General features: G+C 42.7%; 1 protein-coding gene across 1 annotated transcript; it reads left to right on the forward strand.

The window, feature by feature from the left end:
- The first annotated feature begins 91,793 nt into the window (after nt 1-91,793).
- CAMK1D (calcium/calmodulin dependent protein kinase ID) lies at nt 91,794-418,818 on the forward strand. The gene is made up of 11 exons (XM_044276752.1): nt 91,794-92,350; nt 254,225-254,356; nt 341,105-341,179; nt 385,199-385,337; nt 386,402-386,528; nt 389,421-389,496; nt 391,652-391,764; nt 395,605-395,683; nt 402,960-403,047; nt 409,438-409,570; nt 416,644-418,818. Exons 1-11 carry the CDS (start codon nt 92,259-92,261, stop codon nt 416,769-416,771), a joined length of 1,182 nt encoding a protein of 393 aa, XP_044132687.1. The 5' UTR covers nt 91,794-92,258; the 3' UTR covers nt 416,772-418,818.
- Nucleotides 418,819-492,140: the final 73,322 nt, after the last annotated feature.

The raw sequence follows: 492,140 nt of genomic DNA on the forward strand, positions 1-492,140 counted from the left end.
CAATCTCCCTTGTCGGCCAAACATCAAATAGAAAATTCATTTTCTCACAGAGTCCGTTACCTTGCGGATGATAAGCGGTGGTCCGGACCTTCTGGCAGTTGTGTAGCAGGCACATCTCATGAAACAGCTGTGACTCGAACGCAGACCCTTGGTCGGTGAGGATCCTTTCTGGGCAGCCGTAGGGCAGCAGGAAATGCTTCCAGAACGCCTCCGCTGTAGTCTTGGCTGTCAGGTCTTTCACAGGCACTGCTACGACAAACTTGGTGAAGTGATCAATTATAGTCATGGCATACGTGTACCCTGAGCGACTCGGCTCCAACTTTACATGATCAATGGCAACAAGTTCTAAAGGAGTCTTACTTACAATAGGATGGAGAGGCGCCCTCTGGTCATGGCGTTCAGTCCGCCCCACAGCACAGGCAGTGCATTCTCGGCACCATTTCTCAATATCTTCTCTCATCCCGATCCAATAGAATCTTCTGCGAATGGTGGTCTCAGTCTTTTGCACACCGAAGTATTCGGACTGGTTGTGATACATATCCAGCACCAGGCTGGCATCCCGACGTGGCAGGAGAATTTGGTACACTCTATCATAGGACACTGGATCCAGACTCCTTCTGAGCAACAGGCCTCTTTGAAGGAATAGTTGGTGGCGATGTCTCCACAGTCTCGCTAGCTCTGGGTCTGCACTCTTCCTGCGGATCCTCTCAGGGATTCTCCCACTGGTAAGGAAGTCAAGCATTTCACCGAGGACTCTACTTTCGGACTGGAGCTTAATCCATCTTTCTTGATCGCCTCTGGACTCAGGACCATCTGATGAGGAAGGATCAGCAGCAGGGGAATCTTCAGTACGTATATTATCCTGCTGGGTAAATTTATTATAGAACGCTGGCATCTCCACCTCTTCCCAGGCATCTTTTGGTTCATCTGGGGCTTCTGTAGTGGGGAGTTGTGACAGAGCATCAGCGTTATCATTGGAGCGGCCTGCCCGGTATTTCACAGTAAAGTCATAGTTGGCCAGGCGCGAGGCCCATCTTTGCTCCAGTGCCCCTAATTTGGCTGTATTCAGATGCGCCAGGGGATTATTATCTGTGAAGGCAACAAATGGTGTGGCAGCGAGATAGTCCTTAAACTTTTCAGTTACAGCCCACACTAAGGCAAGAAACTCCAGCTTGAAAGAACTGTAATTCTGGTCGTTCTTCTCAGCTCCCTTCAGGGATCTGCTGGCGTAGGCAATCACCCTTTCTTTAATATCTTGCACTTGAGCCAACACGGCCCCCAGGCCTCTTTTACTGGCATCGGTGTAGAGGTGGAATGGCTTCTGATAATCTGGGTAACCCAGAACAGGGGGTTCAGTCAACTTCTTCTTTAGGAGTTGGAAGGCAATTTCCCGCTCTTCATTCTACTCAACAGGAATAGGAGTCTTTTGGCTTTTTTTTTGATGCCCCCTCAAGAGTTCCTGGATGGGATCCGCAATTTGTGCGAAATGCGGGATGAAACGCCTTTAATACCCTGCAAAACTGAGAAAGCTTCTCACCTCTTTCACGGTCGTAGGAGTAGGCCAGTTACGGACAGCAGCAAGTTTATCAGGATCAGGCTGTACCCCTTCGGCACTGACAATGTGCCCGAGATATTTGATGGCTGGTTTCAGCAGGTGGCACTTGGATGGCTTGATTTTGAGGCCATATTTGGTAAGAACTTGAAACACCTCACCCAGGTGCTTTAGATGGTCCTCATACGTCTTGGAGTATATAATGACGTCATCCAGGTATAATAGTACCGTCTCAAAATTCCTATGGCCTAAACAACGTTCCATCAGCCTCTGGAACGTTCCTGGAGCGTTACACAGTCCAAACGGCATATAATTGAATTCGAACAGGCCCATAGGTGTAGTGAAAGCAGTCTTTTCTCGATCTTCTGGGGCCATGGGTACCTGCCAGTACCCACTGGTTAAGTCCAAGGTGGACAAATAGGCTGATGACCCCAGGGCAGTCAAGGACTCTTCAATGCGTGGCAAGGGATATGCATCTTTGTGGGTGATTTGATTAATTTTCCTGTAATCCACGCAGGACCTTATGCCGCCATCTTTTTTCCGGACAAGTACTAGGGGCGCAGCCCAGGGACTATGACTGTCCCGGATTATATTGGAGTCTTTCATCTCTTGTATCATCTCCTTCACAGACTGATAGGTAGTAGGTGGTATGGGTCTGTTCCTCTCCTTAATAGGAGGGTGAGAGCCAGTGGGTATGGTGTGTTTGATTACACTGACCTCTCCATAGTCCGTGGAGTGTTTGCTGAAAGCCTGGTGGTGCTCCTTCACCAGCTTCAGGACTCCCTCTATTTGCTCCTTTGGGGTGGATTCATCCCCCACATGTAGTTCTTCCCACCAGGATGCCGTTGGGGTGCTGCTGCTCTGTGTGGTCTGGAATGCCTCCACGGCAGGCAGACGGATCACATCCTGGAAAGACACCTGGAAAAGCTGAGCAACGGGGCAGTGTTTAAAGAGAGTAACGGGATGATCACCAAAGTTGATTAAACGAACAGGCACTTTACCTTGAGACACGGTCACCAGGCTCTTGGCCGTCCGTATGAAGGGATGATCTTTAATGGGAATAGGTTCCACTAGGGCTTGATAGTCCTGGCCCTGGATCCCTAATACAGCTCGGCACCACAGGATGATCTGGGAATTTGGAGGCAAAATTACCGTCCGGTTATCCCGGATCCGGACAGTGCAAATTTCTCCTTTCTTGTTGGCGAACCTTTGTTGAGCACACAGCACGCTAATAGTCTTTTGAATAACTCTTCTGGAAGCAGGCGAGGCTGACGATATGGTTTGATTCAATGCTTCAAGCACTTCGGAGTAACAATTTTTAAGAACATTAGTCCCTAAGATCACAGGGTGTCCTCCTTTATCTCCTGCTTGTACCACAATCACGCCTTGCTGTGGCAGGGTGGCTTCTCCCACCTGAAGGGTAGGTTCCCAATACCCATGCACTTTCACTGGCTTACTGTTGCTAGCGATGATATCTAGCCAGGACTCTGGTGGCTGGGTGAGGAGACTTGGATCCCAGAACTTGTCAAAGGCAGGCCGTTGAATGGTGGTGACCTGTGACCCAGTGTCCAACAGGGCTTCAAAGGGTATCCCGTTGATACATATATTAATTTTCGGACGGGATCCTACATACTTAGGCATCCAGCTTGGATCTTTTGGACCTACTGTTCTACCTACTGTTCTACCTCCCGAGGGGCGGTCCTCTGCCTCAGGGGTTACCCGTTTAACTGCCAGCACATTGATTCAGTATGTCCATATTTCTTGCAGTGGTGGCAGACAGGCTGTTTTCTGCTTCTGGGCCGGTACTTCGGTCGCCCATCAGGCTCTTTTGGATATACATCTCCATATGCAGGTGGGAGTCTTGGAGGAAAAGGACCTTCATCTTCTAGTAACAATGGTCTCTCCCACTCCTCTATTTTCTTGCACACCTTCTCTAGACTTAGAGTAAGATAGTTTACTTGCTCCATTAGTGCTGCCACTACATCCGTGACTGGAGCTTGGGTGGCTTGACCGACTCCTGCAGACCCCACATTAACATTAACGTCTTTGGCTGACAAGCCTGGGGTTCAGGGAAGGCTGCTGGCCCTGGAGCAGGGTTCTGGCCTAGTATACTAATGGCCAATTCCTTAAAATCCAAAAATGTACAGTGAGGGTGTTGAGCTGACAACATCCGTAGCTGGCCCTTTAAATGCTCAGTACTTATGCCCGCAATGAATTGCTCTCTAAGAGTCCGGTCCTGGTCCTCAGCTTCTTTAGGATCCACGTGGACTACAGCTCTCAGCGTCTCTTGTAAGGACAGGGCAAAATCGCGGAGCGACTCTCCAGGCTGCTGCTTTCTGCTGAAGAAACACATTTTAACTTCTGACACCGTTCTGGCTTCAAATGTGGTGCCCAAGCGTTCAAAGATCTGTTCCAGGCTACTCTTCTCAGAACGGGGCCATGACATTACTTCCCTGCGGGCGGCCCCTTCTAACTGAGCTAAGAGGATCTCCATTTGTTGCTCAGCAGTTATGGGATAAAGCCGGAACAAGGCCAGTATCTGCTCCCTGAAGTCTTTTAACTTGTGGGCTTCTCCTGAATAACGTGGGAACCAGGGGGCCCCGAAATAGTACGGCATGGTTAGAGGCATCAGACTTGGCGGTGCCGCGGCGGCAGGGGCTCTAGAGTCGGCTGCGGGTACTTCGGCAGGCACGGCTGGGTCTGCCTGTCCGATCAGCTGCGGACATGGCGTTGCTAGGTGGGTATTTTTTTTTCTGACAAGTCTTTGATTACTAGCGGGGGGTCCCTCCGGTGCCCTGGCAGGGGTCGGGAAGCTTCCGGTAAGGTAAGCAGGGAAGCCGGCAAAAGTTTTTAAAGTCTGTACTTACTCCGGTGGTGCTCGCTCCAGGTCTCGCGAGATGCGCAGCTACGGGTGTCGGACGTCCTGCATACCGCGCCAGCAGATGGGCGCGGCCTCTCGTAACTCCGGGACTCAGGTAGGCGGCACCTTTTCTTCCAGACAGGGCGGCGTTCTTCTTCCTTGTTGGCTGGGCGATGGCTCCGCCTGGTTCTTTTCGCGCCAAAGTCCTATTTTTCGCGCCAAACAGCTCCACGAGGCGCACTTGTAATCCAATCAAGGTTAAGTGGGCAATATGGCTGTCTATTCACTGACAGCAAGCAGTGACTTAAATCGGCAGCAAACAGTCCAGATAGTACAATCTTCACACCGCAATTATCACAGTTCACTTTGGCCCAGCAATTTTCAATAAAGCAATTAGGGCTTGTCACTTTAAGGCAATTTACAGCACACAGTTTTTGTATCCGCAATGGCGCAGGAATGTTCGTATCCTGTTCGTGACGCTAATTTATGCAACACGCCAGACCTGCAGGGTATAGCGAAGTGAGGTCACGGTTATGGGCAATCGAGGGTTGCTCACTGTATTGGAGAACCCTGGGCAGGCATGTGGCAGTGAAGGAGAGGTAGACACAGTTCCTCTGGGGCACACTCTGTATGTAGGGACCAGGCCTGATGGTGGATGAGGTGCCCTGGATGTTACGGGTATTTTGAGTGCCTGGGGCAAGGTCCCTTTAAGGTTCGTGACGCCAGTGCCTTTGACGGTGGCACACCGGTTGATAGTTGGAATAAGTGAGGTACACAGGTGGTGTAGTGAACCAAACGTTGCTTTACTTAACAGTCCAACTTTGTACATACAGATGGTAACACAGTCTTTTAGATCACAGCTTTACAAGCAGGCTTATTCCACAAGATGGCAGGTATTGATTATGCAAGATACTCAGAGGGTAAATCCACAATGCACTCAGAATCAGGTTGTACCTTTCCTCAGAAATAGCATACACTGTTCTTTCTAGAACTCCTGTCTGGTTTCAATCCCAAGGCCCGGATGCCTAAATGGTGGCTTAAATCCTTGGTATATCTATATATCTTCCTCTCGTATTAAATCCTTGCTTTGCTTTTCTAAAGCATCTGCCCATCAGTGTTGCTTATCTTGCTTGTAATATCCTGACTTGTCTGGTGAAGGACTGTGGGTTTCTCCCAGGAGGTTCTGTCCTGCTACTGGGGTATCTCAACTGAGCTAAGCTTAGCCTCAGGAGCTTCAGGCTGACGAGGTAACTCCTCTAGTCCCCTGGAATGAACTAACTCTCCCCTGTCTGGGCCTTCCTATATATATCTAGGGCTCCCTAGCTCCCTCTAACGTCTGGGCGGCTAAATTACACCCTGACAGGCCTGACACCCAGATAACACAGGGAGAAACATGCACATGACATTCAATGCAATGAAACACATTAACCTCTGTAGTGCCCACCTTTACCTAGTGGGACACTACATTTACTTTGAAATTCTAATAATCTTAATGAATACATCTACTATTTAGTTTATGTGCAAAGGCATTTACTTGAAAAACTGCACATTATATACTTTTATAATAAAGTCGTCGTCCAGAATCACCATACTTCTTTTGGTGCAGTGATAAAGCAACTGATGCCACATAAAGAATATAATTATGAGACTGCAAAAAAGGCAAAGTGCAATTAAACATCTTGACATTTTGCTGCCTTCCAGAGCTTATATTGACGTTTTTCTTCCTGATTTTGCAGAAGTAATTGAACATCACTAATATAGTGAATGACATAAAAGGCCAGTGGTCATAAAACAAATACCAGCAAGTTCTCTAATATTAGTCAGCAAAGTTATTATGTTCAGCAATTCTATTCTCTAAATACCTGCAGTAAAAATGAACTGCCAATTTAGCCAAATGACTATGACATAGAAAAGAGGGCATTTATTAAAAACTTTTATATCCTAAATAATTATTTTTACTCTTTGAAAACCCACTTTACCTTATTAAATAGATTTGGTGTTATACCCTTATTTGTTGCATATTGGTTAAAGGGGTTGTCCAGGTTCAGAGCTGAACCTGGACAGCCCTCCATTTTCACCCAGGCAGCCCCCCTGACATGAGCATCGGAGCAGTTCATGCTCCGATGCTCTCCTTTGCCCTGCGCTAAATTGCGCAGGGCAAAGGCATTTTTCTGAGTTCTGGTGACGTACCGGGCTCTCTATGGGGCTGACAGGAACCCCGGTGACGTCACTGGCACTGATGGGCGGGATTTGGCTCTGCCCTAGCCAGTAAAACGGCTAGGGCAGAGCTAAAGCCCGCCCCTCAGAGCCGGTGACGTCACCGAACACACTGCTGGGCGGAAGTTACCGCCCGGCAGTGTGTTATTGAAAACACAAGAGCCTGTGCCCTGCGCAATCTAGCGCAGGGCACTGGAGCGCATCGGAGCATGAGATGCTCCGATGCTAGGCTCAGGGGGGCTGCCGGGGTGAAAATAAGGGTATGTCCGGGTTCAGCTCTGAACCTGGACAACCCCTTTAATTTACCTATAATATCTGATGTTTAAGGGGATCTGAAAGCAGTTTTGGCTATGGTAAACTGTTGACAACAATAGATAGGGGGTAGGAAGATCCAGACAAGCACATTTGTTGTCGTTCTTTTATTATCTGGAGTAGTATGAATATGAAGTTTTATTCTGCTAGATTATGCTTTTATATGTGCACTGGAGTGGGAGCTTCACTATGATGTGCTCTCTGCATTAAAGGGGTCGTCCCACGAAAAAATCTCTACGGTTTTCAAGCTAGCACCTGGATATGAATTATTTTGTAATGGCAGGTAATTAAAAAATTTGCGTAGCCAATGAGCTATTCAATAAATTGTATCTGTATAGCGCCACCTGCTGTTTGTTTTTTTCTTATTTATTTGTCCTGCTCACTGACATGGCCGCACATGCTCAGTTTCATTCTTCAACTGCCTCCAGAGCTGTGATAGGGAGAGCATGGACACAATTTCTAAGCTGCAGCAGAAAAGACCCCCCTTCCCAGCTACAGCAGAGCATTTCAGCTCTAGCAACAGCCTTCTTCAAAAAGCATCACTGTATTGTATCTATGTGACAATAAAAGAAATAAGCGTTACTACCAAGTGAGTGCCAGTCCTTCTCTCAAGATTATCCAGTGGGATGCCCCCCGTGACACGTGCAGCATGTCATCCAGATGGAGTGCCGACTAAAACTTTCTGGATTCTATCCTCAGGATAGGTCATCAATATCAGATCAGCAGTAGAGTTGAGCGAACCCGAACTGTAAAGTTCGGGTTCGTACTGAACTTTAGGATTTTCGGCACCCGGATCCGATTATTTACGTAAAAGTTCGGGTTCGTGTTCGGTGATTTTTATGGTGCTTTTTGAAAGGCTGCAAAGCCAATTAACAAGTGTCATACTACTTGCCCCAGAAGGCCATCAATTGGCATGGCTGTGATTGGCCAACTGCAGCATGTCACCCAGCCTCTATTTAAGCTGGAGTCACGTAGCGCCGCCTGTCACTCTGCTTGGATTAGTGTAGGGAGAGGCTGCAGCTGCTGTGAGGGAGAGATCAGGGAGAAATGGAAAGAACTGGTTTATGTACTCAGTGATCTACAGAAAAAGTGTTTTGTGGGTGCAGTGCACTATTTTTTTAAGCCTGCCCTAAGCCAACTACTGCTGAAAACGAACTTTTTTTTCTTCAGTTAGTCAATATCAATACATGATCGGCAGCCATTTTATGCAACGATAGTGCACCAGCATAGGCTATCTGCAAGTCCAGAAATACAGCCTTGGCATACTGGGGTGAAAAAACCCTCTAATATACTGCACATCTGGTATTAGACAAGCATAAGTGACTGTCACATTTAGGACAGAATTACAGCTTTTTGGTTAGGGTGAAAAAAACCTCAAATATACTGCACATCTGGGATTACACGTGCATAAGTCACTGTCACATTTAGGACAGAAATACAGCTTTTTGGTTACTGGGGTGAAAAAACCCTCTAATATACTGCACATCTGTGATTACACGTGCATAAGTCACTGTCACATTTAGGACAGAAATACAGCTTTTTGGTTAGGGTGAAAAAAACCTCTAATATACTGCACATCTGTGATTACACGTGCATAAGTCACTGTCACATTTAGACCATAAATACGGCTTTGGCATACTGGGGTGAAAAAAGCCAGCATTTCTAAACTGCTGCCTTTGAAATGCTGTCATTCAGGCTGGTGGAGATGGACAGCTTCAAACAACTCATGTCGCTTGCTGTCCCACAGTACGTCGTTCCCAGCCACCACTACTTCTCCAGGAGAGCTGTGCCCTCCATGCACAACCAAGTATCAGATAAAATCAAGTGTGCAGTGCGCAACGCCATCTGTGGCAAAGTCCACCTAACCACAGATACGTGGACCAGTAAGCACGGCCAGGGACGCTATATCTCCCTAACTGCACACTGGGTAAATGTAGTGGCAGCTGGACCCAGGCGGAGAGCTGTTTGGCGCACGTCCTTCCGCCGCCAAGGATCGCAGAGCATCATTCTTTGCCTCCTGTTGCCTTCTCTTCCTACTCGGCTTCCTCCTCCTCTTCTACCACCTCCTCATCCGGTCAGCAACAGACCTTCACCACCAACTTCAGCACAGCCAGGGGTAAACGTCAGCAGGCCGTTCTGAAATGGATGTGTTTGGGGGACAGGCCCCACACAGCGCAGGAGTTGTGGCAGGGTATAGAACAACAGACTGACGAGTGGTTGATGCCAGTGGGCCTCAAGCTCGGCCTGGTGGTGTGTGATAATGGGCGAAATCTCATTGCAGCTCTGGAACTAGCCGGTTTGACGCACATCCCTTGCCTGGCGCATGTGCTGAATTTGGTGGTGCAGAAATTCATTCACAACTACCCCAACATGTCTGAGCTGCTGCATAAAGTGCGTGCTGTCTGTGCGCGCTTCCGGCGTTCTCATCCTGCCTGCCGCCGCAGCGTAACTTCTGCCTTCCCGCTCACCGCCTCATATGCAACGTGCCCACCAGGTGGAACTCCACCTTGCACATGCTGGAGAGACTGCGAGCATCAGCAGGCCATAGTGGAGTTTCAGCTGCAGCACGCACGGGTCAGTCGCACTGCGGAACAGCACCACTTCACCACCAATGACTGGGCCTCCATGCGAGACCTGTGTGCCCTGTTGCGCTGTGTCGAGTACTACACCAACATGGCCAGTGGCGATGACGCCGTTATCAGCGTTACAATACCACTTTTATGTCTCCTTGAGAAAACACTTAGGGCGATGATGGAAGAGGATGTGGCCCAGGACGAGGAAGAGGGGTCATCTCTAACATTTTCAGGCCAGTCTTTTAGAAGTGGCTCAGAAAGAGGATTTTTGCAACAGCAGAGGCCAGGTACAAACTTGGCCAGCCAGGGCCCACTACTGGAGGAGGAGGAGGATGAGGAGGAGGATGGGGATGAAGCATGTTCACAGCGGGGTGGTATCCAACTCAGCTCGGGCCCATCACTGGTGCGTGGCTGGAGGGATACGGAGGATGCAGACAATACGCCTCCCACAGAGGACAGCTTGTCCTTACCTCTGGGCAGCCTGGCACACATGAGCGACTACATGCTGCAGTGCCTGCGCGACGACTGCAGAGTTGCCCACATTTTAACGTGTGCTGACAACTGGGTGGCCACCCTGCTGGATCCCCGTTACAAAGACAATGTGCCGTCCTTAATTCCCTCACTGGAGCGTGATCGGAAGATGCGCAACTACAAGGCGCACGCTGGTAGACGCGCTCCTGAGAGCATTCCCGAATGATGCCGAGGGACAAGTGGAAGCACAAGGCGAAGGCAGGGGTGGAGGAAGAGGTTGCCAACGCAGCTATGTCAGCGCCAGCACCTCAAAAGGCAGGGTTAGCATGGCCGAGATGTGGAAAAGCTTTGTCACCTCGCCGCAACAACCGGCCCAAACTGCTGATATGGAGCGTGTTAGCAGAAGGCAGCATTTGAACAACATGGTGGAACAGTACCTGTGCACACGCCTACGCGTACTGACTGATGTTTCTGCCCCATTCAATTTCTGGGTCTCCAAATTGTCCACATGGCCAGAGCTTGCCCTGTATGCCTTGGAGGTGCTGGCCTGCCCTGCAGCCAGTGTACTCTCTGAACGTGTATTTAGCACAGCACGGCAGGAAGCGTCATTACAGACAGACGCAGCCGTCTGTCCACAGCCACAATAAAATGAACCAGGCTTGGATCCCACAAGACTTGTCTGTACCTTGTGCAGAATAGACATTTATACCACCATCAAACATACATTCTTGTACTCAAGTCAAGTGCAATGATTCTTTGTTTTCTTTTTTTTTATTTGTCCCAATATTTTGGGGGCTACCTACCACAATAAAAAATAAAAAAAACATTGTTGGCTACCTGTTCCTCCTCCATTGCTGCCTCCACCTACAACACCACATTCACCGCCTCCTCAACCTCCGACTCCATATCCACCTCCTTCTCTGAGTTGCAGGTTAGGCTACTTTCACACTTGCAGCAGTGTGATCCGGCGGGCAGTTCCGTCGTCGGAACTGGCCGCCGGATCCGCCGATCTGCCGCTGACTGAAAGCATTTGTGAGACGGATCCGGATGCGGATCCGTCTCACAAATGCATTGCAAGGACGGATCCGTCTCTCCGCTTGTCATGCGGACAGACGGATCCGTCTTGTACATTTTTTCATATTTTTGCCGATCTGCGCATGCGCATGCCGGAACGACGGATCCGGCATTCCGGTATTCTGAATGCCGGATCCGGCGCTAATACTTTCCTATGGGAAAAAATGCCGGATCCGGCGTTCAGGCATGTATTCAGTTTTTTTGGCCGGAGAGAAAACCGTAGCATGCTGCGGTTTTCTCTTTTGCCTGATCAGTCAAAACGACTGAACTGAAGACATCCTGATGCAAACTGAACGGATTACTCTCCATTCAGAATGCATGGGGATAAAACTGATCAGTTTTTTTCCGGTATAGAGCCCCTGTGACGGAACTCTATACCGGAAAAGAAAAACGCAAGTGTGAAAGTACCCTTAATAATTTGTAATTTTTAGTTATTTTATTTCATTTTAAGTTATTTCCCTATCCACATTTGTTTGCAGAGCAGTTGCCATGCTCTTAAGCACATTTTACTGCCTTTTACATCCCTCTAGCCTTCAAAGGACTATTTTAGAGCCATTTTAATTTAAAAAAGTGCCAATTTTAGTGTCCTAAATTGAAAAAAAAATCTTATTTTCAATCGTCGTCGGGTGCCATTTTACCATTTTTGGCGTATACAAACCCCTGCTGTGCCTGGGTGACAGGGGCCTAAATCTCTCAAAATCCTCTGTTGTATTGCTGGGTGACATGATCCCCCTTTTGCCGTGAATGAACCCCTGCTCTGCATTGCTGACAGTGGCCTAAATCTCTCAAAATCCTTTGTTGTATTGCTGGGTGACATGAACCCCCTTTTGCCGTGAATGAACCCCTGCTGTGCCTGGGTGACAGGGGCCTAAATCTCTCAAAATCCTCTGTTCTATTGCTGGGTGACATGAACCCCCTTTTGCCGTGAATGAACCCCTGCTCTGCATTGCTGACAGGGAACTTCATTTAGTGAAAACATCTGTTACTGATCGGAAGATGCGCGACTACAAGCGCACGCTGCTGATAGCATTCCCACCTGACAGCGGGGGCACAGTGGAAGCACAAGGCGAAGGCAGAGGAGGAGGAAGAGGTCGCCAATGCAGCTGGGGCACCGCCAGCACCTGAGAAGGCAGGGTTAGCATGACCAAAATGTGAAAAAGCTTTGTCAGCCTTGGAGGTGCTGACCTGCCCTGCAGCCAGTGTAGAGTGTGAACGTGTGTTTAGCACGGCTGGGTGCATTATCACAGGCCGCAGCCAATGTGGACAAGCTTACGCTTATTAACCACCTCCCGACCGCCGTACGCGTATATGCGTCCGGGAGGTGGTTGCTTTATTCCTCCTGGACGCATATACGCGTCTTCTCGCGAGACGCGAGATTTCCTGTGAACGCGCGCAGGAACAGAAGGTAAGCGAGTGGATCTCCAGCCTGCCAGCGGCGATCGCTCGCTGGCAGGCTGGAGATCCGAATTTTTTAACCCCTAACAGGTATATTAGACGCTGTTTTCATAACAGCGTCTAATATACCTCCTACCTGGTCCTCTGGTGGTCCCTTTTGTTAGGATCGACCACCAGAGGACTCAGGTAGGTCAGTACAGTCCCACCAAACACCACACTACACTACACTACCCCCCCCCACCCCCCCCCCGTCACTTATTAACCCCTTATAAACCCCTGATCACCCCATATAAACTCCCTGATCACCCCCCTGTCATTGATCACCGCCCTGTCATTGATCACCCCCCTGTCAGGCTCCGTTCAGACGTCCGCATGATTTTTACGGATCCGATCCATGTATCCATGGATCCGTAAAAATCATGCGGACGTCTGAATGGAGCCTTACAGGGGGGTGATCAATGACAGGCGGGTGATCACCCATATACACTCCCTGATCACCCCCTGTCATTGATCACCGCCCTGTCAGGCTCCATTCAGACGTCCGCATGATTTTTACGGATCCGATCCATGTATCCATGGATCCGTAAAAATCATGCGGACGTCTGAATGGAGCCTTACAGGGGGGTGATCAATGACAGGCGGGTGATCACCCATATACACTCCCTGATCACCCCCTGTCATTGATCACCCCCCTGTCATTGATCACCCCCCTGTCATTGATCACCCCCCTGTCAGGCTCCATTCAGACGTCCGCATGATTTTTACGGATCCGATCCATGTATCCATGGATCCGTAAAAATCATGCGGACGTCTGAATGGAGCCTTACAGGGGGGGTGATCAGTGACAGGGGGGTGATCACCCTGATTACCCTGATCACCCCCTGTCATTGATAACCCCCCTGTAAGGCTCCATTCAGACGTCCGCATGCGTTCTGTGGATCCGATCCATGTATCCATGGATCCGTAAAAAATCATGCGGATGTCTGAATGGAGCCTTACAGGGGGGGTGATCAGTGACAGGGGGGTGATCACCCTGATTACCCTGATCACCCCCTGTCATTGATAACCCCCCTGTAAGGCTCCATTCAGGCGTCCGCATGCGTTTTGTGGATCCGATCCATGTATCCATGGATCCGTAAAAAATCATGCGGATGTCTGAATGGAGCCTTACAGGGGGGTGATCAATGACAGGCGGGTGATCACCCATATACACTCCCTGATCACCCCCTGTCATTGATCACCCCCCTGTCATTGATCACCCCCCTGTCATTGATCACCCCCCTGTCAGGCTCCATTCAGACGTCCGCATGATTTTTACGGATCCGATCCATGTATCCATGGATCCGTAAAAATCATGCGGACGTCTGAATGGAGCCATACAGGGGGGGTGATCAGTGACAGGGGGGTGATCACCCTGATTACCCTGATCACCCCCTGTCATTGATAACCCCCCTGTAAGGCTCCATTCAGACGTCCGCATGCGTTCTGTGGATCCGATCCATGTATCCATGGATCCGTAAAAAATCATGCGGATGTCTGAATGGAGCCTTACAGGGGGGGTGATCAGTGACAGGGGGGTGATCACCCTGATTACCCTGATCACCCCCTGTCATTGATAACCCCCCTGTAAGGCTCCATTCAGACGTCCGCATGCGTTTTGTGGATCCGATCCATGTATCCATGGATCCGTAAAAAATCATGCGGATGTCTGAATGGAGCCTTACAGGGGGGGTGATCAGTGACAGGGGGGTGATCACCCTGATTACCCTGATCACCCCCTGTCATTGATAACCCCCCTGTAAGGCTCCATTCAGACGTCCGCATGCGTTTTGTGGATCCGATCCATGTATCCATGGATCCGTAAAAAATCATGCGGATGTCTGAATGGAGCCTTACAGGGGGGGTGATCAGTGACAGGGGGGTGATCACCCTGATTACCCTGATCACCCCCTGTCATTGATAACCCCCCTGTAAGGCTCCATTCAGACGTCCGCATGCGTTCTGTGGATCCGATCCATGTATCCATGGATCCGTAAAAATCATGCGGACGTCTGAATGGAGCCTTACAGGGGGGGTGATCAATGACAGGGGGGTGATCAGGGAGTCTATATGGGTGATCACCCCCCTGTCATTGATCACCCCCCTGTCATTGATCACCCCCCTGTCATTGATCACTCCCCCCCTGGTAAGGCTCCATTCAGCCATTTTTTTTGGCACAAGTTAGCGGACATTTTTTGTTTGTTTTTGTTTTTTCTTACAAAGTCTCATATTCCACTAACTTGTGTCAAAAAATAAAATCTCACATGAACTCACCATACCCCTCACGGAATCCAAATGCGTAAACATTTTTAGACATTTATATTCCAGACTTCTCACGCTTTAGGGCCCCTAAAAAGCCAGGGCAGTATAAATACCCCACATGTGACCCCATTTCGGAAAGAAGACACCCCAAGGTATTCCGTGAGGGGCATATTGAGTCCATGAAAGATTGAAATTTTTGTCCTAAGTTAGCGGAAAGTGAGACTTTGTGAGAAAAAAAACAAAAAAAATCAATATCCGCTAACTTATGCAAAAAAAAAAAAAATTCTAGGTACTCGCCATGCCCCTCATTGAATACCTCGGGGTGTCTTCTTTCCAAAGTGGGGTCACATGTGGGGTATTTATACTGCCCTGGCTTTTTAGGGGCCCGAAAGTGTGAGAAGAAGTCTGGGATCCAAATGTCTAAAAATGCCCTCCTAAAAGGAATTTGGGCCCCTTTGCGCATCTAGGCTGCAAAAAAGTGTCACACATGTGGTATCGCCGTACTCAGGAGAAGTTGGGGAATGTGTTTTGGGGTGTCATTTTACATATACCCATGCTGGGTGAGAAAAATATCTTGGTCAAATGCCAACTTTGTATAAAAAAATGGGAAAAGTTGTCTTTTGCCAAGATATTTCTCTCACCCAGCATGGGTATATGTAAAATGACCCCCCAAAACACATTGCCCAACTTCTCCTGAGTACGGCGATACCAGATGTGTGACACTTTTTTGCAGCCAAGGTGGGCAAAGAGGCACCTTTCGGATTTCGCAGGCCATTTTTTACACATTTTGATTTCAAGGTACTTCTTACACATTTGGGCCCCTAAATTGCCAGGGCAGTATAACTACGCCACAAGTGACCCCATTTTGGAAAGAAGACACCCCAAGGTATTCCGTGGGGGGCACGGCGAGTTCCTAGAATTTTTTATTTTTTGTCACAATTTAGCGGAAAATGATGATTTTTCTTTTTTTTTCTTTTTTCCTTACAAAGTCTCATATTCCACTAACTTGCGACAAAAAATAAAAAATTCTAGGAACTCGCCATGCCCCTCACGGAATACCTTGGGGTGTCTTCTTTCCAAAATGGGGTCACTTGTGGCGTAGTTATACTGCCCTGGCAATTTAGGGGCCCAAATGTGTGAGAAGAACTTTGCAATCAAAATGTGTAAAAAATGCCCTGCAAAATCCGAAAGGTGCACTTTGGAATATGTGCCCCTTTGCCCACCTTGGTAGCAAAAAAGTGTGACACATCTGGTATCGCCGTACTCAGGAGAAGTTGGGGAATGTGTTTTGGGGTGTCATTTTACATATACCCATGCTGAGTGAGAAAAATATCTTGGTCAAATGCCAACTTTGTATAAAAAAATTGGAAAAGTTGTCTTTTGCCAAGATATTTCTCTCACCCAGCATGGGTATATGTAAAATGACAGCCCAAAACACATTCCTCAACTTCTCCTGAGTACGGCGATACCAGATGTGTGACACTTTTTTGATGCCAAGGTGGGCAAAGGGGCACATATTCCAAAGTGCACCTTTCGGATTTCACCGGTCATTTTTTACAGATTTTGATTGCAAAGTACTTCTCACACATTTGGGCCCCTAAATTGCCAGGGCAGTATAACTACGCCACAAGTGACCCCATTTTGGAAAGAAGACACCCCAAGGTATTCCGTGAGGGGCATGGCGAGTTCCTAGAATTTTTTATTTTTTGTCGCAAGTTAGTGGAATATGAGACTTTGTAAGGAAAAAAGAGAAAAAAAAATAAAAAATCATTTTCCGCTAACTTGTGACAAAAAATAAAAAATTCTAGGAACTCGCAGTGCCCCTCACGGAATACCTTAGGGTGTCTTCTTTCCAAAATGGGGTCACTTGTGGCGTAGTTATACTGCCCTGGCAATTTAGGGGCCCAAATGTGTGAGAAGAACTTTGCAATCAAAATGTGTAAAAAATGCCCTGCAAAATCCGAAAGGTGCACTTTGGAATGTGTGCCCCTTTGCCCACCTTGGCAGCAAAAAAGTGTGACACATCTGGTATCGCCGTACTCAGGAGAAGTTGGGGAATGTGTTTTGGGGTGTCATTTTACATATACCCATGCTGGGTGAGAAAAATATCTTGGTCAAATGCCAACTTTGTATAAAAAAAATGGGAAAAGTTGTCTTTTGCCAAGATATTTCTCTCACCCAGCATGGGTATATGTAAAATGACACCCCAAAACACATTCCCCAACTTCTCCTGAGTACGGCGATACCACATGTGTGACACTTTTTTGCTGCCAAGGTGGGCAAAGGGGCGCATATTCCAAAGTGCACCTTTCGGATTTCACCGGTCATTTCTTACACATTTTGATTGCAAAGTTCTTCTCACACATTTGGGCCCCTAAATTGCCAGGGCAGTATAACTACCCCACAAGTGACCCCATTTTGGAAAGAAGACACCCCAAGGTATTCTGTGAGGGGCATGGTGAGTTCCTAGAATTTTTTATTTTTTGTCGCAAGTTAGTGGAATATGAGACTTTGTAAGAAAAAAAAAATAAAAAAAAATCATCATCATTTTCCGCTAACTTGTGACAAAAAATAAAAAGTTCTATGAACTCACTATGCCCATCAGCGAATACCTTAGGGTGTCTACTTTCCGAAATGGGGTCATTTGTGGGGTTTTTCTACTGTTTGGGCATTGTAGAACCTCAGGAAACATGACAGGTGCTCAGAAAATCAGAGCCGTTTCAAAAAGCGGAAATTCACATTTTTGTACCATAGTTTGTAAATGCTATAACTTTTACCCAAACCATTTTTTTTTGCCCAAACATTTTTTTTTATCAAAGACATGTAGAACTATAAATTTAGCGAAAAATTTATATATGGATGTCGTTTTTTTTGCAAAATTTCACAGCTGAAAGTGAAAAATGACATTTTTTTGCAAAAAAATCGTTACATTTTGATTAATAACAAAAAAAGTAAAAATGTCAGCAGCAATAAAATACCACCAAATGAAAGCTCCATTAGTGAGAAGAAAAGGAGGTAAAATTCATTTGGGTGGTAAGTTGCATGACCGAGCGATAAACGGTGAAAGTAGTGTAGTGCCGAAGTGTAAAAAGTGGCCTGGTCATGAAGGGGGTTTCACCTAGCGGGGCTGAAGTGGTTAAAATGAACCAGGCATGGATCCCACAGGACTTGTCCGTACCTTGTGCAGAATAGACATTTATACCAGCCTCAACCATCAATTCTTGTACTCAAGTGCACTTATTTTTAGTTTTATTTTGTTATATGTCCCAATATTTTGGGGGATGCTCCAATTTAAAAATAAAAAATAACACAAATCAGTGTTGGCTACCTATTCCCCCTTCACCGCCGCTTCCACCTACACCGCCACGTCAACCTACACCGCCACATATACCCATCCACCACCTCCTCAACCTCCTACTCCTAGATCCAGATTGTTATTTTAAATTTTTTTGTATTTTAAGTAATTTCCCTATCCACATTTGTTTGAAGAACAGTTGTCATGCTCTTAAGCACATTTTTATGCCTTTTGCAGCCCTCTAGCCCTTCCCAGGGCTATTTTAGAGCCATTTTAGTGCCCAAAAGTTCGGGTCCCTATTGACTTCAAAAGGGTTCGGGGTCAAGTTTGGGTCAAGTTCCCGAACTTTTTTTTAAGTTCGGCCGAACCCGAACATCCAGGTGTCCACTCAACTCTAATCAGCAGGGGTCCGACATCCAGCACCACCACCGATCAGCTGTATGAGGAGACGACCTTCTCTCTTCCTGTCCGCTGCTGCTGTCTGTGGTCTTTGAGGATAGGTCATCAATAGTAAAAAAATGCACAACCCCTTTAATTATTGTTGTCTTTAATATCATATTATGGTCAATGTAAAAAAGGATTCTCTTAAAGTGCACTTGAAATCATTTGAAAAAATAAGGAAAATCCATCACTCCAAAATCACCAGATGGACCAGCACTTTAGGACCCCATAACTGATTAAAAATTTACTTTTAGGTTGTTTTCCAGGGCCACTTTAGGTTCCTAGTCCGCTCGTGGGGATTTCACACACAGCCTCCTCTAATAGGAGGACCAGACGCAGTTTTAGACTCCGGTCTTAATACCCCTTGCTCTGGTGCATGATGTGCCTAAGTTATGTAAAGGTGCCGGCCTCTACATAACTTAGGCGCATCCACCGCTGGCCTAAATCTATTTCTAATTTTCATAGTTCAACAGGTTTTAAGCATATAATATTCAGTCTCTGCAGGAACACAGTAATTCTGAGCACAAATGGAAGGGGTCACTAAACCATCTTAGATATAATAATTATATCCAGTGAATCAAATGTAATGTCTTTTCTGATTGGAGCTGTTCACTTTCTCTTTTTTCTCCATCCTGCCAAGACCGCCATGATGACTTCTGATCACTGCAGAGTTTTCTGCCCAGACAGCTTTGGCCACTCACTTCTGTAGCCTATTACCACACACTATAACAACACATCCCCTCACACCAATACCATGTCTTTTGCTGTGGCGCAGCTGGTTCATTCCCTTGCCATGGCAACCAGCCCCACTTACATTCGGGCTGATCAGCCTATTAGGAAGCAGTGACACTGGGTTAATCAAGCTCAGTGCCGATGTCACATGCTTCCTGTCATTGGGAAATTTTAACAGCCAGCTGCTGGTGACAGTATGCCTGTGATTGGTCTTCATTGTCACACTAGCATTTGTACTTTTTGGAACTCCTGAATCTTGACTTCTGTTTTGACTTTGCCTCTGACTGCCAATTATATTTCTGATGTTACCTCTTGGTATTGAACCTGCCATTTGAATCTGTGATTATATCCTGTTTTGGCTCTGACATTTTACCTACTGGTTCTGTCTTTGTCTGCCAGTATTTATAGCTCTTTTTGCTTAAGCTCCTGGATTTTGTTACGTTAGGGACCGTGGACCAGTTGGGGACCATTATTCAGGACGGATAGTCCAAGTAGGTAGGGATAGTGGTGTGGGTGGAAGCACAGAGCTGCACTATTGCCCCAACATATATGCTATAACTAAGTGCTACGCTATTGTTTGAAATGTGTCAGTTTTAAATGATGTACACATCTGAATTTGAATTATAGAAGAAATAAAGCTTATGTGATTTTGCTACTACAGTACTACTGATTGCTGCTGGATACTTTGCCTGTGCAACTATTTGATTCACTGCCGAGTTTCCGTGTAGCTCTAAATTAAGCAGGGAGTGCTGTTTGAGCTGGTGACTGTGTTTTTCATTGTGCTTTGAAGACTACACAATTCCCTACCTAATATGATAGCAACAGTGTTGCCTATAATAATATGTGACAATGTGGATGCAGATTAAAGCAGAGCAAAACTAGAAAATGCTGTGCCCAATAGCAAACTAATGAATCAGATCCCAAATAAATTAAGACCCCATAACCCCATAAATTAATCACAGACTAGACCAGTTCCCAAAACAGAACAGAGGACATTTATTTTATTTTCAGTTTTCATTTTCAGGACAAAGATCCTGAATGCCCACAGCAAAATTTCACCTTTTAAAATGAAGATTTTATTTTTGTTTTATATTTTAGCTAAATTTTTAGGAGGATTTATTTATTTTTATTATTCCATATATTTATTTTTGTCATTATTTTATATACACTATGGGGTACATTTCATAAGAGCTTTCTATGCTTAAGTCCCTCTGCACTGCTGGAGGAAGCGCCAATGTTATGTAGAGAGACAGGCCTCTTCTACCAGCAGGCCATGTGACAGACTTAAATCTATACCAGCTCCCTTGCTGTTGTAGATTTAAACTATTATCCTTTCCAAAAACTGGAAAATTATAAATGTGGCGTATATATGTTAATAAATCTCTCTCAATGTAGCATATATATATATATACATACACACATACACACACTACTCACAAAAAGTTAGGAATATTTGGCTTTCAGGTGAAATTTAAGGGAAATGTTAAAAGTTCAGGCCACAGTGATATTATATCATGAAAGTGGAGCATTTCAGTAGAAGCATGCAATGGTGATTTCCTAATCTCAAACAACTTATTGAAACAAAAGCCAACAACAGTGCTGGGTATACCCCCACATAAAATGTCTGAATAACTTGTCATGTGGCCTTGAGCATCAATTACAGCTTGACAACGACGCCTCATGCTGTTCACACTGAGGCATGGCATCCCACTCTTCTTTAAGGGCGTCCCTCAGGTCATTGAGGTTCTGGGGTACAGCGTTACAAGCCTCTACATGGCAACTCAGCTGATCCCATAGGTTTTTAATGGGATTCAGGTCTGGAGAAAGTGCAGGCCACTCTATTCGAGGTACCCCAGTCTCCAGCAGCCGCTTTCTAATGACGTGACCTCGATGAGCTGGCCCATTGTTGTGCATAAAGATAAATTTAGTCCTATGTTGTTTATGCAGAGGGACAATGACTGGATTAATGATATTATTCAAGTAGTATGGGGCTTGTCACTGTACCATTCACAAGTGTAGGGCAGTTCTGTATTGACTAGACACACCTGCTCACACTGTAACCAGGTCCAGATTAAGAACATCATGGGCCTGGTGCTGAAGATTTTAATGGGCCTTTTTATAGAAAATTAAAATGCAACGCAGAGCAATTTTTTATAACACAAATAAAGTGCATCTGTCATATGTTTTATGCATATGAAATCACCAGCATAGCTGAATAGATGTTGATGTATCGATACCTTGCATACCTTTATATAATCTGTTCTTTAGCCTTTGCTTAGCTTAAAAAATAAATACAAATTAAGTAAAACACTTATGGGGGCCCAGAGTGTCAAAAGAGGTGTGGTAGGGGGTCTTCTGTGCCCTCCAGACCGTAACACCTCTCCCATGTGAAGTCATGCCCGCTCCTTTGGTTGACACCAACGGCTCACTTGACAGTGACGTGTTGAGATCCTGCGCATGTGCCATGAATTGGTGATTGGGGATTGCGGTACACAAATGTGGAGTCTGTAGGAACCTAAGAATGCGCATGTACCACAATCCCAATTCACAGCGCATACGGTATGTGTGTGTGTCAAAGAAGGTGCAGGCATGAACTCACAGGGCAAAAACAATGGTGCTTATAGAACAGACTACGTAGTGTAGAGGTATACTGTGTGGCACAGTGTAGGCTATATGTGTATAATATAAACATATTTCACATGAACACTTACTATTACTTGGCTTGGCCCTTGGATTGCTCGGACACCACTTCAACACTTTGGCTGGGGGGCTCGGTGGAGCTGATGTTGTGTTTTATCCTAATGAGAAAGATTTCATAATAAGGATTTGGAGAAGGGGCAGAGGGATAGCAGAGCAGGGAGAGGTTGGTGCTGCTACTAGAGGTTTCATACCATGGGGGAGTAATAAAGCCCACCATAATGCCCCCCCCCCCCATGGAAATAATTCTCCTTATAATGTGACAGTGCAAAAAATACCCCCTTGTAATGCCCCCAGTAGAGCTAATGTCCCCATAGTGCCCACATAATGTGCCAGTATAAAATACCCCTATATAGTGCCCCCAGTAAATTCCCCCATAGTGCTCCTCTCCCCCTTCCTCCTAGTGCCCCCATAATGTACCAGTATAAAATGCCCCATATATAGTGCCCCAGTAGATGCCCTCAGTGTTCCCCATAATTTGCAAGTATAAAATACCCCTTCTTAGTGCCCCCCGTAGTTGACCCCATAGTTCTTTTCTCCCCCACAGTACCTACCATAATGTGTCCCAGTATAAAATGCTACTGTACAGAGCCCCTCATATAAAATACCCCTTCTTTGTGGCCTCAGTAGATGCCCCTATAGTGCCCACCAATAATGTGCCAGTAAAAAGTGCCCCAAAAATGTGCCAGTAAAAAGTGCCCCCAATAATGTGCCAGTAATAAGTGCCCCAATAGAAGCCCCCAATAATGTGCCAGTAAAATGTGCCCCCATAGATGCCCCCCAATCATGTGCCAGTAACAAGAGCCCCCCAATCATGTGCCAGTAACAAGAGTCCCCCCAATAATGTGCCAGTAAAATGTGCCCCCATAGAGGCCCCAATCATGTGCCAGTAACAAGAGCCCCTCCATCATGTGCCAGTAACAAGAGGCCCCCCATCAGGTGCCAGTAACAAGAGGCCTCCCCATCATGTGCCAGTAACAAGAGCCCCCCCATCATGTGCCAGTAAAAGTATTGTAATTGTACATATATATATAAAAAAAAACACTTATACTTACCTCCATGTCAGCGATGCGATGCAGGCCTCTTCTGGCCTGTGTCCCGCGCTGTACGGTAGTCAGGCGGCACAATGACATCATCGCGCCACCTGCACCGGCCTCTGATAGGTTGATAGGCTGCCGGCCTAGTGCCGGCAGCCTATCAGAAACACAGGGAAGGGACACGTCTCTCCCTCCCCTGCCCCGCCGGAACACAGTCATCTGTATCGCTGTCCTGAGGATGGTGATACAGATGACGATGGAGAAGAGCGCTTCCACAATGGAGCAGCTCCATCCGCCCCTACGTTAATCCGGCTCTGACTGTAACACCACCACCAAAGGCTCGTCTGGTGACAACAGTGGCTGATGCATAGCGCTCTCCTTGATGTCTCCAACATCATTAGCGGCCATAATTTCTTCTCAGTGTGAATCGACTCTCATCAGTGAACAGCACTGAGGCCTACTGGTCCCTCGTCCAGCGTAGATGCTCTCTGACCAATGCAAGACAATGGCGCCTGTGGTCAAGTACCCCTACAGGTCATCTATAACTCAGACCATGCCTATGTAAATGGTTTCAAATGGTCTGACGTGACACTTGGGTGCCTCTCACCTCCCTTAAATGTGCCTGGAGTTCTGTGGCATTCATCATCCGGTTCTGCAGTGCATTGTTCACAATAAAGCAGTCATCGGTGTGGGATGTGGTCAAAGGATGTCCACTACTATGCCTTTCTTTGACTCTTCCAATCTCTCTGTATCTCTGTTGCAACCTGCTGATGACTCTCTGCGACACATCTTCCTCCTCCTCGACAGCTTGATCAATGACACGACGCAATGCACGTTCCAGAAAGAAGACGTAAGGTACAATGTCACTGATGGCGCCCTGGCTGCGACTGAATAGTTTGGTGATCTCCTCAAATGGCCACAGAAGTATGCATGTGTCGCGCATGAGCAGCCACTGGCGCGGTAAAAAAAAAACAAGTTCCCCAGAACCTGTCCTGCCACAGAGTTCGTACAGGTAGTCGTTAATGGCACGTTTCTGCTGGAGCAGCCTATCAAGCATATACAAGGTGGAGTTCCAGCGCATAGGGCAGTCACAAATCAGACGTCTGACGGGCAAGTGGTGTCGCCGCTGAACAAGCTCAGAGTCCTCTCTACAAATGCTCGCAGTTTAGGTAAAAAAATCAATGAACTTGGGTCAATAATGGCATCTGAGAATGTAGATTTAGTGGCTGTTACGGAGACATGGTTTAATGAAAGAAATGACTGGGACATAACCATACCAGGGTACTCTTTATACAGAAGAGACAGAGAAGGCAAGAAAGGAGGAGGAGTGGCCCTGTATGTGAAAGATAGCATTAAATCTAACCTAATACAAGTTGGTGAGGCCAACATAGAGTCAGTTTGGGTTACGTTGCAGTTTGCTAATCATGCAGTAACTCGTGTAGGTGTGATATATAGACCACCTGATCAAGTTAAAGAACTAGATGATCTACTAGTTGAAGAAATAGCTAAAATGACAATGAAAGGAGAAGTTATCATTATGGGAGATTTCAATCTTCCAGATATAAACTGGAAAACCAAAATAGCAAGTTCTACCAGGAGTACAGATATTCTAAATTCCCTACTGGGGTTATCCCTACAACAAATGGTTGAGGAGCCAACCCAGAGGGAGGCCATTTTGGATTTGATATTTACAAATGGGGATTCAGTATATGATGTCATTGTAGGCGAAACCTTGGGATCTAGTGATCACCAGTCAGTGTGGTTTAATATAAGAACTGTGAAAGAGTCCCACCACACAAAAACAAAAGTTTTAGATTTTAGAAAAACAGACTTTTCAAAAATGAAATTAGTCATAAATGAGTCCTTATCAGACTGGAACGGATTACATGGAGTCCAGGAGAAATGGGACTACTTAAAAGGTGCATTATTGAAGGCAACAGAAAATTGCATTAGACTTGTCAGTAAAAGCAAAAAAAGGAAGAGACCACTGTGGTACTCGGCAGAAGTGGCCCAAATCATTAAAAATAAAAAGCTAGCATTTTGTAATTATAAAAAAACCCAGAGCAATGATGATAAGGAAATCTACAAGATTAGGCAGAAAGAGGCCAAGCAAGTTATAAGAACTTCTAAAGCGCAGGCAGAAGAAAAACTAGCTCAGTCTATGAAAAAAGGGGATAAGACATTCTTCAGATATATAAATGAAAAAAGGAAATTAAAACAAGGAATAACTAAATTAAAAACAAAGGACGGAAGGTATGTAGAAGAGAATAAAGGGCTAGCCGACTGCCTTAATGAATACTTCTGTTCAGTTTTTACAAAAGAAAAAGAAGGAGAAGGACCTCCACTAGAAAGGATGACTAATAAATCGTTTGATGCATGTGTCTTTACAGAGGAAGATGTTCTAAGTTTGCTGTCTAAAGTGAAGACAAATAAATCACAGGGGCCTGATGAGATACACCCAAAATTATTAAAAGAGCTTAGTGGTGAGCTGGCAAAACCGTTAACAGATTTATTTAACCAATCATTAGTAACAGGAGTCATCCCGGAAGATTGGAAAATGGCAAATGTCGTGCCCATTCACAAGAAAGGTAGTAGGGAGGAATCGAGCAACTATAGACCAGTGAGTCTGACATCAATAGTAGGCAAATTAATGGAAACCCTATTAAAGGATAGGATTGTGGAACATCTAAAATCCCATGGATTGCAAGATGAAAAACAGCATGGGTTTACTTCAGGGAGATCATGTCAAACAAATCTTATAGATTTTTTTGACTGGGTGACTAAAATAATAGACGGTGGAGGTGCAGTAGACATCGCATATCTAGATTTTAGTAAGGCTTTTGACACTGTCCCACATAGAAGACTTATCAATAAACTGCAGTCATTGAGCATGGACTCCCATATTGTTGAGTGGATTAGGCAGTGGCTGAGTGACAGGCAACAGAGGGTTGTAGTCAATGGAGAACATTCAAAACAAGGTCATGTTACCAGTGGGGTTCCACAGGGATCTGTACTGGGACCAATTTTGTTTAATATCTTCATAAGTGATATTGCAAAAGGCCTCGATGGTAAGGTTTGTCTTTTTGCTGATGACACAAAGATATGTAACAGGGTTGATGTTCCTGGAGGGAAACGCCAAATGGAAAAGGACTTAGGAAAACTAGAAGAATGGTCAGAACTCTGGCAACTGAAATTTAATGTGGATAAGTGCAAGATAATGCACCTGGGGCGTAAAAACCCAAGGGCAGAATATAGAATATTCGACACAGTCCTGACCTCAGTATCTGAGGAAAGGGATTTAGGAGTAATTATTTCAGAAGACTTAAAGGTGGGAAGACAATGTAATAAAGCAGCACGAAATGCAAGCAGAATGCTTGGATGTATAGGGAGAGGTATAAGCAGTAGAAAGAGTGAAGTGCTTATGCCGCTGTACAGAACACTGGTGAGACCTCACTTGGAGTATTGTGCGCAGTACTGGAGGCCATATCTCCAGAAGGATATAGATACTCTAGAGAGAGTTCAGAGAAGAGCTACTAAACTGGTCCATGGATTGCAGGATAAAACTTACCAGGAAAGGTTAAAAGACCTTAATATGTATAGCTTGGAAGAAAGAAGAGACCGAGGGGATATGATAGAAACTTTTAAATACATAAAGGGAATCAACTCGGTAAAGGAGGAGAGCATATTTAAAAGAAGAAAAACTACCACAAGAGGACACAGTTTTAAATTAGAGGGGCAAAGGTTTAAAAGTAATATAAGGAAGTATTACTTTACTGAGAGGGTAGTGAATGCATGGAATAGCCTTCCTGCAGAAGTGGTAGCTGCAAATACAGTGAAGGAGTTTAAGCATGCATGGGATAGGCATAAGGCCATCCTTCATATAAGATAGGGCCGGGGCTATTCATAGGATTCAGATATATTGGGCAGACTAGATGGGCCAAATGGTTCTTATCTGCCGACACATTCTATGTTTCTATGTTTCTATGTAACATCAGCAAGGCGAGCCATGGCCGTGTAAGATCTTATAAAATGGCCAGAGATTTTCCTGGCCTGCAGCAAGACGTCCTGGACCCTGAGGTATTTGGCAACGAATCGCTGCACGACCCTGCAAGTTCAGGACGTGTTCCATGCACGGCACGTGTGTCATTTTGCCCCGTTTCAGCGCGCTCAGCAGATTGGCACCGTTGTCGCACACCACTTTACCAACTGTCAAACTGAGGCGGGGTTAGCCACTGATCGGCCTATGACCGCAGAGCTGAAAGCAGTGCAGGTGTGGCTCTTCGCTTCCAGGCACAACAACCGCAGCACAGCATGGCAACGTCTCACCTGGCACGTCAAATAGGTTCTAGGGAACTTGGGGGGTGCAGTGGAAGAGGCGGTTGCAGTGGAAAAGGAGGAGTTAGCCGAGTAGGAGAAGAAGAGGCAGGCCTGCAAGCAATCCGTGGCAGTAACACCAAATCCACACGGGTGCCACGGTTTACATGCTTGACGGCCGTCAGAAGATTCACCCAGTGGGCAGTAAAAGTTATGTACCTTCCCTGCCCGTGTTTGCTAGACCACGTGTCTGTGGTCAGATGTATCTTGGTGCCGACACTGTGTGCCAGAGATATTTTAACTTGCCGCTGAACGTGGCCATATAGTTCAGGGATGCCCTTCTGGGAGAAATATTTCCTTCCGGTGACCTTCCATTGCTGTGTGCCAATGGCCACAAATTTTCTAAAGGCTTCTGAGTCCACCAATTTATATAGCAGTAGGCGGGCTAGCAGTTCCGACAAGCCGTTGGGCAAGAGGATTATCCGGCGTCATCATTTTTTTATGCTCGAACATTTGGGCCATGATAGCCTGCCTTGTGCCAGATGAACGCGATGACGGCACGGTGGAAGGTGGAGTGGAGGACAAATGGGAGGAGAGAGGAGAAGAGGCAGGACGTGGAGCACCTGGAGTGTGGCTTTGTGGATTCTGACGGCATTGCTCCCACTAGGCTCGGTGATGGGAGGCCAGGTGCCTTCTTAAGGCGGTCGTCCCTAGGTGAGTGTTGGGCTTATGAGTTCACAGCACAGGCTGCAGATGGCAACACTATTGTCAGCAGCTGACACGTTAAGAAAAAGCCCACACTGCGTAGCCATGTGCCGGCATCCTGGGAGCGCAAGATGTGACCGTGCATGGTGGATGGCTAGCTCCAGATACATTTGCAGGCTGCTTTTTGCCTCCTGTGTACTGCGAGTTCTGCCTGCTTCTCCTCACTATCTGCTGCTCCGTCTCTCCCTCTGAACTCCCCTCCTCTTCCTCTCTTGTGGGCACCCAAGTGACGTCCATTGACACGTCATCAACGTCACCTTCACCACCACTGACATTAGAGATCTCGGAGTAGGCAGCAACAGCAGGGACCACCCTCCTTGGGCTGATATGGGTACTGTCGTCAGACTGCTGGGTAGCGGCTGTTGCTACCTCCTCTTCCTCCTCTACGCATCGGTAAGGTCTGGGAATGTATGGGAAAATAATTCCTCTGACTCGAGTGGATGGTCTTTGGGGGTGCACACAGCAGAGTTTGAGTAGGGTGCAGATACAGAGGATGAGGAGGGTGCAGAAGCGGAAGGCTGAGTGAGCCACTCAACCAACTCTGGTGCGTCCTTTGACATAATCGCACGCACCTTCTCCAACTTCCCACTTAGGCTCCGACCTGGTGCACCTGCCCGACCCCTACTACCCCTGCAGAACGTCCTGCCTCTTCCTCTGCCTGTCATTTTCAAAATGACCCTGTGCCAAACTCCCTAGAGAAGAGCAGTATTTGTGGAAGCAGGAATATCGCAGGCCTCAATCAGTATTTGGTGGAAGCAGGCATATACTGTAAAACCCCTTAATCAGAATTTTGTAGAAGCAAGTATATCGCACCCCTCAATCAGTATTTTGTGGAAACAGGTATATAGAACTCTTTAATTAATATTTGGTGGAAGCAGGTATATCAAACCCCTCAATCAGTATTTTGTGGAAGCTGATATATGGCAGGCCTCAATCAGTTGTTAGTTAAAGCTGGTATATCACTCTCAAGTAGTAATTTTGTGAACGCAGGTATATGGAAAACCTCTATCACTATTTTGTGGAAGCTGATATATGGCAGACCTCAATTAGTTTTACAGAGAAAGAATGCACCAAACAGATGTAACACTGACTATGCTGGCAAGACACAAATGAAGGTATTAAAAGCTGAGACTTTTGCCAATATGTTCCAGTAATGGAGATATCGGAGCCCATCATGCACCACGTCACGGTTCTCAGCATGGCAAGGGGTCCTAACCGCTGCTCTAACTATGGTGTGAACACGGTCTGGGGGTGATATAATTCAGCTCACAGCAAAGCTTCCCACAAACGCCCAGCATGAATGCTGCGGTTGTGCGATGTGAATGAAGCCAAGCTGCGAGCCACACCCACACCAGACCATGTGATGGAGGATCACCAGGTGCAAAAGAATGTTTGAATGCCAGGTAAAGGCAAACGTACTCAAATCTAACAAGGCAGAAACCAAAAAACAAAAAAAATTATAGTGGCAATTCTGGAGGAGCTGCTCAGCCCCAGACACTGTGGCGTGTCTTTAATTAGGGGGAGCAGCCCGACCGCATGCGGACCGCAGTAATCGACTGACCCCAGCAAAATATGCATACAATGGAGGATGTCGGCGCGGTCCACATGCACCACAAGAGCAAACTACACGGAATGTAGCAATCATATGAAACACAGAGAAAGAATGCACCAAACAGATGTAACACTGACTATGCTGGCAAGACACAAATGAAGGTATTAAAAGCTGAGACTTTTGCCAATATGTTCCAGTAATGGAGATATCGGAGCCCATCATGCACCACGTCACGGTTCTCAGCATGGCAAGGGGTCCTAACCGCTGCTCTAACTATGGTGTGAACACGGTCTGGGGGTGATATAATTCAGCTCACAGCAAAGCTTCCCACAAACGCCCAGCATGAATGCTGCGGTTGTGCGATGTGAATGAAGCCAAGCTGCAAGCCACACCCACACCAGACCATGTGATGGAGGTCACCAGGTGCAAAAGAGTGTTTGAATGCCAGGTAAAGGCTTCATTCACATCGCACAACCGCAGCATTCATGCTGGGCGTTTGAGGGAAGCTTTGCTGTGAGCTGAATTATATCACCCCCAGACCGTGTTCACACCATAGTTAGAGCAGCGGTTAGGACCCCTTGCCATGCTGAGAACCGTGACGTGGTGCATGATGGGCTCCGATATCTCCATTACTGGAACATATTGGCAAAAGTCTCAGCTTTTAATACCTTCATTTGTGTCTTGCCAGCATAGTCAGTGTTACATCTGTTTGGTGCATTCTTTCTCTGTGTTTCATATGATTGCTACATTCCGTGTAGTTTGCTCTTGTGGTGCATGTGGACCGCGCCGACATCCTCCATTGTATGCATATTTTGCTGGGGTCAGTCGATTACTGCGGTCCACATGCAGTCGGGCTGCTCCCCCTAATTAAAGACACGGCACTCCAGAGGGATTCCAATCAATTTCTTTATTACACCTTGTGTAGCAACGTTTCAACCTAATGGTCTTTGTCAAGCTCCCATTACACAAATGACACAGTGAACATTAAATACAGTCCCCTGACTCCGCATTGGTTGCTGCTGAGCCCTACCCATTAACCCCCTCATTACTTCTTACAGACATTTACATATTACAAAAATAGATATTGTCAAAAATAGAGGAGACGTCTATATACCCATCCACCCTCTACAGTAATGTGAGGGGGTGGATGCGGTATATAGACGATATTTTCCTTATATGGAACGGTACGGAAGAAAAATTACAGGAATTTCACGATTGTATTAATCAAATTCACGACCAATTGAGATTTACAAAAGTATACTCGGCGGAATCATTACAATTCCTGGATACGTTGGTTTATGTAAGAGATGGTAAATTGGAAACCGATCTCTTTATTAAGCCAACGGACAGGAATAGCATGTTATGCTATGATAGTGCTCACCCTAGGAAGTCAGTAGAATCTCTACCGTTTAGCCAGTTTTTACGAGCAAGAAGAATAGTGTCAGAAGAGAGTTTAGTAGATGACAGATTGAAAAAAATGGGACAAAGATTTAGGGATAGGAAATACCCTAAAAAATTAATAGATAGACACCTAGAAAAAGCCAGGAACAGTAACCGACAGCAACTACTAACTAACATAATAAAAAAGGAAGAGCCAAAAATAAATAGGATCCCATTTGTATCCACCTATAGTAAAATGAGCAATCGCATCTCAGGCATACTGAGGCATAACTGGCACATACTGACGCAGTCATTCCCTAGGGTCATTGAATTTCAATCCCCCCCACTGATGTCATATAAGAGGCCCAGAAATCTCAAGGATAGCCTGACATCAGCTGATGTTAAAATCAAGAAAAAGGAGGCTGGTAGAAGGGGTTGTTACCCTTGCTTAGGTTGCTGCAATTGCGGCAGCCTGATCAAGGGTGACGCCTTCTGCCACCCTCAAACGGGGAAGAAATATGATATTAAAGGGCACTATACATGCAATACAGATTTTGCTATTTATAGCCTACAATGCCCGTGTGGTCTTCTATATATAGGAGAGACGACACAACCCTGTAAAAACAGAATTAACCAACATCGGTACACGATACGTAAGCTATTAGCTAAAAAAGAAAAAGAAAGAAATCAGCAAAATCAAGGAAGCGATGATGAAACAGAATTACCAGTGCCTGAACACTTTTGGAAATATAGGCATAATGTCTCTCAATTGAGATTTAGGATTATTGATAATGTCCCGATTTTAAGGAGAGGTGGAGATAGGGAGAAGCTGCTAAAACAAAAAGAGTTAAGATGGATCCACGAGTTGGAGACATTGGAGCCTAAGGGCCTTAATAGGGAATTTAAGGTGGGTTCCCTCTTCTAACTCCCGATCGGGTTGTGTGTAAATGTGTTTCAAATACCAGGCTAAGAAGCCAGTTTTTAATACATATGTATATATGAATATATCTAAACTCCTGTGTATGCCCATATCTCCATTTTTATGAAGATAGTTTATCTAAAGAAATCCTCTGTTTTCCTCTTGTCTTAGGTTTTGCTTGGATATACATGCTGTGGGAGAACCGTCTTCTTATCTTCACGATGCCCTTGTGTGTGAAGGACCCATGACTGATAGGCTAAAAGGGGAACAAGTCCTATAGACCCTTTAATGACGATGTGGGGCTGTCAAGGTTTGCACCACATATGATATAACCTTTGAGTAAAATCTATAGTATATGGAGACTGCTACTAAAAGGGTCCACTTGTGTGATATTTCACATTGAGAACTCCTTTCTAATAATCGAGTGAAATGGTACTGGAGGTAAATCTAGAAAGAATAGGTTTTTGCCATAAAAAAATCCTTTAGGGAGAATGTGAGGGAATGTGGACGGCTCCCTAAATGGGGGGTAGCCCTACATTCCCCCGCTGAAACTCCCATATAGAATGAATGATAGTATGAGACTGGATGGGCTGGCGTACTGAGGGTTAATCACCCCATGAACGCTTACCTTATACACCAGTCATTGAATGAATGGTGGCAAACCTACGTGTATAGCCTCTGAAACACCATGATAGTCACTCTGAAGATAGGGTAAAATAATAGAAATTTAATTAAATGTATTGGTGGTCCAGATAGTGGCAGCCTCCATAAGACAAGTAAAGAATTAGAATGGCATAACTAATGTCCAGACTGAATGTCGATTAGAGTGTGGTGTGTACCAGACAGCCCGCACCGTGTAATTGGTGGCCTCATCAATAATCTTATATGACTATGTTAAAAATATACAGCAACATGGATCTTTGGCATCTGATGGCATTTGGATTAGAGTTTGAATGGAACGGAGTATGATCTTGTGATAGCGCGCTTCTGGAGCGACGAGATCACATGACCAGGAAGTGGGGCATGATCTGATGGAAATGCGCAGAAAAGGGCGGAAGAATTTTCGCGCATGCGCAGAATTTTCGCGCATGCGCAGAATTTTCGCGCATGCGCAGATTATACACAGAGACGCGGAAGCCTCGTGTTGTAATATGAGAACATCGATATGCACCAGTAGTGAGGAGGATGGGACGGCGTCTCCTGCAGCATGGTAAAGTAAGGAAACAAAGGATGAAAGTATGTTATTAGGGATCATGGAGTGGGCAATATGTAATATGTAAATGTCTGTAAGAAGTAATGAGGGGGTTAATGGGTAGGGCTCAGCAGCAACCAATGCGGAGTCAGGGGACTGTATTTAATGTTCACTGTGTCATTTGTGTAATGGGAGCTTGACAAAGACCATTAGGTTGAAACGTTGCTACACAAGGTGTAATAAAGAAATTGATTGGAATCCCTCTGGAGTGCCGTGGCTTATTCAACATTTTCTACTACGGAAATCCCAGGACCAGGATTTAATGCTACAGGCACCACCACGTATTGGATCTGCTATATTAATAGTGAGTAGTGCTGGCCTATTTTTCTATTTGTGCTAATGAAGGTCTGAGGACATGCACACTCACCTAGCATAGCCTTTTTGATATCTATGCTGGAGACCGTGGGAGGAGAAAAATGGATACACCAAAAAGTCTACTCTATACCAGTGAACAGATTTCGCACATTCTGAGCGGGAGTGATGATGAGGGAGCGTTCCTGAACAAACCCACAGTGGATCTGATTAAACGTAAATATGAAATGGAAAAAAAACAGCTTATTAATACCGAACTTCACCTGTCCACACTAAGGGAGTATTATAAGGCTGAACGCATACCGAGAGGACTAAGGACGCATTTGAGACCAATTCTGTTTCCTAACAACCCAGAGTTCCTGACTAAATTCGCCTTTTTAGCGGATAGATTTTCCATGGACATGATGTTATTAAATATGGACTTTTTACAACAAGAACTGTTAAAAATACAAGTAAGAATAATAGAGCATGAACGACAACTACAATCTCTACAAACCGAACAGGAATTTCAAACAGTAAAAGAACGGATGGAACAAGATCTAAGGAAGTACCGAGATAATATCGAGACAACAAAGAGACAAAAGTGGAGTAGGGACCAAGACGACTATAGTAAAGGAAGTATCTATAAAACAATAATAACAAATAGGAACAGAAATCCAAGGTCTCAAAGAAAATCCAAGACACAAATATCAAGACCTAATCGTGGGAACTTGACAGATACAGAGTATTCTGGAGAACAGAGTGAAGCTTTTTTAGGAGAGAGAACAAGAGAAGCACACGGAGAGGGGGACGTAAATGCCGGCGCCGGGGACAAGGGAGAGGAAGGAGTGAGAGTCACACGATCGAAAAGGCCACCGACGGGCTCCAGATTCACCAGGAAATGAATGAAGAAGTTGATAATACTCTAGTGGTAAATATTTCCTCTTGTGAACTATCTAGAGATGAAATGTTGCTTTTGAATAGGGGACTAACTTTCAGTCCAGAGACTGAGATTGACTGGTTCCAAGTTGAAATGGACCTGCATAATTTCTTCAGGCGTATCAAACTGAGGGTGCACTTCAGTGAAATGGCGCCTACAGGTGATAAAGAAATACAGAAGGAGGTCCTGTCGTTGAAGAGTGTGGGCCTTTTCCTTAAAAGCGACTTTCAACCGCCCATATATAATAAAGCTATTGAGACCTTTGTCTCCCTTGTCAGACTGGAGATAGAAAAATTAAAGAGATCAAAGGTATATCCAAATGTCACCAATCTGACAAGGGGAGAGAAAGCAGCATTAAAATCCCTAAAAAATAGGAGGGAAATTACAATTAAAAGGGCGGATAAGGGAGGAGCCACCGTGGTGATGGACACGGATAAGTATAAAATGGAGGTGATGAGACAAGTTAATGACAAAGAGGTATATAAACCTCTAAATAGTGATCCAAAATGGATCATTATACGCAAGATCAGGCTATTGGCAGATAGTGCTTTTGCGAATGACCTAATCGATACCAATTTGCATACTTATCTCGTGCCACAGAACCCGGTGACTCCTCTCTTATATGTCCTCCCGAAGATACACAAAGGGTTGAAAGACCCGCCAGGACGCCCCATTGTGTCCGGCATGGGGTCAGTCTTCTCCAATGCTGCAACTTTTCTAGATAAAATCTTAAGATGTTATGCAATGGAAGCCAAATCCTACGTGAAGGATACTACGGATTTTCTGTTAAAAATTGATGCACTGGAATTTCAAGAGGGAGACTTTTTGGTTTCATTCGATGTAACCAGCCTCTACACCAGTATCGATCATGAACTGGGATTGGAGGCAGTTAAATGGGCCCTAGAGAGGTCAGATTATGGGTCTGACACCAAATCATTTTTAATCTCCCTACTTGAAATTCTACTGTATCATAATTATTTTTTGTTTGATGATATGTTTTATGAGCAATGTCGGGGCACCCCGATGGGGTCCAACGTGGCCCCGACATATGCGAATATATACATGTCAAAAATAGAGGAGACGTCTATATACCCATCCACCCTCTACAGTAATGTGAGGGGGTGGATGCGGTATATAGACGATATTTTCCTTATATGGAACGGTACGGAAGAAAAATTACAGGAATTTCACGATTGTATTAATCAAATTCACGACCAATTGAGATTTACAAAAGTATACTCGGCGGAATCATTACAATTCCTGGATACGTTGGTTTATGTAAGAGATGGTAAATTGGAAACCGATCTCTTTATTAAGCCAACGGACAGGAATAGCATGTTATGCTATGATAGTGCTCACCCTAGGAAGTCAGTAGAATCTCTACCGTTTAGCCAGTTTTTACGAGCAAGAAGAATAGTGTCAGAAGAGAGTTTAGTAGATGACAGATTGAAAAAAATGGGACAAAGATTTAGGGATAGGAAATACCCTAAAAAATTAATAGATAGACACCTAGAAAAAGCCAGGAACAGTAACCGACAGCAACTACTAACTAACATAATAAAAAAGGAAGAGCCAAAAATAAATAGGATCCCATTTGTATCCACCTATAGTAAAATGAGCAATCGCATCTCAGGCATACTGAGGCATAACTGGCACATACTGACGCAGTCATTCCCTAGGGTCATTGAATTTCAATCCCCCCCACTGATGTCATATAAGAGGCCCAGAAATCTCAAGGATAGCCTGACATCAGCTGATGTTAAAATCAAGAAAAAGGAGGCTGGTAGAAGGGGCTGTTACCCTTGCTTAGGTTGCTGCAATTGCGGCAGCCTGATCAAGGGTGACGCCTTCTGCCACCCTCAAACGGGGAAGAAATATGATATTAAAGGGCACTATACATGCAATACAGATTTTGCTATTTATAGCCTACAATGCCCGTGTGGTCTTCTATATATAGGAGAGACGACACAACCCTGTAAAAACAGAATTAACCAACATCGGTACACGATACGTAAGCTATTAGCTAAAAAAGAAAAAGAAAGAAATCAGCAAAATCAAGGAAGCGATGATGAAACAGAATTACCAGTGCCTGAACACTTTTGGAAATATAGGCATAATGTCTCTCAATTGAGATTTAGGATTATTGATAATGTCCCGATTTTAAGGAGAGGTGGAGATAGGGAGAAGCTGCTAAAACAAAAAGAGTTAAGATGGATCCACGAGTTGGAGACATTGGAGCCTAAGGGCCTTAATAGGGAATTTAAGGTGGGTTCCCTCTTCTAACTCCCGATCGGGTTGTGTGTAAATGTGTTTCAAATACCAGGCTAAGAAGCCAGTTTTTAATACATATGTATATATGAATATATCTAAACTCCTGTGTATGCCCATATCTCCATTTTTATGAAGATAGTTTATCTAAAGAAATCCTCTGTTTTCCTCTTGTCTTAGGTTTTGCTTGGATATACATGCTGTGGGAGAACCGTCTTCTTATCTTCACGATGCCCTTGTGTGTGAAGGACCCATGACTGATAGGCTAAAAGGGGAACAAGTCCTATAGACCCTTTAATGACGATGTGGGGCTGTCAAGGTTTGCACCACATATGATATAACCTTTGAGTAAAATCTATAGTATATGGAGACTGCTACTAAAAGGGTCCACTTGTGTGATATTTCACATTGAGAACTCCTTTCTAATAATCGAGTGAAATGGTACTGGAGGTAAATCTAGAAAGAATAGGTTTTTGCCATAAAAAAATCCTTTAGGGAGAATGTGAGGGAATGTGGACGGCTCCCTAAATGGGGGGTAGCCCTACATTCCCCCGCTGAAACTCCCATATAGAATGAATGATAGTATGAGACTGGATGGGCTGGCGTACTGAGGGTTAATCACCCCATGAACGCTTACCCTATACACCAGTCATTGAATGAATGGTGGCAAACCTACGTGTATAGCCTCTGAAACACCATGATAGTCACTCTGAAGATAGGGTAAAATAATAGAAATTTAATTAAATGTATTGGTGGTCCAGATAGTGGCAGCCTCCATAAGACAAGTAAAGAATTAGAATGGCATAACTAATGTCCAGACTGAATGTCGATTAGAGTGTGGTGTGTACCAGACAGCCCGCACCGTGTAATTGGTGGCCTCATCAATAATCTTATATGACTATGTTAAAAATATACAGCAACATGGATCTTTGGCATCTGATGGCATTTGGATTAGAGTTTGAATGGAACGGAGTATGATCTTGTGATAGCGCGCTTCTGGAGCGACGAGATCACATGACCAGGAAGTGGGGCATGATCTGATGGAAATGCGCAGAAAAGGGCGGAAGAATTTTCGCGCATGCGCAGAATTTTCGCGCATGCGCAGAATTTCCGCGCATGCGCAGAATTTTCGCGCATGCGCAGATTATACACAGAGACGCGGAAGCCTCGTGTTGTAATATGAGAACATCGATATGCACCAGTAGTGAGGAGGATGGGACGGCGTCTCCTGCAGCATGGTAAAGTAAGGAAACAAAGGATGAAAGTATGTTATTAGGGATCATGGAGTGGGCAATATGTAATATGTAAATGTCTGTAAGAAGTAATGAGGGGGTTAATGGGTAGGGCTCAGCAGCAACCAATGCGGAGTCAGGGGACTGTATTTAATGTTCACTGTGTCATTTGTGTAATGGGAGCTTGACAAAGACCATTAGGCTGAAACGTTGCTACACAAGGTGTAATAAAGAAATTGATTGGAATCCCTCTGGAGTGCCGTGGCTTATTCAACATTTTCTACTACGGAAATCCCAGGACCAGGATTTAATGCTACAGGCACCACCACGTATTGGATCTGCTATATTAATAGTGAGTAGTGCTGGCCTATTTTTCTATTTGTCCTAATTAAAGACACGCCACTGTGTCAGGGGCTGAGCAGCTCCTCCAGAATTGCCACTATCATTTTTTTTTGTTTTTTGGTTTCTGCTTTGTTAGATTTGAGTACGTTTGCCTTTACCTGGCATTCAAACACTCTTTTGCACCTGGTGACCTCCATCACATGGTCTGGTGTGGGTGTGGCTCGCAGCTTGGCTTCATTCACATCGCACAACCGCAGCATTCATGCTGGGCGTTTGTGGGAAGCTTTGCTGTGAGCTGAATTATATCACCCCCAGACCGTGTTCACACCATAGTTAGAGCAGCGGTTAGGACCCCTTGCCATGCTGAGAACCGTGACGTGGTGCATGATGGGCTCCGATATCTCCATTACTGGAACATATTGGCAAAAGTCTCAGCTTTTAATACCTTCATTTGTGTCTTGCCAGCATAGTCAGTGTTACATCTGTTTGGTGCATTCTTTCTCTGTGTTTCATATGATTGCTACATTCCGTGTAGTTTGCTCTTGTGGTGCATGTGGACCGCGCCGACATCCTCCATTGTATGCATATTTTGCTGGGGTCAGTCGATTACTGCGGTCCACATGCGGTCGGGCTGCTCCCCCTAATTAAAGACACGCCACAGTGTCTGGGGCTGAGCAGCTCCTCCAGAATTGCCACTATAATTTTATTTATTTTTTTAGTTTTTTGGTTTCTGCTCAATTAGTTTTAGTTGAAGCAGGTATATCAAAACCCGCAATCTGTATTTTGTGGACGCAGGTATATGGAAAACCCCTATGACTATTTTGTGGAAGCTGATATATGGCAGGCCTCAATCAGTTGTTAGTTGAAGCTGGTATATCACCCTCAAGCAGTAATTTTGTGGACGCAGTTATATGGAAAACCTCTATAACTATTTTATGAAAGCTGATATATGGAAGGCCTCAATCAGTTGTTAGTTGAATCTGATATATCACCCTCAAGCAGCATTTTTGTGGATGCAGGTATATGGAAAATCTCTATCACTATTTTGTGGAAGCTGATATATGGCAGGCCTCAATTATTTGTTAGTTGAAGCAGGTATATCAAAACCCGCAATCTGTATTTTGTGGATGCAGGTATATGGAAAACCTCTATCACTATTTTGTAGAAGCTGATATATGGCAGGCCTCAATCAGTTGTTGGTTGAAGCAGGTATAGCAAAACCCGCAATCTGTATTTTGTGGACGCAGGTATATGGAAAATCTCTATCACTATTTTGTGAAAGTTGATAAATGGAAGGCCTCAATCAGTTGCTAGTTGAAGCTGGTATATCACCCTCAAGCAGTAATTTTGTGGACACAGGTATATGGAAAACCTCTATCACTATTTTATGGAAGCTGATATATGGAAGGTCTCAATCAGTTGTTAGTTGAAGCAGGTATATAAAAAACCGCAATCTGTATTTTCTGGATCCAGGTATATAAAAAACCTCTATAACTATTTTGTGGAAGCTGATATATGGCAGGCTTCAATCAGTTGTTAGTTGAAGCAGGTATATCAAAACCCGCAATCTGTATTTTGTGGAAGCAGGTATATGGAAAACCTCTATCACTATTTTGTGGAAGCTGATATATGGCAAGCCTCTATCAGTTGTTAGTTAAAGCTGGTATATCACCCTCGAGCAGTAATTTTGTGAATGCAGGTATATAGAAAACCTCTATCACTATTTTGTGGAAGTTGATAAATGGAAGGCCTCAATCAGTTGCTAGTTGAAGCTGGTATATCACCCTCAAGCAGTAATTTTGTGGACGCAGGAATATGGAAAACCTCTATCACTATTTTGTGGAAGCTGATATATGGCAGGCCTCAATCAGTTGTTAGTTGAAGCAGGTATATCAAAACCCACAATCTGTATTTTGTGGACGCAGGTATATGGAAAACCTCTATCACTATTTTGTGGAAGCTGATATATGGAAGGCCTCATTCAGTTGTTAGTTGAAGCTGGTATATCACTCTCAAGCAGTAATTTTGTGGATGCAGGTATATGGAAAACCTCAATCACTATTTTGTGGCAGCCCTCAACAGTATTTTCTGGAAGCATACAAATGCACTATAATATACTTTCTACATAGTAACATAGTTATAAGGCCGGAAGAAGACATTTGTCCATCCACTTCGGCCTGTTTTCCTGCAAGTTGATCCAGAGGAAGGCAAAAAAAAACTGTGAGGTACAAGCCAATTTTCCCAACTTAAAGCCGAATGCACACGGCCGTGTTTCACGGCCGTGAGCGGTCCGTGGTAACACGGCCTGGATTGCTGCTAAGAGCAGGAGAGCACAGCGTCATTGGTTGCTATGACGCCGTGCGCTTCATGCCGCTGCTGCACTACAGTAATACACTCATATGATCTATGATGGGAGAGATCTCTGTACTGACCCCTGATATATTTATACATAGTAATTAGGTCTCCCCTCAGTCTTCTTTTTTCTAAAGTGAATAACCCTAATGTTGATAATCTTTCAGGGTACTGTAGTTGTCCCATTCCAGTTATTGCTTTATTTGCCCTCCTCTGAACCCTCTCCAGCTCTGCTTTGTCTGCCTTGTTCACATGTTAGAAATGTACATCACACCCCTCTGTGTATCACACCTATCGATAGCTGTCATGGTCTTACCTCCTTGCTGTTCTCCTTCGTTTGACATGTGCTGGCGGCCATCTTGGTTTCTGGGTTTCTTGTAGCCTCCCACCCTGCGGCTCCTCCTTCCCACTAGGAGGAGCTGGATGCCTAGCTCATATACTGTATATAGGAGGTCTGTGGCTTCAGTTCCCTGCTTGGTCCTCCTGTGCTCACATGCTTCTAAGACTGCTGCTGCTTCTGGTTCCTGATCCTGGCTTCGTCTGACTACCCTGCTGATTCCTGATCCTGGCTTTGTCTGACTACCCTGTTGGTTCCTGATCCTGGCTTCATCTGACTACCCTTCTGGTTCCTGATCTCTGGTTTCGCAAGACCCTGCTTCGGTTTAGCCATCCGTTTGGACTTTTGCCTTACAGCTTTATTTTCAATAAAGCCTTCTTATTTCCACTCATCTCTTGTTGTACGTCTGGTTCATGGTTCCATGACAATAGCACAACGTTAAAAGGACTTTTGTGGCCCTTGTAACTCGTGCAAATGTCGCCGATACCACGGCCGATACCTCATGGCCGTGCAGCGGGTCCCGTGTCGCAGATCAGCGGTGGGGGCTGCAGCGGCATGAAATGGAGGAGAAATTCAGTTAATTTCTCTCCATTTCATGTTAAAACAGACAAACAGTGAATAATAGAATAAGGTGGGGGGGGGGGGCGGGAATGAGCATATAATAGTGATCCCCAAACAGTGTGCCTCCAGCTGTTCGAGCATGCTGGGAGTTGTAGTTTTGCAACATCTGGAGGTAGACTGGTTGGGAAACACTGTTATATGCCCATTCTCTCCCTTCATATGCCCATTCCCCTCCTCATTTGCCAGTGTTTCCCAACCAGTGTGCCTCCAGCTGTTGAAAAACTACAACTCCCAGCATGCCCGCACAGCCAAAGGCTGTCCATAGCAACCAAAGACTAGTTTTAATTTTTTTCATTGCTATCAGCAATTGCGCCGCAGTTTCTTTGTACAAGGTTTGATAAATCTCCCCTATGACTAAATTAAATTGAAATTTGCTGTAAAAACATTACCACACCATAAATGGTATTGGTAATTGGTATCGGTAAGTACTTAAATAAAAGTATCGGTACTCGTACTCTGTCTTTAAAAAATGGTATCGGGACATCCCTAGTTCTGTTATAGGGTTGGGGGTGTGTCCATGTGCTGAAATGTCTTAGGCCTCTTTCACACTTGCGTTGTCCGGATCCGGCGTGTACTCCACTTGCCGGAATTACACTCTGGATCCGGAAAAACGCAAGTGATCTGAAAGCATTTGAAGACGGATCCGTTTTCAAAATGCGTTCAGTGTTACTATGGCAGCCAGGACGTTATTAAAGTCCTGGTTGCCATAGTAGTAGTGGGGAGCGGGGGAGCGGTATACTTACAGTCCGTGCGGCTCCCGGGGCGCTCCAGAATGACGTCAGAGTGCCCCATGCGCATGGATGACGTGCCATGCGATCACGTGATCCATGCGCTTGGGGCGCCCTGACGTCACTCTGGAGCGCCCCGGGAGCCGCACGGACGGTAAGTATGCTGCTCCCCCGCTCCCCACTACACTTTACCATGGCTGCCAGGACTTTAGCATCCCGGCAGCCATGGTAACCATTCAGAAAAAGCTAAACGTCGGATCTGGCAATGCGCCAAAACGACGTTTAGCTTAAGGCCGGATCCGGATCAATGCCTTTCAATGGGCATTAATTCCGGATCCGGCCTTGCGGCAAGTCTTCAGGATTTTTGGCCAAAAAACGTTCCGGTCCGGAACTGAAGACATCCTGATGCATCCTGAATGGATTTCTCTCCATTCAGAATGCATTAGGATAAAACTGATCAGGATTCTTCCGGCATAGAGCCCAGACGACGGAACTCTATGCCGGAAGAAAAGAACGCAAGTGTGAAAGAGCCCTTAATTGGCTGTCCTCTCCCACCTGATAGATGTGTCATGAGTCAAAGTTCGGCGCGGAGGGCAGCTTCTTTTGGGTGGGATCTGTCAGGGGCTTTGCCAGGCTACTATAGTGAGGTGCGAACCTCCTATAGTACCTGGCAGTGCCCAGGAAGGACATCACCTAGTTCTTGTACCGGAGGGTGAGCCAGGATGCTGGCATCCACTTTCCCAGGCTCCGGTTCCAAAGCTTCCCCGCCTACCCAGTGCCCCTTGCTTATGCCCAGCTGGCACTTTCCTGGCATAATGGTCAAGCCTGCCTGGCAGATCTGCCTGAGCATGTGCACCAGATGCTCTCGGGGATCCTCCCATGTAGGACCGAAGATGGCAACGACCTCCAGGTATGTGGCCCTTTGAGTCCCTTAAGCAGCTTGTCGACCATATGCTTAAAAGTGGCAGGGGCATACGCCATGCACAATGGCATCTCGGTGAACTCTGTCCTTCCGGGCTTATTGTTGAACATTCCCCGGAAAGGGTGGCATTCTGGGAGGCACCTGCCTCCCGCTCATGATGCGCCTGCATCAGGTTCACCGGAAAGACCTTTTGCCTTCCCCGGACGTGGTCCAGGGTGACAGATTTGTCCTGGCATTGAGCCGCTGGTGCATAAGGTATGGGCCTTCCCAGGCTGCCTGAAGCTTGTCCTGAGGTACGGAGACCAGTATTCACGCTTGCTGACACACCTGGTGGCTCCTCTCACAAGCCTTCTGGTCGTACCCCTTCTTCCGGTCAGTCTGGGCTTGCACCATATTGTTGTGCACCAACCGAGACAAGGCTGCACCTTTTTCTGCATGATACACTCAATGACCGACACCCCAGGGGTGGCTATGTCTCCCATCCAGGCCCCTGTCTTAGCGGCCCCTGGGTATCTGTCCATGGGAATTTCATGCGCAACCCGCAACAACTCCACCCTGAACAGGAAGGGTACCACTAGCTATCGGTCCCTAGGCCACGCCATCCGGTGAGCCCCACTGGACCGTGACTCGGTACAGCATTCCTTGGTCCCAGACCACATGCTCGAGGTCTGAGTCTGAAGGAGGCTGTGCCGCCTGCTCCTTGAGAACGTTCAGGCTGGCATCAGCCACTAACTCCACCTGAAACCCCTCACCAGACATGGCCAGAATAGATGAGACTGCCACGTCCCCGTCAGCTCTACTACCTGCCAGTCCCTAGGCCACGCCTCCGGTGAGCCCTGCTGGACCGTGATACGGTACATCTGTCCTTGGTCCCGGACCAACTGCTTGAGGTCTGAATCCGAGGGAGGATCCGAGGGAGGCTGTGCCACCTGCTCCTTGAGAACTTTCAGGCTGGCGTCAGCAACTAACGCCGCCTGAAACCCTCGACCAGACGTGGCCAGAATAGACGAGACTGCCACATCCTTGGTTTCCTGGCCTCCATCTGACTTACTCGGCCACTTGTTCAGAAGGGGGAAAGCCATAAGTCCCCCTGAGGGGCCCCTAGGCCCTGTCACCGCTGGTAGTGCCTGCTTCCCCTTGGCTTCCGACCAAGTCGCCAGTCCAGACAGACTCACCTGGCCCTCTGACATCCCGGTTGTGAAGGAACCCTGCACAGAGGCTTTACCTGGGAGCCCCACTTCTGGGACAGCCCTGACCTTATTTGCATCCTCCTCCTCCGCAGCTGCCTGCCCCCTGCTTGTCCCTTCAGTCACCACACCCGACGACAACAGGTTCCAGCATGCTTGCTGGCCACACCCTGGGGCCTCAGCACAGCTGCCGTTAATGACACCCTCCCCACTGAGGGGAGAGGCACACATTACATCTCCCACATCACCATCAACAGGCATGTTATGTACATTAACAGTATCAACAGGGGTGGACATGGAATGACATTCTGGGGGATCGGACCTCGAGGTGTCAGCAGCCACGTACTTAGACACAAGCCGCCCCAAGTCCGTCCCCAGCAAAACACTGGCAGGGATAATTGAGGATAGCCCCACCTCCCTTACTCCTTGACCGGCACACCATTCCAAATAGACATTGGAGATGGGAAGCACCAGTTCTTCTCCTCCTATCCCGGAGACAGTAATGGATCTCCCGGGCAATAAATCTTGCAGTGCAACCAGTTCAGGCCGTACCAGTGTCATGTCAGCGCCAGCATATCTAAGTCCCATGGCCACGGCCTGGTCCACGGTGACCGGTTGAAAATTGTCAAGGGACCTCCCACCACCCCCACACAACACAGTGGATGGCTTCCGGGTCGATGAATGGGACGGGTCCCTCGGGCACTGGGGACACATAGCCTTGAAGTGTCCTGGCTGCTTACACAGGTGGAAAAGTCGGGGGTTCCCCCACCAACGTGTAAAGTGAAACCTGTGTTAGCTGGTTGAGGTGTGAATTTGTACGCATGTGGCCTCCTTGAAGCCAGAACCCCTGTGGAGTTCACTACCTCTGCTATCTGACAGCAGATGGCTGGAATAAGATCATGGCTGATATTAAACAATAATTCTATATTCCTCACACCTCCCATATAGATGAGGGGGCACAGAGAATACCACGAAACATTCCCCAGACAATAATGCTGCCACCACCAGCTCGTGTTCTTCCAGATATGGTTTCAGAGTGTTTGTTCTCTGATGTTTCTCGCCTGACATGCCACAGTCCATCCACTCGATGAAGCAGAAACTGTGACTCATCAGACATGGCAACCCTTTGGCAACCCTCAGTTGAGGTCCAATTCTGTTACTGAAGCGAAATCAAAGCCTTTTCTACTGATGTAACTTTGTTAGCAGAGATGCAGTGACCATTCGTCTGCTTCAGAGACCCATACACAGCAGGGTTCACTGAACTGTTGTTTTAGACACACGTCTGGTAGACCCTGGTCAGGGGCGGATTAAGTGCATGATAGGCCCGGGGCTGTCTACCCAACTTGGGCCCCTCCCTCCATTTTAGTTTAGTTTTTTTTTTGTATGAAGAGGCTGCGGTGCTTCATGAGCGCCACCGTCTCTTCCTAGGCCATATGACATATTACCCCAAACTGGGTCCTAAACTGAAAAATTTGGTTGCCAAATTTAAAATACATATAATTGTAATAAAAAAGACATGGAAGAGAATACAGCACCACATACCTCTTACATCCAGTGACATCTCCTGTCATGTAGACCTTCTCTTTCCTCTGCTCCTCCATTTGACCCAGACCACCATGGCAAATTCTTTCAGCCACATCTCAATCTCCTCATCCTGGTGTCCCCACAGTGTCATCCTGCTGCCACTCCCAATACTGTGCCCGTTTTGCTCCCCAATGTCCAAGGTACTATACTGCTGAAAAAATAGTGACCCTAATAGACATAATTGGAGTCATTTATCAAACTGGTGTAAAGTAGAACTGGATTTCCAAAAGAGCTGTCAAATATAAAAAGTGGAATCTAATTGGCTGCTATGGGCGAGTAAGCCAGTTCTGCTTTACACCAGTTTGATAAATTACCCCCAAATGTTCCTATAGTGTCCACAGCAGCTATAATGTCCCCTAGAGTGCCCCGAGCAATAATACCACCCTCTATTGTGCGCCAGGTAATAATCCCTGTATAGTGTTCCCAAAAATAATAGAATTGCCTACAGTGCCTCCACCAATAGCAACACCCCCACACATTAATTTCCGCCAAACTGCCCCCATATAGTAGTTTGCCCACACACAGTAACTTCCCCTACATAGTAATTTGCCACACACTGCCCCTACATAGAAATTTCCACCACACTGCCCCTACATAGTAATTTCCCCCACACTGCCCCACATAGTAATTTCCCCCACACTGCCCCCAAATAGTAATTTCCCCCACACTGCCCCCACATAGTAGTTTGCCCCCACATAGCAATTTCCCCACACTGTCTCCACACACCAATTTCCCCACACTGTCCCCACATAGCAATTTCCCCACACTGTCCCCACACTGCCCCTACACTGCCCCTACACAATAGTTTTCCCCACACTGCCCCCACACAATAGTTACCCCCACACTGCCCCCACATAGTAATTTGCCCCCACACTGTCCTCACATAGAAATTACCCCACACTGTCCCCACATAGCAATTTCCCCCACACTGCCCCCACACAAGTTTCCCCCACACTGCCCCCACATAGTAATTTGCCCCCACACTGTCCCCACATAGCAATTTCCCCACACCGTCCCCACATAGCAATTTCCCCACATAGAAATTCCCCACACACAATAGTTTCCCCCACATTGCCCTCACATAGTAATTTGTCCCCACATAGCAATTTCCCCACACTGTCCCCACATAGAAATTACCCCACTGTCCCCACATAGAAATTACCCCACACTGTCCCCACATAGCAATTTCTCCCACACTGCCCCCACACAATAGTTTCCCCCACACTGCCCCCACACAATAGTTTCCCCCACACTGCCCCGCATGGTAATTTTCCCCCACATAGTAATTTGTCCCCACATAGCAATTTCCCCACACTGTCCCCACATAGCAATTTCCCCACACTGTCCCCACACAGAAATTAGCCCACACTGTCCCCACATAGCAATTACCCCACACTGTCCCCACATAGCAATTTCCCCCACACTGCCCCCACATAGTAATTTGCCCCCATACTGCCCCATATAGTAATTTTCCCCCACATAGTAGTCCCTCCCATAATAATTTTCCCCACATAGTAATTTGCCCCCACATAGTAGTCCCTCCCATAATAATTTGGCCCTACACAGCCCCATATAGTAATTTGCCCCCACATAGTAGTCCCTCCCATAATAATTTTCCCCCACACTGCCCCCACATAGTAATTTTCCCCCACACTGCCCCATATAGTAATTTGCCCCCACATAGTAGTCCCTTCCATAATAATTTTCCCCCACATAGTAATTTGTCCTCACATAGTATTCCCTCCCATAATAATTTGACCCCACACTGCCCCCACATAGTAATTTGGCCCCACACTGCCCCAAATAGTAATTTGCCCCCACATAGTAGTCCCTCCCATAATAATTTGCCCCCACACTGTCCCATATAGTAATTTGTCCCCACATAGTAGTCCCTCCCATAATAATTTGGCCCCACACAGCCCCACATTCCCCCCCATGTACTCGATGTCTCTTCCCTAATATGTCCTCCTGTGTGTCGTCGTCCCCACACGTCCCCCAAAGTAGGCACATGAAAAAAAAAAAAAGAAAAGATAAATACTCACCTATGTCCAGGGCCAGGCGCCTGCTCGCAGAGGAAGGCCGAATGAAGCAGGCATGCACACGTCACAGTGCTACGTCCTGGCACAGGCGCGCAATGTCATCAAGCACGCCTGCGCTGGGATTTCACTACCGCATATGCGGTGATCTGCGACAGGACAGGCAGCTATGCGCTCCCGTGACCCGCCACAGTATGTGGGCGTTCAGGTCGCCGTTGGGCCCCCCAGCGGTGCTGGGCCTGGGGCTGCCGACCCGAACGTCCCTATTGTAATCCGCCACTGCCCCTGGTTCATTTTGGAGGTGAGCTGCTCCTTGGTAGCACGTTGGTCCGCCCTCACGCACCTTCATAGCTAATGTTCATCTCACACAAAAAAAACACGTGGTGCTCCACAGTTTCCATGTCAGTTATTCCCAATGATGTTATTCGTCCACTCACAATACCATTTGACCACAACAGCACATGAATAGTTCACAAACATCACAATTTCAGAAATACTGCCACCATTGGACTGAAAGCCAGTAATCGTCCCTATTGCACACCTTATATACCCACCAAGTTAGCTCTACTCACTGCCGATGTTGAAAGTACTACGCTTTCATAATAATGTGACTTGACTGTGTATATCCAAATGAGTCTCAGCAGGGATGGACCTAGCAATTTAAGGGGGTTTTCTGGGGGGAAAAAATAAAAATAAATAATGTGCTACTATTAAAATAATAAATACTTTTAATTAGCAAAACAAATAAAATGGGTATTCATTGTGGTAACTTAAAGTGGCCATTGACATTATTTTGTCCTAGAATGTAGATTACATGCTACAGTACAGGTTGTGTGAGGAAGCACCAATCCAGAACAGACATTACACTCTGGATCAAGGTACAGAATGCTAGCACCCACCATTAAATTTTCCAGAGTGACTCCTTTGTGACTCTTTTTGTTTCTTTGCTAATTATAGTCATTTATGCTGACGTTATTTATTTCATTATATTTTTATTTTCACAATAAACCATCTGCACCGTTAACAAGAAAGTAAAATAAAAGCAATAAAATTGGCGATCATTCACATCCATTGTAGAACATGCTATTTTAATAAAAAAAATATAAATCTCAGTATTTTTATAATCATTATTAAAATGGAAAGAGATATTCAGCTGTTATTAAAATTTGAGTAGAAAATGAAATCGATTCACAGTTCATTAATTTGGATGCTAAATTATCAGCAGGAAGCTAATCCTGAAATAACCCTTAGAAATTTCCTGCTGCAAACAAGCAGAGAGAAAAAAATAAATGCAGATAATTTAATATTAGCAAAAAATCTACTTTTGACATAAAGCAACATGTAATAGATACAGGATTCTGAAGTTGAAAAAAGCAAGTCAGTCCACAAAATATGCTGTCTTATTTAAGTTCAGCATATTGTGGGGACAGGACCGCTGAACATAGCACATATAGCAAAAGAATACTAAAGCATTTGGCTAATAGCACCTATTAAAGAATGTGTAATCAAGAATAGTTACTGCTGTATTCATGAGTGGAGCTCGCCAGTATTGTACTGGCCCATGTGCCCTATTTGGCAGATTTACACTGGGTCAGCCATTTAGTGGGTCACCTGGCCCGCCTCTAATTAAAGCAGTTTTGCCACGATTTGCAGAAATTTGCAGCAAAACCACTGCAATTCTACTGTGATTTACACAGAACTGTGCTAGAAATGACACATTACTGTGCAGATTGCAGCGATTTTGTGCAAACTGTGGAACAAAAACAACACTGGGACGTTTAACATCATTATGCATTATGCCCCCTGAGTCAATCGCAAAAAAAAACCTGGATGATAGTCAATGGATGCAGAGGAGTCTGCAATGCCAGCAGAAGGTTGCTCCAACTTCAGGAAATGATGCGTGCTGTGCTGATGACTGCAGTGAGGTGCTGCATTCTGTGAAGAGCCTAACTGTGCTGATGGAAATAAACTGCAAAACACCAACAAACAGAGGAATGGTCTTGGAGAAAGAGTCCTTAACCCCTTCACTACGAGACACTTTTCACCTTAAATCCCAGGTTAGATTTTGCAAATCTGACATGTGTCACTTTATTTGGTAATACATTTTTATTTATAAAAAAAATACAAAATTTACCTAAAAATTTTGAAAAATTTGCAAATTTCCTAACTTCAATTTCTCTACTTTTATAATAGATAGTAAAAACTCCAAATATAGTTATTACTTTACATTCCCCATGTCTACTTCATGTTTGGATCATTTTAAAAATGACATTACATTTTTTGGGACGTTAGAAGGCTTAGAAGTTTAGAAGCAAATATTTAAGAACATTTCCAAACCCCAATTTTTTTCAGGACCAGTTCAGTTTTGAAGTCACTTTCTGGGGCTTACATATTAGAAACCACACATAAAACACCCCATTTTAGAAACTACACCCTTCAAGCTATTCAAAACAGATTTTACAAACTTTGTTAACCTTTTAGGAGCCCCACGAGTATTAAATAAAAATGGGAATGAAATTTGAAAATTTCACTTTTTTTTAGCAGATTTAAAATTGCAATCAATTTTTTCTGCAACACATCAAGAGCTAACAGCCAAATAAAAGCCAAAATCTATTGCCCTGAATCTGGAGTTTACAGAAATACCCCATATGTGCTCAAAAACTGAGGTATGGGCGCACAGCATGCTACAGAGTGGAAGGAGCACCATATGGCTTTTGGAGAGTGGATTTAGCTGGAATGGTAATTGAGAGCTACAGTATGTTACATGGAAACATAGAATGTGTCGGCAGATAAGAACTATTTGGCCCATCTAGTCTGCCCAATATACTGAATACTATGAATAGCCCTTGGCCCTATCTTATATGAAGGATGGCCTTATGCCTATCCCATGCATGCTTAAACTCCTTCACTGTATTTGCAGCTACCACTTCTGCAGGAAGGCTATTCCATGCATCCTCTACTCTCTCAGTAAAGTAATACTTCCTGATATTACTTTTAAACCTTTGCCCCTCTAATTTAAAACTATGTCCTCTTGTAGCAGTTTTTCTTCTTTTAAATATTCTCTCCTCTTTTACCGTATTGATTCCCTTTATGTATTTAAAAGTTTCTATCATATCTCCTCTGTCTCGTCTTTCTTCCAAGCTATACATGTTAAGGTCCTTTAATCTTTCCTGGTAAGTTTTATCCTGCAATCTATGTACTAGTTTAGTAGCTCTTCTCTGAACTCTCTCCAAAGTATCAATATCCTTCTGGAGATATGGTCTCCAGTACTGCGCACAATACTCCAAATGAGGTCTCACTAGTGCTCTGTAGAGCGGCATGAGCACCTCCCTCTTTCTACTGGTAATGCCTCTCCCTATACACCCAAGCATTCTGCTAGCATTTCCTGCTGGTCTATGACATTGTCTGCCTACTTTTAAGTCTTCTGAAATTGAAATAATGACCCCTAAATCCCTTTCCTCAGATACTGAGGTTAGGACTGTATCACTGATTTTATATTCTGCTCTTGGGTTTTTACGCCCCAGGTGCATTATCTTGCTCTTATCAACATTAAATTTTAGTTGCCAGATTTTTGACCATTCCTCTAGTTTTCCTAAATCCTTTTCCATTTGGTGTATCCCTCCAGGAACATCAACCATGTTACAAATCTTTGTGTCATCAGCAAAAAGTCACACCTTACCATCGAGGCCTTCTGCAATTTCACTGATAAAGATATTAAACAATATGGGTCCCAGAACAGATCCCTGAGGTACCCCACTGGTAACAAGACCTTGGTCTGAATATACTCCATTGACTACAACCCTCTGTTGTCTGTCCCTCAGCTACTGCCTAATCCATTCAACAATATGGGAGTCCACGCGAAAAGACTGCACTTTATTGATAAGCCTTCTATGTGGGACAGTATCAAAAGTCTTACTAAAGTCTAGATAAGCAATGTCTACTGCACCTCCGCCATCTATTATTTTAGTCATCCAATCAAAAAAAATCTATAAGATTAGTTTGACATGATCTCCCTGAAGTAAACCCATGCTGTTTTTCATCTTTCAATCCATGGGATTTTAGATGTTCCACAATCCTCTCCTTAAAGGGATTCTGTCACCTGCTTTTAGCATTTTAAGCTGGCACCATCGCTATGTTGACTAAAGTACCTTATTACCAGGACTCTTCTTTTTACTTATTTTCTCAGATGCCATTATAGACTCAATTTCATTGATCTTATTCCCTAAACTGCAAGTATTTGTAGACAAGACTCTGAGCTTGTCATTTCTAAACCTATGTGCTACTGGCATCTTCTGGCATTGTTCCAGGGGGCAGTCGGACTGCTGGATTATCACTCTTTTGCCCCCTTTCCTAGTTTGAATGCTTCTTAGCAAACTGTTCACTGAGGACATTCGTTCCCTTGAGAGAAAGATGCAAACCATCAATCTTGTACAGTTCTCTTCCATTCCAACGAGAGCTAACATGATACACAAAGCCAAACCCTTAGTTCAGACACCATTCACCAAGCCATACATTGAATTCCTTAATGCACATCTGCCTGTCATGCTGAAGGTTATGCACAGGCAAAACTGCAGAGAATGAAGCAGTGGATGTAACCTCCCGTATATCATTACCAAGTGTGTGAAAAGCTTCCTTCACCTTTGAAACCTCATTGCAAGCCAGATTATTTGTCCCAAGATGGACAATAACATCCACCTCCCTTTCCTGCTTTGCTTGCCTAACAATATTAAGGATACATCATCTGTCCCTGCTAGCGGTAGCACCAGGAAGACATCTCACAAAACCATTTTCCTCAAACTTCACACCTCTTATGATAAAATTGACCCCCAACCAACAGCTGCTTACTATCAGTCCTCACCTTCTCCTTTTTGTCTTTGGCTGCAGTCTTGCATACTTTAGGCATAGGAGATGATTGCTCCTCGCCCACTGTGCCTGAGCCATCCTCCATGTTGCTCTTGCACTCTGAAAGTGCTGCAAATGAATTATCGAAAGCCACAGACTGTGGACATGTCTTCTATCCACAACTCTAAGTCTACCAGAACCTGCAGTAACCAATCTTCAATTTCTAGGGGGCCTCTGTGGCAGTGGCATTGAAACATTCCAAGCCTGAATTTGTTTAACAATTAATTTACAAATTTCAGATTTAAAAAATGAAATTTCCTGCTGCATTATGGAGAGCTGTCTACAGATCAGACAGCATCCAAACCTCCAAAATGTGGAACCTGAAATAAAAGCACAACAATTCCTGCACAGAACCAGTTCTGCCATTTTAAAGAGGGGAAAGATTTTAAACAAACAAATCAAACTTTTTTAGATTGTATCCACCTCCAGATTACTTCCTGAATATTTCCAATGCACTTATAAATGCATATGTTGCATATGAAGACACCCTGAGGTGGCCCTACAGTGGAAACCTCAAAAAAGTGACCCCATTCTGGAAAGTACACCCCTCAAGGAATATTTCAAGGTGTGTAGTGAGTACTTTGACCCATCAGGCATTTCACAGAATTAGGAAACGCTTGGCTATGAAAATTATTTATTTATTTATTTCAGAAACAGTTCCTCTACACCAACATTTTTCCCTTTACAAGGGGAAACAGGACAAAGTGCACCCCACATTTTGTTCCCCATATCCCCTCGAATACGCCAACACCCCAGATGTGCTAAAAAAAATGATATAAGGATGCATGGCAGGGTTCAAAAGGGAAGTAGCGCCATAGGGCTTTTGGAGGACAGATTTTGCAGGATTGGCTTTTGGGAGCTATGTCGCATATGAAGACACCCTGAGGTACCCCTAGAGTGGAAACCCCAAAAAAGTGACACCATTCTGAAAACTACACCCCTCAAAGAATATTTCAAGATGTGTAGTGAGAACTTTGTCCTCAAAGGGGATTCATGGAATTGGCTGTGAAAATTTAAAATTTAATTTTTTTCCAGAAAAATTGACTTTAGGCCCAAATTTTTCACAAGGGCAAAACGGAGAAAATGCACCCCCTAATTTATTGTCCATTTTCTACAGATTACAGCAATACCCCATATGTGCTTGTATACTGCTATATTGGCGTACCACAAGGGTCAGAAGGAAACAAGCACCAAATAGCTTCTGGAAGGCAGATATTACCGGAATAATTGACAGGCGCCATATTTCAATTGAACACATCCTGAGGTACCCCTAGAGTGGAAACCCCCAAAAGTGACCCCATTTCGGAAACTACACCTCTCAAGGAATATTTCAAGGTGTGTAGTGAGCACTTTGACCCCTCAGGCGTTTTACAGAATTAGGAAAAGCTTGGCTATTAAAATGAAAAATTTCATTTTTCACTTTCACAAGGGGTAACAGGACAAAATTCACCACACATTTTGTTCCCCATTTCTCCCCGAATACGGCAACACGCCAATATCTGCTCTAGAGTCAAACAGCTAAATATGGATTTTGCTGACCTGAATTGGCAGACATGTATTGTAGGTGCCATGTCGCATTCAATAAATTTCCTGAGGTCCCCAGAAATAAAAAAAAACAAGAAGTGACCCCATTTCAGAAAGAGCACCCCTGTATAAACAAAAGAAAGGGTACTTTTGAGCAAACAGGTAACTCACAGAAGGGAGAAATACTAGAGAAAGCATTTGAAAGCACATATTTGTAAAAATGAAGAATTACTAGCAGACCCCAATTTTTTACTTTCACAAAAGGGGTTAAAGGAGAAAATGCACCCCAGCATATGTTCTCCATTTTCTCCCCTTTTTGCAAACACCCCATATGTGCTTGTAGCCTATTGTATTGGTGCACAGCAGATCTCTAGATGCAAAGTGCAAAAAATGTTTTTTGCAGACCTGACTAAACAGACATGTATTTTAGGTGCCATGTCGCATTAAATAAATGTCCTGAGGTCCCCAAAAATGAAAAACCCCAAGAAGTGACCCCATTTTTAGAAAGAGCACCCCCGTACAAACATTTTAAGTGGTAGAAAGGGTACTTTTCAGCAAACAGGTGACTCACAGAAGGCAGAAATACTAGAGAAAGCATTTCAAAGCACACATTTGTAAAAATGAAAAATTACTAGCAGACCCTAATTTTTTACTTTCACGAGGGGTTAAAGGAGAAAATGCACCCCAGCATATGTTCCCCATTTTCTCCACATTCAGGAAACACCCCATATGTGCTTGTAACCTGCTGTATGGGCGCACAGCATAGGCGTGTGCAGCCTATTGCATTAGCAAAAAAATTTGCAGATGTAAATAAGCACACTAGTTATCGGTGCTCTGCAGCACACATGCACTCAGATCGTGCGTGTGTGCAAAAACGGTACTATAAAAATTTACTACAGTGGTTAAAAAGTGAACACTGGCTAAAAATGTTACTTATATCTATATTTATAGAAATAAAGAGCTCTACAGGTCCTTCTAAAAAAATTAGCATATTGTGATAAAGTTCATTATTTTCTGTAATGTACTGATAAACATTAGACTTTCATATATTTTAGATTCATTACACACCAACTGAAGTAGTTCAAGCCTTTTATTGTTTTAATATTGATGATTTTGGCATACAGCTCATGAAAACCCCAAATTCCTATCTCAAAAAATTAGCACATTTCATCCGACCAATAAAAGAAAAGTGTTTTTAATACAAAAAAGTCAACCTTCAAATAATTATGTTCAGTTATGCACTCAATACTTGGTCGGGAATCCTTTTGCAGAAATGACTGCTTCAATGCGGCGTGGCATGGAGGCAATCAGCCTGTGGCACTGCTGAGGTGTTATGGAGGCCCAGGATGCTTCGATAGCGGCCTTAAGCTCATCCAGAGTGTTGGGTCTTGCGGCTCTCAACTTTCTCTTCCCAATATCCCACAGATTCTCTATGGGGTTCAGGTCAGGAGAGTTGGCAGGCCAATTGAGCACAGTAATACCATGGTCAGTAAACCATTTACCAATGGTACCGTTTTGGCACTGTGAGCAGGTGCCAGGTCGCGCTAAAAAATGAAATCTTTATCTCCATAAAGCTTTTCAGCAGATGAAAGCATGAAGTGCTCCAAAATCTCCTGATAGCTAGCTGCATTGACCCTGCCCTTGATAAAACACAGTGGACCAACACCAGCAGCTGACATGGCACCCCAGACCATCACTGACTGTGGGTACTTGACACTGGACTTCAGGCATTTTGGCATTTCCCTCTCCCCAGTCTTCCTCCAGACTCTGGCACCTTGATTTCCGAATGACATGCAAAATTTGCTTTCATCCGAAAAAAGTACTTTGGACCACTGAGCAACAGTCCAGTGCTGCTTCTCTGTAGCCCAGGTCAGGCGCTTCTGCCGCTGTTTCTGGTTCAAAAGTGGCTTGACCTGGGGAATGCGGCACCTGTAGCCCATTTCCTGCACACGCCTGTGCACGGTGGCTCTGGATGTTTCTACTCCAGACTCAGTCCACTGCTTCCGCAGGTCCCCCAAGGTCTGGAATCGGTCCTTCTCCACAATCTTCCTCAGGGTCCGGTCACCTCTTCTAGTTGTGCAGCGTTTTCTGCCACACTTTTTCCTTCCCACAGACTTCCCACTGAGGTGCCTTGATACAGCACTCTGGGAACAGCCTATTCGTTCAGAAATTTCTTTCTGTGTCTTACCCTCTTGCTTGAGGGTGTCAATGTTGGCCTTCTGGACAGCAGTCAGGTCGGCAGTCTTACCCATGATTGCGGTTTTGAGTAATGAACCAGGCTGGGAGTTTTTAAAAGCCTTAGGAATCTTTTGCAGGTGTTTAGAGTTAATTAGTTGATTCAGATGATTAGTTTAATAGCTCGTTTAGAGAACCTTTTCATGATATGCTAATTTTTTGAGATAGGAATTTGGGGTTTTCATGAGCTGTATGCCAAAATCATCAATATTAAAACAATAAAAGGCTTGAACTACTTCAGTTGTGTGTAATGAATCTAAAATATATGAAAGTCTAATGTTTATCAGTACATTACAGAAAATAATGAACTTTATTACAATATGCTAATTTTTTAAGAAGGACCTGTATATATATTTATATAAACCCCTAACTACAGTTTCTTCTTTTTAACCAGAAAAAAAGGAAAAATTGGCAAAAAAAGGAACACAGATGTGGAAAAAAAATAAAAATTAAAAATAATCCCCAGGTGCTGATCAGGCAGGTATGCACTGAACAGCACTTGGCGGTCACAGCTCGCACGCAGAAAAAGTTGTGCAGAGCTGAAAAATTGTAAAAAATAAATAAAAAAAACAAAAATAAAAAAACGCACGGACCAAATGGCGTCCGTAAAAAAAAAAAAGGAAGGGGCGAGGGGGGATGCCATTTGGGGGGACTGCTGCAAATGGAAAAAAAAACACTGCAGTAGTTACAGATGTTCTTCTTTTCTTCTTTTTTCTTCTTTACAGGAACATTTGAAGTCGCATTGGTGGTGCACCACAAGTCCCAGCAAGCCAACCAGCAACACAGAGGGGCACAGAAACTCTCTGCATGCAGTCACCAGCTAGAATGGCTGCATGCAGGGAAGGTCAGCCCTTTTCTGTGCAGCTGTAGCGCTGCCATTGGCTGGAGCGTTGTTCCAGCCAATAGCAGCGCTGGCAGGGGACACCAAACACTGGTGTCCCCTGCCTGACCCAGGGGAGACAGGTGCTGACAAGTTCAGCACCAATCACCCCGTACAAACCCTGTTCCACCCCCCTGCAACTTCCTGGATGAATGAAAAATCATCCGGAGCTGTGATTGGCCGGTCTGCAGAAATCGGCCAATCACAGCGATCGATGTTGTGGGCGGGGGGCAGAAAAACCTCTATGTACCCCTAGGGAAGATGGCTAGCTGCCGTGTTGAGCAGCCATAGTCACCCGGTCACCGAGCGATTTTGCTCAGGGACCGGTTGAACACCGTGCCGTAGCTGTATTGCGCTGGTATTTTGTACCTAGTTCGCAGCGCTGTACAGCTATGGCGCTGGTAGCGAACGGGTAATTAGTATACAGATATGCTATGTGAAAGTTTGTCTCTGAGTTTAGAGAGGAGAGGATCCCTGTTTCTCCTCAGATGTTGTAGCAGGCCATAAAACCTTGAGACAAATGTAGTCCTGTGTTAAGTGTGCCATTCACTTCAATAGGGCGCAAAAAAAGGGAAATGATTCCGTGTGCATTTCGCAAAAGAATAGAACATGTCCTATTATTGTCCACATTATGTACACAAATTGGACTGTTCTATTAGGAGCCAGTTGTTCCGTTCCGCAAAATACAGAAAGCACATGGACGTCATCCATATTTTTTGTGGTCCGTGTTTTGTGGACTGCAAAATATATACGGTTGTGTGCATGAGCCCTAACCCTGAAGATTTCTCTCCCAAGTGCTTTAAGTATTAATTGCAATCATGACACGGTGAAGCCCTGAAATTGTTTAAAAGAGAATAAACTGTTTATTCTATAGTACTTTTAGTAATTTTAAAACATATCGCGTAGGGCGATAAAAACCATGCCAACCCGTCTCTGGTTTTATCCTTGCACTGTTTGCCAGGGAGTGATAAAAAAAACACCTTTACTTAGCAGCTAACTGGAAACTTAAAGTGTCCCTGGACAAAATACTAAAAGTGGCCCCGTTTTGTAGTCGGGTCCAAATTGATAGAAGGCAGGGCCAGCAATACCATATTGTGGCCCATTATACCACCCCAACAGAGCCAGATACCACAGTCCATCACAAAATACTGCCAGCAGCACAAAATACATCCCAAAAACGTCCACTGTCGGGCCGTGCATGTATATATGTGTGGGTGACTTTGTTAGAACTGAGCATGCTCTTTCTTTGCACAGAGCTCCACTGTAGTCTGTGTTGCCCCTGACCAGAGCAATAATTACAGTTTTTACATGACAGATCCAACACAAATAGTTTAGAAAATTACAGTAATATTTCACATATTCATATTATGTCTTTTCCAAAAATCTGAAACCCCACCAATGTTAGAAGCAGAGAAGTAATGGCATTAGTTACCATTGAGTGATGACTACATGTGTCTAGCTACCTCTGCATTGAAATCTTGAATTTATTCGGATCTCTCAAGAAAATAATTACCATTAGCAGTAATGTTTTAGGCAAATTGGGTAAAGCCTACATTTATCAGTAATTAAAGGGTTTGTCCAGAAGGATTACATTTTTTTTAGATATAGGGCTCTACTTGTTCTGTTGCCTACTGAGCCCCCACTTTCTGGTCCCAGCTTGATACACAGAAGGTGCCTGCTCAGCAGTCACTAGCTACAGTGGAGAGCCACCTCAACCAGTGACTGACTGAGTAGGGATCTCCAGGCATTTACCTTTACTAATTACTGTAACAGTAATTTATTAGGAGGTAATTGTGATACATTAGATATTAAGCAACTGAAATATTATAGTTACCATATCAGTTTAGGATATTGAACGTTGTTTTGCTTACAGCACAATTTCAACATATATTTTAACCACTTTCCTACCACTGCACGACTTTCTACATCGTGGCGGTAGGCTCTTATCTGTAACGCAACGTATAAAAGCGTCAGGTTACATTGTGGTCTGCCGGCGGGCCTGTACCGCCGCAGATCGCTGTGATCGCGCTGTCATTAGACAGCTGCAGTCACAGGAAGAAGTCCGGAACCAGCTGGAGCGGTCTGGCTGTAATACACGCTTGTAGGTATTTGTTTTAGCTATATTTTGTCTTGTGGTGCGCCCAGCTAGTAGATAAATTACATAAATAGCGCTTATTTTCAGAGTACAGTAATATAATGTATTGGCTCTGATGAGCCGAAGTTATTGCTTTGCGAAGTCTCGCGTTATTTCGGGTAATAACTTCACAAATTATTTTGTACTGTAAAAAAACTTTTCCAGGACTCAGGTTCAGTTCCAAGTGGTACCTTGGAACTAGAGATAAGCGAATCAAATCCCACGAAGTGGAATTCGATCCGAATTACAGGATAAATTCGATTCGCCTAGAAGCCGAATTTCCTTGTGCTTCGTGTCAGCAAATCGATTTAACCTGAAATAGTATATATAAAAAAAAAAATTTCATACGTCACCACGCCCCAAAAAATCAGCGATAGCGCCGCCCCCGTCATTGTACCCCTCAGATTCCGCGTTAATACATGATCGCGGCATCTTAGGGGTACAATGACAGGGGGTACAATGACAGGGGCAGCGCTATCGCTGATTTTTTTTGTGAAATCTGAATCAAACTTTTAAGAAATTCGCTCATCTATACTTGGAACCGAACCCGAGTTTGGGAAATGTTTTTTTTATAGTACAAATTAATTTATGAAGTTATTACTATAACTTCGGCTCGTCGGAGCCAATACATTCTAATACTGTTCGGAGCTCCTGCTCTGTACAGTATTGGAACTAAGTTTTATGCAAATTGACTTGGGATGTTTCATCGGAAGTCGATTCGCTCATCCCTAGCTACAACTGAAAAACTGGCCTAGTAAGGAAGGGGGATAAACACTCTGGTAATGAAGTGGTTAAGTTTGCAGTCTATAAACTAGTAAAATAAAAGACTCAAGTATATAACTAAAAAGAATGATAAAAGAATACAATTTCATGATATCTATGTAGCTTGTGGCTTGCTTCCTCTTGTCACATTAGTTTTTTGACCATGGAAACCACAGCTTCCCAATTCTCTCTGCACAGAGAAAACCAGCAGGGCTGAACTATGAAGTTACTTCCTTGTTGACCTATCTTCAGATTTACTTCTAGTAGCAGAGCTCAAGGAAACTTTTTTTTAATTAAAATGTTTACTACAACACTAAACTTTTTACAGTCAGCGGTTATGAAAACCATGTAACGTGCCTAGTTTATTAGATGACACGTCTTTAACTGCCATTGGCAGCCATTATATTTCTATGCAGGAGCATGGCTTGGGGAGCAAGTGAAATTGTGTACTGGGTGCTGTTAACGGGAACCTGTCACATTGACCATGGTGTCTAAGCTGCAGACACCATGCTATAGAGCAGGAGGAGCTGAGCAGATTAATATATAGTTTTATGTTAAAAAAATTCAGTAAAACTTCCCTCTATGACTGTATACAGCGAAAGCTGTCAATCACTGATAGGACCTCCTGCTGGACTTCACAGTCCAGAAAGAGCAGGAATTTAAATTAATGAATTACAGGTTATATTGAATCTTTTCCCACAAAACTGTATATTAATCTGCTCAGCTTCTCCTGCTCCATAAGTTAGTTCCTGTAACTTACATTACATTTTCATGGTGACAGGTTCCCTGCACAAGCAGACAATCTTTGCCAGAGAGAAAGATTGCTTAGCTACACCTCTGCCCTATGGCATCATAGCTTGGTGATGTCAGTAAGTATGGCATGTGACTGCTAATGCTACTGATCAGCAGCACCAATCATGAGCTGGTATAGCACATCATCGCTCTAAGCCTGTAGTAAAAAAAAAAAATGGGGGTGACCATCAGAACCTCTGGATTGAATTGGTACAAAATTGAAGAGGCAGGTATGTTCTTTGTTTGGCTTTGTTTCATTATTTTAAATATTTGAAAACATTTTCTGCTCCTATTTTTTTAAAATACTATGACAATTCCTTTGACTACATAATGATTTTGGGTGCAACATGTGTCAAACTCCCAAGTATTGCAGTGTAGCAGGACTGCCATAGGAATGAATGTGGTCAAAGTGGGATTCAAAGGTTTGCCAGGACTGCAACATGTGAGCCACAAAAAAATCCAACACTGCTGGATTTTTTGCGATTTGCGTGTCATAGTCGTAGTAAACCTGCGGATCGCTCTGCAACCCTATTCATTACTATGGCAGCTCCGCTACACAGTGAAACTGTGATACTTGTGCGCACAAAACATGTTGCACCCAATATCGCCGTGTAGCGATACCCGTAAACAGCACCATAAGAACTTATCACAGAATAGGAACCTCACTGATCACTGAGAATGAGGTGCGAGTGTCCTAGGAAATGAAATAGGCGTTGGTCATGCATGCACTCTACTTCTCCATTCAACAATGTGGGACTGTCAGAGATAGCCAAGCCCTGTACTCGCCTGCATTCTTGTGCTTGGTGATGTTCCCAGCGGTTGGACCTCCATGAATCAGTTGCCCTGTATCCTGGGGATAGGCCAAGCTCTTTTGGTGGGACAACTCCTTTAATGAGAACCTGTCACCCTGAAATACAGTGCAGTCTGCTGACACCATGTTACAGTGCAGAAGGATCTAAGCAGATTGATATATACCATATTTTGCACTCTATAAGACTTACCTAGGTTTTAGAGGAGAAAAATAAGAAACAAAAAATATTTTTCGTCAGACCTCTGATTTGACCTTTCACCCAGTCTTCATCAGACGCCCAAATCATCCCCCCCAGTATTTATCAGATGCCCAAATCAGTCCTCCCAATCTTCATCAGACCTCAGATTCCCAATCTTCATCAGACCTCAGTTCAGACCCCCCCAATCCATCAGACCCCCAATCTTTATCAGACCTTAGATCAGACTCTCCAATCAGACCCCCAGTCTTCATCAGATCTCAGATCCCCAATCTTCATCAGACCTCAGTTCAGACCCCCCCAATCCATCAGACCCCCAATCTTTATCAGACCTTAGATCAGACTCTCCAATCAGACCCCCAGTCTTCATCAGATCTCAGATCCCCAATCTTCATCAGACCTCAGTTCAGACGCCCCCCCCCCCAATCCTTCAGACCCCCAATCTTTATCAGACCTTAGATCAGACTCTCCAATCAGACCCCCAGTCTTCATCAGATCTCAGATCAGACAGTAAAATAAATAAAACAACTTACCTCTCCTGCTCTGGACGAAGTGCTCTTCCTGCACTCACCGCTCCCTTATCTTCTGCCAGCGCCGCATTGCACAATGACCTGATGTCGCACAGCGTCAGATCATTGTGCACTTTTGGGGGGGGAAGTTCATCTTATAAAATGAAAACTATGGTAGTTTTGTGGGAAAAGATTCAATAAAACTTGTAATTAATACATTTAAATCTCTGCTCTTTCTGACTTCACAGGGATCATCTTATCAGTGATTGATAGCATTCTGTTTAACTGTATATAGAGATAGCAGTTAGTCACTAACATTTGTGCATGAGTGTGATCTTCAGAAAGTATAGTTTAAGTGTATAAGTTACTAGTTTTGCTGAATCTTTTCCCACAAAAATATATATGAATCCACTCAACTCTTCCTGCTCTATAATGTGCTGTCTGCAGATTGTTTTGCACTTCATGGTTACAGGTCCCTTTTGAGTTGTGTTTTCATACATCTCTTTACAGATGTTGGGTACCTACTGGCATATAACTTGGTACTTGGGGCCAGCAAGTTCTGTGTTTAAGATATGTGGGATGTGTTGAGGTGAGATGTAGAATGCTTTCACACTGCGGTATTTTGGTCATTATTCCACATCTGTAATATATGAGAAATGGGTCAGAACATGGAAGATATACAAAGTTTTTCAACACAATTTTTCCGCATTTGTGTTCTACTCCTAGTTGAGGCCTCCAAATACTGATACGAAGACTCACCAAAGAGCACTTATATGCAAGCAGCCTGAGTGGAATGTGTGTGGAAGATTAATTGAGTGGAAATAAATTAACTTCTTAGGGTATGTCCACATGTGGAGTATATGCTGTGTATTTCTTCATCTGCTATACAGAAAATCCACAGTGTTTGCAGTAGCAGTAAAGTGGATAATACTTTAAGAAATTGCATCCACAACTGTGGACATTTTTCTGCAACAAAATCCGCATGTAACTTGAAATAATGTGTGCAATACCATCAGAGAGATATCTGATGGCTCCAAATTTATTCTGCAGCAGGACAACGACCATAAACATACAATATCATTAAAGGGAGTCTGTCACCTACTTTACACATATTAAACTTTCATTTTACAGCATATGCCTGGGCCCGGCCATAAAGCAAACAGGCTCAGATTTTCCGGGAGTCAGTGACGTAAGTGGGGAACGACCCTGGACACTTGCAAGTCATTAGCATATATCACCAAACTTTTTTTCCCAAAATCAGATAAACAGAAAACAGATGACAAATATGATCTGTTAACTGTTTATATCACCTACAGGGCAATGATGACAGTATAATATGTGTAAAGTAGGCAACTGACTCCTTATAAGAACTTTTTTCAGTGTAAAGAAGAACAAGGAGTCCTGGAAGAGATAATATGGCCGCCACAAAGCCCTGATCTCAACATCATCGACTCTGTCTGGGATTACCTGAAGAGACAGAAGGAAAAAAAAAAAAAAAAAAAAAGGAGGGAAAAAAGTCCTAATTAGTTAGCCATGTCCCAGTCTTTCCATAAGCTATTCCACTTTGAATAAGATCCTCTTTGTCTATGTAGGATCCTCTCATAGCTTTTCACTTTTTCCACCAGACTCAGCCAATTATTACAGTCTGGGGCGGGAGAGTAGAACCACGATCTTGAAATCAGGAGCCTAGCCAAGAACATCACCTTAATCAACAAATGACTTTTTATAGGTTGATGGTTAACCTCAGATAAGTCTCCCAGGACCCAAATCCTGGGGGACAGGGGAACAACAATTTTAAGTTTGCGCGCCAAATTCTTTTGGACCAAACTCCAGTACCTACTCACCATTGGGCAGTCCCAAAACAGATGTAAATGATCTGCCTCGGGACCGCCACAGCGTGGGCAGTCAGAGGAGGCCCGGAATCCTCTTCTATATAACCATACAGGTGTCACATACATTTTGTGCAAAATATTAAATTGTACCACGATGTGGTTAAAATTATGTGAAACCAATTTTAAACTTTCCCCTATATTCTCCCAGTTTGGAGAGCCCCCCTCTAAAAGAAGAGAGGACCAGGCTCTCTGTCCTGGAGAGAGAACACCAGAAAAGAAGTTATGCATTAAATGTCTATAACAGTGCGATAATTTAATTCTCGTGACAATTTTTTTACAAATTAAATCCTGTAAAAATTACTATTCAAGGTGCTAGAGAGTGCTAACCTCAATTGAAAATATGCAAACCAAGCCACCTCACCTAAATTTGCCCTTAGTTCCATCAGGGACAAAATTTGTCCACCACTGACTACTTGGTGTAAGTACTGCACATTTTTGGTCCTCCAATACTGGCGGCAGCTTGAGTCGTTTAAATTAAGAAGTTTTGGGTTATGCCATAATGGAGTGCAAATAAGCGAAGCCTTGACTCCACACCAACTCCTTATGAGAGACCAAGTCTTCATAGCCATTCTGCAGAAAAACGTGTATCCGCTCAGTGTGTTTAATAAATAATCTGATTCCAGTACAGTGAAAAAATCGGAAAAACCTGCATCTTTCACCACTTTACTGCAGAAGGGACTATTTTGCCAGTCATTAAAAAGGCATAGTTGGGAGGCCACAAAATAGCCCCTAAAGTAAGGGAGGTTAAGACCTCCCTGACTATAGGGCATAGAAAAATAAAGTGCCTTCAGTCTCACGCGCTTCCTCCCCCATAATAAATAATTGAGTATACGCTCTATCAGTGTAAAATACTTGTCTGGAATCCATATAGGCGAGTTGCGTAGGACATAAAGAACCTGGGGAAGCACTACCATTTTTATCAATGAGATTCTGTCCGCTCTTGCTAGCAGAATTTTTTGCCATATCTTAATTTTCGCTCTTAACTTCGTCAACAAGGGAATCAAATTAAGTTGTAAATATTCCTGAGGTTTAGCGGAAACTGTTATCCCCAGGTACTTTATTGAATCAGAGATCATTAATCGATTATTAAATTCGCCTCGCAATTCGTCTATAGGGAGGAGGACGGTCTTATCCCAGTTGATCTCAAGTCCGGATAAATCGGAGAAGTGATTAACCAGGTCCATTATACGAGGGAGAGTAATATCTGTTTGATGAATAAAAACCAGAATATCATCTGCATAGAGGGATACTCGGTCATGCTTCCCCATTATGCCAAAACCAGCCACCTCAGGATCTTGTCTTATCATAACCGCTAGAGGTTCAATATAAATATTGAATAAAAGGGGGGAAAGGGGACAACCTTGGCGAGTGCCTCTTCCCAAAGTAAAGCTCTCTGTCATTGAATCATTGATCCTAATCCTGGCAACTGGGGAATTGTAAAGTAACTGGACCATCGCAATAAATCTTGGGCCAAAGCCCATTTTTTTCATTATCTGCCAGAGAAACATCCACTCCACCCTGTCGAAGGCCTTCGTAGCATCCAACGACAGGATGGAGCGGGCGCCACGCTCCGGGGATTGAATATTAGTAAATAACCTATGCAAATTGTGATGGGTGCCCCTATTTGGCATAAAGCCATTTTGATCTGGGTGAATAATTGTGGGCATAACCCGCGAGAGCCTCCTAGCCAAAACTTTTGATAATAGCTTAGCATCGGTATTTAATAAGGATATTGGTCTGTAGGAGCTCAGTTCTACCGGATCTTTATCCTTTTTTAAAATTAAAACAATAAGAGCCTCCATCATAGAATGTGGGAGTTTCCCTCCCTGAGCCGCTTGGGAGAAAACCTCCGACAGGTGGGGAAGAATCACATCACTATACTTGCGATAGACCTCATATGGGAGGCCATCTGCCCCTGGCGATGAGTTCCCCAAGACGGACCCAAGGGCCTCCTGCAGCTCCGTAAAAGACAGCTCCTCCTCCAAATATCCCCTCTGAGCTTCACTTAACATTGAGAGTGGAATTCTCTCTAGGAACCGCATCGCCAGCCCAGATGACAAACCAGGAGAGGATCTATATATCTGAGCAAAGTATTGTAAAAAAGTATTCCTAATTCCATCTAAATCTGTTATAACTTCACCCTCTGCATTACGGATGGAAGTAATGGATTGTTTTTTTTTATCTTGTTGTGTAATTATTCTGGCTAAAAGCTTACCCGGGCGTCCAGATTCGATAAAATAATTAAGCCCCTTAAAGAATACCCTATGGTTTGCTTTCTCTGTTACATATTTCTCCAAAGAATAGCTAGCCTTCTGCATTCCTTCCCTATTGTACTCAGTAGGGTGGCTAGCATATCGCTCAGTTGTAAGTGCGGCTGTCTTAACCAACTCCTCCTCTTTCTTCCTAAATGTTCTTTTTACTGCGGCAATCTCACTTATAAAGGCCCCCCTCAGATATGCTTTAAAAGCATCCCACACTGTGTTGAGATCGGCAGAGGGAAGATTCACCTCCCAAAAGGAGGACATCACTAATTTCATTGACTGTAAATTATCCATGATAGTGAGCCAATATGGATTCAACTTGAATCCTAGCTCCCTGATATCCTTATTCTTCCCGCTGCGGACCTCAACCAGCACGGGTGAGTGATCAGAGACTGTTCTTACTCCATATCGCATCTTACAGATATTACTCAAGTTGCTCTCATTGGTAAGTGCTAGATCGATTCTTGACATTGCTCTACCCCCCCTGCTCACACAGGAGTATACTCTCTTTCCTCCGCCAAAATATTCCCATATATCCACCACTCCAAGCTCTGTGCAAAATTGAAGCAGCGGGGAATTACAAGGATTCCTCCCCCTTTCCGCATCCAATGAGAATCTATCTTTTTTAGGGTCAATGACCGCATTAAAATCCCCCATCAGGATTAAGCGACATTCTGGTCTCTTTTCATAAAAGAGCATTAACTGAAGCAATGGATACATTGAGAATGGCGGGGGAATATAGAAAAAAGCTAAAATATAACTATCGCCACACAGCATGCCATGCAAGAAAATGAATCTACCTTGAGTATCTATATAAGATTTTATGAGGGTAAAATCTATAGAATTATGAATAAGAACCGAAACACCCCTAGAGGAGCCACTAAAGGTAGAATGATACGATTGGGAGTGCCATCCCATTGTCAAGCGGAACACGGTTTATTTGGTTAAATGAGTTTCTACTATACAGATAATCGCTGGAAGGTATCTTTTTAATGCATCCATGATCGCTTGTCTTTTAACTCTTTCCCCGAGTCCTCTGACATTCCAAGCTACAATTCTAGTGGACATCCCTCAAAGAGAAAAAAAAACCACCCTGCAAGGTGGGTTCCCTCCCCCCCTTTTTTTGTTTTTTTTTGTTTTGCTGTTTCCTGCAAGGTGGGGGATGGGTGGGAGGGATGAGCTGGGGAAAATTCAATTTGTCCAGTGTTTCCTTATGTACTTTATTGATGATGTGAAGGTATATCCGAGCACGGGTGGGTCTCCAGGATGGTGGAGGGGGGACTTCCCGGCATTAAATGATGTTGGGAGCTCTCAGCTATTTAAAATACCGAGCGATATGTGGGTGGGGGGTCGCGGCTTGGAGTCCGGGGGTCCCCGGGTGCTGGGCGCGGCTCGGGGTACGGCTCTTCCCGTTGGATACGGAGTTCGAGCACAGGCAGGGATGGATCATACGTGACGAGGACGCTATTGTGTGCTTTTTTAAGGAGACAGAGCTGATCTTAGGCTCTGTTCTCTGTCTTTATTTCCTTTTTCAGCTACCAGTATCTGACATTCGATTTGAGTTCCCTGCTGCATGAAATATCTATGTGAATGTACGCAAGGTATGGCGAACTATGGCTCTGATATGATTAATCATATGGGGATGAGGCAGTGAAATATGTGAGTGGGTTTTCCATCACTGTGGTGAGACTGCTGGACCCCCTCTTCTTGGTTTTTGTTCTATTAAAGGCTTGCGATTAAAGATCGCTGCAAGTTCGCCTACAGGTAGTATGGGAATATCAAGCGATTGGTCACACTGGTGCCAACCTCTTGGCTTGTATTTTTCTGTGTCTGGGTGAGGGCGTGCGCGAGTGGCGCTCACTGCTTGGTGGATGTCTGGACGTCGGACCTCTATCCCTATAGCCACATAGAACTTGGGCTGAGAGTTCATCTATTTCATTAAGCCATGGATGCTGGATGGTCCTGGTACCCTCCCCTCTAGTAGACCTCCCTTTGTTTTTTGTTTTTCTTTTTTAATGTTAACACTGCTAGGGATATTTGTATGAAATTATTGTTAATTATGCTTACAGATTGGAAATGGTGGACTCATGGAATATGTAATAAGGATTTAAAATTTTGTATTGAAATAATAAAATATAAAAAAAAAAAAATGAAGAGACAGAAGGATTTGAGCAAGCCTACATCTACAGAAGATCTGTGGTTAGCTCTCCAAGATGCTTGGAACAACCTTCCTGCTGAGTTCCTTCACAAACTGTGTGCTTAGAAGAAGTGATGTTTTTTACGAAGGCAAGTGGTGTTCACGCCAAATATGCATTTGATTTAGATTTATCTTTTGCTTATAACACTTTTGTTTTTGCATTCTTTGCAGCATTTTTCCACAACTAGTACTGTAGATAGATAGATAGATAGATAGATAGATAGATAGATAGACGTTTTCTATATAATCTATCCAAAGCTTAGGTCACATTTTTCTTTTTAGTCTTTTATGTAAAGACCTGAAAGGGATATACTTACCATTGTATGTAGACATTCTCGTCAGTTAGGTTGAAGGAAGAGGAGGTGTTTTGCACATTGTTTGTACTGTATCACAAATTTTTTATAAAAACTGTTTAATCAAGACTACCAAACAATAAAGAACAGTGACAAAACAGATTTTGATTATGCTAGTGATAATTAATGTGACATTCAAACACAAAACATGTCTATGTCTTTTTTTAATAAACCAGCCACGTTGAAGGTGGTAACAATTCGTATAGCTTATACAATTTTCCAGTGAACTAATACACAGAGCAGCTCTCAGTGAAATCATGAGGAATGTAAACCTTAAACCATTAAGTTAATCTTTATAATTGGGCTTATAAAATATGTGTATAAAAGCATTTACGGGTGGAGACAAGCTTTCAAATGTTGCTTAGACTTGCTTTCTGACATCATTTTGGCTGTATTTTAGCAATTCTTCAGACATGTGTGAGAACTCATTAGTTCCTGTCTATGTTTGCACAGAGACAGGTATGAGCACATGCATGGCAATAAACATAATTATGTGAACGTCTTCTAAATGTGCCTTTGATTAATCAAACGGCACATCAGGTGCCACTGAATGATTGTCAGATGCCAAAAGCAATGACTTTTGGCTTTTGTAGAACAGATTTTTGATGGATCGGTCTATGAGCACCATGTTACCATTGTGCAGCCTCTGGGTTACCAATACAGCCATTTCCTGAGAACCATATATTTTTATTTTTCTCTTGATGGAGCTGTAAGATTTTATTTATTGCGGATCGAGTCGCCATTATCATTGGTACTATTTTGCAGTACATACGACTTTTTGAGAGCTTGATATTGTTTTTTTCTTTTTGTTAAGCAAAGTGACCAAAAATGGCTGTTCTGGCACAGCTTTTTTTTATTTTTTTATTTAATTTACCTGATGGGATAGGCATTGTGGCACAGTTTTTATTTTTTATGGTGTTCATCTTAGATGAAGTGATATTGATGTAGAACCAGTCGTTATAGACACAGCAATATGCAATATGTCAATTCTTTTTAAATTGTAAATGGGTTGATTAAGGGAAAGGGCATTTTTTTTACCAGAATCTTTTTTTATTTTTATAAAACACTTTTTTTCTTTACAACTTTTGGGGGTTTGATCCCTTTTCCAATGTACTTTAAAGCATGCTGTATTGTACTGCATTGGAACTGTCAGTATTACACTGATAGTTGCCTATGAGACCCAGACTCATAGGCTTCCATAGCTGCTAGGCCCCTAGGGATAAAGCTAGGGGCCCTCTGTTAAAGCCCTTAGATGCGACGGTCAGCATCGATTGTGGTATCTAAGGAGTCAATGGCCAACATCTGAGTTTTTATTGATGCCAGTGGATACAGCAGGGGCTTGGCTGTCAGCAACAGTTGGGCCCTGCTGCTGATCGCCTCTGCTCCTACTTGATTTGCACGATGTACAGGTACGCTGCTGGTCTGGAACTCCCTGCTGGCCATACTAGATATATATATATATATATATTTATATTTACATATATACTGTATATGGCACAGGTCTGAAAGGGGTTAAAATAGCGAGAGAAATCTACAATAGAAAGGTAATGTCTGGCCGGTATAATTACCTGCAATGGATATTGGTATCACACTAAAATCATTCCAATACATATGAACATGCCCACATAGACCTCTTTGTTACATGACACCATGAACCTAGAGGTAACAAAATATCTGGACAGACATTGATACCAGCAAATACGATGCAAAACAAAATTAAACCAGCCGTGACAGAGCACTCACTACCCCAACACAATTTTCACACCGTGTCAACAATTAATGCCCATACATTCAGAGTTCATAAGTTTACTGTATTCATTTTTTTTTTTTAAGGGATTCTCTAGGACTCAAAATAGAAATATTTCAACTTCCATGTAGGCATATGCAAGTCTAAAAACACAGCACAGCCATAGAGATTACTGCATTCTCATAACTGTGTAATAATGGGGTACTTGACTTCGTGGCTCAGGACCTAAATGACAACTAAAACATGTTCCACGTTTGAGTCCCAGCGAGGTTAAATTGACATTTTAAAGTATTATTATTATTCTTACATGTGGTTTTTAGGCAAAAAAAGATAAAGTATACAATAAAAATAGGAGACTCATAAATATTTCAAGTACCGTATTTATCGGCGTATAACACGCACAGGCGTATAACACGCACCTTCATTTTAAGAGGGAAATTTCAGGAAAAAAAGGGTAGCCCAGAACTTTTTTTTATTAATATTAATACCACTTATAAGGTAAATAATGTAAAAGGATGACACTTATGGGGCTCTGTGGATGACACTTATGTCATCCACAGATCCCCATAAGTGTCATCTACAGATCCCCCATCAGATAGATAAGTGTGGAGAGAGGAGGCGGGAACACTCATGGCGGGGCCCGGTGCAGTGATATACTCTAATACACCGGGCCCCGCAACTGTTAAACATTCAATCTGACTCTATATCTAATTGTACGGTACTTACTGTAGTACCGGAGGTATAACATTAAGACGGCGTAGACCGGCATCTCCCTCGGTCATGCGCCGCCTGTCTCAGCTCCCTCCTGATGCGCTGCCTGCCCCAGCTCCCTCCTCATGCGCCGCCTGCCCCAGCTCCCTCCTCATGCGCCGCCTGCCCCAGCTCCCTCCTCATGCGCCGCCTGCCTGCTTATCTCACTTTATGAATGAACAGGCAAGCGGCGCATGACAGAGTGAGCTGGGGCAGGCGCCGCATGACAGAAGGAGCTGGGACAGGCGGCGCATGAGGAGGGAGCTGCGGCAGGCGCTGCGCCGTCTTAATGTTATACATTCGGTATGTAAAAACATGGCTTCTTAACATTATATCGGCGTATAACACGCATACATCATTTGCCCCCTATTTTCAGGGGGAAAAAGTGCGTGTTATACGCCGATAAATACGGTATATATTTCCCTCACTGTGGGTTCATCTCTCCCTTTTGGCTACAAAAATGTTCAAAAGAGAAAACCATTATTATTTGGCATTAAATGAATACTGAAAGCAAATAAAAAAAATTACAAATAAATAGCATAGTTTCATTCTATCAGGTAATTGCTCTTAATGTCGCAAGTGAAATCCCACTGAGCCACATTTTGTAAATATGGAATGAAAATAATTTCAGAATGTATTAAAGGCTGGACTTACAGAAACAGAAAGTTTCCAGTGCTCCAGTGCTTCTCTATTCACTTCTATGGGAGATACTGAAACAGCACAGAGCACATCAGGGGCGGACTGTGCAACGGGCAGCCCCCCCCTAGGTCCCTCCATATAACGAGCGTTCCAGGTGTAGGAATTGCCGAGTGGCGTGGTGCGGCCCAAATGTCTCTCTATGTGTGTCACGGTGCTCCAACCGGGACACGGCTGGATCCCAGGCCTTCGCTCCGAAGCAATAAACAGGGGGAATAATTAAGGGATTTGAAAGAAAGATTGAGCCCAGACCTTGTATGTAGTTGAACAGCAGCTTTACTTGAATAAACGTTCATCAGAAACAGTCTTCAAGCTTTGTCTTGGTCCCAGCAGGCTTTAGCATGAAACTGGCAGGCAAACTCCACCCTGCTACATCTGTTTCTCTCTGACTCTGCTGTACTGACAGGATGCTTTCTTCTTGATGCTGCACTTTCTCTCTGTAGTCTGACTCTAGGTGATGTCAGGAAACTTTCCTCCTGGCTCCTGAGGCTTCAAGATTTGGCCTCCATGGCCACCAGAGCTTAATGTGCTCTGCTGGCAAGGGCATGTCCAGCAGAGACGTGCCACTGCACACCTGTCCGCTAGCAGGGGGTAAACTAGACTAGAACTAATTGGTTCCCACCCTTCCTGCAGCCCACTTCTCCACAGAGGAGAGTTAGAATGGAATGGAAAGCTCCATTCTACCTAAGAACAGCTCTGCCGTGTTTGCTGCCACCTGCTGGTGAACCAGGCACATTACATGTGAACATAACAGTTGCAAAACAAAATAGGAATGCACATTGTGGAGGACCTGGAATAAATACACAAGATGACATGAGGTTAGACTAATCAAGACAGTAGCAAGGTGGAGAAGTGGTAACACCACTCTGGGGTGTTACAACTGGAAACTTAAAGTGGCCCTGGAAAAAATGCTAAAAGTGGCCATGTTTTGTAGTTGGGTCCAAATTGATGGAAGGCAGGGCCAGCAATACCATATTACAGCACATTATACCACCCCAACAGAGCCAGATACCACAGTGCATCACAAAATACTGCCAGCAGCACAATATATGTCCCCAAAAACTTCCACTGGTCAGCTGTGAGGAGGGCCCAGGTGGCCCCCTGGGCATCGGCCCACCGGGAAATTTCCCTGTAAGGTCTATGGCCAATCTGCCTCTGGAATAGGGCTGTTTTGATACCAAAATTTTGATTCTGTTTAGATGCCATAAAAAAGTATTGCGATACTCGATGCCATTAGATACCACGCCAAAAAAATAAAACGCAAAAAAAAGCTGCGTGCATTTCGCATTTTATGTAACGTCCAGCCCATAATCGAACAGTCCTATACAATTTTTTGGGAAGACAAGGTGACTAAAAAAAATTGCGAATAGCGCGGTTTTTCTTTTTTCTTTTACAGCGTTCACCGCATAGGAGATTTTTCAAATATTTTAATAGTTTGGACTTTTCGGACGTGGCGATATGTAATATGTTTATTTATTTATTTATTGTTTATATATTTTATATGTAAAATTGGGAAAGGGGTGATTTATACTTAATATTTCAATGTGTTTTTAATTTTTTTTAATTTTGATTTAATAACTATTAAATTAAAAGTAGGGGCTAGCACCTAACCAAAGACTACATTTTATATCACATTTTTCAGTGGACACCTCTTTGAAAAGACAATACATTAAATGTACATGTGCTGTGAATTGTCTGGATGAGGATTGTCACTGCACTGCATCACCAAAATGAATGAGCATGAGCAGAAGACTTGCAAAGGACACAAGGGTAGAGAAGCTGCCAGCACTGCAGTGCATCATTACAGAAGAGATAGCACAAGTATTGTCTAGCACCCATGAGTATCATAAAAGGGTGTCAGGGGACTGTGCGGTCCATATCACACTACACTGAACAGCCCACATGATTGCTGAACAAGCAAGCCCAAAGAGTGACAGTCACTGAGGTTTCAATGTTAGTAGTGAGGGGAAGGGAATGGAAAGGGGATGGAAAGGGGAACCATGTTGGGGACTAGAAATAAGAGATGGCCCATGCTGGAGACCAGGAATGAGAAGACATTCATACTTTGGACCAGGAATAAGAGGGGGAGAGAGATAGAGAAAGAGGGAGGGGGAGAGCGAGAGAGAGAGAATTAGGACACATACACATTACATGTACAGGAGCATTTATGACATCCAATTCTAAATCCATAGGCATTAATATGGCATTGGCCCATCCTTTGCAGCTAAAACACATATCACTCTTCTGGGAAGACTACATGATTTTGGAGTGTGTCTGTGGGATTTTTGACCATTCATCCAGAACAGCATTTGTGAACCCTTAATGTTGGATGAGAGGCTCTGCCTCACAAACTTTGATCTACCTTATCCCAAAAGTTCTGTGGGGTTGAGGTCAGAGCTTTGTACGGCCCACCAAACTCATCCAACTATCCCTTTATTGACCTTGCTTTGTGCACTGGGGCACAGTCATACTAGAACAGAAAAGGTGCTTCCTAAAAATGTTTCTACAGGTACTAAGGGCTCTAGGTCATCCCTTGAAAAACAACCCCTAACATTTTGCCTCCTCTACCAAACTTTTAAGTTTGCACAGGTGATGTTTTCCTGGCATTTGCCAATCCCTGGCTTATCCATCAGACAGATAAGTTACATACATAGTATACATAGTTGTTAAGGTTGGAAAAAAGTCCAACCTGTAATCCTGCTATATCGATCCCTGGATCAATGTCCATCTTCCTTTTAAAAAGGGGTTGGGCCAAGGGAAAGGGTGTGCAGAACAAGATTTCTATACATTGTCAAAAGCCTTAGGGCTCATTCAGACGGCTGTATGCTGTCCGCAAAAATGCGGATCCGTTTTTTGGCGGATTAGATGCTGTCCCATTTACTTCTATGGGGCCCTTTTCTTCCATTACACGGCTCAGCAAAAAAATGAAACATGTCCTATACTTGTCAGTGAAAATCAGGACATGGCTCTATTGAAGTCTATGGATCAGCCAAAAAACGGAATGCAATCCGTTTTTTTTCGGACATGCTGAACTGTCCGTAAAAAAACGGATCCGCATTTTTGCAGACAGCATATGGCCATCTGAAAAAGCCTTTAATGTTGTTTTGAATTAAAAAGGAATCTAAACCTTTTTTGAAGCCATCTACTGTATTTGCTGTGACCAGCTCCTGCGGCAAGCTATTCCAGAGATTCACAGATCTTATTGATAACATCTGTGACTGAATCTTTTTTTCTCCAGTCGTAGGGAGTGGCCCCTTATTTTTGGAGGGGGTTTAACATAGAATATCTTCCCTTGATATTTTTTGTATGGTCCGTTTATATATTTGTACAGGTTAATAATTTCCTTTTTTCAAGGCTAAACAAATTCAGTTAATTTAATCTTTGTTCATAACTAAGATCTTCCAGACTTTATGAGTTTAGTTGCTCTCCTCTGTACTTTTTCTAACTCCAGGGCATCCTTTTTATTGACTGGTGCCCAGAACTGAACTGTGTATTCTAATTGAGGCCGCACCAGCGCTTTGTATAGTGGCAATATTACATCCCTGTCCCGCGAGTCCATACCTTTTTTAATACAAGACCAAATTATGTTGGCCTTAGAGGCAGCTGGCTGGCATTGCATCTGTTATTTATGGATTGGATAGAACCGGCACTCAAAACAATCGGATTGTGCGTGGAAATAAATTAAAATTATTTATTAAACAATAAACGCTTAATAAGCTATATTCTGTGTACATCAGAGTAAACTCATAAAAATGACATAAAAGGCATATAAAAATAAATATCTCTGATATAGAGAAATCTTAAATGTTGGGCACAGCAAGCTGCATCCGTGTCCCCCCCAATTGGGTAAGGTAATTAGATCGCAGACGTCTGTGACAAAGCAGATTAATGTATTTGAAATATATTCAATAGCCTATATCCCACATAGTCCTAAATTTAGGGTAAAGGATAGAAGATAGTCAAATATGGTCTGTATATTGAACCATGAATGGATTGTCCAGCATCAGATAACAGTCTCAGATTCAAAGTCACTTGTCCAGCACGTCTGTAATCACAGTGTCTGTGCCGTCTCTCATGCAAAGAATCGGTATAGTTCTACTGAACTTGATGTTACTCACTGTGTCTCCGTGTAGGCTCACTCGGTTAGGTCTGTGGAGGGGTTTCTGCCGTGGCGTCCCACGCTTTAGCCTTTCTCCGCTGTATTTGTGTCGGGTCCAGTTTTTAATGGAATCCCGTCTCTACTCTCGTGAGAGACCTGTGTTAGACCTGTATTAGCTATTTCAGCTGTTTCGCTTCGGTGAGTCTTACAACACTTACTGATCTTCTATAGGTGGATGTGTTCTCTCCGTCCTTTTAGTACATGGCCATGTACCGCTGAGATGATTCTTTCACAGGTAATACGCCCAGACGCGTTTCGAGATATCTTATCTCTTCCTCAGTGGGTATGACCTGTGAGCACTGCTCTTGTGTTTGATATACTCTCATCTTAATTAATTGATTCCTTTCACCTGTTCCAAGACTTGTGTAAGAGCATGGAGGATTTGCTTTTCATTAACCTTTTCTTTTCCATATAGTGTTTCTATCTTAGAGTCCTCTTTCAATGGCATTAATAATATCAAACATCTCTGCATATATATATTTGTTCACATATGGTAACTATATAATCAAATATAAAGAATATATATAATATAAGAAGTATAAAAGAGTATAAAAAATATATATTGGCAGACATTTGAAATCTTACATTGTGGGGAAATGTTTTTATATCACCATCATGTGGTGAATAATTATCCGCCCACATATTCCATTATTAATATCTTAAAATGTGAGATATTTTACATATCAGTCCTGAAGGGCATATATCAATCACCATCCTCCTAAGGGCTGATTAGCTAAATCTCAGAATACTGTTAAAATTCAATTGTTCCTTTTCGGGATATGATCCTCATTTTCAATCTATTTTTCTTTCTTGTATATATTTTTTCCTTTAGTCTTTATTCCTTATTTCAATATAATTCGTATATGCGATTTTCTTATACTTATTAGAAATTTTACGTTTTTTGTATATTGCGGTTTTTTCATGCGGTTTCTTTTCCCGATTTTTCTCTGCGGTTTTTCTGGGGGTGCGGTTTTTTTGAAAAATGTTTTTTGATTTTTTACATATATATAGAATGGTTTTATCTTCCTTCTATTTAGGGGATTTTGGATTCAATAGATGTTACTATATTTTCATTTCTCAAATTCATCTCTATTCTCATCTATACTGCTGTAAATGATTAGAATCTTATAGTCTAAATAAAACCAAAAATCTCCAAATCTGAGTTCAACCCCGCAGGGAGGAGACTGCCAAAATCATAAATTCTTCTGGACTCAGCTCGTGACATCCTCATAATGTGATTACCTCCTCTCCAGTGTATGTCCACCTTTTCCAGGGCCACAAAAGAAAAGCCCTTGGGGTCACTATTGTGTGACACTTTAAAGTGTTTGGATAGAGAGTGATTTTCATATCCTTTTCTAATATTGTTTAGATGTTCTGTTATTCTCACTCTCAAGGGTCTTTTCGTTCTGCCAATGTATTGTTTCTGGCAGGGGCACTGGAAAAGGTAGACAACACTGGAGGAGTCACATGTCAGGCAACCCTTAATATCCAAACTAAATTCATTTTGAGTGGATTGGACCTTGCTTATCTTTTTTGGGAATGTGGAGTTTTTACACCCCGAACATCTCCCACATCTGAAAAACCCATTCATATTCAGCCATTTTTGAAGTGTGGGTGCCTCTTTTTTCTTGTGATTGATTATTGTGGGTGCTATTTTTAAACCTAAATTAGGTGCCTTGGTGAAAGTGATAAGTGGGGAAGTGTGCAACATGGGTCCAATGACCTTATCTCTTAGTAAAAAGTGCCAGTGTTGATTTATGATGTACCGTATTTGTTTGGATTGTGAACTGTAAGGTAAAATAATTCTTAATTCCCCTTCCTTATTGGTGTTTTTGTGAATATTTGGCTGAAAAAAGGTCCCTCTCTCTGTTTCTCTTATTTTTACCAGAGCATCTGTAAGGATTTTTTCGGGGTAACCTTTACATTCGAACTGATCTTTCATTTTCAGGGCCTCAGTTTCAAAGTCCACTTCCTCGGTACAATTTCGCTTTATACGGCGAAACTGTCCTGAGGGAATATTTAGTAGCCACTGGGGTAGATGGCAGCTTGTGAATGGTATAAAGCTGTTTTTTGCTGTTGGTTTATAGTGGGTATTACACCTGTATTTATTGTCACACTGTGTAATCTGGATGTCCAGAAACTCTATAGATGTTTCCTTAATTTTGGACAGAAAAATCAAGTTTTTGTCATTCTGATTCAGGGCCTCTAGGAATTCTTGCAATTGATGTTCATCTTTTCTCCATATAAACAGGACGTCATCTATGTAACGACGCCATAGGGCCAGGTCCGTCCCCAGTTTGGGGGTGATGTTTTCATATTCCCACTGTGCCAAAAATAAATTTGCATAACTGGGGGCGAACCTGGTCCCCATGGCCGTCCCACATAGCTGCAAGTAGTGATCGCCCTCAAAATAAAAATAATTGTGATGGAGTATGAATTGAATACCCTCCATCAGGAATTCAATTTGTTTAGGGCATAGAGTCCCATCTATTTCTAATTGTGACTTGACTGCTGCTATACCTTGGTCATGTCTTATACTGGTATAGAGAGACTGGACATCCAATGTCCCAATGATCCAACCTGGTTCTACATCAAGACTCTCTAACGTCCCAACAATATCTGTGGTATCTCGAATGTACGACCTAGTTCTCCTCACCACAGGCTGTAATAGTACATCAATATATTGGGAGAGATTCGAGGTCATAGATCCTATCCCAGATATTATGGGACGTCCAGGTGGCTGTTCCAAATTTTTATGAATTTTGGGCAGGCAGTAGAAGACTGGAAGTCTTCCCTGCGTGCCCAAAATAAAATTCCGTTCCTGATCAGACAGAATTTTGTCGCTTACACCTCCATCACAATAATTTGTGAGATTTTTATTGAATTCCTGACCTGGGTCTGCTTTTAATTTTTTGTATGTCCTGGTGTCTTCCAATTGTCTAAGACACTCATCTACATACTGTGTGGTATTCATAACTACAATCGCCCCGCCTTTATCTGCGGGGCGTATTGTGATATTCTCCTGTTTCTGCAGTTCCTTAATGGCCCGAATTTCTCCCCCTGTTAAGTTATTTCTTTGACTCTGTCTATCTTTGATTTTTCTCAGATCGTTTTCAATTGATCTTTGAAATGTTGCCATATCATGGCTAATCTCATTTTTTGGAAATTTCCGTGACTTGTTCTTCAAATTAGTATGTTGTACTTTTCCCCTATCCTCATTATCATCTCGTACTAGAGGTTCTACTATTATGGGATTTTTTTGGAAATATTTCCGTAGACATAATTTCCTCATAAATTTTTGAAGACCTATATATGTGTCGAACTTATTAAGTTTGGATGTGGGTGCGAATTTCAATCCTTTGTCTAGGAGTTTCATCTGTGTGTTCGTAAGTGCTGTAGAACTTATATTGACTATTGAATCTAATGTGTTTGCTAGTTTCTCCTTCTGTCTCTCCCCCTTCTTCCTCTGTCCTCTTCTTGTCTTTCTTTCTCTAAATTTGTGTGTTGATATTGTTGGTATTGTCCCCTGTATGGTCGTTTGTATGATTGTTGATATTGTATTGGGGACAATTTCCGCTGTCTCAGATTGTATGGATGAATTGGTGGGGTTTGACGTGTGTGATTCCTTAGTGGTGTCTGTGAGTGTTGATTTGGTCTTAATGAGGGTGATCTGTGTCTTATCCGTGGTTTGTGATGTGGTGGAGTCCTGTCTAAAAAATACTTGTCTTGTAAGGTTTCATATCTATTATGTGTTGGTATGTTATATCCTCCCTGACTATAGTTGGTATTTTGTCCTCCCTCCAATCTTCTCTCTTGTGGATATAACTCTCTCTCTACATTTGATACCTCCACTTGTATCTGCGGTGGATCAAATCGGGGTTTAGAGTAGTTCTTATATTTCTTTGTTTTTTTATTTATTATTTCCAGTTCTGTCCGATCTAGGCCTTTACATAATTTTTCTTCCCATTCCTCAAATTCACTATCTTTGGGGAATTTTTCAAGCAACTGTTTATATTTAACTATTTCAAGGTTTAAATTTTCTAATATTTCCATTCTCCTTTTTATTATTAAATGTATCAATGAGATAGATTGTGAGAATAGTAATTTTTCCCATTCTTGATTAAAGGATTCACAACAGAGGTCTTGTGCTGGTGTTTTATTAAGCAACAGCCCTCTGGGAATTTTCCCTTGTTCTATAAATTGTCTCAATGAACGTACCTCCCAGTATTGTTTTAACTGTTTTTGTAGCAGATGTTCTAGTTCTTTAAATGTTCCCGCTAATGTGGGTTTATTAGGATGTTCATTATTCACATTCCCTTCAAAATTATAGGCTTCAGCTGTCTGCCGCTTCATTTCCACGTGATTCCAAAAGTCCATGGCTAGATCAGAGGAGCTCTACCTGCTTAATTAAGGGGTATGGCAGTGATATACAAAAGATAATAAGCAGGTGGCTCACTTTGATTTGCCACGACAGGTGCACAGGTTCAAAAAACACCCCTTGGTTCTAATGGATATATATGGATTGGATAGAAACGGCACTCAAAACAATCGGATTGTGCGTGGAAATAAATTAAAATTATTTATTAAACAATAAACGCTTAATAAGCTATATTCTGTGTACATCAGAGTAAACTCATAAAAATGACATAAAAGGCATATAAAAATAAATATCCCTGATATAGAGAAATCTTAAATGTTGGGCACAGCAAGCTGCATCCGTGTCCCCCCCAATTGGGTAAGGTAATTAGATCGCAGACGTCTGTGACAAAGCAGATTAATGTATTTGAAATATATTCAATAGCCTATATCCCACATAGTCCTAAATTTAGGGTAAAGGATAGAAGATAGTCAAATATGGTCTGTATATTGAACCATGAATGGATTGTCCAGCATCAGATAACAGTCTCAGATTCAAAGTCACTTGTCCAGCACGTCTGTAATCACAGTGTCTGTGCCGTCTCTCATGCAAAGAATCGGTATAGTTCTACTGAACTTGATGTTACTCACTGTGTCTCCGTGTAGGCTCACTCGGTTAGGTCTGTGGAGGGGTTTCTGCCGTGGCGTCCCACGCTTTAGCCTTTCTCCGCTGTATTTGTGTCGGGTCCAGTTTTTAATGGAATCCCGTCTCTACTCTCGTGAGAGACCTGTGTTAGACCTGTATTAGCTATTTCAGCTGTTTCGCTTCGGTGAGTCTTACAACACTTACTGATCTTCTATAGGTGGATGTGTTCTCTCCGTCCTTTTAGTACATGGCCATGTACCGCTGAGATGATTCTTTCACAGGTAATACGCCCAGACGCGTTTCGAGATATCTTATCTCTTCCTCAGTGGGTATGACCTGTGAGCACTGCTCTTGTGTTTGATATACTCTCATCTTAATTAATTGATTCCTTTCACCTGTTCCAAGACTTGTGTAAGAGCATGGAGGATTTGCTTTTCATTAACCTTTTCTTTTCCATATAGTGTTTCTATCTTAGAGTCCTCTTTCAATGGCATTAATAATATCAAACATCTCTGCATATATATATTTGTTCACATATGGTAACTATATAATCAAATATAAAGAATATGTAGATGAGTGTCTTAGACAATTGGAAGACACCAGGACATACAAAAAATTAAAAGCAGACCCAGGTCAGGAATTCAATAAAAATCTCACAAATTATTGTGATGGAGGTGTAAGCGACAAAATTCTGTCTGATCAGGAACGGAATTTTATTTTGGGCACGCAGGGAAGACTTCCAGTCTTCTACTGCCTGCCCAAAATTCATAAAAATTTGGAACAGCCACCTGGACGTCCCATAATATCTGGGATAGGATCTATGACCTCGAATCTCTCCCAATATATTGATGTACTATTACAGCCTGTGGTGAGGAGAACTAGGTCGTACATTCGAGATACCACAGATATTGTTGGGACGTTAGAGAGTCTTGATGTAGAACCAGGTTGGATCATTGGGACATTGGATGTCCAGTCTCTCTATACCAGTATAAGACATGACCAAGGTATAGCAGCAGTCAAGTCACAATTAGAAATAGATGGGACTCTATGCCCTAAACAAATTGAATTCCTGATGGAGGGTATTCAATTCATACTCCATCACAATTATTTTTATTTTGAGGGCGATCACTACTTGCAGCTATGTGGGACGGCCATGGGGACCAGGTTCGCCCCCAGTTATGCAAATTTATTTTTGGCACAGTGGGAATATGAAAACATCACCCCCAAACTGGGGACGGACCTGGCCCTATGGCGTCGTTACATAGATGACGTCCTGTTTATATGGAGAAAAGATGAACATCAATTGCAAGAATTCCTAGAGGCCCTGAATCAGAATGACAAAAACTTGATTTTTCTGTCCAAAATTAAGGAAACATCTATAGAGTTTCTGGACATCCAGATTACACAGTGTGACAATAAATACAGGTGTAATACCCACTATAAACCAACAGCAAAAAACAGCTTTATACCATTCACAAGCTGCCATCTACCCCAGTGGCTACTAAATATTCCCTCAGGACAGTTTCGCCGTATAAAGCGAAATTGTACCGAGGAAGTGGACTTTGAAACTGAGGCCCTGAAAATGAAAGATCAGTTCGAATGTAAAGGTTACCCCGAAAAAATCCTTACAGATGCTCTGGTAAAAATAAGAGAAACAGAGAGAGGGACCTTTTTTCAGCCAAATATTCACAAAAACACCAATAAGGAAGGGGAATTAAGAATTATTTTACCTTACAGTTCACAATCCAAACAAATACGGTACATCATAAATCAACACTGGCACTTTTTACTAAGAGATAAGGTCATTGGACCCATGTTGCACACTTCCCCACTTATCACTTTCACCAAGGCACCTAATTTAGGTTTAAAAATAGCACCCACAATAATCAATCACAAGAAAAAAGAGGCACCCACACTTCAAAAATGGCTGAATATGAATGGGTTTTTCAGATGTGGGAGATGTTCGGGGTGTAAAAACTCCACATTCCCAAAAAAGATAAGCAAGGTCCAATCCACTCAAAATGAATTTAGTTTGGATATTAAGGGTTGCCTGACATGTGACTCCTCCAGTGTTGTCTACCTTTTCCAGTGCCCCTGCCAGAAACAATACATTGGCAGAACGAAAAGACCCTTGAGAGTGAGAATAACAGAACATCTAAACAATATTAGAAAAGGATATGAAAATCACTCTCTATCCAAACACTTTAAAGTGTCACACAATAGTGACCCCAAGGGCTTTTCTTTTGTGGCCCTGGAAAAGGTGGACATACACTGGAGAGGAGGTAATCACATTATGAGGATGTCACGAGCTGAGTCCAGAAGAATTTATGATTTTGGCAGTCTCCTCCCTGCGGGGTTGAACTCAGATTTGGAGATTTTTGGTTTTATTTAGACTATAAGATTCTAATCATTTACAGCAGTATAGATGAGAATAGAGATGAATTTGAGAAATGAAAATATAGTAACATCTATTGAATCCAAAATCCCCTAAATAGAAGGAAGATAAAACCATTCTATATATATGTAAAAAAATCAAAAAACATTTTTCAAAAAAACCGCACCCCCAGAAAAACCGCAGAGAAAAATCGGGAAAAGAAACCGCATGAAAAAACCGCAATATACAAAAAACGTAAAATTTCTAATAAGTATAAGAAAATCGCATATACGAATTATATTGAAATAAGGAATAAAGACTAAAGGAAAAAATATATACAAGAAAGAAAAATAGATTGAAAATGAGGATCATATCCCGAAAAGGAACAATTGAATTTTAACAGTATTCTGAGATTTAGCTAATCAGCCCTTAGGAGGATGGTGATTGATATATGCCCTTCAGGACTGATATGTAAAATATCTCACATTTTAAGATATTAATAATGGAATATGTGGGCGGATAATTATTCACCACATGATGGTGATATAAAAACATTTCCCCACAATGTAAGATTTCAAATGTCTGCCAATATATATTTTTTATACTCTTTTATACTTCTTATATTATATATATATTCTTTATATTTGATTATATAGTTACCATATGTGAACAAATATATATATGCAGAGATGTTTGATATTATTAATGCCATTGAAAGAGGACTCTAAGATAGAAACACTATATGGAAAAGAAAAGGTTAATGAAAAGCAAATCCTCCATGCTCTTACACAAGTCTTGGAACAGGTGAAAGGAATCAATTAATTAAGATGAGAGTATATCAAACACAAGAGCAGTGCTCACAGGTCATACCCACTGAGGAAGAGATAAGATATCTCGAAACGCGTCTGGGCGTATTACCTGTGAAAGAATCATCTCAGCGGTACATGGCCATGTACTAAAAGGACGGAGAGAACACATCCACCTATAGAAGATCAGTAAGTGTTGTAAGACTCACCGAAGCGAAACAGCTGAAATAGCTAATACAGGTCTAACACAGGTCTCTCACGAGAGTAGAGACGGGATTCCATTAAAAACTGGACCCGACACAAATACAGCGGAGAAAGGCTAAAGCGTGGGACGCCACGGCAGAAACCCCTCCACAGACCTAACCGAGTGAGCCTACACGGAGACACAGTGAGTAACATCAAGTTCAGTAGAACTATACCGATTCTTTGCATGAGAGACGGCACAGACACTGTGATTACAGACGTGCTGGACAAGTGACTTTGAATCTGAGACTGTTATCTGATGCTGGACAATCCATTCATGGTTCAATATACAGACCATATTTGACTATCTTCTATCCTTTACCCTAAATTTAGGACTATGTGGGATATAGGCTATTGAATATATTTCAAATACATTAATCTGCTTTGTCACAGACGTCTGCGATCTAATTACCTTACCCAATTGGGGGGGACACGGATGCAGCTTGCTGTGCCCAACATTTAAGATTTCTCTATATCAGAGATATTTATTTTTATATGCCTTTTATGTCATTTTTATGAGTTTACTCTGATGTACACAGAATATAGCTTATTAAGCGTTTATTGTTTAATAAATAATTTTAATTTATTTCCACGCACAATCCGATTGTTTTGAGTGCCGGTTCTATCCAATCCATATATATCCATTAGAACCAAGGGGTGTTTTTTGAACCTGTGCACCTGTCGTGGCAAATCAAAGTGAGCCACCTGCTTATTATCTTTTGCATCTGTTATTTAGTCTATGATCTACTAAAACACCCAGATCCTTCTCAACAAGTGACTCTCCAAGTTTTACTCCCCCTAGGACACATGCTACATGCAGATTATTAGCCCCCAAGTTATTATAACTTTACATTTATCTGTATTGAACCTCATTTGCCAAGTGGAGGACCAAACAGTAAGTTTGTCCGAGTCAGCTTGTAACTTATTAACATCATCCATAGACTGGACTGTATTAAAAAGTTTGGTGTCATCTGCAAAAATAGCACTAATAATCCCATCCTCTTTGTAATTAATGAATAAATAATAGAGGACCCAGCACAGAACCTTGGGGTACACCACTTATAACCGGGGACCATTCAGAGTAGGAATCATTGACCACAACTCTTTGGATACGATCATGAAGCCAATTTTCTATCCAATTACAAATTATATTTTCTAAACCAATAGACCTCAATTTACCCATTAGTCTGTGTGGGACAGTATCAAACGCCTTTGCAAAGTCCAAAAACACAATATTGACAGCCTTCCCTCTGTCCAGGCTTCTACTCACCTCCTTTTAAAAACAAATCAGGTTAGTTTGACAGCTTCTGTTCTTTGTAAAACCATGTAGGCTATCACTTATTATATTATTGACAGTTACATAACCCTGCATGTAGTCCCGTAGAAGGCTCTCAAACATTTTTCCCACTATGGATGTTAAGCTTACTGGTCTATAATTTCCTGGTGATTAATCACTCCAGAGAACACATTTCACTGCTCCAGAGTCTAGTGGCAGTGTGCATTACACCACTCTATGTGATGCATAGCATTGTGCTTGGTGATGTAAGGCTTGAATGCACCTGCTCAGCCATGGAAACTCATGCCATGATGCTTCTGATGCACAGTTTTTGTGCTAATGTTAATGCCAGAGCAGGTTTGGAACTCTGCAGTTGCTGAGTCAGCAGAGTGTTGGAGACTTCTATGCACTACGCACCTCTACACTTGTCGACTTTGCTCTATAACTTTACATGGTCTGCCACTTTGTGGTTGAGTTGTCGAGGTTCATAGATGCTTCCACTTTAAAATAAAACAACTCATAGTTGATTGTGGTATAACTAGAAAGGAATTCTTTGGAATTCTTTTAGAAATGTTTGTAAAGGTAGACTGAATGGCTAGGTGCTGGATTTTATACACCTGTGGTAATGGGACTGAATGAAACATCTGAATTCAACGATTAACATACAGTTTATATACATACATACATAAAACTGATCAGCATGCTACAGAGTCATCCCAAAAATTGTATACTGCATGGTATATTTTCTTTACTTAACCCCTTCTACCCCCAGCGATTTTGCCTTCACAAAATCTATACAATGTAGTGGGGAGCTGGAGAAAAATTCCATATTGGTGAAATTGAATAGAAACCCCCCACAATTCTGCCAGTTTTATAGGTTTTGTTTCTACAGTGTTCCCTATGCGGTAAAACTGACCAATGACCTTCATTCTCCAGGTCAGTATTAGGGATCGACCGATATTGATTTTTTAGGGCCGATACCGATAATTTGTGAACTTTCAGGCCGATAGCCGATAATTTATACCGATATTCTGGGAATTTTCATTTTTGAAAAAAAATAAAAAATTTCCTACACAAATCTGCTGAAAATGTATGTATATTGTTAATGTGTATTTTTTTTTTTGTAAATCTTTCTTTTTCATTTATACTTAATATTTTGGTGTTTTATTTTTATAACTTTTTTTTGTTTGTTTTTTTTTTACTAACTTTTAGCCCCCTTAGGGACTAGAACCCTTGTCCTATTTACCCTGATAGAGCTCTATCAGGGTGAATAGGAGCTCACACTCTCCCTGCTGCTCTGTGCTTTGTGCACACAGCAGCATGGAGCTTATCATGGCAGCCAGGGCTTCAATAGCGCCCTGGCTGCCATGGTAACCTATCGGAGCCCCAGCATTACACTGCTGGGGCTCCGATCGGAGGAGCAGGGGAGAGGGGATCCTGTGGAGGGGCGCACTGCGCCACCAATGTTTTTAATACTGGGGTGGGGGGCGCACTGCGCCACCAATGCTTAATACTGGGGGGGCAGGGGGGAGGGCACACTGCGCCACCAATGCTTAATACTGGAGGGGAAGGGGGGGGGAAGGGTGGGGCGCACTGCGCCACCAATGTCTAATACTGGGGTTGGGGGGGGGGGCGGAACCGCACCACCAATGTCTAATACTTGGCTAGGGGGGGCGCACTGCGCCACCAATGAAGCTTAATCTCTCATTTATTCATATACAGGAGGCGGGAGCTGCAGAATCACATAGCCGGCTCCCGACCTCTATGAGCAGTAGCTGCGATCCGCGGCACCTGAGGGGTTAACTACCGCAGATCGCAGCTATTGCTCATAGAGGTTGGGAGCCGGCTATGTGATCCTGCAGCTCCCGCCTCCTGTATATGAATAAATGAGAGATTAAGCTTCATTGGTGGTGCAGTGGCCACAGCCCCTCCCCTTCACTTGTCCCCTGTCCTTTCATTGGCGGCAGCGGCAGCAGCAGCACAGGGTGAGGGAGACACTGCTTCCTTCTCCCCTGTGCTGCTGAGGGAACACGGAGAGCGCTGACAGCAGCGCGATCTGTGTTCCCCATACGCTATCGGAATATCGGCAAAATAGATGCTGATACCGATAGCGTTCAAAATCCTGAATATCGGCCGATAATATCGGTAAATCCGATAATCGGTCGATCCCTAGTCAGTATGATTATGGTGATACCACATTTATATAGTTTTTCTTGCATTTTAATACTTAAAAAAAATTGACTTTGGAAAAATTCCTTTTTTTTCTTTTCATTGCCATATTTTGACCCACATACCTTTTTATAGTTAGGTCTACAGAGTTGTGTGAGGGCTCATTTTTTTGGGAGGTAAAGTGACGCCAAAAGGGTAAATTGGCCATTTTGAAAAAACTGTTACGCTGTTCGCTCTATGGGATAAATATTTTTTTATTTTAATAGTACAGGCATTTTTGCAAGTGGTGATCGCTATCATGTTTATTATTTTCAGTTTATTTATATTTATTTTTATTCTGGGGAAAGGGGAAGATTTTAATTTTCATATACTGTAAATATATTTATTTTTTTTTTTACTTTTTTTTTCTTCATTCTTTTAGGCCCTTCCTAGGGCATGTTAGATTACTACTTCTGTATATCAATGGAAATAAATCCATTGACAAATAGAAGACTCAGTATATTGCAATGTAGTGCTGCCACCTGCAAGTCTACATTGGAATATGCCTGTAAAAGGCAACGGACCCTCAGCAGGTCTTGGCCTTTCACAGGCAATGAATGTATCCCATGATTGCCACATAGAGGAACCATTACAGGGCCAGAAGCACAGCGCTTCCGGGTTATGTGCTCTCGGATGCTGTGGTCACATTTGACCACAGCATCCAGGGGTGCACCTAGCCTTTTTGCTGCCTGAGGTGAAAACTGAAACAGCACCCCCCCTCCCCAATGCCAATTTCTTAACTTTACACCTTCTCTTCAGCCCATGGCCTTTTGGCTGCCCCCCCCCCCCTTGCCCCTACCTGGTGCTGCCTCACCTGGCCTCATTGGTGGTGCACCCCTGACAGCATCTGAGGGATTGAATGCTTGCACTTGGCATTTTCGCTGACATATTAGCGTCTGGTGTCTGCTCTTTGAAATAGCAGAAAGCTGAGCTCACAAGCGACTTCTGCTGTACTATTACGGTGGAGATCGGGAAGGGTTTAACACTGAAGCCTGTGGAGCAACATAAGCCACATCGGCAACATATGGCGAGCATCCATAAATCCTCCTAAGTACATCGGAAGCACAGTGGGGCAGATTTAATAATAGTGTCACACTATGGATTGTCTAAGAATACGAACTGCAGTCGTAATTGTAAGCAAAATTACTATTTTGGCACATAGACCTTTATAAATTTGGAGTATGTTAAAAGGGTTCTCCGAGACTTTAATACTGATGACCTATTCACTGTTGACCTACTGTCTGTTTTAGAACTATGGTATTTTTGCCACTAACTAAGATGCAACAGATTGCTAATACTGACTAACGGCGGGTTTACGCGGGCCGATGGAACGGCCGATTGTCAGGATGGAAGCGTTCCTTCCTGACAGTTGGCTGCTTTTTCAGGGAAAGAGACTGCAGTATTTACATGCAGCGATCACCTCCACAGTATGAAGACGAGTGGTCGCTATTGCGATCGCTCGTCCCCATACAGCTGCATTGTTTCTGGGCAGCAGATCACTATTTAAACCTCATGATCTGCTGCCCAGAAACTATAATTGGAGTGACTGCGCGAACAGCAGGATCACCTAATGATCGAGCGTTTTGCTCGTTCATCGGGTTATCAGTGGCACATTTAGACAGGCAGATTGTCGAGAGCGAAATTTCTTAGGAACGTTCGTTCCCCATCATCTGTCTGACAATCGAGCAGTGTAAATCCACCTTAACAGTAAAACAGCGTAAACGTAGTCTTGAACTGCTCCGGTTTTATCACAGTAGCTGATGCAGGCTATCTTTGGAATTGTATAGTCTAAGTTTACAGCATCTATAAGTTGGTGTAGCTTTACGCCAAAAATGCAGCAAAATTTTGCCACATTTTTTGCCACATGGAGTTGTGGTCAAGTCACGCCCCTTTCCTATAAGGCCATGTCCCCTCTAAGGCTCCATTCACACGTCCGCAACGTGTTTTGCGGATACACGGAGCAACGGATCCGCAAAACACGGAAAGCGGCAATGTGCTTTCTGCATTTTGCGGACCGCACATTGCCGGCACTAATAGAATATGCCTGTTCTTGTCCGCAATTGCGGACAAGAATAGGACATGTTCTATTTTTTGGCGGAAACGGAAGCACGGATGCGGAAGTGCGGATCCGCAAATGTGGATGCGGACAGCACATTCCTGCCCCATTGAAAATGAATGAGTCTGCACCCGTTCCGCAAAAATGCAGAACGGATGCGGATCCATTTTGCGGACGTGTGAATGGACCCTAAGGGTACTTTCACACTAGCGGTTTTTTTTTCCGGCATAGAGTTCCGTCCTAGGGGCTCATTAACGGAAAATAACTGATCAGGTATATCCCCATGCATTCTGAGTGGAGAGAAATCCGTTCAGGATGCATCAGGATGTCTTCAGTTCAGTCTTTTTAACTGTTCAGAACAGAGATAATACCGCAACATGCTGCGGTTTTATCTCCGTCCTAAACTCTGGAACACTTGCCGGATTCTTCCTTCAGGTCTGCGCATGCGCAGATTGAAAAAAAAAGGCGAAAAAAGTAAATGCCGGATCCGTTTTGCCGGATGACACCGGAAAGACAGATTCGGCATTTCAGGGCATTTTTTAAACTGATCATGATCCTGATCAGTCTTACTAATGCCATCAGTTGGCATACGTTTTGCCGGATCCGGCGACGGAACTGCTTGCCGGATCTCTCTGCCGCAAGTGTGAAAGTAGCCTAACTGAAGCAATGTCCCCTTGATGGACCAGGAGTAAAAAAGTTTGAAGTATAAAACAGTTGATAAATGTCGTTCAAAGCATGTACACCACTTTTTTTTTTTTTTTTTTTGCATAAATTGCACAAAAAAACTGGGGCATTTTCAATAGTAAATCTGCCCCAGTGAGAATTCACCCTAAACCATAAAGGGGCTGTGGCTCCCTAATTCTTCTAAGACCACCACCCAACATTACTTTCCTATCCTAGTAATGCTTTACTGTTTGCAGACACAACCATTGATAATTTCATATAACTTTCAAAGTGAAAGGTGTGTCAGCCTTATTGGCGATGCAGAGCCTGTAGCTGCCAGCAGGTGGCGCTCTTCCGGTAGTGCTGCTGGAGCGCTGCTCGTCTGCTTTGTGCTCGCTGCCCAGGAAAGGAGCCTCATTGACGCGCATGGGGTTTTGGTGCAATGCGAATTATCTCTGAAGTCATTATTGAGTTAGTGCTGTCAGGCTGAGCAGGAGCTCACCCCCGGCCACAGGGTGCTGTCCCCATAACAACACGCGCTAATCCTCCCCTGGTAGCACCGTAGCTGTAGGGGGAGCCCAGCCTGGCAGCACCACCCCCTGCTCGTGTGTGATAACACTGCCATGCACTGCTGTCTGTGGAGAGGGAGCTCTGTGTGACAGGGGATACCTGCTGTGCCAGCGCCACATCCTACCGCCGAGAAAGAACCTGCAGGGTAACCGTCCGGTCGTTTCTTCAGACCGCTTGACGCTACTTATTTGAACAAGCAGGAAGTGTTTAGTAGAAGAGGACGGGGCACCGAGAGGTGAACTCTTGCTTTGTGGGTGACATCCGAAGTCTGACTTGTTGACATGGCTCGGGAGCATGGAGATAACAGCACGTCCTGGAAGAAGCAGGTGGAGGACATCAAGAAGATTTTTCAATTCAAGGAGGTTCTTGGCTCGTAAGTACAGAAATGTCTGGTACATTGTGTGAGTGGCGAGGAACAGTTGTGTGGTAGTACACGGAGGAGGACAGGTGTGGTAGTACACGGAGGAGGACAGGTGTGGTAGTACACGGAGGAGGACAGGTGTTGTAGTACACGGAGGAGGACAGGTGTGGTAGTACACGGAGGAGGACAGGTGTGGTAGTACACGGAGGAGGACAGGTGTGTGGTACATGGAGGAGGACAGTCGTGTGATACACATAGGAGGATAGTGGTGTGATACACATAGGAGGACAGTGGTGTGGTACATGGAGGAGGACAGTGGTGTGGTACATGGAGGAGGACATGTGTGGTAGTAAACGGAGGAGGACAGGTGTGGTAGTACACGGAGGAGGACAGGTGTGGTAGTACACGGAGGAGGACAGGTGTGGTAGTACACGGAGGAGGACAGGTGTGGTAGTACACGGAGGAGGACAGGTGTGGTAGTACACGGAGGAGGACAGGTGTGGTAGTACACGGAGGAGGACAGTCGTGTGATACACATAGGAGGATAGTGGTGTGATACACATAGGAGGACAGTGGTGTGGTACATGGAGGAGGACAGTGGTGTGGTACATGGAGGAGGACAGTGGTGTGGTAGTAAACGGAGGAGGACAGGTGTGGTAGTAAACGGAGGAGGACAGGTGTGGTAGTACACGGAGGAGGACAGGTGTGGTAGTACACGGAGGAGGACAGGTGTGGTAGTACACGGAGGAGGACAGGTGTGGTAGTACACGGAGGAGGACAGGTGTGGTAGTACACGGAGGAGGACAGGTGTGTGGTACATGGAGGAGGACAGTCGTGTGATACACATAGGAGGACAGTGGTGTGGTACATGGAGGAGGACAGTGGTGTGGTACATGGAGGAGGACATGTGTGGTAGTAAACGGAGGAGTACAGGTGTGTGGTACATGGAGGAGGACAGTCGTGTGATACACATAGGAGGAAAGTCGTGTGATACACATAGGAGGACAGTCGTGTGATACACATAGGAGGACAGGTGTGTGGTACACGGAGGAGGACAGGTGTGGTACATGGAGGAGGACAGTGGTGTGGTACACAGGGTAGGGGGACAGTGGTGTGGTACACGGAGGATGACAATGGTGTGGTACACAAGGGAGGAGGACAGTGGTGTGGTAGTACACGGAGGAGGACAGTGGTGTGGTAGTACACGGAGGAGGACAGTGGTGTGGTAGTACACGGAGGAGGGCAGTGGTGTGGTAGTACACGGAGGAGGACAGTGGTGTGGTAGTACACGGAGGAGGGCAGTGGTGTGGTAGTACACGGAGGAGCACAGTGGTGTGGTAGTACACGGAGCACAGTGGTGTGGTAGTACACGAAGCACAGTGGTGTGAAAGTACATGGAGGAGGACAGTGGTGTGGTACACAGAGGAGGATAGTGGTGTGGTACATAGAGGAGGGCAGTGGTGTGGTACATGGAGGAGGGCAGTGGTGTGGTACATGGAGGAGGGCAGTGGTGTGGTACATGGAGGAGGACAGTGGTGTGTTACACAGAGGAGGAGGACAGTGGTGTGGTACACGGAGGAGGACAGAGGTGAGGTAGTACACGGAGAAGGACAGTGATGTGGTGGTACACAGAGGGCAATCGTGTGGTAGTACACGGAGCAGGACAGTGGTGTGGCAGTACACGGGGTGAGGAGGACATTGGTGTGGTAGTACACGGAGGAGGAAAGTGGTGTGGTACATATATTATATGAGGGCAGCGTGGTTTGGTCAAGTGTATAAAGTGAGACAGGATATTGTGTGGTACATGGAGGGGGGAGGCATTGGTAGTGTACATGAAATGAGGAAGGACAGTGGTTTATATGGTATGTAACGTGAAGGAAAACAGCGGTGTGGTACATCAAGTGAAGGAGAATGATAGTGTGGCACATGGGGTAAGAGAGGACAGTGGGTGGAATATAACTGCAGTATGGTATATGATGTGAGGGAGGACATTGGCATGATACTTTCAGGGAAGACAGTTGGTGGCTCTTGGAGTAAGGAAAGGTCAGTGGTGTGTTAGATGAAGTGAGGGAGGACAGTGGTGTGGTACATGAGGTGATGCAGGACAGTGGTGTGCTACATGAGGTGAGGCAGGACAGTGGTGTGGTACATGAGGTGAGGCAGGACAGTGGTGTGGTAAATGAGGTGATGGAGGACAGTGGTGTGGTACATGAGGTGATGGAGGATAGTGGTTTGGCACATGAGGTGATGGCGGATAGTAGTGTGGTACATGAGGTGATGGAGGACAGTGGTGTGGCACATGAGGTGATGGAGGACAGTGGTGTGGCACATGAGGTGATGGAGGACAGTGTTGTGGCACATTATATGATGGAGGATAGTGCTGTGACACATGAGGTGATGGAGGACAGTGGTGTGGCCCATGAACTGTTGGAGAACAGTGCTGTTGTACATGAGGTAGTGTAAGAAAGTGGTGTGGTACATGAGGTAATGGAGGAGAATAGCGTGGTACTTGAGGTAATGGAGGACAGTGGTGTGGAACATGAGGTGATGGAGGACAGTGGTGTGGTACATGAGGTGATGGAGGACAGTGGTGTGGTACATGAGGTGATGGAGGACAGTGGTGTGGTACATGAGGTGATGGAGGACAGTAGTGTGGCACATGAGGTGAATGAGAAATCACATTACATGATATAGTGTGAGATGGGACAGGTCCGTGGTACCTGCCAAGACTGAGGATGAGCAGTGTCTTGATTGAGCCATCATTTTGTTAGACTGAAGGCAGAAGGCTCAGTTTTGGATGTGTACGATGTACTGTAGACATAGTGACGGTCACTGTGCAGCTGCTGCGTAGTTTAGTGTTCTCATTCTACCTTTACAAACACTGTCCCTGAGATAGAAGACCTCATTATATAAAACACACTTAAAAAAAATAATGTGTAAGTAATATCTTACTTGAGAAAAATGTGGTATCTATGTTTTTAAAGGGGTTATTCAACATTATATCAGACCTCACAGAATGGCCGACTCTCAGCTGGTCCCCGCCACTGGGTCCCGTCTCTATTGCTCTCTGGGCAGCTTTTCATCTCCCTGGTGCTCTGATATCAGGGTTGACACGTGACTGCTACCGCGGTGGCCTGCTCCCCTTGAGTCACAACAAATGGTCACATGAAGCAAGTTCAGCGCTGTGGCCAGTGATTGGCTGTGATGGTTATTCCTCCCCTGCCCCTTGATTGCCGTAGCCAGCGATTGGCTGCAGTGGTCATCCCCACCCCTGGTCGCTGTTTGCTGGTTACTCAATTAAGATTTCACCAGTTGGCGCCATCAATGTCATATCAATGGTATCAATGGGGAATGGCTTCCGGGTGCCAGGAGGAGCTCTAACAAGCCACAGGGAACTGGATTTTTGCCCCAGCTAAAGAAAAGTCTAGCTATGACTAGTTCTGTCTTTTATATGATGGTAAGGGTACTTTCACACTAGCGTTATTCTTTTCCGGCATAGAGTTCCGTCCTACGGGCTCTATACTGGAAAATAACTGATCAGTTTTATCCCCATGCATTCTGAATGGAGAGTAAGGCTGCTTTCACACTTGCGCTTGATCGGATCCGTTCTGAACGGATCCGATCATATTAATGCAGACGGAGGCTCCGTTCAGTACGGATCCGTCTGCATTAATAACTTAGAAAAATTTCTAAGTGCGAAAGTAGCCTGAGCGGATCCGTTCAGACTTTCAATGTAAAGTCAATGGGGGACGGATCCGCTTGAAGATTGAGCCATATGGTGTCATCTTCAAGCGGATCCGTTCCCATTGACTTACATTGTAAGTCTGGACGGATCCGCACGCCTCCGCACGGCCAGGCGGACAGCTGAACGCTGCAAGCAGCGTTCAGCTGTCCGCCTGGCCGTGCGGAGGCGAGCGGAGCGGAGGCTGAACGCCGCCAGACTGATGCAGTCTAAGCGGATCCGCATCCATTCAGACTGCATCAGGGCTGGACGGAAGCGTTCTGCTCCGCTCGTGAGCCCCTTCAAACGGAGCTCACGAGCGGACAGCAGAACGCTAGTGTGAAAGTAGCCTAGTCCGTTCAGGATGCATCAGGATGTCTTCAGTTCAGTTATTTTGCCATTTTAGGACGGGGGGAAATATTGCAGCATGCTGCAGTTTTATTTCCGGCGAAAAAGACTGATTACTTGCTGGAATGCCGGATCCAGCATTAATTTACATTAAAGTTTATTAGTGCCAGATCCGGCATTAAGTGTTACGGCGAAACGGATCCGCAGAACGAAAAAAATGCAAAAAAAAAAATGTATACTGGATCCGTTTTGTATACCGGAGAGATGGATCCGGCATTTCAATGCATTTGTCATGCATTTTGCCGGCTTCCGGGGACAGAACTGCCTGCCGAATTCCTCTGCCGCTAGTGTGAAAGCACCCTAACACATACCACTACCTTTATGTACAACTAAAAGAGAAACAGATCTTTGCTTTCATCTGACCTGTGCTTGCTCATGATGTTTTCTCAAAAGTTAAAGAAACGTAAAGTCTGAAGGAGATTCTAGTCAGTGTGTTACATGCAGATTGGCTGCAGGTTTCAGCTTTCTTTTGCAAATCTGCAACATATTTTTCAAATCCTTCAGAGAGAAATCCACAGTGTTTTTAAAACTCTATCCTCATTTTTTCTATTGTGCCGGTCAGTGACCTGTGGGCCTCACCAAAGAACACAGCTGCCTACATCGAGGTTTAAAAATATTACTGTCCAATGGCCTGAGAAGTTTGTAACGTACAGTATAGGGATCTGACAGTCTCGCCGTGACATAAAGCTGTCAGTATGATTCTGTAGACGGTCAAGCAGAAGCACATAGCATTATACATCATGATAATGCTGTACGCCCCTGAAAGCCCAGAACGGGGATCACACATGAAGCGCGATTCCCGCAAAGGACTCGTTCGTGTGAAACAGCCCTAAGGTCGCCTGGGACTTCAACAGTTTTGCAAGAGATATCACTCCTAAGGGTACTTTCACACTTGCGTTTTATCTTTTCCGGCATTGAGTTCCGTCCTAGGGGCTCTATACCAGAAAAGAACTGATCAGTTTTATCCTAATGCATTCTGAATGGAGAGCAATCTGTTCAGGATGTCATCAGTTCAGTCACTGAACGGCATTTTGAACGGAGGATATACCGCAGCATGCTGCAGTATTATATCCGTCCAAGATTCCGGATCAGTTGCCGGAATGCCGGATCTGGCATTAATTTACATTGAAATGTATTAGTGCCGGATCCGGCATTAAAAATACTGCAATGCTGGATCCATCCAGCAGACCGGTAAAAATGTGACAAAAATATATAACGGATCCGTTTCTCCGGATGACATCTGGAGAGATGGATCCGTTCTTGCAATGCATTTGTAAGACGGATCCACATCCGGATGCTGTCTGTTTTCATGCAGATTGCCGGATCCAGCAGGCAGTTCCGGCGACGGAACTGCTTGCCGGATCACTCTGCTGCAAGTGTGAAAATAGCCTAAGCCTTTGTAGCAAAGAGATGGGTGAAGAATTGGCTGCTAGACTTTGTGCTATCTTATTCTTCTAGGAGACAATTCTATTGATTTATATCTATTTTTTATTTTAGCATTGTGTGATATAACAGTTTTTCTTCTGCAGCTGGCATGTCTATACACTACACAGCAGGCTGCAGAAGGCTGCCCCCGCCCCTCTCTCTTCAGAATGAGATTCTAAGCTGATTTACAGTCAAAGTTAAACTCGGGATTAAAGTCAAAATTTAAGGAAGAGATTTAGGGCATGTTTCCGCAGTGTGGTGATTTTTAAATCCACAGCATGTCATTTTAAGCCTCATGCACACGACCGTGCCGTTTTTTGCGGTCCGCAAACCGCGGATCCACAAAAACAGGAAGCCGTCCGTGTGCCTTCCGTCAATATAATGCCTATTCTTGTCCGCAAAGCGCGGACAAGAATAGGACATGTTATATTTTTTTAGAGCGGGGCAGCGGAACGGAGCAACGGATGCGGACAGCACACGGAGTGCTGTCCGCATCTTTTGCGGCCCAATTGAAGTGAATGGGTCCGCATCGAGTTGCCAAAACGGTGGCTTGGATGTGGACCCAAACATGTGCATGAGGCCTTACTCTGTGGATTTTCACCACGGACTTCATAATTTGCAAATTCCATGGCAAATATGCAGCAAAATCAGAAACAAATAGACATGTGGGTTTTGCTGTGGATTTGTTTCAGCTTTTGCCATGGAATGATGGTGGAATATCCGCCCGGTTTGGCGGTACCTGTATAATTATCTTTGCCTCGTTTCCTCACTATATCTGGATAAACATATCTGTATGACTGGTAGTACTACAGCGCGTCAGGCTGCACAGCGAGTGACAGCACAGACAGGGCTGTAATTAAATGGTTTGTCTTTAATTTTTTGGGGAAATATGAATTTGTAGTTTGTTTCAGTGGTAATTACCGTAACCTTGGACTTTCCAGCCTGACGATGAGCTCACATGCCCCACACTGTCTGAAACAGATTAGTAAGCTATTGCTTTTATTTGACAAGATTCGAAACCTGGATCAGGTACATTGCCTATAGAGCTAGAGAAAGCGACATGTGCTGCAAAATGAAGTGAATGAGCAGACGGCAGAACTGCGGCCCCTGGGAGCCAGGCTAGCCTCTGGCTTTACTTCTACAGGTACCATGGAAATTACTGCTCGTTGCCAGAGATCTCCGGTAAAATATATATTTCCGGGTAAGCTTGAAGCTTTTAGTTGTGTTAACCTCTAATAAAGCATTGTCAGGATATACAACTGGACCCGGTTTCCCCCCGCTGCCATAGAGGTGCTGCTCCGCCACCCGCTGCCCTCCACTTCCTGGTGCTGGGCTCAACACTCGGGGAATGGCTTGCATTGCCCATTCTGCCAGTCAGTGGCCACTACAGTGACCCGCTTGGTGATAGATTTGGTGCCTCTGTAGACTGTCTAAATTTACACCATCTATTGGTTGGCCTACTTTGTGCCAAAATTTCGATTTTTGCAATGGGAAATGTAGTATTACATGGCAGCCATTCTTGGTGGGAGACCCTCCTTTCTGATTTCATATGGCCTTAAGGGCTTGAAACTCTGTAGGTTTATTTTGTCTTCAGTTTAAATGACTTAATATACCATATTATGTGTGTGAAATTTAAAAAGCATATAGAGGGTCATATACGAACAGATATATATCACTTTGTGGCGTATATCTGGCGCAGATTTTTTCACATGCCATATTGCGGCAGAATATGCGACTTCTTCCCCGCTCACGCCAGGTCCTGGTCCGTATCATTCATCGTAGAAAAAGGTCTAAATGTAAGCCAGCTAGGAAGCCATCTTACATTTAAAACTGGGGCTGGATGCGCTGAAGTTATGGAGAGGCCGACACCTCTTCATAACTCCGGCGGACCACCGCTAACGCAGGGGCTTTATTAAGACCGGCGTCTAAAACGCTGATCTTAACAAATGGCCCCATAGGCTTTTACTATAGGTACTTGCACAGCACCCAGTGTTGTATTTATTACTGGCCTTCTGAGCACTATAGGAAACAACCTGGATCGTCTTTATTTCTGAAAAGCGCCTTGTCAGGATGAGGCCTTACTGAGTTCTTGGCGTGAACAGGTGGATGGGGGGGATGCTTTCTCAGCACCCGTACAGTCTGCGGTTATCACTGTAACCCTAGAAGCAGCAGATTAAACAAACAATGTCTCACTTTTTTTAAAAGCAGGAAATGAGTATGGGGCAAACATCTTCTGTTCAGCAGCTGCTGCTTTAACCCTTTCTCTGCCCAAGAGTTGGCATCTTGTCCAGCTCATTTTACATTGATTTTTCAGGTGAGCTGATCTCAAGCAAGTGGGTGCTATCCTAAAATCCCTCTTCACTGATTAGCAAAAAAAAAAGGATCATGTGAATGGTTGCTGGCTCCTGTAGTAGATAGGAGGACATGGAGGGCATTCCGTAGGTGCACCTAATTAGCTTTTTTTTCCATTTTACACCATCCTACACCAACCAGTCGTTCCTGATCCTTGCCCAGAGTAAACAGAGCAGCGATCAGAGTCAACAAGTGGACAAACACATGAGACTTATTTTAGTCCTGAGCGCTGTGCCAGCGCAGGCGTTGTAAAGTATTATTATTATTTATCCTGGCCCATGTGGCAAGAAGTGAACAGAGCATGGCACTGACGGAAGCCAGGCTCCCACTGTCCGTGATCAGAGCTTCAATAGCAACAGTGGCATTCGGCACTGCCTCTGTCACATCAGCCCCAGGTGCCAGTGCATTGCCATAGCAGCCTGCCATACGCTTAGCCTAATAGTCTTCCTACAGTGATGGGCCATAATGCATTGGTACTCAAGATGTATGGGACAAAAAAAAAAAGGTTATTCATTTGTATTAAAGAGTTTCTATCACTTCGCTGCACATATTTAGCTGTCAGACACTAGCGATCCGCTAGTGTCTGCTCTGCCCAACCATCCTAATATAATTGCTTTTGGGGCAGCCGTTTTGCTAAAAAAAGAACTTTTATTAATATGCTAATGAGCCTCTAGGTGCTATGGGGGCGTCATTAGCACCTAGAGGCTCCGTCTACCTTCAGAAACTGCCGCCGCCCATCGCGTCCCTCCAGCCCGCCCATCTCCTCCTGAATGCGATCCTCCTTGTGAGCGTATGTATTCTGCGCATGCGCAGTGAATGTCTGACCGCTTCCTTGCTCAGACATCTCCACTGCGCCTGCGCGATGACACCATAGTGCTCCGAGGAACAGGCGCAGTGGAGATGTCTGAGCAGGGAAGCTGTCAGACATTCACTGCGCATGCGCCGAATACAGGCGCTCACAAGGAGGATCGCATTCAGGAGGAGATGGGCGGGCTGGAGGGACGCGCTGGGCGGCGGCAGTTTCTGAAGGTAGACGGAGCCTCTAGGTGCTAATGACGCCCCCATAGCACCTAGAGGCTCATTAGCATATTAATAAAAGTTCTTTTTTTAGCAAAACGGCTGCCCCAAAAGCAATTATATTAGGATGGTTGGGCAGAGCAGACACTAGCGGATCGCTAGTGTCTGACAGCTAAATATGTGCAGCGAAGTGATAGAAACCCTTTAAAAAAATATATATACCGGTATATATGGTAAAAATGGTAAAACACACACACAGTACCACCCCATTTGTTGCAAAAGATATAATAAAGATAACATGTTATTTAATGGGGATCTGTTACCACAGTTCTGGACTGTTATCTTCAGTAATACTTGCGTAGTAGATAAGGAGTGAAAATTGGTGCCCATTGCAAGAAATCAAAGACTCTTTCTTTTTACGGTGGTTAGGAAATTAAGTAAGCCACTTAATTGGTTGCCTTGAGTAACTGCTCTATTTTTTCCTGTATTTGTTTTTGTACATGGGGTATATTGTCCGTAGGTTAGGTTCACATCTGCATCAGAGGCTCCACTAGAGGTCTCCGCCGATTCCATAAAAATGTCAAACAAAATAGTCCTCCATGTAGGACTAATTTGTCCTGTAAAATACTGGACTCCCTAATGGAAACACAGTGGGCAAGTGGGACCGATCTGGCTTTGTTAGCTTACATAAAAGTCCCATTATTATGACCACTTCCTACTGTTGAAGTGGGTAACATGTAGCTCATGATGGAAGTCACATGTGATGAGATGGCTTGGTGAGTATATAAGGTGTCCGATAGGCTGTCTGCACACTTATCCCTCGTTCCTGTCATGGGTAAAAGGGAAGATTTATAAGAGTTGCAAAAAGAGATGATTATTGGCTTTCGGGTCAAGGGTGGCGGTATTTCTGAAACTGCGCAGTTTGTGAACTGTTTGCATGCTGCTGTGTTGAAAGTGTATAGTGAGTGGACAACCATTGTAAATAAGTGATGTGGAAACTGCGGAGCAGACTGACACACTACAGTGGAGCAGCTCACTGCCAAAATGAACCAGGGGGCTACCTGACGTGTGTCTAAAATAACAGTTCAGTGAAGCCTGCTGAACTCCAAAGCAGAAGGATACAGATGGTCACTGCACCTCTGCTAACCAAGTTGTATCGGCAGAGAAGGCGTTGATTTGCTGGAGAGTCCGTAAAAATAGGCGACTTTTTTCCTATGTCCGTGAAAAAAACCAGATGTGTCCATAATTTTTTAAGGCTGGTGGTACTTGACTTGATTATTATGGTGGTAATGATCTTCATTTTACAACTCACAGTAAACGCTGGTAATGGGGTGATATCAGTATATTGATCAGTATTATTGTTATATCATGTATCAGTATATTGCGCTATTGACATGGATTACTCCTAATCTTTAGCATTCATTATTGTTTTCCAGTTTGCTCATAAAAAATGTTGGCTGTCCGTAATTTTGGGACAAGTTGTGCAGAAAAAAGAAAAATTCTGGTTTGCAACGCTGGTTGCCACATCTGATAATTCACATTTTCTGCATCATTAAATGGATGGACGTTGGCATGTCAGGCGAAAAACATCAGAGAACAAACATCCTGCAAAAAAAAACATAAAAGTGGCTCTATGTTGTAGGTTAGTCCAAAATGAAAGAAGGTGGGGCAAAACAAGTAGGCAGGGCCACCTTATGTAAGCAGGGACAACAGAAGTAGGCAGGGCCTGCAATACTGTAGTGCAGAACAAAATACCATAGTGAAGCACAAAATACTGCTGCCAGCACCACAGTATGAAACTGTATCATCATCCTGAGGATAGCAATACAGTTGAATTCAGGAGCAGCCATTGGCTGAGAGCATCAGATCTTTATGTACCTGGCTGGTGGCCATGAGGAGGACTTGGTGGCCCCCTGGGCATTGGCGCACTAGGAAATTTCCCTGTAGGGTCTATAGCCAGGCTGCCCTGAATCCATCCTTGCATATCACTTATACCCGTTGTGGTAATGTGAACAGTGTTGGAAGGCGTGTATGTCCCACTCAGGTACCTCAGATGGGTGAGACAACTCAAATCCAGAGAGAGCATAGTTTGCTGAGACAGTTTTGTTTAATAATTCTGGGCTGGATTTTAATTAGATTGGTGGGTAGGCTTAGCAGTGGTATCTGCCAATCCACACCCTTTCGACAGGGGTATTCCATTCTACCTGAGGTGATCGCAGGTGAGGCCTGCTGTAATCAGGCCGGCATAAAGCGCCTCCCAGTATGTCAGTCTTGGGGAAAGAGAGTGATTGTGAAGCAGAGACCTGCAGAGGCTCTGTGTGTGGTCTCAGTCAGGAGGACTGAGGGGCCACAAGGCTGTGTAGCCGAATCTCTTCCCTGTGGGGAACTGTGCGTGGTGTAGTGACAGCCTGGAGGCTGCTGGACGTTTGGCTGAGAAAGCCGCACCTGAGACAGTGTGTGAACTGTGTTATACAAGGTGAGACAGAGATACGTTATTTGTGTAATAGGTAGTGCCTAGAGGGGCAAGTGTTTGTTTATTTTGCTTTGTTTATGCTGGTGTGTGAAGATTGCCAAATAAATGCACCGTTTGGACCTTAACCTTGGTGTTTGGTGAAGTAATCTGTGATGGTGAACCCCTAAGGCCTCTTTTACACGGGCGTCTTATTTTTGGCCCGGATAAGAGGCGGGTGCGTTGCGGGAAAATGCGCGATTTTTCTGCGCGAGTGCAAAACATTGTAATGCGTTTTGCACTCGCGTGAGAAAAATCGCGCATGTTTGGTACCCATGTTCTGTAGATTGTATTATTTTCCCTTATAACATGGTTATAAGGGAAAATAATAGCATTCTGAATACAGAATGCACAGTAAAACAGCGCTGGAGGGGTTAAAAATAAAAATAAAAAATTTAACTCACCATAGTCCACTTGATCGCGAAGCCCGGCATCTCCTTGTGTCTCCTTTGTTGAATAGGACCTGTGGTGAGCATTAAATACAGGTAAAGAACCTTGGATGACGTCACTCCGGTCATCACATGGTCTTTTACCATGGTGAATCACCATGGTAAAAGATCATGTGACGTACCATGTGATGACCGGAGTGACGTCATCAAAGGTCCTTTACCTGTATTTAATGCTCACCACAGGTCCTATTCAGCAAAGGAGACACAAGGAAATGCCGGGCTTCGCGATCAAGTGGACTAAGGTGAGTTAAATTTATTATTATTTTTTTTAACCCCTCCAGCGCTGTTTTACTGTGCATTCTGTATTCAGAGATTAAGGGAAAATAATAATGATCGGGTCTCCATCCCGATCGTCTCCTAGCAACCGTGCGTGAAAATCGCACCGCATCCGCATTTTCACGCACCCCATTCACTTCTATGGGGCCTGCGTCGCGTGAAAATCGCACAATATAGAGCATGCTGCGATTTTCACTCAACGCACAAGTGATGCGTGAAAATCACCGCTCATGTGCACAGCCCCATAAAAAAGAATGGGCCCGGATTCAGTGCGGGTGCAATGCGTTCACCGCACGCATCGCACCCGCACGGAAAACTCGCCCGTGTAAAAGGGGCCTAAGAGGTAAACGATCCCTTACACTGTACATGCTAATTGCCTTCCTTGCGGAGGATGGGATCTTCCAGCAAGAAAATGCATCATGCCACATGGCTAGAAATGTCTGACATTGGTTGGAAGAGCATGACCAAGACTTCCAAATACTACCCTGGCCCCCTTTTTTTTTCCCAGACTTGAACCCAGTTGAGCATCTGTGGGACCACCTTGATTGCTCTTTGGATCCTCTCCCATGCAGCCTCTAGCTATATCTGTGACAACCTACCAGGACCTTACCGAGTCTCTCCCAGCCTGTATAGATGGAGGTCAGAATAATGTGACTCCACTGTGTATCTTCTTGGGTTGAAAGTCATTTAAGGACAATGTGAATAGCATGATTTGGGAAGTCTGTTTTATGTACATGTAGAACGTCATGGTTGTTGTGCAGTAAAACGGTAGCGTTGTTGCTATTTCAGGTCCTCAGTCTGTTGGTTTGTGACATCCTGATTTCCTATCCAGTGAAGCATCCCATGTTTATATTTGCCTGCACTTTGCACATCATGCTCTGTGTATCTGTAATTCACTCTGACTTCACTGAATCGCCTAGAGCTGACTAATCATCGAAGAAAAAAACAGGCATGCATCAGAAGTGGAGAGGATATGCCTGCAGATAAACATACTCTTCCTTCTAAAAGGTATCAGCATGTCACTGATTCTGAGATGGGCCACCCTACATAAAGCTGAGCTTTTATCTTCCTTTATATTCTATTATGATGCATATTATGAGGTAAATATGATCTCAGTTTCTCTTAGAGGGGTATTCCCACCTGTACATATATACTGTATATCTATGCCATAGATATCTGATAGGTGCAAATCCTATCTCACGAATGGGACCCCAACGTGAATGGGCAGCAAGCAACGCATGTATGGCTTTTTCCATTCACTGCTACTGGACTTCTGAAAATAGTCGAGTGCTGAATCAAGTCCCATAGGTGTGAATAGAGGAAGCCACACAGTTTGCTAGGACTGACTCCCAGAGTTGGGACCCACGCCTGCCAGACATTTATTGCATACCCTATTGATATTCCTAAAAAGTCTACATCAAAATAGCCTTTTAACCAGGGGCGTAGAGTCAGGGTCGTGACTTTGGAGTCAAAGCTAGTTTTGAGTGGAGTCAGGTGCTCACAGCCTTTCTCAGCTATGGAAAGATTCTCTCATCCTGTATGCTGGGTCCCATGTGTCCACCTTCCAGTCCTCAGCTCGTATTATTCATCCATAGCATAGGGCTGATCACCCGCTCCGCTGCAGCCAATAACTGGCTTCAGTGGGGATGTGCCTCTTGTGGACACGTCACTGCTGAATACAGCCATTGACTACTTTAGAGCAGATGCCCATGCTGCAGAGGAAGTAATCAAGCCGCAGGCTGGGAGTGCGCAGGACCGGAGCTGCAGATAGCAGGCACCTGTGAAAAGTTATTTATTCCCAGACAACCCTTTCCTGGCAGCCCTGAATATGACAGCTCCACTTTTTACATGTTTCTTTTATTGGCTTTTAGACTTGCACATGATTCTCTGCATTTCCAGGACGTACATACAGTGTATTGCTTTTATGACATTTTGTGAGGATTATTACGTGTATAACAGTGTCCACCAGTTATTAAACGCAGTTGTAGACAAGAATAGGACATGCTCTATCTATTTGCCGGGCTGTGGAACGGAAGTACGGATATGGACAGCACACGGTGTGCGGTCCACATCTTTTGTGGCCCCATTGAAATTAATAGGACTGCATCACGGATGCGGACACAAATATATGGTCTTCTGAATGAGCTCTAAGTCTTGTGGTGTGGAAATCAATGAGGGATTGGCATTTCTGTGACCTACATCAGTTCTATGCTTATAGCTGAAGGCTGCTGTGTTCCTCTTTAGTCAGTGTATTGCTCATGTTGAGCACTGGAAATGTCAAATTGATTACATTCAGTTTATAGTTAGATTACTACCAAGTATTTTTGCGGAGTCACCAGATGCATTTATGTCTTTTTCTATTCACATTTTCTGTTCTTTGTTTCTTTCTCTATATTGATAACTGACAACCTCAATGTTATAATATAATTACATATCATGTTATTAAAGAGGACCTCTTTTCACAATTAGGCTCCATTCACACGTCCGCAAGTATTGTCCACACCCGTTCCGCAATTGTGCGGAACCGTTGCGGACCCATTCATTCTCTATGGGGACGAAATGGATAGTGTGCTCTCCGCATCCACATTTCCGGAGCGCGACCCCGATCTTCCGGTCCACAGCTCCGGAAAAAAAAAATAGAACATGTCCTATTCTTGTCCGCAATTGAGGACAAGAATAGCCATTTCTATGGGGGTGCCGGCCGAATGTATTTGCGGATCGTTTGAATAGACCCTTAATGTGTATAATGGTGATGCGGTAACTGTTCTCATGTCACACTGCCATTACATTCCCAAGTCTCTTCCACCATTCCTCACAATATCTCAGTGTTCAGGACTGTTACTGCAGAACACAAGTTCGCTCTTCTCTACTCAGGACCATTTCATGCTTTGAATTTAAAGGGAATCTGTCACTTCAGACAAGTTGTGTCCCTACAGTGTAACATGAATAATACACCAGCCGCTGACTCCATATCCGTAATTTGTGTCTCAATACTCTCCTTAGTTTTCCTGCATACCAACCATGAAATGCATAGAGGTCTCTTCATGGAGTCTTCTCAAATATGTGTGCCCTCAGGAGCCAACGTGCTCCACAGCTGGTTTGCGTGGGGGAGTATTGAAATACATATCACTGATTTTGAGTCAATGTATTACTGTAGTTAATAGTACTTGTCCGGGGTGCATCCCTTTAAGGATGGCTTCTTCACACAGAAGTTTTTAGTGAAGTTTTGTGTACCTGTGTAGTGATGAGTGAACTTCTGTTTTCAAGCTCGGCGTACAAGGTTCCGGTTATCTAAGAATTCCGTTATGGATTCCGCTACCACAGACCATAAGTTATGGTCCGTGGTAGCGAATCCATAATAGAGTTCTTAGATAATCTGAACCCGAAACTTGTACGCCGAACTTGAAAACAGAAGTTCCCTCATCCCTATACCTGTGGTTTTTGGTTTGTTTTCTGTAGTCTTCAGCAATATTATAAATTGTTATTTGCAATTCTTTTCTAGATCTTGTATGTAAAAATGTTTAGTGAACTACATGCTTAGATACTTCAATAAGCTAAGACTCTATTCACACCTGTTCAACAACTTCTACTGTATAATAACATATAAGGGTATGTTCACACAATGGATTTTGAACATCTGCCTACAAAGTTCGCACTTTTTGCGTGCTTTTTGACGCGTTTGTTCTACGTACTTTTCTTTAAACCAGTGGCAGTTTACTTCAATAAAAAAATGTATATTCAACTTTTTTACGCTGATCCATGCCAAAAACCCAAACAGAAAACATGCAGACATGTTTTTTGACGCTTCCCATTTATTTCATTGGGAGATTCAGTTCTGATTCTGCCCCAAGATAGATCTTGCTGCTTCTTTTTTCCACGTGGAAGTAACAAAGAGCAAGCGCTGTTTACCATTGAAGTTATTGAGAGTCTGTTTCGAGGTGTTTTTTTTGGAGCAGATTTTCAGGTGGAAACTTGCCAAAATGATCGCCAAAATACTCTGTGTGAACTGGTCCTAAGTTTGAAGCCTGTTCTGCAGCATAAATCTGGTCTTAGAGAACAGTCTTTAAATAGATATCGATAAAAATAATGAACTACAATGATAGAAATATCTCTATGCTGTATGCTTATCACTGTAAGGGTTCATTTAGACGGCAATATGTGTTTTGCGGTCCGCAAATTGCAGATCCGGATACCGGCCTGTGTGCGTTCCGCAATTCTCGGACCGCACATGACCGCCACTCTCATAGAAAATGCCTATTCTTGTATGCAATTTTGAACAAGAATAGGACATGCTCTATATTTTTTGTGGTGCCCCGCAACGGAACAACGGATGCGGACAGCACACGGTGTGCTGTCCGCATCTTTTGTGGTCCCATTAAAATTAATGTGTCCGCACCCATTCCGCAAAAATGTGGTACGGGTGCGGAGCAAACCATATGGCCGTCTGAATGAGCCCTAAAAAGGGAAGTCCAATAACATGTCCTTTCTGTTCTTTCAGTTTAATACATAGTCCAACATGGCAATTGCTGGATAGCATGCTGGATAAGTAAAGGGGTAGTTTTATCCCCCTACAGTGCTGGATATATCGTTTTTGACTTGTTCCTAACACCATGTCTCCAATTTTGTTTCCCTCCACGGGGGTCACCTGAACTGTGGTGAGGTGAACTGGACTATTTGCTGTTTATAATTGTATTTTATGTATAACTATGTTTTTCATAGTTTCCTTCTGATACACCCTAAAGAGCACTTGTCAGCAGGATCAGCCACACTACCTGGCGGAATTGATCCAGCCAATTAAAATGATGCCTGTTTTGGGGAAAATTGGTTGTGGCATTTTCACGGGAAAAAAAAGGCTGGATTTCTTTCTGCAAGATTCTGTTTAAACCTGATACAAAAATTTTTGCATGCCCCATACGATGCCATATGTAAGGAGCCTACATATGCACAAAGCAGCATTGTACAGGGGCGCACAGAGTCTGTATTGGACGGAGCTGAGACGTCCGCTAAAGTTCTGCATGTTTAATATCTCCGTAATTTGACATTATAAATTATTCAGCAGAAATAACAACCATTCTCTTTTTTCATTACTCATATGAAGGATTTACATTGGTTGTAATGAAATAGATTCCAAATCAAAAAGCCAGTGGCAATATTTTTCAGCAGAAGATTTGTATATGGTCATGTATGTGTCACTTGGAGGGCTACTCTGTAGAGTTATTTTTTGTTTCTGGGAATAGTGTGTGGGTTATCTCAATGCAGTTTTTTTCTATTGATGATCTATCCTCAGTATAGGTCATCAATATCAGATCGCGATTCCCGGCACCCCCACCGATCAGCTGTTTGAAGAGATAGCAACAGTCGTGGGAGATCTGCCTTCTCTTCTCTATTTACCTGCTCGCCGTCGCGTCGAGGGATTTTGTACCTATGTTTCTATTACACAATAAGGACATATACCTTCAACAAATTAAAAGGAAGATGTTTCTTATGTGCAGGCATGGATTTGCATAGTATTGAACAGTGCTTTGCTATTATATGCCTCTGAGCTTTTATATGTCTAGGTTATATATTATACATGGCATACAACATTTATACATTTTTCTACAAACTGAACTGTGGTGTGTCTGTGATACGATCTAATATTTATCAAGATTCCCTACTGTGCAGCTTTTGTTTGACATTTCAGTAGATCTAATGCTGCTAAGAACAAAAGCTATGCTTCATAAAGTACAACTGAAATACAAGAGGATTCATGAATGGAAAGGAAGAAACACGGTTTCTTGGAGTGCTTTTATGCCATTTAAAATTATATGTTTCTTGCAAAGACATCACTGTAAGCTTTTAATAATGCTTATTGCAATTTATAGCATTTCTATGAAATGATAATGCAATACTGAAAGCACTAATTTCACATAACCTGTGCATTGATTCCAGTTTCCAATAGGGACCAAAAGACGTGCCAGCATATTCTCGAATATGGACCCTACTTTTTTTAGTGATGCGTCGCCTCAGGGTGTTTTTTACATAGCCCCATAGAAAGAAGTCACCGGGTGTTAGATCTGATGATTATGGAGGCCTGCGCAACATTCGTGAATTGTTTATTTCAGTGAGGACAATCCAAATTCTGGTAGAATTTCATTCAGGCATTGGGAATAACTGGAAATGAGGAGAAGCACCATCCTGCTAATAGACTACGTTTGGCTGATCTTCCTCTATCTGTGGCACAAGCCATTCCCTTAATATTTCCCAGTAGAAATAGGCAGTAAGGGAAGGCTTGACTTTGTGCTGGCTCATTGCACAGAACACGTTTACTTTGGGTGAGTCCCTCATGTGCTCAATTAGGAAACGTGGGTTTTCTGAGCCCAGATTCTAATGTTGACCTTCTCAGTGAGGTGAAAGGTAGCCTCATCACTGAACACCAGCCTGTAAGTGAGTCCATCCTCTTCCTGTCGGCCCTGCAAGGCAATGCAAAAATCATGCATGGGGGAGATTTTTCAAAAATGGTGCCCATGGCAACTAATAAGATTCCATAGTTCAATTTCTAAAGGGGTAAATCTGCTGCAAACCTGGTGTGTTGTCTGGTTTCAGCTCCTGGAGAATTCGTCATCTGTATGGCTTGAACACAGATGGTGCGTGGCACTTGTAGTTCCATACTTGTCAGCCTGGTTGACGTTCTAGGACTGTAGTCGTACATGGCACAGATTTTTCTTCTGAAGCGTGGCCCAGGCTGTTCTCATGATATAAACAGCCAGTGATTTCAAATAGTTTCACCCAACGCAAAATGCAAGTTTTTATGCAGTCGTTGACCTGGTTCTTGCAAATTCCAACACGCAAAAAGGTTTTTTCTTGCTGCGATGTCGCCATCTTGAATTTGCTGCCTTGTATACAAGTCTAAACTACCCTGTGCACAAAGGAGCAAATTTATTAAAACCGCCTAAAAGAAAACTTGTCGCCCATAGCAAACAACCCCAGCGCAGCTTTCATTTTTCACAAGAGCAGGATTTGTTGACATGGGCCTTTACTTTTGCACCATCCTTTATGAATCACCCTGTACATACAGTACAGACCAAAAGTTTGGACACACCTTCTCATTCAAAGAGTTTTCTTTATTTTCATGACTATGAAAATTGTAGATTCACACTGAAGGCATCAAAACTATGAATTAACACATGTGGAATTATATACTTATCAAAAAAGTATGAAACAACTGGAAATATGTCATATTCTAGGTTCTTCAAAGAAGCCACCTTTTGCTTTGATTACTGCTTTGCACACTCTTGGCATTCTCTTGATGAGCTTCAAGAGGTAGTCACCTGAAATGGTCTTCCAACAGTCTTGAAGGAATTCCCAGAGATGCTTAGCACTTGTTGGCCCTTTTGCCTTCACTCTGCGGTCCAGCTCACCCCAAACCATCTCGATTGGGTTCAGGTCCGGTGACTGTGGAGGCCAGGTCATCTGGCGCAGCACCCCATCACTCTCCTTCATGGTCAAATAGCCCTTACACAGCCTGGAGGTGTGTTTGGGGTCATTGTCCTGTTGAAAAATAAATGATGGTCCAACTAAACGCAAACCGGATGGAATAGCATGCTGCTGCAAGATGCTGTGGTAGCCATGCTGGTTCAGTATGCCTTCAATTTTGAATAAATCCCCAACAGTGTCACCAGCAAAGCACCCCCACACCATCACACCTCCTCCTCCATGCTTCACGGTGGGAACCAGGCATGTAGAGTCCATCCGTTCACCTTTTCTGCATCGCACAAAGACACGGTGGTTGGAACCAAAGATCTCAAATTTGGACTCATCAGACCAAAGCACAGATTTCCACTGGTCTAATGTCCATTCCTTGTGTTCTTTAGCCCAAACAAGTCTCTTCTGCTTGTTGCCTGTCCTTAGCAGTGGTTTCCTAGCAGATATTCTACCATGAAGGCCTGATTCACACAGTCTCCTCTTAACAGTTGTTCTAGAGATGTGTCTGCTGCTAGAACTCTGTGTGGCATTGACCTGGTCTCTAATCGGAGCTGCTGTTAACCTGCGATTTCTGAGGCTGGTGACTCGGATGAACTTATCCTCCGCAGCAGAGGTGACTTTTGGTCTTCCTTTCCTGGGGCGGTCCGCATGTGAGCCAGGTTCTTTGTAGCGCTTGATGGTTTTTGTGACGGCACTTGGGGACACTTTCAAAGTTTTCCCAATTTTTCGGACTGACTGACCTTCATTTCTTAAAGTGATGATGGCCACTCGTTTTTCTTTACCTAGCTGCTTTTTTCTTGCCATAATACAAATTCTAGCAGTCTATTCAGTAGGACTATCAGCTGTGTATCCACCTGACTTCTCCACAACGCAACTGATGGTCCCAACCCCATTTATAAGGCAAGAAATCCCACTTATTAAACCTGTCAGGGCACACCTGTGAAATGAAAACCATTTCAGGTGACTACCTCTTGAAGAGAATGCCAAGAGTGTGCAAAGCAGTAATCAAAGCAAAAGGTGGCTACTTTGAAGAACCTAGAATATGGCATATTTTCAGTTGTTTCACACTTTTCTGTTATGTATATAATTCCACATGTGTTAATTCATAGTTTTGATGCCTTCAGTGTGAATCTACAATTTTCATAGTCATAAAAATAAAGAAAACTCTTTGAATGAGAAGGTATGTCCAAACTTTTGGTCTGTACTGTATGTCTACAGGGAAAACAGGCGGCTGTCTGGTACTTCCCTCAGTGATAGCCACTAATTGCCAGTGTAATTGGCATGGGGAAACCTTCCTTCCTCTAGATATATAGAATAATCTTTTTTTATATCTATAAAATGTTACATAGTCAACAATACTTAAAGGGAACCTGTCACCTCCAAACGCCATCCCCAGCCGCCAGCAGTACCTGCGTGTAGCCAGCAGTGTGTTTCTGAAGATGCCTTTCTTCCTGAAGGCCGATGCGGGTAAAGCTCAGAAAACGTTCTATTATCCCCTGCCGGCGCGCTTCTCCACACATGCTTGAAGTCAAAAGGGCAACGGCCCGCGCTTATGCAGAGAGTTCGGCAAAGCTAGCCAAACTGCCGGCTGTCAGTCACAGGGAAGGGGGCGTGGTTATCTTGACTTGAAGCAAGGAGGCCGCCGCCCCTTGACTTTAAGCCTGACTAGTGAAGCTGCGCCGGCATGGGATGAAAGAACATTTTCTGAGCTTTAGCCGCATCGGCCTTCAGGAATAAAATTATCGTCGGAAACACGCTGCTGGCTACTCTGAGGTACTGCTGGAGGCTTGGGATGGTTTTTGGAGGTGACAGGTTCCCTTTAACTATGCAGCTTTGTAACATTGTACATTTGGACATAGCTGTAAAGCCTGTATTAGACAGGCAGATAGCGATCATCTTGCAGTGTAAAACTGCCGCTGATTGCCCAATGAACAAATGCTCGTTTATCGGGTAATCAGAGTCTTACAGGTTTAAAAGTCATTATTTGCCAGCAGATTGTGCTGTCTAATCACTATCTGCCACCAGCAAACCCATACAGTGGAGGAAATCTCTGCATGTAATAGCAGTGCCTCCCCGACAATCACCTGCTAATTTGCAGGTCTAATACAGCATTAAGGGGTTTTAATACCTCTTTGGGGGAATTTATCTCCAAGATAAACATCACAATAGGACAGCAAAACTGCATCCTATTGCTTTCTCTAAATGGCAGCCCTCAGGTCACAGTCTTCAAGTGTCTCCATTGTCATTGTCAACGCTGATCGCGGCACCTGTGAGTGAAGGCAGAGGGATGCGGCTTCCTCTGCCGATCGGAACCCCCGCAGTGAAATCATGGGACTCCAATCGGTTGCCATGACAGCCTGGATGCTGCTGAAGCGCTCCAGGCCAGCCATAGCTCAGAATGGAGAGTGTAAAAATCCTGTTTACCCTAATAGAGATCTATTAGGGTGAATAGGAGAGGGGATCAAATGATCCCATGTACTAGGCCCCTAAGGGGAATAGTTATATAAAAAACACCAATATATTAAAAGTTTAAATCACCCCCTTTCCTAATTTTACATATAAAAATATATAAAACGTAAAAAAAAAACATATTAGGTATCACTGTGTCCGAAAATGTCTGAACTATTAAACTCTAAAAAAGAAATTCCTGTACGGTGAACGTTGTAACGGAAAAAAATGAGAATCACGTGATTCCACATTTTCTTGTCATCTTGTCCCCCTCAAAAAATTAAATAACAGTGATCAAAAAGATACCCCAAAAATTGTACCAATGAAAGTAGATACAGGTTTTTTTAATGCAAAAAACAAGCCCTCATACAGCTCTGTAGACTGATATATAAAAAAAGTTATGGCTGTCAGAATATGGCACTGCAAAGAAATTTTGGATTTTTTTTCCAAAGGTTTTAAAAGTAGTGAAACAAAAAAAAAAGGTTTGGTGTCAGCGCATTCGTATTGAGCCACAAAATAAAGAAGTCATGTCATTTTTAGTACACAGTGAATGCTGTGATGTCAAAACCTTGGCAGAATTCAGTTTTTGTTTTATTTTAAATTTTGCCACACAAAGAGTTTTTTTCCCATTTTCCAATACAAGATATGGTAAATTAAATGGTGGCATTAAAAAATGCATTGTATAGCTATGTGAATGGAAAAATAAGAGGTATGGTTATTGGAAGTTGGGGAGGAAAAATCCAAAATGTAAAAATGAAAATTGTCCTCGACTCCTAGGGGTTAACCATCAAAGTTATTTTAACTCTGAGCTCCTGTTCGAGAACGGTCTAGTTTTTCTAATCAGGCTAAATGTGGAAAAACTGTTCTCTGAATAATGTATGTTGTATTTTTAAGGCTATGTTCTCTTTGGCACTTTTTATTTCGGGTTTTCCTCTCTGTTCTAACACGCAGTATGGACAATAATGGGGTCCATCGGGTTTCTGTTAGGGAGTCTGTTTTGTCCAGCATTTGTTTGACCCTCACCTATCAGATGTTGGTGATCTGTGGTAAGGACAGGTCATCAGTATTAAAGGGTATTCCCATCACAGACAATGGGGGCATATCGCTAGGTTATGTCCCCATTGTCTGATAGGTGCGGGTCTCACCTCTAGGACCCGCACCTACAACGAGAACGGAGTGGGGAGAGGTGTGGCTGGAGGACCCCGGGGTCTGTCCACCACCAAGCATTGCTCCTTGTTGCTCCCATAGAAGTGAATAGGAGGTCACCGCGCACGCGCGGCCCCTGCTCCCATTCATTTCTATGGGGCAGACGGAAATAGCCGAGCCAGCGCTTGGCTATTTTCGGTGGCCCCATAGAAATGAATGGAGGACGGCTGCGCATGCGCAGTGAGCCCTCCGTTCATTTCCCCGCTCCGTTCTCATTGTAGCGGTGGGACCCCCACCTATCAGACAATGGGGGCATATCCTAGCGATATGCCCCCATTGTCTGTGATGGGAATACCCCTTAAGTCCCCAAAAAAATCTTTAAGATACACTCGTCACTTGCACTTTAAGTATCGACCCTGTGATAACACTGGAATGTCATGATATTCCTTCTTGGTTATGGACTGGATCTGAGACATTTGCAAGAAATCTTCCTGGATTAGTATCGTGCGTTACCATGGTAACTTCAGGTTGAGCTATAGTAGCATCAGATAATGTTAAGGAAGGAAGTAAATTGCTATATACAGAATAATGGTGGCTTGTGTGTGATTAAACAGAGCGAGCTGGTGCTATATTAATGGTATAAAATGTAGAAATCGCTAACGGAATGATGATATAGTATTACAGTCATATACTGTTCCATATACATGCTTTCAGCTTTATAACAGTATTTGGCTGATGAGTAAAAGTAATTGGATCTACTATACATTTCAGATAGCATGCATTGCTCCATTGATCTAGCTGTGGCACTGGGAGCTGTTTCAGTATCAGATACAGTAGTGCTTTTGCTTGATTCTGGTTACTTTTCATAGCTCTATGAAGAAATTCATTACTTCTTATAAGGCTACATGCACATAACAGTTGTTTTTTGCGGTACGCGTATAGTGGATCCGTATTCCTGTTTTTTTTACATCCACATCCGTTCCGTTTGTCCGCAAATTTTGTAGGTTGTGTTTCCGTGTGCCTTCAGTTTTTTTTTTGCGGTCTGCAAAAAAAACCTGAAGGCTGTAATTCTTGAAATTTAAATATCCCCACACAGGACACAGGTGTATATACAGTTTTCCCAGCAACCATCCACAGAAAAAAACGGATGCGGATGACATACGGGTGGCTTCCGTTGGTCATCCGCATTTTTTTGCGGACCCATTGACTTCAATTGGTCTGCAAAACATTTATTGTGGACAAGAATAGGACATGCAATACTTTTTTTGCGGACGGGAAAGACTGACAGCAGACGTGGAAAAGAAATGGTTGACTACACCGCAATTTTAACAGCTCCATAGAAATGCATGGGCAACCATCCAATCAGCCCAAAAAAATGGAACGGACGCAGAGAAAAACAATGTGTGCATGTGGCCTAAGGCACTTTCCCTTTCCACTATTGAGATCCGACATAGGATCTCAATAGCGGGGGAAACGCTTCAGTCTTGTCCTCATTCATTGGGGACAAAACTGAACTGAAGGGAACAGAGTGCACCAAAATGCATTCCCTTCCGTTTCATTGCGTTCCCATGACGCACACAAAAGCGCAGCAAGCAGCGTTTTTGAGTGCGTCCTGGAATGCGGAGCAAGACGGATCCGTCATGACTCACAATGTAAGTCAATGGTGACAGATCCGTTTTTCTCTGACACAAAAGAAAACAGATCCGTCCCCCATTGACTTACAATGGTTTTATAGACGGATACGTTATGGCTATTTTACAGATAATACAACCGGATCCGTTCATAATCATGTTGTATTATCATGACGGAAGCGTTTTTGCTTATCCATGACGGATCCAGCAAAAACGCAGATGTGAAAGCCTTAGGTCCCTTTCACACGAGCGAGTTTTCCAGGTGCAACGCATAGCACCCGCACTGAATCCTGACCCATTCATTTCAATGGGTCTGTGTACATGAGCGTTGTTTTTCACGCATCAGTTCTGCGTTGCGTGAAAATCGCAGCATGTTCTATATTCTGTGTTTTTCACGCAGCCCTGGCCCTATAGAAGTGCTGCTTGAAAAACGCATTGCATCTGCAAGCAAGTGCGGGTGCGATGTGTTATTCACTGATGGTTGCTAAGAGATGTTGTTTGTAAACATTCAGTTTTTTATCACACGCGTGAAAAACGCATTAAAACGCATTGCACCCGCGCGGAAAAAACTGAACAACTAAACGCAGACAAAACTGACTGAACTTGTTTATAAAATAGTGCGAGTTTCACTGAACGCACTCTGAACGCATCCGGCCCCAATCCGCAACGCCCGTGTGAAACCAGCCTTACCCTGGCAGTCTGTTTCGGCAGTGCACAGCTGGATACCACTGTGCTTTGCCAGATCCCCATTCACTGTAATGGAATCTGGCGAGGATCCGGCCACTTTCCAGCATATATGCCGGCTTTCAGCCAGACAAAAAACGCTGCGTGTAGTATTTATTGTGTAGTTGAAAGCCGGCATGTACGCCGGATACAGTGAATTCCGGCAGCCTGTTCCTCCGCTGGAACACACACTGCCGGAATTAAAAGCACACATGTGAACCCAGCCTATCATAGGATAATGCTAAATCAGATATTGCATTCTCTTTATATTTTTACGCTAGAAACTAGCATGACTTTTAGTAAAACTGTCCATAAGCACATAGATGGTGTATATTTAATTTTCTGGAGCATGGACAGGCAAAAGAAGTAATACATTTTTCGAGAGACCTCTGCATCTTAATAAATTTGGTGCATTCTATTTCAATGCAGTTTGGACTAAAAACGTGTAAATTGCCTGTCTTTGTAAATTCCCCATAGCTGGCCATTCAACTGTTCGACACAACTCCTCAACGAACATGCACATCTGGCCTAAAATGCATATTTCATGGGGATACGCTGCGGTCAGGAGAGAAATGATGAAAATCTGGCCTGGCATATTATTTTTCCTGATGCAGACTATGGAGGGCCCTTTGCCAGGCTTTTTAGATCCCATCCAAATAACCACGATTTTGGAACACAAATTTATGTCTATGACATAACCAACTGCAGGGACGGATTGGTAAATGTAAAAGTGCTTGTCTCACTGTATCTGTAATAACCAACTGCATAAAAAAGGCACATCAGAAAATTCCTTATGTACATTATGCTGTATACAATCTATATGTGATGTGGGTCAGAGATCAGTATTTCTACAGCAAACAGAAGCCTGCAGTCACATGTCTATCGCATTATGTGATGGCAAGGAAATGGAAGTTTCTCAGAGGAGGTTCTTTTAGCAGTCTCTTTTCTGTTCTCTGTTTGAGTCTACGTGCTATGGAAACATTTGGTGTGTTCAAAATGTACATGTTATACAGTTCTTGGCTGAATCAATATCTGTTTAGAAGTTGAATAGTTCACTCTGAGAAAGCGCATATCGTGTTACTGTAGAACACTTTTCTATTATAATATTTGTCTTGCTGTTGGTTTTAAAGGCTGTGGATAGCTCTGGGGGCGTCATTTGGCCTTTGCAGTTGATCTTCTAAGCTGATTTATAACCAAATCAAAGCTTTGATCCAGCCACAAATCAGTTTAGAAGTCCGTTCAGGAGAGGCGAGAGTGAGGCTACATGCTCACGACCGTATGTGTTTTGCGGTCCGCAAAAAAAACGGATGACGTTCCGTATGGCATCTGTTTTTTTTGCAGATCCATTGTAATAATGCCTATCCTTGTCCGCAAACTAGAAAAAAATAGGATATGCACTATTTTTTTTGCGGAGCATCGGAACGGACATACTGATGCGGACAGCACACGGTGTGCTGTCCACGTTTTTTGTGGACCCATTGAAATGAATGGGTCTGCATCCTATCTGCAAATAAAACGGATCGGACATGGAGGCAAAATACGGTCGTGTGCATGAGGCCTGAAGCTGGAGACTGAGGATTTGCCACAGGATGGCTTTCTGCAGCTGCTGTGTAGTGTATGAATACATGACAGCTGTAGAAGCCAAAGAAGCAAAATGTGTAATCAAAATGTATTAATTATATAAATCTAAATTAATAAAATGCGCCCAAAGGTATCCACATCTCAACTGCATCCACAAACAAAGTGCCACATTTTATACTGGTCTGGTCTTTTTTATATTAAGCATACAGAGTATACAAAAGAGGAAGAGGACAGACCATCAATATCTGATCCTTAAGCGCTTGACACCCGCACCTCTGCTGATCCTCTGTTCTTCAGTAGACAGAGCTGGGTATTGCACCTCTGCTCTCACTCAGTTCAGTGGGGGCTGTGCTGCAGTAACCAGCTCCATCATTCAGTGGGGGCTGTGCTGCAGTAACCAGCTCCATCTAGAACACACAATGGAGCCACTGCACAACAGCTGATCACCCAAGGTGCTATGGTTCAGACCCCACTATTCAGACACTGATAGCTGCCCTTTAATGGGCTGTTCCTTCGACATCCCTTTTTCTTTTACTTTTATGACCCAGACAAATAAGTTAATTAGATAGATCAATAAACTATGTTAAAAAGGAGTCTAATCTTTAACTCTATTCTTAGGTACAGAATTAAGGTTTCTATTACATCACACAGAGTCGTTTAGGAACATACTGTACACAGTATTTAATTTTTCTGGGTGGAAGACATACAGCACCAGCAGTTTAAGGGAAAATATTATCAGAAAATGACCTTTTGTTTAAATCATGTTTTTATATTAAACATTTTTGTTTTTAGAATTTTTTTTTATTTTTCCATCTCACTATATTTAATTTTTTTTTATATAATCCTGCAATTTACATACTGGCCACTAGGTATAATAAGTCAGGATTTCTTGTTCTGTCTGGGTAACTTTTCAGTAGCTATTATCATTGTCTCAACAGGCAGAATTACAATGACAAGTAACACCTGTGTATGGATAACACAGGATCCACCATTCACAGGAGGTGATATAACAGCATATTAGCTCCCTCCTGACTTCTGCACAGGTCTCCCTAGAAGTCAATGAGTCAGCTCCTGTTCATTGTGTCTATGGCCCATGTAGCTGTTCTCAAAAGACGGGAAGTATTAACATATTTTAGGCTTAGGGGCCAGCGTGAAAACGGCATGATTTTATTTAATTTTGTCAAATATAGATAGTAACATGGAACAATGTTTTAAAAGTCAGCAATTTTTTTTTTATGTGTTTGGCATAAAAACATGATTAAAACAATATGTAATTTTCTTATTACACATTTCCTTTAGGCCTCATGCACACGACCGTTGTGTGCATCTGCGTCCGTTCCGTCATTTTTCACAGTTTAGTGGAGATCCCATTCATTTCTATGGAGCTGTGAAAAAAAACTATGAAGCCAAATCACTGACAGTGAAAAAACACTGTGCATGAGGCCTTACTAGAACAAACAGCTGACTTGGCGTCCCTTCTGTTAGTAACTACTTTGTAGAATTTGAGAAGGGGTTGTCCGAGTGATATATAAATTCGGGCAGCCCCTGTAAGTGGCCTACAATAACAATGCTCACCTATTTTCTCCCTCTTCTTCGAGTACTAATCTCCAGTCCTTCCACTGCTGATGTTCTCTTGGCTGCAGCGGTGAAGTTCCATGCACAAATCACAGCTGCAGCCAATTGCAGGCCTCAGCCATGCATCGGACATCTCTGCTAAGGCCATTGATTGGCTGCAGTGGTGACTAGTGATGAGCGGCAGGTGTCATATTCGAATTTGCGATATTTCAGGAATATTTGTCGAATATTTGCGAATTTGAATATTCATTAGGAGTAGTGTTGAGTGCGAATTTTCGTAATGAGAATTTTCGTGATGCAAATTTTCGTGATGCAAATTTTCGGAATGAGAATCAATGAGATCGTGAAAACTCTGATGGTATATTCTAACCCCCAGGCGTTCCCATGGTGATGGGGACGCTTGTCAGGAAGGAGTATGCCAAAGTGGAACAACTGTACAGATTTTTTTTAAAAGACTAATCTTCTAGAAAGCGAATATATTCTTTTTTTGAATATTCGTAATATTCTAAAACATATAGCGAATGTTAGAAAAAAACTACGAATATAGAGCAATTTAGCTAATATAGTGCTATAATCTTCTTTGTCTAATAGTTGTAATTTTTTTCTCATCTGAAGTTCAGATTGGAAAAAATTACAACTATTAAAAAAAAGATTATATCACTATATTAGCTAAATTGTTCTACATTTGTTTTTGTTTTTTAATATTCGCTATATTGCTATATATTCTTGTTTTTGAATATTATGAATATTCTAAAAAATGAATATATTCGTTTTCTAGAATATTAATCTTTTTTTTTTATCTGTACAGTTGTTCCACTTTGGCATACTCCTGCCCGACAAGCATCCCCGGATACCATCGGATCTGAGTTTTCACAATCTCTTTGATTCTCATTATGAAAATTTGCAATCGACACTACTCCTAAAGTCAAAGATATTGCAGCCTTCTCATTGGCCCACAATCTAGAAGCAGGGAGGGATCATGTGTACTGATAAAAAAAAATAAAAAATCTTGAATATTCGAAATTACAAATATATATCACTATATTCAAAAAATTTGCAATTCGAATATTCGTGATCAACACTAGTGATGACCTGTGAAACAGAATGTCACAGCTGCAGCCAGAAAAACTATGTTTTTTTTTTATTATACCATGTGTTATAGTTACCAATTCCTTGTATTTATTTTTTAATATCAGAATAAGCACAGACTTTTGCTGTGTTTTTTTCACTGTGCTATTCCTTTTTCGACTATAGGATGGCAGAATAATATGAATGGCAATCATTTTGTGCTTGTTTTTTTCAGGTTTCTTTCGTTACACATATTATCATACTTTTTATCTATATCAAACATATACATTATTACTATTTCTGAAAACTTTAGCAGAAGGTTTAATGAAACTCCTTAATCCAGTGTAATGTTCGAACACATCCTCTTCCCAGTGATATATTTCTGTAACTGAAGGAGGTGAAGTAATTGAATCATTTGTCATGTTTCCCCAGCCACTGGGTTTGGAAAGTAGCTTGTGTCGATGGCTTCTTAAATAGTCCAAATACCTATGAATAGTTTGAGCAAAGTGGCATTTCCATCTCACAGAGTGGTGGCATAGTGCTGGGGGGTCTCATTAATGGGGCTCCCTTGTTCTTGAGAATGAAGGAGCTGCAGAGAAGGGGTCAAACCCTCACAATCACCCTCAGTTTTTGAGATAGGAATACCCCTTTAAGCTTTACTTCACACCACAGAGCTGTTTTTAGGGGCTCTGATATAAAGTAACAGGGCGATCTAATGTACATATTTACCCAGTTCACTGTTCTCTTTGAGGCAGCGAATAAAGGAAATGATTGAATATACTCTAGCAAGTTTCTAGGGATCATTATTACAGATGATGTGTGGTCCCTTAGGCGGTGATTTTGAAATAAACCAAACCTTTGCATTAGGCGGTAGACGGGCAGGAAAATGTGCTTATTGGAAGCAAATCACACCCATGGGAGGTCAGAAGACCCTGGGTGAATGTGATTATGCTGCTTCTCTCCCTAGAGCGCTGTTCTTGTTATACTGCTACCGCCTGTAGTTTGGTGACAAATGGATGGTCCTTGATGAAACCCAATCCTCACTCTTGCTGAATGATCTATTCAGTAAATATATATTTTAATACATTTTGTCAGCATTTGCATTTGGAGTCAACAAATCTCTTGGTTTGCATGAAGGAAAACGACAAATAGTTAAGGCTGCATGCAGCCTGTTATTGTGGGAGGGGCCAGGTCCCCTTACTTAAACCCCCCCGTACAGCTCACCTTCACCGCGTCCGCCGACCAGCACTTCATGTGAACGTCACTTCCGGTAAGCACGCCACTTCCGGCAAGCACGCGGCCCAGGTAAGTATCACCACGCGCTCCCATGGTGGGCTCCGGTCTCCCGCCTGCCGGGCCGTGTCCGACCGCTGGCTCACTCCTCCATTTCGCCTTCGGCCGCCGCAGGCTCCCCTCTCCGCCGCCCGGGGGCGCCCGTCCTCTCGCGAGAGGCAGGACGCATGCGCGGCGCCACGGAACTGGCTCACGGCCGCACGCTGGCCGCCGGGGGGGGGGCGCACAGAGGGGAACCCAATCCCCCCGCCAAGTCCGGGCTTCCCGCCCGCTGCCCGCCTCCCACACTCCGGCCGGGGCTGACTCGGCTGGCGGCTGCCATGCCCCCGGTGGGGGCTGAGGCATGCGGGCACTCTGTCCTCCCGCTCCGGTGGGGCTGCCGCTGCTGTCTGCTCAGCCGGGATGCTCAGGCAGCCGCCACCCGCGCTGTCCAGCGGCCACTTTCTGTCACTCATGTTGCCTGGGCCAGGCGTTTTTACCCCCCCACTAGTTAGCCGGGTAGCTTCCTCCCAATCCGTGGCTCCGGCAGCCATGGATCCATGCTGGCCAGCCTGCAGTCGCAGGCAGGCCACGTCCCGCTCCAGGCCCAGCCTGGGATGGCTCTCTGGTCATGACCAACATTTGAGTGGTCTGAGCCCTGGCACGCGGTAAATTGCCCATCACAGGTGGCCAGATGGGCAATTTACGGGCCACACCCCCTCCACATCCCACTTGCCCCTTTCAGGTCGCCGTGCCGGGCCCGGCATGTCCACCCCCAGGCCCGCTCCTGCCAGGCCGGCATACGCCACGGTTCCGTCACACACATTCAGGTCAGATCAGTGGCGCTCCAGGTTGTTCACGCCCCGGCCTACCCACGGCCTCCCAGCGGGGCCCCTGGGGGCTCCGGCCTTGGTGCTCTCTATGTTCACATGTGTGTTCCTTTCCCAGGTGCCAGTAGCGTTCGTGGTTCCCGTCGTACCTTATTCCGACTTTCCCGACGTCAGGTTAGGTCCTGCAGGAAATCGCTGTCGGCCGCTCGCGGGAAAACTCATACTTGAGGGTTCAGGTAGGTAATCGGGGGCTGCTTCTGGCAGTTCCTCCTCCCGACATCCCGGGTTGCCTCCCAGGAGGCACACGGGGATGTGTTCTCGCTCTCAACCCGAGACGTTCTGGTGTCTCCTCTGTCCTGCTTAGCCTGAGGCGTTCAGGTGTCTTCTCTTTCCAGGTACCCTGAAGCGTTCAGGTGTTCTTTCTGTCCATCTTGGCCTGAGGCGTTCAGGTGTCTTCTCTCTCCAGGTTCCCTGAAGCGTTCAGGGGTCCTCTCGGTCCATCTTTGCCTGAGGCGTGCAGGTGGCTTCTCTGTGCAGGTACCCTGAAGCGTTCATGGGTCTTCTCTGTCCATCTTTCCCCAAGGCGTCCAGGTGTCTGCTCCGTCCAGGTACCCTGAAGCGTTCTGGTATCTTCTCTGTCCTTCCTTGCCTGAGGCACTCAGGTGTCTTCTCTGTCCAGCTACCCTGAAGCGTTCAGGTGTCTTCTCTGTCCATCCTTGCCTGAGGCGTTCAGGTGTCTTCTCTGTCCAGGTACCCTGAAGCGTTCAGGTGTCTTCTCTGTCCATCCTTGCCTGAGGCGTTCAGGTGTCTTCTCTGTCCAGGCACCCTGAAGCGTTGAGGTGTCTTCTCCGTCCAGGTACCCTCAGCGTTCTGGTATCTTCTCTGTCCTTCCTTGCCTGAGGCGTTCAGGTGTCTTCTCTGTCCAGGTACCCTGAAGCGTTCAGGTGTCTTCTCCGTCCAGGTACCCTGAGGCGGTCAGGTGTCTTCTCTGTCCATCCTTGCCTGAGGCGTTCAGGTGTCTTCTCTGTCCAGGCACCCTGAGGCTCAGGTGTCTTCTCTGTCACGGTGTCCACGCGCACCCACGATAGTTCCAGTCTCGCGCGGCTTTTTTTTTTTCTCATGTCACTCCCAACTTTCCAGTCCTCAGGTCCAGCCGGTTCGTTCCCGTCCATCCTCTGACGGTAAGACAAGGGTGTTGACCCAACGCTCCCAGGTACGTCATCTTTTACGTTCATCCACGACCTTTTTAGTCGGGGTGCACGTCCCCATGACCTCTCCAGCGGCCGTGTTGTTGTCTCTAATTCCAGGTGTTGCAAGGTCTCTGCTATTGTCGAAGCCATGTCACAGGTCTCTGACGTCGACGACATGTTGTCCCTCCCGGGTACGTCAGTCTCCAGCCAAGGCGGCCCAGTTGCCCTCCGAAGATGGACTGTGCCGAGGCTCGTTGCGGAATTGGCCAAGAGAGGCATCAGACACCCAGCGTCAGCCAGGAAGGCCGAGTTATACCGCCTATTGATGACCGAGTCCAGCGCTCCTGAAAGGGAAGATCCACCTCCAGCCACCCAGCAGTCCCTGGTGCTGTTGCAGGCCTCCTTGGATTCGCTCATCTCGTCCGTTGCCGACATCAGGACCAGGGTGGTGGACTTGGAGTCCAGAACACCGGCGTCTTCCCAGGCGGTGGTCCCCGTCTCCGATCCCCCTCTGTTGCAGCTTCCGGCTCCAGGTACGTCCCCGGCTGCTCCGGTGGTGGCTCCTGCGCACTTGGTACCGGACCACATCAGGAGGGACATCTTGGCGGGCAAGGACGTGAATCTCGCGTCCATCCTGATTGCGTCCCACGATGCCGCAGACAACAAGACTTTTGACTGCGGGGAGGTCTCGGTGGTCCTTCGGGCCAAGGATGGACGTCTCAACCGCAAGCTCTCTGTCGTCGAGTTTGTTTTGGCCTTCGGCCTGTTTAGAGACGTGCTCTGCTCCGCATCCCCGGCCCGCCGGGAGGAGCTGGACACGTATCTACACAGGGTCACTGGACTTGGGCACAAGTACGGCGGCACGGCTTTTTATGACTACCACCGCTCCTTCTCAGCCAAGGCCGCCGCCGCGCTTGCCCAGTTCCAGTTCTCCGTCAACTGGGCCATGCTGGACATGGAGTTGTTCTGCCAGCATTTCGCCGGCCTCCGGGCCCCCGCTTGTTCGACCTGCCAGTCGATTTTCCACTCTACTGAGTGGTGTCCTCAAACGGCCACGGCCCAACCAGACAAGGCTATTCCAGGCCCCTCTGGGGTCCCCCGCTGTCCCTCCACCACCGATAAGCTGGGCAGACCCATTGTCTACCTTGGCAACAGCCAAGTTTGCAACAACTTCAACTTTGGTGCCTGTGTTTTTAGCGGTTGCAGGGCCCTACACATCTGCTCCATCTGCTTCAGGGCTCACCCCAGGTCCACATGTCCCAAGAAGGCTTACAAGCGCCTATGACTAGCCGACTGCGACATCGACCTCCTGGCTCTCCTGTTACGGGACCATCCGGTGCCAGGGTTCGTGGACTTCCTGATCACTGGCCTCTGCTCCGGGTTTGACACAGGGTTGGTGGCACTACCCCATTCCACCTGGGAGTGCGGCAATCTGCAGTCGGCCAGGGCAGATCCCACCGCTGTACAGGAACTCCTGAATTCTGAGGTGAAGAAAGGGTTCCTCCTGGGCCCCTTCAACCAGGTTCCTTTCTCTCGCTGGCGGATCAGTCCCATAGGCATCGTGGCCAAAAAAGATTCGAATAAAAAACGTTTGATTTACGATCTCTCCGCCCCCCATGATTCCGTCATCCCCAGCATCAATTCGCTCATCCCTTCTGAAGAATTTTCCATGACCTATGCGTCCATAGACGAAGCCATTGCCCTCATCCTTAGCGCCGGGAAAGGCGCCTGGTTGTCTAAAACTGACATTGCGGACGCCTTCAAACTGCTGCCCATTGCCCCTCACCTTTGGCAGTTCTATGGCATCAGGTGGGAGGGCAGGTTCTATTTTGCCAACAGGTTGACCTTCGGCTCAAAAAGCAGCCCGTGGTTATTCGACCAATTGGCGCAGGCCCTGCACTGGATCCTGATCCACCACGGCAGCGCCCCAGCGGTCATCCATTACCTGGACGACTTCCTCCTCATAGAACCTCCGCTGGGTCGGCCATCAGGGCTGCTCTCACTCCTGGAGATCTTTGCCGCCCTTTCCATCCCAATTTCGCAGGGGAAGACCGCGGGGCCGGTCACTTCCATCACATTCCTGGGCATTGTTCTAGACGCAGACAGAATGGAAGCCAGGCTTCCAGAGGCAAAGCTGTCCCAGATACGGGAAGTCGTGGCCAGGGCCGAGCTACAGTCCATCCTGGGTCGGCTGAACTTTGCCTTAAGGGTCATGCCCCAGGGCAGGGCTTTCATTTCCCGGCTGCTCTCGCTCCTTCCCTCAGCCTCCGAACCCAGCAGCATTGTCCACTTGGACAGGGCTGCCATGGCAGACTTGCGCATGTGGGACAGCTTTCTGTTATCTTGGAACGGGGTCAGCCTGTTTGTCCCCTCATGGTCCCAGTCATCTACCAGGGTGTTTGCCGATGCCGCAGCATCCCGGGGTTTCGCGGCCATCTTCGGGTCCCAGTGGCTGGCTGGCCCATGGCCTCCTCAGGTCAGTTCCGACCCTCAGTCCCTCAGCTCATCACCATTCCTGGAATGTTACCCCATCGTGGCGGCCGCTTCTGTCTGGGGTCACCTCTGGGCGAATTCCAGCGTCATGTTTGTATCTGACAGTCAGGACCTTGTGGACATCATCTCCAAAGGCCGAGCTAAGTCGGCCAGGGTCATGTCCCTGTTGCGCAAACTGGTCTGGCTGGCCATGACCCATAACTTTCATTTCTCATGTTCCCATATCCCAGGTGCCAGCAACACGGCGGCCGATGCCTTATCGAGGTTCAATTTTCACACCTTCTTTCAGGTATGTCCAGAAGCAGACCGGACCGGGGCCCGGATTCCCGGTTTCAGCGACCTGATGTTGGACTGAGGTCTCTGCTGGCAACCGCCGAGGACCTCAGGCACCGATCCCTTTCGGTCAACACGGCTCGCAACTACGGCACAGGTTGGAACCACTTCCAGGCGTTTTCCAGGGACCATCCCCAACAGGATATGTCCTTCATTGCGTACATCATGGCTTTCATGGCCCATTGCCATGTCAACCTCAAGCTGGCACCCAGCACCATCCGTTTGTACCTGGCCGGGGCGCAGCACTTCTTAGCCCTTCAGAACCCAGAAGTACGCGCAGCGTTCACATCCCAAGCCGTCAAGGCCACGCTCAGAGGCATGGAGAAAAACAGTAAAGACTCCAACCCGTCCCGTCGGCCGGTCTCCGGTGAGCTGTTTAGGCAGCTGTCTGCATCCCTAGATGGCAGTCCTTTTGGCCATTTCACTAGCCTGGTCATCAAAGCCGCGATGTACCTAAGCTTCTACGGCTTCCTTCGTCCAGGAGAATTTTCAGTTCCTTCCCTGAAGACGGTCTTCCTGAAAAAGAAGCAGTTATCCTGGAGCCAGGATCATCTGGTATTAAGCCTACCTTCCACCAAGACGTCCCAAACCGGTCCTCCCGTACTGATCCGTTTCTTCAAGTCCGGGAACGCCTGGTGTCCGGTGGTGGTACTCCAACATCTCCTGGGTTCCACACCATCTCCAGATCCAGAGTCTCCTTTGCTGCCATTCCAGGGGAAACCCCTATCCACGCCACAGTTTGTCTCCCACATCAGATCCCTGGTCGCAGGGTTGGGGGTGGACCCCAAAACCATATCAGGACATTCGTTCCGCATCGGAGCGGCTTCCAAGCACGGGACGCCTCCGCACGTCATCCGTCACATGGGTAGGTGGAGATCTGCCTGTTTTTCTCGGTACATCCCGGATCCGCTGACTGAAACCCGACAGGTATTCCGTTCCTTGGCTTTGTAACCCTGTTCCACACGCATTAAACAGCAGCACTTCTCCTACCTGGTGTCTTTTTGGCCCTCTTTTAGGCAGGCCCACGTCCCGTGGCTCCAGGCACACATCAGCCACTGTCTAGCCCCCTCCCGTCACCTTACTGACCGTGGCCGTGGCCGCGGCCACAATGTCTATTTGCAGCCCTGGCCCTCAAATCCTTCTTATTCTTCTAAATATAATTTAGTCCTCATTTACTTGAATATATTCAAATATGTTTGATTTTGCATTATTCAGTGGCCCCAAAGTGGTCATGCTGGTTCCTAGTGTGAGCCTGCACTGCAGTCCTTTTGCCTCTGGGTGTCTCTGTGTAATATGTGCCTCAAGCTTTCACAGTTTGTTCACATTAAAGTGGAATACGTCACAGATAGCCTCAAAAGTATGCCATATGAATATGTTTTCTTTCTTCTGTTAGTCAGTCTGTCGTTCAAAGCAGATAACATTGGAGGTCATTTGCCAAAAACTGGTGTTTCGCCAGTAAAAACTCTGCTTTAGGCCTCATGCACACGACCGTTCCGTTTTTTTGCGGTCCGCAAACTGCAGATCCACACAAAGTGGAAGCTGCCTGTGTGCCTTCCGCAATTTGCAGAACGGGCAGCCCATTGTAGAAATGCCTATTCTTGTCCGCAAAATGGACAAGAATAGAACATGTTCTATTTTTTTTTTTGCTGGGCTACTGAACGGAGTAACGGATGCGGACAGCACACGGAGTGCGGCCCCAAAAACTGCGGCTCGGATGCGGACCAAAACAGTCGTGTGCATGAGGTCTTAGGATGATGCAACTATGCCTCTTAATAAATTTGTAGAATCTTCTACTGTCCATGCACCAAAACTGAAATCTACTCCCACCTATTTTTTTGGAGAGTGGCAAAGGGATAAAAAAAGGGTAAAAAGTGACCAACGGGCACCTGCTTCCACTTCAGGAAATGGCTCCTGCTACCTCCATGGACAAGTATTACAAATTGCAGAAAGGTATCTACATACCTAACTAACTGATCGTGGGGCAAGGGGGGGGGGGGAATCTGACTTCTGGGAACCCCAGCAATCCCAAGAACAGAGGGGTACTGTACCACTTTCTTGATGGAGCAGCAGGCCACTCATGCACCCTGCCACGCCATTCATTCCCTATGAGACTGCGGGATATGGCCCAACCCAATACTTGGATATATCCGGCAATCCTATAGGGAATGAATAGAGTGGTAGGGTGCATGTGGCCTGCCGCTCTATCGGGATCGGGGATTTCTGGGGCTCCCAGTGGTCAGTTAGTTATCCCGTATGCTGTTGATAGGGAATAACTGGAAAATACTTTTTTTATTACTGTGTATACTTGTCATGCAAAACAACTTGTTATATAGTAAATACTACTTAAAAGGAGTTCTCCAGCTTTTAAAAAATAAATAAAAAATCTTCATATTTTTCTCAAATTTTGGCTCCCCCACTCCTTTCTAGAGGGAAGCATACTTACCTGCTCCCTGCTGCGAGATTCCAGTTCCTTTGGTCCACTGTTGCGATGGCCACGCTCCAGTCCACTCTTGTAAACTTCCTGCATGACCAGGGTGGGGGTTATGTGTGCTGCTGCAGTCATTGATTGGTCACTGTGGTGATACAGGGTGGCCCACGAAAAAGTAGTCTCCTAATAGTAAATCTGTCTTAGGCAATCAGCCAATCTGAGCTCAGCTTCCATTTTTTCACAGCCCTGTAGGAACTGGTGGAGTAAAAGACAGAAATGAATGACCATCACTATGTCATGCCCATTTTCACAGTGACACAGTTCATCAATACAGTGGGCCATAGCAAACTAGTTGTATACAGGTTGAGCCCATTGGGGACCAGCAATGAGCTAATGTGTATGGGGGCTTCTTAACGGCTGGTGTCAGGAAAGTTGAAGGTAAGGCTTTTGGATTCCTCCATCTAGTCAGAACACATACACGCTCGTCCAAACTGGGCATGCATGTGTATGAGGGTGTCAGTGAAATGTTTGTTCAGCTTATCAATAAAAGTAAGAGTCAATGTGCCTTAATTGTTTTTTTGCTCATTGTACAGATTTTTGGGAAAATAAAGCCTGTCTTCCAGGAAACATGCAGAGCTCACGTGATCCTCTCACTGACTGGCTGATTCACTATTTATACACGGAGGTGATTTTTATCTGGATATTGCATGCAATTCACTTCTTTCAGATTGATTTGTAGTGCAAGAGATAACAATGTGTTGTTGCTATCAGTGAAAGACTGAACCATTATCGTTTTAAAGGGAGGCAGATAGCTTAATGAATAGGCCCATCTTTACAATGCGTATCTGCTTTTGTTCAGCTAATGGATTGTGACGTAACTACTCTGCGCACTGTTTGCTTAGAGATGGGAATTAACTCTCGCTAAGAATGCTCAGGTTTTCCCCCAGTCATCACTAATCTTTTCATTCATCCCGAGGATAGAAGAAAATGATGTGCAGATTTGACAGACCCCAGGGTTGTGTTCGGTAATTACAACGAGAATGTAACACTAAAAGGGTTTCAGTTTTCTTGCCTTTAATTCTCTATAAATACAGGGTGTGTTAAAGGAAACCTGTCATTAAATTTATGCTGCCCATACTAACGGTAACATAAAGTAGAGACAGGTCTGCGGTCTGTCATTTATAAGTTAAAAGTGGTTGCTGAGAACCAACATCACAATCATTGCAGACTGGGCCTGGAGAAGAGTCATGGCCACCTGATAAGAGTCATGGATATTCATGATTTCCTGCTCTCCCTGCCCATCTGCTGATGACTGACGTCCTCTACCTAGTTTTCTCCTTTCTCTCTAGGAGAGAACTGCCAATCATCAGCAGATGGGCGAGAGCAGGAGATTATGAATAACCATGACTCTTCTCAGGTGGCTGTGACTCTTTTCAAGGCCTGTTCTGCAATGATTAGATGCTGGTTCTCAGCAACCTCTTACTATTAGCTGATGAGTGACACACCGCTGAAATCAGCATTTCTGTCCCTACTTTATACTGTCCTCAGTGAGGTCATCATAAAGTTGATGACATGTTCCCTTTAAATGCCTCCAGGGAAACAATATAATGCAGTAACATAAGATCGCCGGGTTAATATTAAACTTCACTTGTACTGATTTTCATATGCAGCTTTCCTTGTGAGGCCACAGCACTTCAGCCAACCCTCAGCCATGTCTGTAGTCATCACCATACACAAGAAAGGCTTATTTCACTCCTGACGTCTTATATTACTCAACAATAGTCAGTACCAGAATCCATTATAGTGCTGTAACACAAGCAGAATTCTATCTATCCATCTGTCAGTCTGTCTCTCATATCTATCTCATATATGTTCATCCCTCTGCCTTTCCTTCCATTTAGGGAGCAATAACCCAACCGTATAAATGGATCCGTATCCGTTCCGCAAATTTGCGGAATGGGTGCAGACCCATTCATTTCAATGGGGCCGCAAAAGATGCAGACAGCACACCAAATAGAGTGGTAGGGCGCATATGTGGCTCTATCGGGATCGGGGATTTTTTGGGGTCCCAGTGGTCAGTTAGTTATCCCGTATCCTGTTGATGGGGAATAACTGGAAAATACATATAGTTGGGTTGTAATTAAAATACATATTTTATTACTGTGTATACTTGTCATGCAGAAAACAACTTGCTATGTAGTAAATACTACTTAAAAGGGGTTCTCCAGCTTTTATTTAAAAAAATTTCATCTTTTTATCAAATTTTGGCTCCCCCACTCCTTGCTAGAGGGAAGCATACTTACTTGCTCCCTGCTGCGAGATTCCAGTTCCTATGGTCCACTGCTGCGATGGCCATGCTCCAGTCCACTCTTGTAAACTTCCTGCATGACCTGGGTGGGGATTATGTGTGCTGCTGCAGTTATTGATTGGTCACTGTGGAACAATGCCAAAAGATTCCAGTAGCACGTAGGTTAAGAAATGACAAGCTTAGAGTCTTGTCTACAAATGCTCGCAGTTTAGGGAATAAGATCAATGAACTTGAGTCTATAATGGCATCTGAGAATATAGATTTAGTGGCTGTTACTGAGACATGGTTCAATGGGAGTAATGACTGGGATATAACAATACCAGGGTTCTCTCTATATAGGAAAGACAGGGAAGGCAAGAAAGGGGATGGGGCGGCCCTGTATGTGAAAGATAGCAAAAAATCTAATTTAATACAAGTTAGCGATACCAATTTAGAGTCAGTTTGGGTTACGTTGCAGCTTCATAATCATAAGGTAACTCGTGTAGGTGTGATATATAGACCACCTGGCCAAGTTGAAGAATTCGATGACCTACTAGTTGAGGAAATAGCTAAAATAACATTGAAAGGGGAAGTTATCATTATGGGAGACTTTAATCTTCCTGATGTAAACTGGAAAACCAAAATAGCTAGTTCTGCCAGGAGTACAGATATTCTAAATTCCCTACTGGGATTATCTCTACAGCAAGTAGTTGAGGAGCCAAACCGGAAGGAGGCCATTTTAGATTTAGTATTCACAAATGGTAATTTGGTATCTGATATTACTGTAGGGGAAAGCTTGGGATCTAATGATCACCAGTTAGTGTGGTTTACTATAAGTACAGTGACTGAGTCACACCACACAAGAACAAAAGTTTTGGATTTGAGAAAAACTGACTTTTCTAAAATTAGATTAGAGGTATACTAGTCCCTATCAGATTGGAACAGTTTCAATGGAGTCCAGGAGAAATGGGACTACTTAAAAGTGGCACTATTGAAGGCAACAAATAAGTGCATTAGGTTAGTCAGTAAAAGCAAAAAAAGGAAGAGACCACTGTGGTACTCAGCAGAAGTGGCCAAAATCATTAAAAACAAAAAGATAGCATTTAGTAATTATAAAAAAAAAGCACAGGCAGAAGAGAAATTAGCTCAGTCAGTGAAAAAAGGTGATAAGACATTCTTCAGATACATAAATGAAAAAAGGAAACTAAAACAAGGAATTACCAAATTAAAAACAAAAGAAGGAAGGTATATGGAAGAAAATAAAGAACTAGCTGACTGCCTCAATGATTACTTCTGTTCAGTTTTTACAAAGGAAAATGAAAGAAAAGGACCTCAGTTAGGGAGGAAGACTAATTAATCTTTTGATGCATATGTCTTTGGAAGAGGTTCTAAGTCAGCTGTCTAAAATTAATACAAATAAGTCAAAGGGGCCTTATGGGATACACCCAAATCTATTAAAAGAGCTTAGTGGTGACCTAGCAAAACCATTAACAGATTTATTTAACCAATCACTGGTAACAGGAGTCATCCCAGAAGATTGGAAATTAGCAATTGTTGTGCCCATTCACAAGAAAGGTAGTAGGGAGGAATCGGGCAACTATAGGCCAGTAAGCCTGACATCAATAGTGGGGAAATGAATGGAAACCATACTTAAGGAGAGGATTGTAGGAGATCTAAAATCCCATGGATTAAAAGATGAAAAACAGCATGGGTTTACTTAAGGGAGATCATGTCAAACTAATCTTATTGATTTTTTTGATTGGGTGACTAAAATAATAGATGGCGGAGGTGCAGTAGACATCGCTTATCTAGACTTTAGTAAGGCTTTTGATACTGTCCCACATAGAAGGCTTATCAATAAATTGCAGTCTTTGTGCTTGGACTCCCATATTGTTGAATGGATTAGGCAGTGGCTGAGGGACAGACAACAGAGGGTTGTAGTCAATGAAGTATATTCAGACCATGGTCTTGTTACCAGTGGGGTACCTCAGGGATCTGTTCTGGGAACCATATTGTTTAACATCTTTATCAGCAAAATTGCAGAAGGCTTCGATGGTAAGGTGTGTCTTTTTGCTGATGACAGAAAGATTTGTAACAGGGTTGATGTTCCTGGAGGGATACACCAAATAGAAAAGAATTTAGGAAAACTAGGGGAATGGTCAAAAATATGGCAACTAAAATTTAATGTTGAAACTGGGGTGTAAAAACCCAAGAGCAGAATATAAAATCAGTGATACATTCCTAACCTCAATATCTGAGGAAAGGGATTTAGGGGTCAGTATTTCAGAAGACTTAAAGGTAGGCAGACAATGTCATACGGGTGTCGGGTGTATAGGGAGAGGCATTACCAGTAGAAAGAGGGAGGTGCTCATGCCGCTCTACAGAGCACTAGTGAGACCTCATTTGGAGTATTGTGCTCAGCACTGGAGACCATATCTCCAGAAGGATACTGATACTTTGGAGAGAGTTCAGATAAATGCTACTAAACTAGTACATGGATTGCAGGATAAAACTTACCAGGAAAGATTAAAGGACCTTAACATGTATAGCTTGGAATAAAGGCGAGACAGAGGGGATATGTATCACGATCGGCGTGACTATCACATACGTGTCACAGAGGGAGGGAAAGAGGAAGGCCCTGCCCAAGTGAGAGGGAAGGTGGTGACCCCTGACTCACCTTGCGGCTGGCACCTGGCTGCCCTGACGTCCCTAGACGGGTTCCTCACCCGTACGCCGATCACGTGCCTAAAACCCTGGCTTTCCCTAAGATGAGCCCTAGATAGTGAACAGGGCGGTGGGAACACTAGTCCGCACCACTAGCTCTAAAGGAAAACACCAAGGGGAGGACAGACTAAACATATAATCCCAGGTGGGCGACAACAGGAGACAACAAAAAGCCCAACAGGGATCCGGAGGGTAGCACTCTGGAACAACAACCAGGATTCACAGCTCCAGTGGGTCAGTATAGAAGTCCAGGCAGGAAGCTCTATAACTGGCAACTAGAGAAGTGTGAGAGGAGAATATAAGGAGGTTGGGAGTGGCAGACAAGAAACAGCTGAGGAGGAGAAGCTACGGATCCCTGAGTGAGACAAAAAGGATTGCAAGGCAAACAGAGAAAACAATCACTAAGAAACAACGTGATCTTTAGACATAGAGCGCGCAGCCACCCGCTGCGACTTCCTGACCCCGGGTATAACGGAGTCAGACGTGGCTCTTCACACCCTCGTGACAATATGATAGAAACTTTTAAATACATAAAGGGAATCAACAAGGTAAAAAAGGAGAGAATCTTTAAAAGAAGAAACTGCTACAAGAGGACATAGTTTTAAATTAGAGGGGGGAAAGGTTTAAAAGTAATATCGGGAAGTATTACTTTACTGAGAGAGTAGTGGATGCATGGAATAACCTTCCTGCAGAAGTGGTATCTGCAAATACAGTGAAGGAGTTTAAGCATGCATGGGATAGGCATAAGGCCATCCTTCATATAAGATAGGCCAAGGGCTATTCATAGTATTTAGTATATTGGGCAGACTAGATGGGCCAAATGGTTCTTTTCTGCCGACACATTCTATGTTTCTATGTTTTATTTTATTATTTCCCAGTGAACCCCTTTAAAACAAGACCAGGGGGGGCGCATGCGCGAAGCCGGAGGAGAAGAACATGCTTCTCTGAGCTCTGTGCCGTGGGCTGCAGAAATCCCTCCTTAAGCGCCGTTATACCGGCTCCACAAGCCTCCAGATTTCTTGACAAGTTGCACGAAGATGTCCCGTCACAGAGGAAAGGAGAATACGCCGACTCCTTCACAGACTTTACCTGAACTCTTTAGAAGTGCCGGGCGAACCCCTCTCCAGCTCCGTCAAGCCCCGCCTCCTCCACAGCTAGTGGATCCATCCTGGAGCCCCGAGAACAGCAGCCAGGTCAGACAGAGCTTTTTACCAACATAGCATCGTTGTTCCGCACGGAGCTTTCGCAAGCAGTGGCGGAATTCACTCGCCAAATTCAAGACCTGGGGCAGCGGGTCTCGGACTTAGAGTCCCGGACTGATGATATTGCAGACGCTCTGGGGACAGATAGAGCGGACATTGATGCGAACACAGCGCAACTAGAGGCACTCGAATTCAAGATCGAGGATCTCAAAAATAGGTCCTGCAGAGGAAAGCTTCGGGTGAGAGGTCTGCCGGAATTATACACGGATCTGCCTGCCACCTTGACAGCGCTATTCAACCCCCTTCTTCCACAGGAGGATCAAAGTCGCCTGAAAATGGACAGAGTCCACAGGGCCTTGGGCAAACCGCACTCCAGTGATCTACCCAGGGATGTTATATTGAAATTCCACCACCCTGAAACCAGGGATCTGATCTTGGCAGCAGCCAGAAACATCTCTGAACTACCGGGCCTCCCGTCATCTGTACATCTTTATGCGGACTTGGCGCCATCCACCCTCCGCCGCGAGCTGCGGCCTGTTACTCAAGCACTACAGAGGGCACAAGTCAAATACAGATGGGGCTTCCCCTTCGCGCTATTCTTTCAGCTCAACTCCCGGACCCATGTGGTTCGCTCACTATTGGAAGTTCTGGAGACCTTGCAGAAAGCGGGCATACCTCATGACCAAAGAGATGGACCGGATCCATCCCCCAAGCCTCAAAGACCAGCTAAAGTTTGGACCACAGTGGCCCCGTCATCCGGTTCCGTGAGTCGGTCGCCAAGAACCTGAACTATGCTGATTAAGGTGTCCTGATATTCTAAAGATTTGAACTTACTGTTCTAACGTTTTTAAGGGTCACTGTTGCCCCTGTTATGTTGTACTTTGTCCTATTAGACAGTCATAATTACTCCCTTGTCGACTCACCTCACATCAAGGATTCCTCAGCTATACCTGCTTTTCACCTTGACCTGGAGTCCTACACCAGGGAAGTAGCCTAGTGGACTTTCATGTTGCCTCACCTGAGAGGGTTGATGGAGACGGGGATTCGCGCCATTTTTGGGCGAGATCCTCCCTCATCCAACCTGTTAGAGTTAGCTGACCCGAGTCAGTCAATGTTAGACGTTGCTTTTCATGCAATAGTCATAACTTTTCTTGTTCTATTGTTTGACTTTTATGTTTTGGATCAATTATTTTACGGTACCAATGAGAGCTTGACAATAAGTGTAGAGTTGGTTGTTGGGGTAACTGAGCCAGAGAACGTCGCTACCTTTAGCATACATACGATCCCTTTAGTTATTACCGATCATGTATAAAGTCCTGTCACATAATGTAAGGGGTCTAAACTCCCCTAGAAAACGGAAGGCTGCATTCATAGTTTACTTGAAGCACAAACCAGATGTTCTCTGCCTTCAGGAATCTCATTATACACCAGGGTCCCACCCAAAATATTTTCACCCTCAGTATACCAGGTTCTATTCATCTACTTTTCAGTCTAAGAGTAGGGGTGTGATAACGCTACTAAGGAATTCCTTCCCGATGACAGTCACACAATCAATCCTGGACCCCAACGGTAGATTTTTCATTCTGTTAGGAACATACCAGAAGGAAACTCTCTGCCTGGTTAATGTGTATGCACCTAATGAGGACCCCATCTCATTTTTTCGTGAGATGGGTTCTATCATTGACGCACTTACATTTCACAAGGTGATTTGGTGCGGAGACTTTTTGGTGCTCATCCCTTCCCGCCCAACCACGTCCTCATACACATGACATCAGAATCCGCAAGGTTCTTGAATCCATGAACATAGCAGATACGTGGAGGGAACATAATGGACCACAAAGGAGTTATACTTATTACTCGCCCATACATCGTGTATATACTCGCATTGATATGATCCTATCCTCCGTGAGTCTTCTCCCATTTATGTCCTATTCAAGGCATATCCCTTCCTCCTGGTCGGATCATGACATGGTACTGGCCGAGATAGATTGTCCAGGACGGACACCTAGGCCTTTTCACTGGAGACTGAATGAGTCTTTGTTGTCCAGACCGGGCTTGGTAGATCAGTTACAGGTAGACATTCATGAATTTTTCAGGGACAACACTACGACTGACTCCGATCCGTTAAATGTGTGGTTAGCCCATAAGGCATTTATGAGGGGGAAACTTATTAATGTAGCTTCACGACTGAAACGCGAACGTGCTGAGGCCCAGAGAGCATTAGAGGCTAAACTAGAGAGACTGGTTAAGGCCCATCAACGTTCACCTTTCCTGTATCTGCTAAAAGCGGTAAAGTATACTAAATTACAGTTAAATACCATAGTCTCTAATAACACGGAAAAAGCCCTGTGCTGGACAGCCTCATATTATTATCGTTTTGCCAACAAGCCTGATAAAATGCTGGCCTCGCAACTTAAGGCCAAACAACTTGATCCCTAGATACACTACATCTGTAACAACCCATACTATAAACGTAATACCAGGGCTGTGGAGTCGGTAGATAAATGCTCCGACTCCAACTCTGACTCCTCCGTTTTTGGTACTTCCGACTCCGACTCCTCTGTATTTAATATGCAAATGTATTTTATACATTCCTTGAAGGAAAGAAAGGCAACATACATGTCATTACCACACAACTACTGGCTAGGAAGCTGCTGCCTTCTCCTTTGTGTGCTGATCTTCTGCTGATAGGGCAGTGGGAGGATCCAGGAAGGGGCATTTATTGTAAAACATGATTTCCCTAGTAGAATCCCATAGTGATGTTTAAAGTTTAAGCTAACAATCTGAGTTTACAAGTTTTTATAGCCTTAGCTGAATGACTGCAGTTTTTCAAATGGTTTACAGCTTCAGTCTTGAACTATTGACTATTTGTTCCCTTCACTTATACAATCTTTAGTCCTGCAAAAAACATATTTACTTAATCAGTTATCAGTGAGAGGCTAGGTTAACCATGGGCGTTCCCTGTAACAGCGAAACACAACACAATGGAAAGTATAAGTATTGCCGCAAGGAACTGTGCGTTGCGTGCCATATAGTGAAGCATATGAAAAGCATGCTTCTTCATAATCACTTAACGTGTTCGTTTTGCGGTAATGTGACGCACTGCATGCATTGGCCTTTAATCTTACAGTAGATAAGTACCGTATTTTTCACAAAAGTGTCGGGAGAATAGCAGTGCGTCTTATGGGGCGAATGCTGCGACTGTCCCGTGAATAGGCAGAGGGAGGAGGGGCTGGGGGCTGACATCTGTTTCTGTAATGGCAGCGGGGCCTGGTGCAGTCACTGTATTCTACTACACCGGGCCCCGCTCACTGTAGTATACGGTAATCATAGCTATCTTGTGGGTATTGTTAAAGTATTCCAGTCATCTTAAATCTAACGCTGTACTACTTGCTACTAACTTCTTGGCAGTCAGGAGGCCGGGTGGGTGCTCGTAACCTAGCTCACTACGCCACGCGCCTGCTCCACCCACTTTATGAATGAAGCAGGCACCGGGCCCCGCTGCCATTACAGAAACAGATGCCGGCCCCCATTCACTACACAGGGACACTGTTATTGTGGGGGGGGGGGGGGAATCTGTGGATGACACATAAGATGAGATGCTATATATGTGCCATCCACAGATGCCCCCATAACAGTGCCATCCACAGATGCCCCCATAACAGTGCCATCCACAGATGCCCCCATAACAGTGCCATCCACAGATGCCCCCATAACAGTGCCATCCACAGATGCCCCCATAACAGTGCCATCCACAGATGCCCCCATAACAGTGCCATCCACAGACCACCATTAGTTCAAAACCCACCAAAAGCACACCTTGGTTCGAAATATTTTTTTTCTTATTTTCCTCCTCAAAAACCTAGGTGCGTCTTATGGGCAGGTGCGTCTTATAGGGCGAAAAATACGATAATTAATTATAACTTTTTGTGATCTGGGACATTTAAATTAGCTTTTTTTTTTTTTTTCAATTTAAATCTAGTAGGAGTCGGAGTCGGTTCATTTTTTGCCGACTCCGACTCCAGGTACCCAAAATTGTCTCTGACTCCTCGACTCCACAGCCCTGCGTAATACATTACACTATCTGCTGACAGATGTCCTTTAAATATGCAACTAAATTATCATAAAGATCTATATTTTTGGGGCATATGTTTAACAGCCCTCTTCAAACAGCCATGCTGAACGTAAGCCTAATATTTCCCTTGATACTGTTAAAAACAGTCCCACACTATTATTCTTGTGTGAGTGTATTTATGTGTAGAACATGTATATCTTTGCAGTGTGTATATATATATATATATATATATATATATATATATATATATATACAGTACAGACCAAAAGTTTGGACACACCTTCTCGTTCAAAGAGTTTTCTTTATTTTCATGACTATGAAAATTGTAGATTCACACTGAAGGCATCAAAACTATGAATTAACACATGTGGAATTATATACATAACAAAAAAGTGTGAAACAACTGAAAATATGTCATATTCTAGGTTCTTCAAAGTAGCCACCTTTTGCTTTGATTACTGCTTTGCACACTCTTGGCATTCTCTTGATGAGCTTCAAGAGGTAGTCACCTGAAATGGTCTTCCAACAGTCTTGAAGGCGTTCCCAGAGATGCTTAGCACTTGTTGGCCCTTTTGCCTTCACTCTGCGGTCCAGCTCACCCCAAACCATCTCGATTGGGTTCAGGTCCGGTGACTGTGGAGGCCAGGTCATCTGGCGCAGCACCCCATCACTCTCCTTCATGGTCAAATAGCCCTTACACAGCCTGGAGGTGTGTTTGGGGTCATTGTCCTGTTGAAAAATAAATGATGGTCCAACTAAACGCAAACCGGATGGAATAGCATGCCGCTGCAAGATGCTGTGGTAGCCATGCTGGTTCAGTATGCCTTCAATTTTGAATAAATCTCCAACAGTGTCACCAGCAAAGCACCCCCACACCACCACACCTCCTCCTCCATGCTTCACGGTGGGAACCAGGCATGTAGAGTCCATCCATTCACCTTTTCTGCGTCGCACAAAGACACGGTGGTTGGAACCAAAGATCTCAAATTGGGACTCATCAGACCAAAGCACAGATTTGCACTGGTCTAATGTCCATTCCTTGTGTTCTTTAGCCCAAACAAGTCTCTTCTGCTTGTTGCCTGTCCTTAGCAGTGGTTTCCTAGCAGATATACTACCATGAAGCCCTGATTCACAGTCTCCTCTTAACAGTTGTTCTAGAGATGTGTCTGCTGTTAGAACTCTGTGTGGCATTGACCTGGTCCCTAATCTGAGCTGCTGTTAACCTGCGATTTCTGAGGCTGGTGACTCGGATGAACTTATCCTCCGCAGCAGAGGTGACTCTTGGTCTTCCTTTCCTGGGGCGGTCCACATGTGAGCCAGTTTCTTTGTAGTGCTTGATGGTTTTTGTGACTGCACTTGGGGACACTTTCAACGTTTTCCCAATTTTTCGGACTGATTAACCTTCATTTCTTAAAGTAATGATGGCCACTCGTTTTTCTTTACTTAGCTGCTTTTTTCTTGACATAATACAAATTCTAACAGTCTATTCAGTAGGACTATCAGCTGGGTATCCACCTGACTTCTCCACAACGCAACTAATGGTCCCAACCCCATTTACTGTATAAGGCAAGAAATCCCACTTATTAAACCTGACAGGGCACACCTGTGAAGTGAAAACCATTTCAGGTGACTACCTCTTGAAGCTCAACAAGAGAATGCCAAGAGTGTGCAAAGCAGTAATCAAAGCAAAAGTTGGCTACTTTGAAGAATCTAGAATATGACATATTTTCAGTTATGTATATAATTCCACATGTGTTAATTCATAGTTTTGATGCCTTCAGTGTGAATCTACAATTTTCATAGTCATGAAAATAAAGAAAACTCTTTGAATGAGAAGGTGTGTCCAAACTTTTGGTCTGTACTGTGTGTGTGTGTATATATATATATATATATATATATATATATATATATAGTAGGGATTCGCTCTGGTAGGCAGGCTAAGCGGATGCATACAGAGGCAAACACAAGGATAAGAAAAACAAGAAAAAAAGTAACGATGTTCAGTTTTGGTGCTTGTTCAGACCACACAAAGTCCACAGTGCACAAAACCTTCACCTGGTCAGTAGATTTCCACCCATAGTCCACAGCAGGCTTTAGAGGCCTGTTTCCGCCATCATACAGCTCTCACAGCTCCACAGCTTCTCTGTCATGGAGGATAATCCACACCACCTGAACATGCTGGCTGGGTTTTTATATCCCAGCCAAAACCCGGCCTAGAACCGTGGGGAACAGTCACCCACCCTGCTCTTTGGCTGCTCCCGATAAGAACTGGCCCGGATCGGCTTTACAGCAGCCATACTAACAGCTGAAATGTCAGACTGCACTACAGAACAGGTTCTTACCTCACCGAGGCCAGGAACCTTGGTGACACGTATCTTCCGTCAATGACGGCTCCTTGTTCCTTCTTACTATAAATATATATATTGTGACAGAGTGTCTGGAGAAGTAGTGGATGGGGTCTATGTGTGCCCAAGATTTCTCACTTCTGTCATTTAAAAGCAACCAGGGAAATGTTCAGGAGAGGTCTGTGCAATTCGGGTTTGCATAAAACCTGTTCTTAGGGCCTGTGTTGCTGGAGTGGGGAGAGAAGGGTGGGCCCCACTCCATCCGGACAGTCCGGCTTTTGGGCTGTCAGGTAATTACTCCTCAGGTGTGCTGGCCTGATATAAGGCTGAGAATGCAACACAGCTCGCTCAGCCTGGGAACAGGTTACCTGCATGGAGCCTGTGAGAGCACTACAAGAGGTACGGACTTTGCTATTTTGTTTGGGTGCTTGGTATTAGGCCGGCACTTGGTCAGGGAGGGTTCATGCTGTATAGTTAGAGCCGGACAGGCTTAGGATTTTTGTTTGCTATGTTTTATGTTCTGTACCTCAACCTGACAATAAAACTGGCTGAGGTCAGTTAAACGAAGTTCCTGCCGTGTGGACTGTAACTTCGTCGGTGTGCCTGCTAAACTGTGCCTGTCTACCCAGGAGACGACAGCCCCGCTACCTAATCCCTTACAATATATATATATATATATATATATATATATATATGGTGTTACATAAAATGTATCACTCTGAAGTCGATTGAACCATATTAAATAAAAAATAATTGAATAGTGATATTTAAAATTCTATTTTTTTTGCTTGTAATCCAAAGAATGTTAGCTAAAGCACAGCATTTTGTTTATTCGCTGATAGACCAGATTTGAGATCATGTTGACATATCATGTGTGCTCGTCCATGGAATTAGCTTACTTCTGTCACAACTGGTGTTACGCCCTTTAGAAAGCACGCAGCGTTAATGATGATGTAGAATACCTTCAGTGTCAAACGTCTAGTTAGGTATCAGCTAATCTGCATTGATTTACAGCTTCTGTCTGATGGTTGTTTTGTGGTCTAAATAGCTTTTTTTTATTTGACATGGAGTGTTTTTGTTAGTTTTTATAACTTTATCTTTTTGTTTGCTCCTTATACACTTTTATATAATTTTTTTGCATTGTTGAATACTTAGGCTAAGGGTCCATTCACACGTCCTGTTTTTTTTCATCCTGAAAAACGGTCCGTTTTTTGCGGATCCGTTGTTCCTGAAAATGTTTCCGTATGTCATACGTTTTTTGCGGATCCGCAAAAAACGGAAACATGTATACATTTCAATAATCAAATAAAGTTGTTTGAATTTCTTTGAAAAAAAAATAAAAAAAAAATAAAAAAAATTTGTTATATGTTTCCAGGAACGGAATCCGCAAAAAACGGATGACATACGGAATGACATCCGAATGTCATCCGTTTTTTGCGGATCCATTGACTTTGTATTGTACCAGGATCCGATTTTTTCAGGACAAGAATAGGACATGTTTTATATTTAAACGGACATGCGGAACGGAACAACGGAAACGGACAGCACACATTGTGCTGTCCGATTTTTTCCAGGACCCATTGAAAATGAATGGGTCCAGATCTGGTCCTGATCTGTTCCTGAAAAAACGGAACAGATCAGGAAAGAAAAAATGGACGTGTGAATGGACCCTAAAGGTACCCAGAGATGCAAGATGTGTGTTTTGCTAGCATTGGTAGGGTAAGGTGTGAAAATGTTACGCTCATTACGGATTTTTATAACTCATTTAAAGTGCAATATTACTGACCCCAAAGAAAATCTTCTGGAAAGCTTGGTGACTTTTTACATGATATACTTTTACATGATATATCCCATGGTGATTTATTTAGTTATATAGCCTCTACATCCGTTGACTAAAAGATTGCAGTTTAACCCCTTCCCGACCGCAATCTGTATATATACGTGATAGCTGCATATACCCCGTGCAGCTACCACGTATATAAACGTTCTGGCAGCTCTTTAATCCAAGCGCTGCAAAGCGCTTGGATTAAAGCTTCTGCCCCTGCCCTGTATGCCGTCAAGGACAGTATACAGTCTAGTAATGCCGGCAAGGGACCAATCAGAGTGGCCCCTTGCCGGCAATCGATCCAATTGGTTAGTCTGTACAGACTAACCAATCGGATTGCGGCAGTGAAAAAATGCAGTTTCGGACTCTATCTGCGCTTGCAGCGCAGAGCCTGAAATTCCAGTGTCCTCGTGCCCCCCCGATCTGTGCAGGCACCCCGATCTGTGCAGCCCCCCCATCTGTGCACATCTTTGTGTACACAGTGCCCCCCTGAGTCTGCCCCCCCCATTCTCCTGCTGGCCGTGACAATTTCCATCCCCCCCTCTCCAGCGCTGCACCCCCCGCTCGGTCTGCCCCCCTGCTGTGTTTGATGGCGGCGGCTCCATTCCTGAGCCGCCGCCATCATCAGAGTGTCAAGCTCTATGCTGACACTCTGCTGTAACCCCATAGATGCTCAAGGCAGCAGCATCCATGGAGTTAATAGAGGGAGGGGGCTCCCTCTCTCCACCATCAGGACTGCCTGCGCTGCGATGGCAGCCCCGATGGTTGCCCTGGCAACCGGGACGCTTAGCAAAAGCGTCCGCTGTTGCCACCTACAGGGCATCTGAATGTATTACACTTTGCAATGCAAGAGCATTGCAAAGTATAGTACAGCCATCAGCCCCACTGGATCTTCATGATCCAAGAGGGACTTGATAAAAAAAAAAATTGAAAAAAAATAAAAGTAAAAATTTAAAATAAATTAAAAAATTGCCTTTTCCTATAAAAAATGAAAATAAAAAACTACACATATTAGGTATCACCATGTCCGTAATGACCGTCTCTATAAAGATATCACATGATAGACCCCGTCCGATAAACACCATAAAAAATTAAATAAAAACTGTGTAAAAAGAAAAGCCATTTTTGTCACCTTACATCACAAAAAGTGCAGTAGCAAGCGATCAAAAAGGTGTACGACCCCCAAAATAGGACCAATCAAACCGTCACCTCGTCCTGCAAAAAAATGATACCCTATTTAAGACAATCGCCCAAAAAATTAAAAAGCTATGGCTCTCAGACTATAGAGACACTAAAACATCATTTTTTTGGTTTCAGAAATGCTATTATTGTGTAAAACTTAAATAAATAAGAAAAAGTATACATATTAGGTATTGCCACGTCCGTAGCGATCTTCTCTCTAAAACTATCACATGACCTAACTCCTCAGATGAACGCTGTAAAAATAAATAAATGAAAACTGTTCCAAAACAGCCAATTTTTGGGTCACCTTTCCCCATAAAGTGTAATAATGAATGATCAAAAAATCCTATGTACCCAAAAATGGTACCAATAAAAACATCAACACTTTCTGCAAAAAACGAGCCCCTGCACAAGACGATCGGCAGAAAAATAAAAAACATATGGCGTTCAGAAAACCAATCCAGCACAATCTGCCTTCCAAAAACCGTATGGCATTCCTTTCCTTCTGCGCCCTGCCGTGTGCCCGTACAGCAGTTTACGACCACATGTGGGGTGTTTATGTAAACCGCGGAATCAGGGTAATAAATATTTAGTTTTGTTTGGCTGTTAACCCTCAATGTGTTAAAGAGATTTTTTTTATAAAATGGAAAATCTGCCAAAAAAGTGAAATTTTGAAATTTCATCTCCATTTTCCTTTAATTCTTGTGGAACGCCTAAAGGGTTAACAAAGTTTGTAAAATCAGTTTTGAGTAACTTGAGGGGTGTAGTTTCTACAATGGGGTAATTTATGGGGGTTTCCACTATGTAAGCCCCACAAAGTGACTTCAGACCTGAACTGGTCCTTAAAAAGTGGGTTTTGGAAATTTTCTTAAAAATTTTAAGAATTGCTTCTAAACTTCTAAGCCTTCTAACGTCCTAAAAAAATAAAATGACATTTCCAAAATGATGCCAACATAAAGTAGACATATGGGGAATGTTCAGTAATAAATATTTTATTAGGTATGACTTTCTGTTTTAGAAGCAGAGAAATAGAAATTTGGAAAATTGTGAATTTTTCCAAATTTTTGGTAAATTTGGGATTTTTTTCATAAATAAAGGTGAAATATATTGACTCAAATATATGACTATCATGAAGTACAATGTGTCACGAGAAAATAATCTCAGAATGGCGTGGATAAGTAAAAGTGTTCCAAAGCTATTACCACATAAAGTGACGCATGTCAGATTTGTAAATTTTGACCTGGACACTGGGGCATCAATGACCCTTGGTCATGAAAGGGTTAAGTAGTCTTCAACAGAATTCAAGTAAATATCTCTTCTCATGAGGCCAAGTTGGTTATTTTGTTTTGGTTGAATGCTTTTCTGTAAAAAGGTCACTCTGACACGTTCCATTAGCGGCACTGTCTAGCATGACAGTGGTGAAAATATTTTGTTATACAAATTATTACCTTAATTGATTTGAGTTTGTCTTTAGTTTTTTCTTTACTTAAATGTTGCTGTGAATTGGAAACATCTTTTACTAGCATTTTTGGCATCTTTTCAAAAAAAATGTACATGCATTTTTCCAGTCCTATAGAGGAGCTTATGGGAAAACATATGAAAAAATCCAATTCATAGAGCATACTGCATTTAAAAAATACCACAAAAGTAAAAGAAAAACACCATAAAATGCAATTTTATTTCATTGTCCCTTCCTAAAGAGCCGTTTACACAGTGGATTTTGTTGTGAAGTACCTGACAAAGGGTCCTGAAATGCGTTGTATGTTTCAGGACTGAAACCAGAGTGTTCTTTTAGGCAGCGCCACCCTAAAGTTCCATTTTTATTCTGCCATCCTTTCCATGGGCGCCAAATGAGAACTCATAAATCTAGATGCAGGGGTACACTTCGCCTTTCTGTTGCCTGAGGCAAAGGGTGAAATGGTGCCTCCACACACCACTAAAAAAAAATACTGCAGACCTCCAATCAATGTTGCAGATCTGTCCTTAGATTTTAGACTTTGCAATATAACGGGTAAAATCTATGGTCAAACCCCATGTAGAACATTCAGATTTTGCTGCAAATTTTGGAGCTTGTCCTAAAAACAAAACAAAACTTCCACTGTGTATCATCTATTGTGGTTATTAGTGAAGAGGTTAAAGAGGACCTTTCATGGGTCCAGACATTATGAAATAAGTAGCAGGTTATGTAAGGCATAGTCCATGGATGTAAGATCGCATACAATTTTTTCTGGGCGCCGCTCTGTTCCTCCGCTGTGGCCCCCGTTCACTTCTCCTGCCTGGTATGCTACTGAATAGCATCGGTACAGGGAGGAGGAGACTGCTCTGTTTCTCAATGGGCGTCTTCTTCTCCCTGGCTGTAGCTCTGTTCAATCACAGCGGAGAGCGTCACAGCCAGGGAGAAGAAGATTGTCTCAGAGGGACAATGTGGGATAGACTTACACTTGTAACAAGTACACACATCCATAGCATTTATACACACAGAATATATAGACAAATACAGTATAGAGCGTGTATACACACCACACACATATAGCATATACACATATACATATAGCGTATACACAGCATATACAAATATATTTGTCCCCCACAGTGTCTTGATATTTTACTATAGAATTAACAGTGACATCTCTCTGCACCTTAAGAGGGTTTATCACTTCACTAATGTAAAAAATGAAAATCGGACATCATATAGTACATGACACTTTCTTTCTTACAAAGCTACAAGTAGCCCTGTACCTCACATGGATCCAGATTTCTCCCCATACATTGCTCTGTTAGATTTATATCAAGCTCAAGGGGAGTGTCTTTTCTGCTGCAGATAAGGGGGCGTGTCTACGCTCTCCCTATCACAGCTCAGCAGGCAGGTGAAGGCTCAGACTGAGCACGTGCGGCCATCTCAGTGAGCAGGACAAAGAAATAAAATAAAAAACAAACAGCACGTGGCGCTACACAGATATATTTTATTGAATAACTCAGAGGCTATGGTAAATTTTATTACATGCAATTACAAAAGTATCCAGATCCAGGTGCTGGTTTGAAAACTGTAGAATATTTTTCATAGAACAACCCTTTTAAGGCTTTTATAGCAGAAATGTGGTTTGACATGTAACATGCATACATGCATGTCAAAATTCTGCATTTCTCAAAAATAATTACAGACATAAACATGCAGAATCTGATTGCCTATCATAGAAAGAATGGTCCATCCATATAACATTGGGTCATCCCAATTTAGAGTTTCTGTGTTCTTTGGATCTTTGTCTGGCCACTATACAGATAAAAAAAGAGAATGGAATAGAATACACTATGAATAATGCCACTGTATGGTGTTCACCACCAGCACCTATGTATACGTCCTGGCTTATACAGAGGCCAGGCGTGTTCCTATTTTTTGTACAGCAGATAGTAAATTGCTCCCTTGATGTTGCTAAGCTGAAATAGCATGTCAGGCAGGTCAGTGCCTTATCTGTTAATGCGGAACAAGTTGTAAAACATGGCAGCGTCGCTAGAGCCCTCTTTGGCTATATTTAGCTAATCTCTGCCGTTTTCCCAGCTGTTCTACTCACCCTAATGCAGCTTAGACTAATGGCCAAAGACAGATCTGGAGAGTCTAATATTCCAGTGAATGTTTCTGAACTTCCACCATGTCACATAATAGTCCTTCTGCTCAGTGAAGCACGGAAAAAGCATTTCTGCAGTATGCTGCTAAGTTACCCCCTACAAGACTGACACTTTCTGTGCTGGTCTTGGTGTCCTCTGCACTGTCAGAGGGTGCGCCTAATTTATGATGAGGCTCATGCTCCAGCAGTCCGTGCGCCTCTGAGCTGCTGTCAATTTCTGGCTTCATTTGCAAGATAAAGATAAATTTGTTGTGGCTGCAGGTCAACCCCCCTTCCAAGCCTTGCCACAACCCCTTTCTGAAAAGTCGCAAGGGCAGCGTAAAAACTGGGAGATGAAACTATTTTAAAAAGAAGTTGCAGTTAAAAAGTCACAAACACAGAGGGGGAGATTTATCCAAACTGGTGTAAGGGAAAACTGGCTTAGTTGCCCATAGTAACCAATCAGATTCCACCTTTCATTTTTCAGAGCTTCTATGGAAGATGGAATCTGATTGGTTGCTCTCGGCAGCTACGCCAGTTTTCCTTTATGCCAGTTTTAATAAAGCTGTAATTTCACAGCCGCCGGTGTACCAAAGGTTTCATTTCATGCCCCATTCACATCCAATGGGGAAAAAAACGTATAATCCCCAGAATACTGTTTCTCCTTTTAGAGAGTGCTTAAACGGTGTGAGGACTCTTATAGGCCAGGCAACCATCTTCTAGGAATTCTGGCAAGAGGGTATAAAAATGAGCTCTTGGCAAGCTCTGCCTCTAAGGCTCCAGATGTAAGGTGATAACGAACCTGTGGCACTGGTGCCAGAGGCGACACTCAGAGCCCTCTCTGTGGGCACCCACACCCTGGAAAAATTCTATGGTGTACTAATATGCCTTAGACTTCTCCTGTCAGTCATTAGCGCAGGGCGCACCATGAACAGCACAGGCAGTGCACTGAATGTAGGCAGGCTATTGTAGATAAATGATAAAGTACATGGAGGATATTCTATATTGGACTGTAGTATTCAAGGTAAATTGCTGTGTTGGCACTTTGCGATAAATAAGTGGGTTTATGTTGCAGTTTGGGCACTCGGTCTGTAAAAGGTTCGCCATCACTGGTCTAGGCTGATAAAGGGCAATCACCCGAAACAGCCTTCTGCAGATGACATGCTGGCTTAATTATTCTCTCAAGACTTTTGTAAAAGCTGAACATTGACTTATAGGATAGCTGCCTTACATCTGGTAGCATTAGAGGCAGAGCTTGTTAAGAGATCATTTGCATACTCTCTTCGCAGAATCTGCATGTTCAGCATGGAAAATACATGGGTTGGCACTATTGAATGATTGTGGGGCCAAACCTCATGCGGATCCATGGCACATCTGCATCAGACTTCTACTGCAGACCCTCTTGTAAAATGATTAGGTCTCTGGAGATGCCTTTAACCTGAACCCTGTTACATCACGGGTGTCAAACACAAGGCCCGCGGGCCGAATCCGGCCCGCCAGACCTTGTCATGTGGCCCGCGTAGCCGCCGCCGGCCGCCAGCCTTCACCTTTTTATTATCATTATCACTTACACCCGATACAGGAGCCGGGAGGATCAGCTGTGAGGGAGGCGGTACTTACATCTACAAGCGCTCGCCGAGAGGAGGGAGGAGGCAGGCTGGGAGGGTGGGCGCTGGCAGCGTGAGTCATACGTCACGCGCCTGCGCCGCCCACTTTATGAATGAAGCAGGCGGCGTGGGCGCATGTTGTATGACTCACGCTGCCAGCGCCTGTCCTCCCGGCCTGCCTCCTGCCTCCTCTCGGCGAGCGCTTGTAGATGTAAGTACCGCCTCCCTCACAGCTGATCCTCCCGGCTCCTGTATCGGGTGTAAGTGATAATGATAAAAAGGTGAAGGCTGGTGATTGTGAAACTTGAAAGGGGGGAAAGACCGTATGTGAATGGCTACTGGGCTGGCGCTGCTGAAAGGGGTTAATTATAACTACTGTGGGAGCAAAGGGGGGAATAATTAGCTACACTGAACAGGGGACTGAAAGGGGTTAATAAATACTGTGAATGGGGGACTGCTGAAAAAGGGGTTAATAACTACTGTGAAGCCCCTTCACAGTAGTTAACCCCTTTCAGCAGTCTTCACAGTATTTATTAAACTCAGCAGTCCCCCTTCAGTGAAGGGGGGACTGCTGGGGTTAATAACTACTGTGAAGGGGGACTGCTGAAAGGGGTTAATAACTACTGTGAAGGGTAACCTCTTTCAGCAGTCCCTCCTTAACAGTATTTATTAACCCCTTTCAGTCCCCTCTTCAGTGTAGTTATTTATTCCCTCTTTTGCTCCCACAGTAGTTATAATTAACCCCTTTCAGCAGTCCCAGCAGGGGACTGCTAAAAGGGGTTAACTACTAGGGGGGTGACACCATTTTCTACTGCACCGGGTGACACCAGCCCTAGCAACGCTACTGTCAGCGATCCTTATGCGATTATATACATACGGTAACCATTAACTATTAGAGATACGATTTATATAGTGAATGGACGCATAGTCCTACAGATACAATCGGCCCTTTGAGGGTGACCAAACTGCTGATGCGGCCCCCGATGCATTTGAGTTTGACACCCCTGCTGTAAAGTGTATAACTGCATTAATGGATGTGTTGTATTGTAATATGATTGATGAATCCTTTGTAACATTCTCTTTTTCTTGGAGAATTACACCAGTTAGTAAAGCATTTCAGCGCTTCACAGTTCTGTTAGGTATGAAGAGTGATCTTATAAAATGATAGCCCTGAATAAATATGCATTCTAGCACACACTTCCCAGTCGGTAGAATCCATTATCGCTGCACATCTTCAGACAAGAAGTGTTAAGTAACTGATAACATTTTTTACACCAGCGCTGTGGATTGCCATTCAAACATAAAAAGGTGTATTTTTTTTTTTTTATGAGGCTGCAGCTTTTTCATGTTGTAATTTTTTTTTTAAATGTATATGCTTATGTATGCATGTGGTCCAGCTTTACTGTATGTTACTGTTATAACCAAGCTTGTCTACTCGGGTAGATTTCATCTTATGGTGTCACTTCAGCAAATAGCATTTATCATGTAGAGAAAATTAATACAAGGTACTTACTAATGTATTGTGATTGTCCATATTGCCTCCTTTGCTGGCTAGTTAAATTTTTCCATCACAGTATATACTGCTCGTTTCCATGGTTACGACCACCCTGCAATCCATCAGCGGTGGCCATGCTTGCATACCATAGAAAAAAGCACCAGCCTATGTGAGCTCATACATTTCCACGCCACCACAGAGGCCAGTGCGTTTTCCAATAGCGTGCAAGCACTACCATCGCTGCTTGATTGCAGTAAATAATGTGAAATGAGCCAAGCCAGCAAAAGAGACAATATAAACAATCACAATATATTAGTAAGTGGCTTGTATTAACTTTCTCTACATGATAGATGCCACTTGTTCAAGGGAGACAACCACTTTAAGCTGCATTTAGGCCTCATGCACACAAATTTGTGAACCACAGATCCGCAAAATTCAGATACCGGACGTTTGCATTCCACAATTTTCTCACCACACCATTAGAAATGTCTATTCTTTTCTGCAGAACAGACAATAATAGGACATGTTTTATAATTTGCAAAATGGCTGCATGAGAACATGGATGACATCCATGTGCTGTCCACATTTTTTGCGGAGTAATAGAAATGAATAGGTCCATGTGCGATCCGTAAAAAATGCCAATTGAACGTCGACCAAAACTATGGTCGTGTACATGGGACATCTCCTTTGTATGGGGATGAACAGTCATTACTATGTTGTTAATCTCCTTGCAGATTCTTTGTTGGCAGCACATCCCTATTTACTCAGTTGGGGCACAAGTGGCATATAAACATGGGAATGTGCTTTCTCACAGACCATTCATGATAATTGTCCCCGTATTCTGCCCATCTAAATGGGCCCTTAGACTGCACAGTCTAAAAACGCACCAGATCTATCACAAGTGGCTGATGCTGGGAGATACATCTAGCACACCTATAGACTGTCTAGTTTAAGTTTTACCACCTATTAACCCTTCAGGACCCTGCCATTTTTCACCTTAAGGACCAGGCCAAATTTTGGAAATCTGACATGTGTCACTTTATGTGGTAACTTTGGAACGCTTTTACTTATCCAGGACATTCTGAGATTATTTTCACATGAGACATCACAAAAAAAAAAAAGTATCTGCTTTTAAAACAGATAGTGATACCTACAATTTTAGGTGCAATTTTAAAAAAAATTAAGTACCAATTTAGTTATGAAGTCACCCTTCAGTTATGGAGTTTGGTAACCCTTTAGGTGTTCCACAAGAATTAAAGGAAAATAGAGGAGAAATTAAAAATGTTTACTTTTTGCAGATTTTCAATTTCAAGAATTTTTTTCCTGTAACACAGCAAGGGTTAACAGCAAAACAAAATTCAATATTTAGTACCCTGATTTTGAAGTTTACAGAAACACCCCATATATGGTCGTAAACTGCTGTATAGGCACATGGCAGGACTCAGAAAGGAAGTAGCAACATATGGATTTTTGAGGGCAGATTTCGCTGGGATAATTTTAAGTTGCCATGTTGCATTTGAAGACCCTCTGATGCACCCCTACATTAATAACTCCCAAAAAATGACCCCATTTTGGAAACTACGGGATAAGGTGACAGTTTTATTGGTACTATTTTGGGGTACATATGATTTATTTTTGTAAGGCAATGTAACCAAAAAATGGCTGTTGTGGCACCGTTTTTATTTTTTGTTTTTTTAAGACGTTCACCTGACAGTACAGATCATGTACAGATCATGTCAGAAAATTTTCCCTTTAGTGCAAAAAACCATCACAGGAGGTAGAGTCAATGAATTCTTCTTGTTTTATTTCAGCAATAAACATAGTTTCGGGGCACATAGGCCTCCTTCTTCTGGTAAAAGAATTGAATTTACCTGAAGAAGGGGGCCTATGTTCCCCGAAACGATGGCTGCATACCTGACAGATTTTAATCTTTATACTCTTACAATAGCATTGTGCCTATCACAGCACAACCACACAAGGTGAGCCTCTATTTGGTGTATTATTTATACACAAAGGGAAAGGGGCACTTTTTTTATGTAAAGTTTAATTTTTTTCTTTTTATACACCACTTTTTATTTATGTTTTTTCACTTTTTATTCTTGTCCTAGAACAGGGATTTCAACATTCCAGGGTCTGATCCCTGTTTTTCACAGGCTTCCGCACATGGCAGGCCTTTGTGAGGCCTGGGGTTTCCATGACAGCCATCGCCCCCCCTGTCACTGCAGTGCATGGGGCCACTAGAGAGGCATCCTTGTTTATGCCACAGTCAGCATTGATCGCGGCATATAAGTGGCTAAATTTGCTGGCTTTGGCGTTTACAGAGATGCCGCCGTATACAGCAGGAGCCATGTCAGTCATAGCCAGGATCGTGCACTGATTGGGCACGCACAGCAACGGTGCCTGCCCGATCAGCATGACGTACTAGTACCTCAAAAATTCACACGTCACTTGCGGCCAACATGTTATATGGTGCATGGACATTTGCAATATCTGTCGTTTTTCTATGGGATTATGTAAACATTTATACAGTATGCATTTTTTTTTATTGCAGTAATGCGTTTACAGTTTTCTGCTGTATTTGCCTTGGAAATCTAAGACTACCTGCATATTTTGCAGATGACACTTGTTTTTTCTTTGCTGAATATTGTTTGGAAAAAACACAGCGTATTACAGTACCAGCATAGTGTATGAGAGTAGACAAATCTCATGTACACTTTGCTTTTTCATTCCGTGATGTCATTTCTTTGTGCAGTTCTTTTATGTGGATTTTACCCTTTCCAAAACAAGGGTGAGATCTGCAGCAAAACGCATCAAATCCACACCAAAAACCACAAGCACATGCGTTTTTTATTGTGTGAATTTGGTGAATTTCTGAAGAATTTCTGCAAGACAGCCCACATCCATGTGCCACATAGATGAATATGACATGGGTATGATGTGGGTATATGATATCCCTTTTACAATCTCAGGCTACATTCACATAGCCGTATCCTTTTTGTGGTCCATAAAATGTGGATACCAACCGTGTGCATCCGGCACTTTTTGTGGGCCCTGTTGTCTAAACACTGGCATGTGCTTTTAATGGATCCTGACGTCTGCAAAGCCATAAAGGGGCACCCCAGCATCACATATAGACGTGGCAGAAGCATTCGTGATATGTTGGTGCACAGCCACTATACACCAGGGCCCCAGCAAAAGACTTGGCTGGAGAGAGGCCTTAGTGGCAACTATAAATGTGGAAGGTGCATGGCGTGCCCCTTTATGGCCAAAGCAAAGTCATTTAGGAGCAACAATACAGATAAAGTCTATACAATTACGGACTTTATTAACTGCAGAAGCATGGGTTTGGTTTACAAAATCACATGTGAATGTGGAAAGGAATATGTCGGGAAGACTGGTAGGGAGTTGAGGAGAAGAATAGGAGAGCATTTGAGCGACATAAGGAATGACAGAGACACATCGGTGGCACGACATGTGAACACCGAACACGAAGGCAGATTGGACTGTCTTTCCTTCTCTGGAATTGAAAAAATCAAGCCAGGAATAAGACGGGGTGATTTTGATAAGAGGATCCTGCAATGTGAAGCCAAATGGATCTTCTATCTTAAAACGGTCCATCCATCCGGCTTAAATGAACAACAGAATTATTGCTGCTTCTTGTGATCTGAGTCGCAATAAAAGGCGAATTAGGATGGATGTGATCCGACCGTGTCCCCCCTTGTATCGCAGTTGCCCATATCATGGGCGCATGGGATGTGATGTTGGACATGGCCGGAAAACTTATAAGGGCAATTTGTTAATGTAATGCGGTTACCTGACTTAGTCCCCCTCGGACCCGATGCTGTCACATCCAAACGATGGGCGCATCGGATCCGATGGTGGACTTATCTTGAATTGTAATATTTCAAAGCATGTACTCCAGCTGACATAGATCAGGCTCCCTGGCCCAAGTACTGGTCGGTATTCGGAGTAAGATGGTCTGTGTGTGGCTGTCCTGTCAATTGAAATTCGTAATGCGATTGTGCATGTATATAAAAAGCAGGCAAGCTATCATTTGCCTTGAAAAAGGGCCGAGTGTCATGAGCCGAGAGGTTGCTGTGCAACTGGCAACGCTCTGACTCAGGCTCTGACCTCACTTCCGGTTTAGCCCGCATCACGTGACATTGACTTCCGGTCCAGTGGAACGCACGCGAGCGGCGCACATGGAATCACAAGCATCCTGAGAGATTCGGACAGGTGAGATCAATAATCATGGGGGGCGTACACATACTGGGAGTAGGGGTATATTAAGAGGCGGCTAAAAACCATTCAATGCTCACCCAAATCACTGTTATTTGTGGTGAGACATGGACTGACATGGGACACTTCCCCTGTAACAGTGAGGACAAGAGTCATCTATCATCTTGTCCAAGGATACGAGGCTAAAATACCTTGATCTCCAGTAAGTAAACTGAGGCTGCTGATAAGCCACTATACATGCGGCGCTCAGATATCTGTGACCGATATTTAGTGTTTGTTTATAATTTCTATTTGTAGTTGCCCTGGAATATACATGTGAAGTCCCCTGATGATGTCTGGAAAAGACAGAAACATGGCATGTAGGGCGTTGTAGTTAGGGCTTGATAGAACTTTAGACCCATACTGAGGGAAAGGTTCGGTGTGGGGTCGCCCCTGTCGGGGCGGGTGCTCCATTGTGGTAGGCAGGCTATCAGAACAGCCCCTTCACCCCTAGACAGGCAGGAAAGCCATAATAGGGTGTGCCAGGAGTTAATACCGTGCCAATTACCACATCAGCATCCGGTTACAGCGGTCAAAGGTAACATTACCGCCAGGACCGTCCTCCACAGTCGTGGACCCCGCCCAGACGAGGTGAGATCCACCCTTTTTTTCATTTCATTTTTTATAATAATATATGAACTGATACAGTGGAGGAGATTATTGTTGTTAGTGTTGTCAATGTCGTTTCTCACCCAGTGTGATACATTATTTTAAATGACCTAGTAAAGGTTACGTTTTATTGAATCCCAGTTTACAATATTTTTTCTGCTATATTTGGGTGTAATTACATACCACGAACACAAACTTGTAGAGGTGGTATATCTAATTAATTTTTACCCTGTTGTCTAAATGCCTATTCTCTCCGCAAAACAGACAAGAGTAGGACATGGTGTATAATTTGAGGAATGGACGCATGGATGTGGACGGCACACGGATGACATGTTCTGTCCACATGTTTTGCAGCCCCATAGAAATTAATGGGTCAGCACGCGATCTGCGGATAGGGCGCGGACTGAAAATATGGTTGTGTGAATGAGGCCTCAGAAGAATATGTTTCTGGCCAGCAGTAACTGTCACTAACAGTCCCCATCAGTCCTATTTATGGAGTCTCCCATCATTTTTATGTGTGTCTGCAGCAGAGTGCAATATGATGCCAGAGGGCTGCCTGCAAGTTTTCCTTATCTCAGCTCGTTTTTTTTCTGAGATATTTTCCCACACTTGTGACAAATAGTGCTTTGTGATGGATATGCTACGCAGTAATAATAATCATATCAGAACATTAACTGTTCTAAATTGTTAGTCATTATGTAATAGCATATCATGGTTTATTATAGTCATTAGTTTTAATCATCAATGCCTTGCAAAATTGTATAGCAGTATTCACATGCGGCAGATTTATTGCAGAAAGTTCTGTAACTGAAAATCTCTTCCATAGATCTGAATCATGTTGTGCCTGCAGCATGTACGTGGATTACTGGAGGTAATATCCAGATAAATGGAACAGTCGTGAACATTGCTGCAACAAATGACATGTGAATATACCCTTGCGCTAGTTTCACACCCTATTAATCAGAAAACCTGACAGTGTGAAAGTCTGAAGCAAATGAACATATACAGTCTAGCAACTCTGCAAAGTTACCATCCATTTATGGATCAGTGGAACTGGGAAACTGAATATTGCTTTTTTTGGGTAAAACATAAGTAATATATGCCACAAAATTAGTCAATCTCCTATCCATAGCAAGGCACATGCGAGGCCTCTCACCCAGTTAAGCCAGTACTCCCTGCTGTGCATTATTAAGGGGCAATCACCCCGAAACAGCTGTCTGCAGATGAGATACTGGCTTATTTACTATTCAGGTCATGTCTCAAGGCCTGTTTAAAGAGTTGAACATTGACTAATAGGATAGCTGCCTTACATCTGGTGGCATTAGAGGAAGAACTTGTTAGATCATTTGCAACCCGTTGTTCTGTATAAAGCGTATGGCATCAGTATATAACCGATAACAACTTAGTTTAGTTTTAGACACATCTCTCTTCTTTAGCTTTATATGCAGTCTGTGCACAAAAGAGGGACTCTTCCATGACACAACTTGTTAGCCAGGGATAATGTACACTGATCATCCGTAACATTAAAGCAACCTGATCAGCCATAACATTAAAGCAACCTGATCAGGCATAACACTAAAACAACCTAACTAATATTGTCTACTACGTGGTACAGTCCCATAAGCAACAAGCTGTGATGCAATGCATGTTCTGACAACTTTTTATAATAGTCACAGTAAAGGGGTTGTGCGTGAATGGGGGGTAGCCCGCTCTCCGCTCTTTGTCCTTCAAGCCTGCAATGCTCCGCTGGTGTCCAGTGATGTCAACATCCGGTTTGGCATCACTGCAGCCAATCACTGGCCGTGGTGGTGACTGTCTCCCTTTGCTCCGGGAAGCAGGTATGTCATCTTCCCTTTGTAGGTTCGGTAGAATGGGGGAGTTTGCCCTTCTTGCACAGCCCCTTTAACTTTTCAGCAGTTTGTGCTATAGTAGATGTTCTGTTGGCTCAGACCCTGTCACTGGTTCACCGGTTGCCCTTCTTTGGACTACTTTTAGTAGGTACATTGCAAACCATGTAACCATGAACACCCCACATTACTTGATATAAGCACTTCATTAATTTGGGAATTAATTATTTGTGTATGTGTTCATGAAGTCTTACCAGTTTCGGCACTTGCTTTTGGCTAATGTGGGAGAGTAGAACAGAGAACTGAATTGAGTATTGTATGAACAAAGGAATCTGGGGAAAAAAAACTCATCCGAGTAGCTGATCTCCAGTGGTTAGAAGTACATGAACAAGTCACTCAAAAATCTTGTAATGTAACATCCCCTCCCAAAAGTTGAATTTGGAGCCGTTGCACTACAGTATGTGTGACAGCCCAGCCTAAATATTGCAAATTTTACTAAGCATTCATTTCATGTGATAAGACTAAGTATTGGATTGTAATTAAAGATCCACAGCAAAGGGATTTGGTAATTTGCTGTTTATAGGGATTATTGGATATCCTGTATCATACAAAATGACCGTGTAGCGTTATGCTGGTCTGCAGAATGTCGGCTCATGGTCGTTTTAAATCATATCATGTATAAGATGTTAGTTTTACCCTATTTGTTTAATTTCTCTTGTGGTGGAAATTAGGCATGTGTGCTGCAGGAGTTTAACCACTTCAACCCCGCTAGCTGAAACCCCCTTAATGACCAGGCCACTTTTTACACTTCGGCACTACACTACTTTCACCGTTTATTGCTCGGTCATGCAACTTACCACCCAAATGAATTTTACCTCCTTTTCTTCTCACTAATAGAGCTTTCATTTGGTGGTATTTCATTGCTGCTGACATTTTAACTTTTTTGTTATTAATCGAAATTTAATGATTTTTTTGCAAAAAAATGACATTTTTCACTTTTAGCTGTAAAATTTGGCAAAAAAAACGACATCCATATATAAATTTTTCGCTAAATTTATTGTTCTACATGTCTTTGATAAAAAAAAAATGTTTGGGCAAAAAAAAATGGTTTGGGTAAAAGTTATAGCGTTTACAAACTATGGTACAAAATGTGAATTTCCGCTTTTTGAAGCAGCTCTGACTTTCTGAGCACCTGTCATGTTTCCTGAGGTTCTACAATGCCCAGACAGTACAAACACCCCACAAATGACCCCATTTCGGAAAGTAGACACCCTAATGTATTCGCTGATGGGCATAGTGAGTTCATAGAACTTTTTATTTTTTGTCACAAGTTAGCGGAAAATGATATTTTTTTTTATTATTTTTTTCTTACAAAGTCTCATATTCCACTAACTTGTGCCAAAAAATAAAAACTTCCATGAACTCACTATGCCCATCACAAAATACCTTGGGGTGTCTTCTTTCCAAAATGGGGTCACTTGTGGGGTAATTATACTGCCCTGGCAATTTAGGGGCCCATATGTGTGAGAAGTAGTTTGCAATCAAAATCTGTAAAAAATGACCGGTGAAATCCGAAAGGTGCACTTTGGAATGTGTGCCCCTTTGCCCACCTAGGCTGCAAAAAAGTGTCACACATCTGGTATCGCTGTACTCAGGAGAAGTTGGGGAATGTGTTTTGGGGTGTCATTTTACATATACCCATGCTGGGTGAGAGAAATATCTTGGCAAAAGACAACTTTTCCCATTTGTTTATACAAAGTTGGCATTTGACCAAGATATTTATCTCACCCAGCATGGGTATATCTAAAATGACACCCCAAAACACATTCCCCAACTTCTCCTGAGTACGGCGATACCACATGTGTGACACTTTTTTGCAGCCTATATGCGCAAAGGGGCCCACATTCCTTTTAGGAGGGCATTTTTAGACATTTGGATCCCAGACTTCTTCTCACGCTTTAGGGCCCCTAAAAAGCCAGGGCAGTATAAATACCCTACATGTGACCCCACTTTGGAAAGAAGACACCCCAAGGTATTCAATGAGGGGCCTGGCGAGTTCATAGAATTATTATTTTTTGGCATAAGTTAGCGGAAATTGATTTTTCTTTTAGTTTTTTCTCACAAAGTCTCACTTTCCGCTAACTTGGGACAAAAATTTAAATCTTTCATGGACTCAATATGCCCCTCAGCGAATACCTTGGGGTGTCTTCTTTCCAAAATGGGGTCAGTTGTGGGGTGTTTGTACTGCCCTGGCATTTGAGGGTCTCCGCAATCATTACATGTATGGCCAGCATTAGGAGTTTCTGCTATTCTCCTTATATTGAGCATACAGGTAATGAGATTTTTTTTTTTCGTTCAGCCTCTGGGCTGAAAGAAAAAAAATGAACGGCACAGATTTCTTAATTCGCATCGATCAATGTGGATTAAAAAATCTCTGCCCAAAAAAAAAAGGAGGAGAAAGGCGTCTGCCAGGACATAGGAGCTCCGCCCAACATCCATACCCACTTAGCTCGTATGCCCTGGCAAACCAGATTTCTCCATTCACATCAATCGATGTGGATGAATAAATCATTGCCGGGATTTAAAAAAAAAAAAATTATATACAAAGTGTTTGCCAAAGCATAGGAACACCGCCACCTCCTCAGCTCGTATGCCTTGGAAAACGTATCTTTTACTGCAGAGTAGAAATCTCGTCTTGCAGCGCCGCATACACCGACTTGCGTGTAATCTGACAGCAGCGCAATGCTTCTGTCAGAATGCACATCAGTGCTGCAGCTAGTCGATCGGTTGGTCCACCTGGAAGGTAAAAAAAAAAAATGAAAAAAAACAGGCCGCAACGCAATAATTTTATTAACTTTGGAACAGAACATATAAACTTTAACTTTTTGAACTAAACATTAAACTTAACCTTTTTGCTTACTGGTGTTTTTTTTTTTTTTATACCTTTATAGAACAAACCTCTCCTTCCCCATGGGTCAATGTGCAAAGCGCAAATCGCCCAAAGATGTGGCGAAGTGCGTTATGCACTTTGTCCCAGGTGAAAGGAGACGTTTGCAGCAGCTGTATGTGAATGGGCCCTAATAGCCCTGTGTGCCTGTCCTGGTGAGATGTGATCCCTATGCTAGGTGTACTTGTGTGTGGTACTTCCGGAAACACTCTCCAAAGCATAAGGCAGGGTGGTCAGGACAGAAATAGCGGGTGTCACGCCTTATTCCACTCCTGCTACAGACACAACATCTTTTTCGGGGTGACGGTTGGGTTGAGGTACCAGGAACGACATTGGGGAAATGTCGCTCGTGTAGACGGCTAACTACACTGGTGGATGGGGCCACGGAACCTCCTGGGTAAAGGAGGTTCTCGATGATCTCTTCATGAAATTTGAGGAAGGATCCAGTTCTCCCAGCCTTACTGTAGAGAACAAAACTATTATACAGAGCCAATTGAATCAAATATACAGACACCTTCTTATACCAGCGTCTGGTTCTGCGGGAAACTAAATACGGAGACAACATCTGGTCATTGAAGTCCACCCCTCCCATGTGAAGGTTTTAGTCGTGGACTGAGAGGGGCTTTTCAATGACACGGGTTGCTCGCTCAATTTGTATTGTCGTGTCTGCGTGAATGGAGGAGAGCATGTAAACGTCACGCTTGTCTCTCCATTTCACCGCGAGCAGTTCTTCGTTACACAATGCAGCCCTCTGCCCCCTTGCAAGACAGGTGGTAACGAGCCGTTGGGGGAAGCCCGCGCGACTAGTTCGCGCGGTGCCACAGGCGCCAATCTGTTCTAAAAACAAATGCCTAAAGAGGGCCACACTTGTGTAGAAATTGTCCACATAAAGATGGTACCCCTTGCCGAATAAGGGTGACACCAAGTCCCAGACTGTCTTCCCACTGCTCCCCAGGTAGTCAGGGCAACCGACCGGCTCCAGGGTCTGATCTTTTCCCTCATAGATCCGAAATTTGTGGGTATAGCCTGTGGCCCTTTCACAGAGCTTATACAATTTGACACCATACCGGGCGCGCTTGCTTGGGATGTATTGTTTGAAGCCAAGGCGCCCGGTAAAATGTATTAGGGACTCGTCTACGCAGATGTTTTGCTCTGGGGTATACAAATCTGCAAATTTCAGGTTGAAATGGTCTATGAGGGGCCGAATTTTGTGGAGCCGGTCAAAAGCTGGGTGGCCTCTGGGACGGGAGGCGGTGTTGTCGCTAAAGTGCAGGAAACGCAGGATGGCCTCAAAACGTGCCCTGGACATAGCAGCAGAGAACATGGGCATGTGATGAATTGGGTTCGTGGACCAATATGACCACAATTCATGCTTTTTAGTTAGACCCATGTTGAGGAGAAGGCCCAGAAAAAATTTAATTTCGGAAACTTGGACTGGTTTCCACCGGAAAGGCTGGGCATAATAGCTTCCCGGGTTGGCGGTTATAAATTGTGTGGCATACCTGTTTGTTTCGGCCACGACTATGTCTAAGAGCTCCGCAGTCAAGAACAGCTCAAAAAATCCCAGGGCCGAACCGATCTGAGCTGTCTCAACCCGAACTCCAGACTGGGCGGTGAAAGGGGGAACTACAGGTGCGGCTGAAGTTGGGGACTGCCAATCAGGATTTGCCAGCACCTCAGGGATTCTAGGGGGTCTACGGGCCCATCTTTGCGGTGGCTGCGACGGGGTCACTACTGCTCGTGCCACCATACCAGCTTCAACTGCCCTTCTGGTGCTCGCCACTTCACCAGGTTGTACGGCAGTGCTGGTACTAGGTCCAGGGAGGGCTGCGCTGCTGGTGTATGCCTCACCACGTAATCCAACAGCGCCAGCCCCACTCTGCTGCCCTTGAAGCGGATCCTGCGCAACCTGTGGTCTAGCGACACGGGGCCGGGTACGCCTGGTGCTATCAGGGACCTCAGCCTCCTCGTCCGAACTTTGGGTCAGAGAGCCACTGCTTTCTACAGGTTCGTATTCTGACCCGCTAGATTAATCAGATGAGGGTTCCCATTCCTCATCCGACTGGGTCAGAAGCCTGTAGGCCTCTTCAGAAGAATACCCCCTGTTTGACATGTGGGCAACTAAATTTAGGGGTATTCCCTGATACTACCGAAGGAAAAAAAAGCAAGCCTGTCTTACAAATGGGAGGCTAGCGAAGTACCGGAGGCTGCTGCGGTTGATAAAAAATATCAAAACAGATTTTTTTATCGCCGCAGCGCATGTAAAGTGAATGTGCAGTGATAAAAAAAATATATTTTTTGTCACTGCGGTGGGGCGGGTGTGGGCGAACGCACGTGTGGGCGACCGATCAGGCCTGATCGGGCAAAAACTGCGTTTTGGGTGGAGGGCAAAATAAAGGGACACTAATACTATTATAGATCTGACCATGATCAGTTTTGATCACTTCCAGATACTTTAAAAGTACAAATGCTGATTAGCGATACGCTAATCAGCGAATCACTGACTGCGGTGCGGTGGGCTGGGCGCTAACCGATCCCTAAACTACCTAACCAAGGGGCCTAAACTATCTCTAAAACCTAACAGTCAATACCAGTGAAGAAAAAAAGTGACAGTTTACACTGATCACTTTTTTCCTTTCACTAGTGATTGACAGGGGCGATCAAAGGGGTGATCAAAGGGTTAATTGGGGTGCAGGGGGTGATCTGGGGCTAAAGTGTGGTGTTGGTGCTACTCACTGTGAAGCCTGCTCCTCTGCTGGATCCAACCGACGAAAAGGAACCAGCAGAGGAGCAGGGCAGCCATATAACCGATCATATTTACTAATATGATCTGTTATCTGGCACTTGATTGTTTTTTTTAGAAATCATCAGCTTGCCAGCCGCGATCATTGGCTGGCAAGCTGATGACGCGACCCCCCTTGACGAAATGCCGGCCCGAATTGCGCATACGCGGGCCGGCAAAGCGCGTCATCTCGCGTGACTATGATATGCGTGACTCTGCGCAGCGCTGCCGCCTCCGGTCCGCAGATCTGCGTTAGGCGGTCCGGAGGCGGTTAAAGGGGTGTTCTAGCATCTTATTATTGATAGCTTATCCTTATGTGTGAGTTGTGGGACCCCTGCCAATCAGATATCGATGGCCTAACCTGTTAGAACAAGCCTTTAATAGATCCTCATTAAAGTTATGAGACTTCCATATTGCAGTACATGTTTATCTGTCCTGCTGCTTACACAGTTATTAACAAGATAGCCCTAGTCATCAGTGATAGCATGACCGAATGGAGATGCATTACAAGACTTGTCTTAATCTCTCTGTAAATTGTAATCAACAGTGTTGAGGAAAAGTAATTGCTGAACAAATTGGAATCAGCTGCATGCTACAGCACGACCTTGTACAGAGAGACTGTCACTTCGCAGATTATTAACAATATATAATTTCATAATTATGCCACCCATTAGAACTAGGCACCTATTCTTTAAAGGGAATCAGTCACCAGTGACCTCCCTGTCCACCTGTTTGTATAGACACATATCTGTGGTTCACCTGATTAAACGCTGTTATTCTGAAACTCCATTCACGAATTCTGATACTTTTTCGTAATATACAAATTAGGTCTTTGGTGCAATGCTCTTGTTTCACCCAAGTTCCACTACATTCTGTGGTGAGACCCTCCCTGGCTGCTTTGATTTACAGGGCCAGGCAGTGGCAAAGCAGTCAGGGTGAGGCTGACCACAGAAATAAGTGGAGCCTAGATTCAACAAGAGCAACAATGACGTCTCTCATTGGACCAAAGGCTTAAAGGGGTTGTCCAGGTTCAGAACTGAACCCGGACATACCCCTATTTTCACCCAGGCAGCGCCCCTAACATCAGCATCGGAGCATTTCATGTCGGAGGGGTGAAGATGGGGATGTGTCCGGGTTCAGCTCTGATCCCGGAGAACCCGGGATCATATTAAGAAAAAGTATCTTGGGAATGGAACTTCAGATCAACAAAAGAAAAACTGCGTTTTAATCAGGTGAAACACGGCTATTTGTCCATGCAAACAGTTGGATAGGGAGGTTGCGTGTCTCTCCTCCCTTTGTGAGGCAGCCTGCTCATGCCTTCTATCTTCCCCAGCCTATTGCTGGTCTGCAGGAGGTATTTAAAGGCACCTCCTTCTATAGGAAGGCGCCTGAGCAACTTAGGTTCCTAGCTTGTCTAGGATCCTGTTTGAGCGAAGGTGTTCTGTTGGTTCTTGTCATTCTTTGTACCCGACTTTGGATTACGTTTTACAGACTTTGCCTGATTGCCTCCTGCCCTGACCCTGATCTACGTTTATGGACCTTGCCTGACTGCCGCCTGCCCTGACCTCTGCCTTCGTACCCTGACTGCGCCTCTGTCTGATCAGCATCTAGCCTCCCAGCTTCCACTGGGAGTATTGTGTCACCTGGAGGTCAGTCTTCTAGTGGGTTCACACTCAGGTCCCGATTCCCTCATGTTCCAATTCCTCCCCTCGGGAAAGCCTCTCCTCACCATCAGAAGTATTGTGTGAAGAACGAGGGGTTGTGCTCAGACATTGACCTCAGAGGGAGTAGGTCACGTGGGGCAGCGGGTTCCCACCCACTGGTCTTAACAACAATATTCTGAATGTAGAACTTGTTTTACGTCAGAGAGCAGCATGGAAAGCTTTACTTCTTGGTTCTGGGCGTATGTAAGGGAGAGGTGGGAAGCAGAAGCTGCATCAGGAAGAATGAACCAGGGCCACATTTATTATACAGAAACGCCACTTTGTTTGCAATTTTGTTCCGCACGCCTCACCATAAATCAGGTGCAGCATCCAGCAGTGCGCTGGTTCTCATAGCCCAGCATACACCGCCAGACTATGATAAATGTGCTCCACAGCCTGAACTGGTATCTGTCATCCTGTACAATCTACAGTTGAGTGTGTTTGGATGGTGGTGGGTACATAAACTTTCTTGTCAATCAGGAAGGATATGTGCCCTCTGATTATCACATTACTATAGTAAGCACTTCTAATCACTCACTGCTCGGAATCAGACTGTTTGCGTCTCTAACTCAAATGTTTGCTGGCACCTGGATCATGACAGATTTTGGTCTCTTCAGTTCTGGTGATTATGTGAAGATTCATTCAGGTAGATATAGAAAAAAATTACAAACTCTGCACATCCAATGCTTTTATTTTTTGTATGTTTGGTTTGTCTAGGGCTCTGCCTTACAATACTTTATAACATCACCAAAACAAGCAGGTCTTGAGGGGTGTTCCTCTTATGCAATAGTACAGACCAAAAGTAGTCCAAGGAAGGACAACTGGTGAACCAGCTACATACTGATGCACGTGGGGGACAAAGGCTAGCGTACATGGTGTGATCCCGCAAAGAGCTGCTTTAGCACAAATTGCTGGACAGAAGTTAATGCATTTCGGCTGCGTAGGCCAGGACCGGTCAGAGTGCCGATACTCACTTCTGTCCACTGTCCGAAAATGCAAGTGAGCATCAGACCTGGACCTTGGAGCAAGGGAAGAAGGTGGCTTGGTCTGATGAATCACATTTTCTTCAATGTCATGTGGATGGCCAGGAATGTTTGAAGAAGATGCACTATAGAAAGAGTACAAGGTGGGGGCAGTAAGATACTCTGGGTAATGTTTTGCTGGGAGACACTGGGTCCTTGCATTCATGTGACCTTGACATATACCACCTGCCTAAACATTGTAGGTAGACTAAGTACACTCCTTCATAGTATTACGTATGGCAGTGGCTGCTTTAACCACTTCAGCCCCGCTAGCTGAAACCCCCTTCATGACCAGAGCACTTTTTACACTTCGGCACTACACTACTTTCACCGTTTATCGCTCGGTCATGCAACTTACCACCCAAATGAATTTTACCTCCTTTTCTTCTCACTAATAGAGCTTTCATTTGGTGGTATTTTATTGCTGCTGACATTTTTACTTTTTTTGTTATTAATCGAAATGTAACGATTTTTTTGCAAAAAAATTACATTTTTCACTTTCAGCTGTAAAATTTTGCAAAAAAAACGACATCCATATATAAATTTTTCGCTAAATTTATAGTTCTACATGTCTTTGATAAAAAAAAATGTTTGGGCAAAAAAAAAAATGGTAAAAGTTATAGCGTTTACAAACTATGGTACAAAAGTGTGATTTCCGCTTTTTGAAGCAACTCTGACTTTCTGAGCACCTGTCATGTTTCCTGAGGTTCTACAATGCCCAAACAGTAGAAAAACCCCACAAATGACCCCATTTCGGAAAGTAGACACCCTAAGGTATTCGCTGATGGGCATAGTGAGTTCATAGAACTTTTTATTTTTTGTCACAAGTTAGCGGAAAATGATGATGATTTTTTATTTTTATTTTTTTCTTACAAAGTCTTATATTCCACTAACTTGCGACAAAAAATAAAAAATTCTAGGAACTCGCCATGCCCCTCACGGAATACCTTGGGGTGTCTTCTTTCCAAAATGGGGTCACTTGTGGGGTAGTTATACTGCCCTGGCAATTTAGGGGCCCAAATGTGTGAGAAGAACTTTGCAATCAAAATGTGTAAAAAATGACCGGTGAAATCCGAAAGGTGCACTTTGGAATATGTGCCCCTTTGCCCACCTTGGCTGCAAAAAAGTGTCACACATCTGGTATCGCCGTACTCAGGAGAAGTTGGGGAATGTGTTTTGGGGTGTCATTTTACATATACCCATGCTGGGTGAGAGAAATATCTTGGCAAAAGACAACTTTTCCAATTTTTTTATACAAAGTTGGCATTTGACCAAGATATTTTTCTCACCCAGCATGGGTATATGTAAAATGACACCCCAAAACACATTCCCCAACTTCTCCTGAGTACGGCGATACCAGATGTGTGACACTTTTTTGCAGCCAAGGTGGGCAAAGGGGCACATATTCCAAAGTGCACCTTTCGGATTTCACAGGCCATTTTTTACACATTTTGATTGCAAGGTACTTCTTACACATTTGGGCCCCTAAATTGCCAGGGCAGTATAACTACGCCACAAGTGACCCCATTTTGGAAAGAAGACACCCCAAGGTATTCGGTGAGGGGCACGGCGAGTTCCTAGAATTTTTTATTTTTTGTCGCAAGTTAGTAGAATATGAGACTTTGTAAGGAAAAAAGAAAAAAAAAGAAAAATCATAATTTTCCGCTAACTTGTGACAAAAAATAAAAAATTCTAGGAACTCGCCGTGCCCCTCACGGAATACCTTGGGGTGTCTTCTTTCCAAAATGGGGTCACTTGTGGCGTAGTTATACTGCCCTGGCAATTTAGGGGCCCAAATGTGTAAGAAGTACCTTGCAATCAAAATCTGTAAAAAATGGCCTGTGAAATCCGAAAGGTGCTCTTTGGAATATGTGCCCCTTTGCCCACCTTGGCTGCAAAAAAGTGTCACACATCTGGTATCGCCGTACTCAGGAGAAGTTGGGGAATGTGTTTTGGGGTGTCATTTTACATATAACCATGCTGGGTGAGAGAAATATCTTGGCAAAAGATAACTTTTCCCATTTTTTTTTATACAAAGTTGGCATTTGACCAAGATATTTTTCTCACCCAGCATGGGTATATGTAAAATGACACCCCAAAACACATTGCCCAACTTCTCCTGAGTACGGCGATACCAGATGTGTGACACTTTTTTGCAGCCTAGATGCGCAAAGGGGCCCAAATTCCTTTTAGGAGGGCATTTTTAGACATTTGGATCCCAGACTTCTTCTCACACTTTCGGGCCCCTAAAAAGCCAGGGCAGTATAAATACCCCACATGTGACCCCACTTTGGAAAGAAGACACCCCAAGGTATTCAATGAGGGGCCTGGCGAGTTCATAGAAATTATTATTTTTTTGCATAAGTTAGCGGATATTGATTTTTTTTAGTTTATTTCTCACAAAGTCTCACTTTCCGCTAACTTAGGACAAAAATTTCAATCTTTCATGGACTCAATATGCCCCTCACGGAATACCTTGGGGTGTCTTCTTTCCGAAATGGGGTCACATGTGGGGTATTTATACTGCCCTGGCTTTTTAGGGGCCCTAAAGCGTGAGAAGAAGTCTGGAATATAAATGTCTAAAAATGTTTACGCATTTGGATTCCGTGAGGGGTATGGTGAGTTCATGTGAGATTTTATTTTTTGACACAAGTTAGTAGAATATGAGACTTAGTAAGAAAAAACAAAAACAAACAAAAAATTTCCGCTAACTTGTGCCAAAAAAATGTCTGAATGGAGCCTTACAGGGGGGGGTGATCAATGACAGGGGGGTGATCAATGACAGGGGGGTGATCACCCATATAGACTCCCTGATCACCCCCCTGTCATTGATCACCCCCCTGTAAGGCTCCATTCAGACGTCCGTATGATTTTTACGGATCCATGGATACATGGATCGGATCCGCAAAACACATGCGGACGTCTGAATGGAGCCTTACAGGGGGGTTATCAATGACAAGGGGTGATCAGGGTGATCACCCCCCTGTCACTGATCACCCCCCCTGTAAGGCTCCATTCAGACGTCCGTATGATTTTTACGGATCCATGGATACATGGATCGGATCCGCAAAACACATGCGGACGTCTGAATGGAGCCTTACAGGGGGGTTATCAATGACAGGGGGTGATCACCCCCCTGTCACTGATCACCCCCCCTGTAAGGCTCCATTCAGACGTCCGTATGATTTTTACGGATCCATGGATACATGGATTGGATCCGCAAAACACATGCGGACGTCTGAATGGAGCCTTACAGGGGGGTTATCAATGACAGGGGGTGATCACCCCCCTGTCACTGATCACCCCCCCTGTAAGGCTCCATTCAGACGTCTGTATGATTTTTCGGATACATGGATCGGATCTGCAAAACACATGCGGACGTCTGAATGGAGCCTTACAGGGGGGTTATCAATGACAGGGGGTGATCACCCCCCTGTCACTGATCACCCCCCCTGTAAGGCTCCATTCAGACGTCCGTATGATTTTTCGGATACATGGATACATGGATCGGATCCGCAAAACACATGCGGACGTCTGAATGGAGCCTTACAGGGGGGTGATCAATGACAGGCGGGTGATCAATGACAGGGGGTGATCAGGGAGTGTATATGGGTGATCACCCGCCTGTCATTGATCACCCCCCTGTAAGGCTCCATTCAGACGTCCGCATGTGTTTTGCGGATCCGATCCATGGATCCGTAAAAATCATGCGGACGTCTGAATGGAGCCTTACAGGGGGGTGATCAATGACAGGGGGTGATCAGGGAGTGTATATGGGTGATCACCCGCCTGTCATTGATCACCCCCCTGTAAGGCTCCATTCAGACGTCCGCATGTGTTTTGTGGATCCGATCCATGTATCCATGGATCCGTAAAAATCATACGGACGTCTGAATGGAGCCTTACAGGGGGGGTGATCAGTGACAGGGGGGTGATCACCCCCTGTCATTGATAACCCCCCTGTAAGGCTCCATTCAGACGTCCGCATGTGTTTTGCGGATCCGATCCATGTATCCATGTATCCGAAAAATCATACAGACGTCTGAATGGAGCCTTACAGGGGGGTTATCAATGACAGGGGGTGATCAATGACAGGGGGTGATCAGGGAGTGTATATGGGTGATCACCCGCCTGTCATTGATCACCCCCCTGTAAGGCTCCATTCAGACGTCCGCATGTGTTTTGCGGATCCGATCCATGTATCCATGGATCCGTAAAAATCATGCGGACGTCTGAATGGAGCCTTACAGGGGGGTGATCAATGACAGGGGGTGATCAGGGAGTGTATATGGGTGATCACCCGCCTGTCATTGATCACCCCCCTGTAAGGCTCCATTCAGACGTCCGCATGTGTTTTGCGGATCCGATCCATGTATCCATGGATCCGTAAAAATCATACGGACGTCTGAATGGAGCCTTACAGGGGGGTGATCAATGACAGGGGGGTGATCAATGACAGGGGGTGATCAGGGAGTGTATATGGGTGATCACCCGCCTGTCATTGATCACCCCCCTGTAAGGCTCCATTCAGACGTCCGCATGTGTTTTGCGGATCCGATCCATGTATCCGTGGATCCGTAAAAATCATACGGACGTCTGAACGGAGCCTGACAGGGGGGTGATCAATGACAGGGGGGTGATCAATGACAGGGGGGTGATCAGGGAGTTTATATGGGGTGATCATGGGTGATCAGGGGTTCATAAAGGGTTAATAAGTGTTGGGGGGGGGGTGTAGTGTAGTGTTTGGGTGCGACTTTACTGAGCTACCTGTGTCCTCTGGTGGTCGATCCTAACAAAAGGGACCACCAGAGGACCAGGTAGCAGGTATATTAGACGCTGTTATCAAAACAGCGTCTAATATACCTGTTAGGGGTTAAAAAAATCAGATCTCCAGCCTGCCAGCGAGCGATCGCCGCTGGCAGGCTGGAGATCCACTCGCTTACCTTCCGTTCCTGTGAGCGCGCGCGCCTGTGTGCGCATGTTCACAGGAAATCCCGGCCCTCGCGAGATGACGCGTATATGCGTCACTATGCGCAGGGCTGCCGCCTCCGGACCGCACATCTGCGTTAGGCTTTCCGGAGGCGGTTAAACAGGATAATGCACCCTACCACTCTGCAGAAATCTGGGCATAGTCTAAGCTCTAAGGAACATAACAAAGAGCTCAAAGTGCTGGATGCGTTGCGAATGCGTTCAGTGAAAAATGCGCATGCGTTTTGCCTGCGATCACCTTCAGTTGTTCAGTTTTTATCACGCAGGTGCAATGCGTTTTGATGCGTTTACCAAGCATCAAACAACATCTATACATATATACAAACAACATCTCTTAGCAACCATCCGTGAAAAACGCATCGCATCTGAACTTGCTTGCGGATACGATTTTCACGAAGATCCATTAACTTCTGTGGGGCCAGCGTTGCGTGAAAATCTTAGACTATAGAACATGCTGCGATTTTTACACAACGCACAAGTGATGCATGAAAACCAACGCTCATGTACACAGACCCATTGAAATGAATGGGTCCGGATTCCGTGCGGGCGCAATGCGTTCGCATCACGCATTGCACCCGCGTGGAATACTCGCCTGTGTGAAAGGGGCCTTAAAGGGAATCTGTCAGCAGTTTTATGCTGCTAGGTTCTAAGAGCTCCAGTGCATACCACTAAGTCCTCATATTCATGAGCTCACGGCTTTCTGCACCCCCTGCCACTGATTGACAGATTTTTTCCAACTGAATCAGCAGCAGGGGGCAGAGAAAATCAGCATCTCAGGAATATCAGGACCCATCATTATACACTGTTCAATACAAGATTTTAGAAAAATGTCTGGGGTTGCATTTTGCTCAGGGGATCAATCACTAGTTTAGGTTGCCCTTAGTTAGGACACCATAAAACTGCGGACGGATTCTATTTAAAAGTTGATCCTCCAGATTACAGTCCTATGGAGCATCTGTTTAATGTGCTGAAAAAAAAAAATAAGATAAGTGTTATCCATGGATATTGCATTTTGCAGGACTTAAAAGATCCTTAGAGCCCATATGGAATCCATGCTTCAGTGGGTCAGACCGACGTAATATGAGCAAGGTAGTTTTAATGTTATAGCTGAATATTGTATTCAATGGCTCTTTAAAACACTATATTCAGGGGTGGGATTCAAATAGGTTCCCTACTCATCGGCAGGCATGCAGCGTCACAACACATGTTTATATATACATACACAATAGATATGCAACACACATACACATAAATACACCATATACATGGTACACATACATAAATACACCACATATACACTACACACACATACCACCCAACTTTCAAAAAGCCCAAGTAGCTAAACTATCAGAGGCGTGCAAAGCTTGTCACAACAAGTTTTTTTAAAGCGCTGGCCCACATCTCTAACTCCACATAATGTCTCCATTGTGCCCCCCACACAGTAGTTATGCCAGATCTGGGATGGTTGGGAGGTATGCATATCTAAACAGACTATATAGACACTACACTCACATAATCACATATACAATATACACCATACAGTATATAAATGACCCCTAGGCTACACTTACAGTAGATTTACCTACACCATATACATTTCATACACATTTGTACCTAGCACTAAAGACATATTTGCATGCACATTATATTCAGTGCTATCCAGAATACAGCGCCACATACCTCTTATAACAAGTGACTTCTCCTCTGATGTAGATGTTCTCTTTCCTAATCTTCTCCTTTCAGACCAGACCGCCATGATAATTTCACCCATCTCTCGTCTCTGCAGTTTGACAAAAAAAATCTTAGGTTACTACATTTCCATCCTCCTACCTTCTGAACAACTCATCCTGCCACATTTAATACTGTGCCTGCTGTGCTCCCCAATACTATACTAAACTGTACACCTGAAAATGCCAGTGCCACACAGATAGTGCCCCCAGTACTGTGCCCACTGTGCTCCCCAATACTAAACAGCAGAAACAGATAAACCCCCTGATAACACTAGTACCACACAGATAGTGCCCTTCAATAATTATTGGCAGACACTGCCCTGCAAATAACTGCGCCCAGCAAATAGTTCCCCTGACACTAAAAGTGTAAAACATTATGTCCCCCTGTTACTACTGGGGGACTATGGGGAACATGGTTACTATTATGGGTACTATGAGAGCATTATTACTTCTGGGGCACAGTGGGAACATTATTACTACTAAGTGCACTCTGGCAGAGAATTATTACTATTGGTGAAACTTTGGAGCAGTATTACTGTGGGGGCAAACTGGCCTCTTAAAATGAGCACCAGTACAAAGAATGTCCCTTGTAATGTGCCCCAGTACAAAAAATGCCCCCTAATAATGTGCACTAGTTCAGAAATGCTCCCGTTCTGTGTGCCAGTAGAAAAAATTCCTCCTCTTAGTGCCCCCTGTTGAGCTAATATCCCTATAGTGCCCCGATAATGTGTGCAAGTATAGAATACTCCTATTTAATGCTCACATAGTGCTCCTCTCCTCATACCCATAGTGTCCCCCATAATGTGCCAGTATAAAATGGCCCTATATAGTGCCCCAAGTAGATGCCACCATAGTGCTCCTTCCTTTTTCTCATAGTGCCCCCATAATGTGCCTATATAATATGCCCCCATAGTGTTCTCTCCCCTTCCAACCCCATAGTGCTTCCATAATCTTCCAGTATAGGATTCCTTTATAGTGTCCCCAATGATGTGCCAGTATAGATGCCCCCATAGTGTCCCCCATGAAGTGCCAGTATAAATACCCCCAGTAGATACCCCCATATTGTCACCCATGATGTGCCAGTATAACTGCCCCCCAGTAGGTGCCCCCATAATGTGCCAATATAAATTCCCCCGAGTAGATAGCCCAGATGTGCCACCATAGTAGATGCCCCCATGATTTGCCAGTGTAAATGCCCCATAGTCCCCCATTATGTGCCAGTATAATTGCCCCCATAGTGCCCCCATGATGTGCCACTATAAATGCCCCCATAGTGTCCCCCATGATGTACCAGTATAAATACTCCCAGTGTCCCCGATAATGTGCCAGTAATGCCCCTATAGTGTCCCCCATGATGTGCCAGTAATGCCCCTATAGTGCCCCCCATGATGTGCCAGTAGATGCCCCCATAGTGTCCCCCATGATTTGCAACTTGCAAGTAATGCCCCCATAGTGTCCCTCATGATGTGCCAGTAAATGCCCCCATAGTGTCCACCAGGATGTGCCAGTAATGCCCCCATAGTGTCCACCAGGATGTGCCAGTAATGCCCCCAGTTGATGCCCCCATACCCGCTACATAAAAGAAAAAAAAACAACACATACCTCCATGCTGGCAGCGATGCACGCCTCTTCTGGCGGCCTGTGTCCCGCTCAGTACAAATCTCGGTTCAGACGGACGCGATGATGTCATCGCTCCGCCTACACCAGCCTCTGATTGGCTGCCGGAGCAACAAGCCAGCAGCAGCTGACTGCCGAGCCACTGGTAATTACATTTCTCGGGGGAAAGGGGGGACTTGAGCTGGGGATTAATTTGCTGCGTGTGGGGGATTGATTTATGCTGCAGGACCGGGTCGGGATTCCTGCTTCTCACCGGTCCTGCGAACCTGCTGTAATTTTAACAAACGGTTTGGCAGAACCAGAGAAAACCGGCTGGATCCTATGCCTGACTATATTATATGTCTCACTTCAGCAAATGACATTATCCTGTAGAGGAAGTTAATACCAGGCACATACTAATATATTGTGATTGTCCATATTGCCTCCTTTGCTGGCTGGATTCATTTTTCCATCGCATTATACACTGCTCGTTTTCAGGGGTTACGGGCATGGCTGCAGCGCAGATACAAGGTGGCAGGTATGGGAACTGCTGCGCATGCGTTCCTATGTGTTCTCCCACGGTTCCGGTCACCAGAGAGGTCGGTGCTTGTTTCTATAATGTGCAAGCATGTCCACCACTTCTGGATTTCAGGGTGGTCATAGCCTCTGGAAACGAGAAGTGTGTAATGTAATGGAAAACATTTTCAAGCCAGCAAAGGAGACAAAATGGACAATCACAATACATTAGTAAGTGCCTGGTATTAACTTTCTCTACATGATAAATGCCACTTGCTGAAGTGACACAACCCCTTTAAGTAAAGTAGAGACATACTTGTATATTTTTAATGTAAGTATATATCGTGCTGTCGGCACCATATTAGTGTGTCCCATACAGTAAAGTCCTTTAAACATTTCTTCATTCATTACATGGGCATTTTGGTGTTAATACATTTTTAAGCCTACAAAGGTAAATTTAACACACTGTGCTTTTCATGTTATTTCAGTGTGTGATTGTTGGATTCTTTTGTAAAGAATAGGACGTCCGTATAGTAAAAATGGCTCTCAGTGGAAGCCATTGTTGTCACCCACATTCTTTCCGTTGGGGATCCTGCGTGACTTATTTCTATTCTGTTAAACCTTTCCCCTGCTGTGAAAGTTGCCTAACAAGCTCTGCATTAGGTATCTGAAAATAGATGCAAGGGCAGGGCATTAAGTATTACTTTGGGTTTATGTCATACTGTACAAGAGAAAGGGTTTATAAGGATAAGTAATATATAGCACCTATTTACTCCACTATATAAAGTAACCCTGTGTGAAAACATTCATTAGCTTTTCTCATTTATAAATACACCTAAATTGTAATATTTAGCCTGGGTTTACACTAATGTCAAGCTCTTCAAATGCACAGTATACAGCGACAGGTACATTCACTTCAGTGGGGTAGATGGAGTGTAGAGTTGTGTTAAAAATAATAGCAGTGTGTTTAAAAAAGTGAATTAAGCTCAAAATCCTTCTAATAGCTTTTATTTCCATACACACAAATGCATTGGGAACTCTACACATTCTATTCCAAATCAAAGCATGAAGAAAAATATATGAAATTTGTATTGTTCCTAAAAATTGAAGAAAAGTGAATATTAGGCATTCTGTCACCAGGATTTCACTTACTGAGCTGTTAACATGACCAAATCAGTCTTCACGATTTATATTACAATATACTAGTATTACTGCCCTGTGTCTTGTAATTTGTCTATAAAATCGCTTTTATTAATATGCAAATTACCTAATTAAGTAGCCGAAGGGGCTGTTCTTCTGTCCGTTGGAGCCCAGCCGCACCCCTTCTCCTTGAGCCCAGCACCGCCCCACTGCTAATTTATTCACTCCTCATCGCCAACCTCATATGCCTTTTTTTTTTAATTTAAAATGCACTTTTCAATGAAGGAAATTGCAAAAAAAAAATCTCTCCCCCATATGTTTGGTATTGCCACGTCCGTAACGACCCGGAATACATAAATATCATGTAATTTATCCCCTACGGTGAACACTGTAAAAAAAAATTGACAGAATTGCTAATTTATTCTTAGTTGCCTCCAAAAAAACTTAATAAAAAGCGATCTAAAAGCGTCATTTACTCCAAAATGATACCAAAGAAAATTAAAAGTCGTGCCGCAAAAATCAGGCCCTTACACAACTCCATAGAAAAAAATAAATAAAAATTATGGGTCTTGGGAAGCAACGATGCAAAAACCTTTTTATCATTTTAAAAAAAGAGGTTTTATTGCAAAAAAGTTGTAAAACTTAAAAAAAACTATATGTATTTGGTATTACTGTAATCATACGGACCCAGAGAATATAGATATTATGTTATTTATACCGAAAAATGAACGTCGTAAACTTTGTAACGTAAAAACACAGTGGGAGATTAGCTGTTTTTCCCATCTCCCACCCAGAAAGAGTTAATAAAAGTTCAATCAGAAAGTTATGGTACCCCAAAATGGCGCCATAAAAAATTACAACTTTACAAAAAACAAGCCCTCATACAGCTATATAGACGAAAAAAATAAAAAATAAGTTTTAGCTCTTAGAACGCGACAATGAAAAAAGGAAGAAAAACTCTTGGTCATTAAGGCCAAAAACAGGCTGGTCACTAAGGAGTTAAAGGGAGAAATGCTGTGCTTTTCCAGGGAGAAACTTTTGTAAAAAAAAATAAATAAATGGGTGAGACAATATTGAAAATAACATAGAAGCATTACTAATTTCCACCAATCATCTGCTGGGGCCCTTCTAATGTTATTTCAATCCCTGCTTCTCACCTATTCTTGTCCTGGCCCAGGATGAATAGAGGAGCGAGGACTGGAGCAGCATCTGAACAGCAGTGGCAGGGGGAGTTTTTATTTTATTTTTTTAATTGGCATTCTTTGATATTGTGTTCCTTGCAAAGGATCTTGGAGACATTAACCATTTCGTGACACATGACGTATAGTATTACGTCATGGTGATCAGGCGGGCACCGGAGTCGTGCACACCAGATCACTGCAGGGGCCCGGCAGTCTATAACAGCAGGGGCCCTGCTGTATCTGCCAGCATCTCTGTAAAAGCCGATGGCGGCGGATTAACCCCTTCTATGCCGCGGTCAGCGATGATCACGGCATAGAAGGGGTTTGCGGCAGGTGAGGGAGCCAATCGGGTCCCCGCGCTGCTGTGGCAGGGACCCGATGGGTGACAATGCAGCCCGATGCCGTGCAGAGGCTGCCCAATGCCTTACATGGCATGGGGACCAGAGTGGGGCAGAAATAAAGGTTAAAAAAAAAGTTTCAATAAAAAAATAAAAAAAATGCCCCTTTCCCAGATTTTATAATAAAAAAATAGAAAAAACACACATATTAAGTATTGCCATGTCTGTAACGACTGGCTCTGTAAATATATCACATGATCCACCCAGTCTAATAAACACCATTAAAAAAAAATTCAAAAAATGCAATTTTTGTCACCTAACGTCACATAAAGTGCACACCAAGTGATCAAAAAGGCATATGCCCCCCAAAATAGTACCAATCAAACCTCATCACCTCATCCCGCAAAAAATTAGACCCTACCTAAGACAATCTGTAAAAAAATATAAAAAAATATGGCTCTCAGACTATGGAGATATAAAACATCATTTTTTTTGTTTCAAAAATGCTATTAATGTGTAAAGCTTAAATAAATAAAAAAAAGTATACATATTAGGTATTGCCGCGTCCGTAACGACCGGCTCTATAAAAGTATCACATGACCTAACCCCTCAGGTGAACACTGTAAAAATAAAATAAAAAAAACTGTGCCAAAACAACAATTTTTTGGGTCACCTTGCCACATAAAGTGTAATATTGAATGATCAAAAAAAATCATATGTACCCAAAAATGCTACCAATAAAAACATAAACTTTTCCTGCAAAAAATGAGCCTCTGCACAAGACGATCGGCGTAAAAATTTAAATAAATATGGTGTTCAGAAAATGGAGACAAAACATACCGTATTTTTTGCCCCATAAGACGCATTTTTTCCCCCAAAAGTGGGGGGGAAATGCCCCTGCGTCTTATAAGGACGAATACTAATGAGTGCTTCCATTATGAAAGCGCTCATTAGTACCGGAGGACCAGGAAGCGGTGAAGCCTTCCTGGTCTTCGGCTGTGAAGGCTGCACACAGCGTGAGGGCTGTGTGACCTCACACTGTGCACGTCAGATCACAGCACAGCCGACAGCAGGAGGAAGAAGATCACGATGTAGGTGAGGAGCGGCGACGTCCAGGAGCAGGAGAGGTAAGTGTTTTTTTATTTTATTTATTGAGGCTGATGGGGGCTAATATAACATGGCTGGGGGCTGAAGAGAGTCTGATGGGGGCTAATATAACATGGCTGGGGGCTGAAGAGAGGCTGCTGGGGGCTAAAAAGAGGCTGCTGGGGGCTAAAAAGAGGCTGATGGGGGCTAAAAAGAGGCTGATGGGGACTAATATACATGGATGGGGTCTGAAGAGGCTGCTGGGGGCTAATATAACATGGCTAGGGGCTGAAGAGAGGCTGCTGGGGGCTGAAAAGGCTGCTGGGGACTGAAGAGAGGCAATGTGGGCTGATATGAGGCTGCTGGGGGCTAATGAGAGGTAATGGGGGCTGGTGAGAGGCATATGGGGGGCTGGTGAGAGGCATATGGGGGGCTGGTGAGAGGCATATGGGGGGCTGATATGAGGCATATGGGGGCTGATATGAGGCATATGGGGGCTGATATGAGGCATATGGGGGCTGATATGAGGCATATGGGGGCTGATGAGAGGCCTGGGGCTCTTATCTGAGGTCTGATTCTGGTCATTCACATTGGGGTCTGAGCTGAGGTCTGATTGGGGGTCTGATCTGAGGTTTTATTAACATTGGGGGTCTTATTGGGGCTATCAGTTGAAGTCTCATTAACATTGGGGGTCTTAAAGGTGGTCTGACCAGAGGTGTAAAAAAAAGGGTTTTTCTTATTGCCCTCCTCTAAAACGTAGGTGCGTCTTATGGGCCGGTGCATCTTATATGGCGAAAAATGTTTCTTTATTATGTAAAACTGAAATAAACAAAGAAAGTAGATTCATTATCATATCATATTTGATATCATTGCGTTCGTAACAACCTGCTCTATAAAATAGCACATGATTTAACCTGTCAGATGAACGTTGTAAAAAACAAAAAATAAAAACTGTGCCAAAACAGCCATTTTTGGGTTACCTTTCCAAATAAAAAAAGTTATATAGAGCGACTAAAAATCATATGCACCCCAAAATAGTACACATAAAACTGTCACCTTATCCCGTAGTTTCCATCACTTTTGGGAGTTTCTACTGTAGGGGTGCATCAGGGGGTCTTCAAATCTGCCTTCTAAAAACCATATGGCGCTCCTTTTCTTCTGCGCCCCGCCATGTGCCCTTGCATCAGTTTACAACCTCATATGGGGTATTCCTGTAAACCAGAGAATCAGGGTAATAAATATTGAGTTTTGTTTGGCTGTTAACCCTCGATTTGTTAAAGAAAAAAATTCATGAAAATTGAAAATTTGCCAATAAAGTGAAATTACATCTCCATTTTCCTTGCATTTTTGTGGAACACCTAAAGGGTTAACAAAGTTTATAAAATCTGTTTTGAGTAACTTGAGGGGTGTAGTTTCTGCAATGGGGTAATTAATGGGGGTTTCTGCTATGTCAGCCCCACAAAGTGACTTCCGACCTGAACTGGTCCTTAAAAAGTGGGTTTTTGAAATTTTCTTAAAAATGTTAAGAATTGTGTCTAAAATTCTTAGCCTTCGAACGTCCTAAAAAAATAAAATTACATTTACAAAATGATGCCAACATAAAATAGACATATGGGGAATGTTAAGTAATACATATTTTATGAGGTATCACTTTCTGTTTTAAAGGCGGAGAAATTAAAATTTCCGTCCTTGCAATGCATTTGTGAGACGGATCCACATCTGGATCCGTCTCACAAATGCTTTCAGTCAGCGGGAGATCGGCTGATCCGGCGGCCAGTTCCGACGACCGAACTGCCTGCCGGATCACACTGCCGCAAGTGTGAAAGTAGCCTAAAAGCGTTCCAAAGTTATTGCTACATAAAGTGACACATGTCAGATTTGCAAAAAATGGCCTGGGCAGGAGAGTGAAAACTGGCCCGGGGTAGAAGGAGTTATGGGCTGCATAATCCTTCCTCCACTGACAGATTAATGTAGCAGCCTATATTTTTCTGTCTAGTTCAAGGGGTTGGCCCACAATTAGTATTGTTTGTAGTTAAATCCAGTCCATAATTATGATCATTTTTGTATTGCTTATATATAAAATGTTTATAGCCCCAGATATTCCAGAAATAATGTTAGTATGTTTCTATTGAACCTGCTGAGGTGGACACACATGCCCTGCCTTGCTTCTTGCTCTGCTCCTTTGGGTATGTGAAGAATTCCAGTGTGGTGAAGCGGCTGATGTCTTCTGCTTCTCAGAGGAGATGTTGAGCAAGAGAGAAGGGTGCTTCACATGTTGTCATAGTTACATAGTTTATACAGTCGAAAAAAATACATAAATCCATCAAGTTCAACCAAGGTATAGGTGGGGACGCGAATCCCAGAAGGAAGTGAGATTCAGATTTCTACACATTTTTATAAGCATTAATGTTATTTACTTTTAATAATTCATCATAGCCCTTTATAAAACTGTCCACTGTTCCTGCTGTGACCACGTCCTAAGGAAGTCTATTCCACAGATTCACAGTTGTTACAGTAAAGAAGACTTGACACTTCTGGAGACTGAACTTTTTCTTCTCCAGTCGGAGAAGAATTTTTTAATGTTTTTAATGTTTAACATATTTTTTAAGAATTTTTGATGATGTTATTTTTAATTTTCCATGTCAATATTTATATTTAAACAAAAATCATAAAATCCTGCAGTTTTCACACTGACCACTAAGCCTAATAATAAGCACCACTTTTTGGTCTATACAGAGCACTTTACTGCAGTTACCTGCTTTTCTGTTATTCTTATCCCGCCTGTAATGACACTTCTGCGTATAGATAAGACAGGCTCCACCATTCACAGTAGGTGATTGTCAAAGCTTATCTATTTTTTCATTGTACAATGAATTCTGCACAGGTCACAGAGCATGCCTACTAGAGATGGCCTTGCGGTTCGCCCGGCGGTCGTTTCGCGGCAAACTTTGCTCGTTCACGATTCGCCGAACATGCAAACATATTCGCACGTGCCATATTTTTTTGCATAGCGCCGAACTTTGACCCATGACACATCCATCAGGTGGAGCAGGGCAGCCAATTGAGACGTTTCAGCACATGGACACACCCCTACCCTATAAATAAACCCGATCTGGCAGCCATTTTACATTCTGTGTTTTGCCAGTTTAAGGAGAGGTTGCTGTGTGGAGCACAGACAGACTGTTAGAGACACCAAACGCTAGGTAATAGGGCCACAAAAGTCCTTTTAAGGGCTGGTATAGGTGTGCTATCGATAGGTGCGACTTACTGAGGTTTGTTATACACTTATAATATACAGTCGTGGCCAGAAGTTTTGAGAATTATATAAATATTGGAAATTGGAGGAAGTTGCTGCTTAAGTTTTTATAATAGCAATTTGCATATACTCCAGAATGTTATGAAGAGTGATTAGATAATTTGCATAGTCCTTCTTTGGCATGAAAATTAACTTAATCCCCCAAAAAACTTTCCACTGCATTTCATTGCTGTCATTAAAGGACCTGCTGAGATCATTTAAGTAATCGTCTTGTTAACTCAGGTGAGAATGTTGACGAACACAAGGCTGGAGATCATTATGTCAGGCTGATTGGGTTAAAATGGCAGACTTGACCTGTTAAAAGGAGGGTGATGCTTGAAATCATTGTTCTTCCATTGTTAACCATGGTGACCTTCAAAGAAACGCGTGCATCCATCATTGTGTTGCATAAAAATGGCTTCACAGGCAAGGATATTGTGGCTACTAAGATTGCACCTCAATCAACAATTTATAGGATCATCAAGAACTTCAAGGAAAGAGGTTCAATTCTTGTTAAGAAGGCTTCAGGGCGTCCAAGAAAGTCCAGCAAGCGCCAGGATCGTCTCCTAAAGAGGATTCAGCTGCGGGATCGGAGTGCCACCAGTGCAGAGCTTGCTCAGGAATGGCAGCAGGCAGGTGTGAGCACATCTGCACGCACAGTGAGGCGAAGACTTTTGGAAGATGGCCTGGTGTCAAGAAGGGCAGCAAAGAAGCCACTTCTCTCCAAAAAACCCCATCAGGGACAGATTGATCTTCTGCAGAAAATATGGTGAATGGACTGCTGAGGACAGGGGCAAAGTCATATTCTCCGATGAAGCCTCTTTCTGATTGTTTGGGGCATCAGGAAAAAGGCTTGTCCGGAGAAGAAAAGGTGAGCGCTACCATCAGTCCTGTGTCATGCCAACAGTAAAGCATCCTGAGACCATTCATGTGTGGGGTTGCTTCTCATCCAAGGGAGTGGGCTCACTCACAATTTTGCCCAAAAACACAGCCATGAATAAAGAATGGTACCAAAACACCCTCCAACAGCAACTTCTTCCAACAATCCAACAACAGTTTGGTGAAGAACAATGCATTTTCCAGCACGATGGAGCACCGTGCCATAAGGCAAAAGTGATAACTAAGTGGCTCAGGGACCAAAACGTTGACATTTTGGGTCCATGGCCTGGAAACTCCCCAGATCTTAATCCCATTGAGAACTTGTTGTCAATGTTCAAGAGGCGGGTGTACAAACAAAAACCCACTAATTCTGACAAACTCCAAGAAGTGATTATGAAAGAATGGGTTGCTATCAGTCAGGAATTGGCCCAGAAGTTGATTGCCCAGTCAAATTGCAGAGGTCCTGAAAAATAAGGGCAAACACTGCAAATACTGACTCTTTGCATAAATGTCATATAATTGTCGATAAAAGCCTTTGAAACTTATGAAGTGCGTGTAATTATTTCACTACATCACAGAAACAACTGAAACAAAGATCTAAAAGCAGTTTAGCAGCAAACTTTGTGAAAACTAATATTTGTATCATTCTCCAAACTTTTGGCCACGACTGTACATTCTAACATAGAAAGTATATTATAGTGCATTTGTATTGTGCAGCAGTTGTGTGCGGTTCTCCTGCGATGCCGCAGCTATACAGAGGAACAAATGCTATTGGAATAACTAATTGCAACTGGTGTGATATACCTGTTGCCCCCCCCCCCCTCAAAAAAATAAATAAACTGAGGGGTGTGATATATCTTTAATATACCTTCTAACATAGAAAGTATATTATAGTGCATTCGTATTGTGCAGCAGTTGTGTGCGGTTCTGGTGAGATACCGTAGCTATATCGAGGAACAAACGCTATTGGAATAAGTAATTGCAACAGGTGTGATATAACCCAAATAAACTGGTTGAGGGCTGCCATATACCTTCTTCCACAAAATCCTGATTGAGGGGTGCTATATACCTGTTTCCGCCAAATACTGATTGAGGGGTGCCATATACATTCTTCCACAGAATCCTGATTGAGGGGTGCTATTGCTATATACCTTCTTCCACCAAATACTGATTGAGGGGTGCTATATACCTGTTTCCTCCAAATACTGATTGAGGGGTGCCATACACCTGTTTCTGCCAAATACTGATTGAGGGGTGCCATATACCTTTTTTCACTAAATATTGATTGAGGGGTGCTATTGCTATATACCTTCTTCCGCCAAATACTGATTGAGGGCTGTGATATTTCTTCTTCCACTAAATACTGATTGAGGGGTGCTATTGCTATATACCTTCTTCTTCCACCAAATACTGATTGAGGGCTGCGATACACCTGCTTCCACAAAATACTGATTGAGGGGTGCCATATACCTGTTTCCACAAAATACTGATTGAGGGGTGCTATATACCTGTTTCCGCCAAATACTGATTGAGGGGTGCCATATACGTTCTTCCACTAAATACTGATTGAGGGGTGCTATTGCTATTAACCTTCTTCCACCAAATACTGATTGAGTGGTGCTATATACCTGTTTCCTTCAAATACTGATTGAGGGGTGCCATACACCTGTTTCTGCCAAATACTGATTGAGGGGTGCCATATACCTGTTTCCACCAAATACTGATTGAGGGGTGCCATATACCTGTTTCCACAAAATACTGATTGAGGGGTGCCATATACCTGTTTCCACAAAATACTGATTGAGGGGTGCCATATACCTGTTTCCACAAAATACTGATTGAGGGGTGCTATATACCTGTTTCCTTCAAATACTGATTGAGGGGTGCCATACACCTGTTTCTGCCAAATACTGATTGAGGGGTGCTATATACCTGTTTCCTTCAAATACTGATTAAGGGGTGCCATACACCTGTTTCCGCAAAATACTGATTAAGGGGTGCCATATACCTGTTTCCACAAAATACTGATTGAGGGGTGCTATTGCTATATACCTTCTTCCACCAAATACTGATTATGGGGTGCTATATACCTGTTTTCTCCAAATACTGATTGAGAGGTGCCATATACCTGTTTCCACAAAATACTGATTGAGGGGTGCCATATACCTGTTTCCACAAAATACTGATTGAGGGGTGCAATACAATGGATGTTCAATGTGCATGTGAGAGATATTTCTCTGCTGTCCATACATACATGCTACAGACATAGTGCTGTGATGTTACAACAATACTTGGTTCACCAATCACTAATATCTACTGAGATTTTCTAAGTTGTGTGTACTGCGGAAAAAAAAAATTGCATCATTAGGGATTTTCACAATGGCACATTTTTTTAAACACTCTATCTGCATATAAAGCGATTGTTCTGACGTGCATGTGAAATGTAATCAAATACAGTGCTTTTATGTAAAATTATTTACAGTAATCAGGATTTCTTCCTCAACGTTGTGAAAGCGGCTGCCAACCATCTTTTCTGATCGCATCCAACTTCGGGTCGGTGGAAACCAGTTGCTGTATGAGGCCACACCTATTTTGCGCATAAGCGGAAATTACATTAAAAAAAATAATGAATGGAGATCGCAAATTCGCATAATACATCTGGTATGTATTTGGTGGCTGCAAATATGACCTGAAGGTTTTTCAGGTTCGCATGTCATTAAAGTGAATGGGGCCTGCCGCGAACTTGCGGTTCGTGAACATTTGATCGCGTTCGCGAATTGTCCCGGCCGATGTTTGTCCATCACTAATGCCTAGAAAACTCTCCCATATATAAATAGGGTCAAAGCAATTTTCTTAATGTTTAAAGGGTTTCTACCACTTCGTTTTCACATAATTAGCTTTCAGACACTAGCGATCCGCTAGTGTCTGCTCTGCCAAACAATCCTAATATAATAGCTTTTGGGGCAGCCGTTTCGCTAAAAAAAAGAACTGCGCATGCGCCGAATACAGACGCGCACGGCGCATGCGCGAGAATTCGTCCGCTTGATCGCATTCCGGAGGAGATGGGCGGGCTGGAGGGACGCGCTGGGCGGCGGCATTTTGTGAAGGTAGACCGATCCTCTAGGTGCTAATGACGCCCCCATAGCACCTAGAGGGTCATTAGCATATCAATATAAGTTCTTTTTTTAGCGAAACGGCTGCCCCAAAAGCTATTATATTAGGATTGTTTGGCAGAGCAGACACTAGCGGATCGCTAGTGTCTGAAAGCTAATTATGTGAAAACAAAGTGGTAGAAACCCTTTAAAAGGGCTCTGGCAGGATGGTCACACCCATAATCATGTGCAGGAAACAGAATAAAGAAATCTGTAATCAAAAAATAAAAACTGTTTTGCTAAGGGTACTTTCACACTTGCGTCAAAGTTTTCCGGTATTGAGTTCCGTTCTAGGGGCTCAATACCAGAAAAAAACGCTTCAGTTTTATCCTGATGCATTCTGAATGGAGAGCAATCCGTTCAGTATGCATCAGGATGTCTTCAGTTCAGTCACTCTTACGGTATTTGGCTGCTGTATTTTCTCTGGCCAAAATTCTGGAACACTTGATTTCCATTGAAATGCATTAATGCCGGATCCGGCACCAAATTGTCCGCCAAAACAGATCTGGCATGCGCAGACCTTTAACCTCTTGCGGACACAGGGCGCCGCGTACAGGTACTCCCTGATGTCTGAGTCCTTAAGGACACAGGGCGTACCTGTACGCCCTGTGTATTTCTGATCACCGCCGTGCGGCGGGCAGTGATCGGAACAGAGTGCCTGCTGAAATCATTCAGCAGGCACTCTGTGACAATGCCGAGGGGGGTCCTGTGACCCCCCCCCCCGTATTGGCGATCGCAGCAAACCGCAGGTCAATTCAGACCTGTGGTTTGCTGCATTTACGGGTCATTCCGGTGGCGATTGTGGAAGCCATCGGGTCCCCGTGCTGCTGTAATGGGGACCCGATGGCATGGAAGGCAGCGCGATGCCTTCCTTAGGCATCGTGGCTGCCTTCTGGCGGAAAGCCTGTGAGATCCTGCCCCCTTGATCTCACAGGCAGGAAGCTGTATGAGTAATACACACTGTATTAGGCTGAGTTCACACGGGCGAGATTTCCGCGCGGGTGCAATGCGTGAGATGAGAGCATTGCACCCGCACTTTATCCGGACCCATTCACTTCTATGGGGCTGTGCACATGAGTGGTGATTTTCACGCATAACTTATGCGTTGCGTGAAAATCTCAGCATGCTCTATATTGTGCGTTTATCACGCAACGCAGGCCCCATAGAAGTAAATGGGGCTAAGTGGGGGTGCGATTTTCACGCATGGTTGCTAAGATGACAGTCTATTCACTGTATTATTTTCCCTTATAAAATGTTCAATTGAGGGTTAAAAAATTAAAAATCATTAACTCAGCTTCTCCTCTTGATCGCGTAGTTGCCGATCTCCTTACTTCTTTAATCATGAGCTGCCGGCTAAAGGACCTGTGGTGATGTCAGATCACATGGTCCAATAACGGAACGCAAGTGTGAAAGTACCCTAAAAGGATAAAATAACATTTTCCTTTAAAGGAGTTGTCTCACTTCAGCAAGTGCCATTTATCATGTAGAGGAAGTTAATACAAGGCACTTTCTAATGTATTGTGATTCTCCATATTGCTTCCTTTGCTGGCTGGATTCATTTTTCCATCACATTATACACTGCTCGTTTCCATGGTTACAGACCACCCTGCAATCCAGCAGTGGTGGTCATGCTTGCACAGTGGCTCTGCTTTGTTAAACGGTAATCCTCTGTAGTAGTAGTACTTGTTATCAAACTAGCAGGCAGGCCAGCTGGGTAGCGTCACTAACTCCGTCATGCTCCTCCCACTTCATTAATGAAGCTGGCGGAGCAGGAGAGTGAATGACGTTACCCTGACGGCCTGCCTGCTAGTTTGATAGTGAGTACTACTACAGAGGATCACCGTTTAACAAAGCAGAGCCACTGGTTGAGGATTACATGACTAGACTTTACATATGAAGACTGCTGTGAGCAGGGCCGGTGTAATGGGGGGTCACTATTTACACAGGAACATGAGAAGACACAGAGGTGACCAGCATAAGATGTTATATATGTGTCATCCACAGATCCCCCATAACAGTTTCATCCACAGATCACCATAACAGTGTCATCCACAGATCCCCCATAACAGTGCATCATCCACAGACCCCCTCCACAACAGTGTCATCCACAGATCCCTCATAACAGTGTGTCATCCACAGATCCCCATAACAGTGTCATCCACAGATCTCCATAACAGTGTCATCCACGGATGCCCCCATAACAGTGCATCATCCACAGACCCCCTCCACAACAGTGTCGTCCACAGATTCCTCATAGCAGTGCATCATCCACAGATCCCCCATAACAGTATCATCCACAGATCCCCCATAATAGTGTCATCCACAGATCCCCCATAATAGTGTCATCCACAGACCATCATTAGTTCAAAAACCACCAAAAGCACACTTTTTGGTTCAAAATATTTTTTTTGTAATTTTCCTCCTCAAAAATCTAAGTGTGTCTCATTATTAGGTACGTGTTAAAAAGCGAAAAATACTTTATGTCTTAGGCTACATGCACACGACCGTTGTGTGTTTTGCGGTCCGCAAATTGCGGATCCACAAAACACGGATGGCGTCCGTGTGTGTTCCACAATTTGCGTCCGTTTTGCGGACAAGAATAGGACAGGTTATATTTTTTATGCGGCCCACGGAACGAAGCAACTCCGTGTGCTGTCCGCATCTTTTGCGGCCCCATTGAAGTGAATGGGTCTGCATCCATGCATTTCATGTATGTGTGAAATGTCCTGTAGGACAGTGGTCCTGTGACACTAGTTCGGATAGTATCTCACACTCGGCATTTTAGTTCTATTTTGGATCCACAGTCAATCACCACTTTTTGTTGATCAGGGCAACTTCTGATGTATGACATGCAGCATTTATCTTAGAAAGGGAAGCAAGATGCAGCATATTGAGGTACCATTAGCACTCGACCTGACGCACAAGACCTATGGGGGTCATTTACTAACCTCAAATACGTCATCTGTCAACTGAAGATGCTGAGTGTGTGATACTATCCAAACTATTATCTCTCTACATGGTGGTGAGCTGCATAATTCATTTTTATAAACTTTGGGGGTCATTTATTAAGACTGGCGTTTCAGACACCGGTCTTAATAAGTCGTTTAGCTGGCGGTGGATTCGCCGGCGTTATAAAGAGGCGCTGGCCTCTACATAACTTTGGCGTGACCACCACTGGTCTAAATGTAAGCCGTCTTCCTTGCTGGCTCAAAGTTAGACCATTTTCTACACCCAAAACAGGCGTAGAAAATAATGAATGAGACGAGCCTGCTGGCAGTTTGCCGCCCACGCCACAAAAAATTGCAGATTGCGGCGCAAATAACCTTTGCACCATAATCTGCGCCAGAAATATGCCTAATATAAGAGTATTTCTGATTGTAAATGACCGCAGGAGGGAGGACACTGAGTATCAGTCCTGTGACACTACCATTATGGTTACATGCGGTCATTTTTAGTCTGATTGCACAATGCTTCTTTGGCCTCATGCACACGATAGTTGTTTTTCTCGGCCTCCGTTCCGTTTTTATTGCGGATAGGATGGGGACCCATTCATTTCAATGGGTCAGCAAAAAAATGCTGATAGTTCATCTGTTTGTGTTCATCCTACTTTTTTCACATTTGCGGACAAGGATAGGCATTTATTACAAGGGATCTGTGGGGGAAAAACAGAGCCTCCAAAAAAAAATGCCGCATCCGTTTTTTGGGGTGGACGTGCAATTTGCGGATGCAAAAAACGTGTGCATGAGGCCTAATGATGTCATATCAAATCTACAGTATCTGCTCATCAGTCATATACTGTCCCATTTACATGTCTTTGTATTGGTTTGAGGTGTGCCATGGGTGTATACAGGACTTTCCTTTGGGGTGTATACAGTGATAACAATGTGCTCTCCTTTTACATAGAAATTGTTTACATTGCTTGAGCTCACTGGCACCTTTACACCACATAGAACGGGCGTTCCCAGGCCACTGCATATTCCTTAACTCTGATCAGTCATAACATAATACATTTTTAAAGTGTGCACTTTAGGCAATTTTCCTATTGAAAACACATCAATTGCTGGTGGTCTCTTGCCTCATTGAAAGCGTCTCTAGCAGAGATTGATTTCCCTGCCACCAGTGAATTGGTTTAATTTTAGAGCTCTTTCTGAAATAATGAGAAATATAAATCAGACTTTTGTAGCAATCGCAGTGTATACAAATCAGATAATAAGTGTGGCTCTATAGCTCTGCTGTGTAGAAGCATATGCAATTGAAATTGTGAATGTGTAATATCTCAGAAAATGACCAGCCGGCAGAAGCATGCATAGATTAGGTAAGAATCGTAAAAAAAAACTAACTATATACTTATACATAAAAAACCAGAACTTCCTCCCTCAATTCCCTGCTTCCCTTGCCTTGTCTTCAAAATGTCTATATCCAGAATGTGCAGAAAGACCTACAGACACAGTGTGGAGACATTTATCGTTTGCTTATTTTTACCATTCATTTCTAGGTTTAGTGTTTCTTTACCTAGGGGCTCATGCACACGACCGTGTGCCGGCCGGGCCCATGCTGCGGACCAGAAATTGCAGTTCGCAATGCACGGGTACCGACCATGGGGCCGCCGCATGAGGATCGCGGGCCTATTCACTACATGCACTACTATTTTGCGGTGCGGAGGCACGGCAAGAAACCCCACGGAAGCACTCCGTAGGTTCCGTGCCTCCGTTCAGCACAGGCTTTCCGGATTGCGGACCCATTCAAGTGAATGGGTCCACATCCGTCATAGGGTGCAAAAAGCGGGTCTGCAAAATAGGGGCACCGGACGGTCTGGCACCCCTATTTTGCAGACCCGCTCTTTGCGGGTCCGGCCGGTACACGGCTGTGTGCATGAGCCCTAAGTAAAATGCTTTTTGTCCTTTTTTTCTGATGTATCCAAATAAATACATCACAGATTAATGATTTGAACTTCTGTTGTAGAAAGAAAAGAATTCACAGGATCGATAGACATAGATAAATAATGATATGCAAATGACAAGAAATTAAACAAAATATTCAGAATATCTTGATTTATTCAGTATCGTATTTATTCAATAGTGTATTAAAGCTACATGTGGAAATACACACACTTACATGTCTTGGCACGCTATCAGTGAGGTTATTAATGGTTCTCGGAGGAATGTTCTGCTACACTGACTGCACTTGGGCACGCAGATCACCTGCTGGCAGCCCCCTTTGGAACTGCCATCCCATGACATGCCAGATGTGCTCGATGGGAGGCATGGCCAGAAACACTGTAGTAGCATGTTTAGGGCTTGCAGGCTGCTCACCATAGCAAGAGCAACAGGAGGACTGGTGTCCTGTTTAAAAACAGCTTCTGGGACACTTTGGAGAAATGCCATACCAATGGTTCCACACCTAAATCAATGTAATTCCAAGCAGGTAGTGTACCTGAAATGAAGACTAAAGGGGTCTGACTACCATACCGTATGCCACCCCACACCATAATCCCAGGAGATGAAGCAGTGTAATGTCCCCTTGTGAATGCCTCTTCATGGCTTTATCCACATGGTCTCCAGACAAATGTGTCTGAAACTAAAGCGGCACTCTTCGCTGAAGAGGATAGACCTCCATTCTAGCTTCCATTGGTATATTACTGTGCACCATGATAGACTTTGAGAGCAGTGAGGTGAGGTCAATAGAACACCTGTCACTGGACATCTGGCTTGTAGCCCAATGGGGAGCAAGAGCCTTTTGACGGTCTGTGCAGACACCCCGCATCATAAATACAGACCCATTTACTTGAATGGATCTACAATCCATAAGGTTGGTGCGGAACAGAGGCACAGAACCCCACGGAGTGCTTCCGTGTGGTTTCTGTCTGTGCCTCCGCACCGCAAAAAAGTAGTGCATGCGCTACTTTTTTGCAGTGCGGACCATCGGATGCGGACCATGGACCCCATTTAAGTGAATGGGTCTGCGCCCGCATGTGACGGTCCTACGGTCTGTGCCCGGCAATTTATGGTCGGCAGCACAGGCCCAGCAGGGAGACGTTCGTGTGTATGAGGCCTTACTGGAAGGTTTTGGTATACTCAAAGGTACTTTAAGATAAGTGCACACAGTACTCAGCATTACAAAGCATCTTCTTGAAAACACTGCCTCTTTGAGAGCACACCCCTGATCCAGACTAGATTTTCTGTGATGGATTTGCAGTTCTGTTATTTCCTATGCATATAATCCATCTATAAGCAGGGAAGAAAGTTCAGCTCCATTTGTGGATGGAGAATTAGGCAATCCTGTGGTGAAAATTGTGCAGATTTGGAAGACAATGGGGGACATTTACAAAACATTTTATGCCTCTATACTGTTATGGGGGATCTGTGGATGGCGCACTGTTATGGGGGATCTGTGGGTGACGCTCTGTTATGGGGGATCTGTGGGTGACGCTCTGTTATGGGGGATCTGTGGGTGACGCACTGTTATGGGGGATCTGTGGGTGACACTTATGGGGGATCTGTGGGTGACACTTATGGGGGATCTGTGGGTGGCTCTTATTGGGGTCTCTGGATGGCACTGTTATGAGGATCTGTGTATGACAGTTATGGGGGGGATCTGTGGATGACACATATATAGCATCTTATGCTATGTGTCATACACAGATCCCCTCCATAAGTGTCCCTGTAGTGAATGACCCTCAATACACGGGGTGGGGGTCGCATCTGCTTTTATAATGACAGCGGGGCCCGTGCAGTGACTGTATTCTACTACACGGGTCCCGTTCACTGTATAATCGTATCTCTAATAGTTAATTGTCATGTATATAATCGCATAATCAGCGCTGTGTATTACTTACGAGCGCTCAGTAGGTAGCAGAGAGGAGGGCCCCCAGCCCCTCCTCCCTCACAGCTGATACACCAGGTGTATCATTGAAAATTCGTCAAAATCAGCAGCATTCGCCCCATAAGACGCACTGCTATTTTCCCCCCACCTTTGGGGGGGAGGAAGTGCGTCTTATAGGGCGAAAAAAACGGTAGTCCCTATTGACTTGCATTGTGGGTCATGACGGATCTGTTTTTCTCCGCATCCCAGGACGGAAAGAAAACTGCAGCATTCGGTATGGGAACGGAACGGAATGCTTTTTGGAGCACTCGGTTCTATTCAGTTACGTTTTGTCCCCATTGACAATGAATAGGGACAAAATGGAAGCTTTTTTTCCGGTATTGAGACCCTATGATGGATTTCAATACCGGAAAATAGAAATGCCAGTGTGAGAGCAGCCTAAGCTTGTGTAGATTTGAAAGCCTGGTGCACGGACTGCTTGGAAATGTTAAAAAAAATGTATGAAAAGACATAGTAACATAGTATATAAGGCTGAAAAAATACATTTGTCCATCCAGTTCAGCCTGTTATCCTGCAAGTTGATCCAGAGGAAGGCAAAAAAATTAAGGGGGAAAAAAAATTCCTTCCCGACTCCAATCAGGCAATCAGAATAACTCCCTGGATCAATGACCCCTCTCTAGTAGCTATAGCCTGTAATATTATTACGCTCCAGAAATACATCCAGGCCCCTCTTGAATTCCTTTATTGTACTCACCATCACCTCCTCCTCAGACAGAGTTCCATAGTCTCACTGCTCTTATCGTAAAGAATCCTCTTCTATGTTTGTGTACAAACCTTCTTTCCTCCAGACGCAGAGGATGTCCCCTTGTCACAATCACAGTCCTGGGGATAAATAGATGATGGTAGAGATCTTTGTACTGACCCCTGATATATTTATACATGGTAATTAGATCTCCCCTCAGTCATCTTTTTTCTAAAGTGAATAACCCTAATGTTAATAATCTTTCAGGGTACTGTAGTCCCCCCATTCCAGTTATTACTTTAGTTGCTCTCCTCTGTACACTTTCCAGCTCTGCTATGTCTGCCTTTTTCACAGGAGCCCAGAACGGTACACAGTACTCCATGTGTGGTCAGACTAGTGATTTGTAAAGTAGTAGGACTATGTTCTCATCACGGGCATCTATGCCCCTTTTGATGCAACCCATTATCTTATTGGCCTTGGCAGCAGCTGCTTGACACTGGTTTCTACAGCTTAGTTTGCTGTTCACTAAAATTCCTAGGTCCTTTTCCATGTCAGTGTTACCCATTGTTTTACTATTTAGTATGTACGGTAGACTTGCATTATTCCTTCCTATGTGCATAACCTTACATTTGTCAGTGTTAAACCTCATCTGCCACTGCCCAAGCCTCCAATCTATCCAGATCCATCTGCAGTAGTATACTGTCCTCTTCCGTGTCAATTACTTTACATAGTTTAGTGTCATCTGCAGAAATTGATACTTTACTATGCAAGCCTTCTACAAGTTCATTAATAAATATATTGAAGAGAATAGGGCCCAATACTGACCCCTGAGGTACCCTACTAGTGACAGTGACCCAATCTGAGTGTGTACCACTAATAACCACTCTCTGTTTTCTATCATTGAGCCAGTTACTGACCCACTTACAGACGTTTTCTCCCAGTCCAAGCATTCTCATTTTATATACTAACCTTTTATGTGGTACAGTGTCAAATGCTTTGGAGTCCAGATATACAACATCCATTGATCTATTGATTCGCCGCTGTCAAGTCTAGAACTTACCTCCTCATAGAAACTGATTAAATTAGTTTGACATGACCGATCCCTCATGAAGCCATGCTGATATGGCGTTATTTGCTTATTTTCGTTGAGGTGATAGCATCTCTTAGAAAACCTTCAAACAGTTTACCCACGACAGATGTTAAACTTACCGACCTATAGTTTCCAGGGTCTGTTTTTGGACCCTTTTTTGATTATTGGCACCACATTTGCTATGCGCCAATCCTGTGGAACACTCCCTGTCAGTATGGAGTCCTTAAATATCAGAAATAAGGGTCTGGCTATGACCGGTCCTGGCGATTTGTCTATTTTAATCTTTTTAAGACGCCGCTGTACTTCTTTCTGGGTCAGACAGGGCACTTTTAATGGGAAATTTACTTTTACATTCTGCATTTCATCTGACAGTTTACTTTCTTCAGTGAATACATTGTAGAATTTTTTTTTAAAGGATAACTGTCACATTTAGACCCTAATTTCAATTTTAATATATGTAGTTACTAATAAGATGATAGTCCAGAATCAGTTACTATTAGACTGACTTACCCTACATATATTTAATAAGATTCAGCCCTTAGCAACTAGTCTGCATAAAACTGCAATTTCACTATTCAGTTAAGATGGCCGCCACTGCCTTCACCCTGAGGCTAATCCCGCCTGCCCTCACTAGCCAGTAACAATAGCCCCCCAAAAGTGCCAGTAACCAGAGCCCTCCCCCCTAAAGGGTTAATCTCCTGCAGCACAAAGGGGTCCTCTTACCACATGTTGCTTTCATTTATACACTGAGCAGATGGCAGATCTCCCTTCCCTGGTCTGCGCTGCTTCAACTCTGCATTGTGCAGCTCTGCTGAGTGAGGGAGTGTCTGCCAAGCGCAGGGACAGGGAGAAGTGCACACAGCCCAGGCACTGTTATCATCTGCTGGGGAGGACCTGTCTTTAATAATTTACTTACAGTCCCTGGCTGTCAGTAATGTGACCCTGCACGCCGCGTGCTCCGTCTATCAACAGATAGACTGACCATGCCTAGCAACCCTATTTTAAGCAGAGGTAAAAGTAGGCAGTACAGGGAACAAAAATGTGGAATTAAGGGGTAATTGAATACACAGTGAAAGTTGAAATAGGGCCACCAAGGTGATATTAATCACCACAATCCAATACTCAAAAAAATAAATACAACAGTTATCCTTTAATAGCTTTGCTTTCTTCTCATCGCTCTCTGCAACTCCCCCCTCATTACTCTGTAGAGGGCCGACACCTTCAGATTTATACTTTTTACCATTTATATAATTGAAAAAGATTTTAGGGTTAGTTGAATCTCTCGGTCTCTAGTTTGGCGGCTTTTATTAGTTTTTTACATATTCAATTTTTTTCCTTATAGTCTTTCAGTGCTTCATCGCTACCCTCCTGTTTTAGTGATTTAAATGCTTTCTTTTTTATCATTTATTGTTTTCTTTACATTTCTATTTATCCACATTGTTATTTTTTTCTTGTTCCTTAACCTTTTATTCCCATAAGGTATGTACCTCTCACAACTTGATTTTAGGATGCTTTTCAAAATATCCAATTTTGTGGCTGTATTTTTATTTTTGAGGACTTTGTCCCAGTTAGTTAGGCCTATGGCCTCTCTTAGTTGGCTAAATTTTGCTTTTTTGAAGTTTGGTATTTTTGTTCCTCCCTGAAGAAACACTCTTTTGAATGATAGTTGGAAGGTTATTACTTTATGGTCACTATTTCCCAGGTGTCCCCCAACCTGCACGTCTCTTGTTCTGTCAGGCCTATTGGTTAATACTAAGTCCAGTATGGCCGTCCCTCTATTCGGGTCCTGAACCAGTTGGGAGAGGTAATTGTCTTTGGTTATTGCCAAGAACCTGTTTCCTTTATGAGATGTGCAGCTTTCAGTTTCCCAGTCTATATCTGGGTAGTTGAAGTCCCCCATAATAACCATCTCATTATGATTTGCCGCCTCGTCTATCCCATTTAGTAGTAGATTTTCTGTGGACTATTGTATATTAGGTGGTTTATAATAAACTCCTATTAGTAATTTATTATTATTTTTGCCTCCATGTATTTCTACCCACAGTGACTCCACATGTTCATGTCCCTCACTTATATCATGTGCCTCTAATAAATTTGGCTCACTCTGCGCATATGAACATTATACTAAGATTGCCATTCTTAGTATGTCTGCCCCAATGAAATGCTCTGATCCCCATGTCAGGGAGCTGGAGGAGTGAAAACAGGGGTATGTCTGGGTTCAGCTCTGAACCTGGACAACCCCTTTAGGGTCCATTCACACGTCTGCAATTCTGTTCCGCATTAATTTCTATAGGGCCGCACGACATGCTGCCCGGTTCCGGAACAGACCCTCACTTCCGGGTCTGCAATTCCGATCCTGAAAAAAATTGAACATGTCCTATTCTTGTCCGCAATTGCTGACAAGATTAGGCATTTTATATTAAGTGCCGGCAATGTGCGGTCCACAAAATGCGGAACGCACATTGCCGGTGTCTGTGTTTTGCGGATCCGCGGATCCGCAAAACACACACGGATGTGTGAATGGACCCTTAATATGATTTTTTTTTTCTTCTTTAACTGGAGGGTCACTTTAACAATCCTTTTTATCCACTGCAATTCTAAAATGTGAATGCTTATCCAGATCCAAATCTATGTTAGTGTAAATCAGGATTATTAAAAAGCTTAGAAAGATTATCAGGCAGGTGCATAACAGAAGCTCTTGAGTTCATCACCCTATGGAAGATAAGTCAGATTAGCAGGTTCTAGAGTCAGAGATCAAAGCTGTTTCTTTTGGTCACTGTCATCAATAGAACTGATTTGTATTTCTGAATCACAGGCAGCAGAATAACACAAAATACTACATTGCTTTAAAGGGAACTTGTCATCAACTTTATGCTGACCTCGATGAGGGCAGCATAAAATAGTGACAGAAATGCTGGTCTCAGCGGTGTGTCACTCATCAGCTAAAAGTAAGTTGTTGCTGAAACCAGCATCATAATCATTGCAGCTCAGGCCTTGAAAAGAGTCAAATCTACCTGAGAGAAGTCATGGTTATTCATAATCTCCTGCTCTCCTCGCCCATCTGCTGTTGATTGGCAGTTCTCCCCTAGAGAGAAAACTAGGTAGAGGACTGTCAGTCATCAGCAGGTGGGCAGGGAGAGCAGGAATTCATGAATAACCATGACTCTTCTCAGGTGGTCGTGACTCTTCTCCAGGCCCAGTTTGCAATTATTTTGAGGTTGGTTTTTCGGCAACCACTTACGTTTAACTTTTAAATGACAAACCGCTGAAATCAACTCACCTGTGTCTACTTTATGTTGCCGTTAGTATGGGCATCGTAAAGTTGACGACAGGTTCTCTTTAACTTACAGAATGAATGTACACTTGGCGAGATTTATCAAGACTGGTGCTCTCATACTCTTTGTATCCCTTCAACCCTAAACAAAACGGTCATTGGTTGCTATGACGCTATTCGCTTTGTGCCACCGCCGCTGTACAGTAATACACTAGTATAGATCATACGAGTGTATTACTGTACAGCAGCAGCACGGCAAACGTGATCATCAGGTAAACAACGTAAAAAATACATTTATAAAAATAACGCCAAATATCATCTCATCTCCCCAAAAAGTCTCTAAAAAGTCTTATGTCCCCGAAAATGGGACCGATAAAAAGTAGAGTCTGTCCTGCAAAAGGCAAGCCCTCAGACATCTACGTTGGCAGAAAAATAGAAGTGTATGGTGATGCAAAATATAACAGATTCCTAATAAAAATTGATTTTATTATGCAAAAGTAGTAAAACTTGAAAAAAAAAACTATATACATTTGGTATCACATTAATCGTATCAATGTGCAGAATAAAGTTACACTACATGGTGAACCTCATAAAAAAAAAAAAAAACACTGACAGAATTAACATTTTTGCCCACCTCACTTCCCATAAAATGAGATAAAAAGCGATCAGAAAGTCAAATGTATCACAAAATGGTGCCAATAAAAACTACAGCTGAGGAAGAGGAACGCGCGTCAGGGTCTGAACCACATTGGTCGGTATTATTTGTTCCATTTAGTATTCCTTGATGGAGTATCTATGGCACTAGACACTTTAGATTCATATAATGTGTGCAGTAATTGGTTTTTCTCCCAGTATTTGCCTGTTTTTCCACTAGGAATTTATTACATGCCAAAGTTGTACTTTAGGATTTGTTATATTGTTTTTACCTTCTTTTGTGGGCAATGGAGTTTCAATACCAGCACTGTTTGTCTTGTGGTTTGGATTTTTGATATTTGACATATTATTTGTGGTTTTTATTTTTTTCCTGTATATGTGTCACGGCGCAACCGAACACAAAAGGGAAGGGAAAAGGTACTTGGCCTGGAAATTAAGGAAAGGGGAAAGGTCACCACCTAGTGAATCCCTAAATTGAGCCCTGACTACTAACAGTATTAACAGACCTCGATGGTAGGAATGTTCATACGCTGGAACCTAGAGCCCTATCTGACCCTAAAGGGCCCTGGGAATAGTTTCAAGACAAAATATGTCCTGTTCCTTCCCAGCTGAAGGAACAGGAGACTCCCTCAGGCCTATTACCAAAAGATAGGGAAATACAACAAACAAGAAATAATGAAAAGAGACTTAACTCCGAAGTACAAGGATGAGCAGGAACTCAGAAGAGAACCAACACCAGCACTTCCACAACCAGAAAGGAACTATCAACCACATAGCATGATGGGTGAGACCAGACTAAATAGAGAAGTTGGAATGACCACTTAAGCTACACCTAAGACAAGAGGTGTGGTAATAACCAGCAACAACACAAAAACAAGTGAAACCAAAGAGGCTGTCAGCTCACATCACGTGCAGCCAGTCTCTTAGATCTTCTGACCCCTGTCACGGGAGAGACCGTTACAATATGTATGGCGCTACTACTTTTAATGTATTTATTTTCCTAATATGAGATGAATAAAGTATTGTCTTAGTTCAATTGCATGCTGTGTATTGAGAACTGAATTGATCCTTGAAAAAGTTGATTTTGGAAAAAAAATAAAAAATTCAAAAATTGCTTCTAAAATTCTATACCTTCTAATTTTCTAAAAGATTAAAATAGCATTAAAAAAATTATGCCAACATAATGTAGAAATACAATATGGTGGATTTTATTAAGTACCATATTTTTCGCCCTATAAGACGCACCGGCCCATAAGACGCACCTAGGTTTTTGAGGAGGAAAATAAGAAAAAAAATATTTTGAACCAAAAGGTGCGCTTTTGAACTAATTGTGGTCTGTGGGTGACGCACTGTTATGGAGGATCTGTGGATGACACACTGTTATGGGGGATCTGTTGTTATGGGGGATCTGTGAGTGACGCACTGTTATGGGGGATCTGTGGGTGACACTTATGGGGGATCCTCTCTGGATGGCACTGTTATGAGGATCTGTGTATGACAGTTATGGGGGGGATCTGTGGATGACACATATATAGCATCTTATGCTATGTGTCATCCACAGATCCCCTCCATAAGTTTGGGGGTCGCATTTGCTTTTATAATGGGGGTCGCATCTGCATTTATAATGACAGCGGGGCCCGTGCAGTGACTGTATTCTACTACACGGGCCCCGCTTACTGTATAATCATATCCCTAATAGTTAATTGTTGTATGCATGTAAAAGCATAATGAGCGATAATGAGCGCTGTGTATTACTTACAATTAGAAGCGCTCGCCGTTCGGAGCAGAGAGGAGGGAGGAGGCAGGCCGGGAGGACAGGCGCTGGCAGTGTGAGTCATCCGTCATGCGCCCACGCCGCCTGCTTCATTCATAAAGTGGGTGGCGCAGGCCAGCGCCCGTCCTCCCAGCCTGCCTCCTGCCTCCTCTCTGCTCCGAACGGCGAGCGCTTCTAATTGTAAGTAATAGACAGCGCTCATCATTATCGCTCATTATGCTTTTACATGCACACAACAATTAACTATTAGGGATATGATTATACAGTAAGCGGGGCCCGTGTAGTAGAATACAGTCACTGCACGGGCCCCGCTGCCATTATAAATGCAGATGCCGCCCCCAGCCCCTCCTCCCTCACAGCTGATACACCCGCCGCACGGCATCGCGGCGGGTGTATCATTGAAAACTAGGCAAAATCGGCTACATTCGCCGTATAAGATGCACTGCTGTTTTCCCCCCACTTTTGGGGGGGAAAAAGTGCGTCTTATACGGCGAAAAATACGGTATGTTATGAGGTATCACTATCGGTCTTAAAAGCAGAGAGATTCAAATTTAGAAAATAGTGAATTTTTCCAAATTTTCAGTAAATTTTGGATTTTTTGATAAATAAAGGGAAAACATATTGACTCAAATTTACCATTGACATGATGTATAATGTGTAATGAAGCAGTGTCCATGGCTTGGATAAGTAAAAGCGTTCCAAAGTTATTACCACATAAAGCGACACATGTCAGAGTGGCAAAATTAGGCTGAGTCAGTTAGGGAGCAACAAGTTATCAGATAAACATTTTAATGCAATGTACCCATGTTCTTTGTGTATTCGCACCTTATACACCCGAGCCATAATAGGGCACCCATAGATATCATTAAAGGGGTTTTTCGACACAATTTGTGATAAATGGGTAATTGCTCTGGGTCTGACAGCAGTGACCCCCATCAATCTCAAGAACTTGAGTTTTTGGGCTGAGTGGAGCAGCAGTTCACTCAGCTATCTGTCAGTCTCATAGACAGGCTATGGAGTGGTGATCTATTCTCATGGCAGACTCAGGGAATGTTCTTTCCCAAGATTGATGGAGGTCCAGTTGTTAGACGGAGTGCTTCCGTGGTGTTTCTATCCCCACAAAAATAGAACACGTTCTATTTTTTTTGCTGTGCGGACGGTTCACGGACCTATTCAGGTTGACTGGGTCTCGATCCGTTCCGGCTGCCGCACGGACGTTGCCCATGCATTAGGGACTGCAAATTGAGGTCCCCAATGCACGGGATGGCTGCACGGCGGCCGTGTGTGCATGAGGCCTCATTTTTACGGTATTTTATGAATGCTGCACAAATCTGAAATAAAATGCTTCATCACATCTTTTATTACAGAGTTTTTTTCCTCAACACAATGCACTTGATAGAGTGTCGGGTACACAAGACCTTACTCTGAGGACTTGATGGACAGCCCTTCACTATAACTGTTGAAGGAACAGTGTCTTTTACCTAGGAGACATTAGCTGAATGTAGAGAATAATCAGGTCTAATGTACATTTCTGCAAGCCTTTACCCTTGTGTTCTCCTTGTACCACAACTTTCAGCCTTTCACTCAGCCCTGGAGTTATTGCCAATTCATCCAAGTAATCTCAGCTATTTCCATTTTGTGTTCTTTTTTTCTTGGATGCCAACCAGAGTTTTTGTGCTACACTGTAAAATATATTACAGAGATGGACAATAAATGAAAATAAAAGAAAAGCCATTATAAATAATCAGCTTCCATTAACTGTAGCCAATCAATCAGAAACCAGATTAGCTTGCATTTTATTAAAGCAGACAAGAACCACGAACCAACATTTCCAATATAGCACAAGTCTTACAGAGCTTTCTTTAGACGTCCGTGTCCAGAGGTCGCGCTACATTTTTTCTGGAAGAGTAAAAATACTCCTCTTACCATTTTTGAGGAGTATTTTCAGCCGATGAGTACGGAAGTTACAGTAATTCAAATAGTTAATACAAAGGCCTACCTAAAATTAGGGGTTGCTATTTATGCAGGTAAACCATTACTAGTACTCTAGAACTGTCTTCCATTCATAAGTAGCAAATTTAGACATTTTTTTATTTAGCTGAGGTCACTGTTGCTCTGAGGGGGTTGGTACCACTGAGGTCACTGTTGCACTGAGGGGTCGGCACCACTGAGGTCACTGTTGCGCTGAGGGGTCAGCACCAGTGCTGTCACTGTTGCAGTGATTTTATGAGGTTTAAAGGGTTTGTCCTAAGATCGATATTTATCACCTGTCGTTAAAGAGGACCCCTCACCTCTCCGGATTTGTCTGTTTTGGGAACTACTTGCACCCCCCCATGTAATAACAATCCTGGAGCATCTATTCTTATGAATTTATGTTGCACCATTCCTCTTATTTCTGCTATTAGTTATGAATGACTTGCTAGCAGTTTGCAGTGAAGGTCCAGATGGGGGTGTCACTGCACAGCCTGATATTATTCAATCAGTGCTGTCAACTGGTAACCCCCCCATTGGACCTTTATGGCAGACTACTAGCAATTTGTTCATAAGTTATAGTAGGAATAATAGAGGAATGGTACAATATAGAGTCACAAGAATTGTGTCACGACTGAGGATGGGGGAAAATCCTCAGCCGTGCGATGCCAGATGATGTTATGGCTGCTCGGCCAGGACAACAGGATAGGGAGCAGGTCACCTCCTACAGCGTCCCTAACCTGACCCTAACTCCTATCTGCATGGGCCGACCTTAAAGGTAGGAGGACCCATGCGCAGGAACCTAGGAGCCCTGACTTACCCTCCGTCCGGTCCCTAGCTAGGAGTCAGGGTAAGACAACCTACTCCTCCTAGGCACGGAGGAGCAGGAGTCTCAATGGCCAAGCTGCTAGGAAAAGGGGAACACATACAGCCTTACGGGTATGGCAGCCGAACTAGTAGTTTCACCAACCTGCCACAGCCTTGCTGACTGGATCCCTGTGAATACAGGAATCCAGAACCGTAAGCTGCACAAAATCACAAGGAAGGTCCCAACAGAACATCACACACAAGAAGACATAAACATAATGACAATAATGGTTATGACCACAGGGGTGGCTCTCACTGGCAGGTAGAACATACAGGAGGCTGCTCCAGCAAAGCATGGCTGAAGCAACCTCCAGACCTGGGAAAACAGTGAGGCTTTATAGGCCAAGAAGCCACACCCCACAGTCGGACACACCCAGTGAGACACACACACACTGGGAAGGGAGTTAACCCTTCCAGCACCAGAGAAGGGAAACACACATTAAAGGGAAAGTGTCCAACTCACTAACACGCACTGTGGCTGTTGCCGCAGGCAACGACATGGGTGGCACTCATGTCCTGGGAGTCAGCCCGAAGGCCGGGACACTGCCACCACATGTACAACAACGACCAAACGTTGCCACGGACAACCACAGTGAAGGGAAGGGTCACAGTGCACACGTAACATAAAACACAGTGCACACCAGACATACATACACACACACCTAACAGAAAGATTGCTAGGTGCAACCGCATGCACAACTAAGCAAGCTGCCACAATACAGCTCAGAGTGCTAAGCTGCCACAAACATACCGTTGCCAGCGGCAACCACAGGTGAGGCAAAAAACCACAGCCCTCACCTGTGATTGACAACCAAACTAAACCGCTGACAACCGCATGCGGTTCAGGAGTCACGGTCATGGCCATGGCCGTGACAAATTGATTCCCCAGAATTGTTATTGCATGGGAAATGCAAGTCGTTACTAAAACAGACATGTCCCCTTCAAGTACATGATCACTGGGGGCCCCACCTTGGTTACCATGTTCTAGTGTTCTCTGGGTTAAGTATGAATAGGTAAATAGTGTTGATATTGGGACAACCCCTACATTTCTGCTGCTATTTCTGTGCTGCTGGTCACTGGGGTTTGCCATCCATCACATGGGCCAGACATGTTACCCCCAGGCAAAACAGTACCAGCCATATTAGGCCCTGAAGGCCCATCAAGTAACCATGGGGCAGCAGCCTCCTAATGTGCAGGCAGCGTGCGTCATGAGGACAGGAGTACAGTACACCAGACAGTCTGGCAGATTGGCACTGTTCTGGGGGTAATGTGGCTCATGGGGTTATGACTTATGAACAGACTGTGGCTGCTTCCTCTAATTACAGAACAGGCTGTCTCCGGTTACTATGAGTAACAGCTGTACTGTACTCCCGTCCTGCCTGCACATTAGGAGCTGTACACTACAGATAAGCGCAGGAAACTGCAACGTTGTCGGTGACACAACACTCGCCATGCTGCCGGTCATCACTTATGGGTAACAGTTACTACTAGCAGGGCTGGTCCATGACAGAGCGCACACCGCGGGGACGAGCACCGCTATAGCTCACATATCCATATGTGTTCATAGCCGGATTAGCCCACATACAGCATGTGAGGCTGAACAAGTTAAAACAAGGCGCTTACCCCGCCAGTGACAATCGCGTGCGCCTCCTTCCTTACTTCAGAGCGGTGTGCCATAAGCACTGGCAGCCCGCTCAAACTGACCAATCACTAAGCTCCTTACGGTAAGAAGCTTTGTTATTGGTTGTTTCAGGCAGCAGCAGCATCGCTTTAGACTTAGACTTTTTCCAGGGAGTAAAATAGCCTGAACAGGCATCTATGACGCTTGTACAGCTCAAATCCGTGAGAAGGTGGTCAGTGATGGATCCGTCATTTTTTTGCTGTCCATGTGCCATCCGCTTTTCACTGACGCTGCACAGCTGAAAAATAATTTTCAAAGTATCTCTTCCTAATGATCTATGAAACATCCATGTTGCATCCGTGGTTTTCATGGACCCTTAGACTATAATCAGTGTGATGGATCCGTGAACACGGACAAAATAGAGCATGCATCTGTGCTACAATCATGGACCGTGCTAAAACACTGATGTGTGAATACACACATTAAAATGAATAGGAGAACACATCCAGCGCACGTCGGTGGAGCACTGAGGTGTGAAGGAGGATTTACAGAGCAGGTACTGCTTCAGAAGTGGCACTAACGTGAACAGATTCTCCTAGTCTTGCCAGTGCTCATATCTGTTTTGATTCACATTGTGAGCTTCATCCACTTCTGTCATTTTTGCCCTCTTTATACCTCTGGGAAAACAGTACAGTAGCAGTCCTAATGCCTTGAAATACAATTATTTTACAGAAATAATCTCTCTTTTCTGCTGAATGCCATTTGTATTATCTGATTTAGTGGTTTTGATTGTAAATTAGATTTTCTAGAAGACAATAGGCTCCATCGAGTCAATTTACTGGTAAAATGATATTACACTTCAAACATACTCCAATTAATGCTAACTGATTTATAAAATATAGTAATATAAAGAATTGATCAGCCAGTAAAATATAGTCACTCATCTCAAACTGCTTGATTCCCTACTATATCAATGGACACTTTACCTTTACAGCTGTCATAAATCAGGGAAACTGGTTTCCAAAGGTGAAGATTGCTACTGGGGAAGGGAGCTGTTTTCAATAACTGATGCTTTCTTTCCTTGTTCCTTTCAATAACTTCAATGGTAAAATTGGATATCAGGTTCTGTGGATCCACTGCCAGGTATAGGGCTCTAAAACACCAGTCTTAATAACTGTGCCCCTTTGTGTCTAATTTGCATTATTTTGTCTCAGATGAAAAGAATGTAAGCAGCCAGTAATTGGGAAGGAATTGTTGGTTCTCCGCTCCAAATACACATATGGTATACCTTCATTATCTTTCCCATCTACTCAGTAAAACCAGAATATAAAAAATATAGAACATATAAAAAAAATTATCATGTAGAAAGCAGTTTTTAAAGTGGATTCTAGTGATATATTGAACATTTTTGCTCTATTTTCTTTCTTGAAATGAACCCACATTGAAGTTCTACTTTTCAGAGAACTCTGAGTCTCTATCAGACTCCTTCACTCCTGAGTAAAACTTAGCAGTGAAGGAAACCCACAAGGGATCTCATCTCCTCCCTGGCTAGCCTTCTTTCCTGTATCTGGAGTGGACATAGTTCACATGCTGGGCATCAGACAGCAGAGCATGCAGTATCTAAGCAGCAAAGCAGTGTCTCAGTAGCAGAGCTTGTGTTCTGTGAAGACCTATCACCTTGTAATAGAGAGGGGCATGTAAAGCTGTCTATAGAGGCAATATCTGTGGTATGGGAGAGGAATCATAGAAACTGTAGTCCTTTACATTGGTGATAGTGTCCACAGCACGAAAAAGTGCTCAGATAACTTTAGATACATTTAGATCTTTTTCCTTTTTTCAACCTCAGAAAACTCCTTTAATTGAATAATTGCAATAATGTTAATTATAAATCAGAAAACTGTTGATTTTAACCCCTTTGGGGGACAGCCTTATTTCACCTTAAAGAGGACCTTTCACCTGGAAAAACATTGTGAACTAAGTATCCTGACATATACAGCGGCGCCCAGGGATCTCACTGCACTTACTATTATCCCTGGGCGCCGCTCCGTTCTCCCGTTATGTCCTCCGGTATGTTCGCTCAGTAAGTTATAGTAGGCGGAGACTGCCCTTGTTCTGCTGGGCGTCTCCTCCTCCTAGGCTGTAGCGCTGGCCAATCGCAGCGCACAGCTCACAGCCTGAGAGGAAAAAAACTCCCAGGCTGTGAGCTGTGCGCTGCGATTGGGTGCCATTTTACATATACCCATGCTGGGTGAGATAAATATCTTGGTCAAATGCCAACTTTGTATAAAAAAATGGGAAAAGTTGCCGAGATATTTCTCTCACCCAGCATTGGTATATGTAAAATGACACCCCAAAACACATTGCCCAACTTCTCCTGAGTACGGCAATACCAGATGTGTGACACTTTTTTGCAGCCTAGGTGGGCAAAGAGGCCCACATTCCAAAGAGCACCTTTAGGATTTCACAGGGCATTTTTTACACATTTTGATTGCAAACTACTTCTCACACATTAGGGCTCCTAAAATGCCAGGGCAGTATAACTACCCCACAAGTGACCCCATTTTGGAAAGAAGACACCCCAAGGTATTTTGTGATGAGCATAGTGAGTTTATGGAAGTTTTTATTTTTTGTCACAAGTCAGTGGAATATGAGACTTTGTAAGGAAAAAAAATAAATAAAAAAATCATCATTTTCCGCTAACTTGTGACAAAAAATAAAAACTTCCATGAACTCACTATGGCCATCAGCGAATACCTTAGGTTGTCTACTTTCCGAAATGGGGTCATTTGTGGGGGTTTTCTACTGTCTGGGCATTGTAGAACCTCAGGAAACATGACAGGTGCTCAGAAAGTCAGAGCTGCTTCAAAAAGCGGAAATTCACATTTTTGTACCATAGTTTGTAAACTATATAACTTTTACCCAAACCATTTTCTTTTTTTACCAAAACATTTTTTTTATCAGACATGTAGAACAATAAATTTAGAGAAAAATTTATATATAGATTTCCTTTTTACTTGAAAAATTTTACAACTGAAAGTGAAAAATGTCATTTTTTTTCAAACATTTTGGTAAATTTTGATTAATAACAAAAAAAAGTAAAAATGTCAGCAGCAATAAAATACCACCAAATGAAAGCTCTATTAGTGAGAAGAAAAGGAGGTAAAATTCATTTGGGTGGTAAGTTGCATGACCGAGCAATAAACGGTGAAAGTAGTGTAGTTCAGAATTGAAAAAAGTGGTCTGGTCATTAACCCTTTCATGACCAAGGGTCATTGATGCCCCAGTGTCCAGGTCAAAATTTTCAAATCTGACATGTGTCACTTTATGTGGTAATAGCTTTGGAACACTTTTACTTATCCATGCCATTCTGAGATTGTTTTCTCATGACACATTGTACTTCATGATAGTCATATATTTGAGTCAATATATTTCACCTTTATTTATGAAAAAATCCCAAATTTATCAAAAATTTGGAAAAATTCACAATTTTCCAAATTTAAATTTCTCTGCTTCTAAAACAGAAAGTCATACCTAATAAAATATTTATTACTTAACATTCCCCATATGTCTACTTTATCTTGGCATCATTTTGGAAATGTCATTTTATTTTTTTAGGACGTTAGAAGGCTTAGAAGTTTAGAAGCAATTCTTACAATTTTTAAGAAAACTTTTTAAGGACCAGTTCAGGTCTGAAGTCACTTTGTGGGGCTTACATAGTGGAAACCCCCCATAAATGACCCCATTGTAGAAACTACACCCCTCAAGTTACTCAAAACTGATTTTACAAACTTTGTTAACCCTTTAGGCGTTCCACAAGAATTAAAGGAAAATGGAGATGAAATGTCTAAATTTCACATTTTTGGCAGATTTTCCATTTTCAAAAAAAAAATTCTTTAACACATTGAGGGTTAACAGCCAAACAAAACTCAATATTTATTACCCTGATTCCCCGGTTTACATAAAAACCCCACATGTGGTCGTAAACTGCTGTACTGGCACACGGCAGGGCGCAGAAGGAAAAGAATGCCATACGGTTTTTGGAAGGCAGATTGTGCTGGATTGGTTTTCTGAATGCCATATTTATTTATTTTTTCTGCCGATTGTCTTGTGCAGGGGCTCGTTTTTTGCAGAAAGTGTTGAGGTTTTTATTGGTATCATTTTTGGGTACATAGGATTTTTTTGATCATTCATTATTACACTTTATGGGGCAAGGTGACCCAAAAATTGGCTGTTTTGGAACAGTTTTCATTTATTTATTTTTACAGCGTTTATCTGAGGAGTTAGGTCATGTGATAGTTTTATAAAGAAGATCGTTACGGATGTGGCAATACCAATATGTATACTTTTTTTTTATTTATTTAAGTTTTTACACAATAATAGCATTTCTGAAACCAAAAAAATTATGTTTTAGTGTCTCTATAGTCTGAGAGCCATAGCTTTTTTATTTTTTGGGCGATTGTCTTAAATAGGGTATCATTTTTTGCGGGACAAGGTGACGGTTTGATTGGTACTATTTTGGGGGTCATACGCCTTTTTGATCGCTTGCTGTTGCACTTTTGTGATGTAAGGTGACAAAAATGGCTTTTTTTTACACAGTTTTTATTTTATTTTTTTATGGTGTTTATCGGACGGGGTCTATAATGTGATATCTTTATAGAGACAGTCGTTACGGACGCGGTGATACCTAATATGTGTAGTTTTTTTATTTTTCATTTTTTATAGGAAAAGAATTTTAATTTTTTTATTTTACATTTTTATTTATTTATTTTTACTTTTATTTTTTTTTCACATTTTTTTTTTTATCAAGTCCCTCTTGGATCATGAAGATCCAGTGGGGCTGATGGCTGTACTATACTTTGCAATGCTCTTGCATTGCAAAGTGTAATACATTCAGATGCCCTGTAGGTGACAACAGCGGACGCTTTTGCAAAGTGTCCGGTTGCCAGGGCAACCATCGGGGCTGCCATCGCAGTGCACTGCCGTGATCCGATTGGATCGATTGCCGGCAAGGGACCACTCTAGGGCTGCAATGATTAATCGATGTAATCGATTATATTCGATAACTGGATTCGTTGTCGACGAATCCAGTTATCGAATAATCGCCGATTCGTTGCTATGCGGGCGGGCGGTCGCTGCATCTTTATTTTACCTTTTTACAATGACGCTCCTGTAACAGCCAGGCAGAGCGGACGGCGGCGTAACGTCACTCACTCACGTGACACGCCTGCTCCGCCTCCTTCATTCATGAGGTGGGCGGAGCAGGTGCGTCACGTGAGTGAGTGACGTTACGCCGCCGTCCGCTCTGCCTGGCTGTTACAGGAGCGTCATTGTAAAAAGGTAAAATAAAGATGCAGACGTGATTAGTCCGACTTATAAGCATCGGGGCCGGGGCTGTTATGGGGAGGGGGAGGATCTGTCTATGGCACTGCTATGGGGAGGGGGGTCTGTGTATAGCACTTCTATGGGGAGGGGGGAGGATCTGTCTATGGCACTGCTATGGGGAGGGGGGTCTGTGTATGGCACTGCTATGGGGAGGAGGGGGGGGTCTGTGTATGGCACTGCTATGGGAAGGGGGATCTGTGCACTGTTATGAGGAAAGGGATCTGTGCACTGTTATGCCCATAACAGTGCACATATCCCCCTCTCCATAACAGCGCCACCCACAGATCCCCCTCTCCATAACTACGCCACCCACAGATCCCTCTCCATAACAGCGCCATCCACAGATCCCCCTCTCCATAACTGCGCCGCCCACAGATCCCCCTCTCCATAACTGCGCCGCCCACAGATCCCCCTCTCCATAACTGCGCCGCCCACAGATCCCCCTCTCCATAACTGCGCCGCCCACAGATCCCCCTCTCCATAACTGCGCCACCCACAGATCCCCCTCTCCATAACTGCGCCGCCCACAGATCCCCCTCTCCATAACTGTGCCGCCCACAGACCCCCCTCTCCATAACTGCGCCGCCCACAGATCCCCCTCTCCATAACTACGCCGCCCACAGATCCCCCTCTCCATAACTGCGCCGCCCACAGATCCCCCTCTCCATAACTGCGCCACCCACAGATCCCCCTCTCCATAACTACGCCACCCACAGATCCCCCTCTCCATAACTGCGCCACCCACAGATCCCCCTCTCCATAACTACGCTACCCACAGATCCCCCTCTCCATAACTACGCCACCCACAGATCCCCCTCTCCATAACTACGCCACCCACAGATCCCCCTCTCCATAACTACGCCATCCACAGATCCCCCTCTCCATAACTGCGCCGCCCACAGATCCCCCATAATAGTGTCGTCCACAGATCCCCCATAATAGTGTCGTCCACAGATCCCCCTCTCCATAACTGCGCCGTCCACAGATCCCCCATAATAGTGTCGTCCACAGATCCCCCTCTCCATAACTGCGCAGTCCACAGATCCCCCATAATAGTGTCGTCCACAGATCCCCCATAATAGTGTCGTCCACAGATCCCCCATAATAGTGTCGTCCACAGATCCCCCATAATAGTGTCGTCCACAGATCCCCCATAATAGTGTCGTCCACAGATCCCCCATAATAGTGTCGTCCACAGATCCCCCATAAGTGTCGTCCACAGATCCCCCATAATAGTGTCGTCCACAATTTGTTTTAATATGGCCTTTGAACATATTTTTTCAAGTAAGATCATATAAACCTCTCTGTTTTGTAATTTTGTCGTTTTTGCTGATTAATCGATTAATCGTAGAAATTAATCGGCAACTAATCGATTATTCAAATAATCGTTAGCTGCAGCCCTAGACCACTCTGATTGGTCCCTTGCCGGCATTACTGCACTGTATGCTGTCCGTGACACCATACAGGACAGGGGCAGAAGCTTTAATCCAAGCGCTTTGCAGCGCTTGGATTAAAGAGATGCCAGAACGTATATACACGTGGTAGCTGCACGGGGTATGTGCAGCTATCACGTATATATACAGTTTGCGGTCGGGAAGCTAGGGGGGCTGAGGTGGTTAAGGACCAGGCCATTTTTTGCAAATCTGACCAGTGTCACTTTAAGTAGTGATAACTTTAAAACACTTTGACTTATCCAGGCCATTCTAAGATTGTTTTTTCATTACATATTGTACTTCATGACACTGGTAAAATGAAGTAAAAAAAGAAATAATTTTTATTTATAAAAAAATACCAAATTTACCCCAAATTTGTATAAAATTGCAAATTTACAAGTTTCAATTTCTGTACTTCTATAATACATAGTAATACCTCCAAAAATAATTATTACTTTACATTCACCATATGTCTACTTCATGTTTGGATCATTTTGGGAATGATATTTTATATTTTGGGGATGTTACAAGGCTTAGAAGTTTGCAAGCAAATCTTGAAATTTTTCAGAAATTTTCAAAAACCCAATTTTTAGGGTCCAGTTCAGGTCTGAAGTCACTTTGCGAGGCTTACATAATAGAAACTACCCAAAAATGACCCCATTCTAGAAACTACACCCCTCAAGGTATTCAAAACTGATTTTACAAACTTTGTTAACCCTTTAGGTGTTCCACAAGAATTAATAGAAAATAGAGATACAATTTCAAAATTTCACTTTTTTGGCAGATTTTCCATTTTAATAAAAAAAAATTCCAGTTACATAGCAAGGGCTAACAGCCAAACCAAACTCAATATTTATGGCCCTGATTCTGTAGTTTACAGAAACACCCCATATGTGGTCGTAAACCGATGTACAGGCACACGGCAGGGCGCAGAAGGAAAGGAATGCCATACGGTTTTTGGAAGGCAGATTTTGCTGGACTGGTTTTTTGAAACACCATGTCCCATTTGAAGCCCCCCTGATGCAACCCTAGAGTAGAAACTCCATGAAAGTGACCCCATCTAAGAAACTACACCCCTCAAGGTATTCAAAATAGATTTGACAAACGTCGTTAACCCTTTAGGTGTTCCAAAAGAGTTATTGGCAAATTGAGATGAAATCTCAGAATTTCTATTTTTTGGCAAATTTTCTATTTTAATCCATTTTTCAGTTTTTTGTTTCCGTTGTGTTTCCGTTTCTTTTCTGTTTTTCTGTTCCATTTTTCCGTATGCCATATACAGTATACAGTAATTACATAGAAAAAATTGGGCTGGGCATAACATTTTCAATAGATGGTTCAGCAAAAACGGAATGGATACGGAAGACATACGGATGCATTTCCGTATGTGTTCCGTTTTTTTGCAGACCCATTGACTTGAATGGAGCCAAGCACCGTGATTTGCGGACAAGAATAGGACATGTTCTATCTTTTCACAATACTGAAACGGAATGCACACGGAGACACTTCAGGTTTTTTTTTTTGCTGAACCATTGAAATGAATGGTTCAGTATAAGTACCGCATACTGAACAAAAAAACGTCCAGTATACTGAACACAAAATACTGTCGTGTGCATGAGCCCTTAGAAAGAGGTTGTCATGTACCAGGTGATATGATTTTTATTTTTTTACTTAGAAACATAGAATGTGTCGGCAGATACTAATACTAATCATGGGGTAACCCCTTTAAAATAACAAAGAATCATTACTCGCCTCTACTTATTCTACTTCAATGCCTTTCTGACACTAGTCCAGTTTTTAACTTCCTGGTCCCAGCTTGCCATTTGGGAAATGCCAGAACACCACTGGTCTTAGTGCTGACCCACAAGACCAGCATCAGAATGGCATTGGTGAAGGTAAGTAAAGCTTCTTTATTATTTAAAATCTTTTATGACCAACTTAAAAAATATGCCCAGTAAACCACTTTAGCTCCTTCAGCCACAATGACATACCTGTATGTCATTGTGACTGAGGGAATGTATGAAGCGGGCTGCTGTGCTGGCACTCAGCTGTAATGACCAGGATCGGTGATGACGCCAAATCCAATAATTTAACCCCTCAAATGCAGCAGTCAGTAGCAATTGCGGTATCGCTGGAGTTTGGCAGATTTTATTTTATTTTTTCAATTTCACCCCACAAAAGATTTCTAATGCAAGACATAGTAAATTAAATGGTGCCATTAAAAAATAAAATTTATCCCACAAAAAAATATGCTTTAAAAATGGGTCCAGTCCTTAAGGGGTTAAATATATAATAAGTTAAAACCTTGTGAACCCCTATGTATACTTTCAAATAAACATACAAGAAAAAAGCCAATAAAAAAACTTCTAATGACAACAGTATGACCTATTCTTCATAGCTATGGACATCACAGCATGTACCATAGTTCACCAGGAGCTGGCCATTTCCATGGCAAGATGTTTGTAAGCTGTACCTTATAATTTAAGATGTTATTTAATAAAATACTTAGAGGACCTTTCACCGATCCTGACATTGTGAACTAAGTATACAGACATGGAGAGCGGCGCCCGGGGATCTCACTGCACTTACTATTATCCCTGGGCGCCGCTCCGTTCTCCCGCTTTGCCCTCCGGTATCTCCGCTCACTAAGTTATGGTAGGCGGAGATTTCGGTCACTAAGTTATAGTAGGCGGAGTCTGCCCTTGTTCTGCTGTAGTGCTGGCCAATCGCAGCGCAGGTTATTTTCTCCCAGGCTGTGAGCTCTGCGATGCGATTGGCCAGTGCTACAGCAGAACAAGGGCAGACTCTGTCTACTATAACTTAGTGACCAAGATACCGGAGGGCATAGCAGGAGAACGGAGCGGGGATAATAGTAAGTGCAGTGAGATCCCCGGGCGCCGCTCTACATGTCTGTATTCTTAGTTCACAATGTCAGGATCGGTGAAAGGTCCTCTTTAAAGCATTCTAAACTCTCACATATGATGATGAGCAAACTTGTTCTAGTTTTATACTGACACTAAAAGAACATATGGTGAACATTTCATTGTAGCATCTGTGATTCCCAGGCTCATGGTTACTATCTGATTATCACATGACTGATACAGACATGTGAAGCAGTGTGGGTAGGCAAAGCCTTCTGTCTAAATATGAGACTGTACATAGCAATCTTGGGGTTATTCCACAAAAAATGTAAATATCAGATAAATATCAATAGTTGACCACTGGGACTCCCCGCGATCCCTTGTCCTCTCTCTGAATAGAGCAGTAGTGCACATGTTGGTCCTCTACTCCATTTACTTCTATGGTGCGGAACGGAAGCACGGAACGGAACCCTACAGAAGAACTACGGCGTGCTTCCGTGGGGTTTCGTCCCGTACTTCAGTTCTGCAAAAAGATAGAACATGTCCTATCTTTTTACGGAACGGCCAGATCGCGGACCTATTAAGGCCTCTTTCACACGGGCGTGTGCGCCCTGTTGCCGTATTGCAGACCGCATTTGCGGATCTGCAATACACGGGTGCCATTTCGGAGATGCGGAACGGAAGCACTACGGAATGCATCCGTGGGGTTTCATCCCGTACTTCCGTTCCTCAAAAAGATAGAACATGTCCTATCTTTTTGCGGAACGGCTGGATCGCGGACCCATTTAAGTGAATGGGTCCGCAATCTGCTGCGGCTGCCCCGCGGACTGTACTCGTGCATTGCGGCCTGCATTTTGCGGGCCGCAGCACGACCACGGGGTGCATACGTTCGTGTGCAGGGGGCCTTATTTGATGGAAACATTGCAGTGCATTTTGACAGAAATGCAATTTATGTCCTAAAATCTAAATAATCTGTACTGACAGAGATGAGAGAGTTCTAGATTGTATATCATTTTGCTTTAAGATAAATGTTATTTCGTAGATTACATTTTTGTTTTCTCACATACAGTCAGGTCCATAAATATTGGGACATAAACACAATTCTAAAATGTTGGGCTCCATACACCACCACAATGGATTTTAAATGAAACAAACAAGATGTGCTCTAACTGCAGTCTGTCAGCTTTAATTTGAGGGTATTTACATCCAAATCGAGTGAAAGGTGTAGGAATTACAACAGTTTGCATATGTGCCTCCCACTTGTTAAGGGACCAAACGTAATGGGACAATTAGCTTCTCAGCTGTTCCATGGCCAGGTGTGTGCTATTCCCTTTTTATCCCAATTACAATGAGCAGATAAAAGGTCCAGAGTTAATTTCAAGTGTGCTATTTGCATTTGGAATCTGTTGCTGTCAACTCTCAAGATGAGATCCAAAGAGCTGTCACTATCAGTGAACCATGCCATTAGGCTGAAGAAACTAAACAAACCCATCAGATAGATAGCAAAAACAATAGGCGTGGCCAAAACAACTGTTTGGAACATTCTTAAAAAGAAGGAATGCACCGGTGAGCTCAGCAACACCAAAAGACCCAGAAGACCAAGGAAAACAACTGTGGTGGATGACCGAAGAATTCTTTCCCTGGTGATGAAAACACCCTTCACAACAGTTGGCCAGATCAAAAACACTCTCCAGGAGGTAGGTGTATGTGTGCCAAAGTCAACAATCAAGAGAAGACTTCACGAGAGTGAATACAGAGGGTTCACCACAAGATGTAAACCATTGGTGCGCATCAAAAACAGGAAGGCCAGATTAGAGTTCGCCAAACATCTAAAAAAGCCTTCACAGTTCTGGAACAACATCCTATGGACAGATGAGACCAAGATCAACTTGTACCAGAGTGATAAGAAGAGAAGAGTATGGAGAAGGAAAGGAACTGCTCATGATCCTAAGCATAAAACCTCATCAGTGAAGCATGGTGGTGGTAGTGTCATGGCGTGGGCATGTATGGCTGACCATGGAACTGGTTCTCTTGTATTTATTGATGATGTGACTGCTGCAAAAACAGCAGGATGAATTCTGAAGTGTTTCGGGCAATATCATCTGCTCATATTCAGCCAAATGCTTCAGAACTCATTGGACGGCGCTTCACAGTGCAACTGGACAATGACCCAAAGCATTACTGCAAAAGCAACCAAAGAGTTTTTTAAGGGAAAGAAGTGGAATGTTATGCAATGGCCAAGTCAATCACCTGACCTGATGCGATTGAGCATGCATTTGACTTGCTGAAGACAAAACTGAAGGGAAAATCCCTCAAGAACAAGCAGGAACTGAAGACAGTTGCAGTAGAGGCCTGGCAGAGCATCACCAGGGATGAAACCTAGCGTCTGGTGATGTCTATGCGTTCCAGACTTCAGGCTGTAATTGACTGCAAAGGATTTGCAACCAAGTATTAAAAAGTGAAAGTTTGATTTATGATTATTATTCTGTCCCATTACTTTTGGTCCCTTAACAAGTGGGAGGCACATATGCAAACTGTTGTAATTCCTACACCGTTCACCTGATTTGGATGTAAATACCCTCAAATTAAAGCCGACAGTTTGCAGTTAAAGTGCATCTTGTTGGTATCATTTCAAATCCATTGTGGTGGTGTATAGAGCCAAAAATTTTAGAATTGTGTCCATGTCCCAATATTTATGGACCTGGCTGTATATGTGGAATTTGCCTTCTTTTTCCCTCAATCCATAAAGAAAGAAAAAAACGGAAGGAAAATTATAACACTGATTTATGGATGGGACAGCAGTTTTGCTGCCAGAGAAATTAAAGTGTAACTCATTATTTTTATTACTTTTGTAATGTGTAGGGGCAGTGATAGTGACAAATTTTGTAATATGCTTTAATTACTGAAATTGAAAATTTCTATTAGAAAAATGGCTCTGAAGTGGCCCATTTTGAGCCTTAGTGACGCTCCTATGTCTTCTGTTACATAACAGGGGAGACGTGCTCAACACTGACTGTTATCTGATCAGAAGACAGAGGAGCGTTGCTAAGGATTAAAAGAGGCCACTTTGAGGCTATTTTCTAATAGAAATGTACTATTTCTGCATCTCAGGAAGAGCAGAGATTCTAATTAATAAATGACCGTATAAATGTTGCTGAATCTTTTCCCACAAGACTATATTTCAATCTGCTCAGCTTCTTCTGCTCTATAACATGCTGCATGCAGACTGCACTGCATTTTATGTTGATAGGTTCTTTTTAAAATCTACATTTAATTTGTAAATTGGCGACTGCAACTCTTTTCCTTTTTTTAGTGTGTTTAGTATATTGAACCGTTTGGGCTGTTCTCAGCATTATATATTTTTTACAACCCGTTGGGCATCTTTTCCTTTTTAGTTGCATTGAAGTTACTGAGGCAGAAAACGGCTAACAATATACGTCTACCTTGTTGTATATGTTCCTAAAGTGCTGACTTGTCAGCGTAAAATGTGCTGAGTTGAGGCTCTCATTTTCCACTGCACTGACCCACAAGCTCTGTGCTGTGTGTAAACTGGCTCGCGTTTCATCAGTCAGTCATCACTTATTCACTTCTCAATGGCTTGCTTCAATCTCATATCTACTCCACGTTAAACAAACCATTGTTACTGAAAGCAGTTTATTTATTCATTTGAATTTTTGCTGCCTTAATATTTTATGGCTGTATAGCATGTAGACTTGGCATTCACTCTCAACAGCTCTAATCCAGAAAACATTTGGCAAACTTTACTGTTAGGCCCCTTTCACACGAGCGAGTTTTTAGTGTGGGTGCAATGCATGACGTGAACGCATAGTGCCTGCACTGAATCCTGACCCATTCATTTCAATGGGTCTGTGTGCCTGAGCGTTTTTCTTTCATGCATCAGTTCTGCATTGCATGAAAAACGCAGCATTTTCTATAATCTGCGTTTTTCACGCAGCCCTGGCCCCATAGAAGTAAATGGGGCTACATGAAAAACGCATTGCATCCACAAGCAGGTGCGGATGCAATGCGTTTTTCACTGATGGTTCACGGGCGTAGCGTGTGAGGGCCAGATAAGATAGTGATGGATCATGTGACGGAACATGTGATGAGCGCAGTGACGTCACCACAGGTCCTTTTCCTCCTGGTCATCAAAGAAGAATACAGAAGAGAAGTTGGGCTGCGTGAACAAGTGGATGAGGTGAGTTAAATTATTTTCTTTTTTTAACCCCTCCATCCCTATTTTACTAAGCATTCTGTATTGAGAATGCTATTATTTTCCCTTATAACCATGTCATAAGGGAAAATAATAATGATCGGGTCCCCATCCCGATCATCTAGCAACCATGAGTAAAAATTGCACCGCATCTGCACTTGCTTGCGATTTTCACGCAGCCCCATTCACTTCTGTGGGGCCTGCGTTGCGTCAAAAACGCACAAAATAGAGCATGCTGCGATTTTCACGCAACGCACAAGTGATGCGTGAATATCACCGCTCATGTGCGCATGAATGGGTCTGGATTCAGTGCGGGTGCAATGCGTTCACCTCACAATAATTGGGCTGGGCATAAAATTTTCAATAGATCGTTCTGCAAAAACTGAACGGATACAGAATACATATGGATGCATTCCGTATGAATTTCGTTTTTTTGCGGAACCATTGACTTGAATGGAGCTACAAAATGTGATTTGCGGGCAATAATAGGACATGTTCTATCTTTGAACGGAACGGAAATACGGAAATGGAATGCATACGGAGTACCTTCTGTTGTTTTTGCGAACCCATTGAATTGAATGGTTCTGCATATGGACTGCAAACAGAACACAAAAAAACGGAATGGAAACAGAAAAGAAAAACGTTTGTGTGCAAGAGGCCTAAGACAGACGGCGCCTCTTCATAACTTCGGTGGATCCTCTGCCAGTTTTAGACGCCGGTCTTGATTGTATGTGGTTGTCGACTACTTTTTACAATAATAATTTACAGTACAGACCAAAAGTTTGGACACACCTTCTCATTCAAAGAGTTTTTCTTTATTTTCATGACTATGAAAATTGTAGATTCACACTGAAGGCATCAAAACTATGAATTAACACGTGGAATTATATACATAACAAAAAAGTGTGAAACAACTGAAAATATGTCATATTCTAGGTTCTTCAAAATAGCCACCTTTTGCTTTGATTACTGCTTTGCACACTCTTGGCATTCTCTTGATGAGCTTCAAGAGGTAGTCACCTGAAATGGTCTTCCAACAGTCTTGAAGGCGTTCCCAGAGATGCTTAGCACTTGTTGGCCCTTTTGCCTTCACTCTGCGGTCCAGCTCACCCCAAACCATCTCGATTGGGTTCAGGTCCAGTGCCAGGTCATCTGGCGCAGCACCCCATCACTCTCCTTCATTGTCAAATAGCCCTTACACAGCCTGGAGGTGTGTTTGGGGTAATTGTCCTGTTAAAAAATAAATGATGGTCCAACTAAACACAAACCGGATGGAATAGCATGCCACTGCAAGATGCTGTGGTAGCCATGCTGGTTCAGCATGCCTTCAATTTTGACTAAATCCCCAACAGTGTCACCATCAAAGCACCCCCACCCCCCCACACCTCCTCCTCCATGCTTCACGGTGGGAACCATGCATGTAGAGTCCATCCGTTCACCTTTTCTGCGCCGCACAAAGACACAGTGGTTGGAACCAAAGATCTCAAATTTGGACTCATCAGACCAAAGCACAGATTTCCACTGGTCTAATGTCCATTCCTTTTGTTCTTTAGCCCAAACAAGTCTCTTCTGCTTGTTGCCTGTCCTTAGCAGTGGTTTCCTAGCAGATATTCTACCATGAAGGCCTGATTCACACAGTCTCCTCTTAACAGTTGTTCTAGAGATGTGTCTGCTGCTAGAACTCTGTGTGGCATTGACCTGGTCTCTAATCTGAGCTGCTGTTAACCTGCGATTTCTGAGGCTGGTGACTCGGATGAACTTATCCTCCGCAGCAGAGGTGACTCTTGGTCTTCCTTTCCTGGGATGGTCTGCATGTGAGCCAGTTTCTTTGTAGCGCTTGATGGTTTTTGTGACTGCACTTGGGGACACTTTCAAAGTTTTCCCAATTTTTCGGACTGACTGACCTTCATTTCTTAAAGTAATGATGACCACTCGTTTTTCTTTACTTTTCTTTTACTTTTTCTTACTGCTGTTTTTTTCTTGCCATAATACAAATTCTAACAGTCTATTCAGTAGGACTATCAGCTGTGTATCCACTGACTTCTCCACAACGCAACTGATGGTCCCAACTCCATTTATAAGGCAAGAAATCCCACTTATTAAACTTGACAGGGCACACCTGTGAAGTGAAAACCATTTCAGATGACTGACTACCTCTTGAAGCTCATCAAGAGAATGCCAAGAGTGTGCAAAGCAGTAATCAAAGCAAAAGGTGGCTACTTTGAAGAACCAGGAATATGACATATTTTCAGTTGTTTCACACTTTTTTGTTATGTATAGAATTCCACATGTGTTAATTCATAGTTTTGATGCCTTCAGTGTGAATCTACAATTTTCATAGTCATGAAAATAAAGAAAACTCTTTGAATGAGAAGGTGTGTCCAAACTTTTGGTCTGTACTGTACATGCTTTTTTATTTCTTAGAAAATATCATACCTAAAAAAAAATCACTATGTAATGAATTTCTAGCCCTCACTGATCAGCTGGTATTACTGGAGGGAATCTCTGTGCAGTCAGAGCTGGGACTAATCAAAAAGTAATACATGGGCAGTGTTGGCCAGTTCGCCGTGTTCGCCCTCGAACACATGCGGGCTGCCATCTTAACTCACAAGTCCGGCAATGCACAGGTAGGCCCTTACCTGTGCCGCGAGCCGGTCTGAAACAAATGCGGTCACCGGGAACAGGCAGTTGCGAGAACAGCTGCCGGGGGCCTTCATCAGGCTGTTCTCGGAATTGCCTGCTCCCGGTGACCGCATTTGTTTCAGAACGGCTCGCGGCACAGGTAAGGGCTTACCTGTGCATCGCCAGACTTGTGAGTTAAGATGGCAGCCCGCATGTGTTCGCGGGTGAACACGGCGAACTGGCCATCACTGTACATGGGTACATCATATCCACCAAAACGGGAGCACTTTTTTGTCCTGATGGGGAATGTGGAAAAAAAAATGTCCAGATGAACAACTCCTCTAAATGATCCTTTATTTAGGGCTCATGCACACGAATGTATTTTATTTCCGCTTCTGTTCCTTTTTTTGCGAATTGTATGCGGAACCATTTACATCAATGTGTTCCCAAAAACAACAGAAGGTACTCCATGTGTATTCCGTATTTCCGTTACGCAAAAAAGTAGTGCATGTCCTATTATTTTCCGCAAATCACGGTCCGAGGCCCCATTCAAGTCAATGGGTCCGCAAAAAATATGGAACGCACATGGAACACATCCGTATGTCATCCGTATTTTGCGTATCCTTACTGTAGAAATTCTATGCCCAGCCCATATTGATCGTGTGTTTGGTGATTAACAGGTTACTGTTTCCGTTTCCGATCCGCAAATAAAACGGATCGCATACAGAAACTATACGGATATGTTTTGTGGAATAACAGAACGGAAAAGGACTTAAATCAGAGAAAAAAAAGCTCAGATACGGAACAACGGATCAGTAAAAACGGACCGCAAAACAACAACAGTTGTGTGCAAGAGCCCTTGGGTTCAGTGGATATTTTTTGGGGAAGTTTATTTGATTGAGTTTTCAGAGCTTATTATGAAGAATAGTACCTGGGTCTTCACTAGATGATGCTACAATGCTCAATTTATTTTGCATTTTTAGTATTTTGCCCTGCTTTGTGTAGCTCCATAGTGTTATACTGCCAGGGCTTGCTTTGTTTGTGATTACCAATGTAAAACTGAAACACTTCTCTTCTAATGTTGGCTACATCCATATGTAGGGCTTTAATGTTGTCTCATTACAGACAACCCCTTTGAAAACTTATCTGCTTCAGCACTTCAGCACTCATGGCAAACTGGAGATTTTGTTAGAAGATATGACCATCCAGGTATTTCCCTAAGGCTAGGTCTACACGACGACATTTGTCGCGCGACATTGTGTTGCACTAATGTCGCGCAACAATTTTTATAATGGCAGTCTATGGTGTCGCACTGCAACATGCAACATGCGACTGCGACGCAACAGTCGCAGAAAATCCATTCGAGATATGGGGACTGGGTATTGCGGATGTGCTAGCGACCATCTAGCAACCCATGTCCTCAGCTCTATACCCAAAATCCCAGTGACTGGTTCCCTTTAAGTTCGTAGTGCAACAAGATGTTAAGGATAGCTAGATATATATAAAATTACCCCAATTTTATTCTCATCATCTGTAGTAATAATTTGTACAGGAGACTACCATGGTCAGGTTTGCCATTTATTAGCAGAGGCAAAGAGTAGCTAAAAGAAGGCTCATATATTTATAGTCACTGTAATGCCCAAGGAGAAGTCCGTGCACAAAATTATTTATTTGCTGCATAGATTTTTTTAACAGAAGCCAGCATTCATATACTGTTGAGTTATTTTTCACTACTACCAAGTTGGGTTGTTTCGATACCAAACTTTTGATTCGATTTCGATACTATAAAAAAATATTGCGATACTCGATACCATTTGATACCACGCAAAAAAAAATAAAACACCAAAAAAGCTGCATGCATTCTGCTTTTTATGGAACATCCGGCCCATAATAGAACAGTCCTATCCTATTTTTGGGGGCGACAAGGTGACAAAAAAAATAGCAAATCGCGTGTTTTTTATTTTTTTTCTGTTATGACGTTCACCGCATAGGAGATATTTATTAATATTTTAATAGTTCATACTTTTTTGGACACGGCGATACCTAATATGTTTGTTTTTTTATTGTTTTATAACTATTAGCCCCCCCTAGAGGGCTAGATCCCTTGTCCTTTTCACCCTAATAGAGCTCTATTAGGGTTAATAGGACTTTACACATTGCATAGTGCACACAGCAGCAGGGAGCTTACCATGGCAGCCATGGGTGGCTTCAGTAGCGTCCTGGCTGCCATTGTAACTGATCAGAGCCCTCCGATTTCACTGCTGGGGCTCCGATTGGAAGCTGCCACTGCACCAATGAAGATACCGAGGAGGAGGGGAGGGGACCCTGTGGCCACTGCCACCAATGAAGATAATACTAGAGGGGGGGCGGAGGCCGCTGCGCCACCAATGATTATAATACTTGAGGGGGGCACACCTCCACCAATAATTATAATTGATCTGTTAATACAAATCTGGGTGGAGGGTGCCAGCTGTGTGATATGGCCCGGCCTCAATGACAGAGATCCCGCCGAACCACTTCAATTAACCCCTTAAGGACCAGGCTCATTTTCACCTTAAGGACCAGGCCATTTTTTGCAAATCTGACCAGTGTCACTTTAAGTGCTCATAACTTTAAAACGCTTCGACTTACCCAGGCCGTTCTGAGATTGTTTTTTCGTCACATATTGTACTTCATGACACTGCTAAAATTGGGTCAAAAAAGTTAATTTTTTTGCATAAAAAAATACATTTTTTACCAAAAATTTTGAAAAATTAGCAAATTTCAAAGTTTCAGTTTCTCTACTTCTGTAATACATAGTAATACCCCCAAAAATTGTGATGACTTTACATTCCCCATATGTCTACTTCATGTTTGTAGCATTTTGGGAATGATATTTTATTTTTTGGGGATGTTACAAGGCTTAGAAGTTTAGAAGCAAATTTTGAAATTTTTGAGAAATCTTCAAAATCCCACTTTTTATGGACCAGTTCAGGTTTGCAGTCATATTGTGAGGCTTAGATAATAGAAACCTCCCAAAAATGACCCCATTCTAGAAACTACACCCCTCAAGGTATTCAAAACTGTTTTTTCAAACTTCATTAACCCTTTAGGTCTTCCACAAGAGTTGATGGCAGATGGAGAAACAATTTTGAAATTTCTATTTTTTGGAAAATTTTCCAATATAATCAATTTTTTCCAGGAGTAAAACAAGGGTTAACTGCCAAACAACACTCAAAATGGGTTGCCCTGATTCTGTAGTTTGCAGAAACACCCCATATGTGGTTGTAAACTACTGTTTGGCCGAACGGTAGCACATAGAAGGAGGGGAACACCATATGGGTTTTGGAAGGCAGATTTTGCAGGACTGGTTTTGTTTATACCATGTCCCATTTGAAGCCCCCTGTTGCACCCCTAGAATAGAAATTTCAAAAAAGTGACTCCATCTAAGAAAGTACACCCCTCAAGGTATTCAAAACTGGGTTTACAAACTTTGTTAACCCTTTAGGTGTTCCACAAGAGTTAATGGCAGATGGAGAAACAATTTTGAAATTTCTATTTTTTGGAAAATTTTCCAATATAATCAATTTTTTCCAGGAGTAAAACAAGGGTTAACTGCCAAACAACACTCAAAATGGGTTGCCCTGATTCTGTAGTTTACAGAAACACCCCATATGTGGTCGTAAACTACTATTTGGCCGAACGGGAGCACATAGAAGGAGGGGAACACCATATGGGTTTTGGAAGGCAGATTTTGCTGGACTGGTTTTGTTTATACCATGTCCCATTTGAAGCCCCCTGTTGCACCCCTAGAATAGAAATTTCAAAAAAGTGACTCCATCTAAGAAAGTACACCCCTCAAGGTATTCAAAACTGGGTTTACAAACTTTGTTAACCCTTTAGGTGTTCCACAAGAGTTAATGGCAGATGGAGAAACAATTTTGAAATTTCTATTTTTTGGAAAATTTTCCAATATAATCAATTTTTTCCAGGAGTAAAACAAGGGTTAACTGCCAAACAACACTCAAAATGGGTTGCCCTGATTCTGTAGTTTGCAAAAACACCCCATATGTGGTCGTAAACTACTGTTTGGCCGAACGGTAGCACATAGAAGGAGGGGAACACCATATGGGTTTTGGAAGGCAGATTTTGCAGGACTGGTTTTGTTTATACCATGTCCCATTTGAAGCCCCCTGTTGCACCCCTAGAATAGAAATTTCAAAAAAGTGACTCCATCTAAGAAAGTACACCCCTCAAGGTATTCAAAACTGGGTTTACAAACTTTGTTAACCCTTTAGGTGTTCCACAAGAGTTAATGGCAGATGGAGAAACAATTTTGAAATTTCTATTTTTTGGAAAATTTTCCAATATAATCAATTTTTTCCAGGAGTAAAACAAGGGTTAACTGCCAAACAACACTCAAAATGGGTTGCCCTGATTCTGTAGTTTGCAAAAACACCCCATATGTGGTCGTAAACTACTGTTTGGCCGAACGGTAGCACATAGAAGGAGGGGAACACCATATGGGTTTTGGAAGGCAGATTTTGCAGGACTGGTTTTGTTTATACCATGTCCCATTTGAAGCCCCCTGTTGCACCCCTAGAATAGAAATTTCAAAAAAGTGACTCCATCTAAGAAAGTACACCCCTCAAGGTATTCAAAACTGGGTTTACAAACTTTGTTAACCCTTTAGGTGTTCCACAAGAGTTAATGGCAGATGGAGAAACAATTTAGAAATTTCTATTTTTTGGAAAATTTTCCAATATAATCAGTTTTTTCCAGGAGTAAAACAAGGGTTAACTGCCAAACAAAACTCAAAATGGGTTGCCCTGATTCTGTAGTTTGCAAAAACACCCCAAATGTGGTCGTAAACTACTGTTTGGCTAAACGGCAGGACATAGAAGAAGGGGAACGCCATACGGTTTTTGGAAGGCAGATTTTGCTGGACTGGTTTATTTACACCATGTACCCTTTCAAGCCCCCTGATGCACCCCTAGAGTAGAAACTCCATAAAAGTGACCCCATCTAGGAAACTACGGGATAAGGTGGTTGTTGTTTTGGGACAATTTTTGGGGTAAATTAGATTTTTGGTTGCTCTATATTACTCTTTTTTGAGGCAATGTAACAAAAAAATTTAATTCTAAAATTGTTTCTACATTCGCTATTTAGTTTTGTGGAACACCTAAAGGGTTAACATAGTTTGTAAAGTAATTTTTGAATACCTTGAGGGGTGTAGTTTCTTAGATGGGGTCACTTTTTTGGAGTTTCTAGTCTAGGCTACATCAGGGGGGGCTTCTAATGGGACATGGTGTAAAAAAAAAAAACTGTCCATCAAAATCTGCCTTCCAGAAACCGTATGGAGTTCCCTTCGTTCTATGCCCTGCCGTGCGGCTATATAGCCATTTACGACCACATATGGGGTGTTTCTGCAAACTACATAATTGGGGCAATAAATGTTTAGTTTTGTTTGGCTGTTAACCCTTGCTTTATTACCGGCAAAATGGATTTAAATTTAAATTTTGCCCAAAAATAGGTGTTTTGGCACCGTTTTTATTTTATATTTTTAACACCGTTCATCCGAGGCGTTTGGTAAAAAGTTTTTTTTATAGCGACGACTTTTACGCACGCGACGATGCCCAATATGTATGGCTCTCAGACTTTGGAGACACTAAGCAGGCATCCTAAAACTGCGGCCCTCCAGATGTTGTAAAACTACAATTCCCACCATGCCCTGATGATGGCTGTAGGTTGTCTGGGCATGCTGGGAGTTATAGTTTTACAACATCTGGAGGGCCGCAGTTTGAGGATGCCTGCACTAAAACTAATATTTTTTGGGGAAAGAAAAATTGTTTTCGTGTCTCCAAAGTCTGAGAGCCATAGTGTTTTATGTTCTCTAGTGAACTGTTGGGGATTATAAAAATTTAGTACTCCATGGAAGTGTGATACTCCCTGAAGCAATCGATAATGCAGAGGCCCGGATGATCGGGGCACGTGTCACATTGAGTTGTGGTGTCCTTCCGTATCCCCCTCTTGTGACACACTCTGCACTTTTTTTGGGTTCGTCCCTTCTTTCCAGTATGGGGGACCACACCTGGAAAGTGTTGGCCAGGGACGATCCGGGCGCCTCCAGTTCCCGAGGTACTCCGGCCTGCTCTTTCCCGGTCCGAAAAGATCAGGTCTTTGAGGACTGCCTCATAGAATTGGAGGAATGTCCCTGTGCTGCCAGCGCTTCGGGATAGTACAAAAGAGTTGTACATGGCAACCTGCACCATGTAGACCGCAACTTTTTTGTACCATGCCCGGGTTTTGCGCATGGCGTTATATGGCGTGAGGACTTGATCAGAGAGATCAACTCCTCCCATATACCGATTGTAGTCGACGATACAATCGGGCTTGAGGACCGTTGCCGCGGTACCTCGCACAGGGACTGGGGTGGTGCTGTTACCGTGGATTGTGGACAGCATAAGGACATCCCTCTTGTCCTTATACCTGACCAGCAACAGGTTTCCACTGGTAAGTGCACGGGTCTCACCCCTGGGGATAGGTACCTGGAGGGGGTAGGCAGGGAGGCCGCGTTGATTTTTCCGCACGGTCCCACAAGCGAACGTGGATCTGGCGGCAAGGGACCTGAACAAGGGAATGCTGGTATAAAAGTTGTCCACGTACAAGTGGTAACCCTTATCCAGCAGTGGGTACATAAGGTCCCACACGAGTTTCCCGGTAACACCCAGAGTGGGGGGACATTCTGGTGGTTGAATCCGGGAATCTCGCCCCTCGTACACACGAAATTTGTAAGTGTACCCTGAGGTACTCTCACAAATTTTGTATAGCTTCACGCCATACCTCGCCCGCTTTGTGGGAATGTATTGGCGGAAACTGAGTCTCCCCTTGAACGCAACGAGAGACTCATCAACCGCGACCTCCCTTCCAGGTACGTAGGCCTGCTGAAATGTGGCCCCAAAGTGATCGATGACCGGCCGTATCTTGTACAGCCGGTCATAGGCAGGATCACCTCGGGGTGGACATGCTGCATTATCGGAATAATGCAGACATTTCCGGATGGCCTCAAACCGGTGACGTATCATGACCATACTGTACAGTGGGGTCTGGTACAGGACGTCCCCACTCCAGTATTGCCTGACACTGGGTTTTTGGACTAGACCCATATGCAGCACGAGGCCCCAAAATGTCCTCATTTCGGCTGCACTGACCGGCGTCCAGCCACCGGGTCTAGCCAAAACTGAGCCTGGGTTTTGAGCGACGAACTGTTGGGCGTACAGATTCGTCTGCTCCACCATCAAATTCACCAGTGGGTTACTGAAAAAAAAACTAAAAAAGTCTATTTCAGTAAACCCCACTGTGGGAATCTGGATTCCAGGATTGCCAGCGAAATCCGGAATCTCAGGCTCAAAGTCCACTGGGGGACACCAGCTAAGTTCATCGGCAGGGGGCTCCGGTGAACTTATTTGGTGGGCCGGGAAACCAGTACGAACCCCAGGGCGGCTCGTACTAGGGTGGGCCACAGGATCCCTAGCATGTGTGGCCCCTGGCTCCGCCTGGCGGCGTCTCCACTGCCTTGGTGGCTCATCGTCATCCGATGATGATGAGGAGGATGCGGATGACAAAAGGAACGTGGGGTCATCCTCATCCTCACTGGGGCTCTCAGAGTCGGAGGCAATCTGGGCATATGCCTCCTCGGCCGAGAACACCCGGCGGGCCATGGGTGTGTGTGTGTGCGTGTGTATGTGCGTGCGTGTAAACCTTTATTCTATGTGCGTGTGTGTGGGGGCACGGGTGTTCACGTACTAAAAAGTCCAGGCAAAAAAAAGTGTTAGGAAAAAAAAAAAAAAAAAAAAGTTCAAACTTGCTGATCTGCGGTTCAACGCTGATCAGCGGTCGGTGGGGTGGTGGGGCGGGCGATGCGCTAACAGTGGACGGACGCTAAAAAGTGCCGGCCAGTCAGCGCACGCAGAAAAAAAAAAAAAGTGCTGGTGGGGGAAGGGTCTGGTGGTGGGGGGAGGGGGTTGGTGGGTGGGGGGGGCTGGTGGTGGGGGGGGGGGTGGCTGGTGGTGGGGGGGATGCGGGGGGGGCAAGTGGCAGGGGGGGTCTGGGGTCTGAAAGTTGAAAAAAAAAAGTTTGGAATAAATGTGCTTTTTTTTTTTTTTTTTTTTTCTAACTTTTCCCTTCTATCCCTGCCTAAAGGTGCCTCTCCCTCACTGACCCTAACCTACCTGGGTGGCGATGGGTGCAGGAGGGTGATGGATGCCGATTTAGGGGGACACAGGAGCTGGTGCTGGACGATGCTGCACGGTCAGGGTGCTGGACAGGAAGAGGAGGGGAGAGAGGAGCGCAGGAAGTTTGAATCTCGCGCCTCTCTCCCCTGCACCAATCAGCACCCTGGACAGCGGCGTTCAGCACCAGGGCCAGCTCCGCCTCTGCAAATCCTCGGACTGCGATTGGTGGTGTAAAATTACGCCACCGATCGCAGTCTTTTTCCGGTTCATCGGGTCACAGGACACCCGAATGGACCGGAAACGCAGAAAACCGCAGGTCTGAATTGACCTGCGGTTTTCTGCGATCGCCGATACGGGGGGGTCCAATGACCCCCCCCTGCGTTGTTACGGGATGCCGGCTGAATGATTTCAGCCGAAATCCCGTTTCGATTAACCCCCGCGGCGCCGGAATTCAGATTTTAAGTCAGGACGTACCGGTACGTCCTCGGTCCTTAAGGACTCGGGAAATAGGGCGTACCGGTACGTCCTCGGTCCTTAAGGGGTTAAGGGGTTAATTGACAGGGTTCGCAGGGAGGCATTGAGGGTAGGAGGGAGCTGCCCACATTTGTATTAACGGGTTAATTATATTTATTGGTGGCACAGTGGCCACAGCTCCTCCCCACCTCCTCAGTATTATCTTCTCATTGGTGGCCAGCGGCAGCCACACAGTGGGGAGGGACTCTCTCCTTCTCCACTGTGCCAGTTGATGAGAACATGGTGTGCGGTGAGAGCAACGCGCGACATGTTCTCCATCTGATACTAGGCTGTGCAGTACCGCAGCCTAGTATTGTAAAATAGCAAATTCCGGTATTGGATCGATCCAGGTGTAAAAGTTTTGATTGGGTATCGGAAGTTTAATACCTGGTGCAACCGTATTACTAATCAGCAAGTGTGTTTGAGAAAGGTCTATAATTTGAGGACCAAAAATGTTTATTTTGAATTGTCTTCAAAGTAGCACATCTTTGAAGCAGCTAATCTATTTAGTTTGTGACGTTATCCTCAAAGCTTCTATGGGGTTGGGACCCTACTCCAGCATCCAGCTGATACAGACTCTTATCAGCCTTTTTACTGGAATAGAATTGTGGGTTGTAAATAAATGGGTTGTACGTTTTGGATTGTGAAACTGATCAGAGAGATTCTTGCTGCAAAGGACTTATTCGCATCTGCGTTGGAGGCTCCATTAAAGAAGAGTGGAAAAAAAAGTCCTACATGCAGGACCTTTTTGTCCACTTAAAAAACTGATTCCCGAATGGGAACTGAATGGACCCCATCATAATACGTGATGGTCTTTTCAAATCTGTTCAGTTCAGTCATATGCTTAATCCAGCACTTCTGTTATTTTGCAGAAACAGCAGAAATTTTGCTAAAGCTTGTGTGAACCTGTCACGTTCAGTGTGTGTGTGTGGGGGGGGGGGGGGGGGGGGGTGGTGGACTCCACACTGAACCACTGAACACAGAAGGAAAGGGGAACAGGGCCTGGAAACTAGGGAAGAAACAGGTCACCTCCCAGACAACCCTAATCTGGGCCCTGACTACCTATCAATATGAATAGACCTTGAAGGTAGGAACATTCATAAGCAGGATACCGCTCTGTGTTGCACTGAGCAACAGCTGAGAAAAGGGAAGTGGTGATTAAACCTATCAACACTGAATCAAGAGAAATCAAGGAGGCTGTTAGATTCCTCTACGCTCAGCCAATCTCCTTAATTTCCTGACATCAGTCACCTGAGGGACCGTGACAGAACCCAGCCAAAGACAACCGAAGATCAGCTGTAATGTGGAACCACAGCACCATCCGTGGTTCTGTAGGATAATAGGATAATCTGTAGGATGTTCAGATACTGCATGAATATGCAGCGTTCTCCAGAGCGAGAGACATTCTGTTCTTTTGTATTTATTTTGCATATTCTTGATAACCATTAATTAAAAAAGATAATGTTAAACACATGGCAAAACTACAGGCACAACAATGTGTATTAACATACTTTGCTGTGGTGTTTGTGTGGTAGTGGTATAAGGGGTTGTGGCACTTCAGCAAATTACATTTATTATGTAGAGAAAGTTATTACAAGGCACTTACTAATGTATTGCTACGATCCATATTGCTTTTTTTGCTGGCTGGATTCATTTTTCCATCACATTATACACTGCTCCTTTCCATGGTTACGACCACCCTGCAATCCATTAGCAGTGGTCATGATTGCACATTTTTGGAAAAAGTACCAGCCTATGTGAGCTCCCATGGTCCTGGCCACTAAAGAGACTGGTGCTTTTTCCTATAGTGTGCAAGCACGGCCCCCGCTGATGAATTGCAGGGTGTAACCATGGAAACAAGCAGTGTATAATGTAAAGAAAAAAAGTTTACTTTCAGGTTCACTTGGAAAAATAAGCACAAAATTGGGCAATAAGAATACAGTTTGTTGCATAACATTGTATGGAATAGCTGTTTGAAAAAACATGTTTGGCTGGTGATTTCAACCTTTGTTACATGCAAACAACATGAGGCAACCTCTGAGTAGATTTGAAAGCAGGTTTGAGGTATGTTTGATCGATAAGTGGATTTATACTGTCCCATGAGTACTATTCACAAGCACTAAATCTTTTAAGCCCTGAGTTGTGAAGCAGAAAGGCCGTATGGACTACCGGTGGTACACACAGATATGAGTACAAATGTACTGCTTTATTCTAGGCCAGAGATTCAGAAGCTAACTAGTGTGCCCTGTGAATGCCTCTTGGTGTTATCCCTAGTTTACATCAATATAGTATATAGTAACCAGAAAATACACAGACTGTATACTATCACATTTACAGCCTTCAAAATGATATTACCCTTCATTATTAATCAAAAATTTTTTTTGCTTTGCAGCTTTCACCATAGGGGATAATTTATGTAATATTTATGTAGTCCGGGTCGTTAAGGACGCGGCAATACCAAACATATGGGGGATATTTACTTTTTGCAATTTTTTTCATTGAAAAGCGTATTTTCAATGGAAAAAAAAGCATATCTTTTTATTTTATGGAATTTTTTTTATTTAATAAATGTATATTTTTTTTCAATTTTTTTTACTACTTAAAAGTCCCACAAGGGGACTATAATATACAGTATTTTGATTGCTTTTAAAATGTAATGCATTATCTCTATAAAGCATTACATTTCAATAGCAATGCATTTCAAACATTGACCAGCAGGCTGCGCCAGAGAGGCACAGCCTGCTGGAGAGAACTGAAGACAGGCTCGGGGCCCTGATCGGAAGTGAGGTAAGCTTCCGAACACATCAGCACCCCGCGATCTTATTTTCGGGGTGCTGATGGGAGACAGAGGGAGTCCGCTCCCTCTGTCACCACTTTACATGCAGCGGGCGCCATTGCGCCCGGCATGTAAAGGGTTAAACAGCCCGGATCGGCACTTCTGCCGGTCCGGGCTGTTAGAGCAGGGTCCCAGCTCTCATGTAAGAGCCAGGTCCGCGCTCCCCGCTGCACGGGGGAGCCGTGCAGCGCTTAGACCGGGCCGCCGTAAAAACGCGGCAGCCCAGCCTAAGGCCCCTTAGTGACCGCCGTAAAAACACGTATGGGTGGTCACTAAAGGATTAAGTACCCACAGATATCAGCCATTGGCTGGTTAAAGTACAGAACAGGTGTGAGGCACATCGCACCCTACAGGACAGGAAAAGAGACCTAGGACCCCAGTGACCGACCCTGCCAGAGGATGATGCGATGGTGGCTTTCTAAAGTGATTTTCCAATGCAGTAGTGGCCCATACAGAATAGCATTTATTTAGAGATTAACATTTTTTTTCCCCATTAATCAGTAGTAAAAGCGAGGCTAAAAACGTTGTGTTTTATCTCTTTACAGAAAATTGCTTCTTTCTCCTCTCAGGCTGCATTCCTGCTTCCAATGCTTCACTATCAATTCACTTCTCAAATCTATTTTCAATGAAGACGATTCACAGATCACAGATCAGATCAGATTACATGTGCAGTCTATGGGCAGACATGAGATCAGCTAGTCGCTATTAACTAGCTCAGGAAAAATGTAGAATTAAGGCTCATGCACATGATCGTATTTTTCTTCAGTGTGCTATCCATATTTTTTGTGGGTAGCACACTGATCCATCCTTTCCTATGCGGCCATGCACACATCTGCATTTTTCCAGATATGTGTGGCTGTTCCACAAATTATAGAACATGACCGTTTTAAGGACAAGAATAGCCATTTCTATAAATGGGACTGAGAAAAATGCGGATTGCACACGGAAGTTATCCGTATTTTGCGGATGCGCAGTTTGTGGACTGCAATACAGATATGGTTTTGTGCAGGAGGCATTACAGATAGAGACTGCAGAGGGGAAACTGCGAAAAATGGCAGATACAAGCGTTATAATCACCATATATAGTATAATATTTCTTAAAAGTCCCTTTGCCCATATTTGATAATACAGCATGTTTTATACAGGTGAAACTCGAAAAATTTGAATATCGTTTAAAAGTCCATTTGTTTCAGTAATACACATTAAAAGGAATTGCATTCATTATAATTTTGGGAAAAAGTTAAATATTCTAGGCTCAAAGTGTCACACTCTAGTCAGCTAATTAATCCATACCCCCTGAGCAAAAGGTACCTCAAAATTGTGACTTTGGGGTTTTCATAAGCTGTAAGCCATAATCATCCAAATTATACCAAATACAGGCTTGAAATATCTCGCTTTGCATGTAACGAGTCTCTCATATGTTAGTTTCACCTTTTAAGTTGCATTACTGAAATAAATGAACTTTGCACGATTTTCACATTTTTCGAGTTTCACCTGTAGCTTTGAAACTTCTAGAGACCTACTTTCACATATATTATTGCAGGTTCTGATATACATTTCATAAATCACCATTCTGCACATATTGCAATGCAATAAGCCCTTACATTCTTAATACAGTATATCTCTCAATTATAAAACATTGTGCAAATTGGATATGCAGCTATTTGATTACTTTGTGGATTATTTGCTTGCACAAACATTTCCATTTCTTCCATAAAGCAAGTACAATGTGATTACAAATAGAACGTCTGGAAAGAACATCATTATTAAAAATACAATTACTGGAAATGTCAGCCAAAAAGCAAACCATGAGCCCATAAACATAACTAAGTACCCATTTGCAGTGTTTATATCCATTATTTGCTATTCATAAGTGTCCATTTCTTGTAAATAGATTTTCCTGATCTGTTCTCTTATCTCTTATCTAGTATTTATTCTAATTCCAAATCACCTGTAAAATTCTGACATATTTACAAGCTTCAAATTTAGCTGTTATGCTATAAAATAATATCTGCATAATCAAGTTTGCACCTATGATTCACCCACTGTTGTAGAATTATGATTTTGGAGATTTTCTATGGACATGTTTTTACAGTCTACATACACGTTTACCTATTCCAGTCCAGCATTAAATACAGCTGCAACCCCCAAGTTATCTAATGAACAAGACTTTGTGGGGAGCACAAAGGTTTATTGATCCCAATCCTACGTTAGGCTACTTTCACACTCAAGTGATCCGGCAGGAATCAGCAAAAACGCTTCCGTTACTGGTAATACAACCGACTGCATCTGTTATGAACGGATCCGGTTATATTATTATCTTTAACATAGCAATGACGGATACGTCATGAATACCATTGAAAGTCAGTGGGGGAGAGATCCATTTTCTATTGTGTCTGAGAAAACAGATCTGTCCCAATTGACTTGCATTGTGTGCCAGGTCGGATCAGTTTTGCTCTGCATCCCATGACGGTTTTCTCTCCAGTATGGGAACTCAACCAAATGGAACAGAATGCATTTTGGACCACTCCGTTCTGTTACGTTTTGTCCCCATTGACAATGAATGGGGGCAAAACGGAAGCATTTTTCTCTGGTATTGATTACCTATGACGGATCTCAATACCGGAAAATGTAAACGCAAGTGTGAAAGTAGCCTTATCTAAGCAATGCCTGTTATAACTACAGAATTTATGTAACTGCTATTAAATGGGTTGTTCCACCTCAACATTTATGGCACATTGCTAGGATATGTCACAAATATCAGATGCAGATCGCATTCCTTTCTACAGATCAGGTACCCCAAAGTGAAGGATGAGCACACTGCACATGCGTAGTATCCTTCCTCTCCAGTCACTGCTAGGGGACTTCCAAAAATAGCCAAATAAGCATGCTTAGCTATTTTTTGAAGTCCCATAGCAGTGACTGGAGAGCAAGTGTGAGCACCTCACTATTCACTGCTATGTGACTGCTGGAAGAATCAAAGCCAGCACTTGGCTGCTTTCAGAATTACCTTAGCGGTGAATGGAAGGTGGCTGCATATGCGCAGCTCTTCTCCCTTCATTTCGCAGGCAGATTTTAGAGATAGGAGCAGATCACAGCTGGGACCTGCACTTGTTTTACATTTGTGGTGTATCCTAGTGATATGCCATAAGTGGTGAGGTGAGACAACCCCTTTCAGGCCATATTAATTAAGTTTACTCACTCTCTACAAGCTTTTTCCTCTGATTAGGAAGTATACTTGCAAATAAAATGCATAAAAATATAAAAACAATGGGAAGATGTTATGTGCATATACAGTCAGGTCCACAAATATTGGGACATTGACACAATTCTAACATTTTTGGCTCTATACACCACCACAATGGATTTGAAATGAAACAAACAAGATGTGCTCTAACTGCAGACTGTCAGCTTTAATTTACATCCAAATCAGGTGAACGGTGTAGGAATTACAACAGTTTGCATATGTGCCTCCCACTTGTTAATAGACCAAAAGTAATGGGACAATCGGCTTCTCAGCTGTTCCATGGCCAGGTGTGTGTTATTTCCTCATTATCCCAATTACAATGAGCAGATACAAGGTCCAGAGTTCATTTCAAGTGTGCTATTTGCATTTGGAATCTGTTACTGTCAACTCTCAAGATGAGATCCAAAGAGCTTGAGGGCGCCAACCCTGTAACGTTGTGTATGAATAAAAATAATAATAATAATTATAAATAGAATACATTATTGTCTAATAAGAATCCAAATGCATAGTGGGTATCAGATAACACATTAAAACATATCAAAAGATAAAAACAAGGTAAAACCAAGAAAATCTATTAGTGAAGCAAGCCATCATTAGGCTGAAAAAACAAAACAAACCTATCAGAGAGATAGCAAAAACATTAGGTGTGGCCAAAACAACTGTTTGGAACATTCTTAAAAAGAAGGAACGCACCGGTGAGCTCAGGAACACCAAACGACCCGGAAGACCACGGAAAACAACTGTGGTGGATGACAGAAGAATTCTTTCCCTGGTGAAGAAAACACCCTTCACAAAAATTGGCTAGATCAAGAACACTCTCCAGGAGGTAGGTGTATGTGTGTCAAAGTCAACAATCAAGGGATGACTTCACCAGAGTGAATATAGAGGGTTCACCACAAGATGTAAACCATTGGTGAGCCTCAAAAACAGGAAGGCCAGATTAGAGTTTGCCTAATGACATCTAAAAAAGCCTTCACAGTTCTGGAACAACATCCTATGGACAGATGAGACCAAGATCAACTTGTACCAGAGTGATGGGAAGAGAAGAGTATGGAGAAGGAAAGGAACTGCTCATGATCCTAAGCATGCCACCTCATCAGTGAAGCATGGTCGTGGTAGTGTCATGGTGTGGGCATGTATGGCTGCCAATGGAACTGGTTCTCTTGTATTTATTGATGATGTGACTTCTGTCAAAAGCAGCAGGAGGAATTCTGAAGTGTTTCGGGCAATATTATCTGCTCATATTCAGCTAAATGCTTCAGAATTCATTGGACGGCGCTTCACAGTGCAGATGGACAATGACCCAAAGCATTACTGCAAAAGCAACCAAAGAGTTTTTTAAGGGAAAGAAGTGGAATGTTATGCAATGGCCAAGTCAATTACCTGACCTGAATCCAATTGAGCATGCATTTGACTTGCTGAAGACAAAACTGAAGGGAAAATGCCCAAAGAACAAGCAGGAACTGAAGACAGTTTCAGTAGAGGCCTGGCAGAGAATCACCAGGGGTGAAACCCAGCGTCTGGTGATGTCTATGTGTTCCAGACTTCAGAGTGTAATTTGACTGCAAAGGATTTGCAACCAAGTATTAAAAAGTGAAAGTTTTATTTATGATTATTATTCTGTCCCCTTATTTTTGGTCCCTTAACAAGTGGGAGGCACATATGCAAACTGTTGTAATTCCTACACCGTTCACCTGATTTGGATGTAAATACCCTCAAATTAAAGCTGACAGTCTGCAGTTAGAGCACATCTTGTTTGTTTCATTTCAAATGTTAGCAATGTGTCTGTGTCCCAATATTTATGGACCTGACTATTCTGTGAAATTATAATTTATTAATGAAAAATTCTATACTGTACATAATGGCATACACAACATAGCGACAGCCCTTGCAATTGCTATGGGCCCATGGGGAGAGAGGTCTCAGCCCTGTTTGGTATAATTTTCTTTGCTACTGGGTAGCGAGAAAATGTTAAGGACTCCCCTCTCCAGAGAAACTATGTTTCTAGCAAGCAATAAGATGAGTAATTGCTGATGGTTTACAGAAATGGTTTTGAAAGTTAAATGGACAAAAGGCCCTTCAGTTGAATGTGGCAGAACATTATGATCTTTGCTATGGCACGGCTTCATCCCTCAATCAGACCACCATCCAATTCTCAGATTGTGACCACAATTTGTGACCACTCCTCCCATACAGGTCATTGGAAGGTGCTGCGGGCTGCAACTTGATGAGGAGAGAGACTGATACAAAACAGTGCTGCAGATGGGGGGGACAATAACATACTCTGCACCTACTGGCCCAAGATGGAATTTGGGAGCTGGGCTTCAGTGTCAGTCCCTGTTCATATGTGTCTGAGCTGCCTGCCACTTGTTTGAACTGTGCATGTGATGCAACCACAAAGAAAACATTCAGAAAACTAGGGGATTATTTTCAGTGTTTTTTCTGCTGGAAGGTTACAGACAACAGAACAAAAAAACAGTTTTTGTCCATGGGTTGGCATCCTTAGTTTCATCAATGCAGACTGAAGGAGTGGAAGTTGACAATATTTTGTTATTAGTTACATACTGTATATGTTGCATTTCTCAAATCTTTGTCTTGTTTGATATGACCTACAATAGATCAGTGGTCTCCAATCTGTGGCTCTCCAACTCCTGCAAAACTACAACTCCCAGCCTACTGTCAGGACAGTTGACTGTTTTATAACAGCTGGAGACCCTTAACCTAGGTCATCAAATGAATCCTTGACAACCAAGAGATTAAAGGGGTTATCCAAGACTATAAAATGCTCCCCCATATGCTAGTCACCTCACACTGAATATACTTACCTGGCTTCCCGCTCTTTGCGCCGCTCCTGGTCCCCGCATCGACGCTGCTGCATCTCCCCGTGCCCGGATGAGCAGCCAATGGCAGGCGAATACGGGGACGAGCCTCCCTAGTGTCACCTGCGATGCTAGTGAGGCTCGTCCCTGTCCGCGCCTGCCATTGGCTGCTCCCCTCCCCCCATCGACACCGGATGTTGCAGCAGAGGCAATTCAGGGACCAGGAGCAGCGCAGGGAGCGGGAAGCCAGGTAAGTATATTCAGTGTGAGGGGCCCGGCATATAAGGGAGCATTTTATAGTCTTGGACAACCCCTTTAAAATCAGAGCATATAATTCTCAAGACATACAGTAAATTGAGGCAGGCTGGTCCAAGGATGGTTATTTGGATTTACAGTATATTCTGCATTAAGAGTGTTGTCCCATGAATAATATTCTACAGTTTTCAAACCAGCACCTGGATGTGAATATTTTTGTAATTGCATGTGCATACAAATATATTATAGCTACTGAGTGATTCAATTAAATCTATCTGTATAGCGCCACCTGCTGTTTGCCCTTTTTCTAATTTCTCTGTCCTGCTCATGGGGGCGGAAGCACATGCTCAGTTTTATTCTTCAACTGCTACTAGTTGCAGCTTGAGAAAGGACATATCCCCTAAGCTTCCAGCTTGAAATAAATCTACCAGAACAATAGGAGCAATGAATGCGGAGATCTCTGGATCCATGTGGTTCTAGCTTTGTCAGAAAGAGATTGTCATGTCTCTGATCTTCATTGTTCACATTAATCATGGGATAACCCCTTTAAGCCAAAAATAGACATTTTTGCTGCTATTCTATGTACATCTTTTTATATGTATTTTGTGAATCAAATAAAGTATATATATGTTTTTCAATTCTGATGTAGGAAATTTTTCTTTGTAGGGGTTGCTAGGTATACTTTGTTTCTTTCTATTTATGTATTCAGTGACGCGCTGGTTTATAATTTGGTGTGTATATAAAATTCATTTAAGATCTAGAACATTATGCTGTACTATTAGGACCACTTTAGTATCTGTGAGTAAATATATCTTTTTGAAGTCTGAATACAAATAATTTTTATTTAAAATGCTATAGAAATATCCCTTGTAAAATTGTTGAAGTGCAGCCAATTGCTGTATCATCAGTAAACAGATCAATGTAGATCCGTGCTTGTGAGAAGCCTTGGAGCGAATGCCTCATGACTGTGAGTTCAGTACCTTATCATTTCTTTGTCACTCAGCAACCAAAAGAACACAGATTGGCATTGGTTTTGTTGGAAAGTGGTATTCATCTTTATATCAACACAGTGCAATTTTCTGTTCATACTTTCATGCACATTGAATGGCGAACAAAGCTTAACACAACGTGGAATTTACTGCAGTGTGATTCAGATGTCAAGTAATCTTACAAGACCTTTTTCTCTTCTGTGACCTAAGACTGAAAACATTTGCAGCCAGGCTCTTTGCAGACGTACGCCAGCGATTTTCACCATTGTTTTTCCATGTGTGACTATTGCATGTAGCATCATCTAGTTTGATAAATTACAGCCCGACCCACGTCATCCCTACCAGGCATGACTTTAAGCTACTCAACTGAGACTTCATCCTACATTGATTTGAGTTGCGCCATCTGCGAATGATTCACAGATGGCAAACCTAAAGCAATGGCTGTCTGTCCTGTCATTGTACGAGAAGATTTCATACCACATTTGCCCATAAGTTTAGAAAAAAAGACCTGATAGAAAATACAATCTCTTAGCAACATGATTGTTATTCACTTGTTTTCTAGAACACAGCATACATCTGTTTTAAAATTCAAAAATGACAAGCCAGAAGCGTGTAAAAAGGAGTGCAAGCACATGCAACTGTAGGTCTATCTGCCATTATCGAAAGCTGGAAGGTACACCCTAAAGTGTCCCTGTCCTTTGGAAAAAAGGAAATGTGAAAGATTTTGTTCGGTGTGGACCGAGTGCTGAGACTCCTGCCAGTCGCTAGAAGCGCTTACAAAATCAAAACTATACATATAACTGTTAGGTACTCGCGTACTTTAGGTGAATATGATTTGATTTCTAGCGTACTATGAGACACCTGGAATGAGGGCGGGAGTCGCCCGCCGTTTCCGTGACAGCCGTGGCCAGGCTTGGGGGGGGGGGGGGGGGGGGGAATAGGTCTGTTTTATATGGGAAGAGGGAGATTAGTACTGTCTCGGAGCATTTCTTATTTTTATATGTTAACTGGCCTATTTAGGCCAATGTGTCATAATTTGTTGGTATGTATACAATTGGGATTACATATTAGGAGATGTAAAAAACATATATACTATGCTCCTTCTTTCTTACATATTTCTATATTGTCTTTGTTCAGAAAAAATTAATAAAGATATAAAATAAAAAAAAGAAACGCTTACATAGCACGGGCTCTCCCCTTCCCGAAGGATCCAGAATCGAGAAGGGCCCATACACTTTCTGTTGAGCTTGTCTCCTGCTCTTTCTAGCAATCATGGGGGTTCTCAGCAGTCAGACCCCCACTGATCTGACATTTTTTCAAATTACAAGGACACTTTAAGGGTATGTGAATTCATTGTATTTTAATTAAGAATTTCCAGTGCAGATTCCACTGCTGATTGGAGGGCATTCTGCAGAATTTCATATCATCATGTCAGAGATTTGCTATAGATTTCAACTTTGGATCTGGAAATTCTGCAGCAAAATTTACTGCAAAGTCCCTCTATGAACATAAAGTGAATATATATATATATATATATATATATATATATATATATATAACTCAATAATAGTACAAAATGCAGTAAACTTCTAAACTCACTGAAAGTAGCTGAAATTTGATGTAGTTGAATGAGATTTTGTAGATACAATTTTCTTCATATAAGATCTGATGTGTGGATGTATTAGGTAAACCAAAGCCAACTCTTCAGCTATGGTTTGACCTGGCAGGATTCAAAGTACAGAAGGTGCATCTGAGTTTACCATATGCCACAACATAGTTGTATTGTTCACCCTTCACAATCCTTTTTTTAACACCGATATCCAGCTAGAATACACTGTAAATGTGATCTGTGAGCCGTTTCATTTAACCCCTTCGGGACCAAGCCAATTTTCATTTTCATGCTTTCTTTTTTTCCTCCCTCCCTTTCAAAAGACATAACTTTTAAAATCTTCTTTTCACATAGACATATGATGATGTTTTTTGTGGGACAAATTATATTTTTTAATGACCCTATTTAATAAATCATATCTTGTATTAAAATTTTTTAAAAATGCCACCATTGTTTTTTGGGTTTGATTATGGTGACCACTTTCTGACCGCAATCTCCTTTCATTTGCTATTAAGACCTATCACTCTTCTCATGACAATCCTACTTTTCACAATCTTAGAAATCTACACACCATTAAAGGGGTATTCCCATCACAATGATCACTGTTAAATCTGTTAATGATTTGACAGTGATCATTTTTGTAAATACATTTTATTACCCAATTCCCACCCTTTTTGAGAAAATAAGTCCCCTCTTACCTGATTGTTGTCTTTCGTCTCCTCTGGTTACGGCCACCGCTCGCCTGTCGAACCCCATGGCCGCGCTTGCGCAGAAGACTGAAGATTTTCTCCCGGCTGGGCCGCGCAATGTCCTGAACACGCACGCCGCCATGATGACTTCTTCCTGGCCAGTATAGTACAGAGCCGCAAATGTGCACACTGGCTCTGTACTATACAGGCCAGGAATAAGTCACCATGGCGCATGTGCGGCGGCGTGCGCGTTGAAGATGCGCAGCCCGGCCGGGAGAAGACGTCATGCAAGCTGACTGAGCCCGCCCAGCTGAATCCAGAAAGTGAACATCGCGTTTGCCGCAAGTAAGTATGAAAACTGTTGATGGGAATACCCCTTTAATTGCCTGCAACTTATTAACACCCTACAGTTAGCTATTACCCCAATCTCTTCACTCTCCTGTCCAGACCTGGCTGCCAATCATTAAAACCATACCCTCAAAACCACCCTAGATGAAGCAGCTTTAGTCTCAATTTGACCCTCCCAACTATCAGGAGATTTGGCCTTCGGTACCATCTCTATGCTGACGACACCCAACTATACACTTCATCCCCTGACATCACCCCTGCTTTACCTAAAACACTAGTAATTGTCGGGCAGCTGTCTCTAACATCATGTCCTCTCTGTATCTAAAACTGAACCTCTCAAAAACTGAACTTCTTGTCTTTCCCCCATCTACTAACCCACCTAAACTTGATATTTCAATTTCGGTCTGCGGCACTATCATAACTTCTGTGCAACATGCCCGCTGTCTTGGGGCCAAGTTTGACTCAGATCTTTCCTTTGTTCCCCATATTCAATCACTTGCACACTTTTGTCATCTGCACCTCAAGAATATCACAAGAATCTGCCTTTTTCTTACAGTGGAAACAGCAAAAACTCTTGTTGTTGCCTTGATTCATTCTCGTCTTGATCATTGCAACTCATTACTAATCAGTCTCCCTCTCACTAAACTCTCCCCCCTTCAGTCTGTCTTAAATTCTGCAGCCAGGCTCATCTATCCATCCAATCGCTACACTGACACTACTAGTCTGTGCCAGTCACTTCACTGGTTGCCCATCCACCACAGAATACAGTTTAAACTTCTCACCCTCACCCACAAAGCTCACCACAGTGCTGCACCTCCATACATCTCCTCCCTCATCTCCATCTGCCACCCTTCTTGTGCCCTCTGTTCTGTTAGTGACCTAAGATTAATATCCTCCATAATTCATACCTATCACTCCCGTCTTCAAGACTATTCTTGAGTTGCACCTACTCTGGAATACTTCTCCACCTTCAAATGTGCCTTAAAAACACATCTTTTCAGGCAGGCATATCAAGCTACCTAAAATGACTTTTCCCCGAGTAAACCTTTCCCACACCAACTCCTCTGGCCTGAACTCGATCCTGTAACAGTCCCAAACCCGAAGCAGATCGGCCTACACCACTGCTTTCAGTTCAATAATGGCTTGAACCCTACTTATTACAACCAACTACCTTATGTGTCACCCCCAATTCCTCATAGATTGTAAGCTCTTGCGAGCAGGGCCCTGACTCCTAGTGTTTCAGTTGTATATTAGCCAGCTACTTTTGTTTTGTAAATGATCCCTATGAAATTGTAAAGCGCTGCGGAATATGGTGGCGCTATATAAATAAATATTTTTATTATTATTATACAATTTTATGTTATACTACTTAAAAAAGTAAAAAAAAAAAATCTAATTTCTTTGTGGCCCACCATATTAACGCCCATAACCTTTTTATATTTCTATCTACATGGCTATGTGAGGGTTTATTTCTTGCGTGGCAAACTGTTTTTATTAGGGTAAATATACCCTTTTGATTTCTTGTTCAAATTTTTTTTTCAGTGGGCGAGCTGACAAAAAAAAAGCAATTTTGAATGTTTTTTCCCTGTTTGTGGTATTTCCATGCAGAATAAATTCTTTTAGATTTAAAAAAATTGACATTTTCAGATGCAGTGGTACCAATTACCGTATGTTTATTTTTTATTGTTGATTTATATTTATTTTAATATGTACAGTTGAAAAGGGGGTGGTAATATTATATTACTTTTTATTATATCACTTTTTAACTATTTTAAAATAATATTTTAGTTACTGTAGGGTACTTGAACTTACAATGATTCGATTGCTAATTCCCTAGACCGCAATTGTATACTATTCTATCTATGGGGATTCTCCATATTATAAACCCCTGCTGCGGGCGGGACTTAACAGGCAGTTTACTGTTACACGCCTGGGAGCCTTAACAAAGCCCCAGGAACCCAATCATCACCCCTCAGTGTTTTTTTTTTTTTTTTTGCAGAGATGCCGTAATCACTTATTGACTGGGGGATCTGAGGGGTTAAATCTCCAGTATCAGTTGTCAGCTGTATTAACTAGGGAGCAACTGCTACATATGGAGTAAGCTCTGCTGCTGAGCCTGCTCCTTAGGCTAGGTCTACACGACGACATTTGTCGCGCGACAGATAGGGCGCAACAGTTGTCGCGCAACATTTTGTTGCACTAATGTCGCGCGACAATTTTTACAATGGCAGTCTATGGTGTCGCACTGCAACGCAACATGCGACATGTTGCGACTGCGACAGTCGCAGAAAATCCATCTTGAATGGATTTTCTGCGACTGTCGCGTCGCAGTCGCAGCATGTCGCATGTTGCAGTGCGACACCATAGACTGCCATTATAAAAATTGTTGCGCGACATTGGTGCAACAAAATGTCGCGCAACAAATGTCGTCGTGTAGCCCTAGCCTAACTGTTCTCTTACACCTCAAACATACAGCTACATCAAAAGGGTTAATGGGTTTATATGTACATTTATGGATCTATTAATGCTATATTATATATTAACAATTACATTATGTTCAGATAAGTTAATCCAAAGTACTTCCATCTATGATTACATGTAAAAATACACTTGTAAAAGAAGATTAGCTATAGTCTACTGTGTCCAGTTAATAAATGCATTATTGAGCAAGACAAAACTTTGATGGCAGTTAAAGGGAAGAAGGCAATGGAGGACACCCTGAAGGGAAGAACACAGCGTAAAGATCTGTGGCACTGTTCTGCTGTGGACTTGTGTTCGGTGTCTTAAATGGGACATGTGTCTTAAAAACTAATTGAAAATGAATGTTTTACATAGTATTTTTCTGAAGTCATAGCATACCAACATTTCATGACTGTATCAGTAAGGCCTTATGCACACGACTGTTGTGTGTTTTGCGTTCTGCAAAACACGGATGGTGTCCGTGTGCGTTCCGCAATTTGCAGAAAGGCACGGACAGCCTTAAATATAACTGCCTATTCTTGTCCGCAAAGTACGGACAAGAATAGGACATGTTATTTTTTTTTTGCGGACCACGGAACGGGGCAACGGATGCGAACAGCACATGGAGTGCTGTCTGCATCTTTTACAGCCCCATTGAAGTGAATGGGTCCGCATCCGAGCCGCCAAAACTGCGGCTCGGATGCGGACCAAAACAGCTGTATGCATGAGGCCTAAGGCTAAGTTCACATATGTGCTTAGATTCCAGTATACTGTTTCAGCATAGGAACAGAATACTGGAACTGCCAGATCCGGCATATGATGGATCCCATTCACTATATTGTGGTCCGTCAAGTTTCCGCCATAAATGCATGCATTTTGCTGGACAGAATCTGCAATGGAAACCTTTGCTGCCTATGAACCTAGCTTAAAGGGAATTTGTCACCAGGTTTTAGCATATTAAGCTGTCATCATTGCCATGTACAATAAACTACCTTCTTTCCTTCTGTCGTCTTCTTTTATCGTTTCATGGTGTCATTTTGATAAAAAAGCGCTTTTTATGTTATGCAAATGAACCTCCAAGGTGCCCAGAGGGACGTTATTCTTCTTTGCTTGAGCCCAGTAACACCCCCCTGCAGTGTCCAGCCCTCCTTAATTTCCAGTCCAAGCACGCCTTCTCATCAAGAAATATCCTCCCACAGCTGAGGTGAACAGCGCCGCCCCCTCCGCTACGTCATCTAATACATTTGCAGCTACGCCCCTGGCTTATCACTGGGCTCGGCACATGCCCATTGACACTTTTGAGGCTGTTGCCCTCAGGAACTTTATGATCACACAGGCGCAGGCAGTCGCCGATACTGCGCCTGTCTGAGATTTCCGTCGGAAAGGAAGAAGCCAGGGGCTGTAAATTAAGGAGGGCTGGACACTGCAGGGGGGTGTTACTGGGCTCAAGAGAAGAAGAACCACGTTCCCCTGGGCACCTTGGAGGTTCATTTGCATAACATAAAAAGTGCTTTTTTATCAAAATGACACCATGAAACGATAAAAGAAGACCACAACAGAAAAGAAAGTAGTTTATTGTACATGGCAATGGTGACAGCCTAATATGCTAAAACCTGGTGACAGATTCCCTTTAACCCATGGGGGTTATAAACACACAATATTAGATTATTTAAAGTAATCAAATAAAGAGCTAAAGATCGTTTTATTGTGAGCCCTGCAAGTAAAATGTGCTCCATATTCCATGGCATGCTGTAATATAGAGTTAGTCTCTCCCATAAAAAGCATCACTTGTAGGGCAGAATCCGATGCCTAAGGCTCCATTTAGACGTACGCACTTTGAGTCCGGATCAATTATGCGGAACGGGTGCGGACCCATTAATTTTCAATGGGGACGGAAAAGATGCGGACAGCAAACAGTGTGCAGTCTGCATCCGCATTTCCGGTCTGCGGCCCCGAACTTACGGTCTGCGGCTACGCAAAAAACTAGAACATGTCCTATTCTTTTCCGCAGCTGCAATTTGCGGATCAGCAAAACACTGCGGACGTGTGAATGGACCCTTATACTGTAAAGGCACTTTACAGCAGCACAGGGAGTGCTATGGCTTTGAATGCGGTGTGCATGTAGTGTGTGTGTGTATTTATTACTAGTGATCTGTGACATCCTGGCCACTTAGAGGATAACGCACCTCCAGTTTTGTGCAGGCTAGCCTGCCATTTTATTTATTTAACTATAGTAGGGTGCTCATTTCCAAATTCCTCAGCCACTGCCCGCAGTGGGCACATAACCTTCTATTCCTATCTTACGCATAGGTAGGTTTTGTAGTATGGAAGAAAACTGTATTGGAGTTGCTTATCTTAAATGTAAATGTGTTATCTGGTTTAGAAGCCCAGTTTCAAATACATTATTAGGGATTTCTTGTTCAGGACCCAATGTCCCTTCACAATGGTGGATAATTGGGCCAGTTACGGGAAACAAACATTCATATAATCAGTCTATGTAAAGGTGCTGCCGATCACCTTTCTGGGCAGCAGATCATGCTGTGTAAATAGCGACCTGCTGCCCAGAAACAATGATTCTGTTTGGGGACGATCGACTGCAGGATTGATCGTTCGCCCTTATATCGCAGAGGTGAGAGTGGCATATAAATGCAGCTCTCACCTCATGGGATTTGCAGACAATTATCTTGAACGAATGGTTCATTCCCAATACTTGCCTGCTCACTCGGTACATGTAAATGGACCTTTAACCAGAGATTAGTGTTCCTACAAAGGGCTCGTTCACACGGCTGTGGCCCGCATACGGCGGGTCCGCAATACACGGGGCACCGGCTGTGTGCATTCTGCATCAAGGATGCTGAACCATTCACTTGAATGGATCCGCAAATCCGGAGATACGGAACGGAACCCCACGATCCGCATGCAGCTGGCCCATGGTCAGAGCCCGTGCATTGTGGACTGCAATTTACGGTCCACAGCACAGGCACGGAGGGTCAACGGTCGTGCGAACAAGCCCAAAGAGTGTTGTTTTGAAAGACTTGGCATATCAGTGTGTTAGATGGACAGCCCATTGATTTGATTCCTACACAGATTACTTATCCTACATTAGATTACTTATCATAAAGATCCCCATTTTACGAAAGTAAAGCAAGCAACCCCTTTAAAAAAGTAGGACTTTCGACTCTCAAGTTCACAATAGCTACGGGAGATTAGACCTTCTTTTGTGTCACAGAAGCTCCTAGACACAGGCCCCAAATGGACGCACATTTGGTCTGACCATGCCTCGGTCTTTGGTCTCTTTACTGCACACACTACGCACCCACGCTCCTTTTCGTGGCGATTAAATGACAACCTCCTAAATGAAAGAGTCCCAGAATAAGATATCCCCTTCAGATATCCTTAAAACTGATATTTCCTCCATATGACATCAAATCCTACAGATCTTAGACCAGAAATCGCTATGTGTTAGAGATAAAATTAAGCACAGTTATTTCAAATATAGCAATAAGAGTGGGAAATGGTTAGCTAAAACGCTTCACCCTAAGACTCCTCTAACCATCAATACACCCTCAGGAGGACTGGTTCATGCCTCATCAGGGATATCTTCAGAGTTTAGGTCTTACTATTCAAATTTGTACAACCTCAAACCCAGGGGAGACACACACGTATCCCCTTGTGGGAATGATATCCAACACTACTTGTCACAATACGGCCCAACCCCTATCTCCAATGATACAGCTGCCTCCTTAGAGGATGATTTTACTCATTCCGAGATTTGATGCGTCATTAAAGACTTGAAAAATGGAAAATGCCGTGGCCCAGATGGGATGTCACCCCGCTTTTACAAAGTCCTAGAAGAGGACTTAGTTCCAATATTGACTGACACATTTAACTCTATCTCCAAAGACTGTCCCTTTCCGTTTCAGGCTTTAGAAGCACATATAACGGTTATTCCCAAACCAGGAAGAGACCCTAAGGCATGTTCGAACTATAGGCCTATATCGATTCTAAATATAGATCTTAAAGTCTATGCCAAGCTTCTGGCCTTGAGATTACATCCTCTTATCCCAAACTTTATACATAGAGAACAAGTTGGGTTTGTGCCGGGACTGGAAGCCCTGGACAATACCCTCAATTCCATAGGTCTGATAGCCAGAGTGAACTTACATAGGTTGCCCTTGTGCCTTCTCGCAGTGGATGCTGAGAAGGCATTTGATAGAGTTAATTGGCGTTTTTTGGAAGAAACACTAATTCATATTGGTCTAGGGGCTAAGATGCTACATAGACTTTTTGCGCTATAATCCTCCCCTTCGGCCTGCGTACGAGTTAATGGATTGTTATCTACTTCCTTTATGATACAAAATGAGACACGCCAGGGGTGTCCTTTGTCACCCTTTATATATATTTTAGTAATGGAATCCCTTGCAAACTCCATTAGAGCTAACTCCTCCATGCAAGGATTTAAACTAGGTAAGACCGAACATAAACTATCCCTTTTTGCAAATGATTTGCTTATATACTTGACATCCCCGAGAATTGGCCTACCATCTGTTCTCAAAGAATTCGAGCTCTTCGGCCGCCTTAGCAACTTTAAAGTTAATATTCAGAAGTCAGAAATACTGAATATCACACTTCCACAACAGAAGGCTGCTTCTCTTAAGGACTCATTTTCCTTCCAGTGGGCCACTCAGTCTATCAAACACCTGGGTGTTCATATTCCAGCAAATCTCTCCTTTTCAAATTGAATTACCAACCCATGATTAGATCTATAGAAGCGGACCTTCAAAAATGGTCACCACTTTACATATCATGGTTTCGCCTCGTCTTTTATATATATTTCAAACAATCCCCTGTGATGTACCCCTCAATTACTTCAGCCGACTCAAAAGTCTAATATCACGCTTCATCTGGCAAAACTCCAGGGCTTAACTACAATTTATTGACACAACCTAAAAACGCAGGGGGGACAGGCCTACCTAATATCCTCACATACTACAGAGCCACGATCATGACCTGTATCTTAGACCTACACCACAACTGCTCCTCAAAATTATGGGTGGAAATTAAACACAAATTAACCCCTCATCTGGCGAAAGGTATATTTTGGCTGCCGCAGAATCAAACGTACAATCAGACTTACTTCTATTCTCGCCAGCTAGAACGGATTTGCCACAAAACTCCACCTTGCAAATTTACCAGGCTCCCTTACTATCCTAACAGAGCATGCAAATTTACCACCAGGCCTCAAAGAAATACCAGCCCTCAGACTTAAGAGTGAGCTCTCAATATGTTTGAAAGACATACGCAATCAAAAGGGTATATTGCCCTTGACGACCTCTCACACATTATCCCCTCTGCCCCGGGACAGTGGCTTCTTTATCTACAACTTCGCAGTTTTGTCAATTGTCTGATACCTGGATTACAGTCATGCCCTTCGCTAACAGATTTTGAGAAAAATGTGTGTTGCGAACATCTCGCCTAGAGATGTTATTTCTACGGTATATGCCATGCTGAACACCGAGGAGCCTGGAGTTACCGCCGCTGATCCCTCCCACACCAAACTTAAATTCATGATTGATTGGGAAGCGGAATTGGGATGCGCGTTTACCGTTGAGCAGTGGAGGAGGTCCTTACTTTTTTTACATGCTCTGACGGTTTCCTGCAACCTACAAGAACTTAATTCTAAGGTTCTCACCAGATGGTATAGGACCCCTGGTTAAACTACATCAGTTCTATCCTTCAGTATCAGACACGTGGTGGAGATGCTCTTCAGATGTGGGTACAATGTCTCACATTTGGTGGGACTGTCCGGGAGTTGCCCCCCTCTGGCGTGAAGTCTTTTCCCTCCATAATCACATTTACAGATCTAATGCACAAGCATCTTCTGCTATAGCTCTTTTGTCAATTTTCCCTGGCCGAATCTGCCAAGTCAAAAAGGGCTCATTGAGATTGTTTGTCCTGGCCATGAAACAGATCATTCCCCGCAGATGGAGATTGACCGAGAGTTTAAAGAGAGTCCATTGGGTCACGGTGCTTGATTTCATTGTCACATAGAAGAACTGGGCGCTACTGACCGTAATATACTTCTGGCCTTTTTGCGGGTTTGGGAACCTTGGTATGAATTTTGCTCCTCAACAGCATTCTCGGGTTGGTTAACTACCGGCAATGTATCTTCCGGTGCCTTGTAATAATACCTGGTTGAAGCTCTAGCTTTTTTCCACCTCTCCCCCCCCTCTTTTCCCTTTGATCATGTCTGTCCACCCCCCCCCCCTTTTTTCTTTTTTTCTCTCAAATATATTCTTGGTCTCTTAGGTTCTCTACAGCAGTGTTTCCCAACCCGTGTGCCTCCAGCTGTTGCAAAACTACAACTTCCAGCATGCACGCACAGCCAAAGGCTGTCCAGGCATGCTGGGAGTTGTAGTTTTGCAACAGCTGGAGGCACACTGGTTGGGAAACACTGCTCTACAGTGACAATATCAGCCTTGATACCACCTATGTAGATTTCAGAAAACTGGTCTAATTATTGTTACATGCTTTGTAATTTGTTTACCTTAGAGGATTTACTCCTCATACATGTTGAAATTGTCATTTTCATGAAGCATTCTTTCGATTTATGCTATTACGTATCTTATATCTCAATAAAAAGATATTGAACCATAAAAAAGTAGGACCTATTTTATCCCAGGGTTGTAAAGAATACTTTCTGTGGTTTTGATTCCCTAAATGTGATGAGACGTGAATGGTTCAAGTCTATTTATATATAATAGACATCTCTAGCAAAATAACTAACTTTATGATTTTGTCTTTCTCTATAGGGGAGCATTTTCAGAAGTCATTCTAGCTCAAGAGAAACAGACCGGTAAACTTTTTGCTGTGAAGTGTATTCCAAAGAAAGCACTAAAGGGGAAAGAAAGCAGCATAGAAAATGAAATTACAGTTTTGAAAAAGTGAGTATGTTCTGTAATAGTGTCATAAATCTCGAAAGCTGCCCCGAACTCCCAAACTTTAAATACTTAAAACACCATGACTTTCATGCATTTTGCAAGATTTTTTTGGGTGGTATTATTTATTCAGACAATTTTTTACATTTATTTTTTCAGGCGCTTTTCAAGTTCTATATAGGAGCCTATGGGAAAACACCTGTAAAAAGCCTGCATACAGTAGCTAGAACATGCTGTGTTTAAAAAATAAAATAAAAAGCATTAGACCCAGGAAAGTTAAGAAAAACACCACAAAGAAAAAAAGTTTTATATTTCACTAATTACTTTCAGCAGACATCTGGGCCCCAGCATGTTTGCAAGAAAAATATTGGAAAAACACCAGGAAAAATTGCATATTTTTTCCTAAAAATTCCACGTTAAACCACCCTAAGGCCCCTTTCACACGGGCGAGATGTCAGCACGGGTGCAATGCGTGAGGTGAACGCATTGCACCCGCACTGAATCCGGACACATTCATTTCTATGGGGCTGTGCACATGAGCGTTGGTTTTCACACATCACTTGTGCGTTGCATGAAAATCGCAGCATGTTCTATATTCAGTGTTTTTCACGCAACGCAGGCCCCATAGAAGTGAATGGGGCTGCGTGAAAATCGCAAGCATCCGCAAGCAAGTGCGGAAGCGGTGCGATTTTCACGCACGGTTTCTAGTAGACGATAGGGATGGAGACCCGATCATTATTATTTTCCCTTATAACATGGTTATACGGGAAAATAATAGCATTCTTAATACAGAATGCATAGTACAATAGGGCTGGAGGGGTTATTCCTCAAAGAAGAAGACAGAAGAGAAGCCGAGCTGCGCGAGCAAGTGGACTAAGGTGAGTTAAATAAAAAATAAAAAATATTTAACCCCTCCAGCCCTATTGTACTACGCATTCTGTATTAAGAATGCTATTATTTTCCCTTATAACCATGTTATAAGGGAAAATAATACAGTCTACACAACACCGAACCCAAACATGCCGATTTGGGTACCAAACATGCAGATTTTCTGCACGAGCGTGCAAAACGCATTACAATGTTTTGCACTCGCGCTGAAAAATCGCGCATGTTCTCACAACGCACCCGCATCTTTTTCCGCAACGCCCGTGTGAAACCAGCCTAAGGTAGGGTAGGTTCAGATGCAGTGGATTTTTCCTGTTGCAAATCCGCCTGCTGTGTGACATGCAGATTTTGCTGCACATTCAGCATGGATTTCACCCCGGATTTCACTGCAGGTCATTTTCTCTGCAGAACAATGTAATAGCATGGGGTGAGGTTTGTTAAAATTTCATCCACATGCCTGGTACTGTAATCCACCTGGTACTGTAATTTACCTTTGTAAATCTGCTGGTAAAATCTGCAACATTTCCATCCTGCATGCACTTGGCCTTAGTGTACATAAGGTAAGCATTAAAGATAAATACTGATTAAGAATCTCACTAATGGCTGACAATATAGTTTGTGGTGTAATCTTATTTTCCATTTTTTAAGGAAGAACTGTCAAAATGAAGTTTATACTTCATTAACACCTTAAATGGGTTTCCAGATTTTTTTTTTAAGGGCCTGTCCTGAGGATAGGCCATCAGTATACAATCATGGGGGTTTGACACCCCACACCTCTGCAGATCTGCTTTTCTTGAGTAACTATGGCACTGCAAATGGGAACTACACAGCTCCGTCCACTACATGTTGAATTTCTGATGAATGCCCTCCTTGCCTGGCCTGTGAGTTTAGGTGTGTGGCCTTCCGCCTTCTCTTGTCATTTATTTTTTATTTTTTATATATAATGGATTTATTAATACTCCATGGGATGTTCAAAGTTTGGGATATTTTCTTTATAACCCAACCCTGATCTATACTCGTCCACAACATTGTCTCTGACCTCTTTGTCTTCATGTGGCTTGCTTAATTTTGTTGGAGACTGAGGAGGCCTTCCAGAACAGGTGTATTTATACTCACATCATTAGACAGATCATGTGACACCATGATGGCACACAGGGGGACCTTATTCAGATACCGTGTTTTTCACTTCATAAAACACAATGGACTATAAGACACGCCTAGGATTTAGAGGAAGTAAATAAGAAAAAAAATATTTTTCATAAATCTTCATCCGACCTCAGATCATATCCCCAAAGCAGCCCCCCCATTAATTATTAGACCTCAGATCAGACCACCATTAGACCAAAAATAAATGAACTTACCTCTTGAGCTCCGGATGGTGCTGCCGCTTGGGAGATCCAGCGTGCTTTTCTTGTACTCACCACCCGCAGGTCTTCTGCTGGTGCTGCATGCTGTGCTGTGACCTGCAGTTGCACACCGTCAAGTCCTAGTGCACACTAGGTCCTGATGCTGTATGCAGTCAGGACACAGTGCAGTGCAGCACACAGAGAAGACCAGGGTGGACAGGATTAGATTAGGTACTCTGATTAGTCTATGCATCCTCATATGCATGCACTTTGGGGGACATTTGCTTGCTGATCTTAATCTATTCCCCACAGTTGTCAGACACGCCATAGTTATTTAGAGGTGCATGCAGCCCCAGGCCTCACACACAGTAATGATTTCTGACTGTCATCCATTATGACCTAGGCCTCGTCTGCCAGTGCACACACACACTATACATTAATACTGTGGGCCGTGCAGTGGCTGCTATGGCAGTAGTTTCACCCCTTATGGTACAGAATAGCCATCATCATGCAAATTAAGTTCAACCTGAATGCAAGGTCTAGGCAGGGAAAGGAGGCCTAGTACCCAGTACTCTGTTGTGAGGTCTTTTTTAGGTCTTAGTAACATGATAACATAGTTTATATGTTATGACAGGTATAGCAGCAGTAAGTTTGTGAAATCTAAAAAACTGAGATTTCAATTATCAATGCAGCAGTGTGGAGTTTGTCAGATGTATAGAACTTGCAAGATGTATCAAAGCTAACAGAACTGTTGAATGGGAGTGCTTATTCTACTTTGGATAACTATATTGTATATACAGTGATCCATCAAGATACAATGGCCTCAGGATACAATATTTTCAACATACAATGATCTTTTCTGACCCATTGTAAGTTGAAAGTAGGCTCAACATACAATGCCTCTGACTCAGCTCCAACCACTCAAGGCCAATTCTCTGGTAAAATAGTTGTATTAGTTGATAGTGAGCAGCCATTTCTGACTGTTATATGTAAGTACATGTTTTATCTGTCTTAGTTATCTGCTTATTTTTCTTTAATCTTCATTTTCTCTGATCCTGGATGATATTTTGGGGCTTTGGAACCAATTATTCAACTTATAGTACAATGGTTTCAACATACAATGGTCGTCCTGGAACCAATTAATATTGTATCTTGAGGGACCACTGTATAAATACATTCCTAGAGGTAACAAGTACAAGTGAATAAAATTAAACCACACACGGCTTACAAATAATGTAAAAAGGGCAATAAATGACAAAAAGAGGGCCTTTGAGAATTACAAATCTGAGGGGTCAGCTGTAGCCTTTAGAAAGTATAAAAAACTAAATAAATTATGTAAGGGGGTAATAAAATCAGCGAAAATACACAATGAAATACAGGTGGCCAAAGAAAGTAAGAACAACCCCAAAACATTCTTCAAATACATAAATGCAAAAAAAAACAAGGTCAGAACATGTGGGGCCCCTAAATGATGGTAATGGTAGGGCCGGCATCAGCACCCGGCATGTTCCTTAGGGGGCCCACTTCGGCAGTCGCGCTCCCTTTAACTATCACCCTGTCCCTGCCTAGTATCGAGAAACACGTAGCGTGCTGCTCTCAGCGCGCTCCATGTTCCCTCAGCAGCACAGGGGAGAAGGAAGCAGTCCCTTCCTTCCCCCTGTGCTGCCTCCGCCAATGAGGAGAGAGTGGGCGGAGGAGGGGTGGGGCTGTGGCCACTGTGCCACCAATGATAGTTATTCTTTATTACAGATACAGAAGGCGGGTGCGGCTGAATCGCATAGCTCAGATCAGCGTCAGTTAACCCCTTAGGTGCAGCACCTTTGTGGTTCTGCCGCACCCGCCTCCTGTATCTGTATTAAAGGTTAGTTATCTTTGGTGGCGCAGTGCACCCTTGGGCCCCCCCCAAGTATTAAAGTCATTGATGGCGCAGTGCGCCCCCCAACCCCCCCAGTATTAAAATCATTGGTGGCAGTGGCCACAGGGTCCCCTTCCCCCTCCTCATTGGTGGCAGTGGCAGCTTCTGATCGGAGCCCCAGCTGTGTAATCCTGGGGCTCCAATCGGTTACCATGGCATCCAGGACGCTACTGATGCCATAGCTGCCATGGTAATCTCCCTGCTGCTGTGTGTACTAGGCACAGGGCAGCAGGGTGAGTGTAAAGTCCTATTCACCCTAATAGAGCTCTGTTAGGGTGATTTGGACAAGGGATGAAAAGATCCCAGGTTCTAAGCCCTAAGGGGGGAAATAGTTATTAAATAAAATAAAAATATTAAGTATAAATCACCCCCTTTCCCAATTTTACTTATTATAATTATGCAATTTTACTTTTCAATATATAAAAATAAATAAATAAACATATTACATATCGCCACGTGTGAAAAGTCCAAACTATAAAAATATCGAAAATATCTCCTATGTGGTAAATGCCGTAACAGAAAAAATAAAAACCACTCGATTCGACTTTTTTTTTTTTTTTGTCAACTTGTCCCCCCAAAAAATAGCATAGGACTGTTCGATTATGGGCCGGACGTTCCATAAAATGCAGAATTCACTCTGCTTTTTGGGTGTTTTCTTTTTTTACTGTGGTATCGAATGGTATCGAGTATCGCAATGCTTTTTTAGAATTTAACTTTTTTGGCAGATCTTCCATTTTAATCCATTTTTTCCAGTAACAAAGCAATGGTTAACAGCCAAACAAAACTCAATATTTATTGCCCTGATTCTGTAGTTTACTGTTGTATGTGCACATGGCAGGTCGCAGAAGGAAAGGAACGCCATATGGTTTTTGGAAGGCAGATTTTGCTGGACTGGTTTTTTGACACCATGTCTCATTTGAAGCCCCCCTGATGCACCCCTAGAGTAGAAACTCCAAAAAAGTGACCCCATTTTGGAAACTACGAGATAAGGTGGCAGTTTTGTTGGCACTATTTTAGGGTACATATGATTTTTGGTTGCTCTCTATTACACTTTTTGTGAGGCAAGGAAACAAAAAATAGCTGTTTTGGCACCGTTTTTATTTATTGTTATTTACAACATTCATCTGACAGGTTAGATCATGTGCTATTTTTATAGAGCAGGTTGTTATGGATGCAACAATACCAAATATGACAACTTTTTTTGTTTGTTTGTTTCAGTTTTACAGTTTTTTTTTGCAGATCCGCAATTTACGGACCACAAAACACGTATGGTTGTGTGAATGTAGCCTAATCGTAGGGCCTGAGTCTGCTGTGTCTGCCATCCATTACAGCCCAGGCCTCACCTGCCAATACATGCAAAGTAAGGCCAAACCTTCATTGGATGACAGACACAGCAGCCAGACTCGAACCTGAAATTATGATACAGGGCATAGGCCCGGCAGCATACTGTAAAGTAAACTCTTGACCTTTCTTCCTTCCAGCACTAGTAAGTGTTTTATTTTCATATATTTTTTTATATTTTTTTCACATTTAAGCATTTTAGTCTCATATCTTTACATGACTGGGTATGGGGGTTATATGGCCAGCATGGACACTCTTGACTAGCTGTGGGAGGTGGGGTTGGGGGGAAAGTTACTGGGATGGGGAGGGGGGCCTGTTCAAAAATTTGCTATGTGGCCTAACCTTTTCTAGTCACATCCCTGGGTGCCTCGTAATATTTGGGATGCAGCTGTACAAGTCTGTGCGTCAGAACTGAAATCCCGGTCAGCAGGGTGTAATCAGGTGTATCATTTCCTGGTGTAGATTATAATGTGTAAAGTGTTGACCATATTGATGGTTCAGTAGTTGTTGTGCTTCCTTGGGCCTCTTTAGGTATGTACTGACCTCTGAATACTGACTACACCCCACAAGACTGGCTGTTGTGCTGTTATTATTCATTGTCAGCTAGAAATAGAGCATCACCACATTACAGGGCACATTATATTCAACTAATGTCTTTGCCTAATGTTCAAACACTTTTTCAGCTTTAACATGTCTCATATCAAAGACCCCCTACACTGAAAATCTGTTTTTCTTGGCTTGACAGGTTGGACTCATGTTGTTTTATAAAAGCATGGCTAGCCAGAGTGCATATGCTCAATTGGATTTATGTAAAAATGGGAACATAAGCACAAGAATCCGAGCGAGTGCTTATTTACATATCTTCTTCCAGAATCTCCCACTTCTGCAGATGCTCAGTATGAACAGAGTGTCTATACGTGACTGTCCGCCTTTTCTGCAGTTTTATATCAGAGTTCCTCTGTCGTACATCATATTATTTCATAGGTTATGAATATTCAGTAATTGACTACTGTAGACAAAGGATATGTTATATAATTTTTATCTTATTTACAGGTATTTGAAGGGAACCTGTCACTGGGATTTTGGGTATAGAGCTGAGGACATGGGTTGCTAGATGGCAGCTAGCACATCCGCAATACCCAGTCCCCATAGCTCTGTGTGCTTTTATTGTGTCAAAAAACCGATTTGATACATATGCAAATTAACCTGAGATGAGTCCTGTTCCTGGGATAAGTCAGGGACAGGACTCATCTCAGGGTAATTTACATATGTATCAAATCGTTTTTTTTTACACAATAAAAGCACACAGAGCTATGGGGACTGGGTATTGCGGATGTGCTAGCGGCCATCTAGAAACCCATGTCCTCAGCTCTATACACAAAATCCTGGTGACAGGTTCCCTTTAAATGGACGCTTCCTCAGAAAGGGATATTTTTTAACTCCATATTCATAAAATCACATTATTAAATAGGGGGACATTTCTCAAAACTGGTCTAGTTGACCATGGCAACCAATCAGATTGATCATTTCATTTTCCAAAGGAGCTCTGAAAAATGAAAGGTGAAATCTGAGGTGTTGCAATAGGTAACTAAGCCAATTTTCATTTGCATCAGTTTTGATAAATCTTTCTTTTAGAATTGTTGGTTGTTTTCTCTTTTTCAGTCCAGTACTACTGTGCCATTGAAAACTAAGTACAAAATTGCCCTGTATAGGTTGTTAATATGTGATGAAAACTATTTTTATGGAAGTATCTGTTTAAGAAATGTTGATTCTGAATCTGTCATTTTTATCTTTCTGCTGTGTGCCCACAAACAGGCTGTGCGCTGTACGCTGATGAACGAGTGTGCCCCATGCACATGACTGTGTTGTTTTTCTGCATCTGATTCACATATTTTGTGGATCAGATGCAGAACCGTTCATTCAAATGATTCCCTTAAAAATGCGGACAGCGCACGGTGTGCTGTCCACTTCTGTATGTCCATTCTGCTGTCCTGCAAAAAGGATAGAACATGTCCTATTCTTGTCCATTTTGCAGACAAGGATGGGACATTTCTATAGACGTGAAAGAAATGGCGGCATGCACATGGCTGGTATCCGTGTTTGCGGATCTGCAGTTTGTGGATGGCAAAACATACCGTATACGGTTGGTACATAAGGCTTTATATTGTATGAGCTTAGGAGTCCTCTCAATGCATCAGCATGCACCACATGGCCCGTTTGCGGGGGAATGAAAGTGAATAGAAAGATAAAATCAGCATCTAAAAAGTCAGATATGGAATCAGCATCTTTTAAAGTTGTTGTCTCATCGCAGCAAATGGCATGTATAATGTAGAGAAAGTTATTACAAGGCACTTATTAAAGTATTGTGATTGTCCATATTCACTCCTTTGCTCCCACTGTCTTGGTGTCACAGCGGACAGGATCTCAGATACACAGACAACCAAATACACAAGTGTCTAGGTTAGATGCTGGGGACAGGTCACCTCCTAGCATATCCCTGACTTCTCTCCCTATGCTGCTAAGCCCACATTCAGACCTTGATGGTAGGTATGAAGTGTCCTCGTGCCTGGACTGCAAACACCCTAGAATCCCTGAGATGGTGAAAGGGGAGAAGGAGCAGAAGACACACAAATAGCCTAGACCGCAAACCACACAAACAGAAATCAAACTGATCTGAGCTGGAATAGACAATCCTTCCTTCCTTGAATCCAAGGCCAGACATAAATCTATAACCCGCACTGCCCTCTGGGATTAAAGGCAATTTAAGCCAATGACCCCACCCAGAGCACCTGAAGGAAGGCGGATCCAGCATGATTCCAAAACAAACAAAAGGTTAGTCACGTGCTGCCAATCTGACAGACCTCCGCACACCGTCCGAGCAGGGCATGACACTTGGCCACTACAGAGGTCGGTGTTTTTTCCTGTAGTGTGCAAGCACGGCCACTGTTGCTGGATTGCAGGGTGGTCGTAACCATGGAAAAGAGTAGTGTATAATTGAATGGAAAAATGAATCCAGCCAGCAAATGAGGCAATGTGGATATTTACAATACATTAGTGCCTTGAATTACTCTGTCTACATGATAAATGCTATTTGCTGAAGTGAAAAAATCCCTTTAAATAACCTCTTTGTAACAAAGCTAGAACCGTCCCTGTACCTCACATGGATCCAGAGATCTCCACATTCATTGCTCTGCTAGATTTATAGCAAGCTGAAAGCTCAAGGGGAGTGTCTTTTCTGCTGCAGACAAGGGGGCGTGTCTCAGCTCTCCCTATCACAGCTCAGGGGGCGTGTCTCTGCTCTCCCTATCACAGCTCCGGAGGCAGTTGAAGGATGAAACTGAGCATGTGCAGCCATCTCAGTGAGCAGGACAAAGAAATAAGAAAAAGAATGAACAGCAGGTGGCACTATACAGATATATTTTATTAAATAGCTCAGTGGCTGTGCTAAATTTTTAATTACATGCAATTACAAAAGTACTCAGATCCAGGTGCTGGTTTGAAGACTGTAGAATATTTTTTGTGGGACAACCCCTTTAAGCAATTTACTGATTACTGTAATTTAGTGTTCACTGGTGGAGTATCTTAAATAGAGATGATTAGTTTATTAAAATCACCTATAATAAACGTGCAGCTGCCGAGCAGGGGGCCTGCTGTCAGTGACAGCAGGGCAACCCAGAGAGAAGGCAGGTACAGTTCCCATATGTCCCTGCCTTCTAGATTGCTGTATAAAATCAAAAAATATAAAGGGTTCACATGTAAAAAAACAGAATCCCCAATTAAGTAATAAAAAAAATGTTAAAACTAGAAGGAAAAAAATGACATATTTGGTATTGCCGCATCCGTGACGACCGGCTCTATAAATATATCACATGATCCACCCAGTCCGATAAACACCATAAAAAAATAAAAATAAAAACTTAGTAAAAATGCCATTTTTGTCACCTTACATCACAAAAAGTGCAACACCAAGTGATCAAAAAGGTGTATGTCCCACAAAATGGTACTAATAAATCCGTCAACTCATCCCACAAAAAATCACTCAAAAAATAAAAAAAATATAGCTCTCAGAACTTGGAGACATAAAAACATAATTTTTTGTTTAAAAAATGCTATGATTGTGTGAAATAAATTAAAATAAAAAGTATATATAAGAGTTTTGGCGAGTCCGTAACAACCAGATGATAGTAAAAATATCACATAACCTAACCACTCGCATGAATACCGTAATAAAAGTAAAATAAAAACAGTGCCAACAAAAGCAATTTTTGTCACCTAACATCACATAAAGTGCAACACCAAGCGATCAAAAAGGCGTATTCCCCCAAAGTAATACCAATTATACTGTCACCTCATCCTGCAAAAAATAAGACCCTAACTAAGACAATCGGTCAAAAAGTAATAAAAAGTTATGGATTTCAGACTATGGAGACACTAAAACATCATTTTTTGGTTTAAAAAATGCTATTATTGTGTAAAACTTAAATAAATAGTAAAAAGTATACATATTAGGTATTGCTGTGTCCGTAACAACCTTGCTCTATAAAAATATCACATGACTTAACCCCTCAGGTGAACACTGTAAAAATAAATAAATAAAAACTGTGCTAAAACTACCAATTTTTTGGTCACCTTGCCCCATAAAGTGTAATAATGAATGATCGAAAAATCATATGTACCCAAAAATGGTACCAATAAAAACATCAACTCTTCCTGCAAAAAACAAGCCCCTGCACAAGACGATTGGCAGTAAAATAAAAAAAATATTACGGTCATAAAATAGACACAAAAACATATTTTTTTTCAAAAATGCTTTATTATATAAAACTGAAACAAACGAACAAAGAAAGTAGACATATTTGATATCATTGCATCCGTTACAACCAGCTCTGTAAAACTAGCACATGATCTACCCTGTCAGATGAATGTTGTAAAAAATTAAAACTGTGCCAAAACAACCTTTTTTGTTACATTGCCTCACAAAAAACGTAATATAGAGCAATTCAAAATCATATGTACCCCAAAATAGTACCAATAAAACTGGCACCTTAACCCCTAGTTTCCAAAATGGGGTCAACTTTTGGGAGTTTCTACTGTAAGGGTGCATTAGGGGGGCTTCAAATGGGACATGGCTTTTAAAAACCAGTTCAGCAAAATCTGCCTTCCAAAAACCATCCTTTTCTTCTGCGCCCTACCTTGTGCCCTTACATCAGTTTACGACCACATGTGGAGTGTTTATGTAAACCACAGAATCAGGGTAATAAATATTTAAAGGGAACCTGTCACCAGGATTTTGGGTATAGAGCTGAGGACATGGGCTGCTAGATGGCCGCTAGCACATCTGCAATACCCAGTCCCCATAGCTCTCTGTGCTTTTATTGTGTCAAAAAAACAATATGATACATATGCAAATTAACCTGAGATGAGTCCTGTACATGAGATGAGTCAGAGACAGGACTCATCTCAGGTTAATTTGCATATGTATCAAATCGTTTTTTTTACACAATGAAAGCACACAGAGCTATGGGGACTGGGTATTGCGGATGTGCTAGTGGCCATCTAGCAGCCCATGTCCTCAGCTCTGTGCACAAAATCCCGGTGACAGGTTCCCTTTAAGTTTTGTTTGGCTATTAAATTGATTAAATCTGCCCAAAAAGTGAAATTCTGAAATTTCATCTCCATTTTCTTTTAATTCTTGTGGAACACCTAAAGGGTTAACAAAGTTAGTAAAATCAGTTTTGAGTAACTTGAGGGGTGCAGTTTCTACAATGGGGTCATTTATGGGAAGTTTCCACTATGTAAGCCCAACAAAGTGACTTCAGACCTGAACTGGTCCTTAAGAAGTGGGTTTTGGAAATTTTCGTAAAAATTTGAAGAATTGCTTCTATAATTCTAAGCCATCTAATGTCTTTAAAAAAAAATGACATTAAGTAATTAATATTTTATGAGGTATCACTTTCTGTTTTAAAAGCAGAGAAATTGAAATTTAGAAAAGTTTTACAATTTTTGGGTAAATTTGGTATCTTTTCATAAATAAAGGTGAAATATATATAGTTTTTAGACCACCATTCCCTCCATGTTACCACTGGAGGATAGTGGGAGTCTAACATATGTCACCATGACCTCCCCTGTGCTAGTTGCTGTTATTAGGAAAGCATCATTGGAAAAATCATATTAGTTAATAAAATGAAAATATTGAGCGAATCGTGTCAGTTTTAGCTAATATTTTAAACCTGTAAATATGATTTCCAGAAACACATGCATCTTTCTTTCCTTTGTTCTTATTTGAATTAGTGACAGAAAGAACTGCGCTTCATTTAATAGCTTCCCAGCAGACTGCGGCCTCTACAAGGCACTCACTGTGGGTTTTCTAATTCCTTGCGTCAGTCGCTGCGTACCACAAGATAATAAGCACAATCATAACCTTAAACGCCTTCGCATATTTTAACTTATCAGCTTTTAATCAATTTTTTTGGCAGTAAAATTCTTAGAAATAATTTGCTAGTATTATGTTTTAACATGATATTCCGTCTGGTGTCATAACAGCAACGTGTATTTGACCAGTTGTGACAAATATTCTGTCTTTTGGGAAATCTGTAATTTCTTAAAGTCTTTATTCTTTACCTGCTACTAAAGGTAGCTTTACAGAAAATATAGAAAATATTGGTAGGGTGACTTCTTTTAAGGGCTCATGCTCAAGACAAGTATCCGCTTTTTTGTGGATCCATTGTAGCAATGCCTGTCCTTGTCTGCAAAACGGACAACAATAAGACGTTCTATTTTTTTTTTACGAAACGGACACGCAGACATACGGTCTCGAAATGCACACAGAGTAAATTCAGTTTTTTTTTCAAGCCCCATTGAAATGAATGGTTCCATTTACGGACCTGTAAAAAAACTGAACAAAACCGAAGAAAAATACGTTCGTGTACATGAGCCCTTAATGTGTACAAAGAAATAGTGATAACCACCACGGCAAATCAAACTGTGAATCATGCCAGCAACTGTATATATAAAAACAGATGGATGGCAGTCTAAACATTTGTGAAGCATGAATATAATGTTAATTTATTAATAATTAAAACAAATTTTAATTAAAAAGGTTCTAGAAAAGGGGAAACCAAGAAAAAGGGTAATCCTCTAAAATGGTATGAGTATATATATAAATGTAAAAAGAATATAAATATATTGATTGGGTATATGACTTAATAATTCATATATGAAAAGGCGAAGGGGAGGAGTTTACCCTCAGTCCATATATAAATATATAAATAATAATGCAGATGCAGATTCAATCGCATTAATTAGACAGACAGGAGCTATAAAATGTAAAAGATATAAAAACTGCTGAAAAGGACCGCAATAAGTCAATGTTAGCAATCAGTAGCAATAAATGGGAGACGTTAGGAATGGCTGGAATCCCAAGAAGCTCTTCAAAATATACGTTTCTAGTAGCAGCAAAAATGACTATAAGAGCAATATTTAGTCTGTATAAGAAGTAAGAGACTGGTACCTGCAAGTACCCAAAATCCAGGTCTTGAAGGGGAAAAAAAACAAAACAGGGTGTTTTGTATACGAAAGAAGGTAGTTCTATATATATGAAAAGAAGGTAGTTCTATATATAAAAAGAAGGTAGTTCTATATATAAAAAGAAGGTAGTTCTACAGGTGAAACTTGAAAAATTAGAATATCGTGCAAAAGTCCATTTATTTCAGTAATACAAATTAAAAGGAATTGCATTAATGCAGCTTAAAATTAGAATTTTGTCAAAAGGTTCAATATTCTAGCCTCAAAGTGTCACACTCTAGTCAGCTAATTAATCCATACCCCCTGAGCAAAGGGTACCCGAGATTGTGACTTGTGATTGCTAACATTGACTTATTGCTACTGATTGCTAACATTGACTTATTGCGGTCCTTTTCAGCTGTTTTTATATCTTTTACATTTTATAGCTGCCGTCTGTCAAATTGATGTGATTGAATCTGCATATGCATATTTATTTATTTATATATATGGACTGAGGGTAAATGGGATGAAATTGAAAAAAGAAAATGCAATTCCGCCATAGTTGTATGGATTATTTGCCGTAATCTGTGATTTTTATTTTTATTTCAACTTCATAAAAACATGTACATTTAGGCCTCTTTCACACGGGCGTCATGTTTTTTGCCCGGATAAGAGGCGGGTGCGTTGCGGGAAAATGCGCAATTTTTCCGCGCGAGTGCAAAACATTGTAATGCGTTTTGCACTCGCGTGAGAAAAATCGCGCATGTTTGGTACCCAAACCCGAACTTCTTCACAGAAGTTCGGGCTTGGGATTGATGTTCTGAAGATTGTATTATTTTCCCTTATAACATGGTTATAAGGGAAAATAATAGCATTCTGAATACAGAATGCATAGTATAATAGTGCTGGAAGGGTTAAAAAAAAATAAAAAAGTTAACTCACCTTATCCTCTTGATCGCGTAGTTCCCGGTCGGTCTCTTCTTTAGCTGTGGGCTAAATGACCTGTGGTGATGTCAGATCACATGCTCCAATCACATGGTCCATCACCATGGTAATGGAGCATGTGATCTGACATCACCACAGGTCCTTTAGCCCACAGCTAAAGAAGAGACCGACCGGGAACTACGCGATCAAGAGGATAAGGTGAGTTAACTTTTTTTTTTTTTTTAACCCCTCCAGCACTATTATACTATGCATTCTGTAATCAGAATGCTATTATTTTCCCTTATAACCATGTTATAAGGGAAAATAATACAGTGAATAGACTGTCACCTAGAACCCATGCGTGAAAATCGCACCGCATCCGCACTTGCTTGCGGATGCTTGCGATTTTCACGGAACCCCATTCATTTCTATGGGGCCTGCGTTACGTGAAAAACGCAGAATATAGAGCATGCTGCGATTTTCACGCAACGCATAAGTGATGCGTGAAAATCACCGCTCATGTGAACAGCCCCATAGAAATGAATGGGTCAGGATTCAGTGCGGGTGCAATGCGTTCAACTCACGCATCGCACCCGCGTGGAAAACTCGCCCGTGTGAAAGGGGCCTTATACCCAAAACACATCAACTCAACAATAAAAACTTCCATATTTCCAATAAATACTTACAGTTTACAAAAAAAAAATCTTCCCCCCCCCCCTCTTTTTTCCCCTTATTCTATCCCCAATACCCACCCAGCACCCTTAGGGAGAGGGAGGGGGACGAGAGAAAAAAAAAAATTATAAAAAAAAACACGTTTCCAGCCCTAAAGTAGCCATTTTTTCCATACTTCGTCAAGGTTTTGTAATTTTTTTCTATGGCCCCTCCGTTCTTCTTTAATCAAATTGTCAACTGCTTTTCTCCACTGTCCCACTGTGGGAGGGTCTGCCTTTACCCATTTCTTGAGTATAAGGAGTCTAGCTTGAAATAATACTTTACTCAAAACCAGTCGTATCTTTTTATTTAGCTTCAAATGGTCAGTTGCCCCTAATATACAGGTTACTGGATCTTCGGATATTTGAACCTTCAAAAATACAGATACAGTCTCTGCTATTTCTGTCCAATATCTAAACAATCTGGGACATCTCCAGAAACAATGTATTAGGTCCGCTTTCTCTCCCCTCTACATTCTGGGCACCTGTCTGAAACTCTCACGCCCATTCTTTTCAACATCCATGGGGATCGATGTAGTCTATGTACTATAAAAAACTGTGATATCTTGTGTGAGCCCCTATCCGAAACCCTAGCATAACTTCTAAGAGCATCTTTCCATTTCTCTTCCGTGAAAGATTGTATTTCTTTTTCCCATTTTTTCCCAGCAAGTAATATAATTCATTTTTTCTTTCCCTCCATCAAAATCCTGTATCTTTTTGCGGTTGTTCCTCCTCTTTCACCTCCATTGGTAAATTTATACAATCTATCTGATTTTTCCCTTCTATATTTATCTACCTGCACCACTCAGCAACGCATTCCTAAGCTGAAAATATTTATATATATCCTTTTAGGGGATCCCAAACTCCATGGCCAGTGTATTAAAGTCTTTCAATTTATCCTCCTCAAATATCTGGCCTAAATATTTCATCCCCTTTTTTTCCAAATCTATATATACCCTAATGGTGACGTCAGCGCAGGTCCTACTGAATGAAGGATCCCTCAAGCCACATTTTAGTAAGCATTCTGTATTAAGAATGCTATTATTTTCCTTTATAACCATGTTATAAGGGAAAATAATACAGTAAATTGACTTTTATCAATTTACTACCATCATCTCCTAGCAACCATGCGTGAAAATAGCATTCATTTCTATGGGGCCTGCATTGCGTGAAAAACGCAGAATATAGCACATGCAACGCACAAGTGATGCATGAAAATCACTGCTCATGTGCACAGCCCCATTGAAGTGAATGGGTCCAGATTCAGTGCGGGTGCAATGCGTTCACCTCACTCATTGCACCCATGCAGAATTCTCGCCCGTGTGAAAGGAGCCTAATTCTTGTGGAACACCTAAAGAGTTAACAAAGTTTGTAGAATTAGTTTTGAATACCTTTAAGGTGTAGTTTGTAAAATGGGGTCATTTTTGGGTGATTTCTATTATTTAAGCTTCACAAAGTGACTTCAGACCTGAACTGCTCCTTAAAAAGTGGGTTTTGGAAATTTTCTGAAAAATTTAAAGATTTGCTTCTAAACTTCTAAGCCTTCTAACATCCCCCAAAAATAAAATGGCATTCACAAAGTGATCCAAACATGAAGTAGACATATGGGGAATGTAAAGTAATAACTATTTTGGAGGTATTACTATCTATAAAAGTATAGAAATTGAAATTTGGAAATTTTTCTAATTTTTGGGTAAATTTTGTATTTTTTTATAAATAAAAAATAATTAATTTTTTACTCAATTTTACCACTGTCATGCAGTACAATATGTGACACGAAAGTTATTACCACATAAAGTGACACATGTCAGATTTGCAAAAAAATGGCCTGGTCCTTAAGGTGAAATATGGCAGGGTCCTGAAGGGGTTAAGATCTTAACTGAATTAAATGTGTTTGTTAGAGCTATACTGTGAGGAAAGGTGCTAAGAGCAGAACATGCCAAGTAAGAGAGATGCAAGGTCACTGCTGGTGCTCACAAAGATATACTGGGTTAAACAATCTCACTTCTGGTGTAAAAGGATTAAATGGTCCCTTAACTCTATTTGATAATGTAGCATTTTACATGTAAATAGACATATTGTAATATATTCTTATTAACTTATGTATCTTTGGTTCTGTCAGTATTTAGGTATGGTGTTTGTCTATCGGTACACTCTTGTTGAATGAAATATTTTTTCTATAGTGCAAATGTAAAATGTATAAAATATGCTTATACTGTGCAGTATATGTAACCATATAGTGTAGTGGTTAGCATTCTGGGCTGTAATGTAGAAGCTTGTGAGTTTGAATCCCGTCAGAAGCTTTTCCGAAATAGAGGTTAAATTAAATTTATATATTTTATATATTTTTTTTGTAATTGTAAAAAATGTGTAGTTACTAAAAAAAAAAAAACACTACACTATTCAGCTGCATGGCCAGTTGCAAAAAAAATATAAAAATATGAGACTTGCTGTTTGTAATGCTTACTACTAGTAACAGCAGAAGTCTCATTTTTTTTAAGTAATTGTAGAGCCGAAACGTTGCCACATTTTGGGTGAATAAACCTTTTGGATTTTGTTTTATCCTATACTGGAGTGCTGCTCTCTTTTCTACATATATAATTTTTTTTTGTAACTACACATTTTTTACAATTGCAAAAAAAAAAAAAAATATATAAATGTTATTTAGCCTCTATTTCTGAAAAGTTTCTGGAGGGATTCGAACTCACAACCTTCTACATTACAGCCAAGAATGTTACCACTACACTATACAGCTGCATGGCCAGTTGCTTTGAAAAAATAAATAAAACAAATATGAGATTTCTGCTGTATATGAATACTTACTACTAGTAACAGCAGAAGTCTCATATTTTGTATTTTTTTTTATATTTTTTTTTTAAAGTGACAGGCAATGCAGCTGTATAGTGTAGTGGTTAAGATTCTTGGCTGTAATATAGATGGTTGTGAGTTTGAATCTTGCCAGAAACTTTTCAGAAATAGAGGCTAAATTAGATTTAAATACACTGGGGTGTCCCCAAGCACTGACTCCATGTATGGACATAGCTATATATGGAGTCAGAGCAGGGACTCCTAAGCCGAACTAGAGTCCCGACACCCCTCCCCCCTTCAGAGCAGGGGTTGCCTGGTTTAATGCTCGGGTTCTCCCATTGACTTCCATTGTGATCGGGTGTTCTGAGCACCCGATCATCAGGAAGTGTTCTACTCGAGCACATAAGCACTTTGGTGCTCGACCAACACTAATAAACAGGCTTACGATACTTCTTTTTCTACCAAAACATTTTCTCTCTTATATTGATGAGTCACTAAGTCAACATACATTTCAAGAGGATTAGCATTAGTGAGCTGGTTATTCTCACCACATTTACAGCTCTCGTTTAAAATGTCTGTGGAACAGGAATGAAGAGAAGTGCAAAAAGGATGATTGTAGCATAAAAAATTGTTCATGCAATGTTCGTTTATATAGTTTCCCAAAAATATAGTTGCATATGATTGCAGTGTGTCTGTTATTATCGTCGTATCCTCAGATTAATTAAAGGGGTATTCTGAGGGTTTTATACCAATGATCTATCCTCCGTAAAGGTCATCAGTATCATTGGTGGGGTTCCAACACCAGGGACCCCCACCAATTAGCTGTTTGAGGAGGCTAGTGTCCTCATAGCTTACAAAGAACAACGTTCCCATTGAATAGCGGCTGTGCTTGCTATAGCAGATCAGCCCCATTCACTTGAATGGGACTGAGCTGCACCTAGGCCAGATGACCAAGGACATCACTGACCTAGGGTAAGCTACGTCACGAGTGCAGTGGCTTCTGCAAACAGCTGATAAGTGGGGGTGCGGACCCCCACCAATCAGATACTAATGATCTATACTGAGGATATATCATTCTCTACTCTATATAGTTTGCACTATATTCCAATTAACTAATTTGAACATTGGTGCATGACTTTAGCTAAAATGACTCAGTTTTATCACCAGTTGCATAAATTTTCCATTCTCCAAATTTTGCGTTGTAATTCTATGGATTCTACAACAACAAATAGGACAATCTAAACCTCGTTATACTAATAAGTTCCTGTTTATTTTTGCAGAAATTATGGCTTAAAATATTATTTCATTGACATTGGAGCATAGCTGATCTGCCTCTTTTCCGCTGCCTGCTGTTATTTAAGCAGCTTAATAAAAATATAAATCCTGTTTAATATAATTCGTACCCTCAAAATAAATCATTCCTCAATGTGAAAGCCATTTTTTTTAAGCTCAGAACCTTTGTTTTATAGGTTTATTTTAAGAATATAAAGACTAAAACAACCTACATCCACATGCAGCTGTAAAATAAGCCAATTAATGTCTGCAGAGCCTATTTACACCTGTAAATGATGTACTTTGTTAAAGAGCATAAGGGAACCAGAATAACTAAAGGTCCTTTTACACTGATCGATAATTGGGACAATTATCAGGGTCGAGCTTTTGTAGAAATGCTCGTTCCTGATAATTAGCCCATGTATGTAAAAGTGCCAGCAATCACTTAATGAATAAGCAAACACTCATTAATTGAGAGAATATGGGGGTCATTTACAGATATATGTCAGTTTTCTGGTGTATATCTGGTACAGATTGCCGCACAATCTACAACTTTTCCCCGCTTATGCCAGGTCTAAATAAGGGTGGTGTGTGTGGGGAAGGGAATGGGCCGGTAGGCTTGTCTCACTTATGATTTTCTACACCTATTTTAGGCGTAGAAAATGTTCTAAATTTAATCCAGCAAGGACTCGCCTACAACATGGTGCCTTTTTTTTTTCTTTAAGGGACACTTTAAGTTTCCAGTCCGCCCCTGATGAAAAAGCTTTGTCAACATCCTTTCATTGTGGTGGCTCTGTACTTTCTGTACTTTTTGCCAGCAGTTGTAGATGTAAGAAAATGAATCACTGACTTTTATTATAGAGAGTTATGAACTTGTCACTGTGTGGGTAAGTGTGTTGGAAGAAGAAAGAGCTGAGCTATCTCCATCAATTGTTGTCAATGATCCTTACTAGGGATCGACCGATTATCGGATTTGCCGATATTATCGGCCGATATTCAGGATTTTGAACACTATCGGTATCGGCATCTATTTTGCCGATATTCCGATAGTGTATGGGGAACACAGATCGCGCTGCTGACAGCGCTCTCCGTGTTCCCCTTAGCAGCACAGGGGAGAAGGAGCAGTGTCTCCTCCCCCTGTGCTGCTGCTGCCGCTGCCGCCAATGTAAGGACAGGGGACAAGAGGAGGGGAGGAGCTATGGCCACTGCTCCACCAATGAAGATTAATCTATCATTCATTCATATACAGGAGGCGGGAGTTGCAGGATCACATTGCCGGCTCCCGGCCTCTATGAGCTGTAGCTGCGATCTGCGGTAGTTAACTCCTCAGGTGCCGCGGATCGCAGCTACTGCTCATAGAGGTCGGGAGCCGGCTATGTGATCCTGCAGCCAGCTCCCGCCTCCTGTATATGAATAAATGTGGGATTAGGCTTCATTGGTGGCGCAGTGCGCCCCCCCCAAGCCCCCCAGTATCAGACATTGGTGGCGCAGTGCGCCCCCCCCCAGTGGTGGCGCATAGGGCCCCCCCACCCCAGTCGCAGTGCGCCCCCCCACAGGATTCCCTCTCCCTTGCTCCTCCGATCGGAGCCCCAGCAGTGTAATGCTGGGGCTCCGATCGGTTACCATGGCAGCCAGGACGCTATTGAAGCCCTGGCTGCCATGATAAGCTCCATGCTGCTGTGTGCACAAAGCACACAGCAGCAGGGACAGTGTGAGCTCCTATTCACCCTGATAGATCTCTATCAGGGTGAATAGGACAAGGGTTCTAGTCCCTAAGGGGGCTAAAAGTTAGTTTAAAAAAAAATATAATAAAAACACCAAAATATTAAATCTAAATGAAAAAGAAAGATTTACAAAAAAAAATACACATTAACAATAAACATTAATTTTCTGCAGATTTGTGGGAATTTTTTATTTTTTTTCAAAAATGAAAATTCCCAGAATATCGGTATAAATTATCAGCTATCGGCCTGAAAGTTCACAAATTATCGGTATCGGTATCGGCCCTAAAAAATCAATATCGGTCGATCCCTAATCCTTACCCAAAAATGTGTGCCAGGGACCTCTTGCCCAGAGTAGGGTGAGGGAAACCTTTATAAAACTTAGCTGAAAGTAGAAAACACTGTTAGGCTTCTTTCACACAGTGTTTTTATTTTTGTCTTAAAAAATGACATTAGATTTCTCACAAATTTTTTTGGGGTGTTTTGTTATTCAGATAAAGTTTAACGTGCACGTTCTCAGGCATTTTTTAAATAGAGAAGCCTATGTAAACACATTCCATAAAAAGCTAATGAAAAAAGAAAAGCTGGCAAAATGCAGCAAAAATATGCACCATATCTCAAAAGAAAACAACCAAAAAAGTAGAGCTGGAAAAAAACACCAGGAAAAATGTAGCAAAAATATGCACCCTTAGGCTTCAAATACTAGCAGTGATAGCAATTTGTAGTTGTTTCTTATTCAAAAGATGGTTATGTGGAGTATTGTGGAGCAGAGCTTCCATCTAGGCTTCTATACACAGAAGTGGGATTCAATGGGAAATGACGGTCGTGCAGTGTTACAACAAATATTTGCAACACCAAACCTACATACACATACACTATATATATATATGCTATAAATACATAAATAGCCATTAAAAGAAAGAGAAGTCAACGGAGCTCATCATTAATGACAGAAGACCTTATTTTTATTCCTTCATTGTGGGTAATACAAGGGAGACAAACACATGTAGATCTGCCTGCAGAAAGAGTGTCTGCCTCCCATGTATTACCTGCAGTGAAGCGCTAAAGATAAAGTTTGCTGCTATTGTTAATGGTGAGTGCCATGGATTTCCATTATATTGAATGATTGCTATCATTGGTGACATGGAAACTGCAGTTTCTGTGATCCTAATGTGGCTGTCATGGACAGTGGATATGGACCCACTGTACCAACTAACCTGTTTGAGTTTGAGCTAGTCCTAAGGGGGTGATCCCCTTGTTTTCTACCTTTAACTCCTTTGTTGCAGGGGACCCACCAGGCTGCTAACTCTTACCAGAGTACCGGCGTAGTTGGCATCTGACCCACGGGGGACAGGGACACTATTGCAAAGCACCGAGGGGTCAAGGCAACAGTCATAGTCAGGAAACAGTACGAGGTCAGGGCAGGCAGAGTTCAAGCATATCTGTAAAACAAATCTGGGGTCAGCGGAGGATCAGAGTCGGTAAACAAGCAGTGTAGGACTAGCAAACACTATAATACCTAAAGTTCTGGTAAAGGGGTAGAACAAACAGCTCAGAATAACTAGGAGGGTTGATCAGCAGCCAAACAGAAAGCAACAGAGAAGGTTAACCTTTGCAGGACTACAGAGAAGTTTCACTGAATGCTAGCCCCAATATACACAGGGTGAAGTAGGGCGACGTCTGGCTCTCCTGGGATAGCGGGGCAGCAATGGATGCTGTTCGCCAGTGTAACTGTCTGTTATATGACCCTGACACATAAAAATACATATAGAGCATACAATGTATTAGGAAAGTATTCGGACCATTTCATTTTTTTTTCATTTTGTTAAGTTTTTCCCCCATCAATATGCACTCAGTACCCAATAACAAAAGTGAAAATAGAAAGTTTGAAATCTTTTATTTATTGTAAAGGAAAAACTGAAATATTGCATTGACATAATTATTCAGACCCTTTACTAAGGACTTACTGTAGTTGAAGCACCTTTGGCAGCGATTACAGCTTCCAGTCTTCTTGGGTATGATGCCACAAGGTTTTCATACCTGGATTTGGGGATTTTCTGCCATTCATCTCTGCAGATCCTCTGAGGCTCTGTCAGGTTGTATAGGGATCATCGGTGGACAGCCTCTTCTTCGTCTTTCAAGAGATGTTCAATTTTGTTTAAAGGGGTTCTCCGGGAATTAAGAAAATGGGGTTTACCGAGAACCCAAAAAATAAAATAACTGAAAATATTCCCAAATACCTTTCATTAGTTATAATGGCTCATTTTGTCTAGGGAGCAATCATTAGGAGAAATAAAATGGCTGCTGTCCTATTAGTACGCATAAAACCTCTCCTAATCACACAGCAGGACAAGTTACTTCCGAACACTAAGCTAAAGAGCTGTCTCAACCTCTTCTCCTAGACAAAATAAGCCATTATAACTAACGAAAGGTATTTGGGAATATATTTATAATAAAGTAATACTTAGTTATTTTCAGTAATTTTATTTTTTGGTTCTCAGAGAACCCTAAGTCTGTGGCTGGGCCACTCAAAGACATTCACCGAATTGTCCCTAACCCACTGCTGTGTTGTCTTGGCTATGTGCTTAGGCTACTTTCACACTAGCGTTAATATTTTCCGGTATTGAGATCTTTCATAGGGTCTCAATACCGAAAAAAAACGCTTCTGTTTTGTCCCCATTCATTGTCAATCGGGACAAAACAGAACAGAACAGAATGTTCCAAAATGCTGCGGTTTGCTTTCCATCCTGGGATGCGGAGCAAGACGGATCCGTCATGACCCACAATGCAAGGCAATGAGGACAGATCCTTTTTCTCTGACACAGTCTGACACAATAGAAAACGGATCCGCCCCCTATTGACTTTCAATAGAGTTCATGATGGATATGTCTTGGCTATGTTAAAGATAATACAACCAGATCCATTCATAACGGATGCAGATGGTTGTATTATCAGTAATAGAAACATTTTTGCTGAACCCTGCCGGATCCAGCAAAAACGCTAGTGTGAAACGTTCTGTTCAGTCTGAAGTCCATTGCACTCTGGATCAGGTTTTCATTAAGAATATCTCTGTACTTTTCTCCATTCAGCTCTCCCTCAATTTGACCAGTCTCCCTGTCCCAACTGCTGAAAAACATACCTACAGCATGATGTTGCCACCACCATGCTTCACTGTAGGAATGGTATTGGGCATTGCCTGTTTTTCTCCAGACATGATTCTAAGAATAAACGCCTAAACGTCCAATCTTGGTTCTATCTCACAGTCTGAGAGTCATTTAGGTGCTTTTGTGCACAGCAGGCTTTCATGTGTCTTCTACTGAGGAGAAGATTCTTTCTAGCTCCTACGCTCTAGATCTGCTGCAGGCACCAATGATGTCATTGATCTCGGACATGTTCCTCCTCTGTCTCTGAAGCCAGGGGCGTCTTCACTTCCAGTTTCAATGACATCATCGGTGTTTGTGCACTGTGATCTGAAGCAGACTTTTACAGGTGCAGAAGACAGGACAAAACAAGATGCCTTGCCCTGTCATTCAAATGTCAGGGCAGAGTGTTCCAAGTACTGGGGTGTAGCTGTACCACTGCTCGTAAGGCTATAGCACACCCCTTGGGGCTCCAGTAAAGTGATTTGCATTTATATAAAAGTAATGGTTTCTCTGCATTAGTAATACCTATAAAATAATGAAATACGTCATTTTTATTAGCATGACCAGTCCTATAAGGCACTATGCCTGGCTTAGTAGGGTTGATCATGCTGACATGGGCACTTTAAGAAGAAAGTTAATTTTCTTTTATTTGCCTATGACTACAGAAATCTCTGACTGAGATGAGAACTGTGTGTTATGCTTGAGAGAATAGAACAAAACAAACCGTTAGTATCCTGAATGTCTCCAGAGATTTTAGTGATTTTGAACTCTACTACCATATAAATTGTTTCATTCTGTTTTATACAATGCCTGATACTCTGTGCCCTGACCAGGTTCCTGTAAATTCTCTAAATAGCATATAAAATCTTTTCCCAATGGGAATCTACCAAATGCCACTTTCTTTCCCAAGTATTTTATCATGTTTACCTGCACATAAACGACTTGGTAGCATTTATGCTTTTTCTAGGTTCTTCAGCTGATGAATACAACTAGTATATGTCTCCTATCTCGACCTCCGTTATACAACTCCAGTGCTACCTGTGACCCATTTAACATGTGGATTTATTTATTCTGAAAGTCAATAACGAAACTTGATGAAATGAGATTCCTCTTCATTCTTGTCTATTTATTAGCGATGTATGACTTATTCCTGTATGTTTGTATAATCTCAGATTCCACTTCTTTTGTAGGCTTCTCTTTTAAAGCTCAGTGTATTCAACCTTTTGTCAAAGCCATGCTGCACACTTACTAAAACGCTCAATATAATGCAAAAGATTTTTCAGTGTAGTTATGCCATGTGAATGATACCAGGCACAGTTCACGGACAAGAGTGGCGCTAATTCCAGAGTAAACATTTGTGTTACATTGTGGCTTGAATTTTGTACAATCCTATGTCTTTACATATATGTTTATTCTAAGGCAATGCCAGAAAAGTAAAAGACACATAGCTTCATAACTATAGATCAGACTCAGACTTTGCCAGAAGGATACACATTAGTGTAATGACGGCTGACCCCGCTGACAATTTAATGTGTATGGAGAGTTCCCAATTCTCCCACTACAGATGTTGTCAAAGGGTGAGGAGGATCAGGCACATTACATTTTCACCCAATCTTTTTGTTCTGTCGGAAAGAAGCGTCAGACAGCAGCTTTCTCCTCTCTGACAACACACGTTTGGCCGAACTGAGCGTGTATGTGTGCGGGGGAGTCAGGAGAACTGTCAGCCAACAGCTATTGAAGGTGTATAGGCCCCTTTAGACTAAAAACCAAAATAACTACATATCTTTTTGTGGTGTCTAGTGGGAGGGAATATTCTTGTCATTCTTTTGTACAGAAAAGCAAAGATGCATTTTCTGTTAACATTTCCATCGATTTCAATTAGATTTTTCTGATAGCAAATGCCTATGTTGGCCGCAAACAGTCTGGTTTCCAGTTGACTGAATAGCATAGCCTGCTATGTGAAGAAAATGGAAACTAAACAATGAAATGAAATCCATTCGAATGCATTCCTCTTTTTTTGTTTGAGACGTTAGCATTATACAATTTCCCGTACATAAGTGTTCACTATATTTAGAGGAGCCAGTTACTCCTATTATGCCTGTTTTCCAAAATGATAAATTATTTGACTATATTGAAAATGAGAAATTAAATTGAAGAATTAAAGGGTCACTATCATCTAACTTTTTTTAATAATAATTAAAATTCTTCTTGTGTAAAATAATAACTTCATAATATACTGTAATTAAAATTCTAGTCTCTGTATTGATTAAATGAATACCTATAACCCTCATTGCTAAGTGGTATTATTGTAGTAATCAAAAAATCCCATGAACATTGTCATGAGAAATCTGAATACATTACTCAGTTGTTGTCTTCTTGTGACCTGTGTGTGCACGTCTGCCTTCACTGACAGAACGTTGGTTATTTCCATATGGATTTGTTTGTCAGTTGACAGCAAGTGCGGGCAAGGAACGCAGAAGAGTTGATCCTGCGACGTTATCCATGGTGCAGTGCCAACTTGACCTAGACCTGCGCACGCACAGAAGGAAAAACAATGAAAAAATCATAAAGAAGGTGAAACTAAATTGGAGGGTTAATATCAGCAGCTTACTTAGCCATGATCCAGTGCCTGGCTGTTTTTGGAGGGTTGCTATGTTGATTAATCAAGCCCCGACTGGTCAACCTATTTGTTAGCCGGGACACAGAGCCAGTCAGGATTCTGGCAAGAAGTCCAATCCCAAAGTTAGGCTAGGAATTTAAGACTGCCATTTGCTGTTGCCTTTTCCTATGTGCTGCATTTACATTTGACCTGTGTATTGACAGCTAGATTCTGGATTTACCCCTTGTCTACTGATTAGGCTTTAATTGTTTCTTCTGGCTTTGACTCCTCAGATTGTTTTTGGTTTTACCCCTTGTCTATTGTTATGGCTGCTGTTGACTCTCCTGGTTCTGACTCTGGCTTGTTTTGCTCTCTGGCTTCTGATTCGTCTGCTAGCCTTTTTCTAGGTGCAGTGTTTGACCGGCTTTCGTTATCATAAAGAAGAATACAGGGTTACACTTATTAGTTCTTGCTTGCTTAAAACAATAAAATTGAGTGAACATTTGCACAATTTCCATCACATTGCATTCTGCTTGGCTTTGGAAGATTGGAGTTAAACAGGGATTACTAGTTAACCTTTGCCTGATGAAGCTCTATCTGAAGGTCAGCACTCAAACTGATTATGATGTATTTCTCAGAAATTATTTTAGGAATAGATTGCTGCAGTGACCTTACTGCAAGCCTCCTAGGTAATTACCATGGGGAATGATCTTAGTTTAACCTTAATTCTTTTGAATGGCATTTAGTATTTTTTTTTTAAAGTGTAACTGACATTTATTTATTTTTTGGTCCAATTTGTAGGGACAGGAATAGGAAATGTTTTCCTATTATACCAGTACTCCATGTATACATTTTTTTACTTTTCTATTTGAAAATTTGCTCTAAAGTTTCCCCTTAGAAGCGCATTCCTAAGGCATATCCGTCTTTACAGTACAGTGCAGTACTGACCGTGAAGGGGTCGCTATTGAGAAGAAGCAGAGACAGGTAGAAGCAGATTTACAGTATGCACTGTCACTATATACTGTATATCAGCTTCTCCCTGTCTCTACTCCTCAATAGCAAGCTCTTACTGCCCGCTCTCTTGTATCTCCCGGCAGCTGGTTAGTTATTCAGTGTGCCGGGACCAGGGCCGGTGCAAGGATTTTTGCCAACACAAGCGAAGCTACATTTTGGCGCCCCCCCCCCCCCCCCCCGCGCACCGGTCCACTGGCCCATAAGACGCACCTAGGTTTTAGAGGAGGATAATATGAAAAAAATATATTCCATTACACCTCAGGTCAGACCAGCCAGCAATCAGACCCCCAATGCCTCAGATCAGCCCCCCCATGTCAGCCATTAGCCCCCCATGTCACATTTCTCCCCCTCAAGGCCTCCATGTTAACACCTGAGTGGGGCTGTGACTGTCTGACTTCTGCTGCTGGCTGCGTCTTCAGTCTGACTGACGGCTGTGTCTGTTAGTCAGACGAGACACAAGTTATGGTACGTTCACTCTTGCCATATCGATTGCCACTCAGCTTTCCCAGGAACAGATATGCCTAGGTGATGGCCCAATAGAATGAGAATAGAAGCAGAATAAAACAAATCAAGGAATCATTGTCATCTTCCGGTCTATTCTGAATCTTAAGAAGATGGCCGAGATGAGTTTCTCCGGGGTTGTATAGACCTCTAGCTGCCATCATAGACGCTAAGTATGATGATGTTTACTGATGACACTTATAAATGGACATTAGTGATCTCACCTTCCTCCCCCGTAAGTATTATCACTCATCCCACAACTCTGAATGCTGCAGCTTCCATATCTGCCTCTCCACACGGAGCGTGACTCAGACGGTCAAACCTTTCCCCTTAATTTAATTCCATTAATAAAGTACTAACCACACCATGGGGCTGATGCAACAGATCATGAATATTCTCATCCCTGTTACAGGAAGATGAAATATTAAATATTCATTTACAGCAATGAACCCAGAAAGCAACATTGCAATTATATCTCTACTCTTGACTCCTTCGGTGTATGAAATAAGGGGCCACAAGGGACGTAACACGTGGCCTACTGTATAGCGTTCTCACATGAGGACCCCTCACAGTCACTAATTATCTGACGGGACCTCAAATGCATTACTGGGATTCTCCCCTGCAGGTGATGATTTCCTGCAGTGCTCAGCTCAGCTCCTTTCTTAATGAACCCAGGACGCCGGACGGTGAGCGCAAACACAACACAGACACAGTCAGCTCGCCTCACCTCTAGTCCCTGCTTCAATTTCTTGGTCCCACACCTCGGATTCAATTTCTTGGCGGGCGCAGGCCGCGGCTGCCTGTGTCTACTCACGCCCCCCCCTGTGCAGGTGACTTGTCAGTTGTCACTAGTGGCAGCCAGAGCGGCGCGCTGAGCCAATGAATGAATATCATTCATCTATCTATGATCATCTATCTCTGCCTAAGTGCCTAGCTAGCTATGTTGCCCTGCCGGCCGGGCGGCCTGGCACACAGCCGCACACGCAGGCTGGTGGGGGGGGGGCCTTTGATATCTGTTGCCCTGAGTCCCTGACTACTCTAGACTAGACGATCGCCGCGGCCGGCACACAGGGCGGGCGCGGCAGGTTCAATAAGTCAAGTGCAAAAAAAAAAAAAAAAAAAAAAAAAAAAAAAAAAGCATTCATTCATTCTTCCATTCTTCCGCCCTGCGCAGGGCGCGCCCTAAGGCGGCCGCTTGGTCTGCCTTATGGTAGCGCCGGCCCTGGCCGGGACACAGAACAATTGTACACTCAGTGCTGGCCATGCCGATCAGTGTCAAAATAGCAGGGAGACAGGAGGGTGGAGTAAATATATATATATATATATATATATATATACAGTACAGACCAAAAGTTTCGACACACCTTCTCATTCAAAGAGTTTTCTTTATTTTCATGACTATGAAAATTATAGATTCACACTGAAGGCATCAAAACTAGGAATTAACACATGTGGAATTATATACATAACAAAAAAGTGGGAAACAACTGAAAATATGTCATATTCTAGGTTCTTCAAAGTAGCCACCTTTTGCTTTGATTACTGCTTTGCACACTCTTGGCATTCTCTTGATGAGCTTCAAGAAGTAGTCACCTTAAATGGTCTTCCAACAGTCTTGAAGGAGTTCCCAGAGATGCTTAGCACTTGTTGACCCTTTTGCCTTCACTCTGCAGTCCAGCTCATCCCAAACCATCTCGATTGGGTTCAGGTCCGGTGACTGTGGAGGCCAGGTCATGTGGCGCAGCACCCCATCACTCTCCTTCATGATCAAATAACCCTTACACAGCCTGGAGGAGTGTTTGGGGTCATTGTCCTGTTGAAAAATAAATGATGGTCCAACTAGACGCAAACCGGATGGAATAGCATGCCGCTGCAAGATGCTGTGGTAGCCATGCTGGTTCAGTATGCCTTCAATTTTGAATAAATCCCCAGCAGTGTCACCAGCAAAGCACCCCCACACCATCACACCTCCTCCTCCATGCTTCACGGTGGGAACCAGGCATGTAGAGTCCATCCGTTCACCTTTTCTGCGTTGCACAAAGACACGGTGGTTGGAACCAAAGATCTCAAATTTGGACTCATCAGACCAAAGCACAGATTTCCACTGGTCTAATGTCCATTCCTTGTGTTCTTTAGCCCAAACAAGTCTCTTCTGCTTGTTGCCTGTCCTTAGCAGTGGTTTCCTAGCAGATATTTTACCATGAAGGCCTGATTCACACAGTCTCCTCTTAACAGTTGTTCTAGAGATGTGTCTGCTGCTAGAACTCTGTGTGGCATTGACCTGGTCTCTAATCTGAGCTGCTGTTAACCTGCGATTTCTGAAGCTGGTGACTCGGATGAACTTATCCTCTGCAGCAGAAGTGACTCTTGGTCTTCCTTTCCTGGGGCAGTCCGCATGTGAGCCAGTTTCTTTGTAGTGCTTGATGGGTTTTGTGACTGCACTTGGGGACACTTTCAAAGTTTTCCCAATTTTTCGGACTGACTAACCTTCATTTCTTAAAGTAATGATGGCCACTCGTTTTTCTTTACTTAGCTGCTTTTTTCTTGCCATAATACAAATTCTAACAGTCTATTCAGTAGGACTATCAGCTGTGTATCCACCTGACTTCTCCTCAACGCAACTGATGGTCCCAACACCATTTATAAGGCAAGAAATCCCAATTATTAAACCTGACAGGGCACACCTGTGAAGTAAAAACCATTTCAGGTGACTACCTCTTGAAGCTCATCAAGAGAATGCCAAGAGTGTGCAAAGCAGTAATCAAAGCAAAAGGTGGCTACTTTGAAGAACCTAGAATATGACATATTTTCAGTTGTTTCACACTTTTTTGTTATGTATATAATTCCACATGTGTTAATTCATAGTTTTGATGCCTTCCGTGTGAATCTACAATTTTCATAGTCATGAAAATAAAGAAAACTCTTTGAATGAGAAGGTGTGTCCAAACTTTTGGTCTGTACTGTATATATACCGGTATATAATACAGGTGTTCATTTAATTAATTTTTAAATATGTAGGAGGGAGCAGAGAGGTAAAAAGAATTGACCCCAGCCATCTGTACAGTGAGCCAGAAGTTTATGTGATAGCCCAACACATAGTAGCTGGTATTTGAAAAGAAAATGAAAATTTTATTAAAATAATCTGAAAAGTGCGGCATGCATTTGTATTTAGCGAGGCTGAGTCAATACTTTGTAAGACCACCTTTCCCTGCAATTACAGCTGCAAGTCTTTGGGGTATGTCTCTAGCAACTTTGCAGTTTTAGAGACTGAAAGTTTTGCCCATTCTTCTTTGCAAAATATCACAAGCTCAGTCAGAATGGATGGAGAGCATCTAGACAGCATTTTTTAAGTCTTGTCACAGATTCTCAATGGGATTTTGGTCTGGAACTTGACTGGGCCATTATAACACATGGATATGCTTTGATCTAAGCCATTCCATTGTAGCTCTGGCTGTATTTATAGGGTTGTTGTCCTGCTTGGAAGGTGAACCTCTGCTCTCAAGTATTTTGCAGCCACTATCAAGTTTTCCTGCAGGATTCCCCTGTATTTAGCTTCATCCATCTTCCTATTAACTCTGACCAGCTTCCCTGTCCCTGGTGAAGAAAAGCATCCCCAAAGCATGATGCTTCCACCACTGTGTTTCACGGTGGGGATGATATGTTCAGGGTGATGTTTGTGTTCAGAGTTAGTTTTCCGCCCCACATAACGTTTTGCATTTATGCCAAAGAGTTCAACTTTGGTCTCAATTAACCAGAGAACTTTCTACCACATGTTTGCTGTGTCCCCTACATGGCTTGTGTCAAACTACAAATGGAACCTATGGCATGCTTTCAAAAATGGCTTTCTTCTTGCCACTCTTTCCTGGGCTGTCTTAATTTAGGTGGACGGCCATGTCTAGGTAGGTTTGCAGTTGTGCTGTACACCTTCCATTTTCAGATGATGGATTGAACAGTGCTCTGTGAGATGCTCAGAGCTTGGGATATTTTTTTTTATAAGCCAATTTATAACCCAACCCTGCTTTACACTTCTCCACAACTTATTCCTGACCTGTCTGGTGTATTCCTTGGTTTTCATGATGCTGTTTATGCTGTTTTATCAGTAATGTTCTCTAACAAACCTTTGAGGGCTTCACAGAACAGCTGTAGTTATACTGAGAATAAATTACAAACAAGTGGACTCTATTTACTAATAAGGTGACTTCTGAAGCCAATTGGTCACACAGGGAAACATTTACCCTACTTGAACACAGAGCATACAAATCACAGGCAATACACAGATACACAGGACACAGTTGACACACAGAAGGTGACAGCCAGCATGCACCACCCAATCAAACAACATATGCAGGAGTCGTCCCACAGCCAGTATGCAAGGGCAGAGGCAGCCAGCATACACAGCAAGACATGTAAACCGCAAACTGTCCTGTGATCCAAACACTGAGAGTATCCACATTCACACAGAAGGCTGCAGCCAGCACGCAGCCCCAAGCAACTAGCATTTACAGGAGACAGCCTGCAGCCAATAAGTGAGAGCACATGCAGCCAGCCTGCATGGCAACAATGTTAGGAACTACACTGTAATGCAGACACAGGGAGTACACACATTCACAGAAAACACTTCTAACACTACAAGGCCGCAGCTAGCACGCACCCCCAAGCAACCAGCACGCACAGGCGACAGCATGCAGACAGAACGCAAGAGCACATGCAGCCAGCCTGCACGCAACCAGTGACACAGTGAGGCTAGTTTCACACTAGCGTTCTGCTGTCCGCTCGTGAGCTCCGTTTGAAGGAGCTCACGAGCGGACCCGAACGCCTCCGTCCAGCCCTGATGCAGTCTGAATGGAGCGGATCCGCTCAGACTGCATCAGTCTGGCGGCGTTCAGCCTCCGCTCCGCTCGCCTCCGCACGGACAGGCGGACAGCTGAACGCTGCTTGCAGCGTTCAGCTGTCCGCCTGGCCGTGCGGAGGCGAGCGGATCCGTTCAGACTTACAATGTAAGTCAATGGGAACGGATCCGCTTGAAGAGGTCACCATATGGCTCAATCTTCAAGCGGATCCGTCCCCCATTGACTTTACATTGAAAGTCTGAACGGATCCGCTCAGGCATTTTGCGCACTTAGAAAATTTTCTAAGTTATTAATGCAGACGGATCCGTTCTGAACGGAGCCTCCGTCTGCATTAATATGATCGGATCCGTTCAGAACGGATCCGATCAAGCGCTAGTGTGAAAGTAGCCTGAACTGCACTGTGAGAGTTTGCTTCTTAAGTGTTTTCTGGCCTTTTCTAGGGTATACTGAAGTACAATTATAAGCATTTCAAAAATGTTTTAACTTTTATTGACAATTCCATCAAGTTTATGCAAAGACTCAAGATTTCCGGTTTTGACAGTTCATTTTTCAAGACCTCTGCATTTCAGCTTCTAGGCCAAATCCTGATAATGGCAGCACATTCTTGCCTAATCAGTGCTTGGAGTGTATCACAATTTCTATATTTTTGTTTGACCACAGGTTCTCTATGGGACTGACATCTGGGGGGTTTTCATGTGACATGGTGCTCCGTCATCCTGAAAAAAAGCATTTTCTCAGACAGACATTGAGTTACTGCAGAATTTTCTGTTGACCTGGAGCCATCCTCTTCAGTAAGCCCCCCTAACAGTGGCTGCAGCCATGCAGAATTTTATCATAAAAGGGAATCATGAAATTTGACTCACTGTAACAGAACGACATATACTGTTTAGGCTTGAGTGAATTGACCTTTGGATCATAGACCTGAAGTTGATTTGTTCAAATACTTTAATTTTAATGCTGTTTCCGTACAGCATTAAAACATATCGGCACCGTGGAGCCAAAGTTCGTTTCGCCCGTAGTTGCGTGCGACTTTGGTAAATGTATTCTATATTCATATCTTCGGATTTAAAAACAATATAAAATGGCAATCTGAAGTCGGCTTTGGATTTATATTTTAACTTTTTTAAATAAACAGATATGAATACAGTAGGACTTCACCTATGTCTCGTGCGACTTCGGGCGAAATTAACTTTGGCTCTACGGAGCCAATACATTTTAATGCTGTACTGAAACAGCATTAAAATTGAAGTATTTGAATGAAATGACCTTCGGATCTATGATCCAAAGGTTGATTCACTCAAGCCTAATACTGTTCACAAAAATAGGCATGTAAGTAGGTAGTGCTGCACATTTATGGCTTAGGAGTGTTTTATATCCTGTTTTTCTTCATTTTTCTACTGGTGTGTTGGGGAGAAAGTCTAATGGAGGGTGTTTTATAGTAGTTTTGCTTTGTGTCACCTGTAGTCAGAGCAGTGAGGATCCCACTGCCTCTTAGACCCATTTTTTCCCACAGTCTGTCTCACCATGCTCTTTAGATAGTTGTCGGTCAAACGCTTATTCAGCTAATGGCCATCTTCTGCCCTGAGTGTCACTTAAACAGGCATACTTGGCCTACCTGAGTGAGCATGTCTATTTTAATAGAGAAGGGAATAATCCCCTGCCAGGTACTTTGATAGTGACTTATTTCCCATGGCAGCAAAAAAATTCAAATCCTGCTTTCCCTCTGAAATATGCTGATTTGGCTGTTGGGCTACCCATGTACACATTGGATTGTCAGCTGATTTACACCAAAATTAGGGGGAATAGTTAACTTTGATCTTATGTGTATGGAGATAAAATAATTGCCTCCAGGAATATATAGACTCTCTGAATTAATAGCATAAGTAAGTCCCTCAGTTGCAGAAATGAGTTGCGCAAAGTTGTTTGCAATTTGTCTCCCATTAAAGGGAACCTGTCACCTCCAAAAACTATCCCAAACCGCCAGCAGTACCTTAGAGTAGCGGCCTCCTTGCTTCAAGTCAAGGTAACCGCGCCCGCTTCCCTGCCCCTTCTCTGTGACAGACAGCGCTTATGCACGAGAGTTCGGCTGGCTTTGCCAAACTGCTGGCTGTCAGTCACAGGCAAAGGAGCGCGGTTACCTTGACTTGAAGCAAGGTGGCTGCTGCCCCCTTGACTTCAAACATGACTAGAAAAAAGCGCAGGCAGGGGACAAAAGAAAGTTTTCAGAGGTTTTGCTGCATCTGACTGCTGAAAGAAAATGATCATTAGAAACACGCTGCGGGCTACTCTCAGGTACTGCTGGCGGTTTGGGATGGTGTTTGGAGGTGACAGGTTCCCTTTAAGAACAATGTAAAAAAAATTATATTAATATTTGAAAGTTTTGAAATGTGCTGCATGCTAATCCATGCTCATTCACAAAAGCGAACTAGCTTCTGTACCATTGTATTTTTAAAAGGGTTGGCCCACAACCAAATTTATAACATACATACTGTATACATGGTTAATGTATTTTCACTGGTACCACCATCAGTCACAAGAACAAGGATGCGCTAGTTTCCTGTGTAACCATCACTGCACTATCCGTGGGACTGTCGAGTACGGGCTTGGCTATCTCAGAGAGTCCCATAGAGGCAAATGGAGTTGTGGACCCTCATTTTTGTGATTGATGGGGCACCAGCCACTGGACCCCCAGTGATCATACATTTCTCACATTTTCTGTGGCTGTTGTTCATAGGTCATCTTCTTTAATTACATTTATAAAGCAGCAATACAGTTTCCCATTAAAACACTGCTGGATTAATCTAGATATGTCATTTTGCACAATTTAATTGCTGTAAAAAAGTTTTAACATGTCCAGAATGTCACATTGTATGTGTTATTGTTAGTAATTGGACATCTATTAGCACTGTTACATAACTTCTTTTCTGTGTTCATTAAAGCAAATACACTATAGCTTATAAGTGGGACTAATTAAAGAGAAATGTGTCTCTGAAGCATCGTCTGTAACAATGCTCTTTGGATGACCAGAATTTGACTTTATTTCCCCTCATAGACTCACTGTGTATTATGTAACTTCTCCAACTATTTTATATTGGTTTGATTTATTGTGAATTGTTCCTTTTACATTTATATGCATATGAATGCAGGTGAGGTGTTCAAATGTTGGATAAAGAAACCAGAGCTAAAAGTTATGTTTTACATAGAAATAGAGTCCAACACTTAAAGGGGTTGTCTCATTATGGACAATGGGGGCATATCATTAGGATATGCCCCCATTGTCTTATAGGTGCGGGTCCCACTGCTGAGACCCGCACCTATATCGAGATATGCCACCATTGTCCATGATGAGACAACCCCTTTAACCCCTTACGGACACATGACGTACCTGTACGGCATGTTTCCTGAGTCCTTAAGGACACATGACGTACCGGTACGTCATGTATTGTTCCGATCACCGCCGCCCGGGTCGGTGATCGGAACAAGGTGCCTGCTCAAATCATTTAGCAGGCACCTCGGCTGGCTAAATGCGCGCGGGGCCCGTGACCCCCCTGTGTCGGCATGTCGTGAACGCCGCAAACCACAGATCAATTCAGACCTGTGGTTTGCGGCTTTTACCCGATGCAGGTGGAGGCGGCAGCAGTGCCATCGGGTCCCCATGGGGCTGTGGGGGGGACCCGATGGCATGGAAGGCAGCGCGATGCCTTCCTGAGGCATCTGCGCTGCCTTCCGGTGAAGAGCCTGTGAGATCCAGCCCCCGCCCCGAAAGCTGTATGAGTAATACACTGTATTACTCATACAGCCAATGCATTCCAATACAGAAGTATTGGAATGCATTGTAAAGGAATATACCCCCAAAAGTTCAAGTCCCAAAGTGGGACAAAAAATAAAGTGAAAAAGAAGTTGAAAAAATAGTCGTCCCCCCCCCAAAAATTAAAAGTTTCAAGTAAAAATAAACAAAAACGTCATTTTCCACAAATAAAGTAAAAAAAAATAGGGGGGGGGGGGGGAAGTATACATACGCATCCGTATCGACCGGCTCTATAAACATATCACATGACCTAACCCCTCTGATGAACACCGTAAAAAAAACCCTACCTGAGACAATCGGCCAAAAAATAAAAAAAAACTATGGCTCAGAATATGGAGACACTAAAACATCTTTTTTTTTTTTTTTGAAAAAAGCTGTTATTGTGTAAAACTTACATAAATAAAAAGAAAGTATACATATTTGGTATCGCCGCATTTGTATCGACTAGCTCTAAATCTCCCATTATGACCACTGTACCAGCCTGTGCAGCCCACTCTATTTGGTTATACAGTTGCGTTTCTATCTCTTCTGTGATGTTAGGGGGTCTATAGATTACACCAAGTATTATTTTTTCAGTGTTTATATCCCTTCCAGCCATAAGGTTTCCACATCCTCACCATTCTCACCCACAATCGCCTCTTTCACGCTTGTCTTCAGATCACTCCTCACATACAGGCACACACTACCACCTTTTCTATTGACCTGGTCTTTCCTAAATAGTGTAACATCCTCAATATTTACAGCCCAGTCGTGTGAAGAGTCCAACCATGTCTCAGCCACACCAACTACATCTATGTGTTCTTCTAGTACTATAGCCTCCAGCTCTCCCATTTTGCTAGCTATACTTCTGGCATTTGTGAAAATACATTTTAAGTTACTATTACCTGTAAAGTGAATATCTGGGATTTTTGGGTTACCTTGGTTGATGTTTGTATGTAACAGGTTCTTCTTATCAGCAGTTCTAATTGTATTCGTTGTATAGTTCTGCCCAGTCTTCTCCCTATGCTCCTCACTGACCGTAGCCCCCACTAAATCCTCACTGTCCCCTGCTATATCCCACTCTCTATCTACCCCCATATTAGTATGAACTCCCACCCTCCCCACAAATCCTAGTTTAAAAGCTCCTCCAGCCGTCTAACCATTTTTTCCCCAGGGCAGTTGCACCCTCCCAATTAAGGTGCAGCCCATCCCTATTGTAGAGCCTGTAACCGACAAAGAAGTCGGCCCAGTTCTCCATGAACCCAAACCCTTCCTCCCTGCATCAGCTTCTGAGCCACTTATTTAACGCCCTAAGCTCCCGTTGTCTCTCTGGGTTTTCCCTAGCCCCACCTAGCAATCTGTCAATCCAATCCACAATATGCCGAACCCAAACACCCGGAAAACAACACACTGTTCGGAATTCACGGTCTCGGCGACAGATGACCCTGTCTGTCCTCCTAATAATAGAGTCCCCTACCACCAGCATCTGTCTAACCTTTGCTGCACTCCTTTTCCCATCCTTACTGCAGGGGGCATCCTCCTGGTTGCTAGGAGAAACTATCCAGCATGAAGTGTCACTATTGTGACACTTCATGCTGTTGCCACCCTCACCTCTCTGTTCTTGGGGACATTAGTGTCCCTGTTTGGCTGTGTTGACATCACCATTTATTTTTACGTTCTTCTGATCCATCATATAATGGTTCCTGTCATTTCAGAATCCAAAAGGCCTTTATCATACAGTCAGTATTTTGCATCAGGATTTGATTGTTCTTTGGAATTATTGACCTGTAATGTTGAGTTCACACTTCAGTTATTTGGTCACTTATTTTTATCAGTTTTTGTGAGCCAAATTTAGGAGCCAAACCTATTATCAGATTAGGTTTCATGAATAGATCTACACCCTTTCTGTGTATTTGACTCGCACCTGCTTTTGGCAGACAATAAATGATGTGAGTAACTGACCAAATAATTGAAGTGTGAACTGAGCCTAATAGTGACGCATAGTAATACTACAACTAACAGAAGGCATTCAAAAGCATGTATTTACACTGCCACAACATGGATTAAAAGAACCTTTTTTTTATCCACTACTTTTGGTACTACCTCCATGTTCTTGTTTTGTTCCATTAAAGAGTCATTGGAATACAGATCCTGCAGGGGGCGCGCGCCGTTGTTTTTTTTTTTTTGCTTTACTGAAGGCTGCTGTATGCTTTTCTCTTGGTTTAGCCAGGGGTTAGCTAGGACTGTTTGTGGCCAGCAGGATGATGTGCACTTCCATACATGTGACCTGCCTGTCACTCTGACATACAGTAACTGTTTTGCTTCCAGAAAAGACTAGCTATGCATGTTGCTGTACTGCACAGTGATGTACACCGAAACACATTCTCCCTAAAGTTTACCTGCAGCCCGGGATAGACCTGATTTAACGTGCTTTTTTGACAAATTAATTTGTCACAAAGCGAATTTCTTGGAGAAATTTGGCAAAGCGACCGAATTGAATTTGAAAATTTCACTCATCTCTAGAATAATAGTAAAAAAAAATGACCAAACTTTTGTTGTAAAATATTAAACTTTAATCCTCACATCTCCAAGCTTAAAAGAATAGGTGTGGATGTTAGGAAGCAAGGTAATTACCCACCTAAATGACAAGAAGTTTATTGTGAAGATTTTATGTGTGTGCATGTTATAACTCAGCCCAAGTTTCATATACTACCAAAACAAGACAGCTAGAAACTATTTATTTCTCACTTTACTGGTTCCTTCTCATTGTAGAGAAAATGATTTAATGCGAACATCACTGTAACTTTGCGCTGAAATTTTAACCAATTCCTGCTAAACTCTAAGAGTTATGTGCATATGGTAATTTCAGGGCAGAGGTGGTAGCAAACAGCCTCTCTGTGGGAGACTCTTTAATGCTGGTGTTCGATCAATATCTTTTGTCCATACAGTGTGTAGCATATTCAACAACAAGGCACAAATACAGTCCTGATCAAAAGTTTAAGACCACTTGAAAAATGGCAAAAAATCATATTTTGCATTGTCGGATCTTAACAAGGTTCCAAGTAGAGCTTCAACATGCAACAAGAAGAAATAGAAATGAGACAAAACATTTTTTGAGCATTCAATTTAATGAAAACAACGAATAAACAGAAACAGGCTGTTTTTCAGCTGATCAAAAGTTTAGGACCACATGCCTTTTAAAAGGCCAAATCTGTGCAAAGATGTGGATTCATTGTCACTGCTGAGGTGGGACACAGTAAGACAGTCATTTGGAATTTCTTAAATGATCCTGAGGGTTATGGAACAAAAAAGTCAAGTGAAAGACCCCAAAAAATTTCATCAGCACTGAGCCGGAGGATCCAGTTGGCTGTCCGTCAAGACACTGGACGATCCTCGACCCAATTCGACCCAAATTAAGGCCCTTACTGGTGCTGACTGCAGCCCCATAACCATCAGATGGCATCTGAGACTGAAGGGCTTTAAAAACAAAAAACTTATTCAAAGACCTCGTCTCCTTAAACGCCACAGAACTGCTCGTTTGGACTTTGCAAGAGAGCACCAAACATGGGACATTCAAAGGTGGAAGAAAGTTTTATTCTCTGATAAGACATTTTTTAACCTTGATGGTCCTGATGGTTTCCGACGTTACTGGCATGACAAGCAGATCCCACCTGAGATGTTTTCTACGCTCCACAGTAGAGGGGGCACCATAATTGTCCGGGGTGCTTTTTCCTTCAGTGGAACAATGTAGCTTCAGGAAGTGCAGGGGTGTCAAATGGCCACTGGCTATGTCCAGATGTTGCAGAGAGCATTCCTCATGACTGAGGGCCCTCGTCTGTGTGGTAACGACTGGGTTTTTCAGCAGGACAACTCTACAGTACACAATGCCCGCAGGATAAGGGACTTCTTCCAGGAGAATAACATCACTCTTTTCGCCCAACCTGCATGTTCCCCTGATCTAAATCCAATTGAGAACCTTTGGGGATGGATGGCAATGGAAGTTTACAAAAATGGACAACAGTTCCAGATAGTAGATGGCCTTCGTCCGGCTATCTTCACCACTTGGAGAAATGTTCCCACTCACCTCATGGAAACGCTTGCATTAAGCATGCCAAAATGAATTTTGGAAGTGATAAACAATAACGGCAGAGCTACTCATTACTGAGTTCATGTTTGGAAGTTGGATTTCTGTTTTGGGGGGGTTTATATTTTTTTTTGGAGGTGTGGTCCTAAACTTTTGATCAGCTGAAAAACAGCCTGTTTCAGTTTATTCATTGTTTTTATTAAATGGAATGCTCAAAAAACGTTTTGTTTCACTCTCATTTCTTCTTGTTGCATGTTGAAGCTCTACTTGGAACCTTGTTAAGATCCAGCCATGCAGAATATGATTTTTTGCCATTTTTCAGGTGGTCTTAAACTTTTGATCAGGACTGTACCTTGATAAATCCAACTATTGGGAAACTTATCAAGACAGGCATTTTCTAAGTTTGTTTATATCATGCTGAATTTGTGCATAAAGTTCTTTCAGTGAGAGTAGAGGCACACATAGCGTCGTAGTGGCCAGGATTCTTCCAAAAACAGAGACGAAATTGGGCTTTATAACAAAATGGTGTGGTTTTCAAATTGATTGCTAACTTTGAGGTACATAAATGATCATGTGTCTTCTGGGGTTTTATCTGAAGAAAAGTATGTGCAGCAAACTAAACTGTAATTCAATATAGGGCTGCAGCTATCGATTTATTTTAGTAATCATGTATTCTATCAATTAATCCAAAGATTAATCGAGTACTCTAAAAGTAAAAACTAATTAAAAGAATGTTTTCTATAAAAACTCATCAGCCCTCCAGCCATCAGTCTCCCCCTCCAGCCATCAGTCTCCCCCCCCCAGTGCTATCAGTCTCCCCCCAGTGCCATCAGTCCCCCCCCAGTGCCATCAGTCTCCCCCTCCCTGTGCCATCAGTCCCCCCTCCCTGTGCCATCAGTCCCCCCTCCCTGTGCCATCAGTCCCTTCTCCCTTGTGCCATCAGTTCCCCCTCCCTTGTGCCATCAGTTCCCCCTCCATTGTGCCATCAGTTCCCCCTCCCTTGTGCCATCAGTTCCCCCTCCCTTGTGTCATTAGTTCTTCCCCCAGTGCCACCAGCTCCCCCCCCAGTGCCACCAGTTTCACCCCCAGTTCCCCCTCCAGTGTCGTCAGTTCCCCCTCCAATGCAATTAGTTCCTCCCACAGTGCCACCAGCTCCCCCTATAGTGCCACCAGTTCCCCCTCCAATGCCACCAGCTCCCCCAGTGACACCAGCTTCTCCATGTCATCAGTTGCTTCCCCTCCCAGAGCCATCAGCTCCCCCTCCAATGCCAGCAGCTCCTCCCGCAATGCTACCAGCTCCCCCCAGTGCTACCAGCTGCCCCCCCTGCCATTCCCCCTCCTAGCCATCAATGCCCAGCTGCAGCGCCAGTGAACGAAAATACTTACCTTTCCTGTAGGGGTGCTGCCGACACTCCAGAGATCTTCGATCATCTTCTTCTTGTGCTAAACTAGGACCTGACATAACACGGGATCAGGTCATAGTGTGCGCTTACGTGCACTATGTCCTGAAGATGTGTGTACGTCAGGATACTGTGCGGGCAGGCAGGTGACTATGGAGCGTGAGTAATAGCAAGCTCTTCACTCACACTCCGTGGTTACATGGCACAAATGAATCATCGATGCAAAAACTTTGCATCAAGGATTTTGTGGTGTCGAGTTAATTGATTATTTCAAGTAATCGTTTCAGTCCTAATTCAATAAATGCAGTATTTTAAAATTTAGCCCAAAGTGTATTGTGAAAAGTTCCCATATATACAAAACTATAGATGAGAAGAAAAGAAAAAAAAAGGAAAAATAAAGAGATGAAGGGATGGAAAGGTGAGGTATGGGAGTGAATACGGCTGTAGTTTAAGATGGAAAATATATTGATTGTTGAAATGGTGGGTTCACTGAAGCCATTGAACATCTTAATGCATCTAAAAAAAAAGAATGACAGAGGTAAGAAAAGGGTTAGAAAACCACATTACTAATGGGTATACCATAGACACATATAAAATTACATGATTAATTCGTTTTTTTTTTATTGTACTGTAATTTTTACATGGTCTACACTTTTATAAAAGGAAGATAACTAGCCTTGATAGATGTGGAGATTTAGGCCCCTTTCACACGGGCAAGAATTCCACACGGGTGTAATGCGTGAGGTGAACACATTGCACCCGCACTGAATCCGGACCCATTCACCTCAACGGGGCTGTTCAGATGAGCAGTGATTCTCACGCATCACTTGTGCGTTGCGTGAAAATTGCAGCATGTTCTATATTCGGCGTTTTTTCACGCAACGCAGGCCCCATAGAAATTAATGGGGATGCGTGAAAATCGCAAGCAGGTGTGGATGCAATGCGATTTTCACGCATTGTTGCTAGGAGATGATGTTAGTAAATTGATAAAAGTAAATTTACTGTATTATTTTCCTTTATAACATGGTTATAAAGTAAATTAATAGCATTCTTAATACTGAAACCTTGTTATAAGGGAAAATAAACAAAATGAATAGAACACCTAACCCAAACCCCCAACTTCAGTGAAGAAGTCCGGGTTCGGGTCTGGGTCCCACATTCAGCTGAACATCGAAATGGACATGTGATGCAGATTTTAAATCTGCAGCATGTCCGTTTCTGATGCAGATTTTAATTGTGAAAAGTGTTCAGACTCCTTCACTTTTTCACATTGTGGCCTTTTGCTAAAGTGAAATTTTAGAAATGTTTGCAAATTTATCAAAAAAGAAAAACTAAAATTATGCTTGTACATAAGTAATAACACCCATTGCTGTGACACTTGAAATTTTGCTCTGGGGCCCTCCCATTTCTCTTGATCATATTTGAGATGTTTCTGCACCATACATTTTAACATAATTTATAAGACTGAAAAAAGACATCTGTCCATCTAGTTTAGCCTGTTATCCTGCAAGTTGATCCAGAGGAAGGCAAAAAAAAACTGTGAGGTAGAAGCCAATTTTCCTCACTTTAGGGGTAAAAAAATCCTGACTCCAATCAGGCAACCAGAATAACTCTCTGGATCAACGACCCCTCTCCAGTAACTATAACCTGTAATATTATTACACTCCAGAAATACATCCAGGCCACTTTTGAACTCTTTTAGTGAATTCACCATCACCACCTTCTCAGTTTTTCCATATTTTATGTGCTATGGAGGTTTTGGTTGATTCTTAAAAATAAGTGTGAACCCATGTTGGAATCCATACTGGCAACTCAATAGACATCATTATAGTCAAGTGAATCTGTTGGACGCCATTGGCATATGCTGGATATGGTGGTTCAATTTCTCTGTTCCTATGCCAGAACAAAATATTATACAGATGTGACAGCTGGGCACTTGACCTGTGCTTTAAGCTCACATGCCATTCTCATAAACAGGGTAAAGTTAATTAATTAGTAAATTTACATTAGTCCACGTATATATATAGGTGGTCACACACGCCAAAAGCTATTACTGCTAAGTCCCCAATACACAAGAATTCTTTGCTTGCCTAAGGGTGCATGTGTTTTCTCAGTGAGGAGAGTGAAGGAAACAGCTGCCAGACACCTCTGGTGGCAGTTTCTCACCTATGAGAACAAAGAAATGGGTATTTTAAAATTCAAGATCCCCGATCCTTCTTACCCCTGACATTTTCTGTTGAGGAAGAGCCAGGTCGTCCCCATTCACATTAAAGAGTCAGCTGGCCTTGTTGTGAGGTTCAGCTGACAGTCATCAAAGGGTTTTCCAGTTTCATAATTCATTGTTTTGTTATGTCCACAGTGTACACCAAAACGGCATATTTTTCCCCCATATGCCTGTTTTTTATGACAGCACTTTTCCCCCTAATTTGTCTGCATCGTTTCTTTTAGGAAGAATGTTTAGAGATAGGACTTCCTTTTTTCATCTTTCCTTCTGCCGGTTTTCTAACTAACTACTCTGCTTTGTTATGTTTCCTAGAGCTTGTACCGCTTGCCACATTGTTCCCTCTGGAGTAGTCACGTCCGCTACTTCTCCCCTCTCCATGTTAGATATGGGAGCAAGAAACATTACAGAGCAGGGTGTTGTGTGTGTTAGTGGAGCAGGCAAGTAATGGTCTCCTAGCAGTAACTCACTCACACAGGAGTAACATCTACTTCAACTTTTATTGTAAGAATAGGGTGAAACTGAGGAACAGAAAGAAAATTTGACAATAGGCTTTAACACATTACTGTACCAAGCTATACAAACATAAACATATGCATAAAATACAGGGTACATTCAGTATAGCATATCAATATACATGAATACACATCCTGCAACGCAAATAACCTTAACATACCAGCGATGCCACATTAAGCCTGGATGAAAAGAGATGCTGCTTTGTCTTTCAGTTGATCTTAGAAAATATATCCTTTATGAGCTGAGTAGATGATGTCACCATTGGCTAACATGGGGCATACCAAGGATTAAATACTAGCTAGCTAAGAACTGTGTGCACAAACAGCCACTATATGGCGCTATGACAGAAACTGCTGTGGGCATGACACTGGGTTTGGTTAGAAAACTCAGCAGGGATCTGATGAAAGCAGGAAGTTCTATCCTTCTATACAGAGAAGCTGAGAAAAGAGGAAGGAAAGTTCTGATATAAATGCAGATTTACGAGGCATAAATAAGCAGTGTTTTGGGTGCTCTGGGCAGATTAAAAATGTAATTATGAAGCCAGAAAACCCCTTTAATATGTGTCAGAATTCCATCAATTAAAGTCAGTAGAATATGATTTTATAGTCCACACCCAGACAAGTCTTTTCAGTGAATAAATTAATACATCTGTTTCCCTGTGTATTTGACAGTTCTTTGGCCTTTCTTCAGTTCTTTTAACCATTAATCATTTGCATTTGTTGATGCACACATTAATCAATGTGATGATTTTCTTATAAAAATGAATCAATCTTCTATTAGCTTCTATCAAAAGTTCACTGCAGCTATATGAACATGCTGTACTTTATGAAACACTTTCATGTATCGTAATTAAAATTCTCCAAGCCATACCTCAAGCATCTAAAGATGTGTTTCGACTTTAAATTAAAACTAAGAAGGGTTTCATTAAGAACAGCCTTTGCTTGTGTCTATCATACAAGTCTACTAAACTCTATACTCTTATGTCCAGTGACTATAGTTTCATTGCTTGTGACAGTAGGTATTTTTAATTTGTATCTGACAGTTCATGTAATGGAATTCAAGTTAATAGTACTCGCTAATGGGTATTAAAAAGGCAATATACAGATGTATAAATAGAATTGTTCCCTAAAAAACTGTGTTTTTATTTAGTGTCTAATAATTTGGTAAATATATTAGTTCTTAAAGGGGTTGTCTCACCAAGTTTAGCCCTGGCATGGATCCCTAGCCCTGAACTTTCTACTGAGTCAGGGGATGGTGACTCTTTACTTGATTGATGGCACAGGCAGCACTAGGATGATCTAATCGCCCCCTGTGCATGCACGCTCCCGAGGCTGCTAGTGAATGATTTTCTTTAGCAGCCTTGGCACTCCAGAACTTTTCCAGATTGTGGCAACCTGCTAATTATGGTAAGCATGGTTGCCACAATCGGTACCTTGTTTTACCTCCAAGGCTATTGGCATTGCCCTGGAGATATTCTACACAAACTAACACTGCAAATACAAGGTGGCCGGGGACGGGAGCTACTGCAGATGCGTGCCTATGCACACTCTTGCCATACCATCTGCCAAAGAGGCCGTTGCTTTCTTCTGCAGTGTGCAAGTGAGCCACCTCTGCTGTATTGCAGTGTTGACCGTAACCCCTTACAATGAGCATTCTACAATGGACAGAAACTGAAATATATCCTGGAGAGAGACAATATAGAATTCAAGACTGTCATAGTAAGTTGATTATCTTAACTTTACATAAATATAATTGCATGAAGTGAGACAACCCCTTTAACTTTGTTTCAGCACAAAAGAGTAAGCAGCATATGTTAGAATTATTTTTTTGTAATGGAATGGTAATTGGGCTGCATACCTCTGAGTCCCTGTGATCTAATTAAATAATGGAAGCACAATGGCTCAGTGTTTAGCACTGTTACCTTGTAAAACTGGTTTCCCAGATTCAGATCCAACCTAGGGTAACATTTGTTTGCAGTGTGTATGCACCAAAGGCCCGTCCATATGGACTATTGCAGGGCTGGCCAACCTGTGGCTCTCCAGCTGTTGTAAAACTACAACTCCCACCATGCTTTGCTGTAGGCTGATACCTGTAGGCAGACTGGGCATGCTGAGAGTTGTAGTTTTGCAACAGCTGGAGAGCCTCAGGTTGGCCATCCCTGGACTATTGTGTCTGCTGAATTTGGAGCGGATACTGCGCCACAAACCCCAGGGCAGCCGTGCAGAGACTGCCCTCCATTGCTTTCAAAGGGAGGTCACAGATGACCTCTGACCATGACTGCGCAAAGAAAGGATATGAACGGTTGATTGGCCTCCCACTGAAAACAATTGGAGGCGGTTTCCATATGGCTCCCTGGCAGTCTTTGGCGAGACACAAAATTCAGCAGACAAAATACTGTGTACATGGACTATAACTGTCTGTGTCGTGTAATGTTCTTCTGGTTTCCTCCTACACTCCAAAACATTCTAATATGTTAATTGGTCGGCTATGGTGTTAGCCCTAGTGTGTACGGAATAGGTATATTGCATTGGGAGCCCCATTGTAGAAAGAGACTGATAAGGAGAGATCCCAGTATCCTCGTTCCCTTCACAGTAGAATGTTAAAGGACCCATACACATTAGATGTAGATTGCCCTAATTGGACATCTATTTTATGTGTGTAGGTGCCCTGACTCTCCCCCAGTGGCATATATCAGGGAAAGAAGATTTAGTCATGATGGATTTAACCTCTTTATTCCTACAGTTGCTGCTGGAGGAGAATGGTATTGTGTACTGTCATTTAATTATATTTGTACTTACATCTACCAGTTGATTTTTATACAGTGGCATGTAAAAGTTTGGGCGCACCTGGTCAAAATTACTGTTGCTGTGAACAGTTAAGCACGTTAAAGATGAAATGATCTCCAAACAGGAACATTTAAAATCCCATGGTTTGAATAATGAAAAACAGCATGGGTTTACTTCAGGGAGATCATGTCAAACTAATCTTATCGATTTTTTTGATTGGGTGACTAAAATAATAGATGGCGGAGGTGCAGTAGACATTGCTTATCTAGACTTTAGTAAGGCTTTTGATACTGTCCCACATAAAAGGCTTATCAATAAATTCTCGGTCTTTGTGCTTGGACTCCCATATTGTTGAATGGATTAGGCAGTGGCTGAGGGACAGGCAACAGAGGGTTGTAGTCAATGGAGTATATTCAGACCATGGTCTTGTTACCAGTGGGGTACCTCAGGGATCTGTTGTGGGACCCATATTGTTTAATATCTTTATCAGCGAAATTGCAGAAGGCCTCAATGGTAAGGTGTGTCTTTTTGCTGATGACACAAAGATTTGTAACAGGGTTGATGTTCCTGGAGGAATTCACCAAATAGAAAAGGATTTAGGAAAACCAGAGGAATGGTCAAAAATCTGGCAACTAAAATTTAATGTTGATAAGTGCAAGATAATGCACCTGGGACGTAAAAACCCAAGAGCAGACTATAAAATCAGTGATACAGTCCTAACCTCAATATCTGAGTAAAGGGATTTAGGGGTCATTATTTCAGAAGACTTAAAGGTAGGCATACAATGTCATAGAGCAGCAGGAAATGCTAGCAGAATGCTTGGGTGTATAGGAAGAGGCTTTACCAGTAGAAAGAGGGAGGTGCTCATGCCGCTCTACAGAGCACTAGTGAGACCTCATTTGGAGTATTGTGCGCAGTACTGGAGACCATATCTCCAGAAGGATATTGATACTTTGGAGAGAGTTCAGAGAAGAGCTACTAAACTAGTACATGGATTGCAGGATAAAACTTACCAGGAAAGATTAAAGGACCTTAATATGTATAGCTTGGAAGAAAGACGAGACAAAGGGGATTTGATAGAAACTTTTAAATACATAAAGGTAATCAACAAGGTAAAAGATTAGAGAATATTTAAAAGAAGACAAACTGCTACAAGAGCACATAGTTTTAAATTAGAGGGGCAAAGGTTTAAAAGTAATAGCAGGAAGTATTACTTTACTGGGAGAGTAGTGGATGCATGGAATAGCCTTCCTGCAGAAGTGGTAGCTGCAAATACAGTGTAGGACTTTAAGCATGCATGGGATAGGCATAAGGCTTCATATAAGATAGGGCCAGGGGCTATTCATAGTATTCAGTATATTCGGCAGACTAGATGGGCCAAATGGTTCTTATTTGCCGACACATTCTATGTTTCTAACAGCATAGTTAAAGAGGAGAGGCAAGTTAAAGAGGAAGCACTCTTTTCAACATTTTAAGCAATATCAGTGTTTTATTTTGGTTTTGTACAATTTTAGAGTGAAAACAGGAATTGTTACCCCACGGAGATTTGAGCGTCCAGACAACATTGAACGAGGTCTCAGACCTTAAATAGCCTGTAAGGGTTATGGCTTGATCATAATCATTGTTAGGAAAAGTCAGGTGATGCCAATTTCAAAGCTTTATAAATACCCATACTCCTGTAAGGCTAGTCTCACACTAGCGCTAGGGATCCAGCAGGCGGTTCCAGCAGGCTCTCTCTACATCTGCATTGCTGGAACTTTGAGCGCTTCGGTCTAGGCTCATTAACAATAATGGAGACTGGCTGAGATTCGGCCGCAACCTGTCAAATATGCAGAGAGTCGGCCGTAAGAAAACCTTTGCGCTCCTTAGAAACAACAGCCATTGGTTCTTCTAAGTAGCTACCTAACACCACAACGCAGGTGAAGGCTACAAGAAGATAGCAAAGCATTTTCAGGTTGCCATTTCCTCAGTTTGAAATGTAATTTAGAAATAGCAGTTGAGTTGAGTGCAATGGAGGGTAAGAGAAGGTCTGGAAGTCATAGAAAAATTTCAGAGACAACTGCTCGTAGGATTGCTAGAAAGCCAAATCAGAAACCCCACTTACGGCAAAAGACCTTCAGGAAAATTCAGTAGACTCTGGAGTTGTGGTACATTGTTCTACTATTCAGTGACACTTGCACAAATATGGCCTTCGTGGAAGAGTCATCAGAAGAAAACCTTTCCTGCGTCCTCACAACAAAATTCTGTGTCACAAGTTTGCAAAAGAATATCTAAATAAGCCTGATGCATTTTGGAAACAAGTCCTGTGGACTAATGAGGATTAAAATAGCACTCTTTGGCCACAATGAGCAAAGGTATGTTTGGAGAAAATAAGGCACAGACTTTCATGAAAAGGACACCTCTCCAACCATTAAAGGGATTCACCACTTTCCCTCTACTGTTGATCAGTGTGTTTGTAAGTGCACTATATGGCACTTACTAATATAATTGTTGATATTCTGCAAATCTTTTATGCTGTCCACAAAGAGGTTCTGTCCATAAAACGGCTGCTAATGGAGGGTCATGTGACTGTCACTCTGTCTCCTCTATTTAAACATACTGCATCTGCAAAAAACTCTCAACTTTGCAAGTGCAGATAGCAGATGTGGTGTATTTACGTGGAGAATGCTAAGTAATGTGTCTGGAGTTATTTTTGCCTTGTCACATGACCCTCCATCAGTGGCCATCTTATGGATAGGTCTTCTGTGTGGACAGCACCAGATTTGCCCAACAAGGGGACATATTATATGAAATATAGCACATGGCAGAGAAAATCAACAAATGCTATATTAGTTAGTGTCATATAGTCATCTTACCTATACATTGGTCAAACGCAGGTAGAAAGTGGCCAATTTCTTTAAACATGAGGGTGGATCAATCCTGTTTTGTTTGGCATGGAGAACAATTCACGGGTAGAGGGTCGAATGGATCAATAGAATTCCAGCATTTTCTGGAACCAAACATAACACCAACTAAAAAAAGCCAAAGTTGAAAAGAGGATGGCTTCTACAAATGGATAATGATCCTAAAACTCACCTCAAAATCCACAATAGACTACATCAAAAGGTTTTACCATGGCCCTCACAGTCCCTCATTGGAAATTTGTGGATAGACCTCAAAAGAGCAGTGCATGCAAGGGATATTACTGAGCTTTTGCAACAAAGAACAGATGAAAATCCTTCAAACAAGAATTGAAAGACTCTTGTCTGGCTGCAAAAAGTGTTTAATGAGTGGGGGTAATGAGTGATGCTGCTCATTACCCCCACCCTCCTCTCTGTACTTCATGTCTCCTCATCATTTCCATTCCCACGGAGCAGAGAGGACGATGAGGCAACTCTTTACCTCAGTGTTGTGAAGTAACTTGTCCTCTTGTGTGATTAGGACAGGTTCTGTGTGTATTGGTAGGACGGCAGCTATTTTATTTCTCCTAGTAATTGCTCCATAGACAAAACTAGCCACTTTAACTAATGAACGGTATTTGGGAATATATTTATTGTAAAGTAATGTTTAAGTATTTTCATTTTCTTAATTCCTGGAGAACCCCTTTAATCTTCAACTTGCTTAACTGTTTACAGTAACAGTCATTTTGACCAGGGGTGCCCAAATGTTTTCATGTCACGGTGTAATACAGTATTTCTCAGTTAAAAATGCTTACCTAGAACTGCGAATGGTGTTGTATTTAGATAATTAAATTACATTTCCAGACATCATTTCAAGGCGACATGATAAATTAACTGATTGCATTTCTAAAAAGCTTTTTGATCTGCCAGCAATTCACAAGGCTCTAATAATAATTCTGTACTTTCAGCTCACTGAGTACATACACTATTTGATACATATACTATAGGTATTAAATCACCACTAAAATGATACTGTCACTAAATGTGCTCACATCACTAAGACATGGAGATCAAAATGTGCTTTTATTATATTTAGCCTGGAGGAATCCCTAAGGTTCATTGTACAAATACTTTATTTTAGCCCTTTGCTCAGTACTTGAGCAATATCAAAGCTTTTGACCTTTTTCTCTTTCTGTTCGCTTTCACTTGTAAAAACTCCTAAACCCCTGCAGGACCAAGTCATTTTCCACTTTAAAGGGAACGTGTCATCAGCAAATGATCTATTGTTCAAATCACGTTTTTATGTTTAACATATTTATGTTGCTGTTAACCCTTGCTGTGTTATAGGAAAAATGGATTAAAATTGTAAACCTGCAAAAAAGTGAAATGTTAAAATGTCACCTCTATTTTGCTTTAATTCCTGTGGAACAGGATTAACAATACTTCTAAAATCAGTTTTGAATAGTTAAAGGGGTGTCGTTTGTAAAATGCTGTGATTTATGAGTGGCTTCAATAATATAAGCCCCTCAAAGTGACGTCAGAACTAAACTGGTCTTCGAAAAAAGCCAATTTTGGGATTTTTCTTGAAAATTAAAAAAATTGCTTTTCAAATTCTAAGCCTTGTAATGTACTAAATAAATAAAATGACAATTACAAAGTGATACCAACATAATGTAGACATATTGGAATGTTAAATAACTATTGTATGAGGTATCACTATATCTTAAAAGAAGAAAAATGCATTTATTGAAAATTGGTTATTTTTCCAAATTTTCCATTAATTTGGGATTCTTTAAAAAAAGAAAAAAGGGAAAACATTGCTTTAAATTGGCCACAAACATGAAGTACAATGTGTCACAAGAAAAAAAATAAGAATGGCTTGGATAAGTAAAAGCATTCCAAAGTTATTACCACATAAAGTGACACATGCCAGAGTTACAAAATTTGGCCTGGTTCTTAAAGGAAATGAGGGACCTTTATTAAGCTAATTACGTCACAATAGCACACCATATGTGCGCCATAATTTGTGACATTTTAGGCTTCTCGACACTTTTCCGAAGTGTCGAACAAAGGAGGTGGGGCTTAGCAGGAGGGGGTGGGACTTCATGCCACCCACCACATTTACTATAACTTTCGCCAAAAAGTGGCAGAAGTTATATCTGAAGTCTACACTAGTCTGTAGCTGACGTAGACTTCGGTTTCTGGCACATGGCAAGGCAGAGATGCGCCTGATTTAAGAGGCTTCTGCCTCTTAATAAATTAGGCACCTCTCATGCCAGTGCAGGGAGATGAACACTGGCAGATGGTGGATGTGCCAGTTTTGTTTTTCCCCAAATGTGTTATCAAAAATGTTATCTGCAAGTTAAAACCAGATAGTAACACATAACACACATCCTTTTTTTCTAATCTGTTTTGATTTTCTGATTACAGATTTTTTTCTATTTCCTGAATATGATATAGGTGTAAGTTGTTCTTAACAGCATTTAGAAATCATTAAGAAAATTGCTTTATAGCAGCACAAGGGCAATAGACACAGTGGTTATGAGGGGAGCGTATTGACTTCAATGGGAGAGTTTTCTAGGCATGCCCCTTGCAGAAGTCATTGTACAAGAAAAGAATATATAAGCTTTGACAATGACTTGTGAATGGTGGGTCCTGTCATATCTATACACAGAGGTGTTATCATTACAGGCAGGATTAGAATGACAGATAAGCAGGTAACTGCAGTAAAGTAATCTGTACAGACCAAGAAGTGGTGCCCATTCTTAGGCTGAAAGCGTTTTTACACGCACCGATGTTAGAGCCTATTGTTGGGAAGGAAGAGCTCCTTCCTGACAGTTAGGTAATCAAGGAATCGCAACCATAGTGAAGCACTGACTTCCTCCGTATTTATTATACTCACAAGCAGAAACTTAACTAAAATGTATAAAATCACAAAGGTGCACAATCTCTTCAGGAGAAGAAGCGCGTAAGCAAAACCCGGGTTGGGCGATACCTGTGATTGTGCACCTTTGTGATTTTATACATTTCTGCTTGTGAGTATAATAAAAAAAAAATAATGTACGAAGGAAGTCAGTGCTTCACTATGGTTGCGATTCCTTGATTACCTACAGGAAGGTTGGGTAGAGGATTGATACCTATCTGTGGAGCTTGATGGACCGTTTCCATGCCAGATATTTGCTCTGTACTGAAAAAAAGAGGAGGCTCAGAGGAGTGAGCAGCAGCGCGTTCTTCTTATACAACGATTTACTGGATTCTGTGATTTTAACCCACATCACATCGAGGACTTGCAGCGCGATAAGTACAGCTACGTATCTAAGTGACTTTTTCTATTGTGAATAATATGTGACCTGTAGAGCTCATGATCATGAAGAGTAAAAAAAATACATAAAAAATAAATAATATAGAAGAACAAGCATGACAAGACACTAAATAGCATGCCATGGAAATGAAATGACCGGGCTCACAGCTTGACGAAGAGCACCGAACTGGTCCCAAAACGTTGCAATAAGCAATAAATGTTATCATGAGATCGTACCACTGGTAAAATAAAGATTGAATTCAAAGCTATTTGCTGTCTCTGGTGTGCTGTCTCCGAACCACTGATACAAGACACTAAATAGCAATGCTAGGAGTAACATTTACTTGGCTAGATATATTTAACCCCTTGACGACATCCGCCGTACATGTCGTCTCTTTAAAGGGAACCTGTCATGTGGATATTTGATAATCTAACTAATTATATACAATCATTAACTACTAAAGTACCTTAGATGTATTCACTTACTGGTGTGACAGATGGTTACCTCATAATATACACACAAAGATGCCGCATGCCACATGTTAATGAGCTGATTCGAGTCCGGCGTGATGTCATCGAGTCCAGCGTATATTTAATTCAGAGCCTTAGCCACTCCCCTGCCCACCTGCTGCTGATTCATATGGAAAATAACTGTCATTCAGCAGCAGGTGGGCGGGGAGAGTCAGGAGTTCATTAATATTCATGACTCATCCTTATCAGCTGGAGCTTTTCAATACAAGATGTTGGCAGATTGACTGGGTCAATTAAAGAAAGTGACCCAGCATTTTGCTAAGAGAATCAGTCACTTATTTATGTTGCCCTTAGTTAGGACACCATAAAACTGGTGACCGGTTCCCTTTAAAGATGGCTCCCACTCCAGGGCAGAGCAAGCGGCGTAGCTGCCAGGTAATCTGTGATCAGCGATAATGCCCCTCGCAGAAATTTTAACCCTCAGATGCCATGGTGAAATGTCTTAGGCATCACTGTGTCCCAAAACGTCTGTGCTATTAAAATTTTAAAATATGTATCTCATACGGTGAGCAGCATAATAAAAAAGAAAACAAAAATGGTAAATGTTTTCATCATTTCACCTCACCCCAATTTTTTTTTAATAAAAAGTGATCAAAAAGTCATACACACTCCAAAATGGTATCAATGAAAAAGTACAGTTCAAAATATAAGTTTCCACACAGCTCCATAGACCTAAAGTTATGTGGGTCATAATACTGATGAGAATATATTTTTTCCAAAAATATATACATTTTATTTAAAGTATTAAAACACAAGAAAAACTATGCAAATGTGGTATTTGTTCAGTTTTACCTCATAGGAAACTAAGTAAAAACAAAACCCATTAAACTCTGTAGGAATTTTTTTCCAATTCTATATAAAATTAAAGAGCTTTTTGATCCAAGCCTACCATATTATCAGGGGCAAAGTATGGCTTCCAAAGGAGTCACTGTTGTTTACAGCTGACATGACTGGTGAAATCTGTAGCTAGATAAATTCTGATGTGTATAGAGCTATAAATGTATGCTTGTGCTGATGGGTAATGACCAAAACATACCATAAAACAACTTGAGACCTTCTTAAATAGGTTTTTCAGCCAAGTGATATTGATGACCTATCCTTGCTTCTGACTCCATCTATTATTTCATTTTTGCCGCTGGCAGCTGCCGGAAACAGCTGACCGGTGGTGTGTTGGATCCTCGCCGATCTGATATTGATGACCTAACCTAAGGATAGGGAGTCAATATATCCATGCTGGAAAGCTGTTTGTGTCCCATTCCTATCTCAAGATGGGGTCACTGCTGTGAATTGAAAGGAGGACATGCATGCATGACTCTCTCCATTCACTTCTGTAGGACTTCTAAAAAACAGCCAAGCACATGTAAATATTACAAACCGGATTCCAAAAAAGTTGGGACACTATGCAAATCGTAAATAAAAACTGAATGCAATGATGTGGAGGTGCCAACTTCTAATATTTTATTCAGAATAGAACATAAATCAAGGAAAAAAAATTTAAACTGAGAAAATGTACCATTTTAAGGGAAAAATATGTTGAATCAGAATTTTTATGGTGTCAACAAATCCCAAAAAAGTTGGGACAAGGCCATTTTCACCACTGTGTGGCATCTCCCCTTCTTCTTACAACACTCAACAGACGTCTGGGGACCGAGGAGACCAGTTTCTCAAGTTTAGAAATAGGAATGCTCTCCCATTCTTGTCTAATACAGGCCTCTAACTGTTCAATCGTCTTGGGCCTTCTTTGTTGCACCTTCCTCTTTATGATGCGCCAAAAGTTCTCTATAGGTGAAAGATCTGGACTGCAGACTGGCCATTTCAGTACCCGGATCCTTCTCCTACGCAGCCATGATGTTGTGATTGATGCAGAATGTGGTCTGGCATTATCTTTTTGAAAAATGCAGGGTCTTCCCTGAAAGAGATGACGTCTGGATGGGAGCATATGTTGTTCTAGAACCTGAATATATTTTTCTGCATCGATGGTGCCTTTCCAGACATGCAAGCTGCGCATGCCACACCCACTCATGCAACCCCATACCATCAGAGATGCAGGCTTCTGAACTGAGCGTTGATAACAACTTGGGTTGTCCTTGTCCTCTTTGGTCCGGATGACATGGCGTCCCAGATTTCCAAAAAGAACTTTGAATCATGACTCGTCTGACCACAGAACAGTCTTCCATTATGCCACACTCCATTTTAAATGATCCCTGGCCCAGTGAAAACGCCTGAGCTTGTAAATCTTGCTTAGAAATGGCTTCTTCTTTGCACTGTAGAGTTTCAGCTGGCAACGGCGGATGGCACGGTGGATTGTGTTCACTGACAATGGTTTCTGCAAGTATTCCTGAGCCCATTCTATGATTTCCTTTACAGTAGCATTCCTGTTTGTGGTGCAGTGTCATTTAAGGGCCCGGAGATTACGGGCATTCAGTATGGTTTTACGGCCTTGACCCTTACGCACAGAGATTGTTCCAGATTCTCTGAATCTTCGGATGATGTTATGCACAGTTGATGATGATAGATGCAAAGTCTTTGCAATTTTTCATTGGGTAACACCTTTCTGATATTGCTCCACTATCTTTCTGCGCAACATTGTGGGAATTGGTGATCCTCTACCCATCTTGGCTTCTGAGAGACACTGCCACTCTGAGAAGTTCTTTTATACCCAATCATGTTGCCAATTGACCTAATTAGTGTTAATTGGTCTTCCAGCATTTCGTTATGCTCAAATTTACTTTTTCCAGCCTCTTATTGCTACTTGTCCCAACTTTTTTGGGATTTGTTGACACTGTGAAAATTTTAATCAACGTATTTTTCCTTTAAAATGATACATTTACTCGGATTAAACGTTTGATCTATCATATACGTTCTATTACAAATAAAATATTGACATTTGCCATCTTCACATCATTGCATTCAGTTTTTATTCTCAATTTGTTTAGTGTCCCAACTTTTTTGGAATCCGGTTTGTATTAAACATATTAAATCTGTTGGATGATATTTAGCAGTTCCTACCAGCAGTGTTCTGTAGTGTACAGTATGTGAAATATTTTGCATAGGAGACCATGTATTACAGCCAGATTGGCATCAGAACCCAGAAAAGCTGGGCAGGGTACAGGGTCTGGTACACCGTCGCACTAGATTAAAGGGGTTGGCCACTTTCTGGCTACTTGTGACCAATGTGTAGGTAAGGCACTTACTAATATATAACAAAGAAAGGCGGCTCTCCACAGGTTTTTGGGAAAAACAGGTGCTCTTGCTTAGTTTGACTCACCCTCGTCAGTTAAAATGTAAAATATTGGATTGATGAGCAGGCACTCTAATTATGGGTACATGGAAGACAATTTTATTAAATGTTAAAATATAGAGACATAAAACCATAAAATACAAATATATTATCAACAGTAGCAGTATCAAGATATAAATAATCTAACATTTTTTAGCAGCAATAGCAATAGGACAGCAGACAGTCACTAATAAGTATTATGCGACAGTATCAATAGCAGTTGGAGGATGATAATAGTATGGACAGCAATCGATGTGCATATAAATAAATAAACAGCAGAAACTTTTTCTAAAATTTGATTAGTGGTGATAGTTCCATGTATTAATCCCCATGTGATATATTCCACTGTCTGTTTAAAGGTTGAATCGCTATATGATATAGCAACAACGTAGCAGCACTATTCTTATTTGTAACACTCTGACATCAATGTTGCCGTTTTAAAAGTTCCACTGTTTACTTGCCTACAGTGGATCGCTAGGGGTCTTCTTTCTTTGTATAGTGTAGACACAGTCCCACTTTTTAATGTAGAGATAATGGATCTTCAGTTGTACACATCAGATATTTAGATTTACTCACAGTTGCGCTGCTCTCTGGTGCGGCGTCCCGCTCCTGCTGTGAGAGCAGGCTGACCTTTATTGTATGGATCCTCCGGTCACAGCTTCTTTGAGAAGTCGGCGTTCCACGTGTAATGGCGGCGTCTCTGTTTATCAGTTCCGCCTCTCCAATATCCAGGATGCCAGTTGGTTTCTTTATCCAGCTGTCGGGGTTCCACTTTGTAGATATTAGGTCTAATCTTGTGAGGTTTTTTAGATTCAGTTTCTCTTAGAGCGCTCCAGTGGTGTAGTTATAATCTTCATATGCTTGTTCACCCAAACATGTTTCGGAGCTAAGACTTGCTCCTTCCTCAGTGGTCAAGCATATTAACACTCTGTTCCCTTTTTATCCTGTGTTGGTCTGTCAAAAAAGCCGGAATCTAATCCGGAATGGTATCTGTATAAAGTCCATTGGATAAAATTCAGTTTTTTGCTGTAAAGATATCTCAATCCTTTACTATAAAAAATGTTGCTATTCATGAAGTTTCTTTTCTTTCCAATATTTGCAAAATAATTATTTGTGAATAAAAATATATATATACATTCATTTGTAATAAAATGTAAAAATACACATATAAAACATTAGAGGAATATGAACCTATGGTTCCAATCACAATTTTAAAATGCATTTTCAATTGCAGGCTTATAAAGGTAGGAATATTTTTCAAAAAATTCATTTTTCAAGCAATGTGTAAAAATATATATAGGAGACTCCAAAGAATGTGGTTTTACGGAGGACCCCTTTTACAGCAAAAAACTGAATTTTATCCAATGGACTTTATACAGATACCATTCCGGATTAGATTCCGGCTTTTTTGACAGACCGACACAGGATAAAAAGGGAACAGAGTGTTAATATGCTTGACCACTGAGGAAGGAGCAAGTCTTAGCTCCGAAACATGTTTGGGTGAACAAGCATATGAAGATTATAACTACACCACTGGAGCGCTCTAAGAGAAACTGAATCTAAAAAACCTCACAAGATTAGACCTAATATCTACAAAGTGGAACCCCGACAGCTGGATAAAGAAACCAACTGGCATCCTGGATATTGGAGAGGCGGAACTGATAAACAGAGACGCCGCCATTACACGTGGAACGCCGACTTCTCAAAGAAGCTGTGACCGGAGGATCCATACAATAAAGGTCAGCCTGCTCTCACAGCAGGAGCGGGACGCCGCACCAGAGAGCAGCGCAACTGTGAGTAAATCTAAATATCTGATGTGTACAACTGAAGATCCATTATCTCTACATTAAAAAGTGGGACTGTGTCTACACTATACAAAGAAAGAAGACCCCTAGCGATCCACTGTAGGCAAGTAAACAGTGGAACTTTTAAAACGGCAACATTGATGTCAGAGTGTTACAAATAAGAATAGTGCTGCTACGTTGTTGCTATATCATATAGCGATTCAACCTTTAAACAGACAGTGGAATATATCACATGGGGATTAATACATGGAACTATCACCACTAATCAAATTTTAGAAAAAGTTTCTGCTGTTTATTTATTTATATGCACATCGATTGCTGTCCATACTATTATCATCCTCCAACTGCTATTGATACTGTCGCATAATACTTATTAGTGACTGTCTGCTGTCCTATTGCTATTGCTGCTAAAATTTTTTAGATTATTTATATCTTGATACTGCTACTGTTGATAATATATTTGTATTTTATGGTTTTATGTCTCTATATTTTAACATTTAATAAAATTGTCTTCCATGTACCCATAATTAGAGTGCCTGCTCATCAATCCAATACTTACTAATATAGCCTTTGTTGATATTCTGTGCCATTTGCTATACTTCATAAACCAGGTTCCTTGTTGGTCATATCTTCTGTGCTGTCCACACAGAGGTCCTGTCCATAAGATGGCTGCTGATGTAGGGTCATGTGACCAGGCAACTCAACTTCATGCGATGTCTCCTCCATTCTGCACCTGCACTAAACTACCAGTAGGTCAAGTGCTTATGAAATGTGCAATGTATTTGAATTGAGGAGACATCACATGAAGGTGAGTTGCCTGGTCACATGACCCTCCATCAGCAACGATTTTATGGACAGGACCTATGTGTGGACAGCACAGAAGACTTGGCAAACAAGAGGGCAAGCCTTATGAATAATATAAAATGGTGCAGAATTTCAACAAATTAGTAAGTGCCATATAATCATCTCACAAACACATTAGTCACAAGTAGTCAGAAAGTGGCCAACCCCTTTAAGTAATAATTACAATAGGTAGATGTGCAGACACATACAGCCATTTTATTAATAGGACTGCATCTGATGACTGCAGAAGCTGTGCTGCAGTACTGGATGGGGGAAGGAGGGCAGCATGCATGTGACATTCTGCTGCAGCACTCGGTGGCAAGGATTACAAGTACCTTACCAGCCTCAGCACATCGGATGCATAGGGACCTATTCATTTTTTGGATCTGACTTTAATCTTCTGCTGTTATCAGTGACACCTTGTTGAGAAGAAAGGCAGACTGTAGCATGAGTTATCTGAGACTACAGAGGACTAGTGAGGAATTGTGTGTAAATAATTATCAGGAGGAAAATGGGAGACTGGAAAAGAGAGCTGACTGAGGGGACATACTAGGAGATTTATCCCTGGTAAAAATGTTTTTTGATACAAGTTTTCAGTGATTTTTTTTTTACATACAGTGGAGGAAATAATTATTTGACCCCTCACTGATTTTGTAAGTTTGTCCAATGACAAAGAAATGAAAAGTCTCAGAACAGTATCATTTCAATGGTAGGTTTATTGTAACAGTGGCAGATAGCACATCAAAAGGAAAATCGAAAAAATAACTTTAAATAAAAGATAGCAACTGATTTGCATTTCATTGAGTGAAATAAGTATTTGAACCCCTACCAACCATTAAGAGTTCTGGCTCCCACAGAGTGGTTAGACACTTCTACTCAATTAGTCACCCTCATTAAGGACACCTGTCTTAACTAGTCACCTGTATAAAAGACACCTGTCCACAGAATCAATCAATCAAGCAGACTCCAAACTCTCCAACATGGGAAAGACCAAAGAGCTGTCCAAGGATGTCAGAGACAAAATTGTAGACCTGCACAAGGCTGGAATAGGCTACAAAACCATTAGCAAGAAGCTGGGAGAGAAGGTGACAACTGTTGGTGCGATTGTTCGAAAATGGAAGGAGCACAAAATGACCATCAATCGACCTCGCTCTGGGGCTCCACGCAAGATCTCACCTCGTGGGGTGTCAATGGTTCTGAGAAAGGTGAAAAAGCATCCTAGAACTACACGGGAGGAGTTAGTTAATGACCTCAAATTAGCAGGGACCACAGTCACCAAGAAAACCATTGGAAACACATTACACCGCAATGGATTAAAATCCTGCAGGGCTCGCAAGGTCCCCCTGCTCAGGAAGGCACATGTGCAGGCCCGTCTGAAGTTTGCCAATGAACACCTGAATGATTCAGAGAGTGACTGGGAGAAGGTGCTGTGGTCTGATGAGACCAAAATAGAGCTCTTTGGCATTAACTCAACTCGCTGTGTTTGGAGGAAGAAAAATGCTGCCTATGACCCCCAAAACACCGTCCCCACCGTCAAGCATGGGGGTGGAAACATTTTGCTTTGGGGGTGTTTTTCTGCTAAGGGCACAGGACAACTTATTCGCATAAACGGGAAAATGGACGGAGCCATGTATCGTGAAATCCTGAGCGACAACCTCCTTCCCTCTGCCAGGAAACTGAAAATGGGTCGTGGATGGGTGTTCCAGCACGACAATGACCCAAAACATACAGCAAAGGCAACAAAGGAGTGGCTCAAGAAGAAGCACATTAAGGTCATGGAGTGGCCTAGTCAGTCTCCGGACCTTAATCCAATCGAAAACCTATGGAGGGAGCTCAAGCTCAGAGTTGCACAGAGACAGCCTCGAAACCTTAGGGATTTAGAGATGATCTGCAAAGAGGAGTGGACCAACATTCCTCCTAAAATGTGCGCAAACTTGGTCATCAATTACAAGAAACGTTTGACCTCTGTGCTTGCAAACAAGGGTTTTTCCACCAAGTATTGAGTCTTTTTTTGTTAGAGGGTTCAAATACTTATTTCACTCAATGAAATGCAAATCAGTTGCTATCTTTTATTTAAAGTTATTTTTTCGATTTTCCTTTTGATGTGCTATCTGCCACTGTTACAATAAACCTACCATTGAAATGATACTGTTCTGAGACTTCATTTCTTTGTCATTGGACAAACTTACAAAATCAGTGAGGGGTCAAATAATTATTTCCTCCACTGTACATTTTTTTCTGTTGTCTTTCTTCTTTTTTCTCCATCGAGAAGTGTATGGCAGAACGCCTAAAAAATGCTACAGCATGCCATGGACCTAAAGAAATGCATTGCAAGTGAAAAAAAAACACAAAAAACACAAAAAATCGTGTGTGAATTTCATAGTTCCCATAGACTTACAGCCAGTGCTGGACTGGGCTGCCTTGGGCCCACCAGTGAAATTCATTCTGGGGGCACATTGTACAGCTACATGCAGATACCACCAACTCACACAGTGGTAGCCAAGACGCTAAAGATGATTGATTATGGGGAACCTGCAGTAACACCGAGAAAGCAGGTCCCTGTTGAAAGAGGATACTGGTTGGCCTGCCTCTGTGCCTAGAAATAATTTCAACCACCAGATGTATCTATAGTAATAAATTGGGCAATTTATTAACTAATCTACCCAGTTTTTCATATGGACGTAGGCTGGTGGAGATGCTGTACACTGCCCATCTGTATGTAGTACAGGCAGACTTTTATGACATTTGCCATTTGGGCAGGGGGTGATAGACTGAGGGTCTACCTTGCTCAGGGGCCCACCTGTTCACTTGTTCCCCTGCGACTCTGTCCAAGCCCGCTTACAGCTAACTTCTGGAGGTCGTATTTAAAAGAAAAAAAAACACACAAAAAAAAAAATACCAAAAAAAAAAAAAACATTGGCAAAAAAAGACACACAGACTAGACTGCTCTCCATGGTCCTCCTCTCACAAAGGTTCCTCCATGTGGTCCACACAGACTGCTTCTTATGCCCTTTTCTTTCCCCAGACTGCTGTGCATGTCTTCCTATACACAGACTGCTCCCTGTGTTCCCTCCCTCATAAATCCCTGTCTACATTGTAGGAAGCTGGACACTGATAGGATCAGCTTCCTGTTTCCTCCTCGCACTAAGAATAGAGATGAGTACAGCAAGAGGATAGGAGGATAGTGTGTGATAGCAGACCTTCCCTAAGCGAGAGGAGGTTTTAAGCTGTGAGACCACACTACTGTGCTATTTAACCAGGCCATTTATCCCCCTACCTGACCAGATGCATTTTCAAATTTATTTTTTTACATGCGTCTTTGAAAGCCATAACTTTTTTCCCTGTTCGGTTATATAAATAATTTTTATGCCTTTTTTCGATTATGTCATTTTTATTGTAATATTTTTAGCATTTTTTTCTTCATTATCTTTTGTTAGTAGCACAACGTGCAACAATTATTATTTTTTTTATTATGCAAAAGGTCGCAAAAGTTTTGCGCAAGTAAGCCCAAAAGTTGCAAAAGCTCTACTTTGCAACTTATTGAAGCCAGAATTCAGGAGTGAAGGCATGATAAATCAGTGCCACAGACTCTGTCTCGAGAACAGATTTAATTTGCCTACTGCAGTGTATGGAAAGGTGGCTCCACATGCATGGCTCTCTCCTTTTACTTCTACGGGGGGGAATGGGACCTGGATCTAACAGACTTTTGTAGATATGTTATAAAAGTCTTAGGCCTGTTTCACATTTGTAGAAAGTAAGAAATGGCCAGAGGAAGAAAAAGCGCTCATAGTGTGAGTATGTAGAGGCAAAAACAGTGTCCTCCAGTGTCCGCCGACTGTGTCCGAGACAACACCTTAGGCGGGGGCCAAGCCGCCATACAGGTGGACATTGGAACTAGTAATGGGGCTCCTCTGGACTTTAGTGGTCTAGTGAGCGTGTGGACACAAGGCGCATATCACAACCGGATGTTTAGCAGGAGAATAAGCTGGAGCGCTGCCGCCTGGTCCCTGCACGTGGTGCGTACAACCGTCGATCGTACGCACCATGTGCAGGGACCAGGCGGCAGCGCTCCAGCTTATTCTCCTGCTGCAGCGCTTCAGACTTAAAAAAAAGGGGTCCTTTGAACCCCGAAATGCATTGTCCTACAATAAATCTGATTGTACCTAAACATCCGGTTGTGATATGCGCCTTGTGTCCACACGCTCACTAGACCACTAAAGTCCAGAGGAGCCCCATTACTAGTTACATTTGTAGAAAGGCTGGGGGCGTGTCGAGAGAAACTGGTCACAAGAGAGAGCGCAAAATAGGGTAGTACGAGTCTTAAAACCTAAAAACGAACCATTGTATTTTCAGCCGCATGCCTAGACACACTATGTTTGAGAAATTTCTTCTTGACATTTGACATATGTTTGTTGAGTGTATTTTGAAGTGTTTGAACTGTGCGACCCACCCACGTATTGTAAATTGCCTGGGCATTCAAGGATATATATCACATGTGTAGAATTACAATTTAGAGACCCTTTGATTGGAAACAGTACCCCATCTTTCTGTTTAGAGAAGAACTCTTTTAGACATATAGAGTTGCAGCATAAACATTTTGGTTGACCACATTTGTTGCTTCCTGTACGTATACCTCCTATGCCCTCCATCTTAATTGTTCCTTTAAGCTTACTAGGGGCCAATGTATTTTTCAAGGTATGTGCCCATCTATATGTGAGACGGGGTGTTTTGGGAATGATTTTGCTCAATACTGGATCCTTCTTCAGGATGCACCAGTATTTAGCCAAAACCGATTTGATGACATTGTGGTTTTGCTTATATGTAGTGATAAAGTTCCATTCAAAGGTGTTGGTTTTTTCAAGGGATTTTTCTTTCTGTGGTAACAAACATTCTGATTGTGCAAGTGATGATACTTTCTTTAGAGTTCCTGAAATGAGATCAAATGGATATCATTTATCAGGAAACCTAGTCGTTAGTATAGCACTTTGTTCCCTCGCTAGTGCAATTACGACAAATTCTTTTAAACTGGCTAAAAAGACAATTTCGTTTCCATTTGTTGTAATGGGTGCTTCTATAATTGAGGTAGCTGTTACTATCAACGGTCTTAAAAAAAAATACGTGTGCAGATATTACTTTCCTCTGAGAGAACCTCTAGATCTGAATATTCAATTCTGTGTTGATTCTGTGTTGCTTATCCCGCCCTGTAAGCCTCTTACGTCATCCAGTGTACTGGCCGATATCCCGCCTGCGCATGCGCACTGTGATGACCATTGTGGGCAGCAGCATCATTCCATGCAGTGCGCATGCGCGGGCGGAATATCGTCCAGTACACTGGATGACGTATAAGGCTTACAGGGTGGGCCAAGCAACAGGCTGGGGAGGGCTTATGTGAGAAGAAGGCAGAGAGGCCTGGGCACTTAAAGTCCGAACGCCGCCCCTGGGCACTTGCGAGCCCTCATTTACATATGAATAAAACTAATTTTTTGCCCCTGGTGAACATCCAGACAAAAAGACAAAGGTACCATTTGACTGATCTATAGTTATGCTATAGTGCTATGTAAGTGGTCTATAAGGGCAAATTGGGATGACAGACTCCCTTTAAACAGATTTGCAAAACTAGGCGCAAATAAATCTCGTGCCCATTGCAGTACCCCTAATTTGTCTATATACAATGCTGCCCATAATTGCATGATTTTCCTATTCTATGACGTAAAGTCATGATTTTATTAAAGACACGGAGGCGAGTATTGCATCACTATTTCTTTACTAAATCCTCAGCAGCAAAGAGTTAACAATGAAAAATCAAGGACAAACCCCCAAGTAACCCCTCCCATAAACAGTCCATAAATAGGTCTTCCCACTACATATCTTCCTCTTTCTTTGATGGGAATAGCCAAACCAAACACGAAACTCGAACACTCTTCCAAGCGAACTCTGGTCCGGATCCGTGGAACTGGAAACTGAACCTCAGAACCTATCCGGAATAGCGGTCAACCGGAACGACAACCTTCACGGAACCATAACAGGACGAAGAAACCGAACTCAGCCTAAGGAAACAATAGAAACAGAAGACGGTAATACGTAGAAACTGAAAAGCGTCCCAATCATGTAGCGAAAGGCATCAAATATAAAATACAAACTGGAATCAAATATAAAAAATCACAATACAATATAATATAATATAAACACCAGATAAATAAAATAAATAATAATATAAATAATACCTGGTAAAAAGAAAAACCCCGAACCCGAACCTAAAATGGTGGGCGAAGCAGGGCTGGGCAATACTCGCCTCCGTGTCTTTAATAAAATCATGACTTTACGTCATAGAATAGGAAAATCATGCAATTTTATGACAAGACACGGAGGCTTCGTATTGCAAGTTTAAAGCGACGACATTACCGAAGAAAAAGCGTGAGGGGGCGGCCTGAAGTAGAACTCCCGAAACGTAGAAGCCCTAGACCAGTCCGCCAACCGAAGGACATCCTCCAAGCGAGCACCAGCAACAGTCATGGAGGTAGCAGAGGCTCCCCTAACCGAATGAGCCGTAAAATAGAGGTATCAATTCCGGCCAGAGACAAAATCCACTTAACCCAACGGGATAAGGTGACAGCCGAAACCGGCCGAAAAGGCCTACGGAAAGAAATGAAGAGTGGAGGAGAGAGCGGATCCCGTAAAGAAGATGTGCGGTTTAAATATTCCTGCAAACAGTGCACCGGACAAAGGGAAACGTTATCCGGGAAAGCCGGATAGGAAACCGACCGGATATTAGTTTTGGTGCGGCGAGAGATGTTAAAGGACACCCCGCTAGGAGTAAAAGATAAGGCATTGAAATCCAAGGCTTGCACGTCCGAGACCCTTTTGCAGGAAATCAAACAAAAAAGGGTGACCAGCTTTGCCGAAATCTGGCGAAGGGATAAATCCGAATTGAGGGGCCAACCCGAGAAAAAACGAAGGACCAGCATAACATCCCATGAAGAAGTGAAACGGGGCCTGGGCGGGCGAGATAACCGAGAGCCTTTAAGAAGACGACAGACCAAGGGATGACGACCCACGGGACAGCCCGCAAAACCCTGGTGGCGAGAAGATATGGCAGAACGGAAGAGGTTAATGGACCTGTAGGCTTTACCTTCCTCGAACAGGGACGACAGGAACTCAAGCATGTCCGTCACAGGCGCTGAAAAGGGATCCAGACACCGGCCCACGCACCAATCAGACCAGCGCCTCCAGGCCGACCGATAAGCCCGTCGGGTGCCGGGGGCCCATGCGTTTTCCAGTAGGCTATGAGCTGTTCTCGATAAGCCTGAGACCATCCATTGATCCCCCGAAACCCTGCATGCAAGGAGAGTGAGAGAGCCGTCGAATACCAGCGGGTGACGTTGGCCCAGGGGCCCTTGAAGGAGATCCGGAAATGATGGAAGGAGTCGGGGATCCTCCACTAGAAGCTCCAGGAGCTGAGGGAACCACGATTGGGCCTGCCAAAAGGGCACCACCAACACCAAGTCCGCCAGCTGACGACGCACCTGCGACAACACCCGTGGGATGAGAGCAAATGGAGGGAAGGCGTATGCTCGATGATCCGACCAATCCTGGAGGAGGGCGTCCACCGCTTCCGAAAGGGGGTCTGGTCTCCAACTGTAAAACCGCGGAAGCTGCGCGTTCCAACGAGAATCAAAGAGATCTATAGACAGGGGTCCCCAAATCGACGAGATGGATGAGAACACCGTTGAATCTAACCTCCAGTCGCTGAAATCCGATGAGTGGCGAGAGCTCCAGTCCGCGAAGGTATTGTGAAGCCCCGGAATATGATCCGCGACCACCGTGAAGCCCTTGTCGAGGCAAAAGGCCCAAAACTCCTTCGCCAGATGGGTCAGAATCGAAGAATGGGTGCCCCCCATGGCATTCACATAACGCACAGCCGACACGTTGTCCATCCTGAGCTTGATGCACGCCGAAACCCTGTCGCTGGTGAAGCTGCGAATGGCGAAAGATCCTGCCAATAGCTCCAGAGCGTTTATATGGAGGTGAGTTTCGTTGCCTGACCAGGGACCTCCGGTGGAGACTCCATTGCAATATGCACCCCAGCCGAGAAGACTGGCATCTGACTCCACCACCAGATCGGGTTGTGGTCCCACGATGGCCTTGCCGTTCCACGCGTCGAGGTTGGATATCCACCACGCCAGTTCGTCCCTCGTCTCACGATCCAGAGTCACCAGATCCGCATAGGAAGCTCCCGCTTGCAAGTGGGCAATCTTCAGTCGTTGCAACGCTCGGTAGTGAAGAGGAGCCGGGAATATCGCCTGGATGGAGGAGGAGAGGAGACCGATAATGCGAGCTAAGTGACGAAGTGACAACTGAGAAAGCGTAAGAGCGTGACAAAGCTCCTTCCGTATGGACTTGATCTTGGTTCGTGGCAGGAAGAGGGAAAGTTCGGTGGAGTTCACAACAAAACCCAGAAACTCCAATGACCTGGAGGGCTGCAGACAGGACTTCTCGGTGTTGATGACAAAGCCCAGACCTGTAAGGAGGGACATTGCCGAGTGCAAGTGAGACAGGAGCTCGGAAGGGGATTGAGCCATGAAGAGGATATTGTCTAGATAAATCGCAAGACGAACACCCTGACTGCGAAGCCAAGCCACTACCGGTCTCATCAACTTGGTAAAACACCAAGGGGCCGACGAGAGGCCAAACGGCAGGCACGTGAACTGCCAGAGGAGGCCGTGCCAGCGAAATTGCAGGAGAAGTCTGGACTGGGGGGAGACCGGCACCGTCAGGTAGGCGTCCTTCAGATCTAACTTCGCCAACCAGTCTCCCGGAAGCAGAAGGTCCCTGAGTAGATGAATCCCCTCCATTTTGAAATGGCGGTAACAGACAAATCTGTTCAGACTCCGTAAATTGATCACCGGACGGAATTGGCCTCCTTTCTTTTCTACTTAAAAGATAGTGCTGATCACCCCGACCGTATGGGGAGGGGCTCTCTCTATCGCCCCTTTGACCATAAGGGAATGGAGTTCTAGGTCCATGAGAGATCGGGCCGAGTCCGCCAAGACCAGCGGATGAGGCTCCGGAAGTGACAGCTGAGCAACTACCAAGTCTATCTGGAAGCCTTGAACCGTGGCCAGCACCCACGGGTCGGATGTGACACGGCTCCAAGCGGGCAAAAAATGTCGGAGTCTGCCCCCGATACAATGGCTGGAAGAAAAGCATAGATTTTGAGGACTTACCGAGTGGACGTCTCGAGCCAACAGCGCCTCTGAAGCCTCTGGGACGGTAAGACTGACCCCTGGAAGGGAAGAAGGAGGAGGACTGCTGCCTCTGGTCTTGGAATGAAGAACGTTGATGGTAGGAGCCTCGAGCGTTTCCACGCGACTGGAAGTGGACACGGCCGGACAGACGGCCCCTGAAGCTGCCGGCCCTGCTAGAGACACGCCCCTGGAAAACCCTGCGCATGGAGCTTTGCGCCTTGTCAAGAGCGGTAAACGCTCCCACAAACTTCCCTAAATCTTTGATGAAGCCATCCCCGAAGAGGAGCCCCTGAGCCTCCTTGCCCGCCTCAGTTAGCGCCATATTGGACAATTTGGGCTCAATCTTCATAAGAAGAGCCTTCCTCCGTTCAATGGAGAGGGAGGAATTGACATTTCCTATTAAACAAATGGCGCGCTGCGCCCAGCCACTTAGTTCTTCTGGGTCAATGGCCGTACCCTCAGATCTGGCAGTTTCCGCCATTTCAAACATTTTTGTCAGGGGTCCAAGGCTGTCTAGGAGCTTGTCCTGACGAGCCCGGAGGGCCGAATCAAGGCCTTTGCGGGGATTGAAGCCCGATTTTGAGAGAAATTGGATCATCTTGGGATCCACATTTGGCGTTTCGCACACCTTATTTGGTATCAGGGGACGGGGGCATTCTGCCTTTAACTTATTCCGGGTCTCCTTGGAGAGCGGCTTCCTCACCCTATTCTCCAAATAGTGGGCAACATGAGGGATGGGCAACCATTCAGCCGACCTAGGATGGTGCAGGCTGTCAGGATCAAACAGGGGTTCACCCTGCGGATCAACAAGCGAGTCCGGACCCGCGGTACCAGCTTCTGGACCTGCGACGGAAGGGGGGGGAAGGGAGCAACCCAAATGCTCGTCAGCCACCTGGACCCCTTCCAGGTCCAAATCAGAGGCATAAAGATCCTCCCTCAAATCCTCCTCATTTGACTCAATATCAGAGGCAGAACTATAGTCGGGACGAGCCCGAGCGGATTTCCAGTGGCGCGTTTTTTCTGCCTGGCGCTGACAGGCTCTTTTACGTGACCTTGGCACGTCATCTCTTGATGGAACTAAGCCATCTACATCATCAATTCTGGAGGTAATAGGAGTCGGGCCCACAGTGGGGGTTGTGACCTGGGTTTGCGCTCTAAGCGCCTGGGAGACTGATTGAGAAATAATAGAGGACATATTCCCCATGGCGCTGGCAATAGCTGAAGTAATGGATTGTTGTAAATCCATAGCGTTAGGGTCAGCTTGCCTGAGGTTAACATCAGCAGGTGGTGCAATGGGGCTGGTGGGAGGATTCCCCAGAGGCAAGGGGGTAGCAGTGGGTAAAGACATGACAAGGAGTTAGTCACTCCTGTAGGACACACACACAAACAAGAAACGTGGCAGCTGAGAGCAGAGAGGCAGTCTCCGGCAACGATGCGGCGTGCAGACGGAGAACAGACCGGAACAGGAAGAGGGAGTAGGGGAGGAAGAACGCCCCCCCCCCCCCTACACCCTAGGTGTACAAAGATGGCGGCCGAACAGCCGCACAGCCTGCAATAAAACGAAACTACAGGAGAGGCAAGATGGCGCCCGAGAATCTCGGGCCCGACGCGACCCGCCCCTCAAGAGAATGCCGCCGAAATCTCGGAAATCGCAAGATTTCGGACGGCAAGAAGCGCGAATGCTGGAGCGAGAAGCGGAGCAATGGCGCCGGAAACCACAATAAGGTACAAGGACAAAACCAAGGGGGGGAAAAGGGGGGAGCGATAAGAGGACAAAAGCGCTCCACGAGCGAAGGAAACAAAAGGTTGAATAAGGCAAGAAGATAAAACTAAATAAGATAGAAAATATTCCGGACAAGGGAAAAAAGGGGGCAAAAGACCAAGAAAAAGGGGTCGAGATAAACTCCCACGTCCCACACAAACAATGATAGTGCAATATAACTAAGAGGTACTATCTAATCCAATACAATATAATAAGAGAACAATACAAATGAGAGGTACTTATCTGCTGGGGAACAGCAAAGAAAGAGGAAGATATGTAGTGGGAAGACCTATTTATGGACTGTTTATGGGAGGGGTTACTTGGGGGTTTGTCCTTGATTTTTCATTGTTAACTCTTTGCTGCTGAGGATTTAGTAAAGAAAGAGTGATGCAATACGAAGCCTCCGTGTCTTGTCATAAAATTATTCATACCCCTGGCAAATTTTGACTCAAAGTTACTTTTATTCAACCGGCAAGTAATTTTCTGACGGGAAATGACATAGGTGTCTCCCAAAAGATAGGACGATGTACAAGAGGCATTATTGTGGGAAAAAAACTATTTCTCAGCTTTTATTTACATTTGAGCAAAAAGGTTTCCAGTCCAAAATTATTCATACCCTTCACAAACTGTCACAGTCTGTGGGAAAATCAAAAGTTCTATACCATTCCAAATAGTCCAAGCTGTTCTAAAGCATTCTAATTACCCTGAATATTTGGGAACAGGTGTTTTAATCAACTCAACAGGTGAAAAACAGCAGCTCTCTGCAGTTGGTTTGTGGACAGTCATGGATGGCTAAGAAAAAGGAGCTCAGTGAGGACCTGCGCCTGCTCACAAGTCAGGAAAGGGCTACAAGGCCATTTCTAAATGTTTTCAAGTTCCAGTGGCTACAGTGCAAAGTATTATTAAAAATACAAGATGTTCCGCACTGTGGATTATATCAAATTTAGTATGATTGCGAAACTCCCAATAGGATAATTCTTCTAGTCGGTAAATTTGATCCACTTTAGCAATCCATTCAGCAATGGGCGGTCGTTTAGTTGACTTCCATGATGCAGCTAGGATCAGTCTGGCAGCAGCTATCAGAGGGCGTAGGAGAAGCTTAATATTACTTGGGATATCATCGGGCAATAGGAGCAGCAAGAAAACCTCTGGGGATTTTCCTATTGATGTAGCGCAAACTTTGTTTATGGTATCTCTAATTAGTGACCAAAAAGGGGAAACTTTGCTACATGACCACCACATATGAAAGTAGGATCCCGGGGCTGACTTGCATTTCCAGCATGTATCGGGGTATGAGGTATCTATTTTGTGAATTCTTGCTGGGGTCATGTACCACATAGCAAGAATTTTGAAACCATTTTCTTGGGTGCAAACATAGAAAGAGGTGACCTTAAGAGATTTCAGAAGCAGTTTGAGTTGATTCTCATTAAACTTTGTTTGTAGGTCAGCTTCCCAATCTTTGATAAAAGAGAGGTCCAGTGGGTTCACTGTATGTTGCGTTAAAAGGGTTCAGTAAAAGAAGTCGTGTTGGACCATGGTTTCAAAACGAGTCAAGGGCCTCTTCGGGTCTTCTGTTTTAACCAGAGTTTTAAGGGCGCATAATAGTGTGGAGTACGACAGAAAAGTAATCTCGGGCATATTTAGGAGAGTCCTAACTTCTTCTATGGTTGGTAAAAGCCCTTGAGAGAGTAATGAGTGCATCAGTAGGGTAGCGGTTATTAACTGACCTGTGTCTGAGTTGGCTATATCTCTGACCTGTAGCAGAAGGGAATTCTCTGGCACAAATTTATGTAATCTTGTTGTGATGTTTCCATATGTTTCATGAGTGTAGAGTGAATAGTTTAGGCAATTGGCTAGTTGGTTTGGGGGGCAAGTTATACAGAATTAAGTACCTGAGAGCTATACGGGCTATGTCTTCTTCGATTGACACCCAGTATTTATGTTTTGATTGGCGAAGCCAATCCATGATTCTAGCTAGGAGGATTGATTGATAGTACAGTTTATTATCAGGCAGGCCAATACCAGGGTTTTCAAGATTTTTATTAATTGTAGGTAAATGATAAAATAGAGCTAGAGTGGATTCTTTAACTTCTAGATATTCTCTAGACATTTGTGGCAGGAATCGGGATTGCTGGACGATACTGGATTACCCACCAGCCCTATTGACTATAATGGGGTCCAGTGGAGTCCTCCAGATACTGGATTACCCACCAGCCCTATTGACTATAATGGGGTCCAGTGGAGATCTGACCAGTTGGCCCATAAAGTACCCGGAAAATATGCTGATATTCAGCCAAATAAATACCGCTGCACAAAGATTATCCCACAAAAAGTATTATGCCATGAATAGGGCATTTCAAATGAAGTATTATTGCTATACACGTGCAGTAAAAATATTGTTTATTTTGTACATTACATTGTTCTCTTTCATCCATATTTTCCTGCATTCACTAGAGGACTAAATTTCTCAGTAGCTTCCCTGCTTCCTTCTCCTCCCCTTAGTTCTGGTGTAGTGTTCTCCTAGTTAAAGAGGTATTCCCAACTCAGACATTGATGACATATCGCTAGGATATGCCATCATTGTTATATACAGTGAGGAACAGAAGTTTTTGAACACCCTGCGATTTTGCAAGTTCTCCCACTTAGAAATCATGGAGGGGTCTGAAATTCACATTGTAGGTGCATTCCCACTCTGAGAGACAGAATAAAAAAAGAAAATCAGGAAATCACATTATATGATTTTTAAAGAATGTATTTGTCTTGCACTGCTGAAAATAAGTATTTGAACACCTGAGAAACAGCAAGAATTCTGGCTCTCAAAGACCTGTTACTGTCCCTTTAAAAAGACCACCTTTACTCCACTCATTAATCTAACTTATTAGCACCTGTCTGAGCTCTTTAAAGACACATGTCCACCCCACAGTCACTCAGATGCCAACTACTACCATGGGCAAGACCAAAGAGCTGTCAAAAGACACCAGGGACAAAATTGTGGACCTCCACAAGGCTGGAAAGGGCTACGGGGCAATTGCCAAGCAGCTTGGTGAAAATAGATCAGCTGTTGGAGCAATTGTTAGAAAATGGAAGAGACTAACGACGACTGTCAGTCTCCCTCAGACTGGGGCTCCATGCAAGATCTCACCTCGTGGGGTATCACTGATGATAAGAAATGTGAGGAATCAGCCCAGAACTACAAGGGAGGAGCTGATCAATGACATGAAGTGAGCTGGGACCACAGTTTCAAAGGTCACTGTCGGTAGAACACTATGGCGTCATGGTTTTAAATCATGCATTGCACGGAAGGTTCCCCTAGTTAAGTCATCACATGTCCAGGCCAAAGACGTCCAAAGAAGTTTGCCAATGACCATCTGGATGATCCACAGGAAGCATGGGAGAAAGTCATGTGGTCAGATGAGAACAAAGTAGAACTTAACTTCACTCGTCGTGTTTGGAGGAAAAAGAAGGATAAGTTGCATCCCAAGAACACCATCCCTACGGTGAAGCATGGGAGTGGTAACATCATGCTTTCGGGGTGCTTTTCTGCGAAGGGGTCAGGACAACTGCACTGTATTAAGGAGAGGATGAATGGGGACATTTATTGTGAGATTTTGAGCAACAACCTCCTTCCCTGAATCAGAGCATTGAAGATGGGTCGTGGCTGGGTCTTCCAACATGACAACGACCCGAAGCACGCAGCCAGGATAACCAAGTTGTGTCTCCGTAAGAAGCATATTAAGGTTCTGGAGTGGCCTAGCCAGTCTCCAGACCTAAATCCAATAGAACATCTTTGGAGGGAGCTGAAACTCTGTGTTGCTCAGCTACAGCCCCGGAACATGACAGATCTAGAGGAGATCTGTGTGGAGGAGTGGGCCAAAATCCCTGCTTGCAGTGTGTGCAAACCTGGTCAGGAACTACAGAAAAAGTTTGACCTCTGTAATTGAAAACAAAGGCTTCTGTACCAAATATTAACACTGATTTTCTCAGGTGTTCAAATACTTATGTTCAGCAGTGCAAGACAAATGCATTCTTTAAAAATCCTACAATGTGATTTCCAGATATTTATTTTTTTATTATTCTGTCTCTTACAGTGGGAATGCAGCTGCAATGTGAATTTCAGACCCCTCCATGATTTCTAAGTGGAACCTGCACCTTTCTGTATTCTAGTGATATGTCATCAATGTCTGAGGTGGGAATACCCCTTTAAGCAGTTAATGCAGTCCAGACACCATTCATTCTCTCAGCCCTACTTCGATATTTATAGAAATATATAGCTGTATCTCTTTTTAGATAGCGGAGAAGAAATATGGGGGGGAATTACATACCATGTACAGTATCTCTGGGGCTATACAGGAGAGACTATTTTTTATGTGGGTAAGGAAGGAGTTGACAAGAGCGAAATGCAATGCATTTTCGGAGATGCAGATGCTTAATGAGCGGCTGCCCCAAGAGAAAGGAAAAAAAGTCCTCCAGATATTTTAAGTAAAAGAGTTTTTCAAATTTGTGAGACAACCCCTTTAATAATAGCATCAGCAATCAAAGGGAATGTTTCTCGACCTTTTGACACCAATACCCTCTAGTGACCCCCAAGAAATTAATCAGTGACATCCAATGCTAATTTTCCTACCAGAATGACAGACATTTGGATCCATTATGGATGTTCGCTGTCAGCAGTTCAGATTTGACTGACAGAATAGTGCAGTGCTAATTTTCCTACTACATTCCACCACATTAGGACCCATGCTTGATGGTTATTACTTTTTAAATTACATTTGACACTACCAAGCATACAGGAGAATACACCTCTACATACATATTACATCCGGAGACGTCTTCTCTGAAGTAGACGTTTTCTTTCCTCTTCTCCATTTGGGCCAGACTGCCATGATGACGTCTTCTAACCACATCTCATCTCTGAAGAATTTGCCACACAGACAGCTTAGGTTCATCACTTTTCAATCATCATCCCAAATATCCCAACACAAACTTCCCATCCTGGTACCACCACAGTATCATCCTGCTGCCGCCCCTAATACTGTGCCGCTTGTGCTCCCCAATGCCACCTAAAACTATACTCGAGAAACAGATAGTCCTCCTGAAAATACTAGTACCACACAGTTAGTGCCCCTTCAATTATTATTGCCACACAGTACCCTCAGAACTGTGCCCCTGATAGTAATACTACAGTCATAAATAGAATGAAAACAGACAAGTCATTCATTAGAACAAGAGGAGTGAGGGCCCTGCTCGTAAGAGCTTACAATCTATGAGGAGATAGGGGTGACGCAAAAGGTAAAAGTGATTTGTTTTGTACAATGGTCCAGTAATGTTGGAAAAATAGGAGAGCAGATATAAGCTGCATGAGCCAGTCACCAACCACCATATCGTCCCCAAAAATAATTTTGCCAACCTGTGGCAGCACATCGTCCACAGTAAATCTTTATTCAGCAGGACCTGTGCTGACGTCACCACGCTCACCAAGTGATGAGCGCGATTACGTCATCAAATGTCCTTTTGCAGGTCCTGAAAGAAGAAGAAAGAAGATGATGCCAGCTGCGCGATCAAGAGCATAAGGTGAGTTAATTTTTTTGATTTTTTTTAACCCCTCAATCAGCATTTTAGTAAGCATTCTGTATTAAGAATGCTATTATTTTCATGTTATAAGGGAAAATAATACAGTGCATTTACTTTAATGGGGTCCTGGGTTGCTCATCCCTATCATCTCCTAGCAATAATGCATGAAAATCGCACCGCATCCGCACTTGCTTGCCATTTTCACGCAGACGCCTTCATTTCTATGGGGCCTGCGTTGCGTGAAAAACGCAGAATATAGAACATGCTGCGATTTTCACCCAACGCACAAGTGATGCGTGAAAATCACCGCTCATCTGCACAGCCCCATAGAAATGAATGGGTCCAGATTGAGTGCGGGTGCAATGCGTTCACCCCACGCATTGTACCCGTGCGGAAAACTCGCCCGTGTAAAAGGGCCTTATAACAGGAGTAATAGAGGAACGGCACAACTCAAAGTTATAAGAAAAGACTCTCCAGAGTTATTAAAACTGACATGTTAAAACTGGCATCTTTAATTTTTTAGGTACAGTTAAAGGTTTGAAAATCTTGAAATATTTCTTTTTTTTTGGTCTATCATCCAAGTGTGGGATCAAGTTTTCTTTTCCAAACTGTAGATGTATTTGTAGTCTACTTATATCCCACTGGATATGATCAGATAAAATGCAAAGTAGTTGGCAGCTAAGCTTTATTTTTCTGTAGGCATGGTGGCAGCATTCTCAGCATGAGTCATTGGAACCTATGTGCTTTATACGTGGCTAATATGTGTGATCAGTGTTGTGTGTGTCTGTGTTGTCTGAATTCTAGATAGCAGACCGTCTGCTGCTTTGCCCGATGTTCTGCTCCACTGTGATATTAAGCACCATTATTTACTGTGTTTTATCACAGTATTTCTGTCCTCCTCCCCTCTTGTCAGTGTAAGTGTACTTCAGACAAGGCTTCTATTGAATGTTGATCTTCACTTGATCGTAAACCTGCATTTACAGAATGGGCATCCTGTGTAAGCCCTATAAATACCATGTTTAGAGCATACTGTAGACGTATACTTTAGATTATCTTCCTTAATGGTAATACTACCTACCTGTATTAACAAAACAAACAAAAAATCTAAAATCATGAAATTTTCACATTGGCTATTAGAACTAAAATATGTCATCCTGTTCTTTGAGAGCAGCCACATGGGCCATAGACACAATGGACAGGGGGTTGTTGACTTCTGTGGGAGAGTTTTCTAGGCATGCTGTGTGCAGAGGTCAGGAGGGAGTAGATAAGCTGTGATATAACCTATTGTGAATTGCACATGTCATGAGAGCTGACAGGTCATCTTTAAAGGGATTGTCTGAGGGTGAAAACTAAATTCTGTAGGGCAGGGCACAATGTAAAAAACAAAACACTCAACCGTTTAGTTTTTATGCTCTTTTGCCAAGCTCCCGTCTCCGCTGCTTCCGGTGCCAGCTGGACTGGAAGGGTGACATCCCGTTAGCACACATGTCACTGCAACAGTGACATCTTGTGCAAGCACGCCACGTGAGCGCTGTGCCATTCTGACGCCGTTGAGGCCATTGGTCAAATGCCTAGGTTAAATGTCCCTCATCCTAGAAAATGTAAATAGAATTGCCCACGGATATATTCAGATTAGATTTATATGGCTTTTACAGAGTGAAGGGATTAACCCAGTTATTTTCTTTAGGGCAGTACTGGTCTTTGATGTCAGATGCTGCAATTTCAGATTAAGTGTCTGGTTCCTCAGATCTTTGGCAAGTTACCAGACCTTAAGGCATGAAAAGTAATGTTTGTAAGGAACATGCTTTTTCCTACTTTATGTACATCCAGTCTAATTGCATAATTTGTTAAGTTAGGTGACACCCCCTTCCCCATCCACTGGCTTCAAAGGATGTAATAGATAAAATGCATAAAGGGGTGAATTCATTATGGGGGGATTTTTGAAGTCAGTTTTGTCTGGGGCAATGTGGCCTTTATTTGCTCCAAATGTATATGCTGTGAAGATACGAGATGTGCAGCACCTGAAACTACGGATACTGGAAGCCTGTGCTAGCATTTCTCCTGCGGTGTTGCTATCAGTGTGTGAAGAGTGGGAGAAGAGGGTTGCATTGACAATCCAACACAATGGGCAGCACATTGAACACATTTTATAAGTGGTCAGAAACTTGTAAATAACTCATGAAAGAATAAAGTTACGTTAAAACCAAGCACACCATTGTTTTTCTTGTGAAATTCCCAATAAGTTTGATGTGTCACATGATCCTCTTCCTATTGAAAAAACAAAAGTTGGATTCAAAATGGCCGACTTCAAAATGGCCGCCATGGTCACCACCCATCTTGAAAAGTTTCCCCCTCACATATATTAATGTGCCACAAACAGGAAGTTAATATCACCAACCATTCCCATTTTATTAACCACTTTAACCCCCCTAGCTAAAACCCCCTTAATGACCAGGCCACTTTTTACACTTCTGCACTACACTACTTTCACCGTTTATTGCTCGGTCATGCAACTTACCACCCAAATGAATTTTACCTCCTTTTCTTCTCACTAATAGAGCTTTCATTTGGTGGTATTTTATTGCTGCTGGCATTTTTACTTTTTTTATTTATTAATAGTTATTAATCGAAATTTAACGATTTTTTTGCAAAAAAATGAAATTTTTCAGTTTCAGCTGTAAAATTTTGCAAAAAAAAACGACATCCATATATAAATTTTTCACTAAATTTATTGTTCTACATGTCTTTGATAAAAAAAAATGTTAGGGCAAAAAAAAAATGGTTTGGGTAAAAGTTATAGCGTTTACAAACTATGGTACAAAAATGTGAATTTCCGCTTTTTGAAGCAGCTCTGACTTTCTGAGCACCTGTCATGTTTCCTGAGGTTCTACAATGCCCAAACAGTAGAAACACCCCACAAATTACCCCATTTCCAAAAGTAGACACCCTAAGGTATTCGCTGATGGGCACAGTGAGTTCATAGAACTTTTTATTTTTTGTCACAAGTTAGCGGAAAATGATGATTTTTTTATTTTTTTCTTACAAAGTCTCATATTCCACTAACTTGCGACAAAAAATAAAAAATTCTAGGAACTCGCCATTCCCCTCACGGGATACCTTGTGGTGTCTTCTTTCCAAAATGGGGTCACTTGTGGCGTAGTTATACTGCCCTGGCAATTTAGGGGCCCAAATGTGTGAGAAGTACTTTGCAATCAAAATGTGTAAAAAATGGCCTGTGAAATCCGAAAGGTGCTCTTTGGAATGTGGGCCCCTTTGCCCACCTTGGCTGCAAAAAAGTGTCACACATCTGGTATCGCCGTACTCAGGAGAAGTTGGGGAATGTGTTTTGGGGTGTCATTTTACATATACCCATGCTGGGTGAGAGAAATATCTTGGCAAAAGACAACTTTTCCAATTTTTTTATACAAAGTTGGCATTTGACCAAGATATTTCTCTCACCCAGCATGGGTATATGTAAAATGACACCCCAAAACCCATTCCCCAACTTCTCCTGAGTACGGCGATACCACATGTGTGACACTTTTTTGCAGCCTAGATGCGCAAAGCAACCCAAATTCCTTTTAGGAGGGCATTTTTAGACATTTGGATCCCAGACTTCTTCTCACGCTTTAGGGCCCCTAACATGCCAGGGCAGTATAAATACCCCACATGTGACCCCATTTTGTAAAGAAGACATCCCAAGGTATTCCGTGAGGGGCATGGCGAGTTCCTATTTTTTATTTTATTTTTTGGCACAAGTTAGCAGAAATAGATTTTTTTTGTATTTTCTCACAAAGTCTCCCTTTCCGCTAACTTGGGACAAAAATTTCAATCTTTTATGGACTCAATATGCCCCTCACTGAATACCTTGGGGTGTCTTCTTTCCGAAATGGGGTCACATGTGGGGTATTTATACTGCCCTGGCATTTTAGGGGCCCTAAAGCGTGAGAAGAAGTCTGGAATATAAATGTCTAAAAAATGTTACGCATTTGGATTCCGTGAGGGGTATGGTGAGTTCATGTGAGATTTTATTTTTTGACACAAGTTAGTGGAATATCAGACTTAGTAAGAAAAAACAAAAACAAACAAAAAAATTCCGCTAACTTGTGCCCAAAAAAATGTCTGAATGGAGCCTTACAGGGGGTGATCAATGACAGGGGGGTGATCAGGGAGTCTATATCGGTGATCACCCCCCTGTCATTGATCACCCCCCCTGTAAGGCTCCATTCAGACGTCTGTATGATTTTTTACGGATCCACGGATACATGGATCGGATCCGCAAAATGCATACGGACGTCTGAATGGAGCCTTACAGGGGGGTGATCAATGACGGTGGTGATCAATGACAGGGAAGTGATCAGGAAGTCTATATGGGTGATCAACCCCTTGTCATTGATCACCCCCCTGTAAGGCTCCATTCAGACGTCCGCATGTGTTTTGCGGATCCGATCCATGTATCAGTGGATCCGTAAAAATCATACGGGCGTCTGAATGGAGCCTTACAGGGGGGTGATCAATGACGGAGGTGATCAGGGAGTCTATATGGGTGATCACCCCCTTGTCATTGATCACCCCCCTGTAAGGCTCCATTCAGACGTCCGTATGTGTTTTGCGGATCCGATCCATGTATCCGTGGATCCGTAAAAATCATACGGACCTCTGAATGGAGCCTTACAGGGGGGTGATCAATGACAGGGGTGATCAGGGAGTCTATATGGGGTGATCAGTGGTTACTAAAGGGTTAATAAGTGACAGGGGGGGTGTAGTGTAGTGTTTTGTGGTACTTTACTGAGCTGCCTGTGTCCTCTGGTGGTCGATCCAAACAAAAGGGACACCAGAGGACCAGGTAGCAGGTATATTAGACGCTGTTATCAAAACAGCGTCTAATATACCTGTTAGGGGTTAAAAAATTCACATCTCCAGCCTGCCAGCGAGCGATCGCCGCTGGCAGGCTGGAGATCCACTCGCTTACCTTCCGTTCCTGTGAGCGCGCGCGCCTGTGTGCGCACGTTCACAGGAAATCCCGGCCCTCGCGAGATGACGCGTATATGCGTCACTATGCGCAGGGCTGCCGCCTCCGGACCGCACATCTGCGTTAGGCTTTCCGGAGGCGGTTAAACAGGATAATGCACCCTACCACTCTGCAGAAATCTGGGCATAGTCTAAGCTCTAAGGAACATAACAAAGAGCTCAAAGTGCTGGATGCGTTGCGAATGCGTTCAGTGAAAAATGCGCATGCGGTCCGGAGGTGGTTAAGGTGTATCCATATAAATGGCCCACCCTGTATATTGCTGGTCCACTCCATGTTGAAGCAGTTGGCTGGAAAAAAAGAGCTGAGGAGAAATGGAAGCAAGGTAAGTATTATTCATTTATTCTTAACCCTTTGGCTACCGAAGGTGTTTTCGTTTTTGTGTTTTTATTTTTCTTCCCTATATTCCGTGAGCCATAACTTTTTTATTTTTCCGGTCACATAGCTGTATGAGGGCTTATTTTTGGCGGGACAAGTTGTACTTTCTAATGCCACTATTAATTATGGCATAAAATGTTGTCGGAAGCAGTAAAAAAATTCCAAATGGGGTGGAAGTGGAAAAAAAACGCAATCCCTCCACCATTTTACGGGTTTTGTTCCCACTGTGTTTTGTTTATGGCAAAACTAACCCATGCCCTTCATTCTCTGGGTCAATACAATTACAACGATACCCCATATGTATAGGTTCTTTATGTCTAAATAGTGTAAAAATAAATTTAAACTTTGAGATTTTTTTTATCACCATATTCTGACCCCCATTACTTTTTTATACTTATGTCTACTGAGCTGTTTAGGGGCTCATTTTTTGCAGAACAATCTGTGCTTTTAATTGATACCATTTTAGAGTATGCGTGACTTTTTGATCACATTTTATAAAAAAAAATTGGGTAAGGGAAGCAATGAAAAAATGGCAAATCGGCCATTTTAACTCTTTTTTTTCTGTTACGCCATTCTCCATATTGGATTTTTATAATAAGGGCATTTTCGGTTGCAGTGATATCCATGATGTTTATATTTATTGTTATTTAGGTATTTATTTTTTAATTTTTAGCTTATTTTGCTCACTTTTGCTCATTTCTTATTCTGGCCTGCCATCTGGTGGCCAAAATAAGAATTTCAGTTTGAATACTGTTAGCCTACTCAGTAAGGCTTACAGTATTCAGCGCAACTACCTATGCCTGGATTGGACACACGGAGAATAGGTAGGTTTTTACTCATTTAGGTGCCGCGATCCCACTTGATCACGGCATCTAAAGCATTTAATTACCGTGATCGGCATTATTGCCGGTCACAGTAATTAGCCGCAGGTGTCTGCTGTACGTGCGAGCGGGCATCATGTTTACACATTGCACCAGCGCCGTACATGTACAACGCTGGTAGCCTAAGGGTTAAAGGGTTCAGCTCATCTGGGGCGTTGATGGCATTTCTCTAGAGTATGCAGTCAATGTGAGATAGGTGCAGGTGCCCCCTCTGGGACCCACTCCTATCTAGAAAACACAGCCCCGAGAGTGGATAGGTCAAAGTATCTGATTGTGGGGGTCCAATACCTGGGACCACCACCGATCAGCTGTTTGAGAAGGCAGCGGCGCTTGCAGTAGCGCTGCAACCTTCTCCAGCTTTTCCTAGGCCAGTGATGATACATTCATCGGTCATATGGCCTAGAAGCATCTCAGCCCCATTGAAGTAAATAGGGCTGTGCTGCGATACCAAGCACAACTGCTATATAATGTATGGCACCATGCTTGGTGAGCAGAGAGTAGGCTGTGGTGCTACTGCAAGCACTGGTGCCTTCACAAACAGCTGATCGGAGGGGATCCTAGGTGTCGGACCCCCACTGATCAGATATTAATGACCTATCCAAAGGATAGGTTATCAGTAAAAAACGCTTGGAAAACCCCTTTAAGAAATGTTGCCATTAATGCCTATTAAAAGGAAAGCCTTGTTACAAAGATCTTTACCTATAATGCTCAGCATGGCACCCCTCAGCGTTTTTACTGGTGGCTGAGCATGTGTGGGGTGTGTACTCTATCAAAGCTGCAGCGCTCACCCAACCCATTTACTGTTTTAATATTAGACTGTTTTTGCCTCAGTGGCTCTATTCAAGTCCAAGGAGCATCTGATGAAGCCCTGATGTTGGGAGCTCCCACACACCTAAAGTATATATATATATAAATCTATCAAGAGAAAAAAACATTTAAGGTAGCTGAACTAAGAGCAAAAAGATGAATTCCACTGTGTCACAGAAATGTATGTCTGTGTAGATAGATCTGCTGTGCTGGTTGGGATGGAGTATTATAATCTCCTTTGTGCTTAAAAATAGTCAGTCACTGCTGCCTCTTTTCTTCAGATGCCAAGTACAGCTTATGGCAGATCTATTTTCTGGTATTGATTCTTACCCATAACGTGATTACCCTTTCTGCACTTGTGGGTGGACCATTTTATGTCTCATGAATAGCACTGCATGTATCTCATCCTCGCAGCTATATACAGAATATGGGCCGGCAGTTTCTCCTAACCGAGATGCAGCGTTTGAAAACACATTTGGATTTCTATATGCCTGCCAGTGAGGCTTAGAGCAGTGTTTCCCAACCAGTGTGCCTCCAGCTGTTGCAAAACTACAACTCCCAGTATGTCTTGACAGCCTTTGGCTGTGCGGGCATGCTGGGAGTTGTAGTTTTGCAACAGCTGGAGGCACACTGGTTGGGAAACACTGGCTTAGAGCATGGTAAACAAATGCTATTATATTCCAGTGCCAAAACTGGTACATATTAGCATGTTTTATGCAGTGTCTTGTGAGCCATTTATTTTGTTTGTTTCTTGCTCTATAGGATGATCCTCATCTGCTCACTGGGCAAAATTATTGTAACACTTTTAAGCCTCATTCACATGTCAGTGTTTGGTCAGTGATTTCCTTCAGTAGTTGTGAGCCAAAACCAGGATTGAAGCCTCCACAGACATAAGGTATAAGGAAAAGATCTGCACCAAGTCTGATGGAAACCTCTGACCGAACACTGACGTGTGAATGAGGCATTGCATTGTATTTGAAGGTGCAAATTCATGACAAATAAAACCTGCAAATGTAATTTACTTCCATTTGTAAATTGTAAATTAAACAGTTCAAGGTTTATGAAAAAGTCAATAAAAGTAAAAAAAAAAACTCAAATGTCCATTAAAAGCTTCATAACTTTAGACGTCTTTTTAGAGACCTCTTCCACATTCCTAGTGGACAGTCTTACAGGCCAACAGTAGAGAAGCATATCATTTATATACCGTATATTTATTTAGTGCCATCACCTTCTGCAAACATATAGGATTCAATATTTATGCATGTATAAAACCACAATATAGCTTACGCCTAAAAGGAAATGTTAGGTGAAAGTTTTGCCCATATGAGCCCAACATTCAATGTTCATTGTGCCAGTGCAGCACTCTTACATCAGAGGTCATGTAGCTCCTCTACACATTCAAATGTATCATATCATTCTTATATTGTTTTATATAGGTCCAGAACACTCTTTCATAATGTACGGTATATTTATAGGGTTTGGATCCTGACTGTTCTGTTACAGAGATCCAAATCATCTCTTCCGCTTGACACAACCAGAGTTAGTGGTTGTCCAACACCCACAGCAATTTTACTTAAAATAAAAAAGCCACTTACCTATTCACTAGTCTCAATCCAGCCCTGAAAGTTATTTCCCTGTAGCTTCTGGTCCACTGTCTCCAATGTCCATCATTGCACCACTACAACCATTCACTAGCCTCAGCAGTCATGCAGTGCCCCCCTGATCCTCACTAGGGAGAGCCGGTGCCCAGTCAGGAGCGTGCTCCCGTTTTTTGATCGCTCAGAGGCCATGGTCACATTTGAGTGCAATCAATGTTATCGTTGATCACATACACTGATCACAGGTGACTGCTGTTTAAAACAGGACATTCCGGCGGCTATGGCACCCGCTGCGCTTGCGATTGGGAGCCATCTTTAAAGTCCCGATGACGTATATAGTCACCTGGCAGTCAGGAACAGGTTAAAAAAAAGTGAGTTTTGGAAATTTTCTTGAAAAAAAAAAATCTTTTACAATTCTAAGCCTTTTAACAGCCTGAAAAAATGTAAAATAATGCCAACATATAGTAGACATATGGTGGATGTTAATTAAAGTGGTTCTCCGGGAATTAAGAAAATTTAAATTATATTACTTTATTATAAATATATTCCCAAATACCGTACCTTTTATTAGTTATAATGGCTTGTTTTGTCTAGGGAGCAATCATTAGCAGAAGCAAAATGGCCGCCGTCCTATTGGTACACACAAAACCTGTCCTAATCACACAGCAGGACAAGTTACTTCACAACACTGACCTATAGTCCGTTCTTTCTGTGCTTCATGTCTCTTCATGAACTCCATCCCTACAGAGATTCACCTAACATTCTTATTATCTGTATTCAGGATCATAATCCCTGACAAGTAGGAAAGTGCTGTCTCAGCTTCCTCTATCTTAATGTTGTGAAGTAACTTGTCCTGCTGTGTGATTAGGACAGGTTTTGTGTGTACTAATAGGAGGGCTGCCATTTTGTTTCTGCTAATGATTGCTCCCTATACAAAACAAGCCATTATAACTAATGAAAGGCATTTGGGAATATATTTATAATAAAGTCATATTTGAGGTCTTTTCCTTTTCTTAATTCCCGGAGAACCCCTTTAACTATTTTTGAGGTATCACTATCTGTCCTAAAAGCAAATCAAATCAAATTTAGAAAACAGCAATGTTCCACATTTTGTCATTTTTTTCTTTTTATAAATAAACACAAGATTTCTGAAAACTGGTGTAAAGAGAAACTAGTTTAGTTGTCCATAGCAACCAGTCAGATTCCACTTTTCATTTTTCAGAGCCAGTTTTCCTTTACACCAGTTTTGCTAAATCTCCCACAATGTGTCACGAGAAAACAGTCTCAGAATGGCTTGGATAAGTAAAAGCGTTCCTGAGTTATTACCACTGACACATAAAAAGTAAAATGTAGTCCTGGTCAGGAAGGTGAACAGCGGCTGTGTCTTGAAGGGGTTAATGCTGCATTCTTTTCATTTGTATTTCAGTATGTGTTCCATAGGGCATTTCCAGCTAGATCAGTCCGTTATAGTTAATGATTTATCCAGCAGCTAATTTGCTATTTTTCTGTTTTCCTCAGGATCAAACACGAGAACATCGTTGCCTTGGAAGACATCTATGAGAGTCCAAGTCATTTGTATCTGGTCATGCAGCTGTGAGTAGTCATTAATTACCAGTTCCAAGTGTTGTCCCCTGCTGATCCCTCAAATAGCTCTTCGACAGAGGTACTGTTTGATAAACATGTACTGTGCTGGTGTCATAGCCTGCAGGTATAATTTGCTATGTTACTATGACAACCAAATTACTGTATATCATATTTCATTATACAGATAATTAGCAAACATAATTGCGTAATTTTTTTTCTTTAGATTCACCATTTTTAACCACTTAGAAATCAGTACGTTTAAGTTATAGCCCACAAAGAACATTATGATGAAAAGCATTCATCCTCCTTTCCAGATATCCTTTATAAATTGCAGATTCGTCACACTAACTGGTTTCTGTTCTTTAACCCCTTCCCGCAAATGGACATTGATTGCAGTGTTCTTACCACAATAAGGCTACATTCACACTCGCTTTTTGGGCGGATCCGTCATGGATCTGCAAAAACGGATCCGTTACAATAATACAACCGCATGCATCCGTCATGTACGGATCTGTAACATAGCCAAGATGAATCTGTCATTAACTTTATTGAAAGTCAATGGGAGATGGATCCGTTTTGTAATGTGCCAGATTGTGCCGTTTGGCTTTGCTTGGTCAGGCGGACAGTAAAACACTGCAGGCAGCGTTTTGGTGTCCGTCTCCAGAACGGAGTGGAGACTGATCGGAGGCAAACTGATGCATTCTTAGCGGATCCTTTTCCATTCAGAATGCATTAGGGCAAAACGGATCTATTTTGGACCGCTTGTGAGAGCCCTGAACGGATCTCACTAACTGAAAGCCAAAACGCTAGTATGAAAGTAGCCTAAGACACAATGGTTCCTCCAGTAGATGGCAAAGGAGCTGTGCCTATGGCATTGGCAGCTTGGAATATTAAGCCAGCCTCCCTCTAGGACTGCCAAGACTACAGTTACCTCTCGTGCCAGCTGTTTAGCCCATTACGTGCCACAGCCTTTAAAGGTTTCCCTAGGAAAGGCCATCAATGTCAAATTTGCTGTGTTAGACTTCAGGCATCCCCACCAATCAGTTCTGCACAGTTCTGTCCATTGTGTAGTGGCTGATACTATTAACTTTAAGGGGAGCAACGCTGCTTCCTCCAACTCCTCAAAGCAGACAAGGATTTGACTGATGATTGAATTGGGGAGCCTTCCATTAACCATCGAAAGGTTGCAGTGTACCTGACCATATAAAACACAGAGGACATCTGGACACCAGTGCCATCATAGCAACATCGTTGGGGCGCTGCCGCTGCCTCTCATTAGGGTCATCTGCTCCCTTGCCCTCCTAGGAAATTCTATATAGGTGCCTCTCATATAAGGCTATGCCCATATGTGACACCCATCGTATGATTACCACTCCTTACACGCAAGTAGAGATCACATATGTATATAGGAGGGGTTTGTGGTCCTATCAAGTGATCACTGTTAATACGTCTTTTTTCAACTCTAGGCTTATAATATGCCCATGAGCTGATTTAGCATTTGTAGTGATTGGGAATATTTTCCACAATCTTTGTTTAGTGTCCCCTGAAGAGGGATCAGGTGAAATGCGTTTGTCAGGGAAGTGGTGATTCCCCGGTCAGGGCTTTCCTAAGGTCCCCAAGATACGGGATCACCCCTATCAGGGCGGCCATTCCATTGTAGGCAGGGCATATAGATGAATAGGGTCATTGATAGGGAAAGACTATTCAAGTACTACCTACCCTATGAGATCCTGTTACTACATTGTCCACTAGGAAATTTTTTCTTTCTCCTTTTGTGTGTGATATTTGTTTATTTTTGCTAACTTATGGTCTATTTGGGGCAATTTTATTTGATTAAGGCCGAATGCACACGGCCGTGTTCCGCTGCTGAGAGCGATCCGTTTTTAACACAGGCTGGATTCCTGCTGACAGCAGGCGCGCACGGCGTCATTGGTTGCTATGACGCTGTGCGCTTCCTGCTGCCGCCGCAGTACAGTAATACACTTTACTGTACTGCGGCGGCAGCAGGAAGCGCACGGCGTCATAGCAACCAATGACGCCGTGCGCTCCTGCTGTCAGCAGGAATCCAGCCCGTGTTACCACGGACCGCTCTCGGCCACGGAACACGGCCATGTGCATTTGGCCTAACATGAATAAAGGCTAAGTTTTAAGTTGTAGGATGGTTTTCTGTGAATATATTTGAATTGAAGACCATCATGAGATATACTACCCTTCGACGGGTTATAGTTGGTACTGTGAATGTCCATATAAAACACAGCCATTATTCTATTCTTTCCCCCGTTACCACTGCAATTACAGTACCTATATGTACAATTCTGTGGCTCGTCCTAGACCTGTATTGGTACAGTTTTATTTATTTTGACTTTTCTCTTGTATGTCATTTTGGCTGGAGTATTTTATATATCTATTAAAAGTCAAATTTTACGTTGTAAATAGGTGAAATTTATTTAGAGATCTAAAATTGGTTAACAAAAAAGAATTGAAAAAAATATATATATTTCTGAAAATATGGATTCATTGGGGCTGGTAAGCCACCCCTGAGATTTGAGAATATTCAGCTTTGCTTCTGTATTAGCAGATAATGTCTGTCATATAGATAAGCAAATCAATTTGTATCAATCGATTTGTTTCATCAACCAAAGTTCTACACCTGCGAGCGGCTGTCCCCACAGCCAAAGATGTTCCCCGGCCCACTTGATGGACAGGGCTGGTGCAGGGATAATGCACACCGTGATGTCACAGTACAGAGATAATAAACACAGTGATGTCACAGTACAGAGATGTTGCGCATAGTGATGTCCCAAAAGTTTTTCTACTTATTGATGATGCAGCACAGGAACAGTTGCAGAGCCTCATCACTTGTGCTGCTACTTGGAGCAGCAGCGCAAGCACAGGATTGTCAGGGCCAGGCATGAGATTGTCAGGGACAGGCGAGATGTCTGGCCCTGTCAGTCAAGTGGCAGAGGGGTGTGTTTGGCTGTGGGGACAGTCCCTCGCAAGTGTAGAACTTTGGTTGATGAGACAAATCGATTCGTTCATTGCTAGTCTGTAACTATGATTCTGAAGTCTTACTATAGACATTTCTCTGTTATCCTTTCCAGCCTGAAATCATTTTTTCTTATTAATACAGGATAGCAAGCATAGCAGCTGCTGTGGGGCCCCAAAAGCAAAGGGGGACTATAGCCAGTCAAACATATGGTGCCGTTAGTAATGAAGTTGAGATGAAACATTGAATACTACCATCCAAGTTTTAGTACAGAGCACACATGGTTGCCCTGCCTTATGCATTATCGCTTCTCTATGACATCACATTTTTTGCATTATTCTTGCATTGAGACTTCACTATATTATTCTTGTATTGTGTTGTGCATCATGTGTACATTATACCTACATGTGACATTATTGTATGCTTTTTTTGAGGAAACAGGTACATGGTGATATTTTTTGTGTTACTACTGTGCAATGCAATGTAGTGCATTAAATGCCTGTACTGTGACATCACTGTTTGTATAATTCCTGTGCTGCATCATCAATGAGTAGAAAAACTTTTGTGACATCACTATGTGCAACATCTCTGTACTGTGACATCACTGTGTTTATTATCCCTGTACTGTGACATCACTGTGTGCATTATCCCTTTGCTGTAGGTTGACCAGTCAGAAGCTTTTCTGAACTCGCTGAGGGACCAGTAGCACGTTTTGCGGTGCGCTCCATGGTTATTGTTACACCCTGCTTATGTCATCTCCAGGATTAGCAAACCTGCCCTCTGCGGCTGGGTTCACACACTATGGGCAACGCTTTTCCAGGGATGACAGGAAACCGCGGCAAAAACTGCACCGTGGCGACAACGTGTAAACCTACTCTTATTCTAGTGTACTGAGCATAATGTCAGTAGCTGCGAGTAATGAAAACATAATTGTGGTAGCTTTCAGGGCAGTTGAACACTTGTTTTGAGTACATATTCATATTTGCAGCGTCCATCAAAAATATTTGCCATCCAGAAGCACTTATTAAAATGATTTCCACCCACACAAGTTATTGCAGAAGCTCTTGACTGCTTGGCAATGAATTGTTTCATCAGCACACTTCCACTCCTGCTGTGCATGTCAGTCTCTCATTATACTACTAGATTGCCAGCGCCGTCTGAAAAAATCTGTTTCATCTTGCTTTGAAATCTCTTTGTAACACTTATAATGTGACACTCAGCGCATTTTATATGGTTAACAATGATAATATTTAGTCATCATGCGCTCATCCTCAGGCAATACAACAGGTATGAAAGAGAAAAAGACAAAATCACAAAGATGTGCAGAACGATATTAATCGTATTTGTTTAACACCAGGTCCCCAGGAGTATGTGCTTCCAGAGGTGAGCATGTCGTTTCAAAAGGAAACATTTCTAAGAACGTTTCCTACAACTGCTCTTTAATTCAAGCATTCTGTTATTTCTAACTGGTGGCCCAGGTATTGTGCCCTGTTCTGTACTATGCTTTGTTGCCTCCTCCCCTGACACACATTAGCTTGTTCACCAGTGATCTCTTGCTCACTCATCCAGTTAGGCATACATTTATTCATCCAGTAACCATGGCCAGCTGTTTGCATCTGTGTGAACTACCTTCTTGGACATCCAGCCTTGCAATAGATCATTCACTCAGACATTGATAAGTGTGGTCAGACACACTCACAGTTATGGCTCACTCTCATATATCAATATGCACACATATACACATTGACCTCCCAACGTGCGTGGAGCAGTTTTTGTGGATCCTGTTAGTTCGCCATGTGTTTTAACTCTCCAGTTCAAATTATAAAAAAATATCAATATGCTTAATCCTGATTCAGATGACAGTAATTTCCTTGTGCTGTACCCGCATATTACACAGACCCATAAAAATAAAATGGTGCAGTTCATGCTTTGTTTTTTGGAAACTCTTAACATTCAATACTCTTCTCCACTAATGTTAAAAGCCCTTTCATTCAAATGGATGGGTCCAGAAAAAAATGGACGCACCTGGACACCAAAGAAAATGTCTATGTCTGTGTTTTGTGGGCAGAAAACAGAATGGCCGTCTGAATCCAGAGCTCAGACAGAAAACTCTCAGACAGTTTATACAATGAAACATGATCGGGAGCAGAGATATAAGCCATAAGAAAAAGTCACCACTTAATTGACACTAGTGTGATACACTAACCAAACAATATTGCCTTATAGTACAGTGTCCATATATAATGCCAAATACTGTGCATACTGTAGGTATACAAACTGTATATAATGTTATTATATAACACTGTTGAAGGGGCCCTGACAATAAAATCTTTTATTCCTCCTCCTGGGCCCCAAAGCAGCTGCTTCCCCTATAGCTATGCCCCTGCTTCTATCAATCATTCTGAGAGACAGATCACTACACAACACAACACATTTCTTGTAGCTGCACAATGTTGAGGAGGAATTTTACACCATTTTCCCTGCCAATGTGTTTTAGTTCATCAATATTTCTGGGATTGCACAAACAGCCCTCCTAAGGTTTGTGAGAGCATTTCGATTGTGTTAAAGCGGTTGTCCGGGTTTAGAGCTGAACCCGGACCTAACTCCATTTTCACTCCGGCAGCCCCCCTGACTTGCGCATCGGAGCAGTTCATGCTCCGATGCTCTCCTTTGCCCTGCACTAAATCACGCAGGGCAAAGGCATTTTTGGGAGATCTGGAGATGTACCGGGACTCTCCAAGGGGCTGCCAGGAAGCCCGGTAACGTTGCCGGCACTGATGGGCGGGATTTAGCGCTGCCCTAGTCAGTAAAATGGCTAGGGCAGCGCTAAAGCCCGCCTATCAGAGCCGGTGACATCACCGAACACACTGCCGGGCGTAAGTTTCCGCCCAGCAGTGTGTTATTGAAAACAAAAGAGCTAGCCTCAGGGGGGCTGCCTGGGTGAAAATAAGGGTATGTCTGGGTTCAGCTCTGAACCCGGACAACCCTTTTAAGGTCAGAACTCTGAATTGGCCATTCTTCTTTAGTTGATTTCCTTGTGTACTTTGGCTCAATGTTTTTTTTGTGTCACTCAATGTCCCTTGAAGTTATGACTGGTCATGTAATCTCAATGATGCAGGTAGTAGGAGGCTAATGCTGGGTTTAACTAGATACTCTGGTTTCCCTAAAATAGACACCGTGATATAACAAAAACATAAAAATTTGAATATATATATATATAGAGGAAAGAAAAAAACAGCACACATCAAACACGGGTGCAATTCCTTATGGGGGCCTGTGACCAAGGTCCCAAATGCATACAAAATTTAAAAGGCAGCACTTCAGATTAGTGAAGAAAAGTGGATGGTTTATGCACCCATCTAACTGCTAGATGGGTGAATAAACCATCCACTTTTCTTCACTAATCTGGAGTGCTACCTTTTTACGTTTGTATATATACATGTTGGCTGTACTGTACCTATTAATACACACTAGTGTTCTCATTGCTAATTATCTTCATTAGATACCGCTCTCATTGACACTGTCCAGCCTATAGACTGATGGCCTCTGCTTTTTATTTATCCATTTTAGCAGTGTCCTAGCAGTGCTAGGGTTAATGGTGGTACTTTCCAAACCATCTGACAATTGTCTATTAATTTCCTGCCTTACAAGTCTAAATTACTTTAATAACATCCTTTTTGCCGAGCACACATGTCCTTCTAATAAGACAAATGCACCACTGACAGGAATTACTTCACAAAAGGTGTAAACAGTGAAACCTGTTCCTGTTTTCTGGATCTCATCTTCCATGTAAACATGTATCTTCGTAATATAACAGCTTCTGATTTTTTTTTTCCCTGAGGTTTCTAACCTCTTTTGGAAATAATTTTTTTATAGTAGAGTAGTCATTTTAAAGAGGCTGTGCGAATTAATAAAAACTTAGGCAGCCCCTGTAACTGTGGTAAAATAACAAATAAGTAATACTTACTCCTTATCCCCTGTACGGCATACATATTAGGACATCCTCAGACATCATCCACAACTCCCTCCTCCGTCAGGCAAAACTCCCTCCTCCGTCAGGCAAAACTCCATCAGTCCTCCTCCCTCAGACCAAACTCCCTCCTCCGTCAGCCAAAACTCCCTCCTCCCTCATCCAAAACTCCCTCCTCCCTCAGACGTCAGGCAAAACTCCCTCCTTCGTCAGGCAAAACTCCCTCCTCCGTCACCCCAAACTCCATCAGTCCTCTTCCCTCAGACCAAACTCCCTCCTCTGTCAGCCAAATCTCCCTCCTCCATCAGACGTCAGCCAAAAATCCCTCCCCTCTAACTCAAAACTCCCTCGTCCCTTAGACGTCAGTCAGAAAATACCTCCTCCATTAGCCCTTAGCCCAAACTCCATAAGCCATCAGGGGTCAGACATCAAGTGTCAGCCCTCAGCCTAAACTCCATCAGCCGTAGTAATAGAATGTAAAATATGTTTACAGCAGGCGCTGGCACCATAGACCATTGTCTTCACACATTATATATATTATGGACACTAATACCAGGCACCAGTAGTGGATACCAGTTTCCTTGCTTTATAATGGAGGCATGCCGTGTTCAGCCTCTGACATACACTGGATTCTCTCCAGCACACGTTACATCAGCAGCCGCTAGAGACTGGTTCGCCTACAAGTGAATGAGATCACTTTCCTCACAGCAGGGGGCTCAATAGTTCAGGGGTTGGTGCGCTGGTCTTGTAAACCTGGGTTCCAGAGTTCAAATCTCGCCTTCACTGTTTTTTTTTCTTTTTGTCTGTTAATATTTGTACTATTACTTATTCCGTTTAGTAAGCAAAGAACATTTTAGCGCAATTTATCATATGAAATATGCTTTCCGTTATCATATGAATATGACAGGTCTGCTTACACATAATTCAGTATAGATAGAGAGATGAATGATAAATGAGATGATGGGGTAGATTTATGATGGGTGAATGATGGCATATATGTCATGATTTGGTTCTTTTACTGTTCTGGGGGCACAGCTCAATGCAACTGGGGTTTGATGTACAAGCAAGCAATAGTACAAATATTAACAGACAGAAAAATATAATTTGTGAAGATGCCAGCAAGATTTGAACTCTCGACCCCTGGTTTACAGGACCAGCACTCTAACCCCTGAATTATGGAGCCATCGGTTTTTAGAAAAGGAAGCTCATTCACTTGTAGGCAAACCAGTCTCTAGCAGCTGCTGATGTAACGTGTGCTGGACAGAAGCCTGTTTATGTCAGCGGTTGAACACAGCATGCCTCCATTATACACCAAGGAAACTTGTATCCAGTACTGGTGCCTGGTATTAGTGTCCATAATACATATATATATATATATATTGTAGGAGAGTCCCCGGAATAATAATGGACGGACGATACGTGCCACCAGAGGTCCTGGCCTCGGTGGAGTAAGAACCGGATCATTGCGGTTACAGCGGCGAATGCTGCTGGCGCAGCGTGTTCGGGCCGGTTCTTACTGGGAACAGGTAAAGAGTGGGGGGGTGCCTGTTCCCCACGGCCAGCCCAGGTTTTTGGCGGAGCTGGGCCTTTAAGAACCCAGCCTGCGGATGATGGGGGTGGGGTGTGTCTTGCTGTGCTGGAGATTTCCACAGACAGAGTGAGTGCTGGTGAAGGAGAGTCTGGGCGCAGCACACATTGAAGGATAGCCCTGGGACCTGTGGTGCTACGAGCCGAAGGGGCTCTGGCCTGAGGGAGACAAAGGCAGATAGCCTAGAAGCCTGCAGAACTGCTGTGGTCTGTCCAAAACAAGGTGACTCAAACCTGCTGTTTATTTTCTATGGAAGGACTTTTGTTCTATGCACTATGTGGATATGCACCTGTGTGCTCTGCACATTGCCTGTTATGCCGTTGGTGTGAATAAAGTCACAGTGTATCACAAAGACTGTCTATGATTGCCTCAATACTGCCGCCGCTACCGTAGCCTACCACGAGCACATCCCCACAATTGGTGGCTTGGAGCGGGCATTCCTGCAGTGAGGCAGGCCTGAGGCAAAAGTTGTGTTGGACTGCATGTCATATATCAGGCCTGCAAGTTTTATGGTTCCTGACAAGATGGAGGAGGCCATTAAGCACCTGATTCAGAGTAATGTACAGCAGCAACAGGCATTGCAGGCTCAGAGGGAAAGTAATGAGCTACAGCAAAAAAGACATGAGGAGGCTATGTGTGCACAGCAGCAAACAAACACTCTCCTAATGCAGCAGCTGGTAGCCATGCAAGAGTCGGTGCGAACATCCCTGCAAGGAGTTTTAACTGCGACAACCCCGACTGTGTCTACCGCCAGGGACAAAGTCCGATCCGCCCTGAGGAAAATGGGTCCGGGAGATGATATAGAGGCATTCCTGATGGTATTCGAAAGAACCGCGGAGCAAGAGAGGCTGCCGTTGGAGCAGTGGGCCGAGGTGGTGGCGCCTTTTCTGGTGGGGGACGCACAAAAGGCCTATTTTGACCTCAGCTGCGATGAGGCCAAGGACTATGAGAGGCTAAAAGCTGAGGTGTTGGCCAGGTTGGGGGTAAACACCTATGTGCGAGCGCACAGGGTGTATCAGTGGGTGTTTGCCGAGTCCCGACCCGCCCGGTCACAAGCCTATGACTTACTTCACCTAGTAAAAAAATGGCTTCAGCCTGAGATATTGAGCCCTTCTCAGATGGTTGAAAGGGTCGTGGTCGACAGGTTCGTGCGTACCCTCCCGAGAGCCATACAGCGCTGGGTGGGACAAGGCGATCCAGGCAACCTGGAACAACTGGTTAGCCTGGTGGAGAGGTACAGTCATGTGAAAAAATTAGGACACCCTTTGAAAGCATGTGGTTTTTAGTAACATTTTTAATAAAAGGTTATTTCATCTCCGTTTCAACAATACAGAGAGATTAAAGTAATCCGACTAAACAAAGAAAACTGAAGAAAAGTCTTTTCAAGATCTTCTGTAAATGTCATTCTACAAAAATGCCTATTCTAACTGAGGAAAAAGATAGGACACCCTTGCCCCTAATAGCGAGTGTTACCTCCTTTGGCTGAAATAACTGCAGTGAGACGGTTCTTGTAGCCATCTACCAGTCTTCGACATCGGTCTGAGGAAATTTTACCCCACTCCTCAATGCAGAACTTTTTCAGCTGTGAGATGTTTGAGGGGTTTCTTGCACGTACAGCCCTTTTCAAGTCACCCCACAGCATCTCAATGGGATTCAAATCTGGACTTTGACTTGGCCATTCCAGGACTCTCCATTTCTTCTTTTTCAGCCAATCTTTGGTTGATTTACTAGTATGTTTTGGGTCATTGTCATGTTGCATGGTCCAGTTCCGCTTCAGCTTTAATTTTCTAACTGATGGTCTCACATGTTCTTCAAGCACCTTCTGATACACAGTAGAATTCATCGTGGATTCTATGATGGTGAGCTGACCAGGTCCTGCTGCAGCAAAGCAGCCCCAAACCATGACACTTCCACCTCCATGCTTCACAGTTGGTATGAGGTTCTTTTCTTGGAATGCTGTGTTTGGTTTACGCCAAACATGTCCTCTGCTGTTGTGTCCAAATAATTCAATTTTGGACTCATCTGTCCAAAGAACATTATTCCAGAAGTCCTGGTCTTTGTCAACTTTATCTCTGGCAAATGTCAGTCTGGCCTCGATGTTTCTCTTGGAAAGCAAAGGTTTCCTCCTTGCACACCTCCCATGCAAGTTAAACTTGTACAGTCTCTTTCTGATTGTAGAGGCATGTACTTCTACATCAACAGTAGCCAGAGCCTGCTGTAGTTCTCGAGATGACACTTTAGGGTTTTTGGAGACCTCTTTTAGCATCTTGCGGTCTGCTCTTGGGGTGAACTTGCTGGGGCGACCAGTCCTGGGCATGTTGGCAGTTGTTTTGAAAGCCCTCCACTTGTAGACTATCTTCCGGACAGTGGAATGGCTGATTTCAAAATCTTTTGAGATCTTTTTAAATCCCTTCCCAGACTCATAGGCTGCTACAATCTTTTTTCTGAAGTCCTCTGACAGCTCTTTTGCTCTCACCATGGTGCTCACTCTCACTTCAACAGTCAGGAGCACACCAAACTAAATGTCTGAGGTTTAAATAGGGCAAGCCTCATTCAACATGCAGAGTAACGATCTACTTATTATGTGCACCTGGTGTGATATACCTGTCTGAGATCTGAGCCAATTTAAGAGGGAATACATGTGAGGGTGTCCTATCTTTTTCCTCAGTTAGAATAGGCATTTTTGTAGAATGACATTTACAGAAGATCTTGAAAAGACTTTTCTTCAGTTTTCTTTGTTTAGTTGGATTACTTTAATCTCTCTGTATTGTTGAAACGGAGATGAAATAACCTTTTATTAAAAATGTTACAAAAAACCACATGCTTTCAAAGGGTGTCCTAATTTTTTCACATGACTGTATATGGCAACTCAGGATTTGGGGCGGGACTCAGCGGTACTACCGAAGTCACGTCAGCCCCCGCTGCCGACCCGGGATCCTGAAAAAGGGATCCCACCACATAAGGAGGGGAGTGGATCTCCAGTCCGTGGGAGGAATACCCTGGGGAGGAGGGAGGCTGCGAGGATCAGATGTTGGCATTGTCAGGACTGGGGACATGTGGCATCTAACTGCCCTAGGGCATCCGAACCCATGGACTGCGGGTTCGCTCGCCGGTCCTCTTTTTATGCCCAACCGGTGTATATAGCTGACCCCCTGCTGGCGGCGGACAACCCTCCGGTGTGTGATGTCGTTGTTAATGGACACTCCGTGCAGGCCCTGCTGGACTCTGGGAGCCTGGTAACTCTGGTCCATGAGTCGCTGGTAACGGAAAAACTCCCAGAAAGGCGAACCCTTACCATTGTCTGTATACATGGGGATCGCAGGGAGTATCCCACCACTAAGGTTACCCTGGCAGTGTGTGGAAAGGAGGTACCACATGTCGTCGGGGTGGGGAGACGGCTCCCTTATGCCGCAATATTGGGGAGGGACTTTCCCCTGTTCTGGACTTTGTGGAGGAACGGGTTGCCTACCTATGGGGAAGGAAAATGTCCAGGTTCCGAGCCCGAGGACCCCGAGGCAGGGACCCCAGCTGTAGGGGTCACCGTAGAGGAGGTAGAGTGTAACCCTGACCGGTTTCCCCTAGAAGTATTGGCGGGTGAGACAGTAGAAAGTTCGTCCATCCTGGATCTGGAGGTACCCCGAGAAACCTTCGGGACCGCACAGCTCCAGGATTCGACGTTATTGCGGGCTAGAGAAGGTGTGTCGGTGGTTAATGGTGTTGCCCAGCATCCCGGCGCCGATACCGTATTTCCTCACCTGGCCTATAACCAGGACCTGTTATATAGGGTAGACAAGGTGAGGCAGGAGGTGGTGGAACAACTGGTGGTGCCCCAGCCTTACCGGCGAATGGTCTTGGATTTAGCGCATGCGCATGTGTTGGGTGGTCATCTGGGGGTTAAGAAAACGCTGGAGCGAATTCTACAACGGTTCTATTGGCCTGGGATATATGAGGAAGTCCGGAGGTTCTGTCAGTCCTGTCCAGTGTGTCAGCTGACTAGCCCCCAACCTCACTATCGCAGTCCACTGGTACCTATGCCCATTATAGAGGTGCCCTTCGAAAGGATCGCCATGGATCTGGTAGGCCCCATTATTAAGTCAGCCCGAGGTCACCAACACATCCTGGTAGTGTTAGACTATGCCACTCGCTATCCGGAGGCGGTCCCATTGCGCCATACGTCGGCCAAGGTAATAGCTAAAGAGCTCATGAGTATGTTTGCCCGGGTGGGGATACCAAAGGAGATTCTGACGGACCAGGGGACACCCTTTATGTCCAAAATAACAAAGGAATTGTGTAAGCTATTAAATATTAAACACCTGCACACGTCCGTCTACCATCCCCAAACCGATGGGTTAGTAGAACGGTTTAATAAGACCCTGAAGTCCATGCTAAAAAGAGTCGTGGCTAAGGACGGGAGGGATTGGGACTTACTGTTGCCCTATGTTTTGTTTGCGGTACGGGAGGTGCCCCAGGCGTCCACGGGGTTCTCGCCCTTTGAGTTGTTATATGGGCGACATCCCCGTGGGCTACTGGATATCGCTAAGGAAGCATGGGAGCAACAGCCTACGCTTCATAAAAGTGTGATAGAGCACATAGGAAAAATGCAGGACCGAATAGGGGTCGTGTTGCCGATCGTCCGTGAGCACATGGAAGCAGCACAACTGGCCCAGAGTCGGGTATATAACCGAACCGCCCGGGTAAGGACATTTCACCCGGGGGACCGAGTTCTTGTACTCGTGCCCACGGTCGAGAGTAAATTCTTGGCCCGGTGGCAAGGACCCTATGAAGTTAAGGAGAAGGTGGGCCCAGTTGATTACAGGATATACCAGCCAGGGAGGCGGAAGCCCGAACAGGTATATCATGTGAATCTACTAAAACCTTGGAGAGACAGAGAGAATTTGTTTGCAGACAGCCCGCCCTCTGTCGGGACGTCAGGGAGTGACCCGGGGTCACCAGGTGTTCCGGAGAACGCCACTGGGGTGACGATAGGGGACGGACTGTCGACCAAACAAGCACAAGAGGTGAAAGAATTTGTTAGTCGGAATAGGGACGTATTCTCTGACCTTCCTGGACGTACCACCTTGATCGAGCATGACATTGTCACCGAGCCCCGGGTGAAAGTCCGCCTAAGACCATACCGAGTACCGGAGGCTCGGCGACAGGCCATTTCGCAGGAGGTAAGATCGATGCTACGTCTAGGGGTCATAGAAGAGTCAAAGAGCGAGTGGGCTAACCCGATTGTCCTTATTCCCAAACCGGATGGTTCATTACGGTTCTGTAATGATTTTAGGAAATTGAATGAGGTATCAAAATTTGACGCCTATCCCATGCCTCGGGTAGACGAGTTGATAGAGCGGCTGGGAAAAGCCCGGTATTTTTCGATCCTAGATCTCACGAAGGGCTACTGGCAGGTACCTCTGACGGAGGCGGCAAAGGAGAAGACGGCCTTTGTCACCCCGGAGGGGCTTTTTCAGTATAGGGTGTTGCCTTTTGGGTTGCATGGCGCTCCGGCTACGTTCCAGCGTCTGATGGATGTCGTCCTCAAGCCCCATCACCAGTATACCTCCGCCTATCTGGATGATATAGTCGTGTTTAGCCCAGACTGGGAGGGTCATTTGTCAAAACTTCAGGCAGTGATAGATTCTCTAAGGAAGGTGGGGTTAACTGCCAACCCAAAAAAATGCTCGATGGGACTAGAGGAAGCTCGCTATTTGGGGTATGTGATTGGACGCGGAGTCATTAGGCCCCAAGTAAATAAAGTTGAAGCAATCCGGAATTGGCCCAGGCCTTGTACGTCCAAGCAAGTACGGTCATTTTTGGGCCTGATTGGGTACTACATGAGGTTCATTCCCCATTTTGCCACCTTGGCAGCCCCGTTAACCGGCCTCTTGAAGGGTAGAAAGTCAGTGATGGTTCGCTGGGGGGAGAAGGAGGAGGAGGCGTTCTCCCGTTTGAAGTCGGCCCTATGTGAGTCCCCAGTTCTGGTGACGCCCGACTTCAAGCGGGAGTTTGTAGTTCAAACAGATGCCTCGGGAGTAGGACTAGGGGCTGTGCTTTCCCAAGAGCTCAACGGGGAAGAGCACTCCGTGGTTTTTCTAAGCCGCAAGCTTACCCCAGCAGAAACCCGATATAGCATTGTGGAGAGAGAGTGCCTCGCCATCAAGTGGGCACTCGAGTCTCTCAGATATTACCTTCTGGGGAGAAGGTTCCGTCTGGTGACCGACCACTCCCCTCTCCAGTGGATGAGTCGGGCTAAGGAGGGGAGCGCTCGGGTTACCAGGTGGTTCTTGTCCCTCCAGAACTTTAAGTTCACTGTTGAGCACAGGGCCGGCCGCTTACAGGGGAACGCAGATGCCCTGTCCCGGGTACACTGCTGTGCATGTGTTCACCCCCTCAGGCTTGAACAGTATGTTCAAGCCCTCAGGGGTGAACAAAGGGGGGGGATATGTAGGAGAGTCCCCGGAATAATAATGGACGGACGATACGTGCCACCAGAGGTCCTGGCCTCGGTGGAGTAAGAACCGGATCATTGCGGTTACAGCGGCGAATGCTGCTGGCGCAGCGTGTTCGGGCCGGTTCTTACTGGGAACAGGTAAAGAGTGGGGGGGTGCCTGTTCCCCACGGCCAGCCCAGGTTTTTGGCGGAGCTGGGCCTTTAAGAACCCAGCCTGCGGATGATGGGGGTGGGGTGTGTCTTGCTGTGCTGGAGATTTCCACAGACAGAGTGAGTGCTGGTGAAGGAGAGTCTGGGCGCAGCACACATTGAAGGATAGCCCTGGGACCTGTGGTGCTACGAGCCGAAGGGGCTCTGACCTGAGGGAGACAAAGGCAGATAGCCTAGAAGCCTGCAGAACTGCTGTGGTCTGTCCAAAACAAGGTGACTCAAACCTGCTGTTTATTTTCTATGGAAGGACTTTTGTTCTATGCACTATGTGGATATGCACCTGTGTGCTCTGCACATTGCCTGTTATGCCGTTGGTGTGAATAAAGTCACAGTGTATCACAAAGACTGTCTATGATTGCCTCAATACTGCCGCCGCTACCGTAGCCTACCACGAGCACATCCCCACAATATATATATATATATATATACAGTATAATGTGTGAAAGCAATTGTCTGTGGTGCCAGCGCTCACTGTAAACATATTTTACATTCTATTACTATGGCTGATGGAGTTTAGGCTGAGGGCTGACACCTGATGTCTGACCCCTGACGGCTGAGAGCTGACACCTGACGACTGATGGAGTTTGGGCTGAGGGCTGATGGAGGAGGTATTTTTTTACTGATTTCTGAGGGACGAGGGAGTTTTGGCTGATGTCTGAGGTAGGAGGGAGTTTGGGCTGACGAAGGAGGGAGTTTAGCCTTATGGAGGAGGGAGTTTGGTCTGAGGGAGGAGGACTGATGGAGTTTTGCCTGACGGAGGAGGGAGTTTTGTATGAGGGAGGAGGGAGTTTTGGCTGACATCTGAGGTAGGAGGGAGTTTGGGCTGACGGAGGATGGAGTTTTGCCTGACGGAGGAGGGAGTTGTTGATGATGTCTGAGGATGTCCTAATATGTATGCCGTACCCCTGCTACTTCCAGCTCTGAGCTCTGGTCCTGCTTGCTGCTGACGTTATCTTCCTGGCTGCAGTGGTGACATTCCATGCACACAGATCACCCTGTAGCCAGTCACTGCCCTCAGCAGTACATGGAAAATAACTGCTATGGGTCTTCAATACAGTGAAAGCCAGTTATCCCTCCAGGAAAGGAAAACCAAGCAAAGGGGTGTCCCCATTATAGAGATCACCATATCCACCATATTAAGTGGCCCCTATGTCAAGATCTAGCTCTATTACAAGCTTTAAGGATGTGACAGAGAAAGACCTAAGCCAGTCATCCATTCACAGACAGCTGTTTCAGGGTGTTGCCCCCTCATCAGTGTGGAGTAGGATTCTGGCAAACTGGGAGCAATGCCTTGGAGACTACTCAAACAAAACAATAGCTGATGTTACGGAGACCAACTACAAAAAACACCATGGAGCCTCATTTAAGAGTCTTCATTCTCCCTAGTTGGTCTCTCTAAGATCAGCTATTGTTTGGCTTGCCTAGTCTCCAAGGAATTTGTTAACCAGAATCCTACTTCACACTGATGAGGGGGCAACACGCCAAAACAGCTGTCTGTGGATGGATGACTGGCTTAGGTCTTTCTCTGCCACATCCTTAAGGCTTGTAATAGAGGTGGATCTTGACACCACTTAATATGGTGTCATTTATGGGTCATTTCTATTATGAAAGCCACTCAAACTCACTTTAGAACTGAATTGATTCTTAAAAAGGTTGGTTTTGGAAACTTTCTTGAAAATCAGAAAAATTCCTTTTAAAATTCAAAGGATTTTAAGGTAGTAAAAAATAAAACATTACGTAGACATGTGGTGAATGTTAACTATTTAATGATGTGCTTTATCACTATCTGTCTTAAAAGCAGAGAAATAAAAATTTAGAAAATTGCAAAATTTTGCCAAATTTGATGCAAAAAAATATATAAAAATAAGGGTAAAACATATCGACCCAAATTTACCACTAACAATCTGTCACAAAAAAAACCACTCAGGCCCACTTTACATACTGTATATCAGTTGTGTCCGGGTAGCTACTTCAGCCAGACACAGCTGATATATGTGTAACTGCATGTTGGTGCACAGATCTATAGACTGATAGCGTGCAAACTGAGCATGCAGTATTTTTCTGTCCAGCACTATTTGACATCCGGCATCACAAATTATGCATTGGATGTATGAGAACGATCCCAAAGAAAACTATGGGATCAGTTCTAGCTTCAGTTCCCCACCAGCGTTTTCTGCCTCACACCAGAGGGAAACTGAACCAGATCACCTGATATATATGAAGGGGCCCTCAAAATCGCGTAGAGTAAAAGCATTTCAAAGTTATTACAGGGGTATTCCCATCATAATGATCACTGTTAAATCTGTTAATGATTTGACAGTGATTTTTGTAAATATATTTGATTAACCAATTCCCACCGTTTAGGAGAAAATTCATCCCCACTTACCTCATTGTTGTCATTCGGTTTCCCCTGGTTACGGCCACCAATCTTCTCCGGAATCCCGGTGGCCGCGCTTGCGCAGAAGACTCCTTATCTTCTCCCAGCTGGGCCGCTTGCTGTCCTGAACACACACGCTGCCGTGCATGCGTGATGGTGACTTCTTCTTGGCCAGAATAGTACAGAGCCGTGAACACGCACGCCGGCTCTGTACTATACTGGCCAGGAATAAGTCACCATGGCGCATGCGCGGCGGTGTGCGCATTCAGTCCAGTGCGCGGCCCGGCCGGGAGAAGACTTCAATCAAGATGAAGCCCGCCCCCAGCCAGAATCCAGGAAGTGAACGGCGCGCTGGCAGCAGGTAAGTATGAAAATGCAAAGTGGGAATACCCCTTTAATATATAAAGTGACATATGTCAGATCAGCAAAATTAAGCTGTGCCAGGAAGGTAAAAAAAAAACTGGAAGGGGTAAAAAATTTAATTGTGCATTAAAATGGCTAAAAACTTCCAGTTTTATAAGCATATTCACTCTTCACCTCTGAAGGCGCTGTTTGGGGGAGAGTTTGCCTGTGTATAATGCATCAGGAATTATTATACTTTGCTGAGTTAATAATTGTGATATTTTTTGGCTGATGTCTACCCTTTGTTTTATTGGCTATACTATATTTATATACTCTGAGAGCACTTATGCCTCAAGAAGAAACAACACCAAAATGTCTGTTGGGCATGTGGTTGCAATCAGAGGGGGTCTGTATACCTTTTATAGTTTTTTTTTGTTTGTTTTTTATGTAACTCACTGACTTTGGTATCCTGATTAGGGAATATTTATTTTTAGCTACGTAGTCATATATTACTTGACTACTTATGATTTTGAAATATGTGACCTAGTAGCTGTCGCTTTCTGTTGAGTGATTTATCAATGCTTTTTTGTGATGGGACTTTGTGGTGTGTGCCTTTTTGTTGGTTTTGTTGATTTTGTGGTTACTTTAGTTGGCCTCACGGTGTTACATTTATTGGAACTGAAGTCTACTTTTGATAGGTTAACTGTATATATGTCATAGATATGTATATATGTGTATTTGCATATACAGTGATCCCTCAAGATACAATGGCCTCAGGATACAATATTTTCAACATACAGTGGTCTTTTCTGACCCATTGTAAGTTGGAACTAGACTCAACATGCAAACCCTCAGACTCAGATCCAACCAATCAAGGCTACTTCTCTGGTAAAATGTATTAGTTGCTAGTTATCAGCTTTTCCTGACTGTTATATGTAAGGACTAGTTTTATCTATCTTAGTTATCTGCTTATTTTTCTTAAATATTCATTTTCTCTTACCTTGGATGACATTTTGGGGCTTTGGAACCGATTACTCAAGTTACAATGGTTTAAACATACAATTGTCGTCCTGGAACCCAATTAATATTGTAACTCGAAGGGACTACTTTATGTCAGAGAATATGGGGTCATTTTTAAACTGGTGTAAAGTGGAACTGGCTTAGTGGCCGATAGCATCAGATTCCACCATCTTTGACAGCTCCTTTGGAAAATGAAAGGAGAAATCTGATTGGTTGCTCTGGGTAACTAAGCCAGTTCTACTTTACACCAGTTTGATAAATGACCCCAACGGTTTATTAGATGACCGGCAGAAAGTGAAAGTATCAGTAACAGAGCTAGAAAAACATTTAACAGCTCAATATTTTTAATAAAGGCCAATTGAAAAAAAGATTTTTAGCCAGAAAGGAATAAAATGCAATCATAAACAAAAATTGCTTCCGAAAAGCCTTCAACTCATCCTCTAATGATAAAGAGTTTGATCATTCTGCCCCCTTTATATTGCAAACTGTTATGTATTCTAGTAATATGCAGTACATATACAGTCAGGTCCATAAATATTGGGACACAGACACAATTCTAACATTTTTGGCTCTATACACCACCACAATGGATTTGAAATGAAACTAACAAGATGTGCTCTAACTGCAGACTGTTAGCTTTAATTTGAGGGGATTTACATCCAAATTAGGTGAACAGTGTAGGAATTACAACAGTTTGCATATGTGCCTCCCACTTGTTAAGGGATCAAAAGTAATGGGACAATTGGCTTCTCAGCTGCTCCATGGCCAGGTGTGTGTTATTCCCTCATTATCCCAATTACAATGAGCAGATACAAGGTCCAGAGTTCATTCCAAGTGTGCTATTTGCATTTGGAATCTGTTGCTGTCAACTCTCAAGATGAGATCCAAAGAGCTGTCACTATCAGTGAAGCAAGCCATCATTAGGCTGAAAAAACACAACAAACCCATCAGAGAGATAGCAAAAACATTAGGCCTGGCCAAACCAACTGTTTGTCAGTTGTTGCCACCAGGGGTGGCACAACCAGTTATTAGGTTTATTGGGCAATTTTTTTTCACGTAGGGCATGGTTGTTTGGGATAGCTTTTTCCCTTAAAGGGGTTATCTAACCCCTCAAATGACCCCCCCAATGCCCTGCTCCCCGTATGGCTGCCACTGCATCTACCTGTCGTGCGAATCAAAACATCCGGCGAGGGGGAGGGTTGGCTTCCCACGACATTGTATACTATATTAAATGGTGCCATGATTCAAAGGGTTATGAACAATTGCTTACCAGATAAATTCCCTGTGTCACAATGTTAGAGCTCTTTCAGACGGCCGTATGCTGTCCGCAAAAATGCGGATTGCATTCTGCATATTTGCAGACCCATAGGCTTCAATGGGTCCATGTGCTGACTTTCACTGACAAGAATAGGACATGTTTTATTTGTTTGGCGGAGCCGTAGAGCAGAAGAAAAGGGACCCATAGAAGTGAATAGGTCTGCATCTAATTTCTTCAAAAAAACAATCCGCATTTTTGCGGACAGCATACCACTGTCTAAATAAGCTCTTAGTGTTTGGACCCAAATTACAAACAGTATTAATTAGTCAATGCTTTTGTGAAGACAATTTTTACATAAGTGATTATATATGATGCAGTCCCTCCTTGTACCATTCTCGCATTTAGCTACATATTAACATTAACTTTTTTATTTGAATGTTATAGTGGGTTCAAGATACAGATGATAAAAAGCTGATAGTTTTATTTTTATTTTGCCATGGCCTTTGGCTTATAGCAAGGCTCAGGCATCACCATCTTCTGGTTGGTGTGAAATCTATGTATACAGAGAAAGCTGTCAATCACTGATAGGACCGCATCCTTGACTTCATAGGAGGGACCTAAATGAATGAAATAAAAGCTTTTCCCATAAAACTATATATCAAGTTGCTCAGCTCTTACTGCTCTATAACATGCTGCCTGCAGATTACACTGCACTTTCATGCTGACAGGTTCTGACTCTTCACGAATGGCTCTTTCTACCAACCACACCCAAAATCTGACTCTGCAGCCTGATTGTCCTTGCCTATAGGATGCCCAGTACACTTTTTCCCTACAAGCATTATATGTAACTAGGTTGAAATGCAGCGTGCAGAGCCATTTAATACATATGAATCAGGAGTATGAATAGTGCAAAAATAATATGCCTAAAACCCATGTAAGCGACTGGTACAAATCAAGCAGAGATAGCATGAACGTGATTTCCTCTGTAAGTTGTGCATGTCGTGGTCAGCATGCATTGCACGGGGTGGGCTGGATACCCATAGCTGAAGCTGGAATTTCAAAGTCTTTCATCTTAATATGCAATGCATGAACTTTACAGTAATCAGGCAGCATGTTCCGTTACAGTTCACTGAAGCAGAGGCAAGATGTATTTCAGCCAACATAACTGCATGATGTGGACTTCATCATTATAATTGTGTTACCTAAAAAACATATGTGCCACTTAATGGGAGAAGAATTATTAAAGCAGGATGTTACTCAGCAAGAAGCAAGCCTTACCACACAGAACATTCATCTATTTTTAAACCTCTATTTTTTTGATGACTTCCTAGCAGCCTGTAGAGACCCCTGCTTTGTACAGACCTTTGGAAAGTAACAAGTAGTAAATAGGGACTGCCTGCATTTTCTTTTAAATTGTTATAAGTATTACATTTATATAAAACACATAGATAAAAACAATGCAGTTTATTGTTAAATCCCCTTCGTCTCCACACAGTCATGGGACATGGCAGTTGGAGGCTTACCTGTAACCTTGGGGTCTGCCATGTAGGGAAGCCCTGGCCATACCAGAGGTAGGGTCTAATCAGCTGCATGTTGGTGTAAAATGAAAGGCATAATACTGTACATGGCACTACGATTGCATATCCCCTTATGGGGCTAAAAATGACTTAAAAAACAAATAAACCCAAGTTAAAAAAATCTACATTTTCTCATATATAACAGAATTGGTGTCCCATACATCTGTCATGGTCCCTCAGGTGACTGATGTCAGGAAATCGAGGAGATTGGCTGAGGGTTGAGGACTCTAATAGCCTCCTTGATTTCTCTTGATTCAGTGTTGATAGGGTTAATGACCAATTTTTTTTCCAGCTGTTTCTCAGTGGTCATCACTTCTAGCCTTTATAGTCTGACCCCACCCTTCTGACTATGCGGTAGATAGCTTAATTTGGGTTTGGCTGAGCTGGTGTGAGTTTGTTTGGTGTTCCTGCTCATCCGTCTCTAAGTTAAATGTTGCGTTTGTTTGTGTTTGTTATATTCCCTGTTGTTTGTATCTGGGCCTGAGACAAAGACTTTCATTCGTCCATCTGGGGAGGAATGGGTTGTCTTTGGTCCTAACCTTTTCCAGGGCCTAATAGGGATATAAAGGCCTAGGTATCCTGCATATGAATATTTTTTTACCTTCAAGGTCTATTCATATTGATAGATAGTTAGGATTAGGGTTGTCTAGGAGGTGACCTGTTTCTTCCCTAGTTACTGTTCCCCTTCCTTCCTGTGTTCAGTGTGGAGTTTTCCCCCCACACTGATCGTGACAACATCTGAATGAGGATATTTCTGCAGCATGTGTATGGATTTCTGCAAGTTCGGTTCATGTGAATGGAACAGTCCAGAAATTCCTGCAACAAATCTGGCACATTTAAATATACTTTACCAACTCTACCTGTCTGCATAGTGTGCATTTTATCTGAAATTTCCAGAAACCACAGCTTAAAAGCAGGCAATATTGGAAGATAGGATAGACCATATTTGACAACTTTATAAGGATATATTTACAGATTTATATAGGGCATTCCCCCTATGTATGATCCCCAGGCCAGTATGCAGGATTCAGATCAGACCCTGTTTACAGGCCCCATACCAGTAACAGGGGTGTTGCTAGGTTATCAGAAGATCCAGGGCCCAAACCCCAGTGCATATCTATTCCCGATCCAACCTTTTTCCCTCCCCCAGTGCTAATTTCATATTTGGATGTACATTACATTAACAGCTACTAAACATACAGCACTAGATACCTGATTTACAGCACTAGAAACCTGTTATATCTAGGGATGTCTCCTTTAATTATTATATAAGTTCTCTTTCCTCATGTTCTCCATTTGGCCCAGATTGCCATGCCAACTCCTGTGAAAAGGGGATATGTTGATCTAAAGGACAAGACATTTAAAAGCTGATGATGTCATGAAGAAATGGAAATGCCACACAATGAGAGCATAATGAAGCTGAATAGATAGAAATAAAATGTTCATGGGTAGTGCAAAAATGTTATGTACTGTAGGTTGATATCTGGTGTTTTGTATGTAATAGCTGATTTGAAAAATATCTACCTTACACTAAAAAACAGTGATGCATAGACAGGAATTTGTGTTGTCTTGTGCAATAAAAACAGATTAAATTCAAGAAATGGTTAGAAACAGTAAGGATTGGTGAGAATGTGGATGTGAGATTTGAATGAAAAGTAGCTACTCCTACACCCAAGCTGCAAGTTGGGGAGAAGGTGTTAGTGGGGTGTTTTAAATAGAGATTTTTTTTTTCAGCTGGGTAAAAGATTCTGAAATGTTGTGTCTTCATATTGTTTGTTTTTTGCATTTGAATGTATGTTAATTGTGAAACATTTATTTTCTGTAACATGCTTACCGTACAGCTTAGGCAGGATACTGGCTGTCCCTAAAGAGACCACCCCTGTATGGAGACTTACTGGAAGTGCTCCATGGGAAAAGGATACACAAAGAGGTACCACCTTATTGAAGTGGCTCCCTATTAATCAAATTCTGACTTTTTAACAAGTCTTCGGATATGACAAGAGAAAATAGCTAAGTCAAATATCCCTCCATAGAGAGCTGTTTCAGAGTGCTTGACCCTCTTTGCTTATTGTTTTCCCATGAAGCATTGCCAATAAGTCTCCATACCATGGAACACTTCCAGTGAGCCTCCTCTTTAAGGAGAACCAGTACCCAGCATCCAAGATATTGTGCCAAGCCAGCCAGGATCATATTTCATACTGATGAGGGGCAAGCACACCAAAACAGCTGTCTACGGATGGATATTTGACTTGGCTATTTTCCCTTGTCATATACAAAAGCCTGTTAAAAAGTTGGGTTTTGACACATAGGGAGTGACTTCCGCAAGGTGGCGCTAGTGAGATGGCTCTCTGTTCTTGGGGGATATTCTACATATGCTTGCCATACATAGGAATGTAGGTTTAGAACTTTGCTATCCCACTAAATCTTAAAATCTCTCTGAATTATCTAGTTATGATGAGATAAATACCAACGTGCCTCATTGTCAGCAAAATTGTCACATGACCAGTAGTCATGACAGTAGTCAGAATTGTCACGTGACTAGTTGTTGTGACACAAAGGGAGCAGGTCACCTAAAAGCAGCATAATGATAAGATTGACAGTAACATTAGGGCCAAAGGAGTATCAAGTGGACTCTAGACCAATAGACCATGAACATTTTAACATTATCATTAGGCTTAATGGACAGTTTGAAAACTGCAGGGTGTTAGGATTCTTTAAGAAAAATCTGATTATCCCCTTAAGGACACATCAAGTTTTCACCTTTAAGGACTGAGCTATTTATGTTCCCATCATTTTGTAAATGTTATTTTATTTTTTAGGATGTTAGTATACATAGTATTTTAGAAGCAAGTTTTCACATTTTTAAGGAAATTTCCAAAAAATGTCCACTTTGAGGGGTTACGTAATAGAAACCACTAATAAATTACCCCATTTTAGAAACTACAGCCCTTAAATTATTCAAAATTGATTTTACAGACTTTGTTAACCTTTTAGGTGCACAGGAATTAAAGCAAAATAATGGTGAGATTTAAAAATTTCCCCTTTTCACCGATTTTCCTTTTTAATCAATTTGTCTCTGTAAAATAGCAAGGGTTAACAGCAAAACAAACCTCAATATTTATTACTCTGATCCTGCCGTTCACACAAATACTCTATATGTGGTTGTACTGCTGTATGGGCACACTGCAGAAGGGAAGGAGTGCCATATGGCTTTTGTAGAGTAGATTTCCCTGTAATAGTTTCCAGGCCCCATGTTGCATTTAAAGATACCCTGAGGCACCTCTGAAGTGGAAACCCCCCAAAAAGACCTCATTTTGGAAACTACGCCCCTCAGGGATTTGTTCAAGTGGTGTAGTGAGCACTTTGACCAAACAGGTGTCATATAAAATTTTGAAACACTTGGCTGTGAAAATGAAAAATTAAAATTTTTACAATGAATTGTCACTTTGGCCCACATATTTCGTGTTCACAAGTGGTAACAGGAGAAAAAGCGCCAAACAATGTCTTACCCATTTTCTCCTGAATACGGCAATACCCCTTTGCTGTAGGAGCTCTATATGGCTTTTGGAGGGCAGGTTTTGCTGAAATGGTGTTCTTTCAAGAGACCCTGAGGTACCCTACACTAGAAACCCCCAAGAAATTACCACATTTTGGAAACTACACCCCTGAAAGAATTTTTCAAGGGCTGTAGCGAGCACTTTGACCCAACAGGTGTTTCATAGAATTTAGAAACACTTGGCCGTGAAAATGAAAAATTAAGTTTTTTTACAATAAAATGCTGCTTTAGCCATAATGACCCCTTTTTTGGAAACTGCACCACTTACGGAATTTTCCAGAGTAGAGAGTGTAGTGAGCATTTTGACCCCACCGGTGTGAAACCACGGGTGTTTTCCAGAAATTAATGTTTAGTGGATGGTGAAATGTAAATATGTAAGTTGTGTGGAGTACATTATCGTGTAGTAAGGTTGTAAAATTAGAGGAAACGAAAAAGGATAAAATTAATAATTTATGGATGTACACTTTGACACAATCCTTTATGCAGGGGCCAGGAATACCCATTTAACACCTGGATTGGCATAACAACCTCTGGTCTAGGTGGACCCGATTGAGGAAGGTCCTAATCACATGGTCACCATGACAACAAATCATGGCGCTACACATTTTCCCTGGATCTGTGTTTCATAAAATCCTCTCTTCTCATCTCCTGTCAGAGTGAGATCGGAGGAGAGAGAAAAGCTGTTACACATTGCAGACATATATTTGGCTGAAAGGAATTTGCTATTAACCCTTTCCTATTTGCCACTTATATTAACGGCCTAATGTTGCAGTCCTTGCCATTTTACTTGCTCATTTGGATGGAGCTGCTTGATCGTTCACACTGTTACATCAGTTTGGGTGGTCTTCAACTCTGCACTGTGTCATTGAAGTGAATTATGATTTATTTGCCTGTAAAACTCCTGGAGAGAGTGATCATCTAAAACTGAAATGGGGGCTTTGAAGGAAAAATAAATAAATAAATGTTCTTGTTGCTGCCCATTTTTTCTCTACATAAAGCCTACAATAGCGCATACCGGGTCAAAATTTGGAGCAATTTGCTACAGTTAATTTTAGACGTATTTATTAAGAAAGTAAGTAAAAAAATCCACGATACCTTGTAAGCTGAGGGGGCGTGTAAAATGATATGTCTTAAAGGAAAAGGAGTGTGACTTAGGGTGCGCCACTCGCTCCACTATTTTCAGAAGTCTCATAACAGTGAATTGATAGGACTCCTGTTTACTTCTGGGGATAGGAGCTGGTCCCAGCGGTAGGACCCACACCTATCCGATATTTGTGGCGTGTCCTAGCGATGTGCTATAATTGTCGAGGCAGGGATAACCCTCTAAGTAGCTATTTTTTTTTCTATTTATATGCCTTAGACTAAAGACTTAGGCTGGGTTCACATCACGTTTTTCCCATCCATTTAACATATACAAAAAAAATATATGTTAAATGGATGCCCCAGACTGATGCTATACAGTGGCATCCATCCATTGTAAAAAAAAAAGTATCACTTTTTTACCATTGTAAAAAAAAAACTATACATTTTTTTTTACCTGATTGTGCAGGATACAAGAACACGGTGTACTGCGTTTTTGTATCCTTTTTTTTGTATACATCAGACGGAGGCATAAAACGTGATGTGAACACATCATTACTGACAGCTACTAGTAACAGAAAAATAGAAGAAATGCTGGTGATAGTGAACCAGGTGGTTCTTTAATATTCATGCCTTTGAGGTAATCTAGTTTGCATTGCCTACCACTGCAACATCATTAATTAATAGGTTAGGGCTTATGTTGCAGACAGTAAACATTTCATATATGTATAAGCAATACAATTATGTTATCACATTTGTTTAAAAGATCCTGGTAGGGTGTCACAGGTATCTGGGGCCATGCTGACTTCAGGGCATACCACAGCTGCTGGAGGGTGCATGGGGTAGAATCCATAGAGTGGACATGACAATCGAGGTGATCCTACAGATGCTCAATTGGGTTCTAGTCTGGGGAGAGTAGCACTTGGAAGTCTCTTCCAACCAATGTCGGACATTTCTAGGCGTGTGACATGTCGCATTGTGCTGGAAGATCTTATCTGCCCCAGAGAAGACAATCAGCATGTATGGGTGTATGTGCTCTGCAAGGATGGATTCATACCAAAATCATTTGAGAGTGCCTTCTACATGGATGAGTATCAGTGGGCCCAGAGATTGTCACAAAACATTCCCCAGCCACCAGCTTGTATTTTTCCAGCAGTGGTTTCAGGGTGTTCTCTAATGTTTCTTGCCTGACACACCAACGTCCATCCATTCAGTGAAGCAGAACATGTGACTTATTAGACATGGCAACCCTCTCCCAATCAGTTCTGCTACTGCCGCGTAAATTGAGGCCTTTTCTGTCAATGCAATTTCATTAGCAGAGATGCAGTCACCATCTGCCTGCTTCGGAACCCCATACACAGCAGGGTTTGCTGAACTAGTTGTTTTAGATACACGTCTGGTGGCCCCTGGTTCATTTTGGAGGTGAGCTGCTCCACTGTTTTGTGTCGGTCTGCTCTGGCGCACCTTCATAGCCGATGTTCACCTCTCACATCAATGGCACATGGTGCTCCACAGTTTCCACTTTGCTTATTCACAATGCTGCCATTTATCCACTTACCATACACTTTCACCACAGCAGCACATGAACGGGTCACAAACTGCACAGTTTCAGAAATACCGCCACCCTTGGCCCAAAAGCCAACAATCATCCCTTTTTGCAGCTCTTATAAATCACCCCTTATACCCATGACAACAATGAGGGATAAGTGTGCAGACAGCCTATCACACACCTTAGTTTCACATTTGCGTTGTTGCTTTCCGGCATTGAGATCCGGAAGAGGATCTCAAAACCGGAAAAAAAATATTCCATTTAGTCCTAATGCATTCCGAATGGAAAGAGATCCATTCAGGATGCATCAGGATGTCTTCCTTCCCATCAGCATTCCGCAAGCTGCGGTTTTGTGTCTGCTCATTGAAACGGAACAAACAATGTAAGTCATCACTCTCCACTTTCTGGCCCCTCTCAACAATCAATACATGGTCAGCCAATCATTGGCCTAAACTAAGGCTAGACAAATATACTGTGTCTAAGGATTCCCCTGATTATAGCTCGAGTGTGCCGCGCAACCATGAACTGCTGAATGCAAGAGCACCATAAGAAGCAATCAATAAACTAATCAAGCATAATTAAGTTGTGCTCAAATGGATTAACATAGACTGAGATGCTACAGAGCTCAGCTTTGCATAAAATATAGGTCTAAGGCTAGTTTCAGACTAGCGCTATCGACCCGGCAGGGAACAGCCTGGCGGATCTCTCTGCATTCCGGCATTGCCGGAAGCATGAAAGTCTCCTTCTTGCCCCATTAACTATAATGAGGACCAGCAGAGATCCAGCCGCAACCTAACAAATATACTGATTCTTGGCATATTTGGCATCTAAATGGGCCTTAAAGGGAACCTGTCATGTGGATATTTGATTATAATCTAACTAATTCTATACAATCATTAACTACTAAAAAGTACCATAGATGTATTCACTTACTGGTGTGACAGATGGTTACCTCATAATATACACACAAAGATGCCGCATGCCGCATGCTAATATTTAATTCAGAGCTATAGCCACTCCCCTGCCCTCCAGCAGCAGGTGGGCGGGGAGAGTCAGGAGCTCGTGAATATTCATGACTATTCATGACAATTAAAGAAAGTGACCCAGCATTTTGCTAAGAGAATCAGTCACTTATTTATGTTGCCCTTAGTTAGGACACCATAAAACTGGTGACAGGTTCCCTTTAAATTTATCTATATTTATAGGATCATTGGTTGTTATGCAGACAGGGTTGGATTGAATGGGCAGACTCTACAGTCATCTGCATACTACAGCGACTGCCAGGGAAGTTCCCAATTGGTGCCCATACACCTTAGGCTAAAGTTTATCAAATGGATGATTTCATCCAAAACAATCGTTTGTCGGGTGAAATATAAAAACCTATGACAGACCATCATCATCTGAAAATACTTTTTCTAACATTTTCTGTAAATATTCAAGTAATAGATAGAAAAAAAATCTTTCAAAGATCGGACATTGCCTGAAAGATAATTATTCCTCTGGTGTCATCAAACATGTACAGCCAGTATGAATTACTGTATGGACTTGGTTGCATCTGCAAAACGATCATTCACCTAAATGATTGTTTATTCCGCACTTGTTCGACCATAAACCTACTTTTATCTAATGTGTATGACCCTAATTTGCTGGGGTCCAGGGGCTAAAGGGGAAGCGGCTGCTTTAGGGCCTGAACTTTAAAGAGGCCCACCCAGGATGAGGACTAAAAGATTTAATTGTCAGGGTCTCCTCAACAGTATTATACTATGACATAATATACAGTGACACTGTAGGAAATGGACCGAACGGCTGCCAGGCCTCATCTGAGAGCGACATCTTGACAAGCCACATGAGTGGAGGTCGCATGAGAGGAGGGGTTCCGAATAAGTTGTTAGGAGGGGAAGGGGACCTTCTCAGATATTTGCTGTGGGGCCCAGTCATTTCTAGTTAAGGCACTGCTGGGGTCCCATAAGAAGCTATGATGAGACAGCTCTTGTAAGGACTTAAAATGCTGTTTTAACAGGAACATTTAAATTTTGATCTTTATTGGTTTTTTTTTACTCTAAGGCTACTTTCACACTTGCATCAGAGGATTCCTGCAGGCAGTTTCTTCGCCGGAACTGCCTGCCGTATCCGGCAATCTGGACGCAAACAGATTCATCTGTCAGACGGATCCGGATGCGGATCCGTCTGATAAATGCATTGAAATACCGGAAAAACTGTATATTTAAATACCGGAAAAACTCATCCGGTATTATTATTTTTTACAGATTTAAAGGTCTGCACATGCGGGATGGGAAGAACGGATCCGTCAATGCGGCAATTTTAATGCCGGATCCAGCACTAATTCATTTCAATCGAAATTAATGCCGAATCCAGCATTCCGGCAGGTGTTCAGGATTTTTGGCCGGAGAGAAAAATGCAGCATGCTGTGGTATGTTCTCCAGCCAAAAAACGTAAGAGGGACTGAACTGATGCATCCTGAACGGAATGCTCTCCATTCAGAATGCATTAGGATAAAACTGATAAGTTTTTTTCCAGTATTGAGCCCCTAGGACGGAAGTCAATACCGGAAAAGAAAAACGCTAGTGTAAAAGTACCCTAAGAATGTCTTTTAAAAAGCTAAATGATATTCTTATGAAAGAACAATTGAAATGAGCCATTTTGGAATGGCAGCTGAGGAAATGTTGCATATTTCCTGTGTTGTAAGAATATGACTTCTGTATCAGCATTTAGCTCACTGTCTTAGTTACTAATTGGCATAAGAGCTCCAAATATTGATCCTAGAAGACTAATTATGCTCTTCTTGCCCTTTTTAGAGCAAAAACCACAAATCCCTTGAAGGGAATTGAGTAACCCAGTAGAGTATATACATCTCCTCTCATTAGCTATGATTTCTTAAAACACAAGTATGTCTTAAATAGTTCCAGCGGCCAGCCTCCTTGTTCAGCACAGAAGATTGTTGAGAGGACAGTGCTCGTCGCAGTCATCTGTCACAAGGCAATGTGACAGAGAGTCTCAGAGTCCTCCTGGGGGAATGCCATAGAACAGCATTTGTCAGACTTGAGGAAACATCAGAACAAGAGGCTACCACAAGGTTAAAGTATTTTATCAGTAGGAAAGTAATGGAGGCAAGCAAAGACAGATGTGCTGCAGGCACAGTATTGTGCCAATGGAAAAAGGAGAGGCAAAGTGATAACATTAGCACTTAGCACCAAAAGGAAAGGGTGCACAGAATTGAAGATTGATGTCTCATGATACCAACATAATTGCCAGTACTGAATAGAACATTTCTTTATTCCCAAAGTTTTTTAAATGGAACCAGGTGATAGCTAAGTTTTCTTTCATGTTTGGTGGGGTGTAGTAGATTTTGGTAGTAATGCTACTTATTTTGTCAGTATCTCTACGTTGATTGTATTGCTAGTTTTACACACTAAGGCTCCAATCACACGTCTGCAAAATGGGTCCGCATCCGTTCCGCAATTTAGCGGAACGGGTGCAGACCCATTCATTCTCTATGGGGACGGAATGGATGCTGACAGCACACAGTGTGCTGTCTGCATCCGCAATTGCGGAGCACGGTCCCGATCTTCCGGTCCGCAGCTCCGCAAAAGATAGAACATGTCCTATTCTTGTCCGCAGCTGCGGACAAGAATAGGCATTTCTATAGGGGTGCCGGGCGGGTGTGTTGTGGATCTGCAATTTGCGGGTCCGCGACCCACCACGGACGTGTGAATAGAGCCTAATGGGACCTTTTCTTTCCACCATCAAAGCCTTCAGATAAGTAGAAACGTTCTAGCATTGTGTTTGAGGTATTTTCTACTAGCTGTGCCTTTATTCATATAATTGTACCATGAAGAGCAGAGTCCCTATCAGAAGCAGTAATGGATCTTATTTCCAAGGACACTCCTCTGATAGAAGCATAGTCAAGACTTTCTTATTTCTATAATCACAGTGCCAAAATTCAGGTAAAACTTTTTAGCACTTAAACTTTGACAAAACATGATTTCTCGAGGCATGACCTGTTATTGAGCAGAGTTTGTCAGAGGGTATGGTTCGTTTTGGAATGGATTGTCATGGAGCAGGGTTTGACAGAATATACACGCGTTTCTGAATATTCTCTTTGTGTTGTACTTACTGCCAGACACCACTATTCAGACTTCAGTCTTTACCCCAAGCCAGGCCTCATTTAGACCCCAGACAAGTTACCATAATTCAGATCCTAGATCTCAAGGTTTCACCCCCTTACCTCTCCCATTTCCTCTTCTTCAGGTGGGGCTTCTCTTTGGTGCCACCAAAAATGACATCCTGACACTAGCTAGTGTCAAGATGTTGTGTGTGGCAGCGCCAAGAGCCAAGGAGATGCCGTGGAGAAGTCCTGGCACATTACTCAGCAAATACAGACAATTATCTTGTCAAATCTATTTTTATTGAAATAAAAAGATGATACACAGAGCAAGATAATGCAGTATCAGACCTGTACAGGTGGTCTTTCAGATATAAGACATGTGACTGACGTTCACACATTGACAATGTTATACATTAGCCCGACATCACAGGCAGGTGTGAGTAATGTTCTCCTTGAAAGAAGGAAATACAGACAATTATCTATTACAAAGAAATAATTGGGGAGCAGCTAATAAGTCTGCCCCACGGTCTGTCATTCTAAATCTTTTATACATACAGTATCTATAGCTTGTGTTTGACATTTCCTTGTAAAGTAAATGCAGTGCAGTTGATAGAATGACGCTCAATCTGTACTGATTGGTTTTATCTCTATTATTACTGACTTCAACCTCCTTTATTACTAGTCCTACTTTTAGTAAAACAACGATGGAGATTTACTAAGCAAAATGCGCCATAATTCTGCCTCGGATTTTACATGTGCAGTGAATTTATGAGTTTTAAACACTTTTTTACACTGCACATTGCAATGCACGAACCCCGTCTGTGGGGCAGCCGCATGGCGGACCCATTCGGGCCGTTCCGCTAAAAGATAGGACATGTTCTACATGCACTCCGTAGTGCTTCCGTAGGGTTCCGTTCCGTGCTTCCGTTCCGCATCTCCGGATTTGTGGACCCATTGAAGTGAATGGGTCAGCATCCGTGGAACGGTGCCAGTGTATTGTGGGTCCGCAAATGCGGTCCGCAATACAGCAACGGGACACCTACGGTCGTGTGCAGGAGGCCTAATGCTGGTCTTACACTGCCCGAAGATCCTTCCCAACAATTGTCTGCTCATCAGTGGAGGTGAAGAACTGCATTTATATGCAGCGATCACCTCCACTGTATGGGGATGAGAGACGGGTACTGCTCATCCTCATACATATTTATTGTTTCTGGGCAGCAGATCACTGTTAAACAGCACAGTATGCTGCCCAGAAACAATGATTTAGATATCCACATGAAAGATCGATTCACCCAAGGAACAAGCACTTCACTCATTCATCGGGTGATATGCGCCACCTTTATATGGGCCGATGAGCATTTGTAGGAACGTTCCTTACAGATAATTGTCCTGAACATCGGGTCAGGTAAACCCGCCTTAAGAGGAGATTTGTCATTGTATGGGGCCATAAAGTAAGTGAACCAAGAGGCCTCAAAGAAAAGTGTCCAGCAACATGTGACACGTTTATCCTACAGCAAGTGCCATTGCACTATTTTTACCTCTGCTGGATCACACTTTTTTGGATGACAAAATTACCTATTTTGTGCTAATATCAGCATGTACTAAAGAAGGTCATAAATAAATCTATGCTGGTTCATTTCCACAAATATTTTTTGTACTTTTGTTACATTATATTTTTCTGGATTTTTATCAAATTCTGATTAAAATTGTTGGTGCAAAAACATGTGCCTAATTTATCTATGAACATGACAAATCCAGATGCACATATTTATCAGTAACAGATGCTGACAGCTTTAGGGAAATCATGTCTTCACAAAATTGTCACTGGTTTCTCTAGCCACCAGCCAAGCAGAAGCTCCGCTTTTACAGGGAAATTTATAGTATGGTTAATTAAATAAGGCATCATGGTGTTAGTGCTCCCCCTACTGTATAGTTGTATAAGTACAATGATGTATGCCAAAAGAGTGTCCTTTTAGCATATATTCGGGGGGAAGCATCTGCATACCTCTTTTTCAACTGTATGGGAAAGCAAAGTTGACTGCGTTTTTCAGGATCGACATTTACAGCACAGTATGTTTCTTTTGTATTTGATCCTTTGGGCAACATATGCCATTGTATGGAACTTTGGGAATTTCGTTTGAAGCATACAACAGGAAATTTCCCCAGGATGTTCGCATCACAGGTGCCAAGATTGAATACCTGAATACCCAACTCTCAATGTGACAAATGTTAGGTCTTTAGTTTTTTTTTTATAATAACCTAGTACAGTGGTCAGCAACCTGCGGCTCTAGAGCCACATGCGGCTCTTTAGCCCCCTGATATTGGCTCTTCCAGGTGCGGGCTCACATGTACAGTGCGATAGCATTTTCATTGCCCGTAGCAAAAATAGGTAGGAGGGTGAAGACCAGGAAGCGGTGAAGGCTCTGTACTCACCGCTTCCTGGTCCTCGGTTGTAGGCTGTGCAGGGCTGCGCACAGTGTGAGGCACTCTGTGACGTCACTCTGTGCACGCCAGTTCACAGCACAGCCGACAGCAGGAGGAACACAGAGTGCGGGTGGTGAGGAGCAGCGGCATCCAGGAGCCGGAGAGGTAAGTGCTTTTTTATTTTATGAAACTTGGGGCTGATCTGAGGCAATGAGGTGACGAGAATCATAATGGGGGATATGAGAGGCATCATGGATGATAATGGTGATGATGAGAGGCATCATGGTTGATAATGGGGATGATGAGAGGCATGGGGCTCTTATCTGAGGTCTGATTGAGGGGGTCATTTACTTTGGGGTCTGAGCTGACATCTGATCTCAGGGAGGTCTTATTAACATTGAGGTTCTGCTTAAGTGCTTGAGGCATAAGGTCACTGACTTTTTGAATGTTCGTATTGCGCTTCAAACAATACCTTCATGGGAATAGGGGTTCTAAGTTAGTCTCCAACCTTATTAAGAACCAAAGAAATAAATCCTTTATTCAAGCCATCAAATCAGCCTCAGGCCCCCGACTTATTAATACTCCAGCGATAGCTCAGGAGTTTTGCTCCTTTTATTCAAATCTGTATAACCTCCCAATACCCCTCACCAGCCAGCAAATCGAGACACGCACGTCGGAGTTCCTTAGCTCTATTAACATCCCAAGAATTTCCGAGGTCGATATACATCAGCTGCTTCAACTGTTTACAACGGAAGAGGTAGAAAAGGTTCTAATGTCTATCCCTTCAGGCAGGAGTCCCGGACCTGACGGTTTTCCAAGCTCATATTACAAAAAGTATAAAGATATTTTAGTCCCACATTTTGTCACGGCATGCAATCTCCTCCTTACAGGTGGCTCTCTGACCCCACAAGCCTAGGAAGCGCACATAACGATTATCCATAAAGAAGGGAAGGATAAGGAAGCATGTGGAAGTTACAGGCCGATTTCACTGCTGAACACCGATTTGAAGTGGTGGGCTAAACTGCTTAACAGCAGGATGTCAGGGTTGCTCCCTGGGCTTGTGGGTGAAGAACAGGTAGGTTTCGTTGCAGGTAGAGAGGGTAGGCATAATATCAGTAGAGTCATACATGCGATCACCCACGCCATCAAATCTAAGTCCCCTCTTGTACTCCTGGGCAAAGATGTGGAGAAGGCGTTCGATAGGGTTAGCTGGGCCTATATGGAGAAAGTACTACAAGCCTTTGGCTTCTCTGAAGGCCTCATCAGAGCTATCTATACTCTATACTCTGCACCATCTGCGAGAGTACTAGTCAACGGCACCTATCAAACGCCTTCCAAATTAGAAACGATACTCATCAAGGATGCCCATTATCCCCCACCTTGTTTGTACTCACCCTAGAGATGCTTCTTCTTAAGTTCCGCCAATCCCCCACGATCAAAGGAGTGAAACTAGGCAGATTTACTGCTCCTGATGATTTACTGCTCCTGTTGTCAAATCCTGAAGAGGCTTTGCTGGAGGTTATGCAGATTTTCGAAACTTTTGGGGTTATCTCAAATTTTAAGATAAATTTCGATAAGTCGGAGGCCCTTGGCGTTTCCCTCCCAGCTGTCCTGCGTACAAAGGTCAAAGCCCTCACACCATTCAAGTGGCCTACACAAGCAATAAAATATTTGGGGGTGACGATCCCGATGGACCCCAAGTTGTTGTTTAGTCTTAATTTCCCCCTGCTACTCTCCAAAGTCACTTCTATTCTCTCTAAGAGCAGCTCTCCTTTCCTAACCTGGCTAGGCAGGAAAAATGTCCTCACCACCTACATCCTGCCGCTGATAATGTACACCTTGAGAGCCCTACCCATATCGGTACCTGTTAGTTTCATTAATAAACTACAATCCATCATGAGCAGTTATTTGTGGGATAAGAAGCGCACTAGAATGTCCTTTCGCCTTCTTTCCCGAAGAAAGAAACATGGGGGTATCTCCCTCCCTGACCTATCAACCTATATACAGGCTATTAGTTTGGAAAGGTGGCTTAAACTGGCCAGACAAGAGACATTCTTTATGCATGTAGATTTAGAATTGGCCCTGTTGGGTAAGGAATTGTTCCATAGGTTATGGACACCTGAGAGGACAGGAGAAGGGACCAAAGTAGATAGCGTACTCACCAGAGGAATGCTGCATATTTGCCATAAGTCTTTGGTCTTAACATCTGCTCAGGACAAGATTTCTCCCTTAGCTCCTATCTCAGTTATCCCCACAAATTAAATCTCCATCAGACATTTGGCTATCAATGTCACATCACAGATTAGGAGATTTGAAAGGGTTACAGATCATTTCCGACTTTTATACTGCCCTCTCGGGTGTACCTGCCCTTGGTAAAGATTTCATTCAAAGAAATGACTTTGAGAATGCTTGTAGGCAGTTTATGATTTCCAAATTTACCCCTCTCCCTGATTATGTTCTGCTGCCAAATTTACCTCATAAATGCACCACCCTCATTTATAGGCAGATTCTAAGTGAGAGCTATTCTAGCGTACCGCCCTGGATTGCTGAGTGGGGAAAAGAACTCCACCTTGAATTTAGTGACACTGACAGTAAATGGATTCAGAAATCTTCGCACGGCTTTTCCAAGTGCATAAAAATTCAAGAAAACTCTGTTAAGACAGCGTTGCGTTGGTACAGAACCCCCAAGTTCCTTTTTTTCAAATTTCAAAAGAGATTTCAAACATTGAGGTTCTGATTAGTGGTCTGACCTGAGGTGTAATGAAAAATATTTTTTTCCATATTGTCCTCCTCTAAAACCTATGTGCGTCTTATAGGGTAAAACGTTGTGGAGTGAAAGAAGATGTAGTGTCGAGGATTGAGAAAGGTATGTTCAGATGGTTAGGAATACCCTTATGAAGTAAATAACAATGTACCTTCCTATATATTTGAAGTTTAAAAAATTTGGCTCTCAAAAAAATTAAAATCGTTGTTTTGTCGATATTAGGCTCATTTTACTAATAAGGTTGCCCACCACTGACCTAGTATATACACTGTATCAGGGATCAGCAATCTTCGGCACTCCAGCTGCTGTGAAACTACAACTCCCAGCATGCACACTTACTCAGCTGTTCTTGTAACTCCCATAAAAGTGAAAGGAGGATTTTGGGAGTTGTAGTTTCAGAACATCTGGAGCGCTGGAGGTTGCTGATCCCTGCACTATATGATATGGTATTGTATTAATTTATTATTCATTGTATCAAGCTTAATATACAGAAATCTATAAATTTATTTAACTAATGAAATAATATACTGTTTTGCTTAGTGGATCATACAGACGATGTGGCTGTAACTTCTGATGTGTCTGCTTGGCAAACTGCTGGCAATTCTTTCATAACAAATAGAATAACAAAGGAACCCCACAATAGAAAGTCATAAGAACAGATACTCCAGAATCTAAAACAGACATGTCAGGAGAGGTGACATCTTTAAAGAGAACCCGGTAGGTGATTCTTGATGCCCTGAGAGCAGGATAGAAACATAGAATGTGTCGGGAGATAAGAACCATTTGGCCCATCTAGTCTGCCCAATATACTGAATACTATGGATCTATCTTATATGAAGAATGGCCTTATGCCTATCCCATGCATGCTTAAAGAGGACCTTTCACCGATTATGACACTGTGAATTAAGTATACAGACATGGAGAGCGGCGCCTGGGGATCTCACTGCACTTACTATTATCCCTGGGCGCCGCTCCGTTCTCCCGCTATGCCCTCCGGTATCTCCGGTCACTAAGTTATAGAAGGCGGAGTCTGCCCTTGTTTTTCTGTAGCGCTGGCCAATCGCATTGCAGAGTTCACAGCCTGGGAGAAAATAACCTCCCAGGCTGTGAGCTCTGCGCTGCGACTGGCCAGCGCTAGAGCAGAACAAGGGCAGACTCCGCCTACCATAACTTAGTGACTGAAATCTCTGCCTACTATAACTTAGTGGCCGAAGATACCGGAGGGCATAGCCGGAGAACGGAGCGGCACCCAGGGATAATAGTAAGTGCAGTGAGATCCCTAGGCGCCGCTCTCCATGTCTGTATTCTTAGTTCACAGTGTCATAATCGGTGAAAGATCCTCTTTAAACTCCTTCACTGTATTTGCAGCTACCACTTCCGCAGGAAGGCTATTCCATGCATCCACTACTCTCTCAGGATATGATAGAGGAAGTGACGCTTTGTGCTTAGTCTGCCCAAACAGGATGTTTGACAGCGCTCTCTCTGTGTCTGTATGTGTATAGAGAAGTCTGTCAGTCATCCTGTGTGGGTGGAGTAATCAGGACTCTTATAGGAGTCCTTTCAGGAATTACTGTGATTTCTACTTAGAAATCTTTCTTCAAGTCATATAAAGTCATATATCACACGAATCAACTTCACAGATAGGGCAGCAGAAATCTCCTGGTCTACTATGAAAGCATGATGGAAATGTAAAAGCTACACCATGAAATATAGTGTTTTGGGAAATGCACATACCTCTGATGCATTTTGCATCAACCAGTAGTGTGGCTATAGTGGGTGGAATACACTATTTAGCAGTGTTAGGCTAGTTGCAGACTAGCGTCAGATATCCAGCAATATATTCCGGCACCCAGCAGTTTTCTTCCAGCCGATTCTCAGAATATTTGCCGGAATGTGTCCGGATCTCTGCCGCTCCCCATTATAGTGAATTGGGCTGGACGGAGCCTTACAAACCTCCGTCAATGCCAGTCGGGATCGCATGGAATACGCCTTATGAAAACAAAGCCAAACAGAGGTGCAGTAGAGGCCTCATGCACTTCCATAGCAGCCCATTTATGGCCAGAAACACAACAGAGCAGTAGTACAGCCCTGTCCATAATGTCATATTGCATGAATATTTTTGGCGAAAAATGGGAATAAACTAGTTTATATGTAATTTGTAAATACTTAAAGGGGTTGTCCGAGTTATGAAAAAAAATATATATAGCACTGAAAATCTGATGGGCAGCAATATATAACTTTTTATGCAAAAAAAATATATATATATTTCCTTGTTTCCCTGGTTCTTTTCTGGCCCTTTGTTTACATGCCCCTCCGCCTGCTCTGCAAAGGGAATGGCTACAAGAGCTGCCCTAAGTGACATGTCCGCCTGCTGGGAGACTCAGCAGCATCTTGTATGTGTAGGACTACAAGTCCCATCTGTATAATGACACTGCTAAGGGAGTGGATACAAGAGTTGCCCTGAGTGCTGGGAGAATCAACAGCAACTTGTAAGTGTAGAACTACAAGTTAATGACACTGCTAATACACACAGGATCTTCCCCCTACCTTCTTGTGCAATGCTCTCTCTAGTCTGTCAGCTCCTGTGCCCAGAATGGTCACTGCTGCAGCTACCCAGTCTATGCAGCTGAAGGGGTTAAGAATCCTGGATGAGAGCAGACAGCCCACAGTCGTTTATAGGCTTGTAAACAAACTTTATCAGAGCAGGGAGTGAAGCTGACATCACAGGTCATGTGACCCTCAGTCAAATCTGATAAACCAGGCACTGCAGATAAAGGGAATTAATTATAAAGTTGTTATATTTGCCTAGTTAGGAACATAGAAAGAACAAAAAAATAACTCGGACAACCCCTTTAACCAAAAATTTAGTTTTTCAAATTCTTCCTAAGAGTTGAGTTCAAAAAATGGAATCCTAGTAATATGATAGATAATTCTGATGAAAATTGCAGCTAACAGATAAAGAATCTCTACTCCTTCTCTGCACAGACATGTTAAACCTGCTTGCCAAAAGATGTTCAAGATGTTTAGAACTGTGAAATTTCTTCCCTTGGTGTGGACAATTTAATGACAAAGCATTTAGACCACCAGATGGCTCCATGCTTGCATTGCATACACAAGTCGGAGTTCAGCTAAAATTGTTGTATGCGGTTATGTTCACAGACTGAAACCTCTTCTCAGCAGATGGAAGATGTTTCTGCTGCCTTTTTATCTCAATATGTCAAAAACACAAGTAAAGCTAAAACTAAGTATGTCTTCTAGGCTTGTTAATAAGAATACTGTGATGCGTTCATACAACTCTCACCAGACAGTAAATACAGTAAATAGTAAATTTGCCCAGATTTACTACTGTTCACCTAGATTCTGGAGCAAATGTCACCGACATGTGGCACAATTTGGCACATCCAGGTTTAGAGAAATTATCTATGCCTAGCCTAATAAGGGGTGTGGCTTGATGGAAAGGGGGTATGGCTTTGTGTGAAGGGGAGTGACCTGATATGCAACATTTAGTGCCAAAATTTCAACATAATTCCAGCATACAATTCTGTCTCAAACTAAACCAATTAATAGTTGGTCAAGTTAGACAAAGGTGTTTAGCCATACACCAATGTGTAGAGACACACTTCAAACCATACAGTTTTTGTAGCACTTTTCTTCCCTTGCTTTTACATGCAGTGATCTCCGTCACTGTTTGAGGACAGGGAATTGCTATAGTGATCCCTTGTCCTCATACAGAATCATGGCTTCTGAGCTGCAGATCGCTGTTTAGACAGCACACTCTGCTGCTCAGAAGCCATGCTCTGTGGGGCCTGCACAAGCAACAGGATCACCTGATGACCTAGCGTTTTGCTGGTTCATCGGGTGGTTGGCAGCACATTTAGACGGCACACTATAGAAAAAAAGCACCAGCCTATGTGCGTTCCCACGATCCCGGCCACCAGAGAGGCCGGCACTTTTTTTCTATAGTGTGCAAGCATAGCCATCACTGATGGATTGCAGGGTGGTGGTAACCATGAAAACAAGCAGTGTATAATGTTATGGAAAAATGAATCCAACTAGCAAAGAAAGCAATATGTATAATAACAATACATTAGTAAGTGGCTTGTATTAACTTTCTCTACAATCTAAATGCCACTTGCTGAAGTGACACAACCCCTTTAAGGCCAGTTTACAGGGGCTGATGCACAGACTGTTAACTAGAATGAACTGAATGTTCTCAATAACTGCCTGATTGGCAGTGAAGATGACAGCTGCAGAAGTCATCTCCTTTGACCATTCCTGCAATCGCTTCTCCTTTCCCAGGGGAGAGTGCCTGAACTTTAGGTTATCTAGCTTGCTAGTCCCTAGTGAAGGTGCGCTGCTCTGTTTGTCTGCCCGTGTACAGACCTCTGCTTGTTTACTGATTCTGACCCTTTACTGCCTGACCTGACCTTAGCCCATTTACTGCATTGACTATTTGCTGCCTGCCCTGTCCTCTGCCGAATTTCATTGATTTGCAGGAACACTGCCCTCCCTGACCTGTGACTGTTTCCTGACTACGAGTATTGTCTGATTCCTCTGTGCTTTGCAACTCTGTCTGGTCACTGTGGGTCAGCAGCCAAAACGTAGTGACCTGGTGGCTCCCCTGCAGTGAAGTCCAGGTCCCTGTATAGTGGTTAAAGAGCAAATACCAGGGGACTGACAGGATAGCGACCTTAAAGTGATTTTCTCAGATTTTAATACTGATGACCTATCCTCTGGATAGATCATCATTATCTGATCCGTGGGGGTTTGAGAAGGCAGCGGTGCTTGCAGTAGCTCTGCGGTCTTCTCACAGCTTCTTTTAGGCCAGTGACAACATGTTCAAAGGTCACGGGGCATAGGCGCGGCTCAGTCCCATTCAACTGAATGGGGCTGAGCTTGATACCAAGCACAACCACTATACAATGTACGACACTGTGCTTGGTAAGCTGTGAGAAGGCAGCACCGCTCACAGGAGCACCAGTGTCTTTTCAGACAGCTGATCCTGGAAAACCCTTTTAAGTCTAGGCAAAAGTCAAACCGGTTAGTTGGCGCAGTGGTTTCACATCCACTGTCCATAACATCTGTGTTATGTTGACTGACTTCTGATCCTGATCTTAGACTTGCTCTTGGAGTAAATTCCTGTCTCTTCCATTGGATTTATTTTCCCTATTCTTTTGGTTCCACAACTGATATCAAATCCTCTCTTTGCTCATGACTTTTGATCTACTGGCTTGCTGCATTCTGACTGATATTCCATTGATGACAACTGGCTACTTTCCTGACTCAGCTACAAGTTGAAGTACAAGTCACCCAGGAAGGAGATTGTCATCAGGAGAATGTTCATGCACCCAATGGGACTTTGGCTTGCTTGGATGTTTTACAACCTGCACCTCCAGCGACATTCGCATTACCTGTCTTCCATAAGACATCCATGGCAACTATATATTTGTGTCATGAACTTACCTATCTGTGACCCTCAGTGCCTGTCTCTCTGCCCAGTAGCAGCCGCTTTGGTCCTGTGCACTAGTGCTGAGGAAGATCAGGAGTGGCGCATGCCTCAGTAGTTCCAAGTCCATTTGGCCAGTAGTTCCAAGTCCATTTATTTTTTTGCTTCCCAAATGCAAAATTAAGCAACTTTCTGAATAGTCTTTATTAAAAGATATCTTACCATTTTCCTTCTGCAGAGTCTGTGTCCTTCACCTTGCTGCTGGTGCTGCTGAATCTGACATAAATCAGTCAGAGCATTAATCTTGCTTCTGGCAGGTATCCCTGCTCTTTCTGTCCCTTCTGTCTGTGTTGAAGATAACAGCAGAGGGGAAGATGTGTATGGAGATCCAAGGAAGGATAGTTCACACAGACTATAGATAATAAGAGAGCAGCATAGAGTGCTACTCAAGTACAATGGATAACGGGGGAGTGGAGACAAGTGGCTTCTCACCTTGAAAAACCAGAACAACTATAATAGGTGTTGAAAGATGACGTTAATATACTGCTTGGTCGTGGGGATCAACGTCGAGGTAAAACACATGTGGTCATTCAATATCATAAAGAAAAGGAAGGAAAAATGATCCTAGACCAGTGCTGTCCCAGTGGTGTTTCTTTTATTTAAATGAATCAAGTAACATATACCGGTATATGTTTGTTTGGTCTACATTGAAAGCATGTCCAGAAGCTGAGGAAGAGGCAGGTTCCTCAAATCGCATCATTTGTTGATCCAGGATATAGATGGGGAGGAAAGCACACACAGGGCAGTTTGCAGAGGCAAGGAAGCAGCAACCTGGACCCACAGATCCAGCATGTATTTGTGGGAGGTACACTTCCCATTAGAAAAGTCTGAAACTAAGAGCAAACTGAATATCAACGGGTCTGAAAATGAATGAAGGATTGAATATTGCAGAATGAAACTTAGTGCAACTTTTAAAAATGTTTTCCCATGACAGAGGTGTCCATAGCATTCTAATTAATTTTTTATTATGTTTTAACATCAATAGTTACTATTCCTTACCACTAAACTCATTTGGTGCCATCACTATTGCAGGTGTTAATAAAGTTATTGTTAATATGTACACGGTTATCACAGTAGGTAGAGGTTTCATTATAAACCAGGAGCTAAGACGTACTGTAATTTGTTTCTAAGGCAAACAAAAGGAAGGCTGCAAACACTGATAAATAATGCATCACTTAGACTCCACTGGTATTGGAACAGAATAATTATTTAGTGCAGTAGGTAATATCAAATCTTCTTTTTCAGGGTGTCTGGCGGAGAACTGTTTGACCGAATCGTGGAAAAGGGGTTTTATACAGAGAAAGATGCAAGTACGCTCATCCGACAAGTGTTAGATGCTGTCTTCTATCTTCACAGACTTGGAATCGTACACCGAGATTTAAAGGTAAGATAGTTTATCACAAAGAGTAAGTTATATGAATATCATTTGGCAAATTATAGAATGAAAGAAGACTTCACACAAAGCATACACATCTACTTCACATGAATGAGACTCGGGCAGCTCTGCTCACCATATCGAAGACACCCTCAGTGATCACACTATACAGTGGATATGTCGGAAAGATATATTTTGCTTCACAAGCTATTGAAGGGTTGTCAAATCAGAGACAGCCACTTTCAGATTACAGCAATGTCACCTCTTGTAGGGTAAATGTTCAGGGTGGCCATTCATATGAAAGCCCATCTACTTAATACATGAATGGCTCAAGGACGCCAGAGTGGCTCACAGGCCCCCCTGCAAGCCTAAAGTGACTTATAGACTGAAGTTTCTGTTATGAAACAAAAGTATAGCAGAACAAAAACAACAAAGAAGTAGGATGCCTCATAGTATTATATCCAAAGGAATTATGTTTAATTACGGTATAGCTGAAGGAATGTATTCAAGAATATTTGGGCGCCAGTATCAAGCTTGTAATCCTCTAATATGTCCAAATGTATGTACTGTGGGATAAAGTATCCAACCTGTCATGTCTCTGTCCTATTATAACAACTTTAGATTGCATGAACATCCACATATTTGTTTTCATCGCCACCATAGTTAAAATGCATCATTTGTCTTGTCTTACCTTTTACTGAATAGCTTTTATATTTAGAGCAAGAGAAAATACCATAGTCTGGCCAACTGTGATATTGGTTTTTATAAAACCATCATCCCTAATAAATCAACACCAATTATCTAGACACAAATTTTTTAAATAATTCCAGTAGAAAAATTATGTTTTACAAGACTTAATGGAGAAATGTAGAATATATAATACTGTAGTAAGACAGTCCTTTTTAACCGGTGTCCCAGCTAGATAAAAACGTTGGCAGCTTGGTCAGAAGGACTTAAAAACATAAACGAGATATTCACCTCCAACTATTCTCCACTGCTGCTGACAATGTCCAGGTTATCTCCCAGGAAATGCTTCAAATGTCTTATGTTAGTTCACATTTCTTTCTTTTTAGCCGGAAAATCTACTATATTTCAGTCAAGAAGGAGAGTCAAAAATTATGATAAGTGATTTTGGTCTCTCAAAGATGGAAGGTAAAGGAGATGTGATGTCCACAGCCTGTGGAACACCTGGGTATGTTGGTAAGTGACACATTGTTCAGCTGGATAAACATAAATCTTATTACTGTAATAATAAAGCAGTTCTGTGAAACTACAACTCCAAGCATGTCCAAATTAATATTTCATAGTATTCCAGGCCACATACCGTATAATTAATTAACGGAGTTGTCTGGGATTTAAAAAGGGGTCTGTTTTTTGTCAGAGACAGCTACAGCTTCTAAATTTTGTTTCTGAGGTCAACAAAACTAAAGCCTCATTCACACGTCAGTGATTTGGTCCGGTATTTCCATCAGTGATTGTGAGCCAAAACCAGGATCGGAGCCTCCACAGAGATAAGGTATAAGGGAAAGATCTGCACCTGTTCTGTGTTTAGAGCCGCACCTGGTTTTGGCCCAAAATCACTGATGGAAATCACTGACTGAACACTGACATGTGAATGAGACATAACCCCTCTCTCCAGCTTCTGATTGACAGACTTCTCCCTATGCATAATGTAGGAAGAAAGCTGTCAATCAGAAGATGGAGACCAGGGTTAGTCTTCAGCTCATGAATATTGAGGACATGGCAGTGCGTGTCTTACATTGAGAGTCACTACTTTATGCTACCTTAAAAATCGGTTTTGATGTAATTTGTGTTAGTAGGTCACATTTATCGTTTGTGCTTTAGAAGGGCTCTTCAGACAAAATTTTAACATAATGCAAGAGTCTGTGACAAGGACAGTCAGAAACTTCAGGCCACAGCGACATTATTTAAGTGGCATTGCATGAATGTTCAGCACAATCCACCACAGAATTTAGCCAAAGGCAAAAAAAAATTACAGCTGTAAAAAAATTAACCTTACTTTAAAAATAGATTCAGTAAACAGTGATTTTGTCTTGTGACATTACAATGTCTCCAGAATATCTATTTAGTTGGTAGAAATGACTTGACATCTAGATATATGCAAAGTGCAGATAGACCATGTAACGTAGTGAACAAAAGCCGCTATTTGTGCTTACTGTGACAAATGACTTTACAATCATTTTCAGAAATGAATAAACATGCAAACCAGCAAAAAAAATCTAAATTCAAGATGTTACTCATTGAGTACATGATTTTGCCCGTAAAAATATTAATAGGTATAATATATTTTATGATTCATCGCCCTTAGAACAACTTCATTTGCACTTTTTTTTTTTTTAGATTTGCAAGTAGTTTAGTGGCATTTTTTTTATTTTGTAATGTTTCAAACATACTGCTGTTTTTCATATATTTTTAATCAAATTGCTGCAGCCAGATGTGTTATTAAGTTCATAGTAACACAGTTGGTATGGCTAAAACAGACATGTGTCCATCCAGTTCAGCCTATCATCATGCAAAGTTGTTCCAGAAGAAGGCAAGAAACCCCATAAAGTCTAAGCCAATTTTGCTCATTTTTTCCTTCCTGACTCCAATCACACAATCAGAATAACTCCCTGGATCATGGACTCTTCTCTAGTATTCTAATAATTCTAACTAATTCTAACTTAGGCTGCTTTCACACTTGCGTTCATCGGTCTGCTCGTGAGCTCCGTTTGAAGGGGCTCACGAGCGGACCCGAACGCAGCCGTCCAGCCCTGATGCAGTCTGAATGGAGTGGATCCGCTCAGACTGCATCAGTCTGGCGGCGTTCAGCCTCCGCTCCGCTCGCCTCCGCACGGACAGGCGGACAGCTGAACGCTGCTTGCAGCGTTCGGGTGTCCGCCTGGCCGTGCGGAGGCGTGCGGATCCGTCCAGACTTACAATGTAAGTCAATGGGGACGGATCCGTTTGAAGATGCCACAATATGGCTCAATCTTCAAGCGGATCCGTCCCCCATTGACTTTACATTGAAGGTCTGGACGGATCCGTCCGAGGCTATTTTCACACTTAGCTTTTTTTTGCCATTTTAATGCAGACGGATCCGTTCTGAACGGAGCCTCCGTCTGCATTAATATGATCGGATCCGTTCAGAACGGATCCGATCGAACGCTAGTGTGAAAGTAGCCTTAGTGTCAAAAAGAGGATGGGCACTCGCTATACCTGGAGTAAGTGCACTTTAATCTTTTAAATAGTCAGATACGATAGAAAACATGTAAACATATACAATGTTTAAAAACTCACAGTAAATGCATATAACCTATAAGTATAAGTAAATAATTTAACCATTGTATATATTTACTGTGAGTTTTTAAACATTGTATATGTTTAAATATGTTTTTTATCGTATCTGACTATTCTAAAAATTAAAGTGCCACTTACTCCAGGTATAGCGAGTGCCCAGCCTCTTTTTGACATTCAGCTTTTTTATAGATTGGGTGAATCTGTTGGCTGAGAGCACCCATCCAGGAGACCTGACGCAGTAGTGCTACCTGTACAGTATTTTCAATTAATTCTAACTTATTACACTCAAGAAAATGATCCCAGCACCTCCTCTGGAAGAGAGTTCCGGAGTCTCACTGCTCTTGCAGTAAAGAATCGTCTTCTATGTTAGTGCAGAAACTTCCTTTCTCTGGACACAGAGGAAAGTTCCTTGTTAGCGTTACAGTCCTGAGTATAGGTAGATCATGAAAGAGTCTATGTGGAAATATGAAATTTGTTATTCAGTCAGTAGCATTTTTACAATAGGTTTCGCTATAGGAGCTAAAAATGTGTTAAAATGCTACAAAAAGCACTTGAATTTATTTTTTTATTTTCAGCAAAAAAGCTGAAAAAAGTGTATGTGAAGTAAGCTACTTTGCTCTTGACAAAGTGAGAGGACTATGTGAAACATCTGTTGCTTAGTAATTTAGTTTTGCTATTAAAGGGTTATTCCCATCTCAGACATTGGGGGCATATCGCTAGGATATGCCCCCAATGTCTGATAAGGGCAGGTCCATGAGTTGTACACTTAATGTATGTCTTTCATATTTTCAGCTCCAGAGGTCCTAGCCCAGAAACCATATAGTAAAGCAGTAGACTGTTGGTCCATTGGCGTAATTGCATACATTCTGTAAGTACTGCTTATCACACAAATTTTCTTTCACATATTAGTTTGAATTGGGGGACTTATCATGGCTGACCCACCATGGAACTGTATGCACTGTTCTGGTACATGTCTGGTAAAATGGAGTATATTTCCAAATTGGAAACCTGGTTTTTCTTTGCTAAAACTTTTTCTCTTTCGCAAAGTGACAGAAAGATGATAAATTATTCACAAATAATAGTAAGAGTCTTGCACCATTGTAGTAATTGTACAATATTCAATGTAGTTAACCCCTTCCTGACCATGTCACATAAATTCACATAAATATTCTGTAGTATGCAGTCTGCAAGATCGCCACACATTTAAGCTCCCCCTTTAACATTTTTGCTGCCAAACTCCTACCTACCATAATCAGCATTTTAGCATGGTCAAAACTTCTGACAGATTCAGTAATAATCATACATGTTATAAATATAACAATAAAAACTGCAGTCTGTATGCTGCCCAAAAACATTAGTTTCCAATAGAGTTGATGACGATTACATAATTTACAAATAAGTAGTGTTGTGTGGAAATCTGAGCCATTCATAGAGAGAAACAGACTATATTTAGAAGAAATAGCTGAACACAAGCCATTACCAGAGATATGACACATTGTAATCCAAGAATATTTTTATCTGTCTCGCTAGAGTGCCAGTCAGTAATGTATAATAATTACCTCCAGACTGTTTTATTTGCTTTGTTGTGCATTCAATACACTATTGATGGCAAAGCATGTTAGTCAGACGAGTTCTTTTGAGTCCATGACATTTCCTGTGATTTTATAACAAAAGCCTTTTTTGTACAGATTGCTCTTTTGTAACAGTGTCTGCATTGCTTTGTCAAATTGTAGAAAACCAAGTATATGCATATTTTACACAGCTGGTTTATGACCGTTTATACAGACTTCTACTTATTGGTAGTTTCACAACAGCTGGAGTGCCAGAGGTTGCTGACCCCTGCTTTATACATTGCAGTCAAAGGTATACATGTAACTACAGTCACTTTCAGTATTAGTAAAGTCACATACTACCTCCTCTATAATAATATAGTACACATATTGTTAAAAAGGATAGCATATACTACACTGGACAAATATTGTGTTGTGTTCATAGTAATAATTTAACACAGTTTAGAGACACAGATGGAATTTATCCAGCCACAGCACTCAAGATTTCTGGCTTTAAAAACATATAGTTTGCCATTTTTAGGCGTATTTGCAGCATTTTGCTTTTTACATCACTCACTCAAGTTTTGAAAAGTGCGTGGAGAAGTGGCTGTGGTTAGCTTATTTAGCTGATTTAAAGTACACAATGGCTGTGCTTCTTTGTAAAATCATAACTGTGAAGGAACAGTTATGTTTAGGCTTCCCTAAAGTCTCTTTCAGCCATATTATTCCCTGTTTAAGCTGCACAGCTAGATGCATTTCTCTCAGAAGCAGGGGGCGTCTCCCTTCTGTCAGCACTGAATGCAGTGACCTCAGTTCCCTTACTTTCCACTATGCTTTCTTCTAGGGAGCTCAGAAAGCTGATAAGGAGGGATAAATCACACAGAAAGGCAGGAGGCTTCTATGATGTTCAGAAGCTAGCTCTGACACCCCCCACATCTCTACCCTGACAACAGTCTGTGGACTGCAAATTACGTGGAAGTGAGACCCCTAGTGGCCTTGACTTTACAGCTTTTTTTTAGGTAGATGCAGGCATATTTTTAAGTGATTTAGAAATGCACTACACCATTCTGTATTGAATGAAATTAAATTGTGTGTACAGTGACTCTCAGATCTATCAACTGTGAATTTTCCTGGTCACAATCTTACTTCAGTAATTGGATGATGTAGAAAGTGTAGTGACATCTCAACACAGAAGTTTAAGACTTTGTCTTTGCTTTCCCTCTTCTCATGCCCATTGCAGGCAGATGCCTGCTTACACTATTAGATTGCTGCCCAAATGTTTTTTTTCTTCTTTCATTTCAGCATAAAATGAATAAATTTGATCACTGCTCATGTTTACAGTAGACAATAAATGGGGAACAATCATATTTCATTATTATGATTATTAAAGATAATTTGTTTTGATATCATGAGTTTGTGTGGAAAACAGTTCACTCATAATAATATTAGATATACCGGTATCTATCCTTTCAGGCTTTGTGGGTATCCGCCTTTCTATGATGAAAATGATTCAAAATTGTTTGAACAGATTCTGAAGGCAGATTACGAATTTGACTCTCCATATTGGGATGATATATCAGATTCAGGTAAGAGAAATGCTGAAATGTATATGTTAAGTATTTAAGAATAAAGAGCTTTACAAAACGGCAGATTTACTAATCTTGTCTAAAATGCAGACAGTGTAAACTTAGTCTAAGGCCTCATGCACACGACCGCATTTTGTTTCCGTGTCCGTTCCGTGTGCTGTCCGCATCAGTATGTCCGTTCCGTTGCTCCGCAAAAAAAATAGTGTATGTCCTATTTTTTTCTAGTTTGCTGACAAGGATAGGCATTATTACAATGGATCCGCAAAAAAAAAAACGGATGCCATACGGAACATCATCAGTTTTTTTTGCGGATCTGCAATTTGCGGACCGCAAAACACATACGGTCGTGTGCATGTAGCCTAAATCTATCACCATGGTTCACACTGGAGAATACATTACTGCATGGATCAGACACTTTTGTCTAACTTTACACCAACTATTGGTTTACTTTCAGTGTCGCCCCAAGGTGGCCTGAGCCCTGATTCCAGCTCCATCATTCCTCCTCGTGCGCCACTGGTCCCATGTGTACTTGCGTCAGCATCCTTTTTGATGTGAGACATGACTGGCCAAGGCGGTGATGTTTCACTCATGTGTCATGTGACCCAGTGAAGTGACACATAGGTGACATGTCACCACTACGATCAGTCATTGGCTGCGGCGGTCAAGTGACCCCCATCAAACAGGATGTTGATGCGGGTACACAAGGGGTAGCAATGGAGTTGGAACCCAGCAGTTGGTCAGGTAAGTAGGTGACCACCGTGGGTTAGGCCACACTGGCGGGTCTGAAAAAAGCACTACAAAGGTGGACAACACATTTAATGCAACATAGTGTACCACAAATGCACCAAATGTTATGCCAAATTCTAGGGGCAATCATATTAGTAAATGTGCGTCATTGTGTTTTAAAGCTGGGTTCACACAGGCGAGATTTCCGCGCAGGTACAATGCGTGAGGTGAGCGGATTGCACCCGCACTGAATCTGGACTCATTCACTTCTATGGGGCTGTGCACATGAGCGGTGATTTTCGCGCATCACTTGTGCGTTGCGTGAAAATCGCAGCATGCTCTATATTGTGCGTTTATCACGGCCTCATAGAAGTGAATGGGGCTGCGTGAAAATCGCAAGCACCCGCAAGCAAGTGCGGATGTTGTGCGATTTTCACACATGGTTGCTAAGATAGTCTATTCACTGTATTATTTTCCCTTATAACATGGTTATAAGGGAAAATAATAGAATTCTTTAATACAGAATGCTTAGTAGAAGGTCAATTGAGGGTTAAAAAATTTAAAAAAATTAACTCACCTCCTCCTCTTGATCGCGTAGTTGCCAATCTCTTCTTTAATCATGAGCTGCCAGCTAAAGGACCTGTGGTGACTTCACATCACATGGTCCAATCACACAGTGCATCACCGTGGTGACGGACCATTTAATTGGACCATGTGATGAGCTCAGTGACGTCAGCAAAGGGCCAAGGGAAAATAATTACATCTACACAACACCGAACCCAAACCTCAACTTCAGTGAAGAAGTTTGGCTCTGGGTACCACATTCAGTTTTTTATCACGCGCGTGTAAAACGCATTGCATCCACGTGATAAAAACTGAACAACGGAATGCAATCGCAGTCAAAACTGACTGCAATTGGGTACCTACTCGCACGGGTTTGCCGCAATGCACCCGGGACGCATCCTGAGCCAAAACGTGACGCCTGTGTGAACCCAGCCTAATTCTTTATCATTTTCAAAATGTCTTCTTGCTCTCAGGTTGGAGCTCAGGTTTACAGCTTATAAAAAGATAGAGTCCTAACATCAGTTTTAGTAACAGTTTGCATTCCAAATGTAATAACAATTCTGTCCCTGCACAGTGTGACTCTATGTAATCAGCAATGCCAGTGTCAGACTGTGCAGAGACACCTCCAACTGGTAACACCCAGCTGGACCCTCATTGCAGACTTCTGGCAATTCATTCGTAAATTTCTAGAGGAATAATAGAGAAATGGCACAAAATAGAGCTCTATGAAAATAATAACGGTCCAAAATTGGTATTATATGGTGAATGGCAGTAATTGCTAAAACAGACATTTCAGGAAAAATGATAGGTCCTCTTTAATAAGCTATGTACATCGGTCCAGCATGATCAGCATAAAATATGTTGTAAAGCGGCACTGTACATTCAGTAAACTTTTGATTTATTTATAGGGCCATCTCAAAAGTTTAGATCAGTGGAGGTCTGAGCACTGAGACCCCCATCAATCTCTAGAACGAGGGGAGAGAAGAGCATGCTCTCTTTCCTTGCTGTACAAGGCAGGTGCAAGATGGGCCCATAGACTTTACATTGAGTCCATCTCCCTTTGTGTCGTGCAGAGAGGAGAGAAGACACTAAACAAATGCTTCAGTACTTTTGATTGTGTAATGACTAACACTTATTAACATTAAACAAAAAAAACTCTTTAAGAAAGGGTTTCAAAAACGTGACAACTAAAATTCTTAGATTTAAGCTGTCATGGTGGCCTGCTATGGGTTTGGCTTAAAGCCTATAATTTTTTCCACATGTAATACTAAATGTTGGGGACATTTAGTATTACATAGAAACTATTGGGGACATTGCAACTATTCAAATGAATAGGTGATCATAAAATAAATGGGTGTATTGAGGCTATCAGAGTGGCTTGCTCTATGGTCTGTAGTTCTCCTCTAACCTGTCTCATAAAGACAACCCCTTTAATTCAGTGCGACATACATGTAGATTTATGGAAATAAAGATTAAATGGTCTCCACCAATTACTCTAAATTTCACTTTTAAACCATTTTTTAAGGGTGAGATTACATCTATGTTGGAGGTTCCATTTGGAGCCTCTGTCACAGATTCCATTAAAAGGTATATGTGGCGAAAAAGGGGGAAAGGTGCTCCTAGGATAGTATGAAATAATGGGGTAAATCAAACACGATGGGTGCCAATTAATGTGCTCACCTTTGTGTTGTGCATCAGAGGCACCACACTTGTGAGATCAGTGGGTCGGTGCTGCCGGTATCTCTCAATCCTCGTGGGTGGAGAGGCCAAATTCTCCAGAGGAGTGATGTGAGGTTCAATGGGGGGATATGTACCAAGACAGTACACAACTGTGATACCTCTTGGCGCAAACGCGACTCCAGTGGATATTATTAAAATCTTTTAATATTTAAGTGTGGAGTGACAACGCATTTCGGAGTGGATATACTCCTTTTTCAAGTGTTTTGGGTCCGTGCTAATGCAGATAGCGTAGCTTCTCGCATATGGATAGTCCAAGCTGTAAGATCCAAGCAGCTGCAGGTCTTTTTAATGGGGATCCCCCCATTAAAAAGACTGGACGAAAAAGTAAAAAAAAAGATTCCGAATGGAAACGAAATGGACTCCATTTTATTCCATGGAGCTCTGATCAGCTCCATACGGGTCAGTTATATGCCCTATCCAGCACATTTGTCATATCCATTGTTTGCCACTCTAACGGAGTCGAATAACGAAAAAAATTGTGGAGATGTGAACCCGGCTCACTATGCATGTGATCGTATGAATTAAAGGGGTTATCCAAGACTAATACAGACCTTCCAGACTGGCCGACCATACTTACATGGGTTCGGTCTCTGTTGCTCCCTGGCCGTCTCTTTCTCTCCCTGCAGCGCTGAAATTAACATCTGTCGACAGAGTGACACGTGCCCGATGCAGCCAATCACAGGCTTCCGTCACAACAAGTGAAAATAAATTAACAGCCAAATTACAACTGCACTAGAGCAAGCTGCCTTATATCACAGAGCTGAATTTAGCGTCTGTCCCATATAAACTTTAGATTTTGTATCCAAACAGCTAAAGACTTTATCAGCCATTTGATGGAAAAGGATCCAAACAAGAGATACACTTGTGAACAAGCCCTGAGACATCCATGGTAATTATACTTTACTGAACTTATCTGCATAAGGCATAATCATTTTTTCATCAAGGCATAGGGCACATAGATGTCATATAGGGGACTACATTTGGATCTCCAATAACTGAGCAGAGAGCCGCTAAGAAGGAATGGATGGCCATTCCTCTAATACTGCAGCACTGGCTGCATGCGGATATCATTAATTAGAAATGAAGAAAATAAAACAAAAAAAGCCAGTACATTTAAGGCCTCATGCACACGACCGCAAAAAAAATATATAACCTGTCCTATTCTTGTCTGTTTTGCAGACAAGAATAGGCATGTCTACAATGGGCCGCCCGTTCCGTTCCGCAAATTGCAGAAGGCACACGGCCTAAGGGTCCATTCACACGTCCTGTTTTTTTTCATCCTGAAAAACGGTCCGTTTTTTGCGGATCCGTTGTTCCTGAAAATGTTTCCGTATGTCATCCGTTTTTTGCGGATCCGCAAAAAACGGGAGCATGTATACATTTCAATAATCAAATAAAGTTGTTTGGATTTCTTTGAAAAAAAATTGAAAAAAAAAAAAAAAAAAAAAAAAAATAATAATTTGTTATGTGTTTCCAGGAACGGAATCCGCAAAAAACGGATGACATACGGAATGACATCCGAATGTCATCCGTTTTTTGCGGATCCATTGACTTTGTATTGTACCAGGATCCGATTTTTCAGGACAAGAATAGGACATGTTTTATATTTAAACGGACATGCGGAACGGAACAACGGAAACGGACAGCACACATTGTGCTGTCCGATTTTTTCCAGGACCCATTGAAAATGAATGGGTCCAGATCTGGTCCTGATCTGTTCCTGAAAAAACGGAACAGATCAGGAAAGAAAAAACGGACGTGTGAATGGACCCTTAGGCAGAGTTCACACTTCAGTTATTTGGTCAGTTATTTCCATCAGTTATTGGGAACCAAAACCGTGCGGGTCAAAAACACAGAACAGGTGTAGATCTTTCCATTACATCTGATCTCTGAGTAGCTTCACTCCTGGTTTTGGCTCAAAATAACTGATGGAAATAACTGATCAAATAACTGAAGTGTGAACTCCGCCTAATTTGTATCATGTTAGCTGCCCATACCAACCCAAGTTGTATCATTTTAAAGGGTTGTCTTATGCACACTACTCCTTTTCAGACTGAAAGCATCCTGCATTAAACTGAAAGGGGGTAGCTAGGTTTGGTCAGTCACTTACATAATATAATGCAGCTAGGGTTGTAAGGGCAGATATAACAAGATAAAGCCATTTTGTTATATTTTCCTAATTTCTGATGCATCATATAATTTAAAGCTAATACACATGGTCCCATCTCATTGACAGTTGTAATCTAGAGAGCTTCCTTAAATTGCTTTCCTAAAAAAGCGCATTACAGTATATGAATGTACAATGTAACGCAGCTTGTATTTTTTTGTCTTTCCTGTACTACGCAGCATGTGCCTGGACAGCCACTGTTCAGTAAACACATAGGGAGGGATTTATTATATGGCAAACCTTTAAAGTCAGTCTTGCGAGTCTGTGTTGCCATAATTTGCACCAATGTTGTTTGAAAAGTTTTTTGGGGTAACTAACTCTCCTTGGGGAGAGAGCGCCTTAATCGGCATGAAGAGACTTACTAGAACACATTTACAAAACTTGCTTTTCTAGAGATGTTACTGCACCCCGCTACTGGAGCAAGATTGATAAAACTGGGTTACACCCACTTGCCTTGCTGCTTTCACATAGACTTTTTCTGCTTCACATGTACTGTGTAAATTATCAAAATAAAGTAGCATTTCATGGGGACACTTATACTGAAGGCAATCTCATCCACTATATGCCATAAAACACTTTTCTAACATGCCATATCCTTTCACAGTCTTATGCCATATGTAGTGGTGCAGTGCATCACCCCGTGTCATAAACGATCTAGGGAGCCTAAAGGAAAGATGCAAACATCAGAACAGAGTAGTCGCAAAACAAAAGCTCAAACCTTATAATTTATGCACCATCCTATTTTATTATGATTATTGTGTAGATATTTGCAACAACTTTCGGATCACAAATTTAATCAGATAATTTTTTTTTCATTTCATTATTTTTATAACTATTACTTGTAACACTAAGGGTCCATTCACACGTCAGTAGTGTATTGCGGATCCGCAATACACCCGGCCGTCCCCATAGAACTTCCTATTCTTGTCTGCAATTGCGGACAAGAATAGGACATGTTCTATTTTTTTGCTGAGCCGCGGCCCGCGCTCCGGAAATGCGGATGCAGAGAGCACATAGTGTGCTCTCCGCATCTCTTCCGGCCCCATAGAGAATGAATGGGTCCGCACCTGTACAGAACGGATGCGGACCCATTTGCAGACGTGTGAATGGACCCTTAGAGGTGTTGTCCAGGAATAAATCATCTACTGGTCTGTGGCTTGCTTACTTCCTCCCTGGCATGGCATGGTCACCTGCTCTGCTGCAGCCTACCACTGTGATCACATGCCCACAAGAGACACATCACTGCTGAAGCCAGTTGTTGGCTTCAGCAGAGCAGGTGACCATGCTGGGGAGGAAGTAAACAATCTGCAGAGTTGAAGATGGAAATGCTGGGGCAAGCATGAAAGACCGAAGCGGTGGTGAGTAGATAAGTATGATTCTTTACCTAGTGGAGGCAGGCTTTGGGCATCCTGTAAAAATGATTTATTCCCAGACAAGGCCTTTAAAGAATCATTGAATGCCCAAATAGTAGTGCTTGCACCTTAGGGTTCATCGGCTCTGCTTGGATTTTCTAGCATGTAGAGTGTGGATCCATAGAAAGTATTTAGGATCTGTACTCTGTACACTGGAAGAGCGGAGCAGAGCCGATGAAACCTGAAGGTACAGAGCGCTCTGAGAAGAACTATTGCACCTTTGTTGTTTCTGCAAAGGCTTAGCTACCCTTTAAAAAAGGGTACTTCCGATGTCAGCACACCTAGCACCATCCATTGCTGACACTTTATACCAGCACCATCATAGGAATGTATCCTTCAACACAACTCTAAAACTGTTCACTCATGGCATATACATAGAATGCAAGTGAACAGGGTTTTGTACGAAGCCCCATACAGATTTGGCAGAAAACTCATTTGGCACAGATGCTTATATAGCAACTCCAATCTAAAAATAACTTCAAATACACGTACAATGATAAATTCTCCCTTCGATTTGTAGATTTCAGGTAAGAATTTCACCCTTTGCAAAGGAAAGCACATGATGAAATTGTGGAAAAAGTGTGGCGTGCATTTTCAACCATATATTCTGTAAACCGTTTTCTCCTGCCACAAAATTTCAATTATTTTTATGTGCCAAACTATTGCAGATCTAACTGAATAGCAGATTAAAACAGATAACCTATTTAGGAGAAAGTGATTTTAATCTTCTGAAATGTTTCAGAATTCATATAAATTTGTGGTAATTGTAATTATGTATTTAAGCACGCGTGTTTGTTTTTCTAGGAAAGACTAATACATAGATCTTTCCAAAATATTATCAGTAAGACTTTTTATGCATATTTTCTGCACATTACATTGTAGCTATATTAAATAAACTGAATTTCTCTTGCTTATGTAAAACAAAATGTTTTCACTTATGAAATATCATATACGTGGAGATGGGCGCCTAGCTTTCCCATTCTGATTATTTAGTATAATGTACAATATTTTCTAGCATATCACCGTCTGCAAAATTTCACTGTATGATGTTTCAACTATGTTAGAAATGTGGATTTGAACAGTTTCAGTTATATGCTGACATAAAATTATACAATATTATAAATACATATACATAATTTGAAATACAACATATAAATACCTTTAAAAATAAAATAGTAAAATAAACCATTTGCTCACCGCTGCATGACTTTATACATCAGGAAGCAAAAGCTGTTAATTCAATCAAAAAGCAGCCTAAAGCTGTTCTGCTTTATGGGCCTATATGGTCCGAGCAGACTACAGCAATGTGCAGAGCAAATTTTATAAAACGGGCAGTAGTAAAATATAACTTTTAATCTAATATGTAAAATTTAAAGTCTTAGACGCCACAGGCAAATAAGGGATGGCAGACATCACTTCTGGGAGAGAACCCTTGCCACAGCACCTCCCATCTTACAAGGGGTATTTGGATCCGGAGGTGGGACCATACACCGCCCTGGATGGCCACATTGAGGACAAATCTGTCCATATTGATGTAGTGTCAGCCCCGTGTCCCCCGATGATTCTGGAGCTATAAACTAGATGAAATGCGTAGAGACACATACATCTATTATTATCTATCTACTTGAGCACTTATATAGGTTTTCTTGCACCCTTCATTATTAGTGGTAGAATATACCCTGTGTCTGGTGTTGGTTGTCTCTCTCGGTTATATACACATACACGGACCAGACGGTGATACAGCAGCGTGGTTCTGGTCAGTGGAATACAGCAGTTTCCCCGCCTTTGGGGAGGAGAACAACCTGAAGGTGTGCAATACTTGAAGCTAGTCACCACCTGTTGTGAGGCAGTGACAGGCCTTATGGTTGTTAGGGGAGATATATGGCAGGATTTGTAATCACCTGGGGATAAAGGAATCCTCAGAGTGAGAGGGGGTGGGGACTTGCACACAGAAGGCTGGTGAGGCTCTGTCACTGTGGTCTCAGATAGGCCAGGCTGAGGACTTTGGGGGACTTGCACACAGAAGGCTGGAGTGGCTCTGTGTGGTCTGAGCCAGGAGGGCTGAGAGACCATTATCCCCCAAGAGACACTGGGAGCAGCCTGGAGGCTGCTGGAGGTTGGGCTGGGAAAGCCCATCTCATCACTGGTGTGAACTGTGGTACGCTTTAGGTGAGTCAGGGAAACCTATGTGTTTAGATAGGGCCCTGATGAGCAAGGTATTTTATTTTGGCTTTGTGTGTTTTTCTTTATGCCGTGTGCCACAATAAAGCACAGTTTGGCCCCTAAATCCTGGTGTCTGTGAAGAAGTGTGTGATTGCAAAGACGGGAAAGAGCTAATCCCCCACACTGTGTAGACTATCTGATAAGAAGAGTTTGCCTTTCCATGTTAGTTTACCTCCCTTTTTTCTCCCTCCAACTGTAGGCAATATACCTTGATGGTAGCGACCACTGGTGACACTCGCCCAATGGTAGTGGTATCTATGAACAGAATTGTGGGCTTTCAATTTTACATATTAGATTAAAAGTTATATTTTACTACTGCCCGTTTTATAAAAAAGCTGTTAATTGTAACCCACCATATAAAAGCATCGGGTTCCATTATGATGTGCCAGCACCCGTGGCACTGCAGATTGCTGTGGCCTTGCTGTCATTAGACAGCTGCGGTCACAGTAAAGATCCCAGAGACCAGCCGAAGAGCTCCCTAGCATCTGATCTAATGTGAGCATGACCCCTACTGGTTGTAAAGTGAACTGTGAGCCTGCTGTCTGTGAATTCTGACTGTGGCAGGAAGTGGTTAATTTAATTTTTTCATGAAAAAATAAAAGTGAAAAAATAAATAAATTTACAAAACAAAAAATGTAAAGCTATAGTTATTATATACTATTATAGTATAGGATAATAGTATACTATTATATACTAGTTAGCAATAGTATAGCATACTGCGTACACACACACAGACACGCATTTTTTCCCCTTTCTCTTTAATACAAATTTTTTATCAAAAATATATTTGCAATAGTATAGCAGACTTTGTGTGTATAAAATATACAAAAGCACTCATTTTTTTCATTTATAAAACAAAATAAAAACAAAAGCTTAAACTGTCAATCTTTCCCAAGATAAATTGCTTAGGGGGTTATCATTAAAAAAATAGTCACTTTAAAGAAGTTTCTAAGGCTCCTTTCAGACAAGTGAGTGTCACGCTCCAGACTCGCAGCGCAGTATCCGTCCTAAAATGCCAGCAGTGACGGGGTCCCATAGTATTATATTGATTTATGATGCTATGTAACCCTTACAGTTGTGGAATGTATTAGATAGCACTGACATAATGCTGTCAGTGTTATCCAATACATTTCAGAACTGTAAGAGTTACATAGCATCATAAATCAATATAATACTATGGGACCCCGTCACTGCTGGAAGTTCAGGACGGGAGCTGCGCTGAGAGTCCGGAGTGTGACACTCGCTCCTCTGAAAGGGGCCGAATAGGCTGACAAAATCCAAAATGTGATCCAGTTCTTTGAAGTCTTGCGGTGGGCCCAGCCACTAGAAAAATTACACAAGTAGCATTAATTTTCACTGTACAAACATACGGTAATGGTTTTAGAAATGTTTTGTCTTGAAATCTATTGTAGTTGATAAGAAAGGAAAATTGATAGAAAGGAAAAATATACATTTCTTTCATAATTTTCACAGTTGTTCCTTTAATATTTTTAAAAAAAATATAATATCTGTAATCTAATGGTACAAAGAAAGTTTAAATGTGTCCTGCGAAAAATCTAATTAAATGCATGTAGGTTGGCTCAGAAATGAATTAGTTATTTGCAGTTAGATAGGCCCATTGTGAAAATTGAAAAATGGCCTGGCAGAGAGGTAAACACTCTGGTAATAAAGCAGCTAAAGGCTATAGACACCTTCAGGGCAATTTTTTTTATGATTGCATTTTACTTATTTTGGGCGAAAAATCTTTTCTTTAAATTGGTCTTTTTTAAAAATGTTCATCCATATTTGAGATAGAAGGTATACAAATCTGTCTGTTTGTAGAGTATCACTTCTAAGTCCCATCTCCCCTCATGTGAAGCCTTATCTCTGATCTACAAACAGATTTTTAACCCTTGTAACTCAAAAATGGCTGAACATTTTTAATAAAGACCAATTGAAAAAAATTATTTTTAGCCCAAAATGAGTAAAATGCAATCATAAAATTGCTCTGAAGGTGTCTATAGCTTTTAAGATCAATTGAAACAAGAACATTATGAAAGACAATCTACCAATTAAGTGATGTTTTCTAAGCCCCCCACATTATATTCAGCAAATCACTTCCCACAACTACAGTGAGGACAGCGAGTTACATGGGCAAAGCAATGGGAGGGAGACCTGTAATAGTAGGTGGGGCCTCTATTACAGATTTGGACTGGGACCTAGGAGCTTCAAATTACACCACTGAGACTTCTGCAACTGTGTGGATGTTCTTCTGTGTTGTCACTTTGCCTTTGAATTTGATAGTCCATTACTGAGACGATTTATCACTGTTTATAAAAGTGTGAATGCTAAAATACAAGATCTGTATTTGGATTGTTTTTCAGGATTGCTGGAGATACAGCCCTCTGTAAAAACATACATGAATCTGTAAGCGCTCAAATCCGTAAAAACTTTGCGAAAAGCAAATGGAGGGTAAGTATTACAAAATAACTTTTTTCTGCTATTTTAAAGGAAATATGTCATCTATATTTTTATTACTAATTCAAATTTAATCTGTTCTTATTTTTATTTTTTGGACCCCCACTAGCGTTGAGCAAGCATGCTCGGCCGAATACCAGTTCGGCTCGAGCATCGCTATGCTTGGCACATGGCGGTACTCGTCCGAGTACCGCATGTGCTCGGGCGCAGTGCTCGAGTCTCCTTTCCACACATTTTGCGGCTTCGTGGCTGCTAAGCAGACAATAAACGTGCAGGTAAGTACTGCCCTCACTGTAATGCCAGTAGCCATTTTGGCTACTGGCATTACAGTGATTGGCTGGCCGGAGTTCGGCTCATTCTAAGTCAGGGAGAGCTGAGCATAGGAAGGGACAGAGAGTGTAGGGAGTGTAATTAAATTAAATTTTTCTACAAAAACGTTTCATAGACCCAAAAGTCCTTGTAAGGACTATTGTGTGTGACAGTAGCAATATATGTTTGTAGCGCAACCTGCGCTAAATTGCTCAGTGTTAGGGAGAGCTGTGCAAAGGAAATAACAGACAGTGTAGGGAGTGTAATAGGAAGATTTTTATACAAAAAACTTTTCAGGGACCCAAAAGTCCTTTTAAGGACTATTGTGTGTGACAGCAGCAATATATATTTTTACCGCATCCTGCACAAAATACTGTGTAATAGGCCTCTGCAGATAGTTAAATTATTCGCACCACATCTCCTGTGTAAATTGTGCACATCCCTAAAATATCAGTGACATCCAATGCACTTTTTCCACAGACGGTGTCCGCTGCGGACAGTTATTATCCATGCCACAACTCCTGTTTAAAGTGTACGCATCCCTAAAATATCTGTGACATCCAGTGGACTTTTTCCATAGACAGCGTCCGCTGCAGACACTTAAATTATCCCTGCCACATCTCCTGTTTAAAGTGTGTGCATCTCTAAAATATCAGTGACATCTAGTACACTTTTTCCATAGACGGTGTCCCCTGCGGACAGTAAAGTTATCTGCGCCACATCTCCTGTTTAATGTGTGTGCATCCCTAAAATATCAGTGACATCTAGTACACTTTTTCCATAGACTGTGTCCCCTGCAGACAGTAAAGTTATCTGCGCCACATCTCCTGTTTAAAGTGTGCGCACCCCTAAAATATCAGTGACATCCAGTACACTTTTTCCGTAGAAGGTGTCCGCTGCGGACAGTTATTATCCATGCCACAACTCCTGTTTAAAGTGTACGCATCCCTAAAATATCTGTGACATCCAGTGGACTTTTTCCATAGACAGCATCCACTGCAGACACTTAAATTATCCCCGCCACATCTCCTGTTTAAAGTGTGGGTATTCCTAAAATATAAGTGACATCCAGTGGACTTTTTCCGTAAATGGTGTCCCCTGCGGACAGTTAAATTATCCCCGCCACATCTCCTGTTTAAAGTGTGGGTATTCCTAAAATATCAGTGACATCCAGTGGACTTTTTCCGTAAATGGTGTCCCCTGCGGACAGTTAAATTATCCCCGCCACATCTCCTGTTTAAAGTGTGCGCAACCCTAAAATATCAGTGACATCCAGTACACTTTTTCCGTAGGCACTGCGAAGTGTGACATTACCTGTGGTACCTGTCCTGTATAACGTTTTCTCATCACAAATACCTTTGTAAATTTTTTGCACATACACTTCCAAATCCTACGCTACTGTACATGTGACATACTTTAAGCATATATCACATTTAAAATGAAGAAGGTGAGCAGTAAGGGACGGGGAAGTGCTCGTGATGCTGATGCACGCAGAGGCCGTGGCCCTGGGGGCAGAGAAACAGTGCCTGCTGCCAGAGCACAAGACAAACAATCATCCAAGATACCTAGCTTCATGTCCCAGTTTACAGGGCCACGCTGGACACCACTCTTGAAGTCAGACCAGTGCGACCAGGTGGTCGGTTGGATTGCAGCAGATAATGCTTCCAGTCGGTTAAGCACCACCCTGTCTTCCGCCAAGTCCAGTCTCAGTAGCCAGGAGTCTGGTCAACACAATCCTCACCCTGATCCTCTTTCCCCCCACCATTTACAGTCTGGCCAAACAAGTGATCCCACACTTGGATATTCCGAGGACCTCTTTTCATCGCCATTACTTGATTTGGCCCTCTCGCCAAGCACGCTTGAAGAGGGACATGAGATCTTGTGCCCTGATTCCCAACCTTTTGAACATCCACAGTCGCAAGAACATGACGGTGGGGAACGGCAATTAGTGTTTAATGAGGTGGATGATGATGAGACACAGTTGCCAATTAGTCAACCACAATTACTGTCTCAAGAGGTTGATGAAGAGGATGAGACACAGTTGTCAATCACTGAGGTTGTGGTTAGGTCAACAAATCAGGTGGATGAATGGAGTGAGGAAGTGGAAGAGGAGGTGATGGACGATGAGGTCACTGACCGACCCTGGGAAGGTGGAAAGCCGAGCAAGGACAGCAGTACAGAGGGAAAGTGATCTGCAGCACTGCAGCAGGCTGGAAGGGGCAGTGGGATGGAAAAAGGGAGAAGACGGTCCACACCACACAGGCCCGCAACTGTTCCACGGAGTAACCCCTTGTGGAAATCTCCCTTGTCAAGGGGTAGATGTTCCGCAGTATGGCGCTTTTTGGAGGAAAGTGTGGATGATAAAAGAATAGTAGATTGCAACCTCTGCCATACGAAAATAAACCTGGGCGTGAACACTAGCAACTTCACCACCACCAGCATGATCCGCCACATGGCATCCAAGCACCGTAATTAGTGGGACGAACGCTTTGGTCCACAATATGTGTCTGCGGGTCACACCACTGCCTCCTCTTCCCCTGTGTTATGTGCTGGCCAATCCCCTGTCATAGGTGCATCCTGCCCTGCACCTGGACCTCGCAAGCACCATCAGCGACCACATCCACTTCCGTGCCCCAGCGCAGCGTACAAATGGCCTTACCCCAGGCATTTGAATGGAAGTTTAATTCCATCTGTTCAGCGTGGGTGGGCAGAAGAGGAGGAAGAGGATGAGGAGATTGAGAGTGATTCTCCTGATGATGACAGCGAAGTCTTGCCTGTTGGTACTCAACACTGGCACATATGGCTGACTTCATGTTAGGCTGCCTTTCCCGCGACCCACGCGTTATACGCCTTTTAGACAACACAGATTACTGGTTGTTCACCCTTCTCAACCCCCGCTACAAAGAGAACTTCTCATCTCTCATTCCTCTGGTGAAGAGGACAAGCTAAACGGTGCAATACCAGAATATCCTTGTTGAAAAATTGCTCCAAAAATTTCCAACTGACAACGCTGGTGGCAGAGTCCGTAGTTCCTTGGCCAACCGAGGAGGTGAGACAAGGGGAACACACAGCAGTTCAAACAGAGGCAGAGGAACACTCTCCAAAGCCTGGGACAGTTTCATGATATCCCGCCAGCACCCTCACCCTGATGCGTGGCCTAGTGTCACAAGGAGGCAAAAATTTTGGAAGATAGTGAAGGAGTACATAGCAGACCGTGTCAGCGTCCTCAATGGTCCCTCGGTGCCTTACAACTACTGGGTGTCCAAGCTGGATACGTGGCACGAAACCGGCGTTCTACGCCTTGGAGGTGCTGGCCTGTCCTGCCGCCAGCGTTTTGTCTGAGCGGGTATTTAGTGCTGCTGGTGGCATTATAACAGATAAGGTTATCCGCCTGTCAACTGAAAATGCTGACAGGTTGACTCTTATAAAAATGAACAAGGCCTGGATTGACCACGACTTCTCAACTCCACCAAAGGAAAGCGGCTGAACATAAAGACACTTTATAATGTACTGAATATACAAGGGTATATGGTTGATAGGGCAGACATCCGAATGGATCATCGCTGTCACCGGGGACATGCTATCGTCCCCAGGTTATCTAGAGTCACCAAAGCGGCAGCAGGCCCTTGCCCATAATGTTTTAGATGGTCAGATCAACAGGCCCTTGCTTCAAATGTTTTTGAGGGTCACCAGCAGGCCATCAATCATAAATTTTCAAGGCTGTGTATGATGCCCTCCTTTATGTGTAACAAAGGGTGTATTGGAGTGCCAGTTCCTTGTAATTTTTGGCAGCCCTTTCACTTAGTGCATAGGCTTTATGAGTTTAGGAGTCCCATTACATGAACAATTGTACCACAATGTGAATGAGGCCCTCCTTTATGTTATATACAAGTTGTATCGAAGTGCCTCTTCCTTGTAATTTTTGGCAGCACTTGCACTTTATATACAAGTAAATATACAGGAAAGAATGTTTCCTATCAATTTTTCCTCTAACATCGATTATTGTCAATCTGTAAAAGTGGCGTACTATTCGGACAACATCGTTCCTAGCAGCGACCTGCAAGTACAAGATGCATTCAGACATCCTCTTCATGCTGCTCCAGAGCCATTTCGGTGGTGTTTCCATAATTTTCTGACATTTTCCTATGAACCAGGCACCCTCCCCTCTTCAGAGCAGGGGGTACCTGGTTTAATGCTCGGGTTCTCCCATTGACTTCCATTATGCTCAGGTGCTCGGTCGAGAACCCGAACATCCCGATGTGTTCAGCCCAAGCACCCGAGCACTACTGTGCTCGATCAACACTAGCCCCCACACATTAGTAATGTTCCCTTTAGTGCCCCCACAGTAGTTATGCCACTTTACTGCTGCCACATATTAGTGTCCCCTCACAGTAGTTATGCCCCCTAGTGTCTCCACACAGTAGTGTTCCTCATTAATGCTCCAACTGGAACTGGGATTGGTGCAAGGCATGCTTTAAATCACCCCTCCTATTAGAGTGTCTGCAATAACTCCCACTGCTGGCTGTGTCTTTTTCTCTCCGCCTGTCCCTTGTGTGGATCTCTAGCGTGTACCTGTACACCCTGTCTGTCTGCCTGTTGTCTTTCCCTTCCTGCTGTGTATGTCTGTGCTGCTGTGGAGCGGATCATAGCGACTTATATAAGACAGTTTTCTAGACATGCAATGTGACCTGTGCAGAGGTTACTGTGCTGAGATGGGAGTAGATAAGCTCTGCCCATCACCCATTGGTGGATCCTGTGTCATCTATACAGTGGTGTTGTCATTGGAATCCTGCTTGAGATGATAATGACATGACTGCTGAAAAGTGATCTCCACAGAGCAGGAATTGTCAGCCTATGTGAAAGTGAAAACTAAGATGTCAGGATTTTTTTTAGAAATATAATGACAGGTAAATTTAAAAAGAATCACAAGAAATATTAAAAGATATGTAAAGGTATATCTAACATAAAAGCTTCATTGAAGCAGTAGTTCATTTTCTGATGATACACTCCCATTAAGTACTACATAAGCCTGAAAAGTAATGTAATAAAAAGATATAAACAGTACATAAATGTCATGATTTTCCCATCATGGTAGGATATGGAGTCAACTTAAAGGTGTTGTACTAAGATTGATACTTATCACCTATCACCAAATATTGACTCCAGGACAAAACCAAATACTCATTTGCCAGTTACCATTTTTAGATAGATTCTTCAACTTGACTTACTGTATTGGTGTAATTTATCAACCTGGTGTAAAGTAGAACTGGCTTATTTGCCCCTAGCAACCAATCAGGTTTCACCTTTCATTTTTGTCAGGTCCTTTGGAAAATAAAAGGTGGAATCTGATTGGTTGCTATGGGCAACTAAGCCAGTTCTACGTTACACCAGTTTGATAAATAACCCCCATATATGTTTATTCACATATGCTATTGTAGTTAAAAACTGCATATAATTGGTATTCTGGTGTTGTATTGAATAGCATTACGCTGTATAGTACAGAAGGCAGCTTGTCTTAGTCTTAATTTGGTATATTCAATGTGTGCTTGTTATCATTGTAAGGGCTCATGAACACAACCACATCCATTTTGCAGTCCTTAAATAGCAGATCTGCAAAACACAGATCTCAGCCAAGTGCATGCTTCCATTTTTTCACATTCATCTAAAAATTTCACTAAATGGACAAGAATAGGACATGTTGTATCTTATTGTGGGGCCTTGGAACAGACCTGCTGATGCGGACAGCACCCGGTGTGCTGTCTACATCTTTTGTGGCCCCGTTGAATTGAATGAGTCTGCATCCAATCCACACAAAAATGGGAGTCGGATGTGGACCGAAGCTCCAGCCATGTGCATGAACCCTAATTTATAAAAAATATATTGAAATACTGTTGTAATGAGGTATAAAGCTTACTAGGCCATTTGTTATTTTATTGTGTTATCATTAACAGTGTAATTTCGAGGGTGGGTTAATTAATAAACTTACCTGTTTTTCAAGGGAGAATGAGTTCATGAAACTATTTGAGATGTCAGGCAAATATCTTTTTTCTGACATGTAAATCTGTCCTCATTCAGCAAGCATTTAATGCTACTGCAGTAGTGAGACACATGAGAAAATTGCACCTTGGAAGCAGCCAAGACAGTTCAAGTATGTCCAGTGGACACAGCCCTGCAAGCCCTCTTCCAGATGGAACAAGTCACAAAGACTGTAAGTACATTTTCGCTCCATTATAACTGATATAATTTTTTTAAGGGTTTCTCCGGGCTTTTTCTATTGATGACCTATCCTGAGGATAGATAAATAAGTAAAAGGCGTGGCTGGTGCATTCTGGTGCGGTCGCTGAGACCTTTGTGTGCTGCGCCTACATATTCTTTAGATTTTTCCTATCCTCAGGATAGGTCATCAATATCAGATTGGTGGAGGTTCTACACCCAACACCCCTGCAGATAAGCTGTATAAGAAGACGGTGCGCGCAGTGAGTATGTGCTGTCTCCCTTCTCTCTTCCTGTCCGACTGACCCACAGACATATAGCAGCGAGCAGGAAGAGAGAAGGGAAAAGACATGTGCATACTGCACGCGCCATCTCCTTATACAGCTGATTGGCGGGGGTGTCGGACCCCCGCCGATCTGATATTGATTACCTATTCCGAGGATAAGTCATCAATATTAAAAGCCCGGAGAACCTCTAAGTTTAATAATGTTACTGACAAATTAAGTCTTTCTTTGGAGCTATTCAATAATTGCGTTATACAATTTCAGTGAGTGCTGTGGCCAATGACATCAAGTTTACTGGTCACATGGCCTGTCAGCAAATCTATGATGTTCTAGCTAAGGTCCTACTGACCGCTAGAACATCTCAAGCAAACAAACACGAGGAAAAGACATGACAGTGAGCTGGAAACTGGATAAGCAGCTACGGGACCAGTGGCAGGAAATACCACTGGACCAAGTGCACTGGTTTTACTTGGGACCAAACCCAGAGGGCAGAGACTCAATGATCCCCGTTCTTCACAGAGCCCCAGATGTTGGGGATGAACTTAGCCGAGGCTCACTGGTCACACCTGCAGGATGGTCCTGGTGCACTTGGCCATTTACCTGCAGATACTGCTGATGCAAGCACCAGCAGTCTACACAAACAAGGACTGGAACCCAAGCACACGTATCCGAAACCCGAACAAAACGCACAGTACACAGTACAGACAATACAAACAGGAACCAGCACACAAGCAGCTGTCTGGACCCCTTGTGGAACAGATGTATGATGGTCTCAGGCTGAGCTGCTCAAGCAGGCAGATAAGCAGATACCTGGACCCCATTCAGAATGACACATAGCAGTCACAGGTAGAGCTGCACACAGACAGATATCCTCCTTCCGGAGAACTCAGGGACCCTCTCACCGAAGGCAGAACATACTAGACAGAAGCAGTAAGCACTGCCAGGATAACATCGACCTAGACACTGAACAAATATAGATAAGACCGATGTCCTCCCTCTGGAGAACCCAGGAGCCCTCCCACCGAAGGCATAGACACAGACAGACAAGCAGATGCTTGGACCCCATGCAGGACAACACATGGCGGCCACAGACAAGACACGGAACAGACAAGGTGACCTTGATGTCTTACTAGGTGGCCACACAGACATGGCAGATGGAATAACTCAGGTCAGGTGCATAGCTCCTGCACCCAGCAAGGCTGGAGACAGACTGACCCCCAGGCTCACAGCTAACAGGATATTATAGCAGGGTGAGGAGGTAATCTGACCACCTAGCAGACACACCCAGAAAGAACAGGGAAGCCCCAAACGAACCAGACACCAACAAGTAAAAGAGTATCCAAATACACAGGCCCACGTTCACACATAAAGCTGCAGCCAGCACACATCACACAACCAGCCAGAGGGGAAGGCCATAGCCAGAACACAGAGTGTATGCAGCCAGCCTACATAGCTACGTGTAAGGAACTGCCTAGTGTTGGACACAGAGAGACAGATGCAAGCAACAGTTCAAATGAAGGCTGCCTAAACTCTCATGCCAATCAGCCTACACAGCATCCACCGTAGCCAGTATGCCAGAGCAAACAATGTGAGAAAACACAGCAACCGTCGTCACAGTGAACCACACTGAGGCAAAATCTGAGTCAACCAAATCTATATGGTTTGCACCAGTCTAAACAAGTGTACAAATAGCAGGTCAGCTGTAATCATTAGATAAAGCTAACTGAAATATCATCAGCATGAACTGCAAACTATCTGGTGAAATTTAACATCATTTTAGCTAACTGATAACAGACCATCACCGTCTGTATAAAAGTCAGACAAAAGATCTTCTGTTCAAGGAAAGGTCGTTAATGGATGGAAAGTCTTTCTTTGAAAGAATATTCTCAGAAAGATCTGTCGCCCATCATCATTGATTGATCATCTACTGTATGGGCAGTTTGAACAACTAGTAACGGCCAACATGAACTAAAATGTGTATGGCCGTGTCTGTGAAATTAACGTTCTTCAGATGATTGTTCAACCATCAACCAACTTAGGTATATGGTCCTCTTAAGAAACATATAACTACTCAACTTACTGACTTATAAGCTCATATGCTTTAATGCTAAATCTACACAAAAGTAAGAAAAAAGATCCAAAATACAGCATGCCATATAAAGTGAGTTGTGAATTTCCCAAGGCTATATTCTAGGGAGCTATTACATCAGGTGACACCCAGAGTAACTCGGTATGATGTAAATACTTTATCCACCTCCTTGGGCTAGTGTACCATAGCTCTAAACAAGCTTTTATGCAAAACAAGTTCAGTCATCATGACAGTATAAGGCAAATGTATTTTGGGAGTCACGTTTTAAGGAACCTTGTAAGAGTGTATGCTGAAAGAAAAACAAATAAAATCTTATATTCACCCCTTTCTACATTTGCTGGTTCGGTCATGCCTCCGCTGCAGCAGTTATGTGCCATACACCTGCACATCACTTTGCACATCCCAATGTCAGTGACCTGCAGGTGTATGGTACTGTGACCACTGCTGGCAATCACTTTACTCAGCGGTAGAACATCATTGGCTGCAGCAGTCACATGTTGTATACTGGCACATTACTGCTAACAGCGGCAGGAGGACCAGACCAGTGATGCAGAAAATGGCGCTGGAGAAAGGATTGAGTATAACATGATTTTTTTTAGGCTTTTGGAGACTTGTCTTAGATTTTTGTCATACAAATCTATGCTGGAAGTATAGAAGTAGCTCTGTTCTTTCTACAGGCTCATTTGCATATATTAAAACATCATTTTACTCATCAATATGGACACACATGAACATGGGACCTACATAGCATGACATTTGACAGATGGCATTTAAATAATGAAGCATTTGCATATACCCTTTGCCCGAGGGTGCTGCACAGCAGTCACACGAGTGGCACCAGCCCTTCAATCAGCTGATCCGCAGGAGTGCCAGGAGACAGACACACACTGATCTGATAGTTAACATGACATAAGCATTAGATTTAAAACTTTCAGTTACTAAGATGCCACTTTCAATATGCCCATCTGTATTTTATGTCGCTTGTTGTCCTTATATTTTACTGTAGATATTAGAATAAGGAATTTACTATAGTAGACATTTTACATTTTGTTTTAGAAAACTATGTACATAACTATAAGTTGGTGAGCATTTTAAAGACCCAGCCAGTCATTGGTTTCGATATGTCCTGAAATCTCATTAAAATAGTAGGATTAATAATACAATACAGACAGTGCTGTTTGGCTTTTCTGAATGTGCTCTATGTAAACCTTAGCCAACAGGAAACCAGACAATTTTCCAATAACTTTTCTCTACATAGGAAAATATTACCGGTATATTAGCTTGCTTGTCCAACAATGGCTGAGGTGATTAATGTTACTGGTTGCATTTATAGTAAAGAAGAAATCAAAAATGTTCCAAAGGGTTGCACACAAACTTGCAGTAGCACAGTTTATATTATAGTGAATGTCATAGACATACAGAGAACCTATCATTAATGACATGGATGGTTGTAATATAGAAGCTTCAGTGTTATTCTTTGTCTACAAAGACGAAGATGTTGCTTCACGGCAAACACTTATAACCTATTCAGAGGATAGGGGAAAATTGTCTGATTGGAATAGGTGTGACTGCTGGGTCCCCTGCTGAGCACAATAATAAGGGTCTCATGCACCCATATGAATGGTACTGCAGTTATGCTTGAGTGCTGCCACTCCATTCAGCTCTGCGGGACTGCTGAGTACAGATGTCAGCTATCTCTGGCAGTCCCATAGGTTGAATGGAACAATGGGGGAATATATGGTCCCTGTTTTTGTGATCGGCGAGGATCCCAGTTCTTCTTGGAACAACCCCATTAGAGGAACACTTCCACAACTTATTTTTAATTCTCTGTCCCATTAGAAAAATGATCTTTTTTTCCAATGAGTGTTTTTGTGAGTTATCCACTCCCTTCTGGTCCTCAGCTGTGTCGACACTCTGGCTCTCCAACTGACACAGTGAAAGGCATTTACAAATTTCTTTATGCCAGAATAGTGACATAAAAAAGTCACAAATTATCAAGATAATAAAAAAAAACTGTAACAGGTGAACTAGATCTACCAAAATTTATTAGAATACATAAAACACCACAAACAAGGATAAAACATGACTACTAAGCATCGTGTTTTGCAGACAGTCTGTCGACTTCATCAGGCAGATAAGGGTTCATCGTCGAAAAGCATTGCTTACTGGCAATGTTTTATGCTTGTTTGTGCACCCCTGTCACTGTTTTTTATTTTCATTATCTTGATTATTTTTCGTGACCCAAGGTGATTGCGGTTTGCTTTCCGTCCTGGGATGCGGACACAATAGAAAACAGATCTGTCCCCCATTGACTTTCAATGGTGTTCATGACGGATTTGTCTTGGCTATGTTAAAGATAATACCACCAGATTTGTTCATAATGGATGCAGATGGTTGTATTATCAGTAACGGAAGCGTTTTTGCTGAACCCTGCCGGGTCCAGCAAAAACCTTGGTGTGAAAGTAGCCTTAGCGCAGCCTGCCGGATTTACTATAACTTAACCCAGAAATTTGCCTAAGTTATAGCTGAAGTATACTATAGGACCTGACTGGCGTAGACTTCATTTTCTGCCGCACTGACCGTCAGAGATTTGTCTAATATATTAAGAGGCATCTGCCACTTAACAAATTAGGCACATCTCACTCCGGCGCACAGGGGTCAGGACTGGCGTATGGGAATACCAGTCTTGATAAATGTCCCTCATACTCTTATGTGTGGACAGGAAGTCAGTATTCAATCCTGTAACAGTCTCAATGTTTGTCTTCCCCTTTGGAGAGTAAGAGTGTTGATCCCATGGCACAGCTGTTGATTAGAAGGAAGTGGATAACTAACAACTACAGCCAAATTTACCTTCACTACAGTTTACATCTTGTACCTTTCTCATGTGCCACATTGTGGGTGCCTTTCTTTAACCCTGGGAGGGTCTTTAAACATTCTCCCCGCATGCAGCGGGCCATAACCGGCAGGTCTCTTCTGTTTCAAGCAGCAGAAGTCCGTGGGTAATGTCCGCGGCCAGCAATAATGCGGATCGCAGCCATTTAAGCCTTTAGATGCTGTGGTTAAGTGCAACCAGGGCATTTAAATAGCGAAAAACCCAGAAGCACACATGTCTGGGTGAAGACCGGCATCCCCATGCAGTGATCGGGGATCCCAGTCATTCATTTTAATATGCTGAGTTTCTCTGAAGAGACCCAGCATATTGGAACTGCAGTTCCAATGTTGGCCAGCAGGTGGCAGGCCAACATAGGACATCTGCAAAATCAACCCATACTGTCATTAAATGGGAATACAGTATAAGTTGTCATCAATCTGAGTACTGTATTTTGTAGCCTCCTAGAGGGGCTATAAAAAGTTTTTAAAAAAATTGTTAAAAGTATAAAGAAATATAAAAATGTAAATCACCCCCCCCTTCCCTAGATTAAAAAAATAAATACATTAACAATAAAAAAAATATGAACATCATGGGCATCACCATGTCTGAAAATGCCCGTATTATTAAAAATATAAAAATATTTATCCCATACAGTAAACGGCTAACAACAAAAAAAGGATCAAAATGCCCGATTAGCCATTTTTTCATTGCTTCTATTACCAAAAAAATTTAATAAAATGTCAGACACAATGCAAAATGGTATCAATAAAAACTACAGATTGTCCCGCAAAAAAACAATGAGCCCCCACACAGCTCAGTAGACATAACTATGAAAAAAATTATGGGGGTCATTTTGAATTTTTTCCCCGCTTCCCACTCCATTGTATCCCATATTATATGGTGGAATTAAAAAGTAGAACTTATTCCGCAAAAACAAGCCCTCATATGGCTATTAGAACGGAAAAATTTTAAAGTTATGGCTACGGGAAAAAAGGGGAAAAAAAAACCGCAAAGCGCAAAAAAGAAAAAAAACTCAGGTATCCAAGGGGTTAAGTGTGGTACTTATGTCATTTTAAATACATTAAGTAGGTAGGTGGGTAGGTAATGCCTCTGGCAGGGGTAAGTCAGTTTGGAATACATAGTCCTTATGACATAAAAATGACAGTAAATAAGCAGCTAACAAGGGTATGCAAATGCTATACTTTTCTTTAAAGGGAACCTGTCACCATGACAATGCAAAATATTAATCAGGCATCATGTTATAGAGCAGGAGGATCTGAGCAGATTGATACATAATTGTGGGAAAATATGCAGTATAACATGTATTTCATTTATTTAAATTCCTGCTCATTCTGAACTTTGAAGTCAGGTAGGCAGTCTTATCAGTGATTGACAGCGTTCCCCCTATGACTGTGCATGCAGACATAGCTGTCAATCACTAATAGGACCGCCTCCTTGACTTCAAAGCCTAGAAAGAGCATTGATATTAATGTATAAATTGCAAGTTATACTGAATCTTTTCCTATGAAACTATTTATGTCATCTCCTCTTGCTCTATAACATGCTGCCTGCAGCCCAGACACAGTGTTCAAAGTGACAGGTTCCCTTTAAGATCTTTTTTAGTGCCATTTCTTTCATAATGAGAACTTTGGGTGCCTTAACTTGCTGTTTTCATGCTTTGAAATTAAACATATGCATTTTACTTGTTTATTTATGTGTTTACTTGCCAAAATTAAAAGCTTATCAATTTATATTCTGTGAGATTATGTTTGTGTTCCATGGTGCCTGGTATAATTCCATCTTTATTTGTACTTTTTTCACAGGTAAGTCTCCATCCAGCCCATATAGCTTCCTATCTGGAGTAACCTCATCTTCGGCTATTACAGCAGTAGGTGGTGATCGTAGGCCAAGACCAGCCTCAATCACAACAGTGCATTCTGGAAGCAAATAAGCAGCCAAAGATTGAGTCAGGGAGTTGACTCTCTTCATTTGATTTAATTCTGAATTGTGCACTGCAGGATGGACTCATAGTACATAAAAGGAATTTTTTATGGCCATATTTTATACTTCAACAGAGATGGTTTCATGTATAATAAACTGCAATGGCTCCAGCTCCAATAAGGCAAAATAGTTTGACTGTATCTGGTGCTGCATGAGTCTTGCAATATTCTTACTACTGGACATTACTTTTTTCTGATAATTTGCTTTTTTCTCAACGTGGGTATCGGTATTGTATATGTTGTATTTTTTCATTAATTGAGGTTTCAACTGGATTATTTAATTACTACTGATTTTGGTGGTTTACTTTATATTTTTATGCTAATATGATATTTTGCATTGAAATCATGGTGTTCTTTTTTTCTTTTTTTCCTTGCACAGAATATTGTAAGTAAAGTATGAGAATCTGAAAGAAAAAAACATATTTTGTGAATGACAACACTGGAACATATTCCAGCATGGAAGCAATCACATCTTTTTAAGAAATGGCATTCAATTTTGCCCCTCCCCTGATTTCTCATTTGTGGTTAAAACACCAACTTTAAGGAAAACACATTGATTGCCTATCTTTAGGAATAGGCCCCAATGTGACACTAGTCCGACCTGACTGATCAGCAGAATAGAAGGGCTGTGTTCCTCCTGCACTTGAATGGGGCTGAGGTGCAGTGATAGACGCAGCTGGATGTACGGAAGCACCAGGGTGCCTGGATAAACATTGAAAGGGTCGGAGCGCTGCCTTCATTGTGTTTGGGGGTGGGGTACCCCATAGATCTTAAGAATAGACTATTTAATATATTCTCAGAAAACCCTTTAATGGCTGCTCTAAACATTACACACTTCTTTGTGTTGCAAATTGGTGAAGGGGTTGTTACACTAAACATTTTTTTTTCTATGTGCAGATATTTCCTTAAAAAGTGCATACCGTACATTTACAGTGGTAATACCACTAATGTACTTTCCCTGCATTCTGGTTACCTGCCACTAAACATGAGTTTTTATTCACCAAAATATGTTTCAGGTTCCTTTCTGGGCAAATTAAAGTGTATTAAAAAGGGCTTTGTAATTAGCTGTAAGGACCTTGCTCTGGTAATATATTTTACAAAAAGAAAAAAATGATTCAAAATCTAAAGTTGAAATATAGTATTTGTGAAATTGTGTCAAATGTTTTATCTGCTATTTTGCACAAAACTATGCTCTTACAGAAATTGCTATTTGCAGTCAATTTCACATTGTTCCATAATTTAGGACTACAAAAATTAGACTTTCCCCTATTTGTTCAGAAGTTCTAAATCTGCACAAAATAAATGCGCCTATACATATTGTATTTGATTTTAAAAACCAAACAAGATCTAATCTATTGAAAACTTGCAGTGTGGGTTGTTAAAGATAATAGGGGGTTATAATTAGCAGACAGATATCTTCTTATTATATTTATAAGCTTAATTTGCTTAAGTTAGATGATATAACGTCATGCAAAAGTATTTAGGTATACTTTAGGTCATTACTTATACCTTTTCTTTGTCATGTATTATTTTGAATCATTTGGGAAAACTTTATTTTACTTTGTGCTTTTCTTTTTTGTTAAGAATATCCTATTTTTAATATATTTTTGTTACTATTATCTTGTATTTAGGGATCGAAAATATGGGAAAATTGTAGACACAGCAAATACTTTAACTAAGGAAATTATTTTTGTTAGTAATAGATTTTGTAAAGTGCTCACAACCAAACACTTGTGCAATAGAACATTTACACAATTTAGAAAATGACAACTAAAGGTAGTAGTAGGGAAATAGAAAATTATTGTTATGAATACTACTTCTACTTTTTTAGCATTTTTTTCTATCACTACTACTGTGTTTTGGAAGATAAATGGAATAAATGCATATTAAAGAAGCTCTCCAGGAAAAAAAAAATGTTAATATGGATAAATTCCTAAATGCCTTTATATCATTTTTAATTGCTTGTTTTGTCTATGGATGATCAGTAGAAGAATTAAAATGTCCGCAGTCAGATTCCTTCACATGACATCCATCCTAATTACAGCAGAATGCAGAACAGAGAGCAGGAGCTCTATGGAAGCTCATTCTGATAAGCCCTGTAAAACACTATATCATCTACAGACCACAGTTGTCATATGTGCCCGCCTCGGAGCTCACCTCTCACCCGTTCTCCTGTCTGGTCATTCAGTCCTGTGAGTACAGGTGAAAAGTGAGCTCTGAGGCAGGCACAGATTACAGCTGTGATCTACAGACAATATAGTGTTTTACAGGGCGGATAAAGCAGAGAACAGAGCTTCCATACAGCTCCTGCTCTGAATTCTAACTCAGGCTGTCCTGCTGTCATTAGGACAGATTCCATGTGAAGTAATCTGATAGTGGCCATTTTAATTTCTCTACTGATGGCCCCCTAGACAAAACAAGCCATTATGAATTATTAAAGGCATATAGGAATTTATTCATATTAACAAGTTTTTTTAAATATTTTTTGTTTCCCACAGAATCCCTTTAACATTCTAGCATATACCATTTTAAGTTTCAGCTTTTCATACAGATGAAACACTGGTACCTATAGAGATAATACCTAAATGTAAAATTATATTATTGAGGCTATATAAATAATATATTTTCAAGTTAAAAAGAACATTGTTTAAAACAGCAGAGCAGATTAATGAAAACTGCCTAAAAGAATAGCACAGAGCAGAATATGAAATGAGAGCTGTGCTGTGATTGGTCAGTATGGGTTTTTCTTTTAGATAGTTCCATACATCTCCTCTAATGTATATGCTGGAACTAGAGGTGTCATATTCAAAAACTTTGAAAGACACATAAGAGCATAAAAATTACTTTTTTTTTAACTAAAAATATGCCAGTTACATACAGTTTAATTAATGGATTTCATTATTAGTTGTGTACTTAGTAGCAACTAATCAATCAAGTCAAATTGCTATTAACCATTTCTAAAAATTCCTTTATCCTTTGTAGGCATGCTATTTATAGTTATAAATCAAGATACAGTATCTCTTGAGTTACAAATAATTAAAAATACTTCAGTTTTACATACATTTCTCAAATGTTATATTCTTCATTGTTGCCTTTTCTTTAAAAAAAAAAGTGTCCAATTTTTTTAAATAATATCTTGTGACTAAGATCGGGAATATGCAGGCAGATGGTTTTCTAGTTAGTGTTTTCTATCTATTCAGCAGGACTTGAATATTTTTCTCTAGCAGTTCCTGGAATACATCATTGTAGGCTAAAGTGTTATATGCTTGTATGTAGGCTTTTGGTGTATAATGTCCTTGTTTCTATATGTAGATAAGTGCAATTTGTTCTAGTTAGTAAAACATACTAACTAGCTGTTTGTCAGGCAAGAGTTTCCCAAAAGCATAAAATAGAAGAATGTTTGGTCATATACTCATCTTTCTGATTCTCCTTCATTCCAGGTTCCATGCTGCTCCAGTGTTTACGACTCTGCGTAATGACATATTGCCAATCTCAGTGACATGTCTTCCATAGTGACATCACCATGGTTCAGATGTCCTTACGCAGGATTGTAACCATCAATGCTGCAAGGAAGCTGGAGAGCAGTAACAACACAACAAAGTAAAATCATAAAGGTAATTATATTTAGAAGTCTTTTGTTCTTTGTATCATAAGCCAGTTTTTAAATAACAGGTACATAACTTTTATCTCTCTGAGCATGGTATTCAAGGAAAAGTAATACTTTTCTATACAATGTGTTTGGCTAAAAAAAAAGGCCACAAAAACTGCATGCATTAATGTAAAAGTTTCCCGTTTAATGTCACTAGTATCCGACAAAAATATATTTCAATATATTTTGATAAGTTGCTTTTCAACTGCAGTAAATGTGCTGCTATTGATTGCAATACATCTTAACTAAAATATTTAGATATTAATTAACAATGAAACTGGCCAATTAATAGTACTTCCAATCAATGTATCATTGTTAAGATTCTCAAGGGAGCAGACAGGATCATGAAAGAAAGAAATCACAAAAGAAAGAAAATGGAGAATGGTGTAATTAGCTCATTTCTAAATCACTGCATCTAAGAAATCTGCCTTCATCCTCCTGAAAAAAAAAGCTGTAAAATAATGGCCACTTGGAGGTCTTACATCAACCTAATTTGCAGTGCACTGCCTGTTGTTGGGCAAGATGTGTCTCCAGCAACAGAGACAAGAGATGGCTCACAGGAAATGGTGATATATAAGAGTTAGCTGAGCTTGTGAGCCCTGATAAAATCACTGCCTCCTCACAGCTTTTCAAGAGCAGGAGAGCATCCTGTGTGTTCTCCCTTCCTTCTCCTGCTGTTTGTGCTCGCTAGATGAAAAAAAACATAGTGGGAAGTAACTGCCATATAGTACTAGCAAATGTGCATAGAAGGGAGATACCCACTGCTTCTATGAGAAATGCATCTAGCTGTGCATGCGAACTAGGGAATAACTTTGCTGAGGAAGACTTTAGGGAAGCCCAAAAAAGACCTACTCCTTCACAGTTATGATTATACAGGGTGGGCCATTTTTTTGGATACACCTTAATAAAATGGGAATGGTTGGTGATATTAACTTCCTGTTTGTGGCACATTAGTATATGTGAGGGGGGAAACTTTTCAAGATGGGTGGTGACCATGGCGGCCATTTTGAAGTCGGCCATTTTGAATCCAACTTTTGTTTTTTCAATAGAAGAGGGTCATGTGACAAATTAAAATTATTGGGGATTTCACAAGAAAAAACAATGGTGTGCTTGGTTGTAGCGTAACTTTATTCTTTCATGAGTTATTTACAAGTTTCTGACCACTTATAAAATGTGTTCAATGTGCTGCCCATTCTGTTTGATTGTCAATGCAACCCTCTTCTCCCACTCTTCAGACACTGATAGCAACACCGCAGGAGAAATGCTAGCACAGGCTTCCAGTATCCGTAGTTTCAGGTGCTGCACATCTCGTATCTTCACAGCATATGATACGAGATGTGCAGCACCTGAAATAAGTTTGATGTGTCACTTGACCCTCTTCCTATTGAAAAAACAAAAGTTGGATTCAAAATGGCCGACTTCAAAATGGCCGCCATGGTCACCACCCATCTTGAAAAGTTTCCCCCCTCACATATACTAATGTGCCACAAACAGGAAGTTAATATCACCAACCATTCCCATTTTATTAAGGTGTATCCATATAAATGGCCCACCCTGTACAATGAAGCTCAGCCATTATTCACACTTTTTTTTTTTTTACTCAGCCATGCTTTAAAGGGAACTTGTCACCATGGAAATGTAGTGTAATCAGCATGCAGTATGTTATAGAGCAGGAGGAGCTGAGCAGATTGATACATAGTTGTATGGGAAAAGATTCAGTGTAATCTGTATTTCATTCATCTAAATTCCAGCACATTCTTGCTTTGAAGTCAAGGAGGAGGCCCTATTAGTGATTGACAGCTATCGTTGTATACTCAATTATAGCGGAAAGGCTGTCAGTCACCGATAGGCTCCTTGATTTCAAAGCCCAGAATGAGCGTGGATATAAATGAATAAAATACAAATTATACTGAGTCTTTTTCCACAAAACTATATATCATTCTGCTCAGCTTCATGTCTTGTCAGACACCATTATCAGCATGACAGGTTAAAATAAAGACTCCTTAAAAACCCCATGCTTTTTTTTGCATGTCACTTGTTTTTTCAGGGCTTTCTTTAATTGCTTTTTTTCTACATATTTGAATTGTGTTTCTTCTTTCCATCCCCTGCTCTGTAGGGAAAAAGAGACTGAAAAAAACAGTATGTCAAAATACCATAGACAAATAATGCACCCAAATTGAAAAAACATAACTTGCAAAAAACATGTGTCCTAAGTTTCCCATAGACTTTCAGCTAACATCTGGAGCTGAGGCTATTCCAGGAGAAAACACACCAAAAAGCATATATGCAAAAAAAAGTGTATAAAGATGCAAAAGTAGGGAAAAACACCTCAACTGTTTAAATCGAGCCTAAAGCAGTTTTTGTGCATTACAGTTTTTCTGCATGACCTGCATTGATGTCAGTCCCTCAATTCCAGCACTGTGGATCTGGTCCCCAGAAATTTCAGTCCCCATCTGACCGAAATAATGATGTCACATCCACTGTTCCACTGAGGCCAGTAATAATTCAGTCATGTGAACAATGTATGTGATGTCATCACTTCCAGTCTGAAAGGACTAATAACCCTAGGGACCAGATCCACTGCACAAGCACAGATGGACTTTAGCAGATAAGTTAAAGGGGTTCTGCACTTTGTTTTAACTGATGATCTATCCTCTGGATAGATCATCAGCATCTGATCGGTGGGCGTCTGACACCCGGGACCCCGCCGATGAGCTGTTTGAGAAGGCAGCTGCGCTCCAGCAGTGCCACGGCCTTCTCACTGTTTACCGCCGGGCCCAGTGACGTCGCGACTAGTATCAACTAGCATGGGCGGGGCTAAGCTCCATTCAAGTGAACAGAGCTTAGCCCCGCCCATGCTAGTTGATACTAGTAGTGACGTCACTCGGGTGCATAAATGGGTGCATAAATGTATTAGTTTTGCGTTGTACTGGCCAGTTTTTAGACATAATTATCTGTATTAGGCTTTGGTTACATACCCACTTAAAACAAAGTCAAAGACTGCAAAATGCATGTAAAAATACAAAAAAACTAAATCACTATAAATGTCTGTAAAGTTTGAGAATATATAAAGTATATAAGATGGTGGACAATATGGCCAACCAAACACATTGAAGACTTGGTTAGCATGCGCAGAAGAAGATATACGTTAGATAAATATGATTTCTAAGGAAAGATAAGTGTCAGCCCCTTGAAAGTACATCTGTCTACTTTATTCAATAGAAGGTAGTCTCCTGCATACTCCATCCCTGCACCCAGATTGTCCTGTAACTACAGGTATCATGTGACCACAAGGGGCTATAAAATGTCAGTACGGCCAAATTAGTTGATGTTGTGACAATCCAACACAAATGGGTGGGGTGTGGCAGCCCATGGTCCTTTCAGTCATGTGAAACGGGGGTTGTGTTGGCCCCCTGGATAACCCCCTTTAATTTGTCTGATCTGCTTGCAGTATGTTATAGAGCAGAACAGGCAGACTGATATAGTTAAAGTAGAACTCCAACAAAAATGTTATTCTCTGACTGTTAGAAAGGTACATGATGTAAACTGTAGTAAAGGTACTCTTCTCATCAGTAACTGTATTTGTGAGCTATCCCCTACCTTCTAATATTTAGCTGTGCCATGTGACCAACTCTCTGATCTCCAACTGACACAGGACAGGAAGTCAGTTACTTCTCTATTCATCCCTATGAGACTGAGAGTGAGGCTCCTATAGGAATACATGGAGAAACTGACTTCCTGTCCACACATAGGACGCTGATTGCTGATCACATGACACAGATGAGAAGCAGAAGGGAGGGGATAGCTCACGAATACAGACACTGGTAAGAATATTACATTCACTACAGATTACATCAGATCAGATAATACATTTTTTTGCGTTCTTCTTCAATGTATAGTTTTGTGGGAAAAAATATAATATAACTTTTTTAAGTTATTTAAATCCTTGCTAATTCTGGACTTTTGACTCCAGTGGGTAGTCCTACTCAATGATTGACAACTATCTTTGTATGCAGTATCATACAGGGAAGGCTATCTGTTTGAGTGTCCATTTAAATCTAAGTTATACTGACCCCTTGTCTACAAAAAAAAATATATCAGTCTGCAATCACGAGTCCTTCCTTTCTCACCCCTTTTCTACAAAAAACATATATCAATCTGCTCAGCTTCTCCTGCTCTTTAACATGCTGTCTAGACATGGCATTGCAAGTTCATTGTGACAGATTGGACATCGTCCTCCCTCGTGCCACCTCATCTACAACATGACAGAGCACAGCTCTATTTGTTTCTCACCCTTTTTCTACAAAGAACATATATTAATCTGCTCAGCTTCTCCTGCTCTGACATGCTGCTCAAACGTCGGACTGCATGTTCAATGTGACACATTTCTTTAAATGCAAACTTTCCATATCAATATAATGTATCCCAAAGTGACTTGACTAATAAAAATAGCTATGCAGAATATAAAATCAGGCAGTCCAGTCCTACAGGTAAAATCAATAGACTGTCAATGCTACAAGGAAATACTGACTTAAAGATAAAAAGTACAAATAAAGAAACAAGCACGTACTGAATGAAGGTCTTTTCCAGAAAATGGAATTATGTGAGAAGGCAGCAATATCCACTTTGCAACTTTTCATTTGGGTATTAAATACATTATTTGTCCATTAGTTATTTTATGGAAAGAAAAAGTGAAAAGTGCACACAGAAAAGATCAAAGTTGCAGGCTTCCTAAGTAACTTAACCTCTTTTGCACCAGTGGACCTGCATATTGAGTTGAATTTCAGTGCAGACCTGGTATTAAGAATTAAGAACTTCAATATGAAATAACAGTTAAAAGAAATGCAAACTAATACAATTGCATGAAAACGACAATGCATGATCCACTATATAGCAGTCTCTTCCCTACTTCTGTTGCCTTTTCCTTTTCTTTGGAACAATTCTAGGCGAAAGTACTGCTCAGTGGAAACAATCCACAAAAATTAAATGGTGTCTGTTCTAAAGAGAACTGTCATTTTGAGGGCTAACTTTATGGAATGGTTTTAGCTTAAGGGGTTGCAGCTAGCTCTTGTGGCAAATGTCCTGTGCTTAATATCTATGCAGTATGTCAATTGGCTAGATTTTCTGGCCATAATTTGTCACTCTTGTGTGTTGACAATGTGTTTCCTGTTTTCTATGCATGTTTCAGTATGTCTGTGTCTTTTTATGCCTTGTATCGCTGTCCCGACACAGTGGCTGTCTCACCCTACTACTATGTATGTTTACTGATTTTATGACAGTTAGTATACAGTTTAAATGCATGAACATGATAAGTTATAATTGGCATCTGGTATTCAACACCCTCTGTATATTTGGGTGAGGAACATCGGCAGTTAATAGTATACCTATAATGTAATACAGTAACTAATGATGTCAGTAGAAGTCTCCATAAGGAACATTTTACTGTGGCACAGTCAGTGTGCTGGAGTGATTTTTATTTTTTATTTTACACAAAGTCATGAGAAAAACACAGTACACCCACTTTGAATTCTATGGTTTTACATAACAATTATGATATAACAGGTTCCACCGTTTCATTATTTATTCAGAAAAAATTAACCCAAAATGGAAAAGCCATGTGTGAAAACCATGATGAACCGCCTTTAGCAGCAATAACTTGAAGTAATCATTTTCTATGTGAGTTTTTTTAGTCTCTTACATCTGCAGGAATCTAGGCCTACTTTTCTTCAGTTTATTAAGGGTTGGAAGGCATTCATTTACCCACAGCTCTCTTAAGGTCCCACCACAGCAACCCAATTGGGTTGAGGTCTGAACTTTCACTGGGCCACTGCCACACATTGATTCTTTTATTTTTTATCCATTTTGTTGTAGATTTTCTGGTGTGCTTGGATTCACTGTCCTGTTGCAAAACACAATTGCAGCCAAATTTTAACTGTTGGATACACGGCCTGTGCAGAGTAATTCGTAGTTGATTCAATGGGTGCAAGATGCCCATGTCCTGTGGCTGCAAAACCAACCCAAATTGTACCCCCTCCACCAACGTGCTTGGTACTTGATATGGGTGTTTGTGCTGATTTGTTGTGCTTGGTTTTTGCCAAACATAGCACTACGCATTATGGACAAATGTCTCCACTTTGGTCTTGTTTGTCCAAATAACATTGTTCCAGAAGTCTTGTGGTTTGTTGAGATGCCAATTTGCTAAATTAAGCTGTGCTGCCATGTTCTTTTTAGAAAGAAGAGGCTTTTTCCTGGCGACCCTTCTAAACAAGCTGTAATTGTTTGGTCTTTTTTTATTTTTTATTGCCATGAACTTGAACATTTAACATGGAAACTCAGGCCTGTAGAGATGTAGCTCAGGCCTTAGAGGTAGCATTTATTATTTTTTGCTGTTTTTTTTGATAATTACACGGTCTGCCCTTGTGGTGAAATTGCTGGGATATCAACTCCTGGGAAGTTTGTCAACCATCTGAAATGTTTTGCACTTGTCATTAAAGGAGGATAGGTCATTAGTATGTGATCAGTAGGGGTTCGATACCTGGGACCCCGCCGATCAGCTGTTTAAGAAGGCAGCGGCTCTCTCAGCTTTTCCTAGGCCAGTGACGACACATTCATCGGTCACCTGGCCTAGGGCTGAGATGCGATACCAAGCACAGCCGCAGTACAATGTACGGTGCTGTGCTTGGTGAGCACAGAGAAGGCCGCGATGCTCATAGGAGCGTTGCAGATGTATTTCCAGAGGTGGGACACGCATCTATCAGACAATGTGGGGAATATCCTAGCGATATGCCGTTGTCTCAGATTGAAATACCCCTTTAATTTTAAGACCTTCCAAGGACCAGTTTTTTTATGCCCTGATACATAAAATCATATAATCCAAAGAGGGTGTGGTCTGTTTCTCTCATGACTGTGTAATGAGCATTTCTGGAGATTACAGTATATTTTTTCTGATACAAAGAGAATTGTTATTGGAGGTTGATACAGTAATTTAAATGTGTATGTAATAAGAGTTGAGGAACAAGCTGAACATTTACAGATTGTTTTCACTGTTGTCTATTTCTGTTGTTTTCCTATGTACCATCAACAAATGATGTACTCATACACTGTCACAAAATGTTATAAAGAACATGTTATGTATATTCCAAAAAATGAAAAGGTATATGACTAGATCTAAATCCACAGCAACGAGTGTGTCATGACAGTTACTTTGTGGTTTGTTTCCATCGGCTAGAAAGGCAATTACACCATTGGCTTAGAATATTAAGATGCAGCATGCACCGCAATATGTTGCACGTTTAACTATGAAATGGAAAACTACCAAATTAATGCTGCTGTTGCAGAGGAAATAAGTGTCCTTTAAGTCTCTATTTCAGTTAACAGGGGGGTTGTATTTTAAACTGCATGCCAATATAACACCCAGCTTTCAAACTTCCGAGTATGATTAAAATTAGCCACTGTAATGAAGCTTTATGTAGCAAATGATTTTCTGCCTTGACAATCATATTTACATATCAAAATTGTCATCATTACAAGAAGCTGAAGGGATTCCAGACTGTTTCCTCAAATAAATCCAGTTTACTCACCTCAGTATGAAGTACAGTATGATTCTTTTTTTTACTTACCGTAATTACTATTTCCTTTTTAAAAATAGGAGCTATATTACTAAGGGATAGTCATTAAACAGCCATATACAACAACAGCATGGGCTTTACAGTATATTTATTAGTGCAGTGGTCCCTCAAGTTACTGTCACGGATGGTGTTGCAGAAAACTAGAAGATACAAATAAAGATCCGACTGACTTGATCCCAAACTAAGGAACATAAGGGTGAGCCCTATAAAATCCCTAGATCTCTCCCTGACTGCTCAGCCCATGCAAAGATCTTTATGATAGATAATTGCATGCCCTCGTACCTAGACTGAGTGGCACCTGAAAACCCTATAATAGTGAGGGGACACGACCACCGGCTCCCTACACTAAATACGGAGGGAGTCAGGGTCACCTAGGATCAAGCCAACAGGAAAACACAAATAAAGGAACAGAGTTAACTGAGGAACCAGCAGTTGCAGCATCTAGCAGTGAGCACAATCCAGGAAGTTGTATAAACCGCAAAGTGATGCAGTATGGGAGGGGATATAAAGGGATGCAATCAGTGCAACTAGATGACAGCTGAGAGAGGGAAACGAGATGACAAAACGAAACCAAAACAAATGAACCTCAAGCAAGAGGTACTGAAGAACGTCTGGCAGAGCTTCTCTGAGATCTGGCGGTGACAGTTACACTATTAGTTCTTTCCAGGTCGACCATTGTAAGTTGAAACCATTGAAACCTAAGTCCATAACTCTATGGAAAACCAGTAATTGGTTCCAAAGCCAAAAATGTCATCCCCTAATAAGAAAAATTTTAACTTTTAAGAAAAATAAGCGGATAAGCAAGATATATAAAATGAGTCCTTAAGTAACACAGACAGGGATAGACACTGGAAGCTGTAAATCACTTTCTATGGAGAGCTTCTTCAGGGTCGTACATAGATGTGCAAATAAAATGGAGTCGCTGCTAAACTGGTGTCCAAAGGAGCAGCTCATCCTGGCACAGACAGGGGGCAGTACATAGCATGTAGTACCACACACAACCTACTAGACAACCAATAACAGTGTTTTACCAGAGAAATGGCCATGTTGATTGGTTGGATCTGAGTCTGAGGCATTGTATGTTGAGGTTAGTTTCAACTTACGATGGCCAAAAAAGACCATTGTATGTTGAAATAATTGTATCTTGAGGGATCACTGTATTTATAGACATTTTGTGTGCTAGGGTGCTTAAAAGAACATTGCTATGACTCCTTTTGACAGCAACTGTGGCTTCTCTGTGCTGTAACCGCTCTTTCACCAGGGATTAGTCCCCTTTTATACCAGTAGGTGAACAAGAACTGACCTAAGCATGTACTACTAAGCTACTAGGGACTGGCCAAAGTTATTTCTGAGTCAATTAACCCCTATGCCTGGATTCCAAAGAAGATCATATGATTATTACTGCCAGCCCTGAAATCACCCGTGATAAGAGATGCTTGCATATACAGTACGTTAAAAAAGAACACTTCAGCCAGTCTTCATTTGAAAACTTTACATTTAATATGGCTGAAGCCTGCCAAGTTGAATTTTTTTGCCAAGTCTAAAGCCGAAACAATGTATCTATGATGTAATTGGCCGATTACAGCCAACCACTTCAATCATGTTTTTTTTTCTATGTTAAAACATGTCCCTAATCTATTGGCTCAGTTTGCCATGTTAATGGGAAGATCATTCACATATGAACACTGTGATATACCATATGATGTCAACTAGGAGGTATCTATAGGTTAAAAACATGCATACATATTTATATACTTCCCAGTGACACTTGGCTAGTGAGCCAAAGCATCAACTTCTCACCGTGGTGTACTATTATGGCACAGTGATGGTGCAGTACTGTGAGGGACATATATCAAGACAGTCCCATACACCAGTCTTGATCCCCCTGTGATGGTCTAAGACAGGGGTAGGCAACCTCCGGCTCCCAGCTGTTGTGAAACTACAATTCCCAGCATGCTCCATTCATTTCTATGAGAGTTCTTAGAAGAGCAGAGCAAGTATGCATACTGGGAGTTGTAGTTTCACAACAGCTGGGAGCCGGAGGTTGCCTACCCCTGGTCTAAGATGTAACTCTGTGCACCAGAAACTGAAGTCTACGCTCTCCAGGAGCTGTAGTAGACTTCAGCTATAACTTAAGCCAGTTTCTGGTGCAACTTGTGGTAAATCTGGCAGGCTCCACCTGATAAGTCCTGTCCAATTTTCTGCCACTTCAGAAAGGTGTTGACCAGCTGAAAAAATAGCAAATTATGGTACAAATATGGCGTTAATCTTAACTTGCAATATGTTTAACCCCTTCCCGACCGCAATCCGTCTATATACGTGATAGCTGCACATACCCCGTGCAGCTACGACATGTATAGATGTCAGGCAGTTCTTTAATCCAAGCTTGGATTAAAGCTTCTTCCCCTGCCCTGCTGCTGTCAGGGACAGCATACAGTCTAGTAATGCCGGCAAGGGACCAATCAGAGTGGTCCCTTGCCGGCAATCGATCCGATTGGTTAGTCTGTGCAGACTAACCAATCGGATCGCGGCAGTGTTAAAATGCCGGTTTCAGGCTCTGATCTGCACTCTGCAGATCAGAGCCTGAAATCAGGTAATGTGCAATGAAGCCCCCCTTCCTGTGCACCTCCAACCCCTCCTGTGAGCCCTGCCTCCGATGCGATCCCCGCCTCCCCATCTATCTATTGTACCCCTGATGCGGTCCGCTCCCTCCATGCATCCTGCCTCCAAATGTGCCCCCTCCTGCTTGTCGTGCCCCCCTTTACAGCGCTGCCCCATTTGTGCCCCCGATGCGGTCCCCCTGCTTTATTTGATGTCGGCGGCTCCATTACTGAGCCGCCGACATCATCAGCGAGTGTCAGCTGTATGCTGACACTCTGCTGTAACCCCTTAGATGCCACGGTAGCGGCATCCATGGGGTTAATAGAGGGAGGGGGCTCCCTCTCTCAACCATCGGGGCTGCCGCGCTGTGATGGCAGTGCCCGATGGTTGCCATGGCAACCGGACGCTTTGCAAAAGCTGCCGTCTACAGGCCATTTGATAGTATTGCACTTTGCAATGCAAAAAAATTTTGAAAATAATAAAAGTATAAGTAAATAAATAAATAAAAATGTAATTTAAAAAAAGAAATAGCCTTTTCCTATAAAAAATGAAAAAGAAAAAAAATACACATATTAGGTATCACCGCGTCCGTAACAACAGTCTTTATAAATATATCACATGATCCAGGGGCGTACATAGAAATCACTGGGCCCCATAGCAAAAATCTGAATTGGGCCCCCTAACCCCACCCACTACCCACCATGGCCCCTCCCACTGCCTGACCTGGCTCCTCCCATGCCACACCCCCATTAAATAAATTTATACATGACCTACTGAAACTGTTAGGGATAAACATTTTTATTTTATTATTAACCAACTTTGTTGCAGTAACATATAAAATGTACATGTATTTTCCAATAAGGATTTGTTCTGTTTGTTTGCGTTTTGACAGTGAAAAAAAATTCTAAATTGGGGGGGAAAAAAAGGTTTTACTTTTTTGTCGCCATATTTGGACCCCTATAACCTTTTTGTAATTATGTATACGGAACTATATGGGGGCTCAAATTTTGCGGGGCGATCTGAACTTTCCATTGATACCATTCTGGGGTGTTTATGACTTTTTGATCACTTTTTAGTTAAATTTATTGTGGAAAAGGAAGCGACTAAAAACAGCTAATCCGCCTTTTGGACTCTTTTCTGTTTTGCCATATGGGGAATATTTTTTTATATTTTCATACAATGGGCGTGTCACTTCCCAGGCTTGCCAGAGTGGGCACAGGACAGTGGACACAGATGGGCCATGTCACTTGCCAGGCTTTAGCAGAGTGGCCACAGGACAGTGGACACAGGGCGCAATATGCATGCCAGACAACTGAGCGAGTGCAGGGCAGGAGCGCATACACATAACTCCTCCTGCCTCTGTCCACTGTGCTAAAGCCGGACATAAGTCATCCCCCACATCTTAACCCCTTTGCTACCTGCGCCATTTTGTCATCACTTCTCTTTCTTACCCCAAACCCCTTTAACTCCTTGCTGCTGATGCTGAGTGTGCACATATGTTTGTGTGTGTGTGGGGGGGGTTTGGCTGGTTGGTGAAATATCATTTGGTGGCTATGTGCACACTCAGCATTAGCAGCAAGGACTTAGAGGGGTTAATATCCAGCCAACCCCGCCTAATGCCCTCCAAAATGCCCAGTGGGGGGTTGTTAGGAAGGATTGCAGAAGAAGAGTTGGCTGAAGAAAAGCAGCCGGCCAGCCGCATAGCCGGCTCGCATGTCATGAGTGGGCGGGGCCAAATAGTGTGGGCGGGGCCTTCGCTGCACTTCGGGCCTCTCAGTGCCGCGGGCCCCATAGCAATGGCGTGGTCTGCCTCTATGGGCGGTACGCCACTGACATGATCGATCCCGTATGATAAACACCATAAAAAATAAAAACTGTGTCAAAAAAGCAATTTTTGTCACCTTACACTACAAAAAAACACAGAGCGATCAAAAAGGCCTATGTCCCACAAAATGGTACAAATAAAACCGTCACCTCATCCCGCAAAAATGAGACCCTACATAAGAAAATCGCTCAAAAAATAAAAAATTATAGCTCTCAGAACACCGAGACACTAAAACATAATTTATTTTTTTCAAATATGCCATTATTGTGTTGAAGTGAAAAAAAAAAAAAAAAGTGTACATATTAGGTATTGGCGCGTCCGTAACAACATGCTCGATAAAAATATTACATGACCCAACCCCTCAGGTGAACACCGTAAAAATAAAAAAATAAAACTAGTGCCAAAAAGTAATTTTTTTTCACCTTACACCACAAAAAGTGCAACACCGAGCGGTTAAAAAGGCGTATGTCCCACAAAATGGTACCAATAAAAATAAAAAGACTATAGCTCTTAGAACATGGAGACACTAAAACATCAATTTTTTATTTCAAATATGCCATTATTGTGTTAAAGTGAAATAAATAAAAAAGTGTACATATTAGGTATTGGCGCGTCCATAACAACATGCTCGATAAAAATATCACATGACCTAACCCCTCAGATGAACACCGTAAAAAAAAAAAAAAAAAGTGCCAAAAAGCATTTTTTTTTACCTTACATCACAAAAAGTGCAACACCAAGGCCCCTTTCACACGGGCGAGTTTTCCGTGCGGGTGCGAAGTGTGAAGTGAACGCGTGGCACCCGCACTGAATCCTGACCCATTCATTTCTATGGGGCTGTGCACATGAGCGGTGATTTTCACGCATCACTTGTGCGTTGAGTGAAAATCGCAGCATGCTCTATATTGTGCGTTTTTCGCGCGACGCAGGCCCCATAGAAGTGAATGGGGCTGCCAGAAAAACGCAATACATCCGGATTACATGCATTGCGTTGCGTTTTTCACGCTTGTAACTAAGCAACACTCAGGGAATTTAAAGACAGGAAGTAGGCGTTTTTCAGCGTCTGTCTGCGTCAGTTTGGTGTCTGAGAAGAGGGAGAAAGTTGGCTGCCTAAACTTTTCAGCCCTTGCGGAGCACAAAAATCCCAAAATCACCACACGTCATTGACGTCGAAAAGCTTATTGTCCTGGTGCAGGAGAGGCCCTGCATCTGGGATCTTCGGGCTGCGGAGTACCAGGACCGCTATAAAAAGGATGCCGCCTGGACAGAGATTACCCAGGATCTTTTTGCCCCAATCTGGGAGAAGACACAAGGCCCAAGTAGAAGGAATGTAGAAGGAATTTAAGTAAGTACACAATGTATACATGTTTGAGCCTTTCAGTACTCCCTAGTATATAGACGTAGTTATACGTTATTGTTCCTAGTATATAGGCCTAGTTATACGTTATTGTTCCTAGTATATAGGCGTAGTTATACATTATTGTTCCTAGTATATAGGCGTAGTTATACGTTATTGTTCCTAGTATATAGGCGTTAATTGACTATTTTTTATGAATAGATGTAGATATTGATACCTGTTCCTTTCATGTCTTTGTATTACCAGTTGAAGAGGTCAAGAATCGTTGGCGGAGCTGCAGGGACCAGTTCCGCAAAGAAATGAAACATCGTGGGCGGAGCGGGGCTGGTCCCCCCAAGAAAAGGCCCTATCTTTTCAGGGAGCAGCTGATGTTCCTGCGTGATGTTATGGAGCTGCGTCCGTAAGTCCATTTTATAGTCATACTGAAATAGTCATTTGAGTTGTATTTATGGTATGGACATATAGGTTACAGATATAGCAGGGTAAATACACATGCTTTATGTGACATGTGATGCTAACTAAATGCTAATAAATGCATTATGCAATAGCTTTTCGCGGCATTTTGCTTAAAGATAACATGATTATTATAGACATTCAAGTTAAAGAGTGTGTGTGTTATTCCTGCTACATCTGTACTTATAATGTAACTAAAGTATTGAAATTTCAGCATATGTTTTTTAATTTTCTAATGTTTTTAGAACTGAAGACAACCTAGAGGAGGAAGGTGATGAGTCGGGCCCACACCAATCGGGTGCATGTGAGGAGGACACCACATCAGCCCAGCCTGAAAGTGGACCAGGACCCAGCACAGCACCATCAAGGCCTCCTGCAGCATCTGGTGCCGAATCTAACATAAATTTACAAGTTCTAGATTATTTATCTAGAGCACGGCAGGAGGATCATCATGACATGTTTGCCCGTAGTCTGGCCCATTTTATGCGTCAGCTACCTCCTGAACGACTAATGCGAACCAGAACTGCATTAGAAATAGTTCTGGAGGTAGCTAATCGCCCACAAGAGCCGACCGAAATGTTCGATGCGCTCGAAAGCCTGCGCTGTCATGGCAACATATTTAGCCCCCACAGGTAGTCAGCCCTCACAGGGCCCCCAACAATTTCCGCCCCAAAGGGATCCCTATGGCCCACCAATTGCCCCATATGTGCCACAGTATCAGGGGGAACCCAGTTACAGTCAGCAGGGCCCATCATCCAGTCAACCTGGCCCAAGCCAATACTCTGGACCCCCTTCCCAGACACAATTTACTGGACCTCCATATCAGGGCCCATCGTCCAGTCAACCTGGGCCTAGTCACTACTCAGGGCCTCCTTCGCAGCAACAAATTTCTGCCCCTCATTATCAGGGAGCCTCGTCGCCATCAAGACGTTATGTAAATTTATAATTTATATTTGTTTTCTGTTTATTTTTTTGAAAAGCCAGAGTATATTGGAATATAGTGTGCAATAAAACACTTTTATTTTTCAAGTTTATAATTGTTAACTTTGGTGTTTATTTTGCACAAACACACACAATACAATATAGATTTATGATTTGTGGAAAACATAATTAGCCACAAAAGATCTATACATTTTAAATCACAATCTGTAAACACACATTAATGTATTGGATTTTTCGGCAATAATTGAAGAACTTTGGAGGGTGCGCACGGAGCTCAGCGTACAAGCCAAAAAAGAGTCCTTTGCTGGCCCGCTGCGAAAGTATAGGATGCACCCACATGCACTTCCTCCGCGGCTCCTCCTCAATCATTTCTGGCTGCTCTCCAAAACAACGGGATACCAGCCAGTGCAAAAAGACATGGTCAGTTGATGACAGGGTGAAAGTGGACATCCTGCAAAGGATAATCCAATAACAAAGACACACGTCAACCACCCAAAAAATGGAGCTGTCCAACAAAACACTGCATGCTGGGGCTATTTATATTGTCTTTGCAGTTACAGGTGAATCTAGCTTTTCACTGAACGCATCCTGAACGCATCCGGCCAAAAAACATGACGCCCGTGTGAAAGAGGCCCAAGCGTTCAAAAAGGCATATGCCCCCAAAAATAGTACCAATTAATCTGGCACCTTATCCCCCAGTTTCCAAAATAGGGAGTTTCTACTGTAGGGGTGCATCAGGGGGGCTTTAAATGGGACATGGCATCTAAAAACCAGTCCAGCAAAATCTGACTTCCAAAAACCATACGGCGCTCCTTTTCTTCTGCGCCCTGCCATGCGCCCTTACATCAGTTTACGACCACATGTGGGGTGTTTCTGTAAACCGCAGAATCAGGGTAATAAATATTGAGTTTTGTTTGGCTGTTAACCCTCAATGTGTTAAAGAAAAAAATGTAATAAAATGAAAATCTGCCCAAAAAGTGAAATTTAGAAATGTATTCTCAATTTTCCTTTAATTCTTGTGGCACACCTAAAGGCCTCTTTCACACGGGCGTCATGTTTTTTGGCCGGATGCGTTCAGGATGCGTTCAGTGAAAAGCTTGCGATTTTTCTAGCGAGTGCTGTAATTTTACTATGCGATTGCGTCGCGTTTCACGCGCGTGTGGCATGCGTTTTTTCACGCGCGTGAAAAAAAACTGATCCATCCACTAGATTCACCTGTAATGCAAAGACAATATAAATAGCCCCAGCATGCAGTGTTTTGTTGGACAGCTCCATTTTTTGTGGTGGAGTGGTTTTTGTGTGGTTGACGTGTGTCTTTGTTATTGGATTATCCTTTGCAGGATGTCCACTTTCACCCTGTCATCAACTGACCATGTCTTTTTGCACTGGCTGGTGTCCCGTTGTTTTGGGGAGCAGCCAGAAATGATTGAGGAGGAGCCGCGGAAGAAGCGTATGTGGGTGCATCCTATACTTTCGCAGAGGCCCAGCAAAGGACTCTTTTTTGGCTTGTACGCTGAGCTCCAGTGCGCACCCTCCAAAGTTCTTCAATTATAGGCCAAAAATCCAATACATGAATGTGTGTTTACAGATTGTGAATAAAAACTTTAAAATGTATGGATCTTTTGTGGCTAATGATGTTTTCCACAAATCATAAATCTATATTGTATTGTGTGTGTTTGTGCCAAATAAACACCAAAGTTAACAATTATAAACTTGAAAAATAAACGTGTTTTATTGCACACTATATTCCAGTATACTCTGGCTTTTCAAAAAAAAAATAAACAGGGAGCAAATATAAATTATACATTTACATAACGTCTTGATGGCGACGAGGCTCCCTGATAATGAGGGGCAGAAATTTGGTGCTGTAAATGAGGCCCGGAGTAGTGACTAGGCCCAGGTTGAGTGGACGATGGGCCCTGATATTGGGGTCCAGTTAATTGTGTCTGGGAAGGGGGCCCAGAGTATTGGCTTGGGCCAGGTTGGCTGGATGATGGGCCCTGATATTGGGGTCCATGAAATTGTGTCTGGGAAGGTGGTCCAGAGTATTGGCTTGGGCCAGGTTGGCTGGACGATGGGCCCTGCTGACTGTAACAGGGTTCCCCCTGAAACTGTGGCACATATGGGGCAATTGGTGGGCCATAGGGATCCCTTTGGGGCTGAAATTGTTGGGGGCCCTGTGAGGGCTGACTACCTGCTAAATATGTTGCCATGACAGCGCAGGCTTTCCAGCGCGTCAAACATTTCTGTCGGCTCTTGGGGGCGATTAGCTACCTCCAGAACTATTTCTAATGCAGTTCTGGTTCGCAGTAGTCGTTCTGGAGGTAGCTGACGCATAAAATGGGCCAGACTACGGGCAAACATGTCGTGATGATCCTCCTGCCGTGCTCTAGATAAATAATCTAGAACTTGCAAATTGATGTTAGACTCGGCAGGAGGCATTGCCCGTCGTCTGGCCCTGCTGGGTAGAGCCAGAGGGGAGGTGGGGGACTCGCCACCAGATGCTGCAGGAGGCCTTGATGGTGCTGTGCTTGGTCCAGCTCCACTTTCAGGCTGGGCTGATGTGGTGTCCTCCTCACATGCACCTGATTGGTGTGGGCCCGACTCATCAGCTTCCTCCTCTAGGTTGTCTTCAGTTCTAAAAACAGTAGAAAATGCATAAACATATGTTGAAATTTCAATACTTTAGTTACATTATAAGTACAGATTTAGCAGGAATAACACACACACTCTTTAACTTGAATGTCTATAATAATCATGTTATCTTTAAGCAAAATGGCGCGATAAGCTATTGCATAATGCATTTATAAGCATTTAGTTAGCATCACATGTCACATAAAGCATGTGTATTACCCTGCTACATCTGTAACCTATATGTCTATACCATGTTTCATCTCTTTGCGGAACTGGTCCCTGCAGCTCCGCCAACGATTCTTGACCTCCTCAACTGGTAATACAAAGACATGAAAGGAACAGGTATCAATATCTACATCTATTTATAAAAAATTGTCAATTAACGTCTATATACTAGGAACAATAACGTATAACTACGTCTGTATACTAGGAACAATAACGTATAACTACGTCTATATACTAGGGAGTACTGAAAGGCTCAAACATGGTATACATTGTGTACTTACTTAAATTCCTTCTACTTGGGCCTTGTGTCTTCTCCCAGATTGGGGCAAAAAGTTCCTGGGTAATTTCCGTCCAGGCAGCATCCTTTTTGTAGCGGTCCTGGTACTCGGCAGCCCGAAGATCCCAGATGCAGGGCCTCTCCTGCACCAGGACAATCAGTTTTTCAACATCAATGACGTGTGGTGATTTGGGCATTTTTTCACTCCGCAAGGGCTGGAAAAGTTTGGCAGCAAACTTTCTCCCTCTTCTCAGACACCAAACTGACGCAGATAGACGCAGACAGACGCTGAAAAACGCCTACTTCCTGTCTTTAAATTCTGAAGTGTTGCTTAGTTACAAGCGTGAAAAACGCGACGCAACGCATGCTATCCGGATTTACTGCATTTTTCTGCCAGCCCCATTCACTTCTATGGGGCCTGCGTCGCGTGAAAAACGCACAATATAGCGCATGCTGCGATTTTTACTCAACGCACAAGTGATGCGTGAAAATCACCGCTCATGTGCACAGCCCCATAGAAATGAATGGGTCAGGATTCAGTGCGGGTGCCACGCGTTCACTTCACGCTTTGCATCCGCACGGAAAAATCGCCCGTGTGAAAGGGGCCAAAGGGTTAACAAAGTTTGTAAAATCAGTTTTGAGTAACTTGAGGGGTGTAGTTTCTACAATGGGGTCGTTTATGGGGGTATCCACTATGCAAGCCCCACAAAGTGACTTCAGATCTGAACTGGTCCTTAAAAAGTGTGTTTTAGGCCCCTTTTACACGAGCGAGTTTTCCGCGCGGGTGCAATGCGTGATGTGAACGCATAGCACCTGCACTGAATCCTGACCCATTCATTTTAATGGGTCTGTGTACATGAGCGTTGTTTTTCATGCATCAGTTCTGCGTTGCGTTAAAATCGCAGCATGTTCTATATTCTGCGTTTTTCACGCAGCCCTGGCCCCATAGAAGTGAATTGCGCTGCGAGAAAAACGCATTGCATCTGCAAGCAAGTGCGGGTGCGATGCGTTTTTCACTGATGGTTGCTAAGAGATGTTGTTTGTAAACCTTCAGTTTTTTATCACACGTGTGAAAAACGCATCAAAACGCATTGCACCCGCGCGGAAAAAACTGAACAACTGAACGCAATCGCAGACAAAACTGACTGAACTTGCTTGCAAAATAGTGCGAGTTTCACTGAACGCACTCTGAACGCATCCGGACCTAATCCGTCACGCTCGTGTGAAAGAGGCCTTAGAAATTTTCTTAAAAATGTTAAGAATTGCTTCTAAACTTCTAAGCCTTCTAACGTCCTAAAAAAATAAAATTTCATTTCCAAAATGATCTCAACATAAAGTAGACATATGGGGAATGTTAAATAAAAGTGTTCCAAAGCTATTACCATATAAAGTGACGCATGTCAGATTTATAAAATTTGACCTGGACACTGGGGCATCAATGACCCTTGGTCATGAAAGGGTTAACCAACAATAATGATGGTGAAACCTTAATAAATGTCCCCATTTGTCTCCACCACTATTTGTGGATGCTGGCTGGCTATATTATATACCCAATACCCTATTCTAGTGGCTACAATTGTAGATAGCTTTTATCCTGGACATTTAATACCTTAGATGCCATGGTCAGTAGCAGTATCTAAGTTGTAGCGTGAGATGGTTCCTCTTTAGGCCCATTGGCTTATAAAGCTTTGCTTTGTGGTTTAAAAACAAATAGCATTTCTTAAAAGAAATCTGCAGCCATTTAGCAATATTTATTGTTCTTTTTCTAGACTGAGTTGCGTGGTCTGAGTCATGTAACCTGAACATAACCTTCTGATTGTGCTGGTAACAATTGATTTAACATGCTTTGTCTGGTGGAAAGAAGAAATCCTCTTGTTCTATTGTTTCCTGGTTAGGTGATGAGAGATCAGAACACATATACAGGTTATTTTGAGAAATGTAGACACATACAGGTACTAGATTTTAAACATAAGCAGGTCCAGAAATACAAAAGTAAATGGACAGTTTGTGTGAAGTCTTCAGAAATAGAGCTGTTTATTTCAGATGGTGAACAGATGTGTTTGGTACACATGCAGAGACGGAAACACTACTTTTTATTAAATTGAAATGTCAGTAAGTAAAGGCAATCAAAACAGCCATGTCCATAGTACAGTACGTCCCCTTTATCCTATGCAGCAATGCTGGCAGCACTCATATGTCTATTTTGAAAAGACAACCTCTGGATATGACGCAGAGCACGTGCACTCTTTGGTTGACCATAGCAAGGCCTACTCTGAGTGGAACCTGTCTTGTTAAACCGCTGTATGTTCTTGGACATCATGCTGCATCTCAGTTTCAGGGTGTTGGCAATCTAATTATAGCAAAAACAATTCTTTTTTCCAGATCCTCAGATAGTTCTTTGCCATGAGGTGCCATGTTGACCTTTCAGTGACCAGTATGAGAGAGTGTAAAAGCGATTTATAACTGTAAAAAAAAAGATTAAGGGAGGCAGGTCTAAAGTATAGCTTGCTTTTTCCGGCAAAATTAAAGGTGGAATACAAAGGAAGGAGTGTTTTTTTCCAGACTCCGGAAGAAGTTAGCGAATGAGCGGACGGGGAGGGCCTCTGAGGCTGGGGGTGGCGGAGGTGAAAGGAGTCTTTATGCTAAGTTATGGAGTCGTCCCGACTGCTGGTTAGCAGAAGAGGGTACTATTTAGATTGGGGGGGTATATATGGGATGTGGGAGGGGGGACATGTGTTTCCCCCTCCCCCCGCTAGATGGTTAGGATCCTTTCGTTGAATGTGAGAGGGCTCCGAGAGAGTTAAAAGATACGCTATCCTTGAGTGGATGAAGAGGTTTCTGCCAGCCATCATCTGTCTCCAGGAGACACATCTGGATAAGGAATCATTAAGGTGGCTGGAGAGGAGATGGATGGTGGAGGGATATCATTCTGTATATACTACCTATTCTAGAGGGGTCTCAATTTTGATACATAATAAGATAAAATTTGAAGGCGTGGCATGTAAGGCCGATGATTATGGCAGATACCTCTTTTTATACTGTTATGTAGAAGGGATCAAAACTGTAATTGCAGAATATATATATTCCACCACCTTACAAACCAGATGTTTTGTATCAATTGTATAGATTTATGTTGAACAAACAGGAATGTATAATGATCACAATAGGTGATTATAATGCGGTTATGGATCCACTCAGGGATAGAACGTCTGGCAGAGGGGGAGGAGCACAAAATGTAGATTTGTGTAAACTAGCCCGGGAATTTAATTGGGTTGATGTTTGGTGTGTTCAGAACCCGGACGAAACCATGTAATCCTGTTATTCTAAAACACACCAAACTTGGTCAAGAATAGATATGGTCCTTGGAAAAAAAAAAATTAATGTCCCAAAATAGGATTAAGATAAAGTATATACCCATGGCCTTATCAGATCATAGTGCAATGGTAATTGAACTAGATTTGAATAAAAATAACATTCTGCCACTGTTTAAGTTCAATTCTCATTGGCTATCATTGATCCCAGATAAAGAGAGTATAATTGAGGAGTTAAAAAAATTCATGGTAAATAACGGTTCTGCTAGTAGACTAATGGTTTGGGACACGGTTAAGGCATTTTTGAGAGGAGTGTTGTTTAAAAAGGTAAACCACTGGAAAAAAAGTACTAGAGAGAGCGGGAATGCATTGGAAAAAAACCTACAAGAAGCAGGAATGGTATGTATAAGGTACCCCACTGATTTTAATAAGAGAGTCTGGGAGGAAGAACAGGAAAAGTTAAAAATATACCAATTAGACAAAAGCAGGAAAGAACTACTTTTTCAAGGGATCCGGTTAGCTTCGGAGGGTGAAAAGGTTGGTAAAATGTTAGCAAGTATAGTGAAAAATCAAAAGGGGAAATCGTGGATTGGTGCGATTAAATATAAAACGGGTAAACTAATCAGTACACCGGAAGGCATTAAAAAAGTGTTCTTGGAGTATTTCCTAGAGTTTTATAAGTTTAGGGCACAATATTCAAAACAAGAATTAGATCTATACCTAGACCAGATTGCTTTTAGAGAGATATCCCAGGCCCAAAAAGAATACTTAGAAAAAGAAATATCGGTGGTGGAAATAAATGCGGCCTTGGGGAAGGTAAAATCTGAAAAAGCACCAGGGGGTGACTGGCTCCCTTTTGAAATATATAAAACCTTCTCCCAGGTTTTAGTACCAGAGTTAAAAACAACACTGGATGAGGCTCAAAAATTAGGCGATCTACCGAACTCATGAAGGAGGCAATTATTACATTAATTCCAAAAAAGGGGAAAGAACAATTAGATCCCGGGTCATATAGGCCAATATCCCTTCTGAATACGGACGTCAAAATTTTGGCAAAGGTCTTGGCTGATAGGCTGTCGAAGGTCATTAAAGTAGTAATAAATAAATATCAGACAGGTTTTATACCTGGTAGAACAATATACTCAAATATAAGAAGGTTGTTCCTTAATATCGAAGCCAATAGACTAGATGCAGGGGAGAAAGCGATACTTTCACTGGATGCCCAAAAGGCATTCGATTGTATTGAATGGGAGTATTTATGGGCAGTATTAAAAAGGTTTGGCATAGGGGAGGGATTTATAAGATGGATCCAGTTAATATATCTTAACCCAAGGGCTAGAGTGGTCGTGGATGGGAGCTTGTCCCTGCCATTTGCCCTATATCGTGGCACTAGGCAGGGATTCCCTCTCTCTCCACTGTTATTTGCTATCGCAATTGAGCCTCTGGCAAGCATATTAGGAAATGACAGGGAGATTAAAGGGTTTCAATATGTGGGTGGAGAAGAAAAACTGTTAATGTATGCGGACGATATTTTGTTGTTTTTGCACAAAACTGGGGATCAGTTTAATAGAGTGACAGAAATAATAGATAATTTTTTTTTTTCCGGTTTAAATATTAATTGGGGGAAATCACATATGTTATTATTAGGAGATGGACAATCATAGGGAGACTCACGGGTGCATGTCCTTGAAAAGTACGAGAATTTTAAATATCTAGGCATACAAATTTCCGGAAATATAGAATATGAAAAATTAAATGTCCTCCCCTTAATAAAAGAACTTAGAACCAAAATACATATATGGAAAAGACTACCAATGTCAATACAGGGTCGGGTAAATTTAATAAAAATGTTTTTTCTCCCAAAAATACTCTACGTTTTGCAAAATGCTCCAGTGAGACTATCGCAGAACATTTTTAAGTTACTTGATAGCCTAATGAGGGATTTCATCTGGAAGGGTGCTATCCCTCGGATAAAGAAAGAAGTGCTTCAGCTTCCAGTGCGGGAGGGAGGATTAGCGTTTCAGATTGTTTTTTCTATTATCTAATAACACAATATGGGAATATAAAGGGTAGTTTAGATCATTTGGTGGGTAGTCAAGAAATAGATAGATTGGGATGGAAAGAGGAGTGGAATCACTTAGAGGTGTTGGAATCAGGTATTTTGGGGGGAAAAATACAGGTAATAGAATACTAAACTTAGCGGAATATGTATGGGGGGAAATTAAAAAAATATTAGAGATTAAAGGGTTTTTGCATTACACACCGATCTGGAAAAATTTTCATTTAAAGGAACTGGAAACAATCAGGACTTATATAGATTGGGAAAAAAAAAGGAATGAAATATTTAGATCAGATCTTTGAGGAAGATAAGCTGAAGGACTTTAATACAATGGTAGTGGAATTTGGGATTCCCCATAGGGATATGTATAAATACTTTCAGCTCAGGAATGCGCCGCGGACAGTGGAGCAGGATGATAAGTATAGAAGGGAAAAATCAGATATGCTCGATAAATTTACTAGCGGAAGGGAAAGAGGAGGAACAACTGCAAGGAGATATGGGATCTTGATGGAGGGAAAGAGAAAATGGATTACAATTCTTGAAAAAATGGGAGAAAGAATTAGAATCTTTTACAGAAGAGAAATGGAGAGATGCCCTTGGAAACTATGCGAGGGTCTCGGATAGGGGTTCACACAAGATCTCACAATTTTTCATAGTTCACAGACTACATCGAACCCCATTGATGTTGAAAAGAATGGGTGTGAGAGCCTCAGATAAGTGTCCAAAATGTTGGGGAGAGAAAGCCGACTTAATACACTGTTTCTGGAGATGCCCCAAACTCTTTAGATACTGGACAGAAATAGCATAGACCGTATTCCTTCTTATGAAGGTTCAATTGGCAAACGATCCAGTAATTTGTATATTAGGGGCAACTGAACATTTGAAGTTAAATAAAAAAATACAATTGGTCTTGAATAAAGTATTATTCCAAGCCAGACTCCTTATACTTAGGAAATGGGTAAAGGCAGATCCCCCGACAGTGGGACAGTGGAGAAAAGCAATAGATAACTTAATTTAAGAAGAACGAGTGATGGAGAGTTATAGTAAAAAATCACAAAACCTTGACGAAGTATGGAAAAAATGGTTACTCTAGGGCAGGATGTTTTTTTTTTGTTTTTTTTTTGTTTTTTTTTCACGTCCCCCTCCCTCTCTCCCTATGGGTGGTGGGTGGGTATAGAATAAAAATAAATTGTAATTATTAACTGTTAATATAGATTTTTTCTATTGGTGGATTGATGTGTTTTTTTGGGTATATATGTAGATGTTTCTATGAAATTGAAATAAAGATTAATAAAAAAAAAAAAGAAAGCGATAACACAAAATTTAACACACCTGCTCCCCATTCACACATGAGACCTGTAACAGTAACGAGTCTCATGACACCGGGGAAGGAAAATGGCTAATTGGGCACAATTTGGCCATTTTCACTTAGGGATGTACTCACTTTTGTTGTCAGCGGTTTAGACATTAATGGCTGTGTATTAAGGTATTTTGAGGGCACACCAAATTTACACTGCTATACAAGCTGTATGCTGAATACTTTACATTGTATCAAATTGTCATATCTTCAGTGTCCCATGAAAAAATATAATAAAATATTTCTAAGTGATTAAAAAAAATAAACTACACATATTGAATTTTACCGCGTCCATAACGACCGGCTCTATAAATATATTACATGATCTAACCCCTTAGCTGAACACCGTAAAAAAATAAAAACAGTGCCAAAAAAATTCCCAAAAAGTGCAACACCAAGCGATCAAAAAGGTGTATGCCCCCTAAAATAGTACCAATCAAACAGTCACCTCATCCCGCAAAAAATGATACCCTACCTAAGACAATAAGTCAAACAATATAAAAGCTATGGCTCCCAGACTATGGAGACACTAAAACATCATTTGTTTTGTTTCAAAAATGCTATTATTGTGTAAAACCATAAATAAATAAGAAAAAGTATACATATTAGGTATCAGCACATCCATAACGAACTGCTCTATGAAAATGTCACATAACCTAACCCCTCAGGTTAACGCTGTAAAAATAAATAAATAAATAAAAACTGTTCCAAAACAACCAATTTTTTGGTCACCTTGCCTTGTAAAGTGTAATAATGAACGATCCAAAAATCATATGTACCCAAAAGTGGTACCAATAAAAACTTCAACTCTTCCTGCAAAAAAAAGAGCCCCTGCACAAGACGATCGGCTAAAAAATAAAAAATAACTGAAACAAACAAACAAACAAAGTAGACATATTTGATATCAGTACGTCCGGAACAACTTGCTCTATAAAAAGCCCCACAAAGTGACTTCAGACCTGAACTAGTCCTTAAAAAGTGGGTTTTGGAAATTTTCCTAAAAGTTTTAAGAATTGCTTCGAAAATTCTAAGCCTTCTAACGTCCCCAAAAAAATAAAATGACATTTTACAAAATGATGCCAACATAAAGTAGACATATGGGGAATGTTAAGTAATAAATATTTTATGAGGTATCACTTTCTGTTTTAAAATAGAAATATAGAAGTTATAATAGAATAGAAGTTTTGCAAAATTTCTGGTAAATTTGGGATTTTTTCATAAATAAAGGGGAAATATATTGACTCAAATGTATGACTACCGTGAAGTTCAATGTGTCATGAGAAAACAAGCTCAGAAAATTATTGCCACATAAAGTGACACATGTCAGATTTGCAAAATTAGATGTGGTCACAGGGGCATCAATGACCCTTGAAGACTTAGTATAATCAGACAGAACTTCAAATAATATGATGAAGTAATTTGTGAGTTTTATTCAGCTGGACATGATGCACAACAGATAATGGCAATGTTTCGAGCTAAACAGTAGCCCTTCATCAGGCCTAGTTATGCTCATGTGGAAATGACCCCAGCGCCGAGGATCAATGACCCTTGGTCATGAAAGGGTTAAGCACTGTTAAAGCAAGGTGCAACCATCTATGCTTCTGGTTCAGGTCAATAATACATTTGTTTAAATTGATTTGCACCAAATAAGAAGGTTCAATTTATGCCAGAATTCTGGCACAAGGACCTTTGAAATGTGGGTCAATTTCCTCTATGAACTAACATGGCTACCAGTCATTGAATCTGCCTGCTAAACTTGTCTTACCTGAACAAGGTCACACAAAGATTTGTATATTTTTTTTTCATTCAAGATTTTATTAAGTTTTTCATGGTAAATAGGACAAGAGCAAAAAAGCGTATCTGAACATACAGCATGTGGTAATCAATCAGAAACGGTGAATATCAGTTTCCAAAGTAGAAAACATCAGGGGAACCCACCCTGTATCAAGAACATGTACAGTAAAGAAAAGGTATTGGAGAAAGGGGCATACAATGGAGACAACAGGGGGGGACACAAGGGAAAAAGGGGAAGGTGAGGAAGAGACATGAGCGCTGGTTACAAGTGTGCAGCCCGGTACTCACTGGAGGTGCGAAACGTCTCCCAAGGGCTCCACGTCTTCACAAAACGGGCGACGGCCAGCGGAGTAGGGGGGGGGGTGGGTGACTTCCAGTGGCGGGGAATGACCGTTTTGGCAGCTTGGAGCATATATTTCAAGAGGGAGGCCTTATAGGCTGGGATGGTGAGGTCAAAGGTGAAGAGCAAGAGGGATTCGGGGGTATTGGGAATGGGAATCCCTGTCACTTTGCTCACAATAGAATGCACCGAGTCCCAGAAAGGGCGTAGGGCAGAGCATTGCCACCATATATGAATCATGGTGCCCTCCTCTGATAAACATCTCCAGCATCTGTCCGACACAGACGGAAACCACTTGTGGAGAAGAGTGGGCACTCTATACCACCTGGAGAGGACCTTGTAGTTTGTTTCCTGCGCTTTCGTGGAGATCAGCGCCTTGTGAGTCAGAAGGAAGGCTCTCTGCCATTGGGAGGGGGTGAGTTGGACACCTAAATCATGCTCCCACGCCGAACAAAAGGGAGGGGGACTGGAGGAGTGCTGCTGAATGAGCAAATTATATATAGTGGAAATGTCCCTGAATACTGCCGAGGGAGCCAGGCACGTTTGCTCAAACTTAGTGAGGGTTCTGGATAGGTCATGAGTTTTGCGCAAGGTCGAAAAAAAATGTTGAAGTTGGAGGAGTTCAAAGGTATGCCTGGGGCGGATGGCGGAGGGTTCTAACATCTGATCGAGGGGTTTCAACAAAGACCCGCGTAAAACATGGTAAAATCGGAGAGGGCGCGTGCTAGTACCTGACAAGAAGGTACGCGAGGAGCGCCCCGGTGGAAAGTCAGGATGGTCCGTAATTGGGGTCAGGGGACCTTTAGTATCGATGAGTGAGTGATGATTACGTGTGGAGCCGAGTATTGCGAGGGTGTGGTTAACCGTAAAAGAGGGGGTTGGGGCGGGGGCGCTGGACGATCCTATCAACCAAGGGAGTGTCGAGGGTAGTATAGGTGAGGAGTCCCTAGCCATATGGACTCACGCCTTGGCGGAGTCTACTCTCAACAGGTCCAGTAGCCTGGCATACGCCGCGGAGAAGTAATACAATTTACAGTCCGGCAGACCCACCCCGCCCGTCTCCTTTGATCTGGTCAGTAGTTCATACCTTATCCGCGGTCTGCCCTGGGCCCATACAAATCGAGTGAAGGAGCGCTTCAGTTGCAACCAATAGGCCACCGGTATTCGGATAGGGACGGTCTGCAGGAGATAGAGCAATTTCGGCAACAGGTTCATCTTAAGGATATTGACCCTGCCAAACCAGGAAAAGTCGCGGCGATGCCAAGACTCAAGATCCACCTGGAACCGCCGGAGAAGCGGGGAGAAATTCAGCTGGAAGAGTTGAGAGAGATCCGCCGAAACTTTCATGCTTAGATATTTTATACCTGAAGGCGGCCAGGCGAACGGGAACGAAGTATGGAGGGAGGGGAGGAGCTCTCGGGGCAAGGAGACGTTTAGTGCTTCTGATTTTGACATATTTACTTTAAAGTTCGTCCAATTGCCGAAATGCGCGAGTTTGCGGAGTAGGGACGGGAGTGCGATACGCGGGTTAGTTATGTATAATAGAAGATCATCCGCAAAGGCGGCGCACTTGTGTTCCGTCTTACCTATCCTGACTCCGGAGATATCCGGGTTCTTACGTATAGAAGCGAGAAGGTGCGCCATCACTATAACATATAGGAGAGGGGATAGTGGGCAGCCCTGGCGTGTGCCATTGCGGATGAGGAAGGGGTGGGAAAGCGTGCCGTTTATCTTAACGCGGGCGGATGGGTGCTGATACAAACTAAAGATTTTCCCCAGAAAATCCGGGCCAATCCCCAATCCCGAGAGGGTCGATCGTATCGCTTGCCAAGAGACACGGTCGAAAGCTTTTTCCGCGTCGAGGGATAAGATCATGAGGGGGGTATTGGCCATTTTTGCGTGGTGGATTATATCTAGAGTCCTGAGGGTATTGTCGCAGGCTTCCCTCCCAGGGATAAAACCCACCTGGTCGGGGTGTATTAAGTGAGGTAAAAACGCATTCAGACTGTTAGCGAGAAGCTTGGCAAATAAGTTAAGGTCCACGTTCAACAGGGAAATGGGCCGATAACTGGGGCAGAGATGTGGATCTTTGTCAGGCTTAGGAATAACCGTGATATGGGCCATGGTCGTTTGCGCCGGGAAGGGGCACCCAGAGGACACATTGTTGTAAACCTTCGACAGAAAAGGAGTGAGGGAGGCCGAAAGAGATTTGTAAAAACTGGCCGTGAATCCATCGGGACCTGGGCTCTTGCCACTCGGCATGGACTTAATCGCCTCCTGCAGCTCCATCTCTGTGAAAGGGGTTTCCAAGCTGGCACTTTGTTTGGCTGACAGTCTGGGGCCACGAGGAGAAGGGCTGGAATATGGGTTATTCGCCACATCATGAGGGTCAGGGAGGTTGTATAGCTGGGAATAGAACGACTGAAAGGAGGAGGCAATTTCCTCATTCGTGTGTACCATACGGCCTGTGGAGTCTTTAACGGCCGAGACGTGGGAGGCAGCAATATGACCCGTGAGGGCTCTCGCAAGCAGGCATCCGCATTTATTACCGTATTCATAGAATTTGCTACGGCAGGTTTGGACCATCCGTTTGTAAGACGCTTCAAGAAGGCGACGCGCATCCATGCATGTGTTCTGAAGGTCACCAAGGACAGATTGAGAAAGAGCTCGCTTGTGGAGGAGCTCTAAGGAAGCAACCTTTTGTAGGGCATTCTTCAGGGAGATGGCCTTTTCTTTTTTAAGGCGGGTGCCATGTTTAATGAGAGTCCCACGGAGGACACATTTTAGGGCCTCCCATTGCATAGGAAGGGGGGTTTGGTCTGAGGAGTGATCGGAAAGGAAGTTGGACGCCGTGGTGTGGAGGTCTGCGGCACATAATGTGGGACTCATTTAAACGCCAGGTCCATTCAGTCCTGGCCCGGGAGGGAAGCACTAGAGAGCAAAAAACTGGGGCGTGATCGGACCATAGGATATTGCCAATGGATGTGGAGACCAACCAGGAAAGGGCGGGCTGCTGGACTAGGACGTAGTCTATCCTGCTATACGAGGAGTGGGGGGCTGAAAAAAAGGTATAGTCTTTATCTGCTGGGTGGTGAATACGCCACGGATCGCACAATTGTAATTGGTACAATGCCCTTTTAACCCGTTTAATGGCAGCGTAGGAAAGGGAGGCTTTACCTGAGGAGCTGTCGAGCGTGGGATCAAGGGTGAGATTGAGATCACCGCAGAGTACTAGGGTGCCCCGGATCAAGGGCGTGACTTTATCCATTAAATCTACGATGAAGGGGACCTGGTGGCTATTAGGAGCATTGACATTGAGGATTGTAAATTCCCGACCACCAATGAGGAGTGTGAGGATCAGATATCGCGCCCCAGGGTCGGCTACGCATCCCAGCACCTGGTGAGCCAAAGATTTGTGGATCGCTATGGCAACCCCTTTGGATTTGCTCTCAGAGTTGTTCGCGAGGTGCCAGGACGTATAGTGTCTGTGGCGGATAGCAGGGGCCTTACTTGGGATCTCTTCTCGGGCGTGTTGAGGCCCTTGGCGTTAAGTGACGCGATCTTGAGCGACATCATGTCTAGAGCACAGGGAGAAGACACAAGGGGAAAAAAAGGGGGGGGCAGACAAACACGGGAAGGGGAGAGTGAGAAGAAGAGAGAGAACTACTTGGAGAAAGTGACAACCAGGAAAGAGCGGGCCTACTGCAGGCCCCAGCAGACAGCGGAACACAGATGTGACAATAGCCATGCCTATTGCCAAGGGGGCACTAAACAACACAAAACAAAAACAGCAGCAAGGCATCTCAGTCAGTAGTATCGGAGTATAATTCTCAAGCGAAACCACAGGTCCGGCTCAGGAAACAAAGTCCCCGGCAGCTTGAAATCTGCCAGCCCGGAATGAAGAGCGGCGCCGTCCCCGTCCAGAGAGGGTCGGTAAAGCTGTCATCGGCAATCTGGCAGAAGCTGACAGGAGTGGATGAGTCGGACCTTGCCGGGTCAGTGTAGGTTGTAGCACAGAGGGCCAGGGGCCCAACTCGACCATTGGGAGATCCAGGAGGCGCAGGAACTCAGGAAGGTCCGCGGGTTTGCGGAGCGTCATGGCTTCGCCTTTGAGACCCGCATAGAGAGCAAAGGGATAGCCCCACCGGTAGGGGATGCCTCGTTCCCTGAGAAGATCTAGGAGGGGCCACAGGGCAGCTCTCTGGGCCAGGGTGTGACGGGAGAGATCCTGAAGAAGCTGGAGGGGAGCACCATCAAAAGACAAAGGCGAGGATTTTCTGGCCCTGTTCAGGATCTGTTCTTTGACCACATAGAAGTGGATTCTGCAAATGACATCCCTCGGATTGGAGCCATCCGGGCCAGGGGGTCTAAGGGCCCTATGCGCCCGATCAATCTCAACGTGGGAGCCTGGTGGTCGACCAAGGAGTCTGTTAAACAGTCCAGTGATGGTACTTAAAAGGTCAGGCGTCTTTACAGATTCCGGTAGGCCGCGTATTCGTATGTTATTACGGCGGTTACGGTTTTCCATGTCGTCCAAGTGCTGATGTAGGGTATATAGCTAGGTCTCGTGGGACTGGATCGTGTCTCGAAGGGCTGAGACCGTAGTCACCAGAGATATGTGGTCTTGGGCGACAGAGTCAATTCTGGAATCCAGGACAGCCATTTCAGAGCGGACTTGTGAGAATTCGCGCTTGCATTCCTGCAATATTTTAGTGGCAAAACTGGACAAGTCCGCTTTGGTAGGAAGAGAACAGATGAGAGTGCGCAAGTCGGCCATCGTTGGCGGCCTGGTGTCATCATTAAACAGGTCGGCTGAGGCAGAAGGGGCCCTTGAACAAGGAGAAGGATGTGTAAGGCCCGGCTTTTTGGGAAAGAAGATCCAGTGGACCAGTGCGGGGGGGCAGCCAGGGAGGGCCCAGGGGAGCGTGATGGGGGCCGGAAGGGGTCCTGAGCAACATGAGAGTTCTCAGTGAGATGGGGCTCCACGGGAGGGGGCTGCGCACCAACGAAGAGGTCAAGGGGTCCCCCAGGGTCTTAGGGGTAATCGGCCGGTTAGATGGCCAGAAGGGAGAGGCAAGGGGTCTCAGTGAGCATGTCAGCTGGGTGGGTGATTCCCCAGCATCAGATCCCCAGTTGAGGGAGTCCAGTGGGGGGCCCCTGTGACTGACCTGCTGGATGGATGTCATCAGTGCTGCGCCTCCGGCCGGAGCTGGTCCAGGCTTGATAGAGTTGCGCTCTGGAGGGCCCGATGGCGGCGGGGAGTAAGGCAGCATGGAGGCCAGAGAGGCCCGATCCGGAGCATGCTGGTCGGCCGCGTCAGGTGAGGAGAAGAGCTGAGGGGGCACCGAGGAAGAGCGGTGCCAGAGAGAGCTGTGCGGTCTGGGTCTCCTGGGTTACTGGCCGGTGAGCAGGTGAGCACGCGGCCTGAGCGCCGGCGCCATGTTGCGATCCGGCATGTGGGCCAGGTAGGCCGGAGTCCGGGGGAGAGACGAGCCGGGCAAAGAGCTGGGGCAGATCTCCTTGAGATGCAGCTAGGGGAGCCGATGGACGGGCTTTGCCCTTTTTAAGTGTTTTCCCCATCTTGAGCGGCTTGATTGAGGCGGATTCTGCCAGGGGTGCAGAGGAGCTCACAGAGAGTGCGTCCTCACTCGATCATGGCTGGCCACGTCCCCAAAGATTTGTATTTTTTTACCTCAATGAGCGCTATAAATACAGGTCAGGAGGCAACAGCCTTCTTAAAACCTCTTGGGGCTGTTTTCCTCCTGTTACTGGGGCTAATATGAGGCGAAAGCAATACAAAATGTAATCTTAAATGCATCTGGTTGAGAAGGGGGTATATGCGCCAGCCTTGAGATGGCGTATGTGTTTCCTGATGTCTGTGGAATTCTACTTTGCCTTTACAAGTCCTCTGTATATTTTTAACCTTTTGCTTACTGCCACACAAATAAATGTTATGGCGGCAAGCTCTTATCGGTAACCCGACATATAAAAGCAGCAGGTTATATTATGATTTGACGGTGCCCCATGGGCTGCAGATCTCTGTGACTGCACTGCCATTAGTTACCGTAAGTATCCCAGAGACCAGCCAAAGTGGTAGGCTAAAAAGGTTAGGTGGCTTCTAATGCGGATAGAGGACTTCACCATAGATATAAATGCTCCATGCTTGTTTATTTTAATGGGGTAAGGTAGACCAGGGAATGATAGAAAACAGATTATTCATGTTTATTTATGCCCTATCCTTATTTCCCCTGTTATCTGCCATCAGGTGACATTTGGGAGTCCCTCAATACACATTTGATTGTCAGTGGATTCTGACAATATTGTCAGGATCTGCCACCATTACTATAATATGTATGAATCCAATGTAAAATTATAGTTGGAGCTACACACTAAGTGGTATATCTTAAAACAGGTTTCCCAGTTTTAATGATTGTGTGCAAATGGGTTACATGCAGTAAGACTGGTCACTTACCAATGTACAGTCTGTAGCTAAAATGCCTCTGTAACCCACTCGCATAAGCAGTCAAATGACCACGCTTCTGGTGTTTATCTTTTGCTTGTGTAACATCTTGTACTTTGAACACATGGTTATCTCCCTCTTTCTGGAGTATTAAATGTCACACATGTCTGTTATTTCCACTACACCCTTATTCCCCCTCCCTTTTTCATGAGGGATTGTGTTTTGCATGCTGGGCAGCAGAGAGTGCGATGTCCAGAGAGTAGGGGAATAGCAAAGCAAGTGTCAGTAGTAGAGTTGTGTTGTGTGTGAAGTGTTGAGCGAAGCAAAGCATCCAAAGCGAAATTCGGTCCGAAGTTTAGGAAAACTTTGATTCTAAACTAATCCAAAATTCCATGGGCTTTGTGGTAACAAATCAGTTTTCCTAAAATAGCGGCTGCACATGTTAGAAAAAAAATAAAGTGTAGAGGAGACAAGCCTATAATGCTGTTCAGCCAGCCAGTCTGCAGGTAGCCCCCCTCTGTAGTGTCACAGCTAGGCAGAGCACTATAAAGCCCAGATTCCGCACGGTCGCCACCATTTTTCTGTAAGCGGACCATAGGGAGAGACATGACAAGATGCATTGTTGCTGCAATCTCTTATAGAGTGTAGGAAAATATTGGAGAGGGATAGTGAAGGGAGACTGCAGGGAGAGCACAGGAGAACTGAACTAGTTATGGTGGCATCATCTGGTAAGTATTCTAGAACTTTTTTGTATTTTGGTAAATGCATAGATCCCCTTTAATAAAATTCAATACACTTTGTAAAGGTCCTGTTACATGGCCTGATGTCAGGAGAACAATGAATGTCAACTGACGATCTCTGGTATTTTAATGGGCTTTTTAAATGGACCTATCCAAAATTAATGGGGGATAAACAATCATAATGACAATCCTATGTCCCCTGTTAATTAGCATTTGCTCACCAGGTGATCGACAGCACCTTTACACTGGACAATTATCAGGAACGAGTGTTCATATGAATGTTCATCCCTGATTCCCCCCGTGTAAAAGGATCTAAAACATATTCCCATTCCTCTTCAGTAAATTAAAAACTATTTCAACTTCTAGGTAATTTTTGCCTAGGTAATGTTTAAAGCCTAAAAGTTGTGAGATTTCAGTAAAATGAAAAAATACAGACACGGTAACGGGGCCTACCCTGTGTGCATCAATTGATGCTAATAATATCTGATGACTACTGCTTTAGTTCAGCAAGCCAAGGATGAGTCATGATGCTCCAAGCATAATCAAACCATTTCCTTCATGCTGCCAGAACATCTTGCCAATAGAAGGGAAAGTAGGCATAAACTGAAATATAGAATTGTGGCATTTCTCCTAATGAATTATTAATCACTGCCCACATTCTACATCAATAGGAGGTGTTTACAATTAGGCTTTCAAGATAGAAGCACAGATTTTTTGTAATCCCTCATGGCAGTTCAACTAACCTTAAGATGTACTGACTATCCCCCTTCATACATAGACTAGTGCAATGTAATGTTTGTTTTCCTCAATTATAGTAATAACAGTTTTACCGCTGTCTCTTTTAATAATCGGATTGATTTATGTTTTGAGGTTTTGAATAAGGTATTGACCATATTGTAGAGAGCCTGCTTATCTGTACCAATAGACCTGCTGGAGACCCTGTGTCATATGACTAGCCATAATGAAAATGGGAAATTATAGCAGGATGCTCTTTAGGCTGGATTCACATGAGTATAATATGGATCTATTTCAGGTTTAATGCAAAGCCCTCCATTGTCTAGAGAGAGCTATAGATATACATTTCTATGAAATTTGTGTTCCCAATGATGTCTATACAATTTAGATAGCTGATGGCCAAATGCCCCTAGGCTGTCAGCTATCCCTCCCAACTCTCCCATAGGCATACAAGAAAGCCACACTGCAAAAAAAAATCTACAAAACACAATGGCGCAAATTAATGAATTAGGAGCCTCTTTCAGCAGTCCATGCAACTAAATGCAAAGCAATGTCAGTGATGGAGTAGATTTGCATGATAATTTGTGCCAGTTTCTGGCCTCAATTATAATAAATATGTCAGAACATATGTACATCAGTCTATTTTCTAGCAGTACACAGTATATACACCGATCCATTCTCTAGTAATATACAGTACAGGGAGTGCAGAATTATTAGGCAAGTTGTATTTTTGAGGATTAATTTTATTATTGAACAACAACCATGTTCTCAATGAACCCAAAAAACTCATTAATATCAAAGCTGAATATTTTTGGAAGTAGTTTTTAGTTTGTTTTTAGTTTTAGCTATTTTAGGGGGATATCTGTGTGTGCAGGTGACTATTACTGTGCATAATTATTAGGCAACTTAACAAAAAACAAATATATACCCATTTCAATTATTTCTTTTTACCAGTGAAACCAATATAACATCTCAACATTCACAAATATACATTTCTGACATTCAAAAACAAAATAAAAACAAATCAGTGACCAATATAGCCACCTTTCTTTGCAAGGACACTCAAAAGCCTGCCATCCATGGATTCTGTCAGTGTTTTGATCTGTTCACCATCAACATTGCGTGCAGCAGCAACCACAGCCTCCCAGACACTGTTCAGAGAGGTGTACTGTTTTCCCTCCTTGTAAATCTCACATTTGATGATGGACCACAGGTTCTCAATGGGGTTCAGATCAGGTGAACAAGGAGGCCATGTCATTAGATTTTCTTCTTTTATACCCTTTCTTGCCAGCCACGCTGTGGAGTACTTGGGCGCGTGTGATGGAGCATTGTCCTGCATGAAAATCATGTTTTTCTTGAAGGATGCAGACTTCTTCCTGTACCACTGCTTGAAGAAGGTGTCTTCCAGAAACTGGCAGTAGGACTGGGAGTTGAGCTTGACTCCATCCTCAACCCGAAAAGGCCCCACAAGCTCATCTTTGATGATACCAGCCCAAACCAGTACTCCACCTCCACCTTGCTGGCGTCTGAGTCGGACTGGAGCTCTCTGCCCTTTACCAATCCAGCCATCTGGCCCATCAAGACTCACTCTCATTTCATCAGTCCATAAAACCTTAGAAAAATCAGTCTTGAGATATTTCTTGGCCCAGTCTTGACGTTTCAGCTTGTGTGTCTTGTTCAGTGGTGGTCGTCTTTCAGCCTTTCTTACCTTGGCCATGTCTCTGAGTATTGCACACCTTGTGCTTTTGGGCACTCCAGTGATGTTGCAGCTCTGAAATATGGCCAAACTGGTGGCAAGTGGCATCTTGGCAGCTGCACGCTTGACTTTTCTCAGTTCATGGGCAGTTATTTTGCGCCTTGGTTTTTCCACACGCTTCTTGCGACCCTGTTGACTATTTTGAATGAAACGCTTGATTGTTCGATGATCACGCTTCAGAAGCTTTGCAATTTTAAGAGTGCTGCATCCCTCTGCAAGATATCTCACTATTTTTGACTTTTCTGAGCCTGTCAAGTCCTTCTTTTGACCCATTTTGCCAAAGGAAAGGAAGTTGCCTAATAATTATGCACACCTGATATAGGGTGTTGATGTCATTAGACCACACCCCTTCTCATTACAGAGATGCACATCACCTAATATGCTTAATTGGTAGTAGGCTTTCGAGCCTATACAGCTTGGAGTAAGACAACATGCATAAAGAGGATGATGTGGTCAAAATACTCATTTGCCTAATAATTCTGCACGTAGTGTATATTCACCAGTCCATTCTCTAGCAGTATACTATATATACACCAGTCCATTCTCCAGCAGTATTCAGTATATACACCAGTCCATTCTCTAGCAGTACACCATATATACACCAGTCCATTCTCCAGCAGTATACAGTATATACACCAGTCCATTCTCCAGCAGTATACAGTATACGCCCCAGTCCATTCTCCAGTAGAATACAGTATGTACACTGTCCTATTCTCTAGCAATATACCATACATACACCAGTACATTTTCTAGCAGTATGCTGTATATACACCAGTCCATTCTCTAGCATTGTACTATATGCACACCAGACCATTCTCTTGCAGTATACTGTATATACACCATTCAATTCTCCAGCAGTATTCAGTATATAAGGGTACTTTCACACTTGCGTTTTTCTTTTCCGGCATAGAGCTCCGTCACAGGGGCTCTATACCGGATCCGTCCTTCCGGTCTGCGCATGCACAGACCTTTAAATATGAAAAAAAAAGAAAAAAAGATCCGTTTTGCCTGATGACACCGGAAAAACGGATCCGGTATTGCAATGCATTTTTCTGACTGATCAGGCATTTTTCTGACTGATCAGGATCCTGATCAGTCTGAAAAATGCCTGATCAGTCAGAAAAAATGACATCCGTTTGCATACAGTTTGCCTGATCAGGCAGTCAGTTCAGGCAACGGAACTGCCTGCCGGAATCAAACAACGCAAGTGTGAAAGTACCCTAAACAGATCATTCTACAGTAGTATACAGTATATACACAGGTCCATTCTCCAGCAGTATACTGTATATACACCACTCCATTCTCTAGCAGTATTTTGGGTGTACACCAGCCCATTTTCTAGCAGTATACTGTAGGTACACCAGTCCATTCTCTAGTAGAATACAGTATATACACCAGACCATTCTGCAGCAGCAGTATACTATATATACACCAGTCCATTCTCCAACAGTTTACAGTATATACAACAGTCCATTTTCTAACAGTTTACCGTATATATACCAGTCCATTTTTCCAGCAGTATGCTATATATACACCGGTCAGTTCTCTAGCAGTATACCATATATACACCAGTCCATTCTCCAGCAGTATACCGTATATACACCAGTCCATTCTCTGACAGATTACTGTATATACACTGGTTCATTCTCTAGCAGTGTGCTGAACGCACACCAGTCCAGTCTCCAGTAGTATACAGTATATACACCGGACCATTCTCCAGCAGTATGCTAGATATACACCGGTCAGTTCTCTATCAGTATACCATATATACACTAGTACATTCTCCAGCAGTATACTGTATATACACTTGTACATTCTCTAGCAGTGTGCGGAATACACACTAGTCCATTCTCTAGCAGTATATGGTTTATACACCAGTCCATTCTCTAGCAGTATACTGTATATACACCTGTCCATTCTGTAGCAGTATACGATATATACATCAGTCCATTCTCTAGCAGTATATGGTTTATACACCAGTCCATTCTCTAGCAGTATACTGTATATACACCTGTCCATTCTGTAGCAGTATACGATATATACATCAGTCCATTCTCTAGCAGTATATGGTTTATACACCAGTCCATTCTCTAGCAGTATACTGTATATACACCTGTCCATTCTGTAGCAGTATACGGTATATACACCAGTCCATTCTCCAGCAGTATACAGTATATACACCAGTCCATTCTCCAGCTGTATACAGTATATACACCAGTCCATTCTCCAGCTGTATACAGTGCCCTGGGTTGTCAAGTAGTGACAGCCAACTGGCGTCAGTAATCAGATTGCAAAAAGTTAGATTTTTATAAATCCAGAGGAGGACATAAAATTAGGGATTGAACTATTGTTAGAACTATCACCAGTGGCGGATTACAATAGGGGCGTTCGGTCGGCAGCCTCGGGCCCAGGACTGCTGGGGGGCCCATCACCGACCTGAACCCCCACATACTGCAGCGGGGCATGGGAGCGCATAGTTCCCTGCCCCACCGCCATCCGCCGATCACCACCATAGGCTTCAGGCCTAGTAGGCCTGAGGCCTATGCGGTAGTAAAATCCCAGTGCAGGCAGGTGTAATGATGTCATTGCGTGCCTGTGCCAGGAAGCAGCACTGTGACGTGTGCGCGCCTGCCTCATCACACTTTCCTCTCCTCCGCCTGGCCCTGGACATAGGTTAGTATTTAGCTTTAAAAAAAAAATCCATTTTTATTTTATTTCATGTGCCTACTTTGGGGGACATGTGGGGTGGGGACACACAGGAGGACATATTAGGAGACATCGAGTACTTCTGGGGAAAATTACTATATTGGGGCTTCTGTATATGGGCAAATTACTATGTGGGGGGGAAATTATTATGAAAGGATAACTATGTGGGGGCTGTGTTGGCCAAATTATTATGGGAGGGACTACTATGTGAAGGCAAATTGCTATATAGGGCAGTGTGGGGGAAACTACTGTGTTGGGGCAGTGTGGGGGAAATTACTATGTGGGGGTAGTGTGCGGTAAATTACTGTGTGGGGACAGTGTGGGGGAAATGACTGTGTGGGGACAAATTAATATGTGGGTGCAGTGTAGGGGGATTTGCAGTGTGGGGTAAATTACTGTGTGGGGGCAGTGTGGGGGGAATTACTGTGTGGGGAAAATTACTGTGTGGGGGCAGTGTGGGGGAAATTACTGTGTGAGGGCAGTGTGGGGGAAATTACTGTGTGAGGGCAGTGTGGGGGAAATTACTGTGTGGGGGCAGTGTGGGGGAAGTACTATGTGGGGACAGTGTAGGGGAAATTACTGTGTGGGGGCAGTGTGGGGGAAATTACTGTGTGAGGGCAGTGTGGGGGAAATTATTGTGTGGGTGCAGTGTGGGGTAAATTACTATGTGGGGGCAGTGTAGGGGAAATTACTGTGTGGGGCAGGGTGGGGGAAATTACTGTGTGGGGCAGGGTGGGGGAAATTACTGTGTGGGGCAGGGTGGGGGAAATTACTGTGTGGGGTAGGGTGGGGGAAATTACTGTGTGGGCAATTCTATTATTTTTTGGGGACACTATACAGGGATTATTACCTGGAGCACAATATAGGATGTTATTACTGCGGGCACTCTAGGGGACATTATAGCTGCTGTGGGCACTATAAGACATTTGAGATAATTTACCAAACTGGTGTAAAGTAGAACTGGCTTACTGGCCCATAGCAGCCAATCAGGTTCCACCATTCATTTTTGACAGCCCCTTTGGAAATCCAGTTCTACTATACACCCGTTTGACAAATGACCCCAATGTCTACAGTCCCTGACAAAAGTTTTGTCGCTTGTGTACAAATTGACCTGAAGTGCCGCTAAAATATATTTCTAATCAAGATTTTGTTACAAGAAATGGGTCATTTTAATCCAAACAGCTTTTGTAATAATGTTTCAGTGCAAAACGAAACTGACAAAAAGTATTCTAATATTCACAGCTCGGTAAAGCCCATTGAGTCAATTTTTGCCAAGACATAAGTGTTGTCGCCTTGTCATATGAGTTTTACCTGTGACTAATAATGGATCAATTAGGTCTCAGGTGTGTATATAAAGAAAACAGTAAAGTTTGGTGAAGGCAAAATCATGGTCTGGAGTTACATCCAGTATGGGGGTGTGCGAGGGATCTGCAGGGTGGAAGGCAACATCAATAGTCTAAAATACCAAGAAATCTTAGCTACCTCTTATATTCCCAACCATAAAAAAGGCCAAATTCTTCAGCAGGATGGTGCTCCATCGCATACTTCTATCTCCACATCAAAGTTCCTTAAGGCGAAGAAGATCAAGATGCTCCAGGATTGGCCAGCCCAGTCACCAGACATGAACATCATTGAGCATATGTGGTGTAGGATGAAAGAAGAAGCATGGAAGACGAAACCAAAGAATATTAATGAACTCTGGGAGGCATGCAAGACTGTTTTCTTTGCTATTCCTGATGACTTCATCAATAAATTGTATGAATCCTTGCCAAACCGCATGAATGCTGTCCTTCAAGCTCATGGAAGTCATACAAGATATTACATTTGGATCTCACAGCACCACTACTACAATATTTTTGGATTTGCAGTAAAGTTGTTCAATTTCTGTATAGGCAACAAAACTTTTGTCTTGCCAAAATTTGACCTTTCTGTCTTGATTAAATGATAAATATTTTTTCTGTGAAAATAATTTATTTCAGTGCATTAAACATCATTTGGGAGGGCTTTAGCTTTTCATATGAGCTATTTCTAACACCAATTGATTAATTAAAAGTCAGGTTAATAGCAGGAGTTTCTACAAAACAGAGAAGCGACAAGACTTTTGTCAGGGACTGTATTAGGGTCACTATTTTTTCTGAAGTATAGTACCTGGGACATTGGGGAGCACAACAGGCACAGTATTGGAAGTGGCAGCAGGATGACATTGTCGGGACACCAGGATGGGGGGGGGTTTAAGGAAAAATTTAGAAATCTAACGTGTCTGTATTACAAACTATGTAGAGACGAGATGCGGCTGAAAGAATTTGCTATGGCATTCTCGGTCAAATGGAGGAGAAGAGAAAAGAGAAGGTCTACATGACAGGAGATGTCACTGGATGTAAGAGGTATGTGGTGCTGTATTCTCCTCCATGTCTTTTTTATTATAATTATATGTATAATATGTATTTTAAATTTGGCAACCAAATATTTCAGTTTACGACCCAATTTGGGGTATTTTTTTTTTGTCTGAAGATGTCGTATGGCCTAGGAAAAGACTGTGGCGCTCACGAGCCTCTTCATACAACAAAAACTAAACTAAAATGGAGGGAGGGGCCCAAGTTGGGTAGACAGCCCCGGGCCTATCATGCACTTAAGCCGCCTCTGACTATCACCACATAAAGACTTGGAGATAGAAACTTTTTGGAAAAGCTATATATACCGTAACTGCGATAGAGTTAAATACTGTAAATTGAGTTGGAACAGATAAACTTTAATATAAATAAATTAATGAATACGTACAATCTCAATTTAGCAGGCCAGTGATAGAAGTGTAGCGTAACAGTATGGCCATTGATTCTTGGCTCCAGAGTTGCTGGGAACTGTTCTTTCAAGATCTGTAATAAATTGGTCTTGCATATATCTGCCATTGCTGATAGTGGGGGCTGACTGTTTATCAATGATTACATTGCCACTTTCTGCCTTTCTATCATGTCCCATATTGTACTGTTGTCACTGCAGCTACTACTATCCCTGCTGCCACTACTATGGGATCCGGGAAGGCAAGGAGTAAAATATGTAAACGCAAAAATGGAAACTCCTTTGGGACTGAAACCAGTAGACTGCATCGTCAGTATTGGTGAAATTCTAATGTTTGCTTGAAGACAAATGAGATCAGATGCTGGACTCTCTAGCTCTCAAAGAGGCAGCGGACAACTGAAAATATTATGGCGCAGCAACACTTAATGCTTGCTGCCTGTGACATCAACTCATTGTAATATTTGGACTATGAAATGTATTCTCTGACTGTAAGCTTTAACTCATTATCTTCATTGTTTGTTGTATAGCATAATAAATCATACAAATTTTAATTACATTTTTCAATGGTTTTCAGTAGCTTTTGTGCCAAGATAACACTGTAACATGTGTTATCACAGTTTCTTTTAGTTCTGCTACATCTGTATGTACCGCATTTCTCGCTTTATAAGACGCACTTCACCCCTAGAAGTAGAGGGAAATGGCCGTGCGTCTTATAAAGCGAATACTAGTCAGCGCTTCCATTATGGAAGCACTAACTAGTATGCTTTAGGTGCTTTAGGAGTAGGGAGTGAAGCGCTGCAAGCACTTGTAATACTTATTCCTGGGGCCGGCGCTGCACTGTCCTGACCCCGTACAGCGTCAGGGCGTAGTGCGCGCACTATGACCTGATGCTGCACGCAATCAGGTGACGGAGAAGACAGGGGAGTGAAACTTCTAAAGAGACTGCTGGACCCGGAGCGGAGCCGCGGAGCAGAAGAGGTAAGTTAAAAATTTTGTCTTATGGGGGTCTGAAAGAAAACGGCTGATGGGGGTCTAAAAGAAAAGGGCTGATCTGAGGTCTGATGGGGTCTGAAAGGACATGGTCGACCTGAGGTTTGATGGGGGTCTGAAAGAATAGGGCTGATCTTAGGTCTGATGGGGTCTAAAAGAAAAGGGCTAATGTGGTCTTATGGGGATCTAAAAGAAAAGGGCTGATCTGAGGTCTGATGGGGGTCTAAAAGAAAAGGGCTGATCTGAGGTCTGATGGGGTCTGAAAAAAAGGGCTGTTCTGAGGTCTATTGGGGGGTCTAAAAGAAAAGAGCTGATGGGGGTCTAAAAGAAAAGGGCTGATCTGAGGTCTGATGGGGGTCTAAAAGAAAAAGGCTGATCTGAGGTCTGATGGGGACTGAAAAAAAGGGCTGTTCTGAGGTCTGTTTGGGGTCTGACATAGAGGGGTGATATGGGGGTCTGATGTGATTTCCTGATATTTATGGGGGTCTGATATGAGGTCTGATGAAAAATATTTTTTTCTTATTTTTCCCCTCTGAAATCTGGGGTGGGTCTTATCATCGGGTGCGTCTTTTAAAGTGAAAAATATGGGTATGTTTATGTTATCGGTACAGTAATAGAATAACTACTCAAATTACATTGTCCCAGTTCTTGATTTTACCAAGACATTGGAAATTTGCGTTAATAAAATATTTTATTACTGATGTTTCAGTTACACATCTTGCTTCTTGTTCGACACCAGGGAGTACACTTGGTCAGGTAGATAATTAGGATGTCAACAATACTTTATGTTGGAGATTATATATGATATATTCTTCGTTTAGCCAAATTCTACTGACATTCAGGTTAAAGAAACTTGTGTCCATAATTTGCAATGCTTTGATCTAATTTCCTCTATATTCAGGCTTATTGTGCTGTAATAAATCATACATAAATGACGTAATGTCTTATTTATTTATTTACTAGCGGAAGGACCCCGGCTTTGCACTGGATATTTCATCTATTTCATTTAATATTTGTGTGTGTCATTAAAAGATATTGACAGTGCCCACTATAAAAATGACATCTACAGTACCCCGCCCCTCTAACAGTGACCTCCACAGCGGTTGTCGCTTTATTAGTGACCTCCACAGTACCCCATCTCCTTAACAGTGATTTCCAAAACATCCCGTCCAATTAACAGTGGCCTCTACAGCAATCTGCCCCTTAACACTGACCTCCATAGCAGACCATCTCCTTAACTGTGACCTCCACAGCAGCCTACCCCTAGGGTGACCAGAAGTCCGTTTTAGGTCGAACAGTCCGGCTTTCAGACTCCCTGTCCTCTGTCCGGTGCAGGGCCTGGATGGACACAGGGATGTCCTTTTGAACAGCTCACTCTCATACAACAGCACTGTGTTGTCTGAGCGTGAGCTGCAGAGAAAAAGTCACCCTCCCTTCCAGCCTTGCAGCTGACAGAAGTTGATTTTTACCTTCATTTTTTCAATCCCAGTTGGCTGCGGAGTGGGAGGGCGTTTGACCCAACCCTGGTCGAGGGCATGGCTTAGCAGGACTTGGGGGCGAGGTTTTTAAGTCCGTATTTTGAGGGTGGCCTAAATGGCCACCCTACCTGCCCCTGAACTGTGACCTCCACAGCTCTTCGCTCCCTTAACAGTGTCATCCACAGCGCCCTGCCACTTTAAAGCAGTGAAGAAAAATGGCTGGGTTGTTATGGAAACCTGGTGTAAAACTGTGTGTATGTGGAGACTAAGGGCCTGTGAGCTTCTATTGGCTGATAAGGGTCATGTGACCAGGCTTCTATTGGCTAAAACATTTTTTTGGGAATATCTCAGGAACGGTATGTGCTAGAGAGCTGAGATCCGGTCTAAAAACTACCGGGACACCTGATGTACCTGTGTGCCAAATTTCATGATTGTAAATGCAATGGTGCAGATTCCTTTAGCGGATATACACACATACACACTCACATACACTCAGCTTTATATAGCACTACTATATTCCACAGCGCTTTACAGACATTAGCCTCCAACTTTCCCCAATGGGGCTCACAATCTAAGTTCCCTATCAGTATGTCTTTGGAGTGTGGAAGGAAACCGGAGTACCCAGAGGAAACCCATGCAAACATGGGGAGAACATACAAAATCCATGCAGATGTTGTCCTTGGTTGGATTCGAACCTAGGACCCCAGCAAACAAATACTGGAAGCCCATGAAACCTTATAGGATAAACCCAATGCTCTTTCTATAATATATAGCTGGATTCTAGGCCTTCAATATGTTCGTTTAACCACCTAACTGTTTTGTTCAAGCTCAGCTCCGGCTATGGGAAAAGTAGCTGGGGGGTGGCTGCTTTAGCTGCTGACATCTCCTCATTGGTAGCAGAAGAATGGATCTTGTTTGAAAGATAACAGTCTTGGCTTTTGTACAAGACCAAAATGACAGCATTAGCCCAAGATACACAGGAGATATTACTGTTAGAAATCGAATAATAGAATAATTGTGGTAAAACCTGCTTTTACTTCTTTCATTTTCAGCTGCATTTACTGCATCAGAATTTCTAAAAGTGATATCTTCCCATGTAGTGAAGATATTACTGCCATTCTGGTATTGTTTGAAAGCTTGTTTGTCAGCTTTCAAACAAGCTGCTACCAAACCAGATATATGAGCAGCTAAATCAGCCACTCCTTCCCCTTCAGTCTGGAGGAGTAAGGGAGCAGTTACAGAGCTGACAGGCTGCAGGAGAAAATTAAAAATATAAAAAATATATAGAAATGTAGCATTATTATAATTGTACTGACCCACATAACAAAATGATTTTATTTTACCAAGCAATGAATGTTGTAAATAAATTCCACAAAATAATGTTAAAATAGCTCTTATTTATCTTTACCCCTAAAAATAAAATATTAAGTGCTACTTACAACACTCTATTTACCCCAAAATGGTTCCTAAAAACTTACAACTAATACCGCAAAATAAAAAAAGAATTTAGAATAAAAAATTTAAAAGTTATGACTACTGGAACACAAAGGGAATACATATTGTTTCTTAAGGCTAAAATTAATTGTCACTAAGGGCTTAAAATGTAATTGTGTCTGCTGAGTTCTGCGCCAACAAGATTTACTGTAGATAAATATTAAAATCTACAATAAAACAAGTGACATTTTTGGGAGGGTTTTTTCAATTTTAATGTGACTGTTAGGAGGTTAAACAAAATGGACAAGTAGGCTTGTTTCACTATCACAGTTCAATAATAATCATACCTCTAAGGGTACTTTCAGACTTGTGTTTTCTTTTCCGGCATAGAGTTCCGTCCTAGGGAATCTATACCGGAAAATAACTGATCAGTTTTATCCCCATGCTTTCTGAATGGAGAGTAATCCGTTTAGGATGCATCAGGATGTTTTCAGTTCAGTCTTTTTGACTGATCAGGACAAAGATAAAACCGCAGCATGCTACGGTTTTATCTCCGGCCAAAAAAACTGAAGACTTGCCTGAATTCCTGATCCGGCATTTATATCCATAGGAATGTATTAGTGCCGGATTTGGCATTCACAAAACTAAAATGCCGGATCCGTTTTTCCGGATGACACCGGAAAGACGGATCCTATATTGCAATGCATTTTTCTGACTGATCAGGCATTTTTCAGACTAATCAGGATCCTGATCAGTCTTCCAAATCATTTGGCATACGTTTTGCAGGATCCGGCAGGCAGTTTCGGCAACGGAACTGCTTGCCGGATTACTCTGCCGCAAGTGTGAAAGTAGCCTCAGTATAATAAATGCCCAGCATTAAAACTATATCAGATACAATGCTTTAAAGAGAAATTTAAATTAAAACAATACTTGGTGTGACTACCCTTTGCCATTAAAACAGTATCAATTCTTCTAGGTAGACTTGCACAAAGTTTTTAAATGAACTCAACATGGAGTTTGTTCCAAACATATTGGAGAACTAACCACAAATATTCTGTGGATGTAGGCTTTCCCAAATCCTTCTGTCTCTTTATGTAATCCCAGACAGACTCGATGACTTTGAGATCAGGGCTCTGTGGGGGCCATATCATTTCTTCCAGAACTCCTTGTTTTTCCTTATGCTGTCAACAGTTCTTAATGACATTGGCTGTATGTTTGGGGTTCCCTGCTGCAGACTAAATTTAGAGCCTCCCTGATGGTATTGCATAATAGATAAGTATCTTACTGTATTTCTCAGCATTGAGACCACCATTAATCCTGACCAAATCCCCAACTTCATTTGCTGAAATACAGCACCAAACTTGCAAGGAACCTCCATCATGGTTCACTTTTGCAGACACTCATTATTGTACCGCTCTCCATCCCCGTTCCCCATCATTGCTCCCACTACATACAGATGTAGTAAAATTAACACTCATGCTTTATGAGATGTGTTATCTAAACTAAATGAGTTAAGCAAACACCTTCAATTGCTTTTCAATGGCTTTTGTTTCAAGATACCACGATGAATTAAGAAATGTGAGTTAAGCGTTTGAGTGTTAACCCTGCTACATCTGTACAAAGGAATCAAATCGAACTTTTTCATAACTTCGGTCATCTCTAGCCACCATGTTCCCCAGACTTGACCACATGCAATTTTTATTTGTGGGTAAATTTAAAAAAGAAAGTATATGCTAACAACCCACATACAATGGATGAACAGGTGCGCCTTAAAAAGATTAAAATAGACAAATCACCAGGTCCAGATGGCATACACCAACATATCCTAAGAGAATTAAGTAATGTCAGAGATAAAACCTTATTTCTGATATTTAAGGACTCTGGTATGACAGGTAGTGTTCCACAGGATTGGCACTTAGCAAATGTGGTGCCATGTTTTTTGCCTTCCCCTGGATCAATCAGCATAACAGGCTGAACTAGATGGACGTATGTCATTTTTCAGTCTTACAAACTATGGGGGTCATTTATTAAGACCCGCGTTTTAGACACCGGTCTTAATAAAGCCCCATAGCTGGCAGTAGATCCGCTGAAATTCATGAAGAGACACAGGCCTCTCTATAACTTCGGCGCATCCAGCACTGCTTTAAATATAATCCAGCTTACATTTAGACCATTTTCTACGCTGGCCCGTCCCCTTCCCCACAATTTAGACCTGCCGTGAGTGGGGAAAAGTCACATCTGTGCCTGAAATACACCTAATATAGTCGTATTTCAGTATAATAAATTACCCAGAATGTTACAATGCCCAAACATACTGCCAATGTAATTAAGAACTATCTTCAGTGTAAAGAAGAACAAGGAGTCCTAGAAGTGATTATATCGTCACCAAAGAGCCCTGAACTCAACATCTTTGGGATTACATGAAGAGACAGAAGGATTTAAGAAAGCCCACAAAGCAAGTACCTTCAAAAACCTATGTGCAAGAGTAAGAAGTAATATTGTTTTGAAGGCAAATGGTGGTAAAGGCAAATAATGATTTGATTAACTACAACCAGGAGGACTATATAAAGGCCCGCTCATGCAATATGTATAAAATATATCAATCTTTATTTAAAATCACAACAATAAAATATTGTATACAATAGAAACCTTATGTAGGACTAGATATGTCCTTACATAAATGTGTGAATACCATTCCAAAATAAGGACAATCCTAAATGCCTGGACAACTCACCCTAGATATATAAACACACTATACTAGAACATGACATCCAATACAAAATGCTTAAATAAAAGAATGGGACTTTAACATTTCAGGGTCTGAACCCTTTTTCAATATTGTATAATACATGGAACGCACAGTAGAATGCATTTCTGGCCATGCACTTCAGCAGACATGTGCAGCATGAACCTGGGAATGTTGGGGACTCCATGGTGCTGCATCTCTCTTTGATATGTGGGCACCATATCAGGATTATGTACAGGTGCTTACTATGTGTTTTAATTATAAACATCATTTGAACCACAATTTACAATTGGAGACCCCTAAGGAAGCTGGTTATTCCAGCGATACATGAAGGGCTCCTATTCTCACAATATAGGTATTGTTGTTTAAACATTTAGCAGTGGATGTCATGTTTCACTATAGTGTGTATATAGTTTACACACATTTATGTAAGGACATACCTAATCCTACATAAGGTTTCGATTGTATACAATATTTTAATGTTGCGGTGCTAAATAAAGATTGATATAAGATATATACAGTACAGACCAAAAGTTTGGACACACCTTCTCATTCAAAGAGTTTTCTTTATTTTCATGACTATGAAAATTGTAGATTCACACTGAAGGCATCAAAACTATGAATTAACACATGTGGAATTATATACATAACAAAAAAGTGTGAAACAACTGAAAATATGCCATATTCTAGGTTCTTCAAAGTAGCCACCTTTTGCTTTGATTACTGCTTTGCACACTCTTGGCATCCTCTTGATGAGCTTCAAGAGGTAGTCACCTTAAATGGTTTTCACTTCACAGGTGTGCCCTGTCAGGTTTAATAAGTGGGATTTCTTGCCTTATAAATGGGGTTGGGACCATCAGTTGCGTTGTGGAGAAGTCAGGTGGATACACAGCTGATAGTCCTACAGAATAGACTGTTAGAATTTGTATTATGGCAAGAAAAAAGCAGCTAAGTAAAGAAAAACGAGTGGCCATCATTACTTTAAGAAATGAAGGTCAGTCCGAAAAATTGGGAAGACTTTGAAAGTGTCCCCAAGTGCAGTCACAAAAACCATCAAGCGCTACAAAGAAACTGGCTCACATGCGGACCGCCCCAGGAAAGGAAGACCAAGAGTCACCTCTGCTGCGGAGGATAAGTTCATCCGAGTCACCAGCCTCAGAAATCGCAGGTTAGCAGCAGCTCAGATTAGAGACCAGGTCAATGCCACACAGAGTTCTAGCAGCAGACACATCTCTAGAACAACTGTTAAGAGGAGACTGTGTGAATCAGACCTTCATGGTAGAATATCTGCTAGGAAACCACTGCTAAGGACAGGCAACAAGCAGAAGAGACTTGTTTGGGCTAAAGAACACAAGGAATGGACATTAGACCAGTGGTAAAGCAGCAGTGGTCTTACTACTTATTAGTAGGGGCACATACCCGCATGAGAAAAGTCTGAAACTAGGAGCCTCACTCTGCCTATGGGAGTATGAAAATACATGAAGTAATAAAGATTGCAGCCTGAAACCTAACGTGGTCATACAACTTAGACAGCATTCTTTTGAAAACTATTCATTGCTACCCTTCCCTCACACACATGCACTTTTGGCAAAATCCGGCATGTGTTCTCAATGGAGAAAGGAGAATATACCACTTCTATACCTCTGGTGGCAGCTTATCTTTCATGAAAAGGATCGAGTAAAATCAATAGGGACACCTCTGTAGACATTAGACTGGCAGTTGGTCCCGCCAAAGTCAACAGGTTTGGCTAATGTTTCTTTAGTGCAACTTTAATTCAAAGTAACCACTAGCATATCTGAAGATGTATTTATTTTTGTTGAAAAAGGTGTATATAGTGTTTAATAAAATGTTATAATTTTATTTCATACTGGACCTAAAGACAAATTATATTATCAAACTAAAAGACTGAGTGACATAAATCCTGGTCACTTTTAAATAGTAAAAAAAAAGTATATATAAGCACTAAATACAAAAAAGTGAACATCACACTGTGGTACTGCAAAATACACTTACAACACAGTATACAGACCAAGAGACAAGCACCTCCACTGGACACCCCAACATGTGTTTCGCATCAGCTTCATCAGGAGAGACATATGCCAACACTGTTATATTATGGACACTTTGTGGAGCAGTTGAAATGTTGATATGTAACTAATTTATTTAGTAGCTTTAAAGCCAAATGGATATAAACTCAGAAGAAAATGACATGATGTCACCAACGCGATAAGCAAACTGTGTATTTATACAAGAAATACATCTACAGTACATTCCAAGCAGTTTGATTCATCCATTTTAAAGCTATCAGACCAAATTAACAACAGGCATCCATAGAAAGGAATGTGTTTGATTACTCTTATCCCAATGTAAATGGCAGACTTGTCTCAAAAATGTTTCTTGGAAACAATGACCAATAATGATAACAATCTTAGAAACACATGGATCAAGAATGTGCTTTATGAGAAGGATTCCAAAGGTTTAAATGAAAATTATTGTCAAAGAAATGACCCATTGCTTTAATCAAGTTTTTATGTTAAGCAGATTTCCTAAATGGTGGTGTATACTGTATTTTACTTTTCTATATTTATATTAAAGAAACACTCTCCAAAAAATATTATCTGACCTGTTAGAAAGGTACATGATGTAAACTGTAGTGAAGGTAATCTTCTTACTGGTGACTGTATTTGTGAAGTATAACCCCCCTTTCTTATCCTCAGCTGTGTCATGTGACCAACACTTTGAATTCCAACTGACATAGGACAGGAAGTAAGTTACTGTATTCATTCCCATGAGACTGATATTGAGGTTCCCATTGGAATACATAGAGAAACTGCCTTCCTGTCCACACATAAGATGCTGTTATTTGGAAAGTCAGAGTTCTGGTCAAATGACACAGCTGAGGATCAGAAGGGAGGTTATACCACACAAATACAGTCAGTCACTGGTGGGATAACATACGCTACAGATTACATTATGTACCTTTCTAACAAGGTCAGAGAATAAAAATGTTTGTGGGAGTGTTTTTTTAAAACAAAAAATCCAGTTTGCAGGTTTCATACCTTTGAGGCATATAATAGGCTTATACTTCCTGTTCCATAGAGATCACTTCTCAACAGTCATCTCATTATCATCCCAGACAGATATAGTTTTCGGGGTGCCAGTTAATAGTAAATGTAAAAAAAAATACTACTGCATCTTTAAAAAGGGATTTATTAATGAAAAGGGATTTATTAATGGTAAAATATAATTAAAGGTTGACTAATTGGAAGTCCATAGTCAATACTGTAATACCACTTGAGCAAATAATCTACAAACGTTGGAAATGCCCCTCTACATTTCAAAAATTATGGGGGCACAGTGTAGCTCATCTCACACTGTATTCACCTCAAACTTTTCTATCCATTAGGTCTTCCCTATATAGCTCCACTCACCATTGAGGAAGTGCTGGACCTCTATTTTAGTCACCTTATCATGTTCACTTTGACATCAGTGTGCGCGTTGGTTTTCCTGCCATTATTGCTATCTATATGTATGTCAGTCCTTCAGCATTCTGCATGTAATTTATGCTATGTTTTGATACTGTAACCACCAATACTGTGAAAATTCTTATGTACACATGGTAACTGCTTATGCAATTGTGCTTAGATGTATTTGGTATGGCACTATATGATTTTTACATTTGCTTTATATTTTTCTACTTGCTCAATAAAATAAGAAATTATCTATCTAAGAGACAGGAATACAGGGAACAAACAGGTAAGGAGTGAGGAAGGAAGTACCAAACTTACTGACGAAAGAGGCCCCTAGAGGGTGAAACCCATGGGGATTTTGACAAAAACTGAATGAGAGGGTTGATAACCCAAAAAATAGTCCCTGTACAGGGTCACCCTTATTGACATAAAACATAACGTTTACTGTTTATGCTAAAAGAAAATACAAATGTGATCCAATAAAACTATCGGGGTACCACTGTCACTCTATTATGTTATGGTGTACAGATCACGTCTATCATCTGATAGGATATTGGAATGAGGTGTTGGCTCAAAGTGCACATGAAATTCTGGTGGGGGGGTTGACCCACTAGTATTTTAGAGTAAATCTATAGGTATGTAGATTACCCAATACGTCCCAGGTCTAGTGGGCTCTGTGTGGTCTAGGTGCAGGCTACCTATTGGAGTCTTCCGAATTAGCAGAGGAGTACTCAATTTTGTGAATACTCACTTTAATGAGCAGTCATACATAGGTGTGGAGAGAGACCTCTTCCAGTTGCTCCTTTCTTATACCCCTAAATGGGGAAAAGGAGAAGGGGGAGAATGCACGTAAGGTCACACACGCAACTGTTGTCGGTAGGTAGGTGTGGAGAGTGGCCTCTTCCACTCATGAGATCTCCCCTTACTCCTTTCTTACACCCCTAAGTGGAAGAAGGAGAAAGGGGGAGAAGGTACTTTCAGATCACAACTACACACTCCTATCAGAGCCTAGGTGTGGAGAGAGACCTCTTCCACTGCTGGGGTCTCTTCTTGCTCTTTTCTTACACCCCTAAATGGGGGGAAACACTTTTATCACGAGGTAGTTTCTGTACGTCTGTTAGTTAGCAAGCACTGTGCCAGAGGTGAAATAGCGATTCTCTGCATAAAATAAGAAACCCTCCCTAACTTACTATGTGTGTGCAGTTTTACATATACTGAATATAAAAAAATAAACTCACAATTACAACCACATATGCCTACAATGCCACACATTGCTCAGGCTTTCTTGATCACTTCTCTCCAATCAGCTTCCAGTAACACTATGAGGGTGCCCTTATTGTAATGATCTACATCTTCCCATGGATGGTGTTCTTGCTCTTAGAATTAGTCTTATATCTAAAAGATTGCCTCTTAACAATTCAGGCTCATCTCACACCAGTGCAGGGAGATATATCAAGACTGGCACATCCATACCACATACCTTGCCTGGCCATATGTGTCACTATCGTTTTAAAGTGGTTCTACGGGATCCCATTTTTCATAAGGGTAGGCAAGGTGCAGGGTTAAAAAAAAGACCTATCACTGGTACACTCGTTTCAGCACCACGCTCCCTTTTCCTCCATTTCCCACTGTACTGGAAGTGTGATGTGCCAATCAATGGCCTCAGTGGTGATGTGTAGACATGGCACGGCATGAGATTGCTACCACAAATGAGGCTATGTGTGCTGGCAGTAGTTATATGCACATAGACAGCACGTCACACTTCCAGTCCGAAGGAAGCAGAAAAGAGAGAAGCTCGGCACTGGAATTGGAGCACCAGTCAGAAGTGAACCTTTTTATCTTTAATCACTGCGCCCTGCCTGGCCATATGAAAAGTCTCAATGAAATCACATGGGTCCTCAGTGGTCCACAATGGTTACTGCTCTATTGAAAGACACACGGGCATGTGGCCAGCTCACCATTCATAGCAATGTCTCAGCTCTCATGGTACGGCTCAGTCCAGAGCTTGGATTCCACATAACAGAGAAACAAGAATTCTAGTCCAGCTATGATTAAGACATACTGTAAAAATGCGTAAACCAGACTTGCAGTGTTCAATTATGGATTTTATATCTGCTATTCATTAAACATTGGACTGTTATATGGACCTCACTCAGTGTCATAATTCTTACTTCTCTGTTATATAGACCCCAAGTTCTGTATTGAGCAATTGGACAGGACCTGGGACATCGCTACGAATGGTGAACTGGCCATATGCATGCATATTTTTTAATAGAGCAGTAACTGCTGTGGACCACCGAGACCTGGATGATCCTATTGAGACTGCAATCTAGATGTTTGACATGGTGTTTGGGTATGGAATGAATAGAAATTTAGACAGTAGTTACAACTAAGACATACTGTCAAAATGGGTAAGTCTAACTTGCAGTGTGTCATGATGGTTTATATATGGATTATATATTTAATAAACATTGGACTTTTATGTGGACCTTGCTCAGTACCGACATTCTTTTTTCTCAGTTATTACAGTAGTATTTACATCAAACTAAAAACATGACCATTCTGAGACCCCCCTGTATTTAACACAATGTGGTATGACAGCATGTCTTTCTTAATTGGGAAAACCGTGTCCTGTCTAGCAAGTTTAACTATTTCATACAGTGAAATTGCTTCCTGCCTATACATAACTCTTTTGGAAATATTCCAGTTTGTGCTTTAATAATTGGCATCCGGTCTTGCAACAGTCATATTCTCAAAGTCTTCAATTTAGAAGTGAAAGCTACAAAGACATACTGCATTTGTGCTCATCCTTTTTTTTTTTTAAGTCAGAAATAACACGGGATGTGGTCAGTATCTAAACTACAAATTTCAGTGCTTTCTAAAAGATAATTCAAAGAATATCTACATTGGAGTGCCTGCCCTATAGCATAAAGGCTATGGACACCTTCAGAAGCAATTTGCTTAGCATTGCATTTTATTACTTCTGGGCTAAAATCTTTTTTTTCTATTGGTCTTTTTTTATTTTTTTTTACAAAAGTTTTTGTTTTACAACCTTCATTTTCAGTTTATTTTCAGACCATTTCTTCCTGCTTTACAGTGAATCCGTCAGACAGTTGCTCAGATACTAAGATAGGGCCCCTTACCTCTGAACTCCTGACAGCTCATAAACACTAATTGAAGCCATATTCTTATCAGTTTGATAAGAATTTAGCTATAATGAGTGTTTATGAGCAATCAGGACTACAGAGATAAGGCTAAAGATTCAGCCATCAGAGCAACTCCTTGATGGATTTACTGGAAAGCAGAAAGAATTTGTCAGCATACACTGAAAATAAAGTCTGTAGAACAAAAACTGTTGAACATTTTTCATAAAAACTAACTAGCTCAAAAGGAGTTAAATGCAATGCTAAAAATTCTCCCAAGGTGTTCATAGGCTTTAAAGAGGTTGTCCTTTTTAAAGGAGACATTAAAGTGAATAGTAATGCTTTCTAGTGCAATGTTTTTTTTTTTTGTTTTGTTGTTTGTTTGTTTTCTAGTGTAATGCTTTAGTTTAAATGTCAGTTCTTGTTCCCCTGTCCATGGCATCTAGGATTGCTCCAAACAACATTTCATTGCATTGTACATTGTATTACATTGTATTGTGCAGTGACAATAAAGGCATCTTATCTTATCTTAAAGGGGTTGTGCCAAGTTTTTAAGCAGTCCCCTATACACTGGATAGGGGATGATTAGCTGATAGCTGGGGGTTAGTGCAGCGCTCAGCTATCTCCAGTGCTCCCATAGAGAATGAATGGAGTGGCTGTGCACATGCATAACCTGCTGCTCCATCAGAATGGGGAATGGGACCCTGTTGTCTTGACTGGTGGGGGTCCCAGCTGTCCGACCCCCAGCACTCAGCTAGTTATCCCCTATTCTCGGGACTAGGCTGCACTAACACTGCTGGTCACTGAAACATGCCATAAGCAAAAGAAATGTCAAATGATTTGCAAGCAAAATTGGTTCAACTTTATAAATCCACATATTTAAAAGGTTAATTAGTTATGCTCATGTAATTAAAAACTTTGGAGGTCATTTATTAAGACTGGCTTTTTAAAGGCCAGTCTTAATAACCCTCTATATCTTGCGGTGGATCTGCCGAAGTTATGAAGAGGCGCCAGTTCTAAATGTTAGCCGCTTCCTTGCTGTCTTATGTTTAGACCATTTTGTACACCTAAAACAGACATAGAAAATGGTAAATGAGACGGGCCTGCTGGCCCATCCCTGCCCACACAACGCCCCATTTTTTAGACCTGGCGCGAGCAGGGAAAAGTCACAGACTGCAGTACAACTAACCATTGCGCCGCAATCTGCGGCATAAATACACCTAATATGGCGTATTTCTACATAGTAAATGACCCCCTTAGTATGCAAACTGAGCTATTCAATAACATGTATTTGCATAGCCCCACCTGTTGTTTGTTTGTTCTTTTCCTTATTTTTTTTGTCCGTCTCACTGAGCTGGGCAAACAGGCTCAATTTAAATCTTCAACTACTACCAGCCATACGTTCTGTTAGAAGCGGTGACAGTTACAGGGAGAGAGCTGCAGCAGAAAGTACACATACCCTTAGCTGCCAGGTTGAAGAGAATCAAGCAGAGCAATAGGAGCAGTGAATGTGGAGATCTCTGGACCATGTGAGGTACAGGGCTGGTTCTAGCTTTGTTAGAAAAGTACTATACTGTATGTACTATGTGATGTCTGATTTTCATTTTTTACATCAATCATGCGATAACCCCTTTAAAGAAGCACTAAATTTATTAAACATCTTGCAACATTTACGGTACCAAATTCCCTACGTGATACATTTCCCCCTATATTTGGAGAGGAGTTAAAGGGGTATTCAGGTTTTAATGATGACATTTATCTTAGAGAATAGGAAGTTGAATAATTTTCTAATATACATCTGTTTGAAATTTTGCTTGCTGACCTTTATTATATCCATATAGTAGCCTCTCACTAAAGAAAAAAAAATAGTATAGCCCATTTTAGTTCTGTAAAATGCATTCATAGGGGAGCTGGTAGGACTAAACAGGGTGTCAGTCATGTGAGCCATCATGCGACCCTCGCAAGTATCATTTGATCTGGCTTTCAGTTATGGCATGTACTGTACATATGATAAAGGATATACATACATAATAAAAACAAGTACAATAAGCATGAACAAGACAAGTTACAAACAGGAATAGACGGAGGGAGGACCCTGCCCGCAAAAGTTTACAATCTACAAGGGATTAGGGAAGGATATAGTAGTTGTAAGGTTAAGTTGGTCAAGGCGGTATAACGGTAGCAGGGTTACTGTAGGTTGTAGGCTTGTCTGAAGAGGTGGGTTTTCAGGTTTCTTTTGAAGGGTTCCAAGGTAGGTGAGCGTCTGATATGTTGCAGTAGAAAGTTCCAGAGTATGGGGGCTGCACAGGAGAAATCTTGGAGGCAATTGTGGGAAGAGGAGATAAGCTAAGCATAGAAAAGGAGGTCTTGAGAGGATTGGAGATTGCATGTAGGATGGTATCAGGAGATCAATTTGCAGATATATGTAGAGGATATGTTGTGGATGGTCTTGTATGTCATAGTAAGTGTTTTGTACTGGATTCTCTGGGCAACAGGGAACTAGAATTCTCTGGGCAATGGGGAACTAGTGAAGAGATTGGCAGAGAGAAGAGAACGGACAGTAATAGGGGGAGAGGTAGATTAGTCGGGTGGCAGAGTTGAGGATAGATTGGAGGGGTGCCAGAGTGCCAGAGGAGCATGTTACAGTAGTCTAGGCATGAGATGATGAGGGCATGTACAAGCATTTTTGCATAGTCTGGATTGAGGAATATGCAGATCTGAGAGATATTTTGAAATTGGAGGAGGCAGGAGGTGGAAAGTGCTTGGATGTGCGGTTTGAAGGACAGAGCAGAATCAAAGGTTATCCCAAGGCAGCAGACTTGGTAGACCGTGAAGAGTGTGCAGCCAATGACTCTAATAGAAAGGTCTGATGAGGGGGTGAGTGAGATGGGGGAAAATGATAAATTCTGTTTTATCAATGTCAAGTTTTAGAAAGTGAGAGGAGGAGAAGGAGGCTATAGAGAATAGGCATTGTGGGATTCTGGATAGTGGGTTGGTGAGATCTGAACCAGAGAGGTAGATTTGCATGTAAACAACATAGAAGTCATACTGAAAGCCATGGGACTCTATAAGCTGTCCAAGGACGAAGGCGTAGATTGAGAAGAGAAGCGGTCCTAGGACAGAGGTTTGAGGGACACCGACAGAGAGAGTACAAGGCGAGAAGGTCGGGTGGTGTGTGAGTGGGAGACACTAAATATCCGGTCTGTAAGGTATGATGTGATCCAGGAGAGGGCCAAATCTGTGCCAAAAGATGAGAGAGTTTGTAGCAGAAGGGAGTGGTCAACTGTATCAAAGGCAGAGGATAGATCAAGGAGGAGGAGGAGGGCAGAGTAATGGTGTTTGGCTTTGGCAGTTAGCAGGTTGTTGGTGACTTTGGTAAAGGCACTTTCAGTAGATTGGTGGGTTTGGAAGCCAGATTGTAGCCAGTCAAATAGGGAACAGAAAGTGAGGTAGGAGGACAGTTCAAGGTGGGCATGTTGTTCAAGTAACTTTGAGGCGTACGGGAGTAGTGTTATGGGGCGATAGCTAGACAAAGAAGATAGGTCAAGGGAAATCTTTTTGAGGTAGGGTATGATGTTAGCATTTTTTTATGTTTACTCTCATTTTATTAAACAAAAGTAATATCCAGATACATAGCCTTCAAATCAACTGGTACATATATATTTAGAATCACAGTCTATATTACTGAAAAAACAAGGCATAAGGTCAAAATATATTAGTTATAGGGACAGCTATTGCAATTCTTTAGATGTCATCAGAAACAGCTAAATCCAAATTGCAAACCAATAACCGTATAAAATAAAGAAAAGAAGTGAAAAAAAAAAAAGGAATGAAGGGCAGGTGGAGGAGGTGAGGAGTCTTTTATACCAACTCCTTTCGCTAATGCCTAGATGACACACTCGCCCCAGTCCCATCAATATATGATAATGCCACGATGTCAGTTTCTTGACATCACTTGGAAAGCTCTCCCAAAAGACAGGAGACATCTGTGGAGTGAAGGAACAGAGGGAGAGCGTTACATTTAGTATAGAACCTGTCCCCATGATCATGAGAGTATGCAATCAGTTCTTCTATTCTAAATAAATGTCGGAGCTCAACAGCCCATTCACAGAGATAGGGCGCAACCCTTGATTTCCAGTGCCTCAGTATCACTAATCGTGCCGCTGTGAGAAAGAACCTCAGAGGACTCTTGTTCATTTGGGCTAAAGTCCCTGGTACTAGTGAGAGAAGAGTCACTTTGGGTAGTTTGAGCACTTTCTTCCCTGAAAATTTGCCATAAACCTGGAGCACTTGGTCCCAGAATTTGCTCATGGTAGGGCAAGACCACCATATATGTAACACGGTTCCCTCCTCCTGTCCACATCTCCAACATAAGCTACATAGGATACATTAGGGAACATTCGGTGAAGGGTCGTCGGGCAGTAATACCACCTGGAGAAAATCTTAACAATATTTTCTTTTGCGTGGGCTGCTACAGACAATCCATGACAGAACGTACACATCTTGAGAATGTCCTTTGATGAAAATGTGAGTTGTAGGTCTACTTCCTATTTTCGAAAGCTGTTAGCATTTTCAAAACAAGAGGGGAAGACACCTGAGGTTTGAGATAGGTTGAAGAGATGGGTTAGGGCAGGGATAAACACTGTGGTGAGGTTGGGGATGAGGTGTGATAGGATAGGGTCAAGCGCACAGGTGGTGAGAAGTGATCTGGAGAGTAGGGTGGAAAGTTCTTCTGTAATGGTGGAGATGGTTTTTGGGGAAGAGTACTGATTAGGTGTGTAGAGGGGCTGTGGGGACTGTAGGCTGAAGCTTTTTCTGATGTTATTAATATTTTGTATATAAGTATGAGGCAAAGTCCTCGGCTGAGATGAGAGGTGAGGAAGTGTTAAATAGTTTGGGATTGTGAGATAGGGAAGATATGAGAGGTATAAAGGAGGCCTGTTTTGCAGCAGTAAGCGCAGACTTGAAGTTGAGGAAGGATTGTTTGTATGTGACAAAGTGCTCTTTAGAATTGCTTTTCTTCCATCACCGCACTGCAACTCTGGAGGCTAATCTCAGCTCTTTAGTCAGGCTGCTGTGCCAGTGTTGCCTTTAGATTTTTTGGGTTTTGTTATGCATGAGGGGGCGACAGAGTTTAGAGCTGTAGTTTTTATGGTGTTATACAAAGTGGGGGCAGCATTTGCATCATGGAGGGAACAGAGAGCGCCATTGCCCTTGGCATGTAAAGTGTTAAACAGCCTGGATCGGCACTCCTGCCGGTCCGGGCTGTTAGAGCAGGGCCGTGGCTCTCCTGTTAGAGCAGGGCCGTGGCTCTCCTGGGAGAGCCGGGCCCCCGCTCCCCGCTGCATGGGGGACCCGTGCAGGGCTTAGACTGGGCCGTTGTAAAAAAGCGGCGGCCCAGCCTACGGCCCCTTAGTGACCGCCGTAAAAAGGCGTATAGCTGGTCACTTAGGGGTTAAGCAATTTTCTTTATCCTGCACTTTACCAACTGACTTCAGCTGCCAGATGTGGGGTGTAATACTTTCACTTAAGGCAATACAATACAACCACAGGGCAGTTCTCACTAACGGCAGTAATAGATCCAAAAATGGCACAGGTTTAAATCTTCCCATTACAGTTTATGCCCGTTCCTGGTTTTGACAAAAAAATACAGATGCAAAATGCAGACGAACATATGGTAAGTGTGAATGAGGCCTAACTAGTAAATACTGTACACATATAGCAGAATTGGCGTGACAGAACCAAATGTTCATCCTGTGCAAACTGCCAGCAAAGAATATTCAAAAATAGATTTTACCTAATGAATAATCAGATTTAGGACAGATTTACAGATCACAATTGTCAGGTTGATTGTCAGGAACGAACATTACTACAAATACTCATTCCCGATAGTAGCCCAGGTCACCCGGTGAAGGAGCAAGTCACTTGTTCGTTTGGATTAATTGTTGATGCAGCACATTAAATCACAGTTTCTGCACAGCAGACTGTCCTGTTTGAATAGTGATCTGCTGCCCAGAAACAACAAATATATATGAGGAGGAGCAGTAGCAGAAGCCATTGCTCATCCTCATACTATGGAAGTGACCACTGCCTGTAAATGCAGCTCTTTACCTCCACTGACAGGCAGGCAATTATCAGGACAGAAAGGTAATTTCCCAATAATTACCCACTTGCTTGGCCGGTCGAAATTGTCTCACTTCAGTACGTGGTATTTATCATGTAGAAAAAGTTAATACAAGGCACTTACTATTGTATTTGGATTGTCCATATTGCTTCCTTTGCTGGCTGGATTCATTTTTCCATCACATTATGCACTGCTCATTTCCATGGTTACAGACCAACCTGCAATCCATCAGTGGTGGTCGTATTTGCACACTATGGGAAAAAGCGTCAGCCTATCTGGTGGCCGGGACCATGGGAGCGGACATAGGCTAGTGCTTTTTCCTATATTGTGCAAGCACAACCACCACTGATGAATTGCAGGGTGGTCTGTAACCATGGAAATGAGCAGTGTATAATGTGATGGAAAAGTGAATCCAGCCAGCAAAGGAAGCAATATGGATAATAACAATCTATTAGTAAGTGCCTTGTATTAACTTTCTCTACATAATAAATGCCACTTACTGGAGTGAGACATCCCCTTTAAGGGTTCATGCACACGACAGTACTGGCTCAGTGCGCATGCTGCAAACCACAAATAGTGGTCTGCAATGCACGGGCACCGGCCGTGTGCACATCGTTAACTTGAATGGGTCCAGGATCTGCAAGATATGGCTAAAGATAAAACATGATCTATCTTTTTGCGGTGGAAAGGCACGGACCCAAAAACCCACGGAAGCGCTTCATAGTGCTTCCGTGGGCTTCTGATCCATGCCTCCACTCCGCAACAGATAAGCGAAGTTCAATCTTCGGTCGTACTGTGTGGATAGCAAACCTATTCAAGTCAATCTGCAAATGGCCAGTATATGGGCACTGAGCCCTTACGTTCATGTGCATGAGCTCTAACATAGATGTTCAGTGCCCTAATTGTGCTCAGTTCAGAATACATAATATGCACACTATTTTCTACAGGGAAATGTCCTTTTGTATCCTTTTTCCTGGATAGGACATCTTTAACAGCTCCAGACATTTTACAGTCAATTATCTCACTTCATGTGAATGCTTCTTTTGTAAGCCTATTCTAGTATTTATCCCCTTTTAATGAATATAAATTGAGACTGGTCATTCAACACTTGGTCATATTACAAAAGTCCATGAAACTGCAAGGCTTTTACTGACATCCGGCAGCCAAAATAGAATTCTTTACAGCTTAGAAGAGTGGACAGTTATATTTGCATAACTAATTGTGTCTGCTATATGACGAACAAAAAATAAAAATAAATTCAAACTACCCCCTCTTTCCCCAAAATGAAAATAAAAATACATACATATTTAAAACAAATTAACATAATTAATTGGTCGCTTCACCTCCCTCACACAGCTTTGTATACATAAAAATAAAAAAGTTATGGGGGTCAGAAGATGGCAAAGCAAAAATAGTTTTTTCCAAAGTTTTCAAATTTTTTTCAGTATTGAAATGCAAGAAAAACTTTACAGATGTGGTATCATTGTAATCATACTGACCCAGAGGACAGTTATATTTGCATAAGTAATTGTGTCTGCTATATGACAAACAAAAATAGAAAGTTTTTAAGAATATAAAAAAATAATAATAAATATTAAAATTCAAACCACCCCCTCTTTCCCCAAAATGAAAATAAAAATACATACATATTTAAAACAAATTAACATCATGGGCATCACAGCGTGCGAAAACGCCCTTACTATTAAAATCTGAAAAAATGTATCCCATGCGGCAAATGGCGAAACAGAAAAAAGTCAAAATGGTCGATTTGACATTTTTGGGTCGCTTCACCTCCTTCACACAGCTTTGTATACATAAAAATAAAAAAGTTATGGGGGTCAGAAGATGGCAAAGCAAAGGAAACATTGTTTTCAGTATTGAAATGCAAGAAAAACTTTACAGATGTGGTATCATTATAATCATACTGACCCAGAGAATATAAATAACATGTTGGTTTTACCACATAAGAAACTGTATTTTTTTTATAATTCCACCACATTTGGATTTTTTCCCTGCATGAAACTGTAATTGGTTCTATTAGAAATTGCATCTTGTCCCACAGAAAACAAGCCCTAATATGGCTATGTGAATTAAAAAATAAAGAAGTTATGGCTTTGGGAGGGCTGGGAGCAAAAACGAAAGTGGAAAACCGGAAAATCAGCCAGTCTTGAAAGAGTTTAAATATATGCAAATGAGCCTAGGAGCAATAGGGGTGTTGCGGTTACACCTAGAGGCTCAGCTCTCTCTGTAACTGCTGTACTCCCTGTACTTTGATTGACAGGGCCAGGCATCATGATAATTTAACTGCATCGCCCTGTCAATCAAAGTGCAGAGGGCGCGGCAGTTGCAAAGCGATCAGAGCCTCTAGGTGTAATGGTAACACCCTCATTGCTTCTGAAGGCTCATTTTCACATATTAAAACTTTATTTTTCTCAGCAATGCAGGCACACATAAACATGAGACCGACACAGATCCCTTCAGCTGTCAAGTGCACATGTAACAGACAGTTTCATAGGTACATATCTGCTGAGAGATGCCCATTAGGGTGCAATCACACAAATCTTTGACGGCTGTGCCCGTTTCGTGGACTGCAATCCGAGGAAGCACAAAACACATGAACCGGCCATGTACACCCTGCATCGCGGTGCGGACCCGTTGACTTCAATGGGTCAGTGATTTGCAAGATGCAGCCAAAGATAGAACCTGTCTTTTGTGACAGAGGCCTCTCCATAATTTCGGTGCATCCAGCGCCAGTTCTAAATGTAAGACAGCATCCTAGATGTCTTACATCTAGACCATTTAACTACTTCTACACCAAACACAGGAGTAGAAAATGATGGATGAGATGAGCCCATCCCCTTCCCCGCCCTCAATTTTAGACCTTGCGTGAGGGGGGAAAAGTCACAGATAGCGGCGCAACTATCCCTTGCGCCGCCATCTGCACCTAAAATATGCCTATTTTAGGCGTATTCCAGATTAATAAATGACCCCCGGGGTCAGGGTTATATGCTGTGTTATATTTAGGCCAAAAAGTTCAACTTTGGTCTCATCTGACCAGAGCACCTTCTTCTACTGTCACGAACGTACCGAGACAGACATACGGACATCCCGGCAACAGTGAGTGGCAGTAGATCTATGAGACTGGCAACATCTGGCTTGATCTGACAGGTTTTACTTGTGGATTAATAGGTGTCTGTATTGTTTCTGGTAATTGCCACATCCCTTGCCTCCAGGTGTTGCTAATGTGGTAATTTAACCTTCCTTATTTATAGTTGCTTCTCCCTCAATGCCATGCGGTTTATAGCTTCAGTTTTAGTTGTGGATAGCTGGTGTGTGGATCTCGGCTGAGTTCCTGGTGCTTCCATAGCCCCTTTGAAGTTAAGTCTTTCCTTTCCCTTTTTGTATTTTGTTTGAGTGTAGCAGTGTAGTTGTGCCCTATGTGTCGTGTGACTAATTGTCGCGTGACACATGCCGTCTTGTAGCCCTAGCCCAAAGCTGACCTAAAGCAGATGTAGGAGTCAGGATAAGACCCCGAAAACGCGTTTGGTACAATTTGGATAATACCCGCATCTATATGATGGACTATTAATGCCATTATAGTCTCCAGTATTCCTTTGGAAGCACTTCCAATCTATATGCACAGCCCCTTATACAAGACTCAACCCCTCCAGCACGACTACCAACACGGGACACGCTACATCACAGACGCTGAACTTAAAAGGCTCTCTAAGTGCACACGCTACGGAGACGATACACAGACGGCCGAGGCGGCTGAAGACGCTGAGACAGGTAAGCGCGGTCACAGTGCTGTTGCTACGTGGGACGCCACTGTTAGCTCAGCGGAACACTGGACTGCCTCTGTCTGCATATGTGATCATACTTACGTCTGTAAATGATGCCAGTGTAGCCAATGCTGAGAGTATGTGGAGGGATGCTACACGATTTCAATTGACTGTCTGCTGAAGGTTATTAATTAAACAGGACTGTAATCTGTATATCAACTATCTGACTACCATTGCTATATCTATTAAATTGCCACTATTGGTATCATTTTTTGGGGGGAGAAATACATGGAAATATCAGCTGACAGACTGTTCTAATACTGATTCATTTCATCTGTTTTAGACATTTTTACATATAACTCAATGTTGCCATGCCCCAATTATATGGTTTTTAACCTTATTTTATGGGTTGTACATTATTGCGGTCTTTTTAACCTATTTCTTTCTATTTTTTTCTATTTGTCATACCTTATTGCAGGATTTGCTGGATGTTTTATGCTTTATCCTTTTTTGCTTGTATTCTAGATTTTATAATAAACTTACATCTATTAATATATACTATCAGGCGTTTATTCCATTTTGGGGTTTCCAAATATAGAGTGCCTGTCCTTCCATAATACATACATTATTCAATTTTATTTTGACTGGGTGAGTCATACGGATTTGAGCACCTTTTTATGATAGTGGGGGGTGGAGCCACTTCTCCTATTACCATTTTTGTATTGGCTGACGCAGGTCATTTTTGGGAATATCTCAGGAATGGTACGTCCTAGAGAGCTGTGACACCCACAAGATTTCTTTCCAGGTAGCAAGGGATGTGTATACCAAGTTTCGTTGAAATCGATGGTTGTGTTTTTGAGTGATCGTGGAACATACATACACACACACACACACATACTGTATATACATCCTTCTTTATATATATAGATATACTATAATGGGTGAGGAGGTTCCAGTTGAGCCTTGGATCATTTAAAAGTTTGATTTTCTATAGGTAACACAATTATGAGAATAAGTTTATATATTCACAACCTTTAGACCCTTAGGGGGAGATTTATTAAAACTGGTGTAAAGGAAAACTGGTCTGGTACAGATCTGCTTCAAAAACCTCAAGCAGAAAATTCAGCTTTTTAAGTAAACACCCATTGGTTAAAAAAAGTAGAGTAAAAAAAATGCACGAAAAAAAGGTGTGTTTTTTTTGCGCTGAAAAGAAAAACTTTTTTTTAACGTGTTTTTCAAAATCAGTGCGTATGTGCAGATGAACTAAGGAACTTGGCACATGCACATAACATATCCTGGTATTAGATCTGGTAATATTTACAGGACACAGAGTGCTATTTTTTCAGTACCTGTATACAATAGAATGGTGACTGATTGGTCTGCACAGGAGGCTTTGTACTAGCTGTTTTTTTGACATCACACTGTGGGGTTTGGAATGACAGTCCAATCAGTAATCTGGTGCTCCAGTAATTCTTTACAAATCCTTGCAATTTTACTTCTAGTTTGAAATTCCAGGGACGTAATTCCCCATGAAATGTCTGGGAGTAGATGAAGAGCTCTTATTTTAATGTGGGTTTTAACTTTTTGTGGGTTTGTACATTAGCGTAATTTAACTTTTTGCTTTAGGGTTCATTCACACGTCCGTGGTGTGTTGCGGACCCGCAAATTGCGGATCCGCAACACACCCAGCCGGCACCCCCTATAGAAATGCCTATTTTTGTCCGCCACTGCGGACAAGAATAGGACATGTTCTATCTTTTGCGGAGCTGCGGACCGGAAGAACGAAGCCGCGCTCCGCAAATGCAGATGCAGACAGCACACTGTGTGCTGTCCACATCCATTCCGTCCCCATAGAGAATAAATGGTTCCGCACAATTTTGCGGAACGGATGCGGACCCATTTGCGGACGTGTGAATGGAGCCAATAGCTTACCTTCTGGTCTCTTAGGCCACTTTTACATAGTCAGTGTCTGAACAGTGATTTCCATCAGTGATTCTGGCTCAAAACCAGGTGCAAGTCAAAAACACAGAACTGGTACAAATCTTTCCATTATGCTTTCTTTTTGTCTAGGATCCACTTCTGGTTTTGGCTCAAAAATCACTGAAGGAAATCACTGATCAAACACTCATGCACACGACCGTTGTTGTTTTGCGGTCCGTTTTTCACGGATCCGTTGTTCCCTATCTGAGTTTTTTTTTCTCTGATTTAAGTCCGTTATTCCACAAAACATATCCATATGGTTTCCGTATGCGATCCGTTTTTTGTGGATCGGAAACGGAAACAGTAACTTATTAATCGCCAAACACATGAGCAATATGGGCTCGGCATAGCATTTCTACAGTATGGATCCGCAAAATATGGATCAAATATGGATGACATACGTATGTGTTCCGTGTGCGTTCCGTATTTTTTGCGGACCCCTTGACTTGAATGGATCCTTGGACTGTGATTTGCGGACAATAATAGGACATGCACTACTTTTTTGCGGAACGGAAATACGGAAACGGAAAAAACGGCACGGAACGGAAGCAAAAGAAAATACGTTTGTGTGCATAAGCCCTAACTGTGTGAAAGTGGCCTTATTTATCTCATGTAAATCCATGACAAATTGGCAATGCAACCTGAACTTTATGAGCAAATACCATTATTCTACGCATAAATATAAATCTGCTAAATTATAGCATGAGTAAATTATGATTGGATTACTCTCTTTTTAGGCCACTACATCAACCTAGTATATAATTTATTTTCTTTCTTTCTTTCTTTTTTGTGCTTGACTGAGTAAATGAAAGAAAAGTAGAGAAGTAGAAATAATTACATTAAGTTTAATTGGTCTGAAAAAGAACAGAATGTGTCTAAAATATCAGGGTCAGTGAAAAGGGCTTTCCTGAAGATGTATCCTCCTGACTTGGATTAATAATGAGATTAGTGGACTAGGTCCATGAGCTAATACTCTTCTGTGATAATTTTTAAGGCTACTTTCACACTCGCGTTTTGTACGGATCCGTCATGGACGGACGCTAATGTAAGCAGACCCATTGAAATAAATGGGTCAAGATTCAGTGTGGGCACAATGCGTTCAGATCACGCATTGCACCCGCGCATCACAGCTTAGGCCCCTTTCACACGGATGAATTTTCCACGCGGGTGCAATACATGAACAGAGAGGAAAGGGCAGTAACTAAGCGTAGTGTCAGAGGAACCCACTGACTCTTGGCTGGGGGTGTCTGATGTCTGTAGCAATGAAGTAAAAGACCAAGTCAACCATTCAAGTACCGCTGATTTGCTGGTCAAGACACGACTGCTAGATGACACCGGGAGCTCAGGCCTCACGCTGCAACTCCTGCTGCCACCCACCCCCCCCCCCCCCCTTCTTCTGCTGCTACTGCTGCCTGTGACAGAAACATTTTGGCCACTGCCAGTTCCCTTTAAAGGGTTTCTACCACTTGCATATGACATATTTGGTGTTCAGACACTAGCGATCCGCTAGTGTCTGATGTAGCATACAAGCTAATTATTACATTAATCCGTTCGGCCGATAGCTCAAAAAAAGCACTTATATATTTATGCAAATGAGCCTCTAGGTGCTATGCAGGCGTTTTTCCAGCACCTAGAGGCTCCGTCTACCTTGCAGTTTGCCGCCCAGCGCCTCGCTCCAGCACGCCCATCTCTAACTGTATTCGATCCTCCCCCTGCTTCAGCCTTCCGAAATCTCGCGTCATCGGCGCAGGCGCAGTGGAAATGTCTGAGCGGGGAGCGGTCAGACATTGACTGTGCCTGCGCCGAATGCCTCCGAATGCCGCGACGAACGGCGCAGGCGCGAGATTTCGGAAGGCTGAAGCAGGGGGAGGATCGAATACAGTTAGAGATGGGCGTGCTGGAGCGAGGCGCTGGGCGGCAAACTGCAAGGTAGACGGAGCCTCTAGGTGCTGGAAAAACGCCTGCATAGCACCTAGAGGCTCATTTGCATAAATATATAAGTGCTTTTTTTGAGCTATCGGCCGAACGGATTAATGTAATAATTAGCTTGTATGCTACATCAGACACTAGCGGATCACTAGTGTCTGAACACCAAATATGTCATATGCAAGTGGTAGAAACCCTTTAAAGAGCCTTTCACCTGTCTATCTGACATACTGTATAATAAAATAATTAAATTAAAATTGAAATAATACACAACAAAAAAGGCTGTAGTACAATGTAACTTCACCGCAGAATGGCAATTAAGACATATTCTTTTTCCTGTTAATACCCCCCAAAAATAGAAATATAACAATCATAATTCACCGCAGAATGGCTAATAGGACGTACGTATCCTTCTTATTAATACACCCCGTAAATGGTTGCAGTACAATGTAACTTCACTGCTAAACGGCAATTATGACAAGTAGTATAGTGGGACATGTCTTGTCAAACTCAAAGTGACAGGTGCCCCGCCCCTTTTTCACACCATAACCCCTCCCAGAAAAACCCAAACCACGCATAAATTCCTCCCACCATTTTATAGGGTTTAATACAAATTTTACATCAAATGATAAGCTTTTTATATCACTTTATAAGTCCTTATCAAATGATAAGCTTTTATTAACACTTTATATCCCATTTATAACATTTTGATATGGTTTTATACAATTTTTATGTCATTTTGTGATTTGATATCACTTTGATATCATTTTGATATGACTTTGTCCAAAAGAAGTATACTACACGGCCGGGCGTCTTTTAATTATAATAGCAACGTTAAAAAATCAAGGATGACAAAATTTAAATCATTTAAAAAAGTTTCATGAATTTAATTATAATGCTATATCATGTAAATTAAAAGTACTTTTATAACTGCTGCCTTTCATATACAGCTTACAGTGTATGCATGTCTATGAAAGGTAAGTTCAATCTACCTCCATTGTGAGTGCCTGAGTGTAATTTAACTCCCACCACACTGGACAGTCAACACACTGAATTTATATTTTTTTTAAAATCAAGGTCCATACATCCTAACATCAAACTTTTAATTTCCTACAAGACCCCAACACATGAGTTTCAGATAGCAGCTGTAACAACCTGAGAGGTGTTAATTTTCTTGGGATCTGTCTATAGCAGAGTTAACACAAAACTACTGGTATTGTTTCAACAGATGTGGCAAACACTACGCCGTATCTATCCATATTTATATAGCATCTCTTTTCAGGAAACAAAATTATTGTGATTTGCTGTATCACCGTCAACACCTATTGCATATGCTAATGGTAAGAAAAATGGCTTAATATAAATTTGATATCAAATGATAAGCTTTACATATCACTTTATAAGTCCTTATCAAATTATAAGCTTTTATTAACACTTTATATCCCATTTATAACATTTTGATACGTTTTATACCACTTTTATATCATTTTGTGATTTGATAACACTTAGCTATCATTTTGACATGACTTTTATAGATTGGCATGCCCAGGAATGCCCAAAAGACATATACTACACGGCCAGGCGTCTTTTAATTATAATAGCAACGATAAAAAAATCAAGGATGACAAAATTTAAATCATTTTAAAAAGTTTTATTAATTTTTCTTTATTTACAACACGTCAACATCCATTTTTAACAACCACTTAGGGGCTGACAAGTTTGTGTATAACAACAGTGTATACATAATTGTTTCATGCGCTTCGTTACAAAGGAGCGCACAACACGATCATTTTTTCAAAAATCACACGTAAACATTTCATATACATTTTCAAAAGGTATTCCTTTAGCTATACAATGTAAGATATAGATGCAGTAATGGCCGCAGACCGAACTAGCGACGTCCTGGATTTGTCTGTTTGGATACCTTATAGTCTTAGAATTTTTGTATAAAATTTTTATAAATTCAGCAGGAAATAGCTCACTCGACAGCGATAATCCATAACTATCAGAAAATATAGATACGTCGTCAGGCTGTAATATAATTAGAATCCAGTGTCGTCCCCGCTTATACGAATTGTCCGTATTTACAATGTAGGCCGCCGGGCGGTCGATGATTTTACTTTTAGGTAATAAATCACATGGAAATACACCTTTAACCACTTCAGCCCCGCTAGGTGAAACCCCCTTCATGACCAGAGCACTTTTTACACTTCGGCACTACACTCCTTTCACCGTTTATCGCTCGGTCATGCAACTTACCACCCAAATGAATTTTACCTCCTTTTCTTCTCACTAATGGAGCTTTCATTTGGTGGTATTTTATTGCTGCTGACATTTTTACTTTTTTTGTTATTAATCAAAATGTAACAATTTTTTTGCAAAAAAATGACATTTTTCACTTTCAGCTGTAAAATTTTGCAAAAAAAACGACATCCATATATAAATTTTTCGCCAAATTTATTGTTCTACATGTCTTTGATAAAAAAAAAATGTTTGGGCAAAAAAAAAAAATGGTTTGGGTAAAAGTTATAGCATTTACAAACTATGGTACAAAAATGTGAATTTCCGCTTTTTGAAACAGCTCTGACTTTCTGAGCACCTG

This window comes from Bufo gargarizans, chromosome 2 (genome assembly GCF_014858855.1).
Source record: "Bufo gargarizans isolate SCDJY-AF-19 chromosome 2, ASM1485885v1, whole genome shotgun sequence".
In the NCBI taxonomy this organism is placed as follows: Eukaryota; Metazoa; Chordata; class Amphibia; order Anura; family Bufonidae; genus Bufo; species Bufo gargarizans.

What these genes read in the sequence shown, in the direction of transcription:
- CAMK1D (XM_044276752.1), top strand. Translation starts at nt 92,259, where the DNA reads ATGGCTCGGGAGCATGGAGATAACAGCACGTCCTGGAAGAAGCAGGTG. An exon ending in CAAGCCCTGAGACATCCATG is followed by an intron (nt 395,684 to 402,959) that starts GTAATTATACTT and finishes ATTGTTTTTCAG; the next exon opens with GATTGCTGGAGATACAGCCC. An exon ending in TTGCGAAAAGCAAATGGAGG is followed by an intron (nt 403,048 to 409,437) that starts GTAAGTATTACA and finishes GTCCTCATTCAG; the next exon opens with CAAGCATTTAATGCTACTGC.